Source organism: Cervus canadensis, chromosome 9, assembly GCF_019320065.1.
Source record: "Cervus canadensis isolate Bull #8, Minnesota chromosome 9, ASM1932006v1, whole genome shotgun sequence".
Classification (NCBI taxonomy): Eukaryota; Metazoa; Chordata; class Mammalia; order Artiodactyla; family Cervidae; genus Cervus; species Cervus canadensis.
This window is the reverse complement of record NC_057394.1, coordinates 1,905,825-2,477,514: the sequence shown is the minus strand read 5'-3', so window position 1 is coordinate 2,477,514 and position 571,690 is coordinate 1,905,825. Positions and strand designations below refer to the sequence as shown.

The 571,690-nt window shown below is 52.0% G+C and overlaps 6 protein-coding genes and 5 long non-coding RNA genes across 19 annotated transcripts; 5 read left to right on the top strand and 6 right to left on the bottom strand.

Moving 5' to 3' along the window:
- The first annotated feature begins 130,899 nt into the window (after window positions 1–130,899).
- On the top strand, window positions 130,900–139,971 carry LOC122447624. The gene is made up of 2 exons (XR_006271309.1): window positions 130,900–131,788; window positions 139,414–139,971. It is a non-coding gene; the product is annotated as an uncharacterized LOC122447624 (long non-coding RNA).
- On the bottom strand, window positions 136,775–270,161 carry COL4A1 (collagen type IV alpha 1 chain). The gene is made up of 52 exons (XM_043478325.1): window positions 269,922–270,161; window positions 215,623–215,682; window positions 189,672–189,761; window positions 189,544–189,588; window positions 188,413–188,457; window positions 188,244–188,306; window positions 187,698–187,751; window positions 187,540–187,566; window positions 186,149–186,232; window positions 186,002–186,064; window positions 184,329–184,364; window positions 183,744–183,785; window positions 182,467–182,553; window positions 181,965–181,991; window positions 181,740–181,790; window positions 180,835–180,879; window positions 180,698–180,751; window positions 179,065–179,106; window positions 178,081–178,165; window positions 177,896–177,931; window positions 175,940–176,104; window positions 173,445–173,540; window positions 172,001–172,084; window positions 171,404–171,474; window positions 166,717–166,908; window positions 165,985–166,153; window positions 163,520–163,612; window positions 163,329–163,433; window positions 162,668–162,765; window positions 162,006–162,156; window positions 161,688–161,801; window positions 160,694–160,861; window positions 160,489–160,578; window positions 159,528–159,680; window positions 159,279–159,377; window positions 159,078–159,167; window positions 157,910–158,049; window positions 155,282–155,408; window positions 155,110–155,190; window positions 154,615–154,713; window positions 153,360–153,410; window positions 152,020–152,205; window positions 151,301–151,434; window positions 149,730–149,802; window positions 148,779–148,850; window positions 147,423–147,551; window positions 145,994–146,092; window positions 144,887–145,099; window positions 143,740–143,917; window positions 140,212–140,326; window positions 139,828–140,000; window positions 136,775–138,169 (listed from the first exon to the last, which is right to left on the bottom strand). Exons 1-52 carry the CDS (start codon window positions 270,000–270,002, stop codon window positions 138,088–138,090), a joined length of 5,007 nt encoding a protein of 1,668 aa, XP_043334260.1. The 5' UTR covers window positions 270,003–270,161; the 3' UTR covers window positions 136,775–138,087.
- Window positions 270,162–270,365: 204 nt separating this feature from the next.
- COL4A2 (collagen type IV alpha 2 chain) lies at window positions 270,366–430,504 on the top strand. Its single transcript, XM_043478324.1, has 48 exons — window positions 270,366–270,507; window positions 270,797–270,884; window positions 270,986–271,040; window positions 320,532–320,612; window positions 376,477–376,611; window positions 376,699–376,743; window positions 378,912–379,028; window positions 380,538–380,609; window positions 380,952–380,987; window positions 381,091–381,153; window positions 383,251–383,286; window positions 385,693–385,734; window positions 386,551–386,649; window positions 389,177–389,212; window positions 389,785–389,835; window positions 390,908–390,952; window positions 392,979–393,032; window positions 393,755–393,821; window positions 394,918–395,028; window positions 395,476–395,625; window positions 399,220–399,312; window positions 399,539–399,696; window positions 402,735–402,807; window positions 402,893–402,999; window positions 404,006–404,207; window positions 404,581–404,640; window positions 406,415–406,471; window positions 407,179–407,286; window positions 409,545–409,766; window positions 411,295–411,456; window positions 412,087–412,257; window positions 412,953–413,096; window positions 414,621–414,743; window positions 414,956–415,137; window positions 415,836–415,899; window positions 416,090–416,164; window positions 418,657–418,764; window positions 419,361–419,468; window positions 419,942–420,013; window positions 421,433–421,558; window positions 424,002–424,118; window positions 424,826–424,987; window positions 425,105–425,203; window positions 425,392–425,538; window positions 425,653–425,769; window positions 426,722–426,913; window positions 427,212–427,498; window positions 429,434–430,504. Exons 2-48 carry the CDS (start codon window positions 270,841–270,843, stop codon window positions 429,689–429,691), a joined length of 5,133 nt encoding a protein of 1,710 aa, XP_043334259.1. The 5' UTR covers window positions 270,366–270,507; window positions 270,797–270,840; the 3' UTR covers window positions 429,692–430,504.
- On the bottom strand, window positions 429,804–432,278 carry LOC122447626. Its single transcript, XR_006271311.1, has 2 exons — window positions 432,088–432,278; window positions 429,804–431,678 (listed from the first exon to the last, which is right to left on the bottom strand). It is a non-coding gene; the product is annotated as an uncharacterized LOC122447626 (long non-coding RNA).
- A 5,542-nt stretch (window positions 432,279–437,820) lies between these two features.
- Window positions 437,821–468,458, bottom strand: RAB20 (RAB20, member RAS oncogene family). Of its 2 annotated transcripts, none has more exons than XM_043478326.1 (2): window positions 468,025–468,458; window positions 437,821–438,810 (listed from the first exon to the last, which is right to left on the bottom strand). In XM_043478326.1, exons 1-2 carry the CDS (start codon window positions 468,194–468,196, stop codon window positions 438,272–438,274), a joined length of 711 nt encoding a protein of 236 aa, XP_043334261.1. In that variant the 5' UTR covers window positions 468,197–468,458; the 3' UTR covers window positions 437,821–438,271. The 2 variants fall into 2 exon arrangements, with proteins under 2 accessions (XP_043334261.1, XP_043334262.1); XM_043478327.1 differs by lacking the exon at window positions 468,025–468,458 and adding an exon at window positions 455,853–456,129.
- LOC122447625 lies at window positions 444,187–447,863 on the top strand. Its single transcript, XR_006271310.1, has 3 exons — window positions 444,187–445,497; window positions 445,996–446,335; window positions 446,646–447,863. It is a non-coding gene; the product is annotated as an uncharacterized LOC122447625 (long non-coding RNA).
- Window positions 468,459–485,351: 16,893 nt separating the features above from the next.
- On the bottom strand, window positions 485,352–488,658 carry LOC122447586. Its single transcript, XR_006271296.1, has 3 exons — window positions 488,617–488,658; window positions 486,427–486,483; window positions 485,352–485,401 (listed from the first exon to the last, which is right to left on the bottom strand). It is a non-coding gene; the product is annotated as an uncharacterized LOC122447586 (long non-coding RNA).
- Window positions 488,659–489,480: 822 nt separating this feature from the next.
- NAXD (NAD(P)HX dehydratase) lies at window positions 489,481–501,327 on the top strand. Of its 3 annotated transcripts, none has more exons than XM_043477499.1 (10): window positions 489,481–489,625; window positions 492,997–493,147; window positions 493,899–493,944; window positions 494,627–494,715; window positions 495,391–495,499; window positions 496,644–496,694; window positions 496,773–496,877; window positions 497,595–497,715; window positions 499,034–499,154; window positions 500,115–501,327. In XM_043477499.1, the coding sequence occupies exons 1-10, from the start codon at window positions 489,580–489,582 to the stop codon at window positions 500,263–500,265; spliced, it is 990 nt and encodes a 329-aa protein (XP_043333434.1). In that variant the 5' UTR covers window positions 489,481–489,579; the 3' UTR covers window positions 500,266–501,327. The 3 variants fall into 3 exon arrangements, with proteins under 3 accessions (XP_043333434.1, XP_043333433.1, XP_043333435.1); XM_043477498.1 differs by having other exon boundaries at window positions 489,550–489,746; XM_043477500.1 differs by lacking the exon at window positions 489,481–489,625 and adding an exon at window positions 491,103–491,237.
- On the bottom strand, window positions 494,131–498,308 carry LOC122447113. The gene is made up of 2 exons (XR_006271135.1): window positions 496,305–498,308; window positions 494,131–495,566 (listed from the first exon to the last, which is right to left on the bottom strand). It is a non-coding gene; the product is annotated as an uncharacterized LOC122447113 (long non-coding RNA).
- Window positions 501,328–502,408: 1,081 nt separating the features above from the next.
- Window positions 502,409–520,894, bottom strand: CARS2 (cysteinyl-tRNA synthetase 2, mitochondrial). 4 transcript variants are annotated; one of them, XM_043477494.1, is made up of 16 exons: window positions 520,647–520,892; window positions 520,233–520,283; window positions 516,568–516,685; window positions 515,196–515,249; window positions 511,167–511,238; window positions 510,966–511,071; window positions 510,029–510,112; window positions 509,008–509,137; window positions 508,551–508,684; window positions 506,013–506,080; window positions 505,366–505,432; window positions 504,844–504,982; window positions 504,012–504,135; window positions 503,563–503,661; window positions 502,738–502,944; window positions 502,466–502,612 (listed from the first exon to the last, which is right to left on the bottom strand). In XM_043477494.1, the coding sequence occupies exons 1-16, from the start codon at window positions 520,844–520,846 to the stop codon at window positions 502,544–502,546; spliced, it is 1,722 nt and encodes a 573-aa protein (XP_043333429.1). In that variant the 5' UTR covers window positions 520,847–520,892; the 3' UTR covers window positions 502,466–502,543. The 4 variants fall into 4 exon arrangements, with proteins under 4 accessions (XP_043333428.1, XP_043333431.1, XP_043333429.1 ...); XM_043477493.1 differs by lacking the exon at window positions 515,196–515,249 and having other exon boundaries at window positions 502,409–502,607; window positions 520,647–520,894; XM_043477496.1 differs by lacking the exons at window positions 515,196–515,249; window positions 520,647–520,892 and adding an exon at window positions 520,415–520,474 and having other exon boundaries at window positions 502,409–502,607.
- A 5,172-nt stretch (window positions 520,895–526,066) lies between these two features.
- On the top strand, window positions 526,067–531,212 carry ING1 (inhibitor of growth family member 1). Of its 3 annotated transcripts, none has more exons than XM_043477492.1 (2): window positions 526,067–526,344; window positions 530,291–531,212. In XM_043477492.1, exons 1-2 carry the CDS (start codon window positions 526,209–526,211, stop codon window positions 530,989–530,991), a joined length of 837 nt encoding a protein of 278 aa, XP_043333427.1. In that variant the 5' UTR covers window positions 526,067–526,208; the 3' UTR covers window positions 530,992–531,212. The 3 variants fall into 3 exon arrangements, with proteins under 3 accessions (XP_043333427.1, XP_043333426.1, XP_043333425.1); XM_043477491.1 differs by lacking the exon at window positions 526,067–526,344 and adding an exon at window positions 527,472–527,874; XM_043477490.1 differs by lacking the exon at window positions 526,067–526,344 and adding an exon at window positions 527,472–527,952.
- The last annotated feature ends 40,478 nt before the right edge of the window (window positions 531,213–571,690 follow it).

The following is a 571,690-nucleotide window of genomic DNA, read 5'->3' as shown; positions in this document are numbered from 1 at the left end:
TCCCGGGGAGGCCACTGGCTTTGATGCCCAGGGCTTTGATGTCTCTGGGCTCAGGAAGGCATCCTCCACTGAGCCACAGTGGGTGGATAAGGTGAGTGACTCACCTGCCCAGGATGCCCATGGATGAGGATAGGACAGTCGTGCTGGAGCTCAGCACAATACTTGGCAGGGAGGATGAGCTCGACCCACGTGGCTGACTTACTAGAAGAATTTTATTGTTACTTCCTCCCCAAGATCACTGGGCTCATAAAACTCCGAGGGAACTTGACCTTCGGTCACCCGGCTTCAGAGCACCTTGATTGTCTCGAAACATCGAAAACAGAAAGGTGGCAGCAACAACCGGGTAAGGACTTTACGCTGATCTGTGTCAGCCGGCCGGATTGGCTGTTACGCGACTGTCTTGTCTAAGATGGATGAGAAGCAACCCTAGTCATCATCATTTCTAAGAAAACCCCAGCCTGGAGCGGCCAGCCGCACAGGAAACGCAGAAAGGAGCCAGGCTCCCGGTGCTCCCGTCTGCCTGACAGGTTCACGGCAGGACGCGGGGCAGACACCTGGCCTGGCTGCCTGGCTACCCAGAGCCGGAGGAAAACAGCGCTCCTTCCGAAGCGCTCCCTCCTCCTTCCCCGAGGCAGACAAGGCCGCCGCCTTCCAGACAGAACGAGAAAGGGAACGTTTCTGGGAACATCACAGAGCAGTCCCTTGAAACATTATCAGGCATCAGCTGCGAGGAGGCCATCTGCGGTACCCGGTTCAGGAGGCGAGGGCCAGGCGGGAGAGAGGACGCGGACGCCCCAGTCGCCCTGTCGTCTTTCTGGCCGAGCACACACATGACGGGAAGAGAAAGTGGTTTCTCAAGTTGGAGGCGCCCGCTCGTTGCCAGGCAACAGAGCAGCCCGCCGCCCAGACAAAAGGCAGCCGGCATCCTCGGGCGCAGCTGGCATACAAAGAAGGAACGTGCTCACAAAGGGGCCGCCCGCCTCCCCCGGCCCCAGGAGGCCCTTCCTGTGCTCCGGGAGAATAGACGGGGAGAGCTGAGAAACTGCAGGAACAGGCCCGGAGTCTGACAGGGATCAGCCGGAGTGTCAAAGAAAGGGGGGAGGCCGAGGAGGCAGGCGGGGACCCTGTTTGCAGAGGAAGCCTCCACGCGAGGGACGGAGCGGTAACCACCAGCCGTGTCGCCACAATTACGAATGAAAACGGTGCCACGGCAGCCTCCGTGGAAGCAGCGGAAACAGCATCCGTGGAAACAGCGATGCGTCTCCCGGGGACGTGCTGAGCTCCTCATCCACGTCCCTCCCCCTGGGGTTTGGCCACCCTGGAGATGCTAGCGTGCTGGAGGAGGGGACAGGGGACCCGTTCTCCCCAAACCCAGCTGCCGGTCAGCCTGACCTCACTATACCTGAGGGTGGATGCCGGACCATCCCCTCACCTCCAGGCCACATCCGGTCAGTCCTGCACCAGCCCACACAGGACCCCTACACGGGGTTGCTAGGATAGCTACACAGGTTAGCATCAGCACGATTTGTTTTAAATTTGTTTAGTTGGAGTGTAGTGGGTCTCCTGTGTTGCGTTGACTTCTGCTGTAAGTGCAAAAATTAACAAAATGATTAATTTTTCAAACTGATTCAGTTATTCATACATATATATGAAAGTGAAAGTGAAGTCGCTCAGTCACGTCCAACTCTTTGCGACCCCGTGGCCTGTAGCCTGCCAGGCTCCTCTGTCCATGGGATTCTCCAGGCAAGAATACTAGAGTGGGTTGCCATTTCCTCCTCCATGGAATCTTCCCGACCCAGGGATCGAATTCAGGTCTCCTGCATTGCAGGCAGACTCTTTACTCTCTGAGCCACAAGGAAATCACTTTATATATATATATATATTCTTTCTCATGATTTCCCCCAAGATGGCTCAGTGGTAAAGAATCCGCCTGCCAATGCAGGAGACACAGGTTCGATCCCTGGGTCAGGACATTCCTCTGGAGGAGGAAGTGGCAACCGACTCCAGTATTCGTGCCTGGGAAATCCTCTGGACAGAGGAGCCTGGCAGGCTACAGGCCATGGGGTCGCAAAGAGACAACCACCGAGCGATCAAGCACATCCTTTTTCTTTTTCTCTTCCTCGATGGTTTATTACAGAACATTGAGTATAGTTCCCACACCATCCAGCAGGAGCTTGTTTTTCCCCACCGTATCTATGAGAGTTTGCATCCGTTAACCCCAAACTCCCAGCCTCTCCCTCCCCCACAACAGCAACGCTGGCCTTTGTGGAAGACCCGGGGCGTCCACCCAACCCTCCAGGGCAGACTTTTCAGGCCCGGCCCTAGGAGAGACCCTCTGGAGAGTTTCTGCAGGAGGGTCTGGGTGGGGCTGCCTGGGGACGCTAGTGTCAGAACTGCCAGGCTACGTTGTTCGTCTGTCCACCCATCGGTGACGGCCACCTCCCGCCGCCCCACTGGTGCCCTCTGCGATGGCCTGGCTGCTCTCCGGCCGCCCTCTGGGCTGCCCTTCCCCTCCTCCCAGCGGCCTTCCTGCACATCGTGGGGACTTGCTCTCGGCCCCCTGCGCCCCGCTGTCCCGCCGTGACGCTGTCACAGCCGCTGCCTCTGCCTGCACTGAGTCTCCGCCCGTGAGGCTCTTCTCTGCTCTTGGTCGGACCAGCTCTCACTCACCCTCCAGACTCTCCAGGACGCTCTGCCCCGGAAGCCTCTGGTGTCCCCCACGCCATCACAGCTGGCCCCCAGGGACCATGTGCTCCGATTCCACCCGTTCTGTCATGGAACACGTCTGGGCTTTCTGCTCTGGGTCTCCTCCCACTTGAGGAGACCGTAGTGGGGAGTGGATTCGATGGACATGATCGTGGGCAAACTCCCGGAGTCAGAGAGGGATGGGGAGGCCCGGCGGGCTGCAGGCCACGGGGTTGCAGAGAGCCGGACACGACTGAGCGACCGAACAGCACCAGCAAAGGCGAGGGATTCAGGCCCGTCCAGGGCAAGCTCGGGGACACAGCGTGAGGGGTGTGTGTCCTCGGGACCGTGAGAAGACGGGCACACCCCAACTCTGCCGGGCCAGGAGGCAACGGCTTTCAAGGAGAATCCAGCACCTACGAGCTAAGCAGGGCCCAGCCAGTCCCGGGTGGCTCAGCTGGTAAAGAATCCGCCTGCAACGCAGGAGACCCCGGTTCCATTCCTTGGTCGGGAAGCTCCCCTGGAGAAGGGACAGGCTCCCCACTCCATTCATGGGCTTCCCTTGTGGCTCAGCTGGTAAAGAATCCACCTGCAATGCAGGAGACCTGGGTTCAATCCCTGGGTTGGGAAGATCCCCTGGAGAAGGGAAAGGCTACCCGCTCTAGTATTCTGGCCTTAAGGATCCCATGGACTGTGTAGTCCATGGAATCACCCAGAGTCGGACACAACTAAGCGACTTTCACTTCACTTCACAGCCAGCCGAGGGTGGAGAAGGGGCTCCTGGGGAAGCGGCCTGTCTCCTCTGGGGGCCCCCAGGCCTCTGGAGAGCTTCTGTGTTCACCTGGCCTGTCTTGTCGGCACCTGTGAGTGCTGGATAGACGATGGAATGAAGCCGGGTATGACTTAGGGCGGCAGGAGGCGGTGCTTTTTTCAGATTTTTAGCTCAAATTCAAAGGTTCTTCGTGCACAAAGCAGAGACTGTCCTGTCCCAGCGCCCTTGGCCTCGGGCCTTGGGAAGGAGAGGTGGATCCACTCTTGTTGTTTCCAGGCCTGCCATCGAAGCAGGGAGAAGTGAGAACAACCTTCCAGGTGTTTTTGCTGGTTAGCACTGGAAAACTTGAAGGTAGCGATCCTATATGTGATATGCATTTTTATTTATTGAAGTCTAGTTGACTTACACTATCACATTAGCTTCAGATGTAGGAAAAAGAAGTGAAAGTCTTAGTCACTCAGTCGTGTCTGACTCGTTGCGACCCATGGACAGTAGCCTGCCAGGCTCTTCTGCCCATGGGATTCTCCAGGCAAGAATACTGGAGTGAGGTGCCATTTCCTTCTCCAGGGGATCTCCCAGACCCAGGGATCAAATCTGGAAGGTTTTTCCACCAAAACCTTCTCTGGCTCGGGCAGCTCACATGACCTCTGCAGGGCCTAGGGGACATCCGGTGACCTGATATCCTAGTGGCCAGCTGGCTTCTTCTCCAGCCGTGACGCGCTCTGCTCAGCACCTCTGTGAGCCCAAGGATGGAGGGGCTTCAAAGTGAGAAAGGAGTCCTAATGAAGCGAGGAGGTCACTGCTGGGAGGAAGGTTCTTTTTTAAAGGTTTGTGGAGAAAACTGGCCAGCCCTGCTCCCTCAGATCTTCTTGGGGAGACCCTGGTTTCTGGTGCAGCGGCCCCCGGGGAGGTTTCTGTCTAGATAGTGCCAGGTAAGGCGGCTGAACAGTGCAGGATGCCTGACCCCACGGTGCCTGGGGTTCTTGGTCAGGCTTAACTGAATCCACTGATCGGACCCCCGGCATCCCTCTCGAGGGATGCAGGAGTGGGGCAGGGGTCTCTGCTCAGGCTCACTCCCCATTGCTCATGTTCGTCAACATCCATCCTTGAATGTTGCCGGAAACCGCTGAGCTTCTTCCCCGGGGGGAGAGCAGGCGGAGGCCAGAGGGAATCTTCCTTGGAAGTGACAAGTTGTTATGCTTCCAAAAAACAATGGTATTCAAAGACTCAGTTTTCCAATCAATGCCTCCAAATCCCTAATATCCTCCTCCTTTTGTCTTTCCATACTAGTCTTCTCTTACTGTCTTTCCGGGAAGCGTTGAAAAGTCCTAACAGGCACCCCTGCACCCATCTCCTGCATGACGCCCCCAGGTGGAGGGGTGTTGGCATCTGGGGGGGCCGCCTCCAACCCCTGACTATGGGCTCGGATAATCCCTGATGCCCAAAGGTGGCCTGAGATGAGGGACCCCGGTCACGGTCACTGAAACAAGTTCCTGAAGAAGCCCTGTGGAAACAGCGACTCGACTTTGCTGTTTTCACCGGGGAAGTGCCGCTGGCATCTTACTCACCCATCTCACCCAGACGTCCCGCAGGGCCCCGCGGCTGCTGTGAAGCGGGGCCGAGCCCTGCCTGCCCACGGGCCCACGGTCGCCTCCCAGGGGTGTTCAGGGCCCAGGAGAGCCTGTGACCGCAGAGGGGCCAGGACCCGGGGAGGGTCTGTGGTCACACCGCCCGGCTGCGAGGGGCCCCCGTCTCTCTGATGGGGCCTCGCGGCAGCCACGTGCGGAAAAGCCTCTGATGGGGCCTCGCAGCAGCCACGTGCGGAAGGGCCTCCGAGTCCTTGAATGGCCCCTCCTTTGTTGGCTGACTGCCCCCTGCTGTCGTGTTGGCACGTGACCTGCCCTCACACACACACGAGTCCCTGGTCCCTGGTCTGCTGGGGGCGGCGGCAGACCCGGGGCAGACGCGCCCCACAGGCCTCTGTGGGGTACAGCGGGGACAGGAGCGGCCCCGGCTGCAGCCCCAGCGAGCTGGTACGCGAGGCCTGGCAGGCGTCCTGAGGGGCTCTCGGGACCCCACCAGTGCCCCAGACCCCACCGCGGGGCCCTGCTGGCTCCAGACCCAGCCTAGCCTGGCGCTGCTTCCTCTGCCTGCCGACTCCGCTGGGCACCCTCTGCCACCTTCACGGATCTGTCCTTCTTCCTCTTTGTCTGTCTGGGGCTCCCCTCCCTCCCCTGGTGGTTTAGCAGGTAAAGAATCCGCCTGCCATGCGGGAGACCCAGGTTTGACCCCTGGGTCGGGAAGATCCCCTGGAGGAGGGCATGGCAATCCACTCCAGTATTCTGGCCTGGAGAATTCCGTGGACAGAGGAGTCTGGTGGGCTACAGTCCAGGGGGATCACAGAGGGTCAGAGACACAACTTAGCGAGTAACACTTTCACCTTCCCCTCCTTTCAGAGCCGTTTTCACCCCCGCCGACCCATTTCTGAGTCCTGGGCACAGTGGGAACGTGATCTTTCCCATCAGCCCATCACTCTGGTCCTTCGAGAAGCCCACGTGATGCGTTACCATCTTCATTTGCACGTCGCCTTGCTCCCAAATGAATGTGTAAGCTTTGCACAGGCCGGGCCCTACATTGTATTTCCTTGTAGGTCCTAATGGACCTTGACACAGACCTCTGATTTATTTTGTTTTCATTCAGGAAGAAAGTTCTTCTGACAGTAGTTTTGCATGTATTCATTCATCAGACAGTCACCCGATTTCTCAGTAAATGATGACCAGATTATCGGGTCTTTTTCATAACGTCTTATTTCACACCTACCATGTAAATAGGCTCTAAATAAAGACAGGCTTATAAGCACACCGTTTTGTGTACGGGCAGGAGGAAAGCACTTGAAGATGGGTTTTGTGTGTAAATAACAGCATGATCAAGGAAGCGTATCTGTTGGTCCTCCCTCTCAAGTCTCCCTGCTTCGTAGCTAAAGCCCCACAGCCTACCTTCCCCAGTTACACGTTCTCCTGGCCTGTAAAACCCTTGACTCTTCACCTATTAGCTTTTCCAGGCAGCGCAGAGACTGAAGAAATATGATGGATGAGCCCATCGCTGACATTACACCCCGTTACTAAATCAGAAGAAAGGGTAGACACAGCCAGCTATGAACAAATGGTTCTGTGTCCTGGGACCAAAGGGTGGAGAAGCAAAAGTGCAGAGCAGATGGACGGACAGACTGCAACAGGAAAGCCCGGACGTCCCCGTGGTAGAGGAGCCTGCAGCTGACTTGCTTTCCATTTCTAAGAATCCGCTCCATCCACTGCCCTCCTCACACTGTCTAGACAATTTCAGAGTATTACATAAGTCATAGTGGCTGGATATTTTCCTGTTTACTGCAGAGTTAGTCTACAAAGGTCACTGATAAAATAATCTTTGGAACTGGTATGAAAAACATCTCAAAAATCCAAGAAATTTAAGAGCCAGCCATACCAGTACTTTCTGATACTGATTCATGGATAAAAGAAAACCACAACACGCCTGGCTGTCCCTGGCTTCTGGCAAGGCTTCGACGGTGTCCAAACGTGAGAGACAAGCTTGTGTCCACGTGCATGACGGACACAGGACTGTCTGCCCCAGTTAGAGCCCAGAGCCCAATTAATACACGGGGCCCTTCAAATGACACGTTTGGAATGGGTTTGATGGAGACACTGAGTACTTGTCTAAAAAGAGAAGGAAAAAAAGAGAAAAAAAAGAAGGAGAAAGAAACAGGGAGAGAGTGGATGGAGGAGAGGAGGGGGAGGGTGGGGAGGAAGGGGAGGATAGGGGAGGTGGAGGGGAGGATGGGGTGGGGGAGGATGGGGAGGACAGGGCGGATGGGGAGGATGGGAAGGATAGGGAGGAGAGGGGAGGATGGAAGGGAGGAGGGGGAGGATGGGGGAGGATGGAGGGGAGGATGGGGGAATGATGAGGGGAGGATGGGAGGAGGATGGGGAGGATGGGGGAGGATGGGGAGGATGCGGGAGGATGGGGGGACGATGTGGGGAGGATTGGGGAGAACGGGGGGAGGACCGCATAAATGAGGGTGACACCTTTGTTCGGTGCAGCTCCCACTTTGGGACGCATGCCAGGATTTGCCCTCAGAAGATGAACAGTTGAGTTTCCAGTCACAGCGTCACTATTTAAGAGCTGATGCACCGTTCTGAGCTCACAGACTCTGGCCGCTCCAGCCACTGTGCCCACCCCACCGTTCCTGGGGGCAGGGGGCTCTCTTGCCCTGGGAGATGGGGGTGCAGAGCTGGCCTCCGACATGGGTGCCGGGACTGGGGCAGGGGGGCTCTCTGTGGGTTTCTGGTCCCCTCTCCACCCTGAGCATTTAAGGACTGGTGGAGCGTGAACAGATCTTTTACTCGTTAGTAAAGCATCTTCTCTTTAATGCGTCCCTTTTCACTGTCCACGTGTAAAATGAATGTCTGTGAGATTCAGGGGCCCAGACACAGGTCGGCCAGCTGACTGATGGCCTAGAAACAGCCTCCTCTGGGCTCTGGGGGCCCTGTTGCCTGACCTCAGGGACGCGCATCTCTGCTTCCCTGAGTGGGGTCGGTCAGCCTGGGACAGCAAGAGCCACGCTCACCCTCTGCCTCTGACTCTGCTCAAAACAGAAGCCACGGCTACTGTGCTGGTTTCTTTCCAGGATAAACACGGATGTACTGAAATAGGTCAAGGCAGAATTTTAAGAGCCACAAGGGCATGCATTCTAGCATTTTAAACTCTAAGTGTGGGGTAAGAGGTGGTTGTCCACGTGGCGGCTGAACAAGCCGCATGCCACACAGGCGAAGTCTGCGCGGTGGGAGGTTTTCATGGAAGCACAGTCACACACAGTTAGACATGGCAAGGGCGCAGAGCATTCCAGACCAGGAGGCCGGGAAGACCTGCCCGGTCCCGGGATGGGAGTCCCTCCAGGGGAAACAGGTCACAGACACACAGCTCAGGTCCCTGGGGGGGTTGGCTTTAAACCCAGTAACAAAACAGATGCAGCAGAATTATGGAATAATCCCAAAGTGATGCCGTATGGAGGGAGATGGCCCCTGATCAAGCTTGACTCACAACAGGTCCACATCCTCCGTCTTCATTTTAATGTGTGAGAGAGAGAGAAAGGAGAGGCTGTGCATTTGTTGTTCTCAGCCGCCCAGTCCTGTCTGACTCTCTGGGACCCCGTGGACTGTAGTCCTCCAGGCTCCTCTGTGCATGGAGTTCTCCAGGCAAGAATACTGGAGAGGATTGCCATGCCCTCCTCCAGGGGATCTTCCCGACCCAGGGATTGAACTCGCATCTCTCATGTCTCCTGCATTGGCAGGCGGGCTCTTTACCACTAGCGCCACTGGGGAAGCCCAAGCGTGTGTGTGACACCCCAGCTCCAGTGTGGGATGATGCAGGATACACGCAAACAACTCAGCAAATTGGCTAAATTTCAGGTAAAATTCATTTGGAAGTTGATGTAGAGTGTTTTTGTTTTTGTTTTCCTCCATCTCTAGAGGAAGAAATAAGCTGTATTTCACAACAGTCAGTTTTCGTCTTTCATTCTTGGGGTGCAATGTTCAGTTGAAAATGGGACAAACATGCTAGTGGTATTCAGACCGTAGAGTTCTTCTTTTTATTTTTTAATGGAAAAATTCAGCGATGCTCCAGAAATAGCCACCTGAACATCAGGAGACCTGACGTCTGGGTTCACGGTTGGGCAGCCTCAGATCTAGGGATGAGAGAGACATGAGTGTTTCCGTGTCTCTCCAGCCGTCCCATGATCCAGAATTTGTTGAAGAAGCGAACACCATCCTAAACAGAGACAGTTGCCTGTACAGGGCTTTAGGAGCACGCATCCCACCCCTAGGCCTGGACCCACGTCCCCGGGCCTCTGACTGCGTGAAGGCTGATGCAGCAGGTCCAGGGCTGGAGGTCCTGCCTTGGCCTTTCCCAGTGATGCCGGTGCCTCGGGGGCCACACGCTGAGAAGCCAGGCATGAGAAGAGACACAGACACTCCTTGTGTCCTGGCTACCAGGGTCAGATCCAGCAGCCCACAAAGGGTACAGATAGAGGGGCAGTTCTAGTCCTGTGAGTCCTGTGATGAAGGCCCCCAGAGGTCACCAGGGGAGACTGGGCTGAGCTTTCTGTTTGCACCACGAAAGGAGTTCCCGGGGAGCTGGCGTGGAAAGGGAAGGGCAGCCTCACTCCACGAAGCTTGAATCGGTGGGGATACCACTGGGCTGCCCCAGATGCTCCCTTCAGAAGCATGTGCATGAGAACTGGTCCAAGGTGGCCAAGGCAGCGCTCTGACCCTCAGAGGCTCTCAAAGGTCACAGGTGGGTGCAGTGGCAGCCGGAAGGGAGGGCTATTTATAGGGGTGCTCACCCATCAGGATTTCTAGTTCATGTTGTTCCAAAGAGATATTCAATTTTTTTAAAAAGAAGGATCCCAGCCTACACACCCTCCTATTTATCAGGGTTTGGGAAGTGGGAGGCGGGGACCTCTCCATATGCCCAGGAGGACTCATGGTCCTCCCTTGGGCCACCACGTTTGGACCCATCCTCCCCCAGGTCTGCATCTCATCAAAACGGGTGACCTGTGACTTTTCCTTCCCGTACTCTCAGAGGTTTGGTTGTGGATGTAAGGGTGCCCGCCTTCTCCTTCTTACAAATCTAGGCTTCCTTGGTGGCTCAGACGGTAAAGAATCTGCCTGCAATGCGGGAGACCCAGGTTCGATGCCTGGGTCATGAAGACCCCCCCGGAGAAGGGAATGGCTACGCGTTCTTGCCTGGAGAATCCCAGGGACAGAGGAGTCTGGCAGGTTACAATCCATGGGGTCACGAAGAGTCAAACACGACTGAGCAGCTAACATCTCTCTTTCTTACAAATCTGTTTTTCACCATCAATGTTCTATCAACCGGTTGTTGCATGTTGATCAGTTTCTCTGTAATTTTACAATTATTATGATTAGAATTTCAAAGTAACGACAGCTTCCTTGCCTACTTGCAGGATGTTGGTTGACAAACGTGTAACAAACACATCGCATATAGACAAAGGGAAACTGTAGCTAAGTAATTCAGTGATTCTGTATATGACAATGTTTCCTGTCTGGAAAATACATTGTGTATACAAAACAAGTCTGCCTTCTTATAAGCATGATATTCATATTCTACTTTTGTAAACAAAAAGAAATACTTAGTGTGAGCTCTTTTCTAGTGAAGGTGACTCAACTCAAAAACCTAGCTTGGTGACCAAAAAAGTGTGGGAAAGTGTTTGCTTATAATCAGACACACGATGCATACTAAGGGATGGTAGGAAAGAGGGAAGTCCTGGCAATCCAGGGCGGGAAGCTAAGCCTGGGCCCCACTCAGCTGGGATGGGCTGCTTCCTACCTTGCTAGCTGCTGGGTACGAACTGCACACTCTAGCCACTTGAGCAGACAGTTTCAGCTGCTGCGTGATGGAGATCTGACATCAACTGCTACCATCTCCTTTTGCAGGACTGAAGGGTGATCAGGGTTGAAGTGACCTCCTGGGGACAATCCAGGCTGTCTCCCTCTTCCCAGACCCCAAAGCTCCCAGAGTCCTGTGGGGGGAGCCCAGTGCCACCCTCTGGAGCCTCCCTGGGCTCTCGGCTCTCTGCACCTTCTGCCACCTCGGTGTGGTTTACTCAGTCCGGATCCTCCTTCTGGGAGAGTAGAAATAATCTGAAAATCAATCTAGACTCATAAAAATAACATAATTGCCTTAATAAACGTATCTCCCCAAGAAAAATCTGCATTAAACTCTCGCTAGCTCTCTGGACACAATTAAATTATTACATGCATATTGAATGCATTTGATGATACATTCAAATATATATTGGGGCTTCCCTGGTAGCTCAGCTGGTAAAGAATCCACCTGCAATGCAGGAGACCCAGCTTAAATTCTTGTGTACATATTAAAATATATATTATAATGAAGGTCATCGTGATGATGACATTACATCAACAATCACTAGCTATTAATCCAGCACCTCCTAAACACGTGCACTGAAGTTTGATCATTCAGGGTTTCCCTGCTGGCTCAGATGGTAAAGCATAGGCCTGCAATGCTGGAGACCCAGGTTCGATCCCTGAGTCAGGAAGATCCCCTGGAGAAGGGAAGGGCTACCAACCCTAGTATTCTTGTCTGGGGAATTTCATGGACAAGAATGGAGTCTAGCGGCTACAGTCTATGAAGTGGCAAAGAGTCGGACATGACTGAAGTGACTAACACTTTCACTTTCAGGCCTGGGGTGACCCCCATGACCTCTGTAACTAGCTAATATTAGTCAGGTAATTGTGTGCACTGTATTCAAACCTGACATCCCTCCAAGGAACGGTGGCTGTGGGTACCCGGCAGTGTTTATTGGGTGGATGGTCCTTCTGTTCCATCAGAGACCACAGATATGACAGCAACGTCACTGCTGGTGGCACCTGGACAGCAGGGATAAGTTAGAAATTTGGGATGAACAGATACACACCACTATATTAAAATAAATAAATAGCAAGAACCTACTGTATACCCAGAGAACTACATTCAATTTCTTGTAATGACCTATAATGGAAAAGAGTTTGAAAAATAATAGATGTCTTTATAGGTATATAACTCCAATACTTTGGCCTCCTGATGCAAAGAACTGACTCATTGGAAAAGACCCTGATGTTGGGAAAGATTGAAGGCAGGAGAAGGGGACGACAGGATAAGACGGTTGGATGGCATCACCATCATCAAGTCGATGGACATGAATTTGAGCAAACTCTGGGAGATGGTGATGGACAGGGAGGCCTGACGTGCTGCAGTCCATGGGGTCGCAAAGAGTTGGACATGACTGAGTGACTGAACTGAACTGAACTGAATCATGTTGCTATGCCCATGAAACATTGTAAATCAGCTATATTTCAATAAAATATGCATATAATATATTTTAAAAAAGAAGTGAGTAACGCAGATCTACACACAGCAAGTCACAATATCGGATGCTTCTGTAGCACTTCATCCAACCTCCCAACAATCTTACAAAGCAGGTGCTGTCAGGCTTAGCATCCCTGGTTTACAGGGACAGACACGCCAGGCCAGCGTCTCACGGCCGGCAAGAGGCAGCGGGGCTGGCGGGTACAGTCTGGTTCCAGAGTTCGTGCCCTTAACCTCTGCACCCGGTTGCCTTGGTCAGAATGTGTTGCTTAAGCAGATAGCGCCATCAAAATTTTATTCGTCCTTAGGGGAAAAAAAAACTTCACCTCTCTTTTTTCAGTTCTTTTTCTTCAATTGCTCCAAAATATATAAGCTCCATGATTTCTGCTCATGAAGATCCAGCAAGAATTTAATTATCCTGCAGAGTAAAAATGACATCAATTCTCAGGGTCTGACATCTATAAATTACACACAATTGCTGGAGAAAGCTTAATTTACATCTTTCTGAGTCCCTCTCCGTGAGGAAGGATCTCTGCGTCATTTCCAAGAAATACAGGATGAAATTTCATGGAAATCTCAAGGGCTTGCTTTGCCGGTGCTTTGGAAGTCCTGACTCAACTTCAATGGAAATTAAGTGATATATACTTTCTGAGGAGAAGATAGTGTGTTCTACTGACATCTTTGAGTTAAGATAGATTAAATTTTTTTTTCTTTTGTATCAGTGTAGAGTTGAACAATGTTGTGTTACTTCCAACAGTAAAGTGACTCCATTACATGTATACCTGAATCTATTATATTCTGTTTCAAATTCTTTCCCCGTTTAGGCTCTTCCACAGAGCTGAGCAGAGAGCCATGTGCCACGCAGTGGGTCCTTGTTCGTTATCTCTCTTAAATACAGCAGTGGGTACATGACAGTCCCAAACCCCCAACCTGTCCCTCCCCCCACCCATCCCCTGTAACCTTAAATTTGCTTTCTAAGACTGTGAGTCTGTTTCTATTTTGTAAATAAGCTCGTTTGAATCATTTTTGTCTTTCGGACTCACATATAAGTGATATCATCTGACATTTGCTTTTCTCTGTCTGGCTTACTTCACTTGGTATGGTAAACTCCAGGTCCATGCATGTGGCTGCGAATGGCCTGATTTCATTCTTTGAACGGCTGAGTACTATTCCGCTGTCTGTGTGCCCCATCTTCTCCATCCATGCATCTGCTGCTGGAGTGTTAGGCAGCGTCCGTCTTGGCTGTTGTAAGCAGTGCTGTGATGAACGCTGGGATGTGCGTGTCCTTTTGGACCATGTTTTGATTATTTCAGCCTTTTATTTTATTTCTTTATTTTCGCTGTGCTGGGTCTTCATTGCTGAGAGTGGGCTTCCTTGTGCTGTGAGGGGGCTGCTCTCTGCTGCAGTGAAGGGCTTCTCCTTGTGGTGGCTTCTCTTACTGTGGGGCCCAGGCCGCGGGCACGCAGGCTGTGGTAGTCGCTGCACACGGGCTCAGGAATTCTGCACACGGGCTCGGGGGATGTGCACACGGGCTCAGGGCGGCGCACACGGGCTCGGGGGATGTGCACACGGGCTCAGGAGGGCGCATACGGGCTGGGGGGGGGCGCACACGGCTCAGGATTCTGCACACGGGCTCGGGGGGGGGGGGCACACGGGCTCGGGGATGTGCACAACGGGCTCAGGGCGGGCGCAACACGGGCTCGGGGATGTGCACACGGGCTCAGGAGGGCGCACCACGGGCTGGGGGGGGGGGGCGCACACGGCTCAGGAATTCTGCACACGGGGCTCGGGGGCACACGGGCTCCAGGGCGGCGCACACGGGCTCAGGGGCGTGCACACGGGCTCAGGGCACACACTCACGGGCTCAGGGGCATCACACGGGCTCGGGGCGGGGGGCACACACGGGCTCAGGGCGGCGCACACGGGCTCAGGGGATGTGCACACAGGCTCGGGGGCGTGCACACGGGCTCGGGGGGGGGGGCGCACACGGGCTCAGGGGGCGCACACGGGCTCGGGGGGCACACACGGGCTTAGTTGCTCCGTGGCATGTGGGATCTTCCTGGACCACAGACTGAGCCCATGTCCCCTCCATTGACAGGTAGACTCTTATCCATTGAACCAACAGGGAAGCCTTATTTCAGCCTTTTAACGAATGAATTTTTAAAGAACCAACTACTTACTAAAAATAAGATTACCTGTTTCTTTCTTAAAAAGTTTGGCTCCTGGCTAGACGTGGGGACTTCAAGTTCTCATGCCTAATCCTCCCCTAGATGGTGGTGTAACCAGGGGACTCCTTCAACCTCCCAGGCTTCTGCTTTGCTCCTCTGTAAGTCAGAAAGCAAGATTCCTCAGACCTCCAACAGGCTGAGTACATCATTCTATGCACAGACAGGAGCTTGGTACCAACAAAAATGAAGGAACACGCAAAGACAGGCTTGCTTTTTTCCTAACTTGGGTCCATCTTTCTGGGCAGAGGATAAATTGCTCACCTAGTGATAAAAACTAACAAAATAGAGAGCATCAGAGAAAATGATCCTTTTAGAAGTAGGTGGTCACTCCCACCTTCTAGTTGCAAAGCACCAGAAAGATATCCTTCAAGAAAAATATCCTTCCCAGACCGGAACAACCATGTGTAATATCCATACTTCGTGGCAGGCGGCTATTGTCAATTATTTCTCACTACTGTGTTAATGCTAGGGTGTGGTAGAGAATCTGCCTGTCAAGGCAGGAGATGTGGGTTTGATCCTTGGGTTGAGAAGATTCCCCTGGAGGAGGGCATGGCAACCCACTCCAGTGTTCTTGCCTGGTTAACCCCATGGAGGGAGTAGCCTGGCGGGCCACAGTCCGTGGGGTCACAGAGTCAGACATGGCTGAAGGGCACACACACATGCACCGTGTTAATGCATAACCAAGTACATCATCTCCAGAGGGAGAGAAAGTGACGTACAGGAGAACGCTGTCTAAGGCAACGTGCTGGAAGGAGGGAGGTAGGACCCACGGCACTGTGTTCTTAGGGATTTTCTTAGCATCTTGCCTCCCGGGCAAGAAAAACTGAGACCTGAACATGGTTAGTCTTACTGAATAAGCGTCTGCTGCGAATCAAGGGTAAGGCACACCCTGGTGACTAAGCTCTAGACGCTCTGGGTCCAGTTAATAGAAAAGCACATCAATGACCCCTGCAATCAGTCCTCCTCTGTCCCAGGCTCACGTGCCCTCGGAGCGGGCAGGGGCCATGCCGCATGTCCTGTAAGTGAAGTATGAACGGAGGGCCGTGTCCGCTCTGGGAAGGATTTGAGGTCCCGTGTGTCATCCTGCACTCCGTCTCCAGCGCTGAGTTGCCTGTATGCTCCGGGGGGCATACCAGAAGTCGGTAGGGCTCCTCCCAGCCTGAGCATGACCTCTAAGCCCACGGCCTGGGGCTCTGAAACCACCCAGGTTTACCGTGAACTCCCCATGAGCCCCAAACAGAGGACTGCGACATCCAGCATGGATTCTTTGGGGATTTGAAGAGGCAGCGACACCTGGACCATCTGACAGAGGGTGTCCCTGGCCCTGCAGGTGTATGCCCTAGTGAGAGACGGACTGGTCAGCTACACGTGGGTCCTTTTCACATGGCCAGAGTGCCTTGAAGGACAGAGAAGGGAGGGGAAGCTGAGTGAGACTGGGTCGTCATGGAGATGAGACGTTTAGGGAAGTTTCTGTTGAAGAGATCAGATAGCAGAGAGAACAAAGAAGTTGCTTCATGAGATGCTTGAATAAAGAGTGTTCCGGGAAAGGAGAGGACCAGGGACAAATTCCCAGAAGTCAGACAAGCTTGGCTTATTCCAGGAGCTAGGCTTATTCTCGCCGGCTGGGCTTACTCAGCTAGGGTTGAGATTCTGTGTGGTTCCACCTTCATCCAGCCACCGCAGGTGGCTGAGAAGGGAAGTGACATGACCTGATTGATACTGAAAAGGCCACCATCTGACTACAAGAGATTGCAAACAAGGTGCTGGGCTTAAAAATCATATTGAGTGAGTTCAAGAGAAGTAGAGTGTTGTTCTGCAGAAAGCATTTCAGTTGACTTCAACCCAACACTTCGTGAAACTCTTTAATAGTTTCTAAAGAAAAATATGGTATCTATCATATAACCCAGCTATTCCATTCCTAGATGTTTACTCAACAGAAATAAAAACATATACCCCACAAATACTCGTACACAGGTGTTCACAGAATTTTATTTATTAGACCAGAACAGGAAACATCCCAAATGCCCGTCAGCAAAATGAACAGTCTCTGATATATCCATACAGTGAGATACCACTCACCGATACAAAGGATTAAACTCGATGCACACAGCAGTGCAGATGAACCTCAAAATCATTTTGCTGAGTCAAAGAAAACAGATGCGGAAGATTAAATCGTGCACACGTGTATAAAACTCTGTTAAAAGTGAGCTAATCTCCAGCAGCAGAAACAAGGTTACTGGTTATCTGGGAAACGGGGGGAACAGATTTACAGAGAGGTGAGGAAACTAGGATCTCAGACATCCTACTGCGTGCGTGCGTTTGTGTGCTGGCATCTCACGGTGGCTTTAACTGGCATTTCCCTGGTGACTAACAAGGCTGAGCATCTTATGTGTCTGTTTATCTGTACATCTTCTTTTGTAAGATGTCTCTGCAACCTCCTGCCATTTTTAATTGGATTTCTCATCTTCTTAATATTGAGATGGAAACATAGAATTATACATTCATACAAAATGAATGGATACAAACTACTTTCTTGTGAGTGGCTTTTTTATTTAGCATACAAAAATACACTGAAAAGAAAGATTTCAAGAGCTAAACTTGTAACATTACTTCAATCTTCAAGGTCTTTGCCAAGTAATTAAATGCTAAAATCTTGGCGAGCGTTCCCCTATTAATAAACTCTTCTTCCCCTCCGCACGTACCTATTATCTATATTTTCATTGGAAACTTTCTTTGTATCCCTTATCATACTTGTTCATGGAGAATCAGATGCTTGGTGCTCCTTAATTCTATTTGCTATTGTTTTAAGTAGAGCTTTTATGTATCCACATAAATATGCTTTCTTAGGTTAGTCTGAGTTTGGGCAGTGTTTCTGTGTGTGTGTGTGTGTGTGTGTGTGTGTGTGTGTGTGTGTGTGTACCAGGCAGTGTTTTCATCACATTTTTATACTCTAGTTTTGTTGACTTATGAAAAAGAAGTCTTTTTAAAGCTCTGCAATGGTTTAAACAGCACTGACACTGTCCTCGGAGTCAGGAAGGGACTCTCCAGTGAAACTGGACCAGGTGCTATTTTTGAGGGGTAGCACTTTTCACAGGGAAAAAAGTGGGATTTGTCTGCTGCTAGAAGGTTTAAGCAGTGAAACAATGCCAGTAAAGCTTATGGGACTTCAGGACACAACGTTGATGCTCAAGGTGGACCTCAGTTTCAAGGCGGCCACAATTTCAAGAGATTCCCCCACCTGAGGAACTATAGTTTGCCTTGCAAATACTTTGGAAGGAAGGGAGATTTACAAGAAAGCCACATCACCAGCCGTTACACCATCCTCAACATTTCATGTTCCTGAGTAATTCAGAAGAATGGGAGAGGTTTAATCGGGGAATCCCAGCATTGACAATTCTCCTTTGTCACATCTTTCTGACTCCAAGCAGAGGGACTATCCATTGTTGGGCTCAAACAGAATATAAAATTAAATTAAATAAGCTGACTTATGTTTTGTGACCTTTAAACCTTAAAAGATGATGCTGTGAAAGTGCCACACTCAATATAAGAGCAAACTTGGAAAACTAAGCAGTGGCCACAGGACTGGAAAAGGTCAGTTTTCATTCCAATCCCAAAGAAAGGCAATCCCAAAGAATGTTTAAACTACTGCACAATTGCACTCATCTCACAAGCTAGCAAAGTAATGCTCAAAATCCTCCAAGCCAGGCTTCAACAGTACATGAACCATGAACTTCCAGATGATCAAGCTGGATTTAGAAAAGGCAGAGGAAACAGAGATTAAATTGCCAACATCAGTTGGATCATCAAAAGAGCAAGAGAGTTCCAGAAAAACATATATTTCTGCTTTATTGACTACACCAAAACCTTTGACTGTGTGGATCACAACAAACTGTGAAAAATTCTCAAAGAGATGGGAATACCAGACCACCTTACCAACCTCCTGAGAAATCTGTATGCAGGTCAAGAATCAACAGTTAGAACTGGACATGGAACAACAGACTGATTCCAAATAGGAAAAGGAGTACGTCAAGGCTGTATATTGTCACCTTGTTCCTTTAATTTATATGCAGAGTACATCATGAGAAATGCTGGGCTGGAAGAAGCACAAGCTGGAATCAAGATTGCTGGGAGAAATATCAATAACCTCAGATATGCAGCTGATACCACCCTTATGGCAGAAAGTGAAGAAGAACTAAAGAGCCTCTTAATGAAAGTGAAAGAAGAGAGTGAAAAAGTTGGCCTAAAACTCAACATTCAGAAAACTAAGATCATGACATCTTGTCCCATCACTTCATAGCAAATAGATGGGAAAACAATGAAAACAGTGAGAGACTTTATCTTCTTGGGCTCCAAAATCACTGCAGATGATGACTGCAGCCATGAAATTAAAATACACATACTCCTTGGAAAGAAAGTTATGACCAGCCTAGACAGCATATTTAAAAGCAGAGACATTACTTTGCCAACAAAGGTCCATCTAGTCAAAGCTATGGTTTTTCCAGTAGTCATGTATGGGTGTGAGAGTTGTACTATAAAGAAAGCTGATCACTGAAGAATTGATGCTTTTTGCTTTTAAACTGTGGTGTTGGAGAAGACTCATGAGAGTCCCTTGGACTGCAAGGAGATCAACTGGTCAATCCTAAAGGAAATCAATCCTGAATATTTATTAGAAGGGCTGATGCTGAAGTTGAAGCTTCAATACTTTGGCCACCTGATGGAAAGAATGGACTCATGGGAAAAGACCCTGATGCTGGGGAAGATTGAAGGCAGGAGGAGAAGGGGACAACAGAGGATGAGATGGTTGGATGGCATCACCGATTTGACGGACATGAGTTGGAGCAAGCTCTGGGAGTTGGTGATGGACAGGGAGGCCTGGCATGCCGCAGTCCATGGGGTTGCAAAGAGTCGGACACGACTGAGCGACTGAACAGAACTGACTTACGTTTTGTGACCTTCCAGGATATCACCTTATTTTTCTGTATTTAGACTCCTGTATGACTTTTCTCTCAGCACCCTTCCTGCTGAAGCTCCAATACATTGGCCACCTGATGGGAAGAGGCTCATTGGAAAAGACCCTGATGCTGGGAAAGATTGAGGGAAGGAGAAGAAGGGGGCAACAGAGGAAAGGATGGCTGGATAGTGTCATCAACTCAATGGACGTGAGTTTGAGCAAATTCTGGGAGACACTGAAAGAGAGGGAAGCCTGGCGTGCTGCAGTCTATGGGGTTGCAAAGAGTCGGACACAACTTAGTAGCTGAGCAAAACAACCCTCCCTTTGCCTCTTTCTAGGTTATCGGTGCCTAGTGTTTGGGTTTCTTCTCTTGCTTTTTGTCTTTATGCATTGCTCATTACCAAAGCCGAAATCTTTGCTTGGTATAGAAAACCCCAAGTGGCCACTCACGTACAGGCATCATGGGTGATGATGCCATGTGCCCCTTCTATCAACTGTATTGCTATCATTTGCTCAAAATAGACCCGGACCTAGTGAACAGAGAACTGAATTAGCTGCTGACATAGTTAACACATACACTCACCCACGGCTCATTCCTTCTAGAAAAAAAATGTTGGGTCATTAACCTGTGATCCGGAATAAGCTTTAGTGACCTCAGATGGTAAACAATTCCAGCCTGCAGCAATGTGAGTGGCTGTCCCCGACTCTCTTATTTATAGTACAAGGGACAAGAGTGTGTCATGCAGAATCGAAAATGCTTTCCTATTGGCCTTATTCATCAACCTGGTATTAGCTTCTCTTGGGTGAAATATTATTAGCCTGTTTAAGCTTCATCAGGTTTTATAAACTCCAGAATTAACATTTCGCATACATGGTGTAGTGGAATGTATTTTTCTTTTGCTTCATAATGAGCAATCATGTTTCAGGTGCCCTGTGAATCCACAGCAAACGAATTAATCTTTGTCTAACAATGTTAATTAGGGTGGTATTTAGACCTGAGTCTCCCGAACCCTCTTGGGGCCATGACTCACTCAGAGATCCTCAGGTTGACATAAAAAGCGATCAGCTCACATTCCTTTGTGAGTAGAATTTCTGACAAAAATTTATACATTTTAAGTTTGAAGGTAATTATTATTGTTTTTTAGGCAGGCAGAAGATACTGTGATTTTCCATGAGTTCCTGGTGAAAAGTCACAGGATTTCCTACCAAGACATCATCTCTGGCAATTCTCCATGCTGATGGCAATCTGAGGGCATGGCAGGCATGTGACAAAATTGAGCCACTTTCATAAAAATCAGATGTAACTGAGTCACACGGATGGATGATCCAGACTGGTTGATTCATTGGTACAAAGGCACGATTCACCCCGGGGAACAATCTTCCAGAAGTGAAAATGACAAATAAATTTCAATGTCAGGAAGACTTCTGAGTGACCTATTGGAGGAAAATTCTGCATGGTCAGGACGTCTCCCTAAAGAGACACTATTCAGGGAACATCTATTAACAGTAAGTAGGTGAAGGTTCCAATACATCCTGACTTGTGCCAGTTAATGTCTGGAATCAAAGGCTATGGAAACCAGGAGATAAACTATAAGTAAAGCAGAAACAGGCAGAAATACTTGGCAGGGCTAACTGCATTCCTTTAAGGCTATGGATGAAGTAACTCGGAGCACGACTGAAGTTAATGTGAAATAAATGAATTGTTTGGTGGAGGCACTTGGCAGGCAAAGGGAATACACAGAAGAACAGCCTGGGAATTATTACTGAAATACGGAAAAGCTGTGGATTTTTGCCAGCTTTCCAGTGACTTAATAAGCTGTGACGTTTGTAAAAAGCCTAGTATGTTCTATGCTTCTAAATTTATAACAAAAATATCAACAAAACTGTCCAGATAGAATTTGTATTCTGGCTATGGCTCTTAACCATGAAATATTAGCATATATGCACATGAAACAAAATGTACTTGACTTATTTGAATGCTGCATTTTCTCTTTTAATTAGGGCTTTTACTTCCTGATCTGTAGGTAGTCAGTAAATGAAACATTCATTTCACGCATGTTTCTAGTTACCTGGCAGATTTTGAATTTAGGAGCCCAGACCTTCCTCTCTGGCTCCCTCCTCACCTCCCTCTCTGCCCTGCCTCCCCCCATTCCTTCCTCTCTTCCTTTCTTCCTTAACTTGAGCCTGTCCGCCCACATAATTGAGAACCAACCACAAGTTACTGATTCCTTGATGAGTCCACTGTTCAATGGAATTAAAGCTGGTTGGTAACTATTTGACACCCAATAATGTTTACATGTATAGCTACTGAAAATCGTTAATGACAGAGAAATAAGATTTCCAGAAAGTCTACTATGATGCTATTATCAAGCATGAATTTCAGCCAATAGCCTCTGAAACAGCCCTCCAAGACAAAGCAAAAGACAGCAAAGCATGACCACACTTAACAATACACATTTTAGAAAGGAAAGTTCATCCACAGGGCACTGATCTGAGACACACCAATGAGCATCTTACACACGTTCTCTTTCCTGCCCCAAACAGCAGACTGCCAGACAGACAGCCATAGGAGATGTTTCTCCCCCTCCCCTCCCGACTCCCCCCTCAGGGACCAGAAAACTTCGCAGCCAAGCTTGTGCTATAAATGGGGGTTGTTTTGCAGTTGGCTGTCCAGGATAGCTCCCTTGATACCAAAAGAACACCCATCACCATCACCATTTTTCATATGCTTAGCGTGTCCACATAAAAATAAGAACAATGAAGGAACATCAAGGTCAGGAGCATGGGGGAGTCTGGACTGCACAGTTCCGATGAGACGGTATTCCTAAAGGATGGAGAGAGGCATGGTGGCCAAGCCTCGGGAGACTCACGTGCATCTGGCCAGCTCGGGGTGTCCAAGGACCACTTGCGGGGCTGAGTAGATACTCCCTGCAGACCACCCCACATGGAAGCTCGGCCAGCCTTGGCAGAGAGCTCCAGGCTGCCCCCACCAACTCCCATCGTTTGAGTAGAAGGGCATCTCTCAGTCCACGGGGCACCAGGGTGCTGGAGGCTGGCCCTTGGTCCACCAGCTGTTTGGCCAGTGTTGGGTCTGACTGAACACTCTTCAGGCTGAGTACACACGCACATGCACACACAGAGAAAGCGTGGGAGTGACCCAACAGGTGAGGGATGTGAGGTCACCCCCTGACCTGTCAGGGTCAGGGAAGGCCTCTGAAAATGAACTGAACACCCAGAACAATGCTTTCTAGATTGTTTAATGACCTTATTGGGATGCAACAAAGGTCTCCAAAAAGCCAAAGGAAAAGTCCATTAGACTTGCAACAAAGGGGATGTGGATGAGAAAGTTAAAAAATTAAAATAATTCAAGAAGTGCAATAAAGCAAGTGATTTGGCATGGGGAAGAGTAAACAGTGGTACTGCAGGAAGGGGACTCCTTCCAGGTCTGGAAACTGGGCTCTTGTCTAACACTGGGAAATGAATAGTCCGAGGAGACGCATGTGGTGAGAAAGCAAGAGATTTTATTGGGAAAGGGCGCCCGGATGGAGAGCAGGAGGGCAAGGGAACCCAGAAGGACTGCTCTGCCACATGGCTTGCAGTCTTGGGGTTTTATGATGATGGGACTAGTTTCCGGGTTGTCTTCAGCCAATCATTCTGACTCAGAGTCCTTCCTGGTGGTGCATGCCTTGTCCAGCCAAGATGGACGCCAGAGAGGAGGATTCTGGGAGGTGGTCGGACATGTGGTGTCTCCTTCTGACCTTTCCTGAACTCTTTCGGTTGGTGGAGGCTCATTAGTTCCGTGTTCCTTACCAGGACCTCCTGTCGTAAAACAACTCATGCAGATGGTTACTACGGTGCCTGGCCAGGGTTGGCGGTTTCTGTCAGTGTGCTTCCCCTAACAGTGGGAACTGATACTGTGAGAAAGAAATCAGAACTGTGGAGCAGGCTTGAAGATCCCTCCCAGAACCCAGAAGAAAACCGTTCTGCGCTGCACTCCTACTGAGGGTGACCACCGTACCTGGAAACCCCTGTGGTGTCAGGACGGTGCAGGTGAGACACGGGTTTTTGCAGTCTAGAGAAACTTGAATTATTGTTGGTGAACAGTAGCCCCCATCTCAAGACAGAGAAGGCCTGCCTGCAGTTTCTCTCCTGACAGGTAGTATGCCCTGCATCTGCTCTCCCTGAGACGGAAACACTCCATGCAGATTTTTCCATGAGGATTTGTGCGATCTTCTTTGAAACAGAAAGCTACCTGCAGCGTTCCGTGGTTTGTTTAGAGCACAAACACTGCATTGTTATGTGTTGGCCAGGACTTTCCCTTTTGCTGTGGCTCTCTCTTACTGTTTTATAAGTCTCACCAGGGTCCGATATGATTTACCCTGGGTCCTCTAGGACAGAAACTGTGAATTAGTACTGCTGTATGTCGTAGAGGAATTCTCAAATAGATTTTTCCCCCCTATGGAAAAATTGAATCAAGAAAGAATAGAGACTACACAAAAGGAGTTATTTAACAAAAATAAAAATAAAGAAAAGAAGGGAAGGAAAAAGGAAAGACAGATGGCAGATAGAAAGAAATCCCAAAAGGCAGGCCATGTAAGACGTCACGACCCACCAGCCCCAACTCTGCGGAGGGGGATTCTTGGGGCTGGTTGTGCTTTTCCCAAACGTCCCCCCGACATCTCCTGTTCTGTGTGTGTTTCCACAATGTGATGCTGCGACTCTCCCATCACCACCTTTAACGGAGTTCCTCTTCCCCTGAATCTGGGAGTTTCCATCAGCTTTGGCCCGAGGAGTGTGGAGGAGGGGAAATGCCCTGTGACTTTGGTGTGGACCATGAAAGGCGGCACACGCTGTCTGCCTCACCCACTGGAGCCCTCACCTGGGGAGCCTGGAGCTGGCAGATGAAGTCTGACGACCCAGAGGTGGCCATGTGGACAGGAAGCCCCACCACACGGGAGACCTCGGGGTGCGCTCAGCTCAGCAGTCCTCATCTAGGAGGCATCGCAGCCCAGGCACCAGATGTGTGAGCCATCAAGCCTCTCGGTGATTTCCAGCCAGGGTTCGCCATGAGGCTTCCCACGTGAGACCCCAGATGTCATGGAGCAGGGACAAGCCATTCCCACTGGGCTACAGACCTACACGACACGTGAGCGCAGTCAAATCTCAAGCCACTAAGTTTCACTATGGGTTGAATTGTGTGCCCTTGTAATTCACCTATTGACATCCTAAGCCCCAGGACCTCAGAATGTGACCTTATCTGGTGATAACCAATATAGTTAGTTGCTCCCCTGGTGGCTCAGATGGCAAAGAGTCTGCCTGCAATGCAGGAGACCAGGGTTCGATCCCTGGGTCGGGAAGATCCCCTGGAGAACGGTATGGCAACCCACTCCAGTATTCTTGCCTGGAGAATCCCATGGACAGAGGAGCCTGGTGGGGCTACAGTCCATGGGGCTGCAGAGACCAGACACGACTGAGTGAATAACACTTAAGAGAAGAAAGAGGAAGGCAGGCTGGAGAAGGTGCTGAATGACAAATCGGAGCTTCCAACCTTCCCTCTGAGTTGGATAGAGCCCCATCCCCCCACCTGCCCCCCTGGGGAACTGCCACTAACCAAGGTGAACTAGACAAGAAGGGTTTTTGTGACGGCCCCAAACGCTCTTCTCCAAGGAGGAACACGTACCTGCTTTGAAAACTTAGCTGTGGACCCGCCCGCTGAAAACTGTTTCATTCCCCTTCTGGATCCCGTGCTTTCTGCAGCATCACAGATCACAGGCTGCCCCATGGGAGGCAGCCATGGGTCTTTTTGATTTTTGTCTGGCTGCCTTCCACCTTATCTTCTTCGCTGGCTACAGTTTTCAAAACCTGAGGCATTTTCTGTTCCGGTTTCAGCCGAAGTCTTCAGTCTGATCCCTGGGAATAATTGGCCTGCCCTTCATCTGCAATGCAGACTCATATCTCGGGCAGCACAGAGCCCGGCCGCCCCCTGGAGCTCAGATGATAACCAGATTGGACCATCACTTCCTGCACCGAGATTATAAGCAAAAATGCCCTTCTGTTTCTTAATGTACTTCTGAATGTATGTTTTCTGCCCAATTCGGAAGGTAACTAATTTGCCTTGGACCACCTCCAGTACCTCATCCTTGGACTCACTCTCGCATTTGACTAGCACAATGCAGAAGTTTTTAGGGGGTCTTGTGAAGCCACTGGCAAACAAGGCAGCCTAACCCAGTGATCACAAGTGCAGACTCTGAAGCGAAATTGTCTTGGGTTTGAATCTGCATTGTATGAACCTAAGCAAGATACATCATTTCAGGGCTTTTTGTTTGTTTGTTTATGCTTGATCAGCTCTGCCTGCTATGGATCAGAGCCGTGCCTGGGCTGGCAGCTCCTCTTTGAAAAGGCACAACTGTTTTATTTTTCCAGACTTATTTATTTTTAACTGAAGGAAATTTTCTTCACAATATTGTGTTGGCCCATGCCGCACATCCACAGGTCAGCCATAGGTACACATGTGTCCCCTCCCTCTTTAGCTTCCTTCCCGCCTCCCACGCCCTCCCACCCTCCAGGTTGTTACAGAGCCTGGGCTTGAGTTCCCTGAGTGATACTGCAAAGCCCACTGGTTATCTGCATTACATACACATACACGGTAGTGCATATGTTTCCATGCTCCTCTCTCTGTTTGTCCCACCCTGTCCTTCCTCCTCCCACCCTGCCCGGTCCATAAGCTCATTCTCTATGTCTGTGTCTGCACTGTTGTCCTAGAAATAGGTTCATCGGTACCATCTTTCTAGATTCCATAAATATACATTAATATATGATATTTGTTTTTCTCTTTCTGACTTACTTCACCCTGTATAACAGGCCCTAGGTTCACCCACCTCATTAGAAGTGACTCAGATATGTTGCTTTTTATGGCTGGGTAATATTCCACTGTATATATGTACCATGGTTTCTTTATCCACTCATCTGATGATGAACATTTAGGTTATTTCCATGTCCTAGCTATTGTAAATAATGTTGCAAGGAACACTGAGGCACATGTGACCTTTTTCAATTTTGGTTCACATGGTAGTTCTACTCCCAGTTTTTTGAGGAATCTTCATTCTGTCTTCCATGCTGCTAAGTTGCTTCAGTCGTGTCCGACTCTGTGCGACCCCATAGACGGGAGCCCACCAGGCTCCTCCGTCCCTGGGATTCTCCAGGCAAGAACACTGGAGTGGGCTGCCATTTCCTTCTCCAATGCATGAAAGTCAAAAGTGAAAGTGAAGTCATTCAGTTGTGTCCGACTCTTCGCAACCCCATGGACTGCAGCCTACCAGGCTCCTCCGTCCATGGGATTTTCCAGGCAAGAGTACTGGAGTGGGCTGCCATCGCCTTCTCCTCTGTCTTTCATAGTGAGTGGCTATATCACTTTACATTCCCACCAACAGGGGCATGACGGTTTTGAGGCTATTCTCTTATATTTTCATGAGATAAGATGTTGAGTTCTTAGGTAAATCTGGGAGTGAGAAAATACGTTGATAAATAATGTGCAGAGGAAAAAACAATATTTGCAGGTATGCAAACAAATGTGAGTGTTGTTTCGTAGTAAAGCTTCCCCTTCATCTCCTTTAAATGCAATTCAGTGTTAACAAGACCCCTGAGGGCAACACGTTTCTAAAGAAAGTTCCCTGCTCTCCTTTCCTTTACTGTCCACACCATGGTGGGGGGCAGGGGGCAGATCATGGCCGAGGAACAAAGTCTGTCATTGAGTACTTTTCCATATTTTCATATTCTTGCTCTTTGCCACCATCGAGAAAGAGAGATACTTAAGGGAAACTTATGAACAACTTGCCTGACATCCAACAGCTCGCATAAGAGAGTTAGTATGATCAAGTTGGTCCATCCTAAAGGAAATCAGCCTTCAATATTTATTGGAAGGACTGATGCTGACGCTCCAATGCTTTGGCCACCTGATGCGAAGAACTGACTCACCGGAAAAGACCCTGATGCTGGGAAAGATTGAGGGCAGGAGGAGAAGGGGACGACAGAGGATGAGATGGTTGGATGGCATCACCCACTCCATGGACATGAGTTTGAGCAAGCTCCGGGAAACAGTGAAAGACAGCGAAGACTGGCGTGCTGCAGTCCATGGGGTCCCAGAGAAATCAGATGGGACAGTGACTGAACAACAACAATAAATTTCAAAGGACACCTGTTAAGAAATTGCATAAAGCTGGCATTTCTATCCACGTACTTAATTTGCAAGTGGTAACTGTTATGAATACATCTTCTATTTGCATTCTAATTTCTATAACATCTTTCAAGACAGAGCTTCTGAGTGTGCATGTGTGTGTGTGCGTGTGTGCATACATATATATATGAGTACTCACCAAATAAAAATCCCTTTGTGGAAATTATGGGCTCTTATTTATGAAATTCTAGGATGCATTTATGCATTATCCAAGCTAATGAAGGCAATTAGATAACAAAAGGTTAAAGAATGGGAAAACTGTTAAATCAACTCTTTGGATTAATGATCTCCAGGAGAATGCTTCCCATGGGCCACATCAAAGCAGAGGAGGGCTGGGGAGATGAGAGATAGATTTGCATATGATTTGTATGTCATTTGTATGTCATTAGCATATGTGTGCTTGCTCTGAAGTCTCTAACTTTCATGTAAAAAAAATCTCCCTTAAGAAGTCCTCTTTTTTCCTATGTAGCCTCATCCATTCACAGATGTAACAGACCTGTATAACTATGATATAGCGAAAAAAGATGAAATTATGATAGCCAGCTGAAAAAAGTCATAGGGACAGTGGGTATTGCTCAAAAATTTTGCTGGACCATTAATAGCTTAGAGTTTAGAGAATATGAATGAATGAATCAGGTGGAAGGAAGTGGTTCTTCTAATCTTGCCTTGACCAAGAATGTCTAACTGGTTAGCAAATCATTTTCTACCCACAATACAAGGTTAGATTTTATTTTATTTATTTTTTGTAATAAGATATTAAATTTTTGAAAGTATGCAGGGCTGACCCTGGGAAAAAAATCAAAAATCAGTTATTTCTTGTCCAGGGTCCCCTTTCTATCCCAGTCTTTGCTGCTATCCATTGCTTCCCTTCCCAATTTGTCAAAATCCCACAGGCCTTGCTCTCTCCTGAACACCAGCTCTTCACCCAAACAAAAACCTGCTTTCAGAAAGGGTGTCAGTCATATCAGTCATTTGCACTTTAGTATAAACTTACTAACAGCTCATTCATTAGACAATAGCCGCCATCAAGCACCTACTTTTTATTGATTCTTTCATTTAAACAGGTTTTCTGAGGGCTTCAGAGATTCCAGCTGCCATGCCAAAGACGCAGAGATCAGAGCCCAGCCTCTGCCCTTTGCTCGCAGTTTACACCAAGAAACGGGACCAGACAAACCCTTTGGCATTCATCATGCTTCTCTTGAGTGCCAGGAAGGACTTAGAATAAGTTCTGGGGAATCTCAGAGGGAGCAGGACACAGCAACCACCCTTAAAGTATTCACACCGTCATGAGAAGTCTATAAGGGCTTTCCTTCTGTGAAACTTGAGGTCATTCTAAAACATCCTGTGGACACTGGAAGTAGAGGAACTCAGTGATTCAACAAACATGGGTACTATTAAAATATTTGATTTCTCCATGCTTTTGTCAACTTGCGGTTTTTGGTTCCTTGTTCAGAGGGGATAAACACACACAGAACCCAGCTTGCATTCAAGTGGATTTTCGTTGCTTGGCGTGTGGGGGGTAGGGAGAGATTCTTAAGAATTCAGGAGTCACACCCGAAGGTTGGTTTCCTTGAGAGGATGGGGCCATTGGATGCGGTCCATTTTGTTTACGGAGCTGTGGACAGCTAGGAGACCCCCCACTCCGGGTCCAGAGCCCTGGGGCCCCGCCCCTAGGCCTGGCAGCAGGCTCAGACACAGCCCACAAGCTGGGCCTGGGTGTGTCCTATTTGAGACAGAGCTCCAGCAGTGAAACCTTGGACGTGACCGGGGAGGCAGGCTTTCCAAAGGCCTGTGTCTTCCGGTCAGACTGATCTCAAACTGCTTTCACGTAAGCTGTCCCTTCTCATTGGACTTAGGAATGCTGTCTGTGAACTCTTGATCTTTCTGTTGTTACGTTTTGTTTTCTCATCTACTTGGGGGTTTTTTCGCTTGTTTTTTTAATTGAAGCAATTACCTTGTGCCAGGAAGAACTTAGAATAAGTTCTGGGGCTCGCAGAGGAAGCCAGACAGAGCAGCCACCCTTAAAGCATTCATACCCTCATGAGAAGTCCAAACGGGCTTTCCTTCTGTGAAACCTGAGGTCATTCTAAAACATTCTGTAAACTGTGGAAGCAGAGGAGCTCAATATTTCAACAAACACGGGCACTGTTAAAATATCTGATTGGTTGGTATAGGTTGGTACAGTTGGTACAGTTGGTACAGATTCTTGATCTCACCCGTCTTTGAAGCTCGCCTCCTTGGGGCAGCCTCCAGTAGACACCACAGCCTTCCCCCGTCCCCTCCGCTCACAGAACCCTCACTGCGGCCCTGTCATGCTGGACCCACCGGCCAGCATGCCTGCCCTCTGCACGGACATCGCTGTGGCCATCACCCCTGCAGAACCAAGGGAAGGGCCGTGGCTGCCCATGGTTGGTCAGCCACCGTGAAGGTGACTGGCCTGTAAAGACAGGCTGGGCCTGTCACAATCCCTGTCTTGAGGGTTTGGACATGAAAGTAGCAAGAGAATAAAGCCGCCAGGGGCAGGATCTGAAACCCCAGCAGGTCACAGTGGGTTAGGAGCAGGACCAAAGAGCGAGATGGAGAGGCAACCACGGGTGGCAGGTGGAGGGGGGAGATGAGAAAGTTTCCACAGAGGGACCGGAGGGAGGAGCAGGCATGGCAGACACAGAAAGGCTAAGAAACAATGCAGGAGCCCGGGAAACAGGTGGTGTCTGGGGGGAAGGGGGCGGGGGCACCTTGCTGGCAATGCAGCATTCCTGATGGCCTTGAGGCCCGCGTTCTGCCAGGGCCAGTGCAATAACGTGACCTGGAGAGCAGTGTCTCCAGCCAGCTCCGTGAGCATCCCACATCACCCAGGCGGCTCAGAGATGCTCCTCCCTGTGTCTGACACATGACCAGCCTGCTGCTGGCAACGGGGGCCTTGTGAACGTGGCTGGAGGGTCCCCGGCCACACGGGGGCCTTGTGAATGTAGCCAGGCTGGTTTTCACGACACTCGACTTCCTCTTAAGGGCTTTTGATCTCTGGGGATTAGTTTCTCTGGTTTCTATTTCCTAGACCAACTCTCAGGGAAGTCGTTCTACGTAAAAACAACGCGTGAATAAATGATTGTCACCATATATAGCTATTTCCTGAGCCTTGTTTTGTCTGCTGATAATAATTAGAAGATTTACAGTTTTTGGCTTCCCAGGTGGCACTAGCGGTAAAGAGCCTGCCTGCCGATGCTGGAGATATTGGAGACACAGGTTTCATCCCTGGGTCAGAAAGATCCCCTGGAGGAGGGCATGGCAACCCACTCCAGTATTCTTGCCTGGAGAATCCCATGGACAGAGGAGCCTGGCGGGCTATATGTCCACAGGGTCGCGAAGTGTCACACATGACTGAAGCGACTTGGCATGCAGGCACGCAGTTTTTGGCATCTCTGTTCAGTGGGAATTCCTCTGTTTGGAGGCCCTTCATTAAAGGATATTTTATTTTGTAACGGAAGATGAGGATATAATTAAAAACCACAGGGAAGAAGCATCTCCACTCCAAAAAGCGCTGCGTGCAGAGCAGAAATCGGACGTAGCTGACAGCCTGGCACTGCCTCCTCTGAGGGCCGCGCCTTCAGGGCCAGCTGTGCCCGCTGGGACACCCATGGCCCAGCCTCGGCTCTGCCTGCCAAGAAGGCACCCTCGGCCTGGGCCCTAAGGAGCCAAGTTAACCTCCTCTCCCCCAGGAGTTACCCCACACAGCGTCCCCAGACCCGCGCTTTCACCACCCGGCAGCTGATCTGGCACCACAACTGGCAGGGACCCCTCCCGGGGGTGCCAACGTCTGAGTCTGCACTTCCCCAGAGCGCACCCTTGCCCCTCGGGCTCAGAACCACGAGTCCCTGTCTCCTCTGCCGCCTCGGACACCGAATGCTAACCTCAGTTTTAACACATCCTGCTGGTGTAGACGGTGCCATCCATTTTATTTTTATACGCCCATAAATCTCTTTTAGATCCGTGTTCTGTGGTCACTTGATGTTCATGATTAGCATATTTATGAGCTGAAGCAATCAGAAGCCCACATCTCCATGGATCTTAGAGCCGGTGACGCCCGGGAAGCTGGGCTGAGTCCCAGCCAAGGGACGACTCTCCGTGAATATCATATCATAACATTGGCCGTGATGGCCGCGTCGTGGCCTCAGCCGCTCGTAAATGGATTCTAAACCAGCCCAATTATTCCACAGGCACTGGGGCAGATGGCTCTATGATTTAGAAGTGTGATCTTTAAACACCCCAGAAGGAATAGGATTTGCATTCCGGATACGGCTTGGGAATATCAATGCGGTCACGTCCGCCTTCCCGGGACCAGTCCGCCAGCACCTCCGTCACAAAGCAGATGCGGTCCCCACCAACTCTGCTGCCCACGTGTGTGCAGGTCACGCCAAGGAAGTTAATCATGAGCTTCTCCACCCCTCGAGATGCCACTGGAATTGCTCATCATCTAAGTCATGAAAAAACTGGACCTCACTAGGGCAGTATTTATACCGCTGTGTTAGGGAACTTGGGAATCACCAAGCTAGGGTGCTGGTCTTGTTCCTGGCCAGGCTCCAGGGGCAAGTTTGGGAGTGATGTTAATTCCTTTCAGGTCTTGTTCTTGCAAACACCCCAAGGTTGGTCTTGTCATTAATAATATATTTGAATAATATGTAAGGGGAAAGAGCTATGTGTTTACCCCAAAGTCACGGAATTAAATACGTGTGTGTGCTCAGTTGCTCAGTTGCGTCTGACTCTTTGTGACTGCATGGACCACAGCCCGCCAGGCTCCTCTGTCCCTGGGATTCTCCAGACAAGAATACTGGAGTAGGTTGCCATGCCCTCCTCCAGGGGATCTTCTGACCCAGGGATCAAACCTGCGTCTGCTGTGTCTTCTGAATTGGCAGGCGGGTTCCTTACCACTGCGCCACCTGAGAAGCCCCGAATTAAATACGTTGCTGTTGTTTAGTCACTAAGTGGTGTCCGACTCTTTGTGACCTCATGGACTGCAGCACACCAGGCCTCCCTATTCTTCATGTCTCCCAGAGTTTGCTCAAATTCATGTCCATTGAGTCGGTGATGCCATCCAACCATCTCATCCTCTGTTGTCCTCATCTTCTCCTGACTTCAGTCTTTCCCAGCATCAAGGGTCTTTTCTAACGAGTTGGCTCCTCACATCAGGTGGCCAAAATTGGAGCTTCAGCTTCAGCATCAGTCCTTCCAATGAATATTCAGAGTTGATGTCCTTTAGGATTAACTAGGTGTATTTCCTTGCTGTCCAAGGGACTCTCAAGAGTCTTCTCCAACACCACAGTTTAAAAGCATCAATTCTCCAGCTCTCAGCCTTCATTATGGTCCAACTCTCATATCCGTACATGAATGCTGGGGCAAAAAAGAAAAAAAAACCAAATTAAACATATTAAACTTATTACCACAAACCACATAAAACCAGAGAAAAGCAAATATGGATTCTAAGGGCTCCCCCACGGTTTTCCTTTAAAATGTGAGTTCTTCACCTGTGCTTAGAATATAAGTCGACTGTGTAAGAAGTTGTTTGCCAGCACGTTCAGTGTTTTGTCTCGCATGTAAGGACCGTGACACGTGGCGGACACAACTGTACGTGGCCTGGCTCTGCGGCTGCCCCAGCCATCAGTGCCAAGGACAGAAAAGTTCTCTGCGTGAGCCCTGGGCTGAGATGCTGGGAGACTCTGCTAAGTGCTCCAAGATGCCTAGTTCACAGAGACGGTGACCGGCGGGTTGAGAAAGATGCTCCCAGCAGACGTCACCTAGGCTAAACTCTTGAACCCACCCACTCTCTCCACGAACCTTCTCAAGAGACCTGCCACACTTCCTCTGGGACATAAGCTTTGCCTGGGAGGGGCCCTGGGAGGGGCCCCGGCCCAGCCCCCAGGCGATGGGATGAGAAGCAGCTGCTGCCCCATCAGTGTGGACTGATCAGAGCCCCACCTCCTCAGAGTCGGATCAAAGGAGCCCACGCTTTCTGAGGTTACTGTCTTGACCTCCTTTCCAAAACCAGCCCTGAGTCAGCAGGAACAGCACGATCTCTCACTTACTTTCTTTCAAGGGCAATCATTCATGCTTCACGTGTTATCAAAGGAAGGAACGTGCATTTAATGGGCGGACACACCGCCCTACTTTTAAAGCATAAGTTACTCTGAGCTACTTTATCCAAGCCCATCACATGTAGAAGAACCAAGATCGCAAACTCATTTTTCGTACATTTTTTATTGGAGTGCAGTCGATTTGCAATGTTGCGTTAGTTTCTTCTGTGTGGCAAAGTGAATCAGCTATCTGTAGACATATATACACGTGCTCTTTTCTAGATTCTTTTCCCAGGGAGGTCATCATGCTGAGTTTTTAAAACTATTTATTTTTGGCTGCCCCGGGCCTTCGTTGCTTGGCGCGGGCTCCTCTCTGGTCGCAGAGGCTTCTCTTGGTGCGGAGCGCGGGCACTAGGGCGCTCAGGCTGCAGTAGCTGAGGCCCGTGGGCTCAGCGGTTGCGGCTCTTGGGCTCCAGAGAGCAGGCTCTTTGGTTGTGGGGCACAGGGTCAGCTGCCCTGTGGCCTGTGGGACCTTCCCAGATCAGGGATCGAAACAGTGTCCCTCGCATTGCAAGGCAGATTCTGTACCACTGGACCACCAGGGAAGCCCCGTTATAGAGTATTGAGTAGGGTTTCCTGGGCTATACAGTGGGTTCTTTTTAATCTATTTTATATATAGTAGCATATGTGGAGAAGGAAATGGCAACCCACTCCAGCACTCTTGCCCGGAAAACTCCATGGACGGAGGAACCTAGTAGGCTATACAGTCCATGGGGTCGCACAGAGTCGGACACGACTGGACCGACTTAGCATGCCTGCATGCACTGGAGAAGGAAATGGCGACCCTCTCCAGGGTTCTTGCCTGGAGAATCCCAGGGACGGGGGAGCCTGGCGGGCTGCCGTCTCTGGGGTCGCACAGAGGCGGACACGACTGGAGCGACTCAGCAGCAGCAGTGTACCCCTTCCCCTTACCCCCTGCTAACCTAAGTTTGTTTTCTACATCTGCGACTCTATTTCTGTTTGGTAAATAGCTTCATTTGCACCATTTTTAGTTCCACATATAAGCAATATCATATGATATTTGCCTTTTTCTGAGAGACTCATTATTTTCACGTTTTGTCAGAATTTTCCTGTGATGTAATGTGATAAACCTGAGTGAAATGAACTGATTGGCGTTTGTCTCTTATAGTCAGGCTGATTTAAAGAAGGAGAAGACAGACTCTTCCCCTTGGATCAGACATAGGGGTCGGTGCACGGCGTGTTTAATGAGGGTGGTCAGCTGATCAGCATGACATTCGGCGCGGGGAAGGATGAGGACGCTGAAGGCAGCCGCTCTCCCCTCTCCTCGAGGGCTGGGCTCATCACAGGGGTGCTGTGATGAAGGGAACTTGGAGAGATGACTCAGATGCTTCCAGATGCTTCTTGCCCGTGTTTGTCCTACAAGGCAGCTTGCTAAAAGCTTCAGTAAGGACAAACCCACTTTTCCAATGAGCTTCAGATGCTGGGTTGGTGCACCTGTAGGATGTGACGTTTCAGGTGACAGACCCTTGATGCCACTTGTTGTTGTTCAGTCACTAAGTCGTGTCCCACTGTTTGCAACTCCATGGACTGCAGCACGCCAGGCTCCCTGTCAATTACCAACTGCCGGAATTTACCCAAACTCATGTCCATTGAGTTGGTGATGCCATCCAACCATCTCATCCTCTGTCGCCCTCTTCTCCTGCCTTCGATCTTTCCCAGCCAATGTCAAACCCCTCTTCCTCCTGGCATCCATCCAGGCGTGTCTGCCTGACCCTGGCAGTGGCTTCTCCCACCCACAGGTCACCCCCAGCATGGCAATCTCACTTCCAGAGGACTTCCAACTGACCCCTGAGAGCTGTCATCCACTACAGGTGAAGGAGCTAGCCTTCTTATTAAATGTGCATTAAAAATCAAAGTACAGTTGTCTTACAGTGTTTCAGGTATATGGCAAAGTGATTCAGTTACACACATTCTTTTTCAGATTCTTTTCTTTTCTTAGGTTACTACAAGATAGAGAATAAAATCCTCTGTAAGAGAAAGAAACGCATCCCTGGGGAAAAATCCTAGGTGAACCAAGGAGATTGATATTTCTTGACACAGGGACAGTCTTAACACCCTCGAATCACACTCCACAGTCAGGTGCCCACTGTTCCAAATTAGAAACTAGATCAGTCCCATTCATGGAGAAAGCTTGGGGCGTCGCTGGACCAAGATATCAGTGGACAATGCTCTCGTTTTCATTCCAGATTGTTCAGTAGCTGGGAAAGCATCTGGAAGGACTAGACGAGGGCACGAGGTGACACACTTCAGGTACTAATCATGAGCTAATCAAGGGCGCTGAGTGGCTCTCTGGTGCCTCGAGGGGAACCAGAAAAGTGACGGTCATCGCGCGGTCGACGGCGAAGGTCGGTGCAAACCTGGACTCCGACGTCCTCTCCGCGGCGTGTTTGTACCCGGGAAACAGGCTCCCTGACTCTGCACTCAGGCCACTCACACTAGGGGTCAGCTTCTCCTGACTCTCTATCTCCCCAAACAGCACTCTCAGATCTAGGTGTTGAAGCCTCTCAAAAGGACAACAGGAAAGTGAATGACGTGTGGCCCGTGATATTTCTATTTTTAAAGGAAACCAAAGGGAAATCCCGGTAATTAAAAGCTGATCCGGCTCACTCAGGTAGCAGGAAAATGGATGGAGGGACGCGTTCCAGGCCCTGAGGCCTGACGTTTGCAGCAGTGTAACTTGAGAGCATCAGGACGCCCAGCTTCTTGGGAGAGAAAGATGGACCGCGGTGAGGTCGACGTGAACTCTCTCCAGGAAATGTCAGAAAAATGTGCCTTTTCAGTGTGCCGGGATCAGACACACCCTGTGAGTTTCCCTCACTTTTCAGCTTTCTGGGTCCCCCGAGAAGGACTTCTGACCAGCTTTCTGGTGCCTCCGGGGACAGGACAACCTGGAGGAACGTCCCGTGACTCTGCTGCCCCGAGCGCCTCTCCGAGCAGGTGCTCAGTCCTTGGGCTTCGCTCTTGAATCCTTCCTTATCGATTAGGTCTTTTTCACGTCGCCCAGTTCCTTGTTAAAATGTTCACAGTGCACATCTATTCTTTGCCCTAATTCACTTAACATTTTTAGTGCCACTGCCTCGAATTCTTTATCGAATAATCATCTATCTGCTCCATCGGTTGCTTTATAAGGGTTTTTCTCTTGCTCTTTCCATGGAGAGCAGTTCCTCTGCCTTTCCATTTGCTTAACCTCCTCTGTCTCTACGACTGTAGGTCAAAGTTACCCGTTGCAGTCTTGAAGGGGTGCCCTTAGATGGGGGTGTGCCTACACAGACCCACGTGCCTCTGATGGGGGCGCAGAAGGGAGGTGAGCACAGTGGTGTCCTGCCTCTGGGCGGGCGGCGAGGCTGGGGGCGGAGGGCCCAGGGCCAGAACCAGGTGTGGCCGGGCTTCCCCTCTGCTCAGACACCACCTGTGCCCCATTGGGGAGGGGGTTCTAGTCCCAAGGGTCAAGTCTGAGTGGATTCTGTTCCCCTTAAGTGGGTGTTTTCTCTTGCCCCACCCCCGAGACCCTTGCCCCGGAGCTGGAGCCGTCGAGGCCCACGTGGGGTCTTCGGTCCTGTTGCCACAGGGGCGGGTCCGAGCTGCCTCCACGCTCTGGCTGTGGATCTGCTCGGATGCCGTCCTGGGGGCAAGTTCCGTTTCCCCTCCCAGCCGCTCCCGGCCCCCAGCCGCCACCAGCCCGGCTCTGCTGTGGAGCCGTGACACAGAGATGGTGCGGCCCTCTCAGTCTTGGGGTGCAGGGCGGGGAGTGTGAGCTGCGGTGGAGCGGCAGCCGTCAGAGATCCGGGCGCCTACTGAGGTGCTTCCTGAATGATACCAACGAAGGCCGTCGCCCACCCGGGTCCACCCGAGTCCACCCGAGTCCACCCCGGGCCCACCCCGGGTCCACCTGGGTCCACCCGGGCCCACCCCAGCTTCACCCTATCTACACCGAGGCCCACCCAGGTCACCTCTGTCGCCCACCGTGGAGTGCTCTCTCTAGTCGTGGCGGCCCCAGGTCCAGGGCCATGGAGGTGACACGGGATGAGCAGAGCTGGGAGGTTCACGTGACTCAGGTTGGAAGCTGAAGGCAAATATGATTCAAGGGATACTGACCTCAAGTTTACCTGAAAGCCGAGCATCTTTCAATATCGAGTCTGACTACAAGTTAAAGATTCCTTTAAAAATATGCTGATGAACAGATGTGAGACAAGCTATGGTAAAATGTCAGTGGTTGCACCTAGGTATTGGGTATACACATATTCACTGGGAAAGCCTTTCAAATTTTCTGATGTTTGAAAACATGCATAATCAAATGTTCTGAGGACATGTTAAAATAACACATTGGAAAAAAGTACTCTTCTCAAGTTGAGAAAAAAATTTCAGGTTAGAACAAGTCATAAATAAAAGTCATTAAAAATGATTACTGGAGTTTATCAAATTTACATTGATGTTTATTTAAATCCTACTCTGTATAGTCACCATCTCTTAAACAAACTTAATAACATCATTTGCATGCAGTTGTTTTTGTTTTTAGACAGAAGGTTAAATTGAAAGGCAGGCTAATGTCTCTTAAACACATCTCTGGATAATATGGGAAGGTTGAGGTTGAGAAACTGTCCCTTACTGCATGCTACAAAGAAGTATATTGTAATTTCATGGAATGTACCCGTAAAACAAATGACACAGAGTTTTCAGCATTAAAAACTTGCAGGAGTATTAAAAGCCTCATCCTTGGACGTTCAATTAGTTACTTAAATTTAACAAGACCAGTAATAACTGGTAACAACTTCAGGAACACAGGCCAGCCCCCACTTTCATGTTAAATGGTCTAACCCTAAGAGTCCTTAAAATACAGGAGCAAAACAGCCTTCCTCCTCCAGAAAGAGATTGGCACTGTTAGGTTGGGTATATTCTAGACTATTCAGAAGATGGCAGATTAGAAAACAAACAGCAGCTTTCTAGCATCAGAGTAAGATGGTGGCTCTTAAGTAAAATGACTCAGTGAATATTAAGACCAAAGTTAGTTTTGGAGAGAAACGTTACTCAAATGTCTTCAAATTTTCTTACACACAAAGAAACAGACAAAAGACTTCAAAAGAAACGGGACAGAGAAACGTCAAGTTCTGCCAGACGAGAGGTGTCGTTTTTAAGAATCTAAAGTTAAATGAGGACAGACTTACAATAACTTGATCACGCACAAGGAGATGAGGCAATTCCCACTCCAGCCCTCCCTCCCTGCATCTCCAGAAGGAAAGAGCGTTCCCCATCACAAAGGGCTCCTTTCTGAGGCTCGAGGACCATTCTAATCCCTCCCCTCCCACTACATCTATATTTATCCAATTGCTTCCAGTTAGGCAGGATGGTCTTTGGATAGCACTCTCCATGTTGAATGTGATGCTGGCAGGAAAACGTGCTGAGTTTGGAAGGGCCACTGGAGCAACGCCTTCTGGAACTTGAACCATGTTAGTTCATTATTTCTAGCAAAGGCCTATTTCATATTATCCAAAAATAAGTCCTCCTCCCAGTTATTATATTTAATAAGAAGACTGGGCTGCAGTCATAGGATAGCATACCTCAGTGGGGTAGATCTGTGGTAGATGGATGACTGATAAACACCAGAGAACTGGCTGCAATCAGTGCTAACATATTAATACATGTAATTAATTAAATACATCAATTAAATTAATTATATAGAAATAATTAAAATGTGAGGGACTTTGAGGCAAACAGAAGAGTATATAAACATTGTACTCTAGTTGGCAAATTTGTTTTCATAAGAGTGTAGGATAGAAATTCTGAAATTAGTTTTTGTGTGTTTCAAGACTGAAAAAGTTAAGTAAATATATTCAGGTAGTGGCTTCCTAGGTGGCGCTAGTGATTAAAAAAAAAAATATCTACCTGCCAATGCAGGAGATGTGAGAAACACGGGTTTGATCCCTGGGCCGGGAAGATCCCCTGGAGGAGGAAATGGCACCTCACTCCATTACACTTACTGAGATAATCTCATGGACAGAGGAGCCTGGCAGGCTACAGCCCACAGGGTCACAAAGGGCCGTAACTGAGCATCTGAGTAGGGACAGCCAGGACCCACTGTCAGAATAATAAGTTTCAAATGAAGAAGGGGGGATGCTAAAATGAACTTCAGCATGCTGAACTGGAATCGAAGGCCTGAACTAGAGAATAAAACCCACAGAGACACAGAGAGATAGATATTGAAAGCGTGTATAGAAGTATATATGCACATTTATATACATGGAAATATTTGTTTGAGCTATCCAAGAGGAAAGCTTAAAAACATTGAATGAACTAAAGCAGCAATGCACACAGTCAGCACTTGTATCTTGGTTCCTAAATATCATTTCCTGCTGATAATCAGAGCTCTTGAGATAAATAGCTACTCCAAGGCTAGGCAAGGACAGTTGCCTGGAACATCTTGTGGTTGTGGCAGAAACTAAGGAAGTGTCCCCTAAATGATGTGTCAGGAACACAGGAGCCTATTTGAAAATTCCCAAATGTCAAATCTACAACATTTTGGGCAACAGAATTGGAGGCCCAAATCTAGTCATCTTTAGCAATTACATTAAATATAAATGGCCTACAAGAGCACCAATGAAAAGAAACTGACAGACTGATTTAAAAAAAAACACTAACAATATGTTATTTACAAGTTGTTCCTGTTTCGTCACTGAATCAAGTCTAACTCTTTTATAACCCCATGGATTGTAGTCCACCAAGCCTTCACTGTTCACTGTATTTCCCTTCTCAGATATAATGATATAGATAAATTAGAAGTGACAATATACCAAATAAACATTAATCAGCAAGTCTAGAGTGACAACAGTAATATTAGAAAAAGTTAGATATTAGAAAAGCTAAATGCTACTTTGCCAACAAACGTCTGTCTAGTCAAAGCTATGGTTTTTCCAGTGGTCATGTATGAATGTGAGAGTTGGACTATTAAAGAAAGCTGAGTGCCAAAGAATTGATGCTCTTGAACTGTGGTGTTGGAGAAAACTCTTGAAGAGTCCCTTGGACTGCAAGGAGATCCAACCAGTCCATCCTAAAGGAAATCAGTTCTGGGTGTTCATTGGAAGGACTGATGCTGAAGCTGAAACTCCAATACTTTGGCCACCTGATGTGAAGAAGTGATTCATTGGAAGAGACCCTGATGCCGGGAAAGATTGAGGGCAGGAGGAGAAGGGGACGACAGAGGATGAGACAGTTGGATGGCATCAGCTACTCAATGGACATGGGTTTGGGTAGACTCTGGGAGTTGGTGATGGACATGGAGGCCTGGCACGTTGCAGTTCACGGGGTCACAAAGAGTCAGACACAACTGAGCAACTGAACTGAACTGAACTGAAAATATTAGAAAAAGGACTTCAGAACAAGGAAAATTACTGAGAATAAAGATAGACATTTCAAATTTTTAAAAGGTCAATTAATCAAAAAGAAATAATAATCCTAAAAGGTTGCATATCTAACAACAAAGCTCTGGATAATGTGACCCAAAACCTGAAAAAAGTGGATGAATCCACCCGTCCTGTGAAATGTCAGTTCTCCTCTTGCAGTGATTGATCAAAAAGTAATAGAAAATTAACCAAAAAATTAAAAATCCTAACAGCACTACTGGACAACTTCATCTCACTGACATCATAGACTCTCCATTTCAGAAGCAAAATGCAAATTCTTTCCAAGTTCACAGAGGACATTTCTCAAAATAAGTCATATCTGGGCCATAAAACAAATCTTCACAAAAAAAAAAAAAAAATTGAAAGACTTTAGACCATACAAAGTAATTTCTTTGGCCGTATGTAACTATAAATCAGAAAGAGAAACATACTTTGAAAACATCCAAACATTAGGAAATTTAGCATTGCACTTTAAGACCTTTGGAGGAAGTCTCAAGGAAATTAGAAAACATTCTGGAAAAAAATACAAAGGAAAATGCAATATATGAAAATTTGGGGATTCAGCTAAATTATAACTCAGAAAAAATGCATAGCATGAAATATTTACATCAGAAAAGATTCCAAGACAACTACCTTTGCTTCGACCTTAAGAAATAAGAAAAAAAAAAGAGAGAGAAAATTAAACTCAAAATGATCAGTAGGAAAAAATAATAAAACAAGGATCAGAAATCATTGAAATAAAAACTATAAAAATAGAGAAAAATCATTGAAACAAGGGTTTTTTGAAAAAGTGAAGTCACTCAGTCGTGTCTGACTCTTTGCGACCCGGTGTACTGTAGCCCACCAGGCCCCTCTGTCCATGGGATTTTCCAGGCAAGAGTACTGGAGTGGGTTGCCATTTCCCTCTCCAGGGGATCTTCCCGACCCAGGGATCAAACCCAGGTCTCCAGCATTGCAGACAGACACTTTACCGTCTGAGCCACCAAAAGATCAATTAAACTGATAAACTTCCAGACAAACTGATCACAATAAAAGAGAGAAGACACATTAGCAATACCGGAAGGAAGAGACATTATATTCCTACAGACCCTAAAGACTTTAGGTAGAGAGCAAGGGAACACTGAACAACTCTGTCACAAATGTGGCAAGGTACACGACATAGACCAACTCCTGTAACGATCACAGAAACCACTCACGAAGAAAGAGGTGACGTGGGAGGAATTCGGACAGCAGCACCGAAGCACACAGGTTACCATGTGTAACACAGACAGCGAGCGGGAAGCCGCCCTACGACAGACGGGGCTCAACTCCGCGCTCCGAGACAGCCTCGTCTGGTGGGATGGGGAGAGGGCGGGAGCGAGGTTCAGGAGGGAGCGACATACGTATACTTATCATGCTGATTCACGATGATGTATGGCAGAAACCAACACGGCATTGCAAAGCAACTATCCTCCGACTAAAAAAAATTATACCAACAGAAATAAAACAGTAAGATAAATTAAGCAACCAAGTCAAGGAGTTAACACAATATTAAAATATACTGAAAGAGCCCAGATAAAAAAGTGTGCAAGAGAATAAGAACAGGACCAGTGGGTAAAAACAAAAGCAAAAACAATTCCCTGTAATTTTAGTGACGTTGATGAACCTGTGGCTAGCCCAGTCCCGGGAGGAAAAGAAAGGAAAGGTGATGAGTGCATAAATACAAAATAAAAAACTACTGAGAAGAAACTCTTTCAAGAGAGGACTTTTTTTTTTCATCAAAAGAAACTATTTGTCACTGTATGCAAAAATATTTTTAAAATTTTTTTTAAGTTGAATAATTTGCTGAGACATCCAAACAGAGCAAGTGCCACAGAAGAAAGAAAGATAAATTCTGTCCTTAAAAAGTCAGGTCTGAGTAGTTGGCAGGGGGATACCAACTAAATTTCCAATGCAAGCCATTCCAATACCTTGTAAACTGTTCACAGAGAGACCTTAGAAGCATTGGCTTCTACAGACAGTGAACAGCTGGGCCCACAGACCCTGGTTTCTAAGACAAATTCTAAAAGCCCGAAGGGCCGCTCCCAGGACTGGGGTGCACACACAACCATCATCTGACCTGGTCTCACCAGAGATCAAGAAAGTGCTCCAGGATTAAGGAAGGGGTGCTGAAGATGCAGGAGCCAGGTGGAAGGTGATGGCTGGCTAAACCTGAATCAATGAGAGCCGCCGCAATCGTGGGGCTGAAACTGCTTGGAAAACCCTGATTTAACGAATATCAATGAAGTCATTGTGGAGAGCGGGGGAGAGGCTGCACTGACCATGATTAGATTTAGTTGTGTAAACATGTTCCCATTTGCCTGGCCATCCTGGTTTCTGTCTGCAGTAACTGATAGTGTATCTTTTCACTTTTCTGAACACTTGAAAACATACTAGAAAAGGTTGGAGGAACAAAAGACTTACGAGATGAAATAACTAAAAGTAAAGCAATCATGCCGATGTGAACAGAACAGAGTATGAACATTTGCTTATGTGCTCAGTACTAGAAGATATTATCAACTGCCGATAATTTTTAGTTGGGGTAATGCTATGTTGACTATAGAGAAAGGTTTCCTAATTTTTGAGATGGGTTTTAAAGTATTTTACAGTGCTGTGCCATGACGTCAATGGTTAACATGAAAGCATTTCAGCGTAAATGTGAAACAATAAAGGTGTGAAAATGAGAATATATATTTGCGTTTTCTTGACTTTCATAAATAAATTCTGAAAGGATATAAGAAAGTAATAATGGTGCCTGCCTATGGTAGTTATTTTATTTTTGGTGAAGGGATGGAAGGAATGGAGAGGGAAAAGACGAAAGGAAGTTTTCAAAGGTTTGCCCACATACACATTTTTTAAAATGTATTTTTACTCAATAAAGTATTTTGACTATCAGAAAATTTCCTCAGTCTTGGATGGATGAAGAATGAGAAAGTAAAATAAATCTTTAGAGGACCTGAATGAAGACATTATAAAGGTAAGTGAAATAAAACATTTCTAATTTTGTTCCCTATAGAAAAACATACGTTCTTTTTAGGGATTGTATAGAAAATTTACAAAAATCGAGTATGCATGAGACCACATATAAAACCTTGCTGAATTTCAAAAGGCAGAAATTGTGCTGCCAAATACTCAGACCACAGGGAAATAAAATTAAGCTGTGTTCAAAGACAGATTTATATCCATAAAAGCTTTTATTATTAAACAAGGAGAAATGAAAATAAAAGAAAGCATTCAGTTCAGGAAGTTAATATAAGAAAAACAAAGCAGGAGGAAGGAAGTAATTTTTAAAATAGAAAATTGTGGCAAAAAATAGAATAAAACCAGATACACATACAAAGAGCTTATACTTTGAGGAAAAAAAGCTAATTAAAATGCCAAACATCTGGCAACCTCTTCTAGAAAAATGAGAAAACACACAAACAGAGTAAAGAATGAGGAACTAGCTAGATAGAAAATTAGATTAATAGTATGGTAAACCCTGCTATAATTAAGATGGTTAATTCCATGATAACATATTTGGAAATCTTTCAGAAATGGATTTTTTTTTTAGGGAATGGTAATTTTCCAAAACCTTGTGAAGATGAAATATATCATCTAAATGTATAATGATCACAGAAAAAAACTGAAGGATTATCAAAGCATTACTCCCAAAAAGGATGCCAAGCCCAGACTTTTTGGGCCAAGCCCTTCCCAACTTTTAAGGAACTGATAATTACCTTGCTATGTCAACTGCTCCAAAGCAGAGGAAATTACAGGAAACTTCCAGTTCAATTCACAAAGCCTGAACAACTCTGGTCCCAAAAGCTGACAAAAATGGCACAAAAAAGAAAATGACAGGCTATGAATAGGCTTATTAAAATTCTAAAGAAAATACTAGCAATTTCAGACCAAGTGTATATTAAAATGATAATAGTTCATGATCAAGTGAAATTATTCAAGAAGCACAAGGATGTTTTAATATAACTCAGAAACAGGTTTTTTAAAAAAAAAAAACCATGTGATCATCTAAAAAGATGCCCCCAAAGGCATCTGAAAAAAATTACAGTATCCATTCTTGGTTTAAAGGAAAAGAAAAAAGGAAAAAATCTTTTGGAATGTGGGATCCGAAGGCTCCAATCCTTACAATGTACCATCGCTTAGACTTAACCAGTTTTTAGCCAGCAAGCCACTTATTCCAGGATCGTCTGGGTGCTCACTTGAAGTGCGGATGTGTAGGCTCACCGGTTGAACCGGTCACCTAGCGCCGCAATAATGCTGTGTAACAAGTATCCCCAGAACGCCGTGGTCTGCTGCTAAGCCTCCGCTTAGATCGCCGTCCGCCCCGTCGCGCCGGGGGGAACATTGCCCCGGACCTCTGCCGGGCTGCCGGGGTCTGGGGCGCCGCGGCTCTGAGGTCCCGGGCCGCGTGGCCCCCGGAGCTCCGCGCACGTCCTCCGCCTGCTCCTCCTCTGGGTCCCCGGCCAGCGGCCGGCCTGGATGGCTCCTCGCCGGGTTAGCAGAGAGGAGGGCCCAGGCACCAGCCCGAAGGCCCCCTCAGGCTCTGCCGGCGGCGCTGCTTCTCACATCCCAGGCTGGAGGCCAGTCACAGGCTTAAACCCAACGCGGTGGCCCGGCCTGAGCTCCCCGCCCAGAGAAGCACGCTTCTAATCCCAGCAGCAGGGGTGGGTAAAGGGGCAAGAATTAGAGCCAGATCCGCATTTTTTTCAAACTGTCTACAGTTACGTTGCTTCTGAAATCTTCTTTATTAAGAAAAGAAGAAAGACTCTGAATTTAGGTTCCTTGGGTTATGGGCCACTTCTGGGGGGACCCCACCACAATCCAGTCTTGGGCTGGGAAGTCTCATGTGTTGGGGGCTGGAGCGGGGCAGGGGAACGTGGGTATCTCTTCCTCAGAAGGGAGAGCACAGAAGAGGTGGCCAGTTTAGGGTCAGAGAGTCAGGGACCACGCGGGGCAGGGAGCAGGGGGCTTGGGGTGAGCCCTGCCCTGGACCAAGATTCTGAGACCGCTGTCTGCAGGGGTCACCGGATCAGGACAATTCAGTGCTCCAGGAAGGCTCTTCTTAGTGGGCTGGGCTGGGCTGGGCTGGGAAGTATCAGTGTTCCTGGTGGAGAGGATGGGGAGTGCTTGGGCCGGGTTTACAGGGTGCAGCTAAAATGTCTTCAGAGCTTGAGTATGTTTGCGAAAGAGTTCCCAAGGGCTCACGTGGGTTGTGCAGAGAAAGATGTGGAGGCGGGACCACGCGACCTTCATTAGTCCTGGTGGAACTGTCCAGAGCATCATTTGAATACTCAAGAACAGCCCACCTTGGGCAGTAAGTTACACGGTCCCCTAGAGACAGTCGGCCGGATCCCGGCCACTTAGCACGAGCCTAAGGGCCCCTGCACAAGGGCAGGCTCCTCAGCGTTTTCCCCAGAAAGGAACCCCGAGACTGCAGGGTGGCCGGGATCCTGAGGCGTTGCTGTGATGTCGGTCGCCTGGGTCACCTGGGCCGGGCTCTGGCTCGCAGTTACTTCATCACCCAACCAGGTGTTGCTGCAGAGGCACTGTGTAAATGTGGTCAACAATCAGCTGACGCCGTTAGCATATAAGTTACCAGCAGACTGTGCCAGTGGGCCTCACCCACTCAGGGGAAGGTCCTGAGACCAAACAGGTTGCCCCGAGAAAAAGGAAGATGCAGCTGCTGCTTCAAGATACAGCGTCACTTCCTGCCCAAGTGTGCAGCCTGTTGTCTGCCCCATGGACTTCAGACTCACCAGCCCTCACAATCAAGCAAGCCAATTCCTTAAAATAAATCTGTGTCCATAGCCATGTGCATGAGCGCTCCGTCGCTTCAGTAGTGTCTGACTCTTTGCGACCCCATGGACTGTAGCCCACCAGGCTCCTCTGTCTATGGGATTCTTCGGGAAGGAATACTGGAGTGGGTTGCCATCCCCTCCTCAAGGAGACCTTCCTGACCCAGGGCTCAAACCCAAGTCTCCTGTGTCTCCTGCATTGGCAGATGGGTTCTTGATGCTGAGCCACCAGGGAAACCGCTCTATAGCTGTGTCTGTGTGGATCTTTGTCTGTGTGTCTGTATCTGTCTGCATGTCTGTATCGATGTAGCTCTCTCTACATCTGTACATCATCTCTCCTTCTGTGGATAGCTGCATCCGTGTCTGTATCTCTCCTGTTCATTCTGTTTCTCTGGAGAATCTGATTGACACAATGTCTGAGAGAGCATCACCCAACAGAATGTCCAGCCACGCAGGGGTCCAGGTGGAGAGGCTCGGCCCAGGTTCCGCTGTGTTAAGAGGCTGTTTAATTAGACTGATAACAGTCGTGGGGCATCAAGGTGAGTGAAGGGCCTTGCACGAGAGAGACAAGCTGGTGACCAAGCCTGGAGTTACGGTTTAACTCTTACGGCGTTAAGGGGACTCACGAGATACGGTGCTAAGTCACAAACCCCACAGCCTACTTACTCGTGGTTTCATATAGTTTGTACTCAGCCACTTTCTTACATTATAGTCACAGTGCGGAAAAGCCTAGGGGCAGGACATGAGATGTAGGAGGGATGGACATCTGTATGAGGGTCTCCAAAGAGACAGGACTAATCTGTGCAGTCTATACACACACATGCAAATATCTGTATCTGTCTATGCCAAGAGCCGTGTTTTCTAGCAGCTCCTTCTTCAGGAAACCTCAGTGATTGCACTTATGGCCTTCAGCTGATTAGACGTGGCCCACCCACAGAGTGGCACGTGACCTGTTTTACTCAAGTTAGCTCATCAGAGGGGTCAACATCCACAAAGCATCCGCAGGGTGGCATCTAGATGAGTACTTGGCCAGATAGCTGGGCACCATGGCAAAGCCAAGCTGATGCTGACAATTACCCCTCTGGGTATCCCATAAATTCAGACCCAAGACGGCCATGAAGGTGGTCAACCTCGCTGTGTAACCCAGGCAAGAGGCTGCCTCCAGAAGCCTCAATTACCCTATCCATCAAATGGGAATGAAAGACCTTCCTTAGAACAAGTTTTGAGAGAAGTAAGGAGGTGCCCCGAGGGTGGTGGATTTTGTTATTGCCTCAGCTCGTCCACTTCTCTGGGGGATGCTGAGTTCTTGGTGGAAGAAAATAAATTAGGGGGCCGCTGTGGGAGGACTCTGGAAGCAAACTATTTATGTTGGAACCCAAGGTGGCGGCCGCTCCAAACTCCGCCTGGAAGGCGGCCTGCTGCTGAGATGTGCCCCCAGGGCCTGGCCCGTGCTCAGTCGTGTCCGACTCTGTGTGACCCCATGGACTGCAGCCCGCCAGGCTCCTCTGTCCACGGGATGCTCCAGGCAAGAATACTGGAGTGGGCTGCCATGCCCTCCTCCAGCGGATCTTCCCCACCCAGGGATCGAATCCGCGTCTCCTGCGTCTCCGGCCTGTCCCACTTTGTCATAACTCCACAGTCTACGGAGCAAGCTCCCGATTGCCACGTGAGGCAGTCGGGCTCTGCCCTTGGAGGAAGGCCTCTCTCCACAGAGTCAGTTAGGGCCGAGGAGGTCCTCCAGTCCCCGGACTCACACACAGCTTCCTTGTAACTCCCACCCTCGCCTGGCAGGAGACAGTGCTGTTTAAACCCGAATTCCTTTCGAGGGATCCCCGGTTGCCTGACGCTCAGTGTCCTCCTGGGAGAGCAGGCCCACAGACTAGATCCTGTCACAGCCCATCCAGGTGAGCCTGAAGGGGAACCAAGAGAACCCAGAAAGCAAGCAAGAAAACAGAACTCCGCTGCTTCAGCCCCCTTGACTAGCATCAGAAGAACAGGTACAGGCGAATTCCTGGGCTGACGCACGGCCCATGACGCCCGGAGCCTCACCATGTGTGGCTGAGGTCACGGCTGACCGCCCTCCAGGGCCTGGTCCCGCGGAGCTCGCAGGTCAGCGTCACATTTCTCTGCTGTTATGTAACTGCTTTCCCTTAAAGGATCACTTGTCCTCCTCCGGGAACCAGCCACCCCCCTTCTCCTCATGGTACCAGAGCTTTTTCACCAGCTCCACAATGTACACATATAGATTTCACGTGCACACTTTCGCTACTTTAATTGATGACAGAAATGGAAAACTGACTTCCCTTTGTGACCACATTCAAAGGCTTCCCTTTGCTTTCAGCTTTCTGGATATTTCGTCTGATTATAGAGTAATTCCGAGCCCGAATAATATCATCCATCAGGGAGATGAAAGGCATAACTCTGAAATTCTACAGAGGGCCCATTTCAGGGCCCTGACACTGATCTTTCCTCTTCGGGTTAGTTGAAAACAATTCTTGAAAAAACATTTCAAAAAGAAACTTCTTTTCTTCCCAGGGATTTCAAACAGGATGTTATTACTGCTTGCTCTATTACATTAGAAAACCTTTATTAAAACCACCTTTCTCTGGCCTTTTCAAACAGAGAGGCATGTAGTGAATTTGGCAAACACAAAAATATTTCTGCAGTGCTGAACAGAAATATATGTGCGCTTGTAACATGAAGCATGTGTATTGTGTTTTGAAATTTCTGTCCTCTTTCTATACCTTATTCTCTTGGTTTCATGGAAAAATAAGCCTTTAATCAAATTGAGATTTATCTTCAAACCCTTGGAATTCCTGTAACAAAAGGGGGCATTGACTTACCATTAGCCAGATAATTTCCACCTTCAATTCCAGGCAATTCGGCATCCAGAGTCGCCTTATTAAATTCTGCTTTTACTACTCTGGTGGTCGACGAGGACTAACTTCATTAACTAATTTATAAATCAAGATTTCAGACTCTGTGACATGGCTCCGATTAGGCTAAATAGAGCTACAGAGCAGGCGTGGTTCCCTGTGATCCGAGACGTTACCTGAATGTATTCATCTATTTTTCAACATTTGTTCCATGTGTTGGGTACACAGCCATGTCCTTAAAGAGTCCCTGCCATACTGAGGGAATTATCCCTGTATCAGTCATCAGTTATCGGCCAACAGCGTCCAATAATAACCAACCACAAAACAGTCAAGTGTAAAAATAGATGTTTATTTGGGGCATGATTCCATGATTCCATACTGTTGTTGGAAGCTAGCAGTTGTTATCTGACAGCTCAGTCGTGTCCAACTCTTTGCAACCCCATGGACTGCAGCACGCCAGGCCTCCCTGTCCTTCACCATCTCCCAGAGCTTGCTCAAACTCATGCCCATCAAGTCGGTGATGCCATCCAACCATCTCATCCTCTGTCGTCCCCTTCTCCTCCTGCCTTCAATCTTTCCCAGCATCGTGGTCTTTTCCAATGAGTCTGCTCTTCACATCAGGTGGCCAAAGTATTGGCACTTCAGCTTCAGCATCAGTCCTTCCAGTGAGTATTCAGGGTTGATTTCCTTTAGGATTGACTGGTGTGATCTCCTTGCAGTCCAAGAGATGCTCAAGAGTCTTCTCCAGCACCACAGTTCAGAAGCGTCAGTTCTTTGGCGCTTAGCCTTCTCTCTGTGCGGGTGGACCTGGCGACTGGAAAACCATCTCCGGGGAAACTTGTCACTTGTAGAGCAGCATGTATTGGTAAAAATATTTGTTTTTATTCTGAGCTGAAACTCCATGAACCACATTTAACCTTCTTGAATATAATAGAATTCTGCATCCATGAGCATAAAAATCCCAACCTTGGAAGTCACCCCTGAGAAAATTCTTCATGAAACAAAAATGTCCTTGGTCTCCTTTATTTCACTTACCTACTTTGACACCTGGATCATCGAAAAAGCAAGAGAGTTCCAGAAAAAACATCTATTTCTGCTTTACTGACTATGCCAAAATCTTTGACTGTGTGGATCATAACAAACTATGGAAAATTCTGAAAGAGATGGGAATACCAGGCCACCTGACCTGCCTCTTGAGAAACCTGTATGCAGGTCAGGAAGCAACAGTTAGAACTGGACATGGAACAGACTGGTTCCAAATAGGAAAAGGAATACATCAAGGCTGTATACTGTCACCCTGCTTATTTAACTTATATGCAGAGTACATCATGAGAAACACTGGGCTGGAAGAAGCACAAGCTGGAATCAAGATTTCCAGGAGAAACATCAATAACCTCAGATATGCAGATGACACCACCCTTATGGCAGAGAGCAAAGAAGAACTAAAGAGCCTCTTAATAAAAGTGAAAGAGGAGAGTGAAAAAGTTGGCTTAAAGCTCAACATTCAGAAAACTAAGATCATGGCATCTGGTCCCATCACTTCATGGCAAATAGATGGGGAAACAGTGGAAACAGTGGCAGACTTTATTTTTCTGGGCTCCAAAATCACTACAGATGATGACTGCAGCCATGAAATTAAAATACACGTACTCCTTGGAAAGAAAGTTATGACCAGCCTAGACAGCATATTAAAAAGCAGAGACATTACTTTGCCAACAAAGGTCTGCCTGGTCAAGGCTATGGTTTTTCCAGTAGTCATGTATGGATGTGAGAGTTGGACTGTAAAGAAAGCTGAGCGCCGAAGAATTGATGCTTTTGAACTGTGGTGTTGGAGAAGTCTCTTGAGAGTCCCTTGGACTGCAAGGAGATCCAACCAGTCCATCTTAAAGGAAATTAGTGAAGAAGTGACTCATTGGAAAAGACCCTGATGCTGGGAAAGATTGAAGGCAGGAGGAGAAGGGGATGACAGAGGATGAGATGTTTGGATGGCATCACTGACTCGATGGACATGAGTTTGGGTGGACTCTGGGAGTTGGTGATGAACAGGGAGGCCCGGCGTGCTACAGTCCATGGGGTCGCAAAGAGTCGGACACGACTGAGCGACTGAACTAAACTGAACTGAACTTTGATACCTTGGTTTTCATTTCAATACAAGCTTTGTAGTTCACTAGACTCCAAAGTGGCAATAGATAAATTTCTAGACAAGAACAGCAAATATTGGTATTTCCATTTCCAGTAGATGTAGCAGTATGAAAGAATGAAAGCCCAGTTTCACTGAATGGCTGAAAAAAAAAAAAAAGTTGGCACTCTATTTAACAACACAGAAAGGAAATATGGTAGCTTTATTTTCAGCTTACTACAATAGAACTTGGGAAAATATATACATTTCTTTCTTTTTTAAGTTCATTTGGCTGTGCTGGGTCTTTTTAGTTGCAGCATGTGGGATCTAGTTCTCCTATAAAGGCATCGAAGCTGGGCCGCCTGCATTGAGAGCGTGGAGTCTTAGCCACTGGACCACCAGGGAAATCCCTTGTCTTCCTTTCTTTTTTTCTTTAACATCAGCATTTCTTACATCCAAGCCCAAGTAATAAAGTTATTTTAAAAAATATGTAAGATGGAAAGTAAATAATGTCTGTGCATGTGACCGCTAGTAGGTTCGGTGATACTGCAAGAAATCTGGGTGCCTCAGGAGACAATAAAATACTTCCAAAGGTGAAAAAGGACCTTGGGGGATACCGCCATCACCCATGGTTCCAGCAGCCCCTACCCCCTCAGCTCCAGAGCAGAGACAGTTAGACGGCATTTCCCTAATGACCTGTCACTTGCCTTTGCTCTCTCTCCATACTGGCTTTAAGAGAAGCTAATGTCTTAAATCCTTTAAACTCAGTCTCTCCTCAAAAATGGCCAAGAGGCACATGAAAAGGTGCTCAACATATCTAATTATCCGTGAAATGCAAATCAAAAATTCAGTGAGGTATCACCTCACACCAACCAGAATGACCATCAACAAAAAAATCTGCAAACAATAAATACTGGAGAGGTGTGGAGAAAAGGGAGCCCTCCTGCAGGCTTCGTAGGACTCTTGGTGGGAAAGCAAACTGGTGCAGGCACTGTAGAAACAGTATGAAGGCTCCCTAAAAAACTAAAAGTAGGAAGATCATATGACCCAACAACGCCACTGCTGGGCATATACCCCAAGAACACCATGGCTTGAAAGGGTACGTAGAGCCCAGTGATCACTGCAGCACTGTTTGCAACAGTCAAGACACAGAAGCCGCCTCAGTGTCCGCCGAGAAATGCAGAGAAGAGGTGGGGTGTGAATAGTGGAAAGTTATTCAGACGTTAAAAAGAATGAAATGCTTCCCTAGTGGCTCAGATAGTAAAGAATCTGCCTGCAATGCGGGACACCTGGGTTCCATCCCTGGGTTGGGAAGATCCCCTGGAGGAGGGAAAGGCAACTCACTCCAGTATTCTGGCCTGGAGAATTCCATGGACTGCACAGTCCATGGGGTCGCAAAGAGTCGGGCACAACTGAGCGACGTTCACTTCACTTTCACTGATGCTATCTGAGCAACGTGAGTGAACCTGGAGATTAACATCCTAATGCAGCAAGTCAGACAGAGAAAGATAAATACCATGTGATCGCTTACATTCGGAATCTAAAGGAAAATGATACAAATGAGCTCATTTACAAAACAGAAACAGACTCGCAGACATAGAGAGCAAACTTAGGGTTCCCGGGCGGGTAGGGAGGGAGAGGGGTAGATTGGGAGTAAAAAAAAAATAGACAAGAGGATAATATGAAGGAAAAATGGAACGCTCCACCACCCCCCAGCCAGTGGATGGAGGCTTGTGTGTTCAGATCTGGGGGTGCTGCAAACCCAGAACCCGCCAGTCCCACAGGGTAACCCTCACTACAGGACTAGAGAGAGGAGGGACCAGACCTTACAGGACTAGAGAGCTACAGAGACCAGACCTTAAATACGGACAGAAATGATATCGGCTTCCTCCTCTCAGCTTGAAAGAAATATCCGCTTTCCCGCCTCTGGTCTGAGCTTTTCGACGATCCAGTGGTTCTTTGCAGTCAGCCGTGCTCTGGATCACCTATTGGAAGGCCAGGCCCCCGTGGCCAGGAAGGCAGAGAGCTGGGGCCCTGATCTGGAAAATTCAGGAGAGAAAATAAAAACCTTCTCTGCTGCAAACTGCCCACATCATTTAGGAGCAAGAGAAAGGTGTTGTCTGAAATAGCCAGGAAATAGACACAATTTCCTTCTCCCCTTTGCCAGTAAAGATCTGGCGAGACTGGGCTCCAACAGTCCGTTTTTCATCCCGGATTAAAATAGAACAAATTGACACAAACAGACGACTGTCTGGGAATGAAGGAAGACGTTGTCTCCTTCGAAGCTGATGGGAAAGAGACTTCGATAATTGAAACAGCAGAGCTTCAGCTGTACCATCTCTGCTGTCTCCTCCATAAGCGCAGAGACGCATGGGCACCTGCCACCCCCTAAGTCTAATTCTGAAGTGACCATCATCGGACCTCATCAGTGTGTAGATTTCTAGCTCCGTCTTTTCCAGTGTGGTCCTTGCAGAAAGTCATGCCAATGGGTTAGTAGTAAACTTTTCTTTCTCTGCCATCAGGTTTTCTTCCCTGATCAGCCCGTCTGGATCCTGGAAGTGCCTCCTCCACGTGAGACGGGGAAGCACCTCCCAGGGAGTGTTTATTTGTTTTTCATCGGCTCATCAGCAATGTTTCCCTGTAACACCTAACATCTCTAGATATAATTAATATCTCCCAAGAAAGGACACTGCAAATGCCATCACCTACTGCAGCTTACAATACTCAGAGACGTGGTATACGGATTCAGAGAAAAATATGAAGCGATGTCTGGCTGCAGATGTATTTTATAACGCAGCCCCCGGGCCTCTTCAGTCAGAAGGAAGCCGAGACCAGGAGCTATCACAGCCAGCTGATTTGTCACGTGAATTCAGTTAGCCTGCTGTGCCCTTGGTCCACGCCGAGTTCTAAGGATACGGGATGCACCTTGCGGGTCACTGTGTTGGTGGCGTGGAGGCTCGGGGATCCCCACCTCCCTGGGCAGAAGTTCTCCTCCATGCTGAACCCAAGGCGGTGCCGGGGTGAGGACCACAGAGGCTGCACCGTAGAGGTGGGTGATGGGGAGGGTACCGGGCGGGGGCAGGGAAGGTGGAAAGCGGGGACCCCCCCCCTTCCATGGGAACACAGCCTAGTTCTCCCACACAGAATGTCATAGTGAGCAGAGGGAAGTGACAAGAAGTTGAACATGAAGTGAGTTTGGTGTGACTTTCAAATGAGGACACTCAGGCTACTCTTTTTAAAGGAAACAAGGGCGGGCTAGGACGATCAGGGCACTCAGGCACTCAGTCCTGCTCAACAACTCTTTTGCCACCCTGTGGACTGTAGCCCACCAGGCACCCCTGTCCATGGGATTCTCCAGGCAAGAACACTGGAGTGGGTTGCCATTTCCTCCTCCAGGGGATCCTTCCAACCCGGGTCTCCTGCATCTCCGGCATGACAGGCAGATTCTTTATCACTAAGCCACCTGGGAAACCCTTAGCTAAAATGACTAGTTATTCTGAACATGCGAATGAGATGTATGAAAGCCCAAAACATGCTCGCGAACCAGGAGGTCCACTGCCCTGGTGATTTCGCGTCAGTCCCCACGGGGTTTAGGACCACGTCCCAGCACAGAGTCGGGAAGCAGCAGGAAGAGCTGGGCAGTAGCTGAGCCTTGGGGGCCCCTTGCGCTGCTCGAGAATATTTCAGACAGGTGTGTGCCTTTTACAGTTTATGGTGCTTGTCCTCTAGATGGGCTTTCGGGGTGGTTCAGTGGTAAAGAATCCGCCTGGCAGTGCAGGAGATGCGGGAGTTGTGCGTTCGATCCCTGGGTCTGGAAGATCCCCTGGAGAAGGGAATGGCAACCCCACTCCAGTGTTCTTTCCTGGGGAATCCCACGGACAGAGGCCCCCTCTAGGGAGTCCCCAGTTTCAAGAGCTCGCACAACCCCCCACAAAGAGCTAAGGCGCCTCTTCTGCCCCCGGAGCCCAGGCCCCTGCTCCCCCAGGAGCGGTCAGCAGCTCCCCGAGCACCGAGGCGCCATCAGAACACCAGTCCAGGGCTCCCAGCAGCCCCGCGGACACGTCTGACGCCTCACATCACAGGGCTGTGAGACCCTGGAAGTCGCCCCGCAGCAGCGCCAGCCAGCTGAGAGAGGCGCGTGCCTCATCCTTGTCATCCTGTATCTGATCAGAGGTGAAAGCAGCCCATTTTGAAAGGAAAGTGCATTAAAACCTCTGATTCCTGGGGCCTATTATAGACAGCAGAGTCTAACGGAGATCAAGGAGAAAGACATAACCAGTCAAGAGGGGAAAGCACTTTGTTTTAGGGGTAAAATCAAGAATAAAGCGAGACTGGTGATGCCTGGTACAAACATGTGCCATTTCCAGGGCGGTGAAATGTTACGTAATCCCAGGATTTCAGTGCTGAGGGGATCTCAGGGTCGTCTGGGTCAAGACCTGTATTTACACGTTGGGAGTATAAATCTCCAAAAAGCTAAGGAAAATGCTGAAGATCTTTAAATATATCTGCAGGGGGGGCAGGACCAGAAAATGACAGTTTTTACTTTCCTGGCTCTAAAATACATGTATTTCCTTATTGTTTCTTCATTGCATTCCACTCCCATTTATTTAGAACCCGTTGATTAGAAACTTTTTTGGATACTCAGGAAACGAATCGCTGATGATCTGAAGAACTGAATCTATTACTACACCACTAATTTACACGCTGTTCTGGGCTTATAGTTCTTGTTTGTGTTTGTCAATAAGTAATTAAAAGGAATGCTTTTCCTTGGTGCATAAATTTAACATCAATATATTTTTAAAGTCCTAAATGAAGAGTTTGAAAGATCAAATCTGCTCGTGTGGTTTAGATATTCAATATGCAATTTTGTTTTCAGATTTCAAAATGACCAGTTTGCAGAATGACCCGTGTGTGCTCTTAGTTGTGTTAAGGGGGAAAGGATGAAGAAGCGGGTCGTTGGAGGCACAATGCCCCACAGCGAACTTTCTCAGCCTGGAACTGCGGACGCACCGGGTCAGATGATGGTCATCAGGGCGGCCCTGTGTGCAGTGGGGTGTTTAGCGGCCTCCCTGGACGCCCCTGCAAGGTGCCAGGGCTCCCCTCACCTCCAACGTGAAGCCAGAACGTCTCCAGGCATTGCCAGGTATCCCTGGGGAGGGAGGGGTGCAGTCACCCCCAGTTGGGAACCATGGACCTGGAGATAGGGGCATCTAGAAATTGGTGCAGGTAAAGCAAGAATTCCTAAGTAAACAGCTTTAGTATACAGATCTTACTTCAGCAGACGCTTTGGAATGCAAGGGTAGGTATGACCAGTCTAAGAGAGAGTCGTGTTATGTGACTGAGTCTTGGGAGAATTTGCACTAATATTAATACCAATAATAACTGAGTTTTAATGCCTTATCTGAAGAGGGTCCTTTAATCCTACCAGTGGCCCTTTGTGGGGAGGGCAGTACTTTTTATCCCCACTTTTCAGATGAGGAAGAGCACCCTTAAAGGAGGAGGCAGGGGTGCCATATCCGGGAGATGCAGGACCCAGCCTGGAGCCAAGGGCCACTCAGCTCTCCGTTCTCTCCACCTCCAGGTCTTACCAAGGCCATTCTTCCCCTAGGAGGTCATCTCCGCAGAACGTCCTGACCTGACAGCTCCAAACGATGCTGTTCTGCTGGTCTGTTTTGCTATTTTGACCAGCAGTGGTGATCTAGGCCACCTCTTTGCTCTGTATTCACCTCGGACTCCAGAGAGCTTGAACATGTTAGTAAACACGCTGTAGATAAAAGCGGGATGGATGAAGAGAGCTGAATCTCATCTCCCCAGCTTCAAATCTCATCTCCTCAGAGCTCCCCTGAGCCATGCGTTCCCACAACTTCAGCCAGAGAGCGCTGTGATTGTCAAAGGCCAGTTAGAAATAGCCTGCCTCTTGTATTTTTATTCTAAGTGAAAAAGAAATCAATCTCTGAAAAGGAAGACTTAGACCCTTGAAGGCCCAAGGCATCTACAGCTCCCACTCGTTAAAATCTCAACACTCAGGCAGCATCCAGCCCCAGACAGGAGCGGCCACGAGGAAGCCAGAGCAGCTGGCAGTTCTGACCCATCACCAGCTTTCAGAGGACCTCATGATGAATAAGCAGTAACACTATAAATGAATATCAATAAACATTGCATGTGTGTGATTAATCTCATGGCAGCAAAAACAGCTAAAGGAGCTCGTTTCTGGATCAGACAATTGTTTGAAGCTGAAAACAATAAGCCCTGCCCATGAGGAAATATAAAGCCAGCATGTACATAGAATCTTTCTCTTCCGTCTTGGTTCATTAATACTCCAGAAATGATGGAAAGTGAGGGATGAAGAAAAAAAACACAAAATGTTGACCCCATGGTAGAAATTAACCAGTGAATGTGACCTAGAGTACACACAATGACTAGGTCCTGACTTGGCTCATGATGTTTACAATTCCGAGGGTACCTTTTCTGCGCCACAGACTGCCTGACTCTTGAGACGGGCGGGACAGGTCAGGTAGGGGCCGTGTCCTCGTAAAACCTATAGTTCAGCGAGCAAGATGGTCAGTAAACAGGTGAGTGAGTTTCTGAAAAATGAAACTCTAGTAAGTACTATGGGGGAGCAAAAGATGACCATAATGGAGGATGGGATGGGGGTACTTTTTATGATACAGGAATGGGCCGTATGATCCATTGATCCGTATCATATGATGCATATGATACAGGAGCGGCGCTTCCAGAAGTGAGAGTTAGGAAGAGAACTGGGTATTAAGATCCCGCAGGGGAGGTGGGCAAGGGGAGAAGAGCTCGTACAAAACTCTGAGCAGGAGGCATGGGGTGCAGCTGGGAGAAGGTGGGCTTCGTGAAGGCAGGCGTGAGATGGGGGTGAGTGATGGAGGTGGCAAGGGGCCTAGTCTGGTCGGCCAAGGAAAGAGCTTGGGTTTTCTTGCGAATGTGCTGGGCAGCCGTTGGGATCAGCTGGAAAAGTGGACCAAGGAAGGCAGAAGGACAGAAAGCCGTGAGGAGCAGCTGGACTCTCTGGGACCTCGGTCAGATCCCAGAGCCGGGAGCCCTGCCCGCCTCGGAAGGGCGTGCAGCTTTCAGACACGTGACTCCCGGGAGGACGGCCGTCCTGTGGCCGGTGGGGGCTCCCGGCGCGTGCCCTGGGGCACCAGGTGTGTGCCAGCTGCTCTCTGCGGGGTGCTCCCTTTCAGTTTTCATTACCTTGGAGCGAGTCTACCTTTGACAGGCGGGCAGGGCTAACAGTTTCCCACCGAGCATGATGGAGACTGTCTGCAAATGACCTCCCGACAAGCCCCCTGCCCAAGCGACCCAGCGTCAGCAACCTGCTACGTACGATCCAGCAAAGTGAACAAGTTAGCTATGGCCAGACATCTGTACCCTTGGAGAAGAGACACGTCAGGGTGCTTAGACAGGGCGTGTGATGGAGGCAGAGAGCGCTGCCCTGGGGATGAAGGAGTCAGTTCAGTGGAGCCGGGAGACAAGGCCAGCATGATGCATCTCAGGGCAGCTGGTGGAGCGGCCCCGTGAACGACGCTGGGGGCCAGAAGCCACGAAGAAAGGATGGCTTCCGCCAGCTTCTTAATCAGGCAGTTTTGACAAGCTCCCCCCAACCCAATGGTTGTTTTCCAAAGCTGCTCTCAAAGGGCGACCCGAGTGGATTCACGGTGTTTTAGCACGGCAGGATGTGAGGTCTTAGACTGAAGTCAGGTGCTGGCGAGTCAGCCACGCTTCTCTCACCCATCTCTTTCATCCTCCTATGCGTTCATTTGCAAGTAATTAAAGGCATGCACACACAGGCACATGCGCACTTGCAAACTCGCACACACACACACACACACACACACACACACACACACACGAGAGAAACTCGAGGCATAGTAATGTCATTGAGAAGAAAAGTAATAAACAGGAGGAAATTAAAAGAACCCAACAAGGCCCTGAAAAAGAAAATCTAACAGATTTAATCAGGAGAGATAGAATATTCTCTGGGCCCTGTTACAAACAGCCCAAGTGCCAAAAACAAACAAAAAAAAAATGCGGCAGAAATGGGATCATTAAAATGGATGTGGGAAGGGGTGACAGATACACAGATGAAGCGGGGATGGATCTGGACAAAACCAGGAGCCCCAGCAGAATTCAAATGAGAGATTCAAACCTAGCACAAGAGAGGTGCCAGATGCAGAGAGGAGCGTCGCAAAGATGTAGTGACTGAATCTGTCCGCACCGCACTGCCAGGAAACCTGCAGGGCTCCCAGGCACATCCTGGGACCTCCAGGCATCTCAGGTTAGCTCATCACGTGCCCCTCTCTCTGCCACCACGCGTGTCTGTTGCAGAGTCGGGATCCTGAAGACGTGACAAGCCATTGGCGATGATTACTCATTTCATAGACGCGCGTACCCAGCTCGCTCTACTAAGCAGACGGAGCTGATCATTCACGTAATACAGACAGGGATTAGACAATTTGACTTCGCTGTTAGAATACTTCTCATGCTTACTGATAGATGGGTTCTTGACAAATTGCTCGTGGCAGCACGCATTTAGCAATATCATGAATGTCTATGTCTTGTGAGAAACCTTATCCTCCTAATATTTATTAGAGCATGCCTTAAAAAAGCTTCATAATCAATTACCTAATCTATACCAGGAAGGACTGATGCTGAAGCTGAAGCTCCGATACTTTAACCACCTGACGTGAAGAACCGACTCTTTGGAAAAGACCCTGATGCTGGGAAATATTGAAGTTGGGAGGAGAAGGGGACAACAGAGGATGAGATGGTTGGATGGCATCACCAACTCGATGGACATGAGTTTGAGTAAACTCCAGGAGTTGGTGATGGACAGGGAGGCCTGGTGTGCTGCAGTCCATGGGGTCACAAAGAGTCAGACGTGACTGAGCTACTGAATTGAACTGATACTGGCGGGGGTGGGGAAGAAGGATGTTGGGGCTCCAACCTCCTTCAAACACATCCACCAAGTTATGGCCCCCTTGAGGAAGTACTACCAGGTGCCAGAACTCTACATGCATTCTCCATCTATTTATAAACAAATATCAAGGCACTAGTAGTGGTAAAGAACCCACCTGCTGATGCAGGAGACATTAGAGATGTGGGTTTGATCTCTGGGTCAGGAAGATCCCCTGGAGGAGGGCGTAGCAACCCACTCCAGTAATCATGTCCAGTCCTCTAGGAAGTGGCAGAGCTGAGTCTTAAATCCACACTGGTCTGCCAACAAAGCTCTGCTCTTTGACCAGTGCATGCCCACTTCCTGTGTGGGTAGAAGGCAGCACCTTCCAACAGAGCCTCTGCCATGATGGAAACCGTCTGCAGTTCTGCACTGATCAGGATATCCTAAGCACAAGTAATAACTTTAAAGATAAGGGTACCCAGGATGGGGAGCCATGGCAGCCCTGGTTGTCGCCAACACAAGGAGAAACCTGGGGTGGGCGAGGCTGCCTCCACTGCACAACATGGCTGCTGCTGCTCCTGCCCTTTCCCACTACAAGACCAGATCATCATCCCCCTGAAATCAGGTCAACACTTAGCTTTTTTAAATGTCTCAGGTCTTTGGATCCCCAAGTGCCATCTTCATTTTGAAGCATATATTTACTTTTACATAAGTCGTCCATGAAAAACATCTGAAGAAAAGCTACACAACACAAAAAAGGAAGGAGACACAGCAACCCAATCCCATTACCTTGTCTCCTGGCTACCTCCCCATGGTACATGTGCCTACTTACATACCATGTCGCCACCTTCTCTCTTTTTAACTTTCCAAAAAACTAGATTGCTCGCAACACCTCCTCTGGGTCCTGCCCTTCTCACTAATCAACTGTTCATGAACATCTTGAGAAACAGAGAATTGTTTTAAATACCTTCCTCAATTTTTAAAATATATCCAGGAACATGGTAGTGGTGGTTTAGTTACTGAGCCGTGTCTGAGCCTTGTGACCCCATGGACCCATCAGGTTCCTCTGTCCATGGGATTTTCCAGGCAAAAATACTGGAGAGGGTCGCCATTTCTTCCTCCAGGGGATCTTCCTGACCCAAGGGCTGAACCCATGTCTCCTGCATTGCATGTGGTCTCCTGCACTGTAGGCATATTCCCTACCACCTAGCCACCAGGGAAGCCCATCTAGGAACATAAAATTACTTAAATTCTTACATGATATTCTCTTTCCTAGATGTTCACTGGTTTATTTATACAATCCCTTATTTGGGGAAAGTTGGGCTACTTCTAAGAGTTTGCTGTCTTAAGTGACAGTGGAATAAATTCTGTGTACACATTTGTACATTGAATTCTCTCCTTTTGAAAAAGTTCTCCAAATAAAATTGCAGCATTAAAAAAACACACATGCTTAAGACTTTTGATTGCAATCACTAAATTGTCCTCTCAAAAAAAAAAAAAAAAAGTATCACTCAACACTGAACTACAGACAGCTCCTGCAAAGGCATTCCTTGCGCTGAGCCTTTGAGTCCTTCTGTAATTTCCCGCTCTAACACTCACAGACAGGCAGGACAAAGCTTGCAGCTCATCAGTCTGACAGCCTGTGAATATTTGAAGACGGTTAGCAATCTTCCCGAAGTCTTATATTTTCAGTCAAATAGTTCGCATCCATTGAACGATCGTCATGTAAACGGGTCCTAGTCCAGTTTGTTTGTGCCCACGTTAAAACAGTAGCTGTTGATTTTCAGTTACTCAGTCATATCTGACTCTTTGCAACCCCATGGCCCATGGACTGGAGCACTCCAGGCCTCCCTGTCCTTCACCATCTCCCCGAGCTTGCTCAAACTCGTGTCCATTGAGTCGGTGCTGCCATCCAACCATCTCATCCTCTGTCGTCCCCTTCTCCCACCTTCAATCTTTCCCAGCATCAGGGTCTTTTCCAAGATGGCCAGAGTATTGGAGCTTTAGCCGCGGCCTCAGTCCTTCCAGTGAGTATCCAGGGTTGATTTCCTGTAGGACTGACTGGTTGGATCTCCCTGAAGCCCAAGAGAAGTAGTGCCCAGATTCAAACTGCAAAATCACGATAATCATAACCATCATTCGAGGTGTATTGACCAATGTGAGATGCCCTTGTAAAGGGTTTCAGATTTGCTTTGAGCCTATGACCCCTGCTATGTGAGTGATGCTCCCTCCTATGTGGGAACCCCGTGCCCCATGGTGACTGTATTAGGAGGTTAGGGTTAAATGAGGTCATACGGGTGAGGCCCTGATCCCACAGGATTAGTGTCCTTACAAGAAAGGACAGCAGGTCTCTCTGCCAGGGTGAGAAGACGGCTGGCTGTCTATCTACATGCCAGGAAGGTTGGCCTCTCCAGGAACCAACCAACCACACTTTGATCGAGACTGGCAGCCTCCTGTGGTTCCAGTCACCCAGACTGTGTTTGCTGTGGTAGCCTGAGCGGACTAAAGTAGCGCCATTCATCCTCAGAGCATCTCGAAAGGTAGATTACTGCTGTCACCCCCGTTTAACAGAGGGGAAACAGCTGCACAGAGAGGCTGAACAACTTACTCGGCATCTTCACTCGGCCAGAAAGGAGTAGAAGAGGGATTTGAACGCAGGCAAACAAGCTCTGGAGAAATGGCACCCGTGTTCTTGCCTGGGACAAGAAGACAAGTGTTCTTGCCTGGGAAATCCCATGGACAGAGGAGCCTGGTGGGCTACAGTCCACGGGGTCACAAAGAGTCGGACACGACTCACTGTCTGAGGACCAACAGACTCTGGAACCCACACTCTTAAACCCCATGTTGCGCGTGCTGCCTCTTATTTGGTCAATATTAAGATGAGCACCTCCCTTGTTCTAGAGTCAATACCTTGATTAATGCGGCTCAGCTTCTTTCAGCAAGCACATGGCATCACTTACATGGTTGGCATTCTGTCTGCTAAAGCCTCTGAGTTCTATTTCACAGAAGCTTTAGTTCAGCTCTGATTCTCCCCCACCTGAGATGCGTCTGGGATTTTTAACAGCACATGCTCTTATCGCAGGGCTTCCCAAGTGGCGCTAGTCATAAAGAACCCGCCTGCCAAAGCAGGAGACGTTAAGTGAAGTGGGTTCTATCCCTGGGTCAGGAAGATCCCTTGGAGAAAGAAATGGCAACCCACTCTAGAATTCTTGCCTGGAAAATCCCCATGGACAGAGGAGCCTGAGGGGCCACAGTCCCCGGGGTCGCAAAGAGTCAGACACAACCGAAGCAACTTGGCACACATGTACACACATCACAATTGAACTCTATGCAATCACATTGCCCCACATTTCAATATATCAAGATCTTTGAGGATCCTGGTTCAAACCCAGCCCCCCTCACAAGTTCTGTGCTCCTCACAAAGGAAGAAGCCCGCTTTATGTAGAGGACATATAATGTGAAATGCTTTGCATATTTGTCAACATTGCTAAACGTTTCCATCCAAGTCCCTGATTAATAAATGGGACCAGCAGGAGAATCCTGGAGGAGAAAATGGAAAACTTTTCCATCAGTGTTTTTGCAAATTTTAAAACCCATGCTCCCCTTTTTAAAATACTGCATACACTTCTTTGCCCCCTCACCTTTCTTTTCCTTCATTGAAGGAAAAGAAATCAGCATTATTTTTAATAAACCATGCTTTACTTTAAAAGAGAAAACTCTGTACTGAAAATATGATAAATTGCATCATACGTAAAACAAAGATTTTATTGCACTTTGCTTTCTATTTTTGCATTATGAAAACAGTATGTACATGTTTTGGTTTCCAAATATAAATACCACATGCACCGCCTCCTCCCTGAGATCCAGTGTTTTTGCTTAAATGGGGGCTGTGGGGGAGGGGCTTCCACCCTGCCGGCCCGCACGCCCCACCCCCACCCCCCTTCCTGGTGTTGAGAAAGACATCCCCTAGACTGGGCATCACGGGTGTGCCCCCCACCGTAATACCTGGGGAGGGGGGTGGTAGCCAGCCTCTTTTCAAGAAGCCCAGACCTGAGCATGGCTACCAGTGAGGCAGACAGTCATCTGCTGGCACCTGGACCCTGTCCCATCTGGGTACTAACCAGGCCCGACCCTCCTTAGCTTCCGAGATCAGCTGAGATGGGGCGCGTTCGGGGTGGTTTGGCCGTAGACTGGCCCCTCTCCTTGGTGACCTCTGGCTCCTCCTGCTGCTGTATATACCGTGCCTTTCTTTCGTTCCAGAACGTTCATGCTATGCATTCCTCCAGGACAACACGAGGCAGCCCACAGGTGTGAGCCGCAGACAGCAGAGCCATCCCTGTCTTCAACTTCACTCCACTCAAAGCTTCCTGTCGCCTTGGTCCTTTCTTTCTATCAGCAGTAAAGACCTCTGAGAGTAATTTCAGAGGAATCGATAAAGAGAGCTCAGACTTTCCCCGCGACACACGCACTCCCGCAGGTGGATGCTGACCGCACAACTCTCATCAGCGGCCCTTCCAAGTCCCGCCAGGACCGACGTTGTCACGAGCGCAGGCTGCAGAGGGGGCTGGGTCTCAGGGCAGAGAAATCTGGTCCAAACAGGTAAAAGGCACGAACCCTCCAGAATGCTTCAACCCTGGATGTTCCCAGAAGCATCGAGGTTATGAAAGCCATCAGGCAAGTTAACAGACCAAATCCCTCGCAGTGACATCAGAGCTGAGAAAGCAGGTAGCACAGAACCCGAAGGAGACCTCTCTCGATTTACAAGTGTTTTCACAGTATCTCCTTTTGGATAATATTTTTAGCGAAAAGAGAAATGTGCTTTGTTTCTCTTTCCCCAGGATTTAGAGAAATGAGGGGTGAGGGGATGAATTGAATCTAATTAAAAATTCTATGGATGGAAATATTAAGAAATGAATTAAGAGGATAATTTTAGGGTTGTGACGAAAATGCCCTTCCTCCAGGAGTTTGCAAGGTGCGACCCTGTGGACTGTAGCCCTCCAGGATCCTCTGTGCACGGGATTCTCCAGGCAAGAATACTGGGATGGGTTGCCATGGCCTCCAGGGGATCTTCCCAGCCCAGTGACTGAACTCACATCTCCTGCATTTCCTACATTGGCAGATGGCTTCTTTACCACCATGACACCTGGGAAGCCCTACAGAGGGGCAGAAAGTCTTAAATTTTGTAGGTTATTCCGAAATCCTAACCGTTGGGGGATGAGCGAAAATGCTCCTGGTTGTGTGGAAGCTGGGTCTCCTGTACTCCGGCAATAAAAAGACAGCTGTGTGGCTCTGAGTCCTTGATGTTTTTATTCATCAACAGTCAGGACTGCGGCGTGTCTGACCTGGGGGTGTGTATGCTGTCCCCAGCTGGTACCTACCTTCTAGGGTGGGAACAGACAGGCAGCATTCCCATTCCAACTTAGTTCAGCGTGTAAATCAGCAAACACCCGTTGACTTGGGGCTGAGCAGAAATTAGGTGAAATCGTAAAAGGCGCTAAAGGGTTAAGTGCAGTCTTCAGTAGGATGACTGCCTTAGCATCATGGATATTTCCAAATCCACAAGATGTTGGGCTCCTCTAGCCCCTTCATAAACTCTATAACAGACAAATTCAACCCCAGGAAAGTATGCAGGCATACTGGTTTGCCTGGGTGGCCATAACAAATACCACAAGCTGGCTGTTTAAACAACAAAAATGTATAGTCTCGGAGTCTGGAGCCCGGAAGGCCAAGATCACCGCTTCCATGGGTGGGTTCTTCCTGAGGCCTTGCAGGAGGGTGTGCCCAGCCTCTCCCCCAGCGTCTGGGGGTTCCTTGGCTTCCAGAAGCATCACCGCATCTCCGTCCCCATCTTGACACCTGTGTGTGTCTGGGCCAGAATTCCGCCTCAGTGAGGACACCGTCACGTTGGGTCTGGGGCCGCCCAGCAGGGCCCCATCGTAACCTAACCACATCAGCCGCAGCCCCACTTTTCAAATAAGGTCATGCCTTGAAGGCTCCCCAGGTTGCCTTAGCGGTAAAGAACCTGCCTGTGATACAGGAGACAGAAGTGATGCGGCTTCGATCCCTGGGTCAGGAAGATCCCCTGGAGCAGAAAATGGCAACCCAGTCCAGCGTTCTTGCCTGGAGAACCCCATGGACAGAGGAGCCTGGCGGGCTACAGTCCACAGGGTGGCAGAGAGTCAGATGTGACTGAATCATCCTCAGCAGGCATTGAAGTGTTAGGGGTTAGGGCAAGCGTGCATTGGGTGACACAGTCCAGCCTCTAACAGCAAGGGCTCCTATAAAGCACATGAGCATAATTTAACCGTGCTTCTGCACTAAGACGGCTAGTTTGTAACCTAGACTCCCTGCAGTCTTTTGGTCCTCTCGTCATTAAAATGGAAAAAGGGACCCAACGGCTTTTGAGTATGTAAAACTCCTAGAGAGGTTAGTGACCATCCCTGTAGGAACAGTTCTGGGAACGAGGTGTGGAGAATAAGCAGAAAATACTTTAAAAGGATCAGACATCAGGACAGGCCTCAAGAGAAACCAGGCAGGAGGCCTGCCTTACTCATTTAACCACGATGCCACTGCGGGCCAGGCGCCCGGGTCTCTCCTCTGCGGCTTCGCGCGCTCGGCCGGCACCGTCCCCAGACACAGGGCCTCAGGCAGGCTCTCTGCAGCCACTCACGCCTCTGTTCTGATGACGTGCTTCTCTGACATTCTAGAATGGGCCCAACTGGATCTTCAACACTCTTTTTAATTTTTTTTTTTAATTGGAGAATAATTGCCCTACAACGCTGTGTTCGTTTCTGCTGTCCTTGTTCGTTTCTGCTGTCCAATAGCGTGCGTCAGCTGTGAGTACACATACATCCCCTCCCTCTGGAGCCTCGCCCCCCACCATCCACCCTCTGGGTCATCACAGGCCCCAAGCTGAGCTCCTGTGCCTCACAGCGGCTCCCCACGACTTCACACACGGAGGTCCATGTGCCAATGCGGCTCTCGCAACTTGTCCCAGCCTCTCCTTCCCTCCCTGTGTCCACAAGCCCATTCTCTCCATTTGCATCTCCATTCTCGCCCTGCAAATAGGTTCATCAGTAGCAGTTTTCTAGATTCCACATGTGTGTGTTGATACACGGTATGTGTTCTTCTCTTTCCGACTCACTTCAGCCGAGGTCCCCCCGCATCGCTCCCAGTGACCCAGTTGCATTCCGTTTTATGGCTGGGTCACACCCCTTCGCACAGATGCACATCTTGTTTATCCACTCCTCTGTGGCATCTCCTCTGGGACATCTAGGGCTAGGAAGAATGAAGTTAGGAAGGCCTCCTAACGCGGTACACAAAAATAAACTCAAAATGCATTAAAGATTTTTTGACTTTTCAATTACATTTTCTAAACAAATTTTGCTAAACCCAGAAAGTGCAAAATGTCAGAAGCTATTCTTCAGAACCCTGAAAATGCAGATCTAACACTTCAGTCACAGGATAAAGCAGTAAGGAGTTGAGGGCTGCTTCTGCAGCTAAGTCACTTCAGTCGTGTCCGACTCTTAGCGACCCCATGGACTGCAGCCCACCGGGCTCCTCCGTCCATGGGATTCTCCAAGCAAGAGTACTAGAGTGGGGCGCCACTGCCTTCTCCGTAGGAGTTGAGTGAGAAGGTGGTTAATTGAGACCAGAGGCTAATTCCAGCACCTCTTACGATACAATATCATATAAAATTGCCATCCTACTCAGATAACACAGTATGAACACACAATGCAGGCTCATAAAATTATTTTGTACCAAATTTCAAGATAAACATTTGCTAAATTATCTCACTTTAGGGAAGGCTTGGTGGAGTCAATGGCAATTTCTCTGTGAGAAGGAGCTCAGGTTCACTCACATCCTTCACCTCTACGTGGGGCATGTTCCTTGTTCATGCAAAAAAAAGATGACAGTAAACAGGAATTTTTTTCTAACTTTTAGGCAAGAAAAGAGTGGTTTATGTTACACTACAGATGTCATAAAGGATTTCCCGGGGGGCCCTAGTGGTAAAGAATCTGCCTGCCAATGCAGGAGACGCAGAAGATGTTGGTTTGATCCCTGGGTCGGGAAGATCCCCTGGAGAAGGAAATGGCAACCCACTCCAGTATTATTGCCTGGAAAATCCTATGGACAGAGTCCATGGCTACAGTCCCTGGGGTCACAAAGGGTCAGATGGATACGACTGAGCTCAGAACAGCATACTATTTATCTGTGGGTCTGCAACCTTGCAGGGTTAGGTATGGCTTCAGACTTCCTAGTGAATGCTATTTTTATATTCGATATTCACAGATTCATATTGTTTTGGCCTACCTAGCTGTATTTCAGGCTCACAAACCTTGGCACAGAGCTGAAGTGAAGAAACACTGAGCTCTGGCAAGACATTCAGGCTATGTTACTATTTTTCTCTCAGCACAGTCTACAGAATCGAGAGCTTAAATATTAACGTTGTTAAAGCACTTCATGCCCCGCTAAAAGGTAGTGAAAATTCTCCGTGAATCTGAACCACACTTAGCACTTACGTACTAGTGCGAAGAGGAAGTGCCTGGCAAATTGCTAATTTTTGATGGGATAGCGAAAAGGTAGGAAGGAAGGAAGCTGTGTGTGTCCCATAGGAAATGATCACAGGATACTAAGTGTAAAACCCTGATTAACCACATGAGCAGTCGCCCTGGGTCAGAAGATGGGCGGGCCGGACCTGAGTCAGGCATCTAATGTACACGTGAAACTCCTTTGGTTCTGCTCTGCCTTGCTATAAAACTGCCTTAAACGATTTCCCACCAGAGAGATGCTGTTGTACTTTCAAATACTTCCAGGGTTGCTAGGATCACCACTTTCTATGTCAGGCCCACGAGCTCCTGCAACCTGGGTGTGAAAGTCCAGGAGTCCAATAGGTAAGACTGATTTGTGTCTTTCTTCAGGAACTCTAATTTAGATCCATGTGGTCAGGCAATGACTCTTCACCAGATGTGTGTTTCAGAAACCACTTAGGATTGTATACTCCCGATTTGTACAACCCTTAGCTTCAACCCGAAGCTATAAATCAGTGTGTGCATACACACACACACACTCTCTCTCTCTTTCTTCAATAGCTAACATACAATACATAAATCTAGTGCCAAAATTGCAATGTAATTACATGTCAGAAAGCTAGTCAAAAACAATTCTGCTGCCGTTGTAAACAATATTTGATAAAATAAAAATCAGGGCCAAGCTGGTGGCAAACGTGACCTTTCTCTGGGTCAGCCCTCATGAAGTTAGATGTGCTCAGTGGAATCTGAGAGGAACACACGTTGCTCTTTGAAAAAAAAAAAATGGGGGATTACTCTACAACAAATAAAGGCTAAAAATTTACTCAGCCCGTGACACCCGCAGGTCACTCCGCTCCACGCCTCCGTGCAACCCTGCTTACACGTCACAGCAGCTTTCCCGGGAGCTGTCTCATCGCCCTGGTGGCACAGAAGAAGCCAACTGCGACTCCAGAAGTCGATGCAAAGGAGCCCGAATCTCACAACTGGTCACTGAACTGTTTCTGGGTCTGTTTCCCCTTCTGCTGAGAATTCTTCTAAGACTGCCTCAGAGGGTCGTTATCAAGGTTAAATAAAATCCTGTCTTATACCGCTTTCCACAGGAGCCGACACCCATGAAGAATTCAATAAAAGGTGTTCAATAAGCCCAGATGTTTTACTAACCAGTCGGGACTTCCCTGGAGGCCCAGTGGTTAAGACTGCCCTTCTAACGCAGGCAGGCGTTGAGTTCAGGCGTCAGTCCATGGTCAGGGAGCTCAGATCCACATGCCGCACAACGTGGCCAAAAAAAAAAAAAAGAAAAGAAAGAAAACATTGGTTCTATTGACCGTCCCGAACAGGACACAGAGAAAGAGCTGTCTCAGTCTGTACAAATACAGGTATGTAAAGAACACAGAGGAATGTGCTTTAAGGTTATTGACCTCTTTAATTACATTCCTAGGGAGACTGGACACTTGCTCACGCAATTCTTTTGACATTAAAAAAAAAAAGTGCTTTTCTATTGCTCTCAACTCAGAGGGCTCTGTGTAAAGGAATGGTGTCTGAGAGCAAATGCAGAACGAAGGGAGAAATCCTTACGCGTGCCCAGATGGAGAATCGTGGGAATAGGCCAAGAGCTTGTCAAAACTTCAATGTGGCTTTTTAAAAAAATCAGAAAAGTCATTTAACCACACAATTTTTAAACTGCATTCTGACAATTTCCCTAAATAAAGGCTGCATCTACAACAGACCTGATTTCAAATTCATTTTATGCAGTCAGTGGTCTAAGTCAGCTTCCCGCAGAGAACACCAGGTTTTTTTCAGAGCAGATTCTCGTAGAGAACGTTCATGTCAGAGCCCTCCCATAATGTGCTATTTAAGAAATATTGAGCCTTTCCTGGAGTTTTGTGGTTTGTGCCACTCAGTCTGTGAGAAGGCAACAGCCCAGTTTAGGGGAGGTGGGGAAGAGCCTAGACTCTGATCATTGCTTCCACGTATTTCTGCTCAAGTGTTTATAATCATCAGAAACCAACGTTACTTGAACACAGACAACCCAGCTGGACAAATAAGAAGAAATCTTTGTCCCAAACCTCCAAATACCCTAAATAAGCTCCAGAAAGGATGAGAAAGTCACAGAAGGAACTACTATAAATACAGTCAAATGACTAATTAACCTGAAACTCAGCTGAGAAAGAAGCATGCCCATGATCCCTTCCTCAGCACCTCGGTTTAATTGAGACGAACTGAATCCAGTATAAAAGAGGCTTGGGCTTCCTCTGATGGGAACATGTGCATCCCTTCTGCCAGAAATGGTTCTGTGCAAACAATCTACAGTTCCTGCCCACATGGGTTCCTATCCAGTCCAGGAACATCCAAGGATGTCAACATGTATGTGCACCTCTTCGGCAAACACTGACGCTCACACTTTGAGAAGAAGAGTGAATCAAGATAATAAAGCATTTATCCGTGCAGGCCTTCCAGAGTCTTCAGTTGACTTAAATGTGTGTGGTTTACTTATAAGGTAACCCTGATTGAGCCTGAAGGCTTTAATTAAATGAACCATCAGCTTGGAGCATGGATGTTTGTACACAAAGAGAATGCGTTAGTTAATTCGGGTAATTATTTGCTGCTGTGAACACTGGTCCTCCCTGGGTAGGTGTTGTTTTGAAGAATGGGGAGATGACATAGATGGAGTTCCAACAGGGTGAGAGCCTCAGCTTTCCCAAGAGCTTGTAAGGGGGTGTCCTCCATACGCCCCCTGTCCTCTCCCTCACTGACATCTAACATCCAACCTGCAGGCAGGCCTGCAGACCGCCCCCCTCCCCTGCTGTCTTATCTTATTAGATGCTGAACCCTGGATTTATTCACCAGCAGTAAGCAGAGACTGAGGTGATATCTCTGTCCAGAAGATATTCCTGATAGTAGGATGATGTGTTAAATTTTGTCAGTGCTTAAAGCTATTGTTTTACGTTGTGTGAGTGCCTGATGTTGTCTTAAATCTTGTCAGTGCTTAAAGGTATCAATATAACTTTCTTCCCTCCAGTATTTAGAGACTAGAGCTTTCTCAGTCATCATTTTCAAATGAATCTATCTACATTCTTCCAAACTATAGCTTAGAAGAGAGGGGCTTTAAAAAAAAAAAAAAAAGGCAAGGAGGTGAAGATTCCAAAAGTAATTTGGACCACACCATCTCTTCCTACACACACATTATCGTTTTTGTACTCCAGCTTTCCTGGAAGTAGTGCTCTTAGCCCAGCAGAGAGCAGGGCACGCTATTGTAAGATTCAAGGTCCTAGGCTCATAAAGCAGGTTCTCGAAACGACTGGATGAGAGGATGGATAAATGAGTAGGATGGGCAGGAGGATGCGCTAGAGGCATGACGTCTGAACCAGAAGATCTGAGTACTCTAGGTCTTAATATGAAACTGCTGGACAAATCATCACTATTTATCACTCAAGAGAGGATATGAGAAAAGTCTTTCCAAAGAAATTCAAATTAAAACAAAAATGCACTGTAATTTTCTTAACACTAAGAAATATTTTAAGGACTTCCCTGGTGGCTCAGACGGTAAAAGCATCTGCCTACAATGTGGGAGACCCAGGTTCAATCCCTGGGTCAGGAAGATCCCCTTGGAGAAGGAAATGGCAACCCACTCCAGTACTCTTGCCTGGAAAATCCCACGGACGGATGGAGGAGCCTGGTAGGCTATAGTCCACGTGTTCCCAAAGAGTCGGACACAACTGAGAGACTTCACTTCAAGAAACATTTTAAAACAGCAATAATGACTGTTTGCTGTGCTGTGCTTAGTCGCTCGGTCGTGTCTGACTCTTCACGACTCCATGACTGGTAGCCCGCCAGGCTCCTCTGTCCATGGGATTCTCCAGGCAAGAATACTGGAGTGAGTAGCCTATCCCTTCTCCAGGGGATCTTCCTGACCCAGGGATCAAATCCAGGTCTCCTACATTGCAGGCAGATTCTTTACCAGCTTAGCTACCAGGGAAGCCCTAATAATTATTTATTAATTATCAATTAGTATATGGCATCCTCTTACATTGATGAAAGTATGCAAATTTACCCAAAACTTCTCAAGTGTAAAAATAGTTTCATCAGTTAATCCCACTTCTTGGAATCCATCCTATGAAAAAGCTGTTAAATACGGAAAACATTTAAGGCACAAAAATATTCATTACAGATTCATAATAGCTAAGCTTTTAAAATGAGGATTAAGAGCAGTGTATAGGAATGTAGAATCATGCACATGATAAAGCTTTGGGGGTTTTGTAGGCAGGATTTAGTGTGGGCAGAATTATGGGATACAAAACAAAACTTACACAAAATAACCTTGAACAGAGTACACCAAGGTACTTATGATTCTATTTGCCTGTAGGTGGCAGGACCATGGCTGATAGTCTTTCCCTTTTTTCTTGTGTAATTTTCAAATTTCTATGATGCACGCATCACGTTTGTATGGAAAACTTTTTAAATTTAGGATTTTTGACTTTTCTTCTATAGGTCCCATCACTTCATGGCAAATAGATGGGGAAACAATGGAAACAGTGGCTGACTTTATTTTTCTGGGCTCCAAAATCATTGCAGATGGTGATTGCAGCCATGATATTAAAAGACACTACTCCTTGGAAGAAAAGTTATGACCAACCTAGACAGCATATTAAAAAGCAGAGACATTACTTTACCAACAAAGGTCCGTCTGGTCAAGGCTATGGTGTTTCCAGTGGTCGTGTATGGATGTGAGAGTTGGACTGTGAAGAAAGCTGAGCGCTGAAGAATTGATGCTTTTGAACTGTGGTGTTGGAGAAGACTCTTGAGAGTCCCTTGGACTGCAAGCAGATCCAACCAGTCCATCCTGAAGGAGATCAGTCCTGGGTGTTCATTGGAAGGACTGATGCTGAAGCTGAAACTCCAATACTTTGGCCACCTCATGTGAAGAGTTGACTCATTGGAAAAGACCCTGATGCTGGGAGGGATTGGGAGCAGGAGGAGAAGGGGATGACAGAGGATGAGATGGTTGGATGGCATCACTGACTCAATGGACATGAGTTTGAGTAAACTCCGGGAGTTGGTGATGGACAGGGAGGCCTGGTGTGCTGCCGTTCATGGGGTCGCAAAGAGTCGGACACGACTGAGCGACTGAACTGAACTGAACTGAATTGCAAGAGCCCAAATGTTCTATTTTCATTCTCCTCCGTTACTGGACCATCTTCCTTGAGGCAAATGGTGTTAATTACTTAAAACACAGATAACATTAGTCAATTTCCCCTGGTTGATTAAGAAAATACCGAGCCCCCCCAGTGCTTCCCCCGGGGTCCCCCTCTCCTTAGGCTGATGTGAGGTCCTTCCCCGCGGGGCTCTGCCCTGCCGTGGCAGAGTGAGCCCCAAGAGCCTGCCCCCCCCCAAGGGGCTCTATTCGCCATGTGACTTGCGCATTTCACGCTCCCAGCCCTGTGAAGTATCACGACTCCTCCGCTCCCACTTAAGGAACCAAACCTCAGAGCCGTTAGGTGACAACCCCGTCACAAGCAGCAGGACACAGACAGAATGTAGGACCCTCTGATTCAAACCAATCCGTTCTCCTGCCTCCATAATGGTTCTCAAATCAAAACCTTTGACTTAAGCTTTTGGCATCTACTGTCTCCTTCTCCGGGTGGAACTTTCTTCCCTCTCCCGCAGACCTCTGCTTGTTCTCCGAGGTCCGGATCCGCCTGAACTCCACGCCTTTGTGTCATCATTTAGATCACGCCAGTCAAGATGAGCGGCTTCCTCTATTCAAAATCCAAGAGCCTACACCTGACTTCTAAACTTATTTCATCCGTCACTTGGCCGATCACCCGGTGCTGGGCCTTCCTTGCCAAGCACAAGCTTTCTCTAGCTGTGGAGCACAGGTTCCAGGCACCTGGGCTTCCGTAGCTGTGGCTCCCGGGATTCAGAGCATGGGTCAGCAGCTGTGGCGCGTGGGCTGGGCTGCTTCACGGAGTGTGTGGTCTTCCTGGAGCAGGGATCCAACCCGCGTCTGCTGCGCTGACAGGCGGACTCTTCACCACTGAGCTGTTAGAGAAGCCCCCTCGCTTTGACCCAGTTTTTAAGGAAAGTTCTTGACTTCTTTCTCTCCCATTAATTTGAGAAGATAGAGAAGATGTCTTGTTTCTTTACTTTTTCAGCACCCACGAGAGTCTTGGGGTATGGAGGACTATTTGCTACTACTATTAACTATTTGCTGAATTAATTAGTTCAATAGAAGTTAGTCCAGCTTCTTAGCTTCTTCTTGTCTAGCATGGTCATCATCTGTAAATATACAACCCACCCACCTGGGTACAGATGAGACAAACAGAAAAGCAGGTTTTCTCAGTGGTTGTAAATTTTATTGACAATTCTCTTCATCTATATACATCAGGGTAATTAAAAATGTTTCTTCTCTTAGAGGTCAAAATCAGACGCAAGGAGAAAATTGTGATGAATATCATGATGTAAAAGAGCTTTTCTGTATTTTAGGATGAGATACATCATTTGTGTCTGGAGAGAGAGAGCTCCTTGCCCTGTGAGCGAGTTGCCAGGAAAGGTCTTAGAAAGAACACTCTCTAATCTCACTCAGACTTGAGGCACTTTACACAGAAAGTTGGTCCTCTGGTCCAGGGGATGGGAGACTACCTAAGAATGAAAGCAAACTCAGGTAGATGCTGAAGGAGATAGCCCCGGGAGCAAACGGAATCCACTGGGAGAACACCCCTCCGATCAGAGGAGCAGGCAGGCTGGCTGACTCAAGGAAGGATGCCCAGGGACAGACGTGTCCCCAGCCTCCGCTCTGGCACCCATGAAACGATCACGCGATGAAGTCTCTCCTGGCATTCGGGCCCTCAACATTGTGCATGCGTGCTAAGTCGCTTCAGTCGTGTCCTAGCCAGCCAGGCTCCTCTGTCCCTGGGGTTCTCCAGGCAAGAATACTGGAGCGGGTTGCCATGCCCTCTTCCAGGGGATCTTCCCGATCCTGGGATCGAACTTGCATCTCTCATGTCTCCTGCGTTGGCAGGTGGGTTCTTCACCATTAGCGCTACCTGGGAAGCTCCCAGAATTGTGCTGACATTGGAAAATCCACAAATACAAGGATAAATTACTGGAACCAGAGAAAAGCTCTTTCCAGATCTGGAAAAATCCAACTTTACAATAAATCACTTATCCATTTATTTATTTGTCTATAAAACAGAATGCAAAATGGATCAACTGCTTTTAAAAAATGAGGTCATTACCCAGAAACTGGTGACCTATGGACATGAACTTGGGCAAACTCTGGGAGATGGTGAGGGGCAGGGAGGCCTGCGTGCTGCAGTCCATGGGGTCACAAATGGTCGGACACAGCAAGGCGATGCAACGACAACAACAAGGCTCCTTTTCCTGCAGAATCTTTAATCCAAGGACGGCTCGTCAGCACCTTTAATCCGCCACCCTGGGGGTACTCGGCTGGACGGAGGACATGTCCTTGTCACCATCCACGTCCCAGAGCCTTGGAGCCTGTTCCCAGAGGGTCGTGTACACCCGAAGAAGGAAAGAGAAATTTTGGGGGGTTATTTACACGAAACTTGCTGGGGGCCTTAGGACACAAATTGATTTCATATTCTCTTTTCTACTCCAGAGTCAAATGTTAGGGTATAATTAGTCCTGGAGAAGGAAATGGCAACCCACTCCAGTGTTTTTGCCTGGAGAATCCTGTGGACAGAGGAGCCTGGTGGGCTGCCATCTATGGGGTCTCACAGAGTCAGACACGACTGAAGCGACTTAGCAGCAATAGCAGCATAATTAGTCCAGAAATTCATAACACAAGTATTTTTTTTTCGAACCCAGCCAGTGAGCTGGGACTAATTTTGCGTATTTCCCTGGCCTGTCACTGAAGCTTGTCCCCACTCTTCTTGTTCACATCCTGGGAGCTTTGCCATTGAGTTCAGGCTGTTTTGATTCACGTAAAAAGGAAATTTATGAGCTGACTTCTGTGCTGGTCAAACATACCATTTTCAGCTAATTTGGAAAACTCCAAAACTGTACAATGACTTGCACACAGAGGCCGGGGATATTTTAAAGCACCTTCCTTCATACTTTATACTTTGCAAGAAAGTCACTTTGGTTATAAACACAGAGTGGGTTTACGAAAGGCATAGACCTGTCTGAATGATTTGGATAGGAAAATAAAAACTTTATAATGTATAGGCATTTGAAAACTTTTAACTAAAGATCACAGCAACCTTAGAAATTACCCTCTGTTGCTCCAGGGCACCACCCTCGGTCACGGGCCCTAGTGGAACTCATGGGGGTGAATGTCAAACCCCTTAGGGTTACTGTGGCTCAGAGGGCCTTGTCCTTCTTTGCCAAGGCATTTCTATTTTTTTCTAAACCATAGGCAGTAGATATAATTTGTGAATGGTATTCTAGGGCACATTTAATAAAAGAGAAATAAGTGTCTACCAAACTCTTACTTGAAAAAAATCAGAGTAATAGTCTCCCCTGGGCATGAGGAAAGCTGAAATTAACTTGGAAGAAGTGTGAGAGAACTTCCTGGGGTAACAGTGATAATGTTCTATGGCTTGGCAAAGGTTAGGTAACAAAGGTGTAATCACATACCAAAACTCAGAATGTATACCCTTAAAATTTGTGCATTTTAAAGACTGTAAGTTTTATAGAAAAAGAGAAATCAGTTAATAAATACTGAACTCTACGTAATGATACACGTCTTTGCATGTAAGGCAAGTGTACTAAAATGTAAGTTGAATTAATGAATGGAGATGAAACAAATAGATAATAGATGAACAATAGATAGATGATAGATATTAACATAGTAAATGACAGACAGATAAACAGATAACAGGTAGATAGTAGATGAATAACAAATCAGGTATAATCTAATGTTAGTGATAGAATCTAGGCAGTGTCAATACATGTGTTAACCAAAACTGTTCCAACTTTGTAGAATGTTTGAAATGTTTCTAATAAAATGTTGAAAAATGTTATCCCACTTCATCACACCATGTTTGAACTTCGATATGAGCTTAACATAAAAGCCTCTGCCCCTCATACCCCAAAACAAAGCGTATTTACTGCCTAAGATCCAACATCAAGTCAGCTTAGAGAACGTAGGAATACATTAGTCTTCAAGAATCTTCTGGCTGAGTGGAGACAAGATTGAAATATGTGCCTCTCTCTTTGAAAACAAACAACAAAGTTTGTATTTGCCTTCTCCTACCAGAGTCTAAAGTTTCCAACAGTCTTTTTTTCCTGAATGCCGAAATACCCTTGGGGAAAAAAACATGCAAGGTTTACTTAACCACTTACAGAAAAATCCACTTGGTGGAATAACTGGCCCCAGGGTTTATCAAGCAAATATCACGCTCCACTTGACTCGCTCAGAGATACCCAGTCAAGGCATCACCTCGGGCAATGTAACCAGCCATGTCACACACTTGGGCACTTTTCCCACCTGCATCAGGTTTGTGCACTAGCCTGCAGAGAGCTTCTTCCCAACAAATCACCCATTAGCTAACCCCAGCCCACCTTCCTTCGGCCCCATCTTCTCCCATCAGCCGCCCTGTCTCCAGGAAGATGCGTTCCCTGAGTAATTCCGGGTCTTCCTCCTCCAGCTTGACTATTTCCTAAAATGGCTTCCGGCTAATTAAAGAGGAAAGAGCTCCATCTAGCTGTTTGGGAAGCAGTGAGTGTCTCCCAGAATTGGTGCTTTTGAACTGTGGTGTTGGAGAAGACTCTTGAGAGACCCTTGGACTGCAAGGAGATCCAACCAGTCCATCCTAAAGGAAATCAGTCCTGGGTGTTCATTGGAAGGACTGATGCTGAAGCTGAAACTCCAATATTTTGGCCACCTAATGCGAAGAACTGACTCACTGGAAAAGACCCTGATGCTGGGAAAGATTGAAGGCGGGAAGAGAAGGGGATGACAGATGATGAGATGGTTGGATGGCATCACCAACTCGATGGACATGAGTCTGAGAAAACTCAGGGTGTTGGTGATGGACAGGGAGGCCTGGCGTGCTGCCGTCCACGGGGTGGCAAGGAGCTGGACAAGATTTAATGACTGAACAGCATCAACAAGCAACACCTTCAAGGAAAATCAGACGCAAAGTCTGCAAACACATGAGTCCAATTACACTAATTCCTGGTGACTGTGTATAAGGTGACTCAACACCACTTTGCAAGAGGATGCAGGGAGCTCGGGCTGGCCGGGCACTGTCAGCTTCCAGAGCTTGTTAGGCCCCTCTCGCCATTGTTGGGGGTGAGAGCGCCTGGCCACCAGCTCCAGAGGCCACAAAGGAGCAAGTCATCATGCTTATCAAAGGATGCGTCGGCCTCCAGCACAGAGGGCATCTGATCTGATGCCCTGCCATCACAGGGACTGGTTTCCGTGCGGCTCCGACGGTCAGGGACCAAGCTGGGTGGGGCGCTGTGGCTTCTCGAAGATTCCTCCAGGGCAGGGGGGGAACATCAGCACAGGCGTTCCGGCTGCTGTGCCACTGGAGGTGGGAGGCAAACAGGGCGCACTGGCCCGGCACGTCCCAGCGAGTTCGGAAAAAGTCGACTTGAGTCATTTGATGGGAGGCTGTTGGACCGAGCCATGAGTATCCAGGCCATTCGGTGTCTGCGAATGGTGTGAAGCTGGGACACACGTACTCACTGGCACGTATTCTAAAGCTCGTCCCTGAAGGAAAGTCGCTGGAGGAGCTGAGTGGAAACGCCTGCTCAGAAAAGGCTATTTTAGAGGAGGATTTGCAGGAGAGACGCCCAGGAGTTCTAAGAACCCAGCAGACGCCTCGCGTCTGCCCCGGGCACTCCGTTCCAGAGAGCATGGAGCCCAGAGCTCTCTCCTGCCTGGTACCCAGTCAGCTGCTCATCCGAGATGAAGCTCAGGGTCTCATCAGGTCATCCACTCCATGGGTAACAAACAGCCACTTGGCTTCATCTCCCTCAGCGGTGTGAGCAGTGCCTGCCCTGTGGGCAGAGAGGACAGCCCCAGGGCTCTCAAGGCATCAGATACCAGTGAGCAGCTCAGACACGGGGTGGGGGTGGGGGCCAGGCAGGCGGCAGTAGGACCAAATAACAGAAAATGGACTTATTTTCATCAAAAAGTCACATGGAGTTTTACTTTGTTTAAAACAAAGGTTTTGCGGCTTCCCTCTGAACCCCGGCCATGTAGCAATGGCAGGCACTTACTTTGGGACACGTACCCCTCAACACATGGGGAAGACTGAAGGCAGGAGGAGCCGGGGACGACAGAGGAAGAGATGGCTGGATGGCACCACCGACTCGATGGATGTGAGTTTGAGTGAACTCCGGGAGTTGGTGATGGACAGGGAGGCCTGGCGTGCTGCAGTCCATGGGGTCACAAAGAGTTGGACACGACTGAGCAATTGAACCCCACCCCAACATGGCAGCACATGGAAGGGGTGATGGCAGAGTCCATCTAGAGGGATCCTGATGGTCCCTCTAGACTTCCGATCAGCAGAGACACATTATATTCCTGTTGTGAGATAGCTTGGCTGGAGTATAATTACCTGGCAGATGAAGAAGCTGGTGTAGGCACTGACTACCTTGCCAAGTTCACTGTCAGGGACGGGATGAGGGTCACAGGCAGGAGATAAACTGAACTGAGTATCTTCTGGGAACCACTGTGGGTGGGTTGCCACATCCTAGGGGCGAGAGAGTGGAGGTGTTTATACCAGCTCCCGGCAGTCATTGGTTTAGGAAAGAGTTTGTGGGTGACCTACTGTGGACAGAGCAAGCTTGAGCTGCCAGGAAAAGCCCTGAAGCAAAGAGATGCAGGCACGACGGGCTGGACCCTCCAGCATCACTAAACTAATGAGACCCAAAGCAATGCTGGGAAGATGACTCCTAAGTCCAGTCTGTGTTCCACTTCAGTCGGTTGGGGCTGTGCTGGGGTTCACACAAAACCTGGCTCCTCCCCTCATCCATACACAACAAGAGGAGGTCCATGTGTTCCTCCAGTCTGCATTTCAGCTCCTGCCTCCCCACCCCAAACTTAGTTTTAACTCCCTGGATCTTAAAAATATCTGTTTCCCCTAAAGAGAGGATGTTGACTAACCCCCCATGTCTACTGGAGTTAGCCAAATAACTAAAGAAAGGATCATTGCATGGGGATAATCTAAAAGACTCTGGTTTCAGTGTTGTTATAAAATATTCTATTTCCAAATTCCCCAAATATGAGTCAGCTTATGCGTGCGCCATGAACTACTACTGCAAGGGAAACATACGCTGGGGCCCTTTTCACAGAGCACTGCTGCCGCTGCTAAGTCACTTCAGTCGTGTCTCACTCTGTGCGACCCCAGAGACGGCAGCCCACCAGGCTCCCCCGTCCCTGGGATTCTCCAGGCGAGAACACTGGAGTGGGTTGCCATTTCCTTCTCCAATGCATGAAAGTGAAAAGTGAAAGTGAAGTCGCTCAGTCGTGTCCGACTCTTCATGACCCCATGGACTGCAGCCTACCAGGCTCCTCTATCCATGGGAGTATCCAGGCAAGAGTCCCAGAGTGGGGTGCCATTGCCTTCTCCGTTTCACAGAGCATTCCACGGTAATTAAGTCAGACGAGCCCTCAAGGGGTCCACGCGCTGGCTCCTGTTCGGTGCTGTTCTGGGATACAGGAGAAGAGAGCTATACTGTCCTCTCGGCAGCAATGATGGGAGAGATATGAGAGCTTAGATCAGCCTGCTCGTAGAGCAAGACGTCAACCTTCGTAAGACATCAAACTCCTCAATGTTTAGTAAAAAAGACAGCTACTGGGGAAGAGAAGCAGCACAAACTCTAGGGTAAAAGTGGAGAAGATGGTCCAAAATGGTAAGAGAGTGAGGGTCTCACAGGCAAAGAGCAAGGGAACATCTGAAACGTAGACGTGAGAGGCAAGGAATTCTGGGAGAATCCCTGGACGGAGGGACACTTCCGTGAGTGACAAGAAGCCAGATGTGGAGCCAAGGATGGAGCCGGGAAGCCAGCGGGGACGGGGCAGGGGGGGCGGGTGGCGCTTCAGAGAGAGCCTTGGCCAGTGTGGACCAGCGGCTGTGACCCCGAGCAGATGGGATTCCGTGCTAGAAGGCCCAAACCCAGCTCCCAGGATGGGAACCTTAAAAAACAAACAAACAAAAAAGCAATGCCTGGACTTCACAGAAAAACAACCACCCTCCCAGAGTCACAGGTCTCCTGCGGCAGAGTTTAAACCCCTCTAAGTTCTCCTTTCTCTCAGGCGTGACAGAAAGCTTTGATTTCAGGGCTGAGGTTTGCATTCGTAAGCTCTGACTCCCACATCCACATTCTTTCAAAATAGCTGCAAGTCCCGTGAGGGAAAAAGCGGTGCTCAGAAATGATAACAAGGAGGTCCAGGCGATTCAGTCCCTGCCCACTCAGATCGCTCAGCCTCTGCACTGTTTTACTACCCACTTGACATAAAAAATAATATCTGTCCATGTATGTCGTTCCTCTGAGAGGACAAGGGAGCAGCTTCCCAAATAATCACAGAGTGTACTGCAAGTACAAATTGGAGTATTAAAGCATCTTATTTTTGTTCCTTCCAGCATCCATAAAATCTCAGAAGCATATCAGAAGCGCCAAACTGTTCTCTGCCACCGTAATAATTCATCATGTCATTAACCGGCTGGTGCTTGTTTGTAAATGTGGCCAGAAATGTAGTCAGTCCCCCCCCCAAAACGCCACCTTAGTGTCCTCAGTCAGAGAATCAGTGATAACACACTGTCTCATTTCTTTCTGCATCTGCCATGGAGAAGTGGGGCTCCAGGCCTGTGATGAAAATTCCACTCCTTTTCCCTCCAGGACAACGTTTCCTAATCAGAACATTCTGTGTTTGAACCCCAGAGGCAGTGTGCGTGTGTGTGTGTTTGTGTGTGTGTGAGAGAGAGAGAGACAGAGACTCTGCTAAGAGTCACAGAGGAACTCACCCCATGCCTGGAGAACGTTCTACAACGATACATCTGCCATTCACCGAACAGGCCAGCTGTCCATTTGAAAAGCCCTCAGGAGCACCCGAAGAGGATAGTTTCTTCATCGCCGTGACCTCTTCAACCAGACAAAGTGTTTCCAGCCTGAGATAATTCCCATCAGGTCCCACGTGAAGGATGAAAGTGTGTGCAACATCCAGTCCGTTTCAAAGCCTCAGTGTGACGGTCAGTCTTACACGTCAGCTTGGCTAGGCCGTGGTCCCCAGACATTTGACCAAAGGCATCTGGACATTACTGTGAACACGCTTTTTACATGAGATGAGCACGTAACTCAGCAGATTTTGGGTAACACAGACTGCCCTTCACGGGGCAGGCGGGCCGCACTCAATCAGCTCAAGACCTTGGACGACGCTGACATTCCTGGCGATGAGGGGCTCGGCCAGCAGGTCCCCTTTGACCTGAACTGCAGGGCGGGCCCTTCCCTGTAGCCCACTCTGCATATTTGGGGTTTGCCAGTCCCACACTCAGGTCTGCCAATTCTATCAAATCTCTTTCTCTCTCTCCCAATCTCTCTAAGACAGAAACCTATGCTTCTCACTATTTACAAGGTCGCTGGTGTCTTTCACGAAAGACAGCTGTGCTTCTCAGCCTTGTGAAAGTGAAAGTGAAAGTCGCTCAGCCCTGTCCGGCTCTTTGCGACCCCATAGACTATACATAGTCCATGGAATTCTCCAGGCCAGAATACTGGAGCGGGTAGCCTTTTCCTTCTCCAGGGGATCTTCCCAACCGAGGAACTGAACCAGGGACTCCTGCATTGCAGGTGGATTCTTTACCAGCTGAGCTGCCAGGGAAGCCCTCTCAGCCTCGAGGATGGACAAAATGCTGAAGGTTCTCGCTGGGAGGGTCTCTGAGGTGAGGGCAGCTCTGGCTCACAGCCTGTGAGATGGGGCCCAGGTCACTCTGCTCACGGGCGTGGTTTCGGCCCTCTCCCATCATGGCATCTCTCGTACAAGGCAGCCTATCTATGGCGTCAAGGCAGGGCCCTGCTCATCGCAGTGACCGACGGCGTCTAGGAGGGGCCTGGAGACCAGCCCACCACTTTGTGCCAGAGAAGTGTGGTCCCTGGGTGGTCCTGCAGACAGAAGGCTGGCACCTTGGAAGTCTCCCAAGAGGAAAGTAAACATCCGACCAAGCATCACAATAGTTGCTGAGGCTGGCTGACCGCTGCGCATGGTCAGGTGCCATTCTAAGGGGCTTCTGGGTCGAGACCCACTGAGTCGTCCCAACAGCCTCTGAGGCACAGGTTTAGGGGGTCCCCACTTTACAAGAGAAAACGGAGGTGCCGAGGAGTCAAGGAGCCTCCCCAGGTCACACGCCGCTAGATGGTGAAACCGGGAGTCCAGAGACTGCCGCGCCCCCAGCCACCAGACCAAGAGGAAGTGACCTCAGAGGCCCAGCAGCTGGCTGAAAACACAGTGTCTTATTGGAGAGTGGGGTGCGTCTCCAGGGAACTCTCAGACGGCGTCTGTGACAGAGACACGTGAGGGCGCAGGTCTAGGAAGGGGTGTGGGCGTAGGGTGAGAGGAGGCGGCTCTGTCCCAGGGCACCAGCTCAGAACCAGGACCCGTGCAGGCTGGCCTCACCCCAGGGTCAAGCCCCAGCTCCCCCACTGTCTGCTGTGAGACTTGGGCCACTTTCTCAGCCTCTCTGAGCTTCGTCTGAATGTCAAGGCCAATAAAGAGCCACTTCACAGCTTCCGTAGGATGAAGTGTGGACAAAGGGCTTCCCAGGTGGTACGGTGGTAAAGAAGCCCCCTCCCAACGCAGGAGACGTGAGAGCGGATTCTATCCCTAGCTCAGGAAGATCCCCTGGAGGAGGGCAATGCAACCCTCTCCAGTATTCTTGCCTGTAAATCCCGGGGACAGAGGAACCTGGTGAGCTACAGTCCAAGGGGTCAAAAAGAGTTGGCCAGAACTGAAGCAACTTTGAACACACACAGGATCGTTCTGAGAAATGTGGGTGCTTGGCACACTGCCAGCAACAAAATTCAATCCTGGGGGTCGTCAGTGTGGCGTGAAGTCACTGCCAGTCATGGAGCGAGCATCACTTGGCGGGTCTCAGAACCAGCCCTGGGGTCCAGGTGGCCCCGGAGTAGGGCCAGGACTGGGGTGAGTGAGGGAGGCACCCAGGTCAGGCAGGTCCAGGCTCAGCCCTGGGAAGTGAGCACGTGCTGAAGTCCACACTGATCCTACACGGCTCGCCCAGGACATCCCCTCTCCCCGGACCTTCCCCTTGCCCTGGCCTTGTGTCCCAGACAGAGATGGGCTTCATGGGGACCGTGCCCGATGTGGGAAAGAGGGGGAGATGTCTTATAAGGAGGGACAGTCTGAGGAGGGAACAACCAGGGAAACCACCCTGTCTGGTCCAAGCATGCTAATCCTTCTCTGTGGTTTTAACTGACACACGTGATCAGAGCAATCCAGCCACGCTCCGAAGGAGAATTTTTGGCTACATCACGTAAGTGGCTTCCCTGGAGGCTCAGATGGTTAAGGATCCACCTGCCATGTGGGAGACCCGGGTTCAATCCCTGGGTCGGGAAGATGCCCTGGAGAAGGAAACGGCTACCCACTCCTACGTTCTTGCCTGGAGAATTCCATGGACAGAGGAGTCCATGGGGTCCCAAAGAGTCGGACACGACTGAGTGGCTAACAGTGTCCTGCCCTGATAAATCAGCCAACCATTCAGATTCATGTTACAGCTTAATACGCTGACTTGACCTACGAGTTGATCTTTTGATATGATAAGTGCCATATCTTCAAGAGAACGTGGGAACATCCTTGGGGATTTGGGTTTGAGTATTACATGCTGGCCTGTTGAGTAACCTGACGATGCAAATAAATCTTACACACTGCACACTCACGTGAAACTCTCCTAAGACCTGCTGATGAGTGCAGGGCACATTGTCAGCCACCATCACTTAAATGTCAAGGGAGCCTTGCGCCCTGCACCACCTCCTGACATTTCTCCCATTCAGCCTCCATAGCACCAGGAGTCACCATGAAACACGAGGAAGTTTTTACTACTAGGAAAATTTTACCAAGCTTTAGTTAAAAGGCAGTTGAAATGACTGAGGTAAATTGGGTTGTATCATGGAACAACTAATAGATGCTAAAAATGAGAATCTCATTGCCAACCCCAGCCATAATGGTTTCTATTGTAATCACCCTGGACACGCTCCATGACACGGGGTGACTCAACGGCTCCACGCTGGCAGCACCTGAGGGAGAATTTCTCTCTGCCAGGAAGACTCCGTGTTAGGGATTATGTCTGATTCAGTCAAGGGGAGGGCATGCCTCTCCTCGTTTGTGAGCAAAACCATGTCTTCATGCCTCTGACTAGCTCATGCACTGTCCAGAGAAGCAGACTCGAGCCCTTTCTGCGGCGAAGATGCACGCCGCCCACCATGCGGGCTGCTTCCTGTCTCCTCCCATCCGTTTTTTAGCATCATCTTGGTAAGTCAGAGTGGGTATTCCACTGAAACCCCACGCTCCACCCCTCAACACACTGGGGACTCCCAGTTCTAAGTCCCAGTGGGTCCACGGATGTGAGGTTGGGTGGACCTCAAGTCTAGACTGTGTCTACTCCACAAGACGGGGTCAGTGCCTGTGGCTGCAAGTCCTCCTGAAAATCTTCTTATTCAGGCAATTGATGTTACTTTCAAGTCATGAATAACAATTAATCCCTCTTGAATTGTAAAATAACATACATGGACCAAATAACCATTATTAACTACACAAAACCTCTGACCACACATGAACTGCATCGAGCACAATGGAATTAAGTCATAGAGCAAACGGTTTACACAAGATTGCCTTGAGTGTGAGATTCACACAATGAGAGTTTTTTGAAAATTAGGGATGGTTGGAACGTCTGTTGGATATCTCCCGGGGGTTTAGACAAGAGTTCAGGAGAAGAGACAAGAAGGAGCTTGAAGGGAATGTGACCTCATGATTAGGTCAAGGTTGTCACGACCTTCATAGAAACTGTTAATTTTATTCACACGTTTTCCAAAATTTGCTACTGAGTTTAGTAGTGATAAGGAGTACACACTGTATCAGAGAATTCAGAAATTAGCAGATAAATCTGGGTGATAGATGCCAATGCAATTTGGGGGAGAAAACTATTTGTTCCATCTCTTTGGACCCATATGATATCGAGTCCAATTTGTTGAGTATCTACTAACTTACAGGGACTCCAGGCACTTCACGCTACCCTACTAAGGAGGAGTTATGTCAGCCACACAGATGAACTCACTAAGGTTCGGGTACGTGAGGCACTCTGCTCAGGGCGGACACTAAGAGGAAAGACCTCGATCTGAAGATGATTCCACTGTGTTTTACTTGAAAAGTACTTAGAAGCTTGAATGAGTGAGGGAGAGTCTGTCTGCTGATTTTCAGGACTACCTTTCACTGGATTATTATCCGGATTGGTGTTGCCAATAAGACTTGCGTGGAGTCCCGGGAGAAGAAGAGTGATGAGTGACAGGCATCAAAATACCTGAATGATTCAACTATCTGATTTTGTCATGAGTTTTGACTTCCTATAAAAAATGAAACGGGCAAACATTTAATATCACACCAGCTGCTTTTCTGTTGTTTTCTTTTCTTCTGTTAGTAGGATAGGCATGAAGAGTAGAAAGAAGGGGCCTCCTGTCAACCACAGGATAAGCTATTCAACTTTGTAAGATACAAGCGTAAAGGAACGGTTATTTTCGCACTCTGCAGAGAGTGTCCTAAGAAAGCCTATGATGTCTTCTCTGGTCTCTTCTTGGTGATTTCACCACAGTCTAAGCACTTGAAGTTCAGTGGGGCCACACCAGTGTGGTGCTCAATGCCTTCTTTACTTTTTCAGCAAGCATTATTAAGGCTCAGTGGTACAGGCCTGTGGGCCCTTCCAAACAGTAGACCAAATAATATAGCTCAGCCGCTAACTCTTTTAATGAATTCTTTATTCTAAATTTCTAATAAAAACTCTAACAGTTCAAAACAGATGACATCAACTTTTATGACATTCAAGTTATCCTATAATAATAATTGATTATGAAATTATTCCAATTAGACATGGAAGAGGACTGGAGAGTTGAAGTCAGTTCAGTTCAGTCGCTCAGTTGTGTCGGACTCTTTGCGACTCCATGAACCGCAGCACACCAGGCCTCCCTGTCCACCACCAACTTCCAGAGTCCACCCAAACCATGTCCATTGAGTCAGTGATGCCATCCAACCATCTCATCCTCTGTCGTCCCCTTCTCCTCCTGCCCTCAATCTTTCCCAGCCTCAGGGTCTTTTCAAATGAGTTGCATCAGGTGGCCAAATTATTGAAGTTTCAGCTTCAAAATCAGTCCTTCCAATGAACACCTAGGACTGATCTCCTTTAGGATGGACTGGTTGGATCTCCTTGCAGTCCAAAGGACTCTCAAGAGTCTTCTCCAACACCACAGTTCAAAAGCATCAATTCTTCGGCGCTCAGCTTTCTTTATTGTCCAACTCTCACATCCATACATGATCACTGGAGAGTTGAAATATTCTTGCAAATCTTTGCTTGTCTTTTCAGACCTAGGGAAAAAAAATAGTTTAATTTCTTTTTAGTCTTACTTCTTATGAGCAAGTATAGTGAGTTATAATACTTGCGTTTTCCACTTCATAACTAACAAGGAATGCCACTTCACAGAATAAAAGAGGAATAATGAAGACATAGTGAGAAGTCCCAGGACACCCTGCTCAACAGTGAGTATGCCAGCTACTATTAAGGAAAAAGTAAATGTACATTGGATTGCACAGACTCAAGATTATTTTTTCCTTTCAGAAGTTGTGGGTGGAAAGTTCCAGTGAAAAAATTACCAGGGTTACATTATCCTGAAACATTTTGTTCTTCTAAGCAGTCTGTTTTAAAAGCATATTCTTATTCCAGGGCTCATTACTCATGGAATTTGAGACTGATTTGTTGCTTCTCTTTATGCCTGAAATACAGGTAATATTTTGAATTTTTTAAATGCATTTCATGCCTATGCTCTGAGGGGTGGCATGGCTTCAGAATCTTTTGCACACTCAGTTAATGATCCATCATAAAACCCCATTATCAATCAGGCTTGTCTGTAGTCAACATTATAAACAACAGACAGAAATCTTTTTTAGTAAGAAAACAGGTACCGGACTTAGTCACTTGCTGTTGTTATTGTTCAGTCACTAAGTCATGTCCGACTCTTTGTGACCCTGTGGACTGCAACATGCCAAGCTTCCCTGCCCTTCACCATCTCCCGGAGCTTGCTCAAACTCATGTCCATCGAGTCGGTGATACCATCCAACCATCTCATCTTCTGTCGTCCCCTTCTCCTCCTGCCCTCAATCTTTTCCGGCATCAGGGTCTTTTCAAATGAGTCAACTTTTAGAGTCACTTGTAACCTCTGATAATAGAAGAACTAACTAGTCCCAGCCCTCAAATAAGGAAGCAAAGCTCTAGAAATCCCAAGAAGGTATATGCACCACCTGATACAGTCCATCCATCAAAATCGTCTAAATGGGAATTTCTCCACGGCCTCATGAGATGCCTCTCCTTCAGTGCCATAGATCAAAAAGCTACTTGCCAGTTATCTCCACTGTTAAGTTATTGTGTTTATCTCCACTTCATTATTTAGATGTCAACCCAGCACCAGAGTGGCCTCCGAGGACTACTGGAATTAGAATGTGACTCAGAGTGCTGGGGCTGGAGATCAAGAAGAGGTAAAGCCGATTCCTGCCGTGGAGGCCCTGGGTCACCACTCATTTCTGTCACTGCCACCAGCGCACATTCTACCGCTCGGCTAATATTTGTCCTAATGGCCAAGAGAATATGCCTCTGGTTCCAGCGAGAGGTTTTCACTCTTTTCACATTCTGGTAACCTTGTTTGAATAAGTCATTACCCATAGACACGTCACCTTGATGGAGAAAGAAAAGAATGAATATATTTGGAGCTGGGCATAAAAGAGAGGCATCTTAAAGGCAGTAGTACTTTACCGTCAGTATGAAGGCTGAGCTCCATAGTTCAGTGATTCCGAATTACTAACGGGAAAACAAGCTTTCTTGATTTTATTTTGCAATCTTGAAGCTACATCATCATGCAAACTTGGGACATTTTAAAGATAAATTTGGCGGTCTTATAAGGACATAACTGGGACAGGGCTATAACAATCACATCACTAAGAGAGGCTCACAGGGCAATTTTCACTTTTTTAGGAAGCGGGAATATTGGAAAGAGATTTTTGACCCTCACAGATCTGCATCATATTAATAGAACCTGAAAGCACTGTTTCCTCTCCTTGATAGACCCCGTCTGGTGATGGTCACCAGTCCTCACCACTTAGGAGACATCGGGATGACAGCCAAGAAGTGAATCCCTAATGCTTACAGCAATGCCAGTCTGTCCATTTCTGAGTTCTGGAAAGGGCTTTGCCCCACCTCAGTCATGAAAACTAAGAGCAGAGTCAGTGTGAGGCGCTCGGCACAGGGCCAGCCCTGACCCGGCAGAGAACACGCCATCAGAAGAGGGCCAGGTCCACTAAGGGACCGGACAAGCTCTCCTGACATGACTTCTGGTACGTCCAGTGAACAGCAGAGACATTCCTTTGCCAACAAAGGTCCGTCTAGTCAAAGCTATGGTTTCTCCAGTAGTCACCTATGGATGTGAGAGTTGGACCATAAAGAAGACTGAGCACTGAAGAATTGATGCTTTTGAACTGTGGTGTTGGAGAAGACTCTTGAGAGTCCCTTGGACTGCAAGGAGATCCAACCAGTCCATCCTAAAGGAGATCAGTCCTGGGTGTTCATTGGAAGGACTGATGCTGAAGCTGAAACTCCAGTACTTTGGCCACCTGATGTGAAGAGCTGACTCATTTGAAAAGACCCTGATGCTGGGAAAGATTGAAGGAGGGGAAGACAGAGGCTGAGATGGTTGGATGGCATCACTGACTCAATGGACATGGGTTTGGGTGGACTCCGGGAGTTGGTGATGGACAGGGAGGCCTGGCGTGCTGCAGTTCATGCAGTAACAGAGTCAGACACGACTGAGCTACTAAACTGAACGATTCAACTTTTGCCTTTGAAAAGTACTCATTTATTTCCAATTTTCCTAACCCTTTTACTCTTACCCCTTAAGAATGCTCAGACTACCCTGAAGTATTGAACTCATCCATCAAAAGAAGAGTGATGACATGTTCATCCAGCCCCTGACCTGAGGCCACAGAGGTCCGGTCGTGAGGAGGGGACCGCTACTGATACCTCTGCTATTGAGAACACCTCTCTACCCCTCTCTGTGAGGCAGCCGGACGCCCCATCCTCACATAAGCATTTTTAGGAGCCTCTGAGTAGGTCTGTAAGTGAAAAGAAAGTGTGTGAAACTCCCACCACAAATGGGAGGACATGCCTTTAAAATCACTCAAGAACTTTTTCCCCAACAGCAACCACCACATTACTTAAGAAGATAGCGAGCGGGTGGTAGAAGACATTGTAACCCCAGTTTGTGGGGATCCCACAAAGGACCGTCGGAAGGAGAGCCTGGGCCAATTCTTCAAGAACAAAGAAATAGGGACTTCCTCGCTTTCCACTGACAATGGACATGATTTGAAACACTTGATGCTGACCTGCTTGGCAAAGGGTTTCAAGGTTTAAATGGCTTTCTTCTTCATCACCAGCACCCATGCTTAAATCAGTGGAAATGTAACTGATCTAAAATGGCTTATCCTCCGGCTTCCCTGGTGGTTCAGTGGCAAAGAATCTGCCTGCCAGGGAAGGAGACACAGGTTCAATACCCGATCTGATAAGATACCACACGCCTTGGAGCAGCCAAGTCCATGCACCACCATTCTCAAGCCTGTGCCCTAGAGCCTGGGAGCCAACCACTGAAGCCCTCGCCCCTACAGCCCGCGCTCCACAGCAAGAGAGGCCACCGCAGTTAGAAGCTGGAGCCAATTAAACGCGTTACAATGACAGCTTAGAAAGTCACAAGGGGTGGAAGTGATTGGAGGGAGTGTATGATAAAGGCGGACCTGGTCAATCTTTTTTGATCAGTAAAGACTAGAAACCCACAAACATGTAGGGGCCAGGATGTTGCCCTAACACTGGTCATAAAAAGATAGTTAATACCAAGAAAGCCACGAAGAAGAATCAGAATACATCATAAGGTCACAGGAGCATGAAGTTTTAACATATGCACCGGTTTTCTTTGGATTGTGAAGAAGATCACTCTCCTAAGACTCACAGTCAGTAGATTAAAACACTTTTATACTTAGAAAGATGTACAGTAAGACATTATACATATGCAATGGGATATTACTCAGCCATACAAAAAATGAAATAATGCCATTTTTAGCAATAGATGGACCTAGAGATTATCATACCAAGTGAAGTAAATCAGAGAAAGACGAATGTCATAGGATATCACTTACACATGGAAATTTTAAGTAACACAAAAGAACTTTTTTACAGAACAGAAACAGACCCACAGACCTTGGAAACAAACCTTGCTACTAAAGGGGAAAGGCTGGGCGGGGAGGGATAAATTAGGAAGTTGAGATTGACATATACACAGTCCTCAATATGAAACAGAAAATCAACAAGGCCCTACTGTATAGCACACGGAGCTCTATTCAATACCCCAGAATAACCTCGGTGGAAAAGACCTGACGAAGAATGGATATACGTGTGTGCGTAACTGAACCACCTTGCTATGCACCTGAAACTAACGCAGCATTGTAAACCAAGCCAGGGGCTTCCCTGGTGGCTCAGACGGCACAGACTCTGCCTGCCACGCAGGAGATCCAGGTTCAGTCCCTGGACCGGGAAGACCCCCTGTAGGAGGGCATGGCAACCTGCTCCAGTGTTCTTGTCTGGAGAATCCCGTGGACAGAGGAGGCTGGGGGGCTACAGTCTGGGGGGTCGCAAAGGGTCGGACTCGACTGAGCGACTAACGCACATGGCACCCCCTGGGAAGCCCGAGGACCAGGTGAGGGACACGTTTCAAACCCCTCCCAGGGTGGAAGAGATCGGGCGAGTGGAGCGAGTTGTCCCTAGGCCGTCCCCACAGGTTCCCGGTCACAGCCCGAGGACGCTGATTCAGCACCATCCCCCCCACCCCTCCACCAGTCCTGCATTCACTGATCCATTCGCACGTTTGGAGACCCTGGAATTCACTCCCTCCGTTTCGTATTTTTGGGGCAAAATGAACACATTTCAGTAGAATCCGTGACAAATATGACCCCACAACAATGGCTTGGGGACACATCTTTGCAGAGCTAAATGTGGTTTTACTTCCAGCATAAAGCATTCCATCTGTGTCAAACAGAGAGTTTTAAAAAAGGAAGAAACTTAATCTCGTTACAACTTCCCTTCCCTGGTCAGAACGTGTTATCCCTTTTCCCCCAAGTGTCTTCTGGCGGTTTTTATTTCCCATAAATAACTTTCTGTAGGGCTGACTAAGAGTACTTACTCCCTCCTTTTAAAAGGATTAAAATATAACATAATCCTCATGGTCATTGCCGTTTTCAAGTAAGAGGATTGTTTCTTGTCTACTCAGATGTTCAGGAGGGCTGAAAGGAAGATGACAGTCACAAACGCCAGGGACACCGCGTTTTGTGATTCCCGATGGAGCCGCAGCCAGCCTGGCATGTGACCCCCACGGGGTGCCATCATACGTCCTTCCCCCTCCTGTGAGGTCTGCCCTTTGCAATGCTCACTCTTCAAGACATGATGTGAATCACAGGCGCAAGCTGTGTGGTTTCACACCGGAGCTACCCTCCAGGGCAGAATCTGCAGCTTCTCGGAAAACAGTACCCTGTTCTCACTCACCCACTGCCGTGCTCTCATGGAGGGTTAAAGGGGATAAGTGTGAGCATCAGTGCCCCACCAATGACCTCACAGAGCTTCACAACAAACTTAGAAGGCTAGAAGGCTTGAGGACAGGTAAAAGGTGGTTCTTACACCCAACCATCCCCATCATCTGCAGATAGGCTAGGAAAGCTCCAAGTAATCATAACATGTGATGGAAGAGCTAACAGTTTGGTCTGAGCACACGCCTGTGATGGGCAGCTCTGCTCAGGAGTCAGGCCCCTGAGTAGGGCGGGAACCTGCTCCATGAACGTGGCAAATCTGACCCAACAAAACAAAAGAATATTTTTTTTTGACTAGTACAAGATGAATGACTGAGGGTTTGGATTTATTTAGATAATTTGTAACAGTACTGTGTCAACTACTTAATAACTAACTTGCACATTAAATTTTACTTCTGCTCAAATAGCTATCATGTGGAATATTGCAGGAGACTTTTATTTTAGACGCTACCAAGGACACAGTGGACTAGGATCTTCACGTACTATGACAATAACATCCACACATCAGCCTCCCTTCCAATCCCCTTCCTTCCAGGCCGACACTTTAGGATCACTTTCTATTATTTTCTCTGATTCTCATCTTGTTGCCAGCACAGTTCAGTTCAGTCCCTCAGTCGTGTATGACCCTTTGCGACCCCATGAATCGCAGCACACCAGGCCTCCCTGTCCATCACCAACTCCCGGAGCTTGCTCGAACTCATGTCCATTGAGCAGGTGATGCCATCCAGCCATCTAATCCTCTGTCGCTCCCTTCTCCTCCTGCCCCCAATCCCTCCCAGCATCAGGGTCTTTTCCAATGAGTCAACTCTTCTCATCAGCTGGCCAAAGTATTGGAGTTTCAACTTCAGCATCAGTCCTTCCAATGAACACCCAGGACTGATCTCCTTTAGGATGGGCTGGTTGGATCTCCTTACAGTCCAAGGGATTCTCAGGAGTCTTCTCCAACACCACAGTTCAAAAGCATCAATTCGGTGCTCAGCCGAATTCATCTTGTTGCCAAAAGGGCCCTAAAAACTGTCCCATTCTCTTTCGGTCCTCCCAGCAGGTGGGACCCTTTCCCCCTCACACCTTCGCCTTGCTGTTTCCTCTGCCTGGGGTGTCCCTCCTCCAGATCTTTCCATGCCGGCTGCGCGTGGTGGTAAATGTCCAGTCCAAAGGTCACTTGCTCAGAGACCTTCCCTGCCGTCCTGCCTGCAGCCGCCACGCCCACCACTTGGTCCAGCATCTCTCCTCTGCACCGGAGCCTGCCCTTCATCCTCACCCTTGTTAACCTGAAATCATCTTATTTTGTGTCTGCTTCTTCCGCTACATCTGAGCTCCACATGTTTTTTTTGGTGGGGAGGAGGGGTGGTATTAGCTTGTTTGTGTCCCCAAATCCCAGGACTGTGCTTGGCCCACTGCAACTGCTGAGCAGTTATTCATTCAATGAGTGAATCCATCTTCAACTCCAAAGCCAGTGTTCTATATTGGCCTCCCTCAAAATAAGATCTTTCTGCATCTATTTCATGCCTGTCTCAGCTAATAAAAGACTGCCTGGGGTGGGAGGTGGGAGGGAGGTTTGAGAGGGAGGGGACATAAGTATACCTGTGGCTGATTCGTGTTGAGGTATGGCAGAGACCAACCCAATATTGTAAGGCAATAGTCCTTCCACTAAAAATAAATTAATTAAAAAAAATTTTAAAGGCTGCTTGGATACAAAGGCTGTCTCATTTGGGGTCTCAACCAACCCCCGTCTCCCCGTATGTCGTATGGTCATTTTCTCTTTTTTGTCCCAGGAGGACAATGGAAAGTGAAATAGGGAGATGGACACTGTCATTGAAAAATAAAGTAAATATGACAATAGACCAGCATAGTTCAAGGGCATTTTTCTAGAAAAGATTCCTAACTTGGGATTTAGAAATACTCCACACTGAACACATGAGGCCTGCCCTGGGGTTCCACAGGGTGAGGTTTCAACCTGCGGCTGTTTCCGGGGGAGCCGGCCCAGGCATTCGGGGGAGAGAACGGAGCCTCTTGCTTTGGTCACGAGGCTGTTTGCTTGCAGCTGACAGTGAGCGAGCACGCGCTCAGCGGCACCTATTAGACCCCCGTGGGAGGGGGTCCCTCTCAGCGATCCGTCAGCAGCACTTGAAACGCCGGGAACAGAAGGGCTCCTGCCGGTCACGAAGCTCTGGGATGCCCTTATTAGGACGTGCGTCATCCAAACATGGATGCCCACGGAACACAAATATAGATCCCCTCCCAGCACACTCTGTGCTGTGTTCTCTGCAAGGATTCAGGAGCGCACTCATTTTAGGAAGGAGGATTTTCCCCTAAGAAATGCAACTTTTTCTCAGTGTTAATTACAATTGCCAAGGAAAAGTTTTCAAATGAAAAGTTACCCGAAAAAACCTACCGTTTCACAGGGAACAGTGAAATTTAAGATCAATGCATTCGTAGCATGAATTTTAAACAAGTGCTTTAAAAATTAATACAATTATGAGAGTAAAGCTAAATGAAAAACAGCCCAGAGCACATTAATCTTCATCTGTTTACCTGCCCGGAAAGCAAATGTAGATGGTTGAGAACGTCTGGCAGGAAGCCATGAGACTGTTTACCACAAATAAGCCCTGAACTCCTTGAATATAAACTCTCCGAACCCAGAAAGAAGGTTTCTGTTGCTTTGGCCCCAGTCCATGAAGCGACTCATTTCCCTGGGACTCTGTCAGGAAAAGGTAAATTCATCCCTTTATTTTTTTCATCACTTTTTATTTTTAGATTACAGAAATATTATCTGTTTGATGCGGAAGCCTTAGAAAACCCATAAAACCACAAAAGACACTTTTTTAATCTTTCTATGCTCATAATTCCATTCCCTGCGATTATAATTACCATCAGCATCTTGTGAGTCTTCCTGTGCATTTTTCTGGGTTCACACACACGTGTTAGCTTTCCCTCTCTGCGTGATCTCTTTCCATACATATGGGGTCAAGTTCACTGTTCATGTTGCAATACCTTATTAAGTTTTGCCAAGTCCAAAATACGCGTCTCCCGCCTGGTGTTTAATGATTAAAGTATATCATATCATATGGATTTTTACCATTTCTCTAGTCAGACTCTTAATTCTAGAGTCTTTTGGCTGTTTCCTATTGCACCCATCTGTCCATCTGCATGATATCTCTTATATTTATCACTGCATGTTGTTACTGTTTGGTCACTAAGCCGTGTCTGACTCTTTGCCACCTCTTGGACTGTAGCCAGCCAGGTTCCTCTGTCCATGGGATTTCCCAGACAAGAACACTGGAGTGGGTTGCCATTTCCTTCTCCAGGGTATCTTCCCGACCCAGGGATCAAACCCGGGTCTCCTGCATTGCGGGCAGACGCTTTACAGTCTGAGCCACCAGGGAAGCCCATGTATGTTATATAATGTGTATATAAAAATCTATATGCAATCTTCAGTAATTCTTTTCAAAGATACTTTTACCTGCCTACCCAGTATCTATCTTTCCTCCTTTCTTGCTAGTATAATTCTGACTTTGTTAATGTGGAAACATCCTTGGCTAATTATTTCTCCTTCTACATGTCAGAGTGTTGCCCACATGGCGTGCATAGAATTCGCTGAGTGGTGCTTCTGGGATGACCCTTTGATGGGGTGTAGCTGTGGCCCCCATTGGGTCTAGGATGTCCAAGGGGTCTTGAGGCAAACTTTAGGGAAAGTGCAGAGGATCATTTCTGTTAGGTAGAAAGCGCCTAGATAGCACAGCTCAATTCGGCCAAATTGCATTATTTCTCTTACTTTTATTAGCAGTGCATAAGTAAGGCGATTTGGACAAACATTCCCAACAAAAAGGGGCTTCCCAGTGACACTAGTGGTAACAAGGAGGCCCTGAGAGACACAGGTTCCATCCCTGGGTCGGGAAGATCCTCCAGAGGAGGGCCTGGCAACCCACTCCAGTCTTCTTGCCTGGAGAATCCAACAGACAAAAGGGCCTGGCGGGCTACAGCCCACGGGGTCGCACACAATCAGACATGACCGCAGCAACTTAGCACACACACAGACCCCGACAAAGCAACAAAGCGCCAGCTGCTCAGGTACCCCACCCGTGAAGGGCGGGGCGCCCGGGGTGCCGGGACCCCAGGCGGTGAGGTCTCCCTGCGTGTTCGTGGCGGTTCCTGGGCCGACGTCACGTCACCATCCACACGGCGGTCATCACACCGGCCTCAAAGCACCTTCTCAGCATCAGCAGCTGCTCTCACATACGGCAGAGGGGCCGGGAGCTCGGTGGGTTCTCAACACCTCCAGCTTGGGCTGCGTCCCTGCTCAGCTCCCAGCAGAGGGACGGACCACACGCCAAGCAACCACAGCACGAACCCGGATGCGACAACCTGCGGTTCTCGGGTCCGATCCCGCCTCCCGCTTCTCTTGCCGTCTCACGCACGAATTACCGCAGCAACCCCCCCAGCAGCAGCCTCAGAAGCAACCCCCTCCTCCTTATTTTCTTTGGTTTCTCTTCTCTAGTACCACACCCGCCTCATTGGAGGCAGCCCCCTGGAGGCAGACGAACAGGCACACCCAGGAGTGGGCGAGCTCCCCATGCGCAGATGTAAGGCCGTCTGCTTGCTTTGTTTCTTCACCATTTCACCAACCAACCCTCCTCCTCCCTTCCTTCCAAGTTCACTTAAGGATCTACCTCCAAGAAGCCTTTGGAAGGGAAGCCAGCCCAGCGTCTGCCATTCAGGGCTGCTTGTTTGATTTCCTACAATGCCATTGCTTTAGCATCTCTGCATGTGGGTGCCCGACAGACACCATCTCCATCTCCTCATCCACTGGGGCTCAGCCTCTCCAAGTCCCCGCTGAGTCTTCCTTCATCCTTGCCCTCAACACTTCCCTCCAGAGCCACAAAATCACAGACTGCTAATCTGAAAGGTTCAAAGGGGTTTCTGAGGCTGCCTCCCAATGCATTAATGCTGTTGTTGTTCAGTCACTCAGCCGTGCCCGACCTCTGGTGACCCCATGGACTGCAGCATGCCAGGCTTCCCTGTCCTTCACCGTCTCCCAGAGCTTGCTCAGATTCACATCCATTGAGTCACTGACGCCCTCCAACCATCTCCTCCTCAATCCTGCCCAGCATGTTACAGGTTGGAAACCAAAGCCTGGGGGAGCTGAAGAGTATCAGCCAGTCTCACTGCAAGAGAGGAGGAGATGGTCTGGGATCCACATCTTGGGTGCTTCTCACTGTCCCCTTCTTGCTCCAACTGACACCAAATTGCCACCACCACTAGGCCTGTCCATAAAAAGTCCTCATTCCCAGAGTATCCCATTGGCTAATACCAATTCTTTTAAAATATGACTTTGATTTTATCGTCTAGCTATTGAGAATGCCGAATCCCAACCACTGGATCACCAGAGACAAATAGTTATAGAAACGGGGCAGAATTTAAGCGTGAGCTTGGCATTTAGGTCTGTCTACTGTATCTGCTTGCCATATGGATCCCGATCGTTCGTTCCAGTCAAATGAATGCACTCATCTCTGTTTCCCCCCAAATGACACACCGTGTCCTTCTCTTCTTCATTTGTCCAAAACGCTTTGCATGCGGCAGACAAAAGGCCTTTTCTCTGAGCATTCATCTGGGAATTTTCTTTGCATCATATTTTTATTTCTGTCTTGAGACAAGTTTTTTTTTTTTACTTTATTTATTTATTTTTGACTGAAGGATAATTGCTTTATAGTACTGCATTGGTTTCTACCCAACATCAACATGCTTTCAGAGAATTTGATGAATAAGGCACCTCTGCTGGTGATCAAGCAATTCAGGCGATTAATGCCTTTACTGATGATGATGATGATGATAAGGAATAACTGTCTTTCTGGAGCAACCACTGAGTGGGATGACGTCTGGGAGCTCGTAGCACCAAGGGGACACACACCTGATGTCCAGTGTCTGACAGCTCTTGCTATTTTCTGCTTTTTTTCCCAGGACAGTTTTTCTTCCTGATGCCACTCCAGTCTCACACTAGAACCCAGAGATTTTTAAGCATAATTCTTTCTTGATGACTTTGCTGTCAAAAAAAACTTTTTTCTTTTAAAAAGAAGTCTTGGGATGAGAAAGACAGGCCCTTCCCTCTCACTCCTTCTGTTCGCCCAGCTCTGGGAAGAAAGGTCCTGCCTTCCACCCCCGCAGCAGCTCCCCCGCCCCATCTCTGGAAGCCGCAAGTGACACAGCACACAATCCACGGAGAATGGAGAGGTTTCCGCCCTTGTTCCAGGCACCAGGGAAATGAATATGAATGAACGGATGACTTCTGACCAATTTAGAGGTTTCCACACTCGTGCCAGGCACCAGAGACATAAACATGAGTGAATGGATGACTTCTGACCTTCAGGAGTTGACAGTGAACAGCAGCAGAGATGGACACACATTACTACAATGTTGTGTAATAAATGCCCCAAGAAGGACCAGGACAAATTCCAGCCACAAAAGAAAAAGCAGTCAACTCCCTCTGAGGAAGGAAGGAAACCCTTCTTGGGGGAGCTGGTGCTCAGGGGGGTTTTCAAGGACGAGCAGACATTCACACCCTGAATATACAAGGGGAAGCCACAAAGGAAGACCTTCTGTCCAGACACAAAATGCTGGGACGAACATCTGATGCCCATTAGGACAACGGGGCCTTGAGCTGGCCAGAGTCCCAAGTGACTCAGATAGTAAAGAATCCACCTGCAACGCAGGAGACCCGGGTTCGATCCCTCGGTGGGGAAGATCCCCTGGAGTAGGAAACGGCCACCCACTCCAGTATTCTTGCCTGGAAAAATCCCACGCACAGAGGAGCCTGGCGGGCCACAGTCCATGGGGTCTCAGAAGTCAGACATCACTGAGGGACGGACACACAGGGAGCCGGCCAAGGAGCCAGAGTCCAGAGAGTCAGCTGGGCGTCTGGACTTCATCCTGGAGACGAGGAGGACACGCTGGGGTATTTTAAGTGGAAGGGAGGAAGTGATATTCATATTATTTAAAAATTCCCCAGTCACAGATTGAAGGATGGCGTGGGGAAGGAGGACCTGGGCCTGAAAGACCACTGCACGCTCGGAGCAAGAGGTGACAAGAGGCAGCAGAGACAGAAACGCGATCACTGAGCCAAACGGTGCCCTGAGGCGGCACCTCCGCCTGCCACGCTCCTCTGGGCCGTTGGAGCACCTGCGTGCGGGGTGAGCCTCGGTGGGAGGAACCTGAACACGAAACTGCCTTGCCCCGCTCCTTCTCTGTCAGGGGCGTAAGCCTCGGGTGTCTCCCCTCCCGTCTGTGTCCTGGGTGTGGTCCTCCCCCGGGGCCCAAGGGGTGTCGGAGATAACTCTGTGCCCCCAGGTTGGTTGGGGGGCTCCTAGAGACCCTCCCCTTCACTCAGGCGTGGTTTTCGGAAGCAGGAGCCGCTGGAAGGAAGCTGGGACCAGAGCACTGTTGGTCCAGGCACTTGGGGGCAGGAGGCGGGGGGGGCGGGTTGGGGACAAAGAAAGAAGGTTCCAGAATGCTGGGGATCTACCTTTCGCTCCCACCCAGCGGCCTGAGAGGGAGCAGACCCTCTGGTGAGGCATCGTGTGTAGATGGGGGTGTGAACAGATGGAAGGACTGAAGAAGCTGAAGATTCAAGGCCTCGGGGTCCCAGGGAGAGAGGAAGACCGGCCCTTAGGCCCACTCCATACGGGGGAAGTTGGACACCAGACTGGGATCTTTGTTCTTTTAGTTCTCGTTTTCCTCACCCGTCAGCTGCCCTCCGAATGCTGGGCGGAGGGAGAGAGACTGTGAACACAAGGCTCTCAGGGGCATCCCCAGATGACTTCGAGAGCAGCACTCTCGTCCTCTCTCTGGATGCTCGGCCCCTGGCTCCCCTCCAGGCAGTGAGGCTGCCGCTTTGCTCCACGTTTCAGAAACTGCTGAGGACCACAGGACCCACTGCAGGCTTCTTAGGCCTGGCTCTTCCCAGCATCCGTTTGGAGACGGTCAGCTGGTCTCCAAACTGGAAGTGGAAGAAGTCGAAGATGACGCAGGTCAGCTGGAAACCTGGCTAGGATATATCCTAGTATGTCAGCCTGGGCTTCCCAGGTGGCTCAGCGGTTAAAAAAAAAAAGCCACCTGCCCAGCAGGAGAGGTGGGTTCAATCCCTGGGTCGGGAAGATCCCCTGGAGAAGGAAATGGCAACCCACTCCAGTATTCTTGCCTGGAGAATCCCATGGACGGAGGAGCCTGGTGGGCTATAGTCCAAAGGGTCACAAAGAGTTGGACCTGACTTGGTGACTAAAACAGCAAAGCTGAGCCTAGATAAGTTACTTAATCCCTTTTGCTTCAATTTCTTCAGTATACAATGAAGTACTAGTTCCTTTTTCTTGGGCTTGTTGTCAGGGAAAGGGACATATCCCGTGGCAAGCTCTTGTCCCAGGCCCAGGCCCTGGGCTGCGGGGAGTGTAGGCCAGTGATCACCAGGATGGAGTACTCTGCTCCACCAGGGGGCCCACGCAGTGTGAGGGGGGCGTGTCTCTGGTGCCTCGCTCCCCTTTGGGAATGAATTCTGCGTCCATTCAGGGAACAGCCAGTGTGCCCCGTGCAGGGAAACCTGGGCAGAAAAGAGGCAGAAAACCCCACAGAGTTTGCAGCTCCCGGATCCCAGCCTACACGAAGACCTCTCCTCCACCAAGACTGGGGGACTCCGAGGATGGAGCAGATCCGGGAGCCGCGGGGGCGTGCTGGGTGCCGGCTGCAGGATCTGCTTCGGGGGCGCCCCTGGCCGACGCCGCCGTGCTGGCCCCGCGCCGCACGCACTGGGGTCCCCAGAGGAGCCGAGCGTCTCCTCTGCCGTCAGCTTCCTCTCCCGCGGCCCCGGCGCCCTGCCGCAGGGTCTCCGAGAAGCTTCGCCAACGCGCGCTCTCAGTCTGAAACTGCGTGGCGAGTGGGCTTTGCTTCCCTCTTTCCTCCCGTTCCTCTTTATTAAAGCTGACAAACGGGGGAAGGAAATAAGGGAAGAACCAGCCCAGGATCGCAGGAGACTGGGGAACAGCTTCTATTTATAGCCTGGTACATTTTCAGACGTGTAAACACCTCCGCTGATCGCGGCCCCTCGGCGAGACCCTGGGGATCACGGAGCGGCCCGGGGCCTTACATGGCAGGCGGGGAAGGCTCGACGGAGCGGCTGCAGCCGCGCGCGGTTTTCAGAAACTGCGGGGTGAGGTCCGCGTCCTGCCTGCAGCCCCTGGGCGGCAGAGGGCCCCACAGGCCCGGCCTCTCCTCTCGGAGGAAGCAGGTGCCCGGCCCGCAGGGCGCAACCAGGGAGGGCAGGATGAGGCAGCTCTAACGGGAAACGTGCTTTTGCTCAGCCGCTCAGGCGGGTCCGACTCTGCGACCCCGTGGACAGCCGCACGCCAGGCCTCCCTGTTCATCACCAACTCCCGGAGCTTGCTCAAACTCATGCCCCTTGCGTTGGTGATGCCCTCCAACCGTCTGTAGCCTTCTTTCCCTCCTGCCCTCCGTCTTTCCCAGCATCAGGGTCTTTTCCAGAGTAGCTGACCCCGTAACAGCGCGAGTCCTGCCTCAGAGTGGCCCCTTCAGCACCCTGCACGTGCTAGCTATCCGGCGGCTTCTTGTCAAGCTCAAGGTCCGGCTTCCTCACCTGTAAACCGGGGCTTCCCTGGTGGTTCAGCTGGTAAAGAATCCGCCTGCAATGCAGGAGACCCGGGTTTGACCCCTGGGTTGGGAAGATCCCCTGGAGAAGGGAAAGGCCACCCACTCCAGTGTTCCAGCCTGGTGGGCTAGTCCACGGGGGGCGCAAAGAGTCAGACACAACTGAGCAACTAGCGCTCTCACTTTCTTTTACTTCAGACTGGAAGGACAGCAACCTCACCTCACAGGGTGAGCGCGAGAATTAAGTAAAAATAGTGTAAATGGCAAACGCCATCCAGATTCCCTGCAAGGGACTGGCCACAGCTTCTGTCATCCAATCCAGAGCTTCTAGACCTGAAAAGAAGTAGCACGTCCAACTTAATAAAGAGAAAACGGAGTCAGTGTAAACAGACCCCTGAGGTGTGCAGAAAGAAGGCCTCTAGAACACATGTAGTGAGGATGTTCAAAACCTTAAAGAATATGGTTATGAGTGAGCACAGGAGAATCTCGTCAGAGAAACGGAAGCTGCAAAAGTGCAAATTCTAGAGCTGACGACCACAGTATTTGAGATGAAAAATCCACAGATGGACTAAACAGCAGATCAAACAGCAGAAGAAAAATAAGTAAACTTGAAAAAATAGTTTTTTTAAAACCTGTTCTGAAACAAGGAGAAATATGTGTTGTAACCTAACAGAGTCTTAGTGGCCTCTGAGACAATATCACACATTGTAACATACCCAGAACTAGAATCAAGGAGAAGAAAGAGAGATTGGGGTAGAAAACTTTAAAAAAAAAAAAAAATCACACCTGGGTACATAACCACCACAGGGTTGAACAGTAAAAAAAAAAATCTTATTTTATTTTTTTATTTTAAAAAATATTTCCTTGGCAGCACGTGAAACATGTGGGATCTTAGTTTCCTGATCAGGGATCAAACCCATGCCCTTCGCATTGGAAGTTTGGAGACTAATCGCTGGACCACCAGGGACGTCCCAAATGACAATCTGAAAGTCGGCCAGGGAGGAGAGACACGTCCTCTATAGGGACACAGTGATGTATTGATGACAGGTTTCTCATCAGGAAATATTGAACAGAGCCCAGAAATCAATAGGATGACAATATAAAGGATGGAGGAAAGTGTCAACCCGGAATACTACAACAATGAAAATATCTTTCAAAAATACAGTGCTTCTCAAAAGTAAGACGTTTTCAAGCAAACAAAAGCTGGGAGAATTCATCACCATCATATTTGCTCGAGAAAGAAGTAACTCAGGCTGAAGCCAAGTTAGACCAGATGGAAACCAAAATCCTCAGGAAGGCAGAAAGAGCCCAGAAACGTCTCTGCCGCTTTTCATCTCTGGAGGCCGACAGCCATCTGCATATTCCAACAACTCCTTGTCTGCCTGGAATAGGTTTATTCAAAAGGCAAAGACAATTGGGATGCTGATGATAAGTTATTAACAATCAAATAAAAAGTGTCTAGTGCTGCAAGACTCTCTAGCCCCACCCTACCTCTAAGGCAAAACCAGTGGATCTAATACCTTTTGATATCGTCCAGACAGAACTATCAGCTTCATTTTTACAGTCTCCCATGGAGAAGGAAATGGCACCCCACTCCAGGAGTTCTGCCTGGAAAATCCCATGGACGGAGGGGCCTGGTAGGCTGCAGTCCATGGGGTCCCTAAGAGTCGGACACGACGACTGAGCGACTTCACTTTCACTTTTCACTTTCTTGCATTGGAGAAGGAAATGGCAACCCACTCCAGTGTTCTTGCCTGGAGAATCCCGGGGACCGAGGAGCCTGGTGGGCTGCTGTCTATGGGGTCGCACAGAGTCAGACATGACTGAAGCGACTTAGCAGCAGCAGCATGGTTTCCAAATGAGGGAAAGAAAGCTTCACCTCTGCTTCCCAGGCTAAGTGGGTTTCTGTGGATGTTGATTCCACCAGTCCTCCACACCATCAGAAAGAAATCACCTGTTTACCTCTTTATGCAGAAGATAGTTGTTATTTGACAGCTCAGTCGTGTCCAACTCTTTGTGACCCCATGGACTGCAGCACACCAGGCTTCCCTGTCCATCACTGTCTCTGGGAGTTTGCTCAAACTCATGTCCATTGAGTCAGTGATGCCATCCAACCATCTCATCTTCTGTCCTCCCCTTCTCCTCCTGCCTTCAGTCTTTCCCATCATCAGGGTCTCTCCCAAGGAGTAAGCTCTTCACATCAGGTGGCCAAAGTATCAGAGCTTCAGCTTTAGCCTCAGTCCTTCCAATGAATATTCAGTGCTGATTTCCTTTAGGATTGACTGGTTTGATCTCCTTGCTGTCCAAGGGATTCTTAAGAGTCTTCCCCAGTGCCGCAACTTGAAAACATCAGTTCTTTGGCACTTCTTTATGGTCCAACTCTCACAACCATACATGACCACTGGAAAAACCATGCAAAAGATGGCTGCTCAATATCAGTCAGGAATGACAAGAAAAGCTTGCCGGCTACTGAGGACTCAGAAAGAATATAGCTTGAGCAATAAAGAAAATTAACTGATTATACATTTATATCATCAACTTGAAAATTCACCATTGGAAATCTTGCTTGATCACCACAAAGACACTGCAAGCATCTGCACAAACAGATTTCACACGGAAGAATGAGTATGTTGTTGCTACAACAAGCATGGATCTCTTTGCACTAGGGGTTGGTCCTCTGGAACAATAAGGATGATGATGTTAATGAGAACGCCACAGATAACACATCCTCTACCGTGTCCAGAGAGACAAAGGGACTGAGTTCTTCCCACCCAGGCCTCCTGGTGACACACTCCAGGATCTGTCCTTCTAGATAAAAGATGGAAAGTATTTCCCTACCCGAAATACAATTCTGTAAATAAAAATACCCATGGATGGAAAGTGAAAGTGAAGTCGCGTCCGCCTCTTTGGGACTCCATGGGGTATAGCCCACCAGGATCCTACGTCCATGGAGTTTTCCAGGCAAGAGTACTGGAGTAGGTTGCCATTTCCTTCTCCAGGGAAGCTTCCTGACTCAGGGATCAAACCCAGGTCCCCCACGTTGTAGGCAGACGCTTCACCGTCTGAGCCACCAGGAATGTCTTCCGTGGGTGGAGGCTGGCATCTGAGGCCAAGAGGTGGGTTTCCCCAGAGGAAGCGGGACCTGTTCTGGGTGAGAAAGCAGGCAAGGAGGGCAGCATCGCTGGGAGAGCCGTGTCCACCGCCCGGGAAGGTCTGGGCTTGGGAGCTGCTTTCCAGCCAGGCTGGGTAGGGTTGTGACTGGTGGTGGGGGTGTCTCAGGGGCCACACACCAGCACTAGAGGGTTAGGAGGACTCTCTGTTCACTCACTGATCCGTTGGTGAAATATTTTTCCTGCGCCCCATGAATGTCAGCATCGCTCAGAGACTCAGGGATGAGCAGAGAAGACGACACACCCCCGGAGACAGCGGGGAGACAGCAGGTGGTGAAACAGACCCCCAAACCTTCACTACATGGCCTCCTGCAGGCTGTCATGCAGATAGCCAGCGAGCCCGGAGCCCGGGGCACGGTGGAGCCAACCCCGGCGTCCCAGAGGCTGGGAAAGGCCCCGCAGAGGAAGCGACACCTCCCAGCAGACTTGAAGGATGTTTAGGAAGAAGCCAGGAGGCAAAAGACATCGTTCTTTCCATCAGTTCACTCCATGGGGAAAATCCAAGTAGAAGGATGATCATCTTTTTAGAAATCGTGCATGACGTATTTTCCGCAGTTCCATCCAGCTGGTGAAAGTTCATCCATTGTACTTTCTGGAGGCGCCACGGAAAACGTTGGGACAGCTTTCGAAACTGATGAGTGATGCAATCACGAGGGAACCACAAACTTTTACGAACCCAGAGTTAAAAAACACAGCTTTCCAAGTGCCCCCATTTACATGGAAATAAAAAATAAGCATTTGTTTAATTTATTTTTGGCCCAAAAATAGAGACATGATTCGGGCATAGATAAACCTGGTTTAAAAGATTCTTTTTCCTGGTATCTGATGACCCACAGTGCATTAATGCATCCAGAGTTGAAGCTTCAACGTGTAGAGTCATCCTTCCATCCTCAGGGCACTGCTCCTCACTTAACTCCAGTCATTATATTTAGAAGTCATTTTAAAAAGTGACAGGACTTGATGGTTGACCCGGGAACAGAGGACAACCTCAAGATTGGCTTTGTTTCCTGACTGCTGCCTAAGACTTGACAGTGTTTCTACAATTTGTCTGAAGGATTTATTTGAATTTAAATTCATTGAATTGCAATTTATCTGAAAGATGTCAACACACAAAATTTCTTTTAGAAAAAGAGTAACACTTTAAAACCCCATGTCTTAGAAATAACAGTGTTAAAGAACATATTTGCAAAACAGGAAGTGAGGAGGTACAGCCTGGGGACCCCAGGGGATTAGAGCTAAGCAGGATGTAGGAAAATGAGCCTCCAGAAGGCAAAGGGCAATGTTTATTCTCCTCAGTATTTCTCCTCCAATCTGTATGACATGAGACCCGTCCCTCCAATACACTCCAATACTTTGGGTTTCAAATCATCCTTCACCTTCCTTTGCACTGGATTCTCATCTCAAAATGGAAATAGTAATAAAGATAAAAATTAAGCATTATGGAAAAGGTAATGAATGTCCCAGAACATCTCACGTGTTTAGCTACTACAAAGTCCTAAAATGTTCAACAAAGAAAAACCATAAGTAGTTCTATATTAATGACAAGCATGGTTTATCATAATGAAAAATTCAAAACAACTTGCCTACCCAATGTCAAATACATGGTTAATCAAATAGTACAATCCATGAGTGGTTTTCAGAATATTTCATAACTGATTTCATCAAGCAGGGCATGGCCATAAAAAGATGCGGCCTGACCAGCATGGACCCCGACTTGATGCCATATTGGTGTCCGTGGGCAGAGTATCAGATTTATACGAGCATATTTCAAATGTACTCTTTATAGCCTTGGAAATGTCATTTGTAAGAGTGTCCTAGAAAATGGAAGAATACTTGTTATATGTAAATATATATTTGAATAGTTCAGAAGTCTGGTGGAACTATAATAAAATGTCAACCATGGTTAAATCTGAGCCTGGGTGTTACAGATTTTTTTTCTTCTTTGTGCCTTATTTATCTTCCCAATTTTCTATAAATAGAGAAAAATGAAACGGCCTCAGTGTTTATGTTTATAATCAGAGAGAAAAAATGAAGTGGCCTCGGTGGCACAGCTCTGAATGTTCACATCTCTTCATCTGTCCGTCCCAGGACGGACACAGGATGCCATCCTCAGCCTAACCGAGTGTGTTAATCAATTTTTATGCCTATCGGTGGAACAGTGTGGAAAACATTATCCACAGTTAAAATAACCAAGGGTGGCATTTCCACTTTTGTGTCTGATCCCGTTGCTGTGCTAACATTTAAAGATTTGGAAAGTGTATTTAGGAGATGAGGTTAACTTGGTTTTTTAATTAAAAATTTTATTGAAATAACTGTAGATTCTCTTACAGTGGTTAGAAGTCATGGGGACAGGCCTCTGCACCCCTTGTCCAGTGGGGAAGTCACGCAGGGACCCTGACCCCGACTCCGTCCACTGGCGTCACACAGGTTCCCCCAACGTTACTTGTCTGAGTGTATACTTGGTCCTGTATGATTAACCACACGTGCACGTGAGTATCTCCACATCCCGTCCACAGACAGAGCCCACCGTCACCTCAAGCATAAAGATGAAACCAACTTGCCCATTTGTGTTAAATTACCAACAGTGTTGCCAGAAAACCCAAGACTTTGCAAAACTTCTGATACGAAGTGGGGCTCTGGCAGACCTCAAGCTTACTCAGCAGGCCTCCAAGACACAGGCAAGGCGTGAGGCCCGCCGGGAGACCCATCCTCAGAAAAGCAGCTGAATAACCTCCACCCACCCATATGTATCTTTTAATCTCAAATCAAAAACTACAGTTCAAGGTGACAACGACACTGTTCGGTCCAACATCTAAGGAAGTTGAAAGCAATGAAAAATTGGGATTCTCTGCGTATGGAGGTGTGTGCCCACGTGGTAAGCATTTTCAGTCATGGTCACCATAGGGTTCATGGAGAAGATACGAAAGACGAGAGGTGTTTCATCTGTGTTTCCTACATTCTCAAGGTTCAGTATCTCCCGTCCTGAGTGTTTGATCTTCTTTTATCACAGATGCCAAACTTTTAACTCAGGGACGTAAGATGTAAGAGGGTGATGGCGGCCACTTTGTTCCCCCGACACAGACACAGCTCTTTTCAGGACAGGATGCCCTGCCTGGCATCCCGAGTAAGATTACAGGCGACCAAATCACAAAGACATGAAAGCAATAAATCTTCCTTTGTGCAGAAATCAAACCCATCACACACTCAGGTCCCAAGGGAGGGAGGGGTGGGGGAGGGGAGAAGGGCGAGGGGCAGGTTTGATGGAGGGCATTAATTACTTGCCTTCACTAAAAATTAGAGAAGAGAAAGAGAAAAGTCACAAGCTTGCTGTTTTTTCCATTGCTCGTTCATTGCCAGTCATGAAGTCCTCCTGCAAAAGTGTGTCTCTGAGGTAAATCTACCTCGAAACTAAAACTCGCCAGGATAAGATCATGCAGATTCAGGATCTGAAAGGCAAAACTCCTAAAACGAGATTTCAAAATCACTGATGACAGTCTCCTGCAAAATGAAGTGAGAATAAAGGAAAATCTTAATGACTTCATGGACAGTGGACAGCTTGCTTTTTAAAGCCAGTGGTTGGCCTTCAGGTGATGTCATTGAGAAAGGGAAAAGCCCTTCTTGTCATGGAAACCAACTCACTTCATATCCTTCCCCGCTAAAAAGGACAGATAACAAGTAAATGGAAGGAGAAAATTTCAAAAACCAAGGACCGAATATCAAAATTCCAAAATGGAAACTTGCCAACATTAAAATGTAACTCACCACGGTACGAGAAAACTATCCGTGTTGGAATGAATGTCAGCCTCTCTCTGAGGACGCTTAACACATCATTCAACAACCTAAAGCAGCAGGGAGCAAAGCGGGACACCCCTCAAGGCCAGCGCCCGCGTGACCAGGGTCCTTGCCAAGACCCAAGCTTCACGTGGCACGTGGCAGGGAGCCTCCCACCAACAAACGTAACAGCTCCAAACAAACTTAACTTCTCGAGAACACCCCTTCCATTGTTTGATCCAAATGTATTTACCTATGGTTCGTTGTTGCAAATGCATTTTGATGTTGAACAAAATAAAATACAAATACATAGCAATTTATTGCTTCCCCAAGGGCAGTTTAAACCCCAAAATGTTCTCTTGATAATTATCTACTTTCTTTATTCTTTGTACACAGATAAAGAGAAATTAGTTTTCTAAGTGCTGTGTTATGTCAAGAAAAACAGCTTGTTTAGAAAGGGAAAAAAAGAAACAGGAAAGGAAAAATAAATAGCTGGAGTCTGAGAACTGCTGGTATTCAAGATGAAAAGATGTTAGAACCTTGTTTAAAAATAACAAGATACTCCGGTTTTGTGAGTTCAAGTCAAATAATTTCACACTGGCACTTTGGAGCTATTAATATTCCACATACCAAGAAATTTGATAAATGGTGTCCCTTGACTGCTCTTAAGGGAACAGATTTTTCTTGGTATATGTATTCATTCACATGTAAGCTAGTTGCGTATTTAAAGCCACAATAAATTAAACTCAGTACTTTGATACACGAACCACATTCATCTGAGGTTTCTAGGAACTGAATTTAAATCAAATATTGCATAAACGGTGACAGAATTTCACTTCAAACTTTCTCTCATCAAGCTTTACAAAGTCAAGTGCAAGTATTTACCACATTTTATAAAGTTCAAAGGAGCTTGAGTACAGAGTGCCTTCAGACGAACAGCTTTCTTTACCCGGCTCGTTCTGAAACCGATTCTATTCAGGGAGTAGTCGTGTTAGTCAGTTAACCACTAAATTCCACTTAAAGCACAATTTACAAGGCTCTGAAGATAGGGCAACTCCACATCTCAGCTTGTTGTGCTGTTTTCCTGGTGTCCATGGGGTTTAGCATGTTGGCTTTCGCCAAAGTGTGCTAGTCGATCGTGAGGATATGAGCAAAAAATACCAGGTATGTGTGTGCATGCTAAGTCATTTCAGTCACGTCTGACTCTCTGCGACCCCATGGGCTGTAGCCCACCAGGCTCCTCGGTCCGTGGGGTTTCCCAGGCAAGAATACTGGAGCAGGTTGCCATACCCTCCTCCAGGGGATCTTCCCGACCCAGGGACTGAACCCTCATCTCTTCTGTCTCCTGCATTGGCGAGTGAGCTCTTTACCACTAGTGCCACCTGGAAAGTGTTTAAGGTACATTCTAGAGTCAACACCAAAATCCTCATGCCTAGGTCGGACTTCAGATGCCCAGACCGGCTAATCCTTGCCCGTGATTATGTCAGTCTGCTTCTCCAGGAAAACGGCCAATAGGAGCTGGTGGATAGATACGATAGGTAGGTAGCTAGGTAGACAGTAGATAATAGGCCCATTGGGCTCCTCTGTCCATGGGATTCTCCAGGCAAGAATACTTGAGTGGGTTTTGCCATTCCCTTTTCCAGGGGTTCTTCCTGACCCAGGGACTGAACCTCGGTTCAATGTGCTTTGCAGGTGGGAGCTTTAACTGTCTGAGCCACCATGGAAGTCCAGATAAATAGATAGTAGGCAGATAAAAAGATAGAAGACGGAGGCAGATACATAGATGACAGGTAGGTAGGTAGATGATAGACAGATAAATGATGATAGATGGTAAGTAGGTAGATAGATAGAGTTTAAGGAATTTGCTCACATGACTGTGGGAGGCTGGCAAATCTGAAATTCATAGCAAACTTAATGCAGTCGTAAAGAAGCAGAATTTCTTCTTCTGGGGAAACCTTGGTTTTGTGTGGAAGGTCTTTAACCACTGGGATGAGGCCCCTCTGCCTTACAGAGGTGATCTCCTTTGCTCAAAGTCAACTGACTACAGATGCGTATCGGCAAAACTCCTTCACAGCAAGGAGAGTGTTTGATCAGAAAACCGGGTTCTGCTCCCCAGCCCCACAGAGGCCTCGCATCAACCATCACAGCAATCCTGCAGCCTACAGAAGGAGCAAAGGGTGGTGGCACCTAACCAAACAAGTCCTGGAAACATCCCAGCAGGAAACACCGGGAAGCAAAATTCAGCTTTCACAAAATCCTGGCCATTTGCTAAAATGGGAATTCAGAGAAAATCCATTCAGGAAAATTCCTCCTGGGCATGGGGAGAGCTCAAGCTTCCTCATGAGAAAACATTAGGATTCAGGATTAAGTCCTAAGACCCTTCCTTGAGATAAAGTGAAGTCGAGACCAACATTGGGGCTGGTGCGGAAGTAGAAGCTTGGAGTCTGCAGCTGTGGGAACAGAAAAGAGTTCCCAAGGGTTACTGCCTCTTTGATGTGATCACTGTTCTCAACAGGAGGAAACGGATCAGGTTTTCTATGGTGTAAGATCTATATGTGATTCAGAAGTTCAGCAACACTTCCCAGCTGCCATCACTTTTGTTCCTCATCCAAACCTGTGAGAACAAACGATCAGCGTGTGTCATGACGGTCACCGTGTATCCGTGAAGACATTCCCACCACCACACACATGTAATTGCGCGGTGAGGACCACAGCTTCGGACCCAGCATCCAGCCTCCCTGTGCCCGCAGATGCACCCCACCCATGCAGCGGAGGGTAAAGCATTGCCTAAGCAACTGTTTGCAAAACAAGTTTTAAAGGGACTGGCTTTAAGTCTCCAAGCAAGAAATACAAAAGGCCATTAACATATAAAGCAGTGCTTGACCTTGCCAGTCATCAAAGAAACGAATTAAAACAAAGCTTCCACTTTTGAAATTGACAAGATGCAGGTCTGTCCGGTGTTTATAGGCACAGTTACTGCCTGGAAAGTCACATTCGGGGCCGTCCATCACTTTTTCCAGAATAACGTTTTATCCAAAGCTTCTTAGACTTATCTTGATTTGGTGTCAAACAAGCTTGTCCCTGTCTCTAAGTCCATCTAAAAAAAGCAAGGGAGGAAGGGAGAATTTCAGCCATCTAGTGGCTCAGAAGGTAAAGAATCTGCCTGCAATGCAGGAGACCGGAGTTTGATCCCTGGCTTGGGAGGGTCCCCTGGAGAAGGAAGTGGCAACCCACTCCAGTATTCTTGCCTGGAGAATCCCATGGACAGAGGAGCCTGGGGGGCTACAGTCCACGGGGTCGCAAAGAGTTGGACACAACTTAGCGACTGAACAACAACAATAACAGCAGTTACTTTTAAGATTGCTACAGTATCACTATTCACCTAGAAAGAGTACAGGAGAATGTGCAATTATATGCGAGCTGCAAACAAAAAGTCAACCTGAAATTGAGCCATCTTAGGTCCCCGAGTCGCATCCCTCCCCCAGCTTCTACACACGCTGCCCAGCCTCCCTGGCCTGAGCTCCTGTTAATTTGAGAATCCCACCAGGATAATGACATCCTTAGCAAATGGAAAGCCCGTGTGAACTGCACCCCACTGCCTGCAATTATATTATACTCCTTAAACTGTCCTTGGGGGAAGAAAGAATAAAAGAAAAAAAATGAGCAATACGGTTGTAGGGAGTCTTTTATGCAAGTAACAAAATATGACCAATATAGCAGAAGGGAAAAAAAGTGGGAGAACAGAATTAAAGTGCTGGAAAAACACAGTATCTCCCACAAGTCAGGAAAGAGAGGGTTAGCACATTACATGATTTCACAAACACCAAAAGAAACACACATTTAAACTGATGCATGTTTAAAAATCCCATAAACAAATTCAAAATACCATTTTGGAAAAAAATACTTCAACGTAGAAAACATACTGAGGTTTAATTCCCTTCTACACAAGCGCTTCTCACAAAACACAAAGAGAAAACTTAAGTTAAAAATATAGACTGACAATAAAATGCAAACAAATATTCAATATCATGAAGGAACTTTAAACTGCAATGAGAGGTAGGTTTTTATCTACCAGGGTGAAAAAATAAATAGTTTGATAAACCAAGTCTTCAGTAAAGCCAGAAATAAGCAAACAGTCTTATGCTTTGGGAAAACTGGCTGCAGTCTCTTTGGAGGGCAGTTTACAGTGGTGGGTGATCAACTCTTGGAAATCCATGTCCCCTTTGCCCCAGCAATCCTACTTCCGAAACTACATCCGCTACACGAACCCTACGCGAGTCTGTGCATTCACACTCTGCAACATTCCTGCAGCGTTCTTGGAAACTAGGGAAACCATCCGAAACAGGCTAAGTGCTCATGAAGGTACACCTGTTAGATTTATTACAGAATATCCTCCTGAAGACTATCTTTCAGTTCTCTGAAAAAACGAAACACGGAGAAAAGTCTAGGTGATAGTAAATGAAGAAAGAGAGCATATTGCAGATGAGAACTCATAGTATAACGACCTCTGAGTAAGGATATCTGTGCACCCGGGAATGTCCCCAGGGGTTACAGAAAGAGGAAAATTTCACTTTTTACTTTGTGCCAGTCGGGAACATTCGGAATTTTGCCCACAAAATAAGAAACTAAAGCAAAAATTAGAAAAACTAAACTCGAGTGGTAATACAGTCCTTGTATCCTGTTGTATTTTAACATGCTGAATTTAGAGCAGTGACTTGGCTTGGGAAAGATATTGGGTGAAAAAGCCCATCTGACATGATAATTTTAGGAGAATCCCTTGTTAAATGGGATTTAACTACTTTTTGCTGTGAAGCTATAGTATTCTCCAACACATCAGCAGAGCTTTATTTCCCAACTCACATTAGAGCGCTCGACCACTGCAGCAAGGTATCTGCCAGAGTTACTTACTGACAATAAACAACCAAGAATTTATTTTACTGCCTTACCTTAAATTTGACATTACCATGCCCTGTTTTCAAAAACTGCATACTCTTCACATTTCTTTCATTTTGCCAAATGGACATCTTTTATCCAAAGCCAGGTTAGAAGTTAAAGCCAAATTTTCTCCTGTGCAAAGTACATCCAGACAATTCGAGCAGCTGTCTTGCTGATTTCTGTGATGCGAAGCTCTTTCATTGCTCTTCGACGTTCAGGTCCTCTCCTGAGCCAGTTAGCCTGTGACCCTGCGCTTCTTAAGATATACGAGGCTTTCAGGTGGCCGGTGTGGTTCTTCATAGGAAGAGACCAGCCATCCCTCTTTCAGATAGCCATCTTCTCCTGCATTTCCTGCCTGCAACTAGACTTCACTCTGCAATCCACCCCATTCTTTCCAAACTTGGAGTAATTCATTACTTTATCTTTCCTCCATTAGTCGCTTTTTCATTTCTTCTGCTCCAATTCCAGAATAGATTTTGAAGCAGAGGAAATGGAAAATAGGAAAAACATCTCCACTGAAGACTCAACTTAAAGGAATTCAATGATAAATTATTTAGGCCATTTAAAATATCATTTTCGAGCTATCCCTCAGCTGTGATTGGCTTGCAAGGTTTTACTGGAGATGGACAAAGAGCCCAGAGAATGTTCAGTGTGGAGCTCATTAAAATGCCCACCCCACTATCCCAAGGGAGGAACATCTCCGGAAAGGGGGACTCTGAAAGCGTTCACTGACCTCCCTTAATCCTGCCCCTGGGCTGAGAACCACGGTCACAAGCAGTAGAATGTAAGAGTAACATTTGAGGACATCCCCGGTGGCTCAGGGGTTAAGACACTGCCTGCCTGCAGGGGTTGCAGGTTTTGATCCCTGGTCAGGGAGGTAGGATAACATGGGCCTCAGGGCCAAAAAAACAAAACATAAAACAAGCAATATTGTGACAAATTCAATACTTAAAAAAATAAAAGTAACATTTCTTTTTAAAGTTGCAACGCCTCACAAAGTATTTATAATTATAGGTTTAAAGGGACTTTTTCAACTTATTTTTTTCTCTAGTGATTTGGAAAAATGAAAATATGTTTTTCTATTTGGCAGAGGTATCCTAGAAGAACTCAGAGTGTGAACCAAAGTATAACTGCTTTGGTACTTGAAGCGGTATTTGCCTGGGAAGACACGGATGAGAACAGAAAGACCAGAGATTGCGCCCCACGTCCGAGAAACGGGTCCATGGAAGCCTGAACGTCCCCGCGAGAAGCTGTGGGCCAGTGGCCTGAGTGCCTGTTGGCCTGAAGCCCCTGAGAGGAGATGGGACCATCCTTCCTCAGTTCCTCCAAGCATGGAAAAACATTGCCTAATTTTTATGATAAGGAAAGACACTTCCACCTACATTAAATGGGCAGATTTTTCCCACCGTTAAAAAGTGCTACAGATTATTTATCCACTCAGCTACTGAAGGACAAGTTTTGGCAATTATGAATTAAGTAGTTACAAACATCTGGGTGGTGTGATGGTGAAGAATCCGCCTGCTAATACAGGAGACACGAAAGGCACGGGTTCGAGCCCTGGGTTGCAAAGATCCCCTGGAGTAGGAAATGGCAACCCACTTCAGTATTCTTGCTGGGAAATCCCATGGACAGAGGACCCTGGCAGTCTACCGTCCATGAGTTTGCAAAGAGTGGGACACACTGAGCGACTATTAAAAAAGAGCACTTCTGTTATCACTTGGCGACTCTGACCGCAGAGCAAGCTCCGCTGCTCACATGGGCACTTATTTCATCTCAGCCACCTCACAAGTTAATCTCTTTCGCCCCTTTAGTCCTTCGAAGTCTTGACCATGGTGATCGCTTTCTTGGTAACTAAATTCTTCTAAAACAGCGGTGCAAGGTCTCTCTTAATTTCCCGCTCCCTGCAAACCCTCGGGGCTCTGCCTCCCCCGTGGGCTTGGCTAGTCCTCATTCCTTCGTTCCTGCATCCTGTTCTGGTGCCTCTGTCGTTGGAACCCCTGAAAAAGTCTGCAGAAGCCTTCAGAAGCCAGGTCTCATCAGAGCCAGCCCCGGAGTCACCCAGAGGGCAGAAGGTTCAGGACCATGAACAGTTACTCTCATCCATGTGGTGGTCCTTCTCTCCCCCACATTTTGTGCTTCAGAGGCATGACCCCAGAAGCTTTGAGATGCTCCCCAATAAAAAGTTCTTGGAGACCAAATACTAAAATAGTGCAGGAAACACTCCATATTACATCTTCCACATTTATTTATTATTTTATTGAAATACAATTTGCAATGTTATATTAGTTTCTAGTGTGCAACTAAATGATTTGAGTGTGTGTGTGTGTGTGTGTGTGAGCACATGTGCATATGTGTGTTTGGTCATGTCTGACCCTTGTGACCACATGGACTGTAGCCCGCCCGGGTCCTCTGTCCATGGGATTTTCCAGGCAAGAATAGTGGAATGGGCTGCCATTTTCTCCTCCAGGGGATCTTTCGATCCTAGGCTTGAACCCAAGTTTCCTGTGTCTCCTGAACTTTCAGGCGGGTTCTTTACCACTAGCACCATCTGGGAAGCCATAGATATGTATTCTTCTTTAGGTTCAATATATCTGTATCTGTGGCTCCTCTTCCCAAAGGAAAACCAGAGACGAGTGTCAGGCAGCCAGTTCTTGGAAGAGATGACCGTGCAGATCAAGTGGGACCACATTTTTTTCTCCCTTCCCTTCTGCACAGGCTACAAGCCTACAAAGATGGTTCTCCCTGTCTTCAGCCAAATGTAGATGGCAAGATGTCCCAGAGAGGGGAGACAAACCTGAGGGTCCCAAATCCAAGGCCATGAGGGTCCTTCAAGAGGTCCCAGGGCCAGGGTGTCCCAGGAGGTGGAGGTGGCCTCCGCAGGGAGCAGTGAGGTCCCTTGGAGGAAGCCAGGACTCGGGGACCCTGAACTGGTGTCCATGTGTCTGGCAGCCTCCGGCATGGGCTGTCTGTCCCCCATAAAACTGCTGGGCTTGCTAACAAGGAGGTCAGGCTCCATCCCACACAAGCCCCTACGATGCTGGTGTCTCAGTCCGCTGGGGCTCCTACCGCAGAGCCCCAAGTCTGGGTGGCTCATGAACAGAAGAGCTTTATTCCTCACAGTTCTGGGCTGGAAATCCGAGGGCAGGGTGTCAGCTTGGTTGCAGTCTGGTGAAGGTCTCTCTGGGTTACAGATCTCTGCCTTCTGGCAGGGCCCACGCCTGGCAGAAAGGGTGGGGAGCTCTCTGGGGTCTCTTTCATAAGGACCCTTGTCTAATCCCCTTAGCACTTCCCTGGGGGCTCAGACAATAAAGAATCTGCCTGCCATGTGGGAGACCTGGGTTCGATCCCTGGGTCAGGAAGATCCTCTAGAGAAGGAAATGGCAACCCACTCCACTGTTCCTGCCTGGAGAAGCCCAGGAGCCTGGTGGGCTACAGTCCATGGGGTTGTAAAGAGTCGGACACGACTGACAGACTAACATTTCAGGCCCTTCATGGGGGCTGCATCTTCACAGCCTAGTCACCTCCCAGAGTCTAACGCCATCACCTTGAGCATCAGGTTTTCAACCTAAAATCTGGTGGGGGGCAGGGGGAGGCACTCAGACATTCAGACCACGGCAGCTGAGAAATGAGGGGCTCAGAGTGGACCACAGTCCTGAGGGACTCCTCCTGAAAGCATCACTGATTTGAAGAATGTCCATCAGGGACCCCTGAAGAGGGGGTTGTTGGAGAGCCTGGCTCTTAGGTCACAGCAAAGAGCTTGAGAGCCTGGATTTCCTGTGGGGGCAAAGCCATGGCAAAGGCGGGTTGGTGGAGGAAGAAAATGAACTGCCCTTTCCAACATATCGGCCACCACACTCACCCAGAAATAGGGGAGGGGTCCGCCTCACCCTTCTCCCTCCTCCTGAGACCCTCTGACTGCACTGGGCCCATTACATGGGGGCCATTCAAAGACACTTGAAAAAAGCAGTCGGGTCATCTTCTACCACCTTGTTTGTCTGGAGAAATCAGTTCCAAATTCCCAACAACAGGCCTTAACATAAACTAGGGGCCGTCACCCCCCTGTGAGAGGGCGCTGTCTGAGAAGGAGAGTGTCAATCTGACCCCCGGGAAGAAAGCAATCTGCTCTGGTTCCTTGTGGGAACCTTGTGATGGGAAACGCTCATGCATTAAATAAGATAGGGATAAGAATGACTTGATTCAAGACTTTAAAGGGGAAAAAAAGTTTTCTTTTCAAGAAACAACAGTCACAGGTGCATCAGAAGTAGTATGAAAAAAGAAAAAAAATAAGTGGTATGTACTGATCATTCGGTGGGAAAAAAAATAACGAAGAAGGAAGTCAGTCTCAAGTTCTCATGGAAAATGAATTATAAAGACGTGAAGCCACTGAGGTCTAGATCAAAGTCGAGCTTCCGACCAGCCCGTGTGCTCATTAACAGAAGACGAGGTCATCCGCCTATTTTTAGCTCGGGGACAGGAACGCTTTCAGCGTCACGTGGCCGGACGGTGACACAGGTGGCCCGGAACGAGGGCAGCTTTGCTTTTCTCCGCTTGGGAGCAGAGTGCTAGGCTTGCCTGAGAAAACGGGAACTCCTCTGACTGAGCAGCGATTCCTCTTTTTCCATCCCGAGACCAGATTTTGTGTCGTGCATAGACAGCCATGTGTGATTCAGCAGGGCCTTCCAAGCTTGAGGACACACACAGTTCCTTCACATATGTACTCAAACATAAACTTCCAGACTACAAATGTCAGCACACTACGCGTTTAAAAAGCCCCCGGGGAGTTTTCTGTCGCTGTTGTGATAAATGCGGTAACTTGTCAGACAATACGAGTTTATGATGTTACAGCTCTGGAGCTCTGAAGTTCAAGGTGGGTCTTCCTGGGCTAAAATCAAGGTGGGACCGTATTCCTTCTAGATTCTAGGGGGGAAACCTGCCTCCTGGTCTTTTCTGCTTTCTGGAAGCCACCGTATTCCTCGGTTCTAATCCTCTTTCTTTATCCGTAGCAGCCAAACTCGTCTCACCGGCCCACCCTCTGGTTCTCTGCAGGTGGGAAGGTCCTCAGGTCTAAAGGAATCCTGTGACCACTTTGTGTCCACCCAGGCAATCCAGACTGACCTCCTCAGTTCAGATCCTAATCTAATCGAACCTGCAGGGTACCTTTGCCACGCAGGGTAACATGCTCACAGGTTCCAAGGATTAGGGTCTGGACATCTAGGCCAGGGGGTATTATTCTACCTATTGCAGCCACCATGAAATGTCTAATGCCCCCCCCCCCCAATGTCACCAGGCTAAAATAAGCATGGGTATTCTTTACTGGGCTTTCCAGGTAGCGCTACTGGTAAGGAATCCGCTTGTCAATGCAGGGGACAGAAGAAACACGAATTCAATCCCCGGGTCGGGAAGATCCCCTGGAGGAGGGCATGGCAACCCACTCCAGGATTCTTGCCTGGAGAGTCCCCATGGACAGAGGAGCCGGGCGGACCACAGTCCATGCGGTCACAGAGTCGCACATGACTGAAGTGACTTAGCACACACACACGCGTTCTTTATATCAAGAAAGTGTCAAGCTGCCTATGCTTTATGCTCTGGGAGGAACATAATCCAATCCTGCTATTGCTCTGTTTCTGCAGGAAGGTGAGGTGTAGAGACTGTTCAGAGGAACCTAAGCTGACAAGAGCCCAGGGGGAAGCCAGCGGCCTCATCCGAGAGCCTGCTCTAGTGCGTTCCTGCCGCAGGCCCTCCCCTGGCCGTCCACCGCTCAGCATCCCCAGGTAAGACCGCTTCTCTGGAAACAGCACGGGCCGCCTGCCTCTTCCACTCTGTGCCTCTCCTCTCCTCCGGCTCTTCCACCAGCGCCCGACCCGTGGTTTCAGGAAGACACTTGGTCCGACTCAGTCTTACGCCTTTGTTTCCCCCGCTGGGTTCTGCCCACCATGTCTCACTATCACGGATGCAGTGATGGCACCAGACCTTCAACCCTTTCTCCCTGGATCTCCACACTGAACCTCCCGTATCCCTCAGGCTCTGGTGTTACAGGCCCTAGGACTAAAACAATGGGACCTTTTCTCTACTCCTCACTCAAGTATTTGTTCTAGCTTTTGCGTTCTTTGTCTCAGCTGGTAATGTCGCCGTCATACCTCAGGATCCCAAACACAGAAAACGTGTTGTCAACCCAGGCTCCTCTGTCTCTAAAAACAGACGCTTCTAATAAGGCTCTGAAATCTGCCCTCCTGTATGAGAAGTGTCTTTCAAATGCAACCTCTTCTTTCCTCGAAAAGACTCACGACATGGAAAGTGGACACCCAGAGAAGAAAGCCCTCCTTGCTTCCCAGGGAACAGTCAAGGATGTGACCAGTCCAGAGGTCAGGGAAGGACTCCTTACAGTCGTTTTAAGGCAATTATCTACCATGATTCTGAAGTTCCACAGAACGAAAATGCCCAAGATACACCAATGGGAGAACACGCTTTTATAACTTGCTTAAAAAACAAGAATATTTCATTAATTAAGACCAACTTTGACATTTTCTGTACACCTCACATGAACTGACAAGAGCTGTTTCATCAAACAATTGATCTTATTGCATTCATGTCCGTGTGTCGAATAATCTGAAAAATGCTAATTCCATTCTGAGGTCTTGTAATAATTTGTCCTCAGAATCACGTTTATTTTAATGTGAACTAACATAATTTGGAGATACTACTTCAAAAAAATGTCCACATTAATTCCCAAGAGTTCCAGAAGTTGTGATTATTTGCTAATGAGATAAATTAGTCCAGATTATCCTGATGGTATTTTTTCAGTGAGTAAAACATCTCCAACTATGCATTTCATTTTTTTCTACTTTCTTCAACTTGTTTTGAGATTTATCAGCAACTCTTTTCTACAAAATATTGCAAAACTGAAGTGGTTTCTGATGCGTTTTATTATTTTTTTAATTAGGGCTTTCAAAAAATTCAATAAAGGGATGCCTTGTATTTTTAACTACACTTTTCCACTATGGAACATTAAAAGTTGTCTTTAATTATAGAAGTAAAGCGTTCCTATGCTTTTAAAAGTACGTATGTTTATCTCTCACTTCTTGGTGCTTTCTGTCATCCTGGAAACACACGTTCAGCCGCTGGTTTCCGTCGCTCTCGTTGCTGTCGTTCCGTCACTCGGTCGTGTCTGACTCTTTGCCACCACGGTCTGTAGCCCTCCAGCCTCTTCTGCCCAGAACTGTTGCTTTAGGCAATGCCAGCTGGATAATCGCTTTATGTTTAATGAGGTTTATATTGTGATATAGCAATTACTTGTAATTTATAACCTTTGACACATCATTTACACTTTACCTACAAGTGACAGGTAACTAATCAGAAACTGGGAAAAATGATGCTGAGTGCAGAGAAGAAGCCAGCTCCGAGAACAGGGCCTGGCCACAGCCCCCAGGGACTAGACGATGTCAGCAGTTCCCAGGAAGGGGCTCACACCTGCATTACACGCTCTCCGAGTGCCCAGAGAGGGGGCAGGCCGTCCCGCATCCACCCTCACAGGCACTCAGGCGTCACAGCTCCTTTATTCTCACGTTGGCCGAGTTTAGGAGCGCAGTTCAGGTGCCATGAAGCCGAAGCTGAAGCCTAGCTCCCTGCTGCTCGGTCAGGATCCAAGCGAGAACTCTGGGTGTTTCCAGGGCAACTAACTCATCTCCATGCTTCTTTTTTTTCCCAATTAAAATGGAGACACAATGGTAACTAATTTGCCTGCCATCTATGCCCTATACCACCCTGAACGCACCTGATCTCATCTGATCTCGGGAGAATTCCCTTCCAATGCAGGAGACAGAAGAGACGCGGGTTTGATTCCTGGGTCGGGAAGATCCCCTGGAGAAGGAAATGGCAACCCACTCCAGAATTCTTGCCTGGAGTATCCCATGGACAGAGGAGCCTGGCGGGCTACAGTCCACAGGGTCACAAGAGTCAGACATGACTAAGCAGAGGCACAAAATGAGTAAATACATCTTTTCTGATGGCAGAGTTTAAAAGGACTAAAACCATCATTGCCATTGCCCCTAAGAGCAGTGGAACATCGCTGCCCTGACACCCTCAGTCGTGGGTGATGGACACAGGACAGAAGCTTCACCCTTGCTGGCTACACTCCAGCTCACAGGCACTAGCGGTCCTTGTAGGCATGTGCCTTAGCCCCGTGGCTTGTCATTTTTCAACCAGAGCAGAGAGGAGTGCTTTGGGGTCTGGTTTTTTATAGATTCCTCCTTCTAGAGAAGTTTTTCTTCCCTGAGTTTCGGCGGGAGTCGGGGGAGGTCAGAAAGTGGGGGAACCGGGTCTCCCTTGTGGAGGCAGCTGTCCTTGTGAGTGCTTTGCAGACCCAACATGCTGACGGCTAACAGGTGGCCCTAATGTCTTGTCAGTGTGGGTGCCCCATCCCAGGGAGCTTTGGTTTCCAGGCACCCATGTAAGGAGACTGGGGTGTCCCCCTGCACACAGCTCCTATGTGTCAAAAGGAGCTGATCATGTTTCATGATAGAGGTTTGATCATTGAAGACCTTCATATCTCTCTGTCATCTATCATCTGTCTATCTGTAAATATCTATCTGTCCATCCATCCCTCTATTTCTATCATCCACTGTCTGTTTATCTATGTCTATCATCTATTTATCTACCTATCCCATCTGTCTATCCATCTATGTTGTTTTCAGTCGCTCAGTCACGTCGGACTCTGCGACCCCATGGACTGCAGCACACCAGGCTTCCCTGTCCTTCACCATCGCCCAGACTTTGCTCAAACTCATGTCCATTAGTCAGTGATGCCATCCCACCATCTCATCCTCTATCATCCCCTTCTCCTCCTGCCCTCAATCTTTCCCAGCATCAGGATGTTTTCCAATGAGTCACTTCTTCGCATCAGGTGGCCAAAGTATTGGAGCTTCAGCTTCAGCATCAGTCCTTTCAAGGAATATTCAGGACTGATTTCCTTTAGGACAGACTGGTTTGATCTCCTTATAGTCCAAGGGACTCTCAAGAGTCTTCAGCATGACAATTTGAAAGCATCAATTCTACCTATTTGTCTACTTAATTTTTCACATCGCTTCATTCATGCCACGTTTTAAAATCTACCTCTCTTGTATCTATCAGCCGAATACCACTGTCAGCCAGTGAGGACCCCCAGTGTAGAAACCATGATTAGCCACGGACTCGTAATGACCCTAACAAAATTATTTTATCTGGTGAAATTAATTTTGCCTTATCCTGGCATCTTCAGATCAGCCCAACTCTAGGCAGTTCCACCGAAGAACCCCAAAGATGACTAAGGGTTTCTGAGCAGAAATTAGGCAATGAGATTAGACTACTTAGTCTAGAAATAAAGGTTATGAGACTGCTGCATATCTTTGAGCATGATGCAACCTCATATCTCGGTTTCCGTGGAAGACAGACAGCCAGAGGAAATGAGCTTGTGCGCTGGTCTGCTGAGGGGCAGGGTAATAACCGTCCAGAGCGGAGGTCAGGGAGAAACAGCAGAGCCCAGAGAAAGTTCTGGGCTCCCTCTGCCTCATTTTTCGGTTTTTATTTCTTTTCACTGGCTAGTTCTAAAATCATTAAATTTGTACGAGCTCACGTTGTGTATTTTCCAGGCACAAAGTAACGTGTTTGTGTGCACACGCTACCGCCAACGGCAGACACAGCAGGGCTGTTGTCTACGCAGTAGGGCTGAGTCCTGTGGACGGCTGGGCAGGAGGCTTTCCCTCCACCGCCGACTCGGTGACTTCACAGACCGGCGTCTGCAGAGCCGTTGCATCACGAGAGGTCTCAGGCGTTCACCGAGTGTGCGTCCTCCCAGAGCTCACCAGAGCGCCGCCAGCCCACCCGCCAGTGTTTCCATCTGGCCCAGAACGTGTGCCTGCATCATGGCATGCGTGCACGAGTGTGTCCACACTCTGAGGCAACCGAGAGGCTGGGATGGGGAGGGGACGTGTGTATTCCGATGGGCAATTCATGCTGCTGCGTGGCAAAGCCCATCTCAATGTGGGAAAGGAATTATACTCTAATTAAAAGTAAAAATAAAGGCATAAAAGAAAGTCCGTTTCTAGGAAGGGATTCACTGGATAAAAGACGATTTTACTTTTAAGCCCTTTAGTTTTGAGCACACGTTCACATCTCCAGGTTGCTATTTAAGTAAACCGGGGTTGCTCACACTTGACTGTTCGTCTCCACCAGGTGAAGCGCTTGTCACACATGGATGTCGGCTCTCAGCTCCTCAGAGTTGCTGGGCTGGAAGGTCTGGGCTGGGGCCCTGGGGTCTGAGTCTGTAACAAGCTCCCCAGGGCTGCTCTTGCTGCTGCTCTGTGGCCTGAACTCTGCGAACCACTGAATTAAGCCACCTGCTTGCTTCCGAGAGACCAGAGTTGGTGTCCTCTCCGCTTTGAATGTGCTGGGACCATAACTTGCCTCTTCGACGTCCCTGCCTGTCCCTGCCAAGGTGAGCGGGCAGACAGGCCCCTCGGGAAGAGCCGGCCAGCCCACCGCCCACTGCAGCCCACCCGGAGCTCTTGCATCCCAAGACGGCCCCCACAGCTGTCCCTGCTCAGAGGGTGCCCCCAGTGCCACACGGCTCCCCGGGCACTTAACACATCTTAGAGCAGGTTCCCGCCCATCTTTTTCATGATGTCCAAAATGGAACACACCAACCTCTGTCACCAGAAGTCTTCCCTCCTGGACACTCGGTTTCTCTTAGGACCACCTTGCCCCACAAGACGGCTGGGAGACTTCACACGGTGCCCTGCCTGTCTCAGGGCTGGCCGAGTTTGCGGTCACGATGAGATGAGACTCCACAGCGTGCAGCCTGTTTGCACCTCTTAGATGCCGCGTGTTTAACTCCAGGACGGGAGCCGAGGGACCATGCGAGTTCTGTTTGTGAGTCCCGGGATCCCACGGGGTCCACTTCGCCCAGTGACGAGGCTCCATCCTGGGGACCGCAGGGCGTCTCCAAGAGGCCGCCCTGACTCTGAGGACCGTCTCTAAATTACGGGGCTCAGAGAGGCTGGGCTGGATTGTGACCACACTTTTGGAGGATAAAATGCTGGGTGCCCTGAGGTAAGGGGCTGCCGTGGGACTTGGGTCTTGGGTCAGCTTCCGGAGATGGGCAGCTGGCCCCTGGGGAAGCCCGGCGGCCACTCCCCCCCACCCCCACAGCCCTCGGGGTCCTTAACCCCTCCTGGACTAAAGCCAGGCCTCCGAGGGTCTCTGAGAGATTGCAGCCGAGCCGGAACCCCCTTCCAACACCGTCGTGTGGGGGTGAGTAGTTCCACACGGGAATGTGCGGGGGTCGCAGGCGCGTGGATCCCAGCGGCCAGTGTGTTTGTGTGTGTGCGCGCTGTGTATGTTTGTGAGGGTGCGCGTGCGTGTGCGCGCGTGCATGTGCGCGCGTGCGCTGGATGGCCGGGGCCGGGCAGCAGGCCTGGGCGTCCGGGCAGGCAGGGCCTGGCGGGCCTCTGCAGAGCCGCCTCCTGGGACAGGGCGTGTTTGCGGGGAGCGGGAGCTGCTTGTCGCGGGCTGTGCTGCCCCCTGGTGCCCGTCTCGCAGAATAACGGCCTCCTGGGAGCATCTCGGTCGGACCCGGCGGATGGTCGGCTGGCCCTGGTCCTGGACTCGGAGAGGAAGAACACCCTGGGCCGGCGGGGGTCAGTGGGAGCTGACAGCCTTGGCCCACCCTCTGAAGCCCCTCTGTGAGCGAGTCCCTGGTGGATCCGGGGGGTCAGGAGGGCCCTGCTGGGTCCGGCATCGGAGGGCAAGGCCCACGTTCCTGCCGCCTTCGCTGTGGGCGTCCCCGCTGACCCTCCCTGGAGACCAGTTCCCTACAGAGACATCCCTCATCATCAAGAATTGAGCAACTTCTCTGAATGCCTGAAACTTCGTTGTGTTGTTCTGGCTGAGGCTGCCGTGTGACTTCCTCACGCCCCACAGATACACACGGAAATTACTGGAGCCTTTTATGGGAATAAGGAGACTCACCAAGTGCCTTCCCCCAGGTCTGGGTGCCCTCGGGTCCCGGGGCTCTGCTTGCCGGAAGACAAGTTCCCCAACCTCGGGAGTCACTAGTCCACTTTCTGCGTTGCTTCAACCCCAAGAAAATTGCACTGCATTATTTTTAAATATAATGAATTCTGAAAGCATACTTTTCCCCACATCCTCAGAGAGGGCTTACAACATCATTTGATGGCTTATTACTATTATTCTCTGTTTAAAACAGTTTGTTCAAGATTTTTTTTTCTTGTCTGCTACAGGACAGGTTTTAGGAAGTCATTAATGGTATTCAGGGTTATACCTCCAGATGCTGTGACCTGAACACATTGCAAGACTTGGTACTTCCCTGTCAGTCCAGGGGTTAAAACTCTGCGTGCTTCCAACACAGGGGCATGGGTTTGATTTCTGGTCAGGGAACTCAGATCCCATATTTCTCAGGGCAGAAATAAATAAATAAAAGGTCATCATAAGGGGAGCACATGTAAATCCATGGCTGATTCATGTCAATGTATGGCAAAAACCACTACAATACTGTAAAGTAATTAGCCTCCAACTAACAAAAATAAATGGGAAAAAAAAGGATCATCATAGATCACTTAAATATATATGTCCTCACGCTCCACAAATATATATATATATTTAGCAGTACTATGCACATGTATGGGCTTCCCAGGTGGCTCAGTAGTAGAGAATCTGCCTGCCAATGAAGGGGACATAGGTTCAATCCCTGGGTCAAGAAGATGCCTTGGAGAAGGGAATGGCAACCCACTTCAGTATTGTTGCCTGGAGAATCCCATGGACAGAGGAGCCTGGCGGGCTACAGTCCAAGGGGTTGCACATAGTCAGACATGACTGAGCTACTAACACTTTCACTTTAGAACGAGTGTGAGGCATCCATGTAGCTGAGTGTGCAGCTTAAGGAAGACGGGAGAGGTTCTCTGTGTAGGAACGCTTGCAGACCACTGCCCTGGAGTCAATGGCAATAAACTAGTTAACGAAAGAAGCCACGTTCAGAAGTATGCATGCCGTGACGGCGCTCCTCTTAAAAAAGGGGAAAATAAAAGTCTAGTTTTTATTTTCTCTGTGTTTTCAGCAACACTGGAAGTGCGTGAGCGAGTACTGATAGAGTTTTCCTGGGGTGGTGGGAGGGGGCGCTAGGAGGAGGGGAGAGGTTTCTCAGAGCTTCTCTTTTTATATATTTTTAAACCAGGCAAATATGGTACTCAAAACTGTATTAAATGGTTTTCTTTAAAATACAGGTTTAACACATTTGTCTGGACTTCCGCTGGTGAGTTCCAGGTGTGGTGTGGACCCCCCTGAACTGTGTGACCTCTGTAAAGATGGGGTGCTCTGTAGCTAAGTGGGGTTCGCACCTGCTCAAAGGAGGTGATCATGTGATCACATGAGTAAGCACCACGTCCATGGTGCGCGGCTGGTGTCCCAGGCCAGGGGCTGGGCAGTCTGTGTTACGTCAGTTCCCCTGAGGCTAGATCAGATTAAATTAGATGCCCATTTCACAGGGGAGCATGCTGAGGCCTGGGAAAGGTGCCCCAAGCTCACACTGAGTAAAGACAGAGCTGGTGTTCAGACCCAACTCCACATCACTCCAAGGTCTGGTCTACAGGCTGCCGAGGTGCCCCCATCCCCCATCCCCGGGCAATCCCCAGAGAGGGCGGCCTCGGGGAGAAGTGGGGGAGGGAGGCCTAGGCTCAGTCAGCCCCCCCGGCACGTCCTAGGTGACATTCCAGGTCATCTTTGTGAAAAGCAGCAAGAGTTGCATCCCATCTCTTCCCGGCATACAGCCGCCAGACTGGGCTCCGTGGAAACTGCTCTGTGTCCCCAAGCATTTGGGGATGGACCACAGTCTGCCGGGCGGGGTAGCGTGTTCAGTAACCCACGTGGGAAAGGGCCAGGGCTGCCAGCACTGAACAACCCCGACAGGGGCTGCAAACCAAGAACTCGATTCTTCTGGACCCCGCTTGGGGTCCAGAAGTCTCAAATCAGGGTGTCAGCGGGGCGGCTCTGGGCGGGAGCCATCTGACCGCTTCCAGCCTCCAGTGGTCGTGGTTTCCCCACTTGTAGACGCGTCTCCCCCCCTCCACCTCTGGTCCCGTGGCGCTCTCCCTGTGGGGCTCTATCCTCACGTGGCGTTTCTCCTTTTTTCCTAAGGATCCTGGTCATATTCGACGGGAGCCAAGCAACTCCCGCAGGACCTCATCTTATCTCACTATACCTGTGACAACCCTATTCCAAATAAGGTCACAGTCACAGGTAACCAGGACGTGAACACAGCTTTTGGGGGAACACCACTCCAGCCGTGAGAATAGAACGTCGTCGGAGGGCTGGACGGTCCGTGCCGCTGGTTTAGACAAGATCCTGAGCAACAGGGTCATTAAGTTACTGCTTTACTAATCTGCGTTTCAAGAACATGTAAATGGGCTGAGGCCTTGGGCAGCAAGCCTCTCATCATGCCCTTCGCAGGCACGGATTCAAATGTTGCCCACAGAAGTTGAAAAGAAAGTGAAAACAGGTTTGAATCCAGTGAGCAGGACAAAGCAGAGACTCAGGGAACAGTCGGTCGGGAGAGAGCCCCGGGACCCCGCCGGGCTGGGAAGGGGGCACGCGTCCCCCCAGGCCGCCGAGACTCCCGGGAGACCGCGTTTTCCGAGAAACTGAAGGCCTGGTCACAGGATTCTGCAGGGAGGCTGGCCTTGGACGCCCACCCTGGCGCAGCCCACCGTCACACGGTTGGGTCTGTGAGGGGAAAAAAGGCTTCAGTAGAAACTGCAGGAGCTTTTCTGGGAAAGTCTGTAAATGCAGGCGACAGAGAGCCCGGCGCTGGACGCCTTCTTGGGAGCCTTTGGCTGGCGGAGGCCCCAGGACTCCGGCTGGTTCTGGCAGGAGCAGGGAAGGCCTTTCTTGGAGACAGCTGACGTTGCTTGCTAGTTAGAATCTCAGACAAAAGGCTGCTGGGTTTTTTGTTGTTGTTTCTTTTTTTAATGTAATCCACTATTTTTTTTTTTTTAAATGTGGACCTTTTTTTTTTTTTTAAGTCACTGAATTTGTTACAATATTGCTTCTGTTTCATGTTTTTGGTGGTTTGGCCAAAAGGAATGTGGGATCTGAGCTCCCCGACCAGAGATCAAACCCACGCCTGCACTGGAGGGCAGTCTTAACCACTGGGCCGCCAGGAGAAGTCTTAACCGCTGGACCACCAGGCAAAGCCTTAACCGCTAGGCCGCCAGGGAAACCCCCAAGGTCTGCTGTTAAAGGCTGACGGTGCCTCTTCAGCTTGACCAGCTCCAACTTGACAAGAAGTTGCTGGTGGGCCCCAGGCATGCCCAGCTGAGCCAGGGGACCCCGCCATCCCGTCTGCACCCCCCTCCCCGGGCAGACGGTCTCACAACGGCAGCACACAGGAGCAGGGCAGCCAGGAGGGACGCCGGAGCAGAGAAAGAAGGAAAGGGTTCTCCCGGCGCCCACAGTGGAAGCTGGGAGCTCTCTGCTGCGGGCAGAACTTGTATCAAAGACGAGGTTCGTTGCTGGTGTCGTCGGGCTAAGCCTCACCCGGGCCTTTGTGAGCCGTTCCCGACTGTCTGCCCAAGACAGCGCTTTCCTTCGTGAGTTCCGAGAAACAGACTCACTGAAACCGTCTTGAAACACAAGTCCTCTGCCAGCTTTCATTCCGTGGTGTCTGCAGTTCAAACCCCTGTGTGTGCTCCCCAGGCCTCAGAGTCAGGCTTGAAAGGATGGAAACCCACGTGCACCCACCCCAGGAGGTATGTGTTTGCTCAGGGAGGTGGCCGCGGCGTGGGGGGCCTTCCAGGGGGTGACACCCACTCCAGGGCCTCAAGGAGAGCCTGCGGCAGACAGAAGTCGCTCAGAGTCCACCTCCGGGAACCTGGGAAGGCATCCTGCTCCCTGCCTTTCCATGGAGCAGATTTCGCCTCCGGGAATCCAGGAAAACGCCTGTCATTGCCACTGGGGCAGCTGAGTGTGTGGAGAACGCGCGTCTGACCTGGCCTCGCCCCCGGGCGCCCGGGGTCAGTGCGGTCACCCTGCCTGGTCCAGGAGCCGAGCTCATCCGCTCACAGCTTTCACGATAGCAGGGCCAGTGATGCTGTCGATTTGCTTACAAGACCCCACTTCAAAGCGGGAGATCCAATGGGATGATTGAAAGGCAGAGCAATGCAGGGAGAGATGATTACTATTAATAAGGCACCCACCACCCACAGGACACCACAGCGATGCTCTCAAGGGCTCTTTCTGAAAGAAAGGCTCAAGAAGATGCAAGCGGTGTGTGTGTGTGTGTGTGTGTTGTTGTTGTTGTTGTTATTTTTAGCAGCTTGAAGGAGAAAACTCTGCCCTGGATTTCTCGCCTTCTCTGGGGAGCACTTGAACTTGGAGCCGGCCCCCAAGTTCTGCACCAGGCCCCCCGTCCTAACACCCCTCCCCCGAGAGCTGAACGCACACTTTGCCGTCCTGACCTCCTCCGTACAGAACAGGCTCGCAAGGACTCCTTTCTGTGCACAAAGATTATGTGTCGGTCAGTCCATGCTGCGGAAGAAAAGGATTCTAAAAATCTCAGCAGTTTCTATGAACTGCTTCTCACACTCACGGGCCCAGGGGGGCCTGAGAGTTTCTGCTCCGTCGTGGGCCAGCCGGCCGGGTTCAGTCTGATCCACGTGGTCAGCACCCCTGACGGGCGGCCCCCGAGTCACCTCTCCTCCTGGCGAAGGTCAGGAGGGGAGGGAGCAGAGCAGCTGGGGCCCCCTGAGTCCTCCATGCAGAGCGGGACCAATCCCACCAAAAGGGAGGCGCACCCACTGAAGTGGAGGTCCTGCATGGTCCCATGAAGCGTCTAGTCCGGGGAGGAAGCGAGTTCTCGGGGGCAGGGATGGACTCAGCCTCATGACAGAGGGAACATGGGGGAGGGCCCCCCAGTAGCTATAGGGACTTGACCTCCTGAAGGGACTTCCCAGGTGTGACTAGTAGTAAGGAATCTGCCTGCGATGCAGGAGCCCCGGGATCGATCTCTGGGTCGGGAAGATCCCCCGGAGGAGGGCATGGCAACCCACTCCAGTATTCTTGCCTGGAGAACCCCATGACCAGAGGAGCCTGGTGGGCCACAGTCCATGGGGTCACAGAGAGTCGGACACCACTGACGTGACAGTATGCACGCGTTTTCCTGTTAGGGTTGCAGGGTTGATCTTTAACACTGTGTCAGGTAAGGATGTTACAGCAGGTAAGGAAAAAGACCACCAGCTGTTTCTGCGCCCACGTTCACACCCACTGCTGCGTAGCCTAGCAACCCCTGCAGTGGTCTTTTGTTGTGGACTTCAATCTGTGACTTCCTCCGGGCCGTGTCACCAGGGTCTCGGTCTGTCCTGGCTGCTATCACAGAAGACTGCCACCCCCTGCACCGTGGGGCGCCCTCTGCCGTCTGCCCGGGAGTCTCTCTCCATCTTGTGAAAATCCACGCAGACGTGCTCAGCCGTGCCCGGGTCTTTGTGACCCCACGGACTGTAGCTCCGCTGGCTCCTGCATCCACGGGGATTCTCCAGGAAAGAATGCTGGTTGGGTGGCCATTTCCTCCTCCAGGGGATCTTCCCGACCCAGGGGTCGAACCCATCTCTCCACCTCTCCAGCATTGCGGAAACGCCTCACAATTCTTTATTTGTGAGAGAGCTGGTTGGTAAATACATACTGTCTGCCTGAATTGGCTAGCAAGGCCTGCTTCAAAACATTCTGCAGAATTTTCCCATTTGCATCAGAGAAATAAATCACCGTGGGAAACATGTCTGCTCCAAGCTAGCAGGGACCATCCAGGACAGGGATGATAAAATACAGAACTGAACTTCAGAAGTCACCGACTCCGCTGAAAACTGCGAGTCTAAAAAAGGCCTTTCCTGATGGCGGCCGAGTGACTCAGTTTCACTGTGACTCAGCTCGGCTCGCGGCCCCCGGGAGGGGGCGGGGGTGGGCAGCAGCAGATGTGCTGCCTGGGGTGCAGAGCCCCCGAGGAGGCGCAGCTATTTCTGGCGGGTAAATGAGGACAGGGCGCGCGTGCGGGCGTGAGCTTAGGAAGTACAGCCTGGGCGTTAATGAGAGGAAACGCCCCCCACGCGGAGGCTGCCAGTGATTCAGAGCCCAGAAACGGCCCCCTCCCTGCCACGCCTGCAGCCTGGCGGGCCCACAGGTGACCCAGACCCAGGGGAGCCCCCCCCCCACCCGCCAGCAGGAGCTGGTCGCCCCGCAGGGAGGCAGGTCTCCCCTGCTCCCTGCCAGCTCCAAAGTGGGCTAGGAAATGGTTTCCCTGGCCCAAGGCTGCCTTTTCAACTTGCGGAACAAACGCTAAGCTTTAAACAAGCCCTACATGCAAGGTTGCTACGGTCGGGTCCCACCCTTTGCGACCCCATGGACCATAGCCTGCCTGAATCCTCTGTCCAGGGGATTCTCCAGGCAAGAATATTGGAGTGGGCTACCATGCCCTCCTCCAGGGGATCTTTCCGATCAAGGGATGGAACCCCCATCTCTCATGTCTCCTGCATTGGCCTGTGGGTTCTTTACCACTAGCGCCACATGGGAAGCCTCCAGTTACAAGCAAACGTGAGATGCCCTGAGTACCAAGGAGACTTCGGCCTTGAGATGGGTGGCCCAGAGGCTTTGGGTCAAGGCAGGCCGCTTGAGTGGCCGCCCTGCTCCGTCCCATCTCGCCAGGCGAGTGTGGAGGGGCAAGGACACCCTGGAGGGCGAGGCACCATGGCAACCCCAGAGGAAACCAGGTAACCTGGCCTCAGCATCTTCACACCTGTTCTGACGAACGTGGAGGCTCTGCTGGACCAGTGGGCCGTGTCTGCATCTCAGAGCCGGGAGACGCCTGCTCGGCCTGCAGGAAGAGAACGCTCTCTCAAGACAGGAAAACTCACTTTCAGAAAAAACAGGCTGGAGAAACATTTCTCTCCATGTCCTAAAGGGAAGAGTCTCAGATCTCCGGCATGAAGGATGATGGCATGGTGGATGATGGGGTGTGGCTTGGAAGCAGAAGAGTGGATTGCAGAGCTTGACGATCATTGCAAACCGGGTGTCCTGCAGCCCCTAACGATCCAGTATTTCCTGTGTGTACATCTTACCTTGTCAGGAGATGTGGGTTACACCACAGCCCCTCCCAGGGGTTCAGGAGAGCATCTGAAGAAACAAGAGCAGGTTTCACAAACGCTTGACGATCACCTTCTCAGGGTGCGTCACTGCCTCCTAACGAACCAACAGGGAGGCTGAGGAATCAGACGGATACAACTAAAGTGGTGGAAAGGATAAAGCGCTACTTACGCACTGCCTGAAAACACCTTAAGTCTGGAAGGCTGACGAGGATGAGAGGACTGGGGCCTGACTGTCACACAATCCCATGTACTCAAAAGGGACCCGGGGAACACCTTCTAATACCGCAGAGCAATCACCTCAGATCTAATCAAACTGAACGCTTTCTCTGCATCGTGTGAATTGAGCTCAGGGAAAGTTCTCATGCAAGTCAAAAGGAGGCCAAACAGAGATGTATCCTCAGAATGACCTAGAACAAGGAGTGACAGGAAGATTCAGAGAGTGAGGAAGGGACCCTCGCACTCTTCCCAGGAGGGTCTGTGCGCTGACACCGCCCCCCGCCTCGCCTGCAGCCTGGATGGGAGATGAACCTGGACCCAAAGCTCAGAGTGCACACTTCTCACTTCATCTCATCCCTCATGGAAACATCTTCCAGGCAACTCTCAGGATCCTCAATTGTAACCCAACCCTCAACGCGACTCCCACCTATTGTAAGACTATAGTTTTCAGATCTATAACCTCAATTCACACACTTGACAAGTGACAGGTTCCTTCCACAGTGAGGTTTTTTTTTAACAGAACATTTTTTAAGGGCTTCATATTATTCACTTTCATTTATCCTGTACCTAACCTGGGTTCTGGTAAACAGGAGGCACACGGTATATGAATGAGGACGTGGGTGATGGAAGGGTGAATGGGTGGATGCAGAGAAGGATGGATGGATGAATGGACAGGGTGGATGGATGGGAGGATGGATGGAAGGATGGGAGGATGGGTGGGTGGATGGGTGGATGGATGGGTGGATGGGAGGAGGGATGGATGGGTGGATGGAAGGATGGGTGGGTGGATGGGAGGAGGGATGGAAGGATGGGAGGATAGAGGGAAGGATGGGAGGATAGAGGGAAGGATGGGTGGATGGATGGGAGGAGGGATGGAAGGATGGGTGGGTGGATGGGAGGATGGATGGGAGGATGGATGGGAGAATGGGAGGATGGATGGAAGGATGGGAGGATGGATGGGAGGATGGATGGGAGGATGGATGGGTGGGTGGATGGGAGGAGGGATGGGAGGATGGATGGTAGGATGGGAGGATGGATGGAAGGATGGGTGGGTGGATCGAAGGATGGATGGAAGGATGGGTGGGTGGATGGGAGGATGGATGGAAGGATGGGAGGATGGGTGGAAGGATGGGTGGGTGGGTGGATGGGTGATGGCTGCCTAGATGGACAGATGGGAGAGAAGTGGGGAGAGATTAAGGAGAAGACCATACTTTTTTTCCTTTGTAGTAATTTCTGTAAATGACACCCAGTCCTTGACTCATTTGGAAGAACTACAAAATAAATATGATCTAAGGTATGCAAAGCTTACAAATTTATTAGTGGCTTGTGCAGTAAACCTTCCTTTGAGGTTTCTGTGGCAAAACTAGCAACAAATTAATAAAAGCTTAATTTTTATACAAATAGTTTTATTACAAATTTGAATTTTTAAGAAATACACATTTAAAGGAATTACACAGAAGGCCTTAGTAGTCTTAAAAACGTTTTGGAGACTTGGAGTGAAATGTCATTTCAGGCACAGTGGTCCAATTCTGCTCCCCTGCAATCCATTTGCTCCCCTGCTGAAGTCTGAACACAGCTCACGAGAACCCAAGGAAGTGCCTGAATGTGCCTACAGGTGACGACACTGATATTCTGCTTGGACAGAGCTGCTTCTCACACCAGGCCGCAGAACGCGGGTGCTCCTAAGATGAAGGCCTTTCAAGGTTGTTGCTTTTGAAGTCAAGTCATTCAGTTTGTGATTAGTGTTTAAAACCCTGAAGATATTTCATACAGAAGAAAAACAAGAAGCTCAAAGGACATGTCTCCCTGTAACAGACATCACGTCCGTGAACCTGGGTTTGGCTTTGGCAATACACAACTTTTGGTTTCGAGGTGAACAATGAAAACTGGTGTTTCACATTCAATACCCTAGTGCTTAAAAAATCTCTGTTAAAGGACAACACAGGCTTTTAAAGGAAGAAACTATGAAAGCTTTATTTTAACAGTGGAAATGAAACTACAGCTTGACCTGCCTAATTGCTGACATCTATATAAATTACTAAAATATATATATATTTCCTTTCTGCCTACTTTGGGGACCACCTTGATTCCACAGGAAATCCGTGATTTCTGCAAGAGCAGCTGCATAGTACCTCACGGAGCACAGAGACTGACATTTTTCTTTGGAGGGAGGGGGCGGTCGGAAGGGGCTGCCGGCCCGTCCTTCCACCGGGAGGGCCCGGCCGTCGGCTCCACGCGGCTAGTACTTGGACAGACCACGGGAACCTGCATTCTGAGACCGCTTGACAGTGACCTCAGCAGACCACGCATCTGGGGGTGGAACGGATCTGTCAGGACACGGGAAGGCCCAGGGGCCGCCCCCAGGATGGAAGGCCCCCACCCCTCCTAGCACCCTTTGGTTTCCTGGTGGGTCTCGCGTCACACAGGAGCGCACGGACTCAGGACAGACATGCTCTTTATTGCATCGGGAGCGCCCCGGGGGCTTCTCTACAGGCAGCTCGTCGTGGACGTGGCCGTCCTTCAGCAGCAGAGGCCAACGAAGCAGGGGGTGTTAGTCTGGCAGGTCCCTATCAGGCACCTTACGGTTTTCGTATGGACAGTGAGGTACACGGGCTATATTTCTAGAGCTCGTTGCGGTTAGGAGGAGGAGGAGGGGGAGGAGGGGTAGCACCATGTTGTGACGCAGCTGCGGGCCGGCTCGGCTATGTCCTCCGCATGCATACTTGGCAGCGGCTGACGTGGGTGCGCAGCTCCCCGGCCTTCAGCGTGGACGGCGTGGGCTTCCTGAAACGCAGCACGCAGGCTGGGTCACCGCACGGGCCTGCCTGCCGCCGGAGACCCCCGGGGACCAGCCCCCGCCCTGCCTGTGGGCACATCCCGCGGCCCCGGCAACGCCTGCGAGTTATCACCTGCATCCCATTCCCAGGGCGTGAGAACATGCCTAGAGCCACCCAGGTCGGTCTGAGCCCAAAGTCTCAGCCACTGCCCACCACAGACCCCCACCCCTCCTCACCCCCGCCCCACCACCTCCTCAAATGCCAGCATCAAACTTCTGCTTTCTCAACTCGATTATAAACACCCCCAGACTAAAAAGATACTCCTTCTCTGGAACACTTCACACACACACATCCGAAGGGCGTGTCCAACTCTTTGCGACCCCATGGACTATACAGTCCATGGGATTCTCCAGGCCAGGATACTGCAGTGGGTAGCCTTTCCCTTCCCCAGGGGATCTTCCCAACCCAGGGATCGATCCCAGCTCTCCCGAATTGCAGGCGGATTCTTTACCGTCTGAATCACCAGGAAAGCCTGTATGATAAGAGTGCCTTGTCTGAAAATTGAGATGGTTTACACTAGCAAAGTTGGTGAAAATCCTAGTGCCCCCAAATTATTTAAATGCATGGGACCTCACCTAGTCTTGTTTAAGAAGACATTTGAATTAATTGTACCAGGCTGCTGGTTTAGGGGGAAAAAAAAACCCCACTGTTACCTATTTACCCTATACCGGGCAGCCTCAGGAGCCGGTGCTCATCTCAGCAGCTAACGGTCAAGTCAGAGCTGACGACAAGCTCCCAGCGGCCTAGAAAGTGTCCTGTGAGCTACGAGAAAGGCCCCTGGCTCTTTTCTGATGCTTGGAAATTTACAAATAGTGAAGATGCCTCTTCACCCTTATGATCTAAGCTAGAAAGAGGCAGGGTTATAGCAGAGGTCTGCAGAATACTCTCCAAAAAGGTAAAGACAGAAGCGCTTATTTCCAAGGCTGAGACGTCCTTATTTGGGGTAAAGAACAGTAAGTAATTGTTCAGACCCCTCGGCGTCCCGTGGCAGCTCCAGCAGATACTAAGAACAGCATAGATGCCTCTTTATGTCCAGGATGGACTGGGCCCCGCTCCAGGCTGACTTCGAGGTCAGTGGCCACTCGAGACCATCGTTTTAAAGGGGAAATTTTGTTAGAGGAAAAGAAAGACAAGCCCCTCCCTATCTATTTTGGCTGCAATTTGTGCTGAAATTAATTTTCCTCTGTGCAGGCTTAAAAAACAGTTACTGGCGACTCACTACACATATGTCCAGTTCAGCCTTATAGACACCGTGAAAACCAAGGCTATTCGCTCACTCTCTGCGGATCAAAGGTACCACGTCTAAAACGATTTGAGTTGTTTTAATGATGCTGCTGTGGATTCACTTGGGAAAACAACCTTTCCTCTTTCATGCTTCTTCAGCAATGAAGGAATGAAGCCTGTCACATGAGCTCCACCTTTGAAAACGGTCTTGGTTATTCACCCACATAGAACAGACTCACAGATTCCTTCTTCCACGTGGAAGAAGGACTGTCCCTAAGGACTGCGGCAGAACCGTCTCTGGGACTCTGCATGGGTCATGGGTGTGGATCAGGGCTGATTGAAAAGAAAAGTCACTGAGGGGGCGGGGCCAGAGCCACTTACTTGAACATCTCGCTCCGCTCTATCGTGGCGAGCCAAAAGCTGTAAGCGTTGGCGTAGTAATTGCAAGTTCCGCGGCCGTGGCACTCGATGAAGGGGGCGCTCCTGAACTCCTCCAGACACGAGCCGGGGGAGGCGAGGGCCTGGCCAGAGCCTTCAGCCCCGGCGCTGGTGTGCTGCGGGGAAAGGGGACCATGAGTCAGCAGGGATCGGGGTGCTCCTCTCTGCAGAGCCGCCCCTTCTGCCTCCTGCGGACACACACGGGCACCCACACCTCCCCGTGGCCAGGCCCCTGGGGACGCTTTGCAGGGCGTCCCAGCAGTGAGGGCGGGAGCCAGAGAGGAGAGGTGGGGAGGTGATGGGTGTGGCTCTGGGGCAAACACTCACCATCACGAAGGAGTAGCCGATCCAGAGCGAGGACCAGCCGGTGGGGCACTGCGGAATCTGGATGGTCTGGCTGTGCACGGCCATCACCATGGCCGGAGCCTCACACACAGCACACCTGCGGGGAAGCGGAGCCAAGACCCTCAGTTGGCGCAAGGAGCCCCACCTGCTCACCCCTCCCCAGCACCCGCTCTCCAGCCCTGCCCCCAGCCTTGCCGGTCCAGTGACATCTTATCAAAGGGAGCAGGTGCCCTTGCTTGGACTCTGAGGCCCAGGGCCTCTCACTGGTTTGATACAGTTGCCTCGGTGTTAAAATGTTAAACTCCCAGCCACACTCAAGACTTGTCATCTCTCCACCTGCTCTGTTATAAGGGGAAGGCAACCCGGAGCCAGGTTGTAAGAGGGCCTGTCTCCCGGGGTAGCTGGGCCGCAGGAGACATCTGTGTCTCCTCTGAGTACCGCAGCATCCTCCGGCGTTTCAGCGATGAGCACGGACCTCAGCAAACACACGGAATGCTCAAGAAAAAGGAGATGGTGCAGTTCAAGGGCCAGTGCTGCTGGAACATGGCGATCTGTTTTAAGCCCTGAATCATCTTCAACGTAAGAACATTTGCTGAATTACAGTAACTGAGAAAAACAATGAACCCAGGGCCGGTGGTCCACATGTGCCTCCTTCCAGAGACCATCCAGACCTGGAGCCAACAGACCAGTGAGGAGACCTGCCCGGGGCTGGACCCAGAATGTTCTGACTGGCTCCTGCTATACTAAGGGACCCTCTGATGGCGGGATCACGGTTTGTTAAAGAAATAAATGAACAATAGCAGTAACTACATTCACGTCACAAATGAACATGGGGCTAACAATGCTGATAGATGACTACAAATGATGCTAACTAATAACACACCTAGCTAGGCTGGAACATTTGCACAAAAATAGATGAGAAGTGGGAACAGGCCTGAATGAGTCACTCCGTTTTCCCGGATGTGTGAGTCTGCGTATGTGTTGTGCTACTTCGATTTTATTCACACAAATGCAGATGAATTAAAGGGCTCAATTAAACAACAGTTACTGAAATTGGCCTTTCACATCTGCCACCATCTGCCTGCCAGGCCCGGGAGCAGACACACAGCACAGGGGAAGGTGACTCATGTCGGCCTTTGCTGCGCTGGCGGAGTCAAGCTGCTGCAGAGATGTGGTCTCGACCCCGTCAGGTGGGTGTTATGGGACAGAGCATCGCAGGTTTAACGAGCCGCGTCATCCCTTGAAATTCATACAGTCTCATTCTCCGCATTATTCATGAGAATCTGAGACCACAGCTAGTGCGTGCATAAGGCAGAATTAGAGCTCAGTTCTTGCTCTCAGACCAGTGGTCTGTCCTCTAGAGCAATTAAACAATCCACAGTTTTTGATGCCTCACATCTGCAGAAAGTCAGAAAGTACTTGGAAAATTGAGGCAGGATGACAGCAGAAAACTTGCTACTCTTTCTGCTGGAGAGGAAAGATTTTGTGTTGTTAATTTTCTACAATTAAGCTTTAGGACGTCCCCAAAGGAAAGGCCTTGGAAAGAACTTGTGAGTTTTGAGAGGTCGTCAGAAACTGCCAGGTTAAAGTGACATGGGCGCTGGGTGCCCTGGAGGAACAGGTGGCGTGATCACAAGAGGGGAGGCAGATACACGCACTTTCAGAGTGGTGATGTGAAGGATGTGACTTTTGAGGTCTCTTCAGGCCCAGAGCCTGTGGGTCAGCTAACAGGGAGCTGTGAACACCCTGAAACGGGTGGCACTGGGGCATTTAAACAGCTCGTGGTGACAGGCCCACAGGGAAGAGCAAGTCCCAGGCCCAGTCGACTCCCGGACCGGTTTCCGGGACGTCCTAACCCATCCCAGAGCCCCCGCGTCCCAGCCAAACCAAGTCAGTGTCAAGTTTGCCAAGACGGTAAATAGGAAACAAAAATGAGAATCACGATCTACCTGTAGTCCACGGAAAGCTAAACAGAAATACAAAGGTGGTTAGTTCTCGTTCTCGTGAACCTGAGACAGTTCTGAGCAAGAAACGTCTCGACGCAGAACAGCCCACAGGCACCCCCGACACGCAGAAGGACTCTGCGTTTGGAGAGGGGCCTTTCGGGAAGCTCCCATTTTAAGGTCCAGGAGGTGAGTTTTCTTACGGCTCAAAAGAAAGCGGTTGGATGTAAGGCCTTCAAAAACCTGACTTTTCTCATAGGCATCTCCCAGCCTTTCTGCTCCAGGTCCACATGGTAGGTTCTTTTTAAGAAGACTGATCTGGACCAGCCTTCCATGTGATGGAGCCTCAGACCCTGTAACTGGCTGGCCCCCTTGAAGCCCGCAGTGACCATCTGGGGACCAGGCAGTCACCACGCACCCAGCCCCCACTTCTGGCTGCAGACACCCCTCAGCCAGCACTGTTACATCTTTCCTCCTGTTCAGAAGCTGCTACTTCCCTAAAAGAAACACAGAAAAGCTTATGTTCTTTCTCCTTCTCACTCTGCTAAGGCAAACTTGTCCCGCCTTGTCATTCTTTTTATCCTCCATTATCTTCTTGTGTAGAAGACTAGCTTCTCAGTGAAACAAATTCATACATTTGCCTCTGTTCTATTACTTCTGAGTGTAGCTAAGGAAGCAACTTTTTAATTAGAAGGAAAGAAGCAAAGATAAGACAACTGTGTACTTTTCGGTCATAATAATTCCAATTTCCCATTTTATTTCCTACCAGGCAGATTCTGGGGGGCTTGAAAACATACCCCAGACATTAATTAGTGTGGAAAGCACTTAATTTGGGAAGTCACTCAAACATATGCATTCTCAGTGGGGACAATATTACCTTCAGGGTGCAAAAACTGGTGTAGTGGGGGAGAATAAGAAAATTCTTAGAACATACACATGTTCTAATGGACACAATATATCAGTATAGTCTTCTTATGTATATGGCACAGACATACTCTATGTCCGAGGTGTTACAATTTCTTGAGGATTCCCTCACACCCATAGTTGAGTTCCAACATTAAGGGCCACTGAGCTGCACACTTTAAAATGGTCACGATGGTAAATTTCACATTATGTGTATTTTACTACGATCAAAAATAAATTATTTTTTTAAAATTTCATAGGGGTGGGGAGTGATTCCAAAATATATATATCTTAAGAGACTCCTCACAGAGAGATTTATTTAAGAAAGAAGAAAGCAGCGAAGATGTTCCCACATTTGTGGGAATTCCAGAGACACTGCTTGCTCACGGTGGGCAAGGTGCTCACCCCCGCGAGTCACACGAGGTACGTGTTCCATCTCACCCAGGGTTTGCATTAAAATTTGTGAGAGGATAACGGACTTTGACAGCCAGTCCTCTGCATGGCTGATTTCTATCACAAAGCTCGGGTATCACAATCAGTAAACAGAATGGCAATGAATTCAATGTTTGGGGGGAAAACGGAAAAACACAGGAATAACCTCGGCCCTGAGGACGGGTGGCCCTCCTTCCTCGGTGGTGCGTCTGCTGCGACGGGCTGGACTCACCTGCTGATGAAGGGCCGGATGTTGTCCCCGGTGATGGGCGCCATGGACATGGGCATGGGCTCCGGGGTGGACAGCCAGTACGAGTAGTCGTTGCGGGAGGCGAAGTTGCAGACATTGTTGATGTTACAGAAGAGGAAGGGCATGGTGCTGAACTTCCGCAGGCAGCTGCCTGCCGTGCCTGCGCGGGGAGGGGGCCTCGGCTTACCACTGACCGCCCGCCTCGCTGCAGGCTGCCAGGGCCCGCCAGCACAGACACACATCCACGCACCACACGCGTGAAGATGGAAACAAACACGCTTGAAATTAAAGACAGGCAGACATCCACCCGATACCTCCGTTAAGATGGAAATAGAGGCGTTTGAAATTACAGAAAGGAGGAAACAAACACAGCTAAATAAACACACTAGTACGACTGGAAACGAGCGTTAAATTAAAAGCCAATAGGAGACTATCAAGAATTTGCAGGACGTTTTGCTGAATGGAAGCAAGATGGTTCATCAGGAGAGAGAAACCTTTTCCTGGACTGAACTCCAGAAGGAATTTAATGTGCAGCTCCTTCTACAACAGCCGAGTAACTCACTGAACAACGTTTCTGATGAAATGCAGAGCCGTCTTTCTACATGTTCCCAACCTCCATGAAAGTTAGAGGTAGGTGCACAACATTAAAATATAATTTGGAGGAGCAGATCTGGAGGGGACTAAGAAAATGATGACAAACACACCATCCTCTGTCCATCTAAACTTACAGGACAGAGATTAGAATATGCAAAGGAATTTTGGGCAGGATAACGTGGACATTTTTTAAAAAGAGCAACAGTAAAGCTGCTCTGTTTTATGATGAATAATGCAAACTATAGAGTGTTTACTCCAGAAATCTTGATCCTATCTGATCACTTGAGGAAGAGGTCAAAAGTTCTATTAAACTTTTTTAGAGAGTCAGCCTTTACAATTGCCTGGCTCCCCATTAGTAATCTGGTGGCCTTTGAATGGATGGCCATTTGGTAAGGATGGAGGGAAACAGGGCTCTTCCCCTTCACTAGGTCTTGGTGACACCCCGAACCACAGGACAGGAGAGGAACGCAGCCCAGCACCACCCAGCAGCGGAGACACAGGGCGGAACAGCCTCACACATCTGTAGGGCCCTCACCCAGGTCCTGGCCGTGCGCCCGCTCGTTGCCTTGCACGTAGAGCAGAGAATACCCGTGGTAGAGGATTTTGGTCCCAGGAGGACACTGGGGGTCGTCTATTGTCTGACTGTGCCGGGTCACGAGGAAGCCGTGATCGACGGATGGGGTGCCCGGGGGACCCATGGATCCCGGCAGCCCGTCAGGGCCGGGCGGACCCGGGAAGCCTCGTGGACCTGCAAGACGGGAGAGAAGCCGCTTCCTTAGTTACGTGCAGGTGAGACTCGGCACGACCACTGACAGCCACTGCCTCCGACCTGCAGCCTCGGCCACCCCTCTCTGCATCCCACCTCCGGACAGGTTAAAAGCACCATGCTTGGGGCAAAGAGAAGCTCAAAGAGCTCAGTTCCGTGATAAATGGAATACGTGAAAACATGGATACAGGAATAAATGACGTGATCTGTATTCTTACAGCACTGGGGGCTCCTGTGGGCAAGGATTATCATAGAATTTTTAAAACAACCTCCTCTGAAGGTAGCTTCCCAGCCTCAGTGGCCCCAGGCCGCCTGCAGAAACAGGGCAGGAAGGAAGTTCCCTTGCAGGGTGTCCTCCCATCTCTGGGGGCGACCACGTGGCCTGCAAGTCTGTCCCAGGGCCCCCTGCTGGGCTGGACCCTCCGAGCACTCAGCAGCACCTTTGGCCTCCGGCTTCTCGGCCGTGATGGGACCTCCGAGTTCCTGCCTCTCGGGAAGCAGCTCAACCTGAACCCGGAGCAGCCAGCGGCCTCCTGGCCAACACGGTGTCATTATCTGCTCCCCCTTGCCCGCTGCTGCAATGGCGATTTGAGCCACAGACCTTAGGAAAACGTACAGGGCCGTCTACCGGCCTTCTCTGTCACGTCCACCTCTGGAAGACACCGAGCTTTGACCAACATCTGTCTCCTGACCCAGAAACAAGTGATGACAACCCTCAGCCCCTCTGTAAGATTCTGTTTCTCCTAAGAAACAGACTCCTTTGGAAGTCTTTCCAGAAACGCGTTCTTCTGCAGGTTTTCGCGTGCCCGGGCCTGAGGCTTCGAACCGGAAGATGCAGCAAAGGGGCAGTGGGGCTGGGAGGCACAGCGCACCTACCAGGAGGGCCGAAGGGCCCGGTCTCTCCCTTCTGGCCGGGGGCGCCGTCGAAGCCGGGCTCACCCGGGGGCCCAGGTAAGCCCACGGACCCCGTCACACCTGAGCGAGAGGAGAGAGAAGTCAGGATCTGCTTGTGGAGAGCCATCCAAGGGCTGCACCTCCTCCTCCCCTTTGGAAATGACTTCTCTGGCCTCCGCAGATGCCAGCACAGGGCCTGGGACTACAGGCGGGAAACTTTCTCCAGAAGCCCGAAGAGTGACGCGCACGCCGCAGAGGTCACAGCCAGACCGACCTCCTGCACGGGGTCTGCTCATCACGGAGCTGGGGGTTCTCCCCGGCTTCTCCCTGTTTCTGTTGTCACTGTTTGGCAGGCAGTTTGGGGAAAAGCAGGCACGTGGGGGCTCGGGGAGATTTGATGCTTTTTCATTTTCTCAAGTGTTTCCCCCTCGGCCTTATTCTGGTGACTCAGATAACGTTCAAGCTTCAGACTTATTGACGGGGTGGTTCTTCTGTTTGCACGTGTACACTGCTTTCTCGGGGCATTGAACCTGGAATCTCCGTGATGTTCACTTTCTACTCTAACTGTTATCCTTTTTCTTTATTTTCCATTCCCGCCCCTCCGCAATAGCTTTTTTTTTTTTTCCCGGCCCGCCGGGGGGCCGCCCGAGAACCAAGCCCGGGCTTCACCTACCCAGCCGGGCGCGGACGGCCCCGCAATAGCTTTTAAAGTGGGAACTGCTTAGCTCCAAGAAGCAGAAAGCGTCTAGGTTACAGTGTCTGGAATCGTAAGGATTTGCACAGATCCCGGCCAGTCGGGCAGAGCCTCTGGGCCACGGTGGAGAGCACCAATTCCCGGGGTGACTCTGGGCCACTGCGCCCTGCCGCCCCCCACCTCGTGGCCGGGAGAGGTGGTTCTCCCCCGCCTTCACCCACGCCGTTCTAAGTGAGCACAGCAAGGCTGAGCTGTATGTTCCCCCAGCTTCCCCGTGCTTCATTCTGGTCTTTTTTCATGTGTGTGCACGTACACAGTTACCCAGTCACGCCTGACTCTGCGACCCCGTGGACTGTAGCCCAGCAGGCTCCTCTGTCCACGGGATTTCCCAGGCAAGAGTACTGGAGTGGGTTGCCATTTCCTCCTCCAGGGGAACTTCCAAACCCAGGGATCGAACTCGCATCGCCTGAGTCGGCAGGCGGGTTCTTTACCACCAAGTCACCAGGGAAGACCTTCTGGCTTTTTTAGGTCCCTTTGAAAACTTCACGTGGTTTTGATATACATTAAAGGAAGATAAGAAAGTCATCTTCAAATAGGAGTTTACATAGTCACCACCCAGAGACTGACCCGAGACACGTGGGTAAAGAGGAAAGCTCGCCCACGTCAGCCCCCTCCTGACCCCACGCCCCCTTGACTGCCCAGCCAGCTTATTCTTACCTTGCTGTCCTTTCGGGCCTGGAGGTCCCTGAAGCCCTTTCAGACCTGCGGGGCCCTCAGGCCCAGGGAGCCCTGGTTCCCCCTTGATGATGTCGAATGGACCTGGGGGACCTGGGGGGCCGGGAAGACCTGTGGGAATCAAGGCGGCCACAGGTCAATTTCACCGTCAGCACTCGGGGCAGAAACGGCATCTGACATGAAACCCAACCAAAGGCAGTGCTTCTCAAAAGGAGAATCCCGATCAAACACACAAGTCAAAAGACGCTCACAAGACACGGATCTGCTCATCTCCATTATCTAACCTAAAATCCTGCATCCTCGGGACGGGAAGAGACTCAGTGTCAACTGTCCACTCCTCTCTGGACGCCCTGACAGACCTTCCCTGCCATGAAGCTCAACCCTCCGAGGGCCTCGCCTCCCACCTGGGGAGCCCCGACACGTGAAATTAGGATGTTTGCCCTCATCTTTTTTCTGAAACCCGCCTGAATGCACACCAGAGCCACTGGTCTTAATTTTTTAGTGATGACTGAACATAACCCTCTTCATACTATTCATGGATGCTGAGAAAGATTGAAGGCGGGGGAAGAAGGGGACAACAGAGGATGAGATGGTTGGATGGCATCACTGGCTCAATGGACATGAGTGTGAGCAAAGTCCGGGAGTTGGTGATGGACAGGGAGGCCCGGCGTGCTGCAGTCCAGGGGGTCGCAAAGAGTCAGACATGACTGAGCGACTGAACTGACTGTAACCCTCCTGCTGCCTGAACGGGTCCTGAAACACGGAGCACAATCATGAGGCGTTTCGGGTCTTCCACAGCCTCCCCTCTCTCCCTTCTCTCACTCCTCACACATTTCTCTGTTTATTTTTTCCCCTAATCATCCACATCCCTGTGCATTATGGTTACTAACTCCCTCTATCAAGACATGGTCTATAAAACGAACGCAGCCCTAGAAATGAGCTCTGGCCCATGGAGGCCAGGGCAGGATGGAGATCATCTCCTTCCAAGACCAGCCACATCTCTGGAGCCGCTGGGCGTGTCCTGTTCCCCGTGGAGAAGCCAGGGCAGGCCCTTTTCTATGACGGGCTCCGTGCTGTCCAGCCTGCTCATGCAAGCCGGGTTTTACTCCTTGCTTTCACAGCTGATTTCCGTCTGCCCTCAGAGCCTGTGACAGTCTGTGAGTCTTGAGTCCCTCACCCCCTCTGTGCTGGATCGACCTCACACACAGATGGAACCAACCTGGCTTCCGGGACAGACCGCGGGTAGACACGTCCACTAGACTAGCCACACACAGCAACAACCCCAATAGCGGCCTGAGCGTCGCTGGTCGCTGTTTCCTGATGACCACATCCCCTTACCTTTAGTTCCCGGGAAGCCTTGGTCTCCTTGGTCACCTTTAACTCCCTGCAGGCCGGGGAGGCCTTTCTGACCTGGAGGAAAGTAGAACATATCATCTTGGCACAAAATTCCAAAAGATATCCGTGTGCGCATGTGTGTGAACACACGCAAGTGTCGGGTTGGCCAAGAGGTTCATTCAGGCTTATTCTACAAAACCTTATTAAAACCTGACTGAACTTTTAGCCAACCCGGTATATACATATATACACAAACATTTACACACACCCTCGTGTGTACTGCATACACATACATAGACATGCCTACAAACACACATGCATACATTACACATGCACACACATGTACACATACACACACACACACAGTGAGCACATTTCCAATTTACGCTCCTGGAAGAAAAGAGCACTCCTTGTACTCAGCTACATAAAACTTTTGATGAAACTCTCCTTTCTGAAACCCCAGAAGACACATTTTTCCAAACACGTAGCAAACCCTAAAACAGTCACAACCAGCAGAGGGGCATGCGACTCTGCTTTTGGTAATGATCCGGTTCCTACGTGTCCCCAATTAGACCTCAAGATGCCTGCAAGCTGAGAACTTGTTTTATTCACCTTTCACTCACATGTACCTGATTCTTCAGTTAAAATCACATTGACCAGAAGCTGGTAGGCACCCAATAAATATTTGCTTAAAAAATTAATGAATGGCCCAAATCCCCCATGATTTCTCATCGAGGTGCCAGGGATCCACTGGTTCTTTGGAAGGAAATCAGGATGTCTTTATACACCCAAGCATGAGAGTCTACGAATGGGGCTGCCATCCAGAAAGGGCGTTTTAATGTGAAGAGGACAGAAGCTCGTCCTGGTCATGCCAATCTATCAGCAGGCAGCGCCAGGGTTGGAGCTCCGGTGGCAGGGAAACGTGTCTTCAAGCAGCATCGCCTTACGTCTTACCTTGAAACCCTGGAACTCCTGGAAGTCCCATATCACCCTTGGCTCCTGTGATTCCTGGAGAGCCGCCAATGCCCTAGACACACAAGAGAACGTCAATCGGGAACTGCTCAAGGGACGTAAGTCTCTCAAGTAGGCGGCAGTGGGGAAGCCAAGACAGCCCCTCTGTGTTCTGAAAGTGGCTTTGTGAACAAATGGGGCCTCGTGGTTTATTAAAGATGTAAGAAGAACGACAAAACCTCTGTGCGTGCTTAAATCAGGATGCTGGAAATGGCAACACTCATTCATTCACTCTGTCCCTTCTGCTGTCCATCTATGTGGTCAGTTCCAGGAGCAGGTGTGAGTCTGACATTCCACTGTCCCCACCACACAACACGATGCCGTGAACAGAACCGAAACTCCCTAAACATCTGTCGCGGCAACATCTCAACACCAAAGAACCTTCCTGGAAAACCTTCCTCCCAACACTCAACCATAGTGATTTTTCTTTAGAACTGACTTTATATCTTGTCTTAAAAGAGCTTCTAAATATGGGGAGAGGAATGTTAAAAAACTAAAGAAGGATCATTTTCCTTTACAATATAGTGATGTTCTTGTATTTTTAAAATATTACCTTAATTTCTGGATATTTCAACATAGTTGTTCCTTTCACAATATATAAAAAGTTGTGTTGTTTCTTACTTATATTTATTTCTTTGCTTTACTTTATTTTAACAAGGTAACCAAAATAACATGAACAAGTATTTGTAGATATGTATACATATAATCCAGTAGTCACGTATGGATGTGAGAGCTGGACCATAAAGAGAGCCAAAAAACTGATGCTATCAAATTGTGGAGCTGGAGAAGACTCTTGAGAGTCCCTTGGACAGCAAGGAGATTAAACCATTCAGTCCTAAAGGAAATCAACCCTCAATATCCATTGGAAGGACTGATGCCGAAGCTGAAGCTCCAAAACTTTGGCCAGCTGATGCAAAGAGCTGACTCCTTGGAAAAGACCCCAGTGCTGGGAAAGATTGAAGGCAAAAGAAGAAGAGGGTGGCAGAGGATGAGATGGTTGGATGGCATCACTGACTCAATGGACATGAATCTCAGCAAACTCTGGGAATAGGGAAGGACAGAGGGGCCTGCAGTCCACAGGGTCGCAAAGAGTCAGACACGACTTAGCAACTGAACAACAACATACATATAATGCACATGTGCACTCATGGACACAGACACTGAAAATGGCACTAGGAATAGAGTGTATATTTCTGTGTTACCGAGGCTTTCTTTTTGTATCATTTGTACATAGGTTTTTAAGCCAGGCATTGAACTATATTTTAAGCCAGGCATTGAACTGTAATTTCCAGTATTGTAACATTTCATGTCTGATGGTTCATGTAAAACTAGATTGTAAGAACTGTTGTTAACAGCTGCCTACCGTGATTACTTGCCAGAGAGAAGGGACTGATTTAGAGAGGCTCTGGGAGTATAACATACATGTAATGCATGTGGATACACACATACACACACACACAAAGTATTGTCTTTTGATCCTTTCCAAAAACAGGACCTGTCATTGGACAACTCACCGGCATACCCTGGAATCCTGGGTCTCCCTTGGGCCCTGGCGCTCCCGGAGTGCCCGGCCAGCCTGGGTTCCCCTTGTCACCTTTCAGCCCATCGAGTCCGGGGAGGCCTGGAGGCCCCATGGGTCCCGGATGCCCTAGTGGAAGACACAGAAGACACACACTTGAGGTTGGAGGGTGGTCTGATGTACAAGTGGCATTAGACTGTGCTTGTCACGATGCCACCCAAGTGCCCCCAACTGCCCGAGGCAACATCACATTAAAGCAGCATGAGCCCTGAGGACCCCGAGTCCTGGAGGGAAGACTCTCAACAGGCAGTACACGCTGCTTCAAACAGCCAGACTCAGAGTCAGTGTCCCGCGGGCCCTGGGCTCAGGGGCGACCGAGTCGCCCTGCAGCCCCACCGTGCAGGGGGACAGAGGTCACGCCGGTTTTAAACCCCACCGCACGTGGCCCTCGTGGTCCAGCCCTTCCTGTGATGTCCTGCCTCCCTCCCCCAGCTCCCTGTCGTGCATACTAAGTTCCCCGACAGAAAGGACACGGGAAAAGCACCAACAGAGGCCCAGGAGACAGCGGCCCAAAGTCTTCAGCAGTTTCAAGGGGTAAAAAAAGCTGCCAACTTCTCAACAGAAGGCTCATTCAAGACTCTGATTATCCGCGTTACACCCGCGTGCGTGTGTCCCTCTTTCGGCCCCAGCGCTGAGCTCCTGAAACATCCTTACCTGGCAGGCCGGGTTGTCCTTGCGGGCCGCGGTCTCCTTTGGGCCCCTCTACCGCGTGGCCTGGGGTCCCTGGCAATCCCGGCTGTCCCTGTGGTCCCGGGGGACCCATGAAGCCTTGTTCTCCTTTGGATCCAGGAATTCCTGGGCTCCCGGCTAACCCGGGGAAGCCCACGTCGCCCTTTGAACCTGAACAGTAAAGACAGTTGAGATGGTGGTGAAATGCAGGGAAGAAGAGAGACCCAGTGCACCAAGGAGGAGGGGGAGCCTCCGGAAGGCCCAGGAGGAACCCAGAGCCGGGGGCCCTTCTCTCTCCTTTTTACTGAATAACGGTCTAGACTCCCACCACAGCCCACCTGAAAAAGGAAAGCTTTTCCTTTCGAAGAAGCTACCATCATTCCTTATGCTCTTTAAAGCACATGGTCTACAGCAAAGGCACTTGCATATATGTGGAGACAAGCCGGCAAGGTACGGCACTGCTGAAATTAAGGGCTTGTCCCACCCACAGGTGAATGAAGAAACAAACAGTGTTATATCCATCCCAAGGAGCTCGACTCAGCAAGGAGACTGAAGGATGGACACAATAGTGGAACTATGGCACCGGGGACTCTCAGACTCATTATGCGAGTTAAAGAAGTCAGGCTGAAACGTACATGGTGTAGGACTCCATTTGTGTAAAATTCTACATAATACAAGCTAGTCGACAGTGCCAGAAAGCAGACCAACGGTTACTTGGGGTGCAGTGGGGTGGAGGGGGCAGAAAGGGGCAGGAGGGGGCTGACAAGGCAGCCCGGGGAACTTCTGGGGCGGTGATGTGTTCACATCTTGAACGTGCTGGTATTTTCATGGATGTGTACGCATATATCAAGATTTATCAAATTGTACACTTTAAATATATGCAGTTTATTACATGCCAGTGACACCTCAATAAACCTGTTTTTAAAAAAAATTTCAAAGTCAGAACTTCTAGGAAAAAAGCTGCATGTTTAGTTTTAAACATATTTCACCAAACTTGTCAAAAAATGACAAAATTCTAGGACTGTCTTAAGGTTATTAAGGAAAAGGAAGAAGGGAAGGAAACAGGGTCACCGTCTAGAAGGATCACGGGGCCCTCCTTGGGATCCCTCCCACGTGCCCCCACTTCACGAGTATGAATCCAAGACACGGCACATCGCAGGCTGGCTTGTCACACGCCAGCGGAAAGGTCCTGCCTACGGTCCCAGACCCTAATCTGTCACCACCCTAAGTCCAGGGGCTTCCCTGTATCTGCCGCCCTGCTCTGAGGGTGCTGTGTGTACCAGAGGTTCGCTGAAAAGGAAGAACAGATTTGGCAAATGTGTTACCTTTCTCTCCTTTGCTCCCTGGAAACCCTGGGAGTCCTCTTCCAGGCAGACCTACGAGATAAAGGTCAGAAGCCACGCTCACCTCTCCTAAAGCAGCCCAGCTGCAGGGACAGCACAAAGCAACATCCACTCTTGGCGCCAAAACCACACACAATTTGCAGAACACAGAGAAATCCCTGCACTTTGCAAGTAAAACTATATTGCTACAGTTGTTCTAAGACACCCTTGACTGGGTGTGTATAATGTAGTATGCTTTCCCAAGTACCTCTGAGCTCAGAACCACTACAGCATTTAGTAGAAACAACTTGTACAAATGGGTGCTAATTTCCCATTACTGTCTGGAGACTCACAAATTGGCTTCTCTCAGATGACCATCCAACCAACAGCTATTCTCAAACGTGATGCAGAGAGCCAGGTGGGCCAGCAGACAGCAGGGAGCCCAAAAATGTGCATAAAGCTTGTGAGGGAAGGTCCAAAGGAGGGAAGTAGGTATGGTGGCACTTTTAATGAATTATTTTTATAGGAAAATGAACGTACATAATACAAACATAAGGCTCATAGAATGAAAACATGAGTTGTAGAAGGAGGCCAGCACCAGCAGTAAGGGGGCCTCTGACCACCCCTTCCCAGCTCTGCATCCCTCCCTCCATCCCCATGACCGGGGGTCACCTGTTTCACACTGAGTGTTACCCTCCTGCTGTTGGGTTGGCCAAAAGTTTCATTCGGGTTTTTCCATAAGATGTAACAGAAAAATCCAAATGAACTCTTTGGCCAACTCAGTCTACATGAGTATTATAACTCAATATATATGAATATTATTGTGTGTGTGATTGTCATCACTGGAGCTCACAGCTTGCACTTTTTGCCCAAGTTGCCACGTCCCCATCAGTGAGAGAAGCAGATTCAGGGGGCAGCAGCTATCCCCAGGACCATCTGTCTAAAGGGAGAAAGGCCAGGCAAAGAAAGCCACGGTCTGGGCTTTCTGTGTGTATCTCTTTCACTCACCACAAGAGCTCAGGCCATTTGAAGGGCAGGTGCCCAGAAGTATCTGTGGAATAAACGAACACTGCCTCTCCCCTTCTCTCATCCCACCCTGCCCAGGTGTCCACATCACTGTCCCACAGACGTAAGGATGGAACAACGTAGGTGCCATTTTACACCGGGCCCCGGTCACTCAGCGAGGAATGGAAAGCTCTGGGAGATGTGAGCTCCAGGGCACAGCCTCACTCTGAAAGGGAACGGACACTCAACGTACCTGGCTCGCCCTTCTCTCCCACTGACCCTGGGATTCCATCGCTGCCAGGCTCCCCTTTCTGGCCGGCTGGGCCCGTGGGGCCAGGCTTCCCAGGAAGACCTCAAAGAGAACAGTCAGACTGGTCAGCACCCTGGTCTGTGTGGAAAATGCACCACCGTTCCCAACATGCTTCTGGGGAGCCGTTCCCACCCCCTGAGCAGGCCCAGCTTCCTGCAAGTTGCTCCTGAATCCCCTTCAGCAGGGACCACTGCATGCTGACCCCCAGAAGCTGGAGTGAGTGGAGACAAAGAGTATCCATTCATTGTGCCAAGCAGGAAAACTTGTTTCTAAAACCAGTTCCAGTCTAACTGGTGTGAAGACCTTGGAAGATCCCAGACACAGTCTATTCAACTGGAGGAGGAGGTGTGATTCCACAGGTCATCCAGAGGTCACCCAGCCTGAGGTCCCGTGACCTCCCTCCACGGGCCCCCATGTGTCCTGAAATGTGGTCTCTACCTGCTTCTCCTTTGATGCCAGGAATGCCATCCAGTCCTGGGAGGCCTTTGTCACCTTTCTCTCCAGGCAACCCAGGGCTTCCTAAAGAAAAACCGGAACACCCAGTTCCCGTGACCATGACTTTCTCTTTGCCACCTGGACCCCGAGCTCGGGAGGAGGCTGGCCCACTTACCCGGATAGCCGACACTGCCCGGGGAGCCTTTGGGGCCCGGCGACCCGGGCATTCCTGGGATCCCAGTGCTTCCTTTCTCTCCCTTCTCGCCAGGGCTTCCTGGAAATCCTGATAAGCCCTGGTCTCCCTGTGGGTGTAGATTGGGCCCGTTAATGCTGTTGGGAAAGTAGGCACGGGTCTGGAGGCGCCTCCTGTATAGACGTGGGCGCAGGGACTACAGCCCTATACATGTGGGTGCAGGGACGACCGTCTGTATTCACGTGGTGCAACCACCACCCGTACACACGTGGACGCAGAGACCGCCTGTATACACGCGGGCGCGGGAGGACCGCCTGTATACACGTGGATGTGGGGACGACCGCCTGTATACACGCGGGCGCGGGAGGACCGCCTGTATACACGCGGGCGCGGGAGGACCGCCTGTATACATGTGGACGCAGAGACAGCCTGTATACACGCGGGCGCGGGACGACCGCCTGTATACACGCGGGCGCGGGAGGACAGCCTGTATACACGTGGGCGCAGGAGGACCGCCTGTATACACGTGGACGCAGAGACTGCCTGTATACACGTGGGCGCGGGAGGACCGCCTGTATACACGCGGGCGCGGGAGGACGCCTGTATACACAGCGGCGCGGGAGGACCGCCTGTATACACGTGGATGTGGGGAAGGACCCCTGTATACACGTGGGCACGGGAGGGCCGCTGTATACATGTGGACGCGGGAGGACCGCCTGTATACACGTGGATGTGGAGACGACCGCCTGTATACACGCGGGCGCGGGAGGACCGCCTGTATACACGCGGGCGCGGGAGGACCGCCTGTATACACGCGGGCGCGGGAGGGCCGCCTGTATACACGTGGACGCAGAGACTGCCTGTATACACAACGGGGCGGGAGGACCGCCTGTATACACTGGGGCGCCGGAACGACCGCTGTATCAGCGCGCGCGAGTACCGCCGTATACACGTGGACGAGAGACTGCCTGTATACACGCGGGCGCGGGAGGACGCCTGTATACACGCGGGCGGGCGGGAGGACGCCTGTATACACGCGGGCGCGGGGGACCGCCTGTATACACGTGGACGCAGAGGACTGCCTGTATACACGTGGAGTGGGGACGAACCGCCTGTACACACGTGGGCGCAGAGACTGCCTGTATACACGTGGAAGTGGGAAGACCGCCTTACACACGTGGGACGCAGAGACTGGCCTGTATACACGCGGGCGCGGGAGGACCGCCTGTATACACGGGAGTGGGGACGACCGCCTGTATACACGCGGGCGCGGGAGGACCGCTGTATACACGCGGGCGCGAGACCGCCTGTATACACGTGGATGTGGGGAAGACCGCCTGTATACACGCGGGCGCGGGAGGACCGCCTGTATACACGCGGGCGCGGGAGGACCGCCTGTATACATGTGGGCGGGGGAGGACCGCCTGTATACACGTGGATGTGGGGACGACCGCCTGTATACACGTGGGCGCAGGAGGACCGCCTGTATACACGTGGACGCAGAGACTGCCTGTATACACGTGGATGTGGGGACGACCGCCTGTATACACGTGGGCGCGGGAGGACCGCCTGTATACACGTGGATGTGGGGACGACCGCCTGTATACACGTGGGCGCAGGAGGACCGCCTGTATACACGTGGATGTGGGGAAGACCTCCTGTATACACGTGGGCGCGGGACGACCGCCTGTATACACGTGGACGCAGAGACTGCCTCTATACACGTGGGCGCGGGACGACCGCCTGTATACACGTGGATGTGGGGAAGACCGCCTGTATACACGTGGGCGCGGGACGACCGCCTGTATACACGTGGACGCAGAGACTGCCTCTATACACGTGGGCGCGGGAGGACCGCCTGTATACACGTGGATGTGGGGAAGACCGCCTGTATACACATGGGCACGGGGAGGACCGCCTGTATACACGCGGCTGCAACGACTCCTGCCTGGCAGAACTCCACTTCTGGCTTTCTAAAGGGGGAATCGAAGCCCACTCTAGAAACAGAGGAAGAGCCAGAAACCCAGTGGCAAAAAGCAGCCGCCTGTTCTGCTTCTCCAGTTCCTCCTCCGCTTCGCCCCGTGATAACTTGCTGCTCCAGCTCTCAGCAAGTCTCGGGTCCTCCTTGGGGGAGGCAGGGAGACTGTTCCGTTAGGATTCATTTACTGCGTGGAGGTGCTCACTACACACTCCCTGGCAGCCTTTGGTGAGGGAGGGAGACAGGTGGGAGGCGGTTCTGTGGGAATGGGTGGGAGGGGCTTCCAGAGACGGGTGGGTGGGGCTTCTGCAGACAGGTGGGAGGGACTTCCGTAGAGGTGGGTGGGAGGGGCTTCCGCAGACTGGTGGGAGGGGCGGCCAGAGGCGGGTGGGTGGGGCTTCTGCAGACAGATGGGAGGGACTTCCGTAGAGGTGGGTGGGAGGGGCTTCCGCAGACTGGTGGGAGGGGCGGCCAGAGGCGGGTGGGTGGGGCTTCTGCAGACAGGTGGGAGGGACTTCCGTAGAGGTGGGTGGGAGGGGCTTCCGCAGAGACTGATGGGAGGGTCTGCCAGAGACGGGTGGGTGGGGCTTCTGCAGACAGGTGGGAGGGGCTTCCGTGCAGGATGCAGTTACCTTGTCTCCGGGCCGTCCTGGAATCCCAATGCCAGGCAGACCCGCCTGCCCTTTCTCTCCTTTTGCCCCCTTGTCTCCAGGTAAGCCAGGAATGCCCTGCGGGCCGGGGATGCCAGCCACACCTTTTGGTCCTGGCATTCCTAGAAACACACAATGGAGGCAGAATGTCTGGTTAGCCGGTACTAGTATTACAAATAAGAACGCACTTCAACAGCCAGTCAAGGAGGCGGAAAAACACACATCCCTCGTTTCTCGGGCTGTGCGTCATCCAGGAAGGTGCCAGTCATCCCGCCGTGGAGAAGGACCCTAGAAAACAGCCTTCCTGTCTTTTAAAGACAGCCACATTACAAAGGGAAAAGGAATAGGTTAACTGCTCAGCCCATGTCTACTTTCCCAACAGCATAAAGCGGCTTCCACGTCCTTTACTCTGTAATCAAACTTCATTATCCAAATGAATCATAGGGGGCATGACGCAGGTCATGGAGAACAGAACTGTCCCTGCTTCCAGACTGATGTGGGCAGTCAAACTAACTTATAAACAGGTGCCCACAGCAGCTGGACGTTTATATCTTAAATAAAGTGACAGTGCACCCCGCAGAGGCCTGGGGAGGAGCCGTGAGACAGGCCTGCTGGCCTGTCTTGTGGCTCCAGGAGATTCTGAGACGCCTTGGCACCCAGACCGTCCGCGCCCCTCGGCTCTCAGCTTTCTGTCTCCTGCCTCCTCTGTACTAGTTGTCACTGCAGCAAATGCCGATGGCAAAGCGTGGAAGCCGGCTCAGCACCGGGGCAGAGGGCCCAGAAGAGTCTTCTGAGCTAATGTTGGGAGAGCAGGAGCCTCTGGTGCTGAGAAAACTGAGTGGAGAATTAATCACCGTTTCGATGGATCCAAATAGACACACCTGGAGAAAGTCCCCAGCCTACCACCCATGTCCATCTTGTTAGATTGGGAGGGCTTTTGTCTGTTTTTTTTAAGCCAGGGACATAGGGTCAGCCAAATGCCCGCCCTCCCTAGACAAGAAGTCTCACATGAAGATGTGAGTTTGTGTAAAAGACACGTCTCCCTGGATTACGCCCTCAGGCAGTGGGCCTCACCCAAGCCTCGCCCCAGCAGCCCGACAGGTGCCACAGGCGCATCTGGAAGAAGCCCCCTTTCCTAAGCCCCACGTACCTGGTAGGCCCATTCCACCAGTGGATCCTTTGGGGCCAGGAAGTCCCGGAGCGCCTGGGATCCCGCTCACACCGGGATCACCTTTAGGTCCTGGGATCATAAAGACAAAAACCCAACAGGTCAACAGCCACGAAGAGCACCAGGTAACACCTCCCGGCACGAGCCCCCGCCGTGCAGGCAACCTCGGACTTCCCACCGTACCTGGCTGCCCGGGGTGTCCTGCCTGACCATCCTTTCCAGGCACGCCTGGCGTTCCCGGGTCTCCCCGGGATCCTTTATCACCGGTCGGACCAGTTTGTCCTGTGCAACACAGGAAAAAAAAAATAATAACGATGCAAGTCTACTTAAAGCAAGTCGAAGAAACACAGGTGGGTCAGTCATCACGCAGGAAGAACTGAGTAGCTCATCTGACCCCCTCCCCACTCCGCAGGTGAACCTCCTCCAAGATACCTTTCTCGCCTTGGTCTCCCTTCTCGCCCTTCATGCTGCCCATGTCCACCTTATCCATGGAGCCTGGCTTGCCAGGGAGCCCCACGTCGCCTTTGTCACCCTTGAAGCCAGGGTCTCCCCTGGGTCCCGAAGAGCCAGGGAAGCCGTGGTCCCCTGCAGAAAGAGAGGGGGCACCGAGTGACTTGTGGCCAAGGGCCCCGGGCAGTGACAAGCGCGCGGTTCTTTCTGGCCAGTAGACCCAACCAACGAAAAATAAAGAACAAACAGCCTCTCCAAAAACGGCACTCAAGGACCAGTGTCCACATTACCCAGAAGAAGGTGATACCAGGCAAACGAACAATAAAGCCATTTCTAGAATTCATTACTTGCTAATACTTCCAACAGATGAGACTTCAGCTCTTAATTTAAACAAATGACATTTTTCTCTCCTTCCTAAATCCCCTCATGACTCCAGTTTATAGTGGTCCCTCAACTCTACATGAAGTAACGGAAGGGGAACTCTCCCACTCAACCACACAAATCACCACTTTTATGTCTAAGGTTCAAAGTCAATTTTTTTTTGTTTAAAAAAACAAAACAGAACATTATTTTGGACCAAATGTCATGATACGAAATAAAACTTAAGACTTGTAAACTTGCTCTCTTTGCTACTTTGACTCTAAGGGCTCAGTTCCTTTAACCTTGCATGATTGAAGATTCCACCATTTCTAAAAAAAACTCAACGGTGCCAACAAACAATACCCCAAAACCTGTCTTCTCCCTGACTTTTTGGTGGGGCACATTCCGTAACCCCCACGAACCATGGGTTACACAAGGGGGACTTCTGGACCCTTTACTTGACCTTGTCCTTTCCCAGGTTTCTTGGGATGAACTACAACCTACAACGATTAGAGAATTTCCCACAAGGCACTGGGGCCCAGACATATATAACACAAGCTCTTCTGTAGTCACCGCTCCTTACCTTTGGCACCCGGCAATCCTGGCACGCCTGCTGGTCCTGGCGAGCCGGGCTGCCCCGGGGTCCCCATGACGCCCATCTCTCCCTTGGGACCTGTGGCCGGACAGAAGGACCGTGAACGTTGGTGGCAGAGGCCGAACGAGGGTCGTGAACTAGAGCCGGGAGGCACCTCCCCAGGCCCACGTGGGTGGAGCTCAGAGTCACTCACCTGGAAAGCCGGGCTGGCCGGGGGTGCCCTGCTGTCCAGGAAGGCCAGGCAGCCCCGACTGCCCCGTCAGGCCGGGGAGCCCCTGGGACCCTTTGTCTCCTTTGGGGCCCGGCATGTCCAGGCCTGGGAAGCCGGGGAAGCCTTTCTCTCCTTTCACTCCGGGGGGGCCTGAGACGGGGAAGAGAAGGGGTATTGGCAGGACTGGCGGGGTGTCCGGCACTGCCCTGGAGCCCGTGCGCCCGTGACTTTCTGCAGAAGGCGTGTGGCTGTGGCCATGTCAGGGTGGGGGGCGTGGAGCTACTCCCCCTCCTCAGACGGTGGTGTGTGGGGCCGCCGCTGGGCACGCACTGTCCCAAGACAAAGCCCCCCTGCCCGCAGGGCATCGGCAGCAGGCCCCTCCACGGCCCCTCCGCGGCGGGGAGACTCAGCCCAGCGTCCCCCGTGTGGCTCTCCCTGGCTGTCCTGTGCCACCCACCACCCCTGTCTCACTTGACGATGGTTATAAAGGCAGAGGCAGCTTCCAGACACGGACTCCTGTGTGTTACCCATGACTCACTACCCCTCCTGTGGAAGGATCAAACAGAGGCGCCGATCCTCCTGAATTAAATAAAAAAGGTACTGAATGTACAATAAAGGGGAAGTGTCTTTGGCACATAAACCAAGTTCAGAGAGAGGAAGAGAATGGCATCCGTGACTTTGTGTGTGTATGTGTGTGAGTCGCTCAGTCCTATCCAACTCTTTGCGACCCCGTGGACTAAAGCCCACCAGGCTCCTCTGTCCATGGAATTATCCAGGCAAGAATACTGGAGTGGGGCTGCCTTATCGCTTCTCCAGGGGATCTTCCTGACCCAGGGATCAAACTTAGGTCTCTGGCTTTATAGACGGATTCTTTACCATCTGAGCCATCACACCTGTATCCACAGAAGAACTGACTCCCCTTTGAGCCACAGATTGTGAGTTAGGGAAGGGGCATTCTGGAAGAACGCAGTATCACCTGATGACCCTGGGGGTCCCTGTCCTCCGGGGGGGCCCATTGCTCCAGGGGGGCCGATTCCGGGGACTCCCGGAGCTCCTTTGGGGCCTTGCAATCCAGGAGGTCCCGGGTCACCTGGATGGGGAAGAAACAGTGACCACATCACACAGGGACACGGCCATGTCAGGAGCACCACCCATCACCCCAGTTGCCGGGACACCGCCCAGGGCTGTCATCATTACTTCCACAAACATTTACTGGGACCTAGCAGGGGCTCTGAGCCCACACAATAAGCAGACCCCTTCCCTGCCACTAGCTGGATGTGCCTGTAGACGTTACCTCTGAGCCCCTGGAGGCCGGGGGGGCCGATGGCGCCGTGCTCTCCAGGAACTCCCGGTCCTCCGACGTTTCCCTTCTCCCCAGGGGTGCCGGGGATGCCCGGTATCCCAGGCAGGCCTTTAAGTCCCGGCAGACCGATTCCAGGCTCGCCCTGGAGACCCGAAGCACAGAGAAGCCGGTGACCCTCCAAGCCGAGGGTCGTGGGCTGTCAGACCTGGGCATGCACTCGGGGGAGCTCTTTTGCTGTCTGTGGCTCGGGCCACGGAGGAGGCTCCTAAGGACCCCGCAGTGCTCAGGGCAGTCCCCGTCACGACGAATGACTGGACCCAAGTGTCCATGTGACGGAAGCTGAGAGAGGCTGCCGCCCACCCTCCCAGGGGCTTCAGGTTGCTTTCCTCCTCCACTCCCGACAGGACACGCGTTGCACATGGAGACCCAGGACGCACACGGGCAACAGCACAGATGCGAGGCGAGAACAAACGACTCCTCCGCAAGGACGCAGGGCTGTGTGCTGCCCCGTGTCGCTGGGTATTTCCCGGCTGATGCTATGTCACATAAAACGTGCTGCCCCAACACACCCCGTGAGACTAGCAGCCTACGATTGATGTGCCCAGTTCATCAGAGCGATGCGGACAGCAGTCTGGGGAATGCTCGATACGCACCTTCTGGCCAGGTGGACCGGGGTTGCCAGGTAAGCCGTTGAAGCCTTGGCGACCCGGATTCCCAGGAGGTCCAGCGTCTCCAGGTAAACCATCAACGCCTGTTTGGAAGAGTGAAAAAAAAATTGTCAATGTAAAATACTATTCCCGACATCCTCCACTTCTTTAATCTGCTCAGATGAACCTGAACAGACTTGAGGGGGTCAACAAGGAAGATGAGACCACGCTGGCCCTGGTGGGGGGCGGCTGGGGGCAGGGACCACTCACAGCGCCGGCTGCCCCCCTCCGCTTTCTCCCTCTCTCCTGCCCCTCTGTTCCTTTCTTTCTTTGTAAACTTTTTTTTCTATCTGCTCCCTGCAAACACACCACACCAGTATCTGCAGACTGGGAATGGCAATTTAGACTCTGGGGACTCCGAGTGAGGTCAGGGGCATCCCCTTTGCCTGATTAGAAAACCAGCCCGGATCTCCCAGTGCAGACCTGCATTTTTAAAAAAGAAATCTTTGGGCCACACCACACAATACGCGGGAGCCTAGTTCCCCGCCCAGGGATTGAACCCGTGCCTCTTGCATTGACCGAGTGGAGTCTTCGCCACTGGACCTCCAGGGAAGTCCCCAAACAGGCACGTGAACAAGACCCCTCGTGAGGCCCCACCAGGGCTCACCTTTGGGGCCGGGAGGCCCTGGAAATCCAATCCCAGGCTGGCCGATGGCGCCCTTCTCTCCCGGGAGGCCCGGCCTTCCGGGACTTCCAGGAAAACCTCGGTCACCTGCGGCGGGAGAGGCCGGCGGTCAGAGGAGAACACGAGCGCTTTCCCACGGGCCCCAGGTTGACCAGCGAGAACCCTAAGGGTACCTTGTGGCCCCTGGAAGCCGGGGGACCCGGGAAGTCCTTCTGCTCCAGGGGGGCCGGGCAGGGGCACGACTTTTCCTGCCTCTCCCTTGGGACCTGGAGGAAGAGAAGAGACGCTCAGCGTGAGGGCCGCAGGCTCGCATCCGGGAGAGCGGCTCCGTCCACACACCTCCCTCCCTTCCTTCCACCGAAGCATCTCTCACAGAGACCGACCGCCTCCTCTCCACAAACGTCCAGACTGACCCGGATGTTCCGTCAACACAGGCATCCCTTACATGTCCAAAACAAGAGTCACGAAAAGCTGAAAACTCAGACGCAGAAAGCAAGGCGACCCCGGGTCACTATCTGTCCAAGTCAGGACACCCTGGCCGGCCCCTCTGAGCGTCTCAAGACGGGACTGGCTCTCAGATGCTCTGAGGCCCGTCCGCTGGAAGTCATCTTCAGGACCTGCTCCGCGGGTGACGTGAGCCAGGTTATCGCCAGCAGCCCAGAAAAGCCCCTTTCCCTCTCCAAGCTGGGAGGGGCAGGCCCAGCCCCTGGGCGCCCGTGCCTGCAAGGACCACTGGGTGTCAGGATTGAGCTGTGTCAGGGAAGGACCACAGGCCTCATCTCACTGAATCATTGCGTACCTTAAAGAATTCAGGTTAACGAGGGCCTCCCGAGGGCGGCCAGCACTCTCGTTAGCTGCAGACTGTGGGAAACGCCGGGGCCTGACCCCAGCACATCTCTGCTATCAGCTCCAGGCCTGGGAATGAGGCTTTTATGATCCTCAGAGCAAACACAGCTCTGGCCGATCAGAGCAGCTGGGTCTCTAATCCCAGGGCTGCCAGGGTCTGGAGTGGCCCAGGGAGCTTCCAGAATGTGGCCACTGCCAGCTTTCCCACCTTCGGGAACCTTCTCCTCAGCCTCTCAAGACCTATCCGTGTGTGCCCCACGGGCTTTTCTGATGATGGTGGTTTCTGGCCGAGAGAAAAAGCTGATTCCTGTTTACACTCTGCAAGTGTTCAGGCTCTAGGGGCACACAGAACACTTGAGATGGTACTCCGGGAATCAGGAGCAGGAGGGCCCCTTCTCCAAGACCGAGGGGCTTCCCAAGCCAAGCCCAGGACTTCCTGCCCCATCGGAGTCATAAAAGAGTCATTTCTCGGATCCCTGCTAAACAGCGAACTAGTCAGTCCTAACTTAAGACCAAGTAACCAGTGATCACCCAGCAATGACAGCAGTAATAACCGACACAGCAAGACGCGTTTGCACGTCCATCAAAGGCTGCTGGCATTTCCTGGGGCGCCGAGCTGATGACTCTACACCGTGCCTTCACAGGAGATGACGGCTCGCAGTGGGGGCCGAGACTCGTGGAACTCGCGGCTGGACACCGGCTCGGGACAGTGGGCAATTGTGTGAGGGCCCGATGAACGGCAGCTCTTCTCGGAAACCCTGGCCGTCCACTGCTGAGTCGCTGTGCTCCCCGAGGTTCCCTGCTCACAGCACTGAAGCCACCCCCGGCCACCTCTCACTCACTTCTCCCACTTGTAAAACGTCCCAGTAATGCACATGTCCTCTGTCCTCCGTGTCCAGGTCACTCCTGACCTCTTCTTTTCTAAGTGTTGCAGGCAACCATGTCAGTGCTCCCTTCCTTCTGTGTTGTTGCTCAGTCACTCAGGCGTGTCTGACTCTCTGCGACCCCGTGGACTGTAGCACGCCAGGCTTCCCTGTCCTTCATCATCTCCTGGAGTTTGCCCAGACTCACGTCCATCACACTGGTGATGCCATCCAACCATCCCATCCTCTGTCGTCCCCTTCTCCTCCCGCCTTCAATCTTTCCCAGCATCAGGTCTTTTCCAGTGAGTCAGCTCTTCGCATCAGGTGGCCAAAGGACCGGAGCTGCAGCTTCAGCATCGGTCCTTCCAGTGGATCACAGTCCGGTCACTGGGCAGCTGCTGTGTGCGGGGCCTGGGGCGCCCCCTTCCCTGCAGTCCCCGATGATGAACCCATACGTGGCCAGGGATACACAGAAGCCAAAACGGGCCGCTCATCGGGGGAAAAGGAGAGCACGGGCCTATGCTGTTTTAATATCCACATAAAGGGCTGGTTTTCACCGGTACGTACGGCATGGGTGTGCTGCATGCTAAGTCACTCCCTCATCTCTGACTCTTTGTGACCCCCTGGACTGGAACCTGCAAGGCTCCTCTGTCCATGGGGTTCTCCAGGGACGAATACTGGAGAGGGCTGCCATGCATGGCATACTTATCTATAAGGAAATCACCTTAAATTCAACTTCTTGCATCCAGACGCTACACACACCCCCTGGCCCAGCTCATAGGAAGGGATGAAGCATGGGAATGCTAAGGAAGGACTTGCCCAGGCCACAGTCCAGCTCCTGGCGGGACTGAAACCAGACCCACACCCGCACATGACTGAGCCCAGGCTTCTGGTGCTTTGGGGCGGCACCCGAGGACCTCGGGCCTCACCTGGCTGGCCTGGGGCCCCGGGGTTTCCTGGGAAGCCCATCTGTCCTTTGTCACCAATGGGGCCAATCGGGCCGAAGCCTGGAGGCCCCGGAGGGCCGATGTCGCCACGGCTCCCGGGGAATCCGACACCTCCTGGGGGGCCACGCTCCCCTTTCAATCCTACTGAACCCTGGAGTGAGAAAGAGAGCATTATCAGCAGACATACCAGTGCTCCAACCCAGCGCACATTTCCCAGCATCCGCGGTAAATGAGTGACCAGGCTCTAACATGGCTGGGCTACTTATTCACCTCGACCCGTCAGCAAAGGTCAACCTGCAGTTAATCAACGAAACCAGCATTCTTCCATCTCAGCAGAGAAATCGCCCTGCCTGCCTCCCCCCAGGCCAGGGCACACTCCACAGAGGAAAGCATTGATCTCTGGAATCCTCTCTGATAGGGTGACGTGAGTGCCATTAGCTTTAAACTTCATCTCCCATCCAGCAGGTGGGCGCCTTTTCAGCTCCCCCAGACCCATCAGAAGACAGTGACCCCCTCATCATCTCGTTGTTCAAGGCAAGGTCCTCAGCTCCTGGGTTTACAGACCACAGCTTCCTCAGGGGACAAGAGACAAATCTGTCCATGACAATGACCGCCCCCCCCCACCAGTGGACACAGGCAGTTATGATACCAACGACTCGTTTATCTATGTATCCATCCGTCAAGCACTCGTTCAGAGTCTGGGAATCCACCTACCGGGGAGCCTTTGGGGCCGGGCAGACCCGGGTGGCCGTCTCTTCCGGGGGAGCCCGCTCTGCCTGGCATGCCGGGCTGGCCTGGGAAGCCGGGGTCTCCTTTGTCGCCCTTGAGCCGGATGTCGAAGTAGATCTCACCGGGTTCCCCCTTGGCTCCCGGCTGGCCCATGAGCCCCGGCGAGCCTTGCGGACCCTGCAAGAACAAAACCTCATGATGCCCCCAGCAGAGACGCTCGTCCGGAGAGCAAAGCAGAGCCAGCGAGGGGTCAGGACGCCCGGGAAAGTGGGAACGGGTGTAGTTTCCTTGTTGCCTGTCTGGGAGCCAGCCAGCAGCTCTGTGACCAAGCCCTGAGCTGAGCTCCCTGCCGCGTGGCCCTGAAAAAGCCTTTGCTAGGATCGCCGGCGGGGACACAGAACAGCAGCTGTCCCCAGCCCGTGGGCCAGGCCCCGGTGCCTTTCGTCCTTTCACAACCGCTCACATTGCCCAGAACAGGTTAGCTCTGCCTGGCCGGGGCTGGATTGCGACCCCTGGGCCCAGGAGCCGGAGCCGGAGCTGGGAGCAGCCACGTTCTCCAAGTCTGGCCAGCGCTGAAGGCACACAGCTTCCCTTCCACGCCCACGGCCCTAATTCCGGAAGAGATGAGAAGGTGCAGGGCACCTGGGCAGAGGAGACACCCAGGGCGAGCACCCGGCCAGCTCTGTAACCGTGATGCTAAGCCGTCAACAGAACAGGAGTGAGTTTCCCAAGAGACTATCGCTCAACTCCTGGAACGCGGGATCCTCAAAGGATGCCCACACCCCTAGAAGGCGCTTCCTCCAGCCTCCGAGCGGAGGGAAGAGCCAGGACTTCCAACGACCGTCTCAGTGAGCTGCTCTCTGAGAGGAGTCCCTGCTCACTAGGCAGGATTCACCTGGTTTGAGCCCCTTTCTGTAAACTCCCTTTGAAATGGTTTTCAGATGTCTGTGAACCACACGCGTGCACACACACACACGCATGCACACACTTCTGTCTATGTGTAACCTGTGCTCCTCAATGGAGGGAGCCGGGGGGGCAGAGACACCCAAATCCACACAAACTTTAGACTCCATCACGGCTCCCATTCCCCACATGCCTGCGAGGCATCCCGTTCTGGGACAGCCCTGACCCTTAACCTGACTCCGCAGGGAAACAGCAGGAACGGCCGCTTGGCAGATGAGGAGCGAATATTCAGAGAAGGATTCGTCCAGGACTGCACGCCAGAAAGGGCTGATTTCCCGCCGCAGAGCCTGTCCTGGATACCCACCACACCCCGTGGGCCCCGGGGAGTTGGGTGTTACTAGGAAGGCCCGCCTCGGGCACAGACACGGGGGCTCGGCTCGGAGGGGTCCGGGGGCTGGCGCGCTCGGGAGGCATTGCCGTGGGGCTGACACGTGTCTGCTCATCTGGCCTCCGAGGAGTCAGAACGGTGCCGGCTAAGTTGTGGGGCGGCTGCTCCATCCAGGCGGGCAGTTACACCCTCTCAGAGATGCGGCCAAAGCCAGCCAGGGCTCTTCCGGAAGTCGAGAGGGGGGGCAACAAGGCTGCACAGCCCACTACTATTTAAAAACCTAACATTGAACCTCAGTTCCTTAATCCCACAGCCACACTTCAAGGACTCAGTAGCCACCACCGGCCAGGGGTGCCCACACTGGACAGTGCTGACCAAGGACGGTCTATCCTGGCAGAAAGCGCCGCTGGACAGACACCGCTGGTCGGAGCTGGCCCTGGGCTGGAAGGGCCCCTGGGAGCCGAGCACGCTTTGCTCAGCCCTCCTGGGGGATCAGGGAAGATGCTCAGCCTACATGTGCTGGTCCCCGCAGGGGCCACACAGTATTTCCACCAGCCACCCGCTGGGAAGGTCAGCAGGGGTCAGGGAAAAGTCATTACTTGGTTGAAAGCTGCTGTGGTATTTTGTAGCTTTTTTCTCTCCGAGTTAATATTAGCTGCCATGCATCGTTCAGTTCAGTGCAGTTCAGTCACTCAGTTGTGTCCGACTCTTTGCGACCCCATGGACTGCAGCACGCCAGGCCTCCCTGTCCATCAGCAACTCTGGGAGCCTACACAAACTCATGTCCATTGAGTCGGTGAGGACGCCCGGCTAAACTCAGAAACCTCTTCAGACAGACCAAGGAGCTCTGTCCCCATGTTACCACGAGGCACCCTGGGGTCCTCCCTGCTCCCAGGGACGTTCACTGTCTGCTCATCTCTCCACTAGCTTTCAGGGCTTTGGGGGCAAGACCAAGGCTTCCTGTCTTGTCTCCATGTGTCTGTCTCCAAGAGGGAGATGCTGGAGGAAGGACATGCTGAACCAGAGACATCCGTCAATAAAAAATAAATGCCAGGGTAAGGAATGACAACCAGTGCTGCTGCTGCTAAGCCACGTCAGTCGTGTCCGACTCTGTGTGACCCCGTAGACGGCAGCCCACCAGGCTTCCATCCCTGGGATTTTCCAGACAAGAACACTGGAGTGGGTTGCCATTTCCTTCTCCAACCAGTGCAGACCTTCTCAAAACAGAAGCACCCTCCCATGTTATGTTATGTCGATGATTCACAGCTTAGAAATACAGTGCTTTCTAAGACTATGAGCACAGGGTGGGAAAAATACAATTTTTTTTTTCCCATACCGATGACCTTGTCAGGCATTAAGGGAGAAATCCAGGGTTTCTTTGAAAAGTGACATTTACAACCCAAGGACATCTCATGTAGTTTCTCTGCCACAGACCTTCTTAATCCTACACGATTTAAAGGTCTTTTGATTCTTATCCCCTAAGATAAATACTGAAGAATCAAATGCTGCCTTGGCAGTTCACATCGGCTGCACCAACTGGAGATCTGACGCCTTGCGCAGTCTTCTTCCAAAAAGTGGGCCGCCGTGGGAAAATTCAGGAGACGTTCCATCCGACCAATGCGGGTCATTCCCAGTGACCCCGGACCTGCTGGGGGCTGGGCGTCAGCATCTCAGCGTGGACCCTGCTCCCCAAAATCAAGCTCTCGGCCTTCAGAGGCCATGTCACAGAAACGCTACCCGAGTCAAGTGCGGGACCAGAGGGTTTTCACTAGAATCTACTTTCCAGTTTCCTCTCCTGGTCTGCAGAGCCTCCTTCAGCCTCCAGCCAAATTCAAAATAAGGGGACCACATTTCTGAGCTCGTTTAACCATGGAGCTGTGACACGGCGTCTAACAAAAGGAAAGCCATTATCGCCTCAAGTTATTTACCCACAGAACAGTTTTTAGAAGCGCTTTCCTTCTACACCAAGAAAGGAGCTCTGACGGACAAGGTACCGGGATTTGCCTTTTTGCTATACATTTTCTGCATTTTTTCTTTATCATGACTTCTCCTCAACCATCCCTCTTCATTTTTTTTCTCATTTTTACTGGGTCTGGGGCTGGATCTAGGGGCGGGTGTCTGAACTAGGTTCCAGGCAGACTTGAAGCAGGAAGTCTTTATTCCAGAAAGGCCAAGGAGATAAAGACCATGTCCAGACTCTGTCTGTGGCCTTCAAAGTGGTTCCGACTTTGATCCCCACCACAGTCAGCATTCCCAGCTTTGTGAACTTACAACTTATTTAGAAATATTTTAAACAATTGCAACTTCTAACTCAGCTCCCCAGGCACCGGGGAAGTTCTGGAGAGCAGAGGCCCACGATCTGACTTCAAAAGGAGAAAACCATTGAATTCCAGCTGTTTCATTCCTATTTCAACTCACTCTTGGCCTGGCCCACTCTTATAGAACCTTCCAGAAATATCTTTTTAAACTACAAATGTAATTTGTGCACCAAAAAAAGAATAATGCTAAAGATTTGATGTTCAATTTAGCACAAAAGAGAAATGAAAAGAAAAAAGGAATGAAAGAAATTGGAGAAGCTGGTTAATGCTTACTGAACTTAGAAGAACAAAGACGATATGAGAACAAAGTCCAAAGGTCTAAAAGCTTTAGCAGTGAAGCTGATTACATGCACAAAAGTCACGTCCTTCAATATTTAAGATCATTAGTATAATTTCCTATTCAATGACTCCTTTTAAAACAAAGTAGAAAGGTTAAGAAACTGATATTCTGTTTAAACTGAAAGGCTTCACATCTGGGATTGAGATATTGCCTTTTACAGGTCTGAAAAAGCATCTTTATAATAGAAGCTGGTGATAGGAATTTTCAAAATCTATGTCTGTAATAATGAGAATAAAGGAACAGCTCAGATTTCTAGAGGAAAGAAGGTCAGCTTGCCTCCATCCCCATGGAAACCACTGCTGCTGAACTACTCACTGAGGAGTTCTGGGTTATCTGGTGCAGGAGGGATGGTCATGCAGGAAGACAGTGGCTCAGCAGCCCAGCTTCTGCAGTGACCCTCGGTGGCACCATCGGCTGCGAGAGCTCCCAGAGGCCCCGTGGGAAAGTGCCCCCCAGCGCTGAGCTGCCCCTGGACACAGGTTATCCTGACCAGGTGAGAAGACCCGCAAGTTGGGATGAGGGTTCTGGACTCACTGCTTCAGCCCATGCCCAGCTCAGTCAGTCAGGGAGGACAAGGGGAGTCATTCTAATTGTTCCACAAAGCGATCCTTTACTGGCTCCCAAATGAAGCAGGAGTCCACTTGCAGATGCAAAAAGATAAGCCTCTGCGGGTTTGCTCGGTGGCAACTTCTAACACACAGGAACTCAGACTGGGTTACTCACAGGCACTCCTTCCAGACCATCCCTGCCGGGCAAGCCTCTGTCACCCTTGGCCCCTGGCTGTCCTGGGAAACCTTTTGTGAGAGATGGAGGGAAAATTCAGCACATTGTTAAGACACTTTCTAACAGCTCAAAATACTTCCTTTTTCTTCAAGATTCAAAAGCGCAAAGATTTTCATATAAAGTGGATGATGTTTTAAGAATCTCAATAGAGTAATGATAAAAAAAAAAAAAAAATGCCCAAACTGGTCTCAGAAGCCGGGAAGTGACCCTGAAACCCTGACTCTGGATGGCTACAAATCCCTGCCCACCCACCCAGGGACCACTTCCACCAAAGCAGGGCGTGACCTCCTCGGAGACAAGGAAGTTTTCAGAGCTGTGCGAACCACCTGCTGCTACCCTTTCACTAGGAAGCCTTTCTGACACTGCATTTGTAGGCCGACTTGATCATTTTCTACAAAATGGACAAATCCCAGATGGGCAGATCCACTCATCACCTCTCGCGTTAGCGCTCCTGCAGACCGTCAGGCCAGGCAGCAAGACGCACTTCACTGCGAAGCTTCCAACCCCAACCTGGTCCCTTTCACATGGGGGTCTTACCTATTTCTCCGGGAGGTCCCTGTGGCCCTGGGGGCCCACGAAGCTCTGTTGTGTCACAGATGAGGCAGCTGTCTCCTTTTTGACCTAAAAAAGGAGACACGGGGTATTACGCGGGACGAGAGTAGGAGGCCCCGCAGCACAGTGGCAGGGCAGGAGGGCATTGCCCGCCCAGACCCCGCTCCGGACGCACCCAGCTGCCAGCGGCCGTGGGTCCTGACACGGGGCCTGCCCTCTGCCCTCAGCATGGTCACAGGTGACCACGGGACCCTTCTAAGGAGCCCCATTCTTCTGTCCGGCAGAGGGACAGGCCCTGCCTCAATCCACAGTGATCCAGAACGCCACTCTGCTCATCAGCCTGAGATGACACGGCTGCATCCATCTGTCTCTTAATTCTGGAGCCCGCCAGCATCCTTCTCTTTGACTTAGCATTTCTTAGCCAAGTGCCCCTCTAGCTCCGGGACTTTGAACCCGTGTTCCAGGCTGACAGATGACACAGGGGAGTAAAAACGCACAAAAAGCAAGAGATGACCTGACACAGAAGATGGATGATGAGAGGAACCCCAGAACTGCAAGATGTGAGGACACGCCTTTCTCTGGAAATGCGAATCTCTTGCATCTCGATTTTCAAACTATGCTAAAAGGCCTTTGGGATGTCTTAGCGTCTTCGTCCTAAACTTTGAATGTATCTAGGGTTTTGCAACGTACATGGTTGTCAAAATGCTAAGACGTTTTCCAGGCATTTGCACTTTAAACTTCTGAAGAGTGAAAATTCTCTGCAATCTAAAGCCAGACATGGGACCTAGAGGGATCAGTCTTGTGGGGGCCACCCTCTCTTTGGTCTGGGCAGTAAGAGCCATACTGTATAAATACCAGAACATCCTTGGTTTAGTCCACGCTAAGACAGGCCTGTCTGTACAGAGATGAGCCATCGTTCCCAAGATTGTGAGGGGATTATGCTGAGTCCTGGACCCTTGAAGAGGTTAAGATAAAACTAAGAGCCCTGGGTGGAGTTGGCCGACCCAGGAACTCAGAGATGCTCACACTGATTAAGGGAACTGAGCCTGAGGGGCGTGAACATCCTGTGTGCATGCTTGTGATCGGGCTGACAGCTGGAAAGATGCGCATTCCTGGAGAATGGAATCTCGGACTTTGAACCAAAGGACCTCACGGTCCTTCTGGGACCTAATCTGGGAATCTGGGAATCTAATCTGCTGACCACAGGGAGGGACGCTGACTTCAAGGCCCCCGTTGCCTCCCCGGTGATAACTGTCTCTCCAGCACCCAGTAATCTCAGCAGGGCCGTCGGGAGGTGCATCTCAGGAAGGGACTTTGAAGCGAGCTTCAAATGAAGAATGTACCCACTCTGCCCAAAGCCGGTACGTATGAAGGAATGTATCACACGCCCAAGCACAGTCACCTTTTCTTGAACAATTAAACCTCTTACCTTTTTCTCCAACTTCGCCCGTCAACCCCGGCTGCCCTGGAATTCCGGGGGGACCCTGGTCACCTGGCGGACCGGGCTGGCATTCCACGATTCCATCTGAAATGGATTTTTAACAGTTACAGGATCACTCCCACCAGGCTGAAGCCAGGTGTTTTCACCGGCTCTTAATTCAATCTCTGTTACAAAATCAAACTATGTTCACGCTATCTGGCAAGTACTAGAAATCCTGTTGTGACTTGCTTCGACACAGTCCCAGTACATTAACTTGTAAAACCAGCACACAGACTGTCCGTCCACTCCCCATCACAAGCCGTCACGGCTCAAGTTTCTACTTTACACTTCTAACATGTATTTCAGCTTTTGAGCCCCGTCCTGAACCTTATTTCTTATTGTCTTGCAAAGTACACACCATTATCCTTACAGATTCAGAAACTGAGGCTCAAAGAGTGATGGTCTGTCCATGTCCTACATCTGTGAGGTCAACACGGACACCTGAGCCTCTGTGCCCTTTTTTCCTGCTGAGCAGACTCACAGCGAAATGCTCATTATTTCAGAGGGGCACACTGCCCGTGGGAAAACACCCCTAATTGTTCCGATTCAATCCTGAGCATCACTGGCGTGAAGAAGCATGAACGTGAACTGCGGTGACACAAACACCATCTGTTGTGGGTTCCGGTAAAAAACAGTGTTGCTTCTGGACACACACAGTGACAGAGTTAGCACTTCCTTCTCTGGCATCTTTGAAGGAAAAGGACAGAGAGAGCGATTAAGCTCAGGGATGCGCCGGTCCCTCGTCACGACCGAAGCCCGGACATCCACGGCTGCAGCTCCTGCGTCCGCAGCCCACACACTAGCTCCGTCTGCGCCAAACTCTCATTTAGGAATCACCGCTTAACACACTGTGATGTGCACCACCTAATCTGCACACCCTGGAAAGGCCAACTGGGAAACCGAGAGGGTAAATACTACAACGTATTCAACCCCTGCACCCTGCACGGTTCTCAGCACCCAGAAGTTCAAGTCTTTCCATAAGAGGTGTTCACATTTCAGAACCGGCAGAATATTAAGAAAAGGCTCAAGATTTCTCCACGGCTGGCTCTCTCACCAGCCTCTTTGCCAATCACTCGATTTAAAACTACACCCCATGGCCTGCCTGCCCGCACCCTGACCTCTGTCTTCCCCTCCCGACTTCGTCTCCTCCTGAGTCTATAGCCCCGGCTGCCACCCCACCAGCTACTGATTTATTTGGTCTCTGTCTCATGGTTCACGGCCCAGGAGGTCAGGACCGTTTCGTGGGCTCTGTCACAGGCTCAGGGTGGCGCCTGGCATCGTAGGCACACCAAAGCTTGTTGAACAAGCAAGTGACCAGGGAATGAGTGAATGAGCACCCAAAGGCCCTTCTGATGCCCACAGGCTTCTCTCAGAAATGCAGAGAAACGTGCCTTTGTGGTGCGTGCCTCCGCTATTTGATCTTCATTCTCCACGTTTCACATCAGAAGGGGCGGGAGTCCCCGTGAAGTCATAATGGATGCACTGTCGACCCATTAACGAGGAAACGCGCGCCTCTGGGCTCGCAGTGAGGCTGCCCGTCTGGAGGCACTCATGCCGTCCAGGGCGTATCTGGCCTCCGCTCGGAGCTTCATCCACGAGAAGTCCTTCCGGGGAGCTGGGTCTGCCCTCTGGGAGTCAACCATGGGCACCTCCGGGAGCCCCTTGCAGCAGCCCGAGAGGCCACGCTGCAGTTGCTCTGCTGGGCACAGGCTGGATGGAGTCAGCTCGGCGCACTGGGCCGTTAGCTCAAGTCCCCTCGAAGGTTCTGACATTCTGCATAGGCTGGATGGAGTCTCAGCTCAGCCCCCGGGGCCATGAGCTCAAGTCCCCTTGAAGGTTCTGACACTCTGCACAGGCTGGATGGAGTCTCAGCTCAGCCCCCTGGGCCGTGAGCTCAGGTCCTCTCAGAGGTTCTGATGCTCTGCACTGGGGCTACCTTGGAGCCACAGAACACCTTCACTGAGCCTACAGGTTTGTCTCTGTGCTCAGCTTTGATGGCGGACAGATGAGAAAAACCCAGGTAAACTACCGTTCGGATTTGAAGCCACTTACCATGTTACCCCACAGACAGAGCAGCCCCGTCTCGTGTGTGTGTGTGTGTGTGTGTGTGTGTGTGTGTGTGTTAGTACTGGCTTGTGTCTCTAGATGAACATGCCAGTCCCAGGAAGAACGCTGTAACTCAAACAGCCTGCTCTCTGCCTTCAGACGCTGGCTAAGCCGGCTCTTGTTTCTCCCAGCCAGGTTCATTAGTTTATGTGCAGCATCCTTTCTGAGGTGACTGACTTGGCAAAGACACCCACGTGAGACGCAGATAATCCGTAAGTCGCGGGACACCCAGCCTCTGGCTCGGCACGTGAGCGCGGGCACCCTCCCAGCCCCACTGAGCCCGGCCCGCACCCATCCTGGACGGGACGCCATGCAGGATGCACCCAGAAGGTACTCACTTGTGTGGCCCGGCTGCCCGGGGGGCCCGGGGGGGCCGGGGGGGCCGGGAAGCCCGTCCCTTCCACTGGGTCCCGGCAGCGACACGCCCGGCAAGCCCGGTTCACCCTTCTCTCCTCTGTCGCCGGGGAAGCCGGGGGCACCGATCAGCCCCGGAGTTGGGAAGCCTGGAAGCAGAGGAGACCCTCACGGTCACAAGACGACAGCAAGTCTCAGGAGAGCATCACTGGCTCCCTTCGCCGTCGGGAGAACGAGCAGCAGACCACCGCTGGGCGCGGGCTGCTCTAACAGAGAAGCAGCACCAGCTTGTCGCACGTACATGCGGCTGGGCCAGGGCTCCCTGCGAAGGCCCTGCAAGGCGCAGGGGCTCACAGTGCAGGCTCTCACAGCCGCGCATCCCCAGCAGGTCAGACAGAGGACGCTCCCCGTCTGCTCAGAGAGGAAAGGCACAGAAACGCCGCTCAGCAGAGCAGACGTGGTGGGAACTGGGCCGGAACCAGCTGAGAAGGAGTCAGGACGAGGAGGCGGCCCTGGGCAAGAGCGCGATGCCGAGGCGGCGGGCCGAGCGAGTGCGGGCAGGCAAGCTAGGCCACCCTGAGTTTTGTGGGGACAAGATCGCAGGGGCCTGTGACAGCCCAGGGGGGTCTAAACGAAGCGCTCGGGACCCAGCGGTCCAGGCGGCCGTGGGGAAGCGACTGCGGCTCCAGAGAGTGAACAGCCAGCCTCCAAGAGGGGCCAGGGGAGGTGACCCTGAAGAGCTGGCCTGGGCAAGAGCTCTGAGGAAGGACGGCTGGACCCGGACCCCAGCCGTGAACCTGAGCCCCAGTGAGCCGCAGGAGGCAGGGAGGCCGGGGCCTCCACAGTCAGCAGAGGGCAGGCGGGGCCGCCTGAAAACAGACAAGGCCAGAGCAGCTTAAAAGATGGTTTCTAAAAATCACAGCTTAAGATGCTAATGGGGTCAGATAAGAGGCCTGAGAAAGTAGATTTGGCAAGAGAGACAGGAAGTGACCTGTTTGCTAGAGCACCCGGGAGGTCTAGTAAGCTTTCTGACCAAGAAGACGGGGTGGGAAAGATGGACAAGGATGATCTAAGGGTAGATGCCCACAGCTGAGCAGCAAAAAGGTATGCAGGGCACTGAAGCCAGCCTTCTTCAACAGTGCGAATGGTTGGGGGGTGGGGGTGTCTGTTCCCGTAAAAACAAAGGAAGGGGCTCTGGGAGAACTTTCAACTTAAGGACTGTCAGGAAGGGAAAAATAAAATAACAAAGAACAGTAAGAATTAAAAATAAAGAACAAACAACCGAAACCTCAGTAACAGTGCCAGCGCTCCGTGTGGGGTCAGTTCCGGGGCGCGCGGGCTCCCGGCCGAGCACCCATCACCTCCGCTCTCTGAGATGCATGCAGTCCACACAGACAGGCCTCTGCACTCCAGGAAGTGCAGCCCCCAGCCTCCCGTGACTCGGCCGTTAGAAATGCAAAACTAGCACGGAACAGTCACAGACTTAGCATAAGCTCCGTGACGCAGCAATCTCCCAAGAAGCGAGATTAAGGCTGATTAGATTAGTTAGAAGAGGTTTCAGCTTTGAGTCCGGTCTCAAGCTGAGGCATTCCAGACAGATGGCAAGGGCAAGCGAGGATGCCTGGTGGTGGGGTGGGGGCGGGGGCGGGGTGGTCTTCAGAAAGGCGACCATACCTCGGGGAGCAGTGCAAAGGCAGGCTGTTAAGTCAGAGCCAGGGAGAGAGGAAATAACATGTGTCAAAGTACCTGCTAACATGCAATTTACAAAGCAAACACTGACGCAGGAGCACATCTTGTTTTCAGAGCTAGAAAAATGTGCAAGAAAATTGCTAACCATTTTATGCAAGGATCTAACCACCGCAGAGGATAAACAGTGTTCACAATGGAAACAGCATAGAAAGCATACAAATACTCAAAAAAAATCAGTTAAAGATGCTCACCTGGAGGGCCTGGCTGGCCGGGTATTCCTGGGAAACCTACAAGGAGGCAGAGAGATGGACGAACTGAGCCTGGTTCACTCGAGGTTTGAGATGTGAATCTCTGTGCTGTGGGTACCCAAGGTCCCGGGAGCAGGGAGGGAGGAGGGGGAGGGAGGAAGGAGGAAAGGAGGAGGAAAGGACCTCACCTTTGGGACCTGTCTCCCCTTTCGCCCCTGGACCCCCTGGGTACCCGGGCTCTCCTTTCTCTCCCAAGGGTCCCGTGCCGATAACCTGAATTACAGAGGAAAAGATCGTCACACGGCTCGGCAGGGGCTGGGGGTGTATGTTATAGCACACACAAAGAAACACACAGTTTATTATTTCAAGACATGTGAAAGCAGAGAAGCAGCCCTGGGAGAAGAGGAGGCGGGGGTGGTACGGAAAACAGGACCACTGCTCTCCCTGCAGTGAACTCTGCCAGGCAGTTCTGCTTCCTTTCATAATAATCTGCTTGGCAGAGGCTTTACCACTGCAGTCAAGTTAGAAATATATGAATTCTGAGGTTTAGGTAAAGAATATCTCAACGCTCACACAAGCTGCAAGAAGAACAGACTTCTTAGAAGAGTATTATCAGAAAAGTTGCCTAAAATTTCCTCAGGAATTATGTAACAGGAACACTCAATTTTTTTTTTTAATTGGAAGAGGTCAGAAGTGGGGACTTTTTTAAGGCCCTTGGAATATGAGACAGGAAAAAGGCTCTGTGAGCATCAATAAATAGGAGGAACCAGTTCACCCCAATTCTGAGTTGCCAAAATTCGAGGACAGGGTACCTACTACCCTTCAGATACAGTTCCTCTGGAGCAATTGATGATCTGTTTCTCTGATTATCTTTTTCCTTACCAGACCTTTTCATTTAAGTTTCCAAATGTGTTGCTAATAATGTTATCCGTGTGCAATTCTTTTCATTTTAGTCATCACAGATAGGCAGAAAGTGTCCAAGGATGATAATGAGTAAATACCAAACACCACATGATACAAAACACAAATTATCAGTTCAAATTACATGCACCCCCTACGTCAGCATCCCTCTAGGAAGGCCGTGGAGCGTGTGGCCGAGGTGACAGGTCAGCCTGTCTCTCTCTCCCTCTTTTCAAACCACTTCACAGATAGCAAACGCCGCTGGTACTCACAGTTCCAGGCAGCCCGGGAGGACCTGCTTCACCTTTCTGTCCCTGAAAGAGAAAAACAGCTTCACTTGTATTTTTTTTTAATTATAATGGTTGCCTGGAAATTTAGTCTAACCCACTGGACCACTACAGAAGTCCTACACAGTAGTTTTTAAAAAAATAAAAAATAAGTGAAATAAAATGATATGAAAGCTTAGGGTGGCTAAGTGTATTTTCTTAAAGAAATCATTTTAGTTGAGGATTTTAGGTATAAGACTGTCTAAACCTGCATTGGAAGTCATAATAAAAGGATACTTGTGTTTTTCCTTTCCCTTTAAGATCCAGCATGACTTGAAAACATCGGGTGGATAAATTCTTATCACTCTGAGGCTTAATTTAACATATATTAGATGAAAAACTCAAGAACGAAATCCTTTTATATCTAATGTTCTTATGTAAGAATTACAATAATACTTTTAACAGTCCTAAGATATGCACAGTATTTCATGAAAGCATATTTTTCACTTACTTTTTTTTTTTTCATTTTTTTTCCTTCTAAGCTAAGGCTTTAAACTTATGTTAAACCAGAATTAGCATGCTTTGATTTTTCTTATTTGAAATCAATAAGAGATTTTAGATATATCTATGGGACTTTAAAAAACTCTTAGCTAATATATTCTAAACAAATTTACCTTTTATAGCCTACAAGAATTGCCTTTCTCGTAAAGTTACAGCCTTAGAGAAAGACTTCTCCCTTTCTCACGGGCTTTGCTAAGCAAACCCTGAGGTTCTCTCCCTACTGTTAGAGATGAATATTTCCAATCCATTTCTTATTTTAGTGGAGATCTACATTACCTAGTCTCATGATTCAAACAGAAAAATAAACCCACACAAAAATAAATAAATAAATAAATAAAACCACAGTTTTCTCCGAGTATCAGACTGGTAAGTATTTAAGTCCAATAACAAACAGATGTCAGATGGAAGGGTCCCCGGCTGATGAAGTGTTCTTTCTTCTGAGGGCAATTTTATCACATGTGGCAAAAGCTTCCCCAGAAATGGGTCTAAACATTAACTCCAAAATTATACATTTTAGGAATTTATGGTGGGAAATGATCAGACGAGTGGATAAAGATACTTAAAATCAGAAAAATATGGAAAAGATCCAAATATCATGCAGAAAAAGGCATGAGCATCCCAAGTGTTGATGTATAACCACATTTACAATGCTGGAATATATCCTCACTATGTCATCAAGGGGAAAAGTCAGCTAAATCATGCAGTCCCATTTTTTAAAAGCTCATGTATATGTGCATACATGGGACAATTATGAATTCTGACCATTTCTGAGTGAATCATAGAAAAATTACACAAGTTTTCTTTTCTATATCTTCCTGCATTTTTCTTTGTTTCATAATTGGGGAAAATTAATCTACTCCAAAAAAAAACCACACTAAAAACTTGAATGAGTGGAACATTTTATATTTTTTTCTTTAAAAACATATGCACACAAATAGAACCACTGAGTTGTGCTTTTCCTCACATGGAACATACATAATTTCTATTCTTTGAGTGCATGGCCCTTTATTCTAGGAAAAACTTTTAGGTTGAGCAAAATAAAGGCAAAAAACAAAAAGAAAGTAGGGTCGCCATTCACCTTCAAACCCTCTCGGCCTGGCTGTCCTGGGTACCCCGAATCGCCCGGAAACCCCTAAAATGGGACAGAAAGCAACAACAGTTATAAGCAAGTAAGAGCAGCAGCTTGCTTTTTAAAAATCACGGAGAAATACTCACTGGGCTCCCTTTTTCTCCTTTTTCACCATCTTTTCCTGGTTTTCCCTGTACAATAAAAATTTAAATATTAGTAGTGCACACATACTAGTAACAGCTACTCTCTAACACCACGGGTCTGAATCAAACACACGTTATTACACCGTATGGGTCCTCGGGGTGAGCTGGCCATGCTACAGTAATAAGTCAGGGCAGATTCATTAAATCACCATGAGCCGAAAGGGCTATGACAGTAGAAGACTGAGCAATGTTTAACAACTGGAGGTTGATCCTCTCCAAGTCTCCTACGACATCATGACGCCCAGCGGCAGAGCTGACACCAGGGAAGTTTTCCGACTGGCGAGCGGGTGTTTGGCAGCTGATAACACCGCTGCTTCACGTTCACAGAGGTTTCCATGCGTCGTTTCAGGGAAGAAACTGAACTCTCTCAGCTGTAGGAGGAGGTGGGTCTCCTGTCACTGGACTCGGGGCGTGGGAAGCGTCTGAGCACTGGACTCCCGGATGCTCTGAGCAGGTGGACAGGTGGCTTTTGGTGAGGGGCCAATCGAGATGGGGGTGATGGAGCGGATGTGCTATCTTGGCGGGAGAGGGGGCGGTCCTCTGAATAAGCCTCAGCTCCGTCCATGGGATTCTCCAGGCAGGAATACTGGAGCGGGTCGCCACTGTCTCCTCCAGGGGATCTCCTGACCCAGGGATGGAAGCCGTGTCTCCTGCATGGCCGGTGGCTTCTCCACCCGCATCACCAGGGAGACCCTCCTCTAATGCTGACTCCCTCCTACTCCTGCTCCCAGGGCTTCAGAAAGCCCCCTGCAGAGCCCTTGGAGTCTATGCTCCTGTGACCCTGTGATCCTGGGAATGGGGGAGAAAAGATTTCACACTAGGAAGGCGAGGACTTCAGAAGCACTTACGCGAGGCCCTGGTTTTCCAGGTTCTCCTTTCTCTCCAATGCCTGGCATCCCCTTAACAGAAAAAAAAAAAAAAAAACAGAAAGGGTGAGATTCGTTCGTACATTTAAATAAACTACTAAATTAAGTAAATGTCACAAGGAAGGTGAAATAAGCTTGTAACCTAAATCCAATACATGATGGTCTTTCACACAAAATAATAATGATAAACAAGACTTTAGTGCTTACCTGAAATCCAGGTTCACCTTTTTGACCCTAAAATAAGTTATAAAAGAAAAGATGAGTACTGTGTAGTGGTTACACGAACAGGTACAAGGGAAAACACAGCTTTTCCTGTTCCAGTAACCAAGAAATTCACACTGGTCTGGAGCATTCACTTCTGCCACTGACTGGGTGATGGACGTAAGGATGGCATAGTGAGCACGCCTGGTCCACGGGCCTGGACCCGAACCTCCCCCGCCCTCAGCTGGCTCCCCCTGCAGCCCCGGCCGCCCCCGCCACGTGACCCTCACATGGGAGGTCGGCCTCAAGCCGGTCTGGCTGCAACCCGGAGCAGCTGTCCCTGCTCTCAAGAGGCTCACTTCTCATATGATGGGGAGTCCACACCCCTGTCTTCCAGGTCAGGGTGAACAGAACCGGAGAAACCGAACTCTGACCCAGCCTGTCTTTATGCCTTCGAAACCGTTCAGGATTAGGAAGGCAGCGCTCACTGGACACAGTCCGCCCCTACCTTCTCGCCCCGCATGGCCGTGTCTCCTTTCGTGATGACTTGAGCCTGTCCTGGTAATCCTGGGGGCCCGCTCACCCCTTGATCACCCTGATGAGGCAAAAATTGGGGTTAATTGGGCATAAAAATAAGTATACCAGCAGGAGAAAGGCCGAAGGGGGAAACACCAAGAATGGAAACGTTTAAAAATGTGACTGTGTTGTGTTGCAGCCTGTCCTCGCCTCAGCAGAAAATTAAGTTTCCAAGGGAACACGACCCACCAAGGATAGAAAGCCAGAAGCCTGTCCCGCCCCATGGTCAGGGCGGCCGCCACCCCGTAACAAGGGAACTTGAACGCCTGGAGGACACAGGGATGTGTGCACATGTGCACAGACCTTGCATCACGACAAACAGCATGTGTAATACACGCGGGCACACGTAAGCTGGCCTGCCACACTTGATGGCGTGGAGGAAAGGACCCCGGCTGCCTCGCGGTGCCTAGAGGGAAAGCTCTCTTCGTGTAAACCAACACGGAGAGAAGCGTCAGGGATTCCTTCCTGGAGGCCCCGCTGCTGGAAGTGGGAAGTACTGAAACCTCAACACCACGCAGCGACCGAGGCCCAAAGACCTCCACCGCGTCCGCCGCAGAATCCCTTCCCTCTGAGGTTTACGAAAAGGCGGGGTGGAAACCTGGGGTGAGAAGAGGAGGCCCACGGTCGCCCACTCCACTAGGCCGTCGTCGGCACTGGCTTGGGAACCACGCGCTGCCACAGTCCCAGCCCCCCGCGCTCGGAGCGCGTTTCACCAGCCGGGTCCAGGCAAAGTGGCGGAGGCACCCCCAGGGCATCAGGGGCCCAGGGCCGGCCTCTCTCTCGCCAGGATGAGGCTGCCCGTTCCAGGCTGTGCCTCCCGGCCTCCCAGGCTCTTCCCCTCCCAATCGGGGACAGTGGCCTCATCCTTAAGCGTTCAATATGGTTGTGCCACTAACAGCCACGTCCTACACTTGACACTTTGAGGGTGAAGCCCAGCTCGGGCTTTGTGATCAACCTGAGGACACTGTGATCGACCGCTGTCAACAGAGAGGAGGATTAGTGGCCTCGCTAAAGCTGTACCTGAGGGTCAGACCCCACACGAAGTCATCTCAGCGCATTCTAGCCGCGATCTCCAGGAAAACACTAACATACACAAGAACGTTCAGAGCAGGGTGACCGCGGTCATTAAGGGTCCCAGAGGCAGAAACCTTATCCTGCTTAGACCTGTGATTTTGGCCATGATAACGCCCCAAAGCAAAGAGCACTCACCTTTTCACCTTTCGGCCCTTGAAAGCTCAAGCCCATTTGCCCCTGTTGATGAAAAGACAGGCTTCCGTTATTAGCATTGTTTACTTTGTTTAAAACCATCTAACAAATATGACATGAAATGCAACAAGATGGTACATTTAAAGCAATAGCTTTGTCCCATAAAGACATAATATTGATATGTTCAAGAAAGCTGTGATCATGTTGTATTCAATGTCTATTAAAAGCTTTTCTAAAGTATTACTGAAAAAGAACCCCATAGAAACCATTTTTAAAAATTGAAGATTTTTAAATTCTAGCTTTAGAAAACTAAGGAAAAGATCAATGATTCCATGACTAACAGATGGATAGGAGGAAAGATCAATAGATCAATAATTGACAGATCAATAGATGAGTGGATTCATTGACAGAGAAGTTAGATAGATTGATGGACTGATGGATAGGTGAACAGACATGTTAAATGTAGAGATAGATATAAAACTTATAATTCCCCAAAACACTTTACAGAGACGTAGAGAATGAGTTACAGCAATGTCACGACAGCCTCACACTAACACCAAAGAAAGACAAATGGAAAACAATCTTTACCTTTTCACCTGGAGGGCCAGGCGGGCCTGGAGGACCCTGGAAGACAGAGCATTTTAATTAAATGTGGCTCACAACCCTGGCGTGCTTTTTTGTACCAAAGCTATCTTCAGATGCCGTGGTTAACGTGACAGCTTTTAGCTGTTACATGTCCTTCCTGTACTACAGAACTGTTACCCTTTGGGAGCAACCAGAAATTAGTCCAAGATAATTACTAACAGGGATGCAAACCTCTCAAAATCCCAAGGGTTCCCTGTGGAACCCACAGATCTGAGCATGCACTGGGCAATCAGACCGTGGGTGGACCCACCACCAAATCCCCAACAAAACTTAGTGAGTCCAATGTGGAAACCATGTTGGTCCCCTTTGGAAACTATGGTTGACCTTCAAAAGCTAAGTGAATTCTTCAAGCGGGTAGACTGTATGAAGTTCCAAACCTTCCCGTGTTTGCAAAAGAACTTCAGAATGCTTTTCATAATCATGAAAAAGGAAAAGCTAGTCATTCTTTCCTCCCGAATCAAGTCCATTTATTTACAAGAACATAAAAGAGATTACATCTGCAGGAATGGATAGAATTGCCACATCTGACCCCTAAAGAAGGAGCAAATTTAAAAGATAAGCCTGAAGCATCTCTCCAGGACTCTCAGGCAGGCTCAAGTGGGGATGGCGTTCTCACATCACCCATTCCTAGTGAAAGGGGCACTCCCAAGTAAGTGCTGTTACATGAACTCTCTCGCTCACTCCCAGATGGTGTGAGTAGGAGGAGCTGATGCTGCCCTCCTGTCGAGAATCAGCAGTGAAGGAGGCTGAGAGCAGAGCAGAGCCTCCTGGAAGCTCAGCTTCCAGTCCCCACTACGAACAGAGCGCAGCCTCCTCACAGCCCGGGCTGCGTCCACAGCCCCCAGGAGAGCAGGCTCCCGGATGGGGCTGTGTTCCCACGCGCCAAGGTGCAGGGCAGAGCCTGAGCGTCCGTCTCTGCATCCCCCACTCACGGGACGCACCGGCATCCTCGCAGCCCCGCAAGTAATTCACGTGTCGCCCGGGGGGGTGTCTCGGCCTGCGACATGTGACATCTCTTTATAACCCTCTCCCCACGGCTCTGGGGGCGCGTGGACCATAAACAGAAATAACACCCCCTTAAGACAGAAGCTCAAAGAGAAACTAATAAGAGCCCACTGCGCTGCACTGAGCTCCACTCAGCACTCTAACAACCTGCGTAGGAAGACTCTAAAAACGAGGGGATACGTGTACAACTGATTCTCTTTGCTGCATGTGATGTGCTGAAACCAGCACATCATTGTAAGTCAACCACACTCCACTAAATAGAGAGCAACAACATTCTGTAAAGCAATTATCCTTCAATTTAAAAAATAGACAAATTTTTACAAAAAAAAACAGAAATTCATTCTTGAATCCGAATTGAAAGGGCTCACCACTGTGTAAAGCTTTCTTGTCCCGCTTTTTATTTTATCTTGGAGCACGGCCGATTAGCAACACCGTGAGTTTCCGGTGGACAGCAAAGGGACCCAGCCATACATGTGCATGGTGTCCCCTCTCCCCCAAGCTCCCTCCCAGCCAGGCCAAAGCGTTCATGCCATTCTATGAGTCTTCACACTTCAACACGGCTGTTCTCTGAATGACAGCCTCAGAGACAGACTCCCCGCTCCCAGACTTACCGGTGGCCCAGTGAATCCCGGGGGGCCGACGGGGCCTTGCAGTCCTGGCAGACCTGGTGAACCCTGTAAATCACCGAGAAAGAGGAATTAAGATGCAACCCAGGCGGAGACTCAGCTGGTGCTTGGAATTATTCAGCCAGTACTCACAGGTGCTCCCGGCTGTCCAGGAAAGCCTCTTTCGCCTACCAGCAGGGTCCCTGGTATATAGCCCAGAATCTCACCTGGATCTCCCTAGGGGATGGAAGACAAGAGAGTCACAAACACTGATGTTTATGGAAAGATACTGAACACCCGTGGAGGAGGGGGCATGCACCGCCGCTGTGGGACCAGCCCAGGTCTGGGGTTCAGCCTCCGCCCATGCTTGGGATAAACCGACTGGCCGGCTCCCTGGTCACTCATCTCCATGACCAGCACGAGGACAGAGCGTGTGGACAGCTGAACGGAAGGATGTGGGGCGCTCCCCGTAACGGGCCCCGGGCAGGAGGGGGTCTAGACAGGGGCCCAGCGCTGGTGGAAAGGCTGTGCCCACCAGCCGCTCTCGCAATAGAAGGGTCATCTTTCCAGACAAGACCCAGCGTGGCCACGTTCAGAAAAGCAGGGAAATGCATTTTAGTGTCAACGCGGCCTGGCCCCAACACCCAGAGACTCGGGCAACCAGCAGGCTGAGGTCGACGGGGAGGTCCTTTTCAGACCGAGGTAGACATTTACATCCGCAGGTGTGAAGGACTAAAGTAATAAAGCAGATGACCTTCCACACTGGAGGAGGAGGGGCTGGGGGCCACCCACCCCAGGGGTTGAGGCCTTAAGAGGAAGAAAGACTGACTCCCAGGAAGAAGGGAGACTGCCTCCAAAACCGGACCCACGCTCTTCCCTGGGTCTCCAGCCTGCATCCCTCCCATTCCGACTGTGGACTTGCGACCCTCAGCCATGCACCTCCCCAAAATAAGGAACCTACTTTATCTCAACATATTGCAATTATATATCAAAATACATAGAATTAGATTAATATGTAATCTAAATATTAGAATAATAAGTAAATATTAGAGGACAATGTACACTGTACTATGTATTACACAATATATAAAACATTTTACATTATTATACATGTATTTTAATTCTCCCTCCCTCCCTCCACCCATCCTCATATGCGTGTGCTGTATACATATGGTGCACACACATTGCACAAGCAGCCCCTCGCACACCCCACTGGCTGTGTTTCTCTGTGGAGACCTGCTCACAGCACCGCCCGGAGCTCTGGACAAGGAGCTTCAGGGACCCACGTCTGTTACATTTCCCCCTCACACTATGCTTCCCATCACCACTTATTTCCTATGAAGAAATGGACCTGGTGTTGAAGCTTTAGACTCTAAAATTTAAGTCTGTGTGCAGGACTTCAGTACTCTTTTAATGGAGCAGAGTTTAGGCAAACAGGTTAACAGGCAACCGGTCAACCAAAGTGATTTAAAGTAAGTTTATTTTTTGTGGCATCTGTTTTACACAGACGCCTGGAATGAGCCCAGTAAGATAAAACAACGTACCTTCATTCCCGGTAATCCTGGTGGTCCCTAGAAAAGAAAACGTTGGCATTAGTTTTGTTTTCCTCAAAAGAACATTAAGATATGGGCGGGGGGAAGGAAAGGCAATTGAATGAGAAGAGAAAAATGGTCACACCCTTATCAAACAACCCAATACTCACGGGATTTCCGGCGAATCCAGGCAAACCGGGAGGTCCTACAGGCCCTCTCTCACCCTGGGGACAGAGAAAGTCACTCTCGAGGGCCGCCAAGGCGACAGGATGTCATCCCAGAGACCGCATCAGTTTCCCTGTCCTGCCCTTTAGGGACGCTACGTGTGCTGGTGGAAGCCGTTGTCTAAAAATTGCTATGAGCTGCATTGCACGGTGCTGCCTCGTGTTGGAAGAAATATATTTGAGAACACACTTAACAGGGACAAGAATTAACACTAGCATTTTCTTATTTGCTTTCGTAATAGACTAGAGGTGAGAAATTTCCTGGTGAAAGCAACTTTAGAATAAAAGTCTACAAAATAGAAAGGCTTAATGAGGTCTTCCCTGAACACTAAACGTGGGAAAACTGTTTCCTTACCAAAGAAAGATGTAACACAAGTCACTTCCCAACCGTGGCAACTAAACCTGTGTTCACAGGACAACTCTGCCCAACTGCTCCACGTGCAAAGTTAGATAAACGTGCACCCCACGGGGAGGACCCAGCTCTAACTTTACCTTTGTCCCGTTGCATCCTGGAATACCTAGGGGACCCGGAGGACCATCCTGGCCAGGAATACCCTGCAATTAACAAAATGAACCAGTAGACAAGTTAGGAAATCATCAGTGCTACTGTAACACACATCAAACATCTCATAAAGGAACTAGAAGCCTTTTATATACATACAGGAAGTCCTGGGTTTCCAGGGTAACCAGGCACTCCCAAGGGTCCCTGTAGGGATGGAAATGAAAAGGTTTTCATTGGGTGCGGGAGAACCCCATTTTCTCCCACTGCACCCTCCTGGATAAGGACGTCAGACCCTCACTGCTGGCATTTGGAACATCGACCCTGAGCAGACAGACAGCTGTCCAAGGACCCAGCCCACGGGTGGGCTGGAGATGACCGGGGTTTCAGTAGCAACTCTTCGTCATCAAACCCTGGTGATTAATTACTCCTAAAATCAAGGCTGCACACCCACAAGATAACTCTGCCCTCATTTCATTCTTTGTAATTTCTAGGAGATGAAAGATAGATTGTACAGACAAAGAGATGGGTGGGTGGATAGACAGGCAAATAGAGAGAGAGAGAATTTACAGCAAAATCTCAGACAGTTGGGAAGAAGTGGGTAGGCATAAATGAGTTCCCTCAGGGAAGAAAGTCAGAGCTCTTCCTGGCTGAATTCCAGATCTTCACTGCAGACAGTTACAATATTATCCGCTATCTTCTGCCCCAAGGAGGATCCAGCAAGGCTGGACACACTTCCCCTTCCATGAAGTAACAATAACACAATTAAAATGTTTACATTTTACAGCATCTTCCTATTTTTCAAAGATTTTTCAAAGAGCTCCCTGCTCGCACATCCCAGGAGCGGGCATAGCAAAGACAGCAGAGCGTGAAGAAGGAAGATGGAGCGTGGATCTGAACATGTCCCCACTTTTCACGCTGACCGAAGGCATCTTTGATGAAGACCTGGAGACGGGTCATCCCCGCCCCCAGTGAAATCCGCCCACGGGAACCCCTGAGGAAGGAGCACCGGGAGAAGCCAGGTGTCGAAAGGACAGGAAGTGAGCCCGTCGAGGGACAGGCCTGGAGGAGGGGGATGTGGACCTGTCACCCTGGGGCCCGGCTCCCAGGGCAACCGCTGTCCGCGCCGAGGACAGAGGCGGACGGAGGGGCCGAGAGCAGGGGGGACAGGAGAGACGCCCCCGAGTGGTCTGGAGGCAGGCGGAGTGAGGCTTCCCGAGCCCTCCCCCTGGAAGCATCGCTGTATCAGAGCCCGCCCACAGGCGTGACCGACCCAGCGGCCCCTCTACTCACTCTCGTCCCTTTAGTGCCTGGCAGTCCGGGCTCGCCGGTGTCACCCTGGAAGGAACAGACACAACACGATGACCCGGACGATCTCAGGCCCACCCCCCAGCCCCCGCGCCCGTGACAGCCAAGCTCACCTTTTGTCCTGGTGGTCCCTGCGGCCCCTCGGGTCCTTGCATTCCGGGAAACCCGATGACCCCTTGTAACCCCGGGAGGCCTCTTTCTCCCTGCGGAGGAGGAGGGAGCCAGTGAGATGGAGGGTGGATCGGAGGGAGCAGAGGAAAGAGCAGAAATGGGCCTCGGTCAGCATCACCCCGCATCCCGCCTGCCAGAGCGTCTGAGAAAAGATGCTGCCGGCTGCGACCCAAGTCGGACACGTCTCTGCTGTCTTTAAGCGCCCTTGAGGGCAGGAATGGCCACAGATGACCCTGGCCCAACGCTTTCTATATACTACACTCCAAATGCTAAGTAACTTGTTGGGCAAATAAAAGAACGGAGAGTTGGGCTTTTGTTTTTTCACTAAATTGTTTATAACCTCCTTTGATGAGTGATGCTGTGTTGACAGACACGGCACTGAGATTCTGAGGGCAAACTCCATCAAGGTTTCCCTTCACAGCTGTGGAGGAAAAGCTCGTGGTCGGAGTTTCAGCATCAGATGCTGAGACTTCTCTGTGCCATCAACAGTATGATGACGGGCCTCCCTGAGCCTCTCTAAAAAACTGCCTTTGTGCAAAGGTAGAATCAAGGTTGAATTACAGTCTCTGCCCACGTGGAAAAAAAAGGCAACCTATTTTTTTTAATAATGAATACTGTTTGGTGCACACATGTGGCTGTGATTCAGAAAGACTGGGATGTTGGGCCTTGATGTAGCCCTTGAAAGATGAAAACAAAATTAATGCATGAAGAGATGGAAGAAGGTAATTCAGGCTGGACGGAACTAACAGGAAGAAATACAAGCGGGACAAGAATGTGGAGAGATGAGGTTCTACCGTTCGATCCTGGGAATGTGGTTTCCTGTACAGGCATCAACAACGCAGTGGCCTCATTAAGGATATTTGCAGAAAACAGCCACACTTAGACTGTCCATGGGAAATAGCCCCAAATGGGGACAAGAATCCAAGAAAACCTATTTTCTTCACAGGATATGGACTTTTTCATACCCAGGTGGCAGAGTGGTAAAGAATCTATTTCCCAATGCAGGAGACATGCGTTCGATCCCTGGGTCAGGAAGATCCCCTGGAGAAGGGAAAGGCAACCCACTCCAGTATTCTTGCCTGGAGAATCTCACAGACAGAGGAGCCTGGTGGGCTACAGTCCATGGGGTCGCAAAGAGTCAGACATGACAGCGAATGAGCATGCATATGGACTTCAACGCAACCTCATGATCAAACTGAGTAAGCATCTTTAGCCAGTTTTTAAAAATAGAAGGCACGTCAGAGATTATAGACAGGATTCCTTACTTCCCCCATAGTTATGTTAGTTCAAAGGGGACCCCCTGGACTGTAGCCCACCAGGCTCCTCTGTCCATGGGATTCTCCAGGCAAGAATACTGGAGCGGGTTGCCACGCCCTCCTCCAGGGGATCTTCCCCACCCAGGGATGCAGCCCGCGTCTCTTATGCCTCCTGCGTGAGCAGAAGGGTTCTTTACTACTAGCGCCACCTGGGAAGCCACCTGGGGGTAAACAAACAGTCACCCTTCCCAAATAGCACATTACCAAGAGCTACTTGAAGATTTCCAATGTTGCATAAATGAAAGAACACAGAACAGAAACTCCCAGTCATCCTTCTTTCCAAACCGCTCAGAACTTGCAAGTCCCAGAACTTGCAGGAGAATTATGCGCCTGTGCATTTTAAAAAACATGTTTATGATGATTTCTGGCTGCACGGAGTCTCCGCTGCGCACGCGGGCTCCCTCCAGCTGCGGCGAGCGGGGCTGCTCCCCAGCTGTGGAGCTCGGGGCTCTGACTGCGGCGGCTTCTCCTGCTGCAGAGCGCGGGCTCTAGGATGCCGGGGCTTCAGCAGTGGCGGTGAGCTTGGCTGCCCCACGGCACGCGGGCTGTTCTGGAGCAGGGATCGAACCCACGTCCCCTGCACTGGCAGGCAGATTCTTAACCACTAGACCACCAGGGAAGTCCCAGCATTTTTCTGAAAAGTAGAAATGTGGTTCTGAACAGAAGTCTCCATCCACTGGGCCTCCACGGATTGTGGGTGTCATTGGCAGGAGGGTGGAAACAGCGTGTGAACCCATGGGGAAGAAGCCCGTGATTTCTAACTCCAGAGGAGCCCATCAAACAGGACTAAGCGGGGGAGAGAAAGCCAAGCTCTGCAGTTTGGCGCAGCCGCCTAGACCAGCTGCATCCGGGGACCAACCAGGAAAAGCAGATGCAAACACGCCCGGCCCTGCAGAGGCCTGGACACAGCGCCGGCTCGGCCTCCCTGGGAAAGGAAAACATTCTCAGGCTGAGACGTGTCCAAGGGTAAAGCTCCTTAAAGGCACTCACTCTTCATCTAAAACGACAGCAGACGCGAATGCCCAAATTCCTGGAGCTGGAGATGGACGGCACGCTGACATCAGATCAGCCTCCTCCCTAGATTCAGATATGGGAAGATTCGGCCCCAAATAGAACTGAACTCCAAACAGCTGGCTGAAAAGTAAAGGAACGTTGAATGGAGTGTCCTCAAATAGCCTGGCATGTGATGGGAAGGAGATGTCAAAGGCACGTCGGCAGAAAAGCTTCCTAACGTGCGGGGTGGCGTATTTTTAGTACTTGGTTAACACTGGCAGCATCACCAGGAGGCCCAGCACAGATAAGATTTTATAATTCTCGTTTTCATCGTGGAAGGCATGGAGGCCCAGCGCCAGATTAGCTGATTCCTACAAGTTTCTCACTGAGTCAGCACCAAAACCAAAAATAGAAATGAGGTCAGCCTCTACCTCGGTCCCTGTTTTTTCTAGGTCACTAGAGCAAGCTGGTTCCCAGCAAATATTAAATAGCTCGCCCACAGCAAGTTCGCCCCTTTTATGTCCATTTCACAGATAAGGAAATTAGGACCCGATGTTTTACTGACGTGTCACATGTCACTGGCTGACCCCTGTGTGCTGCTGGGAACAGAATTCAGAAATCTGAATTCCCAAGTCCTGGCCTTCGCCGCAGAACGCATTCTTTCCCAAATGTCACCGGAACACTTGAGCAAGCCCCAGATCCCAGGAGTTTTGGAGTTAAGTAGCCAAAGAGGAAGTGACTCCTCCGCGGACATCGCTCTCGCCATCTCGCACATATTTTTTTTTTTTTAAGTTTCCTAGTCTTTTGTTCAGACACGAATAATCTAGTATCCCGCAGGTTATCCTGGGCACCAGAGCAGAGCAAACAGGCAGGATAAGAATTCGAACGGCTACACAATCAGCCGGGACACCCCACACGCTGCAGGCCGGCCCGACTCTCCCTCCAAGCTTTCAGCAAGTCTCCACGAGGGTCACGGGGAAAGCAGAGAGCTGGGCAGGCGAGGCGAAGGTTCTTCCTGCCAGTCCTTTCGAAGCCAGACTCAGCAGCGGTGAGCCGTCGTGCTCTGGGGCTCAAGGCCGAGTGTGCACGGTGGAAATCAGCAAGAGGCAGGGCCCCTCAGCCATCTCCTTCCCGCGGTGTGCTGCAGGCAGGGCCCGAGAGGCCCTGGGGGCCCCTGTGAGCCCCACTGTCACGGTTACCACGGCAGCGAGAACGCAGAGTGAGAAGCGTGTACCATCCTACGCAAAACGATTTGAGACAACGGCCTGTTACAGCTTTACTCCTCAACATCAGGGCAGTCTACCACACTAATTTAAAACAACCTTGTACACCAATCATGGAAGTGACTATCATTCTATCTTCAAATGAGGAAATTCAGAATCTGAGAAGAGAAAATAGCATGCTATAAAGAAGAAAGAATATAGCCATGGAGAATGATCTTGGTATCAAAATTAGCCATTCTAAATTAGGCATGAAATAGAGTTTCATGCATGGAATAACTTACAAGTTTTGTATCATACATTATCTAAAGAAGGAGAGAACGACAGAAGGAGATTTTTTAAAAATCCATAAAACGTGGGAATAGAAGAGTTTTTTAAAAATAATATCCAATTATTGCCCTTCCTCTTAAAATACCTACAAAGTTCATGACTGAAATCCAACACTAGAATACATTATCCCCTTCAAATCTCAGTCAAACCTCCAAATACTAATAAAGCCCCCAGGATGGCGAGGCTGAAAAAGTGTGGCGGTTCTAAGGATAACATAGAAAACATCATCATCAATAACAAAAAAAGCTGAAATTAACAGGAAATATATCAGAATAAGCCGCCTTTAATCATCTGACACTCAGAGGCCCCATTACGCTTGTTTCAACAGCTAACATGGGATCACTGTCTTTGAGCCGGACTTTGAATCATTTCCTCAGTTTTAAAATGATACGTTCATGGATGGTCACCATGGACTGATGGCCAAGGAAAAGTCCTGCCCGAGCCCTGGGCCCTCTCTCAGCCGGGGACCGACCGTGAGGGGCAGAAACATCTACACGCGCTTGTTCACCCATCGGAAAGCCGAACACAGCCAGCAAAGGGTGCTGACTGAGAGGTCCCGCAGTGGGCGTTCATCTCTCGGAAGTTAAGCACTTCACAGGCAGAGGTATTTCTCATTCATTCAGCGTTTGGCACAGACTTTGAAAGTTGGTGAATGGATGGCGAACTAACCAGCAGAATCACATAAACTTACGATGAGGGAGGACTTTATCTTCATAGCCTGAGAGCTTTAAAAGAAAGTAAAATGGTTGCTGGGCAGGACGGAGTCCCTGGTCTCCCTTGCCCAATTTAAAGCCCCACGGGCACCATAGAGCCTGGAACCGCCAGCCAAAGAGGAAACAGGAGGAGAGGGCCGTGGGCGGGACGGGACACTGAGTCAGCTCTTTGGGGCCTTGAGATTTCAACGTCCAAGCAAGGCTGCAAATAATTGAGGGAATGAAAGTATGTGCGTTTGGAGCCAGCGCTCACCAAGTCCTCAGTGCTGGGGAAACGATTTCGGACCACGGGTCACAGTGAATGGGGGCCTTCGGGGCTGAGCCAAAAATTCCACCAGCCTGATTCCTGGAGCCCAGCAAGATCAGACATCTGCAGGATCATTTCCTGAATGCCGATGCTGCTGGGAAAGTGGTGGGAAGGCAAGGATGGATGTCACGGGGTCATGGAAAAACTCCGGGACGAAGCCCCACTGGGCTTCATTCACACCAGGACACTGGACATCACGGCAGAAATCCTGCGACTATTACAGGGGGAGGAGAAGGGGGACACACATGAGCAGAAGCCTGAAAGGGCCTGGTTTTCCCCAGAGGAAGACGAGAACACTGATTCTCCTCTGCACCGCCAGACATACACCCAGAACCTTAAGAGAAGGTATATGTCGATCTAACGCAGACCACGTTTGGGGAAGTGAAGGATTAGGAGTCTGGGGTTAGTACGTGCAAACTACTACATACCAGATGGATACATAACAAGGTGCTACTGGACAGCACAGGGAACTGTACTCAATATCTTAAGATAAACCGTAACAGAAAAGAATATGAAAAAGCACGTATATATAGCGACTCAACAATATATATATATAAAGGAATCACCTTGCTGTACAGTAGACATTAACACATTGTAAATCAACCATACTTCAATTAGAAAGACTGAAAAATAGGCTGTCTGACTCTTTGTGACCCCATGGATATACAGTCCATGGAATTCTCCAGGCCAGAACACAGCAGTGGGTAGCCTTTCCCTCCTCCAGGGGATCTTCCCAACCCAGGGATCAAACCCAGGTCTCCTGCATTGAAGGCGGATTCTTTACCAGCTGAGCCACCAGGGAAACCCATAAAAATAGGCTACATTTCTTTAAATATAATACCGAAGGCTGTTTCACACATCTGCTCTATCATTGTTGCTACTTCAAGCATTTAACATTTTAATATTAAATTGCATGCATGCTAAGTCATTCAGTTGTGTCAGACTCTTTGCAACCCTATGGACTGTAGCCCGCTGGGCTCTTCTGTCCATGAGATTTTCCAGGCAAGAATACCGGAGTGGGTTTCCATTTCCTTCTCCTGATATTAAATTAGGAAAGGGTAAAATCCTCTCGCACCCAGAGCACGGCTTCCTCTTGTTTATCTTCTTCCCCTAAGTGTCATTTTCTCTCTCCAGGTTCGGTGCCCTTTCACTCGAGATGGTCGGTAGGAGGACTCCTGGCGTAGTCGTCTCCGCTGGCTCTGAGGGGATACGCCAGGAGCTGGAGCGGGGGTGGGGAGAAGAGCATTTCTGAGAGTCTTCTGGCCATGAGTGTGCATTCCCCATCTTTTCACATGCAGAGGATGAGAAGAGTCAGTGAGGTGTTAAAAAGGCTCCTGCGTCCACGGCCTTCATGTTCCGTAAGATCCAGCCTCTCTCCCAAGAGCCTCCTGGGCCCACTCAGTCCCTTCTCACCCTTGGGGCCGGTTTGGGCAAACAGACCCTACGTGGCCCCTCACCACACGCACCTCGACATTCCTCTCCTTGGCCATCGGCAGGCTAGTGGTGACGTGCTCTCAAAGACTTCAGAAGCTGCAGGTAACCGGGTTTGTATAAAAAGTGGGTTTTCCAGTGGTCATGTATGGATGTGAGAGTTGGACTATAAGGAAAGCTGAGATCAGAAAAATTGATGCTTTTGAACTGTGGTGTTGGAGAAGACTCTTGAGAGTCCCTTGGACTGCAAGGAGATCCAACCAGTCCATCCTAAAGGAGATCAGTCCTGGGTGTTCACTGGAAGGACTGATGCTGAAGCTGAAACTCCAATACTTTGGCCACCTGATGCGAAGATCTGACTCATTTGAAAAGACTCTGATGTCGGGAGGGATTGGGGGCAGGAGGAGAAGGGGGCGACAGAGGATGAGATGGTTGGATGGCATCACCAACTTGATGGACATGAGTTTGGGTAAACTCTGGGAGTTGGTGATGGACAGGGAGGCCTGGCGTGCTGCAGTTCATAGGGTCGCAGAGAGTCAGACACGACTGAGCGACTGACCTGAACTGAACTGATGAGAAGTGGAACAGACACGGTGGCGAGGTTCAGGAGACGGAGCTGGCTGGGGGCACAGCAAGTCGTCGGAAAGCCTTCCTCTCTCTGCTGACACGTGGACCACAGCTCCGACGCTGGGGTCTCCGCCCCAGGGCTCTTGAGCAGACACTCCCAGCCCCTGGAGCTGAGTCCATCCAATGGACAAGGGCCACCCACGCCCAGCTGGTGGGTCAGCAGCTTCACGTTGCCCACTGACCCACCACTAGCACAGAAGTCTCCCCGAGAGGCCGTGTTCAAGGGGAGGTTCCCGCTGGATAAACCCCGATCTGGAAACATTATTTGCACCCATGATGAATTCAGGCACAATTCTAGGAATTTCAACACTGCTGGGAAAGCTGGTTGCTAGGGCTAAGCTCGGGCTTCCCTTGTGGCTCAGAGGTTAAAGCGTCTGCCTACAATGCGGGAGACCTGGGTTCGATCTCTGGGTCAGGAAGATCCCCTGGAGAAGGAAATGGCAACCCACTCCAGTATTCTTGCCTGGAGAACCCCATGGATGGAGGAGCCTGGTGGGCTACAGTCCACGGGGTCGCAAAGAGTCGGACACGACTGAGCGACTTAACTAAGCTAAACTAACTAAGGTAAGCTAAGTGCTAAGCTCAAATCATACATAATATGAAACGAGCAGAGCACCAATCACAGAGGAAACAGACAATAAATGTTATTGATTAGTCAACATTTGCCAAGAAATAAAACTGTAGATACTTTATGATCTACCAAAATCCACTCTGCATGTCACCTGGTGAGAAAAAAATAATGAATTGTAAAAAGTTCTTCACAAAACACTTCTAAAGAACCATTCTTCAACCCAAGAATAACCTGAAGGAGCCCTGAGTGCCTTGTTACTATAAACAATTTAAAACTCTTCCCCAAAAGCCAGCTAAAAGCAAACAAACCTTCCAGCTTTGTTGATCCAGTGAAAAACTTACTAAAACGACAGGCAAACTTGAGGACTGATAAATTGCTGGTGGAAAAAAACTTCAAATTTTCCAAAGGTTCTTAGGACTCGTAAATAAATTCCAGACTTTCCTCTGTCATTACAGCTGAGTATCAGCGATGGCGTTCAAAGATGAAAGCTGTCAGCAGTGGCAAGGGTCTTCAACAGCAAATATTTTCTTCATTAATTCGTCTCAGGCTCTTTCTGAAAAAATTAGCCTAAAACACTTTTGTTAATTCTTACTCCAAAGCAGTAATCTGCTTAAAATATTTTAAGTATAAATATTTAAAGTCATTCCCCCAAGTAGTCAGCTTCCCAAATTAGAAAGAAAAGAAAAATATTTTGATAATGTTTTTCCAAAGTCTGGTGGGTGTATTCCATCAAATCCTGTGTATACAGTTCCAGTTCATCTTTAATCGATAGCTTCATCCACTTTCCCATCAGACAGCAGAGTTGTGTTTCCACTGTGTTTCCTCATGCTCCATTAACACATTCAAATTTAAATGTGAAGGTTCAGTGTCTCAATGGGTTTTCCTGTGGACCCCGGTCCGATCCCCCTCCACTCACATCCATCCTCTTCTGGACTTCAGCCCAAGTCCAGGCTCTCAACCACCTCCCAGGCCAAAACTGCTCATTCCCTATCCCCCACCACCCCTTAGCATCCCAGCACATCCGCGGAATCTCAGCCAAACATCCCTTCACTGAGGTGGTGGTTGTTGTTTAGTGGCTCAGTCGTGTCTGACTCCTTATGACCCCCTGGACGGCAGCACACCAGGCGTCCCTGTCCATCACCATCTCCCGGAGTTTGCTCAAACCCATGTCCATTGAGTCAATAATGCCATCTAACCATCTCATCCTCTGTTGCCCCTTTCTCTTTCTGCCCTCAATCTCTCCCAGCATCAGGGTCTTTTCCAATGACTTGGCTCCTCCCATCAGGTGGCCAAGAACTCCTAAACACAAAGCAATTTGAAGACAACTTTTACACCTAATCTATCATATTAAGTTAAGAAACAGTAAAAGAGGCATGAGAACATCATGAGAAATGCTGGGCTGGATGACTCACAAGCTGGAATCCAGACTGCCGGAAGAAATATCAACAACCTCAGATATGCAGATGAAAACACTCTAATGGCAGAAAGGGAAGAGAAACTAAAGAGTCTCTTGATGAAAGTGAAAGAGGACAGTGAAAAAGCTGTCTTAAAACTCGACATTCAAAAAACTAAGATCGTGGCATCCAGTCCCATTACTTCATGGCAAATAGATGGGGAAAAAGTGGAAACGGTGACAGACTTTATTTTCTTGGGCTCCAAAATCACTGCAGAAGGTGACTGCAGCCATGAAATTAAAAGATGCTTGCTCCCTGGAAAGAAAGCTATGACAAACCTAGACAGATATCAAAAAGCAGAGACATCACTTTGCCAACAAAGGTCCATAGAGTCAAAGCTATGGTTTTTCTAGTAGTCGTGTACGGATGTGAGAGTTGAACCATAAAGAAGGCTGAGCACCAAAAAATTGATGCTTTCAAACTGTGATTAGGTGGAGAAGACTTTTGAGAGTCTCTTGGACTGCAAGGAGATTAAATCAGTCCATCCTAAAGGAAATCAACCCTGAATATTCATTGGAAGGACTGATGCTGGAGCTAAAGTGATACTTTGGTGACACTTTGGCCACCTGATTCAAAGAGCCGACTCACTGGAAAAGACCCTGATGCTGGGAAAAACTGAAGGAAGGAGGAGAAGAGGTCAGCAGAGGACGAGACGGTTGGATGGCATCACTGACTCCATACACATGAGTTTGAGCAAGCTCCGGGAAATAGTGAAGGACAGGGAAGCCTGGCGTGCTGCCAGGATCAAAGGATCGCAAAGAGGTGGACGCGACTTGGCAACTGAACAAGAAAGCCCCCAAGGGCTCTGGCTTTCTGCCACTAGAGGGCGCTGTGGGATCACACTTCCCCCCATCAAACTTTTCCCCCCGGAGACCCTGAAAGCATTCAGCCTTTTTCTCTTAAATATTCGTGATCTTAATATACTAATGTTAAACATTTAGTGCCACTGAAGATATCAGTGCAGGTACAGCTAAGAGAAATCATTTTTTATAAACCTGCAACACAGATCACTAAGGGAATGAATTTTAATTTGAATTAAAAAATGTAATGAGAAAAAGAGAGTGGATATGTATAGATGGTTCACTCTGCCGTACGGCAGAGACTAACACAACACTGGGAATCAACTATACTTCAATAAAAAATGTGATTAAAATTAACTATGAAACTAGTCACCTGAACACGGAGGCTATTAAGTAACGTAAATGCTGTGACCCTAGAAATAACATGAATTGTGGATGTTTTTCAGACTCCTTTCTGCACCCATTTTTTAAACCCAGAATCTAACAATAATACAAGGGGAATCTAACAATAACACGGTGTGGGTAGTAAATTCAGTTTTCTAAGTGACTGGAAATAGTACTTTTTGAAACAACTAAATTGAGCAAAACAGGTACAAATATGGTAGTAAGAGGTCTCTAAGAAACAGTCTCTAAATATCCAACTGCTGGTAAAATTTATTTGAAGAACCTTCTCTGGTCTTTCTTTTATCATTTAGGAAGGGGGAAAAAAATCCAACCAGATTTTAATAGCTTCCCCAAAAGGTGATATGGGGTGTTCTTGAAAATCAAAATCAGGAATGTTTCTGCCTAAACCTATTACTTCACAATCAGTACAGACTTAAAACTTGTCCTTTAAAGCAGAACAGCAATATAGACATAAAAGGAACCTGACAGCAGCTTGGAGCTCCCTAAGCTGGTGGCCCTGGAAGGTCGTGTATGTCGCGCACTGCAGGGAGGAGGGGGCAAGATCCAGCCAAAGCCGGGAACGGGCCTGGCAGGTGCGGGCCTCGCCTCAAGTGCCCAGAGCAGCACAAGGCCGCCCCAGCGGCCTCAGAGGCCTCAGAGGGGCCGAGAACCTGCCTGCAAAACTGCAGCTTTACTCGCCAGCACAAGCGCCTTTTCTGTGTTTTAAAGTCCCTGGTGCTGGTGCTCACTCGCTTTTTATCAAAATCCTGAGTCCTAACTTAAAGATGTGGGGGGAAGAGTGAGCCTGAAGGAACACAATGACTGAAAACAATATAACAATGGGAGGTTAGGAGCTTTTGGAGTTCAGACAAGGAAAAAGGCATCATTTTTCTCAAAAAGACACTTTGCTTTATTTTTACTACCTCCAAACCAACAACCCTGAGGTTTAAAGAGATGCACTGTATGTTATCAGCAAATTTTAGAAATACCAATTAGTGCACAATGTCTAAATAGTCCTTGGAGGGTTTTCTTGTTACCATAGCTAAGGATGTTATTAACTTGAACTTGAAAATGAACGTGGGTGTGTGACAAGGTCCTGGAAGTGCGTGCATCCTGAACAAAATTAGGGCACATAAAAGTCAGGAAATGCCACAATCTAGGTCAGGGAGGTTTTTTTTTAAAAAGTCTGTGCTAACAGTAAATATGAAAAAATGCAAAAGGACTATTCTGACAATAACAATTATCATTACTAATATAAAAGGCATGCAAGGTATTCTTAAGGTTTAACCTTTAGAGAAACTGCCAATTGGCAATTAAGAAAAAATGTTTTCTTAGAAAAATGTTCAATGCAATTATCTATTCAAACTGGGTTTTAGAGGCACCCTCCCAGGGGTGCCCTGGGTGCCCCCGGCCCCCAAACCTGGCACAGATAGTACACAGTAGGTACTCACTAAATACTTTCATGAGTGAGTAAGGAAACACAAAATGCTAAAGGTTCCAGAGAAATAATATAAACCTACCAAGAGGGCGCTGGTGTAGGAATTCCATTTCAAACTTGACTACGAAAATAAGCACCCCTGCTCTGGGTGACTGAGCAGACCTTTGGGGAACCCTACTTTGCATTCTCATAGTGGACTGATGATGCTGTGTGATGAGGCAAGAACTCTGATTTAGGAACCAAAAGATTTCAGTCCTGGCTGGAGCATCGATCACGTGGACTCCCTGAAAATCCATTTCACCCTCTTAAGATAGGACCCTGCCTCTGCTTCCCTTCCCCATGGGATCTTGTAACAGTCAGATTTGGTTTGATGGAGTTTTCAGAGTGACCCTGCATTGCCTGAAACACTGAACAAATGTTTACAAACCAAACCCTCCTGACGGTGGTCCATTTAAACCATCCCTTTTGCATCTATCATTAAGTTTCTATCAGGTTCCCGGCGTTTCCTATAAGGCCACAAAGTATTTTAAAAGAGAATGGAAATGCAGTGTCGTCGCTTTTTTGATGCTACGGGTCATGACCCATGAATTATCTCATTCTTGTTTTTGTGGCTAAACTTAACACAGGAGACTAAGAATTTCTTGAGTATTTAGAAAAACACGACCGTTTTAGGAAACTCCTCCTCTATGTTATGCACCGGGTTTTTCAGTTTTTCCTTAATAAGCATGTTTGATAGTAATTCTTCTCAAGACCAGGGAGCTGTGTCTACTCTCCGGTGTCAGCCTGAGTCTTTCTGAGGCCAGCACGTCACCAGCCCATCCAGCTGAGATGACAGAGGCCCCGGGACCCTCCTCTTCTGTTCATTCCATGAGGACCTGAGAAAACACACGCATTCTGATGCCCCCAAATGATCTGCTTTCCCTCCAACCAGGTTCCCTGACTGTTATCACATGGCTAATAACACTTGCCCCAACATGCTGCAATAACATCAAGGCTTCATTCATCAAGATCAGAACAGGGCCAAGGAGGTGAAGACATGACAAATCAACTCCGCACATAATACAACACAACACGGGCCAACCTTGTGAGGTTCCACAAAACCTACACTTAGCGCAGCCTCCTCAATGAGAAAGAGCCGAGGTAAGATCGATCCTAATACCCGAATTTTACCCTGTTTTCAGAAAAGACCACAGTATGTGTTAAAACATATGGCACCTTCAGGAAAGAAATGGAACGAGACGTTGAAGGCGATTTTCTGGTCAAGAATGATTTTAAAACTGAATAGTGAGGAAAAGCATCGTTGTCGTTGCTTGGTTACTAAGTCATGTCCAGCTCTTTTGGGACCCCATGGACTGTAGCCCACCAGGCCCCTCTGTCCATGGGATCTCCCAGGCAAGACTAATGGAGTGGGTTGCCATTTCCTCCTCCAGGGGATCTTCCCCACCCAGGGATCGAACGCACATCTCCTGCATTGGCAGGTGGCTTCTTTACCACCACTGAGCTACCAGGGAAGCCCCAGAAAAAGCATATGATTGCACAATCAATCCCAAATAAGGGTGCACAAATTAACACAATAGCTCCTTCTTAAATACTTACAAATAACCTTCACTTCAATGTTGTTCACAAAAGCAGCAGTCTGTTTTCAAAAGATAATGTGGGCATACATTTTTACCCAGAGGCATGGTCAAATTATTAAAAAATTTAAATGAGCAGTATCTTATTTAATGCTATTTTACTCTATCTATTTTTCAGAGGTGTTTAGGTTCAATTTACTAGAAGACAGCTTCCTGGTTTTTTTTTTTTTATTCTAAGTTACTTAATGCTGATAGGGGTCAGACCCAACCTCTGGCGATGCCCCCTCGCGTTCCGCACTTTGGGGGTCTGCATCACCCAACAGAACCACAGGGGCAATTTCTCTTTGGCCACAGGAGGCTGATCAGTCAAGCACCCTGAGGTAGCCTTCCCTTCTCTCCTATTCCAGATATGAAATTGCCAACTTTGTAAAAATTCCTGAGCTCCCATGAGAATTCCAAGCCAGGGGGAGCCCCCCAGACATCCTGAAAGAACAAACAGGCTTCCAAACAACGCTTCTCCACGGGGAGGACCAGCACCTAAGGTGAGAGATGGATGAGAAGTAATCATCCAACAGCTATTTGATGTTCCACGTAAATGGACTGCAGTTGAACAGCTGGGTGCAGAATTTCAGAGGAACAAATACGACAGTGACAGGGAGCTGGCCCTACCCCAGGGGCTCATGAAGAGGCTCACGGAGTCCTGCCCTGCATCCGTCTGGAGTGTGCCCGGCCTCCCAGCTCCCTCCCTCTGCCCCAGGAGAGGCGTGCCTGGTGACCTCAGGCTCTGGGCACACCGCCTGGGGTCACCCACCTGGGAAGGGGTCTGGAAAGCGGGAAGAGGCACAACGAAGGGACAGACACCGCTTCCTGCGTCCACACGATCACGACTGACACTGTGTGGGTGTCCTGAGACTTCTCAAAACAGAGAAAAGGGAGGGGAGACCCAGGGAGCTCAAGAACTGCTACCTTCCACATCAGCAGGCTCAAGAAGTGAATGAGGAAGGCGCGGGAGCTAAACGCCCTGAATCACATTCCTGCCCTCTCCGCATACATCACTGAGAAAGCATTTGAGGCTGAGGACATGTCTGCCTGAAAAGTGCCAGCCCGTTATGGCCTGACCTTCCGCGCTTAGATCAAGGGAGCCTCTGACCTTGACTGCATACCAGTGGCGTGCTGACATCCAGCGAGGCCCAGTGGTGCTGACTGCATACCTCGGCTCCTTCTGGTAAATTACACTTCAGAAAGGGCAGCCGGGGCAAAGCTCTAGGAACCCCTGGCCTCTACAGGGCAGCCCTGAAATCAGAGATAGTGGACACGCGGATTCTGAAAGTTTAAGAGCTCCGAGTCCACCCTCTCCCTGCTGGAGACTGAGATCAAAACGCCAAGACTCCTTTTCCGGTTGAGAAACGCACCCCAGTCACAAGGGCCCAGATGAACACGGCGCCGCGAGCCAGATCCTTAGAGGGCCAGCCCGTGAGAGGCGGGTCCGGCATCGGAGAGGCGGCTCGGGACAGCCCCCCTCCCCACAAAAGGCTGGGCTCCCCGGGCCCCCCCGGCCTGAGTCCACACTGCTCTGGGTGACCCCACCGACCGCTGCAGAGAGCGTGGCTGCCTCTTCGCTGCAAGAGGCCTGGGCCCCCACCCCGCCGGCTCTAACGTCCCCCTCCTGACTAGGCACCCTGGAGTCCCCATCACATCCAGGAAGAGTCCTGGCCCATGAAGAAAGAGGAAAAGACCCCCAGCTAGAAGCCCAACCAACCGCAGGGGACAGAGGAGTTGGGGGTTGGGGCGGGGAAGGGATCTAGGCAAAAAGGGTGTGTGCACGTGTGTACACTCCTGTGTGTGTGTGTGTGCACGCAAGCAGGGGAGATACAGGGGGAAGGCAGGCCCCAGAGAACGTGGTGCGCCCGAGCAGGTGAGTGAAGGAGGCAGGTGCTCAGGCTGGGCGGGGGCGGGGCATGAGGCCTGGGGGCGGGGCATGAGGTCTGGGGGTGGGGCGTGAGGCCTGGGGGCGGGGCACGTGGCCTGGGGGCGGGGCACGTGGCCTGCGGGGCGGAGCAGGACCGGCAGACGGCTCCAGAGAAGGACAGAGAGCCATGTGGCCCATGCGGGGACCCGGGTGAATGCCCGGGGCCAAGGCGGAGGGCACCGGAGCATCTTCAGAGCCCCAGGGGTGGGGACGCGGCCCCGAAGACCTCAGCCCCAGCGCCCACCCCCACAGCCCCAGACCCAGGGGGACCCCGGAGAACCGAGTCCTCAGCAGAGACCCGCACCCAGCGTCTTTAAAGCGTCTTTAAAACAGACCATCGCTCTGCTCACAAGCCCAGATGTACTTCCGAGCGTTATTATTAGCTTTTCTGGAAGTTTTCCTCCAGTCGTAGATCACGTCTGCCCCAGCAGGCAGGGCGCGTTCCACGAGCTGTCAAGTCAGGGTCTCCTGCAAGAACGGGGCGTCCGGCAGCCGGAGCGGGGAGGAGCCCGGGAGCCAGGCCGCCCCCGTCTCGGGAGGTCGCGGCCTCCCGGGCGCACCCAGGGCCCAGCCTGTGTGGTCCAGAGTCAGACGAGGTGCGAGCGCCTCCGAACTGGGGCTGAGACAGCAAACTGCAGGGGCGCCGCACCGGCCGGGGAGGCGCAGGGCCCGAGGCTCGCCACCCAGGGCAGCCCTGGGGGGAGGATTTGAACAGCAACACCCGTGGGGAGCAGGTGGATGTCCGATGGAGCAGAGACCGCGTCACTCCCGGGCCTCCCGGATCCAGAGATGGATGGTCTGCAAACAAAGTTCATCCACGTACCTCCCCTGCGAGAGGCCCTGCTTAGAGAAAGAGTGACAAGGCGGGCCCATCCCACCCTGTAAAGACGTGAGGTCTCGCAGGAGGAAGCGAGACGCCTAGAGAAGCAGGACACAGCTATCCACGGCACTTTCCCAAAGTGCCCGATCTTCCACCACAAATCAGGGCAAAATGTGATTAAAAACAAAACAAAACAGGAGATCAAAACCGGAGCCCAGCTCATGTGTCCTGAGCCTGCTGGCTGGACTCCACTGTCCGCCACAGGGAAGCTCAGATTCCCGTCTCTGACCAGCTCGGCTCCGGACCCCACAGGGTCCCCCTCGTGGCTCTGCTTTCTCTGCCCCCTCGGGGCTCACGGCAGAGCACTCAGGGCGGGGTGACTGTGGCGGCTACCTGTCCCTGGGGCCGTCACATCGGTAAGGACGGGTGCCAGCCACCCCCTGGATCCGTCAGCTTGCAGCCACTGATGGGCAGAACCTCAACAAGACTCCTGGAATGGAGGCGGGTGGGGGACAGGAGACGTAGGCAGCTCACTGCATCCGCCGTGGATGGACTGAGCTCCTTTCCTACCTAGGGAAAGCCATTTCCCAGTCAAGTCTTTATCCAGACACTGCAGGCCTCAGAGTTCACACCAGCCAACCAAGAGCCAGGCTTTCTCACCTATGATCAGTGAACCAACACAGGATGTCAGCGGCCACAATGAAACACCCACTCATTAAAAAAAAATAAACTGTGGACAAATCCTCAGGCTCTAACAAAGACACATGGGAGAGAATCCCATCTCTCATTCATCACTCAGAGTGTCTTCCAGCTCTTTGTAGGTTGGTCTATAAGCACAAGGGTCAGCCCAACTGTATACAGATGAAGGGGACCAGAGAGGGACTTCAAACCAGGAAGGATGTGTGGATGGCAATTCAAGGAGGAGTGGAGAACTATGAGCTGATTTCCAAGTGAAGAGACCTAGAGTCAGCTGGACTCGGGGCCAGATAAGCATGATGCTTTTTTAAAGCCACGCAGCTGTGGAGGCAGGCTACACCACCTGTGGACGCAGCATGCACGGGAAACTTCCACGTTTCCACGGGGCTTGGTGAAGGGAAACTGAGACCCTGGGGCAGCCGTTCCCCAGGGCCATCTGGCCCCTCGAGTCCTCTATGTCCTCCTTTGTTTCATCACGCACTGCGCCAAGCCACCCCAGGAGGATGGGGCTCTGCGATGCTGCTCTGGGTGCGGTTCTCCAAGCCCACGCGGCAGAGTCATCCCATGCTTCGTGCCAAACAGAACCGTATTTCGATGGCGTGTGACCTTCCACCAGCAAACAGGAGGAAAATCCACGGCACGGCTGTGCTTTGTCAGGGTCGATGCTGACTCTTTGATCTTGAATTAAAACACGCAGCATTTTGCTCCTTCTAGAAGAAAGCTAAGTTCCTGCTGACCACTGTTTGGTCAGGATCCTATTTACGAAAAAATAACGTTTTCTATTAAGAGTCAAGATGAGGACTGTCAGGGCTCAGCGCTGCTGACGACAGTGTCCACTCACACGAGCGGTTCTGGGCTTTAAAGGACGCGAGAGTCCACTCCAGACCTTTAATTTTCTACTATTCTGTCTCAACGTGGAAGGAAGAGCAACTCACTCTTTTGTAAAGTTGCACTGCATGAGGTGCATTCCAAGTACAGTTACAGATCCAGAAAGGTAGAATTTTTATGATTAACATCTATCTCCAGTGTAACAGGTCTCAGAAGCAGAGAGCTAACAGGTCTCAGAAGCAGAGAGCTAAGGGGCAGATTTCATGTAACGGAGAGAAATAGGAAGGATGAGGTGGATGCTGGGGGAGGTGTGGCTCACGGTCCCCTTTGTGGTACCCAAGAAGCATATTCCAGAGACATCCGCGCACAGGGAGACGTGTGCGTGAAGGATAAAATAAAACCACTAAGCATGGATCTGCTCCTAACGGCTTCCCCATGGCATATGGTTGATACTTCACTCTTGGATTCAGGCACAGTTTTTTAAAATCCTCTTTTTTTTTTTTTCCTAACAAAACTATCAAAAAGACAAAAGTAGGTGAGTGTGGAAGCCCACACTGATTCTCACGATGACTCTGCCAGATGATGATTCATGTCCAATATGTGGAAATAGGAAATAGGAGACATCTGGAAAAAATCTTGGCATTGCAAGACACCAGGGAGAACATGGAAAAGGAAAGAGTGTGCGTTAACCCATCCACCCAGCACACAGGAAGAGAAGTGCGCCATCAGAGCCCAGGGTGGACGCCTCGACCCCAAGGCGATCAAGGCGGACACTTAGGGGGTGGAAATCCATTGTGTGGCAGAAATAAAGCGATTCTGCTCAGAAGTTCCCCTTTAAAAATACCTCGAACGAGCTAAGTTGACTTGGGGAGAAGAAGAGTTTGGATACTGCTTGTAATTATACGGGTGTCAGGAAAAGCAGTTAACAGGAAAAACCTATAGAGGTACTTAAAATGTAAGGAGGGTGAATAACAGGAGAGTTGGTTCCCCTAATGAGTCTGGAAATGGATGATAAAATCACAGTGTTGACTAGAAATTGGATGGTTGTTCCAGACAGACCTCCCAAGTGAGAACGTCTCATTTTTCCTCCACCGAACGCATCCAAAAGCTACAAACAGGCTTCCCAACAATGGTGCTGTGATTCTACAAACATCTGACATCTCTCTGACTCAGGTGCTGGGAGAAGCTTCTGTCCTGATGGAGCCGGTCCTTCTCTGTGAACCGACAAGTTCTCAGCTTGCCCACGTCTTCAGGTTTGAGAATCCAGCCCCCAACTGCACCAGCGAGCGAACTCATCGCCATATTCACCCCAACTTCAGAATTCAGCTGCTGCTAAAATGATGTGTACCTACATGACATTTTAAACGTCCCGAGTGCTTTTTAGGTTCCATACCTTTCACCTGATCCTTTCAGCAAGACTGGGAACTGTAGGTCAAACGTCATTTCCCTTTTTCTCAGGAGAACTCGGCCAGATGACTTGGTAGAACACACTCAGCTAGGAGGCGGTGGAATACACACGAGAACCTAGGCTCTTATCCTACCAAGCAGCCTTTCGTAATGGCTGCTCCTTGATTTGAGAAACAGAAGGGGTCTGTAATCAAGTGAGTTTGGAAAACCACATGGGATAAGCCACCCTTGAAGGTTCCAAAGCTGTAACGAAAGGTTCTGAGATGTCCTGGGCTGCAGCTTGTGTCCCCAGACTTATCTGTCCTCCTCCAATAACACTGGAGCACCCCTCGGTATTCTATTCCAGAGGCCACAGCAAGAACGTGCTCCAGGTGGACTGAGGACCACGTCTGGGGAAAGGCTGAACTGACCGCCACTGCCCTTTGGGAAATGCTCAAAGCATTTATAAAAACAGAGATTCCCAACCAGTTTCAAAAACAACACAAGTAATTATAAATACACTAAACAAATCTTAATTTTATTAAATGAACCTCCTACATTATAAGTCCTACTCTTTTGGCATTTATACTTCATGTCTTAGACACAATAAAAGGAAATTTCTTTTTAATTATAATATACTAGATTTTGAAATCCTCACTTATTCAAACGTGGTATGGTGCCACCCACAGAGTTAGTGCTTAATTAATAAATCAGTGTTTTTATTAATAATTCATTGAGTCCAGATCAGTTAATTTACCCAAAGTTCCACAGACTTTACACAAAAATATTCATTTTCATTTACTTAAGTAAAAAATAAAATATCTGGATAGAAACATGACACCTTTAATATTTAGAACAGTGGTTAAATTTCATTTATGGGAAAGAAATTTTCAATGTTCTAGTAAAAAATAATAGAAAGATAAGCTTGTTCTTCAATAATCTTTGAGGTCTCAAATCTATGCTACAGAGATAATAAGAATAATAAGAAAAGAGAATAACCAATTGATATATAAAGTATAACATACAAAGCACTGTCTTCAATTCCCATGTATAAATTAAAAGAAAGATTGATGAAATAAAGATATGCATAAATTGAAGACTAATGAATTCTCAAAAAATGGCAATGAAATATAGTCCCTGTCTCAAAAAGGGAATTTACCAAAGATTTAATGACAACTAAGAAAGTCTCATATGCTTGTGACCTTGGAGTAAGAAAGATCCTTTATGTTAAATGTTCATATTGGCTCCTAACGCATTTTTGGAGAAGGAGATGGCTACCCACTGCAGTGTTCTTGCCTGGAGAATCCCACGGACAGAGGAGCCTGGCGGCTGCAGTCCAAAGAGTCACAGAGTCGGACACGACTGGGCGACTAACACAGCCACGCAAGGCATCTCTGGCGATCACTGCAATAATCAATGGGACAAAAACGGCCAGAACAGCAAGACGAGCAAGCAAATGCCTAAATTCTTGTTCAAACAGGCGCTGCAGTGTCTGGTGAAAGTGGTTAACAGAGGCTAACAGAAACTAACGTGAAATGGCACACGCCATCAGGAAGACTGGAAAAGTCAACCTCTCCTTCTGTATTTAGATGTGATTTGTGGTTATGGTTTAGTCCCTAAGTCGTGTCCAACACTTTGGGACCCTGTGGACTGTAGCCCACCACACTCCTCTGTCCATGGGATTCTCCAGGCAAGAAGACTGGAGTGGGTTGCCACTTCCTCCTCCAGGAGATCTTCCTGACCCAGGGATCAACCCCACATCCCCTGCATTGGCAGGCGGATTCTTCTCCACTTAGCCACCAGGGAAACCCTTAGGTATGATTAGACTTACAGAACTCTTTACACACACTTTTTCTTACTTAGTGTGACCTGGAGAAAAAGACACAAAGGATACTTGCTTTGTGTCTCCAAAAGTAACCTTCGAGAAAGACCTGCTGACTGATTCGTCCCTGGGGAACTCCAAGGAGCCTGCGGGGAGGAAAGACAAGACGCATCTTCCCAAGTGCAGGCAGGGCTGACCACTGGGGGAACAACCCCCATCTCTGTGTCCAGAACGCATGAGAACTAGGGCCAGATTCGCCTCTTGGGAGACCAAGGCGTCATGCCCGGCTTGTAACAAAGATGACTCCTTGTAAACCAGAGTGACGAATTTCCTAGAGGGCAAAGAATACGCCAGGATATCCTGCAGGAAGGGGCCGGGGAGGCCCCATCCTCACCACGTAGGGACAATGGCATCTCCTGACTCGGGGTTAAGAGGCTCACTTCACTGCCCTCGCCTCGAGGTTTTATTCTGAATGCTGTGTGGAATAAACATCCCCCAAAGGTGATGCAATCCTGGTTTCTTGGGCTGGACCGAATCTAACCTGCCTCAGATTGGGGTGGGGCTCGGACTTAGGCAGAGAAGGTGGCTCCCTGTGGTTATTTGTCTATGAACAGGACCCGGGAGATCTGCCCATGGCCCCAAAGCACCAGGTCCATTTCTTTGTGGTCCTCAGCAATCTGCTCCGTCACCACCGATTTACAGAGAGGCTTTAGGAAGTCTGCGTTCCTTGGCAGGCGGCCAGTGGAGCAAGCTTACAGGCCACAGACTCAGAGAAACGGGATCGTGGTCAAGACTCCAGAATATTCTGAACCACGAGGTCCTCTTGTTGGGCCCTCGCAGGTCAGGATCGTCTTATCTTGAAGAATGGAAACTGATTCCTGCTCTGATTAGCACTTGGATCTGATCGCCTGCATCCTACTCCCTAGCTGAGGGGCTTTCAGTTCAGGCTGAGTCCTGCACAAAGGTCCATCTAGTCAAAACTATGGTTTTCCCAGTGGTCAGGTATGGATGTGAGAGTTGGACTGTGAAGAAAGCTGAGCACAGAAGAATTGATGCTTTTGCACTGTGGTGTTGGAGGAGACTCTTCAGAGTCCCCTGGACAGTGAGGAGATCCAACCAGTCCATCCTAAAGGAAATCAGTCCTGACTATTCAGAAGGACCAGTGCTGAAGCTGAAGCTCCAATACCTTGGCCACCTGATGAGAAGAACTGACTCACTGGAAAAGACCCTGATGCTGGGAAAGACTGAAGGCAGGAGGAAAAGGGGACGACAGAGGATGAAATGGTTGGATGGCATCACCGACTCAATGGACATGAGTTTGAGTAAGCTCCGGGAGTTGGTGATGGACAGGGAGGCCTGGTGTGCTGCAGTCCATGGGGTCACAAAGACTGAATTGAACCGGGCTCCCTCCCCACGTTGCTGGCAAGGACCTGGGTACCAGCAGGTTAAAGTGTTCTGAGAAGCTGTGAGATGACCATATTGTTCTCATCACTCCTCAGAAATATGATAGTTCTGCTTAATTAAGACTCTCTGTGCTCCCCAAGACTGTGGCCTGGGGAAGCCCCTGTCAAAGTCTCTCTATTAGGAGCCATCCATCCTTTGCCAAGGTCATGTTCATCAACAGGCCATGGGGGCTGCTTTCTCTGATCAGTGCAGTTAAACTCAGCACGTGACTTTAGGCAGACGCATGGCAGATGACCCTGCTCCACGTCCTGGTGAGTCTGGAGCATCAGTGAGGACACAACACGCCTGCATCCTGCTTCATCCCGGGAGCCGTCCCTTTATTTACAGTCCTAGGCCACTGGGATCACTCTCTTCTCAGGACAACAAGAGTGTTTGTTTTCTCTGCTGTTTCTCCTGCAATGTGATCACTTACTCTTCAGTTGTTATCTATTCCACATGTATATCTCCCACCTCTCTAGTTAACTTGAGGCTTCCAGTTTTGGACTCTGCGGATAGGATGATAGCTTTACATAATGCTGGCTCCTCTGGCTAAAACATTTGTAAGACTTCTTGTGCAAACTCTATTCTTTTTGCAAAGTATAAATGGTTAATTTCTAAGACCAAGGCAGTCACTCCTGGGACTATGTTGCCTCTTCCAATGCCTCGAATAGTTGAGAAAATCAGGTTATGGAGCAAAAGAAGAGCTTAACTTTTGGCTTGGGCTGAGGAGGCAAGCATTCAAAACCCTAATCAGTTTAAGGAGATAAAATTCCCACACTGCAGAGGCCTCTGGAAAGTCACTGTGTACAAACCCAGATCAATTACCTAGAGAAAACATCTGGGCTCTGGGAAACAAACAAGTCAGCAAAGACTGAAATCTGTGACAAGCTCATGAATCTAAGCTCGGAACAGATCCCGAGCCTACGCTGATAACTGTCAGATTAGAAAACAGTGACCTAAGGCATCAATATCTGCTGAGGAAATCTGGGGGATATCAGACATTCTGTCAAGGAATCTCATCTCCATGGAACTCAGGACTTTGCCAAAAGAGATTTGGTGATTTACACTGGACATATTCCAATTTCCATTGGTGGATTCTCAATAACCAATATGTTCAAGAGTCCCTCAAGGGGGCATGTCTCAGAAACAATGAGTTGACACTCTGTCCCATTGAGGTAACGTTTACTCCCCCCGAGTTATGTGACGTTTTTCATCCTATTTTCAAAAACACCTCAAAGGTCATTTAACTTGAGACACTGGAGAACAGCAACACACCCCTTGTAAGAACTGAGAGCATGCATCAGTAGCTCCAAAGCAGGTCTGTGGGTTGAGCCGCTCGAGGCAAATTCTGTGATGCTCAAGCCTTTATTCATTTTGCATTTACATCCGATCAGCATGTATAGGACTGGCTCTGAGAACAGCGGTGGGAGATGAGGAAGACCAATTTCTCCTGCTGACGTGCCAGCCAAGAATACATTTCTTTGTTATCTGACCTTGGGATGAGAGAAATGGAGCCAGACCTGAAGGTCCGGCTCAGGCAAGCTCTGGGTGTTTCCCATCGTTAAACTGATTATTTTAACATCACGTCCGAGACAATAAGTGGAAGTTTAAAATTTCCTCTTTCAGTGAGAGGAAGGCCCTCTTCCCGGCTCATGCTATGTGAACCATGGGACCTGAAATATTTACACTCAAGGGGAGAAAAGACAGAGCTCCGATTTCTGTTTAAAGGATATAATCCTAAATCAGTTAGCTGTTCCTCTAAATCTCAAGAGGCTGTCTGAATCCATTCAATCATTACAGCCTTTTAAAACGCAAATTCAGGACGGTTTAACCCACCGCTTGGCAGTTTTTTATTTAAACAGTCTTTATTGAATAATAATAATAAGGTATAAAACCCAAAGTGGACGATGGAGGAGCCTGTTGAAGGAGCACGGTGACCCCGTGACCTTCCCACCTTGACCTTCCCACGCCTGAGTGGAAGGCAGGCCTACAGTGTGTGTTTCCAGGCCCGGAGACGCACAGACCTGGCCTCCATTGATGCAACAGCCAAAGCAAGGGCTTCCACATGCTAAGATGTGAAAAGAAACACTTACAGCCCCTTTCCTCGTTGGGGTGGGTGTCAGACACCCCGAGACGCGACCTGCCTTCTCTGAAGATGCTTTCACCAGCTCTGAACTAACGAGGGCCAGGCCCCCGTCAAGTCAGGAAGAAGTCGGCCAAGCATATTTGGAAAGCCGCACCTGGATGAACCTACTTCCTCATATTTAATGAATATAATGAATCCACTTCCTCATGTAAGGGGGAGATTTGGGGTTAAAAGTAAAATGAATCAGGCTAGAAAAATAAGACCGGAATAGGATGTCTGTTTTCAGACGGGAATGCCACCAGGGTTTGCAGTTGAGGGCAGAGAATGAAAACCGAGAAAGCGGGTGGAAAAGACACGTTCTCTTCACAAGCGAGAAACACCAAGTCCACCTCTCCCTCCCCCAGTTCTGATGCTCTAAGTTACAAGAAAAGCACAGGGATTCTGATAAAGGTCTCCATTTCCTGTTTGTTGAAAGTTCCACTTTCTATAGTTTGAAGGATTTCTTTGTTAGCTCCGCGTGCTTACAATTCAAGTTAGACACACACACAGAAAGAGTCTTTGTGACACGAACATCTTGTCATTACTCTCGAGGATGCAGCCTGGAACTAGCCAGAGACACTTCCCGAGGAGGAGAAGAGGGATGGCAGAGGGCAAAGCGGGTGCTGGGAGACAGGAAAACACTTCCACATACTTCACGGACCCACAACCTGCCCAGGTGACCGTGGTGGCACCACCTGCCAACAGACGTTTTAAAAGGATGCTGCTGGTACGTCAGCAAACAGCTGAAAAGAAATGGGACAATTTTCTGTAAAGTTGAACTTGCTGGGTTTCAGAAGTGTGAGGCTGTGATTCAGTGAGGCCTGCACAGACCAGAAGGGACGGCTTGCCCGAACGATACCTCCAGCTCCCAGAAAGCGGGAAAAGGACCGGGGGCCTCCCCCTCCGCCCCCCACCGCCCTTCCACGTGGCCTCAGCTGCTGTGGCCCAGCAGCCATGCTTTCCCATGGTTCCGCCCAGTTTCCATGGTGACCCCCACACAGTGACAGGATGCTGCCCTGTCCTGGGGTGAAAATCCTCTCTCCAAACAACTGAAAGGCACAGACCCAACCTGCCCTCAAGAGAAGATGATCTTCATACAGATCTGTGAGAGAGAGGGCACAGCATTGCTTAGAAAAAAATACTGTAACTGTACATTTGGGAAATGATAAATAGTTACTGTTTCTGTAAATAAATCTTAGACAAGTATGTTACGAATGCAAAACTGTTTAAAAATTCTGATTTGAATAGAAGGCTCTCAAGTTCAAGAGCAACTTTTTGGGTTTTTTTTTTTTTTAGAAAAAAAAAAAAGCTAAGTTTAGTCCTCGTGCACTAATTCCAAAGAATGCTATTGACTCAACGCATTTTCTGCCAATACACTTGTTCCTCCTAGAGTCAAAAAAGGAAAGAAACCAAATTGCCTTTTTAGCGTTAATTGCCACCAATAATTACAAGCTTTGGGGAGGAGCAGTCAAGATGCCTCAAAAATATTGTTGAGCCTGGTTTTGCTTCATTTGTATTGCGCTGGGGAAATGCCTGAAATGGTAATAAGGCTTCAGCATGACTTGTTGGTTGTTCGGTTGCTCTAAAGTCATGACTTCCACAGTGACGGTGACCCGAGGGATCGCTGGCCTTGGAGGGCTACTCACCTTTTGTCCTTTCACGCCGTGGCAGTCACACTTCCCGCAGCCAGAGCCGGCACACCCACCCTGGAAGGAAGAGAAAAGAACTTTAAACAGAGGAACACAGGAGCATGGAGGTGCAGGTTTCAACCGAAATGCTTTTGGCACCTTCACTATTTATGGGAAAAGCCCTACCTGGGTACCAGGAGCCTGATCTTAACACACACACTCTGTGGCCCTGTCCTCGGGGGCCGTCCTGCACTTGCTCAGAATCCATCTCTGGCCCTGGCAAACAGAACAGCAATCCCCGAGTGGAACACATCAAAGCATCACTCAGTCCAAAGAGGGGAGGCTGTCACTGACACTCTGAGACATGGACTCTCTCCATTTCCCAGGCTTTAGCAGGACACCACCCCTACTTGCAAAGGCCCTTCTGATGCAGGACTTTCAGCCCTGAGACCACAGGAAACTCAGAGTGGGGAGTGGGGTCCATGCTGTGTCCCTCGCATCCCCAGGACACAATGACATGCAAAACAAGCAAAAAGGAAATGAATAAGCCCAAAGCCTAAATAAAAAAATTTTAACTCCTATCTAACAGGACGCGTATTACCATTCCCACTTTATAGATATGAACTCTGAGTTAGGAGATTTAATATAACAGCCAAGATAAGGTTGAAATGAACTCAATTCAATTCCCATCATGGAAAACTGCCAACGCATCAGAAGACAGACGATGCAATTTCTTTAGAAGAATTCAAATTCGAAACCAGAAGAGACATAGATATTGTGGACAGAATGGAAGAGGGTGCAATAGGTAGAATTTAGTTAATGAGCTTTACGAGCAGCTCAATATTAAGCCTGAGATCAAGTGCACACCTCAATGCTGCTTCTGGCACTATGGCTTCTGGAAAATATAACCATACTGTTAACAGGGTTGTGATTGCATAAAGCCTATTTTTTAAAAACAATACACTCGTCTTGGTTCCAATGCCTTGGAAATCTTCTTCATAAAACAACTACATCTGGAGATATTTATTTTATAAAATGAAATCTGAACAAGTGCCTCCAAGACAGTAAGCTGTTCTTAATTTTATATTTTGGAAATGGGGACAACTGACAACAGTCCAAACAGACTCCAGACACTACAAATCTATCCCTCTCCCTGATTCATCTTTCAGGCAATTTTTTCAGCACGCACTCCCATAACCTCCTAACAGTGTACATCAATCCACGCACACAGTTTTGCTTCAGAATCTGGGTTTGGGTGACCACTTACAGCAGTCCAAAGAGATGAGGCTAAAACCTGAAACCTGTGCTCCAGAAATTCATCCGAAATGCACAAACATTAAAGAACCAAGGGACTGCAGAAAAGAGACTCCCCAACCATCCCCAAGAAAGGGCTCACTGTTCCGACCCCGTGCCCATGACATGCGGACCACACAGGCCGAGGCTGAAGCTCCAACACTCTGGCTACACGATGCAAGAGCCGACTCACTGGAAAAGACCCTGATGCTGGGAAAGACTGAGGCAGGAGGAGAAGGGGACGACAGAGGAGGAGATGGTTGGATGGCATCACCGACTCGATGGACATGGGTTTGAGCAAACTCTGGGAGATAGTGGAGGACAGCGAAGCCTGGCGTGCTGCAGTCCATGGGGTCACAAAGGGTGGGACACGACTCAGCGACTGAACACCACTGTGTCATTTATCACGTGTGTGACATTTATCCTTGGCGTGTGTGTCTCCAGGACCCCGAGAACACCTGGAGGGCGGGCCCAGAGAGTCACAGCCAGCCTGATACAGCCCGTATTTCACCTGCAGCCACATCGGCTGTGAAACCCACCGCTGGCCGAACCATGACACCTCGTCAACTGCTGGCTCTGCGCCAACCCCGGAGGCGTTTAAGCACGGACACACAGTCCCCCGAGACAGGAGCAGGCGTCTGATCGCTGTTGCGTCGATGGTGGTGGCGGTCATGCTGGCATCCACTGAATCGACCTCAAATAACAACCCCAGATGACAACCCTGCGAGTCTGGTGTGTCCGCTCACAATGCAGGGACCGCATTGCGAGAAACCACTGCAGAAGGGAACTCGGCAGTGAGCGGGGGACCGCTCCAGATCCCCAGACAGCCGGGGAGGGCAGAGGTCGCAGGGGCCCCCCGGGCACTGCGTGGAGCTGCTAGGTTAGCCCCAGCCAGGCAAGCCCCACAGGTGAGGCAGCCCCGGGTCAGCTGGGCTCCAGGTGGCCTCCTCTCTGCGCCGTCTCCTCCCCACCAGGTCTCTGCCTCTGAGCTGGGTTCAGAAACCCACACGTGCTCCTTGAACTCTGCTCAGTTCCCCAGAAGGAGAAGCCGATCAGGTTAAGACCCATGGACTGAGGACCTGTCCACCCACCGCCCAGGTTCACTGGGGGGCCCAAGAGCAGCCCAGCGGGGTGCGGTTTCCTAACCGCGGCTTGACAACAGCAGCCTCAAAACCAGACCAGGTGGAAATCTAGCGACCGAAGTTGAAAATGGCCATTTGGTGATTCTGAGGTTTTCTCTCCTGAAAGGCTGATAAAATCTCAGAAGCTTATCTTTATTCAATTTGAGGAAGGTTATAAAAGTGAGTTTCCTGGAACTGTTCCCTTAAGCTATCAGCAAATGCCTTAATTGCAGGGGACGCCAGATAAGAGGTTAGAGGGCCCCCAAGCTGGATGCTGAGGTCAAGCTGTTTCTTGAGCTTTTGCTACAGAAACACACCCGCAAATTTCCCTTGAACAACACTGCAGGTCATGACAACTGTTAGATGAAATCAGAGATGAGAAAAAGAACTAAAATCTCATTATAGCCCTCTTACAGAAATAAAGGAACTTCACCCTGCTCCCACCAGCTTACATCAAGCAAAAACAAAATTTCTCAATCCCAGACAAAAGACATTCATGTCTCCTTATCTGCTTTATTCACGTAGAAAATTTTATTACCACTTCTGGCCCTAGAAGACAATCCTGAAGCACTGATAATTCAAAGAACATCTAAACGATGGGCAACTTTTCAGAACAAAAGACATTTTTAGACCATGATTTTTGCTTCACAATCTGGGTGGCCTAGCATTTTATGCAAAATGGCTCTTTTTAAAAAAAAAAAAAACCTAATTTTTAGAATAACAAAGATCATGAGAGACACATTTACTTGGCTAAATAAAATCCACTTTGAAATATTGCTGTTCTGGCCCATACAATGACCTACGCTGGATCTCACCCTGGCATGCAGAGTCATTCCAGCTGTGACTCGAGGGTGCCTGGCTGAAAAGGACATCAATGACGTGCTGAGCGTCCCTTCAATCTGCCGGACTGTCTGATTTTGAAATAGCTCATTAAATAAAAGCCCACAGTAGTGAGAGTCTCAACCCTCCATCCTGAATCACCATTCGAAAGGGCGAACGGAAAAATGGCACGAGTTACTCAGAGTCACAATTTGGTTGGGGACCTAATGTGCTAAAGGCCAAGTCGCAAGCTTCGTGACTTCCTGGGGAATTACATTCTGTGTCTGGGCCTCTCCGCAGAATCAAGAGACAAGGCGGTCCCACTGGCTCCAGCAGCTCCCTTGCCGCACATCTGAGGGGGTGGACAAGGCCTGCTCATTTTTCCTGAGGTCTGGAAGATGCTGGGCTCTGAGCAGCGAACTCCCTGCCCACGTGCTTCGGCTTCTGGAACAGGAAGAACTTGTACTCTCTGACGCGCTCACACCCACCCCTCTTGCCTGGCCCCTCAGCGGGGTGCGAGGTCAAGCAAACCAGCCCCCCGTCCCCCAAGGAGGCCCGTGCCTTCTCCCCGGGGAGACACATGATGAACCTACAGTCCCGGCTGACCAGGCTGATCAGGAAAGCCGTCTCCCCCTGGAAATGGGGGACGTGGCTGAAGATCTCAAAGGTCACAGCGCTGTGGGTCTTGGTCTGTGTCTTATTGGGGTAGCCAAAAAGATGGCATGGGAAAACCCAAACGAGCTTTCTGGCCAGCCCTTAGAAGGAGTGCATCCGTGGCCCACAGCGACACGGGTCACTCAGACTACGTGAGGGTAAGAGAAGCCTGCAAAGTCCTCAGGGGCAGAAGAACCACCATTTGAACCCCTAAGGCTGCAGAATAACTCAGTGAAAACCAAGCCGATCTTGACGGCCAGCAGTTCACCGCAAGAGCATGACAAATTCCGTCCAAGTGGAAGCCGACCTGAATTAACACCATTTGAAAGAGAAGAAAAGACAACAGCAGCTCTCAGTGACGCCTGTCGGACACACACGCCCCGACGGCAGGGGTGAAGCCTAAACACACACGCCCGACGGCAGGGGTGAAGCCCAAACACACACGCCCCGACGGCAGGGGTGAAGCCCAAACACACACGCCCCGACGGCAGGGGTGAAGCCTAAACACACACGCCCCGACGGCAGGGGTGAAGCCTAAACACACACGCCCGACGGCAGGGGTGAAGCCTAAACACACACGCCCCGACGGCAGGGGTCAAGCCTAAACACACACGCCCCGACGGCAGGGGTGAAGCCTAAACACACACGCCCGACGGCGGGGGTGAAGCCCAAACACACATGCCCCGACGGCAGGGGTGAAGCCCAAACACACACGCGCCGACGGCAGGGGTTGAAGCCTAAAAACCGACAGCCGACGGCAGCGGTTGAAGCCAAACACACACGCCGACGCAGGGGTTGAAGCCCAAACACACACGACCCGACGGCAGGGGTGAAGCCCCGACGGCAGGGGTGAAGCCCAAACACACACGCCCCGACGGCAGGCAGGGGTCAAAGCCCAACACACACGCCCGACGACAGGCAGGTGAAGCCAGCCGACACACACACGCCCCGACGGCAGGGGGTGAAGCCCAAACACACACGCCCGACGACGGCCGACGGCAGGGGTGAAGCCAAACACACCGCGCTCCCCGACGGCAGGGTGAAGCCAAAACACACGCCGCGCGGGGTTTGAAGCCCAAACACACACGCCCCGACGGCAGGGGTGAAGCCCAAACACACACGCCCGACGGCAGGGGTGAAGCCCAAACACACACGCCCGACGGCAGGGGTGAAGCCCAAACACACACGCCCCGACGGCAGGGGTCAAGCCTAAACACACACGCCCCGACGGCAGGGGTCAAGCCTAAACATCACAGGTAGCACAATTGGAAAGGGATGGCGAGGAACAGCGTCAGCGGGGCGCTTCTATACTCCGTACGAGGCTCTCTGCACTCTTCACCAGAGGACAGCTCAGTGCATGGAATGCACATTTTCTTTCATGCCCCAATTAAGAGTTCCCAGAAAGTCAAACCATCAGAATTAATGTTATAAAGTATGCTAAGTTCTAAAAATTCCCAAAGATTTACGACACACAGTACGCCCGCCAAAGAAGGAAGAGGGGTGATGGGGGTCAGAGACTCTCATTCAAAATAAACTCAATTTCCGCTCCTTCTCTGGCCTGCAGGCTGACCAAAGGCGGTTCTAGGCTTGCTAATTCCATTTAGAGAGACTTTTCACCTAAGCAAGGAAGCCAGCTGCTACACTACTGTGTGTGTGTGTGTGTGTCTCCGTGGGTGAGAAAAAGAGAGAATACCCAATCAAGGTAATGTGTTAACTGTGACATATTTTCCACAGGGAAGCAAGTCTGAAATGAGTTAAACAGAGTGAAGTCCTCAATTTTCTGTGGTTCTTTCCCTGCTTCTGATGGGAGATAGCCCTTTACCAACCCCACTGTAACAATTTTTATGTGTTTCACATCCCGCCAAATAGGGACAAGTGGATCTCGGCCAAGTCTAAACAGCTTATCTTTCAAATTCCTTTTCACATTCTCTGCGCTGTGCAAAATGTCAGAATAGTTTTGTGGTGATGGGACGAGCCCCGTTTTCTTCCTGGTGGTAGCCCTCCTTTGGAGAATCTCGTGCATAATCATCTACTCGGCTAAAGAAACACGGAGAGACACACGAGTGTATTCCAGGGCCACCAAGGCGGAAATTGAAAAGCTGGTACAAATCAAAGTGGAGCTTCCAGACCCCGCCTCCAGGGGGAGCTGTCCAGCAGAACAACCCTTCTGCAACACGATTAGGCGGCGGCCCTGGGACAACAAGGTCAAACCAGTCCATCCTAAAGGAAATCAACCGTGAACATTCATCAGAAGGGCTGATGCTGAAGCTGAAGCCCCCGTACCTGGGCCGCCTGATGCGAAAAGCCAACTCAGGAAAGACCCCGATGCTGGGAAAGATTGAGGGCAGGAGGAGAAGGGGACGACAGAGGGTGAGATGGCTGGATGGCATCACTGACTCGATGGACATGAGTTTGAGCAAGCTCTGGGAGACGGTGATGGACGGGGAGGCCTGGCGTGCGGCGGTCCATAGGGCTGCAGAGTCAGACATGACTTAGTGACTGGACAGCTGCAGCTGAGCATCACACGCGGTCTTGTCCCCAGATTTCACTCTTGGCACCTGCCCCACACATACGTGGGCAGATGTCACCAAAAGCCACATCATACTTTGTCATTACTGAGACCATTTCACAGCATTTGCCTTTACCACCTGCCACTGAAGTTCGACCTTTTCAATTCTACTATTTTTAACTCTGTTTCATTATCCCCAAAAAGTTAGTACGGCGGATAAAATATAACATCCTCCCCTCAAAGCTCCATGAGCTCACTCTTTTTGGAAACCAAAACATCATAAAGAAACAGAGAGTATATATGAGCGATTTTAATATGTATGTCCTAGCTCACACCCCGTGTGTAATTTTAACTAGAGTATGCTATTTCTGGTGATTCTTGTTTTAAATGTGTGTGTGCTGCCAAGGGGTTCTGCAAAATGGCTGTCAATGCCTCCACGGACCTCCAGGCCAGACAGGAGTGCCCTGAAAAAGAATCCTGAAACTTCTCCAACAGGAGGTTGGGGTTAGCAAATGCAAACTATTACATACAGAATGGAAAAACAACGAAGCCCTACCATGTAGCACAGGGAACTATACTCAAAAATCTTAAAGTAACCTAAAATGGAAAAGAATCTGAAAAAGAATATGTGTGTATATATAGACAGATAAATACATGTATAGTTGGATCACTGTGCTGTGTAGCAGAAATTAACACAACATTGTAAATCAACCATTCTTCAACAAAATAGTTTTCAGTTCAGTTGAGTTGTCTCTCGTGTCCGACTCTTTGAGACCCCATGAACCGCAGCACACCAGGCCTCCCTGTCCATCACCAACTCCCAGAGTCCACCCAAACCCATGTCCATTGAGTTGATGATGCCATCCAACCATCTCATCCTCTGTCGTCCCCTTCTCCTCCTGCCCTCTATCTTTCCCACCATCAGGGTCTTCAAATCAGGTGGCCAAAGTATTGCAGTTTCAGCTTTAGCATCAGTCCTTCCAGTGAACACCAGGACTGATCTCCTTTAGGATGGACTGGTTGGATCTCCTTGCAGCCCAAGGGACTCTCAAGAGTCTTCTCCAACACCACAGTTCAAAAGCATCAATTCTTCGGTGCTCAGCTTTCTTCACAGTCCAACTCTCACATCCATTTTAAGCCATGATTAAAAAAAAGAACTGCAGCAGGAGAGCAGACCTCCTGCTCTCCTGTATGACCTCCCAGCATTAAGATCTAGAACAAGTGATGCCATCAATAGCGAAAGTCAGGAGACTGCTGACCTCGGAGGGACTGCCAGAGAGGTCTCCGGGTGCTGGGACATTTCTCTGCTCGATCAGGGTGAATGGTAACACGTGTAAAACTTCACTGAGCTGCAAACTTACAATGTCTGCACTTTGCTGTGCTTTAATAAAGTCTTTCTTGAAGGCATGCTCAAGAATGATCATTGCAACACTCTACCCAGTAGGGAGAACTGGAAATAGCAGAATGAAAACATGGTGGTGGTCCGGATTCATGGAATGAAATCCTTACCCACTGAGGCTGGTGGGCTATGACACGGATAGGTCTCGAAGACTTAGTACCGAGCAACATGGAACCAGGAACAAAAGAAAGAAGCCGGGAGGCTCTGATGACATAAAGTTCAAACCGGAACAAATGAAGTCGCAGTGTGCTCACCCTTGGGGCTACAGGAGACGAGAAGGGGACTCCGGGGGCTGCTGAGCTCCTGGAAACGTCCTGGCTCTACCTGGTTTCTGACCGAAGAGCCCAAGAGTCACTGAGCTGGGCCTTTACTGATTCACACGTTTCTTCAATAAAATCTAACCCTCCGCCCAAAATGCGTGCATAGGACTCAAAAATTCATGACAGGATAACTAACAGGAGCATCCTGGGTAGCAGGGCACGCCACTCAATACTTGGCAATGACCTCTATGGGGACAGAGACTCTATCCTAAGAATCTTAAAAGAGTGGATGTATGCATAACTGACTCACTGCCATATACCTGAAACTACCGTAAATCCACTCCACTCCAGTTAAAAAAGAACCAAAATCCTACGGTGCAAAATTACATATAACAAACATTAAAAAAAACGAAATAAACTATTAACAGGTGGGAAGGAATTCCACTAAAGTAAAAGACAAGAAAACCCCATTATTAAAGCTACTATTATGCAGTGTTTTCTAAATTTTCCAACCAAAAAAGTCATTTACGAAAACAAAGCTAACTAATAACAAGATAGAACGCAAACTCTAGGCCAACTGCTGAAGCATAATAATAACTTTAAAAGTCTGCATTTGCACAGCATTTTTTGAACCTCCAAAAATATGCTGGGACCTGTGGATGGAAGGGTGAGGGATGTCTAAGGAGCTCATAGTCCATGCGCTTTCATCTGCGTTTGCTTGACGGTGATTCTATCATCAGCGTTTTGTTTTGATAAATGTAAGATGAATGTGATTCCAAAGATGTGAAAATAACTTTTCCTCATTAATACAACAGAAAAGAATTTAGTTCAGTAAAATAACATTTCTGTTCTAATCATGGAAAACATGGAAACAGAATATCCCTACTACTTTGAGACTCACAAAACACTTCTGCTCAAATGTGAAAACAACTCCAAGTGTTGATATGTTCTTGGCAAAAAAAAAAAAAAAATTGAGCATGAAACATCTGAGAAACAAACTGAACCGTGATCCACGACATCTCTTGCAGTCAGACTGAGAGCCGAGTCTGCACGGTCTGGGGGGCGGGCAGGGGGCTCCCCGCAAGCCTCAGGAGCACCCTCTAGGGTGAGTGCTCGGCTCCAACCTCCATCATGTGACAGCAGCCCGACTCTCCTGTTTCCCTCGTCGGACCACGTGGCTTGACTCATCTTCCCCTCCCCGCGCCCCTTCCTCCCACGGTGGGGGCAGACGTGGAACGTCCTCGCCTGGGGAGGGGGGTGAACCGAGGGTGTCGGGCAGCCCCGCCTGTCTCCCGCAGGTCGCTGGGGGCCCCACGCACAGACGGGATGATGACTAGCTGCCCCATGACCGCGGCTCAGATGACCGTGAGCGTGTCCGCTGGGACCTGTGGGCGGGAACGCCGCCTGGAGATGGGAACTGGGGGTGGGGGTGGCGTCCCTGGTGCTTGCTGACTCACTGGCCCAAAGGACGAAGCCGAAGAGTCCTTGGACAGAATGTTCTCCCAGAATCACTGACTGTCCAGAATGAGCAAGGGTCCAGAGAGGACATCCCCACCTTCAGAAGGGCCCTCCCGTTAGGAGGCTTCTGAGTCTCGGCAACTCTCCCCAGGAAGCCGGACACCTTTCTCAGCTGCCTGTCCCCCCACCCAAGGAGATCCAACCAGTCCATCCTAGAGGACACCAGTCCTGGGTGTTCATCAGAAGGACTGATGCTGAAGCTGAAACTCCAATCCTTTGGCCACCTGATGTGAAGAGCTGACTCATTGGAAAAGACCCTGATGCTGGGAAAGATTGAGGGCAGAAGGAGAAGGGGACGACAGAGGATGAGATGGTTGGATGGCATCACTGACTCAATGGACATGGGTTTGGGTGGACTCTGGGAGTTGGTGATGGACAGGGAGGCCGGGCGTGCTGCGGTTCACGGGGTCACAAAAAGTCAGACACGACTGAGCGACTGAACTGAACTGAACTGTCCCCCCACCCAGAATGGCCATGGCCCCCGCCCCGTCCTTCCCGCCCAAGTCCCCAGCTCCCGGGTCCATGACGCTCCTGGGAGAGCCACAGACCGCCCCCTCAGGCCTGCGAGGAGCAGCGCGTCCCACCCCATCTCCTGCACCGTCCCGCTGCCCCCGCGGGTCACCTTTCCTCCCGCCCACCCGCTCTGGCTCTCTGACTCCGAGTCCAGCCCCTCAGCCGGGCCTGGTCCGGGCCCTGCCCCTCAGGCACTTGATTCTGCTCCAGGTCTGTCCCTGGTGGGGCTGGGGGACGGGGTCAGGGGGAGCAGCCTTCGCGCGTCCACACCCCATCTCAGCTGCCTCTCCAACCCGACCTGGTGTGCCTCTCCGACCCGACCCGCTGGGAGGCTTCCGCTGCACCTCACGGTTGGAGCAGGGCAGGCGGCCCCTGCCCCGCGATGCTGAGAAGGCCGAGTTGAGCATCTCAGCGAGTGGGAGGCGAAAATGAGGAACTGCAGTGGTCCGAGGCCCCTCACAGGAGACAGCAGGGTCCCGCAGACACCCGGGGAGGCGGGGGGACCCCACACCCGGTCCCAGGGATGCGGGGACCTCAGAGCAGGTCCCCCGGGAGGGAGAGGGGAGGCGGGTGTGTGGGGAGGGGGCTTTGCTGCCCAGAGAGAGGCAAAGGGGGTCAGGCCCAGCAGGAGGGCATGGGGCACCGGGGTGGGGGCACTGCGGGGAGGGGCAGGCCGGTGGGCGCTGTGCCCCCCTGGGAAGGCGAAGGGCAAGCGGCCTGCGGGGAGGGGCCCCGGCGTGAGGCGGGGAGACAGGGGAAAGATGCCGGGTCGCGGCACTCCAGCTCTGAGGCTCGGGGTAAAACGTGTGCGATCCCCCAAGTTTAACACTCGGTGTGAAAGCACCTGCTTAAGCAGAAGTGCTGCGTGCTTTCCGCAAGCCCATCAGCGCCCGAAATGCACTTGGAGTGGGAAGCATGCAACGCAGTGCCAGGCTGGAAGGGTTTCCAAGGGCTGGAGAGGGAAGAGGAGGGAAGGAAGGAGAGGAGGAAGGGGCTGGAAGGGAGGAGAGGGGCAGGGAGGAGCACGGGTGAGGAGGAAGAGGCGGGCGCCACAGCCCCCAGGCGCCTGAGGTCTGGCCGCTTGGCTGGGGGGACTCATCAGTTGCCCTTGGACCACCCTCCCTGGAGTATCCCTCTCACCAGCCATGTGAACGCACATTCACAGTTGCTTTTAACATCCTGTCTCTGTCTCAGCAACACGGTGTCAACACGGTCTGTCACAAACAGTGATGGCAGATGTCACCAGTCTGCAGGAAGGGAGACTTGGAACAGGAGGACAGACATGCTCCCCCTCCCCCGGCCTCAGAGACCGGCTCCGGCCTTCCAAGCCCACTCCAGGGCCTTTTCTGCACTGCAGCTTCAGGAAAATCCCTCATCGGCGCTAAAATGTGAATGGAAAGAACACTCAAGGAGCTTCTGGGGCCCTTCCTTCTGGCGTGCGTACTGCACGCACGACAGTGAGTGAGAACCTTAGCAGCCTGGTCTAACGGCGCCAGGCCCCTTCACTGGACAGCCATGCGGGGATTCACGCCGCGCGGCCTTCCCTGCCGTGTTAGAGCGTCTTCAACAACACGCCCCGAAGGCCCTGCTTGCGCCGGGAAAGCCCCAGGTAACGAGTACTAAGCCATGAAGACGGCTTTCCGCCGGGGAGGAAAAAGTGCAGTCAATTTCCTGTTGATCCCACTCTGCCCACCTCCTGATGCTTTTAAGGTCCCTACCGCTTGTAACACACTTACAGTGGAAACACGAAAAGCCTCAGTGACCTGGGAAAAATGACAATATGACTGACATGCAACTCAGAAGCAGAGCTGACTTAAACCAAGGGCAACAGGAGTACCAACTTTTTTTCCTTGGAACAAGTAAATATTATACATGACCTCTGGTTTCTCTCCAGACGGGGACGCCGTACCGTATTTCCAGGAACGAGGCTAGAAAACAGATATCCTTTCTGGCAAGAAAGAGCCCAACCAGATTGTGCATTAAATGAGTGTATGTGATATCACTTCATTCACACTCCTTCCATTTCACAGAGGCTATAAAACACCTTGTTAGGACAGTCATCTCAGCTGCTCCCCTAGCCTGTCAGATACGGGACACGTCTGAGAAAAAGTGTGCATGTTTAGACTGAGCCCAGCAGCCAGGATGAAGCCAAAATGTAATTTTCATAGCTGCGCTCAGCCTCAAATACCAGACTCATCCTGGAGCCACTTTTCAAAAATACATGTGAGGTTTTGGATTCCTTATAAATGACAGATTCCAAACCGCTGCAGTGCAGGTCTGCAAACCCAGAGGACTCACTGTTGGAAACATCGCCCCAGAGGAGATCAAGGTGTAGCTTTAAAACCAGGTCTGAAAACTCAAAATGTGAACAGAAATGCCACAGAATAAACCCTGTGGAACAGCAAATGCCTAACAGTGGAGTGAGCCTTCTCCTCCTCTTACAAAAGATGAGAGAGGGGTCCACATGAAGAATGTCTGTGACAGACGCCCAGGTCACGCGGACATCGGACCAGGGGCTCAACCACAGCATCAAGTTCCTTGGGCTTTTCTGGAAGATGATGGATGGTGAACCAAGAAAACGCTGCTTTTCAAGTGCTAAGTGGCATTTTCAGAGGACCTACCTAAAACCACAAGCGCAACACTTACGGTTTAAGGAGGAAAATGGGGGAAACCACAGAAGGAAGCGGTGGTTTCTCAGCAACAGTCTGGTGTTTACACTGAGGCCAAGAGACACCTCTAAGGTTGCCGTGAGGTTCCAGGGTCAGCTGCCCATGGTCAATGCCTGCAGAGATGTCATTCCCAAACCACACACCCCCACGCCGCCCGAGCAGAGTCCTAACACTTAAGAAACCAATCCTTACCTTTACCAGCTCCTGTTGAAACCAAATGTCAACCCACTGACCAATGACCATGACAATGTATTAGACTCCAGAAAACCTCATGTCTTCCAAGAGCATTTAAGAAAAACATTTAGAAGACTTAAGCCATGCACAATTTAATATGAATATAAATATGAAATGAATAAAATATGAATCACTCACTCCATAACCTTGGCCATTCAATTCGAATGGTACACAAGTAGTCCTAACTTCTTAATTTTTTTCACTTGTACTCAACAATAATTTACTGCCCCCATTATCTATTATGGAGAGTTTTAGGAGATTTGTGAGCATTTAAATGTGGTTTCTAACGGCAAAGAACTTGTGTAAGTGTGTTAACATCTAGAAATATCAGGGAAATCTTTTGCTACCAGTTACAGTGAAGTTTGAAGCTGCGGGAGATGGAAGGCAGAAGGGGCAGAGGGTGACAGAGGATGAGACGGTTGGTGACATGACTGATTCAATGGACATGAACTTGGGCAAATTCCGGGAGACGGCGAGGGACAGGGAAGCCTGGCGTGCTGCAGTCCATGGAGTCACAAAGAGTCAGATACGACTTGGCAACTGAACAACAAGAGTGAAGTTAAAATTAAACAAGGAGAGCTAGACAGTGAACACGGCTCAAAACAAATATTTTCTGGTGAGGTTTATCCCATCGGAAACCAAAACCACACCTGGGCTTTTAATAACTGTATTTTCACATTTTGATGAAAGTCTTCATGTGCTGTAAGGAAGCTAAGTCTCTTTCTTTGAAAAATGTTCGGGTCTTTGCTATAAACTGCCAATTCTGGAGTTCAAATTTCTATGTTAATTTCTAAGTGAAAGCTCATTTTTAAAACAGCCTATTATTATTTCTCACTTGAGGAAACCTGGCATTATTGAAAGGGGAAAACTAAGGAGAATAAAAAAGGGGGATAACTCACACAGAATTTGGGGAAGGTGTCCTGAATGCAATGAGCTGGGCTGGCTCTGGAAAGAAATTAAATATGTAAGAGCCAAAAGCCAATAAAACTATTGAAGAGGAGGATCTGGCCAAACAATACATAAAACATGGAATCCTTATGGGATTAATGTTAGCAAAATTCACCACTGGCAACAGGGTCATTTTTTCCTAATGCACAGTAGAGGTGACAGTTTGGGACATCAGTATGTGTCTTACTGCGTTAAGTCATATGACTGGAAAGAGCAGCAGAACAACCTCCACTTCCAATTCCCTTTATGACTTGCCGATATAATGCCAGGTGGTAACTCAATTCTTTTTCTTTACTTATTTCTTGTTGACAGATTCCAACACGAATCCCTTGTGTGTGTCCCGTCACTGATCTCTTGAATTATCTAAGGGACTTTGAGTTGTAAGCTAATCTCATATTAAGAGTCAATAACATCCCAATTAAGATACGAATCACAAACTAATCATACCGTTTTTAGGGTGCTGTTTCTAATATAAACTTGGTGGTTGTCACTGATCTTACTTTCACACACACGAAAATACAGGCATTATGTATCTCTTGTGTGTCTGCGTGTACATACACGAAATATCCCTTTATGAGGATTAAATTACTTAAACCTTTATTCACTTAAAAATCAACTTACAGTGTACTTCTACAGAACCCTTAACTTGGAAATACGCTTCTTCTGAAATCGGGCAAATCCAGTTGTTTTGACCATTAAAAGAAACTGAGTTATATTCTGGATTAGGCTAGTCAGAGAGAACAGACATGACGTTTTTCATGTACTCGGTGAGGGCTGATTGATGCGCTATGACGCGCCAGTCCTGGGACACAGCAACTTAAAGGATGAATGAGGTCGTGGCTCCCAGAGAAGTAACAGGCACATCCCTTGCCATCGACGGGAGCGTAAACCAGGGTGTGTGACTGAAATGCACTAGATGTATTTTGAAATTACAACACTTCAATCCATAAACATCTGGATAAGATGCAGATGTGGAGAGAGATTTGGAGAGAGAGGGCTACAACTTGAAAATTCCTTTTGCCACCTTGCATCACATACCTTGAAACAACTTCATCACACTATGGGCTATGCTTCTTCAAAGGCGAAATTTATTCAGTCTGAATATTTACTTGTCCATGCCATGAATCTGCCACTGGGCACATGAAACACAAGACTGGATGTTTCAAAATGACTGGATATGGCTTAACACGTTTTCACTAGTACCCCAAAATACTCAAACTCCACAGATTAACTTAAACAGTGACATATACTTTGAATCTTTATACCTCAGTTTGCTTATTCCAGCCATCTACATTCTCTCTAGTAAATACAGTCTGGAATTACCAGCTGATGTGAGTGATAAATAAGTTAATAAATAATACTAGTTTACCAGCCACAGATTTCAATTTTAGATCAACTAAAGGTTTTGGTTATCTCACCATACAGAGAAAACCAATACACTGTGGGTACCAAGCTATATATTTTTTAAATCCTTAAATCATTAAATATCTTGGAAAAGGTAAGATTATATTATGCTCAGTATGGTTTGAGCGGTAGGTGCATTTACTTGCATCCCATAGCATTAAAAATGGAAAATGCACATAGGATTTTGCAGCCTTGATCTATCAACCCAGATATCGGCTCACAGTCACCAGCGCCCTGAGCACCCAGAGTGTGGCAGGAGGATTTCGGGACGGGGACTTGAGACATTGAAATCCTCCATCTGACACCTGAGCGCGGGGCCTCCACCAGGCTCTGGGGGTTCCCTGGGCCCCTGAGTGAGCCATCGTGGCCCCCAGAGTCTGCTCTGAGAGGTTCAGCCTTCACCCCACTTTCAGAACCACACACAGCTGGGCTTTTTCCACCCTGTTACTTTGTGCATTTTCCCAGATCTGCCCCAGCATCCTCTCCAGATCTTGTTTTTCTCTGGACAAACCATCATCTCCTCCTTCTCCTCCGCCCTCTGCCCAGCCTTCATCATTGTGCATTGTTTTCAGCTAGGACCCTAATTAGGTGGTTCCATCACTGATTGTACAAGCCACTCTCCCATCTGACATGACATGTTTACTCTAAGCTTCGTTCAAAGATAAACAAGCTGCTTGAAAGCATTTCACCAACAATACTGCTTTAAAAAAAAAAAAAAAAAGGCTTGTCTACAAAATCTAGGTGGAGCAAAGCATGTGATGGGAAATCTCGTTTTAGCCTAAGGAGTCAAAGGATCAAAATGGTCCATCTTTCCTCTTGGGTTTGACTCCATGGACTAGACAGGAAGCTGGCACTGCACAAACCTTCCCCCTTTGAAAATGAGACCCTGTATTTACCGGAACAGTTCACTGCACGGCCAAGCAGAGGAAAAAAGTCACAGCCCAGTCGCCTGTGAACCATTTTCACATTTGGGGTTCATAAAAAAAAAAAAAGTGAAAGCAAAAGAGACCCTGAAGAATGTGCTTGGATTGTGAGAAATGATACGATTTTAAATCAAAAGAAGGCAGGCATTCTAATGCAACTCTGCTAATTTAATGGCCACAGAAACCAGGGGCCAACTACTGTCGATGGACAAGCCCCACCAGGGGGACCACAGACCCAGGCGTCACGTTCCCAGGGGCTCCATCTTCTCCACGTGGCAGACGAGCAGCTGCGTCCAGTCACTGAACGCCACTGTCCTGGGCACTGGGTCACTGGGCCACCCGATCTCAAAGCCCCGTCCCAAACCCTGAAGCCAGGAGCCTCCGTCTCCTCCACGCCTGCGCCCACCGAGGATAGGCCGTAGCTCACCAAACCTGACACCCTCAGCCTTCATGTCTACTACTAACCAAGATCACCGGGGGATACGAGACATCCATCCCCAGGTGAGCGCAGACTGCGTGTCTCACATGACACAGAGAATCAAGATCCTCCTGTGTGACGCTTTCAGAGTTCCAGTTTGAAACGATGAAGCACTTACAGAGCTAGGCCACGGGATGTAAAGGCACTGCCTGGATGCTCCAAAGTGGTCAACGTGGTAAACCGTATATGGCAGGCCAAGCTTACCACAATAAGAAAAACTGTGGGTAGTGGGGGGAAAAAAGTTTTCACAAATTCCGCTCTCTCTCCTCCTAACCTCAAAGTTCACCCAGTAACACTCCCTGCTGAGAACTGGGCCAACCCCAGGAGATCAACTGCCCACCACAAACCTCCCTGGTTCACCAAGCCCCCTTCACACCCGCCCAGGAAGCACAGCCCCGGCTAGAAACTGACAGTCCAGTTCTCACCGTCAGGCTCTGACACCAGATTCTCTGAAAACAATTCTCATGTTCACTCTCTTTCCACCTACCAGATCTGCAGACCTGCTTGCTTCCTGCTTTTTGGTTATGTTCTTCTGAAGCGTGACCCTTTCTTATATTCAGGGAAAGCCCCAGGACTTCTTCTTTGTCCTGAAGCCCAGGACCTTACCAGCCTCGGAATCAAGTGTCTCCTACAATCCCTCAAAGTTTACCGAAGGCCCAACTCTCCTAAGCCAAGACGGAAGACACAAGATGTGGGTAGATGGCCAGGGTCTCTCCCACAAAGGCACTGGTGCCCCGCCGTTCTCCGGGGCCCAGCATCACAGAGCCGGGGAGTGGGGCCTGAGACCCAGGGCCCTCGATCTTCCTGCAGTTCTGATGACACCAAGAAGGTGGACTTCAAACCAGGCCCGCCTCCCAGGCAACTGGGCTGCCACACAGGCATTTCTGCATTTCTGCGTGCATTTCCACATGCATTTCTGCATGCTAAGCCCCTTCAGTCACGTCCCGGCTCTCTGTGATCCCACGGACTGTAGCCCTCCCCCACGGACTGTAGCCCTCCAGGCTCCTCTGTCCATGGGGATTCTCCAGGCAACAATACTGGAGTCGGTTGCCACGCCCTCCCCTCCAGGGGACCTTCTCGACCCAGGGATCGAATCCGTTATCTCACACACCTCCTGCGTTGGCAGGCGGGATCTCCACCACTAGCACCACCTGGGAAGCCCTGATGCATTTACAGTGAATCAGAAAACAAAAGTCATTTTAACAAGCTCCCTGTGTGTGCAGAACTCAAGTACAGGATTCTGGGATCTAAGTCACCTCTGCTCCTCAATCTGAATTCTATTCTTTATTTGGACAAAATTACACAGAGATCAACAACTTCTGAGATCCTTTCCAGCCCACAGCCAGGCTACTGTACAAAGAAGAGGAAATTCCGCACACTTGACCCGAGGGTCTGAGTTTACACAATGGGGAGGAAAGCATAAACAATACATTTTCAGGGGAAACACATGTCTCCTGATTCGGCTGCTCTAATTAACATCACCTGCCTGGAATTTCCAGGTGAAGGGTCTCTATTTCCAGCTGTCCTTCCAAATTTTCCAGTCTCAGTGACTTCCCCCCACCAGTCTGTCTTCTACAGGACACCCTTCTCTGGTCAAGGACTGGGTTCTAAAATCAACGTGCGTGTGTTAGCCGTTCAGTTGTATCTGATCCTTTGTGACCTCATGGACTTTAGCCCTCCAGGCTCCTCTGTCCATGGGATTTCCCAGGCAAGAATACTAGAGTGGGCTGCCATTTCATTCTCTAGGGGATCTTCCTGACCCAGGGATTGAACCCAAGTCTCCCATATTGCAGGCAGGGAAGCCCCTTCTAAAATCAATATTTCACTTCAAGTGTGGCCAAGAGTCCACGACAGTGCTGCCCACTCCTGGTGCAGACCCCAAGGGCCCCCCGTCCCAGACCCTTCAGATCCCACGGCCGTCAGGCAGCTCCCGCCGCAGTGAGAGGGCCAGAGGTTTACACTCGAAATTGTGAATCTGAACTTGAACCAATGACCCAGCACGTAGATTTCTCTGGATGAACCCTGTGTGCGCTTCAAACCTGCCCGGAAAGTGGGCAGTGGATGCCCGGCAGCCAGAGAGGAGCCCGTGTGTCCTTCTCTGCTCCAAGCCACAGAGCAAACCACCTGGGCGAGGCAAGCAGAGGGTCTCGGACGACCTCTGAGCTCCAGGAATGCTATCATACACGATCTGGCACTTCAAGGTCTGGACCTGACTCTCAGACGGGCGAGCTCTGTGTGATGAGTGAGTGCTGGGAAAACCACCTGAGCATCTTGTCAAGGGCGAAGCACATCATCAAAGAGGCTGGACCAGCTCGCCACTGCAACCCACTCTGAAACCTCCAGTAAAATGAGTGGCTTTGCAGTCTTCTGTCATCAGAATGGAACCCACCTTACCTCCTGAATGGAGTGAATGAAAACCTACATTTTGCCTCTTGTGCGGGATAATAAAACGTTTTACCCCATGGCGTATTTCATGAAAACGTGAAGTTGATAGTTGAAATTAAGTATTTGCAGATCATTCCTTATAAATACTTAGTAGGTTATTTTATAAACTGCGAAGAAATATAATCTTGGGCTCTCTGTGTCATGACCAACTAAAATTACATTCCTAACAATGGATCCAGGAAAACCCAAAATTAAGCAGTTAAGTTACTATTCTTTTAAAAAAAGAGCAGGGCAGAGAGTTTCCAGGGCCAGCGCACCTGCAGACGTCGCAGCAGACGCAAAGTTCAGAAGGCCCTCAGCCCCCGCGGCTGGCAGCGAGGCTGTCCACAGCTGTGCGCTCTACACGGAAGGCCCTCCCCTCGAGGGGGGCCCGCCCTGTCCCCCAGCAGGAATCCAGCCCCAGCCTGGAGCTGACACTCAAGCCACACTTCTCAGGGATCTGAGGTCACGGGCCCCCAGACTCTGGTCCTTCTGAGGCTCTGAAGGAGCCGCAAACCACAGGCGGGAGTTCTCAGGGCTCCAGAACACACCTGTGGTTCCCGGGGGATCACTCCTTCCACCCACTGTGGGAGCCGAATCAAAGGCCGGGGCTGCCTGGAACTGCAGACACCGCGGTCGGCCCCCACCACGCGGCAGCCCACCTCCACCGCCAAGCCCCGGATTCCCGGAGAGGGCCGGGAGGGTGAGAGGTGAGAGCGTCTGGGGGGCGCCCCGCCACGCCCACCTTTCCGACAGGCGGAGGGGCAGCACCTCTACTCCCAGGAATTAATCCTTTCAGCCCCAGAGCGTTCCTTTTTTATGAGAGAAACTGTTTCTACATGCTACCTCTGTCCACTGACTCCAATATATTAGTGTATTCCCCTCCGTCTCCCTGTGCCTATCTCTCTCCTCCCCCATCCCCCCGCGTCCCTCCCCCATCCCTGCTTTCCCTCCCCCATCCCCCCTTCCCGCTTCCTTCTCCCCACACCCCGACCTCCCCCCCCACCCATGGGTCAGGCATAGACAGGGGCCAAGGTCTTCCAGAGCCCTGAGCTGAGGGGCTGCTGGACCCTGGACCAGATGAGCTGGGGGTGAGGCCTCCTGAGCTGGGTCAGCCCCTCCACACGTGGCGCCCAAGTCTACAGACGTCGACCTTGAGGGCCCAGGGAGCTTCGTGTCTCCTGCTCGTTCCCAGCTCCGTTCCAAACGCTTCAAGCTCACCCTGAAGCCACCTGAGGGCCAGCAAAGCCTGACTTGATTTCCATTCCCCGAGATGCAAGGGAGGGAGGTGGAAAAGCCCGGAAGAGAAGAGGAAGGAGCCCGCGGTGACCACACCCAGCTTCCTCTCCACCTGCGGGTTTCATCCTTCTGACCCGCTGCCCTGGTGGTGCACTGGGCCAGAATCTGCCCGCAGTGCAGAAGACCTGGGTTCCATCCCTGGGTCGGGAAGATTCCCTGCAGGAGGAAACGGCAACCCTCTCCAGTAATCTTGCCTGGGAAATCCCGAGGACAGAGGAGCCTAACGGGCAACAGTCCCCGGGGTCACAGAGGCTCAGACATAACTGAGTGAATAACACACACAGACACTTGCCCCCACTGCTGGAGGCTGCCAGCAGACTCACAAAAGGCCTGGGGCGAGTCCGCAACAGCTCCGAGGGTCAACGTGGCTCCAAAGACAAGGTCTGAGAAGCTAGACCGTCACCGGATGCCGAGACGGCGACCTTCTTCAGTAAAGTTGAGCGGTCAGTGTCCGTGTAGTGAACTCAAGGCTCTGAGCACACGAGTGATGCATGCACACCTATGCACTCACCGAAGATCGTGGCGACCAGCGTGAGCAGCTCACACTCGGGTGAGAGAGGGGACTGCTGGGAACCCGCAGAGCCATCTCAATGACGGGGCACAGCTCAGCCAACCGTCCACAAAGGGACCACAGGCGACACCGCCCCACCCCGCCCCCCGGGACATGGGAGAGGCCTCGTGAGCCTCCACCTCCCTGTCCGTCCGACGGGGGCTGAGAGGGCCCGAAGGCTCATTTTTTAATCCCTGAGTGCATCCCTGTAGCATTTCATCCTGCCGGCAGGCTGAACCTGCCCTTCTGTAAATGCATTTATTTTAAAATTTAGCTTTTATTTCTATTGGCCTGTGGCTGATTTACAATGCTGTGTTAGGTTCAGACATACAGGTAAGTGACTCAGATACACATACACACGTATCCATTCTTTGATTCTCTCCCATACGGTCACCGCGGAGCCCTGAGGGGAGTTCCCCTTGCTGGATGGCGGGCCTGTGTGGATCACGTTATACATACCAGTGTGTATCTGTTAGGGAACCCAGCGTTTTACATCAATTTCAGCCCGAACTACCCTTCATCAGAGACTGAACACCGGGTTCAGCAGATCCCTGAGGCCAGCCCAGAAGCCAACACACGGTCAGGATGGCAGGGCAGTGTGAGAAGTGTGTGTGCCCACCCGCCGGCCTGGGCACCATGCAGCCCCGGGCGCGGGCCTCCGAGGGACAGGGGGCGAGGGGGACGATCCGGCAGTGCCCACGGCAGGCAGCAGGCGGAGCGGGGACGGCCGTACACTCTGCAAAGGATGAAGTCATACCAGCCTGCAGCGGGAAGTCCCACACAGCAAAAGGTCGCCACCGGATAAAGGGCTGACAGCTACTGCCCGCTTCAGCTCTTTTGCAGCAGAGCCGGGGCTGGGCCGACCGGCGGCGGCCGGCACACCGCACCCTGCTCCCGGCGGAGCTCAGGGACTGAGGTGCGGGGCTGCCTTTCTGCACTGCCAGGTGGACACAGCACGGCCTGCTTCCGGCCCAGCCCTGCCCCTGTCACCGTGAACCGCGCTGCACGACCAAGACAAAGTCACCAACCCCAGCACACCAGCCCCAGGCCAGCCTGGGAGTCGGGGTGGTGGGAAGGAAGGTGGTCCCTGAGCGGGCTGTGGACCAGAAAACATGAAACGGAACCGACTACACGCGTCGTCACGGATGGGACACTGACCGTGTAAAGCAGGCCACAAAGGGCAGTACTGGTTAAGTGACAAGGCTTGAAAATGGACAGGATATTGGTTACAGAATGACAATGCTCAATTTTCATGAATTTAATACATATACTAAACTTCAGTGGCTTGTGTATATGCTAAGTCATGTCCTACTCTCTCTTTGCGACCCCATGGACTGTGGCCGCCAGGTTCCTCTGTCCATGGGATTCTCCAGGCAAGAATACTGGAGTGGGTTGCCATGTCCTTCTCCAGGGAATCTTCCCAACCTGGGCATCAAACCCGCATCTCCTGCATTGGCTGGCAGATTTTTAATGCTGAGCCACCACGGAAGCCCAGAAGAAATCTTAGAAAGTCAGAGATGAAACCCAAATTTTGAAAGGGGGGCAAGCAGGGCTGCACCGCACTGGGGAGGAGCGCATCAAATGGGAAGCACGCTGTTGTGAGCAGCTCAGGATTAGCCACAAAAATAAAACCCCACAGCGAGGGCAGCGGCTGCTGACGGGGGCACAATGACACAATGCGTCCACGGGAGAAAGGATTTCCGGTCCCGGCGGGCGGGGGGCTGCCCTGCCATCCGCTGCGATGCCAGGGACCTGGCCTCTCTGATGTCCAGCGAGCCCTCCCGGCGGGGCGGGGGACGTGCCCCTGGGGGTGCGGGGAAAGGACGACTCATCTCCCAGCTCACAGGTCTGCAGAGACAGGGTGCGCGTGGAGCCACGACACCTCGGCCCCTCAGAGGGGGACACAGGCAGGATTCTGGAGAGATGGTTGCTTGGGACCTCAGGGCTTCCCAGATGGAGCTGCTGGTAAAGAACCCGCCTACTAACGCAAGAGACTTCAGAGACGCAAGTTCGATCCCTGGGTCGGGGAGATCCCCTGGAGGAGGGCATGGCAACCCACTCCAGTATTCTTGCCTGGAGAATCCCATGGACAGAGGAGCCTGGCGGGCTACACTCCATGGGGTCGCAAAGTCGGACACGACTGAAGCGACTTAGCACACATGGGACCTCAGGGGTTCCCAACTTAAAAGGATCATCCTGGCTTCGAGGTCTGGCAACACCTGCAGCATAAAGGTGCGTGTGTTTTTTCTTCCTTCAGCGCTTCCTGAATTACGCGGCTGTAACCTGAGTGCTTCCGTGTGCACCTTCTGTTAGGAAAACAGGAGTCTTGAGGAATCTTTGCAGAGCATCACGGCGTGCACAGGCAGCTTTCCCTGGAGTGGTCCTTATCGGCCCTAGGCTCTCTCCCCGGCACCGGCCAAAGACGGCCGCTCCTGGCTCTCCAGGTTCACAGCACACACGTTTACGCAGCACTGAGACAAAGAGAGCTGATCCGGAGTGAAAGCGCTGAAAGCGGTGGAGCTCAGTTAGCAAGGGGTAGATAAACATTATCAAAGAGTCTGCAGTATTTCACATCCTCAGATTTCAGCGGTTCCCCAAGTCAGAGCACTGGAATTGGGTCAAAATAAGACACATAATAGCCACTTGATGAAAACACAAATCATCCTATAAAACATTTAGGGCAATGTGTATCAGGTTGGGATCTTAAACTACTTAAAGAAAAATGTATCTGTTATCACTGGGTTAGACTTGATGCATGCTTGAAACCTGGAACACAGATGCCCAAAACAAAACAGAACCAATCAACTAACTGCCCTGGAAAGCATCTGTCATAAAGCTCACCCATCTGATGCCAGGAGAAAAATTCAAAGGACTGCTTCCAAATGCCGACTGTGTGAGACACAGAGGCTGGTCAAGGTGGCCGTGCAGGGACGCCTGCGTGGGAGGGCAGAGAGCCGGTGCTGACCGTGAGCCCGTTCCAGGCGCCGTGGCCTCACCCCCACACCTGCAGAGGACAGAGTGCGTGAGCAGCAGACGGCCGTCTACTGCCTGTGACGACCCTGAGGCCTGAAGGCCCAGGCGTAAGAGCTTGGGCTGGACACAGGGTGTTAGTTTCCCTTACTTTGTATTGAATTTATGACGACCCGGGTCAGAAACAGTGCAGAAATCATGAAGGAAAAGGCAGCTTCTGGAGCCCATGAGACATCCGGTGGTGTCCATCCAAACTGGACTCACAACGACCAGCCACAGCTCCCCAGCATATGCCACTGCGTGATGACACCTGATGGGGGAACGTCCAGACCAACGGCAACCCCAGGCCCTGCGGCGTGAGCCCAGCGCATCCCCATCACCTTACCACGTGACACCGACCTCCAGGGGCCTTTAGGGATGTCTCTGAATTAACTGCACCATAAAGATCATATTTCAGAGCCCAAAGCAAACAGACAGAAAGAAGCACCTTGCATTCCCAGGCTGGGTGGCAGGGTCCCACCGTCTCATATACATAGTAAAATCCCTAAAATGTCAGCGGGAAACTGTGAAGCCAGAAATGCGTGACTGCTCCGAAGCTGTGACCTAATTCTGGGAGATGCCAGAACGAAACCCGACCTGCTGAAGGACAACAGTGCTCCTCTTCCCATCGGTCCCATGGCCGCTTGTGGGTCTGGGCTTAAAATACTGGACCTGGATGGGCCAGATGTGGCTGCAATTCACCTGGACTGTGGGAGAGACTGTGAAGCTGCTATGAAGGTGGATGACGTCAGTTCGGGAGCTGAAACTAACTGGGTCCCTCTTCTCTCCAGAGACAGCAGAGGTAAAGAAGCCGCAGACACTAATCCACCAGACACAGGCCTGTGAGCATCCCTCCCGCTCACTGAGGGCTCAGTAAGGATGTCCACTTTCAGCCATTGTTAATTAATAGCAATGCCATCTTCCTCTCAGAATTTCCAACTAAGATTATAAAGAACAACACGAAAAAATAGGGAATAATTAAGAAGATAATATCAAAACCGGCAAAACAATGGTGTAATAGAAGCAACAACTTTGCCTTAAATCCCCTTAGGCTGTGATGCAAATAGGTAGGATCGGGAGAGCTGTATCATGTCATCCAACGTCCACTACAACCACGGGAGGGTCACTGAGCGGCCCCACCTTACGGGAAGACACGGGGGCTCCCAGTGGGTGAGAAGTGAGTCCGAATTCCTCCAACATGCGCACTCAGTTGCTTCCAAAGTTCCACACGGCCTCCCGAGGAGGTGCTTCCAGACCTCCAGACACACCGCCCTGCAGGTGACAGAGGCAGGACCTGAGCCCGGATGAGCGAGGTCGGTCTCTGTAACAGGCACGGCCCGGCTGGGAAGTCCAGCAGCAGTGACAGGTCTGTAGCAGCGAGCACGCAGAGTTCCCACATCTTGGCTTCTAAACACCGCTCTTCAAGGAGAGGAGCCAGAACTCTGAGGGGGCAGGCTGACCCAGGGCTGGGACAGGGGACACGGAGAGCCTGGACACACACCCTGGGTTAGAAACAGAAGGAGAGCGGAATGCTAACTGCTTTTCCGGAAAAGGCTTCTCACAGTACATTTTGGACGTGAGGTTTCTGAAACAAGAACACTCTCCAAATTCATCACACCCTTCTTTCTAAGAAACGCCTCCACTTACAGAGTGATCCCTGCACACGCCGAGCACATGTGGCAGCTCAGAGCAGCCTGGGTGGGGCGTGAGCTTCACACCTGCGTCTCCCGGGTTCTCACCTCCCCAGCCCCTGCAGGCGCCCACTCACACCCCAGCCCCCTCCCTACAAGAGCCCACTCATACCCCAGCCCCCTGCAAGCTCCCACTGAGATCCCAGCCCCTGCAAACGCCCACTCAGACCCCAGCTCCTTGCAAGCTCCCACTGAGATCCCAGCCCCTGCAAGCACCCACTCACACCCCAGCCCCTACAAGCGCCCACTCACACCCCAGCCCCTGCAAGCGCCCACTCACACCCTAGCCCCTGCAAGCTCCCACTGAGACCCCAGCCCCTGCAAGCGCCCACTCACACCCCAGCCCCTGCAAGCTCCCACTGAGACCCCAGCCCCTGCAAACGCCCACTCAGACCCCAGCTCCCTGCAAGCTCCCACTGAGACCCCAGCCCCTGCAAACACCCACTCAGACCCCAGCCCCTGCAAGCACCCACTCAGACATGTCAACAGCTCTAGGCAGCCTGCACACACAAGATCAAGTGGGTTGAACTCTGCTGCAGATGAAGAGAGAAAGACACCAAGGAGGCTGGTACCTAACACCGCTGACCACTGGCTGAAGCCCCCTTTCTTGCCAATGCAGACACGGATGTTAAAATTGACACAAGGTGGAAGCAGATTTTCTCTATACCCTGAGCAATTAAAAGCGAAATCACATTATAATGTGGACTTTGCTATGCAAATATGATACGGCTGGGGTCAGAATCGCTTACCCCATATCTCCCACCATCAACAGGACAGCCCAAGGGAATGGACAAGGAGGTATAGGACTGAAAACATCATTTCTTTGGGCTGACAATGCATAAACAGATGGAGAAGTATGGAGTGACGTTTCCTTCCAAATGTTTCCAGAACCTCAACAACAGGGACAAAATGCCCATTCTGTTCCAGAAATTTTTGCTAGCAGCTGTAATTGCCATGCATTCTCCAAGACAGATGACCAAGTATTTCAGAGGCAAGCTGATGTGAACACCCAGTGGTTCTGAGACAGCTTTCAGCCAAGGGGACCCACCTCTCAGGCCATGAGCACCAGGTAGAATCCTGCCATCCCCACTTCTTATTCAGCTCCCTCCAAGTGGTCTCTGAGAAGAGTGGTCCAGGACAGAGCCAGGCAGCATGGCCCCCCAGCACTTCAAAGGTTTCATTTTACCATGGATTTGCACTGGGACCTTCCTGTCTATTTTATATTTGTAGGAAAAGAGTGCCAGAGAAGACTCTTGAGAGTCCCTTGGACTGCAAGGAGATCAAACCAGTCAATCCTAATGGAAATCAACCCTGAATATTCATTGGAAGAACTGATGCTGAAGTTGAAGCTCCTATACTTTGGCCACCTGATGCAGAGAGCTGACTCTTTGGAAAAGACCCTGATGCTGGGAAAGACTGAGGGCAGGAGGAGAAGAGAACGACAGAGGATGAGATGGTTGGATGGCATCACTGACTCGATGGACATCAGTTTGAGTAAACTCTGGGAGATGCTGATGGACAGGGAGGCCTGGCGTGCTGCAGTCCACGGGGTCGCAAAGAGTCGGACACGACTGAGCAATTGAACAACAACGAAAAGAGACGGACCGGAATCTGCTGGCTTTCCCTCAACAATGCAGAAAGAGCCCGAAGAGGTACGGGCTTATCTCTGTGTTCCAGTCACAAATCAGCCTTACTGTGATCTAAAATTACACTGATCTAACGAAAAGCACAGGGTAATCCTATGTGTCAGCTTGAAAGGGTACCCAGATGGCTGGCAAAACATGATTTCCGGGTGAGGTGGTGAGGACGTCTCTGGAAGAAAAGAGCGCTGGAATCGGTAAACTGAGACAAGGCGAGCTCGCCTCCCCAGGGCGGGTGGGCACTGCCCAGACAGCGGGCAGAGCAAGGACGAACCGGCTCTCTGCCTGAGCGGAGGCGCCCGTCTCCTGCCCTCGGACGCCCAGGGCTCCTGGTTCAGACCAGGACCCACGCCACCAGCCCGGGGGGACCTCAGGCCTTCCGACTGCACCTGAATTACACCCAGCTTCCCTGCTCTGCAGCTCGCCGAGGGCAAATGACCTGGTCTCATTAACTGTGCGAGCCAATTCCTAAAATATCTATATCTGTCTAACATATATCTGTCTCTCTATATATCCTTTTGGTTCTCTCTGGAGAACCCTGACTAATACAAACACTGAGACAATAGGAAATACTGAATACTTCAGAATAGAAATATAGACACCTATGCAAGATCTAGATGTGTGTGTGTGTGTGTGTGTGTGTAGACGGGGAACATGAATAAAAATGACTCCAAGGTGATTTTTAGTCATTTTTTAAATTCCGAGACACCTTCAAGCCAATGCAGAAACTTCTTCTCTGGGGATGACCTGCATTTTCTAGCTTACCCCGCTGAACGCTTCCCTTTTCACACCAGAGCTGCATGAACCGCCACCGCACACACGACTCTGGATTGTGAAACAGCTGAAGAGCGTTTAGGAAAACATCTGCATGGCTGTTTTTTGCCATTTTCTTCCAGAGCCCTAACTCAGCAAATCACCGCAGATGTTGACAAGCCTCCTCTCGGCCCCCAGGGGGCTGAGCCTGGCTCTCGAGACGGGTCCTCACTGTACTGCCAGAGGCCCCCGCTCTGCCGAGGCCCTGACATGCCCTGAGCACTCTTGCAAAGGTTTTTCAGCACAGGATAACCCCAAACAGCACAGACAATAACTAATCAACAATTAATTATCAATTAACAGCATAATTAATAACTGATTAATAATTAGTCATACTAGCTAAACGATATAGCAATATATTTCTATTATAGTATCAGTAAAAATATGCAATGCATCAGTAGCTCACTCTCAGCTCTAATTAGTAGCCACCATACTAGGTGTATAACACATGTCATCCATACAGCAGGGCGCAAAGCCAGTGGGAAGATATCCTGGGCTTTCATCTGGGATCAGAGGCGGCAGACTAGCGGCCCATGGGCTGGACCAGGTCTGGATCTTTCTGAATGAACACTTTCAAATTGAGACTGAGGGATCCCACCTCTTCTCTAGACTCTTAGAAGCAGGGCCACCTCGGGCTCCCTTTGCAGGCATGTGGTGGATCCATCCCGGTGCTGGCTGCTTACTCAGTGACCTTCAGGCTAGGCCATCAGCTCACAGGGTCCTAACTGACCTTCACTGATAGAAATCTGCTTTCCAGTCAACCCGAACCTGTATTGGTGGGAATGTCCCTCTCGGGTGCCACTGTCCAAGGCAACAGAGCATCCCTAAGGAGCTGCCCTTCTGACCCCCGCCCACATGGTCAACACCTGCACACCTCACTTTTGACAAACTAGCCATTTCTCAGCAATGTCACAGAACAAACGTACTGTTTAAAAGCTAGCCACTGACATATACCACTCTTCTACATTATTGTTCATTTTCTCCAATCCTTTCTTTGCCTGAAACTTCTGATCTGATTACTCATCTTCTCTGAACACCTTTTTCATCAGGAACTTCAAGTTCCTGTGTGTAATAACCCCTCCCGCAGGGCTGCCTCGGTCACTCGGGGGTGCAGGTAATGGCACCACACGCACAGTCTCTGCCTGGACGATGCAGGGGGGACCACGCCCCACACGCCAGAGTCCCTGCCCTGTTCCCTAACATCTGGAAGCTTCTGGCTCCCATGCACTCCGGGTGACTCACACCATCCTTTGCACACTTGGCCCTCGGACAGGCTCCATCCTTTCCTCCCTCCTCTCTTCCTTGACCTAAGTCTTCCATGGTGAGTAAGTTAAAGTTCACCCTGACTTCAACCTAGCAATTTTATTTTCTTGAGATTTCTTAATATCCATTTGGTTTCATTCCCCCTTAATTTTCACATCACCTTTTAAAATTGTTAGTACTTACTCTCTCTATGACAATCTTCTTATTCAAACTTTAAATACTATTTCTCTTTATCAATATGGTAACCCATCCTAAGGGGACTGCATTTGATGGAAATTTTTTAAAAAAATTCTTCCACGCTTACCCTGTTCTCTTTTTCCTCTTAAAACTAGCATGAGCAGAATTCTAGTTTTCTTATTTCTCGTTCTGTATTTTATCCACCCAATGTGCACACACAAAGTACTGTGTACTGACTTCAAAGTCTTAAAAGAGGTTTTCCTCCTATAGATACCATTTTCTGCACACAGTAAACGTTCAACAAATACTCTTCTGATTGTAACAAAATTGATTTCTTCATAGCCACTTCCTCTCCTTTATTTCCTGCATATTCTTTGGACTTAAGTAGGAGGAATGTTGTCAGGGCGTCACATAGGCTCACAACTGATGGAAACTCTTCTGCCGGCCACCATCCTGGACTATCCCTTTCTCAACCTGCGTGCAGATCCATTTGGGAATGTTGGCTACACATTTGCTGGGCTACACATTTCAACAGTTCAGAAGCATCCTGGTTTTTTTTAATTTTCAACCCAAAACCACATCTTATCCTGTGAAATGGCTTCCTTTAATCCAGGAGTGCTCTGAAACCCACATTTCCCACCCACCACCTTCTACCCATGACTACCATCCAACAGACTTCAGCTCTTCCTTTTTAAGCAAAGGGCTCTGAACTCACAAGTTCCTCTACGACTGCTTGTAACTATGTTCTCACAGATATCTTGTTATTTGGCTTCAATAATGATAGGATTCAAAAAGTAATTGTTTCTAAGAATAAAACCATAAGTTATTCAATAAAATTGCTACAGACTCAATGTTTGTGTCCACCCACCTCCAAATTCACATGTTGATATCCTGACCACTCCTCACCACGGGATGTGATGCGATGGGTGTACTAGGGAGGTGAGTAGGTTATGAGGGTGGAGTGCTCATGAATGGGATTAGTGCCCTTATAAAAGGGACGCCAGAGAGCTCCCTCACCCTTCTGCCTCATGAGGACACAGCCAGGAGACAGCCATCTGCAGACCAGGGAGCCAGCCTTCACCAGACAGGTACTCTGAGGCACTTTGATCTTGGTCTTCCCAGCTTCTAGGACCAAGAGAAACAGATTCTTCTTCTAAGCCACCTGCTCTACGGTATCTTGTTACACCAGCCCCACCTAATACAAAGATCAAGGAGACAACCCTTTTCATACCAAGAAAGGGAAATTTTGTTTTACCAAGATACAAGTTATACTTTCTACCTCTAAGATGGTTATTTGGGTTTCCAAATCCCATTTCTCCTTATAATTTCCTTTGGCAGGGAAGTTATTTCATTCTCCTCCATTTTCACCCACTTCCCTTTCCTTTCACCCAAACAGGTCCTTTAAATATCTTCCTTTCTGCTCACGTATTATCTATACTCATCACTCTTGGGCCTGATTTCCTCTCCTTTCTGCACCACTTTGGACCAAGTAGTACACTGGTTTCTGTCATCCCTGCCAGCAGGATGATCACCAGGTGGCTTGTCCTCTTTCCATAATTTTTCCCCAAACAGCTTCTCCAAGCCACGTGCAAGGAGCCACTTACATCATCCACACGGCTCCAAGGCTACAGGAAGCATTTCAAACGGGGCAACGGTGCTGCCAATCATCATCCTACCACCTTTAATGTTTCTCCATGTCTCACTTCATTGCACTGCTTGGCACTTTCCTGACCAACATCTTCTTAGACACACGGGAGCCCCCTTTTCTCATGAAACTACCGTTCTTGTCCTTTAGTCGCTGGGTTGGGTCTGAGTCTTTGCGACCCCGTGGACTGTGGACTGCCGGGCTCCTCTGTCCATGGGATTTCCCAGGCAAGAATACTGGAATGGGTTGCCATTTCCTCCTCCAGGGGATCTTCCCGACCCAGGGATCAAACCTGCATCTCCCGCACTGGGGGCAGGTTCTTTACCACCACACGTATACACCCCTGTATGACATCCCCCGGTATATTTGACGTATTGTCGCTTTTTCGGTCACCATCCACCAGAGAAGGTGAGGCTCTCCTGGAGTTCAGTGCCATTCTGTGTAGTACATCCCCAGAAGTCAGCCCCACACTTCTCATCCTTCATCTCGGGATGCCTTCTGCTCCTCCCCACAAAACGGGCTCGTTCTCTGAGCTCATTTAATCCTCAGCTTGGGACACTGTGACGTCATTGAAACATTTCCAGGTAGATCATCAGTTCCTTGAGTGGGCAAGCCACATAACAGATTACTTAATTCAGCTCCTCATCTCTTGAATTGAGGCAAGACACATTCAATTCATTCCCTTTTGGGCTCTGAGAGTCACATGCACACCTATGGTCACAGGAGGAAACCAAAATATGCTAAACTCCTACTCCATGGGCCTTGTCTTGCAGGGGAAAACATCCCAGTCTCAGATACCAGTCACTTAGGAGTGTTTGAAAAGTGAAAGTGAAGTCGCTCAGTTGTCACACTCTTTGCGGCCCCATGGACGTTAGCCTGCCAGGCTTCTCCATCCGAGGGATTTTCCAGGCGAGAATACTGGGGTGGGTTGTCATTTCCTCCTCCAGGAGATCTTCCCAACCCAGGGACTGAACCCAGGTCTACTGCATTGTAGGCAGACGCTTTACCATCTGAGCCATCAGGGAAGTCCTAGGAGTGTTTAGATGATTCCCTCATAGAGCTTTCCCCCAAGACTCCATGCATGTAATTTTGTTACTGTTGTTCAACTTTCTAACCAGTGCCATTTCAGACCACTCTTTCGTTCTCAGCCACTAACTTTCTGTGCATTATTGTTCAACGAATCTGCCATGTGAGTATCTCACCTGGGTGTCACCCAGAAGGCTGCACCGCTCTTGCTGGCTGTGCTCACTGTCTTTGCCTGAATCATGCCCCACATCCACCCGGTACCCCAAAGAACTTCCCTCTTTTCCCTGCGGTAGCGCCTGCAAACTCTGGTTTCTGCACATCAGACAACTCTCTTTGGGTCTCCCCTTCTGAGATCTCGTCCCTATCTTTCTCTTCTTCATTAATATTTTCTGTTCCTATTGGCAATTTTCCCTTGTAATCTGGAGCTCTTTTTTATTTATGAATCCATTACTAAATGATAAACTTTGCCAAGTATAAATAACTCAGAGTTTTTTAAGGCTTGATTTGAAAAGAACTGAACATGTGAATCTGTTCAAGGAACAAACAGGAGGCAAAACTGTTCCATGTGTATTATATCCTCATTGTGCAACACAGCCAAACCTCCAGACACAACAGAAATGCACATGCTAGGTGCCCCTTACCCAGCAATGATGAACCACAAGTTTCATGTTAAAGGTCAAAAGTGAAATGCCTTCAGGAGTTCCCTCAAAATCTTAAAATAAAAGTCGCATTCCAAACTTCACAATTCTCATGAATGCATCACAAAGTCACCATTATGCTATTGAAAAGGAAGACAATTAAGTGCTTGTATTACAGGGGAAATATTCCAAAAATGAATTATATAGTAAATTCAAGAATCTCCCATTTCTTGCTCACAAATAACGAGTTTGTTTTGGCTTATTACCTTCCGTGGCATGGTCTTGACACATCGCACCTCTGTAGGCAGAGACCCATCCCAGTTCCTACATCTGCAGAACTAAATTTGGTGTGTTGACTTTTTTAAAAAGTTGCTTCTCAAAATGCCCTTCCCAATTATCCTAGTGGACCTTCCCCATTCCTGTCCTGTTCTGAGAATGTGGAATCATGTCCCTAGAGGTGAATTCCCTTCCTTTTTAAGATATAAAGCATATCTCATAGTCTTTTCTTTAAAAAAATATACTTTATAAAATATATCCAAATATCCAGCTGAAGGTCTTGCTCTCTTACATCCTCTCTCTGCCCAATATAATTATCTATTTAGATTACTATATTAAACTCGGTTTGCTTTAGGAATGACCCAATTATTTTGGACCAGCGAAAAAGAAGGGCTTTGTCTTCCACCCCAACTACCTATCCCATTTTTTAACCACTTGGATGTAAAAACAAGTCTCCTGCTCCGAACTTTTCCAGTAAACAGAACATCCCTCAGCCGGGGACCTCGCCAACCTCTCTGACACCATCGAGTGGCCCACCAAACATGGAAGATGCTCTCCATGGAGCCCGTCTCCTGGGATAACAGCTGTGAGAGGCAGCATTTTTATATAATGACAAGACTGAGGAAGGGTTACCCCCATCTCTGCAGCTGGAAGCACTATCTCTGCAAACAAAACGTGAGAACCACAAATGTGGAGCATTTTTCAAAGTTCCAAAAAGAACTTTGTGCTCCTTAAAGCATAGTTTATGACATTATTTCAAAATGTTTTATTAACATTAGTTAATCCTTCAGCCCCCTGAGAATGACCGAAGGAAACGCCAGATTAGCAAGAGGCTGAAAACAAGCAGATTATTCAGAAACGGTGAGGAAGGAAAAGAGTCAGTGCTTATCTGCTGTGATGCTGAAAGCGAGGCATCAAAAATAGAAGGAGGCTGCTATTTCTAATAGGTGGGTTCATATAGAAACTCAATTTCATCACAAAAAAAAATCTATAAACTAGTCAAGAACACTAAAAGGTCTAGACTTGGGTGAGTCCAAATCACACTGTTTGTTCTCCACCAGATAGTGAAGGGGGACATGCAAACCTCTCCCAACCGGAACACGCGGTTACTAATTTCAGCCAAAGAACTTCTGTAGAATGAGGGACTATTCTCACCGCCTCACGTTGCAGTCATTTACCAACTGGCCAGGAGCATCCTTTCCCATCACGTGCTGGTACACAGCCCTCTGTTCCCTCCATCTGCCTTACAGGCGACCAGCGAGTCTTGATGACACCTCTCTCCCACTGAGCATTGGCTTCCCAGCTCACGCCCCGCATCCTGAGTCTCTGTGACAGCGTCTCCCTGCGCCCCGTCCACGTCCTCCACGCTGTGCTCTCCCCCAACGCACGTCTGCCCGGTCAACAGCGGCGAGCAGGCCTCCCCTCACGTTCTGCCAGGGCAGGGCAGCTGCTATCAACACTGCCAGTGCTGCGTCTATAGACACCGCGGCTGCTGCCAGGCCTGCTGGAACTGAGCGTATCTACTAGACGACTGCTACGCCTGCAGACACTGAGCCATCTACCGACACAACTAGTACACGCACATGCTGCCGCTACTGTGCCTGCTGATCCTAATAGTACCTTTACTAATACTACTAACACATCGACCAGTACTACTAACACATCTAAAACCACTGACATCCCTACTAATACTACTAACCCATCCACCAATACTACTAACACATCTAATACTACTAACACATCGACCAATACTACTAACCCACCCACCAATACTACTAACCCATCTGCCAATACAACTAACACATCTACCAATACTACTAACCCATCTAATACTACTAGCACCTCTACTAAAACTACTAACCCATCTACCAATACTACTAACACATCTACCAATACTACTAACCCATCTACCAATACTACTAACCCATCTGCCAATACAACTAACCCATCTACCAACACTACTAACACATCTACCAATACTAACACATCTAATACTACTAACACCTCTACTAAAACTACTAACCCATCTACCAATACTACTAACACCTCTAATACTACTAACACATCTACCAATACTACTAACACATCTAATACTACTAACACTCTACTAATACTAACCCATCCACCAATACTACTAACCCATCTGCCAATACAACTAACACATCTACCAATACTACTAACATACCTAATACTACTAACACTCTACTAATACTACTAACCCATCCACCAATACTACTAACACATCTAATACTACTAACACATCGACCAATACTACTAACCCATCTAATACTACTAACACCTCTACTAAAACTACTAACCCATCTACCAGTACTACTAACACATCTGAAACCACTAACACCTCTACTAATACTACTAACCCATCCACCAATACTACTAACACATCTAATACTACTAACACATCTAATACTACTAACACATCGACTAATACTACTAACACATCTAAAACCACTAACACCTCTACTAAAACTACTAACCCATCCACCAATACTACTAACACCTCTAATACTAGTAACCCATCTACCAATACTACTAACCCATCTGCCAACACTACTAACCCATCTACCAATACTAACACATCTAATGCGCCTAACACCTCTACTAATACTACCGACACCTCCACCAACATACTGACACACCTCCCAACGCCACCAGCACCTCTACTACTGCGGCTGCCCCCTCGGCAGACGCTAACACACCTACTGACACACCCACAGACCCCGCTGTTGCTGCTGCTACCCCTGCGGGCCCAACAGCGCCTCTGCTGGCACTACTGACACACCTACTGACACACCTACTGACACACCTGACACACCTACTGACACACCTACTGACACACCTGACACACCTACTGACACACCTGACACACCCACAGATGCTGCCACTCTGCCTGCTGACCTGATAGTACTAACACCTCTACTGATCTGACCGCTACCTCGGCAGATACCGACACACCTACTGACACACCCACAGACCCCGCTGGCCTGCCGTTACCGCCGACAGACCTGTAGATGCCGCTGCTGCTCCTACACCCGTGAACACCACTACGACCATCGCTGACGCCCCCACTAAAACCACCGCTGCGGCCAGCGCTGCGCCTGTTAGCGCCCCTAACACTGCTGCCGTAGTCGCTCAGCCGCACCCGACTCTCTGCGACCCCGCGGGCGGCAGCATGCCAGGCGTCCCCGTCCCCCACTGTCTCCGGAGTTTGCTCAAACGCACGTCCGCTGAGTCTCTCAATGGTAAGAGTCTGCCTGCTGCTCCCGCTGTTGCGGGACGACACCGCCCAGCACGTCTGCTGGGACTCCCGCCGCCACAGCCCCCACCAAACAGCACAGAGCTGCCGTCCGACGGGCACGGCCCTGCCCGCGGCTGTGTCAGGCCTTCCGTAACGGGATCCGGACGCCCACCGCCCAGATGGTAAAGGGCCAGTGCTGACCCCAGCACGCGCCAGCGCGAGCCGGAGAGGCCGCGGGAGGAGGCAGAGGCCGAGACACGAAGGCCCCAAGGACTGATGCTCGCAGGGCAGGGAGGCTGAGAGAGCGAAGGTGACGGGGACCCAGGCCAGGTCTGCACACGCAGGCCCAGGTGGCCGGGGGCCGTGAGAGACGGGGCGGGACGCTGCTTCACGCTCAGGCGGTGCTCACACCGGGGGCGCTGGCAGGGGCTGCAGGGCATGCCTGGGGGTCTTGGGGGGGGGGAGCGGGGAAGAAACAAGGGCACCTGGAAGGCCTGACACCAGGAGTCAGCCCCAGACAGCAGGGGGCCTGCCCCGGGGGTGGAGACGTGGGGAGTTCAGGGCCAAGGCAGCCGGGACTGGGCGTGAGAGGCAGCCAGGGGTCATCTCGGGACACGCATCCTGAGCGAGGCGGCGGGGGGCGGGAGCAGGCCCCATAGAGACCAGGCCGCTGCCAGGAGACAGAAAAGGGGTCCGAGCCAGCTGGCGGGGACGCCCAGCAGATGTCCACGGGGACGGGACCCTGAGGGACAGGTCAGCAGCCGATGAACCCTCGGGGGCCCTGCAGCTGGCTGGCGCTCTGCTCCCAGGCTCACACACAGCCTCCGCCCTCAGGACCTGCACCCTCTCCATGTTGCGGGGGACGGACAGACAGACAAGCCGCAGGATTGTCTGGGTGCTGGGTGGGCATGGCTGGACCCCAGCCTGGCCCAGGGCCGGCCCTGCAGCAACCTCTCGGATGTCCCGCCTTGATCAGGTCTCCCCACGGCGAGCACCGAGCACCTCCCGCTGCCTCGGAAGCCCTGGGAGCCAACCCCAGCCCCGCCATGGCCGCGTCCCACCGACCCTGCCTCTGGGAAGAAGCCCACTCGGCATTCTGCGTTAGCTCAAAGCTCTCCTTCCAAACAGGGTTGGAAACGACTCAAAACTCCAGAAAATTCAGGAGTGGCGTTTGGAAAACTGCAGGCGGAGGGCGGGGGAAGGCAAGGCATGCTGCGGGGCTGTGACCCCCACCCCTGGGGCCGCCCACCTGGGGAGAGTCTGGCACCCCCCAGCCCACCCCTGACGTCAACGGGGGGCGGCGGTGCTTCCAAGGCCGAGGAAGGGGCGGTGGGCGCACAGAGGCATCCTTTCTGACAAAACGTCTACAGGGGAAGAAGGCTCTCGTTTGTTCTCGTCCACCTTTGGACCACAGGAACAGCTCCTCCAGGCTCGGGACGTCTCAGCTGCGAGGCGGACGGCACGTATCCCCACCGGGCCCCAAGGCCAGCAGGCTGGAGACCGAGTCCACACAGTCAGGGGCAGCTGCAGCCTGGACCCCCGCCAGCCGGGGGTCCACAGAGGAGCCAGTCCCAGGAGTACCTTGCCTGCCTGGGCGCCCCCGTTTCTTCTCCAAATGAGAACGTCCCCTGGAGCTGAGGCTCCCTTTTCTCCCACTGAACCCGGAACAAATGGGGTTTATGTTGGGATTCCCATTGCGCATGCGGAACTTTCCTCCAGGGGCCAGAGGCCACTGTGTCCAGAAGGGAGTCCAGGTGTCCTTGGGAGCCACCCCAAGGGGGCCTCCCACGGGAGCGCGCCTGGCTGGAGTTCAAGGATGCGACCTTGGGAATCAAAGGCACCTCCCCATCAGGGGGCTTCCGAGCTGTCTGCTTGGAGGAAGTGCAGACAGAGCTCCCCGCAGCTGCTGCCCAGAGAGACACTTCCTCTCGGGGATGAATGGGGGAGCTCTAGCACCTGCAGCCCAGGAAACACCAACTGTTTCCAGACTCAGGAAGGAGCTGCTAAGGACTCCGGAAGCCTGCGTGCCTCCCTGGACAAACTAGACCTGCACCCCTGGGGTTCACAATGCTGGTCACACAACAGGATGCGCCTCACACTCAGACCTGCTACCACTTAGGGAAGGAGGCACGGGTTAAGAAATGTGCGGACTTTTATCTCTATAACCAAAATCTGTTTAAAGATTATCTAACCACAGGGAGAGTGTCTGACAGACAGAACTGTCCTCACTTCACTGTGCCAACTTTTATTATGGGGTGTGTGTGTGTGTGTGTTTTTGTCTGCACAGACAAAAACTAAAAATCATGACAATGTGAGTTAATTCGATATTTTGTCATTCACTCACTAAGTTGTGTCCAACTCTGCAACCCCATGGACTGCAGCACGTCAGGCTTCCCTGACCTTCACCATCTCCCGGAGTTTGCACCAACTCATGTCCATTGAGTCATGACGCCATCCAACCATCTCAGCCTCTGTCACCCCTTTCTCCTCTTGCCTCTGATATAGTTGGAAAGAAAATGAAGATGCATCTAAATTCAGAATTGCGTGGAGAATACACACAGTCACTCCTCAGAGCTAAATACTAACACCCTGCTCCTTCTAGGTGGAAAATTCTAGAAGCAAAAGAAGAGACGCACACGATGCCACAGGCTGTCCCCCATGGGGTCCACCCATCACGGACCACCTCTTCTCTCCAAATCTCCCCTCTGCTCCTACGAGAGGCAGTGTGTGCTTACATGCCCCCATGCGTGTACACGTGGGCACATCACAAGCTCAGACACCAGGACGGACCAGCTGTGTCCAGAAGGAACTGGGTCCGTGCAGCTGAAGCTTCAACATGAGAGATGACTTTGCACTGTTTAACTTTTACGTCCAAGACACAATTAGTTTCCTGCTTTCCCGGCTTCATCAGGGCATCTAATGACCCACGAGATGTTTATATTACACTAGAGTTTCCCTTAAAAGGCCAGGACATTCTTCACAGGCTCCCCAGGCTGCCTGGCTCCTCCGGCTCCCAGGCCTCCAGCTTCACCCCCAAACTGCACACCCCCACCCTCTGCATGTTCGCTTTCCAACCGGGGCAGCGGCTGACACCTCTGCAGGCTTTGTGCCCCCCACCTGCTGCAGCACCGTCTCCTGGACCCCCTCCCCCGGTGCTCAATCCCTTCCACGCCTTGGGACCTAGCGCCCTCCCCTCCACGGGGCACCCAGACCCCCTCCAGCCCGCTTCATTCCGCCCGTGACCCCGGGCCGGTTTCTGGCCTCCATCAGGGCTGGTCCGTGAACAACGGGAGGGGTCACCAGGCTTGCCCAGAGCTCAGGGTCTCCAGGCTTCCCCAGGGTCGGGCCTCCGAGCTGCGGGGCAAGAACAGAAGCGGGTGGATCTGGGGCGGGGCCCGTCTCCACAAGGAGCACGCACCGAGAAGTTTAGGGCCATGCTGACCTTTCTCGCAGGACGAGGCCAAGCCCACTGCCCAAGAGTCCTGACCCTGAAATTACGCCTCAGCAAATACCGTCTGATACCACTTATAGATGCACTCTAAAATACGACATAAATGAACTTATTTGTGAGACAGAAACAGACCCACAGACACAGAAGACAAACTTAGGGTTGCAAAGGGGAAAGAAGGGAGAGGTAAATTAGGAGGCGGGGATTAACATACACACACCACAATCTATGAAATAAACAAGGACCTACTGTAGCGCTCAGAGAATTAGCACATTGTAGTAAACCATAATGGAGAAGAACATGAAAAAGAATGTGTGTACATACATAAATATGTATATGTGTGCATGTGTGTGTATGTGTGTATGTGTGTATATGTGTGTATGTGTATGTATGTGTGTATATGTGTGTACATACATATATATGTATATGTGTGTATGTGTGTATGTGTGTATATGTGTGTATGTGTGTGTGTATCTGTGTGTATGTATGTGTGTATGTGTGTATGTGTGTGTATCTGTGTGTGTGTGTGTATGTGTATATATGTGTGTTTGTGTGTACATACATGTATATGTGTGTATGTGTGTATATGTGTGTATGTGTGTGTGTTTATGTGTGTATGTGTGTGTGTTTATGTGTATGTGTATGTGTGTGTGTGTATCTTTGTGTTTGTATGTGTGTGTATGTGTGTGTATATGTGTGTATGTGTGTATCTGTGTGTATGTGTGTGTATGTGTATGTGTGTATCTGTGTGTATGTGTGTATATGTGTGTATGTATATGTGTGTATCTGTGTATATGTGTGTGTATGTATCTGTGTGTGTATATGTGTGTATGTGTGTATGTGTGTGTATGTGTGTATATGTATGTATGTGTGTATGTGTGTGTGTATGTGTGTGTATGCGTGTATGTGTGTGTATGTGTGTGTGTATGCGTGTATGTGTGTGTATCTGTGTATGTGTGTGTATATGTGTGTATGTGTGTGTATCTGTGTGTATGTGTATGTGTGTATATGTGTGTGTATGTGTATCTGTGTGTGTGTGTGTGTGTAACTGAATCGCTTTCCTGTACACCAGAAACTAACACGACACTGTAAATCAACTCTACTTCCTAAAAAGAGAAGTGATGTCCCCGAATCCTGCCTTCATGTCTTTTCTGCCAGGACAAGCTTCACTGACGCCAAGTAGCAGAGAAAAGCAGTGAAAACCAGCTCGTCTCTTCTACTATCTCCGCATTTTACATCCAAATCTCCCAAATTTTTGATATTATCCTTTAAATCCTTCAGCACATCTCAGCCCCAAAGAATGCACTTTGTTCCTCAAGATAAGGTGGGAAGCGTTAACCGTGTAATCCCCTCAGCACCAGACTATTCGCACAACTCATCTGTCAGATCAGGACGCTGCCGGAGTGAATGGGAATGCTGCTAATGATTAATGATCAGGCTGAGGTCACAGGCCTGGGCTGGCTGGCGCCCTGCACACCCCATTCTCTGCCCCACGTGGCTGATGGGAAAAGCTACACTTTGTGGGTCTCCGTATCCTGCACCCCCAAAGCAGGCACCCACAGTAAGAGGGCTTTCAGGAAGCGGGTGGTACCTCCTGGGGCTCACGGCTCCCCGAGAGTCCTCCTCCACACACCTGACGCGCCTGGGCTCTGTCACATTTGCTCAGAAAGGGTCTCTCTTTTCTACGCTTCTAGAACTCTCAACTGGATTCTTGGGGTTACCCCACCTCTACCATCTGCAGATGAACAGATTCTAGATGCATCTCCGAATCTCAACTGTTCCCACACGGCCTTGGCAATCAACGAGGCAATCAGCAGACACGGGCTGGGTGTCCCAACCCCATAACGACGCTGCCACTGCCCAGGACGCAGCTGAGGACACGGGATCTGCACACACGCAGAGGCCGCGAGTGGTCCCAGGAAACGGAAGAGAAACGCCACATGTCCGATCTCAACAATGAGATGCATGCTCGCCAAAGCCGTCCTCCCTGGCCAGCTCTCCCACCCACCTCAGAAGTGCCTGCATCCTGCCTGCTCCTCACAGCCAGGTCTTTGGAGACATTGTTGAACTGAGCACTACTCATATCCACTGTCAGATTCAGGCCTTCCTCTTCGATAAATCGTGTTCAACAGACCTGAACAACCTACTAGCCAATCCCCCAGGCTTCCCAGGCGGTTCAGTGATAAAGAACCTGCCTGCCAAGCAGGAGACGTGGGTTCCATCCCTGGGTCGGGAAGATGCCCTGGAGGAGGGCACGGCAACCCACTCCAGTATCTGTGCCTGGAGAATCCCACCGATAGAGGAGCCTGAAGGGCTACAGGCCACGGGATTGCAAAGAGTCGGACACAAGTCAGTGACTGAACAGCCACCACCAAATCCCCCTAGACCGTATCTATGGAAAATGTCTCTCTGAGAGTCTGAAATATGCTCCGAGCATTGCCTCCTTAAAAAGGCTCTGTGCACAGACAAACTTGTGGTGGCCAAAGGAGAAGGGGCCACCTGGAAGCTTGGGACTGACAGGAACACCCTGTGTGCACGCGCTAAGCCGCTTCAGTCGTGTCCGACTCTTTGCAGCCCCAGGGACCGTATAGCCCGCCAGGCTATTCCGCTCCAGTACGGCAGATGCGGCTTGAACCTGTTACTGTGACACTTGGACATACTGGAAACTTCGGCTGCCCTCACCTGCTCTCCACTTTAAGAAGAGAATTGCCAAGTAAGAGCTAAGCCTTTTAAGGGTCATTTCTATAATGAGTCCCCACCAAAAGGACTCGGTAACATCATACATTTCATCAGAGATTTTTTACATTAACAGCTTTTCACAGCAGAAAGATTAACATGGGATGTGGCCTGCCACTGTCTAGGTTGGATGGCTGATACATCTTACCCAGAACTTTGACCTATGTTTTCTTTCTAAGGCCACTCAATATTTTCCCACAAACAGTCTTCATGTTTCTGATTCATTGGTCCCTAAGGCACAAATTAGGTGGGTTTTGCCCAGGAAATCTGGAAAACTTTGGTCCCTGGAACAAGACTTGAATTCTGCCAAACAGCATAACTCTAAGGAAAAGGGCTCAGGAGCCGGCTGTGACCAGATCTCCTCCAGCTTCAAGAAGGTGCTGAGTCAGAGGACACTTGCCCTCCTCTCTGGGGGCTGTTTCGCCGTCTGTCCCCCCGGGGTTTCCATACGCAAAAGGGTGACATGACCTCTGCACCCTCTGAGCTGGAGGCCCCCAGATGCGGCCCTGCTGGTTACAAAACCACCCCCTCCCGACGGCTGGCCTCAAGTGTCTCCACGTTGGGTCCCACCACTGTGCCATCCAGCAGTGCAAAGTAAGGCAGAGGACCACGGTCTTGCATCATCACTGTTGGGACACACGCCATTCTCGCTCAAGTGCCTGGGAGAAACCCACTTGCTTTTTGATGTCCATTCCTACATCTGGTATTTCCTCATCTGATGCCTTTGTCCACCCTAAATCCAAGTTGTTTTCCCATAGCCAGCTTTGTGTAATTTCCAGGGCAGAGAGGAAAACCCAGCTAATTCATTTCCCACCCGAGAGAGATTTCAAAATTTCTAATCTTTAAATAAATGGAATAACCCTGAATGTTTGCTAGTCTCATGAATTTACTTTAGAGACACAAAATAAGTAATATTTCCTATAAGAAAATTTAATTCTTTTCTTCATTTTTTGTAACTCTTTTAACAAAGTCAAATTTCTGAGGCTGAGCCATTCCTAAAACTGCCAAGAGAGACATCTTTTAAAGTAATTTCTAGTTCAGCATGATTAAAGGCCAAAATTGTTTGTATTAATGCCATACACAACCTTTGAGGGTAGGAATATTTGTCTGCTTTTTGTTCCACATCCTGGGTGTACAATAAATATTAATTATGAGTAAATGTACAAATGAATACCTTTAATTATATTGATACATGCAGAATATGTACGGTATACATGTAGCTAATATACGTGTTTTATTGCTGTTTAGTCGCTCAGTCGTGTCCGACTCTTTGCGACCCCATGGACTGAAGCCCGCCAGCCTCCTCTGTCCATGGGATTCTCCAGGCAAGAATACTGGAGTGGGTTGCCATTTCCTCCTCCGGGGGATCTTCCCGACCCAGGGATCAAACCCGGGTCTCCTGCAGGTGAATTCTTTACCACTGCACCCCCCAGGAAGCCCATATGCATTATATACATATATATATATATATATATAGGCTATGCCAAGTGGCTTGCAAGATCTTAGTTCCCCAACAAGGGATTGAACCAGCACCCCCAGCAGCGCAAGTCTAGGACTAGAAGAGTCCTAACCAGTGGACAACCAGGGATTCCCTGCTTGCATGTTTTTTGTCCCAGAGTGACTGCTCAACATTCACTTACTGAATGCAATTTCAAATTATTTTGAATGTCATAAGCAAGATACTGAGCTCAGAACAGATTAATTTGTGTCTGTGCTTAGGTGAATTCTTAGTCTTGCTTATTTTCACTGATGTGAAGAAAAAAAAGCACTTTGATTTCAAACTTGGCTTCCAGCCTAAAACAGTGCCCAAAGTTATGTGTCTCAAATGTGTTTTCCAGTCAAGAAAAAAACACACATTTCTATAATATGTTAGTGAATGATAACTTCCATAAGAGAAGAGAAAAATCTAAGGCCAACAGGAAATAATAAAAAATGACTGATCACAGAAATTTTTTAAAGGTTTAAAAGCCTGAATTCCAAGAATAAAGAAATACAATTTCATTATTTCCAAGTACTTGGGAAAACACATTTTAACTATTACTAAGGCATCCAGAAGCTATTTGCTCAAAGCTGCTTTAACAAACTGATAAGAAGCATCTGCTGCTCACGTAATGTTTACATACACAAGTATTTGTTAAAGATAAGGGGTGAATGCAGGATGAATCGAGCAGATTGCAGCTCGTCCTGTGTGGTCAGGAGTGCGTCACCCCAGCTTATCAGCGACGGGGGCAGACTGGGGACCGCTCTGTGTACTCACCCGAAACCCACGGGCCCAGGGCTGCGCTGCCCAAGATGCAGCATCCCCCCACCCCCCTACCCCGCCCCACAAGCCCATCTTCCTGCTTTGGCAAGTTCATCTTAATTTTACAGGCCATTTCCTGACCAAAAATGACGAGTTATCTTAAACCACTAACCCCAAGTGGTCTGTAATTTCCAGGAAGTGGATTCGGGCGTAAAAAGACAGAGAACAGAAATTCCCCATTCAGGGGCCAAGCCTCGGAGGAGATGGTGGGTGAGGCGGGCATGGCAAGAAGATGAAGTCACACCCAAGGGTTCCTGCCCACCCTGGCAGTCCTGGCTTGGGTAGCCTCTGAGCAAACTCCGAGCCCACCGTCAGCAGACGGGAAAGTGAGAACGGAACCGTAAAGATGGGAAAACTCGGATAAACCGTAGATCAACACGAAATACTGGGCACCGTGTCCCCACGTCCCATCGCCAAGCCCTCTCCAGCATCCTAACCCCACACGCCTGCATCGGGGCCTTCCCACTCCCCAAGCCCACCCCCCTCCCCCGACGGCACCACGGGGCTGGAACTGCCAGCCGTAACAACAGCCAACAAGAAAAGGGGTCGTCAGAATCGGGGGATGGCTGCAACGGCTCAGCATCTACTTGGCCACAAACCACTGCCCAGAAGAGCATGTCTGGAACGCACCTCCATCACGGGCTGCCCCCAGGAGTGAGGAGAAGGGGTGAGGTCTGTGGGCCCCGGGACCCACAGCAATCCCACTGCCCACTGGAAACACGCTTCTTGGGTGCACCCACACCCTGCTCAGCCCCATAATGGACCGTGTCCATTCAAAGTAATCATGATTATAATAATACCACCTTAACGCAAGCTTTAATGCAGGTATAGTGGGGACCTAAGTTTCACACAACTCCATAATAACTCCATGACATTAAAGTTATATTCTTTAAAATAAAATGCAACTCAAAAATTAAAGCTAATTAAGAAAAGGAGTAGCTTATGTTTAAAAAATGACATTGTTAAAGCTGATGTTTTTGGCTGATGCAAAGAGCGGACTTACTGGATGCGGAAGCTGAGAAAGACAGAGGGCAGGAGGAGAAGTGGGCAACAGAGAACAAGATGCTTAAATAGCATCACTGACTCAACAGACATGAGTTTGAGCAAACTCCGGGAGACAGCAAAGGACAGGGAAGCCTGGCGCGCTGCAGTCCACGGGGTCACAGAGAGTCAGACATGACTTAGTGACAGATTTTGGATGATGTGGAAATTAACCTTCTCATGCTCAAGAAAAAGTCACTGGTTGCATAAAAGGATAACTGGATTTTAGACTACACTTTGATTGCCTTTCCCTACTACAAAAATAATATGCTTACTTCTTAAAAATATTGTCAGAGATGTAGTAACCAAATTTGCCATTGATAAAAATATACATTAATATTATTTCTTTAATAGGAATGAAACAATACCATAATAGCTATCATTGGGCCCATCTGTAACATTCTGAAAGAGGAAACCAGTACTGATGTTGTACCCTCAAAAATGCCCCATATGCTAAAGGAGGAGTGTTGGGCGGCATTTATTTTTCTGAATGAAGACCTAGGCTACCATGCATCTCTATTCTGCTGAAAGTTATTTGTGATGTTATTTCATGTATTGAGGAAATACTCCTTTGATTTTTATTCTTGACGTTGTATTGTTTCAGCCTGCGGTCCTTAGATATGAGCAGCAATGATATTCAACATCTTCCAGGTCCTCTAGGCATGTGAGTGAGAGCCAGGAAAAGCTTGTGCAAATAGTTTTGGAAACTGAGTTACAAATAAAAATCCTTGAGTTTTGTTCTTCATTAAGGAACATGCTCCTTTTTAAAGCAGAGACCCATACAAATATTTTAACACTTTCAACTTAATTTCAATTCAAATACAGGAATACTGCCTCTACATAGTCCATTGAGCTGGACATTTACGGAGTCAGTCTAGCTCTGTCCGAATGGCTCTACCAATGGGTCTCCAAGTGCTGGGAAATTTGATGAAATGGGAACACTGCCCTCTCCCAGGGCACAGCCAGCCTCTCTTGCTATTAGCTGAGTAAGAAAGAGAGGCCCACAACAGACTAAGACAAGAACCGAGTAATAAAGAACACTAATTCCAAAACTCCAGACAGAATCTTGACTCCAGGAGCAGCATAAAATGAGGAGGCTGGAGAAACACCCTTTACCAGCAAGAGAACCAACAGATACGCATGTAATATATTGCCTTAATATCTGATGTGGACGCTGGGCATCTGTCTTTCCCTTGACCACAAGTCAGGCAAGCTTTAAAACTCAGATGACAAAAAACGCTCTTAGAGTGTGCAGACTAAAAAACAAACCTAGCAAAGCAGGAATATTACTAAAGCACGGAATAAACTATTTACACAGAGTTCAGCCTTGTGTATATTTCCAAGCCATGTTTAGTCTGTGGTGGAATATCTACTCCAAATGCCCAATTGAGAGGAAACACCTTCACTGGCGTTACTTTCCTTTTGCTGCCTAACTCTACCACAGGGGTCAGCAACATGGCACAATTTCTGGGAGCCAGCCCTCAGCTGCTGCCAGCATCTCCCGGGGTCCGGACTGAAAGGCAGCCGGGAACACTGGCCCCAAGACAAGTAACTCACAGCTCCCCTCAAGCGTCAGGCGCTCCCCAGGTGGTGCAGGCATTTATTCAAAGAAGCTCTGTCCTCCAGCACCTCAGCCTCAATATCATCAAGGGTGTGGTTCCATCACACACAGGACAACGCGATACCAGCCGCATGGCCGTGATAACAGCTGACGTGTTCTGAGGGCTTAGTGGCTTCACACACACACACACACACACACACACACACACCCCCTCTCTGAGATTTTAAAGGTGTCTGCAGATACTTTCTGCGTTGTCTTCATTTGATGGGTCAGGGATCCCAGGCTCAAAGATATTACACTGCTCCCTGAGACACAGATAAATCCTTCGTGACAACTACCCACGCTTCAGGCTGGGGAGTCTGAAGAACAAAGCCAGATAAATTCATGAATCCATACTGCAAAGAGCATACAAAAGCAAGCCAAAACAAAGCAGCAGCAAGATACTACTACACATCCATTCCAGTGGCCAAAATCCAAAAAACAGTGACAACGCCAAACGCTGGCAAGGACGAAGAGCCACAGGAACGCTCATTCCCTGCTGGTGGGATTCAGACTGGCACAGCCACGCTGGAAGACACTTTGCTGGTTGCTTACAAAACCAAACCTACTCTTACCAAGGGATCCAGCAATTCTGCACTTGGGTATCTGCCCGAAAGAGTTGAAAGCTTAGAGCCGCACAAACACCTGCGCACGGATGTTTACAGAATCTTTATTCAAAACGGCTGAAACGTGGAAGCAAACCAAAGTGTCTCTCAGTAGATGAGAGGATAAACTGTGGTCCATGCAGACAATGGACTATTAGGCAATCCAAGCTATCAAGTCATGAAGACATGGAGGAAATTTTAAGCGTGTAAGAAAAAGCTAAAGAAGCCAATCTGAAAAGTCTACATAATGTAACGAGGCCAGCGGAATGAAAAGACAAAAGTACGGAGGCAGTAAAACGATCAGTAGCTGCCAGGCTTTGAGGAGAGAAGGGGGTGAACGGAAGACTCTGACTTCCAGTCAGAGCACGGAAGACTTCTGCTGCTGTCGCTGTTTACTCAGTAAGTCATGTCCAAGGCTTTCCGACCCCATGGACCGTAGCCCGCCAGGCTCCTCTGTCTGTGGGATTCTCAGGCAAGAATACTGGAGTGGGTTGCCATTTCCTTCTCCAGGGGGGTCTTTCTGACCCAAGGATCGAACCCGCCTCTCCTGTCTCCTGCAGTGGGAGGCAGGTTCTTTACCACTGAACCACCTGGGAAGCCCAGGAGGCCTTCAGAGCAGTGGAAAGACTCTGCAGGACGCTACAATGGGGGCAGACCCGCCGGAGATACAGCAGTGAGTGAAGCCGAAGGTCCGCTGCAGACCTTGGGTGACGGTCCAGTGTCAGGGCAGGTGCGTCAGCTGTGACCAAACGTGCCTCCTGGGGAGGGGCAGTGATACTGGGGGACGCTGTGCCTGTGGGTCAGAGAGGGTGCACGGGAAAGCGCTGCCCCTTCCTCTCCATTCCGCTTCAAACCTAAAACGGCTGGAAGCAATCAAGTCTTCACTAAGAAACAGACAGACCAAAAGCCACCCAGCCGAAGAGGCGGGAGACCTTTGGTCAGACGGCAGGCAGCCGCTGTGGGATGATGAGCAAAGGAATCACGTGGTCATGAGGGATCTCTGAAGCCTCAGGACGCCGGGAGGAATGAGCTGGAAAGAAGACAGACAGGAAGGAGGGCAGGAGCCGGGAGGGCTGTGCGGCAAGCCTGCCCGGGTGGGGGTCCTGGAAAGGCCAGCCCCGGGGACCCGGAGGAATGGAGGGCAGCGGGAGGGGAGAGTGAGTGCCCGGGGACACAAGGTCAGAGAGGAGGGTCTCCAACGAGGCCACGGTCCCTGAGCCGAGCGTCAGAAAACATCAGGGCATCGGTGATCAACACGGGCGAGTAGGGGAGGACAGTCGGTCTGGGTAAAGGCAGCTCAGTTCTGGTCACGTTGGCCGAGTCTGTGATCAAAGCTTTGGGAAGATCCCCTAGAGAAGGATATGACAACCCACTCCAGTATCCTGGCCTGGAGAATCCCCTGGACAGAGGAGCCTGGCGGGCTGCAGTCCACGGGGTCACAGGGAGTCAGACACGACTGAGCGCATGGCACATGCGGAGTGTTAACGCAGAAGAGCGGAGGTGAGATGTTCAGGAGAGTGTGGACACCAGCCTGGGGTTCCAGAGAAAGGTCTGGAGTCGCCCTCACGGAATGCCAAGGGATCGCGGGAGTGGGGAGGGTGGAGAGAACCAGAAGCCGGCTGGAGTCCACCCCTGCGGTCCACCAGCCCGAGGGGTCTGGAAGAGGAAGAACAGAGAGGCAGAGAAATAGAAGGACCCCAGGCAGACGGACGTCAGGGAACCAAGACCAGGAGGACAATGGCGGGAAACACCGGATGGAAGTGTCCCCGAGGCCCAGCCCATAAAGGCTCCTCCAAAGCCATTCAGAGCGTGAGCGCCCCCAGAGAACCTGACAAGGGAAGCATTTTCTGTTTTACATCCCCTTTCATTGTGTGCACAAGAGTGGGTGGGATATGTCTTCTGCATTGTTCTACAGCTCACATTTTTTTAGTGGTTGTTTAATAATAGCAGGAAGAACAATGCTCTGATGGTATTATTTTAGGCATTCTATTGTTGCTTTTGCTTACTGGAGCCCCAGCACTCAGAATACCCAATCTGCCTGGGAGACGTTTCCATGAGGCCAATCCTCGTCCAGTTGAGAAAACCATCTTTAGAGCAAACATCGGCGCCTCACCAAAACAAGGGTTGTAAATTACTCACTGATAGACACCCCCTCCAATTCTACGTTTCGGTGCATCACTTGTGGGTTCAATTTTTCTGCAAAAGCTCTACCAGTTCTTAACTAGATAACCAAACTCATTCAGGGACGACCATCCTTACCAGTTCCAAGAAATCTGCAGACAGTCTTGTTAATGAATAACTCGGGGTTTGAGAATCCCCTCACGGCCTTGCCCCACTGAAGGGAGGTTTTCCAGCTCAGCTCCTGAAGCACTCATACCCACGACCGGTCATCCGTGCTGCAACTCTGCAAACATCCCAACCCACCTGCAACCTCCAGAGAGGGCCCGGTTTGGTTTGAGCGGGGGTCTTATCACAGCTCTGCAAGACCTGGGCCATCGCTGTGTCTCCACCCCTCCCAGGAGAACGTTTGGACATCATGACTGCTAGTCACAGAAGCAGTGGTATCCTGGTGGCTCAGAGAAGGAAACCTCAAGGTCATCTTTCAATGCAAAGACAGCCTGATAGGTGAAAGGGCTGGGGAAGGACTGTCCAACCTTCTGAGTGTGGTGCACACGGCAATTCACAGGGAAATAAGCAGCCGGGTCTACGCTCCCATTGCTCCCTCAGATTCAGAGATGGGATGTCCTCCCGGAATTTCCCCTGAGTTTCCCAAAGCTGGTTAGGTGCTCCTATGGCCATGGGTTTGCCCTGGCTGTAGCATCTACCAGCCTGGGTTGTCCTGGCCTGTTTCTTTCTCTGTATTTCTCAGGAGACCGCAGCCCTCCTGGCGGGGGAGGGCAGGTTCTCCTCTCTGGAGCACAGCCAACGCCCAGCAGAGGGTGTGGCCTGAAGCGCTGGGGCTCACAAGTGGGATGAAGGCAGGATCCTGGGCCGGAGGGCAGATCTGCCAGGGAAACTGAGGCAGGGGGTGACTGAGTCCTCGGAAACCATCTGCTTAATCAAAGCAGACACAACATCCAGGACCCTCTGGTCCTTAAATCACGTGTGTGTGTGTGTGTGTGTGTGCCTACACCATTAACACACATATGTGTTCTACTCCATCAGTCGTGTCTGACTCTCAGAAACCCCATGGACTGTAGCCCGCCAGGCTCCTCTGTTCATGGGATTTCTCAGACAAGAATACTTGTAGTGGGTTGCCATTCCCTTCTCCAGGGCATCTTCCCAAGCCAGGGATTGAACCCTGGTCTCCCGCAGGTGGATTCTTTATGATCTGAGCAACCAGGGAAGCATTAACACACACACTCATAATTCTGTGAGTGTGCACTCACACACAAAGGTTGCACACTTTTCTCCTGGTTGCTACGAGAGGCAGTCCAGATGTGAAGAGCGTGATGGTTTAGACTCTGTCCTCACCAAGCCCCCTCCAGGGACTGGGTTCATGGTACTGTTTCAGGGACTAAGCCAGAAATCAGCCTTCTCATTTAACTGACATTCCCAGCAGAACGTGGTCCACACTCACATGGGAGTTCAACCTCCCTTCACCCGAGTTCTAGGTCATTCAGTCCCAGAAGAGTGACTAATGGTCTAGAGATGCCAGCACCCTAGGCGGGCATCACCACGCTTTGGGGGAAGTTCACATGTCTGATCCTGAGAAGTAATCTGTCAAGAAGCATCACACAGACCAGTCGGAGAGGGGGCGTTTGGAGGCTGCAGAAGGAAGGATTTATTGAGCTCCTGACTGCGTGACTCAGAACAGAGGACCCTCAATCATAACTTTAGGGGCAGATTTTTCTCTTGGGTCTCCATCTTGTTCCTCCAATCTTGCCTAAGAAAGAAAAGTTAGGGAGGAGTGTGCTGATGAGAAAAAAAAAAATCCCTGACTTAGGAAACCTGCCCACTAATAAACGAACAGCATGGCCATAGCACATAGGATCCAACAGGAAACCAAACGCCTTTCTTGTGCGTACTAACAACAGCAAGGGCAGCCCGGGCCTGACACACAGTAGGTGGCGTTCGTGTGTACCAGCGCAGGTAACACAGGTCCAGATACTCCAGAGAAGCAGACAATCCAAGAAAAAATTATATTGGCTTCTGAATTAGGATCTGATCTACGGGCAGCATCCTATCATTCTAAATGCATTTTTAAATGATATTTTGCTTGGAGCAATACAGAAATTATTCAACTACTTGGTACCCCTAACAGCTGATTTTGGAAGGAGGTAAGTTTTTTAAAAAAAAAGTTACTGATGGCATGAAAAGTGAGACTAATTTTAAAATTAGCCAGATATTATTTTTAAATGGATTTTCTGACACAGAGATAAGCCATTTGCATATTAATACATTTTCTCTCTCCTGCTTAAACCAGGGGAAAAAAAATATGGCAAAATGACAAGACCCATGAAGTTAACCGGTGTTCAGAGGGTGTCCACCTGCCGATGTCTTAAAACATAACGTGAGATGTGAGGGATAAAGCAAAATCAGGACAGGGACATGCACTTGGGCTTTAAGAAAAACTCAAGGAAAGTAAAACAGTCCCAAACTCAACAGAAATGAGTCTGGTTTCCTACTCACCGAGTGGCTCCTGCTTCACACTGGAGGCTAATTAAAAAGCCGGCTCTTACAATGGGCTTGGCTTTGCTAACATCATCAATAGGAAAACTCAAGTGCAAACACAGCTTCATATTCCAAACAGAGAATTTCTCTCATGTCCCTGCCACCTCTCCCTGGAAGTGTGAAATCTTTGCGTCAGAAGCTCTAGACCCAAATAAAGAGTTCAAGAGCTGCCTCTGTTGGAAGTATTTTGTCATCGTGACCAGAGAGCATTTCAACAACTGACTAGGGTGCTGGCTGGCCTCTGGGCTGCGAGAAAAAAATCTGAAGCTAACTGCTGGTGTCATTCCCTACCCAATGACAACAGCCAGCCAAGAGCCAGACTCGGTGCCAAGGTGTGTATGCATATTGTCAGTTCATTCCGGCAAGTAACAGTCCATCAGTTATATATAATCAAGTCAGTGAGCTTCATTCTTCCTTTAGAGAAGGGAAAAAAAAAAAAAAACCTGACAGCAAAATTATGTGAAACAGTTAAAGAGTAAGTGGGAAATGCCAAAAGCAGTAACATCATTTTTAAACAGTTGGGGGTGGGGGGATGCAAAATGCGTTTAGAAGCCACACCTTCCTGGGGTTCTGTCTGCAAGTCTGTGGCTCTGGGGAACAGCTGAGGTCTCCGGGGAAAGGAAAATAAGTAAAGAACGGCAGCACATCAGGGATCGTCCAAAGTTGGACGCCTCCACTCTTGCAAGCCTCAGTCCCAGATCCTTTCTGGGCAAACACACAGCCCGAGGAAAGGAAAACTAGCAAAACAATCTCTGCACAGAACAATAGATGGAGTTTCGTTTTGGTTTCACACTCAGATATAACGTGGTTATAATTTTTTTTTGCTATATTAATAAAAGTCAGAGAGTGGAGTTTGGAAGTGTTTGGAAGCTGGAGGACAGAAAGGCTCGCCGCTGCTCCTTAGCGTGCTTCGGCGACAGCAAAGTCGTGGGAAAGCGAGAAGACAGCTGTTTCCAGGCAAAGGGCCCAGGACTGTTCACCATCAACCACCAGTCTCCAAAGCTCCAGAGAAACACGCCCAGAGCGACGCCCGGGCACAAGTGCGGGGCTCCGAACTGCACGGGGCGCGCGTGTCCGCCCCTCCCGCCCCGGCCCCCGCGGGCGCCCGGCGCAGGTGAGGGCGCCCGGCGGTCAGGCGACCGCGACATGCGAGTTCAAGTCCCGCGGACTCCCGGATACCCTCACACAGCGCGGGGCGCTCCAAGCTCTGCGCTCTCGCCCCCCGCCCGAGGAATCCCCTGCCTCGTCCCTACCCAGCCCACAACAAAGGCGGCTCCCCAAGGCGTGCGCCATCGCAGCCCACGGGGGTCCCCGGCGGGGACCGGCCGGGAGAGTGCGCCTGGCGGTGGCGCGCGCGCGCGACCCCCGGGCCTGGAGGGCGGCTCCGGCCGGGGACAAAGGGGCCGCGCGGGGCGCCGGGGCGCGGGGCGGGACGCCGGCAGCTCAGCCGGCCGGGACTCACCTTCGCGGCGGCCCGGCTGCTCTCCTCGTGGAGCAGGAGCGCGGCGAGCAGCAGCAGCCAGACGCCGAGCCGGGGCCCCATGGCGGCGCGCCCGGGGCGGCGGGGACCGGCGGGGGACGGCGAGGGACGGCAGACCCGGCGGCCGGGCTCTCGCGGGCGGCGGCGGGCGGCTCACTCTGGCAGGGCTGGGGCTCGAGCGCGGCGCACCGTCCCGGGCGCGGCGGCTCGCGGCGGAGACCTGAGCTCGGCCAGGCGAGCTCCCCAATTTGTTGGCGCTGCCCCTCCCCTCGGCGGCGGGGGCGGGCAACGCCTCAAAGGGGGAGGACCCTGCGGCGCGGGTAAGAGGCCGCCGAGCGCGCGGCCGGGCGACTGTGGCCGCCGCGCGCCGGGACGCAGGGCTCCGCGCTCTGCACCCGCCGCCGCCGCCGCCCGCCGCGCGCCCCGCGCTCGCCTACCGGGCCAAGCTCCGAGGGCAGACGCGCGGGCCCGAAGCCGGCCCCGGAGGGCGATCGCGCCGCTCCTGCCGCCCGCGGCGCTGCCGGAGGGCGGATGCGCGCGGACCGCCGCCGCTGAAGCCAGGCCCGAGGTGAGAGCGGCCCCGAGACTTCGGGACCCGCCAGAGGTCAGGGACGGCGGGCTCCCCGTGCCGCCGGGGCTGCACGCTCGGCTCTCGGGGCAGGCAGGGGAGAGGCGATGGGGCGGCCGCTGCGGAGCGGCCCCAACCCGGGCCTGGGGGGGCAGGCTCCCCTCTCCCCGGCGGGGTCGCGGGGCCGCTCTCGGTCCACTCCCCGCTTTCCCCCGTCTCGCGATCCGAGGTGGGCGGCGAGGATGCCCCCTCCCCGGCCAGGCTAAGCCCTCTTTGTCTCGCATTACAGGCTAATAGGGACCGATCGGAGCCCAGAGGGGCCGGACTGGGAGCATGGACAGAGAGCTGCGCGCCGCGGCGCGCCCTGCCCTACGGCGGTAAGCGACTTTGTGCCCGGCCCCTGGGTCCCGCGCGCGCGTCCTTTTAGGAACTGCCACGCCGGGGCCACGCACTCACGGCGTTCTTCCTCTCCCATCAGGTGGCTGCTGCTGGGGGCCGTGACCGTGGGGCTGCTGGCCCAGAGCGTCCTGGCGGTAAGTCCTGACTCTCGTTCTGGGCTGATTGGCGAGCCGGAGAGGATCTTGGCTCTTGGTTGGGTCACCGAGTAGCCTTGCCAGAAAGCAGCTGGTGTGTGCTCACCTGAGCGCGGGTCTGTGTGTCTGTGTGTGTGTACGCGCGCACCCGCGCCACTGGTGTGCTTGTGTGTCCCGGGCAGCCGGTACCCAGCCCAGGCTTTGAGAAAGTTCGCCTTCCCCCGCGAGGACTCTGGTTTGCCTTTCCTTGGGTTCCCCTTCAATCCTGTGCGTTACAGGCGTCGGCTCATCCTTGGGAACCAGTAATTAAAAACATGACCCGCGGCATCCTTTCCCCTCGTTTGAGCAAAGCCCTTGGTTACAAGCAAAGCTGGGCCTTACAGTCTAGGCCGTCAGACACGTGGTTCCCAGGCGCCAGGCTTGGGAGGAGAATGGCCTGTGTGGCATCGGAAGCTGGTGTGGGGTCCTGCCCTTGGCAGAGTTTTCTTGTCCTTTTGAATGAGGGGTTCTTGGGGGTTGGGGGCGGGGGGGGGCGGGACCAGGAGAACCTGGGACTTTGTACTCCTGGAAACTGGGAGAGGGAACAATGGCAGAAAGTTGCGTTTTCTTGCAAGATGTGCTCTGGCCGGGGGCGAGCCAAGGTGGGGCTGTTAAGGCTCCCACCAGGGACCCTGTTTCCCGAGTGCCTCCCCCCAAGCCCTGCCATTCGAAGTGACTCTGTGAGCATCGTCCCTGCGCCAGGATTGCATGGTGGGATGTTGTACGTTGACACAGGAGCCACTTCGCAAGAGCTCCATGTGGTGTGGCTGGGCTGTCACAGGCCTGCTGGTTGCTTTCAGCTGAAGACCCAAATGTTTAAAGTGGGACTGAAAATCGGGGAGACTTACTGGGGTCCTGGACTCCCCTCTCCTCCTCTGTCTGCTGGAATATCGGGGCACCTGGCGTCTGGGGGGTCTCCCCTGAGCCGCCCCCTCCCCCCCCTCCACCCCGGCCATCCCCACTCTGGGTAGTGGAGAGCTGTGTTCATGGCTTGGTTTGAATTATGTTATTTCCACATTTTTCCATCCTTGTGTAACACAAACGAGGATTTTGCAGGCTGTGAGCGAGGAAGCACTGTCCAGCCTGGGAAGGAACCTGGAGCCTCACCTTTCTGCCGTCTTCTCCTCCAGGTCAGGGCCCAGATTGGGAGTCAGAGGAGAACTCTGTAGACTTTGACCAGAGGGTTCCAGACCAGTTTTCTTCCAGCTCAGGATGTGTCTCGTTCCTTTTCACACGTCCCAGATTTAAGATCAGTGACTAGATATTTGAACCAGCCCATTGACCCTTATGAATCCTTATGCACACATGACGTGCAAGACTTGGCTCAGAGCTGGGAGCAGGGGCAGTGCACACACACACACACACACACACACTCACACTCAGAGGAGGAGCAGGCGGCCCCTGCAAAGGAAGACACGCCGTCCCGTGCAGGGTGCGCACTGTCCTGCTCACCCTCCCACACCCCCTTGTCCCCTTTAACCACTTTCGTAAACATGACTGTTTTCCTTCCAGAGGATGATGGAAATCTTATGTGGGACTGAGCCTAAAATTGGCGGAAAGGGCTCTGTGTCAGAAGTGTGTGTGTGTGTGTGTGTGTGTGCGCGCGCGCGCGCACTCAAGTCATGTCTGACTCTCTGCAACCCCATGGACTGCAGCCCACCAGGTTCATCTGTCTGTGAGCTTCTCCAGGCAAGAATCGTGGAGTGGGTTGCCATTTCCTTCTCCAGGGGATTTTCCCAGAGATACAACCCGCGTGGCAGGCAGGTTCATTAGCGCTAGCAGCATGTGGGAAGTGCCCATGTCAGAAGACCTGAGAGCGAAAGGCAGCTCTGCCCTGATCTCATCAATCCTGAGCCCGGGTTCCCTCATTCTGAGCAGGCAGAGGATATCCCCCAGCTTGTGGGATGCAGCACACCTCTGTGCCTTCCCCTAAAGCCTCTGAGATGCTGCAAACCCATCTGAGTCCCTGCTGCCTGGCCCTTCAATGGGACCCAGAGCGTTTATTGCCTAGCAGTGCTTCTCAAAGGACAGTCCTTGGACCCTTACATGCATCTGGAAAGCCTGGTTAAAAATTCAGAACTCTGGTCCACACCTCAGATCTCCTGATCAGGCTTTCTGGGGTGGAGCCTGGGTGTCTGCATTCCCACTTGGGAAATGCCAAAGTTTAGGGGCCACTGAGTTAGAGTATTGGGTTGGAAGGCATTGGAGTCACTTGTGGGTTTATTTCATTTCCCTTTATTTCATTTCCCTTTGCTTTAGACTCTAAAACAGATACTTCTCGGTCATTTTACTAGAGACATACCGATACATATTATTCAACAGGCATGGAGTTTGTAATGTTCAACAATAGACCTTCCACTTAACTATCTTCTTATTGACCACTGGCTTTAATTACTGTTAATCATGCAACAGTGCCTTAATCCTTAACTGGTTTTCTTAAAAATCTTTTCTTCCTTGTGGCAAGCGCAGTTCCTGCCCAGCTCCTGTCTGCCACACTCAAGAGTCCTGTTTCTTTGCCCATTTGTGCCAGAGTCTTCTCAGGGGAAGGTCGATTTAGTAAAATGGGCTGCTGATCGTGACGACGAGTTTCGTAGCAGAAGCAGCTGAAAATGGCTAGCAGAGGGGGTGAATAATTATTTAAAGAATACTTGCTATGAGCAGATCTGTGTGCCTTAATCCATCTGAGCCTCATAGAAAAGCACGCCTACCTGAGGAGGTAACTCTTATTATCCCCATTTTGCAGATTAGAAAACAGAGGCACAAAGAGTTTAAGCACGCCTTGCCCGTGGTGTCTCTCTGTAAGCAATGGATTTGAACCCAGGTGTCTCCCCACAGCTCGATTTCCCGGGATCAGACTGTAAGTCAACTGCTGAGCTTCAGCAGTTGGGTCTCCTGGCAGTGGTTTCCTTGCTCTGGACAGAGATGAGCCGAGTAAAGCCCCCCGGCTGATTTCCAGGAAGGGGAATCGCTCCTGAAGAGCAGGAGCCCAGAGGAGGGGAGAGGCCACTCCACCCGGGGTCCAGCAGGAGGAAAGTCTCCGGTCCCCTGGCAGCCTGCGCGCGGGGCCCAGCGGGGGCACCACGCCCTGGGTGGGCAGCCCTCTGTCCCGTGCCTTCCTGCAGCTGCCCAGCCTGTGGGCGGGGCCAGGGTGTGGGTGCCCGGCAGATGGCCCGTCCTCAGTGACCACCAGCCCTGACTTTGGAGACAGGTTCCCTGGACATGTGAACCCCCACAGATCGCCATTGCTTCTTATCTCCAGATATGGGAGAGCAGCCTTACAGATCTAAGAGGGCAGTCCTGTGCGGTTCTGGGGTGGGGGGAGAATTCCAGAGAACAAAGACCTTCCCGGAGATCAAACATGCTGTGGGCTGGGCTGACCTCCTGACCCCAGCCAGAACATTAGATTCTCCAGGTATCAGGGGCCAGCTAGGACAGCCAGGCACACAGGCGCTGTCTGACCCCGGGAAGTGCTGGGCTCCAGACCGCCTTCCCACCAGCTCGGATTTCCAGGTGCCTCCCAGGGCTCCAGGCTCTGGAAAATTCTCTGGGTGCTCTTGCACACTGCCACGCCTTTCCCTCCCTCCAAGGAAAGAAGAGAAAGAGAAGGAATCTGTTCTTCAGGTTTTCTCTTCTTCCAATCAGCTTATTGATAAGTTATGGCAAATGGACTTTGCACATTCCCCATACTCACCTCCTGGAGATCAGAGCTTTCCTAGAATTCCCTGGAGCTCTAGTCCTATTGTTCAAAGCCTGAGTCCCTCCAAAGAAGGGAAATATCGCAAGGTTCCTCCTCTATTAATGGAAAAGCAAGCAAATCTCCAACTCTCTGGTACGCTCTTAAAGCACTCCTCTCTGTGTGACTTGTCTGACTGTAGATAATGTCAGAGAGTTGTCACAGCATCCCAGAGCAAGACGCAGGTACAAGGGGGTCAGAGGGCCCCTGGCTTCCCCACTGCCCATGGGTATACCTAGAACCAGAGAGAGGGGGAAAAGAAAAAGTGGAATTCAAGTGGAAAGTGCTAGAATAGAACACAAGGATTTTACTAAAATAATAAAAATCAAAGCATGGTCTATCTTCCTGAAGAGAGTGTAAAAGAACAGTAAGTGACCAGCTTCAATTAGATGATAGAGACAATGCGAGAGGAAGATAGGAATGAGATAACCCTTTTCAATGATGATGATGTAATGAAGGTCTCAGCATGTGGAAGGTGGTGGTTTTGGAATGTCTGGTACTTTCTATCTGAAAAAGAGCTAAGAACCCCTGATTAGAGGACTTTAGAGGAGGCTGTGAAGTCAACCTCCTGCCAGACCTGGTGGCGTCATCGCCGACGTGGAAGGCGGTGGGTGAGTGGGGGGCCCCCCTGGCCCTGGCTGGTTCTGTGCAGGAGTTGGTGGCCTCCGCGGCCAGGCGACCACACAGCAGAGTTGGGGGGCAACCAAGCTCCACCCGGGCGTGGCTCCAACTGGCTGGGTGACCCCAGAGCCCAGTCACTGAACATTGCGAGGCAGGGCTGGTGTCTGTGCTGGGATGCTCCTGGGGGTCAGTCAACCTGGGCAGTCAGAGAGTCAGAGCTGAGGACAGGGGTCCCCCGGCTGTCCGTCCCAGGCCCGTCCCCAGGCTGGACCCTCGCGCTTCCCAGCTTAACCCCAGGAAAGCGGTGCTGTTCCAGGCAGGCATCTGGGCTGCTGCAGAGTTGAGTGTAATATGCTGCTTGGGGCTGCTTATCTGCGGCTTGGGGTCGGGGGAGCTGGTGTGAATGATACCTGATCAGCTACAGTGAGAGGGCTGGCAGGTTATCTGTTCTCACCTGGCCCCTCCCGGCGGGAGCAGCCGCCCTTAATGAGACTCTCCAGGGACAAGCCTGAATGACTCACTCACCCTGGTTTCATCACCTCCCTAGGGGTCTGTGACTTTTTTTTCTTTTCTGATTATCTATGAAAGAGGATTAGGCAAAGATTCCCTGGAAGGAGGGCGTGGCAACCCACTCCAGTGTTCTTGCCTAGAGAATCTCATGGACAGAGTAGCCGGGTAGGGCCACAGTTCATAGGGTGGAAAAGAGCTGGACCCGAGGGAAGCGGGTTAGCTCACATCCGCAAAAAGAAGACGAGAAGGTGTCTAATCGTAGGGAGTCTTTGTGGGTTTCTTCAGCCCCATCCGTGTGGTCAGGGAGGGAATTTCAAAGGACGCGCCTGCAGCCCTGCCCCACCTCCCGGATCCTAAGCCCTTGGGCGCCTGGATCAGTCTCCCCTGTTGGAGTCCCCTATCCCCGCCCCACCCCCGCACTGGGTGTTCTGTTTGAATGTGATCAGGCTGCCTCTGAAGCCACGAGTTCTTCTGTCAAGACAGTACTCCTCTCAGCGCAGCGTAGGGCCCTAGATCAGATCCTGGGAGAGACAGAGGACACTGGTGGGAAAACTGGGGCAATGCTGAGAGTCTGTGATTTGGCGAATGCACGCGTGTTAATCTCTAGTTTTGACACAAATGGGCTGGAGTTATGTAAGACGGTGACGTGACATCCCCATGTCTGGGTGAAGGGTTGAATGGGGACTTTAAACTCTCTTTGCAATGTTTTGGCCAGTAGCATTCATCTCAAAGTAAAATCCTGCGGACATGAGTTTGCGCAGGCTCCGGGAAATGGTGATGGACAGGGGGAGCCTGGCGTGCTGCAATTCAGGGGGTCGCAGAGAGCTGGACACGACTGAGGGACTGAACGGGCTGACTGAGAGGTCACGGACCACTCGCTGCAAGCGTGCCTCTTCCAGACAGACAAGGGCACAGCGGGTGCAGAGGCAGCAAGTGTCCCCCAGGGACCAGCGAGAGGGGATAGTGTCCCCACGCTGTGCTCTGATAGAAAAAGCAAACACAAGGCCCTTCTGTGTCTTCAGAAATCTAGCAGAAGCGGCCCCTGCCAGGGACAAGGGCTTTGGTCCCCCCAACGGGTGGAGTTCTTTAACAGGAAGGGGTGGAAAGGCGTCTTCATGGAGTTTCCATAGCTCGGCATCTCCAAGGGGCCCCAGGGCTGAGCTACAATGGCCTCCCTCTTCTCACTGGTCTGGCGGGAGGAGGCGGGCAGTGGGGGCGGGGAACGTGGTTGCAGGGGTGTTCGCTGAGTTTGGGATGGCACAGCGGGTTTGCAGGACAGTCATTTCCAGGAGGGCTTTCCACGCTCACACCTCTGGCTCACCAGCTTGTCAGGCCAGTGTCCCCAGGGGCTGTACGGGAAAGGAGAGCCCCACGCCCACCCCCTTTCATGTCTGGGACACTCGGTGGACAGCAGCGATGCAGGTCTAGGGTCCCCGAGCCCCCCACACACACACACACAGGCCCCCTGCGTGGCTGTGGAATTTAGAGGAGTCGTTAAGCGACCACAACTGCTACTGCAGTCACGGGCCGGGAGCAAGGATGGCCAGTGGCCAGCGGCGGTCACCTCGCACTTCACCTCTGTCACCACCCCCAGGAGCAGAGCAGCCCTGGCCAGGCGGAGGCCCCTTGTAGCGTATGTCAGAATCCCTGTCCCTTGGAAATGACCCTTTTCAGAGTCTAATTAAAATGCCCCCCCCCCAATTACCATTAGAGAGCCGGGACTTTAAATCATCGTCCATAATCTCTGTAGACATTAAGCATTTGTCTTTACTCATGTAATTACCTCCACTGGAATGACAGACACCACAACCCAAGGCGTTGGGCACTTAGCATCTTTCCTCCAGGTCTGATTCACCTGGCATCATATGAGCCAGGGCCTGAAACGTGATCGGCACCCAATAAAGCGTCCGTTCCACATGTGAGTGAAGGGGTGTCGAGTTGAAAGTACTGAAACAGACCTATTGGATGAGAAATACATTCATGGAGCAGCGAGGGAAGGTTAGATTAAAATATAGTTGTTCTCCGTGTGGATTTTTCCCCCAATTAAATGCTGCCCCTCACCGGCTGAAGCTAGCTGTTCATGATGATAAAGGAACCGCTGATCTGTCTGTGAAAGATTTGCATTTTTTCCGAGGGATTGTTTCGGCCCCACCCCTAAAATTCCTATTCTGTTGCTTTTGCCCAGGTCAGTGATCTCCCATGTGGGAATTACGGAAGAATTTGTGTTGTTGGATTGCACAGGCCGATTTTCTGGTACCTGGTGGGAATTACATAACGCTGTGTTTTTCTGCGTGTCGAGCACTTCTGGGTGCGTGCCTGTCTTTGTGCGGTGGTGTGGGCCCCGTGAGCAGAGGGAAGGGCTTGTGCTCGGGGACACGGTCAAAGGCACGTGCTCCCTGGGTGCCTCCCCGCTCTGGTTTGTCCATTAGAAAAAAAAGAAAGCTGATGAGCAACTGCTGGGCAGTAGCTGCAGACTGATGAGAGGAGGGACACGGGGACAGACCCACAGCCCTCCCCTCCTCTGCCCTCGCCCCTGTCCCTGCCTCCAGGTCGGAGAAAAGGAGGGGTCCCCCACGAGGGTCTTTGTGGATTCCCCTGGGATTGACTTATGACAGAGGAGCCCCTAAAGGAAGCTTCCAGCATTCCAGAACCCCAGGGGCAGCGAAAATCTCCCACAGGAGAAACAGCAGTTTGGTGCCAGAGACAGATCCCAGCCCACAGTTCTGATCACCCCGGCTTAACAGGTGTGCAGACGGAGGCACACAGGTTAGGGCACTCAGTAAGGGCAGTAAGGAATAAGGCTGGGAGTGAAGCCCAGGACTGGCTGGTTCCGTCACCCCTGCTCCTTCCGTGGAGCTAGGCCAGCAGATCCGAGCCTCAGGGTATGTGTGTGCACACTTGAAATACGCAAAATGTTGGATATGTAAGAGACACGTATGTATGTTACATGTGTACATTGTTATCTACATGGGATATAGATAGATGATTATAGGAAGATAGATGATTGATAGAGATCGAAACATGCAAAATGTTGGATTTGTAAAATGCACACATGTATGTTATACGTATACATTGTTACATGGAACATAAGTGAAGGGTTAGTCGCCCAGTCGTGTCTGACTCTTTGCGGCCCTGTGGACTGGGATTTGCCAGGCTCCTGTGTCCATGGGATTCTCCAGGCAAGAATAGTGGAGTGGGTTGCTGTTTCCTTCTCCAGATTTGGAATATAGATAGATGATAAATGATTATAGGTATATAGATGATTGACAGAGATATAAAGATAGACACATAAATGGGTGGTAGATAAATTGATAGATGATAGATAGATAGTAGATGGATAGATGGGCTTCCCTGGTGACTCAGGTGGTAAAGAATCTGCCTGCAATGCAGGACACCCGGGTTCAATCCCTGGGTCAGGAAGATCCCCTTTATAAGGGAATGGCTACCCTCTTTGGTATTCTTACCTGGAGAATTCCATGGACAGAGGAGCCTGGCGGGCTGCAGTCCTTGGGGTCTCAAAGGGTCGGACAGGACTAAGCGACTAACACATGCAGAGATGGATAGATAGATATGGAAATGAGAGGGGGACATAAAGAACACAGAACACTCACACTCTCAAACCCACACACACACACACACACGGCCCTTGGACGCCCCAGCTCCTTTCTCCATGAGTGCTCCCCAGGCAGGAGAACGACTGTCTATAGACAGCGTCAGGCAGACCTCTTAGGGAACATCTTTCTGGGGTCCCTCTACAGAGGGACTGACGTCCAAGTGTGATGACTAGCAGCTTGTGAACGCTGAACAGAGACTAGAATGGCTGCAAGGGGAAAGACCCCTGGAGGATGACCAAGGAGGACACGGGAGTGGGCAGGGGGAGCCGATCAGCAGGACAGAGTCCCCAAACCCTCCTTCTCCGGGTCCTTTTCAAAATCCCAGGCAGTGGAGATGAGTGTACTGCAGCCACGCAAGGGCGGGGCCGTGCAAACACAGCATCCTCTCAGAGCAGATGGAGAGCCTGTTGGAAAACTGGGAGTCCTGACATGGAGAAAGATTTACTGAAGCCCCCAGGGCGTAAGAGACCCTCCTAAATTATCATAGCTGTGCAGGGGACCCCCGGACGGCAGCGGCCTGATGCCAGAATCCATTTTTCCTGGACCGGTGCCAGGTCCCTGCATGGGGTCCGCGTGCACCACTGTTTTCTGCCCTGATGTTTTTCAGCAGAGTTCCCACGTACCAACATGCAGACAGGCGTGGTCTGTTAAAGGGCATTGGAGCATCTGGGTTGGAGTCCCATGACCAGAAAATGTCACTTTTCCTTTCTCTGTCTCCTTTTCTTTGTATTAATATAAAACAGGAATGTTAACACCTATGTCACAAGTCACGGTGAGATCATTTACGACCTGACTCTACTAGGAATAATGTTCACTCACAAGTGGTGTGTGCCAGTCCTTCATGGTCTCAGGTCTGGGTCCCCGAGGAGAACAGGCCAAGAGCAGTGGAAGGGGGGTGTTCTGAGTATGTGCATGTGTGTGTGTGTGTGTGTTTGCACACACATGCATTTGGGTAGGCGTTTCCAACTGTCTGATGGAATTTGTAAGTTGGACATGCCACCTGGAGTGTCCTTGGGGAGCGGGCAGCCCACAGAGGCCCCACTGTCGAGGGGAGAAGAGCCACTCTGGGCTCACTGGCACAGCACACATGCCCTGCGTGTGGCCCGGGGGGCGGAGGAGAGGAGCGTCCCTGCCCAGACGGGTACCTGGGACGCTGAGACACTGTCTGGGGGGAGCAGCTGAACGGCCAGGAGCCTGAGCTGGGCACCTGCTCCCCACTGTGTGTGCGTCCACTTGGCGAGGTGGGTGCCGGGGCATCTTCCCAAAGCCTCTGGATGGTTGTTTGTATTTTCCAAGTTTGAAAAGCGCCTGGCAAGCAAAGAATGTTAATTTTAATTAAAGTGAGGTCAAGGTGTGACTAAATTATTTCCAGAACAAATGGAAAGACTTACAAAGAACATGTTGTTCAAAGAATTCTGAGATCCAAGTATCAGTTAACAAAGCAAGAAAACTCTAGAGGCTTTGGTTTGGCACAGTGGCACAGAAGACACGCCCAGAGCCTCAGGAGAGGATGTCGTCGTCCTCTAAGGGGCAGAGACAGCCCCCAGCCTTCGCCTACAGGCATCAGCACGGCTGGCTCACGCCGTGGTCCCACAGTCTGGTGAACTGGACACCCCCCCCCCGTTTCCTCCGGAGACCCCAGGTGAGCGCGGCCCGTGGGGGCCTCAAAAAGGAAGAGTCCAGCTAGAAATTCCAGAGGGACAGTCACCCCCATCCTTTTCTTCCTTACTTGGTCATGGTCCTAACTGTCAGAACCGTCCAAATACGGGCCTGAGACTCTCTCCTTAACTGTCTGAAATCCACCTTCCTTTCCTACCAGCCCCCACCAGGTTTGCCTGCTTCCCTCCCCGCCCCACCCCTCCCCTCCAAGACAATCTTAGCTCAGACAGGATTTCCTTCATCTTAGTCATCAGCTTTTATGGCCCAGCCTCCCCTTCCCGATGCAAAACAAGGAATGTTCACAGCAAACAGCCTGCAATGATTTGTATACCTTATGCCAGTGTGTGTGCATATCAGTTTTTATGTCTGTTTATCAACATCAAAATGTCAGAGCCTTGAAAAGGAAATGCGCTTGTGCTGGTGAAGTCACACAGTGCAGGGGTTTGGGGGCCGTCTGCCTTGGCTTTTGTGAGACTGCAAAAGAGCAAACATGTTCAATTTCCTTGCATTTCTAAAAAGCTGCACAGTTAAAACCACAATGACGATTTTGGCAAAAATCATCCGTGTTTGAAATGATGGTAGGGAACAGGTCTGGTTCCCACCGTCACAGAGGAACAGGCCCTGGGGGCGTGAGAGGACGCATTCCTTCCAAGCCTTAAAGGATTTCCTGTGGCTTCCAGGGAGAATGTAGTCTTCATAGTCTATCAAGTGATTTTCTGAGGAGCCAGAAAACCTCAGTTACAGGAACAGAAATACAGTTATCAGATCTGTTCTTGATTAAAACGGAAGCTCAGCCACCGGCCAGTTGCAGACCCAGGCGCTGGGGCCTGAGGCACAGCCCGCTGTATGCGGTCCAAGGCCCCTCTGGCCACTGGTGACCCGGTCCTTGGACCTGGCTCTGCCTTGTGCTTGGATTGGCACCACATTTGAGCCCTTGAGCTGTGATTGGTCCGTGAGCCTGAGCTCCTGCCCTGTGATTGGTGGATGAGCCTGGGCCCCCGAAATGTGATTGGTTGGGGGGGGGGGGGTCTGAGCTCCTGCACTGTGATTGGCGAGGGATTTCTTTGCTTTTCAATGGGAGCGGTTTGTTATCTAGAAATTGGAATGTCATGTTCTAGAAATAAATGAGTTACCTTACTCCAGAGGCGGAAGGAAGTAAGATTAGTCATGCTCACTCTGAATTTTTTTAAGTCCCCAAATTCCTTAATTAGGAAGTAAAAGCAGTTGAGACGCGCTTTGACTCCTGTCTAGAAGTTCCAGAATAGGGAATGTCTGTCTGCACCACAGTGATGCTTCACATTTAGAAAGGCTTGTTCCACAAGCAGAGTCAAACCTGGGCCATCCCTTCTGTGTGCGTTAAAGTGAGAGCAAAACCAGCACAGTGTCCCAAAAGAAAGGGAATTTATTTAAAAGCGGTTATACATCGGTTCGGTGCTTACCAGGTGGCTCAGTGGTAAAGAATGCCCCTGCAGTGAAGGAGACGCAGGTTCCACCCCTGGGTGGGGAAGATCCCCTGGAGGAGGACATGGCAGCCCACTCCTGTGTTCTTGCCTGGGAAGTCCCATGGACAGAGGAGGCTGGCAGGTACAGTCCATGGGGTCACAAAGACTCAGACACGACTGAGTCTCAGAACGTGCATACACACACACGTCTATACATACATTTCACCCAGTTTTAGAATTGTCTGTCTCCTTTTTACAGTTCCTTTGACAAAATCTCGATCCTCCTAATTCTTGAGTGAGGACAAAAGGCTAAGGCTGTTTATTCTGCCAACATTTTTGCCTTCGTGTTGGTTTTTCTTCCTCATTGGGTTTAATTAACTAAAGTCTCTAAGGGTAAACATAGAAAAAAGGCAGGCTCCATGAGGGTTTTTTTTTTTAACTCCTCACATTGAAAAGTTGTCTTAGCTCTTCATTCTTGCTAAGCAGTTCATATGTTAAAAATTAGATACATTTCCTGAAATTATAAACAAAACCTTGACACGTGATTCATACATCACATACACTACACATGTAGTGTTTGTAAACTAATCACTTGTAAATGGCCTCATTAGTGAGACCTCAGGCCTCTTGTGTATCTGCTGTTGCTGCTAAGTCACTTCAGTCGTGTCCGACTCTGTGCGACCCCACAGATGGCAGCCCACCAGGCTCCCCCGTCCCTGGGATTCTCCAGGCAAGAACACTGGAGTGGGTTGCCATTTCCTTCTCCAATGCCTGCGAGTGAAAAGTGAAAGTAAAGTCACTCAGTCGTGTCCGACTCTTAGCGACCCCATGGACTGCAGCCTACCAGGCTCCTCCGTCCATGGGATTCTCCAGGCAAGAGTACTGGAGTGGGGTGCCATTGCCTTCTCTGCTTGTGTATCTATCTAGTGCAAACCTGTCTGCGTGTCTACTTTTTTAGGACTGTGATAAAAACATACGTGACATGAAATTTACCATCTTAACCATTTTCAAGTGTGCAATTCAGAAGCATTGAAAACATTTACCCTGTTGGGCAATCAGCCTGATTTCCAGACCTTACTTCATCATCGCAAAGCAAAGCTCTGTCCCATCAAGCAGTCACTCCTTCTTGCTTCCCCTCACCCAGTCCCTGGCCAGCTCTAGTCTCCATTTCTGTGAGCTTACTTGTTTTAGGCACCTTGTGTTGGTAGAGTCTTATTTTAGAGTATTCGTCTTTTTGTGTCTGGCTGATCTCCTGTAGCATAATGTCTGGACGTTTCAAACATGCTGTAGCCTTTGTCAGAATTTCCTTCCTTTTTGAGGCTGAATAATATTCCTGTACTTTTCTAAGGCATTGTTTTACAGTTCGGTTTTGTTTTGTTGGCTGATGGGTTTCGGTGGTTCGTGTCAAGTTTAGAAGAAGCACGTGGGCGCATTGGCCACACAGCTTTTGTGCTTGGGTCTCTGAGACTGGTCTTCCCACTTCTGCATGGTTCAGCGTAGCGCTCTGGATGCGGGTCTTGGCTTCCGGACCATGTTGATTACTCCCAGAGAGAGTGAGTCCCGCAGGCTCCCTGCTTCTGACACGCTGAACCCAAGCTCTGTGCCCCCACCGCTGATCTCTCGGTCTGAGAGGTGCGAACGGACAAGGGTGTAGATCCAGTGAAAACCCGAGGCCGATCCCCAGGAATTCTGGGGGGGAGTTTGAGGGCCTGTGGCCACATCACTGATTTGGAGCCCACAGGTAGGCTCATCTGAGGCTTGCTGGCTGCTCGGATCCTCTCCTCTGCACTCTCTGGGTGGGACCTGTCAGGAGGCTCTGACCCAGCACCCAGAGGAGGGGGTGGTCCCAGAAGCAGCCTCCTGCTGGGGACCATATCGCATGTTGGCACGAGGTGCCCCTAGGTTGCCTGGCACCCATTTTGCTATGGCTTTTTTTCCTCTTGAAAGTTAGTGGTGTTGACCATGTCTCTCTAATACTCGCTCCTCTGAAATGACGAGTTGCAGGGTTTACATGAGTGAGGGTCAGGGAAGCGGAGGGGACAGTTAGAGGGTCTGAGTCCCGGACAAAAATGTGGCTTTACCTGCCTCCTCTGAGCCTGTGGGTGGGGGGCGCAGGCAGAGGGCCTAAGAAAACTCCCAAGGAGGGGGCGCTTGCCCTTCTGCCAAACCTGAGTGTGGACCCCGTGCGCTGCAGGGACATGGTCATGGGTGCCCAGTGCCCAGCTCAGGTCAAGTGTGGGGGCTGGGATCTGACTCACAGGAGCCCAGCAAAGCGGGGGGAGGTGGGAGTCCTGGTCAGAACGGACGCTCGGTGTTTTGGGGACGTTTTGCTCAGAACCCCAGCACAGGTCGCCCAGCTCAGGGCCAAGGGCACGTCCGTCAGAAGCGTGCACCTGCAGCCGTGACGTGCGCGCTGCTCTTGGCGGCTCCACTCAATTTGAACTGCTGCATGAAAACTACTGGGGTGGACAGACGTCGGCTTATCTGCAAAGGCAAACTAATGCAAAATATGCTTCCTCTGCAAGACAGAATGCCAGCTGGGTCCTGGCACGCACGCGGCCAGTGAGGGCTGCGGGCTGAGCTGGGCTTTTTCTTCGGGGCAGAGGAGGTTGGCTAGTGGCCTCCTTTATGCTTCTGGAAGCTCTGTCGAGGGTAAGAATGTGGAAAAGGAACCAGTGACCCAACCGCATGGTCCAGTGGAGTGGGAGGGGGGCATCACTCAAACCCCCACTTACCAATCAAAGCGATAGCTGAACTTGGCCTGGTAACCACCTCCCCACTGGGCCCGGGATCGAGAGGCTGATGGGGGCAGGGGACGTGCCCGGGAAGTCCCCTCCCCTGGAAATGTCGGTCCCTGACGTGGAGTCCTCGGAAAGCTCATGGGATGCTGCTCTGAGATCCCGGCTGGAGTCAGAAGAGCCGGGCCTAGAGCAGGGCTGGGCAGGCTCTGCGTTTGCTTCCGCAGACTCGTGCGCGGTGGTCTGGGCCAGGCCTGGGACCCTGCATTTCTAACCCACTCCCAGGTGATGAGCTGCCGCTGGTCCAGGGACCACAGTTTGTGTAGCAAGCCTTAGGCAGCCATCTGCAGGGCCCTGTGACTCCTCGGTGGGCCTGATTGCCACTTGCGTGCCGTCGAGAGAGTGTACATCGAGGCCCCCTCGCCTCTAAGAGGTCCTGCCAGGCTTCTAACGCTGCAAGAGAAACAGAAGCACACTCCGCTCGCTCGCTTGCACAGGCAGTGTTTGGAAAGCCGTGGATTAAAGAAAGATCGTTTTCATCCTCTGTTCTCTGGGAGAGTTAAGGACTTTCTCTCTTTGCAAAGCATTTTATCTTTTGACATGTAGGGCTGGCTGAGGCCTCTGGGGTCACGTCCTGCCAGGGAGCGAGTTTGACCCTGAGCGCTGCAAAAACAGCCTGTGCGGGGAGGGAAGAGGCCGGGAGAGGGGGCATCGTGGCCTATTTCAGGGAAACACGTCTATCCCTGATTTAAAAAAAAAAAAAGGTCTTTTTAACACCAACCTCAGCTCATCATCGTTTGAACAGTTTAAACCAGAGAGTGTACATAGTGATCAAAAGTCAACACATTTCACTGTGGCTGTTCAGAGTCAGGTATTGGAAACAGAACAGCACTCCTGCGTCACAGAGGGTTTACCTGAAGCCTGTTTCCTATTGAAACGGAATTGGCAGCACACCCCCTCCAGCCTCTCGTCTCTCTGAGTTGTTCAAGGAGCTCTGTTCCTCGTGGAAGGACGCTTGATCTCCCCCAGTGGTGATCAGTCATGCGTCTGACCGTCTCTAGTGAAAGCATCTGTCCGGCAGAGTCCTTTGGAAAATTCCATGTAGAACATGCATATATTAGAGATACAAGCAGAGATTAAGCAGGCAGACCTGTCAGGCAGATGTCTGCGGAGGAAACCGCTCCGGAAGATGAGTGGATGGAGGCAGAGAACCCTTGATCTGTGCAGTCACTGAGGCCGTGCTGCTGTGGGCAGGTCCTTCCTGTGGGCTTGATCACGTGGTCCCCGGGCACATCTCCACCTGTCCTTGAGACTCTGTATTCCTGAAGGTTCTCCTGTCTCTTTCGAGGTACAGACTTTATACTTTGCATGTGGTGCAGGAGGAGGGCCAGGTGTCCCCTCCCAGAGCTTCATTCTAAGTGGTCCGCTTAGAGCCCAGGTGACACCTGCCCACCCCCAGAGGTGAGGGGCCACGGCCTCACCTGGGGCCTTGGGTGAGATCTTTGGCTCTTCAAGGCATTGTTCTCCTTCTCTGCAAAATGAACTTATAACCCTCTCTCAGCTAGCTGTTAAAAGGACTGAATCCCGTAAGGAACATAAAGTGTCTGGTATAGAATCAACACCTCCACAGGTGCCGTGATTCCCTGCAGAAGGAAACGGCAAACCACTCCAGTATCCTTGCCTGGAAAATCCCATAGGCCGAGGAGCCTGGTGGGCTGCAGTCCAGAGGGTCGCAAAGAGTCGGGCACTGCTGAGCAACTGACAGACACACAGAGGTGCCGTGATTACTGTTCTTTCCTCCAAACTCAACCAGTGACCCCTTGATCTTGACCGGCTCCCTGCTTGTTGCTGTTCCTGGGGACACTGCCACCCTGGGGCCCCTCTGCACCCCGAGTCATGGAGCCTCGGCAGGAGCTCCAAAGGCTTTTCAGTAGAGAGAGGCTCCCCCCGCGTCCCCCAGCGTGCTCAGTCCCGGACGTGTCCCGGGTCGGCTGTTCATGGACATCAGTTACTTGAGTTCTCACCGACCCCGTTCGCACGGGCCCCTTCTCAGGCTCTTCCCCATCCCGTGCCGCGTCCAGCTGCTCCCTGAGTGACTCTGGCCCTGGGGACATGTCCCGAGCCTCCATCTACATCCAGCATCTTGATTCCTAGTCTGTTAATTAATCTTTGTGGCAACGTGAAGACCACAGGGTCTTCGCTTCATTGCTGGGCTCTTGCTTACAAATCGGTGAAACCCGCAGCCTCAGACGAGCCAGCCGAACAACTTGAGCCCTCTGTGCCCAGAGCAGGCTGGCCGTGGACGGATTCCAAGCCTGGGCTGATGGTGAAGTCCTGTTCACTGTCGACCCCCGCTGGTCCCCAGAAGCTGAAGACGGCGTTCGCTTAGTCACTTTCAGAGCCTCAGCGTCAGACACCTGTGCCTTCCCAACATGCACGCACTCTCACCCCATCAGGGCCTCCCAGCCGCTGGGGTCTCTCTCCCTAGGCACCCCCGTTTCAGCCTTGGTGGGTTCCATCAGGAGGGTACGTGGCAAACGCGTCTCGGCTTCAGCAGCCACTCTACGTGGGCTAGCTCACCTCCCCGCGACGGCTAGCTTCCATCTGCATGCTTAGGGACTCACACCCCACCCCTGCCCAGGGCTCAGCACACACCGCCTCCCGCTCTGCATAGTGAAGGCGACTTCTCCCCACATCCCTGACCACGCTGGAGTCCATCCAGAAAGCACTCTGCTGCCTCACCACTGCCACCCAGCCAGCCATCCTGGCCAGTCCGTCTCAGTGTCGGAATGGCCCTGCGTCTTGCATTTATTTGATTCTTGCCAGTAAGAGACAAAGAACCGAGAATGCCTTAGAATGGTCCTCTCAAATAGCCCCAGGCATTTTTAGCATATCACAGTTTGTTTTTTTCATACGTATATGCTTGTTGCTCAGTCTTGTCCTTTGCAACCCCGTGGACTGTAGCCCACCAGGCTCCTCTCTCTATGGAATTCTCTAGATAAGAATATTGGAGTGGGTCGCTATTTCCTCCTCCAGGGTATCTTCCCAACTCAGGGATCAAACCCGAGTCTCCTGCATTGCAGGCATATTCTTTACCATCTGAGCCACGAGGGAAGCTTTTACACATATACATACATCTGTGTGTTTCAGATTCTCTTCCCATACAGGTTATTACAGAATATTGAGTAGAGTTCCCTGTTCTGTACGGTTATCTGGTCCTTGTCGGTTATCTGTTTTTTAGGCACATCTTTTTATAGTGAAAGCTGGAGATGGGGTATTGGAATGAAAAACAAAGAAATTCAGCTTGGAGTCATTGGCTCTTGTTGTTTCAAGAGAGGAATTCATGCTGTGGGTGTCACTGGAGCGTTAACCGCCCCGCCCCCCCAGAGAAATAGTTCCCCTACTGTGACCCACACCCAGCTAATTTTGTTTCCATCATTAATTAAGGCGCTGGCTCCTAGGGACATTTGCCCTCTTGGCCGTCATCTTTTAAAAATTTACCCTTTAAAACAAAATTTTGAGCATAAACTGCCTTTCCCAGCCACATACACCAAAATTATTATTTTCCCATAGACTTAGTAAAGTCTAAATAGATTTTTATAACATTTTCCTGCAATTTTACTTACAAAGCAGAGTCAATATTTTAAGTGGTTGTTAAGTGATGGTAGAATTATAAACTATAAATTGTGTACCATAAACCTCCTTCATCTAGACTAATAATTATGACTTTGTCGTCAATGAATTGTAGACAAGAAGTTTTCAGTTAATATGGATAGTCTGAAAAAGTTAATTGGAAGACCCTTAACCCACTTAAGAAAACAAATCTCCAGGCACTTCTGAAGCACTCATTTACCTGCACAATCTATCCATGGGATTCTCCAGGCAAGAATACTGCAGTGAGTTGCCATTCCCTTCTCCAGGGGATCTTCTTGACCCAGGGATGGAACCTGGGACTCCTGCTTTGCAGGCAGATTCTTTACTGGCTGCACCACCAGAGAAGCCCTTGTTCCTGATAAGTGCTATCACTTTGTTTAAACCATCCTGAAGAACCTCTAGGTGATGACCATGACCTCTTAGCTGGATTGTTGACTTGTTTTCTTTTTTCAAATCAGTAAAATTTTGTTTCTCTTTCCAAAATTCCTCGGTTCAAATATTTTTTTCCTGTTTGATCTAATGCTGCTACATTAAATAAAATTAGTCCAAATTTTCACTCTAGTTTGAGGAAGAGCCAAACTGGGCTGATTCAGTTCAATGGAACAAAAACAGTATAAGTGGAGACTTGCCTAGTAAGCATTTTATTATCTTTCTGCATTTCATTCCTTTCTTTCACGAAATATGAAGATAAAGCACTGGGCTTTCAGAAGAAATTGAAGGTACAGATAGGTTTAATTCAGTGTGCTAACAGCATGTTGAATTCAATGATTGTACTCTATGAAAGATGACATATGAGGGCATTTTCCTTATGAAGGGAGTCAGCCTAGGTGTTAAAGGTCGGAGGCAGGTGAGACTTTAGGAATCATTTAGTCCAAACTTCTCCTAAAGATAAGTTTGGGGCCCAGAGAGGTACAGATACCAGCCTGTAACCACACAGCTAAGTCCTGGTAGAATCATGAACCCAAGCCCTAGTCCAGTGCCAGCCTCAGTAAACGAATGCTGTCATCTAATCTCACTGATTAGGTCATTTTATATATTAGATCATTTTTTAGTAAATTACATGATTCACTGTTTCTGAAAGCTTGTTTTGGAAATGGTAAACAGAACATTCTACCCAGTCCAACCCATTGGTCTTCAGAGGAGTACATCATGGGACAAATCGCCTACTTCACTGAGGTCCCATAAACTATGGCAAGCATAAATTCTTCTATTTCCGCACAATGTGTTGGAAGTCCATAACCAAGTCAAGAGATTAAAGCAACATGTTCATCTGGACAAAGTGCAGAAGTAAGTTAAATGCGAGAAGTCTAGACCTTTGATCAAGTCAGTTGTAATGTTGCTTCAGTCCGTGGAGTATTCGGTTTTCTAAATGCCCGGGGTCTGAAGGCGACACTAAATTTAAAGGGGTGTAAGGTGCTGCGTTGGCTCTCTCATTGCTCTGTACCCCTCCAAGAAGAATCCCCATCACGGACACCACCTGGACTCAACTCAGGTTTTGATTTCTTGAGGCTAGAAAGCCTCAATTCCTGAGAATGCCTGGCTTGGAGAATCCAGAAGGTTGGGACGAGACTCCTAACGTCCCCAAGGCTTTCTTACAAGTCCTAGACGACAGGGAGAAGCAGGAGCATGGGAAAGGTGAAGGCTGGTGGTTCTGAAGCGAGAATACACAGAGGGTGATCAGCGGGAGGCTGAAAACGTGGAGGGTGGTCTCCCTCAGTGTCCCTGGATGCTGCAGACACGCCTGCCCTCTCGTCCCTGGTCCTGATCTTACGTATTTCTCGTAGGTCTTTCACAGCCAGTATCTCCTTCAGTCCTCACCGCAGCCTTGTGAGCAGACAGAATGGGCGCGGCCACCCTATTTGCAGCTGAGGCGGAGGGGATGCGGTGACAGGCCCACATCACCAGGTTGTGACAGAGCTGACGTGGGATCCTCCCTCTCGAAGGGCTTGTCCCGAGCGGTCATTCCAGATCCGTGCAGCTGAGTGGGCATTTCCACTTGGTATTCCCAGTCACCCCAGGAAAGAAATAGAGGGATTGTTATGACCACCGTGACGTGGATAGGGAAAGAGAGCAATCACACTCAGCCATTTCCCGTCCTTGCCCCGGCAAAGCGCGTAATTCCATCATGAGCAGAGGAGGAGTCTGCAGCCGGCACCAAACTGTGTCTCACAAGGCCAGCTTTCCATCTCCTGATGGCAGACCTGAGGGTGCTGGGGGCACTACGTATATTGCTTCAACTTGCCAGACCCACGCCGGGTGTGTCTTGTTTTGTTATAAATACACGTTATGCTTTTGCAGGATTGGGGAGCCCTGTAAGAATTTTCTCATGCAGTAGATGGGTGCTGTGCTTTGCCACGAAAGATGTCGAGGCTCTCCATGGCCCCTTTAACTGCGGATGGCACTTGATATTGTTTTGCAAGTCCCTCTTATGGCTGCTTGACTTCCTCTCAAGCAAGCTAAATAAAGGAATTTTCAGTATTATAACGGTCAGTAAGCAGACAACTGGCGTGTCAGCGTTTAGAAGGGGCTGCGGCGTCTGGCCGAGGGTGGAAAGATACTGCTGTAACTCCGTGTTTGACTTGGGTGGCTCGCTGTGGACGTGGGTGGCGAGTTGGAATGAAGCTGGGAGGTGTTGCTGGCAGGGGTCGGGGGAGGAACAATACCCCGCAGAGCCCTTCCCAGCCTCCGTGCCAGCTTGATTGGGCCAAATCCCCTGAAATCTTTTGAGACTCCCCATCTGCTCGTTCACAGTTCATCTGGGCAACTCCGAGAATCGCCTGAAACCATCTCGGGCCAGTATTTCTGGGATTCTCTTATGGTTCAAAGCAAAGTGCATCTCTTTGTTTGCCCAGGTTTCCAGCCCTGGCCATCCACCTCCACCCTGAAGCCTGCTGTGAGCCTTGTGGTCCTGTGTGACCATCGTGGATGGATGGATGCTATACCCTCTGGGTACCATAGAGCTGGAAGACTTGGCCCTGTTCCTTTGAATTAAAGACCTCCTGTTCAATGCTTTTCCTGAGAGCAATTAGTTTCCCAAACAGCAATTAAGATAAGTTTTCTCCCAGGAACTGGCAGCAGGGCTGCCTGTCTTGACCTATTTTGGCTGACTGCTTTCTTCCCTACATAACTTGGTAATCAGGCCATGAGGCTGCCTTGGAGTCTTCCGAGCCTACATTCCTCCACAGCGTGTCTTACATCTTCTTCACTTCTCCATTAAACAGCTACTCATCCAAATGCTATTTCAATAGTCCCTGGTATGCAGATGATCTTGGAGTCAGTTTTCTTTCCATATAGCCATTTACAAAAGGAACTGTACTGATACTGTTTTCTTCTAGAAAGATCCAAAAGCTCTTAAATCATCCTCCAAAGATCAGCTCGAGCATTGTATACTGGACCTAAAATATACTGAAAACCCTGTGTGATAACGCCAGGCCACAACAAGCTCAAAGTTGCTGACGTAGGGCAGTTGAACTGTACAGTTCCCGGTTCCTTTGAGGCTCACCTTGCCATCGCTCAAAGCTGTGGCAGGAGCAAGCTGACTTGAGTGATAGCAGACCTACCCAGAGCCTCCACGATCATGTTTTTCCTGCAGCAATTTTGCATCTTACTCATCTCCAAGCTTTCCATGTTGTTGAAAAGAAAGGCAAGTCATAATTTTCCCTACTTGTCCATGGTGGGCAAGGCCACGCCTGGGCAATCTGCAGGGCTGGAGTGCCTTGACCCAACCAAACTCACGCCCCACCCTCCTTCATCAGACCGTGACTGGCGTGGTGAGGAGAGGGTGGGCAGGGATGTGCCCAACAGCTCTCAGATTCAGACTTCTTACAACCACAGAGCTCTGAGACTAAGGGCAGTGGTAGGGATGAGGCAAGATTCCAAGAACTAATTCAAAACAACCAACAGAAGAATTTGATATCTTATATTTACTCCCCCAGTATTTATATTTCCCTGATTACTGATGAGGTCAGGCACATTTGTGTGTATTTACTGGCCATTTGGTTATTCTCTCCTGTGATCATGGATGTGAGAACTGTGCCTAATTTTCTCCTGAAAATTAGGAGAAAATGTTTGTCCTGACTTGGAGCTCTTTATCCTAAAAGCAAGCCTCTGTTTGGTTACATGTGTTAGAAATACTTTGTTCTACTCTGTGGTTCTCTCCAAATGAGTCCTTTGATGAGATGGCACCTCAAATTTTAATCTAGTCCAGTTTCACCATCTTTTTATGGTTAGTGCTTGCCCAAACTCACCCGTTAATTCTAACTGTTTACCAGAGATGCAGTCATGTGATCGGCAAATGATGGCTTCACATCTTCCTTTTTAGTCCTTGTACCTTTTCTTCTTTTTCTTCTTGCTTTATTGTACTGTCTGGAATATATTAGCAATATCAAGCCACGGAATGTTTTCTAAACCCCTACATGCTACATATACTTCACCAGTAGGCATTGACAGGGATGTTAGAACTTACACAAACTCTCTTCAGAACCCAGGTTCATCTTTAAAATTCTATGATATCTTTTTCTTTTCTTATTGCTGTGGCTAGGACTTCCAAAACTGTGTTGAATAAAAATGGCAAGAGTGGGCATCTTTATCTTGCTCCTGATCTTAGAGGAAATGCTTTCAGCTTTTCACCATTGAGTATGATGTGAGCTGTAAGTCTGTCATACATGTCTTTTTTATGTTGAGGGTATGTTCCCTCTATGCCCACTTCCTGGGGAGTTTTTATCATAAATGCCTGTTGAATTTTATTGAAAGGTTTTTTCTGCACCTATTGAGATGATCATATGGTTCTTGTTCTTTAGTTTGTTGACCAATGTATCACATTGGTTGATTTGTAGATATGGGAAAGTCCTTGCATCACTGGGGTAAGTCCCACTTGATCATGGTGTATGATCCTTTTCATGTATTTTGGGGGTTGGTATTTTGTTGAGGATTTTTGCATCTATGTTCATTAGTGATATTAGCCTGTAGTTTTCTTTTTTATGATATCTTTGTCTGGTTTTGGTATCAGGATGGCAGTGACCTCGTAAGTTCAGAAATGAGTTCAGAAATGTTTCTTCCTCTGCAATTTTTCAGAATAATTTCAGAGGATAGGTATTCACTCTTCTATAAAAGTTTGGTGGAATTCACCTGTGAAGCCATCTGTTCCTAGACTTTTTGTTGGGAGTTTTTAAGTAACTGATTTAATCTCTGCACTGATAATTGGTTTGTTCATATTTTTTGTTTCTTCCGGGTTCAGTCTTAGCCTTAGTAGGTTGTACCTTTCTAAAAATGTGTCCCTTTCTTCTAGGTGGTCCATTTAATCAACCTATGTACAACTAAGTCACTTTGTTGTACACGTAAAACTAGCACAACATTGTAAATCAACTATATTTCAATTTAAAAATTTTTAATAAAATAAAAAATAAGATTGTACAATTCCCAAAATAGCTTACTGGACTACCATGCAATAGAAAGTGTCATAGGAAAAAATTTCCAGGCCTGACTCATCTTTAATCATGTTTAGATCAAGATTCAAATACAGAGAGAAGCAAGCCAGGAGCTCCGTGGTGGTGACAGCCTGACAGACCATTGCTGCCACTGCTGCCGGGAAACACGCGCGGCGGGGCCTCCCACACACAGCTTTCTCCGCAGCGCCCTTTCACCTCCAGTTCTCTGTCCTCCTGGCTTCGAGTGTTGATTGTGGAGTGTTAAATGTCGATGGTGTTCTTAAGGAAAGCGCTGGCAGATAGAAAGCAAGAAAAGTTGAGCTCACAGACGTGTGGATCTACCCAATCTTCTGATATATTCACTTTTAATGAAAGAACCAGTTTTTCTGTTTGGACCATATTTTGCCATCCTTAAGAGAGCTGTTGTGAAAGGCGAGCAGTGACTCCTCCAGCATCCCCTGGGGTCCTGCGTGGCTGGCCAGAGTGTTTTCAGTCAGCAGTATTTTCAATTGTGTACTTACTTCCAGCAATGGTGAAGTCTGTAGCCGAGCTCAGTTGAAGTTCATCACTACCTGAACCCAGTGGTATTTCCAGAAGCCCACATTCCAACAGTAGTTATGTAAGTCCTGTCTCTGAGCCAGCAAGATAGTGGGTGTGAGAGGTGCTGGGGTTCTCGTAGGAGCCAACAAGACTCATTTCTGGAAATGATGTGTCCCACCAACTGAAAGGTAGAGGATGGAGGACATTGTAGGTGCACCTGTGGTCCACCCATCCCCCTAAGAAATACTCTTGGGAGAGGAGCCCCACTCTGCACTAGCGGGCCCACACCCCACCTCTGATTTATGACCACTCCAGGGCTGTGTGGCTGCCATTCGATGGCTCCTGGCGCTGTCGTTGGGAAAAATGTCTCCGTGGCAACCCTCCACTTCCTTCTGCCTTACACCCCATCCACAGGCTGAAACGTGCTTCACGCCATCACAAAAAGACACCTGTTTATCTTCTGTTCATAAGATCCCCTCCACACTTGGACAACAGGGCGACTTTCCTCGTCCTGCTGTAGCTCTGACCCCTAGCCCAGGCCCAGCCCGCATGACTGACCCCAGGCCCTCCTGATGGGCTCACAGTGGGGTTGGGAGCAGCTGAGTCTCTTCCCTTCTGAGAGGGGGTGCGTTCCTACACCTGCACACGTGTTGGGTCCCCTCTCTCCACACCCAGCTCTCCTCTAACTCTCTGCAGAGGGGACCGCGTTTGGAAGCAGTTTTCTTCTCCTCCAAACACATCCTACCTGCTCTAGGATGGGTGTTGACTGGGGTGCTCCAGGTGGACCCCACCTCTGGTGACAGCACACTCCCCGGTGCGGAGGGCAGGGTGCTCTCCTCCTCCAGCAGCGCCTCCCTTTTCCCTGGAGATCCTGATCACCTGCTCCCATGAGGTCATCGGCACAGTCCTTCACACTTCCCTAGTCGTCCTCCTTAAAGGGAAATTCTTCCTACCGATTCTGAGGCCAGACACAGGAAATACATTTTCTTGTCTTGAAAGTCTCAACCCGCCCCAGCCCCTGGCAAGCCTGCTCCCTGTTAGCTGTCGATGCCCCAGCAACTGAGACCCAACTTCTCCCCAGCCCCTGGCGCTTCTCCGGCTCCTGCCGACTCTCGTGACCCCTTCTGGGTCTGAAGGTCGCCCTCCCCGCCTGGAGGACTCTGCCTGCCCGTGGACGCCCTGGGCATGTGGCGCCCGTACGGGACGCTTTTTCACTGTGACGTGAGTGCTCCCACATCTGAATCCCTTGCCGGTTGTCTGCACTTTTATTAAGGCCCTCAGACAGTCACATCTGCTTTGCCATAAGTTGTGGTTACACATAATTGTTAAGATAAAATGGCGTCAAAGTCATATCTGCGCTCAACCCGGGGCTAAGTGCCCGACGGCCCTTGCCTCACGTTGCCTCCCTCTGTGCGGGAAGAGCTAATGGGTCCTCCTGTTACAGACGAGGAAACTGAGGCCGGGCCGTTAAGGGAGCGGTGACCCTCTCCCCGTCCACTCCCCTGGCCCTGACCTGCGCGGGGACAGTGTCAGCTTTCAGAGCCTGGGGAAGGTGGCTCGTTAAATGTGTGTCCCCAAAGTGCCGAGCCCTCGGCCTGCCCCGGGGGAGGCTCCGAAATGCTCCTGACACGAATGCAGACTTCAGTTCTATTTTTGGAGCTGAGTAGCGTATGCTGTTAGGTTGAGCTGTGGCGTAGGCCTTCCTGAGACCTTGTTGGGGGGCCAGCACTGTGGACTTTGACCTTCAAGGAGAGACCTAGCTTCCGAAGCTCTTGTTTGTTGGCGTGTTAGTTTGTCAGGCCCCCGGGTGTGGCCTGCATCCCAGCCTTCATGAGTGTTATTGCCGGGGGTACGTCTGGAGGCACTGGCGTTGTGTCCCGGGTTCTGTTCGGAAGACTTCCTGCAGACCCCAGAGTTGTCACCTGTGTGACGGGGGGCCCATGGCCGCATTCTCTTCATGCACATTTTCGCTGTGAGTGGAATCCAGGTTTCACGCTCAGGAGCTGGCTTCCGCTCCCGAGGTGAGGAGCGTTCCGTCTTTCTGTCCCTATTGTGGTCACAGCTCACTCCCTCGCCATGTTCGTGAGATAAACAGGTTGGTTCCTTCTAGCGTAGATGTGCGACCTGGGAAACCTGGGGAAAGTTCTGTGCAGAACGTTGTGGCGATGGTTACGATGATTAGGGCACATTGTCATCGTTCAGTCACTAAGTCAGGTCCGACTCTTTGCGACCCCATGGACTGCAGCACGCCGGGTTTCCCTGTCCTTCCCTAACTCCCAGAGCTTACTCAGACTCAAGTGCATTGAGTCGGTGATGCCATCCAACCATCTCATCCTCTGCCACCCCTTTCTCCTCCTGCCTTCAATCTTTCCCAACACCAGGGTCTTTTCCAGTGAGCTGGCTCTTTGCATCAGGTGGCCAAAGTATTGAAGCTTCAGCTTCAGCACCAGTCCTTCCAATGAGTATTCAGGACTGATTTCCTTTATGATGGACTGGTTGGATCTCCTTGCTGACCAAGGGACTCTCAAGAGTCTTCTCCAGCACCACAGTTCAAAAACATCAATTCTTTGGCGCTCAGCTTTCTTTATAGTCCAACTCTCACATCTGTACATGACTACTGGAAAAACATAGCTTTGACTATATGGACCTTTGTCAGCAAAGTGATAGCTTAGGAACAAATATGATGCAACCAACATGTGGTAGATGTTTTGTTCAGAAAGAGCTTCTAGTAGCATGAGGAAATTTAAAATGTTAAGAAAAGTGAGAGTGCAAGCTTTCATATAAAGTTTCGTCTCAGTGATATAGAAAGAAGTATCATACAAGGGGAAAGGCCGCAGGAAAGATGCTGAGAACTGGGCCTCTCCGGCCTCCGAGGGCCGGTTCTGCATGAGCCAGTCCACAAGCCCCATCCTCAGCTGAGCAGGGAGGAAGGTGCTGAGCCTGGGACCGCGGGACCCGGACAGTCCGTCTGTCTGCCCCTTGCCTTGCGTTCACTTCTACTGTGCTTTGCAAAAATAAGAATATTATTAACTCCTGTTAGCAATGCAGTCCGACTTTACCTGTACTCAGGTACTTCTGAACTACCTTTCCACCTAGAACTGAGATAAGTGAAAATAAAAACTAGGAAAGTTCACATCTCTGTCAATTCTCAGAGTTTAAAAATAAAAGCAAAAGGAAATTTTTTTTTTTTTGTCTCTCAGCTGTTTCAAATTATTTCCTCCACCACTCTGGAACATTGATACAGAGAATTAAAAGTTGACCGTTTCCTCTTTTCCTGGAAAATATTCTAATGACTCTTTTGATATCATGTCTGATTGTGGGTCTCAAGCAGAGCCAATCTTTCATGAACTTGCAGGGAATTGTAACGGGGCTACACTTGGGAAGTGGAATATAATGGTGCTATTCATGAAAAGAGATGAATTCAGGGAAAATGGGGGGGGGGTGAATATCAAAATGAAGTGGAACAGTAGGTTTTTATAGGCTTCTTGAAGCAGGGGATATTTTGGAGGACAGCAGAGGAAACTGGGCTGCCCAAAGCTGCTGTCGGTGGAGGCGTCGTCCTGCATTTTAATTCTGAGCCCTGCACCGGGCCAGCCCTGGGCTGGAGTGGAGTAAAGCGTTGAACAATGCAATTGCTCGCTTTATTGGGAAAACGGGTCCCATTTTATCCACATCGAGCTTCCCTGGTGGCTCAGATGGTAAGGATTCTGCCTGCAGTGTGAGAGACCCAGGTTTGATCCCTAGGTAGGGAAGATCCCCTGGAGAAGGAAATGGCAACCCACTCCAGTATTCTTGCCTGGAGAATCCCATGGACAGAGGAGCCTGGCGGGCTACGGGCCATGGGGTCACAAAGAGTCGGACACGACTGAGCGACTAACACACATTTATTCACATCAAGTTGTGCTGGAGAAACACAGGAGGAGCCAGGACGTCACCAGGCAGCATCACCTCTGCCAATAGCTTATGGGGAGCTTCCTTCCCGAGGATGTTTCAGCATTTTCTAGCCACAGCCTTGACCCCAACGACCATCTGAAACATCAGAGTGTCACACACACAGCCAGCCAGAGCCGCCCGAGATGGCCGTTCATGTCCTGCTCTGCCTGAGGGTTTGTGAGCAAGCACCGGCTCCGTGGGTAGGATGGTGATGCCCCGCGTGCTCCGTGGACACTCACACTGGTGCCTGAGTGGGCTACAACTCATGTTCCCAGATGCCGCTGTGAGTGCTGGCGCTGGGCAGCCATGATGTTTCAATGGGTCAAGGAGACTGAGGGGAAGGAATGAGAACAGAGGTTCTGTTTGTATGTGTCTGTTCATGCCCACCCCCTCCATACAGTACAGGATACACATATGACATGTGTGTGCACAGTATGTGCTCACGACTCATACATACGTAAGTTTCTAATGTGGTAGAATGCAACCCTAGGGTAATAAGTCCATAGTTCCCGAGTGGAGCGTGGGCACTGGAACTTTTGGGAGCACGTACAAGGATGCTACTAATCAGAAACCACTGGTCCAGTGAAAAATTCATTGGAAGGACTGATGCAGGGGCTAAAGCTCAAGTACTTTGGCCACCTGATGTGAAGACCCGACTCACTGGAAAAGACCCTGATGCTGGGAAAGAGTGAGGACAGAAGGAGAAGGGGACGACAGAGGATGAGATGGTTGGATGGCATCACTAACTTGATGCACATGGGTTTGAGCAAGCTGCGGGAGTTGGTGATGGACAGGGAGGCCCGGCGTGCTGCAGTCCCTGGGGTCACAGTCGGACACGACTGAGCGACTGAGCAACTGAACAACATGTGGGAAAGGTGCTGTGCTCCGCTGTTTGGAATAAAAAAGTAACACTTAAGATAGGTCGTCTCAACTGAAAATACCCAGTGTGGGCCAGCAGCTGACGCACAGTGGAGGTCCGGCTGCACCTGCCCTGGCCGGGAGGGAGCTGGTCCCGGGCCCCGGCCACAGGCCTGCCAGCAGAGCTCCAGGCCAGGGATCGGAAGTGGAGCTGGATCAGGCGTCAGAAGGAAAGCCCGCTCGCGGCAAGTCCGGGCGGGCTGCCTTGGAACCCGCCCGGCCTGGTCCCGAGCCTCGGCCTGGCTTGGCGCTTTGGAAGGCCGGGGCGTGGACGTCCCGCACCGGGCCTCAGCCCAGGGGCCGTAAAGCCCCCGCTCCGGGTGGCTGACCACGGAGGCCCTCCAGGACGAGCCCGGTGCTCGGCAGAACTGGGAGGGCTCGTGTGGCAGAAGGGACTTTGCTGTGTGTGCTGTGTTCCCAGGACATTTTTCAGAACAACTTAGAAGAGAGCAAACACTCGAACTGTTGAAAATACAGCTTCGGTACTTGTGAAGAGTAAACGTAGCCCACTCAACAAAAATGCTCTGAGACCAAGGGGCGTGATGCCAACAGCTGGAAGTCACCATTCTTGTTGCCTGGCTGTTTCATGGGGCTAATGACATGATCTTATAGACTCTGGAACCACAAGGGAAGTTCTTCTAAGTGGGCCATCTACCACTCTAGGGGCTGTTTACTGCTAAATTATATCCTGAGCCAGTTTTTTAAATTTATTTTTTATTGAAGTACAGTTAATTTACAATGTTGTGTTAGTTTCAAGTGTACATCAAAGTGATTTGGTTATACAGATAAATATACATATATTCTTTTTCAGATTCTTTTTAATTATAGGTTATTACAAGGTATTGGTTTAGTTGCTGAGAGTCTGAGCAACCCCATGGATTGTAGCGCTCTGTCTCCTCTGTCTCTGGGATTTTCTGGGCAAGGATGCTGGAGTGGGTTGCTGTTTCCTCCTCCAGGGGATCGTCCCGACCCAGGGATCAAAGCCGTGTCTCCTGCAGATTCTTTACCACTGAGCCACCAGGGAGACCCAACAAGATATTGCGCATAGTTCCTCATGCTAAGCTGATTTTTTTTTTTTTTTTTTTAAGCTGATTTTTAAGTTAGATCTTTTTTCACAAGTGCTTATTGAGTCAACTTTGCATGTATTTTATAGTCTGTAAACATTTCATTAGTTGATTTGTAATAATTGGAGAAAAGGGTCTTCTGTAACATACAGGGGGAAAGAATACTGAGGCAGTGAAGGCTGGACAGTTAGTCCCCAAGAAAAACTCAAGCTGAGAGTCTCAGGCAGGTGGTGATGGGGATCTGATACCATGAGCTGGTCAAGAGGGCAAAAATGGAATGAAAAACAAGTGGAGTGTGTGTGTGTCTGAGCGTGTGTGTGTGAGAGCGTGTGTGTGTGAGCGTGTGTGTGTGTGTGAGCGTGTGTATGTGTATGTGAGAGTGTGTGTGTGAGAGCGTGTGTGTGTGAGCGTGTGTATGTGTATGTGAGAGTGTGTGTGTGAGAGCATGTGTGTGAGAGCGTGTGTGTGTGTGTGTGAGCGCGCGTGTGTGTGAGCGTGTGTATGTGTATGTGAGCGTGTGTGTGTGAGCGTGTGTGTGTGTGTGAACGTGTCTATGTGTGTGAGCATGTGTGTGTGTGAGCGTGTGTATGTGTATGTGAGAGTGTGTGTGTGAGAGCGTGTGTGTGTGAGCGTGTGTGTGTGTGAGCGTGTGTATGTGAGCGTGTGTGTGTGTGTGTGAGCGTGTGTGTGTGTATGCCAGTGTGACAGAGAGAAGAGGACGTGTTACCAAGGGCACGGCTGCTGAGACAGGACACTAAGACTCTGAAACTAAGGGCAAAGACAGGAAAGGCGCGTGGACTGGTGGAACTTCCCCTGAAGAGGACGAGAGCCGAGCCCACGAGTCCCGCCCGACAAGGGCAGGTGCCGCCAGCCTCCCAGCCACGGAAACGGCCAGTCTTTTCTGAGAGGCTGAAAGTGAGACCCAAGGGGCCCCTCAGGTGAGGGCAAGTGCAGAGGAGCCACGGAAATCCGTGACCTTTCCAGCCTGGTAGGGCTCTTTGCTCTCCTGAGCGGCTAGCCTGAGCTTTGCCAAAGGAAGAAAGCCTTGGGTTCGCTGTCCCCTAAAGACAGGCGCTGAGCCAATGTCTGGCACCCCCCGCCTCCTCCCCGGGTTTGGCTCTGCCAGCCTCCAGCTCCTGGCTACACCTCCAGCTGGGAGATCACGTCGTGTTGAATAAGAAGCCGGGCTTTTTGTTTGGGGCTTTGTTTGGTTTGGTTAAATATCTGCTGGACAGTTTTTGGAAGAGCGTGTGCCCCATAAAAGGAAGCAAACGGTGCTCTTGGATCCCCGTCCAGCCTCAGCCCGCAGCGCCGCCAGCCAGCCTGCAAGGCTCCTCCCCCGAGGTCGTGGGGGGAGCCGAGATCGTGGGGTGGGGGTGGCGATGGGGCCACTCATTTCAGATGTCTTTCCTGTTACTGTCTTGTAAGCTCATAGAGGGAACTCAGAGAGAGTTCAGTTACTTGTTTCTAAGTGAGTCAGAGAGTTGGCGATTCTTTTTCAACTATTAGGCAGAAAATCATTGTTTATGGAAAAACAGGACCACATTCAATCGCTGGAGGAGGACGCAGTGTGTTATCACTATGATGAGAAGATGAGAGTTCCAGATACAGGAACCCAGAGCACATCCCAGCACTCTGGGATTTGCATCTGGTATTTTTTTAGCTTATTATAATTGGTAGATAATTGCTTTACAATGCTGTGTTGGTTTCTGCCATAGAGCAATGTGAATCAGCCCTAAGTGTTCATATGTCCCCTCTCTCTTGAGCCTCCCTCCCACCCCCTTCCCCATTCCACCCCTCTAGGTTGTCAAAGAGTGCCGGGCTGGGCTCCCTGTGTTACATAGCAGCTTTACTAATGAGGGCTTCCCTGGTGGCTCAGTGGTAAAGAATCCGTCTGCAGTGCAGGAGATGCAGGTTGGATCCCTGGGTCGGGAAGATCCCCTGGAGGAGGAAATGGCAACCCACTCCAGTATTCTTGCCTGGAGAATTCCATGGACGGAGGAGCCTGGTGGGCCACAGTCCATGGGGTCGCAGAGAGTAGGACACGAACTAAACAACAACCACCCGCTAGCTATCTGTTTTACTTATGGTAATATACATGGTTCAGCCCTCCTCTCTTAGTTCTTCCCACCCTCTCCTTCCCTTGCTGTGGAATCTAGAAAACTGGTACTGATGAACCTCTTGCAGGGCAGGAATAGAAACGCAGACACAGAGAACAGACTTGCATATTGTACCAGCGCCGCACTGGGCCACTGTGGACTCAGAGGGAGGAAAAATCACCATAACTGATGGAACCAGGGTTGGGGGCCGTGCTGCTGCTCGGCTGGACACGAAAGCAGTGACAGTCTGAGCATTTCAGAAGCGTTGTAGACCTTGAACATGGACCCAGGGTGACCCTGGATAAACCAATAACACATCAGATCTCTCTGCTTCTATGGGAACTCTCCTGACCCGGTATAGAACACAATGCTGTCTACCCTGGGTGGACAGGGGTCCATCTTGGTTGTTTATGGTACCATCGGCTTGACTGGAGCCCCTGAGGATGGGTGAAAGGGGGGGGGTGGGTGATGAACGGGCTTCATGGTTTAAAACCTGAGAACCTTGGGTCCAGCGGTCGCCCAGAGCCAGAGGCAGCCGCGTCTGAGGACATAATTCTGTATGCAGGGCCACAAATCAGCCAGCAGTTCTGCTGGAAGCTGACTTCTTACTCTAGCAAGTCAACCTTTTCCAAAGACTTCATTCTAACAATATAGAAGAAAGAAGGACAGAGGAAAGGGACCAAAAGACCCAGGGATGTAGGCAATATCAGAAGAAAATGCCTCGGCTCCTCTCATGAGGCTTAGGTTGACTCTGCCCACTGACCCTGACCTTGGCGTCTTGTCTGAGTTTCTTGGGCAGCGTTTTCTGAAGGGTGGTCCACCCAGCCAGGGCCCCAAAAGTCCAGTCCTCCAGGCCGATTCCAGGAGGAAGCAGAGCACTCCTGTAATTCATGAAGACATTCTGAGGAGCAGAGAACTGTCCATGGACAGGGAATGTTAAAAACTCCTCAAGGCCCCTCTGTCCTTGACTCTTCGTCCCGTGATCTCACACCAGGCTGCAGCTTCTGGTCTGGCGGGTGTGCACGCTGCCGCTGACGGCCTCTAGGCCTTTCTCCTGCCGTTGTCTGCTAAGTGACCTCAGGGACACCGCTGGCCAGGACTTCAAAGAGCTGCCTCCCTTCCTGAATCTCTTAGGGTGTTTATGGGTTGCTACCAAGGAGAGGAGAAGTATTGTCTATTAAGGGCAAAGACTGCAGAAAGCTGGTAGGAAGAGCCAGCCTTGGCACGGGTGCCCGGCTGGGGATGGTACATCAGGGAGCCAGCCTCTGCCTGGCAGGACTTTCCTCCCAAGGCTGGTGCTTTGGGTAAAAGGAAGCTCTGAGTCGTGACAGCGTCGGCAAAGAAGCAGGGCTGTTCCACTTCACGAGTGTTTGTCCAAGGGGAGCAATGGCCAGCACTGTCCTGGAGCTGGACTCCTGGGTACCAAGGTGTCTAAGCCACCAGTTCATGGAGTGACCACAGTTGTCAGCACCCCTGAACCTTGCCCCCAAAAGCTCCATCCTGCCTCCCCCACTTTGCATCTGTAAACCTTTTCCTTCTGTAAACACACCAGGAAATCCATCAGCTGGAGAGCCAGTCCCTAGGGACATGAGCATGGGGCTGACTTCTAAGTTGGTCGTGTTGTTCAGTTGCTCAGTCATATCCCAGTCCCATGGACAGCAGACACCAGGCTTCCCTGTCCTTCACTGTCTCCCGGAGCGTGCTCAAACTCCTGTCCATTGAGTTGGTGATGCCATCCAACCATCTCATCCTCTGTCACCCCCTTTTCCTCCTGCCCTCAATCTTTCCTAGCATCAAGGTCTTTTCCAATGAGTCAGCTCTTCTCATCAGGCAGCCAAAGTATTGAAACTTCAGCTTTAGTATCAATACTTCCAGTGAATATTCGGGACTGATTTCCTTTAGGGTTGACTGGTTTGATCCACTTGCTGTCCAAGGGACTCTCAAGAGTCTTCTCCAGCACCACAGTTTGAAAGCGTCCACTCTTTGGCACTCAGCCCTCTTTATGTCTCCTAAGAGCAGGCGGTTACTAGGTGGGCATATCGCCTGGCATCTGGAAACCACTGGAAACATACTTTAATAGGGAAGGCAGGTCCACTGAAACAGTGCAGATGAGCAAGCAAATTTCAAGGTAAAAAGCACAGTAATCCCAGTGAGGACTGCTTGCCCATCGTGCCCGCATATCCCCTGCACACAGTCCAGTTAGAGCTGGCGTGGTGATGTTAGGTGTCTACTGGTGAGAACTGGTGAGTTCCTGGTCTCCCGAGGGCAGGGCTCTGCCAGGTCCCCTGCAAACCCTAGTCCCCAGTGAGCATGACAGGCTGTTAGGCTCTCAGAGATGTTTCTAGAAGACATGATGAAAACGACCCAGTGCTCCGCTTTCTGGGGAGCAGGGTGAGAGCGTCAGGTCCGTGTGCGGGGAGAGAGGGGCCAGATGTCCAGACCCAGGTGCCGTGTCCGATGGGTGCCTTTCCTCTCCACCGTGGGCGTGTGGACTTTCCCGTCTCTCCTCCTCCCCAGGTCCGTCCAGTTGCCAGAGGACTGACGTTTCCTGGCTTTTGTTGCGCCGTGGCCCACACTCTGTTTTGAAAGGACAGGAGCATAATAAAAACGGATATGAAAGAAGGGCCCGATGACATCACTGAAAACATTTGAGGAAGTCCGCTCTTTGGGACGTTTACAGTCTCAGCATGTTCGTTGTTTGTAATATGATAAGAGCACTTTTGATACATGGGGGAATTACAGGCCTTGTGGCTCAGACAATATTCATGAATTTTTATCTTGGGCTCATAGCGACGGAAAGAGAATAGGAGGTCTTGGCTTGCGTCCCAGATGACCTTGACTCGCTGGTTGACCTTGGGTACAACTTTCAGCAGAGTTGAGCTGCTTAAGTTGTGCCTCTGCCAGCTATTTGCTGAATAAAAAGAAGAAGAATTCCATTATTAAAGATGAGTTAGCTCAGGAAATGTTTCCTTCTCAAAAATCTTAACTTCGGGAAATTGATGGTACATGGAACTTAAAATACCACCTCCCCAAGGTTAACCCCACGAGCTCTGTATAGATTCAGCTTTCTGTGCCTGCTGTTAGAATGAAGACTTTCAAACACTGAAGTGTCTGCATGAGCAGCCATCTCCCTAAGCAGTGAAAACGTGGCACTCACTGTGTCCTGGACTTCCCCGATGGCTCAGCAGGCAGGGAATCTGCTGGCAACGCAGGAGACACAAGAGACGAAGGTTCGATCCCTGGGTCGGGAAGATCCCCTGGCAACCCCACTCCACTTTTCTTGCCTGGAAAATCCCATGGACAGAGGAGCCTGGCGGGCTACAGTCCACGGGGTCGCAAGGAGTCAGACACAAATGAGCGACTGAGCAGGCACGCACTCAGTCCTAGGATCTGAACCACGAGCGTGGGGATGAGCCGGGATCGCCCCTTCGTGGGTGAAACAGAACAAAGTTTAAGGACACGGTAGCACTGCCTCCTGCCACGTGCCGGGCGCCATGCCAAGCTCATGCCCCAGGCTCGGCTCCGTTCCTCCTCAGAAGCACCCCGCGAGGTCAGAATGGCATATGTACCCACTGTACAGATGAGGGGGCTGCAGGGCTCACGGGAGACGGTGGGTCTCACGGCCGCGGGCCCTCCCTGCAGACAGGGCATCACGAGAGTGCAGCCCTTCCGCCACGTCACCATGGACCCCACACACCCACCTGACGCCCAGGCAACAGGGTCGTGGGGCTGTTGGGGCCTGGAAAGACCTCACCCCCTCGCCGGGTGAAGTTCAGGTTGAAAACGCTGGATTAACTGTATTGTGTATCAGTGTGGCAAAACTGGCTCCCCGTCCTTAAAATGTGTGCATCTAATTCTGAATTAGCCTCGCCAACGGAGGGCAGCATCGAAACTCGGTCTGGAGCTTCCCTGGTGGCACAGTGAATCAGAATCCGCCTGCCAACACAAGCGACGTGGGTTCGATCCCTGGTCCAGGAAAGTCCTACATGCCGCGGGGCAACTGAGCCTAGGCAACACAGCCACTGAGGCTGTGCTCCAGAGCCCAGGAGCTGCAACTGAAGAAGCCCCCGCTCCCCGCAACTAGAGAAAAGCCCAAGCAGCAGGAGACCCTGCACAGCCTAAAATAAAATGAAATAAATGGATCATGTCTTTCAAAATTTTAAAAAATATAAATCAATCTCGGCCTGAACCAAGTCCAGGGAGATTTACTCTTTCGTGGGTCCATTTTGCAGTTACTGTTGTACATGTTCCCTGATTGTAGCACAGAGCTTGAGATCAAAACTTCCAACAGCCTGCTGGGGAGCAAAGGGAAGCATGGGACTGAAAATTCCCTCCTGGAATATCCAAGTGGACAAACACCCAAGTGGATGATCCTCACACAGAGAGCATTGCCTCTGCATGGAAGGACTCTTGACACAGTGCTGCCGGCCCAGGAGGGCGGTTCCGCAGTGACTTAGGGTAGGTTTTACTCACAGACCCACCAATGCGAAGAGAAAGCTGCTAAGCTCATAGCAAAGGAATTCTACCTCACTGCTAGTATGCAAAGGAGTATCACACGGCCTCAGAAGCTGCCAGATGCGATCACCTTGGCCCGGTATGTGCAGAAGAAAGGGCAAGGCAGAAATTCAGAAATTCTAGCCCAGAAGTCAGGCCAGCAGGTACGTGGAGCAGCTGCGGTTTTAGTGTGGACCCTCCGCTGGCCCGGAGCCCCAAGACTTTGATCCAGGGAGCCATCAGGGTCGCCGAGATGAAGCTGCTCAGATGCAGACGCGAGCCTGCCCAGGCAGACTGCCGGAGCTCCTCGCGGGCCAGAGCGAACCCACACCTGCCCTGCCCGGGCCGGTCCCGCCCAAGCAGAACAGAAATCTTATTGTATTCTGAAAAGGCATGGCAAAGTCTCTTTTCTCCCTGTTCTTCTCGCATTTTCCCCCCCGAATTTGTCACGGAGGGAGGGGTTGGGACAAAGCTCTTAGGCTGGGCATGGGTCTCTGGAATAAATAGCTTCAAGAGATGTATCCACTTCATTTCTTCAGAACAATGTGAAATATTCATTTCAGACTCATCGCCAACTCTCACAACATAGACATTTTTATTCACTGCCAGAGATCCAAGAACTGACATGCTGTATAAATAAATAAAGTTTTACTGTAGGTGATGTGTGAGCTGATGCCTACACTGAATGAGGTCTAGGTAGACTATCTCTCATAGCTGAGGAAGCCATAAACAGGATTGTTCATAAATATTTAGGGCATTTATGTCTAAATAGAACATGTGAGACTCTTTGCCGTTGTGTATAGAGTTCTTACCCCCAGCTATAATTATACAGGTGGCCTCTTAAAAGCTCCTGATGAGTTGTTTTCCTCAACTCTGAGACAGAAGATACAGAACTCTATCCCTCAGGCTATGAAAATGACTGAATGAAAAAAAAAAAGAAAATGACTGAATGGCATTAGCCTTCATCAAAAAGTCTTTTTTTTTTTTTTAAAGGTCGCACTACACGGGATGCAGGATGTTAGTTCCCTGGGCGGGGATCGAACCTGTGGCCCCTACAGTGGAAGCTCAGAGTCTTAACCACTGGACAGCCAGGGACGTCCCCAAACTAGTCTTTCATGTGGCCGATTTTCCTGTTATTGATCGGAGGAGAGCTCCGACACCCAGAGGAGCTGTCTTTGTTCTTCCGTCGCCCAGTTGTGGCTGAGTCTTCCCGGCCCCACGGACCGTCCCCTCCCCCGCCCCAGACTCCCCCGTCCTTCCTGAGCAGGGGAGCCTGGATGAACGAGGAGAGCTTTGCAGTCCGGCCGGTTTTGCCGCCTGCGTCTTGCGTCACTGCGTCTGCGTCTTGCGTCACTACGTCTGTGTCTTGCGTCGCTGCGTCTGCGTCTTGCGTCACTATGTCGCATCTTGTGTAACCACGTCTGCAGGTGGACAGTTGCTGATCAGGAGGAGGGAGATGTCAGGGGAGCGGGGTCAGTCAGGCAGGTTTTGGGGGGCACCCTGGGTGACGGGGGGGCGGGAGGAGGTGGGGTGCGAGATGAGCCCCGGGTGCACAGTGAGCTCCCCCAGAATTCCGATCCAGCCTTGAGGCCCCAGGGCCCCGCCAGCCCCGCTCCCAGGCCCGCCCCCAGCCTGGGTCTCCGCGTCTCCGCCCACGTGGCTGCTGCTCTCTCTGCTGGGCACTCTTACCGCCCCCCGACATCCGCTTGCATCAAACCTCTGCCCTCGCTGCTGTCAGACGCAGCGCTGCACTTACTGCAGTCCTTCTTGACCGGACTGGAGGAGGGCGTGGCAACTCACTGCCGTGTGCTTGCCTGGAGAATCCCATGGACAGCGGGGCCTGGCAGGTTACAGTCCGTAGGGTCGCCAAGAGTCGGACACAGCTGAGCGACCAACACTTTCACTTTCTTGACTGAACGTGAGCTTGACGTGTCTATTCAACCAGGCTCTTATTTTACTGGGATTAGACATAGTGGCATTAGTACCCTTGGACTGCAAGGAGATCCAGTCAATCCTAAAGGAAATCAGTCCTGAATATTCATTGGAAGGACTGATGCTGAAGCTGAAATTCCAATACTTTGGCCACCTGGTGCAAAGAACTGACTCATTGGAAAAGACCCTGATGCTGGGAAAGATTGAGGGCAGGAGAAGGGGACGACAGAGGATGAGATGGTTGGATGGCATCACTGACTCAGTGGACATGAGTTTGAGTAAGCTCTGGGAGTTGGTGATGGACAGGGAGGCCTGCCGTGCTGCAGTCCATGGGGTCGCAGAGTCGGACACGCCTGAGCGACAGAGCAACAACACTGGTACCCTGGTTCCAAAGCTACCCAGGTCTGCCCTAGCAGTTTTTCGGTACTCTCTGTGGGCCTGAGGTGTCATTTTGCAGAATGTGAGGGTCTTTCAGGAACCGTTCATGTTACGTTGTAGCAGAAACACCAGTACCTACAAAGTAGCAGAAACACCAGTACCTACAAAGTAGCAGAAACACCAGTACCTACAAAGTAGCAGAAACACCAGTACCTACAAAGATCTGGCAGGTCTGAGGTGTGAAATCTGCAGGAGCTTGACTTCCTTGACCCCGAGGGCGAGTGGCTGGTATGTTCAAGGGAGCGGGTCTCAGCTCTGCGGATGGGGGGAGCCCAAGGCGGGAGGGAGAATTCCAGGCCAAAGGCACGGTTTGTACACAGACACGTTCCCAGGGAGGATGGGCACCCTGAGGTGCTCGCGCTCAGGCACTGAAGATCCTTGACATTCCACCGCTGTGTGGAGATGTTTTATGAAGCACTCGGCCAGAGCTGAGAGTGGAGGGAACGGAGGAGGGAGAGGGGCGGGATGCACGCCGGTTGGTCTCGGGCGCAGCGTCCAGGTCTCCGGTCCAGGGCACAGCGGGGAGTTGGGAGCAGAGGATGTGGAAACAGAGCACTGTGTCTTGTCACCAGAGCATCGGGTGGGCTGGAAACCAAAGGGTTAACCGCAGAAGGACGCACGTGCCCACTCTGCCCCTTGCTCTGGTCGGAGTGTTTCTGCCTCCCCCACCATGTCCTAACCCCAGGGTGGTATTAGGAGGTGGGGCCTTCGGGAGGGCATCCCAAGATGGAGACGAATGTCCTTAACAGAAGAGGCCCACAGAGCTCTCAGGTCCCACTCTGCTGCGTGAGGACGCGGCAAGAAGCTGGCTGTGGGTGAAACAGGCAGGAGCCCCCACAGGCACCAGTTGCCCCTTGATCCTGGACCTCCAGCCTCTAGCAACAGGATAAACACAGTTCTGCCAATTATAAGCCGCCCAGGCTGGTGTTCTGTTAGAGTAGCCGTGAATGAACACGGGGCATGAGTGATTAATGAAAACAAGAATGGTGACCACCTGTATTAAGGATGGAGGGAGGGGGACTTCCAGAAGTTGGTCTACTGAAGGACCCACCAAGGAAACCCAAACAGCAGGCAAACGATTTCAAACAGAAGCGTTGATCCACCTGGGCTCATGTGTGCATGCGTGTGGGTGTGTGTGTGTGCACGTGCTCCTGCATGCCAACTCCTGCAAGGTGGCCGGTGTGCACACAGGCTCTTAAATTAGGCACACTCGTGGCGGCATCACAGAGGCATCAGCAAGACGGGCTTTAGTGATGGGTGACCGGACGCTGAGACACAGCCAGTTTGCCTGAGTCGTTGGTCAGGCTGGCCTTGCCCCGGCCACCGTGACCACAAGGATGGTGGCTAAGGGGAAGATAAGGGAGATTGAGAAGGGGTTTGCAATGAGGGGCTTTCGTGGAGGCCTGGACGACCTGTTTCAAACACTGGACGAGAAAAAGATCTGGTTCTCACGTGAGACTTTTGAGACTGTTTCATCCAGTACGTCAACATCTAGGGAAGCCCAGGCACACAGAGGTTCAAGAGCAACTTTTGGCATCAAGGGAATGAGCTCTGGCTCAACATAGAATTCAGCTGTAGATTCATAAACGTGTCTACGATGCAAGGAAAATAAATTAGATGTCATAGGAGCTGAGACCATGGCTGCATCAGACAGAGTGCTGGTGACAGATTCCAGAACGTGCACCCAGACGTGAAAGGGGACCGGAGCTCAGGTGAGCTGGACCTTAGGTGATGCGAAGAAGCACCTTCAAGTGGAGGCAATCTGTGCTCCAGGCGGGACCTCCTTCTGCCTCAAGGTGGGATCAGCCGCATTTGCGGAGCCCCTCCTGGCCCTGCACCCACTCTTGAGGCTGCCGGTCGAGCCCACTGTCCAGCCCACCCCAGCCCGTGTGGTCCCTGGTTCCTGACCACGGCGGTACACTCGCCTTCCATGTCCCTGGCACTTTGCTGTGTGCGTATCCAGTTGCTGGGCAAGATGAGTCATCTCGGGTCTCCACCGGGCTGGAGGAGCCCCAGGGAGGCCTAGACTCGCATCGGGTGAAGCCGATGTGAGAGGAAAACGGGAGGGATGCTTCTGGCCGGAGCGGCCCGCGTGGACGCCTGCAGCGCCTCCCACCTGGGCCCCCAGCACAGGGGACACGCGGGGCCCCTGCGTCCCATCTCGGGAAAGGAGGCGAGGCTGGGAGGCGGAGGGAGTGTGACGGGAGACGCCCTCGCTCAGGCCAGGCGCCCGCTTGCCTTCACCTGCCGTGGGCCCACCCGCACTCTGAGATCATCCCGGCCCCGGGCGAGGTGTTTCTCAGGGAGCCTTGGCTGCTCCCCGCTCCCTTGCCGCCGTCTGGGGCTCCGAGCCAGCAGCAGGGCCTGCGTCACGTCTCCGTGACCCCTTGGTATGAGGGCGCCTGGGGCCTCAGCCCCGACGTCACCTGCTCCCGCCACAGGCCTAGGTGGGCCCTGCTGGCCCCGTCCTGGGGGGGGATGGGGGGGAGGGGCAGAAGGAACGCGGCCGCCCCGCCTGGACTCGGCCCCGGGCCGTCTTCTGACGCTGCTGGTCTGTGCCATCCGCTTCCCAGCTTTGCGCGCACCCGCAGGGGCTTCCTCGCCCCCGGGGCAGCGGCTGTCCTCAGCCTGGGCTCAGTGTCACGCGCATAAGCAGTGTGCTTGGGGAGCGTGTTCTGGCCTTTGGTCTGCCAGCCGCGCCCCCGTCTCGTCCAGCTCCTGAGATGCTGGGGTCTCTTTGCGTTAGCCCTGCTAGTCAGCCCCCAGCCCCAGCACTAAAGATCAGCGGCCTCTGCTGTCCTGTCGATTGTTGCTGTTGATTAGTCACAACCCCATGGACCGTAGCCCGCCAGGCTCCTCTGTCCATGGGATTCTCCAGGCAAGAATTCTGGAGTGGGTTGCCATTTCCTCTCCAGGGGATCTTCCCTACCCGAGCATGGAACCCACGTCTCCTGCATTGGGTGGCAAGCCCACTCACTGCCTTGTAGATGGCAAGTTCTATTAGGAAAAGACACCTCACCTCTGAGCCGCCTGGGAAGAAAGAGGAGGTGGAGAAGTTGTCCGGTCATGCTCAGGAAAGCGTCTAAGTGTGCAGGTTTGGGTAGAAACACAGGCGGCTCGCTGCTGTGTGTGACTCAGGTGAGGGCCCACGATGCTGCACCTCCTGGGCCTGCCTGCCCTGCGGGGAGGAGCAGAGCCCTCCGCGGGAGCTCACACACTCGGGCGAGCCTAAGTGAGCACGTGTAGGGCCTGCCGACTGCATCCTGAAAGGCCTGTGCCCAGCATCTCCCCATGAACTGCCGTCATCCTGTCTGGCTCCCTGCTCCCCTCACAGCATCCTCCCCTACTTTGTTCTTGCTCAGTCGCTCAGGCATGTCCGACTCTTTGTGACCCCATGGACGCCAGCACGCCAGGCCTCCCTGTCCATCACCGTCTCCCGGAGTTTACTCAAACTCATGTCCACTGAGTCGGTGATGCCATCCAACCATCTCATCCTCTGTCGCCCCTTCTCCTCCTGCCTCCAATCTTTCCCAGCATCAGGGACTTTTCAAACGAGTCCACTCTTCACATCAGGTGGCCAGAGGATTGGAGCTTCAGCTTCAGCATCAGTCCTCCCCTGCTGCCTCCCCCAAACTCCCAGCCCAGGAGGAGGGATCTCCCTGCACTCCTCGGTGCTCAGTCAGAGCTCACTGAGGTTGCTCATCTAGATGGGTCACCCCTTTGTCCATCAGGTACTCCGCTGCTTTTGGCTGGTGACAATCTTAGGACCACTCTAGAGTCAATGCATTTATTTTGGGCGCCCCTGCAAGTTTGGACAAAGGCAGCCGGGCTCCCTGGACTTCCCCCGGGTTTGCAGCGGAGGAGGGCTTTGTTGTGTGCAGTGGCTGTGCTCCACACTTCCTCCGCCATATACCCTGTCTTGCTAATACTATGTTGGAATGATTTCCTTAATTTCTAAAGCTGCATGTGCGGAAATGGCTTATATTTCCTGTTTTGATAAAGTAATAGAACTTTACTGGGAACTGTGTTCCCAAGTTGGCTTTCTCTTTGTGGGCCTCTTTTTGGATTAGAACGATAATTTTAGAAAGTCCAGCTTGCCTGGACTTGTGACAAAGACTTGTATAAATTTGTTTTTTACCTAAAATGTGAAAGATGATCACTTTTTAACAAAAAGGAACGTTTGTCTTTTCTGTCAGTTAGAATGGGTTATTCAATAGCGCTCCATACAGGAAGCTCCAGTTGAGTGCTGGGGGCAATCAAACGGTAAAATATCTGTAAATTCCCTCCAGATTTGCTCTTTTGGGCTGGAGGTAGGTTGGCTTAAAAAGGCTTTCTTGGACAAAACGTTTCTTGGAACATGTGGAGGACAAAATATTCTTTGTTTGGGGACAAATGAGTTTTGTTCTTGCATCTTCATATAAATTTGATTAATACTCATTTCTTCTATGCAAGTTGAGAACAATGGTGAGCATTTTTTTCTTTCATCTGTATGTATGGCATCGACTTTAAAGAGCGTCCCGTCTGCAGACAGCAGGGTGCACGTCCGTGGATTCTGTTCTCTTGATATACATGGGTGGTTCACACAGGTGGTTGAGAAATAGCTGGTCTGAAAGAGCCTAAGTCATTTGTGTGTTTTATTTTCTGACGTTCAAGTAGTTGTTTAAGCCTATTTTTAAGTGTCCTGAATATCTGGCATCGGGAGGCGTGGTGCTGAGCTGTTCTATGCTGGAAGTGGGGCTGTTCCCCAGACACCTGCACAGGGGCACCTATTGTTCCCCAGGCTGCCAAGGAAGCGCTTTCCTCTCTGCTCAGTCCTTTGCAATCCCTGACGAAGGCAACGCGATACTAGCTTCTCCTGATGCCAGTAGATTGCTCCAACAGGAGGCAGGGCCAGCCGCAAGTGGGACCGGGTGTTCCCTTAATCCTGCAGCTGCCTCTCTGGATCTCCACTCCGACTCTTCCCTGCATTCCAGTTATAAATGGCAGAGCCATCTCTACTGGAAGCCAGGGAGCCGGTGGCTCAAGGCAAGAAACTCCCTCCTTGAATCTGATAGATGCCTGGTTCAGGAAGCTAGAACCTGGCTTTGCTTAGAACATTCCATGACTTCTGTTCTGTCAGACACAAAAGCTTCCCAGGGAATCTCAACCATGCATCTGGGGGTGATCTGGCTATCTCTCGGATGAACTAAAGCCCATGCAAATAGATGTATTTTTAAATCATTCTACAGTGTAATGATGCCAAGATTCAGACAAGGCTCCAAAGAAAAGAATTCCCATGTAAAAAGCTCACTAAGAAATCTCTTGTTCAGAGCTCTCCATGTTGCCCTGGAAACCATCTGTTACATTCCGTTTGGGTAGAATATGATCCAAGGTCTCTAGAGAATGTATCTTATGCCTTTACATTGCCAGTTGGCTCTTAAGCAATCCAGGTCATTTCCAATTCCTTGAATTTCTAATCAGCACAACAATGCTGGCTACCAATTCAGGACAGCACAAAATTCAGCAAAAAAAAAGAGTTTCAAAAGGATGTTTTGACTAAGGAATAGAGAACTGAAATTTTTGGCCCTGTGGTTGATTATAAGCTCGAATTGAGTCCTGACTGCTCAGAGCCGCCCTGCGCACGCCCCAGGTGGGGTGTGCTCAGAGCCACCCTGAGCATGCCCAGGTGGGGTGTGCTCAGGGGTCGAAAGATGCCGAGGGTTGGCACGTGTCTAGCATGGTCATGCCTGGGTCCGCCTCAGGCAGGGCCCTGGTGACCCTGCAGGAAACGGCAGTTTCTGCTCCACTGAAGAGATGGCTCCGTGGTTTGCAGTTGTCTCATTGTCTCCAAGCAAACCCCCTTTCTCAGAGGCAGCGCATCATCCCTGCGTACCTGGAAACCCTGCTGGAACCCTGGGGCGGGGTCTGCGGTCCTGAGCGGCACCAGGGCCAGGCCGATGCTGCATCCACACAACAGGGGGGCGTAGCGAGGGTCTGGACGGAGCAGCGGTGTGTCCAGCGTGGAGGGATTGCCTCTTTGACGCTGTGTCTGAGCTTCCCCTCAATCAACCAATCCGTCCTCCCTGCCCCGCTCCTTCCTTGCCAGCATGGGTTTTGTTCCCATTAATTGTCGAAAGGAGATTACCTGCCTTTCATCTCCTCCAGATGCAGCTCAGAGATGTTCCTGGTTTACCGGGCTCTTTACATTCAGGCTGCTTCTGTCTCACTTCCCCAAACTTATAATTCACTTTCATCTTTCAAAACCACATCCATTAACCCCAAAGCACTTTTTGAGATGTCAAGATTGGACTCAAACATTCTCCAAGGTTGGGAGTCCTTGCAGCATCATTGGTTCCATTGGTCTGTGAGCTCCTGTCTGCCCTGGGATGAAGGAGGTTCACACCAGGGTGAGCGTTTGGCCAGCTCTGCTGAGTAGATGCAGCTGGTCCAGGACAGGGGCTCTCCGGGGGCTTCCAGGCCCTGGAGCTGCGTCTCCCCGTGAGATGCTGAGTGACCCGCAGGGGCTCCGGGAGAGCTGCCGCTGGAGTATTGCTCCGCACCGTGTGACCGGCAGGGACCAAGGTGGGAAACTAACGAGCGATGGATTGGTGTTTTGGAGAGAGCTTGGCCCTGATGGGTGGAAGCACGCTGTCCTGGAGACCAAAGGTGAAGGTCTGGACCAGGGCTAGCTTACCATGTGCGAGGGTGGTGGGCAGGCTCTTGAGGTGGGTGTAGGTGGGTGGGGGGAAGCACGTCATCTCTATTAAGGCACTGACAAGAGGACCCTGGTGTGTCTTCGAGTTATGCTGCATCATGGAATCAGGGGTGGCTTGGGCAGTGGTTGGTCTGAGCTTTTGTTCTCTTGTTGGGGGGGCAGGCAACTGGGGCTGGAACACAGACACACACAGCCCTTCACACACTCCTCATCTGAGGGCCTCCAGAGGACATTTGTGTCTTGAGAATGTTCCAGAGCCCAGGTCGTCTCCAGAGAATGCCAAGGCTCAGCCTGAGACTTGTTCAGCCTCTAAGAAACGTCTAGAGCACATGCCCTGCCCTAGAGAAGTAAATACTCCTGTTCGTCCTGGAGATCTGACATTCCAGGGGGTGGTGCTTGGGGCTCTTGTTGCTGCTGGAATGCTTAAGGGCCCCTCTGTGGGGTGTGTGAGATGCTGGTGGAAACTGACACAGACACACACACAGACAGACATACACACACACATATACACACACATACACACACACATACACACACACATACACACAGACACACATACAGACACACACACACAGACATACACATACACATATACACAAACAGACACACACAGACAGACATACACATACACATATACACACACAGACACACACAGAGATACACACACAGACACACATACAGACACACACACACAGACATACACATACACATATACACACACAGACACACACAGACATACACATACACATATACACACACATACACACAGATACACACACAGACACACACACAGACATACACATACACATATACACACACAGACACACACAGACAGACATACACATACACATATACACACACATACACACAGACACACACACAGATACACACAACCACACAGACACACAGACATACACACACACAGACACACACACAGATACACACACAGACACACACAGAGATACACACACAGATGCACACAACCACACACACACAGACACGCAGACACACACACACAACACACACAGGGACACACAGATACACACAACCACACACACACAGACATACACACACATACACAGACACATAGACATGCAGACACACAGACACACACAAACACACACACACACACACACACACACACACACACACAAGAGCTGGAACTTCCAGGATGGAAATTGGCTTATCAGGAGGAGGGTTGCCTCTCAGCAATGTCTCCCCCACCTCCTGAGTCAGGATATCTGAGCCCTGGGCTCATGGCTGAGAAGTATGGAGCCTGAGAGTCTTCAGGCCTGCAAGCCTTGTTCCCAAAGCAGAAAGCACTGTTGAATTTTGAGTGGGTTACGAGCGCATTTCTATAACTAAATCCAGTGCATATCCTAGAGCTAGAACAGAAAGTCTGTTAGGTCGATTTGAAGCTGTTAAAGTCGTTTCGACCATGATTTATATACAGGGATTTGGCAAGTGGCTTTAAAATCAAAATTAAAAATAACATGTGAAACCCCAGATGGGGAATAGGAGGGTATGGTTCTCACTTCAGCCTGAGGAGTCCCCCTACCCTTTCCGAGCAACTGGTAAATGAATCATGATTGTGTGAGCAGAGGTCGCCTCGCCCGCACACCTATTCACGTCCCGGTCATGCAGAGGACAAAGGCCAACGCGGCGCGTCCAGGCTCCTCACTTCGGCGCTCAGGATAATCCGCACGCCGTCGGCTTGGCCCGCAGCTGGATGTGTAAACACCAAATATCCAGGGTCAGGTGGTTTAAAAATGAGCCCCACTGTAGTTAAACACTGAAGCCATACAAAAATGGGCAAGTACCTAGAATCACATTTGGAGGGCATGAAAGGACTTTATCCATGTTTGTGCGTGTGAGCTAAATTGCTTCAGTTGTGTCCAACTCGTTGCGACCCCACGGATTGTAGCCCGCCAGGCTCCTCCGTCCATGGGATTTCCCAGGCAAGAGTACGGGAGTGGGGTGCCATGTCCTCCTCCAGGAGATACGCCTGACCCAGGGATGGAACCCGCGTCTCCTGCACTGGAAGGCACGTTCTTTACCACCAACACCACCTGGGAAGCCCCTTATCCATTCCTGTTTACCCTTATGCCCTCTCATTGCCTGAGTCAGCTCAGGAGGATACCAAGAGTCTCAGAAGACTTTAGAGGTGCTGGTTTCTTTAAAGAGTTTGAGATCTTCAGTTTTTTTTTTCAATTCTTCAAAGTAGTGACAGATGCAGCCAACGTTAGGTTAGGGAAGGAATAAGAACAACAAAAAAATGTGGAACTGCAACACCACCCTTCCATAGAAAGTCCTTAGCAAAGGGATGTATCCTGTCTACAGAAGGACACTGCGTCTCTGAGGAGGTCGAGGGTCAGCTCTCGCCAGGCAGCATGGAGTCAGAGCTCACATGTGCCCCCAGCACTGACCGACCAGGAGGCTTATGCTGGCAGGAGGTGTCGAGGCGGCCAGGCAGCCCCGTCCGCATCTCCCCTCGAACCCTGGGGAACCGGGAGAATGCTGACCAATGTGCTAGCCCAAAAACCAGACAGAAAAACTTCAGACAGCGTCCCTAAGGGACCCCCTGTTTCTTCACTGGGACTTAACTCGGAAGGGGAGGAGCTGCCCTGGGGAAATGCGATGCTGTTGAGCTGGAGGGGTTTCTGTGGTCAGGGCCGATGCTTGCACCGTTAGGTCTGGCCGAGAGCTCACCAGGGCTCACTGCGCCCAGGGTCCCCGCCGGATCGACTCCCTTCAGGCTCCAGACCACCTGGGCAAGAGTGAGGAGCCAGATGGAGGCCCCCCCGGGGACCGGCCACACTAACTCACCTGCGGGGGTGGGATGGGGCTGCAGGCGGGAAGAGCTGACGTTGGGCTGGTCAGAGAGGGGAGAAGGGGCCACGCTGGTTGTCATTTCTGACTCAAAACGCTTAGTCTTGTGGACACGGAGCGTGTCCAGACATGGTCCAGTCTGCAAGTCTCTCTCGTGCCTGAAACACTGAGGCAGAGAGCAAGAAATGCCTTTTTTCTTCATTGGAATCATCTAGCCAGAGAATTCCCCGTTATCGCTAAAGTCATCAAAGAGGGACATCTCAGGGACTGGGAAAAGTTCGATGATGTCACCCCAACCCAGCTGAATAAACACTTAGGAAAAACCTCACCACCAGCCTGCCCTCTCTGCACCCCAAGTTAGCACGTCTCAGGGAAGGGAAGGGCGGGGCTTCTCCGTGGACGGTGGTTCCCTGTGCTGGAGGGGAGGGCGTGTCATCCCACCAGGGGTATTTGCAAACTCTGCCTCTAGATCGGAACCGCCCTCCCTGCAATTCATTACGTCTGGGCTTTGTCTGGAGGCCCTGCAGAGTGCCACGGGCAGTCACCCAAACCATCCTACCCCAGCCTCGGACGTCTCTCCCAGAACCCACCCCCACCTTTCCAGGCAGAACGGAGCCTGGAGTTCCTCCTTGAAAATAAAGCGATTAACACCTTATCCGAGGCTCGCTTCACACAGGATCCCTGGAGAATGTTCTCCTTGACTTCTGAGCCCCGGGACCCAGCTTGGCATCTGGCGCTCAGTAGGCACTGAGAAAAGGCTAATTCACCCTGGAATGTGTAGCACCAAGGGTGACCTTGATGTCAGCGTGGACTTGGGGGGGTGGTGGTGCATCGGTGGAGGCTCGTCGATCATAACACTTGGCCCATCTGGTGGGGGGCACGGTGATGGCTGGGAGGTGCAGGCAGAAGGAGCTATGCGTGAAACCGCCATACCTTTTCTCAGGAACCTCAAACCACTCTAAAAGCTGAATTCTGTTTCTTTAAAGACTGGGTGAATGTTTTGATTGAACAGTTGTTAGACATGGAAGGACTGTCAGCAGGTGGCCTTATGGCCCGCCCTGCGGTCGGAGGGCAGTAGGTAACGTTCTCTGTGTTTTGTGCTTCGTTTCTGCAGGGCGTGAAGAAACTGGACGTGCCCTGTGGAGGCAGAGACTGCAGCGGGGGCTGCCAGTGCTTCCCCGAGAAAGGAGGGCGGGTAAGTCATGACGTTGCAATAAATACTATCTTTGTTTTACTTCCATTTTGTACCAAGTGCTGTATATCACCTGCTTAAGTCATTTGCATACAATTGTAAGAAATTTAATACAGGTGAGTTCATGTCCACGAAGCAAGCAATGATAGAATGCAGAATTGAGTCTATTTATACCACTTTCTTAACAAATTGAGAAGTGTTGACCTTCTCAAGCATCTTCTCTCTTGCTCATTGTCATAAATACACATGTGTGCATATATGTGTACATAACACAATTATGTTTAATATTTATAGTGTATATAAACATATATTTTGTAAAAATATTGCATAAAGAAAGCAGTTGCATTTATACTCTGATATCTATTTAAACTAGAGGACATTGGCATTGACCCACCAAGAATACATAGTTGTATTTATACCCTGGTATCTATTTAAACTAGAGGATGCTGGCATTGAACCACTGAGAATCACTTTGGCTTTTAAAATTATCCCACACCTTCCCTGAATGCCCCTTATGTAAAGGCACTTCACAGGTAAGTCAGAGAGAAAAGGTCGCCCCAAATTATCACAACATCTGGCAAAGTTTGAAATGTGGACCTGATACTCTAACATGTTTCATCCATGTGTTGCTTTTAAAGCTGATATTTGAGTCTAGGCATCGTTGAAGTTAAAAGGTTTGTTTATATTCATGTGTGTTTAAGCCCTCTTTGGTATGTGGCAGTGTAGGGAGTGGTTTTTCGTCTTGCGACACAAAGTCTTTCGAGTCCTTACGCTTTGGGGTAATTCGGTTCGCTCTAGGGCTCACCCGTGCCCCACATCAGGTAGTGAGAGGCCTTTGGGACTTCTCGCCTGCGTCTCCCTGTCCTTGCTGGAGCTGGGACTCATAGCCATCCTCGGGGGCTATGAGCTTCAGCAAGTTGAACCCTTGCGTCAGAGTTTTAAGTCACCACGCCCTGCCTCACCCACCAGGAAGAAGAGATGACTGGTTGGGGACCCAGCCCTGTGGCTGGGTGTCGGGTCCTGCCTCCTTCCAGACCCGAGTCCCCACCCCAGAAGTCAAATGGTCAAAGGTGTGACGGGCCCCCCTCTATAGATGCGGGGAGCTTATGTGCTAACACGCAGCCGACCATTACTTCGGTGGCAATGATCACAGCGGAGGAGTGGTCTTCTGCCCGGAGATCGAAGCTCCCACGAGTCTCCACGGGCTGTGTGCATCACGTCAGTTTTTGCTGTGGTTGCTTCCTCTGCTCTCGGTGGGGACTCAGTGCTTAAGGAATTGCTAGTTGAGGATGCTTTCTCAGCATTTCACAAGAAGTATTTTTAAATATATGGAGGCCGTTCCCTGAGACTTAAATTCCCCTGGGGTCCCCGGCTATAGATTTTCCCAGCGATGCTTCCGGAGCAGTGGCGGAAGCCCGACTGCAGGCTCTGGCCTCCCCAGCTCGGCTCGCTCAGCCTTATCCGGGCACAGAGAAGAGAAACCAGCTCTCTGAGATCGCACGTGTCTCTGAGACCTGCCTGTGTCGGAGGGAGCCTGGCTCTGGACCGTTCTTCTCCCTGGGACCCACCAGAGAGAGCCCAGACAGGCCAAGTAGAAGGGGACCGGGTCTGCTCTTTCTCACTGTTTGCAATTAGCTAACGTAGAACCAGTATGCGAACACTGATGCTTTTACAAGAACATTTTTCTTCCATAAAGATAATTCCCTCTGATCATTTCCATATGCGATACCGTCCTCACGGCAGTGGATTATTAAAGGACACCAAGGGTCTTCTCAAAGAGATCATTAGAAGAGAATTTCTGCAGGTCCCCAGGTCTTTCTCATTTAGTAAGTTTATGGCACAGGCGTTATTTCCTTGTCATCCCTGATTAAGAAAATGCCTTGAGTCTTTCGCCACCTTGCCAGAACACAGAAAGTGACACCTTCTGGTTAATTTCATTAACATGAGTAACCTAGCGTGGGCTTGACTTTAATCTGCAGACACATTATCAAATGAAATCAAATTAAATTGAGACTCAGCAGTTGTCTGGGTAGTTTGTTCAAGAACCAAGGCCAGGGATCCGCCCCCCACCCCATACTGAGATGGCAGGGGTGTTTGGAGTCATGAAGAGAGACCTAAAGTCACTTTCTGGGCCACACAGATCCAAGCTGGGTGGTTCTAACTGAGGCTGCCTGACTGATTCACATGTGCTATTGAATATTGATCGGTAAGGTGATAGGAGTGACTGAGAGTAAGAAGCCAGAAAAAAAACCCAGTGAGAAGAAAATCACTAACCCCGTTTATCACTGTCTACGGGGTAAGCCCAGTGCGTTCCTGAAGTTATTCGTTGTTCGGACAGTCGCATAGACTTTATTAAATCTTCTATGAACATAGAATCGCTGTGTCCATTCCACAAACCTGGTGGACGTGTATTAAATCTTTGCCAATTAACAGCTCTACCCAGATGGGGTTCTGGTGAAAGCAGAGCTATTTCTGCCCTCCTTTTGGGCTGATAGTATTTTTCAGAAGTAACGGAATCCACTAAAATAGCCGTGGGCGGACTTTGGGCTCAGAGAGCCGGCGCAGAGTCTGTTCTTTCCCACGTTCTCCCCTGGGGTCCCTCGCCGCCTGTCTTCCCCTCGGTGCCCCCGGAGCAGCCGCGACCGCGCCTGGCCGCAGAGCCTGGCTCCCGGAGCCGCAGGCTCGCCCTGCCTTATACGGGCATGGGGTCCAGTTCCTGTGCTCCTCACCATGGCGACAGCCAGCAGCAGAAACACTCTGTTACTGAATAACTGCGGACTCCAAGCAGAGAGCGCTAATGTGCTCTGGATTCGGGCTCCAGCGTTGTTCTCGTGTTACCGGATGAGTCAGCCCTCACTTACCGCATCGGGCCAGGCTGGAGGGTGGGTGGCGGGTCCTCACCGGGGGAGAGTTGTTTCTCACAGACGGAGCCACCCGCCCGGGGATCATTCCAGCAAGCCAGTACTAGGGTGGGAGGTGGGGGCGGGGCTGAGGCCAGCTGTCTGTGTGCCCCGGGCTCCCCGGTCAGAGCCGGGGGGCCCACAGGGGGACCCAGCCTCGTCCTCCTAGCTCACAGAGGGGCAGTGACATCCAGCACGGAGACCCGCTCCAAGCTGGGGCCGGACGCTCAGACTCTCGGACGAGTGCCTGTCCCATTGCAGTGACCTTCTGCGTCTGCAGGCCTCCTGACCGATGTTACCCTGTGGCGGGGGGAGGCCTGCAGGCAGAGAGGAAAAGGGATTTCACTCTCCTGCCTCAAGAGTGCTGGTTCTCAGGCCTCTCTTCAGCTGCTTTGTGAATCGAAATAGTAAAGCACTTTAAAAAAACGAGTTTAATACTGTTGTTATTGGAGAGCTTGTATGTCCAATATCCCTACTAAGTTGTTCAGTTGCCAAGTTCTGTCCGACTCTTTGTGACCCCGTGGGCTGCAGCACACCAGGCTTCTCTGTCCCTCACCATCTCCTGGAGTCTGCCCAAGTTCCTGTCCAATGAATCGGCGATGCCATCCAACCGTCTCATCCTCTGTCGACCTCTTCTCCTTCTGCCTTCAATCTTTCCCAGCATCAGGGTCTTTTCCAGTGAGTCAGCTGTTCACATCAGGTGGCCCAAATATTGAAGCTTCAGCTCCAGCATCAGTCCTTCCAAAGATTATTCAGGGTTGGTTTTCTTTAAGATTGACTGGTTTGGTCTCCTTGCTTCCCAAGGGACTCTCAAGAGCCTTCTCCAACACCACAGTTCAAAAGCATCAATTCTTTGGCAGTCAGTTTTCCTTATAGTCCAACTCTCATATCTGTACGTGACTACTGGAAAGACTATTGGAGTAATTAGAAAGTGTTAAGTCCAGTCCAGCAACACCACACAGGGCACTATATACAGAGTGTTAGTCGCTCAGTCGTGTCTGACTCTTTGCAACCCCGTGGACTATAGCCCTCCAGGCTCAGTTGTCCACGGAATTCTCCAGGCAAGAGTACTGGATTGGTTTGTCATTTCCTTCTCCAGGGGATCTTCCCAACCCAGGGATTAAACCCAGGTCTCCGACATTGCAGGCAGATTCTTTACCATCTAAGCCACAGGGAAGCCCACTATATACAAAGGCAGGCAATAACTAAATTCTCAGACTTGCTTCATCACTAACGGTCACACACTCACCACGCCACAGGTATCCGGCCCCTGTATCTTTTTCTGTCCTTTTCTTTAATTGAAGTATAGTTGGTTCACAATGATTCAGATGTACAGCAAAGTGCTTCGGTTACGCGTGTGTATGTGTGTGTGTATTCTTTTTCAGATTCTTTTCCATTATCGGTTATTACAAGATATTGAGTATAGCCCCCTGTGCTATAGAGTCAGCCTGTGTTTATCTGTTTTATATATAGTGCTGTGTATAAGTTCCTTCCAAATTCCAAGCTTATCTTCCCCCACTTTCCCCTTTGGTAACCGTAAGCTTGTTTTCTGTGTCTGCGTGTCTGTTTCTGTTTTTCTAAATAAGTTCGTTTGTATCATAGTTTAGACTCCACATGTCAGTGATGTCATCATACTTGTCTATGATCCTCACTAGGTCCATCCATGGTGCTGCAAATGGAATTGTTTTGTTTGTGTAACATTCCATTGTATGTGTGCACCCCATCTTCCTTATCCTTTCCTCTGTCAGTGGACGTTTAGGTTGCTTCCATGACTTGGCTATTGTAAATATTGCTGCAGTGAACCCTGGGGTCCAAGTATTCTTTCAGACCATGCTTTTCTCTGGGTGTACGCCCAGGAGTGGGGTTGCTGGATCAGACGGTAACTCTCACTTTGGTATTTTTAAGGAAGCTCCAGACTGCTTTCCATGGTGGCTGTACCAGTTATGTTCCCACCAGAAGTGTGGCAGTTTCTGTCTTCTCCTGTTTTCTTTTCCTTCTCTCTGTACACACAGTGGAGGCCGGAGGTGGTCGAGCTGCAAGCGTCAGGGGGAATTTCTGTTAGAGAATTCCTGTTGAAGCAGAGTGAGTGTCTCCGTGGGATTCGAGGCTCCATAGCACAGGGAACAGGAGAGACAGCGGGTGGGCCCGTGATTCAGCCAACAGAGACACCTTGGCCTGTGCGCATTACCTCACCGAAAAGGCTGTGAAGTGCTCAGATTTTTCCACCTGAGGGCAATACAAATCACTATTCAGTTACTTAGATTCCTAGCCCCTCAGCCCTTTGATTTTTCACCATAAACTCAGGTAAGATAGGTTATTTCAACTTGTGAATGGCATCCACCTTCACGAGGCACCTGTTTTCCGAGGCAATCGGGTGTTTCACAAATTGGTAATCCAAAGACAGATGAAGCCCCCAGTGTTGGGAATCATCGAGGTGGTTGGACGGCCCCGGAAGCTGCAGTGGGACTGGGAGAAGCCACGCTGTGACTGGTCCCAGGGCTGTACCACCTGCCTGAGCCAGGGGCCCGGCATCTCCCCACCCTGGGCAGTCGTCACCCCACGTTCGCCCTCCCTGGGCCAGCCAGCCAGAGCCTCGAGACTGAAGCCCCAGCTCCCGGAAGGGTGCGGCTGACAGCCCACTCCCTTCAGCAGAGACTGAGCCGGCACGAGTTGGCCGTTGCATTTTTTTCAAGGAGCTAAGAGTTTCCCACAGTCTGTGGGTCCTTGGACTTGGGTCAAAGTATGAGCAAATAATTCTTAACCTCACAAGATTCCTTAAGTTCAACAATATAAATCAATGTTAAAGAAAGCAGAGAGGAAGGGAATGAGAGTGGAAGCACTGTGAACAGAACGCTCTCGGAGGTGGGTGGCAGCGGATGGATGGGGTGCGGGAAACGCGGGCCCTCTCGGCGGCCCAGGTGGGTGGTGACCAAGACCCTGGCCTCGGGGAGCGGGAAGGGGGCCCCGAGCGGCCCTGAACCACGGTGATCATGGCCACGTCTTCTCCCAGGTGAGCTGTGGCCTCGCTAACAGGCGGTCTATCCTGTTGCGTGTTGCTGCTCAGCACCCTTAAACGTGTATAACTGGGAGATAGAAAAAAATGGATTTGTGTTCTGTGAAACAGCTCAATGTAAATTTGAAAACGGGTCGGTCCCTGTGGAGCCATGGGGAGGTGCTCAGCGCATAGATCTTCAAGCTGTATATACACACGGTGTGTGGTCCGCCACTGGGGGGGTTTCCCCCGCGCATGGCCGCCCGTCTCAGCCGCGCCGTGACCCTTGCTCGTGTGGAGCACGCACAGCATGCTGTCGTGGCCGGCCGCCTTCCACACCCGATGCAGCCGCTCCGGGCAGGCGCTGCTCAATGGTCTGCCCCACAGGCCTAACAGAAGACACCCCCGGTCCGCTGCGCACAGCCCAGAAAGGGCAAAGAATGATTCAGAAATAGAAGCCCGCCTGGCTTCTGGGCTTGTGTAACCTTCGTCTGCACATAGCTCTCACCTACTTTCGACATCACGGGCTTATTTTTAGTGCCTGTCTGGAAAGGCGGTGGTTCCGGCTAGCTGGACACCGTCGTGGCTGCAGCCAGCTCAGTTCCTTGACTCCTCTCTATAGGAAAGGCGGCCCTGCAGCAGATCTGAACGATGCCCGCCTGAGGCGTGCATCGCACACCAGTGGTGCGCTTCTAATGGGACGCTTTCTTTCATATCTGCCACGGTTAAGAACCTCGCCTCCTTTTAATAATGGAATTTTACATTCTTGCAACCCTCAAAATCTGCATTTTGTGTCATCTGCGCACAAGGCGCATGTCTGGAAGAAGGTGGTGCTTCCGTGAGCGGGGGCGGGGCCCCGGAGCAGCAGGGGTGACCCCAAGGCTGGGGCGTGCCTGGTGTCCTCAACGGGCACCGTGGGAGCCGGCGTGAGCCTCGCAGAGCGGGAGGTGAGATCCGTGGTGGGGGAAGCCCGAGGGAGCGGGGTGGCATCGTGGGCCGAGTAAGGCGAGACCCGTCCTGGAGACCTGCTTAGAGGAGCTGTTGACTTACAACTTGCTCAAGTCACCAAGCTCTTAGGGGAAGCAGGTGCGGCGCGTACTGTGGTGAGCCAGTCAATTGGGGGTGGTTTCTAGTCAACAACGGTGCCAGGAGGGGCTTCCCTGTTGGCGCAGTGTTAAAGAATCCGCCTGCCAATGCAGGAGACACGGGTTCGATCCCGGCTCCAGGAGGATCCCCTTGCCCTGGGACAGTTAAGCCCATGCCCCCCAACTACTGAGCCTCTGCTCTAGAGCCTGGGGGCCACAACTCCTGAAGCCCGAGTAGCCTAGAGCCCGTGCTCTGCAACCAGAGAAGCCACCACAATGAGATGCCCATGCACCGCAACCAGAGAAAGCCTTCGAACAGCAGTGAAGACCCAGGGCAGCCAAAAATAATTAACTTTTAAAAAAGAGACGCCGGGGAACATGGCCCCGCACACAGGCGGTCGGTGACGCACAGCCAGAGTCGGCTGCCACATGAAGTTATTCATTCAGTGAATATCGTTTGCACATCTGTCGCCCCATCTCGGCACCAAGGATGCAAATAGAGCAGTTCATACCCCTGAGCCTTGCCTGACACTCCAGCCTTGTGCTCTCGGAAAGAATTTCCTGCCGAGAGGGACGCGTCCTCTACCTGCCCCGTCTACCATGGCTGTTTGAGCCCTTGAAATGTGGTTCGTGAGATGGACAAACTGAGTTTTAGATTTTTATCCCATGTTGGTTAATCAACATTCAGACCGAATAGCCCCCTATGGCCACTGGGTACTATCAAGATGACAACTGTGAGTGTCAAGGTGGAGAGTGGAGGAAATACACGGTAAACTGGTGGTGAAGAGGTAAGAATACAAAAAAAAAAAAAAGAGGTAAGAATACTCTGGATATTAAATCTGAAATGTAAAATCAGGGTTTCGTGAAAGTCAGACCAAGACTTGTAAACTGCTAAGCTTACATCTTTACAAAAAGAAGGATTTTGTCGAAGAGCAGAGACCCCAGTGTCGGCACGTTGGCGAAGGTGTGCAGAGTGTGCCGTCAGTCAGTGACAAGTAGTTTCCTGATCGGTTTCTCCCTCATCTTCCTCCCAACCCCAGGCCTCTTAGGGGGTTTGCTTTGCCAGCTCGAGCTCCGATCAAGACCCTCCCCTTGGGAAAGCTCCTTGTTCGCTTGTCTGGTTCAGGACACCTCGGTGGTCAAGCCCCCACAGCTTCCAGCCATAACATCACTCTTGCCGTCTTTCCAGCGAGATTGTTGTTCAGTCGCTCAGTCACGTCTGCCTCTTTGCAACCCCATGGACTGCAGCACGCCAGGCCTCCCTGTCCATCACCAACCCCGAGAGCTCGCTCAAACTCACGTCCATCGAGTTGGTGATGCCATCCAACCATCTGTCCTCTGTCATCCCCTCTCCTTTTTGCCTTCAGTCGTTCCTAGCGTCAGGGTCTTTTCCAGCAAAGTTAAGTAAGCATTTTCTTAAAGTAGGACTTTCGACCCTGTGCTGTAGAAACAATTTAATTGTGCAGCTGGAGAAGAGACAAGCAATTGCAGGACCCCTGGCTTCCTCCCCCGCGCCCCGCCCCAATGTGGTAAATATTTAATTTCAAAGGGCCATTCTAACATGAGTCACAGTTTGTTAGATAAACGTCCAGTTTGGAGCCTATCTGAAAGGAAGACTGCATTATTAAAATCTTAAAGACAAAATTGTAATACTTCCTTACTACATGGACTCAGAGAACATCATTTTACACAGACTTGGGTGATTGAAAGTCAGCACTTACAGAAAAATTTTATTTCCATGATCATCGAAACCGTCATGTCCCTGATGAAGCATGACAAAGTTTACCCTGGATTCCTATGTTGCATACCAGTAGAATGCATCATTTAATAGGAATCAAGAAAACCCTTGGTGAAAATTAGTCATGATGGTTGTCTAGCATTGATCAACTGCAACAGCAATTGTCCAGGACACAGCTGCTTACGGTGACAGCAGAGCAGATATTAATATCTGATTAAAACAGCAGAGTCAGCAGAGGACATATTTACGGTAGCACCGTTACCTGTGATGAACAATGACGCGCTGGCCCATGGGCCGCTCACTATCTGAGTGCAGAGAGAGAATCTAAATGTTTTCATGTTTTATTTACCCAGTTCTCCCTTTTCTGGAGAAACCACACACACACACACACATACACACACACACATCCCGCTCTGGCAGCCTCGACCAAATTCCTTCATAATGAAAAAGTCATACTACACCCTGGTCTCTAGGTGTTGCTAAAGAAAGATGCTTACCTAGCGCCTCAAACATTCATATCTTGCGTGAAGTGTCTAGCTCTCTAGAAATACCAGGGGAAGATCACTCTTTCTGAATTTCCATCCAAACGAAAGAAGCATAGCGCATTCATTCTCAGAACTCAGGCAGAAGAGAGAATGAACTTGAGAGAGAAAATGACATTTTTTAACCTTGGCGGGTCCCTGTTCTCTGAACCCTTTGACCATAAACTGAGGTTCGATGTTTTTATGGAAAGCTGGGACATTGGGGAAAGTATGGTTTATGCAGAAGGACAGAAGTGAAGCCTGCAGGCCAGCCGGCTGGTCATGCGCGTGGGGAAGGGGCACGTGGATTCAGGGCGGTGGCCTCAGCGAGCAAAACCTCGGGGAGGCCGGAGGCCCACACCCCCACCACCACCGGGGATGGTGAGAAAGGGATTAACTGGGTTCCGGTCCCAAGGTGACGCTTCTGGGGACCTGGGCTTCCTTTCATGGCTCCCAGGGAAACGTGTCTGTGGGTTCAGAGGCCAGGTATGCCGTTTTGAGTTTTGGTTGAAAGCCCCACACAGACCCCAAGAGACCTGATAAGCTGGGGGAAGAGAAGGAACGCTGTCCTCTGCTTCTGAGCCAACCTCAAGCTCCGCCTTCGGACGCCCTGGTCTCCTACCCTGATGGAATGTTTTGACAAGTAGAGCACCGAAGCGTCTCGCTTTTCTCTTAGATCAGGAATGCCAGTCTTCAAAGACCTTTGTTTTCTTTCATTCACCTCCAGTCCGTCCTTAGTAAACATTTGCAGGCTTTCTAAAACAACCCCGAGCGAAATTCTTGCCAGCCGTGACATGCTTTCTAAATGCCGCCTGGAAATGGAAACGCTTCCTCCGACCTTGTCCTCCATCATGCGGCAGGAAGAGACAGCCTGAAGCCCTCGAGTCTGCACGTGCAAAAAGCGCCCACGTCCAGCTCCTCGGGGCGGTTGGGACCAGAGGCTGAGCGCGCCGCGTCCAAGCCCTCTTACACCTGTGACAGAAAGCTATGGCTTGTCTGGCCAATGTTTGAAATCACTCTTCTTATTTTCCCCCAGCGGTTGTAAATAATAACCAGAGAAAAATGGTAGAAATGACCAACCCAGCTGGCACAGGCATACGTTTTCTCACTCTGGGGCGGGGCGACGGTCATCTTTTCTCTGCCTGGTTTTCTCCTTGAATCAGAGAGACTACCTGTATCCCTAAGAGCCGGTGGCAAAGACGCTGCATACATCCCTGGTGTGAATGTATACTTAATATTTAAACAGGTCGATATACATTTATTTTTAAACACCTTAGGCATGGCAGGATTTTCTTAAGAAACTGTCCAACCTGGGAGCCTGAAGGGTCTGCGATTCTGAGCCCTCTGATGTCCCACCCGAACGAGCCCATTGTGGTGTAGACAGCCAAGTCGTTCAAGTCGTCAGATGTCTGACTCATATGGGAAGTACAGGGCAGGCCTTCAAAGGGGCGCATTTCCCCCCTGATTAGAAAGATCAAAATACTCCTGTCTCCTTCCTCTCTGTGTCCAGCCTCGAAGTTTAAATTCTAGAAGAACTGAAGCAGAAATAGACCTTCCAGGAACCCAATATGAGCCCTTTATGGATGGCATTGAAATCCCGCCATAGGAACAAACGTTTTTATATTCAAAGCACGGTTAGATAATTCCTAAAGATTTGGAACCAAAAACAAACAAACAAAAAAGCAAACCAAAATGAAATGGAATAATCAATTCTGGGTAAATAACATCTTCGGCCTAGTAAGTTCTCAGCTGCGTTGTCACCATTGATGTTTTTTTATTAAAATGTTTTCTTTGTAAGGCCTGTAACTGTTCTTTGGACTTAAAGTCTGTTCTAAATTAAAAAAAAAAAAAACAGAGGACAATGAATTTTATGGTGAAGGTGGTGTCTCCATAATAAAAATTAAAGTGCTAGCATATAGTCGTTAGCGCGCATGTTTTTTTGAGATAATCCACTCCAGTTAGTGACAGTGGCCTTCTTTAAGCCTTGTGAAGATACATCTCTAAAGAACCCTGATGTCAAGGTCAGCTGCATGCCTTGCGCCCGTATTCAGCATCCGCCAACAAGACTAGTGTCTCTGAGATTCAGTGAAAGACCCTGGCTTTGAGGACTGATGAGTTTGCAGTGATTTGGAACAGAATGAACAGAATCCCGTGACTAACTGCGAAGCAGTTTTCTTTTGTTTGTGTGGCTTTTAACTTTCTACTCTTTTCGGCCAGCTTAGAGAAGGGGCCGGTGTTACACCTCGGCAGGTGCGGAGGGGGAGATTCACAAATCCTGAACAGGTTTTACTGTGAGAGCCCCCAGCGCGAAGCCACGCCCTTACAACCTGGAGGGAAGAGTGGAGGCGGGGTGGGTCGAGGCTGGATGATTGAAGCAGAAAGCTGAAACTGGGAAGGTGGTTTCCTCACTCGGAAGCCTCGGGGGAAATTCCTCATCACTTAACACCTGATACTTTACAAATATTTGCATTTCTCATCATAGAATGATAGAAGTGTTGGGGTAGTACATTGACAAATCTCCCCCCGCCCCCCCCCCAACTTCTTACCCCAGAAGGACTGAGGAATACATCTGAGACTTCGGAATATTCATTCTAAGAGTACCCCAGAGAAGAAAAGAGGGCAGGCTTTCCTGGTTCTTTAATGAACACACAACTCAGAATAGATTCATACATATCCAGAGTAAAATTCACTACAAAAATTACTCAATTAATGAAAAATATGATACTGGGGCTTCCCAGGTGGCTCAGTGGTAAAGAATCTACCTGTCAGTGCAGGAGATGAGGGTTCGATCCCTGGCTCGGGACGGTCCCCTGGAGAAGGAAGTGGCAGCCCACTGCAGTATTCTTGCCTGGAGAATCCCACGGACAGAGGAGCCTGGTGGGCTACAGTCCACGGGGTTGCAAAGAGTCAAACACGACTGAGCACACACACGTCATACATTACTGCAGAGAAAAGAATCTGACTTCCTAAAAGCTGAACTGAGAAAGTTCAACTTGTCTTCAAAATCGCAATTTCCCTTTGAGATTCTCGCTTAACATCGAATCCCACTTAAAATTTCCAGACAATGAGATTGATTCCACAGCTTCACTTAAAAGAAACTCAGTGTAAGACACGCCAGGGATAAGAAGTGGAGGGAGCACAGCTGAGCCCCGAGAAGATGTCCTCCAGTCCATTTGTCAGCCCCATGTCTTTCTTAGAAAGAATTTCTCCTCCGGCAGGTGTTTCTCTTGCCTTTGAAGAATATATCTTGAAATCAAGAGATGCCTGGGGATGACATCAGCCTGTTTTCCTCAAGTGTTGTATAGAAAAGAACTAGAGAACATCCCGAAGACACAGAATTCACCTCTACAAGTTGTAGAATAAAGTCATATGCGTGCAGTAGTACTGTATTTGAATAGTCACTTTTTTAAAAGTCCCAGTCAACTAGAGACAACCAGGACTAAATAACAGCATTAGGATGTTTCATTTTAAATCCAGGAAAGCTGGACGCGTTTGGTTACAAGACAGTTACATCAATAGCTTTAGGTGAGCTTCGATCATTGTTACTTTACCAAATGCAGTTCGTGTTCCCAATGAACAGTGAGGCTAAACAAACCAAAAAGTCACAGTTTGGAGCAGAGAAGCAAGGAGAACGGGTGACTCGTGCCCAGAAAACCCCAAGTCCCCGAAGGGCCTCCGCAGAGCATTTTTAAGGCTAGGTGACGGAGTGGGATCATGGGGCGAGTGAGCAGCGCGTGTCCCAGCCTCTGGTGGGGGGTGAGGTGGCAGGGTGGTGTCACGGGGGTTAGCGTAATCTGTCCTTAGGCACCAGTGGGTCTGGGGGCTCATGGTCGTCGAGTAGTTAGTTTCTTCCGTCTGGTGGGGGTTTTAGCATCTGTAACACAACTCGGGAAATGTGCATCAGATGCTAGTACCTGGGTACTGTTACCAATGTGTTATCTTCAGAGAGGGGCTGCAGGGGAGGCTGGGGTGGTGAGGGGTCCCAGGAAGGCCCCACAGGACCCTGCTGGCCTGGTCACAGTTAGACCCCAGATGCAATACCATGGATAAGAGCGCATCCCAGCGCTCCTCACAGACGGTGCAGGGGAGCGGCGTGGCCGTCACGGCACCCGGAAGGTGGCCCCCGCCACAGCATGCGCCGTGACACTGTCGCCGTCGGAGAGGCTTGGCTTTGTCACATGCCCGCTTCCTGAACAGGAGCCCCGCCTTCCCACGCCACCCCACAAGCGCACGCAACCTCAGACGCCCCGGCACTGCCTCTAGCATCCAACCTCGCAGCTCCTGGAACCCCAGTGCACTGTCTCTTCCCTTGTCCTTCGGCTGGCCCCCACCCCAGCTCCCTGTCCTCTGAATCCACGGATCTCAGCAGAACTCAGGAAAGAGCATGCTCTCCGAACCTTTTTCATATTGAAGTGTCTTCTGCTGCGTTACCTGCACCCGACCTCCTGACCCCAGATTCGAATCCCCTTCTTCCGAGTTCCTTGCTTCCCTCCCGGGGTCGTGGCCTCCGGGTTTGAACCTGGCTTTCTAGCAGCCGCGTGACCACCCTTCCTGGTCTGGGTGCTGTGGGTCTGGGAGCTCTGTCGTGCAGTCGCATCACATTATTGCGTTGGCTCACGAGCAGTGTTATTTCTACCCAAAACTCTGTTTTTTTCTTTCAGGAAGTTTTTTGTTGTGTTGTTGCTTGTTTTTTGTCTTGTGATTATTGGTCTTCCATTTGTGCAATTGATTTTTTAACCTCAACTCAGAATTTAATTCTTGTGACATCTTGAAAGGCAGCTAGTTTCTGATCTGAAGTGAGGGTCCTCTTTTTTCAACTTGTTTAATACTGATCTAATTCAAACACAGACATTCCGTGAAACGGCTATTAGCCAAAAACGAGATGTCTAAATGTTAATTGCCGCTGGTATTTTTAGGACTTTATTTTGAGGATAGCATTGATGAAGAAGGATTTGTAGCCATCTGCAGACCCTCAAGTAGAATAATCAGACCGAGGAAGTAAACAAAAAGAACTTTGTGGATGAAAGTGAACTCCTTAATTCCAGAAGATTTAAAAAGACTTCTTTAGTAGAAGAAAATAAAATTTAACAAAGAGAGTGCCCTTCAAAAATGTCAGTTATCTTGGAAGGAAAGATGAGTCATGGAAATGGCCTGTTCATGGGAAAGATGAATAGATGAGTCCTTTGAAAAGGCGTTTCTGAAGGATGAGGGACCCTGGCCTGTCATTCTGCATCCTTTCCTGACAGTCGCCGAAGTGGTGAGAGGTCCTAGAGTAAAATAATTCTTCTTAGAATTAACACACATGTTACAGGAAATAACCTCAGATTTCTAAAATGTGTCCATCATATATGTGTGCGTACGCATGCGTATGTGTATTTACGTATTTTAATGTTATATATTCTCTATTCAGACAGTAAAAAATCTTCCTGCAATGCAGGAGACCTGGATTTGATCTCTGGATCAAGAAGGTCACCTGGAGAAGGCAATGGCAATGGACTCCAGTATTCTTGCCTGGAGAATCCCATGGACAGAGGAGCCTGGCGGGCTACAGTCCCTGGGGTCTCAAAGAGTTGGACACGACTGAGCGCTAGCACTTTTACCTTCAGTCTATGTTTATTAAATATTACGTCTTTTCTGTGTATGTTTCCAGGAGACTAGCGTTTACTATCACTGAAAGCCCGTCTTCACATGTTCAACATGGGATTTCAGTTATTTATAGCATCTAATCTTATCTTAGGACTTAAAATAAAGCCCTGGGTGTATTTTTAATGTGCTGAAACTTCATTAGAATGCGTTAATAACTTTCTACATTTGTCACATTTTTATATCAAAAACCTAGTCCAGATATTCCTTAGCACTTTGAACAAGAATAAATAAATATTTGCAAAAGCATCAAGCGTCCTAGACACGCTTCTCCTTTGAGCATTGATATTTCCTGTTCTTGGGGAAGTTTCCTCGGGCGGTGTCCCTGCCCTGCGAGATAAGGCTAGGATTGAACTCTTCTGCCTGGGTTCTCTGACGCGGGCAGTTCCAGGAATTCACTGTCATTCCCGTTTCCACCTTGCACTGCCCCACTGCTCTCTATATTCTGTTGGCTTTGCGTCAACAGGGCTTCCTGGAATAAACCAGCAGGGAGCTGGCTCACCCGTGGGAGAGGAGCCTGCGGGCTCAGCCCTGATGACAGTGCCGCCGGGAGGAGCTGGGGAAGCCCCTCAGCTTCTGCTTTCTGCTGTCGCTGGTCAGTCCCTCAGTCGCCTCCGGCTCTCTGCGACCCCTTGGGCTGCAGCACGCCAGGCTTCCCTGCCCTTCACTGTCTCCCGGAGCTTGCTCAAACTCTCGTCCATTGAGTCGGTGATGCCATCCAACCATCTCAGCCTCTGTCGCCCCCTTCTCCTCCTGCTTTTGCTTTTTTGAAAATAAGAATACTATACTCCCCCACTCCTGATTTTTCAAGTGTCCTTATATATTGCACAGAAACTTAAAGCATAAAAGGAACATGTTCCATTAGATATTTCAAGACGGTATTGACAATAATGCCATTGATTTCAGACCCTCGGGGTCTGATGGACCACCCTGGAGGTGGATCTCTGTAAGGCCCTTTCATGGGGATGGGGTCAGAGACCAAGAGAAAAACCTTCCCCAAACCTTTCAATAAACTTTTTTGTTTAAAAGAAAGAAAGAAAGAAAGTTTCTGTCTCTGAAAACCACATTGACTTTTTTTTTCTTTGTGTGATTTGTGAGCTATTTCAGCATCTCCTAAGTCTTTGACAAATCAGGAATGTAGAAGTGAGAAGTATCATTCACACAGTTTCACTTTTCTGGAGTTTGTCTCATGTTATTCTTTAGTCAAAGTCATCAATGTTTTGCTACTGTTTCAAAAGTAGCAAATGTCTCAAAAGAGACATTTTACTGTTATTAAATAGTATCTATGTGTATATTCCAATTATTTTTATGTGTTATTTCTGAAAGACAAGTAACCTTTTTTGCCTATAAATATGTTTTCTCCTACTGCCAAGAGAGAGAGAACCTGAAAAGACAGAAAATTCCCCATTAACTATAGATATCGCTACTCCTCTATTTTTCTACAGTGCTTTAAATCTCATTTTGTGGTCACTATGGTGAAGCCTGAATTATTTTAAAAGCTTCATATGAAATAATCATTAGTATCTTGTTCCATTTTAAAAATAGCAGGTGTTTCCTTTTGGAAGCTTCTGTTGTTTGTCTTCTGTTTATGTGTCTAAATTTCCCATTGTCTGGAGCATGCACAATGCCTGTTATGGAAAGTCATTGTTCTGGTTCAGCGGATTTTATTTTCAGAATTTGGTGTGGAACCTGCTGTATGCTCGCCACGGGGAAACGAGCTGCTCCGTTCAATAGCCGTGTGGGTCAGTGACTCAACTGTGCATTTCTGGACGCACGGTAGTTCTCGGAGCGGGGATGTCCGCTACCTGTTTTTGCAGTTAGTAAAGAATCGTCGAGATTTCATTGTCAGTTCTTCCGACCAGCGCTGTTACTCAGCGGGGTGTCTCTTCCGCTCTGGGGCTGCAGAAGAGCCACGCGGATCTAGATTCCCAGACTCCAGGATCTCCCTCACCCACGCCGCCCGAGCAGTGCCCACCGGGCGGCTAAGGCATCTCGAGGGTGGGACGACGTTCTCCCAGTGACCGCCCTCCTCACCTGCACAACACTGGTATTTAATTGTCCTTCTAGTAGCTAGTACACCTCGAGAACTTGTTTTATCTTGCCTTCAGGGAGTGTCCATTGCAAAAAGGGTTTGGTGGTGAGATATTTGACTTCTTTGAAAAATAGAAATCAAATATCTCACTGAACAGTCTTCCCAGTGGGACTGGCTGATAAAAAGACTCCAGTTGTCAGCGGAGCTGAAATCTTCTTCCTAAGACAGTGGTGGCTTATCCTGTTCAGTCTTAGCGCTTGACATGACTTGGGGGAGGAACAGAAGACAGCATCCAGTTGGGTCTCTCTCAGTTGAAAGGACGCCTGTCCTCACCAGTGGGTGAGATGTTTGTGCCTTTGGCTGCCTGAACCCTAGTCCTTCGAAGGGTCCAGGGAGCACCTTCTGTCTGTGTTAGAACGAGAGAAAGTGGGAGTAAATGCGCGGTTCCTGTCCACACTGATGCTGGCAGAGCTGAGCTTCTGGATCCCGTGTGTCAGAGCGTGAGCGCCATCTCCGTGGCCAAGGCTTCTGATGGCTGAGACTGTCGAACTGCTACTTGATGCCTCCTTGCATGCGTGTCAGTCACTGCCTGATTCACACGTTTGGCACGTGGGTTGCAATCATCATACAACACAAGTTAAGGAAATAACCGATGGGGGGAAGTCGTTCCCCACCCCCTCAAAAAACGTATAGATAGATAGATCAATATAGATACAGAACAAATTCAAAGAATTTTTTTAACCTTTTCTTTTGTATTGGAGTATACCCTACTAGGGCTTCCCAGATGTCTATAATGGTAAAGAATCCCGCCTGCCAATGCAGGAGACTTAAGACACACGGGTTCAATCCCTGGGTCAGGAAGATGCCCTGGAGTACGGCATGGCATGTATTCCCTGATGCTGGGAAAGACTGAAGGGAGGAGGAGAAGGGGACGACAGAGGATGAGATGGCTGGATGGCGTCACTGACTCGATGGGCATGAGTTTGAGTAAACTCCGGGAGTTGGTGATGGACAGGGAGGCCTGGCGTGCTGCGGTTCATGGGGTCGCAAAGAGTCGGACACGACTGAGCGACTGAACTGAACTGAGCAGAGGGCATGGCAACCCAGTCCAGGACTCTTGCATGGAGACGCTCCATGGACAGAGGAGCCTGGCAGGCTACAGTCCATAGGGTCGCATAGAGTCAGCACGACTGAGGCGACTTAGCAGTGCACGCATGCATAGCCGATTAACAATGTTATAGTTTCAGGTGGACAGCAAAGGGACCCACTCTTACATACACACGGGTCCCCTCTCCCCCAAACTCCCCTCCCATCCGATCGCCACATGACACTGAGCAGAGTTCCCCGTGCTAGCACAGTAGGTCCGTGTCGGCTATCCACTTTAAATGCAGCAGTGTCTGTGTCCACCCCGCACTCCCTGCCTCTCCCTGCCACCCACACTTTCCCTTGGCAGCCGTAAGTTTGTTCTGTAAGTCTGTGAGTCTCTGTTTTGTGAGTAAATTTAATTGTAGTATTCCTTTTTAGATTCCACCTATAAGGGATTTCCTATGATATTTCCCCTTCTCAGAGAATTTCTGATCCAGGAAGGACATATTCTCACTTGTAAATCACGTTTTGCAAACAAGAAAACCGAGACCCATCCTGGTCTGGGGAATGCGTCCACAGCCTCACGTACAGAAGAGGCTCCCTGTTTCCAGGTCCCCACATTCCCAGGAGATGCCCCAGGAGCAAACGAGTCTATAGAATTGCAACAAGCCTTTTAAAATGGACTCAAAGAGCTAAAAGAAAGTAATAAGAACTGAAGCGACTTGATTCCAAGAAACAAAAGTAATCAGTGAATTATTTACCAAGGAAATAACCGAAGGGCATGCCACTGTCAGAATTCAGATTAAAACTGGCCCCAGTGGGGTCTTCCTGTGTGGGCCCTTCCCTACAGACAGCGCGTGAATGATGTGGAGGAGGTAGAAGCACTGTGAAAGGCCAGGAAGAACATGTCCAACCTGATCTAGACCCTCCTTAGGCAAGAAACCCGGTCCCTCCGTGCGTCCCCTCGGTCACAGCGTGATGGTAAGACAGCCTGTCTCCCAGGATCGCGGGGGACAGCCCTGTGTGGACATCAGCCGACAAAATCACGAGTGAAAGCGCTCCGGGGGAGACAGCACATCCAGATCTCGCAAGGACGCTCCTCCTCTGTTCTCCAGAGTCTGATAGGAGACTCAGTCTCATCAGCATTCAAGCCCCTTTATAGTGGTTCTTGGCGTACCTCACCCATGGGCACCTGTTCAGAGGGTACCGTGCAGACTTCAGGTTCTGCAGCTCCAGTAGGACCTCTCCCCGGGGCCAGGTCTGCCCCCTGGGGACATGGGGTAATGTCCAGAGACATTTTGGGTTGTCACAGCTAATTCTTATTATTTAGGTCTTCCCCCCAACGCCCCACAATAGCATGTATTAGTCCTGTTTCTGATTTTTTGGAGGAGATCTTTGTAAAGGGAATTCTTCCCATGCCTTTGCTAATCCACAGAGGTTAGAGGCCTTTTCCTATACAGTTTTAGTAGGTTTATTAAATATTAAACTTTTAATATTTTAAGTACATTCTTATTTGTACACATGCTAACTCATTGAATTCTCGCATTACCTTGGAAGATAGTGACCCACACACACACATGCACACAGGCATATGGTTAATATTTAAATGTAGGAATTTTTGCTGTTATATTCAGAGAAGAAAAGAGAGTCCATGAGACTTGCTGAAGTGCCTGGAGCCTCAGAGCCACACGTTTTATCTCAAATCCAGTGCTTCGAAACATCCCCTTTTCCTTGACAACCTTACCCCAGAAGAAGGAAGCCAACCCCAGTCTTACTCATATAAACATCTGAATAACCAGGGATTCTTTAAAAAAGCTGAGTCCTCAATAAATTAAAATACTGTCATTTCTGTGGGGAAATAGCAACTGGTGAGGCAATCCATCAAGCGCCGTGAGCATCATCCCTCTGCCAAGTGAGTCCCACCCCAGCCCCGACAGGACTCTGCCTCAAGGACAGCTCAGCAAGGGAGTCTCGGGTCAGCAGCTGCTTCTCACTCCACGTGAGGTTTGCAGCCCGGGGTCCTCCTGTCTGTCCGAAGTCCGGTGCCTGGACCCAGCCTGGGGTGGACTCTGCCTCTCGCGTCGTCCGCTGTGGTGTGGGCGAGCGTGTACCTCTCAGAGCTGCTTGTGAAGCAGAGAGAGGAAGCTCCTTGAGGACGTGCGAGGGCTGAAGGAGATGAGGTGTGTGAAACAAGCGGCCCAGAGCCGGGCAGGCCACCATCATCAGCTTGTCCTTTGTGTGTTTGCACACGGGCGCCCGGCATAACACTTTAGCTGCACTGTGGTCACCCCAGGAGCCCGATCCCACTCCTTAATTGTTAGCTTTTTCAGAGGGACAAATCTGGGCTAGAACTACAGTATTTGCTACTGCTGGATTTTCCACGGCCTCCTGATACAATGGCTGCCTCATCTGTGTCTTGCTGTTGGATAACTATGCTGCTAAGCTCGGGGATGTAGAAGCCACTTGGCTGGTCTAAAAGGACCTGCACACATCAGATCATGTGTGGAGGGAGAGGACCCCCTCTCCACCCATTCCCAAACCTTCCGTGTCGTCCAAATGACTTCAAACAAAGCAGCTATGCGGCCGTGGTGTGTTTGAGGACCGCTGTTGTGCAAAACAGCTGCGTGGTGCCAGAGCATCCTTGTTGATGAGCCAAATGGAATCAATTCTTTCCACAGCACATTTTAAATAACTTGAGGGGGAAAAAAACGAGACTTGGAGTTTTCATAGAACAATGCGCACCCGTTTTCCGCCCACTTCCCCAGAGAGAAATGTATGAATCATCCCGCCACAGCGAGCCGAGTATGAAAACAGGTGCTGCTTCAGAGCGAAGCATGAATCCTCTTTTCCCTTAGATACCGCACAAATAAAGCAGCGTTTATGTACGGTAACTCTGTGCATATACCCCATCTACAGTGACCTACACATTGAATGTGATGTTCTGCAAAGCACATAAGACTGAAGAATCTGCCAGACATCACTGTAACAAGTTAATACTGTAACATGATGTGTTAACAATGTAACAATCCAAATAGCACTTAAAAAAATAAATGGTTTCCTCAAATTGATACAATAATAAGAGAAGGAATATTAATAGAAGAAATCACAACAATAAATCATGCCCTGCAGCCCATCTTAATGGGTGAACAATTTATTATATTTCCCAAGCAATTTTTTTCCCAAGGAGGTCAAACATAATTGCCCATTTCCCTATTTAAAATGTACAGTTTGAATAACAGAAAAATGACTGGTAGATAATTTTCTTAAAGATTCATGGCTAGTTCAGTGGTAACAGATTTCTGTTTATATTAACCTCAAAGAACAGGGTTCAGACTGGAGTTGGAGTGGCTGTTTTATTGTGAGTTATGGATATCATTGTTAAAATATGTACTCCAGATAAACCAAAGATTTTACCAAATTTTGGCCATACGATTCTGGCAGAGGATCAGCTCAAGTAGGTCTTGCAAACATCACTCTCAGTGCGTCACATTTTTTAAAAAAGACCCTTGTTTATCTTCTTAAACATTTTCTTCAAACTTGGGGGAATAATGGTTTGCTCTCAGCGTCCATCCTAGGATGCTGGCCTTTCCCACCATGGAAGACGGTGTCAGAACAAGATCCAGAAAAAAACAAAAAGGAAGCTCGCTGTTTTCTTGTTGCTTGATGTTATTGGACATACATACTATTTGCAGTACTCAGGGGTAAGACAGGGAGGGAGTGGGGAAGGACTGAGCCCCGGAAGCTAATACTGTCCCACGCTTACCCTAGGAGAGGGCATGGATTCAGAGTCACCTCACCCTTCAATAACGGGGGCCCAAGAGCTAGGAGCTGGGCTGGTCAGTCACTGGCATTAAACAGAGGTCGAGTTGTGCTTCTTCTAAGCCGAGTGCAGAGAGCATTTGCATGTTACCACCCAGTGGTTGCAGTCTTGTGTTAACTTTGCAGAACTAAACCGATTCCTCGTAATTATGCACACACACACACACACACAATCAGGGTACACTGAAGCATTTGGGAAAAGTCAGTTATATTTTCATTTGACAAATGCTCACATGCTACAGTGTAATTATGGTTTTTGAGGACTGAATTTGTAGGTTTATATCAAGTCAAAAATAGACTTTTTCTCCTTTTGGCTTTTTAGATTGTACGAAGTTTTAATAGATATCATCAACCAGAAGTCCTTGGGGGAAAACAATTGGGTATTATTTTTTTCAATTTACATCACATGCAAACCAGCACATGTGGAATATTAGTCAGCTATAAAAAAAAAAGTGCAGTGATGCTATTTGCTGCAACATAGATGGACCTGCAGATTATCTTACTAAGTGGAGTAAATCACAAATATCATGTGATATCACTTACATACAGAATCTTAAAAAAAGACACAAATGAACTTATTCCCGAAACAGAGGCTCAGAGACACAGAAAGCATACTTACAGTTACCAAAAAGGAAAGGAGGGGGGGAGAGAGAAACGAGGAAGCTAGGATTGACATATGCACACTCTGTATGACATGGGTAACCAGCAAGGTCCTCCTGGATAGCACAGGGACCTCCATTATGCAGTAACCTATAAGGGAAAGAATCTGAAGCAGGACACACATAAAGCGCAGCTTCGTCGGCTCATCTGTCGCTGGGCGGCCACGTCGCGGCCATGCCTCGGCTACTGCCGACGGTGCTGCAGTGAACACCGGGGTGCGTGTGTCTGTTCAGCTTTTGGTTTTCCCCAGATACATGCCCAGGAGCGGGACTGCAGGGTCACGTACCATAAACAGTCATTAGCCTCAGAAATTAGCCTCCTTAATGGTCAAGAATTGAAGCGCTCTGAGTCTTGAGATCCGTAGATCAAGCTCATCCATCAGGAGAAACTGCAATGCCTTGGCAGTTCCTCGATACCTGGATGGCTCCGGAAACGTGTGGGAAAAGAGTGCCCTTTGAGGGAAGCCGGTGATGGGCCAGACCTGCCAGCTGTCCATCGGCAGCCCCGTTCTGGGCTCGGGGTGGCCCTGAGCCTGCCTGTCGGCGCCTCTGATCTGGAGAGGAGCTTGGGGCCAACTGCAGCCCAGATGGGGGTCCTGCACCTGTCTCTCTGTGGAGACGACTTCCGGGGTTTCAGTTCAGTGCTTCCGAAACTCCTCAGTCCAGAGACAGTAAAGAGAGATCAAAGTCTCAGAGGCCACTGATGGGGCCAAATAAGTACCCTTGTGGTGGTGATGTCATGAAGCCCCTTTTAGGGCATGGTTCTTCGCGTCCTCCTCCCTGCCCCGCCTTTGAAAGCGGAGCGCACCCCGGTCTCTGCAGCCCCTGAACCTGCTCCCTGCTGCCCCAGACTGGGGTCAGGACTGGCTGCCGTTCATTAAACAGCAATGCTTTAGAGCGCTGACGGTGCGTTTCCCCTCCTGCTGGCTCCTACCTGCAATTAAAACTTGTGTGCCTTGGATGTTTTGAAAGCTTCCGCGTGGAAGGCATGACCAAAAATAGACTTTCGGGGTTATCCCTAAATGATTCTTCTGTTAGGAAAACCTGCCAGTAGGAGCTTCACAGGAGATCACCAAACATGGTCACGGGGAGAAGGCAGGGCCCGTCCCGTCTAAGCTTGATTTGAACAGAAATCCTCGGATGTACCCCAGTAGCCAAACTCACAGGCGAGGGAAGCCTGATATGCAACGTGAAAGCTCAGAGCCGGGCTCAGCCACAGGTGGGAGCCCAGACCCTCCTGTGACCAGCCCACAGCCCGGCTGAGCCTGGGCGTGGAGACGGGGGCGGAGCTCTTGAACTTTCTTGGCGTCCTGAGTGCCGGGCGGGGCGCTGCTCCAGACACTACTTGAAAAGGGAAGGTTCTGGGGCTCCTGGCAGCCGGGCCTCTCCTCCGCCGAAATCCAGGGTTTATTTTTACTCGTTGAATGAGAATGAGAAGGAGCCCTGTACTGCGTCCTGCTCCGCACCGAGGCCACTTTTTTAGACCTCAGAGCAAGATGAGTGTTGTCGGAAGGAATGTGTTTGTGGAGGAGGCAGTCGTTACCCATTGGGGAGCTGCGTTTTGACTTTACACATGACATGAAGCTCCTGCGGGGTGAATGAGCGAAATGCCTCTCCGGTAAAGGAGGGTTTGATTGGTTCGTTTATTGCAGTTTTCCCGGTGAGCCCCACGGAGCCTGCTCTGACTTCAGAGCGTGTGTGATAAACCGAGTCCTCGATCGCGCTGCTCCCATCAAAGGCCTGGGCTCCACGGGCTTCCGGGCGGGCGGGTCCGCGAGGCCTCCTGGAGCCCCGGGTCCGGCGGGCTCTCAGCCTCCCCTTCGCAGGGACTCCCCTCCCGCTCCTGGTGGGAGAGGTTACGGCCCGTAACCCCGCCCCTGCCGCCCCGCCCAGATCTCTCACCTCGCCCCATCTTTGAGACGCGGACTCCCAGGTCCACTCCCCCGGGTCTGCCTTCCCCAGCCCGGTCACAGCATCCCGGGAGACCAGCGTCTTCCCGAAACCTGGTCCAGGCCGTGCCTGACGGGCGAGGCCGCCGGCCGGCCGGGGGAGCCCGAGGGAGACGGGCTTCAGACAAAGAGCGGAGCTGACTGCACTCTGCCCTCAAGGTTTGGGTGAGAGAGGATCGCTTCTGCTTTCCGAGCACCAGTGTGTGCTCTGGGGGACGTGTCACAGCCTTAAAGCACCAGCGTCTCCAGCGTGTGTCCCAGCACGTCCTTGTGCACGTGCTCACACGCATCCCGATTTGCACCTACACCGCCGGGAGTGACTCCACCCTTCCTGACTTACTTGGGATCTCAGAGCGGTAGACGGTGACCGTCACACCCGCGTCCCGGCCACCGACCTGGGCATCATCCCCCTGAAAATGGGCCCGCGCCGCAGGTCTGTCCAAGGTCGACGATAGAAACAGCCTGGGCTCCAGACCCTTCTCTGCCACACAGACATCTCCCAGGGCGAGGCGGGGGGATCTCTGAGGTTTCAGCTCCCAGAGTGAAGCCGCCCCAAGCCCGTGTCTCTGCCCTGGGTCCTCCGCCGTGTCTCAAACCTTCCTGCCTGCTGAGGGAGGGTGGAGGGGTAACGAGGTGCTGCTGTCCCCCAGACATTTCTAACGCAAAACCTTCTCAATACCTCCCTTCTTATTTGACTCAGGCCCTTCTCAAAAAAAAAAAAATCCGCATTCAATAAGCACATATTAGTCAACCGTACTGTGTACCTGGTCAAACCAACTCAGTGTTATGAAATGCCTACTTAACGTGGCCTGGGGTGATTTTGGGGAAAAAAAAATGGGAACCCTGTTACAATCCCATTCATTCACTCACAAAGTGCGTATTGAGTGTGTGCTAGGAGTCAGGTGGGTGTTCGATGCGAGTTGCCGACGCTCCTAAGACCCCCCTCCCCACGGAGACCCGCCCCGTCCCCACCAGAGACCCGCGGTCCGCTCGAGCTTGGTGCGAACCCCAGGAAGACGCCTGTGGAGTCTCCACAGGTTCCTCAAGGTCACTGATGACCTGCACCAAAGTCTTTGCCTGTAGAGTCAGACGGGACCCGGCACCTTCTAACCGGATCCCCCAGGTGAGACCATAAAGAAGATGTGTTACAGGCAACCTCACATCATGGGTATCAAGACAGACTCACACCCACAAGCTGACACCCTGGTAAATCACGCTGCAGAACCTTTGCATCTGTAGAACCATGTTTTAAGTTCGTGTTTAAACTCAGCAGCATCCACTCCATAGGGTGGTTGGGAGCCATTCTTTAGGGATAGGAGAGCCCGCTCTCATGCCCTTTGACTCTGCTGATGTTAATTCCGAACGACACATTCTCAGGATGCTTTTGCAGAGGAATCCTATATGGCCGGGCCGTGCCGGGCGAGGCCTGAGAACCCGCAGCGTGGCCCGCAGTGAACCTTGACTCCGTAAATCCCCCACGTTCAAGGACTGGTTGAAGATCCCCGTTCCCATGTGATCCTGAACAGTTGGGATTGTTACCGAGTTGGAATTAAACTCTCGTTCTGTTATGCTGAAATCTGTCTTCCAAACAGATGTGGCTTCCCATGTATCTAGTGGGAGCCACTTCGTTGCTATCTGACTGTATCTTATCAAACTGTTTATGCAGTTAGTTATTTGGGTCACAAGTGAATTATGAATTTGCTAGTTTCTAAGAAACTGTGGGGTCAGGACTTCTCTTTATGGTACTTCCTCATTCATACCAAAAAAAAAAGTGTCCTTTTTTATTTGAGTGTTGGGGGTTTTGTTGTTTTTGCTTTTGGAGGAACATTGCTCCCAGGGTAAGGCCCTCCATGGTGGCTCAGTTAGTAAAAAAAAATCCGCCTGCAGTGCGGGAGACCCCGGTTCGCTCTCTGGGTCGGGAGGATCCCCTGGAGAAGGGCGTGGCTGTGGACTCTTGCCTGGAGAATCCCATGGACAGAGGAGCCTGGTGGGCTCCCGGAATGCTGGCACGGATGCGCTGAGCTCCATGACGTGCCACGCTCGTGCGCCCAGGACAGAGTTGTCATATCTACAGGCCCCCAGAGCCCCTCCTCACACTGAGCAAGGGCGCGACTTTGGGTTGCCAAAGAACCAGAAGCATCTGTTTCCATCGTAGCGAGACAGGGGCAGTGGGAAAGCCTGAAGTCACCTTGCCATGCTGAGGTCTGCTCTAGCCCCTGCCTCGCCGACACAGGGCAGAGTGGTGATGCTGAGATGGGGGGTGGGGGGGGGCGTAACAAGACCTTCCAGAGAACTGAGTTGCTCCTGGAGAAGGAATTGCCTTTATGTATTAGCAGCTTGGTGGCCTTGAGGAAACCCCTCAGCTCTGCGGGTCTCGGGCTGGTGTTCTGCGGGTGGAGTGGTGGGGAGGGCACAGCTGTGCCAGGGAGACAAGGTGACTTCGGCTGCGCAGGGGGCGGCCTCCCCGTCTCGTCTGCCGAAGGCGTGGCTGGGTGGCCCCTCTGGCCCGCTGTAGGAGTCTCCTTTGCTCTCCTCCGTATTTACCTCGCATTTCTTAGTCCCCCTTAGATACCCTGTAAGGTGTCTCTTACATGGTGAGCATCCTTGCAGGCATTTTTTTTCTGGAACCTTCTCTCCTTTAGTCCCCACACATTCCGTACCCTCCCAGGATGATTTTGGAAGAGAATGCAAGCATCTGCGTTTTCAGCAGTCCACAGCAGGAGGCAAAGAATGAGCCGGAAACGAGTCAGCCAGCAGCTCCTCAGAGAGTGAGGACAGAAAGCGAGTTGGAATAGCCCAGGTAGTTCCTTTATTCTACTTATTCCAAAGGGATTTGAATAAACTCAAAGGAGGACACTGAAGTGGAAAGATAGATGTGTCTGGGCTGGTTATCTACCTCCCAGGTGTGGGGGAGCAGGTCTGGAGAGGCATGAACCGGGACAAGAACAAGAAAGAGAGGGCATTAAATCAACCGAGGGGAGAGAGGCTGAGGTCGCAGGCAGCCCCGGGGCTCTGCGAGGCCTCCTCCATGTGCGTTTGCTCAGGATGCAAAAATGCCTGTGAATTTCCAGCCAGACGTGGACTGAGCCTCAGATGGCCCTGCCCCGTGCAGAAAAAGCCCATATTAGCACATGGCCATCTCATTCCTGTTTCCTCGTGGGAAGCCTGAGAATCTCCCGTCCCCTCTTATCTCACTGTGGTCAAGAGTAATAACTGGAGACTTCCTGCCCTGGAAGCCATCTGGCCCTTGTGTGGCACCCTCCATGCTGCCTCCTCTTTAGCTATAAATTAAGTCCTGGAATAGAGAAGGGGAGGGAGACAGTTTAGTACCAAGAAGGTGACGCAGGGGAAGAGCTGTGTAGTCTAGGAGGCCAGGAGGGATAAACAAGGATAAACAGCATGGACTGTCACCCTCATATACAGTGAGAAACAGGATTTCTTTTAGCCGGGAAGAGGAATTCCAGAGTCCTGGATAACTGGGAGATGTTGGCACGCCCACCCTGGTCTTCTCCGTCTGGGAAGATGAACCCCTGGTGAATAAAGTTAATCCTGTGCGATTCTCTTTTGTGATGTAAAAATCAAGCTCTTTCCTTCTCTAACAAGCTCATTTTAAAGACTCTTCAAGAGAAAAGGAGAATTAAAATAGCAAACTGAACTTTCACCAGCTTAGCGTATTAACGCTACACGACTCTCCCATCCAAGAATAATTTCAAAAGCAGAGCGTTTTTAAATGGCAATGCTTGGATGTGGAAATGATGTCAGGGTTACTGTTTTATGACTGTAATCCAGTATGATGTAAGCTTTATGTGAAATTGAAGTGGTCTTCCTGTTGAAACGTATTTCAGATTTCTGGGAAGTAAGGTTTTGAGTACTGGCTTTTAATTCCTCAGTTTTCAGTTATACTTTGTACTGTAATTCCAGACAAGTTCAAGAGAACCTCTCCATAAAGAAAACATTTAACAGTAAATGACCCAGATACAATGAAAGTCAGAAAATGTTTTCCAAAAACACAATGGATGCACGTTACATGGTGGGCAACCCCTAACCTCCCTCCGGGGCCACAACTTATCAACACTGATAAGGTCGTGGTGGTTCCCACACAAGCCTGTGGTCCCAGAGTCCAGGTGGACCTGCCCTCAACCTCACATGGGAGCCCTGCCCTTGGACAAGACCTCCTGGCAAGAGGGTCTGGGAAATCAGATCATTTCATTTTCTGGAGAACATGCCTTCAGGACTCCTTGGTTCCCTTTGAGCAAGATGTCAGAACACTCATTACCCTTTTCTTTTTAAATTACTGATGATCCCCAGAAGACAAGGACTGGACATCTCCGCGATCATCTAAAATGAAGCCATTCAGAATTTTGTCAAGAGAGGATGAGGCTGACCCTGTTATCTTGTGATGATAAAAATTAAAAGTGGTTTCCAATCCCTAAGAATAGAATGGAATCAACGTCAGTATTTAAAGAGCTGCAAGCATTTGTCTTCCATCATACTTTTAAATTGCTGAGTGTGTCCACTTGAATTGCAGAAAGAGTTGAGAGGGAGGTCTAGGAAGTGTGCACATGTCCCGGAATTTTTATTCTGTCTTTCAAGCCAGAGCATCGACTCCCACAAGCCCCCAAGCCTGCACTCCTCTCTGTGAGCTGGGTTCCAAGGACGTGACTAATACAGGGTTATTCACAGCCTTACCATCCTTGGTCATAACGCTGCTCAGGGCCCCAGCCGACTGCCAAGACTACAGTGTAGCCCTGTTAATGTTATATGACAGTCAGAGGCATTTTGGAAAACCTCCTCTGGCCCACTGTTTATACGCCCCCATTGATATTTGTCTGAAGATAATTTTACAGTCAGTTTGCTTGCAAATGCGTCACCAGCATCTTGGTCTCCTACTTACAGAGCTTCTGCCAAAGACAGCTCAAACAAGGACCACCGTGAGCCGCCCCCAAACGAAGGCGCCCTCCTGGTTCTGTCCCCACCACCTGAGTGAGGCGGCAGCATTCATGGGCTTGACAAGGGGCAGAATAGTGAAAGGAAATCTTTCCATTATGTATCCCCACTTAGTGATGGATACATATTTTTAGATTAATAAGTTGTCGAAGTTTTTCTTTAAGAACCTTGTGGGTGGCATACTTCACAACCTTGGAAAAGCATACGTTTAAGGAATCAAAACCAGAGACCAGAAGCATTGGCTCTGAACGGGGCTGCCACGTACAGAGGAACACGGCCGCAGGAATGATGGATCACATGAACTGAGGCAGAAAGCGATAGAAATAATTACACCAGCTCCAGGAGGCTGAATGGTCCTTTGTGGCCATAAAGGAGAGTGAGTGGGTGGGCGTGGGGTGGGGCAAAGAGCCAGCCCGGTGCTGCGGGGGGACACCAAACACGGCTTCTGTCCTGTGTTTATATCTGCAGACTCATTTGTGTTGTTTGGAATCCTGTGAGAAGATTCCCTAAAGTTGCATTTTAACAGCCACCTAATTTGAAAAGGTAGTCTAGTATTTGCAGCCATGTCAGACCCAAGAAAGAAGCTGTCCACCTAGGACTGTTCACAAATCACTGCAGCCTCGCTCAGCGATAGCCTTGCCCTGCCATTGAGCATTGTGAGGGCTTTGATGTTATTTTTAGAGAGGCACAAAAATTAGAATTAAAAAAATCAGATTCCTTTTTTTTTTTTTTTTGCCTCTACTTCCTCTTCTTTTTCTCACCCCCGTCTCCTTCTTGGCTGTTTCCATTGCTGGTGTTTTTTTTTTTTTTTTCTATTTTTACATGCAGATGGGAGGGGGTATGCCCACAGTGTGAAATATGTTTATTTACATGCAACTAAAAATAACGAAACACATATCGGTCATGAGGGACACTCATCCAGTCCCTTGACATAACAGCAGGAAATACAATCAGCGAAAGATCAGAGATACAAGTTTAGAGGCATCCTTGCCTTTGAAATTAACAAAGAAAAGCGCCGTGGACTTGAGAGGGTACCCGTGATGTCCCGCCCAAATGCAGGTCAGAGTTGAACATCCTCTAGTGAGCGGTCGCAGGACCACCAACCAAATGAATTTAGATTGATTTTTTTAAAAAACATCCCTTTGGGGCCAAATCCATTTTTTTTTAACTTATTTTTCCTTCTTCACTGTCTAACTGTATCCATTTTGGCTCAGTGAGACCACGTTATCAGAAGGGCCCAAGCACAGCTGACAGTTAGTTGCAAGAGTCTTCCTCTCTGGCAGTAGAACCCAGAGGATGCCCGCGTCGTGGGCAGCCTGTGGGTAATCTGGCGGGTGTTTAAGGCTCTGGAGAAGGAAGGGACGCGCGCTGTGGGTAATCTGATGGGTGTTTAGGGCGCTGGAGAAGGAAGGGACGCGCTGTGGGTAATCTGGTGGGTGTTTAGGGAGCTGGAGAAGGAAGGGATGCGCTGTGGGTAATCTGATGGGTGTTTAGGGTGCTGGAGAAGGAAGGGACGCGCTGTGGGTAATCTGGTGGGTGTTTAGGGAGCTGGAGAAGGAAGGGACGCGCTGTGGGTAATCTGGTGGGTGTTTAGGGAGCTGGAGAAGGAAGGGACGCGCGCTGAGAGAGGAGGCAGGGAACTCTACACGTTCTGGGTGCCACCTGGCTCTGGCGTCGTCCCGGAAGCCCTCGGGTCAGAGATGGTGACCTCAGGGCACCACCTGCCCGGAGTCACACAGAGAGGGAGCGGCAGAGTAAGAGAAAGGTCTCCCGCAACCCCTCTGCAAGGCTGGAAACGCAGCTGAGACGCTCACTGAACACCCAGGGAACCCGCCGGGCCTTCTGTGTCAGCAATGCTGGTGTTCGGGGCACAGTGGGGCCCTCTCATCCTTACTGGGTCTGGGAACGAAGGAAGGGTATAGCGTTCACCCGGGAGGGGTTTTAAACTGTTCTCTGAGTTCTCTGACCCCAGACCTTGAGTCTTGCCTATCTGACCCATTTTACCAATCTCCCTTCCCACTAATGGGCAGATAACAAGCGCGGGCAGCGGCCTGGGTCTTGTGAAACCTCTCATTCTCCAGATGCGTCTCATTCCCCGGGTGACGCAATCCACTTTTGTGAAAGAGACGAAAAGATTGGAACTTTTCACGAACAGGCTAACATTTGGGAAGATTTTGCTATGAAAATGTTTTAAAGTGAAGATTCCCACACCGCTCTTCTGATTTACTTTAATCTGGTTTTATTTGCAATCGGTGGTCTTCCTGGCAGGAGTCTGAGAGGCCACCTGCTCCTCTCAGAGGAAAAAAATATTCTGTGGCAAGGCTGAGAGAAGGCGGGACGTAGTGAGGTTTTCTGTGGTCATGGCATCCGTAGCTTGATAATTGCACAAGCTGCTTCTGTAAGATGCTTGATTAAAATTCTTGATAGCTTTGGTAATGGCCAAAGGCTAAGAGAATCCAATGTTCTTGACTTGGTTCCATACTCTTAAGGTATCCAGTAACCAAGTGTAGCAATCAGACAAACTCTCCAAAACACGCAGCCAGCTGTATTTCTAGACTTCGTTGAGGGTTGCGCGCTGGCTTGTCCTAAAACCTAATCACCAGCCAGTGGGGATAGTAATTGCCGTTTTCATTCATTCATGTGGGGCACGTTATGTTACATACACCTAATCTTTCCTAATCCTTTGGAGACTGATTTGTACAAGTAATTAAAGTGGGAGAGCTCCTCAGCAGATGAGAAGCAAGGAAGATGTTAGGTGTTTTCTGAACACTAATTCACTTCTTGGCTCTTGAAATTTCAGGGAAATGGAAACTTGGATCCCTCCCCTGCCCCAACAAATATCATATAAGCTAGAACTCAGAGAGAAGTCCAAGGTCAACTCTCATTAACTCAAAAACTGGTGAAGACAACAACCACAGAAAGAAAAGTACCATTGCCTAGGTATTCAAACGTGTCTTCAGGATTTTAATTAGCAGAAAATCCCAATGTTGTACCTACGCTTCACCAACTTGATGTCTGGGTCTTTGCTTGTGATCCTCATATGTCATTGTTTATATAAAAATGCACATTGAAAGAAAAAAACGGAATGATTATCAGTGTGACTATTTTATAATTTTCCAAAGAGGGGAAAAGATCATGACTATTAAAACTTTCATTATGCTCTTTATAATCGGTTAGATTAAAGAACACGTCTCAATTCCGTTTCCATAAACAGCAGAAAAGAGTTATTCAGGAAATAAAGTGCTTGCAATGATTGACCTGGATTTCTGCTTCCTATAGGAATTTCCCTGCTCACATGCACAGGCTCTGAGTTATTCATTGACGCTTTGTGAGTTCAGTGCTTTGGCCAGCATTCTGTTTTGTAAGTTTTAGCAGAGAACCATTTGAGGGAAAAAAACATTCTCACAAATAAACTTATATTAGGAAAAAAAAGCAGATGTAGCTCTTGGGGCTTCCAACGCCCCTTAATAGAAAACATCTGCTGGACTTCCTGAATTTTTCTAAGACCTTCAGAAACGCGCCCACGCATTTCCAACATTTTCCTGACCATCAAGTTGGCTTAGCAGGGCTCAGCTCTGCAACAGACCACTCCATTTTTTATACATTTCTTATCTATCTGTGTATTCTATAGATAAGTACTGATTACCTGCTGTTGATCTAAGGGGGTGGGAAAGAAGCAGAGAAGAGGTTTATGGGTGGAAGCGTCGTCAAAACTAAAACCTTGTCTGCAGATGAGGGTTGGTTTAGGGGTTTTGCTCAAGGGAATCAAACCAACTGGCTCCAGCGTAACCCAGGTCTTCTTAAACAAATAACATCGTAGTTTCAATCCCATGAAGCACAACATGTGTCATGCAATCCTTGCAAAGGTGTCTGCCGTTTAAAACCCAAAGATGCCTGATTTCGTGTGTTTAGAACAGACAGGGGAGTTGTGTTTGTGTGTCTGCCTGCCCGTGGGAACTAAAACAAACAAGACTTACTTGAAAAATTCTTCCTCCGAGTTCACGTTTTGTTTCGGGAAAACCTTTGGCTCTACTGCTTTCTAAAACCAGACTTCGTCATGCTCATCTCAGACAACCCGAGGTGGTTCGCTCCCTTCATACCCGTGGATATTTTGAAGGATTCTCTTGGTCTGAAAGGTCTGCACTTGCGTCTCTGAATCACAGAGACTGTTCAAGGCAAAAGTACCTTTCAAGACAAAACAAAACAAAAAATATAAGGTAGCAAAACAGCCAGGACGAGTTTCCGTCTCTCTTATTTAAGCAAATTATCCTTTGAAGGTAAACTTTCAGGGTCAATGCAGATCTGCAGAAGCAAACACGTATTTGAAGGTTCTGCCCTTGCTATGGGCTTCAGACGGTAGAGAGAACCCGAGCAGGAGACCCGGGGTTCAATCCCTGGGCTGGGAAGCGCCGGACTTACAAAAATCAATATATTTTGATGATTCCTTTATTCTACAAACAGGCTGCCACCCACTATGTGAGATAGCAGGGGACAGGCTGGAGATGCAGGTCTGAAGGAGGCCTGGCAGCCACCCCAGGGGCAGGCCTGGCCGGGCAGAGAGCGGAATTCTCCTCCCAGGAATGAAGGGTGTGTCCTGGGAGGCTGAGGACACTCGCCCTGGCCGGGCCACTCCGAGGGGGGCAGCCGCGTCACTAAGGCGGGTCTCCTGGGGACAGACTCACTTTGGCAGGTGTGTGCAGTGGGACGACCGGCGCGGAGAGGTGGGCGTCTGAGCGAAGACAGAACCGCCCCCGTCCCCACCGACTGGAAAATGGAGAGCAAGCAGCAGAGAACGGGGAACCCGAGATATTAGCTGTCCCCAAGGGGGGCATCCGCCGTCCCTAGCGTCCGCCGCCCCAGGGAGGCAAGGCTGGAGTCCACACCCATGTTCAAGCCACAGGTTTAAAGAGAAAGGGGGATTGGGTGCCAGCTACAGGAGATGTGGGCCGGAGGAATTATAAAATCCCTGTAAAATCCAAACACAGCAGATCAGTCCAGAGATCAAAGAGGTGAGCTATGCTTGGAAAACGCTCTTTGTTCAGAGGGCCGGCAGGAAGGGGCGCTGGCCGGGGCCCCGGGGGCCAGGGAGAGGGGGGCCTGCTGGGTGGACTCGCTCGAGGACCCGACAGTGGGTGCCCAGGGCTTCAGACCTGTGTCGCAAAAATGCCTGCTGGACGGTGCCAGGCGGGGAGCCCTGGGCTGGGCTGGGGCAGCCGCCTGGTTGGTGGGGGTTGGCCACAGAACTCTCCCAGGGGGTGAGGAGTCAGGCTGGAGGCCCTGGGGTGGGACCAGAGCTCGCGGTGGCGGGGGACGGGGGCGTCCAGGCCAGGTTCGCACACCTGCTTCTCTGCCTCGTGGGTGACCACGGGCACCCATGCACTCAGACACAACGCCTGCGTCTGGGGATGGTGACAAGTCCCTCTGGAGTGATTCACCTCACTTTTCCCCTATGTGTTTTATTTCTGGAGCGAGTTAGTGTCCTTTGGTGTTCATGCCCATCAGGGCACATCCAGAGAACATCCCAGAAGCCAGCCGGGGTCGCTGGCCACTCTGTGGTCTCAGCCAGGAGCTTGGGAGGGTGAGCTGAAGGAGCTGGCAGAGGGGCAGTCTGTCTGTCGTTGGGAATGACCTTCTGGTGGATCACTCTGCGAATGGAAACCGTGCCAGCCTCTCAGTGGCCAGGTCTCTGCTCCTGAGTCTCTCCTGGCACGTCCCAGCCCAGCTCCCAAGGAAGTACCACTGTTCTCATGGCAAAGAGCAATATTTGCCTGAGAGGAGCAGCTCATGAATCTCTGACAGCATTAACCACAAATCCCAGGTGTAAACGGGACAGTAAATTGTCGCCCGTAACCAGCAACGTGTCTGGAATCAGGTAGATGCCTACGGGGCCTACAGAAGCTGATGTAGCATCTCTGCAGACACCCGGGGCTTCCTTGGTCTCCTCGGAAGCCGGGGGAGGTGGCGTCCTCACTGGGCCTTCACTGGCTGCAGGACACTGCACGGTGCTGGAAACGCACTTCAAGGACCGTGCGCGGCGTCTGCTCCAGGGCTCACGGCAGATCCAGGAACGATCAGGAAACCAGCGGAAATATACGGCACAGGATCCGTTTGCATGTGGACTTGAGCTGATCTCTTGCAAAACCGGGTCCTTCCTGGGGCACATTCCAGGAAGAGGTAAATTCTTGAGGATGAGCCTGTAAGGCCACGGTAATCTAGTTAGAAGTGAACGCTTGGTGGTTCGGGTCTTTTTTTAATTTACAAATAAGCCGAGATGCTTTTCCTGCTACATTGCTACAAGCTGACTTCCAGTTGAGTCCGTATTTTGTTTTTCTCATGTATTTTTCTCCCTTCTGTATGCTTCACACCTTCCAAACGTATGAAATGAGAATAGAGCCATGTACATACGTGTGTATGTATGCGTGTATATACAGGCGTGCACTCCTCAGCAGTGGTTCTAACTCCACTTAGGATCAGGACTGCCTTGAGGGCATGTGCACAGATGGATTCGATCGTGGTGGTGGAGATTGATTGGATGAACCTGCTCTCGCTAAGCCTTCAGGAGCTCGTTAGAGGCGGCCGATCCCCTAAAGAGGTGCCCACTGCCCTCGTCCTCTGATGGTGGGGGGTGAGAAGAGGCGGAGCTCCCCAGGCGGTGCTGGTCCTGGGTGCAGGGCGTCTCTGACAGTCATCAGAGGCAAGGGCTACGCCGGAGAGGCGGGGCGCCCGCCAGCTCTGGGGGCGTGGGGGCACTCCGGGCAGAGCTAGGACGGGGGGACCCTCGGTCCAGACCGGGGCCAGGAGGAGATGAGGCCAGAGCCCCAGGCGCTGCGCTGGTCGTGCGGAGGGCATGGTGTGAGCAGGGAGGACGGGGGAGTCCCCGCCGCGTGGGTCTGGGGTCCAGGCGGGTGAACTGCTGGGAACTGGGTGAGCGGCAGAGGCCAGGAGGGCACAGGCCTGGAGGGAGTGCGCTAACAACCTCCGCGCGGGGGTCCGCGGTGACCGTGGTGCCGCGCAGACAGACGGACGGACAGACGGATGGAGAGGGGTCCCTGGCAGGAAGCATGCCGGACACAGCTTCCAGGGAATGAGAGGCCTCAGCTCGGAGCTCCTGGGAAAGACGCAGACCCCCGGGGAATCCAGATCTCACAGCACTGGAATGAGGAGGCCGAGTAGGACACCAGGGTGTGCGTGGAAGCCCCGCAGAGCCCAGGTCCCGGGGAGGAGCCCTGCAGAAGACGGGGGCCAGGGGCACCTGGACCCAGGCTCCCGAGTGTCCCGCCCGTCGAGGGGAGAGACAGTCCAGGTAGAAGCAGCTGGCACGGGGTCGGGAGTGAGTAGGAGACAGGAGGTGGCTTTGGAACATATTCAGGTTCTACTGGAAAACAGAGAAAACGCTTCCAGGCTCCACACTTCCCCAGGAGCCGCACTCTAAGAGCACCGGGCCTTTCCTCCCCGTCCACCGCGCCTCGCTGACCGAGGCCACGGGCGTCACTGCCGGCACGCAGGGCACCAGCCTGCGAAGGGCCCGTCTGGGTCGTGGGCAGATCACAGCCCGAAGGAGGGCTGGAGGACTGTCTGGGCGTCCGAGGCCTTCTGTGCAGCCACGTGGGCACACAGGAAAAGCCGCCCAGCTCCCTCCTGGCGTGGCCGCTGCCCGTGGGCACCTTCACGTGGGCCATCCCAGGAGGCCACGGCCGTGATGGAACACAAGATGGCTGCCCAGACCGCACACACTCCACGGGGAGCATCTTCCAGAGCCATCCAGGCTACATTACGGCTTTCTGGGGCTTGATCCCTCCCAGGAGCCGAACCCCTCATCTGTGATGGATAAACCACATTGCAGTGTATTCTGACCCCCAAAGGCGGCGAGAATCCGCCACCCGAATCACAACTCCAGGTCTGCATTTTCACTCCCCCTGCACTTGCAGAAATCGGATGAAATAAGTGTGGGGAATAAGATGATGCCCTGAGTTCTCGGGCGGCGCTCAGATGCGCCAGAGGCAGGTCAGGGATGAGCACGGGGCCTGGAGCTGCAGCTGTCTTCCATCACTGCCGCGCGTCTTGTGGACACAGCGGCTGTTTATTTTTCCTTCAACAAACGCGCTGGAGAAGAACGAGTGTCCTGGAGGTTGTTTTCGCCCCGTGTCATGAGAACAGAGCAACCGCTGAGTCACTGCTCTGGAATGGACGTTAATGTCACTGCATTTCCTCTCGCCCAGGACCCTGGGCCTCATGTCTGGACAAATGAGCCATCCGTTATCTTCCCACCAGACTGAAAAAAGATCAATTTCTCGTGGTTTGTTGTTCTTTTTTTAATTGCGGATGTGTGTTCAGTGTCCCTCCAAATAATCTCTCTAAACCGGGTGGGGAGTCTTAGGAGGGAAGTTCAGGATGTCCGGGTGGCCATCTGCTGGGGCACACTCGCGGGGAGCACCAGCGCCCTGTTGGTGGAGCCTGACCGCGGCGGGGTGCCGGAACCCCCAGCCCTACCTCCTAGCGGCCCAGGGCTGCGGCCAGCAGGGTCTCCCTCCCTCCGCATTTCCGAAATCAGAGCACTAGGTACCAGGGCTGATCACGTCTTTGCAAAAATTCTTTGCGGAACAGTTTCCAAAATATAGATACTTTTAACGACGCGAGTGAGGAAGGCTGGGTGTTTATCTGGCTTTTCTGTGTGCCTTTTAACCTTTCCAAACATCGGACTTCCTGTTGCCCTGTCTACCTACTTAGGGCTGAGAGTCATCGTGCTCAAAGCTGGGCTGGGTCTTTCTCCAGGAGCTGTTACCAAGGTGATCGTCCTTGTGTCCATAATCCAGTGCCTGTCTAGGAACCTTCAAGAGGTCTGACATCCTGGGAGCCTTCCAGCTCTGCACACATAGAACCCCTGTCACTTGCAGACCCCCAGAATCGGACAGCCCCATACAGTGAAGAAAGAGACAAGTACCCATCGCCACCCAGTTTAAGGCTTCTGTCTCCGCACTAACTTCTCCACCACTTTTCTAAAACCCTCCCATCCATGAGTTCCCACCACCATCTCACCATCCCTCTCCTTCGGCCCCTTTCAAAGACTCCTTTTTTCTCACCCTTACTCAGCTACCAGTCCGTCTCCTCACACCTCTCTCAACGTCAGATTAGAAGTCTAGACCTTTTTATTTTGTTTGCAGCCCAGTAGCCACCGACTCTGGCACTTGCACGCCTGTGCGGGGGAGGTCTGCACCCACTGGGGCTGGTCAGGGCTGTGCATGACTTCTGCTCCTCAGCACAGTTACTTCTGAGGTTGGTCCTTGAAGCTGTCTTAGCCACCGTGGCCTCCTCTCACCGTAAACTTGTTCCCCCGGGAGGTGTGCAAGCGACTTTCCAGCAACTTCCCCGTATCTGAAAGCTTTTTCTCTCAAGGTGTGTGTAAGTTGCTTAGACGTGTCCGACTCTCTGCAACCCCATGGACTTGTAGCCTGCCAGGTTCCTCTGTCCATGGAATTCTCCAGGCAAGAATACCTGGGAGTGAGTAGCCATTTACTTCCCCAGGGGACCTTCCCGACCCAGGTGTCAAACCTGAATCTCCTGCATCGCAGGTGGATTTTTTTTTTACTGTGTATGCCGCCAGGGAAGCCCTTACTCTCTCAAAGATCCAGTGAAGCCCATTGTTTGGGAAATGCTTACACTGATGCCATCTTTTTTACCGTAAAACACTGTCACCACCTTAGAAGCGGTCAGATCTTTCTAACACAGTCTGACTTCAATGACTCATCTGTTCCTAGGAGCTGGGGGGAACGTCGGAGAGAGACCTGTCTGGTGGTCCGTGGGGTGTTTTGATAGCTCAGAGTTTCAGCCTGAGCCCCCGGGCCTTCCTTACATACCTTTAGACCAGCGTCACTAAAAACTAACAGACTTGCCCTGTCTGAGCTTCACCTCTTTCTGGCCGGGTCACTTTCGAGCAGGAGGGGGATTAATGAGCCGTGAAATGCCCCAGTTGAGCAGCACCAGGTTAAAGCCCAGACGCGGGGTTTTCAGACAGTCGCTGGAGGGTTGCTGTTGGCCTGGGCTTGTCTGGATTTTCATGAACCCCAGGTGTCCATCTGTCTTGTTTTGCCGTCATTTCGTCCATCTGCTTTGGGCTTGATTATAGCTTCACAAAGATCAGTAAAAAAGAAACGTTCGGGGTCCACGGTCAGAGCCATGACTCAAGGGAGGCTCAGCTGAGCGGTGACAGCAGCAGCTGGAATGTTCTGGAAAGCCGTGTAGGAATCTCCTCCTCCATGGGCCGGCCAAGGGCCCAAACGCCCCGCCTCTGTCCCCCGCTTGTTGTTTTTGGTTTTGGTTGGAGTGTAGCAGGTTTACAGAGTTGTGTTAGTCTGCCGTACGGCAAAGTGAGTCGGCTGTATGCTGACATGCGTGCATGCCTAATCGCTCAGTCACGTCCAGCTCTTTGCAACCCCGTGGGCTGCAGCCCGCCAGGCTCCTCTGTCCCTGGGATTCTCCAGGCAAGAAGACTGGAGGGGGCTGCCATTTCCTTCTCCAGGGGATCTTCCCGACCCAGGGATCAAATCCTCGTCTCCTGCATCCCCTGCATTGTAGGCAGGTTCTTTACCACTGCGCCACCTGGGAAGGTCTATATGTTCACATATATCCCCTCTTTTTTGGATTTCCTTACCATTTAGGTCATCACAGAGCACTGAGCGGAGTTCCCTGAGCGATACAGCAGGTTCTCGTTAGTTATCCATTTTATACATAATATCGATAGTGTCCTGGGCTTCCCTGGGGGCTCAGCGGGTAAAGAATCTGCCTACAATGCCAGAGACCTGGGTTGGGAAGATCCCCTGGAGAGGGGAACGGCTGCCCACTCCAGCGCTCTGGCCTGGAGCGTCCCATGGACTGCGTCATCCGCAGGGTCACAAACAGTCCACCCGAGTCTCCCAGTTCCCCACCCTCCCTCCCCGCCTGGTGTCCGCACATTTGTTCTCTTCGATTGTGTCTCTGTTTTCGCTTTGCAAATAAGCTCATCCGTACCAACTTTTTCAGATTCCACATGCATGCATTAAGACACGATATTTTTTTTTCCCCTTCTGACTTACTTCACTCTCCCCCACTTACGATACAGACATAAGAACGGCACCCACGTCACAGAGGAGGGCTGGAGATTAAATCGCTTTGCCCCTGCTCTGAACAGTAAATGCTCTGGTCTGGAAATGTTTCCCGGTGCCACAGAGGACCCAAATCCAGTCACTGGGTCGCGATCCCTTGGACCTCTGCACTGGTTCTAGGTTTAAAATTCCTCAATTATCTATCTATGTGTATATCTGTATCTGTATTTAGAACATATTCCTTTGAGCAAGTCAGAAGGGAAGGGAGTTACCCAATAATTAATTAGTGTGATCAACTGCCCGGTTGTTGAAAAGGGGGATTTGATAAGCTCTGTAGACAGCATTGTTGGAATTCTGCAGTCAGAGTTTTCACCTGAATTTTCACCACGGGAGAATAGCTCCCCTTGACGAATGCGGAGCCTGCCCTCTGACCCACCGCGGCTGTCCTTGCAAACCCCCACAAATCTGAGTGGAGAGTGGGGTGGGTCCTTGTCCCGAAGGGCGCGACTGACCGCCACCTAGCGTTGGTCATCGGAACTGCGGGGCATTCCTCCGACCCGGAGACCCAGAGGTGATGAGGAGGCGTCTTTTGCTGGCATGAAGTTAAAATTTGATTTGAAAGCAGTGACCGTCAGCAAGCTGGAAAGCCTTCCTTTTTTAGCTCAGCTCCAATCACGCTGGCAAACTCGCCCCTTTCTCCGTAACCCTTAACCCTGCTGAGTCACGGTGGCTCTCTGCACGGCTTATCTATCACGGACAAGGGTGCGCGGATCGGCCTGGTTCAGGCGTTCCCGGCACTGAGCCTCCTCACGGGGGAGCCTGCCGTCCCAAGCCCGGCCTCGTCTGCTATCGTGGTCTCGGGAGAGGAAGTCTTCCTCACGTGCCCGGCGATGGCTGCGACAGGGCTGGGTGTCCCCTGCTCCCCCGCAGAGTCCTGGGCAGCCTTCCTCTGACAACACAGACGAAACCCTGCCCTCCGCTGGAGCTGAGCCCCGCAAGCCTCGCACGGGAGCGAGTGGGCGGGGACGGGTCTTGACGTGTTAGGGTGACTTAAGGAATCGGGGCGACAGAACAAGAGGACAGCGTTCCCCCCACATGTACCCACTGATGCTCCACCTTGGACGTGCTTCGGAAATCACAAAGCCGTCATAAGAGTCTTACAAATGGCCTAAAACAGAAGACTGTGGCCTCGGCGTCCGTGGGGGAGCACGTCAGGCAGAGCGGGGTGATCGCAGAGCCGTGATTCAGTCACAGAACCGCCGTGAGCAGGTTGGGTCTCAGACGCTGTGGTGGAGGCTAGAGACCAGGGCTTAGAGGAGGCCTGGTCCCTGCGGCCTGCGCAGAGGGTGCTGTGGTCGGAGCAAGGTTTTTGAGCCCCTGACCAGGTGCAGGGTCAGAAAAACGTCCCCAGAGAGGCTCGCGGTAGAGCCTCCAGAGCCCCTGAGAGCCCAGGCCATGGGGCAGGCTGTGCAAAGGCCCTGAGGTGCCAGGGGCCTGGGTGGGGAGAGACAGCCAGCCCGGCTGCCCCACACAGGCTGCACAAGGGGACGCGTCTCAGGCGTGCAGAGCAGGTGGGCCCCTGAACTGACCACAGGTCTGCCGGGAAGGTGAGGGCAAGGGGCAGGAGGAGCCAGGAGTGGGTGGGGACCTGCTGCGCAGGGAGAGACCTCGCAGGTGGCCTTGGGGCGGGTCTCTCCTGGGACGGCAAATAAATGCTCCCAGGCGCTCACGGAGACTCACGCAGCTTTAAAAGCACTGGAGTAGGGTCTCTGAGCATTAGGGATTTTCTTCTGTAATCTGTAAAAGGAAAAGTATCGTAAATGCTGAAAATACAGGAAAATTCCATCCTAAAGCGGTTTTCTGGGTCACAGTGCCCGTCCACACAGAAAGACTCCCGAAAGGTCTGCGGTCCCTTGGCAGGACCCCTGGATTTTGTAGCTGGAGGGCCTTGGCAGCCTCTGCAGAGACTCCCCATGCTCAAGAGCATGCCCTCTGAGAGCCGGCAGGGGTGAGCCGCACGGACTGTGGCAGAAGGCGGCGAGGTGCCGGCAGACACGGCGCTGTGGGGTCCCAGGAGGACCCCCGCGCTTTTCCCTCCCCTGTCCTGCATGAGAAGCCTGGCTGTGCTCCGGAACTGCTTGCAGAGCTGGTTAAAAAATGGAGACTCCCAGGCTCCACCCCTTCCTACTCCCGAACTCCTGGACCAGAAATTCTTAAGACGCCAGACTCTCCACAGCTGATGCTCTGGCGGCCAGCCAGGACAGGCCTGGGACGGGCACCGACCCCGAGTGACCCGCTCCAGCTCTGGGGCGCGCACGGCAACCTGGGCTCTTGTTGAGAGGCAGACTGGGTCCCGCGGGTAGAATGATCCCAGGAGCTCCCAGCTCCCGATGCCAGCGGGCCACACACTCCCTGGAGTCCCTCCCCAGCCCAGTGTTGTATGAAGCTTTGGGAAAGCGCTAGGCTATCAGTGGTGAAGGGCAGGGATGTACCTTTGAAAGCAGTGTAATCTGTGTGTGTGTGCTAAGTCACTTCATGTGTGTCCGACTCTTTGCGACCCCATGGACTGTGGCCCGCCAGGCTCCTCTGTCCATGGGATTCTCCAGGCAAGAATATTAGACTGGGTTGCCATGCCCTCCTCCAGGGGATCTTCCCGACCCAGGGACTGAACCTGCATCTCTTACGTCTCCTGCGTTAGCAGGTGAGTTCTTCACCACTGGCACCCTCTGGGAAACCCAGTTGTAATGTTGGTCTAATTTAAAATGACTGTTATTCCCTATAAAAGTCCTGCTTAAGAACCAAGCCGGTGCTCCTATACCAGAAAGCGTTTTGTACAATAACACATGAGAAGAGAATATCCTTGAAAAATATATTCTTGAAGAACGTATTGAGAATATGTTTGAATATTCCTGAAAATATAATGAAGTCCACATAATTGGTTAGAACATGGGGGCTGATCTTCTCTTTACTTTCTGTTCAGTAGAAACGTGTGAATTATCTCTTTTCCTACCTTTATGAGGTTCGAGGGCACGTGAAACTGACTGTGGGTTGCTCCTCTTTTTGGAGGAAAGCAAAGACCCTGAACCTGTGGTCACAGCTCGCGTGACAGGGCCGACCGTGTGGCTGGGGCCCGCGGGGGCTGGGCTGCGGTTCTCACCGCAAAAGGAGGCCCCCGGAGCAGCCAGGATGATGTTGTGAGTGGAAACTCTGGACCCTGCATGGGATCCAGGGTTGGCAGGAATGTGGAAGGACTGAGGTCAAGGCCATGACGTAATAGTCCTGCAGAGCCCGCAGGACGGCCAAGGGCGCAGAGCCGACAACGCCAGGTGCGGACAGGGGCCTGTAACTCTGACGTGTTGCTGGTGGGAACACAAAGTGGAACAGTCTGGAGAACGGCCCTGCGGCTTTTTAATAGAGTTAAACAAACATACTCTCACCATAAAGCCCAGCGTTGTCCGCCCTGGGCATTCACAAAAGCACGTCCACACACACAGGAAAACCGTACGCGAATGATTTTAAGTAGCCCCATTCACGCTGACCGAAACCTGGGAACGATTCAGCTGTCCCTCAGGGAGAGAATGGGTGAGCATCTCGGCGGTGGGACACCGCAGAACAGTCTTCCACGACTGAAGGGCTCACACGGCTGAGACACGAGGGCGGTGGGTCTCAGGTGTGAGCGAGCAGAGCCAGCCCCGGAGATGAGAGGCAGAGTGATTCCCCGTGTGTGACCGTCTGGCGGAGGCACCACCGTGAGGCCCAGTGCTGGGCAGAGGAGGGAGAGGGGGCTTGACGACGGGGTGGGGGAACAGCCTGGCACCTTGAGCTGATGCAGCTCTGAGCACGTGTCCAGACTCTCAGAACTCCACGGCGGAAAACTGGATTCCACTGTATGTAAATTTTAAAATAAATGTTGAAATCTGGAAAAGGAAATGAAAACCTAAATAACATCAATGAGGATAAAGCAACAGAGAAGTCGATTAAAGCCAAGGAAGGAGGGGGAGAGGCGGTCATGCCTTTTGCTGGACGGGGAGGGTGGAGCTCGATTTAGAACTTGCCCTTTTCAGGAACATTTCGGAGGCAGATGGACAGGAAAAAGAGCCCCGTGCCCAGCCAAGTCGGAACCCGCCCTGGCTCTGAATCTTTTCTCCTTTGTTGGCCAATTTTTTTTTTCATAACAGACCAACTAAATATAATGCCAACCTCGAGAATATTTTTCTTTCGTGTGACTGTGTTTAGTCTAAATGGAAAGGAGATAGAATAGTTGGTTTCGTTCCTGGGCTGTGCCAGGATGCCAAGAGGTCCCTCTCAAAGGCTGCCAGCCCGGTGGGTCCTCTCGGCGGGGAGGCCGCTGTTTGGAAAGCCAGACACCCAGTGCTTCCTCTTGCTCTTCCCGCCAGAGGCCGTGTTTCCCGGCTGCAGGCTGCCCACGGGCGCGGGGCTCCACACGGGGCGGTGACCGAGCCAGCCTGTCATGACACTGCACGCGTGAAATGACCTACGGATGTGATTTAAGAGGACTCCTAAGGAGCTGGCGTCTGCAGCTCGCACAGTGAAATAGGTTGTCGACAACTGAGCCCCTAAATATCCACTGCGAGCTGTGCTGGTCACCAGTCGTCTTTTTAAAGATTAATTTTTACCAGCGTGTAGTTGGCTTATAGTGTTGTGCTGGTTTCTGCAGTAGAGCCGAGTGAACCAGTCACACACATACTTACTCCCACTCGGGGTTAGGTTCTCTTCCCATGCAGGCCGTCACAGGGCGCTGGGTAGAGCTCCTTGAGCTATTCAGTAGGTCCTTCTGTTCCGTTCTGTTCCGTTCAGCCGCTCAGTCGTGTCCGACTCTTCGAAACCCATGAACCGCAGCACGCCAGGCATCCCTGTCCGTCACCAACTCCCGGAGTTCACTCAAACTCATGTCCATCGAGTCAGTGATGCCCTCCAGCCATCTCATCCTCTGTCGTCCCCTTCTCCTCCCGCCCTCAATCCCTCCCAGCATCAGGGTCTTTTCCGATGAGTCAACTCTTCACATCAGGTGGCCAAAGTATTGGAGTTTTCAGCTTCAGCATCAGTCCTTCCAGTGAACACCCAGGACTGATCTCCTTTAGGATGGACTGGTTGGATCTCCTTGCAGTCCAAGGGACTCTCAAGAGGCTTCTCCAACACCACAGTTCAAAAGCATCAGTTCTTTGGTGCTCAGCTTTCTTTATAGTCCAACTCTCACATCCATACATGACCACTGGAAAAACCATAGCCTTGACTAGATGGACCTTTGTTGGCAAAGTGATGTCTCTGCTTTTGAATATGCTGTCTAGGTTGGTCCTTATTGGCCATCTATTTTATGGTGGCGCTACTGGTAAAGAACCCAGCTGACAGTGCAGGAGACATAAGCGATGCAGCTCCATCCCTGGGTTGGGAAGACCCCCTGGAGGAGGTCATGGCCGCCCGCTCCAGTGTTCTTGCCTGGAGAATTCCACAGACAGAGGAGCCTGGCGGGCTGCAGTCCCTAAGGTCTCAAAGAACTGGACACGACAGAAGGGGCTTAGCATGCACGCGTGTGTGGGGCTTCCCAGGCGGCACTGGTGGCAAACAGTCTTCCTGTCAGTGCAGGGGACACAAGAGACGTGGGTTCAACCCCCGAATCAGGAAGATCCCCTGGAGTATTCTTGCCTGGAAAATTCCATGGACAGAGGAGCTTGGTGGGCTACAGTCCATATGGGGCCACAGAGTCAGATATGACTCCAGGGTCAGACCGCAGTGTGTATACTTCAATCCTGGTCTCTCAGTTCATCTCCCCCCCTTGCCTCCTGGTGACCATGAGTTTGTTCTCCGCCTCTATTTCTGGTTTGTAAATAGATTCTTTTGTACCATATTTTCAGTCCCCGGTGAGCAGTACCCGTGATCCTTGTCTTTCTCTGCCTGGCCCACTGCACTCAGTCTGACAGACTCTGTGTCCGCCATGTCGCTGCAGATGCCACTATTTCTCTCTTTTTATGGTTGGAGAATGTTTTTATAATTCCGGTGACTTCAGAGTCCCCTCCTAGAGCAGGTGTCCCTTCCCCGTCTTGCAGGCGCGTCCAGGGTGGCCCTGCACAGTCACTCATGGTGACCTCAAGGCTACTTGACGATGCCCTGGTTGTTGCTGTTTCCATACTGTCAGCTGCTGGGCTGGAAAGAGCGTTTCATAGGCATGGGAGCCTGACAGCCAGAGCCCAGAATCAGCTTTTTCCAGACCCTTCCTTGGCCGCCATTTCTGCTCCCCGAGGCCTTTGGCTCATCCGCACCACCCTCCTCCGTGCTTCTTGGAGAACTTAGGAAATCCAGAGACTTAGGAAATCCAGTCTGTCTGTTAAGCAAGGATTCGTCTTTGGGCGGATGAAATGTACTTACTGCTACAAGCACAGAGGCGGTGGAAGGCTTTTCCAGAAAATCGGCCTTCCCAGCCTGTGCCAAGGCAAATCACATCCAGACTATAAAAAGCTCAGCCTCGCGCTGGGCTAAAGCCATTGTGTCCGACTGCCCATGCGCTGCCTATTTTTAGAACTAGGAGCACAGTTTTCAGGCTTACTGGTCCTGTGGGTGGAGAAAAAGAGAGGATCCATCTTTCCTTCGCTTTAAAATGTGAGTCCAAGTCACATTGTCTCAGATAAACCAGCCAATAGCATCTTGTGATCACAGGTGACCCCTCTGCTTTCGTTCTTTGTGAAAATCACACACGATGGAGACCAGTGACACCCGTGGTGTATCTTCTGCTCCTGATTTTAATTCGGTCCTGACGGGCTCCTGGCCCAGCTATCCCACGGGCCGTGGGCTGGACGGTTCTAATTCCTGTCAGGTCGCACTTGGACAGACCCACTTCCAGGCAAGGAGAGCTCCGTCTTAGTTTCTTGAAATTCTTTCATTTCCTTGGCACACATTTTAAAAAGCATCTTGCTGATGTTTTTGTGCATGTTAGTCGCTCAGTCGCGTCCAACTCTTCTCGACCCCATGGACTGTACTTGCCAGGCTCCTCTGTCCATGGAATTCTCCAGGCAAGAATACTGGAGTGGGTTGCCACTCCCTTCTCCTGGGGGTTTTTCCAACCCAGGGATCAAACCCCGGTCTCCCACATTGCAGGCAGATTCTTTACCGTCTGAGCCACCAGGGAAGCCCGGATGTTTTTAATATATCCTTTCACAAGCATCCTCTTTTCCTCCATTTACCAATATTATCTGTGTTATCCATTCACTTGTAAGGACGCACCAGAAGAACTGGTCCTATGCAGTCTGCCTGTGAGCTTCAGAGATTGCCTTCTTCATCTTTGCCTTCGCCATACCCCTTTTTTGTTGTTTCTTTGATTTTAGGTCAGGTGTATTGGGATGTAATTTTCACGTGATTCTGTGAAAACTGGCAAATCTAACAGACATCGTGCAGCAACCACCAGAGTCGTGACATAAAGCAGGTCTCGGACCACACAGTCGCTTTGCTGTGGCTCTGTGCTTTATGCCCTTTGCAGTCTGTCCCCTCCCTGTCTCCTGACCTAGCATTTGCTTCTCTGCTTTCTGTCTCTAGAACGTCACCTAGCCAGGATAATAGCACAGTATCGCATTAACAGGACAGACAGAACTCAGCTTTATATCTGGATCCTTCACCGAGGGCAGTGCCCCTGAGATCCCCCCTCACCTTTGCACGCATCAGATACCTTCTTCCATTTTTGTTACTAAGTAGCTTTCCCTTTCATGCATGGACCACGGTCTGTTTATCCCCTGATGGACACTCAGGTCGTTTCCGGTTTTCAGCTGAAAGATGTTGCCCCACTCTGAGCACTTACCTCCGGGGCTTCTGCAAGTGTGTGTTTGGCTTCAGCCGCCCGGGTCTGCGTCCCCGACAGTTCTTGACACGCTTTCTCTGCACCCCCAGCAGTCCTTGGCCTTGCCAGTCTTCTCTGAGTGGGCACGTCAGCCGCTCTGGCAGCCACAGTTACAGCTTGCTGCTGCTGCTGCCAAGTTGCTCAGTCATGTCCGACTCTGAGCGACCCCACAGACGGCAGCCCACCAGGCTCCCCCGTCCCTGAGATTCTCCAGGCAAGAACACTGGAGTGGGTTGCCATTGCCTTCTCCAGTGCATGAAAGTGAAAAGCGCAAGTGAAGTCACTCAGTCGTGTCCGACTCTTTGAGACCCCATGGACTGCAGCCCACCAGGCTCCTCCGTCCACGGGATTTTCCAGGCAAGAGTTTTGGAGTGGGCTGCCATTTGCTTTTCCCTAATGACTGATGGTGTTGAGCCCCTTGCCTGTTTTCCGTCTGCACCTCTTCTGTGATGAAGAGTCTGTTCAGATCTTTTACCCATTTTTCCAATCAGGTTGTTCGTTTCCTTACTGTTGATTTCCGGGAGCCCTGACTATATTCTGGATAAAAGTCATTTATCACATATGTGTCTTGTGAGTATTTCTCCCAGTGTGTGGCCTGCTTTTTATGTTTCAGACAGAACCTTTTGAAGATCAAATGTTTCTGTCTCAGCTTTTTGTCTCTCACGGCTTGTGAGTTTCGTGTCTGATGGAAGCTGCTGCTGCTAAGTCACTTCAGTGTGTCTGACTCTGGGTGACCCCATAGATGGCAGCCCACCAGGCTCCCCTGTCCCTGGGATTCTCCAGACAAGAACACTGGAGTGGGTTGCCATTTCCTTCTCCAATGCGTGAAAGTGAAAAGTGAAAGTGAAGCTGCTCAGTCGTGTCCGACTCCTAGCGACCCCACGGACTGTAGCCTACCAGGCTCCTCCGTCCATGGGATTCTCCAGGCAAGAGCACTGGAGTGGGTTGCCATTGCCTACTCCGCTGATGGAAGCAGCCCTCGCCTAATCCAGAATCACAGACATTCTCTCCTGTGTTCTCCTCTGCTCCTGTCCCATTCTCTCCTTTTCTTCTGGAAGTCTCACAGCCCTACCCGGACACTTAGCTCTGTGTTCCGTCTTGTCTGTGGAGCAAGCCGAGGGTCAAGGGTTGTTTCTTTGCGCATGGATGTCATTTCTTTCAGATCAGCACTACCATCTGTGTCAGACCATTTTGGAGAACAGGGAGGCCATATCGTTCTCATTGGGGAATACATGAAACCTTTAATTTGGGATTGCACCCAGGGTGGGACTGATGTTTTGTTGCATACTGATAAGAATCTAGAGGAAAGGGCGGCAGAGTTAACATCAGTTAAGCCAACTGTCTGTCTGTTTTGCCTGGAGTAGGCAGCTGTCCAATCAGTCGTGTCCGACTCTTTGTGACCCCATGGACTGTAGCCCGCCAGGCTCCTCCATCCATGAGATTTTCCAGGCAAGAATACTGGAGTGGGTTGCCATTTCCTTCTCCAGGGGATCTTCCCGACCCAGGGATCGAACCCAGGTCTCCCGCATTGCAGGTAGACTCTGCCATCTGAGCCACCGGGGGCGCCCCAGTTGACTCACAGGTATATGTGATGTCCTGTCCAGTACTAACCATCACATTATCATCAGCTTGGAATAGTCACTAATTCACCCTGCCAGATGATCAGAAATTGCTCACAAATCCTAACGGTCATCCCTAAGAAAGGTGACTGATTCTAAAATTTAGCTAAGCAAAATATTTTCCTGAATCTTAAAAGATGGTCTTTCCCACCTTTGGGGCTGTTTGGCATGTTCTCAACTGTGTGTGAACAGCTCCAAGGGTGAACTGGGCCTGGGGCCGGAATCCCCCGAAGGTCGCAGGTCATTGCATTGGAAAGGCGAAGGTCACATGTCACTGCTTTGGAAGGGCGGGAAGGTGGAGGGCAGGAGGGGCCGCCAGGGTTGGGAGGATGCAGGCGCCTGGAGGGGCGCCCGGGGCCGTAAAAGGCGAGACAGGAAGAGCACCCTTAGGAAGGAGAGGGGATTTCCTACTATTCAGAAGCTGGCACGGAAAGCTGATTCTTGTGCTACCAGGAAAACACCGTAGCGTAGATTAAGAGTCCTGATGTGCAGTGACGGGGGCTGGTCCCTGGCAGCGCTTCTCTCTGTCCTTCCTTGATAAATGAAACTTTCCTCCCTTACCCAACGCGAGTGCTCGGGTTAATGAACTGGATGGCAGAGGGCACCTCCTTGCAGGTGTTTGCACGTGAGGCGTGATTTCTCGGGGCCTTGACCGAGCATCCGTCCTCCACGTTTATTTCAGAGGCTGAGGTCCTGGAGTTTTCAGCATGTGCATAGATATATTTTGCCCCTTTTCCCAGAAGTGAGAACTCCAAGTGCATGAAGGCTTAGTCAGCGTCTCAGGACGTGCAGGGCATTCCCCTCGGGGTCATGGTGTTTAAGCCAGGTGTGCTCACGTCTGGCCCCTGTGTGCCCTCTGCCGGCCCAGACTCCAGCTTCCAGAACCAGCCAGGACGACCCACTCCTCCTCCACGATGGTTTCCCAAAGGGAGAGACCGTGCGCACCCCTCACCCCTCACATGCCCCATGTGTCCCTTCCTGGAATTATCACCGGAGCCTAAGGGCGAGACAATTCAATTAGAAAGAGTCTTCAACACACAGAAACATTAGATTTCCCTCTGCCCAGCCCAGGAAGACTGACCTTGCTTCTGAGGTGCAATCTCGTGCTTAGGAGAGTTTTCTTCTTTGAATATGCCTGCCCGGGGAACTCTGCTGAACGTCATGTGGCAGCCTGGATGCAGGGAGAGTCTGGGGGAGAATGGACACGTGTGTACGGCTGAGTCCCTTCTCTGTCCACCGGAAATGATCCCAGCATTGTTAATCAGCTATACCCCAATGCAAAATTAAAAGTTTAAAGATAAAGAGATACCAGCCTTCTTCCACGAGGGGGAGGAGGGCGGGTCGGGCAGCGGTTCTCAGACTTCACCGTGCAAGGAGCCCTGCCAGGATCATGTCTGTGCCGCCCCAGGAGGGCTGGGCGGGGCTGAGACTCTGCGGTTCCCACGAGTTCTCAGGTGGTGCAGATGAGGCTCCCCGACCTCTCTTGGAGCAGCAAGGGTGTCATGGAAGATGGAATCCCCCCCAGACCTAAATGCATCCGTCATCCCTAACCCTGACCCCCCAGACCCCCGTTACCTCCCCTCTCAAGCGAGGGTGACGCCGACTTCACGCAGTTGTCCTGGGGGCAGAACGAGAGGAACCCCGTTTGTTGAAAGCTTTCATAGGGCTCCATTTTCATAGGGCTCCATCCCAGAGGACCCAGGATTGCAAGATCCTCTCATTATCGCTTCCCTAGGAAGGTGATAGAAAATGAAGTAGCTTAGTCGTGTCTGACTCTTTGCGACCCCGTGGACTGTAGCCTACCAGGCTCCTCCCTCCATGGGATTCTCCAGGCAAGAGTACTGGAGTGGGTTGCCATTTCCTTCTCCAGGGGATCTTCCCGACCCAGGGATCAAACCCTGGTCTCCCGCATTGCAGGCAGATGCTTTAACCTGTCAGCCACCAGGGGAGCCCAAGGAAGGTGATACATTGACACAAATCAAGTCTCGCAGAGGCAGGGTCCACGAGCTCACGGCTCCTTGCCAGGTGTCTGCTGGCTTTTGAGAAGTATTTTATGGAAATACTTTCATCAAGTATTTTGTGGGAATGTTAGAAGTTTTAGAAGCTTTTGCAAAGACCTTTAAGCCTCAGGCCTACCCTTTCTGGGGTACTTTTTATTTTTAACATCACTTATCACAAAAGGAAAGGAAGAGGAGGAAGTAGATTTTCCGATCGGGACTTGCCGTCTGAAGCCGGAAGCTGATAAGGATGACCATCAGGACAGAGGAGGACCCTTCCTGTTACTGGTCCCGACAGCTGCTCTCTGCAGACACAGATGCCCCAGGGCACAGGCTTCCCTAGGAGGATCTCACCCCTGATGACCAAGGCACGCACGCCCAGGGCTCGGACCCTGGTACGACTGTCCTTTCAGCCCCAGCCTCGCAGGGCGTGCAGTGAAGGGCTGGAACCATCCTGGGGTTGCATCCTGGAGGAGGAGGGATAACTCAGATCCCCTCCAGGCTCTTCCTGGCTTTTCCCCATTGCTCTTCAGAATGACCCCGATTCACACCCTCTAGGCTTTATTTTTTTAAAAAATAGAAAATAGCAATTGACGGCTGGATTGTAGAGAAGTTTAGGATCCTCACACATTGCTCCTAAGAATGTAAAATGAGGCAGCCGCCGGGGATCACAGCCTGGCAGCTCCTCAAACCTTTAGAGTCCCCACGTGATACAGCCGGTCCACTCCTCAGTAATAGGCCCGAAAGACTGAGCGCAGACTCGAGAGCTGGGTGTGCGTGTTCACAGTTTGTTCATAACAAGCTGGTTTGTCCACACAATGGAATCTTAGTCAGCCGTAAGCGTGAAGTAGTGACTGAAGCTATGATGTGGACGAACCTCAAAAACCTTGTATTAAGAAGCCAGACACGAAAGGTCACGTATCATAAGTGTGATTCCACTGATGTGAAATACTCTGAGTGGGTAAAGCCCATAGACACCAAAAGCGGAAGAGTGATTACCAGAGGCTGGAGGCGGGGGTGGGAATGATGGTGGTGGGAGTGGGATTTTTTGGGGTGATGAAGGTATTTTGGAATAGATGGAAGTGATGGACAGGGGACACTGTGACTGCACCGGAAGCCACTTTACAACAGATGCTTTTGTGGTTTGGGAATTTCACCTTAATAAAAAGAAAAAAGGGACAGTGTGTTCCAGAAAAGGGAAGACTGGGGTTTTACTGCCAAAGCCAGACTTCCTGTCGGAGAAGCCATGGGTGAGTTTACTGACAACGGGAGGAAAACAAGGACGTGATGTCACTGGTCCCCCCATCACAGGGAGCCAGGAGCAGTTAACAAACAGGAGACAGAGGGATGCTTCTCGTTAAGAGGCTTATACTCCATCTGTGTTAACGGTTGGTGCTAGACAGTCATCCTCGAAGAGAGACATAGTTTATGGACAATAAAAACTAACATTGCGGACGAGGAACCATGCGTCCCCCAAGGCTAACGACCAGTAGCCTCTGAGGGCTGCGGGACTTGCAGGCTTAGAGACTTGGTCTGTGGTCACAAACGAGACAGCAGTGAGCCTCGCTCAGGAAGAGCCAGAAAGATCTGAGTCAAAGCATCTTGTGTCTCCGAACCGCCGACAGATGCGGCGTCCCGAAGCTCCGGGCATCAGACAGGGACGCCACGTGTCCAGGGCCCGGCTGGCCACACGGTCCTCCTGACGCCTCTCTCACCTCCTCCAGACATTCAAGCACGCTGGCTTCGCAGCTCCGCGTGGTGCTTGCGGTCAGGCTACCCCAGGGGAGCGCTGGCTGGATTCTGCACCGTATGCGGGGCAAGCAGAGAACCCACCATCCGTGAAATGCCAACCCGGCCCCGAGGGGCCCCCAGGCTCCCTTTCATCTGAGGACACAGGGCCCCAAGCCCCGGGGCTCATCTCAGCCGCCAAACTCCACCTTAGTCTCCATCTGCATCCTCCGCCCCAAAACGGCGCTTCCCCGCTCGCCCCACGCCCCGGGCCGGCACCTGCAGGGAGGGGCAGCGTGGGGGCGGTGGGGACATCACAGGCGGGGTCCCCCACGCCCTTCCTCCCCTGCCCCGGTTCCGCGTGAACACGGCGCCTCCAGCTGCATCTGAAGTCGCTCGCTTCCCCCCAGCGCTGTGCAGTATCAAGGACAGATTATAAACTTCTGCCAGGACAGACGAACGTCTTAGCGGCACAGTTTATACAAGAGAGGCTTTTTGCAGGCTATAAAAGAGAAGTCTAGAAATAATGACTCAGTACCCCCTCAATCTAAAGGCAAGACAGGCATTTGAAATGGGAGAGTGAATGAGGCTCGGAGAGAAAGGGTCTGTGGGACGAACCAACAGCAGAATCCTTCCTTTAAGAAATCAAGACAGAGTCTTTGGGGTTTGGTTTGGTTTTGTCTTGTTACTTTTTTCAGTTTGGGTGAACCTGGGACGTTCATTAAAATAGAACTGTAATGCATAAATTAGTTCCAATAATAGAGCTGGAACCCCTTTTTAATCTTTTCATTTTGATTGTGGTAAAATGTACGCAACATAAAATGTACCAGCCTAACCATTTTTGCGCAGTTTCTTGGCATTAAGCACACTTATGTTTTGTACAGTCATGATCACCGTTGTCGTCAGAGCTTTTTCATCTTTCCAAACTGAGAGTCTGTCCCTACTAAACCCTAACCGCCCACTCCCCTCCCCCAGCCCCCAGTCACCTCTCTGGGGCTTTCCATCTCTACGGATGTGACTCCTCTGGGGACCTCATATTAGTGGAATCAGACAGCGTTTGTCCCTTTGTGGCAGGCTTATTTCACCCAGTATCATGTCCTCAGGGTCCATCCATGATGTGGCCTGTGTCAGAATTTCCTGCTCCTTTAAGGTGAATAAGAGTCATTGTTTGGACAGACCACATCACCCATCCATGGGCATCTCCACCTTTGACAATTGTGGAAAATGCTGCCGTGAACACAGGTGTAGACACAATCCGTCCGAGTCTCTGCTTCCAATCCTTCTGAGTGTTGTCACAGAGGCGGAATTGCTGGGTCACGTGGTGATTCTCTGTTTCATTTTTGAGGCCCTCCATGCCGTTTTCCCCAACGGCCGCACCGTTTCCATTCCCTGCCACAGAGCAACTTCTCCAAATTCCTGCCAACACATAGTTTCGTCTTTTCTTTTTTTAAAATAATGGCCATCCTAAGGGATATGCAAGGGCTTCCCAGGTGACTCAGTGGTAAAGAATCTGCCTGCCAACGCAGGAGACGCGGGTCTGATCCCTGGGTCGGGAAGTTCCCCAGGAGGCGGAAATGGCAGTCCACTCCAGTATTCTTGCCTGGGAAACCCCAGGGACGGGGGAGCCTGGTGGGCTGCCGTCTATGAGGTCACAGAAGAGTGGGACACGACTTAGCGACTGAACAGCAGCAATGGTTTGGATGTACGTTTTGCATTTCAGAAACTTTTATTTTTCTCTGTACACGCACACGTCCTCATGTGTGCGTTCTGTGTGTGTGTGTGTAGAGGATGAGAGACTGTCTGACCACTTAAACATCTGGGGGTCGCTTTGATATCTGGGTGCTAGTTGTGTCTCCATACCTATTGAGTGCATTATATGAGACAGAGACGATCTTAGGAATTTGTGTCTGGCACCTTCATTTATACTGAAAGGACTTTTTTTTTTTAAGTCAAGTAAATTGATTCTTTCATGCCAACCCAATATCAGCATTTCACAATAACTTCACTTTAGTACTTGAGGATAATTTTTGTCTCACATTTAATATTTTCCCCCTTTGAGCTCTTTTACTTTCTCAGCCAGAAATCACGTAGTGGCTGTCATGGAAGAAGATGGTGATTTACACAGAGTATAGCTCTTTAAGCATGAAAAGCATAGTTTCAAAAGCAGCATGATTGGAGACGTTCATGCGTGGTTGTGAACTGTGAACACTGACCGTGTGTTGTTCCCGCAGGGCCAGCCAGGGCCGGTGGGCCCCCAGGGGTATACCGGGCCCCCCGGCTTACAGGGGTTCCCAGGACTGCAAGGCCGCAAAGGTGACAAGGGGGAGAGGGGAGCCCCCGGGACCACAGGCCCGAAGGGAGACGTGGTGCGTACAGAGCCGTGGGCGCGGCCCCCGGTGGGGGGCGGGTGGGGGGTGTCTCGGCCTTCCTTAAGCCTGTTGCCTTCTTTACAGGGACCAAGAGGTGTTTCGGGATACCCTGGCGCCAACGGAATTCCCGTAAGTTTTTCATAAGATTAAAATTTAAAAGCACTGTATACATGCAAAGCAATCTATTTATGAGGTACAGACACATATCTAACTAGTCCCCCTTTCTTGTCGATAACAACAAACCTGTGGGGCTATATGTGCGTTTTTAAATTTTTTCCCCTGGAACCCAGTCATCTCGTGGACAAACTGCTTCCTTGTAAATGGCCTTCTGGACTTGGCCTGGAGGCTGCTGGGCTTCCCAGGACTGCAAGGCCGCACGGGGACCTGGGGGCGGGGAGCCCCTCGTTACTGTTTTGCAGTGACAGGCGGCAAGCGGCACAGACGGGCCGTAAAGAGCCAGGCTTACGCCGCGTTTGAACTCGAGAACCACCTGAGTAGAGAGCCGTCCTGCCGAGAGCAGGGACAGCCCTGCAGTCTTGCAGCGTCTCAGATTCTTGGTAGCAACCGCGCAGAGAGAAGACGAAAGGCATGCTTTGTCCATGAGAAAATCTCAGAATGCAATAAAGTGTGTTTTTCTAACCTAGTTTACTTTACTTCTTGTGGCACAAGAAAACAAACAGAGCAGCCTGACTCACAGCCGCCTCCTCGGGCCGGGAGCAGACTTCCCAGGGACGGCTTCCTGCCCATCTCTGCCTCCGGGATAAATGTGTTTATCCCACGTTCAGGCCTGCTCCATCCCCGCGCAGCTGATGTTTAAGGACATCTGCCTCCAGAACTTCACGCTCATGCCAACATCTGTGCCGGGTCAGCATGCTCATACCCGCATGCACACACCTGCACCACATGTGTTACGTCATCACGCTCATACCCGCATGCACACACACACAGACACTGCAGGCCACACAAGTGAGGCTGCCCCATTGCAGAAGAAAGGGGGAAGGGTGTGAGCGGAGGCAGTCACAGAGAACTGCCACTTTCCCTTAGCTCCACATTCAAGGGGACTTTTGCAGCGGGAGGCAGAGCTGAAGAAGGGAAGCCCCCCCCACCAAGACGTGAGACCCGCATGGCCGTGATCCCGGGCGTCCCCTGGGAGGGGCTCAAGCAGACACATCGGTGACAGCACACAGCTGTGCATGGTTACGGAAATAACTTGCGCGTGAGTCAGAATCTTGAGAAATTGACAGAGCTGAAGAATTCGCAGATTTCAAGGGTTAAACAAATAACCAAAGCCTTCTCTTACCAGCTGCCTCCAATGAAATTGCCTGTTTTTAACCCATTTTTTTTGGCCTCTTGGATTGCCCCTGGGTGGGCTCCTCTGGAAGCAGAAGTCTGCGCTTTAGATGGAGTGACCTGGTGGGAACAAACTGTAACTGATCGTGTCGTGTTTCCATTGGTTTTTTCCACTTCATGCTCATTTCATGTCAGAAGCAAATGTTTCTCAAACTAGGGAGGGCGTAATCATCACCTGGAGGGGTGATCATGGTAAACAGATACCTGGTCATTTTCTCTGGAACGTCAGGGCTGCTAAAGACAGTCTCCTCGATGCCGAAGTCTGAGAGACGCTCACAGCACGTTAACTTGAATGCCACCGCTATATCTGAGCACCTAATGAACATAGAGTTTGAGGGACCCGGTACTTTTAGCTGGTTAGAATCATTTCCAGCGCATTCCCACTGGCTGTCTGTTTTACGTGTGGTAGTCTGTATGTTTCCATGCTTCTCTCAGGGAGCTCAGACCGGTGCTCCGAGACAGCCCGGAGGGGTGGGATGGGAGGGGGAGGGGGGTTCAGGAGGGAGGGGACATATATGCCTGTGGCTGATTTGTGTTGATGTATGGCAGAAAACCTGCGCAATATTTGAAGCAATTATCCTTCCATTAAAAATAAATAAACTTTAAAAAAGAAATCACAAGCAAAGTTAATGTGTAGTAACAGCTAAGAGCTGTATCATCCAAAAATAGACCTGCTTAGATGTTGAACACAAGATGGACATCTAGCTCAATAGAATTGAAATTTTCCTTTGAAGGACAAGTTCAAATTAAGATCAGGCTGGCATGCAATTTCAAATGTCTCAGATCCAGTCTAGGGGAGTCAGGAAGGCCCAGAGCAGACCGATAATTCAGGGGGAGATGAGGAACTCAGAGGCATCTCTTCTGAGAAGGTTTGAAGCTGTCTCATCCCAGTTTCATGAAACCTAAGCCCCTGGGGGCTGGAGGCTCAACGGCTTGTCTATTTCCAGGGCCATCCTGGGCAAGGCGGACCCAGAGGACCCCCCGGGTATGATGGCTGCAACGGGACGATGGGCGACGCTGGCTCCGCGGGACCCCAGGGCCCCGGCGGCTTCCTCGGGCCCCCCGTGAGTACACGCAGCACTCAGCCTGCCCCGCTGGTTGGCTGCAGAGTCTGGGTGGTGGAAATGCAGGAAAGCTCTCGCTTTTGGGAGAGCCCGCCGAGGTCCCCCTTGAGAAACTGTCTCAGGGAAGGTCTCCCAGGAGGGTGGGCTGCCTCCTGCCTGCAGGATGGTGTTGGGTGTGGGGGAGCAGGCACGTGCCAGGACCCCCTTTATACCCCAGAAAGGGCCACCTTTACGCCCCAGAACCGTGGCTGCCCACCCTGGGTTAGCAGGCAGGATGGAGCACACTCCGCGGCTGAGGTCTCTTGCCCCCGTCTGGGCGTGCTGGACTCAAAGAGCTCTATTTCCCTTCGTCCTTTGCACGCTCCATAGAAGGTGATGGGTTTGTCTCCCAAGCATACCATCACGTCCTCCCATTCAAACAGCAAGAATAATAGTGGAATCGTGGAACTAAAATTTTAGAAAGCTTAAACCTTGAACAGACTTCTCAATTAGTCGTCACTTTTATTAGATTCTAACATCCTTTGTGACATGAACAAACAGTTTTGTTCTGCAGGATATACAAGGTAGACTTTACTTTTCTAAATGGAAGAACTTTCATATAATGATCTATTTCATGGCCTCATTTATTTTTTTAGGGTCTTTGCAAACAATCTTATTTGATAATATGTTGCTACCTTATACCAACATATTCCAAATTCAGGGTTAAACTAACACTTTGTGGCAGAACTTTTTATTTAAAAAACATTTTACGGTGCGGGAAGGGCAGCAATAACAATCTTCATTGCATTTCCCTGGAGCTGGCCGATTTCTGGTTACCTTCACACCTCTGCCCTCCAGCTCCCCATTCACTGGCTATTTCTTTTTCATGTGATTCAACTTATCAGTAAGCTACACTGTGCTCTATTCTAATATCATAGCTTTCATTATCAGTAAATATATCCGTCACTTTAAAATACAGGTTTTATATGTGGATATTAAAAGACCTGTGTACTTATGTACCTGTGTATCATGTACTGGGCTGGCCAGGAAGTTCATTCAGATGTCACGGAAAACCCACACCAACTTTTTGGCCAATGCAGTATACTGACGCAGTCCTGTTTTTGACGGATGACCCGGAATCTCTCCCACAAACAGTGCTGCAGAATGTGAGGGTCGATGTTCTAGTATGCGAACACAGAGAAGGCAGAGAACAGTGTTACTGCAAAGAAAAGGAACAGGTCAGGAGAGGAAAGTGTTGGTTTGCTGAACGTCTACTTGGGTTTCTGAAAATTAAATCCTATCGAATATTTCTCTTCTAACTTTAAGAAAGATGTGTTGGGTAAATATGAAAGTAAAAGTCTCACCTCGTGGTTAAGGTAGAGATGGGCGTTCAGAACAGTCTCATCTGGCCATAAGGACAGCTGGACATCGCCCACGAGAGGGGGCAGCCAGTGGCTCCAATCACGTCTCTGTGCTGAGTGCTAATGGACGGCTTGTGTTTTTCTTTCTCTGCCGTGTGCGCGCATTTAGGGGCCCCAAGGACCGAAGGGGCAGAAAGGCGAGCCCTACGCTCTGCCCAGAGAGGAACGCGACAAATACAGGGTAAGTCGGCAGAGACGGGGCATGAGCGAGCCCCCGCGTACACTGCCCATTAACAGAGCGACCTCTGCGTGGAGCGGGGGGACGCACAGTGGGGGAACAAGCCAGAGTCTCCACTGATTTCAAGGTCCTCTCACTGGCCTCCGGGCTGTAGGCCATCTTACACTAACTGCGGGCCTGCCCTTCTCATACTCATGACAGCGCAGATGTCTAGGTAATTAACATCACCGAGTCCCTAGACAGCGGGTGTGTTTTATAGGCTTATTTCCAACACTGCAGTAAAATGCAACTAAGTCCACAGATTCTTAAAAGCTGAAACTCTTCAAACTCTTTCTTCTCAATTAGGGGGAAATTGGAGAGCCCGGACTGGTCGGCATGCAGGTAAGCATTGCTTTGTTAGAGAAGAGCCCTGGCAGAACCTGAAGGGCTCCGGGCTCCACCCGCTTCTGCCTCCCTAACCGCCTTCTCTGTTGCCTCTCCGTAGGGGCCTCCCGGCCGCCCTGGGCCCGTGGGACAGATGGGTCCGGTTGGGGCTCCAGGAAGACCGGTAAGTTCCAGGCTCACGTGCTCACCCTTGCGGTTGTCCAACATCCTCCGAGATGCAGGCCATGCGGACACTGCTGAAGGCCTCACGCGTGCCTGACGCGTGTGGTTGCCAAGACCACCCAGGCCATCCCTTGTCCGCGCTGCCGCCATCAAGGTTGAAGAGCGAAGACTCAATGCCAGCTAGGTCAGATTTTGGCCTGGTGCTGGTCTGGAGCCCTTCCAGCCAGGCAGAAGCTCGCCCAGCCCCGTAGCAGACCAGCAGACAGGGGCTGGTCATCCCGCGCAAAGCAGACCAGGGTCCAACGGGTCCATAAGGAGGAACTGGGCTCTGCTGGGCCAGGCCTTAGAGCAGGGAGGCCATACCTGGCCTGGCCTTAGAGCAGGGATGCCACAGCTGGCCTGGCCTTAGAGCTGGGATGCCACAGCTGGCCTGGCCTTAGAGCAGGGAGGCCACAGCTGGCCTGGCCTTAGAGCAAGGAGGCCACAGCTGGCCTGGCCTTAGAGCAGGGAGGCCACAGCTGGCCTGGCCTTAGAGCTGGGATGCCACAGCTGGCCTGGCCTTAGAGCAGGGAGGCCACAGCTGCCATGGCCTTAGAGCAAGGATGCCACAGCTGGCCTGGCCTTAGAGCTGGGATGCCACAGCTGGCCTGGCTTTAGAGCAGGGAGGCCACAGCTGGCCTGGCCTTAAGAGCAGGGATGGGATGCCACAGCTGGCCTGGCCTTAGAGCAGGTTCACTGCACCTGGGCACAGCCATCATGACAGGTGAGATACTGGACATCAGTTAACCAAGTGACCCTTGGGCCCCCCTGAGTGGCAGTCTACAGGTATTCCCTCCTCCTGCAAGTCTAATCAGGAGTGAGGCTTGGCAGCCGAACCCCTGGATGGAGGAGGGCGAGTCCCAGGCCTGGCTGCCTCAGATCCTTCCCGCTGCCCAGGGACCAGGAGGTGAATGGGCTCCTGCAGAATGCCAACTCTCTCCTCCTCCACGTTTTTTATTAATTAGACAAACAGGCCTTGAATTACTCAGGGAGAGCTGTGGCCGCAGGTGAGAGAGTCCTTCTCAGAGAACACCATGCCCCGAGATTGGGGTGGCCGCAGACGGGACCCGCTCCTCGGCCAATGCGGAGAGGCAGCGGGCACGTGTGTGTCTGAGGGCAGGTCCGTCACACCAGCAGCTGGGCTGGGAGTGCGCGTTCGCTTCCGTCAGACCGCTGATCATAATCGCAACAACTGATCACATCTCTACGAAGCACAGCTCTCCCGGGCCGTGCTGGCTGTCTTCCCAGCAGCCCTCCGGCCCTGAGATTTGGCCGAAGGGAAGGAGACGGGCTCGTGCTTCGAGGTGCTCTCGGCCCTTGTGCACACGCAGCTGCCCTTTTACGGCACACGGGCCACGGGGTGGGGGGTGCCCTGCGTTACGCACACAGTCCCGGGAAATAAGAAACAGCAGCATGCGCCCCGCCTCCGCGAGCCGAGGGGCCGGCCTCCAGGCCTTCGCGCGCGCCGCTGAGGCCTCCCACGGCCCCGGCCCCATCCACTTGCTTCTCCGTCAACACGCCTGGCTCTTCTAAGGCACGTGTCAAGCTTTTTCCCTCGGTGTGGCGTGGACAGGGGCTGCTCTGCAGGAACACGAGGCGATCCTGGCGGGCGGGTTCCCAGCCCCGCGGAGTGGCCGGACCTAGATTAACGCTGTGCGTGCTCGTCCGCCGGCCCAGCAGCGGGCAGTGGGAGACGATGCTGGGCGGGGGAGCGCACGGGAGGCCGAGGGGGGCGGGCCGTCTCTGGAGGAGCGGGGCCTGGGGCCTCGCAGAGGGAGCAGAGCCAGCGTGAGCAGGACGCGGATCAGGTCAAAAGCCTGAACTCAGAAAAGCAAGCCAGGAACAGCTGTGCCTGGGCAGCCAGCGGACCCTGAGAGCCGGGCCGACCCCCCATCCTCCGTCCCCGCGTCCCCGCCGAGATGAATGTGCTGGAAGGCTCTTCACATCCTCCCCGGTGTGCTGAACACACAGCGGGCGGCTTTCCCAGGGCTCCCGAGCAGATGTCATCTGGGTCCTGGGGTAAAGAAAACAGTTGACAGATTTCTTTGTGTTTGTGCAGGGACCGCCTGGACCCCCTGGACCCAAAGGACAGCCAGTAAGTTGTTGGGGGCGGGGTGGGGGAGGGGGAGGGGGCAGGGGCTTCGCGTGCTTCTGTGTCTGCTTCTTGACTGTGGAACTACCTGGCTGACAAGCACATCGTTTGTCTCATGAGGAGGACAGTTTCGTAGCGTTATAAGACAAGGCTCTAAACTCCAAGAATAATCCATGCGTGCCCCTGATGGCCGCATGAAGTCGCTGAGTGAGTGGATGCATGGAATGGCTTGTCTGGAAATCGCATAGCATTCCTGTGGCCACATGAAAATCCAGCTGGCAAATGTTTGATTAGAAACACGGAGCACAATGGGGACAACCCCTGCTTATCCATAAGGTGCTCACTCACGAGCCGGGACAAGGCAGAGCTAGAGTTGTGCGGGGAGCTGACGGCCTTCTTCCTGCCTGGGGGCAGGCGGGCCCTCCCAGAGCGTGCTGTCGGCCTCTGTGGGTGTATTCAGGGAGCTTCAAGCCAGGCTCTGGCCCAACCCTGTCCTCTTTCCATCAGAGAAAGACGATCCAGTGGGCTGGAGCACCGCAAAGTTGGTGGCTTCTTAGGAACATGGGCACCATTCGGGCTTAATGTGACCTGAGAAAGTTAAACAAATCCCCAGGACAAGCCGTAGGAGGTTGGCGAGGGATGTATTTGGTCAAACCCCGACATGAGTCAGAAATACTGGGCTACTGTTAGGAACATTTCAGAACCACTCTTTGGCCTGTGTTATGGCCAAGGACGCCTCCCCAGCCCACCCATTCCCAGGCCTGCCCCGCAGAAACCCCATCTCCTGGCCGCCCGGGGACCTCAGCTGTCACCACCCCAACCCCAGCTCCCATCATCTCTGACTCAGCTTCCAGCTGCGGCTGGAGCTCGTTAAGGCTTCTGCCCGCCCCCCTGCCCGGCTCCCTGCCGTCGGGCCTCCCAGGGCGGGCTGGGAACGGCCCAGAGCCAAGAGATGCGGATGTAGGACAGGGCGGGGAGCCCCGGGGTCGCCTCAGATCCCCACTTGGCTGCAGCACAAACAGCCCCAGGCCTCCAGCAGGTCACTTCCTGGTGCCCTAGACACCGGCTGGTGAGGCAGGGGGATGTCGGGGTCCCAAGTGTATCTCGTTCTCGTCTCGCCTGGCTGCATCTCTGTGCTTTGATTTCAGCTCCCCAGCCAGGTGGGAAGGAAGCAAAGAGAAAGCAAAAATTAATGAAAGGCTTTGTTTTTATTTGTGGAAACTCAGGGCACCAGAGGCGGGGGGCTGTGTGGTACGGACAGAGATCGGGTGGGCCCCACGGGATCCTGCGTCTCGGCGGGGACAGGAGCCCCGGGAAGGCGGCGGAGCCATGGGCAGTCGGAGGGCCTTCCTGAGCCGCGTGGTTTGTCCCGAGGCCCTCCTGGCGGGCGGTCAGCCCTCCCACGCACGCGTGGACGCTCCCCTCATGAAACTGTCAAACACGCCAGGGTGCCTTCCCAGTCTGCCTCGGAAGCAGAAAGGATGATGAAAAGTTTGGCTAAACTCAAAGAACACCATCATTAAGAGGGTTAGGACATCTTCCTGTGAAACTTAGGATTGATTTACCAAAATGAGAAAGTCTGAGGCAGAGGAGAGTATGAATCACGGTCCTCAGATTGGGATCCCAGGCAGGAAACGGCTGCGTTCCGAGCCCAGAGGGCCCGGAACCCAAGGAGATGCTCTGAGACCCCTACCTGTAGAGTCGGAGGGCCTGGGCTCAGACCTGAGCTCCGTCACCTGTTCGCCACGAGGCTTTGGCCCAAGGATATGACACTCTCCCCATCGATGACGTCCAGACTCACCGTGTGGTCCAGAGGGCTGAGGGAAGTTAGCAGGGAACCTGGACTGTCAAAGCCCAGGGCCGCCAGGAGGAAATCACTCAGGGCTTCTTGGTCATCAGGATTTGAGCAGTAAAATATATAAGCAAGTGGCGAAACATCCCCAAGGGTGACAGAACAAGTTTTCTTAGCCCCCTGTACTTCAGATTTTGCTTAAAGTACAAAACACAAATTCCTTAAAAGCAGAGCTTTATTAAAACACTAGTACATCATTTTTATGAACCCAGAATTTTTATCATTTAAGGTTTGGTCTTAGTGAACGCTCGGAGCTCACTGTGAGGGGCCACTTTCTGCAACTGGTACAGCGTCTCGATTTGCTCCTGTTCATTTTATGTGATACCTGGACTCGAGACTTTCAGTACACCGTTTACATGCGGCAATAGCAAGAGAAAAGACGTTTCTTTTCCTTTTGTATTAATTCGTTCCTGGGAGCTGAAGCCAGAATATTATGCAAGGATAGTTGTCCAGTGATGTTGCAAATACATAGATATGAGGTTTCTTTTCCTAAAAGAAATAATTCCATTTCACTGCGATTATTGACTTTAGACTTACAGAAGCCATTTGTCTTTCAGGGCAACAGAGGACTTGGTTTTTATGGAGAAAAAGGTGAAAAGGTAAAGGAAACTTACTAGATTGAATTAGGAAATACTGGCAGCTCATTCTAAAGTCTTCGTTTTATGCAGTTGTCTTGCGGCGCTCTGCAAACACACCGTTTGAAAGGAAACAGTCATTGTGAAGAGTCAGGTTAGCAGACAGGCTCCAGCGGTGGTTACGATCTGTGAGACCGGGTTCTCCCAGACCCGGGGACTGAACTGCGTCTCTGTCACCTCCTGCATTGGCAGGTGGATTCTTTATTTCTAGTGCCACCTGGGACGCCCGTTCTGATTTATGTCTTGGGTACCAGTCCTAGAAAGCAGTAGCATCATACATAGCAAGAACCACCGAAACATTTGGCCTCCAGACCAAATAACGTCCTTGTATATAAGTTCATCATAGATAATTCCACCGAAGCAAATGCAGCCTCAAACTGTGACCAAGCTAAACAGCTTATATGCATAAATTCTAAATGATTATTAATGCAAGTGGAAATCAAGTGATTTTACCTTACTCTTATTTTATTCTATATGATGTTTTTACATTTTTTTAAATGTTTCACATTGAGGCACAGCCGATTAGCAATGCTGGGGTGGTTTCAGGTGGGCACAGAGGGACTCAGCCGTACGTATACACGAATCCATTCTCTCCTAAACCCCCTGCCACCCAGGCTTATATATGACCTTTGTCTTATGACTGTAACATTATTAACATTGACGTGCGTGTGACGAGTAACACCAAAGACAGGAACAGCAGTTTGCGGAGGGATTGTGCTTTTGTTCACCTCGATCGCATCCTTCAATCTAAAGACAACGGCTTTGCTAAACCGTTCGCAGGGGGACATGGGACTGCAGGGACCCGGCGGGATCCCCCCGGACAACGGCTACGTCGAGAAGCCCACGCCCCTGTACGAGCTTCTGCCGGAGCAGTATAAGGTAAAGGGGCCACAGCAAGACTGCCGCGTTCCCCTTTGAACTAAGAGGAGGAGGAGGGAAAGACCGAGCTTTCTCTGATCTTATTCAAACAGTCACATTCATGGTGGAAGTGCCCTCCCCACCGAATTAGCAAATTATGCATTTGAAAGCACTGATCAGTCACAGGCCTCTCTGTACATCATTGTTCGTAATCGTGAGGAAGTGGAGCCAACTTGAGGATCCATTTAAGGATCTCAGCTCCGTCTTCAGTCTCTAGTGTAGACGTAGCCAGTGGTCACAGCACAGCTCAGAGCCAGGATGCGGAGCCGTGTGAGCAAAATAAAGCCTACATTTTGCTGACATGGAGCGTCCCTGTGGGCTTTTTGGGTCAAAGTCAGATTTCTGACTCTTGTAGTTTCTGTTAATGTTTTGTTTGATGAAAAGCATCCTCTTGGAGTCTAAATAAAAATTAACACCCTTCTCTATCACTCATTCACTCAGACAGACCGTTCACCCGTCCTAAGCCTTCTGGGTCCCCTGTGCTTCATAAAGACCGAAGCAGTGACCTGGTAGAGTACTGACCTTGTAGGGTGGCAGGGTGGAGACCGGGGTGAGACGCACCATGAAAGGTCATGGGAGCCAAAGTGAAAATCCCACACGTAGACCGTGATCCCTGCCTCTCAAGCATCTGTCAAGATGGGTGTGAATGCCGGGGGACGGATGGGAGAGGGCAGGCTGGACCCCCCGACCCCGTGGGGGACGTGAGTCTGTGCAGCTGCAGCGTTAGGAGCGACTTGGGCGCTGACAGAGGCAGCCTGGGCAGAGGCTGGTGCGAGCCCAGAGGGGACGGCCGTGTGCCAGCCGAGCTGAGAGCAGGACAGCCCTGGAGCACCAGGCCGGACAGGGCCTCCCGGGTCTTCAGGGTGGATCCAGGAGGGGCTCTGCTCCCGGGGTGACCTGACCATCAGCAGCGTAGGGCCCCCGTCCAGTGTCAGGACAGAAGCCTGGGTGGAGTGAGACCAGAGCAGGTGTAATCCCTGCTGAGATCATCAAGCAGCTGAATCACATTTCCCTGTTCTCTGCAGCCAAGAGGGAATGCGAAAAAGCAGAGACGTTAGTTTGCCAACAAAGGTCCTTCTAGTCGAGGCTATGGTTTTTCCAGTGGTCATGTATGGATGTGAGAGTTGGACTGTGAAGAAAGCTGAGTACCGAAGAATTGATGCTTTTGAACTGTGGTGTTGGAGAAGATTCTTGAGAGTCCCTTGGACTGCAAGGAGATCCAACCAGTCCATCCTAAAGGAGATCAGTCCTGGGTGTTCATTGGAAGGACTGATGCTGAAGCTGAAACTCCAATACTTTGGCCACCTCATGCGAAGAGTTGACTCATTGGAAAAGACCCTGATGCTGGGAGGAATTGGGGGCGGGAGGAGAAGGGGACGACAGAGGATGAGATGGCTGGATGTCATCACCGACTAAATAGACATGAGTTTGAGTCAACTCTGGGAGTTGGTGATGGAAAGACAGGCCTTGCGTGCTGCAGTCCATGGGGTCGCAAAGAGTCGGACACAACTGAGCGACTGAACTGGACTGAACTGCAGAGGGAATGGGTCCCAGGACCTGGCCAGCCTGCAGGGGGCAGTCTGGAACTGCAGGATCCTGGGAGCTGTTCTAGGATTGATGAGTGAACGGACTCATTGCCGCCTTTCCTTCCCCGTTTTAGACTACGAGAAACAGGGAAAACTGAGCATATAAAATGGACATCACGGGCTTCCCTGGTGGCTCAGTCGTAAAGAAACCACCTGCTGATGCAGGAGACATGGGTTCGATCCCTGGTGGAGGAAGACGCCACGGGGCACGGAGCAGCTAAGGCCGTGCCCCATAACCATGGAGCCGGGGCTCCAGAGCCCGGGAGCTGCAACTGCTGAAGCCCACGCGCCCTGGAGCCCTCGCTCAGCACCAGGAGAAGCCACCGCAATGAGAAGCCCGCCCAGCGCCGCTAGAGAGGAGCCCCCGCGCACTGCAGCTAGAGAAAAGCCCGTGAGCAGTGGAGACCCCGCACAGCCAAAAACAAAGACAGAAAATTATTTTGAAGGAAATAAAGCCGACGTTGCTTTCTAAAGCCACTCTCACTCGGGACTTTAACACACTCCTGATGAGCCTTGTCCTCAGAGGACCCCCCCCATCACCTGAATGACCTCTCGCTATTTCATTATCGAATGACAGCCCGTCTGTTATCACCGGGGCTGTTCCCCAGGGGTGTGCCCTGCCACTGTGGGCCCCGAAGGAAACTCACAGGCAGAAGAGACGGCCCTGCAGTCACATCAGAATAACACACAGTTTCATCTATGTTGTGAAAATCCAAGAGAATAGCACATTTTCCCCCTTGAATTTTGAAGCCGCAAGGTTTAGGGAGTCATTTGTTACAATCCGTTGATATTCGTTGTTTGCAGTTTTATAAAATACTTTGCACCTTATGTCATCAATCCTGACCCATTTTAAATAGTATTTGTGAATTAATGAGCATTTCCTGTCTTTCTTGTCTTCACAGGGTGAAAAAGGAAGTGGGGGAGAGCCAGGGAGAATAGTAAGTCGAGGGATAAAGACGCTTCTTCTCACCGGTGCTTCCCGCGTTCTCGGGGGTCCCATTACAATGTTAGACTGTCCGGGGCGTAACAGCCCACTGCTCTGGTCTCCAGTCCACTCATCTGCGGCAGGAAAGGGTGATCGTTTCTCATGCTGTTTTTCAGAAAACAGTGTCAGGATGTCTTCTTTCTGCAGAGTCAGCACCAGCTGATCACCCTCTTCTGAAGTTCATAAGTGAGCCCAAACCACTCAGAAGAGCAGTTCCGTGGAGGGAAGGGCCGGGCGGGCTTGGTGGAGGCTTCCTGGCCAGGGTCCAGCCGTGTCATTGCTCTGCCTTCCCTGATCTGGGTCCCGCCTGCCCCCGAATCCCCAGTGCTCCCCGTCGCCACTTACCAGGTGACGATGACCTGTGATGTGCCGGGTGGATGACCGTCCCAGCCCACTGCAGACGTCCTAGGAGCCCGTCCTGCGTGGAGCTGGAGAGGCAGAGGCAGGCTGGCCGCAGCGGGGGCACTATGAATGAGCCCCCAAAGCAGGCAGACCGTGAAGTGTGGTCTCTCTGTTCTCTCCTAGGGCATCTCCTTGAAGGGAGAAGAAGGCATCATGGGCTTCTCGGGATCACGGGTAAGCCTTCTGGGCCTGCTGTGCGCTTTGCATTGTCCGACTTTTGGAAAGACTTCATTTTGCTTTCATTTCTTGTTGAAGTATCGTTGGCGTACGATAGCGCATGTGGTAGATCCACAGCACGCTGACTCTCAGTTCTCAGAGGCTCCGCTCCACACAGTTGTCCTAAGACCCCGGCTCTATTGCCAGCGCTGTGCCGAGTGTCCGAGCAGCGTGTTGTGACGTCACCGTCTGTGCCCCTGGCCCTCGCTCCACGGCAGAGCTGAGCTGGAAGTGCAGAGGTCTGCCCCACACCCCCGATCCCCGACGCTCACTGTCAGGTTCCTGCCCCTCCGTGGGCTGTCGGCTCCGACCCTGAGCCTGCCTTGACCGACGCGTCATTGTCGCCCAATAACCGTGGGTTTTAAGACCGTGCTCCCCCCTTTAGGGGAGGGACATGAACGGAACTCAGACGCATTTCTGCTTGTATGAGCCTGAATGACTCGGTGGTAACAGAAACGGAGGCTGTCTCCAACAACGAGCTCGATTTCTTGTTGCCCCAAGAGTCCAAGGAAGATGTCCCTGGTGGGGCAGATGGGGTGAGGGGAAGTCTCCTCTTGAGGAGGCTCGGCTGCCTGTCACTCCTGGCCCGAGAGCACACCACCCTCCACCGGCCAGAGCTCAGTCAGCTGGCCTAGTCCACCCCCCAGTGAACTGGAAAGGTGGGCAAAGACAGGAGCCTTGGGGCGACTGGCCACAGCCACCCCAAGGACAAGTATCACAGTCGCCAAAAATCAGAACGAAGACTCTGGGAGCACGAGGGGGCAGGGTGCTTTCTGGCTGTACCGCTTTGACTGTGTTGTGTTTATGGGTTTCTCCACGTTTCTTTAAGTCACAGCCAGGATGCGTTAGGTGAAAGTGTCGCTAAAACGATGCCTCTCCTGCGGGAAGGAGAGGGAAGTTCAGACGGCGTCAGCATTGTCGTAGCGAAGTGTTTACTCACTTAGCCCCGGCAGGTGCCGTGACCGTGCCCTCCAGGAAAGGTCGCTGCACATTCTGAGCTGTCACTGCTTCTGTTTTCTCTTCAACCCAGGGTGCCCCCGGCTTCGACGGTGAGAAAGGTTCACCAGGACAGAAAGTAAGTTTGAGGCATGAAATGCAATCTAGTCCGGGCCTGAAACATCTTACACAGGTCACATGTGAAGACTGGGGCATCCCAGGAAAAAAACACCCTCCCCTTAAAACTTTCCCATATTTGCAGTAGCAGAAATGGTCCCTCCCCGATCGTCTCTGAAGCGTGAAGGAGCTCGCTCTCACTTTCTGTCGTTTGGCAGGCCAGCACGGGTCCCTCCCGCCCCAGGCCACCCATCACCTCCCCTCCGCTGGCCACGACCCCCGGGGCCCCCAGTCTGGGCCTTCCTGTGTCAGCAGCAGCGTCCTGTAAGAAGGTGGCCGGCGTGGTGGCTGACAGTCCACCCGCGTTCTCCATCTACTGACCGCTCACGTTTTCACACTGGGTCTTCAGCGACGACCCAGTTTGTTGTCTTTATCCGGGTTCCACTGACAGATTTTTTGGTCCGCTTTGTAGGAAGCCGATGTTCGGTGAGAAGGGCCTTATGAATCTGGATCAGGCGTGGGGCTGTCTGACTGCTGATCTTACGAGAGAGAAGACGTATAAACAGGGCTTTTTAGTGACAGTTCCTTTCTTGTCACGGCTGTCTTCACCCGGGCCCCGCCCGCCGCAGACCCCGGGCTCTTGCAGCTCATCCAGGGAAAGGGAACGTCCCTGTGTGTTCACCACGCGTGTTTCCCGCCCAGCGCTCCTCGGGGCTCCCCGTCCACGTGGGCAGCACCGTCTGAGCGGCTGGCTGGGTCTCGCTGGACACGGCTTGGGCAGCCTGCCTGGTCACCGGCCCCACGGTCGCTCCAGGCTCCGTCCAGGCTCTGGCCTGGGTCGTGGGGCAGTCAGTAGGCAGGAGGTCACTTTTAACATCAGAGAAGTTTGCCTTCACTTTCCAGTCTTCACTTAGTGTGAAAGAGAGTCAGTCTAAACCAGAGGCCCAACATAAAATACCGAATTAAGCCAATCTTAGTTCACTCTGAACAAAGTAGCTTTCAGCATGCATGCTCCTGGATTTCAAAATATCCTGTAAGGTAATCAAATAATGCACATTTTTATCCCATTGCCATTCTGATTTTAGGGGGCTTAGCATATACACTCTTTTGCAAGAAGGAATAAATTTCTAGATTTTTTTTCTTTAAAGCTTTAAATACCTATCCAGATATGATGCAGCCCATAAGGGTAAACCTTGCCTTTCAATAAGTATTCAAGGGAATTAGAATGCGATCATTACAATTAGAGATTTTTTTAAGTCAAGAGCAAAAGCTTCTAACTGAAGAAGCTCCATGCTTCTAGTTGGTATTAACTAAAAATTTTCGGAACCCTCCTTGGGAGATGGCTTTAATAGGTGGATCAGGTTGCCAACGCTCCACCCCTCTGGTCAGTCTTAAAGTCCAGACGTCAGGGCAGCTGGTGAGTGTAACTCAGCAGGAAGGACTCAGGGCCCCGAGAAACACGTCGGGCTCAAAAGGCGAACCTCGGGCCCAAGGAGGCCCAAGACCTAACAGCCACTCATGGTCTGGAGGCCGTCGGGGCTCGAGGCGCCCCTGGGCCCAGCTCCACGAGGATGGGGTGGGCCAGGCCCCCCGCGTAGGGCGTTCACACCCAAATGACCCTGTTTCCTCAGCAGCCGCAGGAAAGGGCACTAAAAAGATAGGAAGGAGGAGCAGCAAGCAAGCTGCCAAACGTCACAGTTTGACTTTTATTGAATCCTGATGCAGATAAAGCAACTTTAAAAAGACACGTTTGAAACTAAAATCCGGGAAAATTGAACGTCAAGTGGGTAGAAGGTGATTTTAACCAATTGTTGTTGATTTTATTGGACTTCCCTGGTGGTTCAGATGGTGAAGAATCTGCCTGCCATGCAGGAGACCCAGGTTCGATCCCTGGGTCAGGAAGATGCCCTGGAGAAAGGGAATGGCTATAGACTCCAGTGTTCTTGCCTGGAGAATCCCAGGGACAGTTGATTTTGGTAGCTACAATGTACTGCGGTCACTCCTTTATATTTTAGAGGTAAAATAAGCACCAAGCATCTTTTCTGCAGGGAAGCAGAGGACTGGACGGGTACCAAGGCTCTGACGGATTGCCAGGACCCAAGGTGGGCTCAGGTCTCCTCTGGGGGGCGGGGGCGGCTTTCACTTCCTTCCTCCGGGTGCTGTTCTGATCCCCTCCTGTGCACCTTCATGGGAGAAGCGGGGAGGGGGCTGAGCGAGCGGACACTGCAGCAACGAGAGGGTGGGGGCCCCTGGTTCCCATGAATAATCCCGTGGGGGGACGCAGGGGGTTGAGGACTCGGGGCGCACCTGCTCCAGCTGTCAGGGGACCCAGCAAGGTGGGGGCGCATCCCATCGGGCGGGGCACCGCTGATGAGGACAGAGGGCTCACGGCCAGGCCTTCTGGGGCTAGAGAGGCTCAGAGGCATCTAGGCAGCTCGTGGAGTTTGGGCCTCACAGTCCAGATGGTGTCAGATCGGGTGTGGGCACACAGCCCCAGCTCACCCTCACGGGCGATCCGACGGCGCCATCAACGTGGAGGAGTCTTCCTGGAGGCAGGCGGTCCCCTGGCCACTCCTGGTGTCTAACAGGGGTCTCGGTGAGAGCGGCCCCTGCCCGCTCCGTCCTCTGCTGGCGTGTCCGGCTGGCAGCCGGGAGGCTGGACTGACCAGCGCCGCCGCAGCGCGGGCGTGGAGTGCGGGCAGCGTCCGGGGTCTCGCGGCTCAGCACAGCCTCCGCCCGGCTCCTCATCCTCTCAGATCTGGAAGCAGCCGTCGGGTGCAGAGGCCGGCTCACCTCCTCTCGTTTCCCTCTCTTCCTTCTCCAGGGAGAAACGGGTGACCCCGGCCCCCCCGGCCTGCCGGCCTACTCCCCGTATCCTTCCGTGGCCAAAGGTCTGTGCCGTGCGTTCTTCGCGTTCACATCTCCCGGGCTTTGTGGTCTGTGGTGGACCCAGAGCCATGAGCTCGGGGGAAAGACTTTCTGTTCAGCACTTAACCTCGGAGAACCTGTCTCGTGAATGCTCCCTCCCTGTGGGATGAGAGGGGTGTCACGGAGCGCCCCCCGCTTTCCTCCACCGGGAAAGGCTTTCGTTCCGACCCACCTCGTGTGGGCTCTGGCCTTGCCCCCCGCAGCGGCACCGCGGAAGCCCAGCCTCGTGCCCGCCAGGCCTCCGTGGGCGCGGCCCGGCGCCTGCCCTGGTTTCCGCTCCAGCTCTGGCTGTGCCCGCTCTGGGCCTTCCGTTTGGCTGACGTGCCCCCTGGACGTCCTTCCCTTGACCCTCCTCCGCTGTCCACTGCCCGTATCAGCTGTCAGATGACGCGGCCTGGTGCCTCTCTGGCCTCTGACACAGCGGCTGTGATACCATCCAGGCGCGCGCCTCTGTGGGAATCGAATGTTGGTCAAGCGTGTAGCACTGAGCCCGCACACTCACGAGCTCAGAAATATTGTCCACTATTATTTTCATTCTCCGTGGTCCCTCAAAGTCAGATTTCCCCCACACGCACAAATAATCCTCCCGTCCTATATTGTTTTGGTGTTCTGTGCCTGTCTCGTTTTATAATATTTATAGGAATTTTGTATCAACCCTGTTTGGGCTTCCCGGGTGTCTCAGTGATAAAGAATCTGCCTGCCAATACAGGAGACGTAGGTTCCATCCCTGGGTCGGGAAGATCCCCTGGAGGAGGAAATGGCAAGCCACTCCAGTGTTCTTGCCTGGAGAATCCCCTGGACAGAGGAGCCTGGCGGGCTGCAGTCCCTGGGGTCGCACAGAGTCAGACGTGACTGAGCGGCTAAACAGCAGCAACGTCAGCCTTGTTTGATTGAGGCTGAGCTCCCTGACGGCGGGGCCGCCGCAGACGAAACACCCGGGCCCCGCGCGCCCATGCGGTGGGCGGGGCATCAGTCCTCTACCTGCAACGAGAGCGTGAACACCCACCCCGAGGCCCGGACAGTGGTCCTTTCATCGCGGGGTGTCTGTCTCGGTTCCAGGTGTCAGAGGTGAGCCGGGATCCCCAGGACAGCCCGGGGAGCCAGGAGCCCGCGGAGAGCCAGGAGACCCCGGTCTGCCGGGCCGGCCGGGCACGTCCATCGGAGACGAAGGTACCAAGCTTCCGTGGCCTCGAAGCTAAGACGTGCGCTCGGGTGTCCCGCCCCTTGCTGGTGCTCTGTCCCTTCGGCTGGCCCGAGCGTGCCTGCACTCGAGTCGTCTGGATGTGGCCACAGAGCCGCTGCATCCTAACTAGGCTAGACGCGCTGCTGAGGGTAACACGCGCGGTTCTGTCTGTTTCTTGGCTGGGAGGAGCACGGGCTTTCTCCAACGTCATCGCCAAGCATTCTAACAGCTCTCGGGCCGTCCCCTGGGGGCAGGCAGGGGGCTTTTTAGAGTGGAATGATGCTGATGAAATGTACCAGCGGCATGGCCCTTTAGGTCGCTGGCTGGACCGTAAACCACTGGTCCAGTGGGGATGTCCAGGGCCTCAGGGCGCAGCAGTGCCGTGGCTGAATCCCAGGGGGCTCACGAGGCTGTGTTCACTGTTGGGTTTTCAGATGAGAAGAGAGGCTTGCCGGGTGAGATGGGACCCAAAGGCTACACAGGAGAACGGGGTTTCCCCGCGGTGTACCCCGGCCCCCCAGGGACCGACGGGAAGCCAGGGCTCCGCGGTCCCCCCGGGCGCCCAGGACCACCCGGCCCAGACGGTAAGTGGAGGGAGACTCAAGGGCGGGGCATGCCGGCGTCCGGACGAAGGGGCCTGGACGCAGCCGCAGTCTCACTTGGGTTTTTCTGCTGATAATTCTGTGGACGAGGCAGCAGCGGTGGCAGGCCATCCGGGGTGCAGCCGGGAAGGGCCCGCCGTGACCGCCCCGTGTCCTGGGCTGAGCACCGCGGGGCAGCCGGGAAGGGCCCGCAGTGACTCCCCCTGCCCGGGGCTGACCCCCGCGGGGCAGACTTGAGGCTCTGCCTTCCGGGCCCCCTCGAGCCAGAGCTGCCGCTGAACAGGTGGCGATGCTTGGCGCCAGGAGTGGCCGGAGCGCCTGGGGGGACACGGCAGCCGTGGGGGGCCCAGACGGAAGATCTGAGCCTCAGACTGGACGGGCATGGCGTCTGGACCCCGGTGCCGTCGGGCGTGGGGTCCCAAAGCGTCAGACACGGCTGAGCGGCTACGCACAGCACCGCAGTGTCTGGGTCCAGCTAAAAGGGAGATTCAGGGACGCGGCTTTTGTCGCTCCCATTGCTGTCTCTTGAGAAGAAACTTTCGGAGGCGTGAGAAGCGCGCTGGGGACAGAAGGCAGCCATTACCTCTCTGGTTCCAGTTTGTCCTCTGAGTTACTCAGGTTCTGTGTTCCCAATTTCCCTTCAACTGCAAAAATCAGATTCTTATATTCTTTTGAAAAATTTCGGCACAGATATTTCCCTGGAATTTGCCAAGTGGTTTGAGCAGTGTGATCACTAGTATTTTTTATTATCCTCACAGCGATGTTTATTCCCGCACCATCTGTGATAACGGCTGAGTTTCTCTGAGCATTACATGTCCTGAGTCAATGTTGTCTGTTGCGTTTTCCCTTTTCTGGCAACAGAACATGATGTATTAAAAATAAAAGCATACAAATATGCCTCTTTAAAAGATGGCGATGGAAGGCTAACCTTGCCATCCTTCCTGTAACTAAATTCCATTTTGATAAAGACACAAACGCATACCATCTGGCTTCATAAATCTTACTTAGTAAATCTACAACTTACTCAGAAGTCGTCTGTAAACACATGAACTAATTTCTGGTCCATATGGTTAACTGAAGAAGGAATTTATAAAATAGATGGAATGGTGTCTGATAGATTTATCAACTTAAAAGTTCAAGAGCATACAACTTTAGTTCTCCTTCAAGTATTCATTTTACCCATAAGACACATTGTTCCCAAATCACTTTTTAGAAGCAATCTCTTGTACAAAAAGTAGTCAAGCGTAATGGCCTTTTAAAATAGTTTTGTGAATAGTCATAATGTAATATTGATGATCTTGAGTCCCACAGAGCCCTCCAGCCTTTCCCCTGGAACAAAATTGTTGGACTCTTTTCTTGTTATCTGCATTTCACCCGGCTTTCTGTGTTGCTACTGACGGAAACCAGAATTTTTAGTCTTTCGCGGCTCCAGCAAAAGCAAACCATGAAGGCAGTTTTCTTTCTGAACTAAATGTCTGCTTACTCCCAGCACCAGCTCAATCAACCAGGCTGACTGTCGGGGCAGTTCCACTGTGCTCTAGAATAAGTCAGGGTACGGCCAGATTTCTCACAGCCACCTCAGTAAAATCACGTTGGAAAGATCACAGAGGCTCACTGCTATCCTTTAGGACTCGCTTGAAATTATTACTTTATCAGATGAAGAAAAGGCAGCATAGGAAGGAGGGGGGCGGGGAGGTGCACCTTCAGGGAGCCCCAGAGTGCCTTTTCTGGCTAGACTTGCAAACGGTGTGAAGACCACCACAGTGTCTTTATCTCAGATTTTAAAAGCCAGCACCCCTGAAGCATCCGTGGTTAAATAACTCCCTGTAGTACTAGCTTCTCCTAACTCATCAGGAGAACCTGGAGACGTAGCATAAAGCCCTCAGGCTGACAAGCCTTTGACCTGGTCCCCAGGGCCCAGGGAGCCTATGCTGGGCCCCGTCTGCTCCATCAGAGCCCCCTGGCCGGCACCCCCTGCACGCACTCTTCTCTGGCTCGGCTGTCCCTCCCCTTCCTTCCGAGGCGCCTCTGCTGGGCCTCCCTTCTTCCCCCCACCGTCCCGTGCAGGATGGAAGTCCTTGCCCATGTCTCTCCTGCTTTGACGGGACTTTAGTACCATGACGTACCAGCTGATGTACCAGCTGTCCCCAGCTGCACCCCCATTGCCAGAATCTTGGCTCGCTGTCCACGATGCCAAATAGAAATGCAGAGACGGAGTTCAGAGGACATAGGAGAGTGCCTTGTTATTTTTGCCAGGCCCAGGGGAAACACGCAGGCTAGCGCCTGGAGAACTGTGCCCACCCCACGCCTTCTCAAGAACAGGGAGAGGTTCTACAGCCTCTTGAAGGTCTTGCTTTTTTTTTTTCTGCGAAGTTTCAAAACGGCCACAGCTGGCATCAGGCAACTCGGCAACCAGGTCCAGTGTCCCGGAGGCTCCCAGCCCCGACCTTCTCTCTGAAGTGCAGTGTGGAGCGGACGAGTGCCAGGTGCAGCGTGTTGTCTCTGGGGTCAGAGGGCAGTCAGCCTCGTGAAGGACGGGGATTAGTCAGGGCTGACGAGTAACCGAGGCTGTTTACGTCCTGCCGGCCTGTTGGGCTGGCACTTGCCAAGGCTGTCGGCGCATTTCTACTCTGCGGCGATGTCCCCAGCCTCGTCCCGAACGCTGAGCCGCAGACTCCCCCCGGCGGTTAACTGGGCACCTTGTCAGTGCTGCGTGTCTCAGGGCATCTCCAGCTTGGTGAGCCCTCAGCCGGACTCAGGGTCTCCCCTCCCCAGGCCCTCAGCCGGGGCCCGCCCGTCTCCACCGACGGGGGACCCGGAGCCAGACCCTGGGCGTCAGCACCCTGCCATGGAGCTTCCCAGGGATGTACAACCTCGTTCCCGCCACAAGATGGCGCTCCGCTCGAGCAGAACAGCGTTTATTGGGCTTTTAGAGTCTATTTCTCAACACGGTAGCTCAGACGTCCTTGCTTGGGATGCTCAGAGCCCCACAGACGAGCAGGACGCCCGGAGGGCCCCCATCCCAGTGAGGGGGAAGGTGGGGACGGGCTGGATCACAGGTTATCCACACAGTTACACGTGTGCGTGTGTGGACGTGTGTGCACCCAGGGTGGAAGCCCCTGGGGCTTGTGGGGAGGGGCGTGCCCACGTGCACCTGTTCCAGGCCGGGGGCAGAGAAGGGAGGAGTTCCCCTTAACACCTTTCATGGTTTGGTTTTGCTCTGGGTCTTTGTCTTTCTGGGAACCAGAGGTTGTGGTGATCTCAAGTCTTTAACACACAAGTAAAATACATGATTAAAAAAAAAATCAAAACTCCTCTTTGGACTCCACGTGTCTGAAAAGTAAAGGTGTCTATTTGTAGACTTTAATGGAAAAACTGAAATCACAGGTGTTCGCGTGTCTTCTAGCCCTGGAAGCAGTGGCCACAAAGAGGAAGTCTTTCTGAGAGCTCCTGGGCTGGAGTTGGGCGGGGGGTGGTCGTCTGTTGGGAGATAAGGCTGTAAACCTTCCCTCGCAGGAAGCAGGCGGCAGGCCCTGGGCTGAGCTGACGTGCCGTCCTTGTGGGTCTTCCCCTCAGGTTTCCTGTTCGGCCTGAAAGGAGCAAGAGGAAGTGGGGGCTTCCCTGGCTCCGCCGGGTTCCCCGGGGCTCGCGGACAGAAAGGATGGAAAGGTGAGGCAGGCCGGGGTGAGGGGGTGCGACAGCCCACCCCCCGCTGGTTCTGAGACGACGCTGAGACCCCCAGCCCCGCTCCCCACCCCAGGGGTGTGAGGACCGGAGTGGGCGCGTCCTGCAGCGCGGCCCTCCCAGCCCAGCCCCTGCCCCTGCAGAGTCCCAGGAGGGTGTACCTGTGTGTCTCGAATAAACAGCACGGCGCCCCGTCTCCCCCACATTGCAGGTGACGCCGGCGACTGTAAATGTGCAGACCAGTTCATCAGGGGGCCTCCGGGGCTGCCAGGACCCAAGGGCTTTGCAGGCACCAACGGGCAGCCTGGCAGTAAAGGCAGCCAAGGAGACCCCGGCCAGCACGGCCTCCCCGGCTTCCCCGGGTTCAAGGTGAGAGACCCGCTCTGCCACGAGACCGACAAGGCGACCTTGACCCCTGACCCCGCGCCCCGCCTGCCCGGCTTTCATTTACTGAATCACACACGTTAGACCAGCAGCACTTACGCACCCAGGGCACCATTCAAAAAAAGCTGCATATTCCCAGAGACGCTTAAATCTTTTCCTGGTGGGAACGTGAAGTGGGGCAGCTGTTGTGGAAAACAGCTTGATGCTTCATCAAAAGGTCAAACGTAGAGGTGTCACGTGACCCGGAAAGTCCCCTACTAAGTACAGACCCAGGAGACTGAAAGCAGGTGTCCACACCAAAACTTGCACTTTGCCGTTCACGGCGGCATTCACGCACTAGCTGGAAAGCGGAAACAGCCCCGGTGCCCGTAAGCGCTAAATGGATGGAGCAGACGTGGCGTCCCCACCTGGTGCAACGTCGTTCATTCATCCAGAGGCGTGAAGTGCTGGCACGCGCTGCAGCGGGAGCCCTCAGGAACGCTGCGCTAGTTAGGCCTGACCCGGTAGGACAGGTGTTACATGACACCACCCCTGTGAAGGGTCCAGAACAGGGCTCTCCAGGCAGAAAGTAGGTTGGTGGTTGCCAAGGGTTGGAAGGGCGGACAGTGGAAGTGACTGATTCTTTTTGGGGTGATGAAAATGGTCTGGAATTAGGTAATAGTGACAGTTGCAGAACTTTGTGAAAATACTAAAAAAAAAACCCACCCTGAATTATATGCTTTAAAATAATTAATCTTATGTGAGTTATATCTCAAAAAAAGAAGCCTGTCTGTACTTAAGATTCCGTGTTTTATGAAGGCTCCCTTCACTCCATAAGAAGCGAGACGTCCAAGTAAATCATGAATGTACTTGGGATGAATGTGTGGAGTTTTCTGCCTGTGGATTCCAGCTAAATGGGCCTCGTTTCACACCCTAAGAAAAGATGGTCTGGAGTAGGTCTTTCTCTGTGGCAGGTTTTAACCCACTAATGATTTCAAAGCAAAGTTCAGGGGGAGACAAACTATTTTTTATTTATTTTTTACTTAAAAAGAGAACTGCGGGACATCTGTACAGTGGAACATCTAGCATTTTGTATATTCAGCAGTAGAGGAATGTTTGCTCAGGACCCCTGGCCAAGGATGCTTAGAACCACCTGGCGAGGTTTCAGGATGCAGGCAGCGTGTAGCCCCTCAAGCTGCGCGTGCAGAGGATCATTACTCAAACTGCTTCGTACTGAGGGAGCTTTGCCGGTGAAAATGAGGTCTAAAGCCCCTCTCTGCTCCATTCTCTGGGACTTCCCAGAAGACAGATGCTTTTATCCAACTGGACATAGTAGGTGCTACATTTCCTGCTAGTTTAAAAATGACATCATCTCCAAATCCTGGCTAAGCATGTAGAAGTTGCTCAAGTATTCAGAAAAAGCATGCATGGTGCGAATCCAAACTGAGGAACGGCGGAACTGGTAGGACGTTCGATTCTTTGTAAAGTGATGGAGCATTCCGAGAAGCCAGGGGGATCTCATGTTGTGCACATGGAATGTCTAAAATCTTCCAAGAGCGTGTGCTTCCCCGGCTGTGTGGCATGCATACCCACAGCACCTGCATTCAGACGTCTCAGGTATTGTCACTAACTTGTGTTCGGCTCTTTGCGACCCAGGGACTGTAGCCCGCCAGGCTCCTCTGTCCATGGGCTTCTCCAGGCAAGGATACTGGAGTGGGTTGCCATGCCCTCCTCCGGGGGATCTTCCCGACCCCGGGAATGAACCCGCGTCTCCTGCACTGCAGGCAGATTCTTTACCACCGAGCCACATCTTGCATTTGATTGTATGCTTGTGTATCTGCAGCAGGAATGCCTCAGACAGATTTTTTGTGGTTTAGTATCTATACTGATAGGATCTGCCAGAGCACCGCAAATATGGAAGTCGGTTAGTAAATGAACCCGTGCATCCATCCAGTTACCCAGAACCTCTGAGTCATGCCCTGCCTCTGTGGGAGACTTTGTTCTAGATACAGAGAGAATGTCACCCTTTTCTGCAAAGGAACAAAATCGATAAATCAAGCATCTGTGGACTTCTTAAGGAGAAAAGAACATTTCGTTTGAAACATTCCATTTAATTAAACCAATACTTAAAGCTCCCATGTTCTTACAAATACCAGCAACCAAGACTTGCCCGAAACTAGCAAGTCATGCACATCAAAATGCACCCTGTGGCTTCCCTGGTGGTCAAGGAGCTAAGGCTCCGCACTAGCAGCGCGGGGGGCCAAGGTTCCATCCCTGGTCAGGGAACTAGACCCCACGTGCCACAACTGAGAGTTCTGGCGTGCTGAAACTAACTAATAAATAATTTTTTAATGCATCCTGAAATGTTCATCTGCTCATTTCTGCTCACTGAAAGACCTAAACTAGATTTTACAGCTTTAAGTGTGAATGTCCCCAACTTGAGTTGTCTCTAAAGTATGATTTTTTTTTCCAACCTTGATTTTAGTTAGGAAGACAAGCTATAGATTAAATACTCTTATTGTTCAATATTGAATGATCTCAAACATCGTTCATACCTGGCGGCTTACTATTTGCCCAGATTCTACAAAATTGTAGTTGAGTTAGCAGCCTTGAAGTCGTGGTAGAGGATCGCTTCTCCAAAGTTAAAGAGTTTGTGACTGCGGATGGTGTTTCTGCAGCCCTGGGCTGGGCTCTGAGAGTCTGCCTTCCTGACAAGCTCCCGGGGAGGCCGGAGTTGCCCACCTGCGGACCACACATTGAGCAGCAAGGTTCTTACTTTCTGCATCCAGCCATGTGTGGCTACGTCCCTTAAGTTTTAGCTACTTAAAATTTTACGGTCAGTATCTGAGTTCCACCGGCCCCGCTCAAGTGCCCTGTGGCCATTGGTGGTTGGTGGCCGTGGCACTGGGCAACCGGGACAGACGTGTCCGGCTCTGGGCTTGATGCCAGGTAAAGGCCCTCAAGTCATAGGAATGGGAATCGTTGTCTTCTCGGAGGCCCCGGACAGGGTGGATAAAGAAGGAACTGTGTGTTTGTTTCCACAGGGAGCCCCTGGTAACGTCGGTCCTCCTGGGCCCAAAGGGATGAAGGGAGACTCCAGGACCATCACAACCAAAGGTCAGTCTCTGTGGGCGGCAGGTCCAAGACCCGTCGCCCCCTGTTGGCCCTGGAAGGGTAGACTCACACCGTTCTCCTCCGCCAGGTGAGCGGGGCCAGCCCGGCGTCCCAGGCGTGCCAGGGCTGAAGGGTGGTGACGGCATCCCAGGACCGCCCGGGCTCGATGGGTTCCACGGGCTCCCGGGCCCTCCCGTGAGTACCTCGGGGGTGGTGGGGGGAGCGGAGAGGGGGCTCAGCCCTCACCCCCATCAGCCACGTTCTTACACAACTGAGCATCGGAGGTGCTGACCAACCCGACATCCTCCAGCTCAATCTGTCCTCTTTTGATGAGCAGGAATCATAGTTTTTAAGGGAACAGTGAGTGCGGTTGAAGCCAAGCCCAGAGTGAACATTTGAAAGAAAAAGAGGAAATAAACATTCCTCCTGCTGTAATGTAGCCTGAGAGACCTACCCCCTCTGCCAACCGAATATTCCTAGATGGAGGGGGGAACACTTTTTCGAGAATTGCTTATAAAACACACAACTTTGTTTTCACAACACACGCACACCCGTGTTGCAAGAGAGTGTGTGTGATAGAGGCAGAGCCCCCAGTCTCCTTTCTGCGGGAAGACGGAGGGCAGATGGCGAGGGGCCGGTGGCCGTGAACACCAGAGTCCTCTGCCCCACTCCAAGCTCACCCCAGCCCGCGGAGCGGAGTGAACTGGATGTGGTGGAGCTCTCTGCCTCCCAGCTTCCGCTTTGCTGGTCCCACCATCTCTCCTTATTCTAACAAGCTCGCTGCTCTTTCTCGTCCAAAGATTTCCTCCCGTTTACCACTGCACTGCCCCTTGGGAATAGGAGACCGGTCACAGGTGCTAAGTCCTAAAGATGAAATAATGTGTTCCTGCCCCGATTAGCCAGATCTCTGCATAGCTGCTCTCTCGAAGAATTCCTCCTGAGATTGAAGGTCCAAGCAGAGCTTGGAAAAGAAAAATACTCAAACAGATTCCCATCCTCTAGAGTCTTGTTCATGGCTGTCGTGACATCTGTCCTTTGTTTCTGTGACCTGGCCAGACTGTGACCGGGGTTCCTGTTCATCCCTGCTGTCTTCTGCCCCATGTCCATAGCATGGAATTCCGGGGTTGAGGCGGCGGGCCTGGCAAGATGGCTGTCTCTGAGGTTTCCACGTGTTGTAAGAGATGTTCCTGATTTCTCACAGGGCGATGGCATCAAAGGCCCCCCAGGGGATGCAGGCCAACCAGGAGCCCCCGGCACGAAGGGCCTTCCAGGGGAGAGGGGCCCCCCAGGACTGGGCCTGCCAGGCCCCAAAGGCGAGCGCGGCTTCCCCGGCGATGCTGGATTGCCCGGACCACCAGGCTTCCGGGGGCCTCCTGGCCTCCCCGGCGCTCCGGGACAGATCGGTACGCGGGCCCAGGCTTGCCTCTTTCACAGTCGTGAGACACTGTTTGTGCTTCCACACCTGCCGCTCTTCCCCAGCGGTGTGTGAAAGGGGCGGGGCCGGGGCGGTCACACGAGGCACTGCGCTGCTCCATCAGTCCTCAGCATCACGCGCGCCACCCGGCCTCGGGGTTTTCCAGACCCAGCACGGGCTCTCACCCCAGCTGGACGTACAGAGGCGGAGCACCGAAGCTCGGAAACGGGCCTCCAGTGCCCTGCCCACCCCAGCCTCCCCACCAGCACGCACCCGCATGCACACGTGTGCACACACGGATAAGCCAGGCTCTCTCCACTGTTGCACAATCGCCTCACCCTGCCGCTACGTCTCTCCCCCAGATTGTGACTCGGGTGTGAAAAGGCCCATCGGAGCAGACGGACAGGAGACCATCCAGCCAGGTACTGTCACGACAGGACCCTTAGAAACAGTTAACGGAGTTTGTGCTCATGGAGAGTGGCCGGGGGTCCCGCCGGGGGCGCGGAGCTGCCGTCAGAGTAGAAACACGTGCGGACTGGCCTGAGAACCCCGGGTAGGGCCAGGGGATGACCACGTGTCACCAAGCTGTCCCCACAGTACGAAGCCTCTGTTTACAGGGTTGGTCAGACTCCACGGATACAAGCTTTCTCACCTAGAGTATGCGTCTGTATGTCTGTGAAGGTCAGCTGTGCATTATGTACCCGTTAAACAGGGTGAGGATCAGGTCCACGTGTGAGAAGACTGGTCCAGCCGTGAATGAATGTTTGAGAGAGCAGGGCCGATGGGTACAGAGAGGATGCCCGGTGACCTTGGCGCTGTGGAGGGAAGGGGGCAGTCCAGAAGCTGACCCGGCTGCCATCAGATGGGCAAAGCCTCCAGCCGGGGGGGCCTAGAAACTGCAGGGGGGAGTTAGAAACCAGTGGGGGGGCCTAGAAACTGCGGGGGGAGTTAGAAACCAGTGGGGGGGGGCCTAGAAACTGTGGGGGGAGTTAGAAACCAGTGGGGGGGGGCCTAGAAACTGTGAGGGGAGTTAGAAACCAGTGGGGGGGGGCCTAGAAACTGGGGGGGGAGTTAGAAACCAGTAGGGGGGGCATAGAAACTGCGGGGGGGAGTTAGAAACCAGTGGGGGGGGCATAGAAACTGCGGGGGCAGCCAGACAGAGGGGTGAGTCCAGGGGGGTGCCCGGTCAGGAGTTGAAGAGCAGAGCACAGAGGGTGAGGTTTTCAGAGTCGAAGAAGCTAGCAGGCCATCTGAATGTCGGGGCGGCGGAGCCTCACCTGTGGGAGTCGAGGTCTGGGGCTGACTCTCAGGATGCAGGCCAGGGTTGGAGAAGGGCCTCTGGACCTTCGGGCCCTGCCTCGAGTTGTGCGGGTGGGTCAGGCACTCGGGCCAGCCTGCAGAGCGGGAACAGCAACCCCGGAGCTTCCAGAGGTCTGGCCAGTCTCGCAGCTGCAGGAAGGCCCTGGGGGGTGCGTCTCTGCAGGCTGGAGGCCCGGCCCCCTGAAGACGTCCAGGGTCCTTTCTTTTGATGACCTGGGCTGGCCATCTGGGTACCTTGAACCACTCCTGTGGCAGAGGAGCCCACAGCCCCTCTCTGGCCGTCAGTGGGGCCAAAGCAGGAGCCCTGCCGGATCCCAGGCCGACGGACAAAGGGCCTCTCGAAGTGCTGCCCCTGCACAGGTTCCCAGCCTGACAAAACACCCCTGCCTGGGGTCCCCAGCCAGAGGGGGTCCCCAGCCGGAGGCGGCCACCAGCGGGTTTCGTCCTGCACAAACCCAGCGGCAAGTTGTAGCCGGTTCTGAACGTAATCAAAGTCACAGAGCGTCCTTCAAAGTCTTCCTCCATCCCCGGTGGAAACTTCCAAAGAAAGAAAGGTGTCCACACTGGCTGACATGCATGGGGGACCCAGATGAACGAGGCTGACTTGCCCTGATAAGGGGGACCCCTCCTCTGCCAGCACGGCCCCCGTTAGCCTCCGATGGGACTTCCTTCATTTGCATTTCATATTAACATTATGATTGCGTTACACAGTGAAATTAAAGTTACATCAACATCAAGATTAATTGAATCATCAGATCACACTGATCGTTAAATGGTAGCAGGTTTTCATGGCCGATGCTCTTGACCTTAGCAACGTCTGACGCCGTGAGGCTGGGTGTGGACAGTGGTTAAAACGGCCCTCTTCTCTCTTGGCAGGTTGTGTTGGAGGACCCAAGGGATCCCCAGGCCAGCCAGGTCTCCCCGGCCCCCCAGGTAATGGGAAAGCCCTTCCCGCCCTGCTCGGAGCATCCCCACCTTCCCCCTCTCTGGCCCTCCTTCTCCGCCCCGGTGACACCCCTGCCCAACGTCCAGGGTTCTTGGTACAGTACCGCACACTGGCCGCTTCTGCGGGAGGCTGACTTGCGCTCATCGCTGCGGGAAATTGAGTGGTGACTGACACCTAGCCGAAGCCCAAGCCTGTGGTCCACACAGCTCTCCATGACCCTCCCTGCCCGAGCCCTGGGGAGGCCTGTCCGCTGTGGGCCCCACACAGGCACCAAGGCTGCTGCCCCCAGAGTGGTGACCACTCCCGGGGGGTGGGTTCAGAGACAGTTTTCAGCGGGCCCGGGGGAAGCAGAGCCCAGAAGGTACACCCGTCAGGTGAGAGGAGAAGGGCGTGAACAGTCCTCAGCTTCTGGTGTAGACCGACATTCTGGTGTATGTAGACCTACATTTCTGGTGTAGCTCGACATTCCATTGCTGGTCCACACTGACCCTCAGTTGCTGGTGGAGACCCATACTTAGCCCTGCCAGCTGCCAGGGGTGCTGTTTCTGGGCTGATGTGCCCCGGGCTCATCACTTCCCTGTTTCCTAAGAGACCGTGTGAGGTCAGGGGCTGGCCTTGACCCCCTCTGTCCCTCTCCTGCTGGGGTCTCCGCATGCAGCTCTGACGGGTGTCTGGGTCTCTCTGGGTCATTTAGGTGCCAAAGGCCTCAGAGGAGTTCCAGGATTTTCAGGAGCCGATGGAGTGCCAGGGCTCAAGGGTCTCCCGGGAGATCCGGGTCGAGAGGGATTCCCAGGACCCCCAGGTGAGTCGGGGTGGGGCGCCGCTCGGCCCCGTAGGTTCGGGGAAGGACTGTGTGTACCATCTGGGTGCCCCAGCTCCGCTGTCTTAACATTTAGAAACTGCCAACACATGCTCAGTGGCAATTTTTGCTCATCCTTGGGAAATTAAAAAGTGTCTCCCTTTTCATCACTGATGTTTTGTGGAAGAAGCTTATAGATCTTGTGTGAGGAAAAAAAAGACAGGTAGGCAGAAAGGTTTTTCTCTGGTGGGTATGAGGCATTCTAAGGACACGTAAACTTACCCTCTGAGCCCTCATCATCAATATCTGATCTGCTGATCGCTCACTGAATACCACGCAAAGAACACCTGTGTTTTGCTGTTCACGGCGTTGCCCGTCTGCACTGCAGTTTACAGCTTGTCTGAGTCAGCAGTTCAAACCCTTTCATCTACATTTGACCCAGCAAAGCATCATGGGAGCCATTTAGTGAAAAAGCTTAAGCCCTTTAGCTGTACATGGAGGGAAATGAGCATGTTTCCAGTAATGAACGGTGGGCAGAAGTTGGCAGCACCTGCCTTCGTGTCCACACACCCTGGAAAACGACCCCAGACACAGGTGTCCCTTTGGGGTCCCGGCTCGGAGGGGCCGCGGGAGCCCAACTGTGTTCCCTGGTGCGCAGAGGGCCAGACACTGGGGAATCGTGTTATCTGAACAAAGCTGTAGGTGGCTTCACTGAGGCCCCCCCAAGCCAAACATCCGCTGCAGGATCCCGGCCACATACTCTGCTGGGCTCCCTGGAATCTCTCTCGCAGCCCCACACTGGTGAAACATCGAAGCTCTCCTGCTGCTAGAAAGTCCTCGGTGGGAATGAAACCCAGCAGGTCTCCGCTGGCTGTTCCTCGAGTCAGTGGTTCTGCTCCGTAACCACGCCTCACCCACAAGGGGAAACAGTGGCCACATGCCCAATAGACATCTCGCAAGTGGGCAGACCTGACCCCAGGAATGCAAACATTTCTTTTTATGACTTAATATCCGTGGCCGCAGAGATCTCCCATCCTTCTGTGACTGCCCTCCAGCTTGTCAATTTTCCTTTCAACCGAGCTCCAGGAACTAAAGAGAACATTCCGGATGTCTGGACTCACACAGAACAGTGGATTCCTTACATGCAGACCCTTAGCAAGTGTTTTCAGCAAAGAACAGCTGAATTGTGCCCCTTCCCTGTCCTGCACTCAGCCAATTGGTCTAATCCTAAACTTACAATTCAGCATCAGTCCCCGATAGACCTTCTTCCTGGAGTCGGTGTTCCAGGCCATGGGGACCGTTGCAAACCTGGATCTCGTTGCCTTTCATGTTGTGTTGCTCCATGATTTGCAGAACTAGGAGGCTTGCTCCCTGTGTCTTTTATCAAGGCCTTGGAGAGAAGCAAAGGGAAGTGTTTCCACCAGCACACCGGGGGATCGGGCGGTATCGTTTTGCCGCCCACCTGGGATGTTGAGAAGTTACAGCTTTGTCCCTTGGGTGACAGCACGTGTACTGAAGTGATGGGTGAATCATTTTGAGAGGATGCTAATTCGTTTTTCTTTTTTCACAAATGATAGCATTTTATTATAGTAAAAGCATCCATCCCAAATACATGATTTTGTAAACACTGGTAGGTGAACAAGTGCAACTTTAAATGTAAATACAAAGCAAAGAGGAAACACCTACAAGCATTTTGCCTTTAAGAGAAAATGTCACATTCTCCTGCAGAGGTGATCCCACCCCAGCACGAATGTGGCTTCATCTCCCATAAAGGCATCGTAGCATCAACCTATAGGATGGTTAGCATGCTAGTATGTTAATACTTTCTTGCCTTGAAAATGAAGGGGGTTTAGGAATCATAGTCTGTGTGCCCAGCCGAGCAGGCTTAAACTGCAGGATCTAGCCCGCGAGTCAGATGCGCCCTCATCAGACTGGAGGAGGGCACGGTGCCTGAGAAAGCCTGTTCCTCATCCACAGCTGCCCACGGGTGTCCACAAGCTCCCTGTTCACAACCGCAGACCCACGAGTGCCGAGGGCTTCAGTCCAGGGAGCGCTGACCCGGCCGCCCCCGGTCCACCGTGGCTACCACGCAGGGCTGGGGTCAGACTCGGGGAGGCAGGAGGACACCCCTGGGAGCCGTGTGGGTTTGAGACCAGAGATGCCGCGGGCGCTCGAGCCGACCCCCCACAGCAGACCCCCGCTATCTCCAGTCTTTCTGATGCTGACCTCTGCTTATGGGCATGCCCTGTGCTTCCTTTCAGGGTTCATGGGACCCCGCGGCTCCAAAGGTGCAGTGGGCCCCCCCGGCCTGGATGGACTCCCTGGCACCTCCGGCCTGCCGGGGCCAGTCGGGCCCCCAGGAGACAGGGGCCTTCCTGGAGAAGTGCTGGGGGCCCAGCCCGGGCCCCGGGGAGACTCCGGACTGCCTGGACGCCCCGGACTGAAGGGCCCTCCCGGAGAGAGAGGCGCGCCTGGCTTCAGGGGTGAGTCACGGAGGCAGAGGAGGGGGGCGCAGGGCCACTGCTCCGAGGCTCCTGGCGGGGGCGGGGTCGAGGATCTCTCCTGGGGGCTGGGGAGGAGCCCAGGACCGCACGCGGGCCCGTGGGTCTCCGTCCTGCTTGTCCTCCTTTGTTCCGGCCTTCCTTCGGAACGTTCTAGAGCAGTGATCACCGTGCTGTGTACCGCAGGGGTCCCCAGCCGTTTGGGCACCAGGGGCCGGTTTCGTGGAAACAGTTCCTCCGTGGATGGGGAGGGGGGTGGGAGTAATGGGGAGCAGCAGGTGAAGCCTCGCCCGCCGGCCACGCACCTCGAGCTGTGTGGTCCGGGTCACCCCGGCCACGGACTTGCGCTGGTCCCAGGTGGGCAGGAGCCAGGGTGGGGGCCCGCCGCTGCAGGGCGGGTGCAGTTGGTGTGAAGAAGCCAGGGCTGGGCCGAGCTCAGACAGGGCTTGGGAGGAAGGCAGATGGTCTGGCACGCAGCCCAAGGTGTGGGTGCAAAGCGGCAGGGTGCCCATTGACTGGTGTGTGAACAGGTGCCCAAAGCTTTGCGTGTCCAGTTTATGTGAAACGGGCCCTGAGAGCCCAGCACGCAGACTCCCGTGGGCTTGTGTTGCTGGAGGGGGTGGGGTGACCGCCAGGCCGTTTGGGGTCTCCATCAGAGAGGCGTCAGCCGTTAGGTTATCAGCTGTGCTGTCCTTGGCCCAGCGTCCGAGCCCAGGCTGACCACGGCTGCCTCCAGGGTGTGGGACATGATGTGCCCCCTGCAACGGCCTCCAGACCAGTGGGCGTCCTTCACGAGCAGCACTGAGGGTTCTCGACAGGCAGACGGATGCCCGACCGTCAGGAGTCTGTGCCCGCCCATCCTGCCGCAATCAGAGTATAAAGTCTTTGCCTGAGCTCTTTTACCGAAGGAGGCCTGTGATCGATTTTTTAAATGTAGGTGTTTCCCACGGACTTCAAAAAGTCTGAGCGAAACCGCAGGAAACAGCGAGTGTGTGGAGGATTCCCACGTTCAGCGTCACCTTGATGAATTGCTGGTTTAGGCAGAGGACTCTGCTTGGTCAAAGCTCTGGCTTCCGAAGCATCAGTTTGGGGGAACTGTTTCCACGTCTGTTCGACCACCCCTGGCAGCAGCAGCGGGCGGACCAGGATGTTACACAGCCATTTAATGTGCTTGTCAAGAGCATTTTAAAATGTGGCCAAATGCTCAAAATGTAACATCAAGTGAGAAAAGCTAGATGACAACTGCGCTTGAAGTGAGATGTCAGTTCCGCAAATACCTCTTGTACGTCTAGTCATGGGAACTAAGGCTGGAAGGAAATAAAGCAGGATGGTGGTGACTGTCTCTGAGGGAGGGCGTGAGCTCCTTCCATCTTGTCCTTATGCTTCTGTGTGTTTTCCTGAGTCCTTACCACCCAGAAAGCCTGTTCTTACAGGACAACTCTGAGGAGGAGCTGTCCCCTGCAGTGAGCTGCTTGGGGCTGACCTCACGGTCTCGTCTCCCCTCCCACAGGAAGCCAGGGCATGCCAGGGATGCCGGGCCAGAAGGGCCAGCCAGGTTCCCCCGGACTCTCAGGCCAGCCGGGACTGCCAGGGCCGCCAGGACTGCATGGCTTCCCAGGAGCGCCTGGTCGGGAGGGGCCCTTGGGGCCCCTGGGCGCCCCCGGCTTTGAAGGTAAGGACCCCCGCTCCTGCCTAGTGGAGGCGGGGCTTGGGTGTGCCCTAGGGAGCCCCCCCTGCAGAGCCGCCGGGGCTCTGAAAGCACTGCACACAGCCCAGCTCGGGACAGCAGTTCATCCTTCCGCAGTCGGAGGCTGGAAGCCCACGGTCACGGTGGCCGCAGGGCTGTTCCCTCCCAGGCCCCTCTCTGTGGTGTGCGGACGGCTGGCTTCTCCCCACGCCCCCACGGGGTCACCTCTGCCTGCCCGCATCCTCATCTCTTCTTTCTATAAGGACACCCGTCATCCTTGCTTAGGGCCATCCTCGCGACCGCATTTAATTAACCTCAGCCCCCTCTCTAAAGGCCGGCTCTGAATACCCTCGCGTCCCACGGTCTGGGGCTGGGACATGCGTGTTCTGTAGGGACACAGTTCAGCCATAACAGGTTCAGGACACGCATGTCAGCAGACAGGAGGATGCACCGCTCACCCCTGGACACTCGGCTCTGAGGTCACACTTCCCAGCGTCCTTCCCAGTCGTTTTTCTGACCAAAAGCTGTTATAACCAAGGTCTCCAAGGTATCGTGAGAGAAGTTCTCTCTGTGCGGCCAGCTCATCCTGTCCTATGTCCCTCCCCCTCCTGACAGGTCTGCCTGGAGACAGAGGGGAGCCAGGGGACACCGGCGTGCCTGGCCCCGTGGGCATGAAGGGCGAGTCTGGGGACAGAGGTGACCCTGGCCAGCAGGGAGCGAGAGGTCACCCCGGAAGCCCCGGATTTAAAGGCGTGTCTGGAATGCCTGGTGCCCCGGGACTGAAAGGTGCGTGCAGAGCGTGACCGGGGACCTGCCTGGGGGCGGGGGGCCGCCCCGCGGGGTTGGGGGGCCACCTTGCGGGGGGGTGGGGGGGTGCCCGCCTTGCCGTCCCTGGCGGCTCTGGGCCCTGGGGACTGCAGACGCTGCCCAGGCTGGCTGTAACCACTGTGCCCAGTGTGTGAACTTACCATGGTGAGGGGATGGTGTCTGAGGAGCAGGCCTTACTATCTGCGAGGGGGACTCCTCCGGGAGACGGGGTTCAGGTCCGGAGGCTGCTGAACAGAAACCAACCCAAAGAGAAGCGCTTGGTCCCCGGCCTAGATCTCCCTGCCCTAGCGTGAGGCGGGGCCCTCTGGCCCGCGGCTGAGGCGGGGACACCAGCTCTGTTCTCCGGCCTCTGCAGTGTTGGCACCACGCTGACCCCCGGGGCCTCTTTCTAACCTGGCAGAAAACCGCGGAGTGGTGACTTCCGGTTTCCTCCTGTCTGTCCCTTGCATTGGCCTTGCGTCTGGTCCCCAAGGGCCCACAGGCTGACTCTGCCCTCACGGCACAGACGGTCTCCTTAGCAAGTGCTGAGAAACCCTACTGAGAAACCTTACTGAGGTTGAGAGTCTCAGCGTCTCCTCACGCAAGTCACAGTGGGGCTGCCACTGCGCCGACCATCTGTGCCTAACCCAGCACTTTTCTTGTTCTCTCTGTAGGGGCCAGGGGCTCCCCCGGGATGGACGGCTTCGAAGGCATGCTTGGCCTCAAGGGCAGACCCGGGCTCCCGGGAATCAAAGGAGAGGCAGGGTTCTTTGGAATTCCGGGGCTGAAGGGCCTGGCTGGTGAGCCAGGTGTGAAAGGTATGTGACCTCTTAGCCAGACTGAGACTCACTCTCAGAGGGGCCGACACTGCTCAGAACAGCGTCCCAGGAACCCACACTGTAGACACCATTACAGAAGAAACTAGTTCCAGGAACTTGGTCCCTGCCGCAGCACACTGGCCGTGCATTAAGGGAGTGCCCCTAGCCGAGGGACACTTGAGAACCAAACTGAGCCGGCTTTAAGAACCAAAGCATCCTGAGAAATGCACCCGTGTATATTCTGAAGGGCAGGAAGCACCTTTGGTGAAAGAGGGACATGGCAGACCAGGTGGACAGATCCACTCCATGCCAAGAGGTGGTGACCCCCAGGAGCAAGGCTGGACCAAGCCCCCGGCCCACCCCAGGGGGGAGACAGTGACCCCCAGGAGCGAGGCTGGACCAAGCCCCGGGCCCACCCCAGTGGGGAGACAGTGACCCCAGGATCGAGGCTGGACCAAGCCCCGGGCCCACCCCAGTGGGGAGACGGTGACCCCCAGGAGTGAGGCTGGACCAAGCCCCGGGCCCACCCCAGTGGGGAGATGGTGACCCCAGGATCGAGGCTGGACCAAGCCCTGGGCCCACCCCAGTGGGGAGATGGTGACCCCAGGATCGAGGCTGGACCAAGCCCTGGGCCCACCCCAGTGGGGAGATGGTGACCCCCAGGAGCGAGGCTGGACCAAGCCCCAGGCCCCACCCTGCGGGAGGCACGTGTTGAGGAAGAATGTTCCCAGCAAGCTGTGTTTCCATGACGTTTGTTCAGACACCCTTGTTCTGAAAGTGTCATCACTGTCTCTAAAAATACTGAATTGTGGATGGGGGTACAAAGACCTGGGACCTCAGACCCCGCTGGGGGGAATCTCACCTGGTGCACCCAGGGTGGAGAAGCCGGTGTCTTAGGAAGGTAAACACGGTTACCCGGCAAATCCGCTCATGGGTGCGCACTCCTGGATGTGAGCTGAAAACAGGTCCACACAGAAACTCGTGTGCAAATTTCATGGCAGAATGCTTCACACAATAGCCCCAGCCAGAAACAGCTCAGACATCTGTCACGGATAAAGAAAACATGATATAGCTATATGGAGGAATACTATTCAGCAAAGGAAAAGGATTAGGCCCTGACACATACTACAGCATGGATGAAGCTGGAGAGCGTTAGGTCACACATTACCTGCTTCCGTTTGTTGAAATGTCCGGAACAGGCCAATCCACAGAGACAGGAAGGGGGTCAGCGATTTCAGTTGCTGAGAGAGGGGAGACAGAGGCGGAGACTGCTTGTGGGCGCAGAGTTCTCGGGGGGTAGAGATGTTCTGAAGTCAGCGGGGTGGGGAGGACGGGGTTTCCCATCACCTGGGTCCCCAGCTCGCAGTCTCCGGGGAGCCGTGCCACCCACGGCTCAGCCCAGTAGGACGCGGGCTCCGCAGAAAGGAAGGCAGGAAGGCCAACGCGGCCGAGTGGCCTTCCCGACGTGGGTTCTAACACCTGCTCTGGGGGTCCAGGTGGTGACCACACTCTGTTCCCTTCCAGGCAGCCGAGGAGACCCTGGGCCCCCAGGACCGCCCCCCATCATCCTGCCAGGAATGAAAGACATCAAAGGAGAGAAGGGAGACGAAGGCCCCATGGGACTGAAAGGGTACCTGGGCCTGAAAGGTGAGACCCCACCCAACCTCGGAGCTGGCGGCCTGGGGTCCCCTGCCTGCCTGGCCCCGATCCGTCTGAGGGTGCAGCAGAGGCACCCCTGTGCCCACATCCACGCTCTGCAGCCCTCCCGACACCTGAGGTCTGCCTGAGGGGCTGGGGTGGTTGGTGGAGGCTGGCGGGCAGAGCAGGGTCCTCAGAATGTCACACCCCTCTTCCTGCAGGCCTTCCCGGAATGCCAGGCATCCCTGGGCTGTCGGGAATCCCGGGGCTGCCTGGGAGACCTGGTCACGTCAAAGGAGTCAAAGGAGACATTGGCATCCCCGGCGTGCCTGGCTCCCCAGGGTTCCCCGGCGTGCCTGGCTCCCCCGGAATCATGGGGTTCCAAGGCTTCACTGGCAGTAGGGTAAGTGGACACCTCCTGGGAGTGCCTGTCCCCAAGGTCTGCTGGCCCAAGTGCTGTGGTCCACAACACGGGGCTGACAGGTCCAGGGAGAGTCAGCCAACCAAGCTGACATCTCACTTCACTTAGGAGCTGAATCTCTCTGGGAAAATCTCTGATCCTCTCTTTGCCTCCCCTGTCAAATGTGGGGAGATAAGAGGACCCGCCTCGCAGGGCCGCTCTGAGGCTGCAGTGGGCCCCTGAGATGGGATCCGACACATTTGCCCAGGTCAGCCTGGCAGAGGGCAGGGTGCAGTCCTCATCATCCCCACCGCCGTCACTGTGTCACTGACGTTATCAACTGCAGTAAAACCGCCACTGTTGGGGCTTGCCTGATGGTCTCGTGGTGGAGACTCTGCCTTGCTCTGCAGGGGCTGTGGGTTTTGATCCCTGGTCGGGGAACCAAGAGCCCACACGCCGGGCAGGGTGTGACCAAGAAGAAAACTGACATTGTCACTACTTTGCAGTTCAGTAAGAACAAGTGTGCAGACCATCTACTGTTAGGATATTACACTGGGAAACTTGAGGACTTTTCTACAAAATGGTGGCGTAAAGACACCTTGAGAACTGGTTTTAGCACAATAGCTGGGTACGCTCACCGTTCAAAACTGCAGACCTCATGAACGGCCTATAAGATGGTTTCCTGTTTGACTTTGCTCCAGGGTGACAAGGGCGCTCCCGGGACAGCAGGCCTCTTCGGCGAGGTGGGCCCCACCGGTGACTTCGGTGAGTGTTGCTGGGGAAAAAACGGGCCACCCCCGAGCCAGAGCGCCCTGGGCAGCGTGGGGACATCGGGTCCACGGGCGTTCTTAGTCGTTTAGAAGCAAATCATTGGTATTCAGACTGTAGCACCATAGAAGTTGCAAAAGTAGCCGCAGGAGACCTGACCTCAGCCATCTCTTCTTGCACCTGGCAGGCGACATCGGAGACACGATAGATCTACCCGGGAGCCCAGGCCTGAAGGGGGAACGGGGCACGACCGGAGCACCAGGTACCCGAGCCACCCGCACCCCCGTCCTCCGCGGCCCTGCCGCTCAGCTGCAGTCGCTCGCGAGCTGGCCTGCACACCTAGTGAGCCCCCGGACCACGTCGTAGGGCTGGTCTGAGGTCTCCAAGCCCAACGTGCAAGGAAGAGGGGGATTCTTTATTATGTTGAGTGTGAGGATGTCGGGAAACCTGTGTCTCCCTGAAAGGGAGACAGCGAGAAGCAGCACTCGGTGGTGGGAGGAGCTGCAGCCTCTAAAATGCGGCGCGTGAGCCTGGGCTCCTGGGATGATGATGCACAAAGCCGGTGATGCAATGACCGGAGCCCCTGCAAGCAGTGAAGGGTCTAGAGGAAAAGGAAGTGGGAGTCAGCCCCCTCTCCTGAGTAAGACAGCAAGGAAGGCAACCCCCCCCCAGCCTGTGGACGTCAGGGGCTCACGCCCCCTCTGTAAGCATCACTGAAGTTCAAGGTCAGAATTCCTGCCGGTGGTCACATCCCAAGGGACTTGGACTAGATGCTCCTTCCTGGGTTTCTATTTCAGGAGACCCCCACGCCCCCTGGCCAAGTGCTCCTAGGAATGCTTAGGGTGGAGGAGTCTGTTTGCATGATTGACCAACGAAGAGGATGCTGAGCTGGTTCTTTAATGAGAATGAGCTTCAGGATGGGAAGGGCTTTCAGTCTAGCTGGGGTCAGATCCTAAGTGACACTTAGGGCCAGGTAGCCTTGCCTACGAGCTCCTCTGGGCTCCTGCGGATCCATCTTTTGGTCTCCCAATGGCTCTCGTCCCAGATACAGGATGCCTCAGGCTGGCTGGATCTCCCATCCAAAATAATTAATCAGCATCCCAGAAACACCAAAACGTGTGGCCCAGAATCTAAGTCTGCCAATGAGCAGCTTTGCCCAAGGAGTTCATTTAAAGGGCAGATTCCAGGCATGATCCAGACCTGAGAGGCTCAAACATCTCCTGTTTGACTAACTCCCCAGATTCCCCAGCACCGCATGCATCAACAAGCGCTCAGATGAGGGATCCACCACTCAGATGAGGGATCTGCTGTTCAGATGAAGGATCTGCTGCTCAGATGAGGGATCCGCCGCTCAGATGAGGGATCTGCTTCTCAGATGAGGGATCCACCTCTCAGATGAGGGATCCGCCGCTCAGATGAGGGATCCGCCGCTCAGATGAGGGATCTGCCGTTCAGATGAGGGATCTGCTTCTCAGATGAGGGATCCACCTCTCAGATGAGGGATCCGCCGCTCAGATGAGGGATCCGCCGCTCAGATGAGGGATCTGCCTCTCAGATGAGCCATCTGCTGCCACCCACCGAGGCACCAAACGCTGTGGCTCAGGGCACCCACGGCAGCTGTTAGCTGACCATTTCTGAGGCCAGGAATTCAGGAACAGGGTGGTTCTCATGAGACTCCCATCATGAGATCGGCAGGGCTGCCTCACCTGAAGGCTGGACTGGGCTGGACCATCCAGGGCCAGGTGGTCTTGGCGGGAGGGCCTCTCCCGGGGCTGCTCAGTGTCCTCACGACGTGGCAGGGGCTTCCTCCAAAGCGGGAACAGAGGGGGAGCGGTGATGCGTGTGTGGCCTGGGCTCGAGGCGACACGGTGTCCTGGCGTCACGCAGTCCAGCACTCAGGGTGGGAGTGGCCGCACAAAGGTGTGCGTGCTGGGGCGGGACCCCTGGGTGCCTGGAGGCTGCAGACCACAGGCGCAGCGCAGGAATCAGGCGGAAAATCAGGCTGCGGAAGGGACACGTCGAGATCTGCGTCCCCACTCACAAGGGGAGCACCCCCGGGGGGGGCGGGCGCATCCTTTTCCAAGCACCCCTGACCCCACGAGCCTTTATCCATGCCACTGACCCCACGAGCTTTTACCCGCACCCCTGAACCCCACAAGCCTTTACCCGCACCCCTGACCCCGTGAGCCTTCACCCGCACCCCTGACCCCGTGAGCCTTCACCTGCACCCCTGACCCCATGAGCCTTCACCCGCACCCCTGACCCCACGAGCCTTTACCCGCACCCCTGACCCCATGAGCCTTTACCCTCACCCCTGACCCATGCCTTTTACCCCACCCCCTGACCCGTGGAGCCTTCGCACACCCTGACCCCGTGAGCCCACCCCCCCTGACCCCCGGAGCCTTCACCCGCACCCTGACCCGGAGCCGTGTCTTCGCACCCTGACCCGCGAGCCTTCACTGACCCCAGAGCCACACCCGCCCCCGCCTTACCCGCACCCGTGACCCCGCGAGCCTTCACCCGCACCCCTGACCCCGCGAGCCTTCACCCGCACACCCCTGACCCCGTGAGCCTTCACCCGCACACCCCTGAACCCCGTGAGCCTTTACCTGCACCCCTGAACCTCATCAGCCTTTACCCACACCACTGAACCCCATGAGCCTTTACCTGCACCCCTGAATTCCACATACCTTGAGCCCCAACTGCACACCAGCTGTGGTTTGATTGTTCCAAGCAGCACGTCTGTGGTTACAGGTCTAAAGGGATTCTTCGGCCAGAAAGGAGCTGAGGGTGATGTCGGCTTTCCAGGGATCACCGGCCTGGCCGGAGTCCAAGGCCCTCCTGGATTTAAAGGGCAAACAGGTAAGGTCCGGCAGTCACACTGCCCTCCTGGGCGGGGCTGAATGGTGCAACTGAGCCCACGGTCTCCGGGGGCCCAGAACAAGGCCGGCCAGTTCTGCCTGCCCGGCTGTCCCCTGCAGTCAAAGCCGGGAGCATCCCCTCGCGTGTCCATCCCCACATCCACACAGCCCGGCTGTGCCGGACACGCGGGGCTGACGGCCGCGTCTGTGTGGCTGCCATCTGTCTCTCCGTAAGTGCTCAGACAGTTCCTGTGACGGCCCCCTTTCGGCGTCTGAGTTGCAGAATTTGTCAGAGGGCCCGAGTTACAAGAGTGAATTCCTTTTGTGCTTTTTCTTGCTACTGTTGTGCTCGCTGTTGCCCGGCATTTGTGACCGCAGGGAGGCTGACCCTCGAAGGGTCTCTGGGCTCTGCCCAGGCTCCCGTGTGGGCCCGAGAGAGAGACTCTGCCCACAAACTCTTCGGTATGGCCAGGCTGTGCTCACACCACCACGGCTACGTGGAGGGGACGCCGGTCCTCACCCACACAGCCCCTTAGCTGGGGCCCAGGGCGCCTCGGGGTGCCTGCCTGCCCCCTGAAGGATGTGTCTGTCCCCCAGGCTTTCCAGGACTCACAGGGCTCCAGGGGCCTCAGGGAGACCCAGGACGGGCCGGAGCGCCCGGCACCAAGGGAGACTCCGGCTGGCCGGGGAACCCAGGCTTACCAGGTAAGACGAACCCCGCTCGGGCTGCGAGGAGTCTGTGAAAAGAGTCCAGGAAGACCGTTTATAAGTTAATGTTTCTCTCGGGCGACCCGGAAGCGACTGACTGACGCGTCCCAGTATTTGCTGAACTGCTCCCCAGTTGTCCCGCCTCTGGACACACCAGGGGTCTCCCTGGGGGCGCAGGTGGTAACTAGTCCGCCTGCAATGCGGGAGACCCAGGTTCCATCCCTGGATGGGGAAGATCCCCTGGAGAAGGACATGGCAGTCCACTCCAGTATTCTCGCCTGCAGAATCCCATGGACAGAGAGGAGCCTGCTGGGCTACAAGTCCACGGGGTCGCAAAGAGTCGGACATGACTGAGCGACCAACACGGAACAGGCTGGGCGGACGACCGTCCCGCAGCAAATTGAAGCATCTGGCTGCGCTGGGGGTCTTGCTCTGCTCTCCCGAGAACTAACCCTGAGGGTCCCCCACAGGTCTGCCCGGCCTCCGAGGCATCGGCGGATTGCACGGCTTGCCAGGCAGCAAAGGCTTCCCGGGATCCCCAGGTAGGCAGCCCCAAGGCTGCGCCCAGCCGTGGGGGGCCCCTGGGGGGCCATCGGGGACTTGGGGTGGTGGGGGGCTCAGAGAGCTGGGCGGCCCGTCCCTGAGGTCTCAGGGGCTCGGTTCCGCCGGCTGCTGCACAGACCAGGGGGCCTAAGCAGCAACGGGAGCTCCTCACAGCTCTGAGCCTGGAGGTCCGGGGTCAGAGTGGGAGTGCCAGCATGGGGGTCTGGGCAAGGATCGTGTTCTTGGCTCCGCTCTGTCCTGACGTGGCAGACATGAGCTCTCTGGAGTCTCTTCTTGTCGGGGGCCCACCCTGGAGGCCTCCTCTAACCCCGATCACCTCTCCAAGGCCCTCCATCAGATCCCACCATGTGGGGCCTTAGGAATCAACACGTGGGTTTGGGTTCAGACAAGACAATTCCACTCACAGTGGTGGTTGGTGTGCAGGGGGCAGGTGGGGGCTGCCCAAAGGAGACACAAAATCCATCATCTCCGAAAGCCAGTGACAGTGTGAGGTTTGCATGGCTCCCCGCTTCTGTGACCTCTGAGCACCATCGCGTGGGGCTCTGTTCCTCAAAGGGAATGGAATCCCTTTGCTGCTTTAAGCTTCCTTTTTACGCTTGGATATGCAAAACTCTTGGGCACTTCCCAGACATTTCTTTATTTTAAATTTAGCTCCTTTCATCTTAAATCTTAATACTCGGTCATCACTACATTTTTAAAATGTGTTCACTGGACTAGTAATATTTGTAAACTATGCGATTAATATATTGTTTAAGCTTTTATTGTTTTCAGGTTATAAAAATTACTTACGTTGAGTGGAGAAAAGCTTTAAAAAATACACTCTAACAGAAGAAAAACAAATCACACATAGTTCTACCACTGCTTTTAGATTACTCTCTTTATAGCTGTTTTATATCATCAAGAGTTCATCTGTCTATGGTAAATTTGGGTGTGTGTCATTGTATATAAATTTGCACACTCATCCTTCAATTAAGGTTTTCAATCCCAGTTTAAATGCCCAAGTTATGTGGCTCTTTCCTGCCACCCACTGATTTGAGTTCCTGATGGGCGAGCAGAGCAGGTTTTAAACAGCGCTTCCCTTTTACACCTCAGATGTAGCATCCGGAGCCCCAGCTAGGAGCCTGGGGCCCCGGGCAGGTCCCAGCTCAGGACCATCTGCGTCTCGGGATCCGACCCTTTTCTGAAGGGCCTCTGAGATCCCCCCTATGAAGTGAAGGGCTCGGCTTCGATCCCCAGGGTCCCTTCTGAGTCTCAGGCTCGGGGGCGTCAAGGCTGCTAGGAGGCTGCGGTCTCCAGGCTGTCGCGGGCTGCTCTTGTTTCCGAGTCTCCCCCTTCCTCTCATGAGAACGGACTCTGCCTGGTCCAGACACTGACGTCATTTGTTCACCCGGCTGCAGGTGCGGACCTCCATGGGGACCTGGGATTCCCAGGTCCTGCCGGGGACAGGGGTGACCCAGGAGAGGCCAACACCCTTCCAGGCCCCACGGGAGCCCCAGGACAGAAGGGCGAGCGTGGAGTCCCAGGTGAGGCCTCCACCCCAGCACCACCGTCTGCACCCCCAGAACCAACTGTGATGCCCATGAGTCTGAGAGATGAGCTGTCAGAGCAGGCCGGGTGCCGACTTGTCTGTTGCAAACCTCCCACTGGTGTTCCACGGTTCATATACCCCATCCCAGTCGTATTCCATCAGGGTTAACTGTTGACCGCCCCCTCCCGTGGAGGAAGGATAAGATCACACTGCCTCCCCGTGGAGCCCCCGCAAGGCACCGGGTGAGGGGCTCTGCCCATCACGTGCATACAGCAGTGCTGGGGAGATGATTGAGTGAGCAAAGGCATCGCAGCCCTGAGCTCTGCCCAGGTGCCGGCCTGGAGCGCAGCAGGAACAGACCAGAGAGAGGTGGTCTCAGCTGCTGGGAACAAGACCCCCGCCCAGCCGAGCCGCCGGCCGCCAGGCTGGACCTAAACTGGCAGGGGGCGTGTGGACTCGACTACACCCGGCATCTCGGAGCGGAGGGCTCCCAGCCCTGCGGCGTCCCCCAATGGGCTTTGTCCTTTCACACCTGGGCCCCCCTGCCCCCCAACTCAGCCCAGTGCCTCATCTGAGGCGGCCTGGAGCCAGGCGCTGCCGCTGGACCCGACAGGTCATCACACCTGGGCCTCCGAGACCCAGGTCTGAGCGCTGGTGCTCAGGTCAGAATTACCCCTGAAACCAGAACCATCGGCCCTCAAAGGGAAGGCAGGCCCTGAGGAGGCCAGCGACCCCAACCTCCGATGGATGGGGGGGCGGGTATCCCACAGACCCCATCATCTGATTCTCCCCCGGGATCTGTCACCTCCCCTCCACCTGCACCAAGCAGAAACCCCAGAACTCCCCGGTACGTGAGCCCCGGCCTTGATCTGAACCCCAGAACTCCCCGGTACCTGAGCCCCGGCCTTGATCTGAACCCCAGAACCCCCTGGTACCCGAGCCCCGGCCTTGATCTGAACCCCAGAACCCCCCAGTACCTGAGCCCTGGCCTTGATCTGAACCCCAGAACCCCCCGGTACCCGAGTCCCAGCCTTGATCTGAACCCCAGAACCCCTTGGTACCCAAGCCCTGGCCTTGATCTGAACCCCAGAACCCCCCAGTACCCGACCCCCGGCCTTGATCTGAACCCCAGAACCCCTTGGTACCCAAGCCCCAGCCTTGATCTGAACCCCAGAACGCCCCGGTACCCGAGTCCCAGCCTTGATCTGAACCCCAGAACCCCTTGGTACCCAAGACCCAGCATTGATCTGAACCCCAGAACCCCCCAGTACCAGAGTCCCAGCCTTGATCTGAACCCCAGAACCCCCCGGTACCTGAGCCCCGGCCTTGATCTGAACCCCAGAACCCCCCAGTACCCGAGCCCTGGCCTTGATCTGAACCCCAGAACCCCCCAGTACCCGAGCCCTGGCCTTGATCTGAATCCCAGAGCCCCCCAGTACCCGAGCCCTGGCCTTGATCTGAACCCCAGAACCCCCAGTTGATCTGAACCCCAGAACCCCCAGTACCTGAGCCCCAGCCTTGATCTGAACCCCAGAACCCCCCAGTACCCAAGCCCCAGCCTTGATCTGAAGGCAGGGGAGGAGGTGGGTCAGCCAGAGGGGCCGCACCGTGAGTCCATGGGGCTGCTGGGGCTCATGCGGCCCCGCTCAGGGCTGGGGTCCAGGCCCCGTCCAGCAGCACGGGACACCTGCCCCGTAGCCCAGCCCCGGGATGCCTGCCCCGTAGCCCAGCCCCAGGACGGTCCCATCATACAGGGTTTCTTCCGGGAGGCACATCTCAGTCTTCCTAAAACTCTGGACCACACTTCAGTGTGAAGTCTGGGGGCCAATCAAAACAGCCAGGTCGCCCTCAAAAAGCATGGCCAGGCAGAAAACGTGGCCCTAGACAGACATTAAGGGGGCCTGTTGATACCCTGAGTGGGACTCAGAGCCCCCCTCCTGCTTGTCCAGGAGCCCGCGGTGCTGCCTGGGGCCACCAGTGAGCCCCAGTGAGGAGGCGAGATGCCAGTTCAGCCGCTGTGGGCTGGGAGGATGGACCCGCCCCGGATGCTGGACGTCCAGCCAGAGCCCGGGATCCTGGGGGCGGCTCGGGTGGGACTGCAGCGGCCGTGCTGCCCACCTTGGGCCCTCCCAGCACGGGTGCTTGCTGGGCCCCCAGGGCTGCTCTCAGGCGATGCCTGCAGGGCAGGGCCAGGCGTCCCCCTCAGGTGGCCCCAGCAGCTGGCCGTTGAGCAGGTGGCGTACCAGTGAGGGCAGCCTCGCAGCAGGGCCTTGGGCCCCCGGGCAGCGGGAAGGGGCTGGCGGGCATGTGGGCAAGAGCCTGCCATGGGCACCTCTCCTCAGCGGCTCTGCTCCTGGACGGGCGAGGGCGCGGAGAAGGGGTGACCCGGGATGGAGAGCTGGGTGCTGGCGCTGATCAACTTCCGTTTCCCTCCCAAGGGGGGCGAGGCCCAATGGGGAGCCCCGGCCTTCAGGGCTTTCCAGGCATCACCCCTCCTTCCAACATCTCTGGGTCACCGGGGGACGTCGGCGCGCCCGGGATCTTCGGCCTGGAAGGTGAGCGGGGCTCACACCCCATGGGCTGGAACCTCTGGGCACAGAAGCCTGGTCACTGGAGGCAGGGGACACCTCCGATCCCCCTTAAGGACATGATTCTGAGGGAGGCAGGCCAGACAGGAAAGGACAGCGCTGACTCCACTGCAGGAGGGCCCGGGAGCGTTCCCTGGCGGAATCGATGGGCTTTCCCAGGTGAAGCAGCGGTAAGGAATCCGCCTGTCAATGCAGGAGATGCAGGTTGGATCCGGGGTGGGGAACATCCCTGGAGGAAATGGCAACCCACTCCAGTATTCTTGCCTGGAGAAGCCCATGGATGGAAGAACCTGGTGGGCTACAGTCCACGGGGTCGCAAAGAGTCAGACACGACTGAGCACAGAGGAGTCCAGTCACAGAGTCAGAACATGGATGCCGGGGGCCAGCGCTGGGGCGTGGGGAGGAGAGTGCTCAGTGAGGACAGAGCTTCAGCTGGAGGATGAGCACGTGAGCTCGTCCAGGGAAGGATGGTGGTGATGGTTGCACGGTGATGTGAACGGGTGCACTCCAAAGTGGTTAAAATGGTAGATTTATGTTAGCATATTTTACCATAATAAAAAGCAAAATTAGCTGCCCAGGGTTACACACTTGCCAAAGCCCATCCCCCAGGGGTAACTTTGCCTGCATGCCTTCCTCCCGCGTACACTCACCTCTCTCCCGACGGACACCGGCAGGTTATCGAGGGCCCCCGGGGCCACCCGGGCCTGCAGCTCTTCCCGGAAGCAAAGGCGATGAGGGGAGTCCAGGAACCCCCGGAAACCCCGGGACCAAAGGATGGGTCGGGGACCCCGGGCCCCAGGGCCGGCCTGGCGTGTTCGGGCTCCCGGGAGAAAAAGGTAACACGGGTGTCCCGGGAAGAGGGAGGGCTTCTCTCGGGGACGCTGGCCAGAGATGGCCAGAGGCCCCCATCCACACCAGCCCCGCGTGTCCTCAACATCCTGCTTGTCCTGAAGGGCCCAGAGGGGAGCCAGGATTCATGGGCAACATAGGCCCCACTGGGAGCGTGGGCGACCGAGGCCCCAAAGGACCCAAAGGAGACCGAGGACTCCCGGGTGAGTGGGTCTCGGGGGGATGCCTCGGAGGTCACCGTGTCGCGCTGGGGCGTGGTGGGGCGGGGGTGCTGGAAGGGCCATCTCTGCAGAGCGAGGCAGCTTGGGGAGGCTGGAGAGTGGGTCCACGCCCAGGTCGAGATCAGAGCAGCGGTTCTCACGCCTTGCCTGGCCTTTCTTCTCCCTTCCAGGTGCCCCCGGTCCCGTGGGGGCTCCAGGCATCGCAGGAATCCCCCAGAGGATCGTGGTTGAGCGGGGCCCAGTGGGTCCACAGGGCAGGAGAGGCCCCCCAGGGGCTCAGGGGGAGATGGGGCCACAGGGCCCCCCCGGAGAACCAGGTGGGAGCCCGGCCGGGGGGCGCTGGGTGGGGGCTGGGGGGGCTCCCTGCCTGCCTACTCTGTTTCCGCCTGTCCCTGCCCACGGCACTCACCCGTGTCCCCGTGGCCCTGCAGGTTTCCGCGGGGCGCAGGGCAAGGCTGGGCCCCAGGGACGAGGCGGCATGTCAGCCAATCCTGGATTCCGTGGAGACCAGGGGCCCATGGGGCTGCAGGGACCGGTGGGTTTCGAAGGTGAGTGATGGGCAGGGTATGGGGAGGTGCCTCAGCTCTGCGTGGGGCTGACAGGTGGGCCACGGAGCTCAGGGAGGGGTCGGACACGCCCCGAGATGAGCAGCGCTGGGGGGCCACCCCCTGAGTCCGGCTCCCGGGTTATTGGGGCCCACCCCGTGACCCCTGCCCCTGGCCGGACGCCTGGCACGGGGGTCCCCAGCACAGGCTGGCCTCCTTCCTTCCCCTGAGACTCAGGAGGTGGCTCAGAGAAGGAAGCAGGTGACGTGTTCCAAGGGACAAGATTCCTGAGCTCTCGAAAGCTGAGGACGATGAACTACAAGTGACCGATCACATTATAGGCACCACTGTGAAGTCTTTTATCGTCAACTTCTAAAAATTACTTGCATGTAGGCAGGATGGGATAGGCCCAAAGTAATAGCCATTCGTGCAAAAAAACAAGTCCTAGGAGTTGTAATCCACCTGCACTCGGTTTGAGCCAGCGACATGCATGTTGTGCACGGTAGGGACAGGCTGCGTGGTCACACCCGGACCCCAGCAAGTGTCCACATCACGCCGCTCGAGCAGGAGAGCCTGTGACGCGCCGGGGAGACGGTGGGGGCTGGGGAGGGGCATCGGGGCGAGGGGACGCCCTGTGAGAGAGACAGGGTCACCTGTTGGGGGCGAATCAGCCGTTCTGCGGTGTCAGGGACAGAATTGGGGCCCTGGGTGGACATGTGGGGAGTCGGGTTTCTAACCCTGGGAATGGCCGCTCCCCGAAGGTCCAGCAGGGTTACACGGTCCTGGACAGGGAGGGGGTACTGAGCGAGGGTAAGTCCTCCCCAGGAGGCTCTCAGTCCCCAAGGGCAGAGCCACTGACCCCAGCCTTGGGGCCGTGAATGTCGCCGTGCCCGCTGTAAGCACGCGGGCTGCGGTCCACGCGGCAGGTGCAAGGCGGCCTCTCTGTCTCGCCCAGGGGAGCCGGGCCGCCCCGGGAGCCCCGGCCTGCCCGGCATGCCCGGCCGAAGCATCAGCATCGGGTACCTCCTGGTGAAGCATAGCCAGACCGACAAGGAGCCCATGTGCCCCGTGGGCATGAACAAGCTCTGGAGCGGATACAGCCTGCTCTACTTCGAGGGCCAGGAGAAGGCCCACAACCAGGACCTGGGTAGGTATCGCCCGCCCGCCGGCCAGCCCAACCAGGGGCCACAGCCACTTCCTGAGTCCCCAGGAGGCACCCAGATGCTCCAAACCCGGGGTCGGGGAGCGAGCAGTGCCCTGTGTTCAGGGCCCTCTGTAAGGGCAGGGCGGAAGTGCCCGTGGAGGTCCCGAGGGATCGGAGAGCCGAGCCGGCCCGGCCCGGCCTCGTGCACGCTGAGCTCCCGGCGGCCGGGGCGTGGCCAGGCCCTGAGCCGGCGGGCACGCAGGGCCCCGCCTCCCGCGTACTCAGCCGCCTCCCTCCGCAGGCCTGGCGGGCTCCTGCCTGGCGCGCTTCAGCACCATGCCTTTCCTGTACTGCAACCCCGGCGACATCTGCTACTACGCCAGCCGCAACGACAAGTCCTACTGGCTGTCCACCACCGCCCCGCTGCCCATGATGCCCGTGGCCGAGGAGGACATCCGGCCCTACATCAGCCGCTGCTCCGTGTGCGAGGCCCCGGCCGTCGCCATCGCCGTCCACAGCCAGGATGTCTCCATCCCCCACTGCCCGGCCGGGTGGCGCAGCTTGTGGATCGGATACTCCTTCCTCATGGTACGTGCTGCGCGCCTGCTGTGACTCGGAGCAGGGACCCGGGTGGAAATCGAGGTCCTCTCCCCGACCGCCTTGTGGCCGTTGTAAGACTGATCGGCGCGGTGGTTCAGGTCGGGCACTGCACAAAGGCCTGGCCCAGGGAATGCGTGAGAGCTGGAACCCAGCCCGCACTTTGCTGAGCCGCGTTTGGCCTGGGGCTGCCCCCATCCGGGTGGGACACAGTGGTCTGCCTCCAGGCCTTTTTACAGCCTCGATGAGGACGATTTGACTATCATGACAGCATTCCTTACAATTTTCCTGTTTACTCCACTGTCACAGGAAGAAAGGAAAGTCCAGAGGGGTCTTGTGTTGCATTTATATTTATTATGACTGTCGTAACTCCCATTGTGTTGACAGGATACCCAACATGTTAAATATTTCATAAACTATCTCAATAACATAATATGTATACATATATATTATACCATGTTTGCTAATTTTGTCAAAACAATAGGGAAAAAACCCTGGAATCTAGGGAAGGAAGAAAGAGATAAACAAGCATTGATTTTTTAACATTTTTAAGGGATTAGTGCTGCAGTAATTTGAAGCAACAGGATCACTAGGTTCTGTGCAGGGACAGGCAGCGTTCTACCTTAAGGGGCTCCTCCTGTCAGGGGACCTGGCGGCAGACGGAGCAGCCCCCGTTTGCCCCTGGGTCACAGAGGAGGAAGCACTGGTCCCTCCTATGTTTTAACTCCCTCGTGAGATGAAAAAGGAGCATCTTCTTTGTCATGGGAATGCCTGCCCTGTATCCTGAAGGTCAGACAGCCCTGCTCTTATGAGCATTACATCTTGAGCCATGTCAGAGGAGAAAGGATAAGCACACTTGCCCTAGTGGTCAAGAATCCACCTGCAGGAGACATAAGAGACGCCAGTTCGATCCCTGGTCGGGAAGGTAACATGGAGAAAGAAACGGCAGCCCACTCCACTGTTCTTGCCTGGAGAATCCCAAGGACAGAGGAGCCTGGCGGGCTACGCCCATGGGGTCACGACTGCACAACTGAAGCGACTTAGCACACACCCATTTTCCTCAGTAACCGCCTCCAGCCAGCCTAGACCAACATGGCCAGTGATAATAGTAATAATAATTCAAAGCACACATACCCCCCCTTCATGCACGTTAGTAAAGGAGGAGGAGAGGGGCACTTTCTTTGGAGCTTAATTGTTTTTGGCCCCACCGCACGGCTTGTGGGATCTCAGGTCCCCAACCAGCAATAGAAGCCGGGCCCTCGGCAGTGAGAGCACAGTCCTAAACACCGGACCAGCAGGGAACTCCCTGGTGATTGATTTTAAGAGTCTGGTTCTGACCCCCATATTGATTTTATCTTTATTTTATTGAAGTATAGTCGGCTTACGTTGTCTTAATCTCCACTATACGGCAAAGTGATTCAGTTACACGTACATATGTTGTTCAGTCACTCGGTCGTGTCAGCGCTTTGGGACCCCATGGACTGCAGCACGCCAGGCCTCCCTGTCCATCACCAACTCCTGGAGCTTGCTCAAACTCAAGTCCACTGAGTTGGTGATGTCATCCAGCCTCTGTCGTCCCCTTCTCCTCCTGCCCTCAATCTTTCCCAACATCAGGGTCTTTTCCAATGTGTAGGCTGTTCACATCAGGTGGCCAAAGGATTGGAGCTTCAGCTTCAGCATCAGTCCTTCCAATGAACACCCAGGACTGATCTCCTTTAGGATGGACTGGTTGGATCTCCTTGCAGTCCAAGGGACTCTCAAGAGTCTTCTCCAGCCCCACAGTTGGAAAGCCTCAATCACACATACATGCATACACAGTCTTTTTCACATTATTTTCTAAGATGGTTTATCACAGAATATTGTGCAGAGTTCCCTGTGCAAACAAGCTAACGTGTTGGCATCTCTTCCGCCCTCTCCCCCGCGCAGCACACGGCCGCCGGTGACGAAGGGGGCGGCCAGTCGCTGGTGTCGCCGGGCAGCTGCCTGGAGGACTTCCGCGCCACGCCGTTCATCGAGTGCAACGGGGCCCGCGGCACGTGCCACTACTACACCAACAAGTACAGCTTCTGGCTGACCACCATCCCCGAGCAGACCTTCCAGGGCACGCCCTCGGCCGACACGCTCAAGGCCGGCCTCATCCGCACGCACATCAGCCGTTGCCAGGTGTGCATGAAGAACCTGTGAGCTGCGGGCGCCAGCCGGCCACGCCCCGGACACGCCCCCGGATGCCCGGGACACGCCCCTTCTCCTGGCCCGTGCAGTCCGGGGCCACTTTGGTGCTTTTCTTAACTTATTACCTCAGACGCCGACCCCTAAATTGACTGCTTTTTTTTTTCTTTAAAAAACAAACCAAAAAGAGAAAAAGGTTACCAAAGGAATTCAGCACCAGCACTTGGACCGATAGGCCCTTGTCCCCCGCAGGCGCTGCCTGCTCCCCCAGGTCTGCAGGACACCCTGTGCCCCCAGCACGGGAGGCGGTCCACCTCCCGCTCAGGCCGTCCCGGACTGCCCCGCGCTCGGCGTCGCTGACGTCCTGCTACGCACCCGTGTACTCACCGCGCCCCCAGCCACCGCTGTTAGCCCATTTTCTGAACTCACTTAAGGCGGGTGTGGACGGATGAGGCCGCTCAGCCCGCGGGCTCCCGGGGGTGGGCCCAGGCCCCGCTCCGTGAGCCCCCAGGACGCGCACCGTCCTCTCGAACGCCGGTGGCGTGAAGGACCCTCGTCCCCCAGGAAGGCCGACTGCGCCTCCTTGTGTCTGAAAAGCCGCTGCTGTCGGCGCCCCGCCATCGCGCTTCCCACCAGGTCCTTCCAGACCTCCCCGCCGTCCGCAGCGAGTCGGCAGACTCCGTGCGGCAGGCAGAGACGCCCCCGCCGCCCCGGGCTGGCCTGAAGGTCCACCCCCCCCTTCTGTGCGCTGAGCTGTACCCCTCTGACTACCGCCTCCTCTGTAACCAGCCCAGAATAAAAGTTACTTTTCAACATTTTTATACCCCACCTTGTTGCCTGCCTGATTTTCTCAAGTTCGTAGGGCACGAAGTTTGCGCTGAACCGGGAACCCTGCATCCCGGCCCAGCTGCGCACCGCGCTGTTGTTTTTTGCAGGTCTCAGCAGACTGAACCGAAGCCTGCGGTATCATCATTAGCTCCTCAGGGAGCTGTATTTGTGTTTACAATGTGGTGATGTTTACGGAAAACACTCCCAACCTGCACTCACAGGGGTTAGGAGAGAGGTACCTCTAAACACGCTGCCAAAGTCATTCAATCTGCCCCAGCATAACATCCCAAATCAAATCCCAGAAATCAAATCTCCAAGACACATTTCTGCCTTCAGTTTCTCCGGAACCTGGCTGACGCCTGGGCATCCGGCTCACAGAGTTTATTTTTACCCTTCAGAGCTCAGTCTCACGTTAGACCTTCTCTGAGAACAATTTGTACAGTCACAAAGTAAGCATTCCATGTGATGATGTTATTTGAACGTGATCAGCCCTGGGCTGGCCTGCCTTCCCCGGCACTGCCCAAGCCAAGGACTGTGTGCCCGAGGGTTAAGTGAGGACGTGACTCCAGGTGGGAAAGAGGGGGCCGGGTGGAGGGACGCTGCCTCACTACAGCGCTCAGGGCTCAGTCCACGCCCCCATGCTGGGGAAGGCCACACAAGGACCACTGATGGGGCAAGGCACATTTTCCACTTCCAGCTCTTGCCCCCAGGGGCCAGGCTGGGTCACAGGTTCAGGGGTGCTGGGCGGGCTCTGAGCACCCCAGGGGAGGCAACAGAACCAGGTGAAGGTGATGGGCATTATGGTAGGCTCCACCTGTGCGCAGCTGGTTTCCATAGCAACAGTTATAGTGGGACGCTGAGCCCTTAGAGGCCGAGGCTGCGGCCTGAATGATGCCCACACAGGAGGCTGGGGGCGGGGGGCAGCTGCTCTTGCCAGACCCCAGTCCCCGAGATCGCGGGGTGGTCATGACACTTGTCACAGTCCTGAAGATTCCTGCTCGATTTGGTCTAGCCTCTCCTTTTAATTGAATGAAGGATTCTTTAGATTCTATGCTGTTTCACAGTTTACAAAAGGTTCTCACGCATGGTCTCCTATGGTTTAGCTTTGCCTCCGTGTGGTTCCCAGGGCATTAGGCACCCAGCATTAAACACCACAAAGTCCTGGACTTCACGCCTGAAACACATAAGGAAAGAAGACCAAGACAGGGTCTCGATACATAACTGGACGCCAAACTGTAAACCAAAAAATATAAACCAAGTACAGACAGATAATCCGTCTCTGTCTGTGCATGAGCCCAGGATTCCGCACAAGTGTCGCTATCACAGGTGAAGATTCCTGGTCTGAATTCAAATAGCCAAGCTTCTGAACCTTGAAAGTTCAAGCTGCCCTTCCCGTGAGCATGCTGCATGCGATTTCTCTGGTCTAGTTTCTCAGGGCTAAGAACAACCACTAGCCTGGAAGCTAAGGGTCCTTGAGTGGTCAACACTGTCCCCACTTTGCAGGGACAGTGAGTGGGTGCCCTGAGGTCAGAGTCACTAAGATGGCTGTCCCCACCCCTGCCACAGACGGCGCCCAGACTCACGTGAAACCACACGAGACGCCTCTGCGCATCCTGGCAAGTTTGAGGGGCACCGAGAGCCAGGCTGAGCCCGGGAGGATTGCTGCGGCTCCCGCTGCCCGAGAAGAGCCAGTCAGGAGGACCCCGGGGCAGGTCTGCGCTCAGGGCCGGGGGCCCTCAGGAGAGCTGAAACAGACCCCGCAGGCCACGGTGGCGTCCTGAGCATTAAATCCACTCCTGTGCGTGGAAGGGCCTGCAGAGAGCTGGCGTGCACACCCTCCTGCGAATTTGGTGTCAAGTCCCAGCCTCAGGAGGAAGGGGGTGGAGGCTCCCTATCGCAGGGGGGTTTTAAAGACGTTCCCATGGAGACGAGTTATGCAAACTAGGCCGTGCGTGGGACAAGCTAGAACTGCTCTGCAAATAAATTCCTGACGTGCATGAAAAGGGTGACGCTGGGCTGCAGGAGGACGATGAGACGGCAGGGCGAGCCCAAGCGAACAGTCCGAAGGCTGTAAGTTCAAGGACGCGGAGCCCCCACAGCCCCGGAGCCACACAGACAGGTGCCCACAAGCCGCTGGGGAGGCGACGTGAGCACAGAGATTCCACCTGTTCCACCTGTACCCAGGGACACCCGGGCTCAGGCCACACCTGGCACCGGCCCCACCTCCAGGCGGCCACTCCCAGAAGGGGCCGTGGCTCGTTCTTTAAAAAGAGGAACAGCGATTGCAGGCACGAAGCAGAGAGGGAGGGGAGGATGCGGACGTGGGTGACTTTGGAGATGAGGGGCCCGCCCCGGCCCCCCTCACTGTGGTCCCGCCGATGCAGCCGCGACCTCAGCCTCCACTCCAGCCACACGGTTGGGGGAGGGGGGCGCAGGGACCACCCTCCAGGCACCACCCGGCAGGAACGGCCCTTGTGGGCACCCGGTGACTTCCAGAGCAAAGAGCGAGGCTCTTGGGTCCCACCTGTGTCTGGCCTCAGCTCCCACCGCTGGTATGTTTACTGAAGGCACACGTGCTGGTGTGCACAAGTGTGCACACACATCACACATGCATATACACGTGTGCGCATACACACGTCACATGCATATGTGCACAGAGGCACACACATCCCTCGGAAGAGAAAGCACCTTTTCCGGTTCCCATACCTCCCAAACATCACTCACAGCCACTAAAAACAAAACCTTAAAAAAGCCACACTCGAAGTCATAAAGGCAAAGCTTCGTGAAGCAAATGTGTTCTCGGGTGAATCCGACTCTTTTTTATAGAAGTGAAAAAAAAGGAAAGCAAGGCTCTTCAGCCGGTCCTCCCAGCTGACGGTCACCTTCGGGGACGGTCACTCGTCCTCCCTGCCGAGGACGCTGAGCTTGGGGCCCTCCCGGGCGGCCCCACCCGCCACCCTCCATGAGCTGTGACTCTCGCTCCATTTTACAGCTGAGGAGGTTCCACCTCAGGGGGTGCACCACCGTGGATGAGGGGACACAGCTCGGCCAGGGGCAGGTACTCCACCCCGAGCCCGCTTCCCCTGATGCCGCGCCCACGTCCCCAGATCACCGCTGTTGATGGAGCCCCAACTCCACCCGGGTCCCGGGTGGCTCAGGGTGACTGCAGGGGGGAGGCACATCCCGGGGGCCCCGATGTCCTCCCTGACTGCGCATTGACCCCCGGGGCCTGGCCGAGTGCAGACTGGCTCACGGAAGCCGTGCTTCCTTCCACAGCCAAGTTCAGGAGCCAAGGGCCTCCGGGTGAAGGCAGAATGGGAGCCTGTGGGTCATTCGATGCGTAAACAGCCTTAAAATCGCAGCCACTTCCCAGAGGCCCCTGGGCTAGGTCCAGCTTTCCCAAGAGGGAGACCCACACTCTCAGCTGGAGCTGACCTCCCTTACTGCACACGTCAGAAGACTCCCCTCTGCCTTCTACCTGCAGGCTACTGGGGAGGAATTCCTGTGCTCAGATTATGAGGACGCTGTTCAGGGCTCCCCATACCTCCCTCCCACCCCAAGGACCTTGCCCCCAGCTAGGAGCCCCCGATTCACAGGGAGGAACGAGTGGATGACGCCCAGGAGGAGGGCGGGGTCCCTAGACATGCACCACAGGGTGTCCAAGATGACGGAGTCCCGGGGACCCGCCCAGATCTCCTCCCTGAGGTGCTGGCGGCCCTGGACCCGTGAGATGAGCACCCAAGTGACTCCCCCTGGGCCCCCTCGACTCTGCCAATGGACAGGACCAGATGGGGGTAAAATGAAGGGCGCACCTCGTCTTGGGCAGCGGGCGACTGCCCTTTAGAAACCTACACAGCCACGCCGACCTCCAGAAGCAAGGCGGCTCCGGGATGCCAGGCCCTAGACTTGAGATCGATGGGGGCCTCCATCTCTAGCCGCTGGGGCTCTGGCCCCAGAAGCACCTGTCCTTACACTGGGCCTGGGTCCTCACACCCCCACACTAGCTGCCTTCCAGATCGTCCACCTGGGTGAGGGCCAGTGAGTTCAAGGCCAGTCCATGCAAGGGAAGAAGGTCCTGCAAATGGACAAGGTTGACCTTTCTCTAGCCCCCAGAGCAGACACACCATGTGCAATGTCTACACCGCAGACCCATGAGTGGCGTCTACACCGCAGACCCAGCAGCCCTGCCCAGTTCTGACAGGGCAGCATAAAGGATCCATCTTGGAGAAGCAGGAAAGATGGGAGCAAACCCCAAGGGAACGGGTTTGATCTAATGGGGGCGGGAGGGGGGGAAGCAGAGAAGGGCCGGCCCCCCCAGTTACAGGAAGGAAAGAACCGCCGTAGCTGGAGCGGATCCTGTGCCGCAGCCCTGCAGAGGCCACCCCGGCTCCCTCGCAGGGCCCTGCTCCCCGGGCCCTGCCTCCCTCGGTGACTCGTGGGCACTGTGGTCGTTCGTGGTCATCAGTGCAGCCGCTCTGCACGTGCAGAGCCAGCAGAGCTCATGGGAAGCACGGGTCAGTCCAGCCCCTTCCCTCTGGAGGACTGGACCATCTCCGATCCACTGCCCATGGCATCATGGGCTCTGAGCCCCGCTCGCCTCGGCCAGGGGGAGACCTCGCTGGAGGCAGAGCTGCCGGATGTCTGCAGGAGGGCTTTCCAGAACAGCAGGTAGAGCCCATTCCACCAGGAGGGCGGGTTCAGAAACGACCAAGCTGCTCTCCGAAGATCCCAGCCTCGCAGCCTGTGAAAAGGGGGACCCATGTTTCCAGCACCCAGATCACAACATGCGAGTGTGCATGTGTGCTAAGTCAGTTCAGTTGTGTCCGACTCCTGGCCGCCCTATGGACTGTAGCCCACCAAGCTCCTCTGTCCATGGGATTCTCCAGGGAGGAATAGTGGAGTGGGTTGCATGCCCTCCTCCAGGGGGTCTTCCCGACCCAGGGATCAAACCCGAGTCTCTTATGTCTCCTGCATTGGCAGGCAGGTTCTTTACCACTAGCACCACCTGGGAAACCCAGATTACAACATAAGCATCCTCTAGTCAAGGCTATGGTTTTTCCAGTGGTCATGTATGGATGTGAGAGTTGGACTATAAAGAAGCTAAGTGCTAAAGAATTAATGCTTTCAAACTGTGGTGTTGGAGAAGACTCTTAAGAGTCCCTTGGACTGCAAGGATATCCAACCAGTCCATCCTAAAGGAGATCAGTCCTGAATATTCATTGGAAGGACTGATGCTGAAACTGAAGCTCTAATACTTTGGCCACCTGATGCGAATAACTGACTCATTGGAAAAGACCCTGATGCTGGGAAAGATTGAGGGCAGGAGGAGAAGGGGACGACAGAGGATGAGATGGCTGGATGGCATCACAGACTCAATGGACATGAGTTTGAGTAAACCCTGGGAGTTGGTGATGGACAGGAAGGCTTGGTGTGCTTCAGTGCATGGGGTGTCAAAGAGTCGGACACGACTGAGAGAACGAACTGAACCAAACTGAAGCTTCCCATGAAGGATGCCTCAAGGCCCCTAGGAAACGCCTGACCTGGAGCTGCCGTTGAGAAGGAGGTTTCCCGGGACACTTGAGGGAAAGCTCAGAAGGTAAACCCAGGGCCATCTGTGGCCTCCCAGCCCCAGAGCATCTGAGTCTGAACTTGGGAAGGAAGGAAGGAAAGAACATTCGAGGTCCCAGCCGAGGACCCCCTCCTTCTCCAACAGCTGGCTCACTAGGGCAGCTGAAGCCTCCTGGTCAGGAACTGATCCCTGAGAGGTCACGGCCAGAAGCCCATGCATGAGCTCAGACCCTGGGACAGTCTCCCTGGCCAGAGCCCAGGCCGGCACCCAGGGTCCTCTTGGGGTGGAGCCCAGAGCGCAGCCTGCTCTTCAGGGCCACCGTGAGGGTGCAAGGCTCACGCGCTGTTGATGGAGAAGGTGCAGTCCTTGGCTCTCCTCCAGGACAGGGGTCATGCAAGGCCACAAGCCGGGGATGCTCAGAGCAAGACAGTGCAGGGGCAAAGGGCCACGAGAACTCAGCCACCCTGACTTCAGAGACAGAAGTGACTTCACAGGATGCTTCCCTCCACAGCCTTCATGATGGGCTCCTGGGTCTCCCAGAGCTCTCCCTAGCAGAGACACTTTATGGAAAAATAAATACACCTTCCACCCACTAAATGGGAAACTAATCTACGTCAACGAAAAGTAACCGAATTGACCCCTTTTCTCTTTGGAATGGGCTACAGTTCTCAGATGTTGTAAAGAGTCTGCCTGCGACGCAGGAAACCCGGGTTCAATCCCTGGGTTGGGAAGATCCCCTGGAGAAAGAAATGGCAACCCACTCCAGGATTCTTGTCTGGGAAATCCCATGGACAGAGGAACCTGGCGGGCTACAGTCCACGGGGTTGCAAAGAGCCGGACACAACTGAGTGACTAACACATCTGCATTATATTTTTGTTAGATAACAAAGCTTTAAAAGCGGAGATGGGCAAACATTTTCTGTTAAGGGCCAGAGAGCGACTCCTGTGGGCTCTTGATGGACAGGATCTCTGCTGAAAATTCTCAACTTGGTCCTTGTAGCCTCTGAGAACATATAAAACAGATAGGCGTAGCTGAGTGCCAATAAAACTTTATTTATAACAATAGGCACGGTTTATCTGGCCCAAGAGTGTAGTCTGATAACTTCTGCTTGAGACACTTGGGGGGTTTATTTATATGTTTAGATGGAATATCTCCATGACTCTTAGTCCTATGATCTGGACAAAGGCAGAAAATATGTGTAAGTGGACAATTTACGTTTCCTAAAGTGGTTTGAGTACTAAATTTGAAATGAGTGACAGTGTAATTTTTTTTTTTTTTTTAGTGAAGGAGAGGAAAAATCACAGATAAGACGACTCGTGTGTGTGGGGGTGGGGGGGGGCAGGTCTTCTTTGTGTCAGTGCCTCCTGGACACTGGCCTGGGGAGTGCAGGTCAGCTGTCCTCCATTCTGCAGAGGCAATGAGGGCCTGTTGTTGATGCTATTTTTGTTTAATCTCAAGTTGTGTCCGACTCTTTGTGACCCTGGACTGTAGCCCACCAGGCTCCTCTGTCCATGGGATTCTCCAGGCAAGAACACGGGAGTGGGCTGCCATTTCCTCCTTCAGGGGATCTTCCCCACCCAGGCAGATTCTTTACCAAGAAGCCCAATGAGGACCTGGGTAAGAATTTTGTCCCGGATGCTGCAGAAGTGTGAGGTCATGCTTCACCCACAGCCCACGTGAGAAACTGCAGGTCCGTGTGACAGACACTAAAGCCCATGGGGGCACAAATGAGGTCTAAACCAAGGCTCTTCTTAAAATAATTTTTAATAAGAAAGTGGCTCACAATGCTGCAAACAATATAAAAACAGCGATTCCTGATTTTATATAAATTAACACTTGTCAAGAATCGTTTCGAGGCATCAAGATACAAGTACCGAACGGCTGGATCAAAGGTAAATCACAGTGACGAGGAACCTTGGAGGGTCACGCAGGTGCGGAGACCAGGGGACACGTGTCAGAGGCCAGGTGTTAGGACGGGGCAGCGAGGGGACGCTGGCTCTGCAGGTGGCTCCTCCGGACGATCCGTCTGCTCCCCACCTCCCGGGGCGGCGATGGACGCGGAGGCCCGGTCACACGGCCCTGGTCTCGGGGACTGGCTGGCGCTTCCTCCCGGCCCCTCCTCCATGTGCAGTCCTACCGAGTGACCCCCGATCGGCTCCTCAGGCCACCCGGGTGCCCGGGGCCGGGCCGGGGCGCGTCAGGAGCAGCACCCGGATCTGGTCCGTGCAGGCGGCGGGGCGCTGGCGACGTCGACGGTCTGCGGCGGGCCCTGGGCCCTCTGCCGCAGGATCACGGGCACCACCATGTCGAACACCGTTTCAAACAACAGGTCCACGTTCTTGCCGGTCTTGGCGCTCGTCTCGAAGCACATCTGCTCAGCGGCCGGCACGTCCTTCTCGTCCAGCATCTTGTACTTGAGGATCTTCTTGTAAAAGGCCACTGCGTCCTCCAGCTGCACCTGCTTGGACAGCCGGGGGGCCGGGCAGCCGCCGCCGCCGCCCGCCTGCCCGGGGCCATGTTCTCCTCCCTGGCCGCCCTCCCCGGGCGCCTCCTCACTCAGGTCCACCTTGTTGCCCACGACGGCGAAGAGGCAGTCGGCGCTGGCCGTGTCCGTCAGGCCCAGGAACCGGTCCTCCAGCTCAAGCAGGCTCTGGGCGTGGTTCACGTCGTAGGTGAGGATGACCGCGGCCGCCCCCCGGCAGTACATGGAGCCCAGGCCGTGGAACTGCTCCCGCCCTGCGAGGGGAGAGAAAGCGGCTGGTTATCTCTCCTGCCTGGAGGCGCCCCCTGACCGTGCACGAGGGACCCCCGGGAGGGACCATGGATGGAATTGTGACCCCAAGAGTCGGCGCGGCTGCGGCTGAACCAGATGGAGAACCTGCTGTGCAAAGACGGGGTGACGGCCGGTCCCCACGCCAGCAGTTCCCGCACAGTCGTGTCCACCCACGGCAGAGAGCCCGCAAAACGAGGCGGACACCCGCGCCCTGCTCTCCTCCTCATGGGCGGCGGGGGCTCCTATTCCTGCATCTTACTCCTGGGTGCTTAGAGGAAACGCTCCCACCAGGGTCTGGCTTCTGGATGACGCAGTCGGGACCCCCTCCAGGCGGGGCCTTCAGCCTCCCTGGCCCGCCCGCCTACCCCCGCCCCCAGAGGGCTCACTCAGCCCCCAGAGCCCCAGGCCCTGCCCCGCCTCTGCGACCACCACCCCAGGCTGCGGGCCTCCCGGAGGAGGAGCTCAGAACGCACACACTAAGGAAACACACTCTACTGTAGGGAAAAGAGGGCAACTCGGGTTTCAAGCCAAGCCGGGTGCTGCCATGCACACCACACGCAACGCAGGCAGGGATGTCTCCCCACCGCGGGCGGGCCCTCCCCGAAGCCTGTGCCCCAGCTGTCCAGAGCGAGAGGGAGCGGGGGAGTAGGTCCAGGGTCCCTCACATCTCCTGTCTACCCCCTCCCCTGCCCACGGTCACCCATCAGGGCTGCAGGAGCCCCAGGGGCAGCCCCCAAGGGGGACGGAGGTTCAAGGAGGACCGGACGCCAGGACACAGTGCCGGACGGACCCCGGGAGCCCAGAGAGCCTCACCCAGCCCGAGGCCCTCTTTGCCTTTTCAGTTTTCAGGGTGTTTTCTGAGCTGGGCAGTCACAGCCAGAACACAGCATGGCTCTCCCGTGGGCAGACCTCCTCTCTGGTCCTCTGGGGGAGGGTGGGCACCCCCGAGGGCTTCTGCTGTGACTTTCCAGGGGGCCCCCGGCCCCCCTTCAGGTCCGCCTGAGCCCCGGCGCATTCAGCACAACCCTGAGGCCTGGAGGCCTCAGTTACGTGGCTGATAGACACCCGTGTGCACAACGACACTCAGGGCGATTAAGCTCGCTGCACATGTGAAGCCACAAAAATCCCTCCAGTTTGTTTAGAAAAAGGAAAAGCAGGGTGTTTTCTTATGTAAGATTTCTTGGTTTTGTACCAGCTTGGTCTGATGTGCTGGGTGGTGGAGCCTCGTTCATGTCAGAGGCTAAGATGACACCCTCCCCCCATCTCAACTCCCACCTTTACTGAACTGCAGACTCCGGGGGAGGGGGTGATGGGGAAAGCGAGGGGGTGAGGACAGATGAAGGGAGGGGAGGGGAGGGGGGAGGAGGCAGGGGGACGGGGGAGACCCGAAACCCTGATGCGTCAAAGTCCCGAAGAACTGAAATTCCATCCCACTTGACTCCCTTCATTCTCCCATGTCAGATCGCCAGAAGCGCTGGGTGTGAGAGGCCCAGACCACAGACGGCGGCAAGACAGTGCCCCTCACACCGGGGACCCCAGCGTCCACGTGGGACCGCATTCGTCCCCGGGTTTTCCCAAACGCCCCCTGGTTCCCCTTCTTCCTCATTCAGGACGGGCAGATGGCTCAGAGTGCATGAAGGGCAGCCCCTAAATGCAGGAGGGGCCCCTTCCGGAAGGCCTCCCAGGCCCCCCTGCACGGGTGGAGAGAGACCCGCCACCCACCCCCGGGCCTGCGTGTGGAGCAGGCGAGCAAGCCAGACTCCGCGCGCCAGGCCTGTTCCGGTAGCGCCGACCCTCGGCTGAGTCACACTGGCTCAGCACCTTCCGTAAAAGAAGGCTGCCTGCCGCCTGGAATACGCTGGAATGTGCATTCTCCCGGCTCTGGCCTTCGAAGGTATAACTCATTTCCATTCATCTTGAGATAAAAGGTTGCAGAACAGAAAAATAATGATTGTCTTGTCAGAGGCGGCACCGGACCTGCAGACAACGGCCAGAACCAGGGGCCCCAGCACAGAGAAGCTGGCATCAACCAGCCCGGCCCCTGCCCTTCTAGAAGAAACTGGATTGCAACTCGGGGAAGGTGGGTCTTGGGGACGACAGTCGACCACATTCTCGGTCTGCTGGGTGTCCGAGCAGAGTGGCTACTCCTGGCCCCAACAACCCATCCCTCGATTTACTGGCCTGTCACGCGGCAAGCAGCCCAAGGGTGGACTCCGTAACAGGGAGACCTCTCTGGGCGTGTCCCGCCTCCCACGGAGGAGCCCAGGAGAGACCCCTGGACCACTTGCCCACACTGCCTGGTGTCTGCGGGGCGCGCCGTCCTTCAGAACATCCTGACACGCCTGCCCCGAGCTGGACTCTGACCTCCGCAAGAACAGGGCCCGAGTCTGCCTTCATTCCTCGCTGGGGTGTGCGGGGTGCGGCAGCACCAACGCCGCCTGGCCCTGCCCATCCCGCCCCGGCCCCCGCAGGTCTCAGGTGGATGTGAACCTCTCAGGTCAAAGTTCAGTTGTAGCACCCAGGCCAGCAGGGAACCAGCGGCCCCCAGGCAGTCCCTCCTCCCGGAGCCTCCGGGCTCTGTCCTCCCAGCCCCCGAAGCACCCCAGCCTCTCTGTGCCTGCCGGACCTTCCCCCCCAATTTCCTCCTGGAAGGACAGGGTGTGTGAAAGAGGTAGATGGCAGGCAAAGCTCCGGGAAAGGCGGGTCAGTGTGGGATCGTCCGCCCTCACACTGGACGCGGATGAGAAGACGCCCGGTCAGCGTCGGCAGAGAATGGACGTCCCCCTGTCCCGACCTTGTGCCTACACAGCTCAGCCGTCTGCGTGCATGGCTGTCCCGTCTGTCCCCGTCTGTCCCCAGGTGACACCAGCGCTTCAGCCCCGGCATCCTGCACCTGACCCCCTGCCCCTCAACCCACCCAGGGCTCCCCCATTGGGCAGAGCACCGAGCCCCCAGCCCGTCCCGCCAGCAGCCCCTGGCCAGGCTGTCATGGTCCCGGTTTCTAGTCCAGGGTCCAGAGGCCCCCGCTGACCACATCGGGGCAGAGCGCAGGAGTCCGTGGCCTTGAACCGGGAGAGGGGGCGTATCTGTCCCCAGCATCCTCTAACCGAGAGCTGGCATTCCCTCCGCTCCAAGGACTGCAGGCAAGCAGAAGCGACAGCCGGAAGCAACCCCTGCGCTTCACCGCCGACCGCAGTCACAGCGGCTTCCAAGCCTCACTACAGCCGTGTGCGTTTACCGTCAGCTCAACATCTCAACGGCCATTAACCTGCCAGTAAGGAAACCCGGTATTCTGGCCAAACTTGGCACTTTACTGCACGTGTTTAAATACAGTACTCAGAGAAAGGGTCGTGGGCACATGCCACTCGGACACAAGGGAAACCCTGGCACAAAGGAAATGAAGAACATTTGGTTCAGGGTCTTTGGAGCATGGGTTGAAGGCATGACACCCCCACGCGTGTGTTTATGTAAAACACAGTGGCCTTTGCCAACAAATCAGCCTTCAGTCAAATGGCCAAGAAACGCAAACGAGTTCCACGCAGTCATTCTGAGATGATCACATCCTGTCACAGACGGTAGCCCAGCCTCCTCGGGGGACAGTCTCCTGCCCGAGCGGCCAGCCCTGGAGAGAACAGCCCGCAGAGAAGGGCACCAGGTTCGGGAGAAGGGTCTCAGGGGCTGCATCTGATCAGTCCCCTCCCTCGCTCAGAGAGCAACCCCGAGCCAGGGACCCGCTTCTCCAACAAAACCCCAAGCATTCCCCAAGCGATCTGACAGGGACGCGAGCTGGAGAGGGGGAAACCCGAGCAGGTCTGGCAGGAGGTGGAGGCACGCGTCCCGTGAGCCCCCGGGATGCTGAAGATGAAGCGAGTCCACAGCCGCCAGACTCCCGCCGCTGGAAGGCAGCCCACTACCCTGGGTGCTCCCCACATCCCCTCCTTCTGCACCGACAGCAGGTCGGCCCTCTGCCTAACAACTTCATTGCAAATTTCAGGTCAAATTGCCCTCTATGCCTCCAGGCAGACACGAAACAGCATCCCGCTCCTGTCGTGAACCCCTATGGGAGATGATGACCGAGGCATCTCCCCAAACCAGCAGCAGGAGGCTTTAGTCAGAAAGAAAAGAAAAGAAATGCTGCCCCACCGTTACCACTGGGCCGGGACCTTTCGTCTCACACACACTAACCTCAGACGGTGAGTGGCAGCGAAGAGCGCTGTCAGCTCCCACCCGCTAGATTTCACAAGAGGGTGGAGGGCGGGCACGCCAGTTTCCACATCTGTTACATGATCTTCTCTAAGGACAACAAGGAGACTGTTAATGCCCAAGGCCTAAAATAGCTTTCCTTTCCAATGAAACTGTCTCGCTTGCCCTTTAAAAAAATCAAAAAAGTAAATAATAATAATACCAAAAGAGAAAGCAAAATAACTAGCTGAGTAAGACCTAAAGCATCCCAAATGCCAGCCTGGAAAGAGGTGGACGCAGCTGCTGATCAAACCCTGGATCTGCCATCTACCCATCAACCAACGCAAGTGAGCTGAACGCCGTGACCCCAGCTAAAGAATTTACGATGGTGCAGTTTTCAGGTTTGAAATTCTCAAATCTTGCTCTGGATCTAATCCAGAGCCTTTAGCCCACTTTCCAATGAGCATAGTGTCCATACTAAGACCAGCCAGTCCAACAGGGAACAGAGGCTCTGAACTTGGTCCGAACTGCCTCCAAACGGGAGCCTGGCATTCCTGGAATCATGGAGGCAGTGAGGACCATGAGGGGAGGTGGTGAGACGCGGCTCTCTGCAGTCGGCTCTGGGCATATCTGAACCCGAGGCTCTGGAGCAAGTTTCCCAGGAGTCTGTGAGTGTGTGCTGAGCCGGGAGTCAGGCCCCACATCTGGCCTGCTGTAATGTCAGCTCCTGGACCCCTCGGAACGATGACTTCCCTGTCTGTGTGATGGGCTTGAACTGGGATGCTCACAGGGTCCTCCCCGAACACTCAGATTCTGAGAAGGCATCTATCTCTCTCTCTCCTTCTTTCCCCAAGCCAGGTCCCTGAGCCCTGGCCCCAGAGCAGAAGCTCCAGGCATTCCAGCACTTTCCTCTTCTTCATGGTCCATTTCCGGGGATGTCAGGGCACCGGGCTCACCCTGCACCAGCCCTGAAGGCGCAATGAGAAAAGTCACCAGCTGCTTCACGTTTAACCCACGCAGCAGAGGCTCAGGCTGCCAAGCTTGGCGAACCCACGTGGCCCTGCCGGGCGGTCTCCCTTGGAGCTGGAGACAGGGGCGGGAGGAGAGGCCCAGTGCCTTCACCTCCAGGCTGAGGGCGGTCCGCAGGGCTGCAGAAGGGCCAAAGGAGGGGCAGCCCAGAGCTCTGCGCAGTCTGTGACACTGCTGACCAGTCTCCTGCGTCCTCCGTATTCATACCAGGCGTGCTCTCAGGAGGACGACCTTCTCCCCCTTTCCCGGGGCGCTTGGTCGTGTGACTCCCACCCACTGTGTCACGAGAGCTGAAAACCAGTCCCAGGCAGGAGGACAGAGGTCAGCGGCCACAGCCGCCCTGCCCGGCCGCTGGACAGTGCAGGTCCACGCCCAGCTTCCTTCTCTTTGATGCTGCAGGTGACGGCACCTCCGGCCAGGTGATGACCAGCACTTCAGCCCGAGGGGCACGTCCTTTGGGCTACACAGTTTTAAATAACCAGAAACCATGTCGCAACACTGGCTGCACATTTTAATCATGGGGCGGGGGCAGCTTTTAAAAAATACTGATGTTCTGACTGCCCCCACCCGAAGCACAGGAGCCAGGATCTGGGGCGCGGGTATCCTGCGCCTTTGAAAGCTTGCCTGGTGGACGTGCTGTGCCCCTGGAAGTGAGCGGAAGGGGGAGAAGAGGCAGTCGCTCGGGGTAAATGACCCTTATTCCCGGCCAGCTGAAGAGCAAGGTCCATCAGGAAATGTAAGGGCAGACACTGAAGGACAGAGGAACTCTGAAAACACCCACAGAAACACGGATGTGGCAACATGAAGATAAAAACAGAACCAGAGCCGGGGGCACAGACACACACCAGGGCCATCTCTGAGACGACCCAGCACAGCCCGCAGAAGCTCAGACCAGAGCGAGCCGTGACGCGCTTCCCATCCGAGACGAGTGTAAAATGTGAGATAAAACCCTTCTCCAAAGTTTCCAAGCTCCCCCGCATCACTGTAAACAAACCACCTGAAGGACGACTTTAGTTACGCCGTGCACAGCGTGGTGAGTTTCGACGACGGATTACCATCACAGGCGAGATCCAGAACGTTCCGCCTGCGTGCCTGTGTCCACACTGACAGCAAGCCTGGTGCAAGACCAGCCCGAGGAAACGGCTGCCCCCAGGAGCAGCCACAAAGAACGGATGCCTTAAGCTCCGTCGTGCAGGGTCCGTGCGCCTTCCCAGGGTGACAAAGGCGGTCAGCTCTGTGTGGGCCCAGCGCTGGGCACACCTCCACCTGTGTGTGCAAAGCCGCTTCACCGGAAAGTCCACCCTCCGCCCAGAGGCTCCAGTGCATGAGCCTGAGTGGCCGCCACTGAGCTGCCGGGTGTGATGCTTAATCTTACGAGCTGACATGGCCCGGGCGTGGTGCCCGGTCGTGTGGTCTGATCTGCATCTGGGTGTCGCCAGGTGGGTATTTTTGAATGTGATCAACGTCGGCAATCAACTGACTTAGTAAAGCTGATCACCCCCATGATGTGGGAGGGCCTTGTCCCATCAGTTGAAGGGCTTTAAGAGCAAAGACTGAGATTTCCTGGAGAAAAAGGAAGTCCGCCCCCAGACAACAAGCTGAGATATAAGACATCGTGCCTGAGTTTCCAACCTTGGTGCCCAAAAGCTGCTTCCAGGTTTTGGACTCGAGATGCAACAACAAGTCTCCCCGCAGGTCTCCGGCCTGCCAGCCCACCCTGCGCAGTTCAGACCTGCGAACCACACAGTCCCGGGGCCAATTACTCTCCCCCTCCCAATCTAAATCCATCCCTGCCTCTCTCTGTCTGTCTATCTCTCTCCATGTCTGTCTGGCTCTCTCCGTGTCTGTCTGGCTCTCTCAGGAGGATGTGTACACACGCATCCTCCTGGTTCCGAGTCTCGGGTGAAGCCTCACTGACACACTTGCTTCTCTGCCAGGTGTCCCCGTGGGAACACGGCCGCTCGTAAGGCCAAGCCCTGCAGTGGGCAGGACCGTCTCAGCAGCCCGTCTGCCCTTCCTCTCCGGTGCCCTCCCCAGGCAGAGACCACCCCGCCGGCCCCTCCCGCGTGGGTTGGCTCCCCGCTGCCCTCCCGCACCCAGCACCAGCACCACGGCAGCCAGAGGTCAAGCCTCGCAGCCAAACCGGCCGCTGGGCCCAGGGGAAGGGGATGTGGCCGAGAGACTCTTCAGCGACCGCAAGGATCACTCGGACGCGAACTGCCTTAGGCTCCCGCTCCATCCCCGTCACTGGCCTGGCTGCTTCTCCTCCTAAGTCAGGTCAGCAGAGGGAGGAGTCTCCCGCCCCACCTGGCCCGGGGCAGCCCCGGTGTCAGGAAGGAGTAGCGCCCAAAGACCTGCCGCATCCTCTCTAGCCGGGCATCAACGGCCAAATGACCGGCACGGGAAGGACAGGGTCTCCACGTGGGAAGGGCGGGGTCTCCACGTGGGAAGGGGCCTGCATTCACTGGGTGCGGGGCTGGCCCAGCGCAGGGAGGCAAGGAATGAAACCGGGGGTTCATGTTGCTCTTTTCTCGGGTTTCAAGTTATTGCCTCCCTTTTGATCTTTTATTCTTTTGTCCTATAAAAGAGACAGTTTCGAAAGTCACCTCTCCGTCGGCAGGGGGTTCAGTGGCAGGCCCTAAAGATGGCAGCCCTCATCCCCAGATCCTGCGAAGGGAACCTCATCTGGACGCCGCAGGTGTAATCAGGTTGAGATGCATTCGTTAGACTGGAACCTAATCCAGTGTGAACTGTGTCCCGGTAAGAGGAGGAAGTGAGTACCTGCTCCAGGATGCTTGCCTGGAGAATCCTACACGGAGGGCAGCCTGGTGGGCTACAGCCCATGGGGTCGGAGAGAGTTGGACACGACTGAGCAACACACACACACACACACACACACACACACGAAGAGGAGACACACAGACACACTCAGATGGACGATGATGCAAAGACGATGCATCCACCAGCCAGGAACACCACCACCCATCTGAAGCTGGGGGTAGGGGGAGCCTTCAGAGAGAGCACGGCCCTGCCCACGCCCTGATTTCAGACTTCCAGCCTCCAGACCCACGAGACGATGCTTTTCTGTTGCTTTAAGCCACCAGCGTGCGGAGTTTCATCACGACAGTCCCAGGAAACTCTCAGTCCACAAAGGTATGACTCAGGCTGCAGGCCGATGGCCTCCCCATTCACAGATGCCAACAGTCACGAACAAGGACAGCGTCCGCTTGGTGGCCACGAGAACCTTCTGTCCCACCCCCACCACTTCCTCTCCTCTCATGAGCTAGGCGCTCGTGAACTTCAGTGAACCCCCCGGAGAAGTTGACAAGGATGTCGAGATAACAGGAACTCAGACCTCAGGGAAGATGAAGTCACGTGCCGCCTTCTGAGCCCGAGTCAGCAACTCTGCCTGCTTCCTGAAAACAGGCCCTAATTAGCGCACAGAGGTCAGTCACAGCGACAGAAATGCCCAAAGCCGCTTCACCAATTCCAGCCTGACCCCGGGCTGCTCAGACGAATGACCTTTACCCTCTAGGCTGCCTTGCACAAGAAGAAACCACCACCCACGTCTGGCCCACTGTCCTTTTTGAGAAATTCCAAAAGGAAGAGGTGAGGAAGATGGCAAAGAGAACTAACAAACCATCCAGACGAGCAGCAGCGCGTGGGCTGTGTCTTACGAGGGGAGGCTGTCACAGAAGAGCAGGTGAGCTTCAGGGTGACCAGTGTCCCCGCGAGCAAGGGGTCACCTCGCCCAGCAAGCAGAGCAGAACCAGGAGCGAGTCTGGCTCTCAAGCGAGCGCGCTGCGTGTGGATAACTTTCCCGGAGCTCACACGTCTGCAGTGTTCACCACACCCACGCTCGTCACACCCGCGGCCACTGAACCCCTCCCGTCCCCCAGGGTGACTGCGGCCTCCCCCCGACCTCCAGGCCTGATGGAAGCGCTGACAGAGGGGACAAGGGCCAGGGGCACGCAGGCAGAGGTGGTCCTGAGCCCCAGGCACCAGATCTCGGGGCCAGGGGCCAGATTCTGAGCGCAAGGCTGAACTGCCAGATCAAGTCCTTCTCCAAGCTGGGTCAGCGGGACGAGACTGGGCTCGCCTGCTCCCTGGAAGGAGCCCTATGGCCAACCTAGACAGTGTGTTAAAACGCAGAGACATCACTTTGCTGACAAAGCTCTGTCTAGTCAAAGCTATGGATTTTCCAGTGGTCATGTATGGATGTGAGAGTTGGACCATAAAGAAGGCTGAGCACGAAGAATTGATGCTTTTGAACTGTGGTGTTGGAGAAGACTCCTGAGAGTCCCTTGGACTGCAAGGAGATCCAACCAGTCCAGCCTAAAGGAGATCAGTCCTGGGTGTCCATTGGAAGGACTGATGCTGAAGCTGAAACTCCAATACTTTGGGCTTCCTGATGCGAAGAGCTGACTCATTGGAAAAGACACTGATGCTGGGAGGGATTGAAGGCAGGAGAAGGGGACGACAGAGGATGAGATGGTTGAGTCATGTCCGACTCAACGGACATGAGTTTGAGCAACCTCTGGGAGACAGTGGAGGATAGAGGAGCCTGGTGTGCTGCAGTCCACGGGGTCACAAAGACTCGGACACAGCTGAGCGGCTGAAGAACAACCATCTCAAAGTCCAGAAGAGGTAATCACGGGATGCGCTCTGCTATCAGAAACTGAGAAAGCCTAAAGCAAGATAAGCACGCACAGTGTGGAGTCCTCGCAGTGGAAACAGCCCCCTCAGGGTGTGGACGCCCTGAAGCGATTGTGCTCTGAAGGCTCCAGGGGATTTCAGCCTGGCCTCACCAACCGGGTGGGGTGGTCCAGGGACCAGGCGTCTCCCTGGCTGAGCCCCGGTCACCAGCTGGAGGTGAAAGTAGAGCAGCTGAAGAGGAAAACGACAGAATCCTACCCCACAATGTCAGGGAGGGTATCTCTCCTGCCAGAAGGAAGAACTAAAACCTCAGCCCCGATTAACGAATGACCCCAGCCAAGGCGGTGCCTAGGTAGCGTTTTAAAGATAAACTGTTTTAAATCCTATGATCCAGCTGAGTTTGCTTGCATTTACAGGTCTTTTGTTTTCAATCGTCTGTGACCATCAAAAGGCATCCCAAACAGAGCCGTGCTTCACAACACAGAAGGGGTGAGTCTTCCAGGAGTCTGGGAGGCCCCGCAGGCTGACACCAGTAACAGAATGAAAACCAGTTTTGTGGGACTTCCCTCCCGGATCAGTCGGCAACTACTTAACCACAGTCATCCTAACCCATGCCGTACGATGAGGTTTTTTTCCCTTCTATAAATAAAGGAACCCAAACCCCAAATGATTTCCAACTCAAGAAATGCCAACACATGGGAGAGAGGAAAACGTATTTATTTCCACATTTCAATACATACACAACGACATGTACCCAAGTCAGCATCTGTGTCATTTCTGTTGTTTCTGTTTGGCCATTTGAAGTCTGAACAAAAAGCAAGAATACATATGATGTACAAACCACCCAAACAATTACCTGCTCATAAGTTAATCCCTCACCTACGATTCACTGATGGGGCTTTATGAAATCATTCTCAAGGTCAAATAATTAAAACTGGAATCCTCAAATTACTTCATTCTTTTCAGACATAGACTTACTAAAAATAATTCAATAATAAGACCGAACAATTCAAATAAAGGAACATTGTTTAGCAGTCTAGTATTAACAAAAATGGCAAATCCAAAGAAAATACACTTATATAACAGATTTAACTTTAAGAAACAAAAACTCTCACAGACAAGGATATTAAATCCCAACCTCTTTTACCTTCAACAGATACTCTGTTGTCCTGGGAGAATTAATTTTTAAAATGAGATTATCAAAGAAAAAGTCAATTATTTGTGAAATCCTCTACTTATTAGCAGGAAACTAAAAGCATTTCAGATTTTTTGAAGCAAGTTTTAACTTGCTTCAAAGACAAGATTGAACTGCAAATACCATGTTAAGAAAGCTCTTTAACTCTATGAAAGGTTTTCTCAAAATATTAAGTTATCTAAAATGGCTTCTGATCTGGGGTACCCACTCAATAGACACCCTAGGTATTTCTAAAAGAATTTGCTTTTTGTCTTCCTCTCCATAATATAAAGTCTTCTGAGAAATACACAGCACACAACAAATGTTTTCCTGAAACAATCACCTCCCTTACCTAAGGTTTCACTTTCCAAGGTTTCAGATGACACTTGGTCAACCACGGCCCAGAAATATTAAATAGAAAATTTCAGAAATAAACAATTTGCAACTTCTGAATTGTGTGCTGTTTTATTTATTACAGGGTATTGTTATAACTATGGTATTTTATTATTAGTTATTGTTGTTAATCTCTTACAGTTCCTAATTTATAAATTAAACTTCATCAAACGTATGGATGGTGTAGGAAAAACAACTTATACAGAGAGTTTGGTACCACTTGCAGTTTCAGGCATCCACTGAGGGTCTTGGAACACATCTCCCTACGATAAGGGGGGAGCACGGTAATTCTAACCCAAGGGTTAGATTCTGAACAATCCGAAGGAAACAAAGGATTTTACACGTTTACCAAGTCTAGTTATCTCCTGCTCGACAGACTGGGTGTGTCCTAATACAATTCCCTAGAAAGTACATTGTCCACAGACAGATTGTAAAATCAGAAATGCCTTCTGGGGGTGATCAGGTACCTGGATATAACTGCATCAATTAACAGGACAAAAACTCTTTCAAATCAATCATTTCAACGTATTTTGTTTAAACTTTTTTTAAATGTCATTGACAAAAAAAGTATTTTGCTTGAACTTAGATTGTCATAGTTAAATATAACAAAATTATGCTATACAAAAAAGTAAAAATTTTAAATAATTCCCTCAAAGAGTCAAATTCACAAAGATAAAAAGCAAAAAAGCAGTCACTGGGGGGTGAAGGGCAGGGGGTCAGGTTTGTGTTTAATGGGGACTGAGCTTCAGTTGGAAGATGAGAAAGTTCTGGAGATAGTAGTGCTGACTGTCACACAATAACAATAATGAGCTTAATGCCACCAGGCTATACACAAGAATGAGTGAAATGCTAGATTTTACATGTATTTCATCACAAAAAATTCCACGTGGTTAAAAACTGGCAGACAGATGACAGATAAGAAAGATGACGGATAGGTCATGCTAGGTAGAAAGATGATAAATAGATGATAGAACTGCATGTGCAAACAGCGCCAGAAAGCGCCAGTGACCTGACCCTTGCCCTGGACGCCCACAACTCATCTGCCCAAGGCTGAGCAAGCCCAGGCTCCTGACCTGGACCCTGACTTGCGGGTGACCTGCTGAGATGCAGATTCTGGCCTGGAAGGTCTGCGCGGCCGCACCCCCACCCCCGGGCTCCCTTGAGGGGCGGGGTGACTGTAAACCCCGGAGCTCACCGCCCCTGGCCTCAGGGCCCGGGCACAGCGGCAGGTCTCACTCGAGCTGCCAGGCTGTCCATCAGACTGGGAACTAGTGACGTTCGGAACAAACTCTTACGCTGCTGCAGAAAAGGTGCCGATCCGGGAAACAACAGCTCAGCAGGCTCTGAAGAGTGGGAGTGCGGTGGCCTCACTCCGCCCGGGCTGTGTGGGACGAGCCCAGCGCCACGCCGCGTGAGGCCGCCCTGAAACAGGAGCCCGCCGAAGAGCTGCAGTCTCAGTTAGAAACAGCCTCCGTTCACGCTGACCTGCCCGTTCTCAGCACCAGCGGCCAGTCAGACAGGAAGAACCGCCCCTCAGTCCCTGGTTCCTGGAGTCACGGAGTCTCGTTCCTCTCACCCAGCCGGCCGGCGCCCCTCGGAAGGCTCAGAGCCAGCCCTGGCCGAGGGGTCGCTGCGGGCGCCGGGCGGAGTGGCAAGCTAGACATGTGTGCACACATACGGCACATACATGCACATGCGGACACACATCGTATACCTGCCTGCACACACATGCACACACACCCGTTTACCTGCCTGCACACGTGTGCATGTGTACAACATGCATGCACACACGTGTATGCCTACCCGCACATTCATACACATGCATGTGTGTACAACATATATGCACACATGTACATGTCTACCTCCATGCACCCACACACACGTTTACCTACCTGCACACTCATACACACACGCACTTGTACAACACACGTGCATACACATGTACACGTATACCTGCATGCACATGCAGGCACCTCACCCCCACACACAGTTAGTGGCACAGCTCTACAGATCTCAAAGCAGAGGCCAGAGCACACAGCTGCTCGAGAACGCCCGGGAAGCAAGCGGCCAGTAACCGCGACAGGGGCGTGAACACCTGCTAGGTGAGGAAATGCCCGATGACAAGAGTGCTAACGTGGGGAAGGGGACACTGAATTCTGTTAGAACAGGAATGAGACTTGGTCAAGCATTTTTCAAACAATTCCACCCAACTCCTGTTAAAGACAATTTTCGAGAAAGGGCAAGATCACGACTCTCCAACAGACACAAAATAAAGACATGTTCAAGGCCTCCGTTATCTCACTTACTGAGGGAGCCAGACCGGTGACCTAAGCAGCTCAAGGGTCAAGAGGGCACAGGCGATCAGGGGCCCAGACGCGGGGACCCCGGGGGCGGGGGGCGGCGAACAGGAACACGCAGGGAACAGCAGGGATGGTCAAGTCTTGTGCAGACACAGACAAACTGCTTCTCCACATGGAATAGTGACTACCGCATCCCCCCAAATCTACCTCAAGTCCCCAGTGATGTCCCCAGTCACCCACACCTTTTCTTTAGGGCACCAATCACACAGGCTGGGTCTGTCACCAGCAACTTGACCCAAGTTCACTCCAGGACGAGAGGCCACCTGCCTTCTTCACTGTGGTCCCCCGGGCTCAGCACTGTGTCCAGTTCGCAGGAGGTGCTCAAAAAGAGTGTGGACCGAACCGGTGAGAGGCGGGTCCAGACTGTGCTCACCCCGTGCCCATCAGACCTGAAGCCAGGAGGGGCCAGCAGGGACCAGACGGGACCAGACGGGGCCAGACGGGGCCAGACGGGGCCAAGAGGGACCAGACGGGGCCAGGAGGGGCCAGACGGGGCCAGGAGGGGCCAGGAGGGGCCAGGAGGGACCAGACAGGGCCAGGACGGGCCAGACGGGGCCAGAAGGAACCAGACGGGGCCAGGACAGGCCAGGAGGGGCCAGACAGGGCCAGGAGGGCCAGGAGGGACCAGGAGGGACCAGACAGGGCCAGGACGGGGCCAGGAGGGACCAGATGGGGCCAGGACAGGCCAGGAGGGGCCAGACAGGGCCAGGAGGGCCAGGAGGGACCAGGAGGGGCCAGGAGGGGCCAGGAGGAACCAGACGGGGCCAGGAGGGGCTGGGAGGGACCAGGAGGGGCCAGACAGGGCCACGAGGGGCCAGACAGGGCCAGGAGGGGCCAGGAAGGGCCAGGAGGGGCCAGACAGGGCCAGGACAGGCCAGGAAGGGCCAGGAGGGGCCAGGAGGAACCAGACGGGGCCAGGAGGGACCAGGAGGGGCTAGGAGGGGCCAGACGGGGCCAGGAGGGGCCAGACAGGGCCACGAGGGGCCAGACAGGGCCAGGAAGGGCCAGGAGGGGCCAGACGGGGCCAGGAGGGGCCAGGAGGGACCAGGAGGGGCCAGGAGGGACCAGACGGGGCCAGGAGGGGCCAGGAGTGACCAGACGGGGCCAGGAGGGACCAGACGGGGCCAGGAGGGGCCAGGAGGGACCAGACGGGGCCAGGACGGGCCAGGAGGGGCCAGGAGTGACCAGACAGGGCCAGAAGGGGCCAGGAGGGACCAGGAGGGACCAGACAGGGCCAGGAGGGGCCAGGAGGGGCCAGGAGTGACCAGACGGGGCCAGGAGGGACCAGACGGGGCCAGGAGGGGCCAGGAGGGACCAGACGGGGCCAGGAGGGGCCAGGAGGGACCAGATGGGGCCAGGAGGGGCCAGGAGGGACCAGACGGGGCCAGGAGCGACCAGGAGGGGCCAGGAGGGGCCAGGAGGGACCAGACAGGGCCAGGAGGGACCTGAGGCCACTCTGCTGAGACAGTGGCTGAGGTGCCACCCAGGGCTCCTTGGAGCTGGATGAGCCCAGAAGCTGAGGGTCAGCCAAGGAGGAAGATGAAATGCCCACCCCCAGAGAGACGACAAAGGCAGGTAAGAAGGGGCACAGTGAGGGGGTCAGATATTCTGAGGAGACAGTGACTCGCGGCCTCCGATGGGGCAAGACGCACCCTCGGAGCCTAAGGCCCAGCCTTCTGCAGCACCCGGGCTCCTCAGAAACCCACCACCAACGAAGCTGCGGGGCCGGCCAGCCACAGAGCATCCCCGCACCCCGCCCTCCCTGTCTTCAGGGACCGCACCTGAGATCGGGGAAGGGCAGACTCGGCCCCGCCATCCGTCCCCAAGGCAGGTGGAGATAGCCGGACAGCTGCCCCGTCTGTGTGAGCGCATCTCAGACCACAGGGCTGGCTTGCTGACCAAGCGCATAAACGCTGACCACTTCGCCCGACTCAGACCCCCACCAGTGAAGCCCACCTCACTGCCTCCCGGTCTGATGAGGGGCCCCAGAGTTACAACACACACGGCACACACAGAGTTGAGGCCCAGCCCTGGCGTTCAGTGCTTCCGAAGCAGCAGCTACCATCTGGCTAAAATCGGTGCTGGAGCCGCGTCTTGGGGACGTTGTAGAGACCGTGGCTCATTTTGTGCAAGATCCCTGAAGGGCCGTGTGTTTATCCATCTCTGCCGACGGTGTTACCAACTCACCACGCAATTTATTCTCCACACCTGAACATTCACTTTCAAATCCAGGTCAGCACCTCAGCTGTGACTCAGAACAAAAGAGATTCTCGAGGAGATGCAAACGATCACCCTCTCCCCACTGGTGACGCTAGTTTGTTCTCTGTGAGCCTGCTTCTTTTTTTGTTATATTCACTAGTCTGTTACAGTTTTAGACTCCACATGTAAGTGATATCATACAGTATTTGTCTTTCTCTGACATTTCACTTAGCATAATACCTTCCAAACCCATTGCTGCTGCTGCTGCTGCTAAGTCACTTCAGTCATGTCCAACTCTGTGCGACCCCACAGACGGCAGCCCACCAGGCTCCCCCGTCCCTGGGATTCTGCAAGCAAGAACACTGGAGTGGGCTGCCATTTCCCTCTCCAGTGTATGAAAGTGAAAAGTGAAAGTGAAGTCGCTCAGTCGTGTCCTACTCAGCAACCCCATGGACTGTAGCCCACCAAGCTCCTCCGTCCTTGGGGTTTATTGATGTTGTTGCAAATAGCATTATTTCATTCTTCTCTATGGCTGCGCAGGATCCCATGGTGTGTGTAAACACCACATCTTCCTTATCCACTCATCCATCATCTGTTGACGGACACTCAGGCTGCTTCCGCGTCTTTGCTATCGTACTGTAAATAGTGCTGTGAACGTTGGGGTACATGCATCTTTTCCAATTAGGGTTCTGAACACTGCATTCTTTGAGCCAATAAATACTGCTTTAAAAGTTTTCAATTCAAGGCAGAATAAAAGATTAGATACCACCACAATTCTAATCTGGAGTATTATTTGATGGACTAGTTCAGCATCACACAAAACCACCTTCAAGAGCTAAATTTCATTACTATCTCATCTTAGTCTTTCAAGAAAATGTTGTATCTGGAAATTCTCGTGGCTGAGGACTTTTGATAAGATTCTGGCAATTTAACGTTCAGTCACTGTGCATTTGGCCACACGTGTAACGAGGGCACCTCTGATTTTTAGAGATGGAGGAAAACACGAACTTACAGCACTCCCCCGTGTTCTCACGTCCCAGGAACAAATCCACCTGCTTGAGTGAGGAAAGCAAGACCATAAGGGAGACTCGGAACCCAGGAGTCTTCGAAGACACGCCCAGCCCAGCCACTCCTGGGGAAGTTCTTCAGAGCGGCCTGGAAACAGGCTTCTTCCAAGTTCTTCCAAGGCCCCTGGTGAAGTCTCACAACGTGGATGACAGGCAGCTACTGCAGCTCTTACCAGAAGACAAACACAGCTGCCGCTGAGTCGGGGGACAGAGGAAACCTGGGGCCCTCAGGTCGGGGGGGACCGGGGAGGCCTGGGCCCGGGAGGCCGCCCGCCCTGCCCACCCCTGCCCGCGGCCTTCACCCTCCCGATGGCCACCCCCCGCGGAAACACTAGTTTTACAGACAGACGTGGGAGCATCTCAGAAAGAAAGGCTCTTTTGTTCCTCCAACCAGAAAAACACACAGAACGTATTCTTCTCAACCAACGCCCTGGCAGACGGCGGGCTCTGGGTCCCCTCGCGCAGCCCGCCCCTCCCCTGGACACAGCGCGGACACCCCCACGCTGCAGGCCTGGCTCAGCCCGCTCCCCTCAGCCAGGCCTCTGCTCCAAGACACGGGGCCTCGGACCCCTGGGTGCGGGCATGCGTGGAAACACAAGTGGCCCTTCAACAACGGGAACTGAACGCATATCTGGCACCGAAGGGGAAAAGCGAGGTCCCAGCCCCGCACCCTCTTTCCAAAAGTAGGTGAGAAATTATAAACCGGAAATCGAAACTTCTAATGCAGGCCACAGCAATCGAAAGTCGTAAATGGAGGACTTCCCCGGTGGGTCAGCGTTCAAGAATCCGCCAGCCGATTCAGGGGACATCAGTTTGATCCCTGGGTCAGGAGGAACCCCCCCCCCCCCGGCCTTGGGGCAGCCAAGCCTGAGCACCTGCGCTATTGAGCCCACGTGCTGCAAGTACCGCAGACTGAGCACCGAGGGCCCGGGCTCTGCAACAGGAGACGGCCCACAGCGAGCGGCGCAAGCAGCGCACCTGGAGAGTGGCCCCCAGGCAGCCAGGGAAGAGCCCGCACGGCAGTGAGGACCCAGCACAGCCACAGTGAATCAGTAACTGTTTTCTTAAAGCTGTAAATGTAGACGCCAATCAGCGGTCATCTAGCAGCAGGCCGTCCGGGCGAGGGGCGCAGGGCTGGGTCCCTTCCCATCGGCCGCCCGCTGTGCTGTTCCAGCTGGCCTGCTCTGTCTGGGGGCTGCCCAGGTGTGAGGCAGCCAGGCGGCACCTCACCCGGGTCTCTGTGGGCAGCGTCCCCTGGGCAGCAGGTGGGGGGAGCGCTCTGCACGCGGAGGGTGCCCGCGTGGTGCCCGGACAGGTGCAAAGGAGCCCACTACACGTGACGAGACGCCGACCTCAAATCCGGGCCCCCAGCGCCCCGCGCCATATGGCCCTGAGCCTCCTGGTCTGGGAGAAGCGGTGGTGAGATGCCAGCCCCACAACGCCGCTGCGGGAAATGAGAAGAGGCCCCAGCAGCACTCTGCGTGGTGCCTGGCACACGAGAAGCCAAGGGCACCCCTGCTACTCACACTGGTGGGGGGCCAGGGAGGACGGGGCCGCGAGCCAGCAACCCGGACGCCCGGAGAAAACACTTCCCAAGCCAGCTCTCCTTGGGACACCACCCTGATTTCTGAGCGGACAGCAGCGGGGGAGGAGGTCAGAGCACAGACGCCCCTAAAGATGAAGGAAGCATCCGTGATGGAGGGAACAGCAGCGTGAAATAAGGTGTTAACAGTGCAGAGACTTTGGTTAAGGCATCGCAAGACCCCGGCTCTGGCCCTTCTTCTGCTCGGACGTTGGACAAATAACTTTCAGAGTCTTGTCTCTTCATCTGAAAGAGGAAGAAGCTGCAGAAGCACACCTTTGAACCCCGCTCTGGCCCGACAGGATTACAGCAGACTCCGTGGCCTGCGATGCGGGACCCAGCATGCTGGCTGCACTCGGACCCGAAGCCTTTCCAGAGCGGAGGGCGCTCCGGCGCTGCTCCCACCAGCCTCGTTTCTGCCACGAGCAAACGCTGTCAGGTCAAAGCTAAGCGCCGCTTTGCTCACAGGTCCCAGGCCACGTGAGCCCAAAGAACGGGAAACCAAGCAGGGGGGTGGCTGAGCAATGTCAGAGGCCCGAGGCCGCGCCGAGAGCAGCGCCAGTTCACGCCCACTTCCTCTCAGGGCCCAGGACAAGTCAACCAGGGTTTACGAAACGCTCTGTAGGAGATACACACTCAGCAGGCCTTCTCTTGGAATAGAAACACTCAAGTAAGTGTGTGGGTCTGGGTTCGCTGGGGCTGAGAAGGAAGGCAGGTCTCAGAGAAGAGCTGGTTTTGAAGGCTGGTTGGAAGAGATTTGTCACAGGGAACAAGGGGGTAAGCCGTCCCCAGGCCCCACGAGTGAGCTTGCTTCTAAAGGGCTCTGCGCATGAGACAGAGCCACTAAATGTGTCTGTTTTACGGCCAAGCAACAACCAAGATTAAAACCTTATAATGTGGGTCTTATTCCCAGTGCCTCTCTCCAAGCACCCTGCCGTTCCAGCATTTCTGTGATCCTGGCAGAGAAAGAAACAAAATTTCCATTGCAGAATTAACCACATGTGCCTCCATAAAGTCAGCTAAGGAAAACAAGAAACAGACCATGTTCTTCAGAAAAGTGTCCAAGAGCTAAACTACTGAGTTCTCTCCCCAGAATATTCCCCAAGTCTCTACATGGAAACCTGAGTCTCTCAACACATGGAAGTTAAAAAAAACTCTCTTTTTAACTAACGGGGCAGTGTCAGGCTGGTCTTCAAGATGCACTGACCGGAAAGCCCAGGAGTCCTACTCCTCGCTGGCTGACCCGGGAGGTGAAAATTCACGTTCCCACAAAACCCTCTACACGGTGTTCACAGCGGCTTTATTCATAATCACAAAAAACCGAAAACAACCCAAATATCCTTCGCTGACGGACGGGGTGCATCCACACAATGGGACTTTGGTGGTGGTGCTTTAATCAGTCGCGTCTGACTCCTCGTGAGCCCACGGACTGTAGCCCACCAGGCTCCTCTGTCCGTGGGATTTTCCAGGCAAGGATACTGGAGCAGGTTGCCATTTCCTTCTCCAGGGGATCCTCCTGAGCCAGGGATCGAACCCACGTCTCCCAAGTCTCCCGCATGGCAGGCACCAGAGCCAGCGGGGAAGTCCACAGTGGAACTTTACTCAGCGACTAACAGGACTGAACACAGACAACAACACAGGTGAAACTTAAACGCAGTAAGCAGAAGGAACCAGACTCAAAACCCTCCATCCCACATGAGCCCAGAAAAGATCACGCTAAGGACAGAAATCAGACTGGGGCCGGGGGCTGTGGTGAGCAGAGGGGTGATGCTGAGGGACCAGGGATCTTTTTTAAAAAGATGAAAATGGCTTGTGTCTTGGTTGTGCTTCTTACACAGTTGTATCTGTCAGAACTCCTCACCATGCACTGAAAGACCAGGGTGAATTTTACTGCCTATGTGCAAACATTCAGTAAACCTTACTTAAACCAAGATAATCTACCAAAAAAGCAAAAACTATTATATAGGCACATATTGTTCCCAATTTTTAAGTTACAAAGCCAAAAGCTTTTACATTTCATGTGGAGGAAAAAACACCTCCCAGGTGTTTATACCTGGTGCTATACCTAGGTGTAGGTGCTATACCTAGATAGCATATTAAACATGCAATTGTATACTAAATAGCATCATACTGTCATTTAAAGAACAAAAGAAGTGAAAAAGTCTGAGTCAAGGTATAGCACTTGTTTCCGGACTCACTTTTTGTGAAGATGAACAAAAATTGTAGGTCAATAGTCTTCATCAGACATCCTTGGTGGTGTAGAGGCTTAAGGATCTGCCTGCCAATGCAAGGGGCACAGGTTTGATCCCTGGTCCAGGGAGATTCCATACACCAAGGAGCAACTAAGCCATAGCTACTGAGTCCACACTCCACAATTACAACCACACCCCAGCCCACACACCCAAGAGCCCGTGCTCCGCCGCAAAAACCACCACAATGAGAACCCCCACGAGAACCCCCACGAGAGAGTAGCCCTTGATCACCCCAATACAGGAAGCCCGCACAGCAACGAAGAGCCAAGCACAGCCAGAAGTAAACAAATAAATTAAAATTGAAATTAAAAAAAAAAAATAGTCTTCATCTGTTTTCAGCACTTGGAAAGTACCACGCCACTTCCTTCTGGCCGCCTTGGTTTCTGATGAGTCAGTTATCTGTTGTCATTATACTCTTTTCTTTCCCCCACTTGCTGCTTCAGAATATTTTCCTGGGACTTCCCTGGTAGCCCAGTGGTAAGACTCCACACCCTGCGTGGATCAGATCAGATCCCACACGCCACACGGAGCGGCTGGGGAAAAAAAAAGATGCGTTCCTTGCCGTTTAGTTTTCGGAGTTTCATAATAGTGAGCCTTGCCTGGGTCTCTCTGGGTTTTCCCTGATTGTGATTCTCTCAGCTTCTGGAATCTGCAGGTTTATGAGTGCTACCGGATTTGGAAAGTTTTTGGGCGTTACTCCTGCTGGTCCTCTGTCAGCCCCAACCCCGCGTCTCCCCTCCTTCCCCGCCCCCATCGAGGCAACGTCGGGTCGGGTGCCCACAGGTCCCGGCGGCCCTGTGCACGTCCATTCTGCTTCCTCTCCGCATTTCAGACCAGGCGACCCTGACCACTCTGCCATCAGAGAGAAGGCGAAGCTCAGTTAGGGAGACGAGGTCACGCGGCGGCACGGTCTGCACGAAGGAGAAGTCCGCTCCACCATCCACCACGGCTGCGAGAGGTACTGGACACAACTCACGCTGGGCGTCGCCAGGAGCGGGGACAATCCCAGAGAAGGAGGGGCCGCGGCAAACTGAAGAGGGGAGCAAAGACGGGGCGTCTGCGACGAGCTCCCAGGGTGTCGGGGCCGCTCTGAGGACCCGTCTCCAAAAGAGGAGGAGGAGGAGGAAGGAGCCGCGAGGGTCTGTCATCAAATCACATGCGTGACGAAGCCTCGTCCCAGGAAAAAAAACACCTGTGTACATGCGTGTACATGGGTGTGAAATTTCCTTTTCGCAAGGAGGGAAGTTCTGCGAAGTCTCAACGAAGCGAGAAGGGCAAGTTCCATTAGGGATCATAGTTTCTATTTTTCCCACGAACTTAAAGATAACGAAGCATGGAGTTATTGTCCAGAGACATTAAATGCGATTCAGGTGTTAGCTCACAAATGCGGTGGGCCTCAGTTAGCTAAAGTCTCCAGAATCCAAGCCCACTCGCGAGCCTTAAATACCTCTCCCCGCCCACCCCATAGTTCCCGGTGCCTCCTCCAGGGGCCTCCGGGCTGACCTGCCAGCACAGGCAGCCGCACACAGGCAGCCTCTGTCCTCAGATCTCTCGGCACAAGGGCGCTTTGTGCATCCCGCCGAGCCCAGGCTGCTGATTCTCTTCCACCTATCTTAAAACCCACATTCATATCCATCCACTGACTTTCTCAAGAAAGCAGATGAATTCTGCAAATGACACCTTGACCCCAGAGGGTACCCATTCAGAGTCTTCATTGGTACTAAAGATGTGACCAACCCACAAAGACGTGGACCACCCACAAAGATGTGGAACATCTATAAGGATGTGGGCCACCCACAAAGACGTGGGCCACCCACAAAGACGTGAGCCATCCACAAAGTGTGGACCACCCACAAGGATGCTGACCCACTCACAAAGACATGGACCACCCACAAAGACATGGATGGACCACCCACAAAGATGTGGACCATCTATAAAGACGTGGGCCACCCACAAAGACGTGAGCCATCCACAAAGTGTGGACCACCTACAAGGATGCTGACCCACTCACAAAGACATGGACCACCCATACAGACATGGACCACCCACAAAGATGTGGACCATCTATAAAGATGTGGGCCACCCACAAAGACGTGGACCACCCACAAAGATGTGGACCACCTACAACACAGACTTTACATGCTTAGCTTCCAGATCCCAAATCTAAGATTTCCAAGAACATTTTCCCAGGAGGAGCCCGTGCTGATCTTAAACCCAGACCCCACCCTCACCCAGTACAGCTCCAGGTGGACCCCCAGGGGAAATCTGAGAGCTGCTTGTCCAGTTTAACTGAATCAGGGGTCCCCTCAGTTCCTGAACTCTTTCCTAAATGCTGAACTCTTTGGAAAGTTTCTACAACTAGAGAAAGTTCAGTTCAGTCACTCAGTCGTGTCCGACTCTTTGTGACCTCATGAACCACAGCATGCCAGGCTTCCCTGTCCATCACCGTCTCCTGGAGTTTACTCAAACCTATGTCCATCAAGTCAGTGATGCCTTCCAACCATCTCATCCTCTGTCGTCCCCTTCTCCTCCCACCTTCAATCTTTCCCAGCATCAGGGTCTTTTCCAATGAATCAGCTCTTTGCATCAGGTGGCCAAAGTATTGGAGTTTCAGCTTCATCATCAGCCCTTCCAATGAACACCCAGGACTGATCTCCTTTAGGATGGACTGGCTGAATCTCCTTGCAGTCCAAGGGACTCTCAAGAGTCTTCTCCAACACCACAGTTCAAAAGCATCAATTCTTCAGTGCTCAGCTTTCTTTACAGTCCAACTCTCACATCCATATGTGACCACTGGAGAAACCATAGCCTTGACTAGACAGACCTTAGTACACAAAGAAGCAGGGCAAAGGCTCACAGAGTTTTGCCAAGGGAACAACGGCAGAAAAGACTTTTAGAAAAGGATTCTCCTTTTCATGGGACCTAAACCAGGAGTCAGCAAGCTATTTCCGCAAAGGGCCGGACTGAACACGAGTTTTCCGGTGCTGTATGGCCTCTGCTGCAGCCACTAGGCCCTACTGCTGTAAAACGCCGGGGGGCGTAGGGGAGAGTGAGGCCCAGGTGAGCACCCCAACCTGCAGAAAGGAGGGGTCGTCCATCCCTGTCACACCCATCCTGCTTGTCAGATCAGGACCTCAAAAGCACTCAGCTGCCAAGAGAGGCAGCTACAATCGGAGCCCTCCGCCCGCTGGCTGCACGCACAGTTCGCACGGGCTGTCTACCCACTTCTGCCCCAGCCTCTCGAGGTTAAACACACAGTCCTCGCAGGCCAGGCCAAAGCACCGGGGATCTGCAGCTCTGCCACCCCGTCAAAAACAGCACTTCTCCAGGATTCCCTCTTCCTGCAGAGTGTCCCCCCACTCCCCCCCGATCCAGGAGCAGCTGCCTAGAGAGGGGCTCGTGGTCCTTGGATGGACCGTCCACTTCACCTGGCCTCTGCACTCGGTGCCTCCCGGGACCCCCCGGGACAGCACGGCTGTTCACAGGACCGAGGCCCGGGTCCTCCACAGCAGCCCAGACCTCCTCCCTAAGTTCACGGTGCGAGCAAGGACACCCCCTCCCCCAGGCACCACGACTTCACACGCCTGAACTCCAGCATCCTCTCCAGGTGTACCCTTAAGCTGCTTAAGAGAAAGCCCTTAACCCAACTGCTCCGGAGCCCCCCTTCCTGGAGCTTTCCACTTCCTGAAGAATCATTTCTTGGGGACCCATCCAAGCCTCTCTTGTCCTGCTGTGACAGATTTGCCGGTGGTCATCGTGGTTGTGAGCACCCAGGGCTGGGAGATGCTTATTAAGCAAAACACAAAGCTTCCTCCTTCCCAGTACTGCTCAGAGCATACGACCCATATTAGCAGGTGGATTCCCAGCAGCAACTACAGCTGCCCCCCTTTGATAGAGGAGGAAAACGCGGGGAGAGGAGACACAGCCCCGCAATCACACGTGTGGTCAGCGGCTGTTGTAGGCAGAATGCCCGCCCCACCCCCACCAAGACATCTTCAGGCCTGGTGCCCGTGAACACGCCGTATTAAATGTACTAATCCAAACGGCCCACCGGCCGACCCTAAATGAGGAGACGCCCCTGGATGACCAGGACAAGCCCAGGGTAATCACAGAGTCCTCCGAATATGGGAGGGGGCATGACAGCCAGGGTTCGAGGGACATAAGGAGAGAAGGGCCCCGGCAGACGTGCCGGCTCGAAGATGGAGGAGGAAGAAGCCGTGGGTGCAGGCAGGCTCCGGGGGCAGGAAGGCAGGGAAGAGAGTCCTTCCTGGAGCCTCGGAGAGGAACAGTCTTCCTAACGCATGGATCCTAACCGGTGAGACCTGCTGGGGACGCACCTGCTCTTCTAAGCCACTAAGTCTGTGGTCATTTGTTACAACAGCAGCAGGAAACCAAAAGTGATACTGGGAGTGGGAGGCCGCTGTAACAAATGTCGAATGTCGAAGTGGTTTTGGAATTGGGCAATCACGGAGCCTGGGAGAACTTGGGAATGTGGTGGGAAGGGCCTAGATCGCCTTGAACGTGTTTGCTCAGTCATGTCTGACTCTCTGTGACCCAACGGACTGTAGCCCGCCGGGCTTCCCTGTCATCAGATTCTCCAGGCAAGAATACTGGAGTGGGTCGCCATTTCCTGCTCCAGGAGATCTTCCCGACCCAGGGCTTGAACCAAGTCTCCTATGTCTCCTGCACTGGCAGACGGGTTCTTTACCACCAGAGCCACCTGGGAAGCCTACCTTTGAGTGGACAGTTAGAAATGCAGATGTTAACTACTCGGCCAGTGCTCAGAAGGAAGTCGGGAACACGGAAGAGAAGAGCCGGTCGTCTTAGAGAACCCTGGTCTGCACGAACAGACGACAGGCAGGCCCTGGATGTCAAGGGCGCTGCAGGGCCTCCCAGGTGGAAACCCGCGTGTGTGTCACTAGAAGCTGGAGTAAAGCGGATTTGTGCACAAAAGCTCTTCAGATGCAAACAGGAGTCAGCTATCACCCACCCCACGGCCTGGGGAAGGAGAAGGAGAGCTAACGAGGGGGCACAGGACCCTGCTCCGACGGGGTCTGCCCTGGGCTCTGGCGGGGTCTGCCCTGGGGTCCGGCGGGGTCTGCCCTGGGGTCCGGCGGGGTCTGCCCTGGGGTCCGGCGGGGTCTGTCCTGGGGTCTGGTGGGGTCTGCCCTGGGGTCCGACGGGGTCTGCCCTGGGGTCTGGTAGAGTCTGCCCTGTGGTCCGACGGGGTCTGCCCTGGGGTCCGGCGGGGTCTGCCCTGGGGTCCGGCGGGGTCTGCCCTGGGGTCCGGCGGGGTCTGCCCTGGGGTCTGACGGGGTCTGCCCTGGGGTCTGACGGGGTCTGTCCTGGGGTCTGGTGGGGTCTGCCCTGCCTTGGGGTCTGGTGGGGTCTGATGTGGTCTGCCCTGGGGTCTGGTCTGCCCTGGGCTCTGATGTGGCCTGCCCTGGGGTCTGGTGATAGATCTGCCCTGGGCTCTGATGGGGTCAGCCCTGGCGTATGGTGGGGGTCTACTTGGGCACACTTTCCCATTGCCCTGCTGCAGTTTCTCCCGGACAATGATGCGATACGACACGGATTCATGCGTTTCCTTGTCTGCCTCTCCCCCTCGGCTGGAACTGGAGCCCGCCGAGTACCGACCCTGCACAAAGCCCGGCCCCACACGACCTCCATCAGCTCCAGCCCCATCTCGACGGTGCCACTCCCTCCAGAGGAGCCCCGTGCCAGCTGATAACCACCCAGCAAATCTCCTCTCCCCACTCTGCTCCACCCACCCCTCCGCTGGCAGCCTGAGGCTGCCAGCAGGCACTGCTGTCCGGAAGGACGTGCCAAGAGTGGAACAGGAACTCTGACGCCTCACTATCAGTTTTATTATTCAGCACCCGCCCACCCCACGTGACCAAGAATGGTGATAAAAAACAGGCATCCTCTAGCCGGTCCTCACCCTTCTGCCTCAGTTACACAAATTAAAATGAAAGTAACTTAGAAGGCAGAGTGGGATCTAAAGAAACTTTAAGGGCAAGGCAAGAGAAGGAAAAAAGAGGGGCTTGTGGCTCAGATGGTAAAGTGTCTGCCTGCAGTGCGGGAGACCTGGGTTCGATCCCTGGGTTGGGAAGATCCCCTGGAGAAGGAAATGGCAACCCACTCCAGTATTCTTGCCTGGAAAATTCCATGGACGGAGGAGCCTGGTAGGCTACCATCCTTGGGGTCGCAAAGAGTCAGACACGACTGAGCAACTTCACTTTTTCACTTTCCCTGAAAGTTCAACTTTTGCATTTCCAACAAGGATTATCTAAAAGGCAAAAAGTCATACGTGCCTTCTCCCTCCAAGTCTCCCTAACCCCACAGGCACAGAGGTGACCTGTGTGACCGCTGGCTCCCAGCTCCGGGCGCCCTGAACACGTGTACACTGGAGGTCAGAGATGTGCCCACAGATCCCGGCATTCCACTGCTCCGGGGGCCCGGCTGAGGTCACACTTGGGGTTCCGGGAAGAAGGTGGGTTTCCCAGGCAGCCAGGAAATGAGTCGCTGCCCCCGGGGAGCCCAACCAGACACCAAGGACATCTCATCAGCCTTATTACAAAATCCTCTGACAGTAAAGATTCCGGCTGCAACATGTCCACAGCACCAAAGAAGAAAGTGGCTGATCAACATTCCGTCTTCGAGCCTTGACTGCCAAGATGCCTGCTCTGACACCAAACAGTCAGCTCCTGTTCCAGAACCACCCCGCATGTGGTAGAAGCTTCCAATGGTGGCCACAGCAGGGTTCTGGGATTGGGTCCCCCAGCACCAATCCTGGACTACCCTTGGGTAAACCAAGGGCACAGTGAGGTCCAGTCAGCCAACCAAAGGGGTCTTGGGACCAGCCTCGTACAGAACACGCAGACGAGTTATGTTAACTTGGTCTGATTTCTACAGCCCTGGTTCCATCGCTACCAAATGCTTAGTGGTGGAGAGTCAGCTAAGGAAAGGATCTCAGAGGAACTTCACTCTGCAGCCTGGAGGCAGAGAACACAGCAAGGGAGGTACACTTGTACCTGGGAGACAGCTGCATTTCACAGCATGTTTGCAGATAAATTAGTCAAGATGTTAACAACCCTAACAACAAAAAAGACAGCCAAGAGAAAGCAAGAGGGAGGGAGGAGGGGTAGACATTGGAAAGCAGCCATCATTAATTCAGTTTTAAATAGAGGATGAGTTATATTCTTGCTTATTCAGCAGACTGGTGCGCCCAAGTTGGCAACTTCTAAATTCTGCCCAGGAACTTCCAGTGTAAATGTCACTTCTTAAAGTGCAGATATTTAAAAAGTCAGACCTTGAAGTTTCAGGCTTTAAAAAGTCAAGCCCAATGAAAACGCACCATACTAATTTACAGCTTACTTACTTATGGGATTTTATTCTTTTTCATGGGGAAGAAAATATACTCTACTGTAACACTCTCATGTCAGTGTAATTACGCAGAGTTAACAAACTGAAAGGTTGAATCAAGATCCTCTGATGTATTATACTTTTGAAAAGACACAAATATACTACACATACTTAAAATAATCATTGTTGTTGTTCAGTCGCTAAGTCATCTCTGACTCTTTGTGACCCAATAGACTGCAGCACACCAGGCTCCTCTGTCCTCCACTATCTCCTGGAATTTACACAAACAAATGGCTATCTTCAAAATGCTTCTACAGAAAATCACTTCAAAGCCCCATAGCATGCATGAGCCCTGACGATGGCGACGATAAGTGGAAAATGCAGACATGTCTGGCACTGAGGGAGGGAACCTGAGCTCTGCTTCCCACCTAAGCCCTCGGGGAAGGTCCAGGGCCTCTGCTTTCTCTTTTGTCAGGAGAGGCAGTTTATACTAGCTCCCCTCACCCCTCAGGGTGGCTGTGGACAGCGGCTGAGACCCTGTTGGTGGGAGGGCTTCAGTGCCTCCGGTTACCAGCAGCTGGCTGGGCTGGGCTGGGAGCTCCATACGCAGGCACCAGCGGGTTCTCTCTCTGGGGCCCAGGGTGCTTTCCTGGAATGTTGCTAAGATGCACCCAGTGTCTGAATCCTCAGCTTTCCCACCAGCAGAGGAGTCAAGTAGGAACAGAGAGGGGCCAAGGGTGGCCGCACACCGTGAGAAGGGGCCTGATACAGAAGACGGGGTCACCTGCAGAGCAAGGGAGGGACCCAGCGTGGGGCAGCAGACGCCTGCCCTGTGGGCCCCTGCCCCAGGAGACCCTACCCTGGGGAACCCCTGCCCTGGGGGACGCTTCTCTCCAGCTGGAAGACCCCCGCCCTCACCTGCAGTGTCCCAGATGGAGATGTTGTAGGAGCGCCACTGCTTCAGGTAGAAGGCGCCGCCCACCGTGCTGACCGTGTCCGGGAAGCGCCGCTCCATGTACCTCTGGAGCAGCGACGTCTTGCCCACGTTCATGTCCCCCAAAAGAACGATCTTCCCGTCGGGCTTCCTCATCTTCCCGTAGGTGGCACCCCTCCGCTCCCCGACGCTCTCCTGGCCCGTGCGCCCGGGACGCGGCTGGAGCCGCCGGACGTCCCGAGGCTGCTCCGACTCGGGACTGGCGGAGAGGCGGACTCGCGGGGACCCTCCCTTCCGGACGCCTGGGAACGCGGGAGAGAAAGCGCGGCTCGGCGCTGGGCCGGAGCTGGGAACCAGCCCGACGCCCACCTCAGTGTCCCGGCAGAGGCGGCCAGTCCCGGGTCCAGGGCGGTCGGCCCCGCCCCCGACCGCCCACGCCCCGAGATGGCCACGCCCCCGATCGCCACACCCAGTGGTCTGGCCCCGCCCCCAAACAGCCACGACCAAGATCCGGCCCCGCCCCCGACCCCTCACGCCCCGAACTGGCCCCGCCCACGACCGCCCACTCCCCGGGCTGGCCCCGCCCCTGACCTCCGGCGCCAGGGCTGGCCCAGCCCTCGCCTCGCCCCGCCCCCCAGGGCGCCCACCTGCCGCCGACCAGGCGCGGTTGACGTGTCTTCCTGCAGTCCCCGCGCTAGTTCCCCCAGAGGGCGGCGCTCGGAAGACCCGGGCAGGTGGGGGCGCCAGGCGGGGGAGGCTGGCGGACGCAGAGCGGAGTCCCGGGGTGGACACAGCGCAGGGGCGCGGCCCGGCTGCTGACCCAGGCGTCCCGGCGGTGGGAAGCCCCCAGCCCCTGGCTTCCTCCTCCGCAGGCACAGGTGTGGCCGTGACCGTCCGCGGGGACCGGCCCTCCGCCTGCCTGCCGGGTCGCTGGCGGGTGTCGTTTTCGCTCACTCTGGCGAGAGCGGCTTGCGCTGTTGCGCATCAGAGCGAGAGGAGGACCGCCGTCGCCGCTTCACTTCGGAGTGCACGTCTGGCTTCGGCAGTTGTGCTGATCGGGTCTTCACTGGACACGACGGCGGTGCTCCAGTGTGAACACCAGAGGCGGGGTTTGCTGAGGCCGCGCCGGTCCCGGTTCTCTGCAGGAGAGGCGGGGGCGCGGAGATGCGGACGGGAGGCGGGGTGTGAGGGCGTCTCACCCCGGGAGCACCGGCCTTGCGCGGCTCCTGCCCGCAAGCTCGAACTCTGCGCTCGGTCACTGCTCAGTGTGGGCCCCCACCCCCGGTTTCTAGAGTCGCTCTCCCGCCCTCCATCCCTCAGTGGCCCTGTCTGCTTACTTTCTACCGCTCCCTAATAAAACTGTGGTTTTACCGGTAGTTACATATGGATGCGAGAGTTGGACAATAAAGAAAGCTGAGCAGTGAAGAATTGGTGCTTTTGAACTGTGGTGTTGGAGAAGACTCTTGAGAGTCTTGGACTGCAAGGAGATCCAACCAGTCCATCCTAAAGGAGATCAGTCCTGAATATTCATTGGAAGGACTGATGCTGAAGGTGAAACTCCAATACTTTGGCCACCTGATGTGAAGAACTGACTCATCTGAAAAGACCCTGATGCTGGGAAAGATTGAAGGCAGGAGAAGGTGACAACAGAGGATGAGATGGTTGGATGGCATCACCGACTCGATGGACATAAGTTTGAGCAAGGTCCGGGAGTTGGTGCTAGACAGGGAAGCCTGGCATGCTACAGACCATGGGGTGGTAAAGAGTCAGACACGACTGAGGGAGTGAACTGAACTGAATAGGGTGTACTGCTGACCTTCCATGCAGCCTCCGTCTCTGGGAAGTGAGCTGCAGGAGGGAGGGACTGTGTTTCACTCACCCCTCTGGGGGCTGAAGAGTATCAAGCACCTAGTAGCTGCTCAAGAAAGCTCAGGGTCAGGGCACAATGAGTGACTTCATCCTGGTGAGGCCAGGAGGGGTTCCACGAAGACGTCACCGCCAGCTGGGCTCTGCACCCAGGTCCTCTGGTGGTGTGTTTCCCTAGGACGGGGAGCATCTTGTAATCTAATTCTGCATCCTGCCAGCTCATCGCACCTTTCCAGGCGACTCCCTCATCCAATAAACATGGAGGAGTCCCCCCCCCGAAAGTGGGGTTTTTTGTTTATTTTTAATTGGAGGATAGCTTCTCCTGTACAACAGGTGAATCAGCCATCTGTGGAGTTGCTAAATCAGCCATAAGTGTCTGTGTACCCCCTCCCTCTTGAACCTCCCTCCCACCTGAGCCCCATCCCATCCTTCTAGGTGGAGGCTGAGTCTTTTGTTTCCTTTCTCTGGCATCTTCCCAGTGTCTACAACTGGAAGCCAGCCCCACCTCAGCCAGTGTGTGTTTGAGTGAATGTGTTGGTTTGCCGAATGCTGTCTCCATTTGAAACACTGATGTGTTTTGAGCCGGTTTTGAGGAGCAGGGATGGTTCCAGTGGCACAGTGGAGAAGGAATCTGCCTGCCAGTGCAGGAGACCCAGGAGACCAGGGTTCGACCCCTAGGTTGGAAAGATCCCCTGGAGGAGGAAATGGCAACCTGCTCCAGTGAGAATCCTAGGGACAGAGGAGCCTGGTGTGCTACAGTCCAAGGGGTCTCGAAGAGTCATACATGACTAAGCACACTCGCGCGCACACACGCATATAGAATTCTACCTGAAACATAGAATTCACTCAGAAAGTTTGTTAAAAAAATTTTTTTAACTGTCCAGCACTTTGAAAAACTAAATTTAACCAGGAGAATGTCTCCATATCAAATTTCAACCACTCCTTTAAAAAAAAATGCCTTAAAGACTGCCAGCTGCCTCTTTCCTCTTTGGAAAGCATGATTGAAGAAGAAGTTAAAAGGTTAAAAGTCTGTTTAAACTAACTACTCTCCTGCCAAGTACAATGTTTGTTCTGCCTGCACTTAAACCACTGGCCTAACAGGGTAATTCTTTTTCCAATTGCTCAGATAAAGAGTGCCCAAGGCCCAGAAAACTAGGTAGCTCTTTTTTAATGAGATGCAATGTGAAGAGTTCTGGGACTGACCACCGTTACAGTAGAAGGATTAATAGTGTGGTTGCTTCTGATGATTTGCAAAGTGTCTTGGGAGTTTATAGGTACTTTGTTGTGGAACAATTCTACCTTTTAAACTACTTTCCTCTTTTCTTAAACAAGCAAACAAAAAACCCCTGCCTATCTACATGTTTTTGTTCGGTGGGTAGGAACTAAGCTTTGAGCCCTGACCTAAGGCTAGAGCAGTGAGGAAGACAGCCAACAAAATAAACAAGCAAAATACAGAGTGTCCTAGATGGTGATGAAATGTTTGGTGGAGAAAAACAGAGCAGGGGGAGAGGGAGCAAGGCCTGGGGTTGGATGCAGGGGGCACAGTCATGAACAGGATGTTTGCAGAGATGAAGTTTCTGGAGAATGAGGTTGGGGGTTAAACATGCATCTGGAGTTACACATTGGGAGACGCAGACGAGACCGGATTTGTGGACACCGGGGAAGGAGACGGCGGGATGCACTGAGAGAGCAGGGCTGACATGCATGCGTCACCACGTGTGAACTAGATGGCCAGGGGGAGGCCGCACGGCGCACGGGGCTCAGCCTGGCGCTCTGCGAGGACCCAGGGGGCGGGGCGGCTGGGGGCGAGGCGCATAGACGTGCACACACAGCTGACTCACGCTGATGTGCAGCAGAAACTAACACAACATTGGGAAGCGATTATACTCCACTTTTAAAAATACAGTAAGAAAAGAGAAAGGTGCGGGTACAGCGCACAGTGAGTGCAAAGTCTCTGAGGTGGGGGCCTGCGTGGTGGGCTTCCCGAGAGCGCAGAGCAGGGAACAGAGCAGGGATCACGTACGGATCGTATATAAATGCTTCAGATATAAATGCAAAACGTATATAATTTATAAATACACGTAAATAAGTTTCTATGATACTTGCATATCTGGGCTTCCCCAGGTGGCTCCGTGGTAAAGAATCTGCCTGCAATGCAGGAGCCTCAGGAGACTTGGGTTCGATCCCTGGGTTGGGAAGATCCCCTGGAGAAGGGCATGGCAACCCACTCCAGTATTCTTGCCTGGAGAATCCCGTGGACGGAGGAGCCTGGTGGGCAGTCCATAGTGTCCACGGTGTCGCAAAGAGTCAGACACTAATGAAGCGACTTGGCTCTCACATATGCACGCACATGCATGTATAAAGCTTACGTGTATGTATTTGTGTGTAAAACTATGTCAATCTGTTTATGGTGGGTTTTTTTTAACATGCATGTGAAATTTGCTTAGCTGTGTCTGACTCTTTGTGACCCCATGGACTATATAGTCCATGGGATTTTCCAGGCCAGAATACTGGAGTGGGTAGCTGTTCACTTCTCTAGGGGATCTTTCCAAGCCAGGGATCAAACCCAGGTCTCCCACATTGCAGGTGGATTCTTTCCCGACAGAGCCACAAGGGAAGCCCTTTTTTAACATGCAAGTATTTTTTATTTGTATGTAACCAAATCTACCAACTTCTCCTGCCTTGTTTCTGGCCATTTCAATATCCATCTAAATTTCCCACTAAATCTCCTGCTAAAGGCCTGGTGTCGGCTGAGTGAAAGGAAAGAGCTTGAGATGAGCTAGATTTGCAGTCCAGGCTGGCCGCTTTTTCAGGAAGCGACTCTGGGCAGATGTTCCAAACTGTCCCAGGCTTCGGTTTCCTCATCTGGTGAATGCAAGTGGCCCCGCCCCTCTCAGTATTACAGCTTGTGAGCCTCTACCTGCCGGGGTCCAGCCCCAGCAGGATCCAGGGGAACCCTCAGGATGAACGGCGTCGGCGAGAGAGAGACACGTAGGACTGGCCTTGATAAGGCCAAGTCTGCTAGGGAGAGAGAGAAAGAAGGAAAGAGACCAGACCAGGAAGGTGTGGCAGAGTCTGGCAGTTGCTTTATTTTTCACCATCGCCTTTATACCCTAAGTTGGTACATTTCTAAGGGGCAGATAAGCATACAGACTTAGTTTAACATTATATCAGCTTGTCCTTCACGAAACCAGGTGTGTTCTGTATATTTTTGTTTATGAGAGTCTTTTCCCATAGATTTTTTGTACATTATCTTCTGGCCTTGAGGTTAGCAGAAAACAGAAAATTGGCAGTCTCATGGTACAGCAAGTTGTAACGTAATAGACATACAATCCTGTTAACATAAAAGTCAGTCTTTTTGCAGAAATTCTCAGCTAAATTTATCTAAAAAGTTTAACACACAAAGACTCTGTGGCTCTGGAGAGGCAGCCCCTGATTAGCGCTCTTGGTTAAAATTAACAATTATCTTATTGTTTTTACACTAGGGCTAAACTCTTATTTTACTATATCTTTAACTATATTAACAATAGTGTCCACTGCACAACCTCAGCACCTTAACATCAATCAAACGTTGATCTAATAACCACTTTTAAAACAATATTTTTTGTATTCTCTAATATGGCTTTCTCACCCCCCAGAGGGCTCTGTGCCTATTAGGGCCTTTTTAATGGTTAATCTCTATGTATATATCTTTTGGCTTTCAGGCCTGTTGACAGTTTATGGTTTGCACCTGGTGCAACTTTAAGCAACTTCAGTAGCCGACCCTGTCTTTTTTGTGGTTAATCTATTTTCTTTCTATTAGGTGTCATCTCCAAGGGAACTAGATAGGATTACATTTTTTACAGAACAGAAATGCAAAGGATTTCAAAAACAGCAGATATGGCACAAAACAGGCTCTTAGTCTAAAAGTTAATTACCTGCAAGAAGTCGCCAGCTAATCTCTATCTAAACTATTTTCTATTAGGCGTATATGTGGCTATAATATTTGTGGAGCTTTTCTCACCCTGCGAAGGGGCCTATGCTTAATAGTTTCTTTTGTTAGCGTACTGTGCTTAGGATGTTTAGAACAATCATGAGCATTTTTTGCAATGAGAGCACACGTTTATCAAACAAGCCAGAATGCCAGCAAAAGGGTTTGAATGGAAGCATTTCCTTCATCCCTGGCCCCTCCATAGGGTACCAGCATCCAGGAGATTTATTAATTAGCTTTTAAGTTGGTCTTTATTCAGTGAAAGAGGAGCAGGAGAGCTCTCGGCAGGCAACACAAGAATCTGCAGCAGGGCAAATAAGAACAACAACAGAAAAGGGGGGAGGATACAGGGTGGGGTAGAGGCCGAGGCCAACCTGGAGGGTCCCTTATCCTAGAAGGCCTTGCCTGTCAGGTATTTTCCTCGTGACCTCGTCATGGATGGGGTCCTGGACGGCCTTGCCTGCCCGGTATTTTCTTCATGACCTCGTCACGGGCGGGACCCCCCATAACGGCTCCCGGCATCTACCCAGAGAGTGCACCGTGAAAGTCAGGCCCCTTAGCTCCTCCTCCGTAAGACCCCCTCAATTCAACCAGCATCCCTTCAGCCAGCATCTCCCCACACACAGTCAACAGGATGAAACAGGCCCTTGAGGACACCAATCTTACCCCAGCTTGGACAGGAAATAGTGGGTATTCATCAAGTCTGTTCCACTTCTCATTCTCTGACACCATCCCACCCCCCACCCTAAAGTGTCTGCTCTTCTTTCTCTTAGAATTCCTGTCGTCTGCTTCCTTCTGCACAAGTCAAATTGGCGATCTACATCGCTGGAAGCCTCCCCTCCCCGCCCCCTGACATTCCGGGTCAGGAAGTCAGTGCCTCTGGACCCCTTTGCAGGCCTGCTGGGGAAGCAAACCTACAGAAAGATGATTAGGCAGAAATATTTACACCCAGATTGGGAGGAGGGGTACCTAGTCAAGAGCATTGAAAATTCCTTCAAATGCTTGACAGAAGTAAAACAAAACACCCAAAGCTGCCATAAGATGGTAGTTTATATCAGCAATCTGCCAAGAAGACGGCTTCTGAGATTTCAGAAAATATTTTCCTCTAGCTCAACATGGATGCCTTCTATCAGCTCATCCCACTTACTGTAAAAATTATCCTAAAGCTGAAACGAGCAAATTGAATGGAATTTTGTAGAAATGGGAGTAAAATCAATACTGAATCCCAAGATGGGAGATTTCTGACAAAAAGAAAATCTTCCCAAATAAAAAGCATGGGGTACCATTCACTGCCAAGGGGTGGTCACAGACTCTGTCTTCTGCGCCCTCCACCCACCTTCCGCCCTCTGCATAGACTCTGTTATTCTTGTTCTCTATCACACACGCTTCGAGGAAATCTCAGGGTTATTCCTGCCCTGAACCGCACAACCGGCCCAGGATCTGCACCAGGCATCTAACGGCACTGTTTCCTCCAAGTCATTCCGTTCTTTCCACCTCTAGTCAGCTTAGCCCGCATCCGTCACCCCCAAACTGCGGGTCATCTGTCCTGTCCCGGCCCTGCTTGCAGCATCTCTTGGTCTGGGACGACGGCAGGTTCCTTGGGGGCGAGTCACCGACTTCCTTTCCCTGGTAGGTTTGCCTGGCGTGCTGTAACAAGCGCCGCAGGCTGAGCAGCTGTCCACGGCAGACTCTGCCCCGCAATGCGGGAGTCTGGACTTCCGAGACCAGGGCCGGTCCCCACCCAGCCCTGAGGGCGTCTTGGTGCTGCCGTTCGCCGGAGCCCTGGGCCAGCTCCGTCCCTGCCACCGTGTTCCTCGCGGGCCCGGGTCTAGATGCAGGGCTGCGCTGTTTCCCTTCCCGCGCATGTGGGACAGGGCGGCTTGGTCTCGGCCTTGCCCTCCTGGTGGTCACGGAGGATGCGGCCCCCAGGGGGACTTTGAAGGGCCCTCGGGACGAGGAAAGAGGGCCTGGAGGGCAGCTCCTGGGTCAGCCCTCAGCCTCCACTCCCCTGGGGCTGTGGGCCTGGCCGTAGGTGTGAGAGTTGTGAGTGTGAATTCAGGTCTGCGTGTGAGTACAGGTGTGGGTGCAGGTGTGGCTGTAGGTGTGAGTGTGAGAGGTGTGTACACAGTTGTGGGTGTGAGTGTGAATTCAGGTGTGGGTGTGAGTACGGGTGTGTATGTCAGTGTCCTGAGCTCGGCGGTCCCCTGGTTCCCACCACACCTCCCTCTCTGCTTAGACAGGAAAGTCCGTCTTCTCTCTGAACAGAAGGTTCACGCGGCACTCCTGGCCCTAGGACCCCTCTGCTCCTCTCCTCCAGGCCTGGGGTCCTTAGGATCTGGCTGTCCCCTGCGGTCCCAGGCGGGTCCTAGGAGCTGATCACAGGATGGGTGACCCTCGGACCAGGCCCCAGACCTCAAAGCACCTGGCACCCAGACGCAGGAAAGCGCCGACCCCAGCCCACCCCCACTGACCCAGAAACGCTGGACGGGCCAGACCTGGGCTTCTCTCAAGCCCCACCCCCTCCGGGTGAGTCCGAGCAGCTCAAGTCTGATGCCCCCGCTCTCAGCTGACACCTGGGCTGACCTCACTCCTCCTGCCTGGTCTCTGATCGCAGACGGGCCAGCCCTGCCGCTCAGAGGCCGGGCTGTGTGTGCTCAGCCCGCCTGCGGCCCCTCTGACGTCGCCCCGGGCTGGTGATCAATCTGCATTTGGACGTTGCTCGCCCCTTCCCAGCTAACCTAGCATTCGGGTTTAACAGCTCTGCGGCCTCTTGCGAAACCATGTGAACTTCCCCATCCAGAGGGAACAGGAACCCTACATTCACTGCCTTCAGTTTGTAGTGATTGATCAGCGTTTTGGACATTGTTAAGACACTGTCCATGGAAGGCTTTTCCTGGTCACACTCATCTGTCCACCATCACCTCTTCGGTCTTACTGTTCACTTCTCCTGGTCCCTTGAGATATTCCACTTCCCACCACGCCCGTGTCTCGTTTTCTCATCCCTCTGGATGCTCAGCTCCATCTTCCGGGATCCTGCTCGGCCACATCCCTCCTCCTCCCCGGGCAGCTGCCCTTTCCCCTCCGACCTCTCCGGGGTCGCAGAGCCCCTCAGTGCTGAGCGGTGCCACTTCCTCCAGGGAGCCTGCTCCCCCAGCCTCCCTGAGACTGCTGTCGCCCGTCACCGGTGACCCATGAAACGGTCACTCAGTCTTCCAGTGCCTTCCTAGCCTTCGACCCTGTTTCTCAGTTCCTTCTTTGTGAAAATCTCTCCCCGTGGCCTTCCCATCTTCCTGACTACAGGGCCTCCCCAGGATCCACCCTTGATCGCAGGAGTTCGCTTTTTAAATAAACTCACCATACACTTGCGAAATATCCCATAAGTCTTCATGCCCTGAAGGTTCTGTTGCATGTAAAGTTGCCTAATTTCCTTGAAACAGAACTTGGGCCCCACTGGAGTCAAACCTAAATCCTGCCAAGAGTCGGTGTGTAAAAACATCTTTTTTAAAGACTCCAGAATTTCTGATGCTTTGAAAAATAAAGAAGAAATAATGACTGTATTTGTTCTGAATGAAATCCATCACAGGGTTTTAAGCCTCCGCTGGTGCTGGAGCTCTTAAGCAACCTTGAGAAATCCTTATCTCAAGATTTCCTAGTTCCTGTAAGCTTCTCAGATTGCATCATGATGAGGCTTGAAGGCTTTACAGGGAAGAGAGACTGAAAGATCCCACCCGTGGGCAGAGGTGGGGCAGCACACGGCAGTCTTCAGAGTCCAACGTGGGGTGAGTTACGAAACCCCAGAATGCCCCCTTGAAATCTAGACTGTTGAGTCAGTGGGGGCGGGGGGCTGAAAAATTACCAGGAGACAGAGTAACAGGAGGAGAGTAAAGCACGTTTTATTCACATCCATCTGAGTACGTTCAGACGCAGAGGCCCCCTGGGCAGCTGGCTACAGGGGGAAGGGGGCAGAAAGGGCTCCTACCAGGAGACACGGGGGCCTTCAGGGGAATACCTGGGAGGCGTGGCAGCTGGTATGATGTTTCCCTGGGCAGTTTCCCATCCCCTTGTGAGGAGTCAGCCTCCTCCCCCCATGAGAGAAGGAAGTGCAGTCTTTAACCCTGTAACCAGATAAAAGAAGCTCCAAAAAGGCTTCCTGCTCCATCAGCTGGATCTCAGGCATCTTGGTCTACAGTAACCTTCCCATCCCTCGGTGGGGCCTGGTGGGTTTCGTCAGACCCCACGGAGATCTCGCTTAGAGTCTGAGCAGAAGGCTCTCTCTGCAGGCACGCCTGGTCCAGACTCCCTGACGCGTGCCGAGGGAGCTCCCTGGGCCTCCAGAGATGGGAAGGCCGGAGTCTCAGCGTTTCCCGGAGGAAACAGGCCCAGGCGCCCACAGTTTGTCGCACGCTTTACTTCTCATTTCTAAGGCCTACAGATACATACTCGCCAGGGACTGGACATCTGTGTCCCTCGGCCCATATTCCCGTGTTGAAATCCTCACCCCACAGTGATGACGTTAGGAGGCGGGACATTTGGGAGGTGATTGTATCGTAAGGGTGGAACCCTCATGAATGCGATCAGTTCAGTTCAGTTCAGTCACTCAGTCGTGTCCGACTCTTTGCGACCCCATGAACCGCAGCACGCCAGGCCTCCCTGTCCATCACCAACTCCCGGAGTCCACCCAGACTCATGTCCATGGAGTCGGTGATGCCATCCAACCATCTCATCCTCTGTCGTCCCCCTCTCCTCCTGCCCTCAATCTTTCCCAGCATCAGGGTCTTTTCAAATGAGTCAGCTCTTCATATCAGGTGGCCAGTGCATTGGAGTTTCAGCTTCAGCATCAGTCCTTCCAATGAACACCCAGGACTGACCTCCTTTAGGATGGACTGGTTGGATCTCCTTGCAGTCCAAGGGACTCTCAAGAGTCTTCTCCAACACCACAGTTCAAAAGCATCAATTCTTCGGCGCTCAGCTTTCTTTATAGTCCAACTCTCACATCCATGCATGACTGCTGGAAAAACCATAGCCTTGACTAGACAGACCTTTGTTGGCAAAGTAATGTCTCTGCTTTTTAATATGCTCTCTAGGTTGGTCATAACTTTCCTTCCAAGGAGTAAGCGTCTTTTAATTTCATGTCTGCAATCACCAACTGTAGTGATTTTGGAGCCCAGAAAAATAAAGTCAGCCACTGTTTCCACTGTTTCCCCATCTACTTGCCATGAAGTGATGGGGCCGGATGCCGTGATCTTGCGAGCAGCACGTTATGAAAGGGACCGGGCCCCCCAGAGCTCTCAGCCCCGTCCCCCACTGAGGACACAGCCCTGAAGCTGCCTGCACCTTCCTCTCGACCTTCCAGCCCCCAGAACTGGGAGACACAGGTTTCTGTTGCTTACAAGCCACGCAGTCTGTAGTATTCTGTTATAGCCGCCTAAACGGACTAAGGTAATACTTGCTTTATTCTACCCACGGGAAATAAATGAGCTTTCCTTTCCCCGCTTACTTACTGCAGTCTGGGGCTGCGACGGGAACAGACGGGAATCTGAAAACAGTGCCTCCCTGCCGTGTGACCCGCCAGAGCCAGCACGGGCCATGCTGCTGGCTGTCACCCATCCTTAAAGAAGGCACCGGGCCACTCAGACTCCACCTTGAGACATTCATCGTTTATGAGCAGTGACTCGTCTGCAGTGTGGCTCTCAAGCATTGTCAGATACTAGCTGATCATATTTTGGGTCCTAGTTACCTCTTTCCCGTGTCTCTTGTTTGACTTAATTCTCTATTTCTCTGGCCCTAACTGACCATGGGTAACTGTATATTACAGGACAGAACCAGAAAACTTCTTCCCAGGCATTAATCATTTAGAACCATATCTGAGAACCAGCAAGGAGCGATGCTCAGGTCTGCATTCCAACTGTCTTTTATTCTTTAGAAAAACAAGTTCTTTTTATTGCCTCATTGGACAAACGTTTCTATAAAAGATCCAGTTTTAATGATTAAGGAACTAATTCTTCAAGCTACTTGAGTAAATATTAACATGGATCTCAAATAATTTAGAGGAACTGTGATGAACTATTTATAACTTGAAGTTAATTTTTAAAAATTGTTTACCACTGACTGAGTCTTAGGTTTTAAGAAGCAAGCAATTGATATAGAGGGGTTCTACTTGTTTCTGTTGTTCTATTTGCGCTTTTCTGTATTTTTCACGTCTTCTACAATGAATGCATATTACTTTTGAGAAGGGAAAAAAAAGCAGATCTAAAATTAAGTTTGAACCTGGGGAAAAAATGGGATGGACTTTTATTGGAAGGACCAAATGAAAAGCTTAAGATGCACTGTTTCCTTTTCATTGCAACTATATCTCCTCTCACCATTCAGAGTATTTAGGGCTTTGGGATGGAGGAAGAGTGTGGTTGGTGAAGTTGTGTTTAAGCTGCAGTATTTCAGTCCAAACATCCTGAAGTGTTACTGTCAGTGGGACTTTGTCCAGCACTTATGTGACAGACAAATCTTAACAACTGCTGTTTGATGAGTGAAAATATTCCAAATGTAGGTTGCACAGGAAGTAGCATTTTGTAAAAGCCCTGCCGATGATTCTAACGTGGGGCGATGTTTAGAACCCCCAAGACCAGCCCAAGCTCCGCAAATACTGTGACTTCCAAGGCAGGTTCTTGCGCCCCCTACTGGCGACGGGGGTAGTACTCTCCTAATCCAGAGTCAAGGAAGGGGTGAGCCCTCAGGATTCCTGAGGACCCTACTGGGGTCCACCTGAGCGCGAGGGTTTGAGGGACGTCCAGGGGGAGAAGGATGGCCGTCTGCTGTCTTCCTCACATAAGCCCTTGTCAGCTTGCTGTTCCCTGGGAGTCCGTGGGGATTCTGAAGTTCACTGAGCTGATGTCACCCAGGGTGAGACTCTCAGCTCGACAAGGCTTTCCCCGGGGTGGGTGTCTGTGGGGTGTGCTCGGGGCCACCTCTGGGCCTGAGTTCATGATGCCCTGCGGACCTGCCACGGCCATCGACGCTGGACGTTCAGAGCCCGTCGGGGCAGGCCCAGTGGACCCAGGACAGGGTCCCACCCTACCCAAAGCCAGGTCAGGGTCTGCAGCTAAGTTGCTGCTTTGGTTGAATTGTGTCTCTCCGAAAGAAACGCGGAAGCCCTAGCTCCCCAGACCTCCAACGGTGACCTGGCTTGGAGACAGGGTGGTACTCGACGTGACTGTTAACAGTTAAGATGAGGTCTTTCTGGAGAACAGGGGAGGGGCTGACCCTGGACGAGGAGTGTGCTTGTTAAAGGGGAGAATCCAGTCCCCAAGACACGGAGATGAGGAGCCACGTGATGCCAGAGGCGGGGGCTGGAGGGATACCATCTCAGGTCAGGGGTGCTGGCGACCCCCGAAGCCAGAGACGCCGGGAGGGCCCTCTGCGTGGACTCCCTGCAGACGCCTTGATCTCAGATGTCCCCACTCCAGGGACGGGGGGACAGACTTCAGCTGTTTCAAGGGCAGCCTTGTGATACTTTGTTTCAGCAGCTGGAGGAAAGCGGGCAAGGCCACACAGAGGTGGCCCCCACTCCGACTGCCTCCTCTGGGCTGGGCCCGGCTTCCCGTTAGACAGACTCTGGGTCTCCTCGGGCAGGGTCAGCCCAGGAGCGCAGCCCCCGAGGGCCTGGGGACCAAGAGGCTCCTTTCAGGAGTGACTCTATCATTCCTCTTCTGTTTGCAATAAAAACTCTTTAATACGTGATAGTGATTTACAACACCGGTGATCATTCATGAAGGAGTCTTTTGGGCCTAGAAAAGAGAACAACAGCCTCAAAGGCCCCTTGCTGAATCATCTAACTTCGGAGAAAACAAAGCATAACTTTAGTTCCACCCTGACGCTCCAGGCCGGTTGCATCTATCTGGGACTTATCACCCCCTGTCCAGAAACCTTCCACCCCCTACACCTGCCCAGAAGACTTATCACCCCCTGCCCAACTACAAATGTCATCTCAACAAAAGAATACTCAAAATATCCCGCCTGATTGACGTTTCCCTTATCGCCTCCACAAACCTCCCTATAAGTATGAAGCCTCCCTGATCCCTCTCGGCGCTCAGCCTGGTCGTCATGCCGACTGTCGCCCCTCCTTGCCTGAATAAAGGTAACCTACTTCTGTGGAGGTCGTCTTTCCTTTTCTGCCTCGCCCGAACTATACCCTACAATTTAAAATGCTAGGAAGCAAAAATTTAAAAACACTTCAGATTGCATTATCCACAAATAAGCAGCATTAGTTAATTTACTAGAAGCCATTGGAACGCTCTCCCGGAGAGTCCCTGACCGCACCCACAGAAACCTAACAGTGAGTTTCAGAGGCGCCGTGGTGCGTGAACAGAGAGCACCGTCTGTGAGGGAGCACCCCCGGCCTTCACACTCTGCTTGCAGGTCGTTTCTAAGCCTCCACGCTCCCAAGCGCGGTTGGATGAACACCAACAAGGCTTGTTTCCTCTGGAATCTGTGGGAATCTGTCCTCAAGGAAAATTCCCAGAAGTGGGACTGCCCCATCGCCATTGTTTTTTCTTTTGTGAAGAAGGAAACCGCAGGCCTGCGATGGAATCGGTTGTCTTGGGCCCATGGCAGCAGACCAAGACTTAATACCTAACCGAAGGACATGTCTGACTTCCCCGGAATGTGATCTTGCATCAGCCACCCTGGCATTTCCTGCTGGCCACTAGGGGTAATATATATATATTTTTTTTAGGGGTAATCTTGACTCCTAGACCCCTTCCATCTCTGGGAGGAGTGAGACCTTGCCTCCAACAATGCATTCTTTGCTCAAAATCCCCTCCCTCCACCCGCCTCCACCTTTTAAACCCTTTCCTTTCCCGCAGATCCTTGGAGCTACTCTTCTCCTTGCGAGGTGGGATGCGGTCCAATTCATTGTAGCTGAGCAGGACCTCCCGGGGCCTTCCCAGGACAGGGACGGGCCTCCCCCACATCCTCTGCTTTAGGTCCTCTCTGAAGTACCTGTTGGATAGACGATAGTACTTGATGCACATTTCCTGAGTTTTGCAGACGTGACACCCTCTACCCCCAACAAAGGGAAGATGTCAAGTCAGTGATGACCAGGAGCTCACAGCCCCAGGCTTCCTGGTGCCTAAGGACTGAGAATGTTGACTCCTGAGACTCCACCCTGTTACCTCATCACCTGCCAATCAATCAGAGAACCCTGTACAAGCTGATCACATACACTGCAACCCCAATCCTCACCTGACTTTTTAAAACACTTTGCCTGGGACATCCCTGCTGGTCCAACGGCTAAGACTCCATGCTCCTGCTCCAGGGGGCCCAGATTTGATTCCTGCTGGGGAACTAGATCCCACATTCCACAACTAGGACCTGGCATAGCCAAATAAATAAATAAAAATTTAAAAATTTTATTTGCTGAAACCCTGGGGGAGCTTGGGGCTTTTTAGAACATGAGCCACACATCTCCTTGCCTGGCCCCACAATAGTCCTAAATGCTGATAGAGCCACGGTAGAAAACAGCATGGAGATTCCTTAAAAAACTAAACATAGAACTAGCATATGACCCAGTAATCCCACTACTGAGCATATACCCTGAGAAAACTGTAATTCAAAAAAAAAGAAAAACGCAAGTACCCTCAAGTTTACTGGAGCACTGTTTACAATAATGAGGACGTGGAAGCAACCGAGATGCCCATCGACCGACAAACGGGTAAAAAAGACGTGGTACGTATACACAGTAGAGCGCATGCTACGTCGATTCAGTCGTATCCGACTCTGCGACCCCACGGACTGTACCCGCCAGGCTCCTCTGTCCGTGGGGTTCTCCAGCCAAGAAGGCTGGAGTGGGTTGCCGTGCCCTCCTCCAGGGGATCTTCCCCATCCAGGGGTCGAATCCGAGTCGCTCATGTCTCCTGCACTGACAGGAAGGTTCTTTACCTCCAGCACCACCTGAGAAGCCCACAGTGAATTATTACTGAGCCAGAAAAAGGAACAAAACTGAGTCTGTTGCAGTGCTGTGGGTGAACCTACAGCTTGTCATGCAGAGTGAAGTAAGTCAGAAAGAAAAACACAAATATCGCCTTTTAATGCTTATATACAGAATCTAGAAAAACGATGCTGATGGACCTACTTACAGGGCAGGAGTAGAGGCCAGATGCAGAGAGCAGACTCGGGAGGGAGAGCTAGGGCAGAACTGTCTTTTTGAAAAGTCATTTACTGATTTCAGTTTTTTTTTTTTTTGTCTATACCTCTCGGCATGTATGATCTTAGTTTCCTGACCAGGGATCTCACCTGCTCCCCCTGCAGTGGAAACACAAAGGCTTAACCACTGGACCACCAGGGAAGTCTCCCAGAGCTGTCTTTATAAGGATGTGTCAGGCCTGTCTCCCCATGTGCTAAAACTAGAAGCAGAAGCCTGTTTGCAAACACCAACATATTATCAGTAGGGCAGCATTCATCACACGTCCTTACCACCAGCGATAAAAGAAGTGTTCACATATTGAGATACAGGGAAGTCATTCTGGCTGGTACCTGATTTAACCTGAATTTGGTGCTAACTAAAGTAGCCTGTTTATGGCCTCTCAAACACACATTGCACATCTGCTTTAATTGTTCAAGAAAAGGGCACATTGGCCAGAAGTGAAGAAGGTCCGTGTTAAAAATAATGCCTCCTGTCCTGGGACTCCAGCACTGGTCCTCCTTTGATGTGCAGACTCCCTCCCGAGGTGCGAGGGCAGGCTGATCTTCTGTGTACGTGCTAATCTGTGCGCGTGTGTGTTTCCTCGAAATAAATCCCTGACTGGCTTAATGTTCCTTGTTCTGACAAGATATAAAACTACTGGAAACCCTGCTTCTCTGGAGCAGCTTCTCAGAGTCACCCGGGAAGCGGGCTTCCCAGCCAGTCTTCAGTGTGGCTCCGATAAAGCCCTTTTCCATTCGTATTGTAGACCGTTTACTGATTATATCAGTCGACACCCACCAGCCTGTGGCTGACGGCAGCACTCTGCCCTCACCTCGGCCTGCCTGATTGCTCCCCAATCTCCCTCCAGAGTCCCTCCAGCACTGGAGACAGGCTGTTCAGACAGCAAGCAGAACACTTTCCCTTTGAATGCTATCTGTCAGCTGCACAAAAGCAGAGTCAGGGACTTCCTTCCCTGGCGGTCCAGTGATTAGGACTCCATGCTTCCAAGGGAAGGGGCTCAGGTTTGATCCCTGATCGGCGAACTAGGATCTCACATGCTGTGTGGCAGGGCCAAAAAAAGAGAAACAGACAAAACGAGTGAAGTCAGCAAAAAGAAAGAAAAGTCCGCCCATAACACCGACCCACCAGCGCAACACCTAAGACCTTCTTTTTCTCACGGATTAACATAGAGTTCACCGTTCGGCTGAGGAAGGGAGTCTTAGGAAGGCTGGAGCTGTAAGTTAGCCAGAGTGGGGAGGGTAGATCACACTCAGATGCCGCCCTGCCTCCGCTGGGTGTCTGGGTCTTACTCCCCTCTACAGGAGCACGGTGTCACACTCCCCATCCCCTGCAAGAAAAAAAAAACATAGGTATGTTTAAGTTCTAGCTGTCAGCACCTCCGAAGTTAGGAGCCCAGTGTGAGAAGCCTGGTCAGGCACCGAGCGTGTCTTAATTTCCACAGAAGCAAAACTGCACATCCCTCTCACTCTACTGATCACAGGGACATCAGATGCATTCCTCTGGCCTTTTAAGACAGACAGTGTGGTCTCTGCTTTTCTCTAGAGTATTTATTGGTGATCTAAGCTGACATAAAATGCTACATCCTTATTATTCATCTTTCCTAATTGCTCCTCACATCTCCTAGATGGAGGGTGATAAAACTTCAATGCTCAGATTTTTACTTAGTGACTCATGTGGCCTATAGAATAAGCAAATGATTTCCCTCCACAAACTTGGGCTGCATCGTTTTTTCTCTACCTATTAAGTTGGTTGACTATGCCAACCATTGTTTTAAATTTAATAGTACCATATTCCCTAAGCATGATAAATGCAGCCTGGCTTCTCTCTCTCTCTTTTCTTTAACTTGCCCCTGAGTCAGCTACAAGAAATGACTCTGACCCATAAAATCGTTATGCTCACAAAGCAAACAGAAGGTCTAATCCTCTCCTTAAGATTCTTCACTAGGTCACCCTGCTTCCTGGATTGGACTCAAATTCCTGGATCTCATGTTCAAGGCCACCTGCCAGTTTGCCAACATCTGCTTCAGGCTATTTCTTCAAGACACAATGTAAGTGTGAATGTCAGACATCGACTCTTAACAAGGCCTGCAGATGTAACTTCTGCCAAGAAGAAAAGATTTCGCAGAAACAATGGTGACTCAAGACTCTAGAAAGGTGTATGTTCCTCTCACTGCCAAGATAAAATTTCATAATTGACTCCTGAGTTCATTTCTTACTTACCTCCAGCAGAAGTTCTACTTGAATGACGTCTGAAGGATCAGACATAAATACAGAACTGTCTGGTAAAGATGGTTAGGTTTAGGCCAATTTGTAGAACTGCTTACAGAAATGATGATCATCCAAAATTACTCACCTTGAGGACATTTCATTCTAGAGACAGTTGAGGGTACTCCAGGTAAACATGGAGCAACTGAAAAAACGAACATCCCAGGATGAAATGTGACCTGGAGCGATGGGTATAGCACACGATACAGCACAAGCTGAAATTTCTCCTGCTCAAAGTTGACGTGTGTGCGTGCCCTCAGGCATGTCCAGCTCTTTGCGGAACCAGGCTCCTCTGTCCATGGAATTTCCCAGGCAAGAATACTGGAGCAGGTTGCCATCTCCCCCTCCAGGGGTTCTCTCCAACCAAGGGATTGAGCCCAAGACTCTTGAATTTCTTGCACAGACAGGCAGATTCTTTACCACTAGCGCCACCTGGGAAGCCCAAAGCTAACCTAAATATTTTTCAATTGTTTAGGCCCTTAATATACTAGAGCTGTACCGCCCTGCACGGCAGATCGCATGTGCCTATCTAAATTTAAGTTAATTCAAATGCAGAATTCAGTCCCTCTGTGGCACTGGCCACGTGCCACGGACTCCATAGACACAGAGGGCTCATGGCTACTGGAGTAAAAGCACAGATAGAGAACATTTCCATCACAGAAAGGTCAAGTGGACAACACTGTTGAAGCCTCCATTCCCAGGTATATTGCAAATGATTGCCACCCTCCAGCAGGCCACTTTGGCATAAAGATCCTTCTGAGCTGAAGCCAATTAGGAAACAGCAGACACCAGAGAAGCTCTCTGCCCTCCACCTGGCAGCCACGGCGAGGGGCTCGCCCTCTGTCCCACCCGGAAGGGAAGGACAAGCTGTATCTCTGGAGACGGTGACAGAGCCAGGGTGTGTCTGATAGACTAGACCTCACCGAGGAGCCCATGGCCCCAGCAGTGGCCCCAGGTACCACCTTTCCCCAGCGCTCCAGTTCTGAAAGCCCAAAGCTTTTCCTTTGTCGCGTCACGTGTCCACAGCTTATCACCTTTTGTTAAAACGGCATATACACACCCCCTTCGCCGTCCCGCTCCTAATCATACTGCTTCTTTGGGTCTTTTTTTTCTATGAAGGTCTCCTTTCAAGGGAGAAAAATTAAAATATTAACAACAAGTAGAATTTGTCTTTCCTCCTGTTAATCTGTCTTTTTCCAGTTTAATTCTCAGCCTCGTACCCTAATGGGCAGAGGAAAGGCTTTCTTGCCTCCGTTACACAATTTGCCAAGAATAACTGAGAAACATAGCCTAATTTAGCAGAGAGGCTGAACCTTTGAGGTTGATGGAGCTTGTTGTCTTAGGTACAGAGGATATGTCCAATCAGGTGACACCACCCTTCCAGGGGGTTTCTGTAATTTTATTCTGGATAAGAACTTCAATTGAAAAAAAGATGTAGGGGAGGTATTTGAATATTATTCGGCACTTGCTCCATTTAAATCCTAGATTATTGACAAAACCCAACCACATTTCTGTTCCTCTTACAGGACTTTAAAACAATAAGTCACAAACTAAATCAAAGATAAAATATAAACAGAATGTATTACTAGATTAAGCATGTATATTTCAAGAACTGACAGAAATATTAGAGGCTAGCTAATCTAATTTCAATTTTTGGTGATGAAAACTCTGACTCAGAAAGTTCAGACACCTCTCCCAAATTCTCCAAGCCACTGTGCAGGAATTAGACATCTTATATCCAGACTCAACGCAGCTTGTATTTTTTCTTTATGTTGTGATTATAGAAGAGGAATCATATTTTTATTTTATATATATATATTATACAATTAAATAAAATTATATATAAAACTTTATATTTATTATTATATTTTTGTCAGAAACATGGGCCTTCTCAAGTCTTTGAGATTAGAGCTATTGAGAAAAGCCTGTCACTTCATTTACTGGTGGCTGATACATAAGTGTGCAAACGTGCACACACACAACTAGATGTTTTATTTCCTCTCAGCCTAACTTCCTGATTAGGGATGAATAAGGTGAATTCCATGATCTCAGATTCAGCTCAGTGTGACTATTTGGTAAATGCAGGGAGAAAGGATGGAGAAATATGCTCCTGGATTTTATGTAGCAGAAAGTGAGACACACGCAGCGTCCTCGGCAAATGTGACAAACGTGAGCAGGCTTTCATCATTGGAGTTCTTAGTAATGATTCTGGTCCCTGATCTCATCAAACTGACCAATGAGAAGAGGTTGCAGTGAAACTACAGAAGTTCATCCTCACCCTCCAACTGATGCAGCAATAGCTGAAGTAGACGATCAGTCATAGCCAAGCCGATCAATAACAGAATCTAAGTTTTCACTGATTACTTTATTCGTGTTTTTAAGAAAGCTGCTGAGGGACTTCCCTGGTGGCCCAGTGGCTAAGACTCCACGCTCCCAGCGTAGAGGGCTGGGATTTGACCCCTGGTCAGGGAACTAGATCCCACATGCACCAACTAAGATCAGTTCGGTTCAGTCGCTCAGTCGCGTCCAACTCTTTGCGACCCCATGGACTGCACCACTCCAGGCTTCTCTGTCCATCACCAACTCCTGGAGCTTGCTCAAACTTATGTCCATCCAGTCCGCGATGCCATCCAACCATCTCATCCTCTGTCGTCCCCTTCTCCTCCCGCTTTCAATCTTTCCCAGCATCAGGGTCTTTTCAAATGAGTCAGCTCTTCGCATCAGGTTTCAGCTTTAGCATCAGTCCTTCCAATGAATATTCAAGACTGATCTCCTTTAGGATGGACTGGTTGGATATCCTTGCAGTCCAAAGGACTCTCAAGAGTCTTCTCCATACCACAGTTCAGAAGCATCAATTCTTTGGCACTCAGCTTTCTTTAGGGTCCAACTCTCACATCCATACATGACTACGAGGAAAACCAAAGCTTTGACTAGACGCACCTTTATTGGCTAAGATCTGGCGCTGCCAAATAAATAAAATAAAATACTTCTTTAAAACCAAAAACAAAAAAACAGTCCCCAGGGACCGGCGGAGGCCAGCCAGAGGGTGGAGCGGGCCGGGATCAGGAACCCCGGGGAGTCGGGAGCCCGCTTCCGGCTAGAGCGCGGGCTGCGCAGCCCGTAAGTCCGCAGAGAGCTGGACGCCTGCGGCCGCGCGGGGGCGACTGGGAGCCCGGAAGTCCGCCGTGGGCTGCGGGCCCCGAGGCGGCGCGGGGACTGCCGGGAGCCCGGAAGTCCGCGGATGGCGGTGGGTCCCGGCTGCCGGGCGGTCTGGGGCTGCCGGCCAGGTAAGCGCGCTCCCGGCCTCCCGGGGCATGGCCGTCCGGGCAGGGGCCGCGGTCGCCGGCGCTGCCGTGGTGGCGGTGCTCTCGGCCGCGTTGGCGCTCTACGGGCCGCCGCTGGATGCAGGTACTCGTCCGCGGGTCCGGGCGGGGGGCGCCGCCGTGGGGGCCCCTGGGCGTGTGGAGGGGGGCCGCCGAGTGACCCCGAGGGCCCGGCCTCGGCTGCTGAAGAGGAGGGCGGAGGAGCAGGGTGAACCGGACGAGCGCGTCCTCGGTGTTCGGGGTGTTTGTTCCTCACGAGTCTGAGGAGAGGGTCTTCAGGGCGTCGGTTGGCCTGCGCCTCCCTTGTCACGACGGCGTGGGGAGCCTGCTGCCCTCCACCGTGGCAGAGGGGGGCTCTGAGCCAGGCTCCCCCCTAAAGGGGCTGGACCGGGGAGACGCACGCTGGCCGTGCCCCTCGTCAGCGGGTACCCCGGGGCAGAGCCGTGGGGGGGCTGTGCACCCCAGTTGCCTCAGCTGCTGCGCTCCCTCAGGCACGCCAGCCCAGGCCCAACCCCCTCACCACGATTTTTTTGTTGTTGGTCGCTGTTTGTCTAAAATCCATACTGCCATGGTCTAGCAAGATTTCTCTTTGAGTCTTCTTGAGGTTTCATCATTAGGCCGACCTGCTGAACATTTTACCAGAGAAAGAAACAGAATCGCAGGTCACTGACTTCCCCTCAGGCCATAGGGCATCTCCAGGTTAATTTGAAGATTGTTGTCAGGGGTTCCACATTAGCCACAGTTCACATGGAATTGCTGAGATTGCACAGTTGTGAGTGGCAAGTAATTCTAGAAAACAGCCCAGAGTAAAGAAATCTATTTAACTCTCCTCAGCCACATTCGTTGAACACAGACAAAAACCAGACAGGTTTGACCTGTTCCTCCAGATTCAGAATTGTGTGAAGACAAATTGCTTAATGGGGTAAATTTCAAGTTGCCTCTCCTCAAGGCCTTTTTATCCTTAGGTTTGTGGTGTGTATGTTTCAGTATTTCTGTGGGAAAGTCCAAATGGTGTATATTAGAGAGCTAGCTGAAACTTGCTTTTCTGTGGAGTGTAGGGAAATTTTATTGATCTTCCTATGGCTCTTTCAGGAACACGTATTCATCTCAGCTGAATGTTACGGATGAGCAACGTGGGTTGTGCTTTGCATTCAAACAGTTGCAGTTAACTAAAACTACTGTACTTCTCAACAGTGATATGCTTTTTTTTTTCAGCAGTGGTTTTTTTTTTTACCCATCACAGATTGCTTTCAGAAGGCACATGAGAAGGATTTGACTTGTCTTTTGGTTGGTGGTGTGATTGATTTTTTAAAAAAATTAAAATTTTTTTTCTGCCTGAAAGTGACAGCATTTTGGTGAAACCGTGTGTTCTGCTCAGGCTTATCCATTCATAACCATGGCGTCTTTGCAGGTCTGTCTCTGAGTCTGTTTCCTCGTCTAAAAGAAGGATAAGCTGGCTTCTGGTGAAGAGTGAACCACTCTTGCCTTTAATTCATCAGACATTTACTGAGTGGCTTATTTTGTGCCAGACTCTGTCCAAGGTGGTTGCGGGTGGAGTCCAGCCCTTAAGTCACAGGTGGGAACCCTACCTACAGCATTCTGCAGAGGTAGAGGGGTAGTCTTAGGGGTGTTTTGTGTGTAGCTAGGTGCTTAGATTAAAGCAATGGTAACTGATAAACCCAGAACATTGTAAGGAACCCAGAGTAATCCTCGGGTGACTGCTAAGTTTGGGCTCAGCGACCAGTCTTTAGAAAGCAGCTGTGTTTACTGTTCCGGGGTGTTTGGAGGGGCGGCCATTCTCTGATGGGCTCTCATTGGCCAGTCATGTTGAAACAGGTGCCTGGAGAGCACCTTGACCGCACAGACGGCCGTCAGTGGTCCGCAGGGCCGCCCCTAAATTCTCCTGTAACAGCTCAGGTTCCTGTCCTGCAGCTGGCCGCGGCGCCCACACAGGTGTGTCTCACCGCCACTGTGCACGGTGGGAAGGCAGCACGTGGCTGGGAACTCGGGGTGCAGACGGGACTGGTGGGGGGAGGGTGAGAGCTGATTGTTGGCCCAGCACCTCGGTGGCCTGTCAGGCTGGGCTGGAATCGAGGGTCAGTGGCTAGGCTGACAGTTGAGCAAGCCTTCTTGTGCCTTTTCATGGCCACAGGTTTACAGTGGTTCTATTTGGAGTTTTAATCCTGTGTTGACTTGAAAGAAAGTGGGAAGGTGTTTGATTGGATGGTAATTAATATTCTTTTTACATCTTGGGTCTAAGCATCTGATGTATCAACTAAGGAAGCATTTACATCTACTCACTAAAGAATATTACTTGAATAATTTTGTTGAATGAAAAGTAGAACAGTATGAGCAATATTAAGATAAAGCTGTTTTACCATATGGAGCTGAGTCAGCTTCTGGTCTTCACTTGAACTTATGACCCGCATGTAGTTTTTCTCCACTGCTGAGATAATGGGAAGATAAAAACATTGGATGCCTTTTTTTGTGAAAGTGTTGTTCGCATCAGCAAAGATCCTGTAATTCTAAAGAAAATGCGTGCTTTATCTGTTCATACATTGGGCTCTACAGAACATAGAATTTCTCTCACAGTTGAGATGTTTTAAACAACATGGCAAAACATACAGCACAGGAAGTTTTTCAAGAAAAGACCGATTAAAATTAGCTGTTTATAGACAGTTCAGGGATCAGACTATTTTAAAATGCCACCTTGGGGACTTACCTGGCTGTCCCGTGGTTAAGATTCCATGCTTCCACTGTGGGGGGGCCCAGGTTTGATCTCAGGTCAGGGAACTAAGATCCTGTGTGCTTTATGGCATGGCCAGAGAAGTGAAAAACCACTTTGAGCCCAGTGTAAGATGTGTTCTTCATTTAGAATGCCATTTCCAGGTTGATTAGATACTTGATTAGTAACTAACTGAGCATGGGAGCCAAGACTAGAAAACTAAATTGGGAAGGACATGAACCTGTCTGGCTTGAATAGACAGTGGAAAGTAACAAAGAGGGAGACGAGACCTAATAAGCTTACAGGAAGATTGTGGTGAAATTTGTGTAGCTCAGTAAATAATAGTGCATTTAGGAAAGCTTTCTGAAGGGTTAAGTAGACTTCCAAGACTTCTGATACATTTCAAAGTAAATCTGGTACTTAACCATATCTGTTAAGTGTTGTGTTACTATTTCTAAACCTCATTTTCTTATGGAAATGAAATGAACTACTGAATAAAAGTCTGCAGCATTCAAGTTAAGTCAGCTTTGGGAAGTATTTTGATTAGTGTCTCTGTTTTTTATATATATTGATAGCTGTTTACCTTTCTGAACATTTTCCTGTTTTTCAGTGTTAAAAAGAGCATTTTCGCTGCATAAAGCACACTCAGTAAAGGACATGGAAAATACCTTACAGCTGGTGAGAAACGTGGTACCTTCTCTAACCACCAAGAAGCACAAAGGGCAGGATGGAAGGATCGGCGTGGTGGGAGGCTGCCGGGAGTAAGTGATGCATCATCCACCCGTCCGTCTGTCTGTTGGTCAGGAATCATTTCCAAGTTTCGGCTGATACTATGACAGTATTTTTCCATGAGGAACATTTGCTTGAACAGCAGAGAAAGCAGGGGGCCCTGACTGGGCGAGGTGACCGTGGCCTCCACTCACCGTGCTCTCAGGGCCTGGGTCCTGCCCCTGGGGTACTGTCCAGTCCCGGGGCTCTGGCCTTGAGCACACTCCCTCTCTGCAGAGGCCTTTGGCGAACTTCTCCCTGGCTTCTCAGACCTCCGGAGTTTTTGTTTTTTGGTTTTCCCCCAACACGCATCGCCACCCGTCCTCCTTGCCAACAGAACCCCGGTCCTGTTCAGTTGGTGTTGCATTTTCTCTTTCTTGTACCTGTGGGCATTTCCGGTAAATCCAGTGCTTTCTGTGTCTGTATTAGTCTAGAGAGAAGTGTCAGCTTTATAATATTAAGTCGTCTCATCAAGTGTATATCTCTGCTATACTTTAATAGGTTTAAAAATTTTCCCTGTAGAGTTACCATGTGTTTTTTATAAGGTTAATTCCTAGAAAGTTTATGATTTTTACTGATATTGTAGATGCTATTATATTTTGCAATTAATTATTCCTGGAATTGAAAGAAGTTTTTTTCAGTTGATGGAAATCTTGCTGAACTAGTATGTACTAGGAGATAATTTTTCTATTGAGGTCTGGATAATGCTTGCCTCATTCTACTTTTGACTAAATATTTCCTTAGGTACACTGGAGCCCCCTATTTTGCAGCAATCTCAGCTCTCAAAGTGGTATGTTTGCTTATAGCTTCTTTGTTAGAGTTTTTTTAGTGCAAGTGTCAGATCATTTAAATATGACTGCAGCAGATGTTTTCTGATAGAAATCTTGCTAACGTTTCAGGTAACCTTGGGTGAGAGACACCTTTTAATCTACCCTGACCTTTTGTGTAGCCACAGGGTAACTCAGATGGGGACTCATTTTTCTCTTAAAGTTTTATTAGAAGTGCCCCTTGCCACGGTGATCCCGGGCTGCCTTTTCAGGCCTCACACAAGCGGTGGACACCTTTTCACCGTGGCCACTGCCCAGGCATTTTGATCTCGCGCATCCCGAGGACCTGGTGGCCTGGGGATCTTAAGGTGGACCCTGCAGCCCACAGACCTCATGGGGACGCCGTCTGGCTGCTGGTGGCCTGCCCCTTGTTCGGCCGCTCAGTCCTGTCCCGCTCTTTACGACCCCTGGACTGCAGCCCACCAGGCTCCTCTTGCGTGGCAGCAGTGTCCGCCTTTCACTCCAGGCCTTTCCCAGGCTCTGCCGCTGGCCAGGGCCTTCTCAGCCGCCTCCTGGCGAGGTCGAACTGCGGCGGTGGGCGCTCCTGTGGACCATGCTGGGGTCGGGGCGGTTGTAGCCGGGCCGCGCGCTCTGGGCGTCTGTCAGGCGAGTTCCGCCTGAGCCACCTGCTGTGCCCCTCCCCAGGGCGCGGACCTGTCCCACGTGTTCTGCACCCAGGAGGCCGCGCCCGTGATCAAGTCCTACAGCCCGGAGCTGATCGTGCACCCCGTTCTGTGAGTGGGGTGGGGCCATGGGCGTCCCTGGACGGGGACGCGGGTGCGCGTCAGGCAGGCGTGATTGTTCGTGGGCTGGTGGTGGGCAGTGGCACAGGGCATGGTGTCCAGTGAGGCCGGCGGACATGGGGTGGGTGGGGAAAGGGTGTAGGAGCTCACACTGGAGGCACTCAGCGCGGGTGCTCAGGCCGGGCCAGGCGACCGCAGAGGCTCCAGGCCGCGCGGTGCAGGTCATGAGCGTCATCGTAAGGGCTTTGGCTTTGACTTACATGAGACAGGGGAGCCCACAGTTTCTTCAAGTGCCCGCAGAGGCTCTGTGGAGCCTGAGGCTTTTAAAGGCTCGTCAGGCCACTGTGTTGAGAATAAGCCCTTGGGGCCCAGGAGTGGCAGGGGTCCCACTGGGAGGCTCTTGTCGGGTCCTGGGGGCACCCTGTGGAGGAGAAGGGCCGGGTGGATGGTGTTTAAAGCGGGAGGCAGGGTGTGTGTGGGTGGGAGGGCCTGGTGTGCAGGCAGCAGGGAGCAGACGGGTGGGGGGTATGGGCGTGGAGGAGGCCAGAAGGGTGTCCTGGGACAGGAAAAGGACCCTGGGGGACATCTGCCAGACGTCTGTAGTGTCATCAATAAAGGAAACGAACATGTGAAAATAAGCCATTGGTGCGTCTCCTCCTTGTTCAGAGACAGCCCTGACGCTGTCCGCGACGTGGAGCAGTGGCTACCCCGACTGCACGCCCTGGTGGTGGGGCCCGGCCTCGGCAGAGATGACACTCTTCTGGAGAACGTCAAGGTAGCCTTGGGCTCTCCCAGGAGACCACTCTGATCGCGGGAAGTCTGAAGTGTTTCCTGTGACACTCCTGGTGGAGGAGTTGGGGTTAGGGGACAGAGGAGGAAGGGGAATGAGGAGAGACGCATGTAGAATAAGACCGCGCTGGGTGGGTCCCCTCTGGGGCGCAGGCCCTCCTGCTGTGGCCTGGGCGGTACTGCGGGTCCCATTCTGGGCTGAGCAGCGTTCACGGTGGCTCTGCTCGGGTCAGGCTCGTGGTGCCCCGCCGCCAGGGCTGCCGGCAGCCTGCTCGGCTTGTGGTCTGGCACTCCCGTGAGGGCGGCGTGCCCCCAGTCACAGAGAGCCACGTCTGCAGAGCGTCCTGCAGGGGCCCAGTCGGCACGGGACTCAGAACAGCTGGTACCGGGGGCGCCCCTGTCACCCTGACCCAGGGGACGTGATGATTGCAAAATGTTGCAGTCGTGATGGCTGCAAACTGTACGCTTTAAATGAATGAATTGAATGGCATGTAAAAATCTCAGTAAAATTCAAAAAAAGCAATTTCCTTGCTACATGACCACCTCAGGGATGTAATTTAGTTTCTCTGGGATTCAGTTTCCTGCTTTTCTTTTCAGCAATTTTAGCAAGATTTTTACATGGCATACAATTCATTCATTTAAAGTGCACAGTTGCATGGCTTTTAGGGTATTCACAGAGTTTGCAGCCATCACCACAGTCAGTTTTAGGACAATTGCATGAGGCCAGAAAAGAGCCTTATTCACTGTTAATGGTTAGTCACTCCTTTCAAAACACATGAAATGTGACTTACGAGAAGTGCGTAAAAACAGAAGAGCCGGGTGCTTCTTGAGACGTCAGATTTCTGACCCCGAATCCCGAGGGTCCGTAACTGTTAGGATTTGGAAATGCCAGCCTGGAGTCGGCCTCCATGGACTGGCGTGGGGCCCAGCAGTGGCGGTGGTTCCATGGCTCGTGTGTTCAGGGTCCCGTGCCGGCCCTACAGAGGGGCTTTTCTGATTGTGTTTTGCACTTGCTTTATGATTTCCTGTGTGTGTGTTGATGGCCTGGTGTGGAATCCGTCAGAACTGCTGTTTCTTTCAGCTTTCCTCAGGTGACGGGCTCAGTGCTCAGCTGCCTTCCTTTCTTGCAGGGCATTCTAGAAGCGTCCAAGGCCAGGGGCGTCCCCGTGGTCATCGATGCGGTGAGTGTGGCCCCTGCCCTGCCCCCTCTTCACCACGGCCCCTGCGGCCGCCCGAGTGACCTGAGTCCTCGTCTGCAGGATGGGCTCTGGCTCATCGCCCAGCAGCCGGCACTCATCCAGGGCTACCGGAAGGCAGTCCTCACCCCCAACCACGTGGAGTTCGGCAGACTGTCCGAGGCTGTGGTGAGTCAGCCAGCCACCTAGGCGGGTGACTGCGTGCACTCCAGGGCATCCTCCGGTCAGCGTCCTTGATGGGGTGAAAGCTGGGTGGTGGGCTCTGGAGTCAGCCCGGCCTCTGGGCCCCCCAGGCAATCGCTTCGTCCCTGCCCTGCATCCCCTCCTCTAACAGGTGGGGTGGGATGGGGTCCACGTCACAGGGTTTGTGAGGACGAGATCAAACCGCACGGCTGACCCCACAGCACGGGGTTAGGTGCTGCCGCCTGCACGCTGCTGAGAACCTGAGGGTCGGTCAGCACGGTTCCTCCACACGTGCGGCTCCACCTCCGTGGATTCAGCCAGCCTGAATTAAGACAGCCCACATGTAAGGACTGTGCCATTCACACCGAAATTGTTGACGGGTCAGCTGCGTCTGTCCATCCAGCGTCCTTACGTGTTCATGCCCATGCATGTTGCTCTTCATCCTTCTGCGCTGCGTCACTCGGGCAAACCTGCAGACTCCCTGCCGTGGGCCAGGGGCCTGACTCTGCTGGGACAGGTCGGGGCGGGCGCCCTGCGGTGTTTCTGCCCTGAGCGCCGTGTTGGTGTCTGCCTGGAGTGCGGATGGCCTGGGCCTCAGGGCCGAGCTCGGTCAGCAGGTGCCGGGCAGGCCTCCAGACGAGTTGGGACCTGGGCAGACGGGCTCTTTGTGTCCAATGAGGACGTGTCTGTGCTCCTGTCTAGCTGGGGGCACCTCTGGATGGCGGGGACCGTCATGGAGCTGTGCTGAGACTCAGCCAGGCCCTGGGCAACGTCACCGTGGTGCAGAAGGGGGAGCAGGACGTGATCTCTGACGGCGAGCAGGGTGAGTGGCCGCAGGCCTCACACCGCGTGTCGGCCGGCTGGTACGGCCACGCTGGGCACCAGCCCCAGGAGGACCGCTTGTCCCTGACCGCAGGGAGCCTGCCTGTCCTGTTCCTCGGTCTTCTGCACGGGGAGGTGGCCGCAGTGGGGCATGCCGGCCCGGGCTGACCGCGGCGAGGCGGCTGACGCTCCGTCCCTGCTGTGTGTGGTGGCCCAGGGTGGGCCGCGCCCTCACTGCAGACATGCGCGGGTGCTGAGTGTCTCCCTGCTGCTCATTCAGTCTCACAGCGGCGCCCGGAAAGTGGGGACCCCGAGGAGCGGCCGGGGGTGCGGGAGCCCCCAGGCACCAAGTGCAGCCTTGGGGGCCGCTGGCAGCCTGCGTCCTGCCCGGGGCTCTGGGCGTGAGGCCTCTGCTCCCTGCAGAGTCCTCCCGGCCCCGGCGCCCCGCAGACTCCTCCCGCCGCCCCAGTCCCCCAGTGGCATCGCACTCACACTACACACACGCACTCACACACCACACACATGCACCTGCACACCCACGCACTCACACCACACACATACCACACACACACCACACCACACACACACTCACACACACTGCACACACACCACACGCACACACACACCACACGCACACTCACACTGCACACACACCGCACACACGCACTCACACACTACACACACGCCACACACATGCACGTGCACACCCACGTACTCACACACACTCACACACTCACACTACACACATACCACACACACACCACACACTCACACACACACTCACACTGCACACACACCACACGCATGCACGTGCACACCCATGTACACACACGCAGTCACACACTACACACACACCACACACACGCACTCACACACACACTACACACACGTGCACATGTGCACTCACCGCACACTCACACGCAGTCACACAGTCCATACATATGCACTCACCACACACAGGCACGTGCGCACACACACGCTGCACAGGAGATGCAGCGAGCATTCTCCGAGGGACCCTGAGGCTGTGGGTTCTTCAGATGCTAGAAGGTGCTCTGAACCCTGACACAGTCAGAGTCACGATGGCTTCAGACAAAAAGAAATGGAAACTTCTCACAGTGCAGACAAGTCCCAGCTGGGGCGCCAGCAGCTCTGAGTCTCCGGGTGGACGAGGTGCCCTGGGGGTGGGCGAGCTTGTCCCCTCAGACCCCGGGTGCTGGTTGGGGGGCGGCCTCTTGCCGTGCTCGCCTGGAGAGGCGGCCGTGTGGGGACGGCGGGGAGAAGGAGTGGAGGGTGCCCCCAGCGCGTCCTCTTCTCCGCAGTGCTTGTGTGCAGCCAGGAGGGCAGCGGCCGCAGGTGCGGGGGGCAAGGGGACCTCCTGTCGGGCTCCCTGGGCGTCCTGGCGCACTGGGCCCTCCGCGCGGGCCCTGAGAAGACTGGCGGGTAAGTCCCATCTCATCCCTCCCGTTTGAGCGGCTCGTACGTGTAGTAAGCAGACTATAATGCTCCTGGTGAAACGCTGGTGTCACAGGGAGGGCTCCCAGGGCTGGCCAGGTTGATCCCTGACACTGGTCTGGCTGCAGGAAGCGGCCCTGTCCCCCTGGCTGGACGGCCTCCGGGCCCCGATGGTTCTCCCTGCTCCCCTCCCTGCTGGAGGGGGGACGCTGCCCGGGCTCTGCAGCACCTGCCCTCAGAACAGCTCTCATGGCGGGGGACACGGAGGTCCGGGGAGCTCCTGTTGGCAGATGAGTCTCCACGAGGCGGCCGGGCTGAGCTGGGGGGCCCTCCCCGGATGGTGTAGAGGGAGCTGGGACACCCCCACCCCTTGGGACCTAGACCTCTGCTCTCTGCACCCATCTTGGCCACAGTGATGGTGCCAGCCTGCAGGGTCACCGCACACCCGTGGGGTGTGTGCAGACAGCGTGCTGGCAGGCCCAGTGACACGGCGAGCAGGCGTCCTGGGGGGTCTCAGTGATGTGATGAGCAGGTGTCCCGGGGGTCTCAGTGACATAGTGAGCAGGTATCCCGGAGAGTGTCAGCGACATGGCGAGCAGGTGTCCCGGGGGGTCTCAGTGACAGAGCGAGCAGGTGTCCCCGGGGTCTCAGTGACGTAGTGAGGTGTCCCCAACCTCAGCATCCTCCAGGTCCTAGAACACAGCGGGCGCTGACGCTGGCCAGGTGCTGTGTGTGGTCACCTGGGGCAACGGCCGTGTCGACCCTTCCCACACGCACGTCTGTTTCTGATGCTCGTCCATCGGAATCATCCATATCCCGGTTGCCGGTTGTGTTCACTGTAGGGAGGCTATCTCAGAGGCCCTTAGACTTGAGCTTGCCAGTGTGGGTCCCGGGGCGGCAGGCGGGACCCACGGGGTGCGGGGCCGCCCCTGAGACCTCTCCCCATAGGCCCAGCCCGCTGCTCGTGGCCGCCTTCGGCGCCTGCGCCCTCACCCGGCAGTGCAGCCAGCAGGCCTTCCAGAAGCACGGACGCGCCACCACCACCTCCGACATGGTCGCCGAGGTCGGGCCCGCCTTCCACAGGCTCTTCGAGGCCTGAGCCGGAGCCGCTGGAGGCCGGGTGCCGTCCACCCAGGTCCCCCGAGAGGTCTGCGCTCTGCAGGTTGACACAACGCCAGTTTGGAGCATAGCGCTTTCTGCCGAAACTGATAGGGAACGGTGTTGGTGAACTTTCCTCAGCCTCTGCAGCGTCAGAAAAGAACACAGAGAATCGCGTGACGAGACAGTCTGACGGCGGCTCAGCCGGGCTGTGGGCTCCGCTGCTGCCTGGAGTGGACCCCGCGTCTGAGCGTCGTGTTCCTGCGAGAAGGGCCCTCGCTACTGGGCCCCTCGGGGGGTCCCGTCTCTCGTTCCCAAGTGTCTGTCAATCATGTTTTCTTTTTAAGTTGAGGTCCCACAGAGGCTGTGGTGTTCATTCTGTAGCTCATTTTTACGTTTTAAACGCTAATTAGGTTGGACACATCTGGGCAGAAATATTCAGCATCAGTTGGTTAGGCTGAAGTGTTCCGGAAAAGTCAGCGATCTTTCAGCACTGGAGATGCTTCGTGCAGGCCGGCTCTGGGACACCTCACTTTCACGTGTCTGTGCAAAGGCGTGTGTGGTGACGGGCCCCCCTGGGGAGGGGCGCCCAGGGCTCCCAGGTCAGGTCCCAGGTGGGGCCCAAGCTGCCCTCCACCTGCTGGTGGGCAGGACAGCGGGGCCTCTGCCTCGGGGCGGGGTGGGGGGTGGTGCTCTCAGGAACCTTCTGGAGAGTCTCTGCACTGAGTTTTCTTGCCGGCTTCGGGTCAGCCTGTGTGGCCGGTGCTCAGTGGCCCATCTCGTTTCTCCGGGGGGTCAGTCACTGCGCGTGCCCTTGAGTGCACCAGCCACACGCTTTGTGGGGGGCAGGCCTGATCTGTGTCCGCTGTCCTCAGCGATCCCCGCTCTGTGGTTGCACAAAAGATCCCGCTTTCTTTGAACAGCTTGGACTTAAGATTTTTTTAAAGTTGTGGATCACTTACATCTAATCGTAGAAAAGCTTCACTACTGTCACAGACCTTTCTTCCTTTGGGGAATTACACCTAACATGGTCGTTATTAAAAGGCAGACGTGGTTGATTTCACTGGAGAGTTGTGTATTTTTTTCTCAAACAGCCAGAATTCACCTTCAGTTTGGTCCTCAGCGAGGACGTTCTTAGACACGAGGGGGATGGATACACAGATGCCCAACCAGCTGACGGTACAGTTCACGAGTGCCTGTCACACTGCTAAAGTGAAGTGATCAGCCTGGAATACAGCAGCTTCTCTCCGTGGAAGACATAAGGCAGCAGTCACAGGAACCACGGCGTCTGAGTCCCTCTGCTTGATGGGGCAGCTGGGCGATGCTCCTGGCTCCTCTGCAGCCCCGGGTGTTCACCAGCTCCAGGCAGGACACCCCCCCCGAGGAGAGCAGCACCCGGGGCAGGTCAGGCTGGGCCGTCAGCCAATCCCCCCCGCCCAGGACTGAGCACCTGTCTCCATCAGGGGCCGGCCGCCTGCCCTCGGGGTTTTCACTGCTCCTCAGGGTCCCTCCTGTAGAACGAGGGCCCCTGCCTGTCGGGGCAGCAAGGTCGGTGAAGTTGTTAACGTGACTGCCAGGCTGTCCTGCTGCCCGGGGCGGAGCCGTGGACCGGTTCTGGACGGCCCAGGGGCCTGGCTGAGAGCTGGAGCGGAAGGCGGTCCCCCCGTTTCCTGCTGGTGCCCTGCACAGCTAGGGCTCCCCGCCTGCGAGAGCAGGGAGACCGGGGCGAGGCCGCCAGCTAGCTCGGTCCCTGCTCACCCTGCCGGCTCCCACTGCGCCACCCAGACACCCTCACACAGCCCTGCCCCGGGGCATCTGCTCACACTGGTACCCCAAGAACCCAGCGTTGAGGGAGCGGGGTGCATCGGAGCTGGAAGCCCGCTGGGGTTTCCTCTGCTGCCATTTCCTCTGGGAACCGTGTTACTTTGTTACCAGACACAGCAAATGGAAACCCACAGGCCCAGACCTACTCTGCCTGTCAGGCAGGGTCCAGGTGACCCGGGGCAGGGGTCCCGCCCACTCCCCACACCCCCAAGGTTGTCTCCCAGGAGCCCGTGTGGGGCTTCCGTCCTGTCTCGTGGCTGAGAGCTCACCAAACTGCATCTGTGCCGTCTGTGCTGAAAGGAAACCCTTCTCAACATCCATTCACACCAAGGGTGCCGTGGGCTTGGTTTATTTTAAGGGAAAACAGCCACAACAGCAACTTTCACATGAAGCTTTACTGTGACTTAAAGGGTACAGAACCCTGTCAGGAGACCACAGCCTCCCTTCCCCCGTCCTCAGCTCCTGGGTGTGGGGTCTTCTGTCCTCGAATCCAGCAGCTCCCACGTGGACGAGCCGCTCCTGTCCTAAGGAGGCAGGCGGCCCCAGGTGGGTGGACGGGCAGGTGTCGGGGCTCAGGGGCAGGCCCTAGCCAGGGGCGGGTGTGCTCCCGGAAGACACCAGCTGAGCCCCGGCCCCGCGGAGCGCTCACCTTGATGCTAATGCCGTGGACCGCCAGGTCCCTGCGCAGCTCGTCGCACGCCTCCAGCAGGGGCCGCCGCTCCAGGAGCAGCTGCCGCCGCGCCTCCCCAGGAGCCTCCCCGGAGGCCAGAGCGAACTGCCGGACCTTCAGCCTGAAGCGAACCAGCTCCTCCACCAGACTGTGCAGGGCGGCCGGGCTGCCCGCCCCTGGAACACCCTGAGGAATGCGGGGGTGAGCGGGACGAGTGGTGTGTGCGGGGGTGTGAGCCGGGTGTGCAGGCGTGAGCGGGTATAAACTGGCATCCGAGGGGCTGGGGCGCATCTTCCCCCGTGCCCCATCCGGAAATGCCGGCGTCCAGGCCCCGCCCCGATCTCCGCCGCAGGGTGGGCTCTGGGAGGTGCCAGCGTCAAGGTGTCACGACGCGAAGGCCCAGGAAGGCTCAGATAGGGGGACCAGAAGCCGGGGCTGGGCCTCTGCCGTCCCGGGGACCCTGATGGGCGGGGCCGGCAGTGCTCCCCGCAGCTGCTGTGTCCACCGGGGGGTGGGGGGGGATGGGGGTGGGGATGGGGTGGGGTGTCCCTACAGGACATAAGGGGCCCGTAGCACGCCGCGGCCGCTGGTCTGCTCAGAACCGCATCATTGCAGCTAGCGCGTGCCAGCTCTCACTGTGCGCATGCGCCTTTCAAGGACTGTGATACGTCTTAAACATGTAAGAAGTTTGGCCTTATAATTACACATTAAAATCAGCATTTATGAAGGAAGAAAACGTCTGTTACATGCTGGCACATAGGTGAAGTCCCGAAACCGAGGACTGAAAAGAGAAGGAAAGCATACCTGTCGCTCGGCCAGAGAAATGCCCACCGTCTCAAAGAACTGCTCCACGGAGGCCACGATGGCCCCCAGCACTGCGGGGCTCCGGGGACCGCGGGGCTCCTGTGACAGCCACAGGGGAGGGCGCTCAGAGGCCAGAGCGCAGCCCCCGCAGGTCACGGGGACGCAGCCGCCAGGGAGGCTGGGCGTGTGCTCCGGGCGCCTGTGCCGGCCGGTGGCCCCCCGGGTGTCACAGGGTCACGAGCCTCTGCGCGGAGCCTGGCCCAGGGCGTGTGGGCCGGGGGCTAGTTGGGGTTCCACCGCGATCTCCTCCCCCAGCTCACATCGCTGTGACCCACTCAGACCCCGCGGAGCCCTTGAGGCAACGGCAGGTCCCGGGCTCCTGTCCACACAGGCCCCCTGTGAGCCCCTCGGGAGGTAGCTGCTCGTGGGGAGCGCGTCCCGGGAGTTACCTCGGCGGCCGCCTTCAGCTGCTTGTTCCCGTGGTGGACGAGGTCCATGACGGCGTCCACCGCCCGCACCGTGTCGAAGTCGTCTGCCAAGGCCGCCCGCACGGCCCCCTTGGTGCGGCCCAGCCTGGGGGAGGAGAGCGCGGGGCTGTCGTCTGCCCCGCCCCGCCCCCTCCCCGCACTGTCAGGACCCCTGCGGGCCCCTCGCTCACACGTTCCGGCCGTCACCGGCCCCTCAGGGTGCTGCCTCCTCCCTGCCGTCCGTCACCCCACACCCTTCGCTTCCCTGGCACAGGGCAGGCCTGGCAGACCCCCCCGAGCGACCCTGACTAGGAGACAGACCTCCGCTCTGCGTGCTCCTGCACCTGGAGCTGTGTTACCCAGCGAAGCCGGGCCTCCGCGGACGGACACACGGACTTCCGGCTTGCCTGTGAGCAGGCAGCCGCTGCCCACCCACCCACACCCTCGCCTGGGTGGCCCGTGGCCGATGGCTCCCGACCTCGCGGGCCCGGCGCTTGGCTCTGTGCTGCACTCCGCCACGGGGGCCAGCAGACCGCTCCTCATTTCCTCCCGACGTCCTTCCTGCCTGGCCCCGGTGAAGTCCCTGCTCGCCACTCTCCATGGTCCCCGGGGGGGCGACGCCAAGCCCCCAGACCCAGCGGCGTCAGCCTCTGGTGGCCCGAGGGCCCCCTCCTCTCTCGCCCCCATCATCTCCCCAACTTCGCACCGTCCCTGACGTCAGCCGCAACCCCCCTCCTCGAGTCCTTTGCCGAGGCCGGCCCGCTCCCCACCCGCCCCCACGCGCTCACTCTTCGGGGCCCTGCTGTGCACCCACCTCTCCCACAGCACGTCCTCCTGGACGGAGCCGCCGGCCAGCTGCCCCCTCACATAGGCCCGCGCGTCCTCCGCGAAGGCGGCCGCGGCCCGCAGCAGGCGCCTGGCCTCAAGCAGGGCACCCTCACTGTAGTCGACGGCTGCGGTGGAGGCGGGGCGGGGGAGGGGATCACAGGTCCAGCCTCGCCCGCAGGGCCGCAAGGGGCCGCCCCCTCTGACCCTGGACACCGGGGGTCGGCTGGGGCGGCCCTGCTGAGGCTGCTGGTCAGGCCCGGGGCTCGCTCAGCTCTGCCCGGCTCAGGACGCGGCAGGGGCAGCGAGAAGACCCCCAGGCCACGCGAGGCGGGGGGCTCAGGCCTGAGTGCAGACCCGTGGCTTGCCGGCCAAGCACTGGAGCTACTTCCCGGCCGTCTGTCCTCAGGCTTCCCAGCCTCAGGGCGAGGGCAGCACGCCAGCAGGGGCCGTCTCCCCGAGTCTCAGGGTCCCCAGGAGCTCAGGGACTCAGGCCACACGGCCGGCTCACCTGACCTGTAGCTGCTCCGCAGGCAGAAGAGCCGGAAGACGTCCGGAGAGGCGGAGCGGAGGAAGTCCTGGGGGGCACACGGGTGAGACCAGCTACTGACCTCCCGGAGGGACGGATGTTTCTCCACACCGCCTTCCCCCACCCAACCGTGGCCGTACCTGCCCCGCGCTGTGCCTGCTTATCTGGCCCGAGGGCCCGCGGCCTAGCTCACCCGGGGGAGGGCGGGCGTGGCTGCCCGTATTTCAGTGTGGTCAGCGCCTGTCTGAATCCTGCAGACTGCACTCTACTCAGAAACACAGCCCTGGGAACGGTTCCCAGGCCTCCCCAGGCCACCCCCGGTATCAATGCGAAGACCCGTCTGACCCAGTTATCTCAGCATCCACGTCCGTCTCCTGACGCTCCTTCCCGGAGTGTGGAAAAGGGGTCTTTCCTGGTCCTATTGGCCCCCCAAACCAGCCAACTGGAGGCCCACCCAGGGGACACTGCAGTCTGCACGTGATTTAACGCAGTCCCGGGCCCTGAGTGCAGCAGTGACCACCGCGACCGCGTCAGGAAGGGGAAGAGACCCGGGGACCCGGGCTGGGGCCTCCTGCTCAGGGCAGCCTCCGCGACGCGTCAGAAGCTCGGGGGCCTGAGAGGCACGCTACCTTAATGGTGATGTAGTTCTTCAGCGACTTGGACATCTTCTCTCCTCCGCCCTTCACGTGCAGGTGCCCTGAAACGAGAGCGTAGTCGCTCGGTCCTCAACAGGTGCGAAGGAGGAGCCCTTCCCGGAGCCCAGCCTCCGAGGACCCTACCCCGCTCGCTGCCCCTCGTCAGCGCCGACATAGGACCCCCCAACCCGCTGCCCAGGAAGGGGCCACGGCCACTGGCCAGGCATCACAACGCGAGGACCGCCCTCCCCTCCCACGACCCAGCCCCCGGGGGGACGCCCTCTGCGTCCCCCTGAGCGCTTTCCCGCGGCAGCTGTTTCACCAACGTGTCCCCGCCCTGGCACCGTCTCACACACACACCGTCCTGTGTGTGTGAAAGACGGGGAACCCGAACCCCTCAGGATGCCTCCATCCGAGCCAGGACCTCCTCCAGGACCGCCTGGGCACCAGGCTCACTTCCCAGGAAACTGCTTTCCCAGCAGAAGGTTCGTCCACCTTTCCTGACATGACTTCACTCAGGGTGCCCAAGGCCAACTTTCCTGAGAACTCCTTACAGTACGGCTTCCAGAAAAACACGTAACCCTGAATGTGTAAACCCAGTAGCATGCCGCTTACACCAAGTGCAACGGAAGTTTTACAAAACCGACGACGTCTGGAGAACGAAACTCATCTGACTGCTGAACTCCACTTCCACCTCCCTGTGTGTGCGAAGCCGCTCAGTCGTGTCCGCCTCTCTGTGACCCCAAGGAGCGTAGCCCACCGGCTCCTCTGTCCCTGGGATCCTCCAGGAAGAATCCTGGAGTGGGCTGCCATGCCCTGCTCCACGGGATCTAACTGGCCCAGGGATCGAGCCCCGTCTCACGTCTCCTGCGTCGGCAGGCAGGTTGGTTAGCACTGCACCACCCGGGACGCCCAGGAAAACAGATCGCTTCTCCAGGGGTCAGGACACACCACTCTTCCTCCAGGACAGGGCAGAAGGGGGACAGAGAAGGATCCAACGCGCTAACAGACTGCTTCTTAGCAGAACACAGAGCAAGCCTGCCCACATCTTAACAGTGGGACACACGTGTGTGCACACGGACCTCCGTGAGCGCTGGTACTGCTGACGGTGCTGTCTGCGCCCAGACCCACGAGGCAGGCCCTGCATCATCACGAGCAACACCTGTGGTTAACACGGGGTCACCCGACCCCGGCCTAGGGACAGGAGCCTGCATCACCAGCCCTGTGACTCCTCCCCACATGAGCTGCCCCGGAGGAACGGCCCGTCAGGCGCTGGGCTGGCAGGAGGGAGTGATTCTGGCCACTGTCGAGCTCCGAGCGGCACAGGAAGTGGACGCCAGACCGCAGCTCCGGCGCCGGGGACAGTAGCCCGGCTTGTTGCTCAGCCAACCTCGGGGCAGCACGGAGGCTGGGGTCATGAGGACAGTGAGGGGGTCCAGGCGGGGCAGACGCTGGGGCGTCTCTGGAGCAGGGCGGGGGGATGTGAACTTGGGGTGAAGGAGACGCAGTAGTGAGTGCACCCTGGTCACCACGGGGACCCCGCCACGGACTGGAAGCAGCTTCCGCACGTGCTGAAGCCGAGCTGCCCGCTGGGAAAACCCGGTTCCCTCCACCCAGGGGCTCACAGAGACGGGGCCTGCGTCTCCAGACCTGACCCGCACCAAAGCCCTCCATCCCCTGCCCTTGGACAGCGCCAGGCCCGTCCCAGAGCGGCGGTGACACCAGCGCTTGGTGGCCCCGCGACCTCCGTCAGAACGTGGACACGTTAACGCCCCGCGCTTCACGGGGGCTCCAGAGCCGCCTGGCCCGGGACGCCGCTGTTCCACAGCTCGGGGTGCGCCTCTGAGAGCGGACGGCTGGTGTTGATCATGTGCTTGAATGAGACGGACAGCGGTGCTCTCAGAGGCTGACAGACACTCGTGGAGACGCTGTCACAGCTCAGGGGCGGCGCAGTCACGATCACTACGGAGGCAGGCCGTCTGAGACCCCTCGTCACAGCTTCACGGAAAGCTTGTTTTCCAAATTCTCGTCAGCTCACACTTCAGTTCCAAAAGGCATACTCGGCATTCCAATCCAAGGAAGTGCACATCCAGCTGGCCGCGTCAGAGACAACTGAAGGGAAGACCGTCTCTCGTCCTCCTAGCTAACCTCTTCTTAGCCGCTCAGTCGCGTCCGACTCTTTGCGACCCCATGGGCCGCAGCACGCCAGGCCTCCCTGTCCATCACCGACTCCCGGAGTTTACCCGAACTCACGCCCATCGAGTCGGTGATGCCATCCAGCCATCTCCTCCTCTGTCGTCCCCTTCTCCCACCTTCAGTCTTTCCCAGCATCAGGGTCTTTCCCGATGAGTCGGCTCTTCGCATCAGGTGGCCCAAGTACTGGAGCTTCAGCATCAGTCCTTCCCGGGAGTGTCCAGGGCTGTTTCCCTTAGGACGGACCGGGCTGCCTGGCTGACGCGGGTGCACCCAGCGGAGCGCTCTCGCAGAGCTGAGGGACAGAAGCGGGGCGGGCTGACGGGAGCCGTCACTCACCGGAATGCAGGAAGTAGTTCCCCCACTGCGGGCACCGGTGGAAGGCCTCGCACTGGGCAATCTCGTTCTCGTGGTGCGGGAACGCCAGGTCCACGCCGCCCGAGTGGATGTCCAGCCGACTTCCGAACACCAGACTGCAAGGCACGGGCAGGGCAGGGGGTTAACCGGGTCCAGCCACACGGCCTCCACGCCCTCCTGCGGTCACGCCTGCCAGCCCTCTGTACACACTGACGGAGCCCAGCTCTAAGTGCGTGATAACTCGGCTGACACAGACAGAAACTGAAATTGTCTTCACATCATAAAAACCCCTAGTTCACGGCTTTTTCTCCTCGTAAAGAGACTTCACTTTCTTTGCTCTGCATTCAGGATGTGGTTTTAAAAACGACAAAGCACCTGCACGCTCCGCTGAGCGAGCCGGGCACCACCCGGCGCACGGGTCAGCGCAGCTGAGGCTTACCTGGCGATGGTGGAGCACTCGACGTGCCAGCCGGGCCGCCCGTCGCCCCACGGGGAGCCCCAGAAAGGCTCCTCGGGCTTCGCCGCCTTCCACAGCGCGAAGTCGCTGGCGTGCCGCTTGTCGGAGTCCACTGCCAACGACAAGTGGTCCGTCAGCGGAGGGAACCCAGAACCAACACCCCAGCGGCCACGGAACAGGCGGGACGCACGCCCCAGAGCCCGCTGCTCGGAGAAGCAGCCGCACGTCTCTCCTGCGAGTCTTTCCCCTTCCCCCGTGCAGGCCGCGGCCCCGACCCCCTGACCAGAGCACACCAGAAGCACGCAGGCCCCGGCCAATGAAATTTTTTTTTTTTAAGTCTTATTTTTTTCAAAAAGGTGCTGCTGATGCTGGCATGGGTACTGGACGTTCCCTCCCCGCTTCCCTAAGGCCGGGCCATGCCTCGCAGGTGCGGACGGCCAGGGACCAGCAGGAGGAGCACCTGGAGCAGAGATGGCAAGGGCCGCTCAGGAGGCCACACACAGCTAGACGGGGCCGGCGGGGCGCGGCCGCAGGGCAGGGGGTTACCTAAACGCACACGGGCTCTGTCTGGGGTTTAGTTCTGGCACACAGTATCCTTTCAAAGTGTCTTTAATATAGTTCTATATACTTAGTATTCTTCCCCGTAAAAACGATCTGACCTAAGGAACACTGGAACAGAAGAGGGTATAGGAGCAGACTCAAACACACGGGAACCTGCCACAGAGGGAGGCTCACGCGGGCGTTGGCGCAGGATAGAACACCTCGGGGGTTTGACGTGAGAGCGGCAGGGTGGACAAGAGCGTGAAGACGGGACACACAGCCGAGCGCGTGCGTGGAGCTGGCGGGAGGAACGAGGCCTCCACGTGAGCACTCTCTGTTCCAAAACCCCTAAATTTAAACCTCAGCCATGACTAACATCTGGCAGTGTGACCGTGTCTGAGGAGCAGGCGTCCTCACCCCCACCCCCCTCCCCAGACGCCCCACAGGAGGCGGGGGGACCCACCTGGCTCTCCCTCCGGCCCGGGCGCCATGCCGACCAGCTTGCCGTACCTGTCGCCTCTCGACTGCAGGTCGAAGTAGACGTTGCCTGTTTCGTGAAGGGAACGGTGAGGCCCACTTCTCAGCCGTCAGCACCGCGTACGCGCACGTCACAGCTCGCGGTGAGAGAGCTTAAACACGGCACGCAGCCTCCGGCCCCAGCCGCCCCCCGCATGTCTAAACGGCGCCCGACGACGCTGTCCTACGACCCTGTACTCGGGAGGCACGCGTTCGCCCGTGCCACGGCCGTCCAGCGGTGGAGGTGGAAACACAAACGGAAGGTCGCTGGGTTCACTGGCGGCCCGCATTCAGCTCTGGCCCCCATGTTACACACCCATCAACTGAGACAACGCTTCCTAGTCCACACACCCCAAGAGCACCCTGCCGCTCAGACGGCAGGCAGCTCCTCACACACGCATCCCCGTGGGGCGCCTTCCCGGAGCTGCACGTGTGCTCCCCGGGGCCCTGCGGAGCCAGGGCGGCCCCCGCCCCTCCAACCCACAGGGCGGCGGCGGGGAAGGATCCGTGTTCAGGAGGGCTGCAGCCACGGTCACTGGACTGCACTCCTGGATGGCCGGCACACACCGCGGTCAGCACAGGGCCGCGGTCGTCTGAGACTTATCACCTGGACAAACCTGCAACTTCTCACCCGAACCTTCCTAGCTCCAACCCGATCCAACCCTCATCTGCACCGCCCTTCTTGGCCTGGAGGACGGGGGCTCACCTTCCTGTCTGCATCGCCCTCCTCGGGGGCTCACCTTCCTGTCTGCACCGCCCTCCTCGGGGGCCGCGGCCTGGAGGACGGGGGCCCACCTTCCTGTCTGCACCGCCCTCCTTGGGGGCTCACCTTCCTGTCTGCACCGCCCTCCTCGGGGGCCACGGCCTGGAGGACGGGGGCTCACCGTTCGCTGTGCAGTAAGCATGCCCATTAGCGATGATCCTCTCGATGAAGGCAACGATCTGAGGCACGTGCTCAGTCACCCGCAGGTAGGCGGTGGGCGGGAGAACCTGCGGGAGGGCGCAGACCCGAGGTCTCTCCGGCCCCTCGTGGACAGAGGTCCCCAAGCCAGCTCCATCACTCGGGCCTCTCGCCGGCCACCTACCTTCAGGGCCGCCATGTCCTGTTTGAAGTCTTCTTCGTAAAGACGGGCCAGGGATGCGGGCGACACGCTCATCTGCAAGAGAATGAGGCGGGGCTCCGTCTGCAGGGGTCAGGATGCAGCCACGCAGGACGGCCGCCCCCACGGGCCCGCAGCATGGCCTTCGCGCAGCCCCGCTCACAAGGGCCATGGGCCTGCTCTCTGCTTAGACTGAAAACAGAATAAACGATGCCATGACCTCCATTAACTCAAAACAAAACCCCCGAAAATGACAATCGTCCTGGATACCGCGGCCCGGGGATGTTTACTGAAGAGCTGAGGCTGGTGAACAGAGTGTCTTCACGGCGGTCGTGGGCAAGACAACACACGTCTCTTAGCTCTCTTTGCAACATGGAGACAGTCCCACCAAATCCCCACTAGGCCCTGGGGTCCTGTGTACACGGTAAGACTCCGGGAGGAAGACACCAGGTGGGGTCTCCAGGCCCGCTGGCTCCTCCCGAGCGGCCCCTGGTAGCGGAGCGGGCCCCGAAGCAGTCAGCCAGCATCTGTCAGGGGCAAAGGCCAAGCAAACCACAGACCCAAAAACCCAGCGTCACTGTGCCGCTTAGGAAGTTTCCAACGTTACGCGATTCTGGACCCAAAGAGCAGCAGATGGCCTGATGAGTTTGCCTGGTTTTCATTTTCTGAGCAGTAATCCTCTCCTGGGGGCGGGAGGGAAGTGTGCCCTGCCCTGCCCCGCCCCCCCTGGAAAGCAAACACCTTCCGTGTTGCACCTGGCATCCTCGGCTGAAGGCACATGGTGTGCAGGCCCCGGGCACGCAGTGCGCCAAGCCGTGATGCACTCGAGTACACACTCACGCATGCGCACACACGGGGGCACCGCCCTGAGCCACAGACCCACGTGTGACACACGGGTGCGCTCACGCACACACGGGGCAGACCACGTGTGACGCCCTGCTGGAGAACACGCGTGCACACCCTTGGTGGCCGCTGCCAGCGCCTCCAGAGGAGCGTGAAACTGAGCACCTCGCTCAGGCGCTGCTGAGGACCGGCTAGACCACGGTCGTGAAGGTACTGAATGTAAACGGCGCCTCTCACTGCATCTCTAACCTGAGTCTCTCCTGTTCGGAGGGAGCGTGAACATCTCCAGTGTTTAGGGACCATCTGCATTAAACCGTCTGAAGTTAACCATGGCTCTACCAAGCTGGAGGTCCTTAAGTGAAGTCGCTCAGTCACGTCCGACTCTTAACAACCCCATGGACTGTAGCCCAGCAGGCTCCTCCATGGGATTTTCCAGGCAAGAGTACTGGAGTGGGGTGCCATTGCCTTCTCCGAGGTCCTTAAAGTCTTGTCTTATTGATATGTAGGAAGTATTTTCAAAGAACAGAAATAAACCTTTTATCCTCCATATGAATCTCAACTGTTTCCAAACTTCTTTCAACTTTACGGTTATTTTATGGCACGCAAAAAATTTCACTTTCGTATTTAGCAATCTTTTACATTTCTCAACCTTTTCTGGGTTTGAAAACAAACTTAGCAAAGCCTTCTGAACAGGCGGCTATAAAAAAGTGCCCCGAGGTTTACTCTAGTAACCCGTGCTTCTACGTCTTTCTGTGAAATCTCTGATCAGCTTCAAATCTGGCTGTGAGCCATATATCCGACTTTGGTTTATTTTTTCCCCCAGATGGTCACCCAATTGTTGACTTCTTACTGAGCAGTTCCTCTGTTCCCTGTTGATGTGAAATGCCATCTACCAAAAACAAATTTCCATAATTTACTGTGTCTGTCTCTGGACATTCTGGCATGTTCCATTGCCTGTCTCTTGTGTAACTGTGAACTGGTGTTTAATCTCCGAGGTCTGCAGACATAGAAAGCAGGTGGGGGGCGGCGGGGGGGCAGAGGGGGATTGGGGGGCGGTCAGCCTCACCACAGGGAGCACAGGTGTGGAGGGCGTGTCAGGCTGGACCCTGTGTGCACACACACAGCTTCCCCGGGGGCGGTCCTGCATCTACAGAGCCGTGCAAAAGGGGAAACAGTAAAGAAAAACAAACAACTTCCTGCAGCCCCGTAACTGCTGGCGCTCGGCAGGGCGCCGCCTCCTCCGGCCTCTCCTTTTACGGACTTGTTCTGCTCGCCCCTGGGAGCCCCAGACGCCGGCGGTCCGGCTCTGGTGACAGACACGTGGGGTCCTTCACATGCGCCTCAGGGCCCCTGTGCTCACACGTGGCTCCTCCCGCCCCTCGCTGGGACCCTGGGGACGGTCACAGGTGACAGTGGGCTAGAAGAGAACACCAGCTGCCACTGGCGCGGGGGACAGGGAGTCAGACCCCCAGGCTGTCCCCCCGAGAGGGGCTCACCCTGCTCTCCACAGCACCGCCTGCAGGACGCACTGCTGGCACACGGGCCGGGCCTGCGACTCCAGACCCGCCCGGGGGCAGGGGCTCTCGGGAGGCCCTCGGACGGTAAGGAGAACCAACCAGTCCCTCCTAAAGGAAATCCACCCTGAATACTCCCTGAAAGACTGATGCTGAAGGTCCAACACTATGGCCACCTGATGCGAAGAGCTGACTCATTGGAAAAGTCCCTGATGCTGGGAAAGACTGAAGGCGGGAGGAGAAGGGGACGACAGAGGATGAGACGGTTGGATGGCATCACCGACTCAGTGCACATGGGTTTGAGCAAGCTCCGGGAGACGGTGAAGGACAGGGAGGCCTGGTGCACTGCAGTCCATGGGGTCTCAAAGAGTCGGACACGACTGAGTGACTGAAGAACAGATGCCTGGGCTGAGCGCCACCCCAGGCAGGCAGGGGACCTTGGACGCGTGTCCAACCTTCCTCTTGGAGAGAGCGCCATGCAGGCCAGGGTTCCGAGGCACAGACACTAACTCTGCTTCAATCACTGAGACATTTAGCATCATTTTTCTTAACACAAAATGTAACCCTGTGAATATACCTTGTTTCTTTTCATTCCTCCCCCAGAAATCCTCCTGCAGCTTTTATTCCTGACAAATAAAAGTGTGCCAAAAGTTAAAGTCAAGAAAGTGATTCAGAAAAGTGAAATATAATTTACACTATTTTAAGAGCACATACTGAAGCAGATGGCATGAAGGATACGGCCATCATCAAAAAGCACCTTGCCTCTGGTAAAAAGAACAGCCTTTTTGTCGGACACTGAGAAACCAAGAGGTGTTATCATAACTATGTGCTTCAGACCCTGGTTTACCATGCTGAACTAAGATTCTATCTTTATAACAGAATAGACTACGTGATGCCAGGCTAGCATCCTGCTGTGTAACAAGTATGGACGCGCTCAGCTGTCACAAATTAAAACACTCTCTACACTTAACATTTTTAAATCAATTCTGCCAACCTTTTTCCACCCCCATGGGCCTCCACCAGCTGAGCCTCATGACAGTGGACAGCCCACCTCCGATCTGAAGACTCACAGGTGACCTCGACTCAGCCAGCACGGGGACACACCTCTGCAGCCACAGGTCCCCGCCGAGTGGACGACCCGGCGCCCTCCTCCTCACCCAGCCTGGCGCCCTCGCTGCCGGGCATCACCCCCCACCACCACCACTCGTCCACCTGCCGCGTCAGGGGCCCCCACCTCTCCCTGCCCTTCCCGGCCAGCCAGGCCCGGCCCCAGCCCACGTTGTGCTCAGCAGCGCGGGGCCGACCTTCCCATCGGGGCCCGGGGTCCTGCTCAGCCCCTCCTGGACCCCGGGAACCTCCAGAGGGACTGGCAGGCCTGCCCCTGCCCCCGCCTGTCCTGATCGTGGACGAGAGGCCACTGCTTCCTGCATCAGACTCGCTCAAAGGCTCCTCTGGACCTCAGAGCCTCTGCCCCAGCGAGTGTCTGAGCACAAACTCAGCTCTGACGGCCCTGCGCGGCCCCAGGGAGACAGCGCAGGGCCCTGGGCGGGTGGTGGGGGGTGGGCAGCCGGGGCAGCCCACCTCCCACGACCCCTCAGCTTCCCACTCACGGCGCCTGCAGCCACACCAGCATCGCCTGACCTCGCGCTGGGCTTACGTGGTGGCCAGGGCGGACACCGGACCCAAAGGGAGAGAGGCACAGGTCAGGCATCTGGAGACCGGAGAGAACAACGCGGAGAGTCAGCGCCGGGAGACCAGGGGGACTGCCGAGTACCCCCGACACACTCCCCCGAACGCGGCATGAAGGCAGTCACTAGGAAACAGGGAGACGGGCTTCCTAGAAAAGAAATCTGAGAAAAAGTGACAGAACAAGGAAGGAATGCAAGAGTCCAAACATCAGGACAGTAAGTTCAGGTACGTCCCTGCCTTTTAAAATGTTGAAGAGTACTTAAGAACAGGAAAAAACACTCAATAAGTGGGAAAAGCAGATTACAAAACAATGTAATAAACTGGTTTTCAAGAAAAACTCTATATATGCATTCAGACATTTTTTAAGTTACAGGACATAAAAGTACTCAGCATAAGCTTTTCCATAAATTAGATAATTTAACAAATTTTTATATATCTTTAGAGGTAAGTGTTATATATGTGCATGCATGCTAGTCACTTCAGTCGTGTCTGACTCTTTGAAACCCTATGGACTGCAGCCCACCAGGTGCCTCTGTCCAGGGGATTCTCCAGGCATGCCCTTCTCCAGAGGATCTTCCCAACCCAGGGACTGAACTGGCTTCTCTTATGTCTCCTGCATTGGCAAGCAAGTTCTTTACCACTAGTGACATCTGGGAAGCCCCAATTGTTACATATAGTCATATATAAATTGTTATACAGGGTTGCTAATTATAAAACACTGAGGAGGTGACCTTTGAAAGCAGACTTTTAAAAGTATAACTATAGGGAATTCCTCGGTCACCAGCGGACAAGATCCCATGCTCTCACAGCTGAGGGCACAGGCTCAATCCCTGGTCGGAAAATCCCACAAGCCTTGTGGGGCGGCCAAAAAATTAAATGAAATAAAAAATTCTTAAGTAAAAAAAATTAAAATGTAACAAAATACTTTATTTAATCCCTAAGCCAGAAATTCCCCCCAGTCCTCTAAATGCCACATGAGATATAAGAGGAGTGTCGTGTTTATATGACAAGTGAGAAAATCAAACCTCATGGGAGCTAAATTCCCAAGCCAGCCTCTGACTTCCCCCTGTAACAGGGAGGGAGGTTTGTCATGCAGGCTGACGGGGCAGGGAGGGCCTGGATTCAGCCCAGGAGGTGTCCTCGGGATGAGAGGATTCGATAAAGGCTAAGTCGACCGAATTTCTCTCACCAGGGTGAGGAGACCTCATTGAACAGCCTCAGGGGGTCACATGTGGATAGCAAGCATGAAAAGTCTCGGGAGGCGCAAACAACTGTTAGGTGGGGGTCGCCCACTTCCCGGTCAAAGCGCCGCGCCGCGTGACCACATGACCCATGCTCACCTCGTTGGCACGTCTGATTATCTTATCATCCACATCTGTGATTCCCATCACCATGATGACGTTGCACCCAAACACCCTGGTGAGGATCCTCCGAATTATATCAAATCTGACATAGGAGCTGCAAGGAGAAACATTAGGGCGTCTTTAATCCTCAAAGTCACTACTGTGACCTTCAAAAGAGGGTGCTACCTTTACCGTGAGGCCGCATGACTGTGTCATCAAGGACGTTCAAGGGCAGCTGGAAAAGGAGAAGCCTTTCACCAGTCCTCTCAGGTCCACACGAGAAAACTAAGGCGCTGCCTCAATTTCAGGACCCAACACGAGCATTTTTAACTTTAGAGCTGTTGTTTGAGTGAGTTTACATCTGTTCCACTGTAGAAAGATTCACTCATGATGCAAAGTCAGGGGGTGGTCAAGATGCTGGGTGCTTTTACCGCCCATGTTCATGTTCTAGGATAACTAACGTTTCAGCGTGATGAGAGACAAAAGCAAATAATAAGTCAAGACAGGGATGATCCCATCAAAACTGGAAAGGTCACTCCCAGGAAGTGTGCACACGGTTGTGGAAAATGGGAACTCCAGCTTACGGGCAGACTGCATGGGGGAAACTCAGACTTGAGAAAGAAAGGGTTTAAAATCCAGCTCAGTTCAGTCGCTCAGTCGTGTCTGACTCTTTGTGACCCCATGGACGGCAGCACGCCAGGCCTCCCTGTCCACCACCAACTCCCGAAGCCTACTCAAATTCATGTCCATCCAGTCGGTGATGCCATCCAACCATCTCATCTTCTGTCGACCCTTCTCCTCCTGCCTTCAATCTTTCCCAGCATCAGGGTCAGTGAGTCAATTCTTCGTATCAGGTGGCCAAAGTATTGGAGTTTCCACATCAGTCCTTCCAACCAAGATCTACTTAACATCTCAAGAAACTAGATTGCCCATAAAAGCAACCTTAACTCTCCAGGTCAGCCAATCTCATGCTCATCTCTGTTGTACACATGGCCTCTCTAAACTTGGGTTCATAAAGTCATTTTCCCTTGAAAACAAAGCTCTTCTTCATTGTATCCCTTGTACTCCCCAAACCCACCCACCACAGACACAGTAGACGCCAAATCCTAGGGCCAAGCGATCTCCGAAACTCCTTCCCAAGGAGCTAAGAGGTTAAACATCCCTTCGAAGCCTCAGATGCTGATCCACAAGCTGGACACGAGTCTCCTCTCTCACAGGGTTGCCGTACATTATCTCAGTGCCTGTGCAGCAGAGATTTCAACTAATTCTGATAAGAAATATCATCCCAGTGCCCCTCATTGTCAAGTCAGGAAAACACTACAAGAAATGAGATTTTAAGAGACAAAGTTAACAAGAACTTAAAACAGAGTGAAAGAAAAAGTCGAATCACACGCGCGGCTGGAAGGAGCTGGGGAGCCCGATACCCGAGGGTGGCTGCTCCCTGGCCTCACCCGCCCTGCGGGCACCTCAGGAGCCCAGGGGTAGGTTCGCTCACTAGGCTGAGGCTGCTCCACACGGGGGAACCTGGACTCTGCAGCCGGCCTGGCTCAGCACGTTCCACCCGGGACCCTTCCCCGGTGACACTTGGGAGGTAACAGCATCACCAGCTGGCGTGGTGAGAGAACTGTACTGGCTGGGGTTTGCGGGGCATTCAGAACAGGGCCTGGCACAGAGTGCTGTCCAGTGAAGCGTCTGTCTCTTTAAAGAAGAAGCAGGTGGGGAGGAAGGCGTGGAGGCAGAAACCCGGAGAGTGAGTAGGGACAGACCCACAGATGAGGCGGTCTTGGGCTTCGGGCTTTTGAACTCGAGTGCTGGACTGTGCCTGACCATCCCAACTGCTGAGACCACAGCCTCTTCCGACGTCTTAGGCTTCTGCCTCACAAGGGACACCCCTGCTTGATGACCCTTCCTGAGTGGTGCACCCAGAGCGGTTACCCTGGCCAGGGAGTTGGACAGAAGGCGTCCGGGATGTTGGGAACGCTCTGTCTCTCAGTCTGGGGCCCGGGGCATCGGCTGGGCCACACACTGCGGGTTGGCACGCTTTTCCGCATCAGTAGGGACAAGCAGATTGCAACTGAAAGGCCCGACACTCAGCGAAAAATAAGGGCGAGACTGCCTCACTCCCCCTTCCTTTCAGAATTTCTTCCTTGGTCCTTTCAAAATGTATCTAAATGTTTTCAATGGCTAAGTAAGCCTTATTCAGTCTCACAACTCAGGAAGGTTTCAAGGACCCAAAAGCCTTCTCTTCCAGACAAAGTTACCAAGAAGGTCAGAACAGGAGGGGCCTAACCCCTGCAACTCCAGGCTGTAGACCTGCCTGAACCAGAGAGCTGGGCCCACCCAGCTCACACGAAACCTTGCCAGTTCTGCTATTCTGTGATCCTTTCGGCAGGGGCCAGCGCACCCCATACTTGTTTCACTCTCCTTCAATAACAAAAATCTTTTCTTTCTCTTTTGCCTTTGTGGAGAGCTTTTCCAGGGTAGGACAAACAGTAACCTCTATTGCTTCCAGTATTTCCCCAACATATTTAATACTTCAAAAAAGACACCGAAATATGCTTTTTATAACTAATAGTACTTTGGCCACCTGATGCAAAGAGCTGACTCACTGGAAAAGACCCTGATGCTGAGAAAAATGGAGCAGGGAGGAGAACTGGGCGACAGAGGATGAGATGGGTGGATGGCATCACCAACTCGTTGTACATGAGTTTGAGCAAGCTCTGGGAGACGGTGAAGGACAGAGAAGACTGGTGTGCTGCAGTCCATGGGGTCACAAAAAGTTGGACACGACTGAGCAACAACAAATTAATAGTTAGCCCAAAGTGAAGAGGAAAAAAAAATGACTACTAATCTATTTATTTTGTTATAACACACGCTAAAAAGCTCAGATCTTGCTGGGTGATGCATAATTTCTAAAATACATACTGAATCAAGGTAACTTTTAATCTAGATCTGAAAGATAAATTTAAGAGATGCACAAGAGAACAGACAAAATATTAGGAAAAGCAGCAATTTGGACAAACCTAGGAGACAGAGTTACAAGACAGAGAGCTAGAGAGCGTGTGGCGGTCAGACGTCTCAGGCTCCAGCCCACCTGCTACGCTTCCCACGGTGTGCCCTCCCATGAGTCACCTATCCCGGAGAACAGGTGAGCCTTCGCCAGCCTTCCCACGACAGGCACTGGGCTAAGCAGCACTTTGTGGGGTTTATTTCATTAAATTGTCAAGATTCAAAAGAAGAATATTATTATCTGTATCTGAAAGATGAAGAAACCAGGACTCAGTAATAAAGTGACTTGTCCAAAGTTGGGAAGTAAATGGCGGGGGAGGACGCAGAAACACTTGACCAGCTGACTCAAGGGCCCTCTGAATGGCCTCATCTCACTGAACACAAGAAGAAACATCAGATTGCAAAACAGTCCTTTCCCCTGCTCTCACTGCATCCCTGAGTCTCCTCACCTGAAATGCGACGAAGTGCTTAGCACTGCTACGGGGACCAAGTGAGGATGTAACATGTATGCTTCCCACAATGCCTGGAATACACTAACTACCGAGGATTCTTAAGTTGTCACTTGAGGGATAGGAAAAAAAAAAACCTGCAAAAGGCTTTCTTTCCAAAATAAACGGTCCCCTAAAGTGAAAATTCAGCGTCAGGACACTCACCAAGCATGACCCAGGTGTGCGTGATCGTAGACAGTTGGTCCACAGCTATACCTGGGGACAGAGGTAAGACCGACCATGTGAAACAAACTTGAAAGAAAGGACGCCACGTTCTCAGTCATAATCAGCATATAATCATGTCTTTTTGTAGAAAAAAGAAAAGTAACGCTTTGGGGGATGCGTACCCGGGGCTGTATGACCCTCGGATTACTAAATTCAGCGCCAAATCGGTGAAACGCTGCGACTACCCCAGGGTCTTTACAGGTGCCGCCGGAGTACTTCATCACTCATTAAACGCCTGCACCTGAGGACGTAAGCCCCCCCCCCGCCCCCCACGCAGGGCACCCGCCTCCGGAAAGGCTGGGTGTAGCCCCTCCCGCCCCGCCGCACCCCGCTCCCCGAGTCCCGGCGGGCTACCAGGAGGCGGCGTCCGCGCGGCTCACAATCAACGGGTCCTTCCTCCGGGTGAGGCTGTTGTACACCTTGACGCCCGTGTCGTATCCCGCGGGCTGCAGCCAGCCCTGCCCGCGCGCCCCCGAAGCCGAGCGGCCCGGCTCCGGGCCCCGAGCGGCCCGGAGCAGCCAAGCGCCCACGCGGGCCCGGCGCGTCCTCAGCATGGCCGGCGAGCCGGCCACGCCCACCCCAGGAGACGGGGCGCCAGGCCACGCCCACCGGAAGGCCCGGCGCGGCCCCGCCTACCCGGAAGAGGCGGTCCCGAGCCGCCGGGGCGTGGAGGGCGGGGCCGCGCCTCGGAGTGGGGGAGGGGAGCGGCAGGCGTTGGTGGCGGCCCCGCCCCGGGGCGGCGGGCAGAGTTCCGCCCTTCTCGTCCCGGGCGGCGCCGGGCTGAGCTGACCCGGTGCAACCCGGGGCTGGGCCCACAGGAGCCAGTGCCCGGGGCGGGCGGCCGCTGACCGCTCCGCGCCTGCTCCGGAGGCACGTCTGCACCCGAACACGGCACACCCTGTCTCCGGATGAAAGAGCAAAGCTAAGACACCACCCATTCATCAAGTACGCGTAGTATGAGATGACTGCCTGGGATTCACTTTAAGGTTGTAAGTTCTGTCATCTGGTCTCTTGAGAACAAAAGCGTTCTGAATTGCGGTTTCAACGAGACTGTTTAAAGGTGGCTTCTCTTGAAGTTAACTTTCAAATTACCTCGACAAACGTGTCCTTATTGATATCTTCCAAAACGGCGTCTCAAAAAAAGAAAGAAACCCCCCTTGCTTTTGCAGTCCTCAAAACAGCACGTTAAGTTCCTCAGTTCTTTTTGGGGTTTGTTTTGGTCGTTCTATAGCAAGGCAAGTGCTCCAGTAGAGACAAACAAGTACCTTCCAACAGCACTTAAACTTTCCCCAAGACCTCTGGAGTCCAGCTCTGCAATTCGTTGGGAACTGTGTCTGAAGGCGTGACGGCTGAAGTGTTAGAGCCTGTCATTCACAATTAGGAGACCTCCCATCAGAGCCAAGCCCCTCTCCCCCACCACTCAGAGCCCTACTTCCGCATTAACCCCCTCCCCACTGCCTGCGCGCTCGCCTTGTTGCTCTTTTGTAATTCTCCTTTCTAGGACAAGATGTGTGTTTCTCTCCCTGATTATTTTTGGGTTTTTTTCTTTTTTCAAACTTTAAACTTTTTATTTTGCATAGGGGTATAGCCGATTAACAATGTAATGGTAGTTTGAGGAGAACAGCGAAGGGACTCAGCCATACATGCACAGGTATCCATCCTCTCCCAACCGCCCCCCTCCCCCCCAATCCAGGCTGTCACAACACTGAGAATTCCGTGTGCTATACAATAGGTCCTAGTTGGTTATCCATTTTGATTATAGCAGTGTACTCCTTGAGTACTTCATATTGTAAATTATTTTCTACTCTGTTGTTGTTTAGTTGCTCAGTCCTGTCCAACTCTTTTGAGACCCCACAGACTGTAGCCCAGCAGGCTTCTCTGTCCGTGAGATTCTCTAGGCAAGACTACTGGAGTGTTTTGCCATTTGCGTCTCCAGGGGATCTTCCCAATCCAAGGATTGAACCCACGTCTCCTGCTTGGCAGGCAGATTCTTGACCACTAAGCCACCTCTTTCACTGTGTCCACCACCAAATTCAGAAAAGGGTAATCTCTGTGGAGATCCACCTGTTGCAGGTGGGAGGAAATCTGAGCAGTAAAACATCTGATAGAGAAAGCTCTGACAGATACTAGATATGCCAGAAAACTAAGAAGATGAACAAAAGGCTTGACTGCAATCTGTAAGAGCATGAAGAATTTGAGGAAAAAGCTAGACGTCTTTAAAACAAATTTAGTAAGACTGAAGATGGAAGCCTGCATGTGAACCTGGCGGCTGGCAGGTTTAATTGGCCATGGGAAATCATGGTTTTTAAACTAACAAAGGTATATTCTGTCCTCTGAAAACTGGTCCTGTCAAGTGCTCAGCCCTTGGCCAGCAGCAGTGCTACCTTAAGTCTTCTGGGCCTCTTCAAACAGTGAAAAACAGACACAGTCTTCACTGATGTTTAAAAGCATGATTCCTCTTGCAAGTTCAATATTAAAATGACCAGGAAGATATAGTAGCATACATACCCAGAGAGAGAGAGATTGCAGTTAATTTGACTCCTCCCAGTCTAGGTCAGAACAAGTAAGTACATTAAAATTAATGATTCCAAAATGTCATGAATGCCATTTCGTGCCCCTTAATGACAACAACAAAAACTGTAGTTCTCAGCATTACATTTTGCTTCAAAGCAAAATCTGTAAATCCAAAGTACAGTAGATGAGGTAGCACATATTGTTTAGGGCACTTCAAGTTTGAGATGAACGTGTTAGGATTTATATTTTAAGCAGGTCAAAACAGAAAGAATTATAGTTCATCTCTTTTTCTTCCATAAGTTTGAGCATCTTCAGTGAAACTAGAACTATAACCTTAGAAAAAACATTTAATATCAATTTTTGAAACACACTCCAAAGAACAATCACTGAATCTACCCAAATTCAATGTATTGGCAAAATTAAGCTCTTTTCTTTAGTGGCATTTTTAAATGGGTGATTACAGTTATGCTCTAGCTATTGGTCTTCTAACCTTGTCCATTCAATGTTGAAGTCATTGGCATACATTTTAAGCACTTGGTAAAACTAATCAAATATTTTCTGGCTTTTTTAGCCCAAGGGGTAAACTAAACGACTTACAAACGTTATTCACCACTGCTTCCCTAGTGCACAGGACAGCAGCGAGCACACGGTGAAGTGTGAAAGTCGCTCAGTCGTGTCCCACTCTTTACGACCCCATGGATATACATACAGTCCATGGAATTCTCCAGGCCAGAATACTGGAGTGGGTAGCCTTTCCCTTCTCCAGGGGAGCTTTCCAACCCAGGGATCCAACCCAGGTCTCCCCCATTGCAGGCAGATTCTTTACCAGCTGAGCCACAAGAGGGGGAAGCACATGGTAGGTGTTCATTAAATATTTTTTGTTGAACGAAACAATTTTTTTTTTTTTTTTGTCTCACGTGTCTGTGAAGTCCATGAAAACATGAGGAATCGCTACTGAGATGACATCGTCTTTTAAAAAACAAAACCAAAATAAAACAGTCCAGCTTGATTATTACTGAAAGGAGTAAATTCTTTCTCACCTTTATCCTCAAATCCAGATGAACACTACTCAGTTTAAGGCAATAAATGCCTGGATTAACAGTACCTACCTCTTTCTTGCCAATGTTCTTTAAAGTTACTTGTATCTTTTTTCTTATCCAGCGTTCACTATCTAGTCCACATAATATATTCGTTTCCACATAGCGTCGTAGTACTAAAGTCTTGTGCAGGCTAGTGGCCCATAAATGAAGTTGATAACTCAGCGTCAGCTTTAAAGTGGACCCAAACTGGAAAAATGTGAATCTCTAAGTAACAACCGTTTCCCCAAATTTTCGAAGTGAACATTCTCCTGATTGCGGGGGGGGGGGGGGGGGGGGGGGGGGGTGGTTAAGGGGGCTGAGCGTAAAGAGGAAACTCATTTCAAAGTGTTAAGTACTATTCTGCGTTGGTCAGCGCAGCAACGATCCAACGTGAAAACTCGTTTCGAAAGACGAAAACAGCTCAACGCGGTTTTGCGCTGTTTACGAGCCCATCACCTGGCCAGGGCGAGCCGCGCTGCGGACAATCGCCCATTTTAAAAACACCGGGCTGGGCTGCAATTCTACTGGTTACAGAGAGGGACTGAAAATTTCCGAGCGGTGTCGGCTGTCACAACGCTGCTTCTGCGGACACTCGGGGCTCCACCAGAGCCTCGCTGCCGGGTCGAGGGGCGGGACCGCGCGGGGCAGCGGGGCACCCGAGAGGGAGGGAGGCCGAACCCCCATTCCCCGCCGAAGAGGGGGCGCAGAGCTGGTAGAGGACGCCCGTAGGCTGGGGCCGAGCTACCGGGCAGGGTTAGAGACGGCGACAGGACGTCTGCGCCCAAGGAAAGGAGACACACGGGGCGAAGACAACTCCGCCGAGCTCGCCTGCCTGCAGCAGCCGTTCAGGCGCAAGCCCCAAAAGCTCGCGGACAAAGCCCCGCCGTGGTCACGCCCACGGGGCGGGGCCTGGACAGGAAGGGGCGGGCAGCCGCGCGCGGGCTCGTCGTCTAGGCAACGGGGCTCGATGAAAACCCAACATAAGTTTAGCTCCAGAAGGACAGAGACGTGGGGGGAGGGGAGGGCCCAAGACTGAGAGAGAAACCACCCCCCCGGCCCCCTGAGTGGAAGCCGGCCCCGCCCCGCCGTGGGTTGTATTTCGAACTGGGGGCGCGGACTTCAAGAGCGGCATCCAGGCCACGAGAGAGAAGAAGGGCCGCCTGGCCTCTCCGGGGACCCGGCGTGGGTTCCCCTCTCGAGCCCCTTTGTCTCCAAGCCGCTTGGCTCCAGCCTCCAGCCGGCGACACAATAAGGGCGGGCGGTGAGGACCGCGCAAGCGCGCGAGCCGCCGGGGCCGCTGGGAGTGGTGGTCCGACTGCCGATGGTAGGTCTCTCCCGCGCGGGCCGGCGGCCGCCGTGGCCGCCCTGGTGCGCACGCGCGCCCACTTCCGCCCGACCGGGCTCCGCCCGCCCCGGGAGGACGCGGGTTTCCAGTAGTGAGACCCCGGCGGAGGGGGCGGTACCCGAGCTCACTCCGCCCCCTTCTCGTCCTGATTGGGCCATCCAACCGAGCGCGGCAAGTCGATTGGCTGCCTAGGTTGCCAGTCTGTTCCGAGCCGTACTTATATATTTCCCCGCTGCAGAGCGGGTTGGGGGAGTGTGAGGGGCTGACGGCGGCAGGGAGGTGGTTCATGGGGCTGGCGGCGGGGCTTCTGCTGCGGGCTCGGCTCCGGCCGTTTTGGGCGGGGCCGTCTGCCGCCCTGCGGCACCCCCCCCGCCCCAGTGGGAGTGCGGTGCCGTCCGGCGCCGCTCTGCCTGCAAGTGCGAAACTCCTAGTAAAGTTTGCGCCCCGCCCGCCGCCCTCTGCCCGCGAGACCCCCGCCCGGGCCGGAGTGACAGGCAGAGCCCCACCCCCGGGCGGCGGGGTTGGCGAGGGGCGTGCGTGCGGCGGGGGCGGGGCCCCCGGGGGAGGGGGCGGTGGCGCCGGGGCGCATGCGCGGTGCCGGGGGGCCGAATGTTTCCCAAGTGTTTGAAACTGGTATTTGGGTTTTCCACGTTGGACAAGTGCGGCGCGGCGGGCGGCGCGCGCCCCTTCCCGCGCTCGCTCGGCCCCGGCCCCGGCCCCGGCGCCGGGGTGCGCGCCCGCACGCCCGCCTGTGCCCGCCCCGCGCCCGAGGCCGCCGAGCACCGGCCCGGCCCGCCAGGCGCCGGTCCCCGGGCCCAGGCGGCGCGGCTCGCAGATGTAGCGGCGCGGGGCCGGCTGGAGTCGGGGGGGGGCTCGCCGGCGGGCGGGAGCCTTGCATTTTGCAGCGCCGGGCTCCGAGGGGGCGGGGGCCGGAGGAAGCGGAAAGCCGCGCGGAGTCGCCGGGGACCGCGGTGAACCATGTTGAGCCCTGCCAACGGGGAGCAGATCCACCTGGTGAACTACGTGGAGGACTACCTGGACTCCATCGAGTCTCTGCCTTTTGATCTGCAGAGAAACGTCTCTCTGATGCGGGAGATCGACGCGAAATACCAAGGTACGGCGGGATGGATGGGCGGGGGCGGCTGCTCCATCCCCGCCGGTGGCGGCGCGCCGCGGGGCCGCGGGCCGTCCTGCTTCCCCTCCTGGAGAGCTGCGAGCTCGCGGCGGGGCCTTTGCCGGGCAGAAACAAAAGGTCTGGGGCGTCTTTGATTTGCCAAGGTCCTTGTGCGCGAAGCCCGGGCACGGAGGAGGAAGGAGGAACGGGAGAGGTCTCGATGCCAGGCTGCGCGAGCAGAGCGCTCTTTGTAGTGAAGTGACGAGGCGGGGTGCTGCGGGGGAGGGGGCGCAGGGGGCGCAGGCCACGGCGCCTGGGGAGGGCTGTGCCGCGGCCGTCAGGCTGAGGGGCGCGGGGACCGGGCTGCGCGCAGGGCTGCCAGGAGGGCGCAGAGGGCGAGGGGTCCCTGGAACCACCTCCAGCCAGTCCCGAATCTGAGTGTTACGTAAAGTCCTGGGGTCCGTACTCCGCGTGGTGCGGCCCAAGTCGCCCCCACCCAGTCCCCAGCCCTCGCGCGGCGCCGGACACCGATTGAGGGACGCCGCGGACGGGTGTAGCTTGCGGAGGGCCAGGGCTTTATTTCGTGTGTGCCGTGGGAAGGGAGGGGAAGGAGGACGGAGCGAGGAAGTCGTCCATCCGTGCTGCGCTCGAGGGGCGCAGGCAGGTACCTTCGGCTTGGAGAGGGACCTGGCAGGGGAGGGGATCTGTGCGTCGTCCTCTGCAGCCCCCGCCGCCTAGACTGCCCGAGAGACGCAGGGGTCGGGTCCGCGGGGAATTGTCGGCCGTTGGGGAAACTTTGCTGCCTGGTCAGTCACGGCGCTGGGGGCTGTGTCTGGGCGGTGGACAGTACCTCGGAGTTTACTAATGTTTACAGGGCTGCGCAGCAGGGAAACGGAAGAGCGGGGGGAGGCGGATAACCAGGAAGAGCACCGCAACGAACTTGCCACCCGTACGGCAAGGCGCCCCTGCGCGCTCTGCCCAAGCCTTCGCTTTGCGGCGGCTTATATAGGCAGCCGATTAGCATATTGCGATCGTTCCGCCTCGGCCTCCTGTGATTGGCCTCAGTATCTCCCATGGAATGTCCTTATCAGTCCGTCGCTGAGCCATTGGTTCCTCGGCCGGATGGGGGCGGGCCTTGCACTATGAGTGGCACTGCTGTGTTTCCGCTGCCTTCTTTTTTCCCTTGCGTAAGTGGGGCGGGCAGGAGGGAGGTGGTCGAGTCGATTCGAAAGTGTTCGGGTCGCCCGGCCTTGGGCCTCGCATTGGCCATTGGTGCTGCGGGGGCGGGCTGTGTCCTCCCGTCCTGCGTCGTGATTGGTGCCCCGCCTGGCCCCCGCCCCCCCGGTCCGGCGATCCCTATAGGCAGTGGCTCCAGAGGCGGGGCGCGCCGCCCGCTGGCCGCCTCTCCATTGGTGGGGTCCGGCTCGGCCTCGCCCCCACCCCACCCCCAAGGACGGGAGCAGGTCACTTCCTCCAGGGAGCAATGGCGGAGCCCGGGGGACGGGGCGAGGCCGGCGCTCCGTGCTGCTGGTACTGGCGAGGGTGCAGTCGGGCCTCCCGCCCGGGCCCTGGGGGCCCGCGGGAGCGGCCGCGCGGAGCGGCGGTGTCGTGAGTGACCCGGGCCTGGTGGGTGGGTGCCCCGGGCGCGGGTGACGTGCGCTGTGCTCGGAGACGGAGGGTGAAGACTCCCTGTTTTACCACCTCAGAGCCGGGGTGACAGCCGCTTCTCGCGTGTCCGGCTCCGCGGGAGAAGACCAGCCCCACCGACACCCCGGCGGGGCCCCGAGGGAGCCTCGTCACCCGGCATATAGTGGTCCTAAGTTATGCGGTTGGGACTTAATATAAACGCCGAGATTTGCAGCGCAGCCTAGTCTAGAAATTAAGGCTTCATTCTTAACTCCTCGGTCGCAAGTCAAGCTGTGATTAACATTATTTGCTTATTTTCAATGGGACATTAATTTATAACGATGGATTGTAATTCGTTTGCCAGTTATATCTAGGGTTATTTTCAATTTAAAATATTTTCCAGTTATTTTTAAAATGTTATTTTTTTAAAATGCTGATGCAACCCCAAGGAAGAGGGCTTCCTAATAGAACTTTGGTGCCATGCCTATGTAAAATTAAAATACATTTCTAATAATTGGGCAGATCAGATTAAACTTTGCTGCAATTCTCCATTAATCCTTAAGATTCTTTTCCTGGTACCATTACTTTCACAGTGTGCTCATGTGTGGAGCCCTTTTAGAAAAAAGGGTTAGCACCAGTTGGAGTTGATGGAGCTTAAGAGACCAGGATGCCTCTCTAGTTAGACCCGGGTTCTTGTTTACAGATATTTGTACTTCCGTGGCTCTGTTGATAAAGAGTGCCTTGCTTGGGGCATTGAAGAAATGTATACTGTTGTGTAGGTAACAGAATTATTTCTTGGTGATTTTCTGATGGGATGTTTGTTTCTTTTCCACAGTAAGGCTTAATGGGACTGTGAGCTTGGTTGTGATGTGAAAGGTGTACCTATTAACTTTCAAATTAGTGGTATGATGGGATTGGTGTCTTTCCAGTGAAATGCTAACATTGTCTTCAGAAATTTGGGTTACTGATTAAACCAAGTGATACAGTTTTGTAATGTGTAATTCACTTAAAAATAAATGGCAGAAACTCATATTTTAACACCTATGAGATAGAACTTGGATAATTGAACAGAGCTGTTTGTTTTCAGGCGTAGTTACTCCAAGAGCCCCTGAGACTGTGGCATTCCTCCTTTCTAGTAGAAGACAGTCTGAATAATATAGCCTGGAAAATAATACATGCTTAAGTCGTGTTGGCCTAAGTTCATAGGTTTACCCTGGCGTTAGGTGTGTGCCTTATAACTAATTGGAGATAAGATCTGGAAGTGGTCATGTCACATTTTATACACCCTCTACCAACATTCTCCCCAACTTCCTAGCTGGAAAGTTCAATTGCCTTATCTTAAGAGACTGCGAAGGGTTTTCAGGAATAAAATCTGATACTGTGTAGTGGTTACTGTTTAGGGAAAATAACTGTGGGAATTTCTGTGTATTTAAGTAGAGTTTTGGCAAGAATATTTACTTTCCTTGTTTCAGTCAGATTTATCTAACAGCTTTTATTTCTTGAGACATTGCCTAGTTCCATTTGCCAAATTACATTTTAAAATCAGGTATACTGTTTTCTAACCTGTCCAAATAGATTAACATTTAGTAGGAGGGAGTTTTGTTTGTTTTAAAATCTGTTGCCTTCTATAGATACAAATGTCATTCATTGTTCTGAGCAGGAAAGGGAAAAGTGAAATCTGTTACCTTTGTGTCCCAGCAGGGCTGCTCTGGTCTGACTCCTCCTTACAGACCATTCTTGTCTTCAGTGACAGGGTGAGAGAGATATTCCCATGCATGCTGCGATGCAGTGATGTGGCGAGTAAACTGAGGCTGGGCCACTGAAGTATTTATATAATCTCTCCAATAGTAGCTTCTAGATGTCGGTGCACTAAAATAAAGAGAATAACAAACAGCCTTTAAAATGTTCCCAAAATGCTTGGATAAAAACAATGGAAATATAGGACGTAATCTTTAATTTTATAGAAAATAAAAACTTGGACCTCAATACGTCGCCTAAACTTGAATTCTCCCCGTGGCCCCTTGTCCAGGGAGTTTTTGTTACCTGTGCTCTGAATGCGTGCAGTCCATTGGGAAGCTTTGGAGTGCACTTTGATAAATGGGAACCGTGTTAACATTTGTATTTAGTTCCAGAGATTTCTTTTTTTTTTTTTTTCCTTTTTGTAACGGGGAGTGTAAAAAGCCTGTTAGAAAGGCCTTCGTGTTACACATTTTTCGTACTAGGAAGCCTTGCGTTGATCATTTTTGTCCCTGACAGCCACGGTTTTGTGGGTTGGAGACTGTGTACCCCCGGGGTCTAACGGTTGTTTTCCCCTTGGCAGAGATCCTGAAGGAACTGGATGAGTACTACGAGAAGTTCAAGCGGGAGGCAGACGGCACCCAGAAGCGGAGAGCGCTGCACTGCATCCAGCGGGCGCTGATCCGCAGCCAGGAGCTGGGCGACGAGAAGATCCAGCTCGTGAGCCAGATGGTGGAGCTGGTGGAGAACCGGGCCCGGCAGGTGGACAGCCACGTGGAGCTGCTCGAGGCCCACCAGGAGGCCGCCGACGCCACGGGCCACAGCAAAGCCGGCCAGGACAAGGCCAAAAACGAGGCGATCGCCCAGGCGGAGAAGCCCAACAACAAGAGGTCCCGGCGACAGCGCAACAACGAGAACCGGGAGAACGCCGCAAACAACCACGACCACGATGACGTCACTTCCGGGACGCCCAAGGAGAAGAAGGCCAAGGCCTCCAAGAAGAAGAAGCGCTCCAAGGCCAAGGCGGAGAGGGAGGCTTCCCCCGCGGACCTGCCCATAGACCCGAACGAGCCCACGTACTGTCTGTGCAACCAGGTCTCCTACGGGGAGATGATTGGCTGCGACAACGACGAGTGCCCCATCGAGTGGTTCCACTTCTCCTGCGTGGGGCTGAGCCACAAGCCCAAGGGCAAGTGGTACTGCCCCAAGTGCCGGGGCGAGAGCGAGAAGACCATGGACAAGGCCCTGGAGAAGTCCAAACGGGAGCGGGCCTACAACAGGTAGTGGCGGGCCTGCTGGACCCAGGCGGCCGCAAGCCGCGTATTTATTGCGTCGCCACCGGGCGGGCGGGCGCGCGCAGGGATGCACCTGTAGACGGAGGAGGACAGTCCTCGGTGGGGCGCCGGGCGTCTCTGCTCTCCCGGCGGTGCACGCGTGTAACAGGAACGTGGTCTGTGGACCAGCGTTTGAGAAACTGAAAATATAGGTTTGAATGAAACACCCAAGTCAGTCTCTGATTTTTTTTGTTGTTGGGGGTTGGGGCGTCTTGGCAGCAACCTCACGCATTAGATGTGGGAAGAAAAGAGCCCATCTCGCCACTATTTTATTTGAATAAAAATGTTACTACTTCATGAACACATTTTTTTTAAAAAATTAGCCAAGTTGCTAAAATAATGGCCTGTGGCCAGTTGGTTTCTCGCTGTAATAGTGTGTATCCGTGTAACAACTCAATAGACAAGTTTTAACGCTTGAAAATTGTTTTTTGAAAATGCTAAATGGTTAATTTTACCAGACAAACATTTTATATTCTGGCCTATTCCCCAAATGGCCATTTTTAAATGACTGCGTACGTTTGTTCCTGAACCAAACTGGAGAGATCCAGCTTCAGAGCACGCTTTTGCTGTCACAGATACCAGGGTAGCTGTCTCTAACTTACAGAAGTTGTACCAATGAGGGTTTTCAAGTGAACCTGGCACTTACTGTATTGTAATCAGAAGTGCAACCAAATGCCACCATGTGCAGGAGAGCAGTGCAGACATGATGTCAAATAAATGCACCTTGGCCAGTTTGTTCATCTACCAGTATATTTAATCTTGACATAAGTACGTGTTACATTTTTGTCTTAAAAACGTGTACACCAGCAGTATAGACAAAGCCTTAAGAAAATTTTGTATTATTGTTCTCACTTAATCAAGTAGAAGTTACCCTAATTGCCAGGAAAAAAATAAGTGTTAAAATAGGAGTGTATGTTTAGACCAGGAGCTGGGAAATGACTGTCCACAGACCAAATGCTGCCCACCACCTGCTCTTGTATAGTGTGTGAGCCAAGGATGATCTTCAGATTGTTAAATGGTTAAAAAAAAAGTCAACGTAAGGATACTATTTCATGGCATATGAAAATTATATGACCTTCACGTTTTAGTGTCCGGAAATAAAGTTTATGGGCACAGCCAGGCTCATTTGCTAACACGTTGTGTGTGGCCGAGTTTGTCCAGCGTCAGAGTCGAGTGGTTGGGACCGAGACCGCAGGACCCACAGAGCTGAAGTCGTTTCCTTCCCGGCCCCAGCCCCACCGAAGGACCGTGCTGACGTCGGACTCAGACTAGCGGCCGGTGCGATCATCGGAGTCTTCACTGCCCACGTACCGCGTGGGTCGGTGGAGCTTTGAGCTCCCAGTGGTAAGGTGGTTCCCTTTAACCCTGCTTGGGCGAGGGTTGTTTCTTTGCAGGGTCTGCTGGGTCTCTGAAGCCACCACAGGGGAGGTCGGGCTGCTAGAGCGTCTGGGCACGCCTGTGGCAGCTGTTCACTCCACGTGAAACCAGGAGTCCGTTCTCTGACTGTTACCTTCGTCTGGTAAACAGTTACTGAGAACTTTTTTTGTGCCAGACGTCATTCCCTAACTTTGACAGTGAATTGCCAGTACAGAGCACTGTTTGGTAAAGAAAGGGGCATTGTAACTGATCATACATTAGAACGTGAACTTTTTGCATGTCAGTGTCTACAAATAGGTATGTGCTTTCTAGCAAAACTCTTAAACGTTTAAGAATCTTAAGTGTTTAAATTTGATAAGCTTTACCTAGACAAATGGGCTTCCCGGTGGCTCATTGGTAAAGATCCTCCTGCCAATGCGGGAGACACAGGAGACGTGGGTTCGATCCCTGGGTCAGGGAGATCTCCTCGAGGAGGAAATGGCAACCCATTCCGGTATTCTTGCCTAGGAAATCCCATGGACAAAGGAGCCTGGCATGCTACAGTCCATGGGGCTGCAAAGAGTCAGACACGACCTAGCGACTGAGCATGCATGCATGGAGGTAGACATATAAAACAGGAAGGTTACTAGATAAAAATAAGTTACCTGAAATAATAACAATCCAGTGGCAAGAAAAGTGGTTTAAACAAATCTTTGCTTATATAAATTATTATTTAAAACAATTCTCTCTGCTAATTTTCTACTTTTAGTTATAGCTGACAAAGTTGTTATAAAAGTGCATATTGAATAGCATATCTTTGCTAATACTGGCTTTCTTCCTACTTGTTCAGGTTTAGTGCAGACGGCTGTCCTGGAGGGAGACACCCAGGGGCCACACCTTGGAGTGTTGGAGCCCCGTCTTTGCCCCTTAGGGCTGGTTGTTGTTTTCCAGTCGCTAAGATTGTGTCTGACTCTTTGTGACCCCATGGACTGCAGCACACCAGGCTTCCTTGTCCTTCACTGTCTTCTGGAGTTTACTTAAACTCATGTCCATTGAATCAGTGATGCCATCCAACCACCTCATCCTCTGTCACCCTCTTCTCCTGCCTTCAGTCTTTCCCAGCATCAGGGTCTTTTCCAGTGAGTTGGTTGTTTGCCTCAGGTGGCCAAAGTATTGGAGCTTCAGCGTCAGTCCTTCCAATGAATATTCAGGGTTGATTTCCTTTAGGGCTTAGGTCTTGAATAAATTGCCTAAATCTGGATCTAGGTTCTTCACTGTTAAAATACAGTTCACCCTTGAACAGCACTGGTTTGAACTGCGTGGGCCCACTTACACGTGGATTTTTTTCGGAGGTAAATACTCAGTAGCGCACGATGGACGTGCAGTTGTTGCGTCTGTGCACCCTGAGCCCTGGATACCGAGTGGCTGGGGGGGTGGGGCCTGACTCTGAGGCATACTCGGGTTTTCCACTGACGGGAGTCAGCGCCCCTAACTCCGGGCGTTCAGGGGTCAGCAGTATGTTTTTCGTGGGGTGGTAGTGAGAACCAACGAGTGAAGTGAGTGGGACACTGGCCTCAGGGTAATCTAACGCTGGGGCTTTTGTTCCTACCTTAATGACGTTTCCCATAAGGACCAATGGCTAGCCTTCTAAAAAATGAAATGTTTCAGAGGCAGAGTCCATTGGGAATTTGCTGCCTTTTAAATCACTTTGGTTAATTCCAGTGGATACTGGGTAAAAAGTCACAGATAAGTACTTCTTTCTGGTCCAGCTCTCACATCCATACATGACTACTGGACGAACCATAGCTTTGACTATACAGATCTTTGTTGGCAAACTAATGTGTTCGATTTTTAATACCTTGTCTAGATTTGAACTCTGGGAGATGGTGAAGGACAGGGAAACCTGGCGTGCTGCAGTTCATGGGGTGGCAAAGAGTCAGACACAACTTAGCAACAGAACAACAAGTACTTAGAACATCAAGATTTAGGCTTTAGGTCATGATAAAACAAAGGTCCAGGGAACCCTAGGGGATCCCTGGAAATGGGCCTGAATTCTCTCTGTAGAGGTTAGTGAAAAGCTATCTGGTGGAGAACAGTTGCTTTTGTTAATTTGCTTTTTTCTTTTTTTTTTTTTGATCTGAACATTTTTACTGAGATATAATTGATATAACGTGTTAATGATGTCTCAGGTGTGCCTCATAGTGAGTTGATATTTGTGTATATTGCAAAATGATCACCCCTGCGTCTAGCTGACATCTGTCACCACGCAGTTACAAAATCTTTTTAATCTTGTAATAAGGACTTTCAAGATTTACTTTCTTAACTTTCAGATATGCAGTGTGGTACTGTTAGCTGCAGGCACCGTGCCTTACCTTATACCCCGTGACTTATCTCTAACTGGGAATTTGTACTTTTAGACCCTCCTCACCTGTTTCATGTACCACCCCCGCCACCTCTGCTAAACACCAGTTGCTTTTATTTAATAACCAAGTTATTACAATTAAGATGAGGAATCTAAAATGTTTCCATTAGAACCTACTTTATTATTTTCTTTTTGTTTGTGTTAGACTTAACCTACTGTACAGCACATGGATGGCGCTAGTGGTAAAGAACCCGCCTGCCAATGCAGGATATGTAAGAGACACAGGTTCGATCCCTGTGTTGGGAAGATCCTCTGGAGGAGGGCATGGCAACCCCCTCCCGTGTTCTTGCCTGTGGACCGAGGAGCCTGGGCAGGCTACAGTCCATGGGGTCGCAAAGGGCCGGGCAGGAGTGAAGTGACTGAGCCTGCATGCATGCACAGCGCATGTTACATGTTAATGTAACACAGCCCTGTTAATGTTACATGGCAACCTGGACAGGCAGGGGTCTGCGGGGAGAATGGATACGTGCGTATATGTGTGCTCACCTGAAACTATCACAACGTTGTTGGCTAATACAAAATAGGACATACTGTGTTCTGACCTGGGGCAAGGCAGCTTGGTTCATTCAGTGAATCAGCACGTACTGGGCAGCCACTGCATGGTGTTTCTGGGTGCGGGGCTCAGAGGAGGGTGCGCTCGGGGTCCTGAGAAGGAACGCGGCAGTGACCGCCCTCCAGTGACCTGGACATGGAGGTGTTTCAGTAGCCTCAACCATCCACGGGTGCGCTTGCTGAAGTAATAAAGCATTTACCAAAGTAAAATCCATTGTGTTTTCACTATTTTCTTTTCTCTTTTTTTTTTCTTTTATTTATTTATTTAATTTTTTACTATACGCTTATTTTAGAAAGAACAGGTATTTACTTGAAATTTCCTTTCGTGTCTCCTGTCTATATCATGCTCCAGGCCATGTGTATTAAGGTACTGAATCTTTCAGGAAGCAAGTTGCAAACATTCTGTCTTTGCACGTTTAAAGACAACGTGCCCCTGCCAGAGGCCTGGCTTTTCTCCATCGTCCTGTCGGAGGTGATTTATGACTCTTAGCAGTTGCTGGCACGCACGCAACGAGGCTTTATGGAAACGGTCTGTCTCCCTCCCTTGTAGCCTTCAACCCATTCTGCTTTCATCTTGGTCCCAGGTGGTCTTAGGCAGTTTGGGGGCCAGACTTCTGGGTTCGTTTAATCTAGAGAAATCGCTAGTCAGTTGAGGCTTTTCTCTCATCTCCCTCCTTGGCTCAGGAAAGAGGTGTGTCGAGACTCAAAATAGCCTCCGGGTTGTTTGTTTTGGGCATATCACGTGGCATGTGGGATCTCAATTCCCCACCAGGGTTCGAACCCGAACCTCTGCAGTGGAAGCACTGAGTCTTAACCACTGGGCCACCAGGGAATCCCTCTTCCGGGAGTTTTTAATGAGGGGCTTTGTTTCAGAATGTTTAACTACTTGGTTGTTTTCTTCACAAACTAAACACGAGTTTGCTGTGTCCTCTCCTCCCCCTCAAAAAGGATGACAACGAAAGCGTAGATTTCCTGGAAGGAAGAAAAGCATTAGGTCACTTTTCTGTCCCTGCCTCAAATTCTTTGTATCATTTGACTTCATTCAAAAAACGGGGTTGATAACTTTCTCAATTTAAAAACCCTACTTGAAGTCACTGCAACTGGACTAACAGGTTAAATCTTGATTTGCACCATTTAATACTTGGTTCAACCTGAGTGTACCTGTTAGGACAGCGTTTATTTAAGCAGGTCCACTGAAGACAGAGTGAGTCAGCGTTGCTGACTAATGAACAGCCTCCGTTGACCGCCGGCCACGCGCTGCTCGGAGGTGGGTGTTAAGTGTTTGTTTGCTTAATCCCTCACAAGGACCCTGTCTGGACGGTGTCCCCGCTGCAGGTGAGGGTGCTCAGCCCTGGGTGAGACCTGATTTTCGGGGGTCGCTGTCCTTCCCGGGGCTGCAGAGCCTGAGTCCTCTTCCCTCCGTCCCCATCCTGGCGGGACCTGCGGTCAGGACCTGAGGCTGCTGCCGCCGCCTCATCTCACCTCTGTCCTTCGAAACCGAGAGGGTGGGAGCAGGCGGACGGGACGTGTGCAGGAGCCCAGGGCACGGGCAGTCAGCCTGGGGTCCTCACTGCCGGGCCTGGGCCTGAAGGAAGGCCCCGCGCTGCCTGTCCTCCAGTGGACAGCCGGCCGTCACAGCCGGCGCCCGTCGCACCCTATAGTGAGTGCAGAGCTGGACCATAAAGGCGGCTGAGCTCCGAGGGGCTGACGGTGCTGGAGAAGACTCTTGAGAGTCTTGAGAGTCTCCTTGGACTGCAAGGAGCTCAAAGCAGTCAGTCCGAGAGGAATCAACCCCGAATATTCATTGGAAGGATGGATGCTGAAGCTCCAATACGGATGCTGGCCACCTGACAAGAACAGCCAACTCACTGGAAAAGACCCTGTTGCTGGGAAGGATTTGAGGGCAGGAGGAGAAGGGGGCGACAGAGGATGGGATGGTCGGATGGCATCACTGACTCGATGGACATGGGTCTGAGCAAGCTCCGGGAGATGCTGATGGACAGCGAAGCCTGGCGTGCGGCCGTCCACGGGGTTGCAGAGTCGGACACGACTGAGCGACCAAACAACACAAAAGCAGTTCACCAGAGGCAGGGTAGGGTCCTGGGCTCAGCTGAGATGTGAGGTCCGACGGTTTGAACCAGGGCTAGCTTGCCTCATGCAGTCTGACCTAGGGGCCGTCGCGTCTCCTCCCAGTGTCCTCACGGACAGCACGAGGAGGGTGACCGTGTATCTCCTCCCCCAGCAGGAGGACCAGCCGGCCGGAGGTGTGCAAGCATCTCATAAACGCTCAACTCCATGCCGTGGAGCCGTGTTTTTGGTCAGTTGTTGGTTATGCCAGTCGTCCGATGTATTCTGAAAACTGAAATTGAGATCGCTTACAGCTGGAGAGAAGCAGTCAAGTGTAGCCTTAGGACGGACTGGTCACTTCCTCTCTCCTCCTGCGCGAGGAGCAGATCTGCAGCTGCTTGTCTAGAAATCATTGTTTCTCCTGGCGGAACACAGACGGAAGTAGAGAAATAGAGGTTTGCTTCCAGCAGCTGTCAAAACCCAGTAACCTTGCTGACTCACCTCTTGGTTGAATTTGAGCGTGGAGAGATGGGTTCAGTCCCTTCGGTGTGTAGGAGAGGAAGCTGAGGCTCAGGTGACAACCTGACTCAGCACCTCAGCGGCAGAGCTTAGACCGGGCGGAGCGTTGTGACTGCGGGCGGCCGGTCCGCGGGTGGCCCGGTGTCACCCCCAGGGCCATCAGGGAGTCACTCTTCACGGGAAGCTGTCAACCTTCAATAAACACGTTGAGTAAATAACGAATCTAAGAATTGACATCGAAAATCCAGACGTTTTCTTCTCTAACTTCTAAATAGTCATACCTGAGGTGGAATTTCAGTTGGTTTGTGTGAAGGAAATACTTTTAGGACAAATGTATAAGCTATTAGAAATGCAGAATGCTTCTAAATGACGGATGTCTGAGAAATTGAATTTGGTTAGATTTTGATTACCCAAAGGCATTCAATGTTTTCTGTTATAAAATTCCATAAAAACAAACATCAATAATTGTTCATAGGGTTTACTAGCAATTAGCCATGTACAAAGATGCGTAGAAATGGTTTGCTGTCTTCCAAATTTTATTTTGCATGACAAATTGCTTGATAAATACTTTGATTTCCTCCATGACTGTATCTGGGCATCTTTTGGTTGCAAGTGACAGTAATTGACTATGCCTTACGCAAAGGTGGGAGAGAAGGGAGGGCTCAGGAAATCCTGGGGCTGGAGCAGCACTGAGGTCAGGCGGCACGGCTTTCTCTCTGCAGCTCAGACGGGACGGGAAAGATGGGCCCTCACGGCGTCAGCGATGGCCAACAGGGCAGATGGTGTGCTAGACTCGGAGCTACTGCAAGTCTGGCTCAGATGATCAGGTACTATGTTTGGAGTAAACCTTTCCGTTTTTAAAATTCTTCTTGCCCTGATAGCTGCCATGTTTAAAACGGGTAATTATGCTGCCACCATGGCAACCAGAGCGGCTGTGGCTTCGTTCTTTCCCCGATAGTTGGGACGCGCGCAGCAAATGGAAATGATCATTTGTATCTTAAAGTAGTGAGAATTAGTTGCTGGTGAGGGTTATCATTATTCTACGGTCAATATACATGGTTTTCAAAATATTTTTGGCTCCTTGCCTCATAGATCGGCTCCATAAATATGAAAAATCCCAAGCTGACTCACAGGGAAATACTCTCTGGGCATGAAGATCTGCCCTGAAATAACAGTTGAAGGCACAGCAGGGTGAACTTCACATCATTCAAGGCAAAGGCCAGTGGTGAGCATTTCACTTTGCAAACTTTGAAACTTTATTTCTGGAGTGAAGAATATTAATAAAAGTAACAGCCAGATGAGTTGCACAAGAGAGAGGTGAGAGTGGACTGTGGGAGGACAGTCACCAAATAGTTTTAGGGGTGATTCCATGTTATGCCTTGAGCTTCCCCAGTGGCTCAGAGGGCAAAGAATCCCCCTGCAATGCAAGAGCCACAAGAGACAAAGCAGATGCGGCTTCGACCCCGGGGCCGGGAAGATACCCTGGAGGAGGAAGTGGCGACCCACTCCAGTATGCTTGCCTGGAGAATCCCATGGACAGGAGCCTAGGGGGCTAGAGTCCATGGGGTCGCAAAGAATCAGACACAACCAAGCGACTGAACAGCAACAAAATTCCAGAGGGATTAGCTGTTTCATAGTAAAAAGTCAATCAATCAATCAATAAAATGACAAGGAAACAAGGTACCAGAACTGAGAATAAGAGACAAAATCCTCAAAAACTTCAGAAATTAGAAATGTCACACAGCAATTGTAAAATAACTGTTTAAGATGATTTGAAAATAACAATCTCAAAATATGATCAAATGTTGAAATATGAAATCCATAGTAATTATTCAATATGAAATCCTGCCGTTAGCAATAACATGGATGACCCTAGAGAACACTGTTTTTGTTATTGTTGATGTTCAGTCGATAGGTTGTGTCTGACTCTCTGCGACTCCACGGATAGCAGAAACCCCAGGCTTCCCTGTCTTCCACTATCTCCCAGAGTTTGCTCAGACTCATGTCCAGTGAGTCAGTGATGCCATCCGGCCAGCTCATCCTCTGTCATCCCCTTCTCCTCCTGCCCTCAATCCTTCCCAGTATCAGGGTCTTTTCCAGTGAGTCAGCTCTTTGCATGAGGAGGCCAAAGTATTGGAGTTTCAGCTTCAGCATCAGTCCTTCCAATGAATATTCAGGACTGATCTCCTTTAGGATGGACTGGTTGGATCTCCTTGCAGTCCCAGGGACTCTCAAGAGTCTTCTCCAACACCACAGTTTGAAAACATCAGTTCTTTGGTGCTCAACCTTTATGGTCCACCCATACATGACTACTGGGGAGACCATAACTTTGACTGTATGATCTTTGTTGGCAAAGTAATCTCTGCTTTTTGATACGCTGTCTAGGTTTGTCATACCTTTTCTTCCAAGGAACAAACATCGTATAATTTCATGGCTGCAGTCAACGTCTTCAGTAATTTTGGAGCCCAAGAAAATAAAGTCTGTCACTGTTTGCGTTGTTTCCCCATCTACTTGCCATGAAGTGATGGGGCCTGATGCCATGATTTTCATCTTATGAATGTTGAGTCTTAAGCCAGCTTTTTTCACTCTCCTTCGTCAAGAGTCTCTTTCATTCCTCTCTGCTTTCGGCCCTCAGGGTGGTGTCTGTACACCTGCGGTTTGGGATATGTTAAAACTTTCTCCCCCTGCACAATTCCTCCAGCTTTTTAGTGTTTGACCGTATTGATCAGAAGCTCTTCATGGCTCCCAGAGATATTTGATTTTTATCATCCACATTTATATTTCTAGGGCTGACCTTCTGCTTTTCCCACACTTAAGAAGCGTTTTCCCGCACTTTTGGGGCTTCCCTGGCGGCTCAGACGCTGAAGAACCTGTCTGCATTGCGGGAGAACTGGGTTCGATCCCTGGGTTGGGAAGATCCTCTCGAGAAGGGTACAGCTACCCACTGCAGTATTCTGGCCTGGAGAATTCCATGGACAGAGGAGCCTGCCTGGTGGGCTACAGTCCATGGGGTCGCAAAGAGTCGGACACGTCTGAGCAACTTTAAGAAAAAAGAACATTGGCCTGACATCTCAATCGTTAAAAGATTCCGAGTCACCCCGCCGACCTCAAGGGGAGCACCCGCTCTTGGTGGTGGGACAGGCCTCTCTCCTAGGCATGCCGTGGTGTGCCTTTCCTTTTTTTTAATGGACACTTCGTTGTTACTGACTGGCTGATTTTTTACTGCCCCGGGCCTCCATTGTGATGCACGGGGCTTTCTCTAATTGTGTCGGGGCTTCTCTCGCTGGGCAACACAGCTCTAGAGGGCAGGCTTGCTCCCTGCGGCTCACCAGCTTGGTTGCCCAAGGCCATGTGGAATCTTCCCAGACCAGGGATCAGACCTGCGTCCCCTGCGTTGGCAGGCGGATTCTTAACCCCTGAACCACCAGGGGACTCCACACTCCAGAGTTCTGACTTCACTGGTAAGGCCAGAAATGCCTCTGACTAGCTTCTTTCCTGTGTCAGATATTAGAAAATATTAATAAAATTATCATCAGAGTCAGATGACAAAGCAACCTCATAGGAATCAAAGAGGAAATAAATGAGTAAACCTGTCTGTGTGTTTTGCTCATAAGACGCACACCCCAGTAGTTTCAGTAACCCTGACACTAGACTTTTGCTCTAATGTTACCGAACTTGCTCTTCTGGGGCCTATTCAGTTGTCGTATTTTCCAAAAGTTAGGTTGCCCTGCAGACTCAGTGGCAAGAGTTATAACCTCATCTTAGATTTGCATGATATCAATACGTCTTGCCAGAGCTTGATAACAATGGTAATAGTATGCCTACTTTACAGTGACCTTTCCGATCGGTTATGGATTATGGCCAGTATGGCATGTTTAGTCCCTCAGTCATGTATGACTCCTTGGGACCCCAGGGACTGTAGCCCACCAGGCTCCTCTGTCCACAGGATTTTGCAGGCAAGAGTCCTGGAGTGTGTGACCCAGGGATCCAACCTGTCTCTCCTACATTGGCAAGCGGGTTCTTTACCACTGGGCCACCAGGAGCCTGTACTTTATACTATGTTGTTGTTGAGTTGGGTTAGGGTTAGGGTTGTCGAACTCTTTGCGACCCCATGGACTGTAGCCTACCAGTTCCTCTGTCCCTGGAATTCTCCAGGCGAGAGTTCTGGAGTGAGTTGCTGTTTCCTCCTCCAGGGGATCTTCCTGACCCGGGGACTGAATTCCTGTCTCCTGCATCTCCTGCATCTCCTGCATCTCCTGCATCTCCTGCATCTCCTGCATCTCCTGCATCTCCTGCACTGGCAGACGGTTCTTCACCCCTGAGCCTCCCGGGAAGCCTCAGATGAAGGTGAATTCCTCCACCGAGGCTTGCTTTTCCCTCTGCCAGCTTGCTCACCTGAAAACCAAGTAAAACTAAAATCCCAGCTTGTGGATTTGTCCGGCCACACCACTGTTGGGAATTCACAGCGCACACACACACACACACACACGAAGTCTGGTAAAGGTGGTATGTTTTCAAACGCGCCCCCTCCACCCGGGACCAAGGTGGAGAAAGACGGCTCGCCAGGGACGTTCATTCCTCCACAGCAAGTCCCTTCCTCTTTCCCGCTTGATGAGAGTGGACTCCACTGGTTTCCCACGGGGCGGGCGCTGGGCCAGAGGGAGGCCTGAGAAAGGCCAGGGAGGCCTGCCAGGCTGTGTCCCCCAACCCCGCTCTGCACGCGGGCCCACGCAGCCCTCCAGGAAGAAGCCACGACCCCAGACTTTGGCTTGAAGGGAGAACACTTTTGGCAAAAACAAGGATTTCTGTTTTCCTTTAGCTCTGGCCTCTGTGGATTGGTTTTTTTTTTTTTTTTTTCAATCTCATGCTATCTTCAGAGTGCATTTTAAAAATATTTTTTAAACATATTAATCACTTCAATCTGAGGGTGTTCAGGATATCTAGCCTGCCATATTGCTGGGGATAGAAGTCTCCTATCAAACCATTTCTAGCCGGTAAACTCAGAGTTCCTGGAGACAGGGAACCGTGACTGATTCATTATTACATCCTGGGACCTGCACGCATTGCTGCAGGCACGGGAAATGTCATCTGGATGCATGCCAAAGCCAGCAGTTTCAAGTTCAAGTAGTTAGTTTGAAATTCTAAGTACCATCAAAGCAGTTTTTTTTTTTTTTTTCCTGAAAACTCTATTTTCTTCCTTGGCTGCACTGCATGTCTTGCAGGGTCTGAGTTCCCTGACCAGGGATCAAACCCTCGCCCCCGGCTTGGAAGCATGGAGTCCTAACCACTGGACCACCAGGGAAGTCCCTGAAATTTTACAGTTTAAGTAAATGCAAACTGGAAGTGCCACGGTCTCTATTTAGACACGTGAGTGATAAAATGTAATACAAACCAAGAGAAAATACAACCAAAATATCCGGAACATATTCCCTGGCCCTCGTGAGCTCGCTTCTCCTGTTGTTATTTATCCATTCTCGTGGTTCAACTTGTAGTTTTTGCATTCTGAATTGAAATGCAGGCTACATGTACTTTTCACTCATTCCTTTAATATCTTGGTAGACCACAAAACCCCCAGGAGCTGCCCGAAATTGTAAGATGCTTATAATTTATTTTATGTTATCCTTTAAAAATGTCTGTTTTTAGGGAATTCCCTGGAGGCCCACTGGTTAGGATGCCGCGCTTTCACTGCCAAGGGCCTGGGTTCAACCCCTGGTCAGGGAGCCAAGATCCCCCAGGCTGTGTGGTGTGGCCACAAAGGAACACTTCTATTTTTATGTTTTAGAATATATATTAGCATGTTTCATGTAACCTACAGATATGCATAGACGAGACTGCCTGCTCAGGCATCATTTGTTAGTGGGGTGGACAATGAAGACAATTTGGAGAACAGTGGTTTAATTCTTTTCTCAAAAAAAAAAAAAAAATTCTTTTCTCAAGCAAAATGCATTTGTTTTTTAAGCATATTCTACCAGGCAACGGCCCCTGTCCCCTAATCCGCTGTCAGTTCTGCTAACATGGGATTTAAAGGGCGGAAAATCTGAATCATAAACACAGTCTTATCTTGCTAATGAAAGTGAAAGTTGCTCAGTCCTGTCCGACTCTTTGTGACCCCATGGACCATACAGTCCATGGAGTTCTTCAGGCCAGAATATTAGAGTGCGTAGCTTTTTCCCTTCTCCAGGGGATCTTCGCAGCCCAGGAATCGAACTGGGGTCTCCTGCACTGCAGGCAGATTCTTTACCAGCTGAGCTACCAGGGAAGCCCCCAAAACACCCTTCTCCAGGGGATCTTCCCAACCCAGGGACAGTACTTTGCCGACAAAGGTCCATTTAGTCAAAATTATGGTTTTTCCAGTGGTCATGTATGGATGTGAGACTTGGACTATAAAGAAAGCTGAGCGCCGAAGAATTCATGCTTTTGAACTGTGATGTTGGAGAAGACTCTTGAGAGTCCCTTGGACTGCAAGGAGATCCAACCAGTCCATCCTAAAGGAGATCAGTCCTGGGTGTTCATTGGAAGGACTGATGCTGAAGCTGAAGTTCCAATATTTTGGCCACCTGATGCGAAGAGCTGACTCATTGGAAAAGACCCTGATGCTGGGAAAGATTGAAGAAGGGAGGAGAAGAGGACGACAGAGGATGAGATGGTTGGATGGCATCACCGACTGGATGGACATGAGTTTCAGTCAGTCAGTTCAGTCGCCCAGTCGTGTCCGACTCTCTGCAACCCCATGAATCACAGCACGCCAGGCCTCCCTATCCATCACCAACTCCCGCAGTTCACCCAAACTCATGTCCATTGAGTCGGTGATGCCATCCAACCATCTCATCCTCTGTTGTCCCCTTCTCCTCCTGCCTTCAATCTTTCCCAGCGTCAGGGTCTTATCCAATGAGTCAGTTCACATGTGGTGGCCAACGTATTGGAGTTTCAGCTTCAGCATCAGTCCTTCCAGTGAACACCCAGGACTGATCTCCTTTAGGATGGACTGGTTGGATCTCCTTGCAGTCCAAGGGACTCTCAAGAGTCTTCTCCAACACCACAGTTCAAAAGTGTCAATTCTTCGGCGCTCAGCTTTCTTTATAGTCCAACTCTCACATCCATATGTGACCACTGGAAAAACCATAGCCTTGACTAGACAGACCTTTGTTGGCAAAGTAATGTCTCTGCTTTTAAAGATGCTATCCAGACTAGTCATAAGGGAATTGGTGATGGACAGGGAGGCCTGGCGTGCTGCAGTTCATGGGGTCGCAAAGAGTTGGACATGACTGAGCGACTGAACTGAACTGATCTTGCTCATGCTGTGGTCAGCGATAAGAGTCGCTGTCTTTCTGAGGTTATCTCCCAGGGCCAAGAACTTCTGAGCTTCTTTGTGAGGACTGAGCGTCCTGGCAGCTGGTGGGGCGGATATCCTAAGAGAAGGATGAACGGGCAGCAGCTCCCTCCTCAGGTCACATCACGGAGGTGCCAGCTGGGGCGGGGCTGGGAGCGGGACCCTGACAGGCCTGGAGCCGAGGGTCTTTTCTGCTCCCAGACCTCAGGGCTAAAGCGTCTCTGCTTGTCATTGGCTCTGCTCCCCACGAGCTCTTCTGAAAACCTCATAAACGCCTGCAGGATCGCTTCACTGACACACAGGTTTTTAACTCCCATCTCTGCTTTAAAAAGAAAAGCTTAAACAAGTGGAAAGACTAGTTTTATTCTCTTTTGCTGGTTCAGTGAGAATTGCACTACTACACTTTACAAGTTTGATTTCAAGCTTGATTTATTTATTTAGCTAGTTTCCATTTTAAAATTTAAATTTTTTTCTTTTTTAAAAAAATTTGCTTTGCCTCTTTGAAGCTTGATTTCTTTGTTTTGCATACTTGCTTCATTATTCAAAATTAATTCACGGCCCCTGCTATTATATATTCTGTGCGTGCGTGCTTGGTCGCATCTGACTCTTTGCCATCCCATGGACTGCAGCCCTCCAGGCTCTGTCCGTGGGGTTCTCCAGGCAAGAATACTGGAGCCGGTTACCATTTCCTCCTCCAGGGGATCTTTGTGACCCAGCAATATGAACCCATGTCCCCTGCATTGGCAGGCAGATTCTTTACCACTGAGCCACCTAGGAAGGTATTACACATTCGTGTTGGTAACCTAGGTTTTCATTTAGTTTAAGGAGTAATGTGTGTGTGATGAAGTGTCTTTCCAAGTTCTGGACAGGGTTGATGAAACCCCCTTCATTGTTTTATAAACGTACTTGAACTGAGAGGTCTGCTTGAGCCCATCACCCTGCGGCTCCAGGGAAAAGACACTTTGGAATCTTGTGCTTTGATAATTTATGGTTTCAAATTTGTATCAAAATAGAAAATTTTGCTCGTTAGTCCAAGTGCCTTTCTAACAGGATTCATCCTTAAATAAGCTTCCTGGTCTTTCAGACATAGGTTGGTGGTTGGCAGGTTTTATGAGCAGTGAACGGTGTGGCCCCAAAGACGCCAGGCATAGAGCCCCACGCATGCAGACCCCTCGGTGCCCCCCGCCCCGCCCCCCCCCTGCAGACTCCAGGGGGACAGCACACCCCTGGGAATGCCTCCTCCTCCCGCCTCTCTGGTCCTTCTTCAGTGGAGCCGATGCAGTTTTCGGTCAACCAACAGGCGCTCCGCAGGTGAGCTGCGGGGGCCCAGCCCTTGGGTGGGAGCGGGTCCTCTGACCCCGGGGTCAGGCCCCCAGAAACGCCGTCTCAGCTGCAGCATAACGGGCCGGACTGTGTGTGAGTCCCCCCGCTGACCCTCAGGTGGGGCTTCCGAGCAGGCCCCCCTCTGCTGAGCATCGCAGCGCGGTGGCTGCCACCCCCGGTGGGGTCCGGTCTCCACTGCTGTCCCGGCTTCTCGTGAGACACGGATAAGTCACCTGCTGCGGCTCATCTAACGGGGCTCCGGTGAGAACCCGCGAGAACCCCGGGCAAGGACGCGTGCGCTGCGTGAGCTAGAGTTTGTCAGCTCGGGCACTGCTGCTCGTCCGCGTGGGTGGCCGTCCCAGCCTCTCCTCCGCTGACCCTGCGCTGGGGCTGGGTGGCCCCTGCTCCCAGGCCGGTCTGTGACGCCGACCCGCCTGGGGCTCCCGCCTCCTCACTCTCTCCCGGCCTCCCGGCCCCCCAGGCAGGGGTCTCCAGGCTCCCAGCCACCGTGGGGGCCTCCACCCACGTCTCCCACCAGGGCTCCCCCTCTGCGCCTCCCAGCACCCCCTTTCTCCCCCGTGAAAAAACCCATCATTCTCAATATCTTTTCCTTGTGGTCTTACTTTCAGGTTTTTCCATCCAAAGAGCTCATTTAAATGCGAAGGATTTCCAGACCAGTGAGGAGACGCTGGGAGAGAGGATCTGACCTTTCACTGACCTCCAGATGACCCTGCACCGCTGCGTTAGTACTTGGATTTCCAACACTCAGGGTCCCCGGGATCCATAGTTAATGAAACCCTAGTTAGCTGGAATTCTGTTTAGGATTTTAATCTGCTAAATCCCAGTTGGCTAAATCGTTTGCTAGAATTCTGTTTTAACAGGCTCACAGAAATATCCCAGGTACTCCCCTGAAGGCACCTCCTCTGCGGGGGTGGGTGGTAAGGGGGTGTCATCTGCAGACAGGAAGACCACAGCCCTGCCACACACCCGGGAACACCCAGGGGCTACGGGGACCAGATGCGGGGTAGGGGCCTGACTGGACCCTGACCCCAAAAACGGACGTTCACGGGAAAACCGGTGAGGTACAAATGAAACCTGGGGCTTCGTCAACAGTAACGTACCAACGGCAACTTCCTTGTTGTGACAAAGTGCACCACAGTTATGTGAGGCGGGAGCGTGGGAGAAAGTGGGCAAGGGGTATGTGGGATTGCCGGTATTTGTAACTTTTTCTGTAGATCATACAGTATTGCAAGAGAAAAGGTGGTTTGAAAATGTATGTCTTAACTTCAGACAATGGTGAATTCAGAATAAAGAGAATTACACAAGTGAAGCATGGTACTTTGTAACGGGAACAATATTTGCTGAAGGTAGGACGGTTGTCAATTCAGCGGGGCCGGGGGCTGAGTACGCAGCGGGGCTGGGGGCTGAGTATGCAGTGGGGCCGGGGGCTGAGTACGTAGCGGGGCCGGGGGCTGAGTACGCAGCGGGGCTGGGGGCTGGGAATTCAGTAGCATTACCAGCAACTTTGGCAGGGCTGGGCTGGGGAGGACATCTGCGTGGTTGAGCCAGCAGTATTAACGCCAGATAGATGGCCTGAATGGTTGGGAAGGCCAGAAGGTCTGTCTTACAGGCAACTGAGTAGATAAGTAAATGTACTGCAGATAATGGGAACCATGTTCCAAATACTTAAAAGATTATAAATATGGAAATGGGGAGCTTCAGTGATGTCTGTTGTAGGGATTAGAAATAGTTATGTCAGCAGGGACCCTTGGCTTTTAACACATCTAGAGAGGGAAGCTGATACTGATGTGTAGACGCACACTTCCTGGTTCTGTCCACTGAAGGGTTAGGGGCAAGGGCAGCCCAGCGCCAGTGGGCACACACGGCTCAGATCTTGGTTTAATCCTGTCCTCCACTGAAAGGGGCCTGGGCCTGCAGAAACACGGCTGGCTCCCGCCTGCACAGGGAAAATGCAGCTGAGCCCGGGACATCTTGTGCCAGAAAGTCAGACAATGTCAGAGATGCTGGGAACATGTCAAAACCAACATAGCAGCCGAGGCAATGGAGCATCTATGGGCCAAATCCGAGCATCAAAATAAACAAAGATCGCAAGAGGTTATGACCCGCTGAACAGTAAGAATCCATGGATCCCTTCTGGCATAAATCAGTCCATGTGTCAGTAAGGAAACGTCAGCCAGTACAATTAGAGTGAGGGATGGAATCAGAGATGCAGCCCATGGCCCTCCCTGTGGTGCTTGAAGGCAAGGGTCATCACTGATGAGAATCAGGACAGATACACCATTTCAGAGCATCTCCCCGCCCGCAGTGACCGTCACATGGACAAGCCTGGCAGACACCACTTGGCCGGGGGATGAAAGCCCACCTCATTAGCAACGAGACAAACCGACGCCGCACACCTCCTGGTTTAGCCTGCTGCGAGGAACGTAGCGCTGCTTCTGTGGTGCTCTTGTCAAAAGTGCGTAATGGGAGTATAATTGTGAGGAAATACCGGACAAACTGAGCGACACTGAATAAGGAAGCTGGGCTGTGCTCTTTGCAGCTGTCAAGGTTATCAGAGGTGAGTGGGGGCCGAGGACCTGGGCTGGGCTGAATGAGACTGCAGATGCACTCTGCATCCAGGTGGACCCTCCGTCTCCGGAGGACGTGGGCAACTTGGGCAATCTGAACAGAGTCCGTGAGACAGAGGGCGGTACTACACCAGTGCTAATGTCCAGATTTGGGTGATTGAGAAATGGAAATAAGCGGAGTCAGACTTACCTTCTAACCACGTGTGATCCAACAGAGAGAAACCGAGTTAGAAAGTGGCCGTCCCAAAGAGTACCGCTAGTGAAGCGGGTCTGATCGCTAGGTATCAAACTTTGCATCTTGAAAAAACTACACCTTCCTTTTTACTGTCTACCAAAATTCACTTGTGTTACTAATTCGCCCACGAAGAAAAGCCCAGTAGCATAGGTCCAGTGGACGGTGGTTTATTTCTGTGAGCAGACACAGCTGTGAATAACCAGCTCTTAAAATCCGTTCTGTCCAGCAGTGAGCTCCAGGCGTCTTCGGGCTTTAAAGCGCTGTGTCTCCGAGATAACGCAGAGGTGGGCGGTTTACCCAAAAGCCGCTGAATTTTGGGCTGCCGTGCAGATGTGCGCAGGGTCGGAGGGCTCACAGAAAACGCCCCGAGCCCTTCTAGGCCTCGAGCCTGCAGAGCGAGTCTCCTCAGCGGCCAGGCCCACGTGTGTGCTGCTGTCTCTCTCACGAATGTCATGAGTATTTTAAAAGTGTGTTTGCTGTTTCTTTCCTTCTCAAATTTTAAAAACACAGCATCTATACTATTTGTATTAAAAAAGTCGACTTTGTCCTTTTCTAGTTTTAGTTGCTTATAAAGCATTACTAATAGGTATGTTACTTTTATAATGAGAAATAAACAGTAATTATATTGTTGTCCTTTTCTGGACCTTCTGTAAGTTTGCCGGTCACCAGGTGAGTCTGCAGAACCTAGAGGGATGGTGGGGTGGGGGTGATTTGAGCCGTGTAGGTCATCCCCGCAGTGATGGGGAGGAGTGTCTTCCCGACCCTGAGAGAAGCCCGGGTCCTGCCGTGTCTGGAGGACACGTTGCTTCTACTCCACAGGGAGGGAGAGACGCTCTCAGAGGGTCTGAGAGCTGGCGGGGCCTCAGATCTGGGATTGAATAGCCCTTGCCCCAGGCTTTCAAAATGGGTTAAGAATCAATGAGTCTTCCCAGTGCACCAGCCCCGAGCACTTGTCTCATGCATCCAAGCTGGGGCTGGTGATCTGTTTCACCCTTGATAGTATACTTGTTTCAATGCTGTTCTCTCAGATCATCCCACCCTCGCCTTCTCCCACAGCGTCCTAAAGTCTGTTCTGTACATCTATGTCTCTTTTTCTGTTTTGCATACAGGGTTATCATTACCATCTTTTTAAATCCCATATATATGTGTTAGTATACTGTATTGTTCTTTATCTTTCTGGCTTACTTCACTCTGTATAATGGGCTCCAGTTTCATCCATCTCATTAGAACTGATTCAAATGAAATCCAGAGGGATGGAATGGGGAGGGAGGCAGGAAGGGGGATCGGGATGGAGAACACTTGTAAATCCATGGCTGATTCATGTCAAAGTATAGCAAAAACCACTACAATATTGTAAAGTAATTAGCCTTCAACTAATAAAAATAAATGAAAAAGTTAAAAATAAATAAATAAATAAATCTCAGGTGGAAACCTAAAAAAAAAAAAAAAGAATCAATTGAGAGTCACTCTTATGGGAAAAGGTCAATAGAAATTTTAATGAAAAATTTGACTTTGACAGCATCGGAATTCAATGGCTTTGAATTTTGAAACAAAGCCTTTTCCCATCAGAGTAAGCCGTTTCAGGGCAGCTGGCGTCCACACGGTCATGTGGTCAAGCTCCCGGGAGGCCCCAGGGTGGGCCTGGGATGCTGACCGGGGGATAATTAAGGGTCGTGTGCCCTGGAAACCAGAGGACGTTTCCTATGTGGTCACATCCAGAAGCGTTCCCAAAGTCAGTCCTGCAGGAGACCCTCTCCGACGCTGGACTCAGCATTGTGGACCAGCCATTAGGGGCGCGTCCGTTCCCACGCCCCTCTCCGGGAGCTACCTATCCTGCCGGCGCCTCCCTGCCTGTGAGCCTGGGCCGCAGGGCACAGCCCGATCCGGGAGGCACAGGCCCCCCTGGGGAGCGACGGAGCCGCAGAGGCCCGCGGCTCCCCTCCTGCTCTGCGGCCTGGGTCCTACCAGGACCAGGGCCCGTCTGTGGCCTGGGGGCTTGGGGACGCGAGGCACAGAGGAGGGCAAGGGGCCGGGACCGGTGGAGAGGTTGAATCCGTAAAAAACAAACAGCTGCCAAAACAGGAGAGCCCAGACTGACTCAGGGGCTCCCCTGGTCGCTCAGCTGGCAAAGAATCCGCCCTCAGTGCAGGAGACTGCAGTTCGATTCCTGGGTCGGGAAGACCCCCTGGAGAAGGAACAGGCTACCCACCCCAGTATTCTTGGGCTTCCCTGGTGGTTCAGCTGGTAAAGAATCCTGCAGTGCGGGAGACCTGGGTTTGACCGCTGGGTTGGGAAGGTTCCCTGGAAAAGGGAAAGGCTACCCAATCCAGTGTTCTGGTCTGGAGAATTCCACAGACAGAGGAGGCTGGCGGGCTGCAGCCTATAGGGTAGGAAAGAGTCAGACACGACTGAGCGACCAACACTTCACTTTTCAGACTGACTCACCCCAAATTCTACCAAAGCTTTAGAAAAGAGTTCATACCAGTTCTCCCCAAACTCTCCCCCAAAATTAAAGACGAGCACCTCCCCACCCGTGCCCCGGTACCCACGCCAGACGAGGACTCTGCTTTACATCTTGGACACCCTCCTCCTGCTTCTGGTTCTCTTCTGTAGGTTGTCTGTGTTCCCTCTGATTGTCAAGGCCGTTTAACTCTACAGGACTATTCGATTTCAAAGACTAAAATATTCTCCAGGCAAGTCTACTCTTTTCACTTTATGTTCCAACATTTCCTCATTTATTTCACACAATTCTTTAATTTTTAGCTCTTTATTAAAAAGCATCTCTTTTCTTTCTTTCTTTTGTAATGGTGGTGGTGTGGTGGTTTAGTTGCTAAGTCGTGTCCGACTCTTTACAACCACATGGACTCTAGCCCGCCAGGCTCCTCTGTCCATGGGATTCTCCAGACAAGAATACTGGAGTGGGTTGCTGTTTCCTCTTCCAGGGGATCTTCCCAACCCAGGGATCGAATCTGCATCCCCGACATTGCAGGAGGATTCTTTACTACTGAGGCACCTGGGATGCCCCCAAAGTGTTTGTCTCTATTCCTGTGTACATTATATTGTACTTTTCCTTCCTCTGAACTGAACTCACTTTCTCCTTTTATATTTAGTTAATTTGGATCTCTTTCTCTCCTCTAATAACATAGACTTGTCTCTGTTTAAAACTGGCAATATGACCTTTTTTCTTTTGTGATGAATATTGTTTCTTTAACGTCTGCCTCTGTAGTGAAGTTTTATTTTTCACGTGTGTCTTCTTAGGACTGTCTCTGGAGAAAGAACATCCTTTCGGGGCACTTGGTCTGTCCTGCCTTCACAGCTGCGAACGTCTTGCTCGGTGGGTAGGGAGACGGGTTTTAGAATTCTGCAGCTCTGCTCCCAAGGTGCGTGAGGGGCTGTGTGCTGGCCGTGGTGAGGTGGGGCGTCTGAGTGGGAACCGGGGTGACGCGTCCCCGGGGTCCCCGAGACCAGGGCGGCCCTGCCACTGTGAAGAGGACACGCTCTTAGAGCGAGCGAAACCGTCAAATTCAGAAACGGGGGTGGGAGTTATTATGGGAAATGCTCCAGAATTCTGCTCAACCTTAGGAACGGTGGACCACCAGATGACCCCGGGGCTGGGGTGGGTACAGCAGGAGATAGTGTCTATAGTTCAAGTCAGCACATTTGTAAAAATTAAAACATCCAACACTCAGGGGAATAGGCCCTTTCCAAAAAAAAAAGGCAATTTGGTTTGAACTTTTCCCTTGGAAAGTTTTCAAAAGCCAAAAAAACTAGTCTCATCACTGGCCTCAGCAGCCCCTTATCAGACATTTATCTTAAGAATAATAAAAGCCAAAGACTGCTTCAAGTGCACTTGTTAATCTAATTTTACAGAAACACCATGCGGTAGAAATGATTAAGACCCCTTGTTCCTGGTGCGGATGTGGAAGCCAGGGCACCAAGGACTGGAGAGGGGTCACGGGTCAGGGGCGAGCGGTGACGGAGTCCGGAAGGAAGGCAGGGGGTCTGGGCTCCGGGTCAGGCGTCCGTGGGGGGCGGGGGGTGTGCAGAGAGGAGCCTGGGGGCGCAGGGGGCGCTCCCGTCCGGCTGGGCACCGGCGCCTGGCAGGGGGGTGTGTGAGCCGCGTCTTGGGCTAGTCCGGCCGTGTCCTCGGGCTGCGGTGAGAGGCAGACCGCTGTCAGAGGTGGTCCGGGAAGCACTGTCTGCTCCGCCCAGCAGCTCAGAGACCACGTTTGCACACAGACGGCTTTCCCCAGAGGACTCGCGCACTGAGTCCTCACTGAGGGGCCAGGCTTTCTGCTTTTGTTTGCTTTTCATTTATAACCCTGCACCTCAGCTTTTGTCTTCTGCTGCCTCTGGCTTCTAAGAAGGCTCTAATTTTGCAAAAAAAAGACATACTCAGTCTGCAGCAAAAGAGATTTTCCGTTTACTGACCGGCCCGGGGCGGCCAGCTCCTAGCTGGGGGACAGACACCCGATCGGATTCTGAGGGTTACTGAGAACAGTCACTGTGGAGTGATCGCTATTAACAAGATGTTTTCCTTCAGTAACACTTTAAAGTGTATGTTCGCTGCTGGGATGAGAGCTAAAGCTTGACGAGCCGCTCAGCTTGGGCAGGATGGGGGAGAATCTCAGAAAGAAAGCAGCAGGGCTTGTTGCACCTCCTCGGTCAGCCTGGGGACAGGGCCGCCTACCGCTCCCGGACTCCAGCTCAGAGCGCCCGTCAGGGCCGCGGTGACCCTGCACGGTGCTCGGCGGCACGGAGAAATACCTGACAACTTGTTTATTAGGTGGTGACGTCCAAACGGCTTAAGGAGTTGCATCCTCACAACTAGATGACTATTTGAAAAAAGAATGCCAATATACCGAGATTGAGGCCAGCACCTCGGTCATCCTCACAGGAGCAGCGTTTCTAGCTGGGGGCGAGCACGCCTGGCCGTCCGCGTGGCGGCTCTGAGCTCAGCCCGCCGGGCACAGCCACCCCCGCCTCGTCCGTGTAGATGGCCCCCTGGTTCCTGCGTCTCAGCTCAGCGGTTGAAGTAAGCCCCAGCTCCAAGAAGGCTTGGAGCTCTGCAAGGCGCCGGGAAGTCGTGGCCTCCGCCGAGCTCGTCGTCCCCCGGAACTTTATCGTGTAATTCTTGGAAATACCCAGCGTCTCGGAGCACACTGGGGGTTGTTGTGCCCCCTCCGGGCATTAGCCCGACACACAGCCTGGGCGCCACCAGCACAAGTTCCGATTCAAATTCAGTCATCGATTTGGGAAATCAGCCCCAGGAGGGCTCCCCTCGTCTGTGACCTTGTTGACTGCGAAGGGTTTGTGCGCCTGTGAAAAGTGGTTCTCAGTGGCTGCAGAGGTCAATCAAAATTCTCCTCATCTTCCTTTGTACAGAATGCAAGTTCATTTTTTAGGCCTTCCTTTTGGGTGAAGAAGGCCAGTAAGCGTGAAAAAAAATATTCTGAGCTTTTTTTCTTTTTTTCTGGCTGTGTCCCTGTGGAATGTCAGTTCCCCAAGCAGGGATCGAACTCAGGCCATGGCAGTGAAAGCCCGGAGTCCTAGCCACGAGGCCCCCACGGGGACCCGCGATCAGGCTCGCTCTGAGTTAAGCTGGCCCGCGCTCCCGTTACTCGTAATCCACCCGGGCTCGGCCACTTCCCGGAGGCGTCCCTGCCAGCGCCCACCCCACCGGTGGACAGCACTTTGTTACACGCATCCGCCCTCCTGAGGCTGGGCCTCCGGGTAACCTCCAGGCTGGGCTGTTACGAGTGAACCTTCTGTGACTGTTCTAGCACATGACCTTGGCGGGCACACGCCTGTCTGCTGGGTGTGATAGAAGCAGGTTTGCTGGACTCGGGGAGGTGCTTGCTGAGCTCCATGGAGTCTGCGATGCTTTCTCACGGTCGTTTCCCTGTGGAGTCCCAGCCGCTCCACGTCCTCCTCAGCACTGGGTGTTGCCCCTACTGTTCACGTTGGCGTTGGGTTTATTGCATTTCTAAAGAGTCGTGGGCCTGGACATTCACAGCAAGGAAGGTGAGCAGGGCTCAGCCAGCTCTCGCCCCGGGGACCAGAATCTCAGGAAAGTGACTGGCAAGAGCGGGACTTGGCCTGCAGGAATGAGTCCCTGGGAAAGAGGCATTTCTAGCCACAGATTAGCAAACCGATGTGGCTGCTTCGTGGTCTGGGTTAATAGGAGCTTGTCCTGAGGACTTCACTGCCTGCAGTGAGGGCCCGGATCAGGGGAAGAATCCGTGTCTGCAGAAATCAGAATCAGGCTGCCTCTGGGGGTGGGATGGGTCCCAGCAGCTCTATTTGTAACAAGCAGGAGAGTGTGTGATGGAAACTTTCTGGTGCTGAGAATGTTCTGGAGCTTGACCTGGTGTGTACGCACAGGAAAAAGTCATCAAGCGTACCCATGAGGTGAACGTACTCCACAGATTACACTGTGTGTGTGTGTGTTGACCCCTGTTTTAAAAAGCAGCTTAGTACCATCGTTCTAGATTCTGTATACACCTGTGGCTGATTCATGTTGATGTGTGGCAGAAACCAAAGCAATATTATAAAGCAATTATCCTTCAATTAAAAATAACTAATTTCTTTTTTAAGAAGTAACTTAGTTCCCATCTCTTCCCTTGCTGGACAAAAGAAAGACCTCTCACAGCCCGGGCCGCTGGGACTTTGACCACAGGACGGGGCGGAGGGGGCCTGGGGCTCCGTCGGGGAGAGCGGGCAGGTCTGCACGAAGCTGCCTCCTCTGAGTCGGGGGGAGCCCCAGCGTGTGCTGAGGGCAGTCGGAGGACCGGGGGAAATAGCCTGTCTGTTCCCCACGTGTCGGCAGAAGGAACAAGTTAAGGGAATGGTGTTAGCTTCAGAGTCAGAAGGCGCCGAGCTGGGGTTGCCAGTAAAAGAAAACCCAAGTGCTCAGCCAGACTTTGAAAAATATTGCTCGGTCCCTGAGTGAAAGCAGATGTTGTTTCCTGTTACAGACACGAGAGCCGTGCGTCCTCTGGTTCCCGCCAGCGGCCAGCCATCCTTTCTCCCTTTCGAGGCGAGTGAAAATGAGCGGAACTCCAGCTTCACCATCCCTGGTGACAAGCGGGCGGGGAGGCTGTTCCTCCTGAACCAAGTCCGCCTCGTTATGGTTTTCCTCACCCTCCCATCACAGCTGGACCAGCAGAGCCTGGGCGCCCGGAGTCCCCTCTCCTGGACCCTCGGCGCGGGATGTTCCTCCAGGAAAGGACCTTCTCTTCCCGCTGGCTGCGGGGGCTGGGAGGTGGGCTGATGGCTCGGCCCCCACTGATGGAGCTTTTCCAGTTTGGGAAAGTGGCGTGTGCCTCCTCGCCCAGGCAGACGGTAATTTATGCTGTGAATTCAAGCCTGCGTGTGACAGTTCAGTCCTTTCAGGCCCCTGAAAACCTGCCTGGGGGGGCCAGCTCCTGGCCAAGCCCCCAGTGGGCACTGCCTCCGGCCTCCCCCTCCCCCTCGGCTCCCCGTCCCTGGCCCCCCTCAGGCCCCCGCCTGCAGCTGTGCCCGCTGAGACTGTCACCTCCAGCACGTGGACGCGGCGACACCTTCTGCAGGGTTTTCAGCCGGAGCTGGATTCCTCTGAGCCCTTAACAAGCAGCCTGCTCCAAAATAAACCGCAGGACAAATACACTCGCTCCGTTGTGGCAGCCTGAGCTCCTATTTTGCTTGATTTATGGGGAGTGAGACTCAAGGAGGCCGTGGGTCTTTTCAGATGTTGCTAAGTGCACGCTGACGCCCAGCGGGGTGGGGAAGGAGCTCAGGCTCCCGCACTCCAGCGGGGGCACAGGGCCTGGCAGCCGCGGGGACGGAACAACGCGGGGAAGGGGGCGGGGAGGACCCCCGGCCCGGGGGGCTCCAGCCTGTGCCCACCGCCCGGCAGTCCCAGCAGGGCTCAGGCCCAGGGGATCACTGGCGCGTCCCTGACGTGCGACCCCGAGGGGCAGCCCACCCGGGAGAACCGGCCGTGGTCTCCACCCGCTCCGCGCAGCCTGGTCGCCTTTGTCCCCCGGGCCCTTGAAGTGTGGTTCTTGAAAATGCTTGACTACATTTTATTTATTGCTGTAGTTTAGTCGCTCAGTCATGTCCAGCTCTTTTCAACCCCATGGACTGTAGCCCTCCAGGCTCCTCTGTCCGTGGGATTTCCCAGGCAAGAATACTGGAGTGGGTTGCCATTTCCTCCTCCAGGGGATCTTCCTGACCCACGATCAAACCCACATAACCAGCATTGGCAGGCAGATTCTTCACCGCTGAGCCACCTTACCTTCCATTAATGTGCAGTTTTACTCAAATAGCTACTTTATTGGACAGCACAGCTTTGGGCAGCGAGGCGAAAGAATTCCAGATTTCTGCCAATGTTTATTTTCCTCTAACTGAAATAGTCAGGGTGGCCCTGGGGCCCTCACTGAGTTGGCCTCTGGGGGAGGGGTCACTGTGGCGTGCTGCGGGGGGCCTGGCCGGGAGGTCTCACTCAGAGGTGACAGTGGCCTCCGGCGGCTCATTCAGAATCATAAGTACCCTGCGTGGGCAAATTATCTGGATTTGCAAATTATCTGATTTTAAGGAAAACATCATTGCAAGCTCCAATATTCTGTCTACCTGATATGAAGAGCCAACTCGTTGGAGAACACTCTGATGCTGGGAAAGATTGAGGGCAGGAGGAGAAGCCAGTGACGGAACGTGATGGTTGGATGGCATCATCAACTCAATGGACACGCATCTGAGCAGACTCCGGGAGACAGTGGAGGGCAGGAAGCTGGTGTGATGCAGTCCATGGGGTTGCAGAGTTGGACCCGACTGAGTGACTCGGTGCAGCATGCGGAATCGCAGATTGACGGTCCCAGTGACGAAGCAGAAAGGACAGAAGGGACACTCCTGCCCCAGCTCGGCGGGTGGGGGCCTCCGCAGGTCCAGCTGGACACTTGCTCCAGCCGGATGAGGTCACAGGACCCATGGCTACTGGGAGGGGCTGGGTGACAGATTCACCTTCCCCACCCTCCAAGGTAACCCTCTCCCAAGTGTAGGTCATGTCTTGCAATATTGGCTCACAATAGTTAAAATCACCACAATGAGAGAAGGGATCAAACGCGTGAAAACGGAGACACATCAAACACAGGAACAAATGACATTTTTTTCCCCACCATTTAAAAGATGCTAAACATAGTACATTATAAAATTCTACTAAATGCTGGATAAGGTTCCAGAAGCCTCTTTTGCACTTTCAGATTTAGCAGCAACTTTAGTCCAGCCCCACGGAGGAAGCGCTTCCAGCTGTGGTTGAAAGAGCCGAAATACAAAGAGGATAATGGGCGTCATGCTGAAATGCTCGCCTTTGTCCCAGGCGCCGTGGGATCGTGGGATCGCGTGGGAAGCATCTGAGGCTGAAAGAAGCGGGTCAGAGCAGCACGCATGGGGGGGTGGTGGTGATGGGGAGCAGAGGGCTGGGGTGGAGGGGGGGAGCTGGGGGGAGCTGGGGGGGCAGGATGGGGAGGGTGGGGGGTGGGGGTGGGGTGGGGGAGCAGGGGGGGCGGGCCAGGGGGCGGGGGGGGAGCTGGGGGGGCAGGATGGGGGCGGAGCTGGGAGGGCTGGACGGGGCGGGGGCGGCTGGGGGGGAGTTGGGGGGGTCCACACGCAGACGGGCAAGCACACAGAGGCTCCATTTTCAGCTTCGTATTTTAAAATGATTTCAGAGTCGCGGAAAAACTGTGAAACTAGCGCAGAGAGCTCCCCTTACCCTCCACCTGGCTCCCACCTAGCTACCATGTGTCGGCCACAGCGGGACAGCCACCCCGACCTGACACGGGTTCACCAGTCTGCTGGCCCAGACCCTCTCCCGTGTTCCCGCCGCCAGGTCCCAGCAGGACCCGCTTTGCGAGAGTGTGGGGTCACCCCCACTCACCCGTCTGGGCTGTTCCCCAGCCTTTCGTGACCGCACCCTCTGCACAAGTCCTGGGCAGGTATTTTCGGGCACATTTTCCCCTTCAGTTTGTCTGACGCTTTCCCAGGCATGGATCGAGGTTCTGAGTCTTTGGCAGGAGAGGCTCTGGGGGGCTGCCGTGTCCCTGTCCCCCCTCGTCCAGGGCCCACGGGGTGCATACACCTCACTGCCGGAGATACTAACTAACCTCCACCTCCTCGCTAAGATCTGTCTCCCCTGAAAAGTGCTGTCCTTCCTCTCCTAATTAACAGGTATCTGTGAGACTCTGCAAATGTCTTCTTCCTAATTAGGGTGTCTGGGTACTCAGTACTTATAATGTTGGCTGTATTCTGCTTCAAAAATTAAGTTGGAAAAAGGTCTATTTCCCCCTGTGTATCTGAAGAAAGATGTGACATAGGACACATATTCTTAATAGTAAATGGTCATTTTCTTAGAGTCAAAAATTTAATGAAAAAACTGTAAGCCATCTTACTTTCTGAAGTAGAAATGGAGAGGCTCTGGAGACAGTCACTAACGGTCTCTGGGTAAGTGAGTTACAAGTCAGACTCTTGCAGACAGAAATCTGCCGGATGCTATAGGCGTCACCAAGACACTGATGCGGATTTAGAAATGAAACGTAAAAGAACGTCTATGGTACTTGATAAAGAGGTGGGGAATGACCATGAATATTTGTGGTACCAGAATTATTCTGGTTAACTTGTAGCAGGATAATCAAAAGCATTGAATTTAAAGATGAATTACAGAGTTTTCTTTTACACAACACCAGAGCTGTCCAAACGTTGTGACCTATCCTTGGGAAAACAAACGGCTGTCAAAGGATATGTCTTAACAGATAGCTTTAAAATAATAAGCAACACTTTTAATTTGAAGCTTAAAGATGAAGGTGATTTTTAAAAAATGACCAAGAAAAACAGCTTTATGAAAGAAATTTGAGAGAAGCTTTTGAAAACAGATAGGTCTTCATTATTGCCCAAACTGATGTGTGTCATCTATTAAGATGCTCCTGTCTGCATACTTTATTTTCTATCTTACTTAACAATCTTCCCCAAAATGATGAGTTGTAATTCCATTTGCTAAAAATGTTAATATGTAGTGACATGATTAATTTGCAAGAACAACTAATTGACATCAGGGAAGATGGAAATGTACTAGCTGAATTTCAACCAAATGTTTGCATAATTGGTGGATAAGATCGAAAAATGAGTAACATGATTTAGTAAGTCACTTATTCATTGCTATTCAGATTTGCACTTCTTAGAGGAGTACTTTTTACAAGTTTGAAAGCCATTAAAATCACAAAGTAAACAGCTTGGAATCAGACCTTCAGATGTTGTATCAGGAAATGTTAAACTAAGCATCTCAAAAAGAATGAAGTGTGAGGCAGATTCTGTATCACCTGAGCCACCAGGGAAGCCCGGAATCACATTCAGTTCAGTTCAGTCGCTCAGTCGTATCCGACTCTTTGTGACCCCATGGCAGCACGCCAGGCCTCCCGGTTCATCACCAACTCCTGGAGTTTACTCAAACTCATGTCCATTGAGCCCATGATGCCATCCAGCCATCTCATCCTCTGTTGTCCCCTTCTCCACCTGCCCTCAATCTTTCCCAGCATCAGGGTCTTTTCCAGTGAGTCAGTTCTTCACATCAGCTGGCCAAAGTATTGGAGTTTCAGCTTCAGCATCAGTCCTTCCAATGAACACCCAGGACCGATCTCCTTTAGGATGGACTGGTTGGATCTTCTCAAAGTCCAAGGGACTCTCAAGAGTCTTCTCCAACACCACAGTTCAAAAGCATCAACTCTTTAGCACTCAACTTTCTTTATAGTCCAATTCTCACATCCATACATGACTACTGGGAAAACTATAGCTTTGACTAGACGAACCTTTGTCTCTGCTTTTTAATATGCTGTCTAGGTTGGTCATAACTTTCCTTCCAAGGAGTAAATGTCTTTTAATTCCATGGCTGCAATCACCATCTGCAGGGATTTTGGAGCCCGCCCCCCTCAAATAAAGTCTGTCACAGTTTCCACTGTCTGCCCATCTATTTGCCATAAAGTGATGGGACCAGATGTCATGATCTTAGTTTTCTGAATGTTGAGCTTTAAGCCAACTTTTTCACTCTCTTCTTTTACTTTCATCAAGAGGCTCTCTAGTCCTTCTTCACTTTCTGCCATAAGGGTGGTATCATCTGCATATGTGAGGTTACTGATATTTCTCCTGGCAATCTTGATTCCAGCTTGTGCTTCATCCAGCCCAGCGTTTCTCATGATTTACTCTGCATATAAATTAAATAAGCAGGGTGACAATATACAGCCTTGACGTACTCCTTTTCCTATTTGGAACCAGTCTCTTGTTCCATGTCCAGTTCTAACTGTTGCTTCCTGATTTGCATACAGATTTCTCAAGAGGCAGGTCAGGTGGTCTGGTATTCCCATCTATTTAAGAATTTTCCACAGTTTGTCGTGATCCCACAGTCAAAGGCTTTGGCATAGTTGATAAAGCAGAAATAGATGTTTTTCTGGAACTCTATTGCTTCTTTGATGATCCAATGGATGTTGGCAATTTGATCTCTTGTTCCTCTGCCTTTTCTAAAACCAGCTTGAACATCTGGAAGTTCATGATTCATGTACTGTTGAAGCCTGGCTTGGAGAATTTTGAGCATTACTTTACTAGCATGTGAGATGAGTGCAATTGTGCGGTAGTTTGAGCATTCTTTGGTATTGCCTTTCTTTGGGATTTGGAGAAGGAAATGGCAGCCCACTCCAGTACTCTTGCCTGAAGAATCCTGTGGATGGAGGAGCCTGGTGGGCTGCTGTCCATAGGGTCACACAGAGTCAGACATGACTGAGGCGACTTAGCATGCATGCGTTGGAGAAGGACATGGCAACCCACTCCAGTGTTCTTGCCTGGAGAATCCCAGGGACGGAGGAACCTGGTGGGCTGCCGTCTATGGGGTTGCACAGAGTCGGACACGACTGAAGTGACTTAGCTTTTAGCTTTTTTCTTTGGGATTGGAATGAAAACTGACCTTTTCCAGTCCTGTGGCCATTGCTGAGTTTTCCAAATTTGCTGGCATATTGAGTGCAGCACTTTCACAGCATCATCTTTCAGGATTTGAAATGGCTCATCTGGAATTCCATCACCTCCACTAGCTTTGTTTGTAGTGATGCCTCCTAAGGCCCACTTGACTTCACATTCCAGGGTGTCTGGCTCTATCTGAGTGATCACACCATTGTGATTATATGGGTCGTGAAGATCTTTTTTGTATAGTTCTTCTGTGTATTCTTGCCACCTCTTCTTAATCTCTCCACTAAAAATATTATCATGTAGAATAGTATTGTTTTAGGGAGGATAAAAAGGTTTTCTGTAGGGTAAATAAATAACCCACAATTGTTTTAGGGTATTGTTTAATATTTAATTCATACTTAAAGCATTTTTATGGTTGTGCAGGTTTTAAAATATAAATAATATGGGGTCTTCCCTGGTGGTTTGGGAGCTAAGACTCATTACTCCCGATGCAGGCGGCCTGGGTTCAATCCCTGGTTGGGAAATAGCCCACATGCTGCAACTAAGACCCAGCATAGACAAATAGACAGATCTTAATAAATAAATACATTTTAAAAGATTTAAACAATATATAAGTAGGATGTTAGCACAGCTGTTCTTACATGTGGCTTAAAAATACATAGTTACGTAAGGAGGGTTTGCTCAGCTATTTCACCTTTGGAGAGGAGAAGTCAAAAGTGTCCATAGTCCGCTGCTCTGAATCCAAGATGAGCTTGGACCGCAGAGCGAATCTGGGGCAAGTTCCTAACCTTCCCTGGGCGTCGGTTTCTTTGTAAAGTTGAGTAAAATCTCAGCCTCCCTTGGTCGTCCAGGAAACCAAACGCGCAGAGCCCCTGCCTAAAGCACAGGACCCCTCACCCTTCCTGCCGTCTGCTCCCCACCCTCGCCCCTCCAGCTCCCCTGCCGGTGCCGCAGGAAGAGTCCAGCTCCATCCCTGCAACGTAACCCTCACTTAACCGGGAGTTGCTTTCATCATCCAGAACATCTTTCTTTCTGCAGCTGTTCTTGTTCAAGACCAACAAAAACAAGTAAACACGTGCCTACTATTCTGAGCATCGCGGGGACTGTGGCCTGCTTTGGGATTCTAACACATGCCTCCACCCAGGTGCACAGACACACCTGCCCACCACTTTTGAGAACATTTTTCATCCCTTGGCCCCGCCGAGTGGCATGTGGGATCTTAGTTTCCCGAGGGATGGAACTGGTGCCGCTGCGTTGGAAGGCAGGAGTCCTACCCAGTGGACCACTGGGGAAGTCCCCCACGCACTTTTGTTTTTTTTTTTTAAGATTTTTCGTTATGGACCACTTTTTAAAGTCTTTATTGAATTTGTTGCAACATTGCTTTTTTCTTATGTTTTGGTTTTAGGCTGCCTGGCAGGTGGGATCTTAGGTCCACGACCAAGGATCGAACACCTGCCCCCTGCAGGAGGCTGAGTCTTACCACTGGACTGCTAGGGAAGTCCCTCCCCCCGTGCATTTTTATGGGTGAGTCTGGCTCCATCCAGAAAGACAAGGTGGGCGTGGGTCCAGAGGATGCATGAGACTGGACACACATCCAGCCCTGGGATGGCTGCCCCGAGCGGCGCTGAGCTACGGCTGTGCCGGGACCTGGCGTGGAACTGGGCCCCCAGGCGTAGGCAGGACGGTCAAGGCCATGCACGGCCACCTTGATTGCCAGGGCTGACCCCTCCTCCTACCTCCCCTCCCCTTTCCTGATATCTTCTGGGGCAAAGAGGACGCCGTCGTGATCGGGTGTGTGAGTAGCTAGCCCCTTCACTGGCAGTTTCGCCACTAAAAGCCCTCATTAAGCAAAGCATCTGAGAGTGACCAAATGGAATTATTAGCTTGGGGGAGTTCCAGTGTGGTCTGCATTAGACCATGATCGGAGAATTTCACTCCAACGACAAGCCGAGTGCTGGTGTTTCCTTCTGAAAAAGTGACTTTTAGGCGGCAGCCCTGGTGCTCTTTCCAAAGAGCTGTTATGTGATACTGTGTGAACTGCAGGAATTTTCCAAGTGAACGCATGAAAGCAGTGCTGCCTGGTGGGCCGGGATTCCCTGGACAGAGACATGAAAGAAAATGTGCCCTGAAAATAAAGCCCAGAAAGAGAACCTCAGTTTCCAGCTGGAGGTCCCCCAAAGCGTGGCTCAGGAGCTGTGCTGATTCTCCAAGGTCTCTCCCGGGAAGGCAGTGAGGAGGGAGCTGAGCTTCCTCTCGGGCTTGCGTCCGAGTCCCTGCTTCTCCTCCGTCCCAGGCCGCGCTGATCCCTGCAGGTTTACTGGTGGTTTCCAGCCCAGTCTTCCGCCCTGGTCAGGCTCACACACAAGGTGAAGCTGGGAAAACAGCGAAGAGACGGGGTGTCTCCCTTGTGCAGCCTGAGCCCCTGAGAGGCCTCTAGGGTCCTGGGTGGACAGACGGACCCTGCAGAGCGGCGATGGAGACTCCTGACCGCGTGTCACCTGACGAGAGCTGGCGGGGGTCACACCAAAGCCCGTGCTGCCTTTCCCCAAGGCTGCAGAGAGGCAGCAGGTCACAGCACCCAGCGCTGGCCACTGGCTGATGACTGTGGCCGGGGGATGGCTGAGCAGTGTCTTGAAGGAAACAGTGTCCCCCCCACCACACACTGTTTGTGAAAGCTGACTAACGGCTATAATCCGACCCCTGTCCGTGCACTGCTTCAATAAACATTGGTGCAATCGAACAATAGAATATATTTAGTGAGTTTAGTGAAGTCGCTCAGTCGTGTCCGACTCTTTGCGACCCCATGGACAGTAGCCCGCACCAGGCTCCTCCGTCCACGGGATTTTCTAGGCACGAGTACTGGAGTGGGTTGCCATTTCCCCATTTCAAATTATGAAGATGCTCTACATGTACTGCCATGAAACAGCTTCCAATACATAAGGTGAGGCAGTGGGGTTAGCATGCTCTCCTTTGTATGAAATAGATTATACACATGTGTGTACAGACACCAATTGCACACATGTACAGACGCTGATTGCACACACTGCACACGTGTGTACAGACACTGGTTGCACATGCATGTACAGATGCATTGCACACACGTGTACAGACACTGGTTGCACATGTGTGTATGTTGATTGCACATGCATGTACAGACACATTGTAGACACGTGTACAGACATTGGTTGCACATGTGTGTATGTTGATTGTACATGCATGTACAGATGCATTGCACACATGTATACACACTCTGGTTGCACACCCATGTACATTGATTGCACACACATGTACAGACACATTGCACACACGTGTATAGACACTGGTTGCACACACTGCACATGTGTGTACAGACACTGGTTGCACATGTGTGTACACTGATTGCACATGCATGTACAGGCACACTGCACACGTGTGTACACACACTGGTTACACACCCATGTACATTGATTGCACATGCATGTGTAGACACATTGCACACACGTGTACAGACCCTGGTTGCACACACTGCACATGTGTGTATGCTGGTTACACATGCATGTACATTGCACATGTGTGTGCAGACACACTGCACACATGTGTACACACACTGGTTGCACACCCATGTACATTGATTGCACATGCATGTACAGACACATTGCACACACGTGTATAGACACTGGTTGCACACACTGCACATGTGTGTACAGACACTGGTTGCACATGTGTGTACACTGATTGCACATGCATGTACAGGCACACTGCACACGTGTGTACACACACTGGTTACACACCCATGTACATTGATTGCACATGCATGTGTAGACACATTGCACACACATGTACAGACCCTGGTTGCACACACTGCACATGTGTGTATGCTGGTTACACATGCATGTACATTGATTGCACATGTGTGTGCAGACACACTGCACACATGTGTATACACACTGGTTGCACACCCATGTACATTGATTGCACATGCATGTACAGACACATTGCACACACGCATACAGACACTGGTTGCACACACTACACATGTGTGTACGCTGGTTGCACATGTGGGTACATTGATTGCACATGTGTGTGCAGACACACTGCACACATGTGTACACACACTGGTTGCACACCCATGTACACTGATTGCACATGCATGTATAGACATTGCACACATGTGTACAGACACTGGTTGCACACACATGTATGTTGATTGCACATGCATGTGTAGACACATTGCACACATGTGTACACACACTGGTTGCACACGCGTGTACAGACACTGGGGATGTAGACGAACGTAAGTTTGCACATGACATCTGTAGTGTCACAAAGCTGGCACCAGCACTCACTCGTCTCTGGATGGAAGAGCAGGAGCCGGGGGAGGCCTGATGCTCCTGTTACACACGCAGAGAAGGTCACAAACGTGAGCGTGAAGTAGAATGATTAAAAATCGCTCCGTCTTCCTATTGGCCATGTTTACTAACCACCCACGGCTCGCCCTGCGTGAGGTGCTGGGGTGAGATGGAGAGTGAGAGTCAGGCCTGGAGGCGAGGTGGGGACGTGGGTGGTGGGGCTTCCCCGCGCAGCCGGGAGCCCGACGTGGGCCAGCCCGGGGGTTCTGGGACGCTGCTCCCGAGGGGCTGTGGGCTCCAGGGGCCGTTGGGAAGCCCTGGGCTGGCAGGGGGCTGTGTCTGCAGGGTCCCGGCACCTGCTGGGTCCACACTGCTGTCTGCAGGTGCAAGCATCAGCACCACTTTGCCTTCAGGGAGCTCAGCCTCCGGCCTCAGTTAGATGGTGTTTCCCAGAGCAGGGAGGGGGGAGCTCTGTCTGCTCGTGTCTGCCTGGGACAGTCAGGGTGGACGGGCAGGGTGGGCAGTGAAGGATGGACACTGCAGGAGGCTGGGGTGTGGGTCCTCTGGGCTAACAGAACTTTCTGGTTAAGAGCAGGGCTTTCATTGTGTGCACTGCCAGTCCGTTTGCAAAGCGCTTTAGCTGGAATGATTCCGACTTGCTCTGCTGCCTCAGAGGCGCCTCAGCGCTCTGGGTCACCCTAGAAGCCCATCGTGGTTTCACGGGAGAACATAAGATTAAGTACTCTAACATTTGCTGGGAAGTGGGGTCTCCTGCCTCCGAATTCCCCCTGTGCCTGGGGGCTGGCCCTTCGCCAGAGGACAGCCCTGCACTTGGATGGCAGATTCCTTGTGAGAGGTACCAGGCAGCAAGGCCAGGGGTCTCCAAGCGGAGGAGACAGGCTGCAAGCATCAGACTCTTCATCTCCCTCTTAAACGGCAGGAAGAAACAAACTACAAGTGTCAGATCTTTCCCCTTCTCTATTCAAATTTAAAAAGAGGTTTCTCTTAAAGTTCTATGTCGCCATGATGACACCTAGTTCTACCTGAATTTAACTTTTCTCAAACTTGAGCTAACCAACGCGTTTTTCTTAAGGAAATGTTGTCTTTTTTTTTTCGGAAATGTTGTCTTAAGTGTTGTTAAAGAACTATGTATTTACCCTAGACTGTGTCTTTCTTCACGTCTGTTCTGCTTAAGACTCAGAACCGATAAGGGCTCAGCAAAGCTGTATATTTTACTCATACATATATTGTTCTCCTAATCTATGTTAATGAAACTATATATTTACTTGGAAACCTGCCTTTCTTCAGGGTTCATGTCAACCGTTTGATGGCCTGGGATGACTCACCCAGTGCCAACATTATCTCAAAATGCATGTTGTGGGTGAGGGGCCTGGGGCCATTCTCTGAGCTCTGGGACACCTTTCTTCATTAACGGCCTGCTGATAGGAAGATAACCTGTGGCTAAAGGTTAGCAGGGGGCACTCTTTCTGCCCCCTCTGATGTCTATGTCAGAAGCGTTCCGATCTCTTTTATACTTAAATAAAACTTTATCACACAAAAGCTCTGAGTGATCAAGCCTCGTCACCGGATTGAATTACTCTCCTCCGGAGGCCAAGAATCCCGGCATCTTTCCTGGTTCAGCGACAACCTTTCAGTTGCCTGAAGTCTGAGTCCTGAGTGCCCGAGCGATGAACATCGTCGGACAGAACCAGCGCCTCGATTTCAGCAGCAGGGAGTCTTGGGTTCCCGAGCTTGGCCTTCATGGCAGGGCGTGGTGGGTGAGGTCTGCTCTGAAAGGCCGGGGCGCAGGCCTCCGGCAGACGCTGACCGCCAGGCTCGTGGGTGACTCCTGTGCCCCGCCGGCCACCTCGGGGGGGCTGTCTGCTCCCCAGGAAGCTCTCCACTCCTCTCACCCCACGCTTTGAATCTACAGGAAGGAGCATTCCCCCGCGGGCCTCACCGACCTCAGTTGATTAGTGAGCTAGGATTAGGGAGACACAGCTGCCCAGCATCCGCGTCGGGCCTGACTCTGCCCGCAGCCGGCCGCCCGCACCTGTGAGTCGGTGAGTGACGGTGCATTCGGGCCTCACGGAACTTTCACTCACACCCTCAACAGCCCTGTAAAGCGAGCGTTTCCTCCTCGGTGTTGCGGAGGAGAGAATTCGGGGAGGTGGGCCGCCTGCCCGCCTCCCCACGTAGACGTTTAAGGGTGCCTCGGCCCGCACGCGGAGATGGTCAGGAAAGACTGCGTCACCTCCCAGCACGCAGCGTCGCGGCCCTCCCCGTGGCCGGCGGTGACGCCGGGGTGATGCCGGCTCCCCCGGCCCGGCGCTGGGATGGGGCAGAGGCCGGCTGCCGGCATCCTCGCCGCGGAGGGCCAGCGCAGGTCCCCCTGCCCTGGGGACGTGAGGGCCGCCAGCCTCTGCTTGGAGCCCGTCCTGGACGGACTGTACGGAGCAGGGACGGGCGTCATTTCCCTCAGTTTCGGGGTCCTGCCTCGGCACTGTCCGTGAACGGCGCTTCCTGTTTTTCAAACAGGCGCCCCGACTCTAACGCAGGCTGTGCAGGTGTGACGGGGCGTGGTCCTCGGCGCCCTCTGCTGTCCGGCTGTCCGTCTGCGCGTCCCCCTGTCCACCCATGTTGTGCTCCCAGCTCAGCCCTGCGCTGTCCTCCTCTCTGGAGGGCAGCTGCCCCAAGCTTGCTTTTCTTCCATGTGACCTCGGCTACGCTGGGTCCTTCATTTTTTCCATAATAAATTGGAGAATTTTCAGTAAGGAAAGGAAGCCCTCTGTGATTTAAATAAAACTCTACTGAATCTACCAGACTCTGGTTTTACCTTTTTATTGTTATTTTCTAGAGTAACATTTTTACTCAAAACAAGATTCAAGGTTCATGTAGAAAACTGGAAAACCTATTAAAACAAAAACACAATAAAAGAAAAATTGCTAGGGAATTCTCTGGCAGTCCAGTTGTTAGGAGTCTATGCCCTCAGAGCTGAGGGTTGGGGTTCAATCCCTGGTCAGGGAACTAAAATTCCGTAAGCCCCCAGGCACAGCCAAAAAAGAAAAAGAAAAAAGAAAACTAAAAAGAAAAAAAGAAAAATCACTAAATCAAATCTTACCATTAGAGAGAAGCACTGCTAACATTTTATTTATTTTTTTTACTGCTAACATTTTAAAGGCTATTTAATCATATTTTTATATGCAATTATATACAAAATACTTATTGGATAAATGTGCACATGTATGGAGCATATATGAATATAATCCATGCATATAATTGTAGGGTCTTCCTGGATGGCTCAGTGGTAAAGAAACCACCTGCCAATGTGGGAGATGTGGGTTCCATCCCTGGGTTGGGAAGATCCCCTGGAGAATGAAATGGCAACCCACTCCAGTGTTCTTGCCTGGGAAATCTGCCAAGGACAGAGGAGCCTGGCCGGTACAGTCCATGTGGTCACAGAGTTGGATAGACTAAGTGACTAATACTTAACTTACTTTAAAGTAAGACAAAAATAGCTCTTTTGACAAGTATAAAGTGAAAATTCTAAATGTTGAGAGGAGCAGGGTTTTTCGTTTAATTGTGAACACTTTCCCTCTTAACTGGATATGGACTGATGGGATGTACCACGTGTCTGCAGATAGCTCACGATCCGCTGGTTCCCTTTAGTGTGGTCCGCACTAGGGGCCGCTCCTAAGTGGGAGGTGTGGGGGCGTTAGTCCACGTGCTGAGCTGCCTGGTTCACAGCGGTTGCAGGGCCTGGAAACCCCTGCATCCCCCATAATTGGGAATCAGCTGTAGTTTTGTCTTGACTGACATGAGCTATCAGTGGCTCCTGCTACTTATCACGCCCAGATTGAGATGTGACCTTGCGTTTTAAGCACCATAGGTACTATGTATTTTTATTTATGCCGAGTCTTAGTTGAGGCATGGGGCGTCTTGTCTTGGTTGCGGCGTGCAGACTCTTTGCTGCTGCAGAGCGGATCTAGCTTTGACCAGGTAGGTGTCAGGCCCTGGCCCTCTGCGTGGGGAGCCCCTCGCCTCCGGTTGGGATGGGGGTTCAGTGGGCGTCTCCAGGGGCCCGGGCAGATGATGCGGATGGCACCGCTGCCCCCTGCTGGTGGAGGGGAGCATCGTAGGTCAGCGGAGCAAAGGTCACAGAGTTTCACATTCCAGGGGAGCTTTCCCACAGGGCACCGCTAATTTGATGCGGAATCTGGGATTTCCCTGTAACGTCCAAGTGAATACCACCTGGATACACAGCCCCGAAGCACTAAGGCGTTGCTACTAGAGTCAAGCTAGTTTCAGGCAGAATTTGTATGTATTTCCTACTGCTCACCAAGTTCTAGATATTTATGGTGAAGCTGTTTTTCCTGGGTACCTGACATTGTAATGATCTCAAATGTATTATTTTGTCCTACGTTGTATATTCACCTTTATTAGCTTCTTAACTTGCAGATGGCTACCCTTTAAAGGAATCATGTAAGTTTATTTTACTCTGCTGTGGGTTTTGTGCCAATTTTTAGCATTTGTTTTGTCAATATGATTTTTTAATTTTAATTTTTAAAATTATGAAAGTATAGTAACACATTTATAGGAGACTTGGAAAATACAGAATAAGGTTACATGTAGTCTACTATATTTTATAATCTTTATAAGTAGATAAGATTTTTAGTTGGGAGTTTCAATATTAAACTCTCAAAAATTAATAGAATGAATATAGAGAGAAGTAGTATGTATTTTATATACATTTATTCTAATTTGTTTTATGTTGCTGCTTGCTTTTTATTTACAGGTATTTCCTGACAAACAGTTCCCATGTTGGCTTTTAATGGTACATGAAGTGCTTGTAAATTTACTAGTAAATTTGTTGTGTTTACTTGTACCCTATATAAGTACTTAAAATACAATATATCTCTTGTTGGCTATATGGCTTTCCATTTTTCTTTCT

What these genes read in the sequence shown, in the direction of transcription:
- COL4A1 (XM_043478325.1), bottom strand. Translation starts at nt 270,002, where the DNA reads ATGGGGCCCCGGCTCGGCGTCTGGCTGCTGCTGCTCGCCGCGCTCCTG. An exon ending in AGGGACCACCAGGACAAAAG is followed by an intron (nt 189,589 to 189,671) that starts GTGAGCTTGGCT and finishes TGTTCCTTCCAG; the next exon opens with GGTGACACCGGCGAGCCCGG. An exon ending in GGGAGACCAAGGCGAGAAAG is followed by an intron (nt 159,378 to 159,527) that starts GTATCTTGGAGG and finishes TGTGTTGCACAG; the next exon opens with GACAAACTGGTCCGACCGGT.
- COL4A2 (XM_043478324.1), top strand. Translation starts at nt 270,841, where the DNA reads ATGGACAGAGAGCTGCGCGCCGCGGCGCGCCCTGCCCTACGGCG. An exon ending in GTATCCTTCCGTGGCCAAAG is followed by an intron (nt 393,822 to 394,917) that starts GTCTGTGCCGTG and finishes TCTCGGTTCCAG; the next exon opens with GTGTCAGAGGTGAGCCGGGA. An exon ending in GGGACCGGTGGGTTTCGAAG is followed by an intron (nt 425,770 to 426,721) that starts GTGAGTGATGGG and finishes TGTCTCGCCCAG; the next exon opens with GGGAGCCGGGCCGCCCCGGG.
- RAB20 (XM_043478326.1), bottom strand. Translation starts at nt 468,196, where the DNA reads ATGAGGAAGCCCGACGGGAAGATCGTTCTTTTGGGGGACATGAACGTG. An exon ending in CTCCATCTGGGACACTGCAG is followed by an intron (nt 438,811 to 468,024) that starts GTGAGGGCGGGG and finishes CTCCCCTCGCAG; the next exon opens with GGCGGGAGCAGTTCCACGGC.
- NAXD (XM_043477498.1), top strand. Translation starts at nt 489,653, where the DNA reads ATGGCCGTCCGGGCAGGGGCCGCGGTCGCCGGCGCTGCCGTGGTGGCG. An exon ending in CGGGCCGCCGCTGGATGCAG is followed by an intron (nt 489,747 to 492,996) that starts GTACTCGTCCGC and finishes CCTGTTTTTCAG; the next exon opens with TGTTAAAAAGAGCATTTTCG. An exon ending in GATCTCTGACGGCGAGCAGG is followed by an intron (nt 497,716 to 499,033) that starts GTGAGTGGCCGC and finishes TCTTCTCCGCAG; the next exon opens with TGCTTGTGTGCAGCCAGGAG.
- CARS2 (XM_043477493.1), bottom strand. Translation starts at nt 520,846, where the DNA reads ATGCTGAGGACGCGCCGGGCCCGCGTGGGCGCTTGGCTGCTCCGGGCC. An exon ending in CGGGCCGGAGGGAGAGCCAG is followed by an intron (nt 509,138 to 510,028) that starts GTGGGTCCCCCC and finishes TGTCGTTGGCAG; the next exon opens with TGGACTCCGACAAGCGGCAC. An exon ending in TCCACGGCATTAGCATCAAG is followed by an intron (nt 502,608 to 502,737) that starts GTGAGCGCTCCG and finishes TCCTTAGGACAG; the next exon opens with GAGCGGCTCGTCCACGTGGG.
- ING1 (XM_043477490.1), top strand. Translation starts at nt 527,487, where the DNA reads ATGAGTGGCACTGCTGTGTTTCCGCTGCCTTCTTTTTTCCCTTGCGTA. An exon ending in CCGCGCGGAGCGGCGGTGTC is followed by an intron (nt 527,953 to 530,290) that starts GTGAGTGACCCG and finishes TCCCCTTGGCAG; the next exon opens with AGATCCTGAAGGAACTGGAT.